The sequence below is a fragment of the Anomaloglossus baeobatrachus genome, chromosome 1, assembly GCF_048569485.1.
Source record: "Anomaloglossus baeobatrachus isolate aAnoBae1 chromosome 1, aAnoBae1.hap1, whole genome shotgun sequence".
NCBI lineage: Eukaryota > Metazoa > Chordata > Amphibia > Anura > Aromobatidae > Anomaloglossus > Anomaloglossus baeobatrachus.
The window spans coordinates 745,653,238-746,197,474 of NC_134353.1; the positions used below are offsets into that span (position 1 = coordinate 745,653,238).

A 544,237-nucleotide genomic window follows, 5' to 3' on the forward strand; every position below is an offset into this window, starting at 1 on the left:
TCACGGCATTTCACAAAAATTTACATCATGGTTACGAAGGGGTTCTTGCAAAATGACGCAAATTTATGCCATGGCGATCATGCAGGCATTGGGGCTTATAGCTTATACAGTCATATGAAAAAGTTTGGGCACCCCTATTAATGTTAACCTTTTTTCTTTATAACAATTTGGGTTTTTGCAACAGCTATTTCATTTTCATATATCTTATAACTGATGGACTCAGTAATATTTCTGGATTGAAATGAGGTTTATTGTACTAACAGAAAATGTGCAATCCACATTTAAACAAAATTTGACAGGTGCAAAAGTATGGGCACCCTTAGCAATTTCTTGATTTGAACACTCCTAACTGCTTTTTACTGACTTACTAAAGCACTAAATTGGTTTTGTAACCTCATTGAGCTTTGAACTTCATAGGCAGGTGTATCCAATCATGAGAAAAGGTATTTAAAGTGGCCACTTGCAAGTTGTTCTCCTATTTGAATCTCCTATAAAGAGTGTCATCATGTGCTCCTCAAATGATCTGAAAACAAACATTATTCAACATAGTTGTTCAGGGGAAGGATACAAAAAGTTGTATCAGAGATTTAAACTGTCAGTTTCCACTGTGAGGAACATAGTAAGGAAATGGAAGAACACAGGTACAGTTCTTGTTAAGCCCAGAAGTGGCAGGCCAAGAAAAATATCAGAAAGGCAGAGAAGAAGAATGGTGAGAACAGTCAAAGACAATCCACAGACCACCTCCAAAGACCTGCAGCATCATCTTGCTGCAGATGGTGTCAATGTGCATCGGTCAACAATACAGCACACTTTGCACAAGGAAAAGCTGTATGGGAGAGTGATGCGAAAAAAGCCGTTTCTGCAAGCACGCCACAAACAGAGTCGCCTGAGGTATGCAAAAGCACATTTGGACAAGCCAGTTACATTTTGGAAGCAGGTCCTGTGGACTGATGAAACAAAGATTGAGTTGTTTGGTCATACAAAAAGGCGTTATGCATGGAGGCAAAAAAACACGGCATTCCAAGAGAAGCACTTGCTACCCACAGTAAAATTTGGTAGAGGTTCCATCATGCTTTGGGGCTGTGTGGCCAATGCCGGCACCGGGAATCTTGTTAAAGTTGAGGGTCGCATGGATTCAACTCAGTATCAGCAGATTCTTGACAATAATGTGCAAGAATCAGTGACGAAGTTGAGTTACGCAGGAGATGGATATTTCAGCAAGACAATGATCCAAAACACCGCTCCAAATCTACTCAGGTATTCATGCAGAGGAACAATTACAATGTTCTAGAAGGGCCATCCCAGTCCCCAGACCTGAATATCATTGAACATCTGTGGGATGATTTGAAGGGTGCTGTCCATGCTCGGCGACCATCAAACTTAACTGAACTGGAATTTTTTTGTAATCAGGAATGGTCAAATATACCTTCATCCAGGATCCAGGAACTCATTAAAAGCTACAGGAAGCGACTAGAGGCTGTCATTTTTGCAAAAGGAGGATCTACAAAATATTAATGTCACTTTGATGTTGAGGTGCCCATACTTTTGCACCTGTCAAATTTTGTTTAAATGCGGATTGCACATTTTCTGTTAGTACAATAAACCTCATTTCAATCCAGAAATATTACTGAGCCCATCAGTTATTAGATATATGAAACTGAAATAGCTGTTGCAAAAACCGAAATTGTTATAAAGAAAAAAGGTTAACATTAAAGCCTGCTTTACATGTTACGATTCTGCATACGATATCGTATGCGATCGTAACCGCCCCCATCGTATGTGCGGCACGTTAAAATTTGTTGAATGTGCCGTACAAACGATTAAACCCCGTCACACGTACTTACCCGTCCATACGACCTCGATGTGGGCGGCGAACGTCCACTTCCTGGAGTGGGGGGGACGTTCGGCATCACAGCGACGTCACGCGGCAGCCGGCCAATAGCAGCGGAGGGGCGGAGATGAGCGGGACGTAAACATCCCGCCCACCTCTTTCCTTCCGCATTCCTGGCCGGGAGCCACAGGATGCAGCTAAGATCTGTTCATCGTTCCCGTGGTGTCACACACTGCGATGTGTGCTACCCCGGGTACGATTAACAACCTGACGTTCAATTCATGAGGAATGAACGACGTGCGTGTGATGAACGTTTTACCGTTCATTCACAATCGCATGTAGCTGTTACACAGTACAATGTACCTTACGATGCCGGCTGTGCGTCACTTACGACATGCCCCCTCCGACACATCGTAAGATATATTGTAGTGTGTAAAGCGGGCTTTATAGGGGTGCCCAAACTTTTTCATATGACTGTAGCTGAGCTCTGGCTATCACAGCCAGGGATGTTGCCCGCACCACCTCTGGCTGTTTAACTGCAGGGGCGCACCTACCATGAGGCGACCTGAGCCCTTGGCCTCAGGCGGCGCCACCTGCTAGGAGAAGGAGGCCGGCAGCCAGGATCTGTCCGGTATATAACATGCTAGTGAAATCACTCAGGGCCGCCATCAGGGCATTACTACTGTGACTGGTGTACCGGGCCCGGTGAAAAGAGGGGGCCCGGCCAGGCCCGGGGTAATTACTTAGCTTTGTTATGCCCCGGGCAGGCCTGGCACCCCTCTTCACTGGGCCCCATTGACAGCCGCAGCAGAGGGGTCCAGCTGTGTAGTTTCAGCCACTGCACACATGGCTAAATTGCAGGCGAAGTCCTTCTAGGGCATCACATGCAAATTAGCCATGCAAGGCGAGTGGAGCAGGTAGGCGGCGCGTCATCCCGTAGCCCAGTGTGATGAGGTCATCACTCTGTGCCTCATCACAGTGCTGCCGACAATGCAGAGGTGGCGGGGACGCGGCAGCCAGCGGGAACAGGTAAGCGCTGTAGGCTGAAGACGATCACCTGGGGGTGAGGTGGCCCGCCCACTGATCCCAGCCATGGGGGGGGGGCCCGCTGATCTCTACCCGGGGCCGCCCGCAGGCCCGATGACCGCAGGCCCGCCAAACTCAGCCCCTGTCTTGATTCAGCTAGATCAGGGGTGGGGAAGTTCCGGCCCGTGGTCTCATGCCTCTCTGCTGTAAGCCTCCCACCTCTCTGCTGTGAGCCTCTCTGCTGTGAGCCTCCCGCCTCTCTACTGTGAGCCTCCCGCCTCTCTACTGTGAGCCTCCCGCCTCCCGATGCTGTGAGCTTCCTGCCTCTCTGCTGTGAGCCTCCTGTCTCCTGCTGCTGTGAGCCTCCTACCTCCTGATGCTCTGAGCCTCCTACCTCCCGGTGCTGTGAGCCTCCTGCATCTCTGCTGTGAGCCTCCTGCCTCTCTGCTGTGAGCCTTCTGCCTCCCACTGCTGTGAGCCTCCTACCTCACGGTGCTGTGAAACTTCTGCCTCCCGGTGCTGTGAGCCTCCTGACTTCCAGTGCTGTGAGCTTCCTACCTCCCGATGCTGTCAGCTTACTGCCTCCCGGTGCTGTAAGCCTCCTGCCTTCAGGTGCTGTGAGCTTCCTGCCTCTCTGCTGTGAGCCTCCTACCTCACGGTGCTGTGAAACTTCTGCCTCCCGGTGCTGTGAGCCTCCTGACTTCCAGTGCTGTGAGCTTCCTACCTCCTGGTGCTGTGAGCCTCCTGCCTCCCGGTGCTGTGAGCCTCCTGCCTCCCGGTGCTGTGAGCCTCCTGCCTCCCGGTGCTGTGAGCCTCCTGCCTCCCGGTGCTGTGAACCTCCTGCCTCCCGGTGCTGTGAACCTCCTGCCTCCCGGTGCTGTGAACCTCCTGCCTCCCGGTGCTGTGAACCTCCTGCCTCCCGGTGCTGTGAACCTCCTGCCTCCCGGTGCTGTGAGCCTCCTGCCTCCCGGTGCTGTGAGCCTCCTGCCTCTCCGCTGTGAGCCTCCTGCCTCTCTGCTGTGAGCCTCCTGCCTCTCTGCTGTGAGCCTCCTGCCTGCTGATGCTGTGAGCCTCCTGTCTCCCGATGCTGTGAGCCTCCTGTCTCCCGATGCTGTGAGCCTCCTGTCTCCCACTGCTGTGAGCCTCCTACCTCCTGATGCTCTGAGCCTCCTGCCTCCCGATGCTCTGAGCCTCCTGCCTCCCGGTGCTGTGAGCCTCCTGCCTCCCGGTGCTGTGAGCCTCCTACCTCCCGATGCTGTGAGCCTCCTGCCTCCCGGTGCTGTGAGCTTCCTGCCTCTCCGCTGTGAGCCATCTGCCTCTCCGCTGTGAGCCTCCTGCCTCTCTGCTGTGAGCCTCCTGCCTCCTGATGCTGTGAACCTCCTGTCTCCCGCTGCTGTGAGCCTCCTACCTCCTGATGCTCTGAGCCTCCTGCGTCCCGTTGCTCTGAGCCTCCTGCCTCCAGGTGCTGTGAGCCTCCTGCCTCCCAGTGCTATGAGCCTCCTAACTCCCAGTGCTGTGAGCTTCCTGCCTTCTGGTACTGTGAGCCTCCTGTTTTCTGATGTTGTGAGCCTCCTGCCTCCCGTTGCTGTGAGCCTCCTGTCTTCTGGTGCTGTGAGCCTCCTGCCTCTCTGCTGTGAGCCTCCTGCCTCTCTGCTGTGAGCCTCCTGCCTCCCGGTGCTGTGAGCCTCCTGCCTCCCGGTGCTGTGAACCTCCTGCCTCCCGGTGCTGTGAACCTCCTGCCTCCCGGTGCTGTGAACCTCCTGCCTCCCGGTGCTGTGAACCTCCTGCCTCCCGGTGCTGTGAACCTCCTGCCTCCCGGTGCTGTGAGCCTCCTGCCTCCCGGTGCTGTGAGCCTCCTGCCTCTCCGCTGTGAGCCTCCTGCCTCTCTGCTGTGAGCCTCCTGCCTCTCTGCTGTGAGCCTCCTGCCTGCTGATGCTGTGAGCCTCCTGTCTCCCGATGCTGTGAGCCTCCTGTCTCCCGATGCTGTGAGCCTCCTGTCTCCCACTGCTGTGAGCCTCCTACCTCCTGATGCTCTGAGCCTCCTGCCTCCCGATGCTCTGAGCCTCCTGCCTCCCGGTGCTGTGAGCCTCCTGCCTCCCGGTGCTGTGAGCCTCCTACCTCCCGATGCTGTGAGCCTCCTGCCTCCCGGTGCTGTGAGCTTCCTGCCTCTCCGCTGTGAGCCATCTGCCTCTCCGCTGTGAGCCTCCTGCCTCTCTGCTGTGAGCCTCCTGCCTCCTGATGCTGTGAACCTCCTGTCTCCCGCTGCTGTGAGCCTCCTACCTCCTGATGCTCTGAGCCTCCTGCGTCCCGTTGCTCTGAGCCTCCTGCCTCCAGGTGCTGTGAGCCTCCTGCCTCCCAGTGCTATGAGCCTCCTAACTCCCAGTGCTGTGAGCTTCCTGCCTTCTGGTACTGTGAGCCTCCTGTTTTCTGATGTTGTGAGCCTCCTGCCTCCCGTTGCTGTGAGCCTCCTGTCTTCTGGTGCTGTGAGCCTCCTGCCTCTCTGCTGTGAGCCTCCTGCCTCTCTGCTGTGAGCCTCCTGCCTCTCTGCTGTGAGCCTCCTGCCTCTCTGCTGTGAGCCTCCTGACTCCCGCTGCTGTGAGCCTCCTACCTCCCGCTGCTGTGAGCCTCCTACCTCCCGCTGCTGTAACCCTCCTGCCTCCCAGTGCTGTGAGCCTCCTGCCTTCCGGTGCTGTGTTCCACCCTCCCAGTGCTGTGTGCCACCCTCCCTCCAGTGCTGTCTGTGCTCCCTCAGTCCTGTTCATGTCCTCCAGTCCTGTTTGTGCCCCTCTAGTGTTGTCCATGCCACCGCCAGTGCTGTCCATACCCAGCAGTGATGTCCAAACCCCAGCCCCTCCTGTGATGTGTATATGCCCCCAGTCCCTCCTTGTGTGATGTGTGTATATGCCCCAGCCCCTCCTATGATGTATATACATGTCCCCAGCCCCTTCTGCTGTAATGTGTGTATATGTCCCCAGCCCCTCCTGTGATGTGTGTATATGTCCCCAGCACCTCCTGTGATATATGTATGCCCCCAGCCCCTCCTGTGATGTATGTGTGTATGTGCCTTAATTGTCTCCTACATGATGTATATGATTTACCAATCTGTTGACTGTGCTCAAGACCGAGACAAACCTGGAAAAGCAGTTGTGAGAAGACACATGATCAATATCACCAAACATCACAGCTGCACCAAAGAGAAGCAGCTCCAGCCACCACATTAAGGGTTAATTAATTAACCAAATATATTAGGGTAATTTTCAAGCTGATAATTTCTTACGGCCCCAGAAGGTTGGTAGAAATTTTCAAATGGCCCCCGGAAGAAAAAGTGTTCCCCATCCCTGAGCTAGATGCACGGGAGGGTGCTGGAATCCATCACGGCTCACTGCTTAGAGAAGATGCCGTGCGACGTGGGAGCCTGGGAGGATGAGTAAAATGTTTTTTGTTTCTTTTTGCAGCAGACAAATATGCCAGGAGGTCCCCAGGATGGGACATATATACCGGGAGGAGGACATATTCACCAGGAAGGGTCAGAAACCAGGCTGGAAACATATATACCCACATGTGCCCAGGAGAGGGATAAATAACAATAATAATTGCAAAAAAAAAAATGACCTTCTCACCCCCTGTGGGTGGTTATTTGTCCTTCCTCATTCTCAGGTCCTCTACCAGAGGCCTGGGAGTTTGAGGGTTCTGCGCAGGATCTTACTTGTTCTAAGCACTGCGCTTATCTGGACAGAGAGTTCAGATGTTGCTCCTGGAATCTGTTGCAGCCAGGGCCGCCACTAAGAATTTCAGGGCCCCATACTGGCAAAATTTTCGGGCCCCCTTGGGACTCCGCCGAGGCTCCATCCCAGCTCCGCCTCCACCACTCAAACTTCCTACAGTCTTACTGCCACTCTTGCAAAAGTATGTATGTATGTATATACAGTATATATATATATATATATATATATATATATATATATATATATATATATATATACACACACACACACACACACAGTACAGACCAAAAGTTTGGACACATTCTCATTCAAAGAGTTTACTTTATTTTCAGGACTCTGAAAATTGTAGATTCACATTGAAGGCATCAAAACTATGAATTAACCCATATGGAATGAAATACTTAAAAAAGAGTGAAACAACTGAAAATATGTCTTATATTCTAGGTTCTTCAAAGTAGCCACCTTTTGCTTTGATTACCGCTTTGCACACTCTTGGCATTCTCTTGATGAGCTTCAAGAGGTAATCACCGGAAATGGTTTTCCAACAGTCTTGAAGGAGTTCCCAGAGATACTTAGCACTTGTTGGCCCTTTTGCCTTCACTCTGCGGTCCAGCTCACCCCAAACCATCTCGATTGGGTTCAGATCTGACGACTGTGGAGACCAGGTCATCTGGCGTAGCACCCAATCACTCTCCTTCTTAGTCAAATAGCCCTTACACAGCCTGGAGGTGTGTTTGGGGTCATTGTCCTGTTGAAAGATAAATGATGGTCCAACTAAACGCAAACAGGATGGAATAGCACGCCACTGCAAGATGCTGTGGTAGGCATGCTGGTTCTGTATGCCTTCAGGTTTTAATAAATCCCCAACAGTGTCCCCAGCAAAGCACCCCCACACCATCACACCTCCTCCTCCATGCTTCACGGTGGGAACCAGGCATGTAGAGTCCATCCGTTCACCTTTTCTACAAAGACACGGTGGTTGGATCTAAAGATCTCAAATTTGGACTCATCAGACCAAAACACAGATTTCCACTGGTCTAATGTCCATTCCTTGTGCTCTTTAGCCCAAAAAAGTCTCTTCTGCTTGTTGCCTGTCCTTAGCAGTGGTTTCCTAGCAGCTATTTTACCATGAAGGCCTGCTGCACAAAGTCTCCTCTTAACAGTTGTTCTAGAGATGAAAAGGTGTATCCAAACTTTTGGTCTTATATATATATTGTGATGTTGCAATTCGCAACCTGGGGGTACTCACTCAGCATGCGTGCTTCAGGTAGAGACGGGAGGCACTTCCTTAATCTCAGGCTGCTTTATTCAGACAGCATAAAGTATATTGCCAGTACTGCATACAAGATGGCATTACAAGCAGGAGACAGGCACGTTCCCAAACACCAGGTCCCCAGGTTCAGTCCAGCGATATAAGTCCCAACGTAGCCTTCTCAGACAGCTGGTTTCCTCACCTCCACCCACAGACAAACCCGGCTACTTCCTCCACCACAGGAAATTCAGAGCAGGGCCATGGGTGTGTCCGGAGGTCTGACTTTTAGCCCTGGGACCACACCCCGAGGTGGAGATATGGTGAACAGCCATCCCGCCCATCTCTTTAGCTGGCCATAACGAACCCGGCCCAGGTAACCCACATTAACCCTCTCAGCACAGTACAAGTGATCATATCACATATCCTCCCCCTCTGCCCAAAGCCGGGGGTTTTGGCACCTTGATAAAGCGGACAAGAGCACCCGCTCTGTCCGTCCCGGACTACAGCCCGTGACGTACCGTCCGTCACAGTCACCAGACCCTTCCCAGCGAACTCCCTCAGACGTCCCCTGGTCAAACCCATCTCTCCAAGGCCGCCGCCCATGGTCGGTGTAGGAGGGAGACTCTCCCTTAGTCGGTACTACCGTCCTGTCAGTCCCTGAGCTAACCTGACCACTAGAGGGGTCACTATCGAGGGGCCTTCGCGGGGAGCTGACAGAAGAGGCGCCATAACTAGGTCCTCCGCATGTTCTGTGCACAGATCTCTCGTGGGCTCTTCTTCCCGAGCATCTTCGTCTGTGTCTCAGATAGAGTACTCTCTTGTCAGCGTTTTTGGCTAACGATGCAGCACTACCTTCATTCAGTCCTTCGGGTTGTGTCTCACAGGACGGAGACCCTTCAGAGTCCGTGCTATAGCCTGACGAATACCCGGGTCCTCTATGACCCTGGCTCATTTTACCATCGGACTTGCTTTTGCCCTCTGAGGCAACATGTTCATCAAGCGGGCCACGTTTCTCTTCTGGGCCATAGCCCATATAGGGTCGCCATCCCACACCAACTTGGTGGAGTTGGTTCGCAATTCTCTGTCTTTCTAGATTCAATAGTTTTAAGTCTTCCAAGTATCCCAAGCGGTATTCTAGGAGGACCCGTATATCTTCAACACACTCCGTTGGTCCCGCAATGGCACAGGGAACCATACCGACTTCACAGGGTATCCTAGCTTCCTTATGGATATCAATTCTTACTCTCGTCACACCGGTCTTATCAACCATCTCCTGCATGGCTCTTCCATGTCGTCCCATAAGCCTCATGACCATCTCTCTGGGCACTTGAATGATCTCTTCCACAAACTCCAACAACCGTTGAGCTGTCTTCACCGCTTCTGCAGTTTTCCCATAGATACGAAATGTTCCACTGTCTTTTTCTAAGTGCACAGCTGTAACACCTGGAACCTTCCTGGCTTGCTTAATATTATTTCTTAGCGCTCTCAATGCCAGCCCAATCAATGTTGTCTTCACAACCACCACTTCTTGAATCCCTGCGGTCAGTTACGCGAAGCGTCTGGTGTCTTCATCCTTCTTCGCAGTGATGAGTCACTTTGTACGAAGACACCGTAGGTGCATGTCACTCAGGATGGCCACTCGCTTCTTTGTGACATCACTTAAAGAGCACACCACCAACTGATTAGTCTCTGTGGCAAAGTACACTTTACAGGCTCCTACTGACTTCTGAAATCTCTCATGCACCTTCTCACTGGCACAGGGTTCTCTTAAGTCTTCCGGCACATCAATCAGGCACTTGAAGACGGGTCTGCTTCCTTTACTTTCAAGGACACTAGACTGTTCCTGAGGTCTCTTGCCTCTCTCCCTATTCTTCACCAAAGGGTTCACTTTTTGAGTTACACACTCCTCGGGTTCAGCCCCGGCCTTAGAGCCTTTGGGTTTCAGGCTCGTAGCTGAGTCAATCTTCTTGTCTGCCATCTTGGTCTTACCCACTGAGTCAGTCAGGCTCTCAGCTCCTGATGAGACCTCGGGTCCAGACTTCACCTCTTCCTCAAAGGCTCTTTCCACTTTTACAGCACCAGCTGTGTCTTGGGACGTCACTGCATTACCTCCAGCTTCCTCTTGGATCTCTGCAGTGTCACCCTCAGCCTTCTCTTGGGAACTTGCAGCATCACCTTCTGCCAGGGTGTCACCCCCTTCAGCATGGCACTCTGTTCCTTTTAGAGATTTGGGGCTGAATTCGCTATTATCCACCCCAGCACAGGGTAGGTCACCAGTCTGCTCACTATGGCCGCTGTGGATTATCCCTCCACCAACACTGTCCAGACTTTCATTTCCTATACTGCTCTCATTTGACAGACTATCAGCTTCACATTCGGAAATCAGAGGGACCACCAGCATTACGTCCTTGGTTGGCTCCTTTTCTGCAATTCCAGCCCACTGATTTCTGTCGTTACAATGTGTCAGTTCAGTCTCTGATCCCTCTTTCTTTTGCAGGATATCACTGTCTGACTCTATCGTAGCAGTTGCTACTGGCAAGACGTTTTCATTAACTAGGTATTTCACCTTCTCTGCACCCTCAGACGGCATACCCTGTGCCACCTCTCGGCGCTTATTATGCCTTCGGTGTCGGGAGGAAGTTTTACCCTTCTGTACCTCACTGTACTCGTTTGGCACCTTTCTTGAGTCAGTGTCTTAACTGGAGTCATAGTCACTCCCCCTGGTGTCCTGGACTAACACGTCCCCACTTAATCAGGTGTCGAACCCCTTTTCTGGAGCTACTATAATTTTAGTGGTCACACTGTCATTTCCCTTTGGATACGACGCTTCACTAAGTTGGTGAGATCCTCTATTTCCCTCGGTCACCCCTAACTCTAGACAGTCCTTACGTGGAGGTACCTTCTCCTCATTGCACCTCAATATACCACCGGGAACCTGTATAACCTCATACGGAAAAGATGCTTCCTTAGGCGGGGGCCGACTCATTCCTGTGCCATCGGTCCCGGCCTCTGTCTTCCATAAGTCCTGAAAGAACTCAAAGTCCCGTCCTATGATAACCGGATATAGTAGATCTGGAGCTACACCCACATCAGGGCGCCCCAAATGTCTAGCCATCTGAATCATCACCCTGGCCAGAGAATATTCTTTAGTGGTCCCATGCACACAACTTCCTTCGATTGTCCTACCCACCATAAAATGAAGATCGGGCATGGGTCTTACTAAGGTCAACCGGCTCCCTGGGTCTAACAGACCAGACACACTTAGCCCATTCAAGTCCACGGAACACTTCTGTGGCCTCATACCGGTTGGATAGTCTATACCGCAGGTAGGACATATGTAAGGCGAACCCTATTGCCCCTTGCTATAGTCCCCCTGTTCGGATTTTGAATGCTCCATCCCCTTGTGGGTCACCACCGCTTTCTGGGGCCCCGCCCCGTTGGGTAACTACCCTTTTCCAGGCCTCCGCCCCCTTTTGGGCAACCACCCCTTTGTGGGACTCCGCCCCCTTTTGGGTAACGACCCCTTTGTGGGACTCCGCCCCTTTTGAGCAACCCCCTCTTTGTGGGACTCTGCCCCATTTTGGGCAATGACCCGTTTGCAGGACTCTGCCCCCTTTCGGGCAACCCCCTCTTTGTGTGACCCCGCCCCCTTTTGGGCAACAACCTCTTTGTGGGACTCCGCCCCCTTTTGGGGTTTCCATGCAATGTCTTTAGCCCCCAGTTCACACCGTTCCCCATTATCTCCCTGGGCACCCAGTGTCCATACTGGCCCCCGAAGGGAACGCTCAAACTGGTTCACTGCTGCCACATAGCTGCGTACTGACAGCTCCTGCTGTCCCCGCACCAGGACCTGGTACAGCTCCTCCACAACGTCCGCATAAACCATTCCCTCTTTTTGGCTTTCAGCCCCCACTGTTGTCACTGGACCTTCTGGCACATGCTGTTGGCACTGCTGGCTCTGCAGCAGGAGTTTTACGAGCCCCTCCATGCTGCAACGAGAAGAGGAACAGGAGGGGCGCTCCAATGGGTAATACCAGGTGGTCAAAGACAGGGGGGGATAGAGAACCACTAACCTTTCCGGGTTGTACCGCCCGTACAACCAGGATCTCCAGCCTGTGGTGTATCACTGCTCACCAAGCAGGGCCCCGCAACTCCGAGTTGGCCTGGAACCTCCAGTCACTGGTCACTCGTCCCTGCATCACGGAACCCCACAGACCTGCTGATTCACCGCCAGCTGCTTGAGTGCGCTGTCCCTGTTCATGGACCCGCCGATCCACCGCAAACCGCTGCAGCCGTATGCCGAAACAACTTCGTGGACCTGGCTGATCTACAGGTGCGGAAATCCAACACGTGCTCCTGGAAACGCTGCCCGCATTCTCCACCATATGTGATGTTGCAACTCGCAACCTGGGGGGTACTCACTCAGCATGCGTGCTTCAGGAAGACACGGGAGGCACTTCCTTAATCTCAGGCTACTTTATTCAGACAGCATAAAGTACATTGCCAGTACTGCATACAAGATGGCATTACAAGCAGGAGACAGGCACGTTCCCAAACACCAGGTCCCCAGGTTCAGCCCAGCGATATAAGTCCCAACATAGCCTTCTCAGACAGCTGGTTTCCTCACCTCCACCCACAGACAAACCCGGCTACTTCCTCCACCACAGGAAATTCAGAGCAGGGCCATGGGTGTGTCCAGAGGTCTGACTTTTACCCCTGGGACCACACCCCGAGGTGGAGATATGGTGAACAGCCATCCCGCCCATCTCTTTAGCTGGCCATAACGAACCCGGCCCAGGTAACCCACATTAACCCTCTCAGCACAGTACAAGTGATCATATCACAATATATAAGTGTTAGCACCCTTGAAGTTGTTTCCTTCAGAAAATTAATAATACACCCCTTACCTCTCCCACACTGCCTTTATGTATAATATTCCCCCACACACACTGGCCCTTTGTATAATACCCCCCTCCCCCTCACACACACTGCTACTTGCCACACTTTGTTAAGAAAGAAGTAGTGGGCACCACAATGTAATAAATATAAATAAAGAGAGGGGTGCTAAAAACTATGCAAAATATAAAAATGAATTATAACATGAGAAGAAAAAAGCTGCCAAGTAAAAATGTGCACAGCCAGCGATTTATATATAAACATGGCTTTTATTGATACAAAACATATAAGGCTGACAAAAACAAAGGTTAAAACACAATTATCAACAGAAAAAGGATGGACCTAATAATCCTGTACATATCCCCAATGAAGTATCGGGCACTGATAATAGAATGCACAACAAGTACGGTATATAAACAACACCTGACCGTATAGCCTCATTTTAAAGGTAATGTGGCAGTAAGTCAATAGAGGGTTGATTGTCAGCCTCATAACTTTTGTATCAATAAAAGCCAAATACTGTGTGTGTATATATATATATATATATATATATATATATATATATATATAAAATGTCCCCCTCTTGATATATATGTCCCTTTCTTCATATATGTCCCTATTTAGGTATATATGTCCCATCCTGGGCCCCACCTGCTATATACATCCCCCTCCTGGACAAATTCTGGTATATATGTCCCCTTCTTGGTATATATCTCCTCCTCCTAGTACATATGACCCCTTCCTGGGCCACTCCTGGTATATATGTGCCCATCTTTGTTTATTTGTCCCTTTCCTGGTATATATGTCCTTCCGGTATATATGTCCCCACTCTGGGCCACTCATGGTGTATATGTCTTCCTCCTGGTATATATGTCCCATCCTGGGATCCTCCTGGTGTGTGTAATTATATATATATTATATACATACTGTGTATACTGTATATATATATATATCAATTATTATTATATTATTTATCCCTCTCCTGGGCACATGCGGGTATATATGTTCCCGGTCTGATCTCTGCCCCTCCTGGTGAATATGTCCTCCTCCCGGTATATATGTCCCATCCTGGGGGCCTCCTGACATATTTGTCTGCTGCAAAAAAAACCCCACCCTTCCCGGCTGCCACACGTCGCACAACGTCTTCTCTAAGCAGAGAGCCGTGATCAGTGGCGTAACCACAGTTTGATGGGCCCCGATGCAGAGTTTGAGCGTGCCCCCCCTTCGTCAGATGTATGGGCCAATGTAGCATGCTAAACCCTATATACACATAAACGTTGCCTCCCCCTTCATTGTATAGTCCCCCATCCTGTACTAATGTCCCCTATCCTGGGCCACTTCCTGGTAAATATGTCCACATCATGGCCCCATCCTGGTGCATGACCCCATCCTGGTATATATGGTACCATCCTGGTATATATGTCCTCTATCATGGCCCCATCCTGGTAAATATCTCCCCCATCCTGGTATATAGCCCTCCATCCTGGTATATAGCCCCTCATCCTAGTATATAGCCCTCCATTGTGGTATATAGCCCCCATCCTGGTATATAGCCCCCCACCACGCCGCACACAGTAAAAAAAATAAACGATTGTACTATATACTATTGTACTTTCATAATGAGGCATATTCAATTTTGTATAGATAGATAGGATGGATGTATAGATAGATGTACAGATAGATAGATAGATAGATAGATAGATAGATAGATAGATAGATAGAATGTACAAACAGACAGTATACACAAATAGACAGACAAAATATAGAGTAGGACCCCTCATTGAGATTTGCCGTGACGTGGCAGGGGGGCTCAAAAAATTGATCAATTATTTGCTAGAAATCTCATTTTGCATTACAGTACAGTTGAAATATGTAAATTTTCACTTTTGTTTGCATGTCATTCTCAAGCAGTGCTGGCTCCCCCTCTTTTTACAGATAGACAGTATACACAGACAGTATACACAGACAGACAGAATACACAGATAGTATATACAGACAGATAGTATGCACAGACAGCATATACAGCCGGTATACACAGACAGACTGTATACACAGACAGACAGTATATACAGACACAGACTGTATACACAGATAAACAGTATACACAGATAGTATACAGACAGTATATACAGACAGATAGTATACACAGACAGTATATACACACCTATTGCCAATCCACATGATACGCATATATAGCCTAGGTCTCAGCTTCCCATACACGGTAAGTTTTTTTAACTGCATGAGAGGATGCACACTAGCTAGGGACCCCAACGTAGAGAAATACTTTGGCGTAGTGTTGGGGCTCTGTTGCATTGATCAATTCAATAGCTAAATTTCTCTTTATTCATATGTTCATGGCAGTAATGCAGATTCCATTTTTCACATTTTTATTCTTACATATAGCTATTGGATTTTTCATGTCAGTATTCACACAGCAGTTTCTGCTATTACATGTATTCCCCTTGCATAGTCACTGGTGCGCATACCTTATCTAAATATAGTATACACAAATAGACAGACAAAATATAGAGTAGGACCCCTCTATTGAGATTTGCCGTGACGTGGCTGGGGTGGGGGCTCAAAAAATTGATCAATTATTTGCTAGAAATCTCATTTTGCATTACAGTACAGTTGGAATATGTCAATTTTCACTTTTGTTTGCATGTCATTCTCAAGCAGTGCTGGCTCCCCGTCTTTTTACAGATAGACAGTATACACAGACAGTATACACAGATAGTATATACAGACAGATAGTATACACAGACAGCATATACGGCCGGTCTACACAGACAGAAAATACACAGACAGACAGTATATACAGACACAGACTGTATACACAGACAAACAGTATACACAGATAGTATACAGACAGTATATACAGACATAAGGGTAGTTGAAGGATTTCACCAGCACAAAACTCCAGGCATATTGTACTTTAAAATAAAAACTTCTTTATTTTCTTATCATTAAAAAGTCCATGCTATAATGGTAAGCCCATGTCAGAGAGGACGCGTTTCGAACATCCAGTTCTTATTCAGTCTCTAAACCATCTAGTCACAGAACTGTTTAAAAAGGGCTGATCCCAAACATGTGATCAAATGCAAGGAGAGAGCAGTGCAATACAAAACTATTAACCCATTAGGGTGAGTCAATCCATATAGTGCCATGAACACTTATACATACATAGTATCAAAGCAAGATTAATATGCAAACATCAATTCATTTCTTTTATTTAAACCCTTGGGAAATCTTGTGCCCATTAAAAACATCCATTTTATTTCCCTCTGAAAAAGGATATCTTTCAAATTTCCACCTCTCTTAGGTAGTTTAATTTTTTCAATAGCATTTACTTTCATGCCTTTCAAATCACCTGCATGTGCGTCACGGAAATGTTGAGACACTCCTGATAATTTTCTCGTGGTAGCATTATTCACATCATAGATGTGTTCAGATATCCTCTTTCTGAGGGGACGACAAGTGCTGCCTATATATTGTAACTGACAAATGGTACAAGATATCAAGTAAACCACATGGTCAGAACTGCAGTTTATAAGTGACATTATTTTATAAGTTTTTTTATCAGTGAATGAAGAAAATTCTTTTACATTTAACATATAACCACATAATCCACAAGATCTATGGCTGCATTTGAATGAACCTGTGCTTGGTAACCAATTACTGGCATTTTTTTCTTCATTGTTGGAACCGCACCTGTTCATATGATCACTAGGTGATAGCATGGATCCCAATGTAATGTTCCTTTTTGAAACAAATTTAACTCCATTTTTTAAAATCTGATATAATGTATCGTCCGTAGTCAAGATGGGCAAATATTTTTTCACAATTTTGATTACATCATAATAGTTTTTACTGTATGTTGTTGAAAAAACAACTGAAAGATTTTTTTGGGGATTTTCTTTGATTTTGTTCATCTCCAAATACTGTGACCTACTCGCTTTATTTGCCTTGATTTTGGCTTTTTGAAGGTTTTTCATTTTATAGCCTCTTGCTAAAAACCTATTTTCAATAATGTTACATTCCACCTCAAAACCACTTTGGGTGTTGCAACATCTCCTGGCACGGACATATTCACCTGTAGGAATGTTATCTATGACATGCCTTGGATGGCAACTTCCCGCATGTAACAGTGAATTGCCTGATATAGGTTTTCTATAGAGGCTGCAATTAATTTCTCCATTATCACCCTTCCCATGAAATTGTATATCCAAAAAATTAATTTTTGATACATCATGAAAAAAAGTGAAAAAAAGGTTATGGGCATTGTTATTGATGTAAAATATGAAATCCTCAATTTTTTTATTTGGGTTTTGCCATACAATAAGTACATCATCTATAAATCTCAGATATAATGCTATGTCCGAGAAAAAAGGATTACATTGATTGAAAATATATTGTTCTTCCCACCAAAACATGAATATGCCCGCTAATGAAGGGGAAAATCGTGCGCCCATTGAACATCCCTGTAGCTGGACATATCCCTTGTTGAGAAAGGTGAAATAATTGTTTTTAAGCAAAAATTCAGTCACATCCACCAAGTAATTTTGTAATTCTAGCGAGTAGTCAGAGTATTTTTTGAGTAAATCTCTCAAGGCAAAAATGGCAAGAGAATGTGGTATGGATGTATACAGTGATTGGACATCACAAGTTAACCAACTGTAATTATCCTGCCATTTCATCTGAGAGATAATATTCAACACATGTTTGCTATCCAATACATAGCCAGGAGACATTTTGGGAAGAAACTGGAGGTGGTTGTCCAACCACTCTGCCAAATGCTCAGTATAAGAATCGATACCTGAAACAATTGGTCTCATTTTTGGGGAAACTGATTTTTATATGACTTGGGTAAGGCATGTAATAATGGTATTAAACAATAAGAGGGATTCAAATAATCTCTCAATTTTTCATCCATTAAACCCAAATGTACACCTTCCTCCAAAATTTTTTCCAAAGATTTTTTTATATCTGCAGAGGGGTCACGATGGACTCTCCTGTAGGTATCACAATCCTGTAACATAGTCAATATTTCCCTTTCATAAAGTCCTGTGTCTAAAACTACGACTGCCCCCCCCTTATCAGAATTTTTTATTATGATGTTCAAGTTTTTTTGCAGGGAAATAACTGCATCCTTCTCAGTTTTAGACAAATTTTGAACCATGGGTTCTTGTGAATGAGAAAGAGCAGTTAACTCCTTCTCAACTATGTTCTGAAAGTCAGTCATCTGGTCACACCTCGAGGGGATGGGATAAAAACTTGGATTAGGAACATTGAATTGGGCAACCGCACAATGTGAACTAGATCTAATATCACTATCACTTGATAAATCATGCAAATTCTGTAAAGCCATTTGTTCTTTGAATGACATAGGAGAAAAATATGTGTCGGCTGATGCATTTGAAACAGTAGGAACATTAGAATCATTTTCATCTTGAAAAAAGTGTTTTTTTACTGTTAATTTTCGGATGAACTTATTAACATCTAATATTGTTTTAAAAAGGTCAAACCTCTTATTGGGAACAAAATTTAAACCCCTTTTCAAAACACTTATTTCACTGTTGTTTAAAATGTATGCCGACATATTTATAACAGAAAAATTATTATTATCACTATTTATTTCCTTTTCCCCCTCGTGTAATGATTGTGTTGATACACATGATTTTCTATGTTTCCGGCCGCTCCTCCTTGTTTTTTTCGATTTTTCTGGAAAAACGGCTGATTTTTCAAGTTTTTTGACACACTTGATGAAGTAGATGCAGTGTCAAAATTATTATCTGACGTGTCCGTATTGTAATCTGTAGAGTCCACATCAGTCGTTTCAAAGTCCGTAGAAGAAAAATTTACACGAGTGGAATTGTTGCGTCTTTTATTTTTCAATATGGATTTGGGACCATTTTGAAAGAATCTCCTAGAATTATGCCAATTGTAGATTTTATTATCCTCATAGTCCCGCAAATCTCGAACAAACTTTTTTTCTTTAAATGCAGTGATGGTATTCTCCAGGGCAACAATTTTGACATTCATTTGATCTCTCATGGTCTTGAAGGTGTCCAGACCTGAATATTGTGCAAGGGAAATTTCTATTTCTTTAATCTTATTCTCCAACACACCTATTTTACTTCGTTCTTGTTCTATGATTAATTGAATAAGTCTTTTGGAGCATTCAGATAAGATTGTGTCCCATTTTGCAACAAATTCTGGGTTGAATTCTACTGTGGGTCTTTTGTTCAAGCGGAGTCCTCTGGGAACCATGCTTTTGTCAAGATATGCTTGCAAAGTTTTGCTGTCCCACCAGGTACGGATTCTCGCCGACATTACTTTTTCTAATTCCCACATAATTTGATTCATATCTGTGTGCGTTTCCAAAGGGGTATCTTGCTTGTCAAGTGAAAACATTTTTGCAGCTCTCTCCATCCGTAATCTGTCTGAAGTAACAAAGCTTTCACAACTCTGGTTGCTATTAGCATTATTTATCTGGTCTTCCATTATGTAACACAATTTTATAAGGAACTATAAGTCATATAATTTCATCACATATATTGTACAATGTCTCTTCTTTTGAAAGATTCAAGGCAATAAAAGTTTGAAGAGTTCCTAATCATAAATCACAGGGAGCAAGGGTATGGTAGCTCAAGGTGAATAGTGAAACAGGTTTTTGCCCAGCTCACCTGTGCAATGGAAGCCAGTAGTCCTGGGTTGTGCACGGAGAAAGGTTTGGAGAGCCAGTCCATGTGCATAAGGGTAGTTGAAGGATTTCACCAGCACAAAACTCCAGGCATGTTGTACTTTAAAATAAAAACTTCTTTATTTTCTTATCATTAAAAAGTCCTTTTTCAGAGGGAAATAAAATGGATGTTTTTAATGGGTACAAGATTTCCCAAGGGTTTAAATAAAAGAAATGAATTGATGTTTGCATATTAATCTTGCTTTGATACTATGTATGTATAAGTGTTCATGGCACTATATGGATTGACTCACCCTAATGGGTTAATAGTTTTGTATTGCACTGCTCTCTCCTTGCATTTGATCACATGTTTGGGATCAGCCCTTTTTAAACAGTTCTGTGACTAGATGGTTTAGAGACTGAATAAGAACTGGATGTTCGAAACGCGTCCTCTCTGACATGGGCTTACCACTATAGCATGGACTTTTTAATGACAAGAAAATAAAGAAGTTTTTATTTTAAAGTACAACATGCCTGGAGTTTTGTGCTGGTGAAATCCTTCAACTACCCTTATGCACATGGACTGGCTCTCCAAACCTTTCTCCGTGCACAACCCAGGACTACTGGCTTCCATTGCACAGGTGAGCTGGGCAAAAACCTGTTTCAGTATATACAGACAGTATACACAGACAGACTGTATACACACACAGACAGTATATATAGACAGACTGTATACACAGACAGACAGTACTGTTATGATCCGGAACCATGGAAGATCACATAGATCATTGGCAAAAGGTGACAAGAGCATTGGCAACTAAGGCTGCTTTCACACTACGTTTTTTTAACATCCGTCATGAACGTTTTTTAACGCAAAAACGGATCCAGTGCAAATGCGTTTTCATTTTGCAATGGACTCGCGTCAACATGCGTTCACCTGCGTTTGCGTGCGTTATAGTAAGGATCCAGCGACTTGCAGTTTTTTAACTGTTTTCAAAAACGCTACTTGTAGCGTTTTTGAACTGCATCCAAATACTGCAAATTGCTGGATCCTGACTAAACAGCATGCAAACGCATGTGAACGCTGGCATGCTGATAGACAGGATCCTGCTTGCTCTACTGAGCATGCACAGAAACCAGCCTCGGGTGATCAGTCCCTTTCTCCCCCTCCCCCTCCCTCTCTCTCCACCTCCCTCCCTCTCTCTCCCCCGCCTGAGAGCGGAGGACGCTCGTAACCAAGGTAAACATCGGGTAACCACGGTCTTAGTTACCCGATGTTTATCTTGGTTACGTGTGCAGGGAGCAGGCAGCCGGCTCCTAGCAGCTGCAGACGCTCGTAACCAAGGTAAACATCGGGTAACCACGGTCTTAGTTACCCGATGTTTACGTTGGTTACGTGTGCAGGGAACCGGCTCCTAGCAGCTGCAGAGACTCGTAACCAATGTAAATATCGGGTATCCAAGCAAGTTACCCGATGTTTACCTTGGTTACGAGCCTGCACAGCTGTCAGAAGCCGGCTCCCAGTCTTTCACGTTCAGTTCCCCTCACTCCAGATCACATGACTCCAATGCCCGCCCATAAACTTAAAGTGACAGGATCCTGCAAAATAACACATGCGTTTGCATGCGTTTTTTTGATGTAAAAGCATGATCCGCTTTTGCAGCAAAAAAACGTTCATGACGCATGTTAAAAAAACGTAGTGTGCAAGCAGCCTAACTGAGTTCATGACAGCTCACAAAGACAGAGCCGCCGGATGACAATGCAGTTCATCCGAGTTCATTCTCATCGCCCGACTCTGTCTGTGTTTGCTGTCAGCGGACATGAAGCAGAGCCGGGGAAACGCACTGACAAAAATGCATCAAAAATGCATGCAAAATGCTTCCAAAATAAATGCGTTTTGGATGCATTCTTTTTGTCAACACGCAGCGTCACGTCTGCCAGAGGGTGCGTTCTTTTCCGCACTGGTCAGGACGCAAAGTGCGCACATAGCCTTATTGGTTTACCTGGTGAAAATAACAAGTGAGAGGGGAATATATTTGGCTTTTATTAAGTTGCCTAATAATTCTGCACAGTAATAGTTACCTGCACAAACAGATATCCTCCTAAGATAGCCAAATCTAAAAAAAACCCCACTCCAACTTCCAAAAATATTAAGCTTTGATATTTTTGAGTCTTTTGGGTTGATTGAGAACATAGTTGTTGATCAATAATAAAAAAATCCTCTAAAATACAGCTTGCCTAATAATTCTGCACACGGTGTATTCCTATTTTTTTTTTTTTAACTATATTTTTATTCAAATTTTTCAATAACATAACACTGGCATAAGCGAATTCAGCATTGTAAATTCAACATTACATTGTCATGTTTGATCATCCCAAATTCCATACCAATTTTTAAAATCAATAACCGTAACATGGCAAGATAAAGCAAAGGAAAGCAGCGACCCCTTAACCCATCATTCTTATCATTCCCCCCATTGAACCCTTGTGAACATGGTAATGACATACAATAAAGAAGTGTATTCCTATTTAAATGTGTGTGTATTATATAGTGCGTCAAGTTAGGCTAGTAAAGGGTAAATCAGATTTATTTCTACCGATTTTAAGAATTTACCAATGGGGGGGCACCGTTTTGATGTTCGCGTCAGGTAGCAGAGAGTCTAGGTTCACCCCTGTTTAACAGTCACAGCTGTCTATCTGCATTATGAAGCTGGTGACAGAATCAGGGACAGAGAGTCATTCCATGTAAGGCTGAAGCAGGCAGTACGACAGGTACAGGCAGGTATGGACACAGGTGCAGGATACAGGCAGGTAATAGACACACGTGAGGGAAACAGGTTGGTATGGACACAGGTGCAGGATACAGGCTTTTACTAGGAAACATACACAACAGGTCCAGGGAATCAGACAGGAAAGACAGCAGAGCAGAACTGGTTGCATGCAGGACTGGTGCTGAAGACCTACAGACCAGAGCAGACAGACAGGACCAACACACAGGCTAGGATCAAATCCTAAAGAATTCATCTGGCCCCTCCCATCAGGGGATGGAGCCTTAAAGACCTGGTGCCTCTTAGTGATAGGCTGGGGACACCTTAGCAAGGTGCACATGTTTCCTCTTAAAGGGACAGAAAGCGTGCGTGCGCCCCCTGGGCTGGAGACCAGAAAACCCTGCGCAGCATGTGCAGGGCATGTAGTCTAGGCAGAACCTGAAGACCGACACACACATGGCCATCTGCGGAGGGACGAGCCGGGGACCGCACTACACTTGGTCGGCACTGAAAGTACACAGAGGACCACACGATACGAGGATGGCCGTGCAGGGGTACAGAGGACCACGCAGAATGATGATGGCCATGCAGACAATAGGAGGGAGCAAGGGCATGGCGGTAGGATGCTAGAGAGCAGCGGCGAACAAGGGAAGCCAGTGGTACACCAGCATTGAGCTCAATAAGTTCACCTGAGGTCATAGCTGGTGGTTCCCACGATACCCCAGCTATGACCAAAGGTGAACTCAATGACGCATACTGGATAAGACTTTTTGAGTATTTGGTTGTAGAAATTTCTGCACCAAATCTGCATCTCCTCGCAGAAAAAAGCACCCAAAACGCGATGCCTGAGAATACCAGTCCCCAGCTTTTTGCTTTATCTTGGCTGTGTTAGGGGCGCCCCATGCCGTTTTTTTTAGATTATTTATTTAAATATTTTTAAACTTATCTGTCCTCCCGGGGTCAGTTAGGTCTCTGAAGAATGGACTATTAAGATTTTGTCTGGCGGTTATACCCAGGCATTGGAGGGCCTCACAGTCCCCAACCCTGGAGGAGTGGTACGGGGAGATGAGCAGCCTTTATAAGATGGAAGACCTGACCGCGGAATTTAATGGTACTACAGACAAATTCCTACAAATATGGAGCACCTGGATTCTGTTATTAGACTCTCCGGTATGTTCATCCTTGTTCCCCAATTCCTGAGGGCTCAGTGACTCCCTGCGCATTGGCCCTCTCCTCCTGGATCTTTCCCCTTGATTTTGTTCTCTTGAGGGGTGTTCTGAGATCAGTAGGGCGGGGCAGTATGAATAGGGGTGGGTTTTTTTTGTCTTGTCTTCTGCCCTCTTTCTATCCCACTTCCTTCTCTTCTCTTTTTTCTTTTCTTTCCCTTTTCCATATCTTTCCTGTTTATCTATAAAAGTATTGAAGGCATTGGTAAATGACTTCTTCCTCAAAAATGTGTAGAGGATTTGGTTTTACATAACTGTTGTTCTTTACCCTTTGGGGTACTCTTACTTTTAAAGAATAAATGTCTACACTGAGGATGTTTTGAAATGTTATTTTGTATGGAAACTTTTGCTGCTCTTTTAAAACTTTAATAAAAAGAAATTAACATAAATATTTTTAAACAGCAGCATAAGGTCCCTTGTATTTTGATACACAGCCAAGATTATACACACAGCTTGGGGCTGCAGCCTCCAGCTGTTTGCTTTATCTGCGCTGAGTATTAAAATATGGGGGACCCTACGTCTGTTATGCTCGCCAGATGAGCATGGGGTTAGTGGATCCACTAGACCAAAGGTAGTGATCACTCGCCTGGAGGAGTGAACCGGATCGGCCACAGAGTCTTCCCTAAAGCCACTGGAGGTGGTGATAGGCACACACGCTGGTAGGTAGCTAAAAGAGGACAGCACTAGGGGTCAATGGTACCTCTGTCACTGGAGCCACAGATACACAAATAGCAGCAGCAACCGATCCCGTGGAAAAAGCTGGCATGGATGGATGCAGTAGCAGCGGCCGACATGGAAACTTGCAGCAGTGGATACCATGGTAGGCGGCTAGCATAGATACCTGTATTAGCAGCAGCTGGTATGGTGGAGGAGGATGGCTTAGATAATTGCAGCAGCAGTGGATTTGTAATGCACTGAAACACAGCTAGGAATCAGGAACAGCATACAGCACAGTAGCAGCAGCAGTACAAAGGTACCTGAGGGCTAGCAATATATACGACTCATTGCCCAAGCACCTCCCTTAAAGGGAAGGTGCCTTAAATACCTGAATGCTGAGCTAGGAGGCACTTCTAGTTCAGTGCGTATTTGTCCTTTAGGAAAGGGACAATGTCCGTATGCACACCCTATGGGCATTCCCAGGAGGCTTGTGTGGCATGTGCAGGCCCTTTGAGACAGCTGCATGGACCGGGGACAGAGCAGCCACAGCTGGGAACCCGGGAAGGTGAGAGCCTGCGTTACTGCTAGGGGAGGGGTACAGGACAGTGCAAGAACGCTGTTATGGGCATTACAACGTCATTTTTTTTCCAATTGTTTATTTCTTTTACATTCCACTTCTAGGACCAGAAAGCTAGTGTGAGAGCTACCAATCACAGGCGCCAGCACAGAGGGTGGAGGCGCAGTTTGACTGTAACCAATCACAAACGCTGTCACAGAGAGTGGGAGGGCAAAGCAGTGACTATTCATAAGATTTAATGAGCGAACCTGTAAACAGTGTAATAGCAGCGTGGAAACTTGGTAAGTATAATTGTCCTGCTTTAATCCACGTTTTATTTCATTTTTCAGCACCCTTGGCCTTACCACCACCTTTATATAGCACTTATGTTCAGGTACCATTAACTTATATGGGGTTCGTTTTAAGTCTGAATATCTCTATTTAGCATCATTATTCATTTGAGGAAGCCATCCTCTTTTTACCTTCAGCTTTTTTAAAGATGGTGTCATGTTTGTTGCAAAAATTTGTTAATATTTCATTGGATCCATTCTTCCCTGTTCCCGTGAAATGTTCCTCATGCCATTAGCTGCTAAAAATCCCGAAAGCTAGCCATTTCAGGGCTCCATACAGACAAAATTTCCGAGCTCTCGAGACTCTGCCCAGGCTCCACCCCAGCTCAACCTCCATCCATCAAATCGTCCACATTTTCACGGCCACAAGTAGATTATGTATATATATATATATATATATATATATATATATATACATATATATATATATATATACAGTCAGGGCCAGAAATATTTGGACAGTGACACAAGTTTTGTTATTTTAGCTGTTTACAAAAACATGTTCAGAAATACAATTATATATATAATATGGGCTGAAAGTGCACACTCCCAGCTGCAATATGAGAGTTTTCACATCCAAATCGGAGAAAGGGTTTAGGAATCATAGCTCTGTAATGCATAGCCTCCTCTTTTTTAAGGGACCAAAAGTAATTGGACAAGGGACTCTAAGGGCTGCAATTAACTCCGAAGGCGTCTCCCTCGTTAACCTGTAATCAATGAAGTAGTTAAAAGGTCTGGGGTTGATTACAGGTGTGTGGTTTTGCATTTGCCTGTGACCAGACAACATGCGGTCTAAGGAACTCTCAATTGAGGTGAAGCAGAACATCCTGAGGCTGAAAAAAAAAGAAAAAATCCATCAGAGAGATAGCAGACATGCTTGGAGTAGCAAAATCAACAGTCGGGTACATTCTGAGAAAAAAGGAATTGACTGGCGAGCTTGGGAACTCAAAAAGGCCTGGGCGTCCACGGATGACAAAAGTGGTGGATGATCGCCGCATACTTTCTTTGGTGAAGAAGAACCCGTTCACAACATCAACTGAAGTCCAGAACACTCTCAGTGAAGTAGGTGTATCTGTCTCTAAGTCAACAGTAAAGAGAAGACTCCATGAAAGTAAATACAAAGGGTTAACATCTAGATGCAAACTATTCATCAATTCCAAAAATAGACAGGCCAGAGTTAAATTTGCTGAAAAACACCTCATGAAGCCAGCTCAGTTCTGGAAAAGTATTCTATGGACAGATGAGACAAAGATCAACCTGTACCAGAATGATGGGAAGAAAAAAGTTTGGAGAAGAAAGGGAACGGCACATGATCCAAGGCACACCACATCCTCTGTAAAACATGGTGGAGGCAACGTGATGGCATGGGCATGCATGACTTTCAATGGCACTGGGTCACTTGTTTATTGATGACATAACAGCAGACAAGAGTAGCCGGATGAATTCTGAAGTGTACCGGGATATACTTTCAGCCCAGATTCAGCCAAATGCCGCAAAGTTGATCAGACGGCGCTTCATAGTACAGATGGACAATGACCCCAAGCATACAGCCAAAGCTACCCAGGAGTTCATGAGTGCAAAAAAGTGGAACATTCTGCAATGGCCAAGTCAATCACCAGATCTTAACCCAATTGAGCATGCATTTCACTTGCTCAAATCCAGACTTAAGACGGAAAGACCCACAAACAAGCAAGACCTGAAGGCTGCGGCTGTAAAGGCCTGGCAAAGCATTAAGAAGGAGGAAACCCAGCGTTTGGTGATGTCCATGGGTTCCAGACTTAAGGCAGTGATTGCCTCCAAAGGATTCGCAACAAAATATTGAAAATAAAAATATTTTGTTTGGGTTTGGTTTATTTGTCCAATTACTTTTGACCTCTTAAAATGTGGAGTGTTTGTAAAGAAATGTGTACAATTCCTACAATTTCTATCAGATATTTTTGTTCAAACCTTCAAATTAAACGTTACAATCTGCACTTGAATTCTGTTGTAGAGGTTTCATTTCAAATCCAATGTGGTGGCATGCAGAGCCCAACTCGTGAAAATTGTGTCACTGTCCAAATATTTCTGGACCTAACTGTATATATATATACACTGTGTATATATATATATATATATATATATATATATATATACTGCTCAAAAAAATAAAGGGAACACTAAAATACCATTTTGTTGTTTAAGTGTTTCCTTTATTTTTTTGAGCAGTATATATACTAGATGGACCGGGGGCTTTTTTCAGCCTATGTGACTATATCATTTGAGCTGGAGCATTCTCACTTACTGAAGTTCTCTGCCGCTCTACTTGGTCTTTTTTGATAGATTGCAGCATTGACAAAATGACAATAGTTCATGTTCCCACTGCAGCCAATCACCTGTGTATGCCCTGCAAGTCCTATAGACTTTAATAATGAAGACCACGGGCACATAGGAGCACCACTAACACATAGAATAGGAGAATTAGCCATTCTGATTGGGGAACAAAGATCCTGAGACCCCCTTAGGCATGAGTCCCACAGATTGGATCTTTATCTGAACCTGCAGCTGTATATAAACTGCCTAACGTTATATGGAATTATGAAAACTGTGAGGACATTTACAAGAAGATAAAATGTTTTCCAAGTCAAAATAAACTCTAGACAAGTGTGAAAATACCCGAATGTTTGCGGGAAACTTTTTGTAATTGTTTTACGCCATCTAGTGGACAATCTATGAAATTCTAATTTTAGAGCACAGATTCACTTCAAAGGGTTGTCTGGTGCAGCTATCGGGAATAAGTGATACATACTGGCAGGGGCGTAACGACCAGAGTCGCAGAGGTCGCCACTGTAACCGGGCCCAGGGTGCAGGGGGCCCGCCGGCCCCAGCCCGATTCGGATACATGTGAGTTGGAGGCTGCGCTGACAGCTGACGCTGCTGTAAGTGGCCGCGCGTGACACTGACGTCATGCACTATGCCACTTATCAGAAAAAGGAGAAAAGTAGTGCCATAAATGAGGGATCACCAAACAAATAAATCAATAATTATAAATAAGTTTATTACATGTCAAAAACATTTTCTGTGTCACACAGCACCTATGGTGTGAAACAACCATAGCCAAACCATTAAAAACATTTAAAACATGCAAAAGCACACAAGAAAACCAGGTGATCCCCAATATAAACTGGACCAGAATTGAATAAGCTGGCTAGTATATAAAACCAACACACAGTAAATGTTTTAAGGAAATACAAAACACACAATGAATTAGCAAAAAATACATTACAATAAATGTATTTAGATTTTTCCAAGTAGTTACCGTGTGTTTAGGCTCTAGTCACAGTTGAATCAGAGATCCAGGGGATCACCGATCCCCTGGATCTCTGATTCAGCCATGTGCTTTGTACCATCATTTTCTAGCCCCAGTTACTATGGTGTGCACGTTTTGTGAGTACAGCCTGGGATATCGGCGTCTGGGGTGAGATTTCCCATGGTCCTCAAATATATCTAGGGCAAGCTATCAGTGTGCTCTAAATCCAGGATTCTTGTGCACACTTGCATCAACACAGCCTGGGGTGTTGTCTCCTGGAGACGTTGGGGTCTCTTTTTTACTAGGCTGTTTCATCTTATAACATCATGGTTTATCGTGACCTTATGTCTAGCTGTGACTAGAGCCTAAACACACGGTACCTACTTGGAAACATCTAAATGCATTTATTGTAATGTATTTTTTGCTAATTCATTGAGTGTTTTGTATTTCCTTAAAACATTTACTGTGTGTTGGTTTTATATACTAGCCAGCTTATTCAATTCTGGTCCATTTTATATTGGGGATCACCTGGTTTTCTTGTGTGCTTTTGCATGTTTTAAATGTTTTTAATGGTTTGGCTATGGTTGTTTCACACCATAGCTGCTGTGACACAAAAATGTTTTTGAAATGTAATAAACTTATTTATAATTATCGATTTATTTGTTTGGTGATCCCTCATTTATGGCACTACTTTTCTCCTTTTTCTGATCACATGCTTCTAGTGCCAGGGGTGATCCCAGGGGTTGGTGCCCTCCTCTCTTCTTAGTATATGCACTATGACACTTACACGCAGGTCAGTTGCCGCCGGTGTCGCAGGAGAACTCCGGGAGAGTGTGGGGTAGGTGAGTACCATGGCCACCAGTCGCACAGGGCCCCTTCCTGCGGTGCACACGGCCCCTTCCGGCAGACAGCAGATGGGGCGCAGCAAGGAGCAGCAGTTCACTGTCACTTGCTGCTCCTGAGGTGTACAGGCTCCAGCACAGGGCGCCCTTCCCTCCTCTGTGTCCTGTCTGCTCTCGTCTTCACCACACAGAGAGGGGCGCCTGCACTGCTGCGGCCGGAGGGATAGAGGGGGAAGGGGCGCATGCAGCTGTGGCTGGAGAAGATGCTTCTACTGTAAAGACCCTCTGACCACTGGGAGGCCAAGAAGGAGTTGAGTATAATGTGAATGATGTATTATTTGCTATCTGTATGTGTTATGAATAAGATATGTGTGTGTCCTGTATAGTGTGCAATATGTAGCTGTCTGTATATACTGTCTGTGTATATCTTGAGAGACACATTAAGAACAACACATTCGAAACGCATTCTCTCCTTGGGCTGATGCTAACCCTGTATGGACTTTTTAATATGACTTAAAAACAAAATTTACATTTTTTTTATCTAAACATTTTTTGGACTGGATTGCTGGAATCTTCCTGGGTTTCTTTCTGTCTGTATACTGTCTGGTGTGTATACTGTCTGTGTATACTGTCTGTGTATACTGTGTATGCTGTTTGTCTGTCTGTGAATACTGTCTGTCTGTGTATACTATGTGTCTGTGAATACTGTCTGTCTGTGTATACTATGTATCTGTGAATACTGTCTGTCTGTCTATACTGTGTATACTGTTTGTCTGTCTGTCTGTGTATAATGTCTGTCTGTGTATACTATGTGTCTGTGTATACTGTTTGTCTGTCTCTGTATACTGTCTGTCTGTGTATAATGTCTGTCTGTGTATACTATGTGTCTGTGTATACTGTCTGTCTGTCTGTATATACTATGTGTCTGTGAATACTGTCTGTCTGTCTGTCTATACTGTGTATCCTGTCTGTCTGTCTATACTGTCTGTGTGTATACTGAGATTATATGTTTTCTTCTGTATTTTAGTAGTATATCTTTAAACAAGCCCAATGTTTAATATTTCAATAATAGGACATGAGCCTGCCCTGTCCATGACATGGCTTGGGTATTCATTTTTCTAATCTGCTCCTTAGTGACTTGGGTGGATTATCCGCCCCTCTATAATAAGCATATTGCAGTCCCTTTATATTACATCTATATGATTCTCTGATTACATGTATTTTTCTTTTGTAGTTGTGCACAGCCCTGTATATCCTTTTGTGATATGTTTGGGCTATCTGCTCTTATATGACATATATTAGTTCCCCTCATGACATGGTTTTGTTTAATGACTGGCTATCCGCCCTTTCCATGTTACCTTGGCTTATTTGCCTTTTTATTACATATCTAGATTACTTACTTCATTGGTTCACTTGCCCCTTCTATGCAACTGTGTCACGTTGGTTTACCCGCCTCCCCTTTGATATGTTTATGTTATTCGTCTCTTCTATCCACCCCCCTATGACACGTTTGGACTTTCTGCCCCTCCTACGACACAGCCGGGGCTATTCGAGTCAATATTTATATTTATATGTGTACCCGTTTTCGCTGCAAAATATGAAGCAATATATGAAACTCATATGGCTGATTTGATCTGCTTCCCATGCCGCATTTCCACGCCCACTCCTCTCTTTTGTTCAGTGCACAGATTCTATGCTGATTGGCTGCTAGTATATATATGTGATTCGCCACTTGTATCCGCTCTCCCCTTGATACGTTTGGGCTACCCGCCCCTTCTATGACACAGTCTGAGTTATCCGCCCCCTCTATGACACGTAGTATTTGTCACATGACTCCTTCCGAAGTTAACACTTTTACATTTATACTTAAGGCCATGTGCCCACGGGCGCTCGTACCTGCGGATATATTCGCAGGTACTGCCGCATGTTTCCCGCAGCTGCCCACCGGCATCCGCAGCTATTTTTAGCTGCGAGTTTCCAGCGGAATAGCTGCGGGAAACATGCGGACTTTCACGCGATTTACCTGCGGACGTCCCGGCCTCTATCTCCATAGTGGAGGGCCGGGATCTCCGCAAGTAAATCCGCATGAATAATTGACATGCAGTTAGGTGCGGCTGAGGGATCTCCGCAGGAGATTCCGCAGCCGCACTTTCCGCTGCGTGGACACAGACACTCCCCATGTCCCATAGGGTAACATGGGGAGTGCCTGTACATGCTAGAACCTGCGGATTTATCTGGAAAATCCAGAAAAATCCGCAGGTTTTCCGCGGCAAACTCCGCAGCAAAAAGCTCCCGTGGGCACATGGCCATAATGCGTGCTTGATTCCCATATATGTTTAAACCCTATATATATGAATTCGCTGCAATATATGAAACCCATCTAGCTGGTTTAATCTGTCTTTCTATGCTGCATTTCCACGCCCACTCCGCTGCTTCTGTCCAGTGATTCAGCGGTTTGTTTATGACGCTTTCTGACACACTTTCCCCACGTGACCTATTACGTACATAACTAGCAACGCATGCGCACAGATTCTGTGCTGATTGGTTGCTAGTGTATACTTATCTCCAGGCAATCCCTAATGACTCCACCCCCTGAAGAAGACGCAACAAAACATGCGCGCGTCGGGGAAGGCGTCGCGTTACCCTGAGGAGGCCGTGCTCTCTTACCTATTAGGTGAATTTATCATACTACTATTTAGTGTTATTGTGTGCCGATTCTGACACCTTTTCAATTGTTTATTTTCTCCTTGACACTGTCTTGAGCCGTCTCCTCCTTGAATTCCACCTGCATTTGAGGCTTCAGGTTTAGTGTTCTGTGGATTTTTTTACTATGATGGTTACCCTGCTGGTTACTATCAGCTGAATAATCATCAGCTGATCCCACTGTAAGGCCATGTGCCCATGGGACGCTCGTACCTGCGGATATATTCGCAGGTACGGCCGCATGTTTCCCGCAGCTGCCCGCCGGCAGCCGCAGCTATTTGTAGCTGCGAGTTTCCAGCGGAATAGCTGCGGGAAACATGCGGAGATTCACTCGATTGACCTGCGGACGTCCCGGCCTCTATCTCCACAGCGGAGGGCCGGGATCTCCGCAAGTAAATCTGCATGAATAATTGACATGCAGGTAGGTGCGGCTGAAGGATCTCCGCAGGAGATTCCACAGCCGCACTTTCCGCAGCGTGGACAGACACTCCCCATGTCCCATAGGGTAACATGGGGAGTGCCTGTACATGCTAGAACCTGCGGATTTATCTGGAAAATCCAGAAAAATCCGCAGGTTTTCCGCGGCAAAATCCGCGGGTACAGAGTCCCGTGGGCACATAGCCTAATTCTAGTGGCATGACCTCTGGCCACAACTTCTTAGCACTTGACACTTTAGTTGTGTATTGTGTTTATTTTTTTATTCATCCTGCTGTGTTTTATTATGTGTGCATTTTAATCATGTATTAATAAAGATATAATATTCAGTGACTATTTTGTTCGGGTTTTCCTTTTTTGGTATAGTACTGTCTATACTGTGTATACTGTCTGTCTGTGTATACTATGTGTCTGTGAATACTGTCTGTCTGTCTATACTGTCTGTGTGTATACTGAGATTATATGTTTTCTTCTGTATTTTAGTAGTATATCTTTAAACAAGCCCAATGTTTAATATTTCAATAATAGGACATGAGCCTGTTCAAGTCCAAGTTTGTCCCTTAATTAACTAAACTTAGCTTTCTTAAAGTTCCAGGTTTTAGAAATTCCCCTTTGAAATGTTTTTTTTTTAATATTACATTGAAACACACCATATTATGGTCTGTGCATCGCAAGTGCTCCCGGACCTGTATATCTGATGTTGTATCTGGTCTATTTGACAGGACCAGATTCTGCAAATTATCTCTTTTCGCTGGTTCATCAACCCGGAGAGGTAATAGTCTTAAATTGTGGATAAGAACGTGCAGCTTTTAAAACAACCAGAAGACTATATCCCATGGAATGCCTGGATAGTTAAAGTCCCCCATAATAATAAAGACCCGATTATTTGCTCCTTTTTCCATCTCCTACCTGTTCAACTATGTTAAGTGGCTTATACCAAACTCCAATTAGCAGCTTTCCATTATTGCCACCCTCATGTATATTTACCCACATTAACGCTACATTGTCACAGTTATCTGTGTGGATAAAGTCTAGTGATGGGTAGACACTAGGGCTGACCGGATCCGAAGTGTAAAAGTCCAGATCCGCGCGGTTTCAAAGATTTTCTGGTGACGGATCCTGCACGGGGGAAAATAATTGAAAAATAAAGAAAAACAGAAATAAAACAGCATTTCATACTTACAGAGACTCGGTGTCATGGCGGCACACTGCTTCTGGGTCGCACATTTACTTCCTGTATACACACAGCTTTCCCTGTTTTCCCCTCCCACCGGCCGTCCTCTCATCTGTGATTGGTGGCAGGCAGACTGCGCCCCCAGCCTGTGAGAGTATCTGGCTGCCGTGAAGGCTGTCATTGTCTGCACAGCCAGCGGTCGTGCTCTATGGCTGCAGGCTATGTAGCAGAGCTGAAGCGGCGTAGGACCTCATGTGGATTACGCCAGAACTGCAGGGTGTTGGGGGTTAATAAAGAGGTGAAGGAGGGTGTGTTTTGTACTTTATTCCAAATAAAGGATGTTTCTCTGTGTCTGTGCTTATTTACATTCATTTACAGGTTAGTGTGATGCAGGTATCTCATAGACGCCTGTGCCATTACTAACCTAGGGTTTAGTAGCAGCTGTGTGCGGCTATTAACCCCTTATTATCCCAATTGCCATCGCACCAGGGCAATCGAGAAGAGCCGGTATTGCGCCGGGATTGTCACATCTAATATATGCGGCAATACCAGGCGGCTGCAGGCTAGAATACCAGCCCCCAGCCAGCATTATCATGGCTGGGGATGAAAATTAGGGGGACCGCTCGGCGTTTTTTTTTTTTTAAATTATTTATTTATATAATAATATAAAAAAAAGCTGCATCACCGATACAGCCGCACACACTTCTGATAGGAGCGTGTATGTGTTTCTGAAAGACATGCACATTCACTATACTGACCCACATACACTTGCACTGCTTTCCCCGACCACCGGCCGTCCTGCAGCCTGTGATTGGTTGCTGTCAGCTGACATGCTGCCACTCAGTGTGGGGGCACATCTAGCTGCAACCCATTACACGCCCCGGTGGGCGGGGAAAATAATGAATATTGAATTGTCAGCTCCGGAAGGGAAAAGCGTGACCCGGAAGGAGTGTGCCACCATGACACAGCCTCGGGTGAGTATACCCCGCGTGCTCCTGCCCCCCTATCCCCTCCACAAACGTTTTTAATCTCCGGATTCTGGTCCCCATAGACTTATTTGGGCAACAGCAGGTCCCAAATTTTGGCGGATTTGATCAACTCTGGTAGACACGGACTGTAAAAATCCAGATCCACGTGGTTTCAAAAGTACCCAAGTGCCAGGCCTGGAGTTCTACGGAACTCCATGTAGTTAAAAAGAAAAGAAAGTAGGCATGTTGACCTTATTGACACTGCCATGCGGCTCGAACGCTACTTCCGGGGCCATTCAATATTGCTCATCCATATGTACTGCTTCCCCTGCCCACCGGCAGTATCGGCGTCTCTATTTGGTTGCAGTCAGATGCGTCCCCCACCCTGCGTGACAGCAGGTCTGCCTGCTTTCAATCAAACGCTGTCGGTATACCTACAGGTGTAAATTGGCGTAGGGTCCCCCATATTATAATTCACAGCACAGTTAAAGCATACGGCTACAGGCTGCAGTCCCTAGCCGTGCGCTTATCTTGTGGTCTGTGTATTAATATTAGAGGGACCATATGATTTTGATGCCCAGCCATGATAAAGCCGAAAGCTGTTTTTTTGTTTTTAAATTATTTAAATAAAAAATAAACAGTGAGCTGTCCCCCTTGATTTTGTAACCCAGCCATGATAAAGCCGACAGCTTATGATTATGAGATCACAGGTGGAGGATCGTCGGAATCTCCAGCTGTTACTGCAAATAACCTGAGTGACATCAACGCTCATCACTGAGGCTCAGTCTCTGCCTAAAGCTGAGGGCGGATGGACAAGTTCTATGCCCACTTGCTGTCAATTCAGATGTAGCAGAGCTGGAATCATCATAGGACCTCGTATGGATTACATCAGACCTGGGTGTTTTGGGGGTGAATAAATTGGTGAAACAGAGTGTTTTATTTGTATGTTATTTCAAATAAAGGATTTTTTTGGTGTTTGTGTTTATTTCTTATATCACTTACAGATTAGTAATGGGGGGGTCTCAGACACCTCCCATTACTAATCTAGGGCTCAGTGGCGGCTGTGGGATGCCATTAACCCCTTATTACCCTGACTGCCACAGCACCAGGTCAATCGTGAAGAGTCGGGTAACGTTCTGGATGGTCTTATCCTATGGATGCGACAATTCTAGGTGGCTACAGGCTGCTATTTTTAGCCTGGTGGGGCCCAATAAGCATTGGCCTTCCCAGCCTGAGAACACCAGCCCCCAGATGTCAGGCTTCTTCATGGCTGGGTATCAAAATTGGGGAGGGGGAATATACAGGCTTTTAGAATTATTTAAATAAATAAAAAAAAACCTGCATGCAGTGACTCTTATTTTAATACATAGCCAAGATTAGCGCACAACAGGTGGCTACAGCCTTTAGCCATATGCTTTATCTGTGCTAGGTATCATAATATGGGGAAACCCTACGCCAATGTTTTAAATTTTATTTTTACACCACGATAGGGACATACACAGCCCCTGTGATTGTAAGCAGTCAGACACGCTGTCAGACTGGGGTCGCATCTGACTGCAACCAGAGATGCAGGGGTCTGCCAGTAGGCTGCGGGAAGCAGTACATATGGTTGAGAGAGAATGGAGCGGCCCAGAAGCAGTTACAGCCGTAGCACCAATTTCCCAATCCCTTCTACCACCATTTTTATAGACTTATATGGGCTTCGGCGTCCGGCCAGAGATCTGGGCTGGAACCGTGTTTTTTTTTAAAACTCGATTAGACCCACCAATCCTGGTTATCTGTAAGTCTGCCTATCACTAATAAGGTTTTTTTTTTGTTATTTAAACCAATTCTCATTGGAGCGATGATTCCAATCTATTTTTTTCAAATACGATTAGATTTGTTACTCTCACTCGCCTCCCTACTTTCCTTGCACATCCCTCTAAATCCTTTTTGATGCCTACTTTCTCGCTCACTTTTTCTGCGCTATCTAGCCGATTTTTTTTTTCCCCGCAAGTGCCCTCCTTCTTCTCAGATCATAGTTTAAAAGCTCCTACAGCCATCTGACCATTTGTTCACCCAGCACGGCTGGTCCCCACCACCTCCATTTACAGTAGGTGGAGCCTGCCCCTACTGTAGAGCCTGTAGCTGACAAGAGTAGTTGGCCTAGTTCTCCATGAACCCAAACCCTTCATTCCTGCACTAATTTCTGAGCCACTTATTTCACTCCCAAAAAAGCAACACTTTTCATTCATGGTCTCTGCAGTGGTTGAACCTGTGTCTGCTTATAGAGTCCAATATCAACATCTGTCTGGCCTTTGCTGCCCTCCTATTTCTCTCCTTTCTATAAGGCCTCTGACACACTCACGTGCCGCCAGTCCGTGTGTGCCATTTTTTACACAGACCAGAGACACGTGCACACGGGGACCTAGGTGATCCCTATGGTTAGGAGACCCGTAAGTATTTTGGAACGGAACGGGTGTCCGTTCTGTACTTGTGTGTCTCCGTGTGTTAAAAACGCTGACATGTCCGTGTTGCTCCGGAAGCACGGGTGTCACACGGTCCGCACCCGTATCACACGGATGTAGTGTGGATGCGGTCCCGTGTGACACGCGCCGGAGAAAACACACGTCAGTAAAAAAAAAAAAAATCTTTACTCACCTTCTCCAGCACTCCTATCTCTGCTGCTGCTGTCACTTTCTGCCGACCGCCGCTCATTATACTAATTTAATATTCACTTCACTGCGGCCGGCAGCAGCAGTAGCGGGGAGACGGCAGGGCTGGAGCCAAAGATCAGCACCACGGACAGCAGAAAGGACCACATGAGTATGCAAATTACCGGTTCTCCGTGTGTTATCGCGGATAGCACACGGAGAACACACGTGGCCTGCACGTTCCAGAGACACGTACTTACCTACACGCAACACACAGGGTAAATACGTGTCTCGTGGCACGTGCGTGATTTTCACGAGTGTGTCGGAGGCCTAACAGTCATTGTGGATGCTAGCAGAAATCTTCTGCTGTAGTGATCCTAGTCCTGAGTTTCCATGCCTGATATCAGTCATATTTACTAGGTTGTGCCAGATCAGAACTGGGCTAACACTTTTCCCGCTAGCCTTTTGATTCTTTCCCAGCTACCTGCTTCTGGGTTCTGATGTTTCCCACCTGTCAATTATGAAAATCTGATCCCAAATGCTGATGAAAATGGTTCCTTTTTTGTGTATGAGAAAAATTACTGAACACTGAATGAGGCCTAAAGCTAAAAGGGGAAATCCTGCCACATACATTTCCAACAGGAAAAAAGTAAAAAATCAGGTTCAACTACTGAATAAAAGGCAATGCAAACACAAATTCCAAAATACTGCTCTTCTTAGAAGGGAATGCTTATTGAATGTAAAGCAACTCAGCTTCACTTTGTATCTCCTTACTTTGGAAAAGACCCCAGTTCTAAAGTGAACATCGGTAAATTAGAATACTGGTATTCTTGTTCAATAGAGGTTTAAAATACAGTCTTCTGCTTGTTTCAAAAGAATAGATCCAAAAGGTTTCTGTAACCAATTTATTTGAAAAGAAATTGTTGTACATTGTACAAACCCATAACTACCAATGAAATAAATATAGAGGAATAAAAAGACAGTGTTACAATTAGAGGTTCAACCAGTTAAAAGGTTCAGAACATGATGCATTTGTGAGAAGTCTTCAGATGCCAGTGGACAGATAATGCTGTACTGTCGTTGTAAAAACAGATTAGGCTGGTTTCACACTACGTCTTTTTAACATCCGTTGAAAACGTTTTTTTAACGGAAGTACGGATCCTGCTTTTACAGCAAATAACGTATGTAAACGCATATGTTATTTTGCAGGATCCTGCACTGGATGTTTAGGGGCGGGCATTGGAGTCATGTGATCGGGAGTGAGGGTAACTAGACTGGGAGGAGGCTTCTGACAGCTGCAGACGCTGGTAACCAAGGTAAACATCGGCCTTGGATACCCGATATTTATCTTGGTTACGAGTCAGCTGCTCGGAGCTGGGCTGCCTGCACGCGGGGGGGGGGGGGGGGGGGGGAAGAGAGAGAGAGAGAGAGACACAGACAGACCCTGACTGGTTCTGGGCATGCTCAGTCCAAAAGCAGGATCCTGTCTATCAGCATGGAGCGTTCACCTGCGTTTGCGTGCGTTATAGTCAGGATCCAGCAATTTGCAGTATTTGGACGGAGCTCAAAAACGCTACATGTTGCGTTTTTGAAACATGTTAAAATAACGCAAAAGGACGGATCCTGCGTCTAACGGACGCAAACGCACGCAAACGCAGGTGGACGCGAGTCCATTGAAAATGCATTGACATGAAAACGGATTTGCACAGGATCCGTACTTCCGTTAAAAAAACGTTTTCAACGGATGTTAAAAAGACGTAGTGTGAAACCAGCCTTAGACCCAATTATTAGAAGAGATATTTAATGGTAGTAAAAATATAGAAAGATTGGCCATTCAAGTGAGGTTTTTTACAAAACGTGGTTCACCCCATCTTTATGAAGTTGATAGCTTTAAGAACCAAATGCTCCTTAAACTGCACATATACAACTGCTTGTTAAGAGTTTTCCAGCCAGACTTCTTATTCCCATGTCATCTAAAACTGGAGAATAAGAATAAGCGTGTTTTCTGCAGGCCTGCCTGCGGACGTATTATACACAACTTCTTGCACATGGTTATGAATGCCACAGTACTTAACATGATCACCCCATTGCATACAGAAAATTGTACTTCATTAGTTATTCCAATGTGATAATTTAACAGCAAACCTTTTTCCCCCTATACTTAATTTTAGGATTCATTTTGAAAAGAAGTATTACTTTTCTTGATTAGTTGACATGTTAAAAGGGTCGGTACCAATTATACAAGTCCAATCACAGAGACTCCAATCAATTCCAAAAATGGATCAGAGGTTGAGTGTACACATCACAGGCGCACGCTTATCATACTCCTATACAGTGGGTGCAGAAAGTATTTAGACCCCTTTAAATTTTGCACTTTATTTCATTGAAGCCATTTGGTAAATTCAAAAAAGTTCATTATTTTCTCATTAATGTACACTCTGCACCCCATCTTGACAGAAAAAACCTGAAAGACATTTTTGCAAATTTATTAAATAAGAAAAACTGAAATATCACGGTTATAATTATTCAGACCCTTTGCTCAGTATTGAGTAGAAGCCCCCTTTTGAGTTTATACAGCCATGAGTCTCTTGGGAATGATGCAACAAGTTTTTCCACACCTGGATTTGGGGATCCTCTGCCATTCTTCCTTGCAGATCCTCTCCAGTTCCATCAGGTTGGATGGTGAATGTTGGAGGACAGCCATTTTCAGGTCCCTCCAGAGATGCTCAATTGGGTTTAGGTCAGGGCTCTGGCTGGGGCAGTCAAGAATGGTCAGAAGCCACTCCTTTGTTATTTTAGCTGTGTGCTTAGGGTCACTGTCTTGTGGGAAGGTGAACCTTCGGCCAAGTCTGAGGTCCAGGGCACTCTGGAAGAGGTTTTCTTCCAGGATATCTCTGTACTTGGCCATATTAATCTTTCAGTTTGTTTCACTGTTGGAATTGTATTGGGCAGGTGATTAGCAGTGCTTGATTTTCTCCACACATATCACTTAGAATTATCACCAAAAAGTTCTATCTTCGTCTCTTCAGACCAGATAATCTTATTTCTCATAGTTTGGGAGTCCTTCATGTGTTTTTTTGCAAACTCTATGTGGGCTTTCATATGTCTTGCACGGAGGAGAGGCTTCCGTTGGGCCACTCTGCCATTAAGGCCCAACTGGTGGAGGGCTGCAGTGATAGTTGACTTTGTGGAACGTTCTCCCATCTCCCTACTGCATCTATGGAGCTCAGCCACAGTGATCTTGGTGTTCTTCTTTACCTTTCTCACCACGGCTCTATCTCACGATTGCGCACTTTGGCTGGATGGCCAGATCTACGAAGAGTTCTGGTGGTCCAAAAATTATTCCATTTAAGGGTTATGGAGGCCACTCTGCTCTTAGAAACCTTGAGTACTGCAGAAATTCTTTTGTAACCTTGGCCAGATCTGTGCCTTGCCACATTTCTGTCTCTGAGCTCCTTGGCCAGTTCCTTTGACTTCATGATTCTCATTTGGTATGACATGCACTGTGAGCTGTGAAGTCTTATATAGACAGGTATGTGCCTTACCAAATCTTGTTCTATCAGCTTAATTAAACACAGCTGGACTTCACTGAAGGAGTAGCATCATCTCAAGGAGGATCACAAGGAAATGGCAGCATGTGACTTAAATATGAGTGTATGAGCAAAGGGTCTGAATACTTATGACCATGTGATATTTCAGTTTTTCTTGTTTAAATTTACAAAAATGTCTACATTTCTGATCTTTGTTCTGTCAAGATGGAGTGCAGAGTGTACATTAATGAGAAAGAAAATGAACATTTTTGTATTTACCAAATGGCTGCAATGAAACAGAGTGAAAAATTTAAAGGGGTTTGAATTCTTTCCACAACCACTGTACAATGCATGTATAAAAAGTTATATTCCAGTTCATTTCTTTTGTTGTTTTTTTTTTTATCTCTTACAGTCTCATAGAAAACAAAGCTGGAAGATACACATGTTCAACCTTCACTCCATTCAGATAGTTCTCCAGGCCCATTCCCAAGTTCGGTGGAGGTCCCTTGGTTGGACACCAAGCAATCAATAAGTTATACCCTATCCTATCAGAAAGGAACAGCAAGCTCTTTAAAGAAGTTCTCCAATAATATATTAAAATGGCCCAGCCACGTATTTCAAACGGAAGCTTGCCCTAGTCATGTGCCACGACAAACTGTCATGTGCCCTAGTCATGTGCCACGACAAACACTTAACACACAGCTCACAAGACCGATGCCTCAAATGAAAGAAGATATTTCATAAGCACACGTACCAATGCTGCTGGATAAGGTCTGTGACATCATTAGAAGTAAATCTCAGCTTATTGAGCACTAAGCCAATTCATACACACTGGCATAGTGCCCAAATCTTGCTGAAAGAGAAGGTACCAAATTCATTAAAAGGTGCACGCCACTCAATGAAATCAGTGCCTCTAGTAAGTGGCTTAAGCCTTTGTGTTCTGGGCCAAAATTGCTACTAGTAGCATTTTTGGTGTACAAAGCACCAGTATTTTTGATGAACTTGACAAGAAAGAATGCCTACACAGTCCTTCCCTGGCCGCACCAATTCCTGCACAGCTGAGTCGGACTAGTAAAAAAATGCCTAAAGTTGCAATATTTTTCTGGGGTAAAAAGCTTTGATGACTCGACCACAACGGGATTTTTCTCCTGCTCTGGTTCTCCTTGCTCAGTCAGCCGAGGAGACCATTTATTACTTTTGTTCTCTCAGCCATCGACTTGTTTAACATAGCTATGTATGCTTACGAAAAACTTCCTCCGTCAGTTGACACACAGGTTTCAGGAGCTGTGTATCCTTAGCATGTAGCCCGTCTTGACAACTCGGACGAGAACCATTTTATCCTATTATTGGAAAACCCCTTTAAAAAGGTTTTCTGTTGAAATGAATTTCAACAATTATAATGTAGTTTAAATTAGCTGTGTACAAAGAAAAAAAGTGATTAGCTTAATATGGTTCCCCTCCATGTTTTATTTTACTTTCGACACAGTATACGAGATAGATACACATTTTATTAATTCACTTGTGCAGAATGCCTTTAAAATTCCTTAAAACCACAGTAATTTAAGTGGATTTCATGGTAACTGTGCTTCAAAGACTTTTTTTTTATTATATTCCACTTCACGGATTAATACACCATTGAAGACTGCCATGGACATATTATTAGCCATTGTGAGTATTTCAGTGCTCAATCAGTAAACATACCTATACTATAACCCACATTGTGGACCTACTATAGCAAATAAAAAGAGCAGTAACACTCAATTCACCTTTGTGCTGGCTGAAGTGTAAGGCTATGTTCACACTAGAAAAATGATTTTTCTTAAGAAATTTCTTAAGAGTGCACCTGTGTTAAAAAACGCACCAAAAACGCACCTGCGTTTTTGCCGCGTTTTCGGTGCGTTTTTGGTGCGTTTTCGGTCCGTTTTTGGTGCGTTTTTACCGCTGGTTGCTCCCTGCGTTATTGTGCCAATTATCTATGGCAAAAAACGCAGTTAGCTGCAGAAAAGAAGTGACATGCTCATTCTTTTTCTTAAGAAAATCTACTGAAAGAATTTTCTTAAGAAAAAAACGCAGTGTGTGCACAGCTAATTTTTTTTGCCATAGGTTTTGCTGGGGAATGTCTGCAGAAAGGTTACAAGAATTTCTCAAGAAATTTCTGCAGCAAAAACGGACCCAAAACGCAGGTAAAAAACGCAGTGTGTGAACATAGCCTAATAGTTATTGTCTGTGGGCATGCATAGTGAGTAATGTACATTCTGAAATGTGTATACGTTCACGAACAACTTCGCACTAGTGATGCAAAACCACTGCAGTGAGTCAACGCATGGTAATTAGAAAATGTCCATTTTATTGTAAAGTTTTGAGGTATATTACCAATGATAACCATAACTCAACAGCTCCACAGGTTTCCGCAACAAACAAGTTCTGGTCAATGAATTAGAAAAAGGCAAAGTGATAATAAACTAGGATGGACAGTGTATCCATGCTCCACATAGACCAAGGTTTCCAGAATGTTTCAGTTTATGCAGGATAGAACAAATCTCGGGCCGACCAGCAGTCAGGCAGTGTCATTTCCAACATCTAACAGTTACATTTTATGGAAGATAATACAGTGTCAGATAGCATTCAGTGGTCAATTAATGAATCAATAGGAACACACAATCGCCATATGCATGATTCTTGAATAGGGAATGTAGGAGTTATTAAAAATTTACAACCATGAACAAAAATGGTTATCCAATTGTAGAAGTCCAGGTGAGACAGAATAGGCGTATATCAAGCCTTCGCGGTGGTGATGGGAAGTGTCTGGTCTTAGAATTTAAGCCATTTTCACTTATGGAACAAAGAACACAGAGAAACATATCTGATCAATACATACATCAAATATCCCTCAGCAGCTAAGGAGTCACATTTAAAATAAATATGCCCCCATTTAATAACATGAGAACCAAAAATAAAATCTGAATTTTCAAGATCAAGAATGTTTTTCATTAAATGGTTTATTAGCTAAAAAGTGAAAGTGACCGGCGGCATAAAATGTTGATCCACATAATAAGTTAAGCTTTCACTGTCTGGCGGCAAACCTTAAATTTATACACATTATTCGAGAGCTCTACCAATCATCGAGGAGGACTGCACTTTATCCAAAGTGTGATTTAAAAAATAAAAAAAGACAAGAACATTCTCCAGCTCCACCAATGGAACGTCCGTAGAAAACACTTGCACTTTTATACCAATAAAGCGAAGTGCTACAGTTCATGGAATGGCATAAGGACATTCACTACATTAAGTAGCAGCTAGAGAAAATATTACATTATCCACCCAATCTAGTCAGCTCTAGGGCCTAGCATTCGCTTTTTCTATAACTATTATATGATGTGAAGAAACACCATACTTATATGACCAACAGATAATAAAACGAGTTGCAGATTACATAAAAATACAAATACTGCTTTGACTAAACACTTGATCTTGGAAGAGTATTAAAAAAATAATTAAAAACAAATAAAATGATAGTAAAAACTAATTAAATGTGCTCTACAGCAAAATTCAGAAAGTAGGTTTAGCTGCCTGAAAATACAGAAAGCAGATGTTATAAGATCATGACAATACGTGTGCTACAAGATCGATGACAATAGAAGAAGTCAGGAAATGAAGACGCTGGAATGAACGGTTTAAAAAGGCATTCTAACAGTGAAAACACAGTGGGACATGATCACTCCACATGTGAAAATGGCTTGGAAGTTGTTAGTCTTCGTCTAATAGATTTATCCACTTTCACACAGTTCAGTTAAACAGTAAACAAAATAGGTCCAAAAGAAAAAAGAAAAGAAAAAAAAAAAAAAAGGCACAAAAACAAAACCAGAAAGTAAAATTTACATGGTGGCGTAAAACTGAACAGGTACCATCTTTAAATATTTTATATGTTAAATAGCAAATGGAAAAATATATATATACAGCAGCAACACAAATGTAAAAATGACTACAGAAAACAGTGCGTAGACCCTCCTGAGTGTTCACATCAACCACTTCAAAAGACTGTCATTGGTATTCTGATTCCTCACAGAAGTATTTCACTTTTCTCAAGTCCTGGCCTCTTATCCAGGTATTGTCAGATTTTTGCTTTGTAGGTTGAAAAAAGTAGAGTCCTATTCTCATCAAGGAGATAAAGATGTGTTTTAAGTAAGGTTGTCCTATTGTTGCAATAACCAATGTACCTTACAGTAAACAGACCCCAAATAAAATAAAGAGAAACCGTGTCGATAGTCTACATAGCTTCAGTGTTCTGTTGCGAACTGTCACCTTTAGCCTTTTTGCAAGGAGGGGCACCATCATCAGAATCCTGTATGGGAAGACAAGACAAGAGTTAGGCTGGGTTCACATAGCATTTGCCATTGCATTCAGTGGTTACATCTAGCTAACGTCCACAACCCCACAAAACGGGATTGTGCCACCGGGGCGGTTGACTATAATGATGCAGAATTACTGTGTGCAATGTTGCGCATCATTTTTGGCTAGTTAGGCAGGCAGCAAGATGTATTCTACTATGTCTTGCTGCCCGCCTCCAATAGACAGGCATACGGCTGAAAATGATGGACAACAAAGCACAGGGACTCTGTCTACATCATTACAGTCATTTTGTGGGGGGTTCAGATGCAAGCCCCAAGGAAGCCACTGAATGTAGTGGCAAATGCTATGTGAACCTAGCCTTAAGGTGCTTTTACAATGAATAATAATTGTGCATGAGTGTTCCTAATGAAGCAATTCCATGAACTTTTATTTCCCTAAACCAGTGTATGTACTGTAGAGTTAGTGTGTTAATATATTCCCCGGTATCCAGCGCTGTTCTGGACATCTTCTGAAGCAACAGCAATTCAGACTCTTTGGATGATACTGCACTTTGTGAGCCGGAAGTGTCTGTTACAATATAAGCCCATAGAGCCTCGTTCTGTCTATAGGCTTACGTTGCGTTGCGTTTTTTGTGTTTATTTAATGAGATTTCTGAAAATTAAAAACTGCTTTTTACAGTACCAGAAAAATCTACGAGGTGAGGTTACTGACTTTACTGAGGTCACCAGAGGTGGAGGGCCGTTGGAATCTCCTTGCTGTGACTGCAAGTAACCTGAGTGACGTCACCGCTGATTACACGGCTCATTCATTCACTGCCTGAAGCTCACAGTGGGCAGTCATGTTCTATGTCGCTTGCGGTGAGCTTCAGATGTAGCAGAGCTGGAATTGTCGTGGAACCTTGAGTCGTGTGGAGAACGTCGGACCTGCAGGGGTGTTTTGGGGGTTAATAAAGTGTTGAAAGCGGGGGTTTTTGTATTTTATTTCAAATAAAGGATTATTTTCAGTGTTTGTGTTTATTTACTTTCACTTACAGATTAGTAAAGTGGGGGGTCTCATAGACCCTCCCCATCACTAATCCAGGGCTTAGTGGCACCTATGAGCTACGATTAACCCCTTATTACTCCAATTGCCATTGCACCAGGGCAATCTGGAACACCCGGGTAATGTTCCGGGACGGTCGCATCTAATGGATGCAGCAACCTTGGGGGGCTGCAGGCTGCTACTTTAAGGCTGGGGGGCCCCAATAAGCACAAGTCTTCCCAAGCTGAGAATACTAGCCCCCAGCGGTCAGGCTTTATCATGGCTGGGTATTAAAATTGGAGGGGGGGGTAGGGGTCACGCGTGTTTTTCTTTCTTTTTTTTTTTTAAATAAAATTAAAAAAAAAAAAAAAAAAACAAAACTGCATGCGGCTCCTCTTATTTTGCTTTACAGCCAAGATAAGCGCATGGCTAGGGGCTGCAGCCTCTATCTGTATGCTTTATCTGTGCTGGGTATCATAATATGGGGAGACCCTATGCCAATTTTTTTTATTTTTACTGTACGATAGATCTGCAGACTGGGTCTGTGATTGGAAGCATCAGACACGCTGTCACTCAGCGTAGGGGGCACGTCTGACTGCAACCAGATACCGGTGGGCGTGGAAAGCAGTGCATATGCAATGATGGGAATAAGCTCCCCCAGAAGTGAATGAGCGACTGCGGGAGCAGTTACAGCCATGCCGGAAACTCACACCTCAATTTTCAGGCGTAATAGAGGAAGAGAACAGAAAAAGGCTGAGTTCTTAAAAAGCTGCTCCCAAGTCAGTTATATATTCTGCTTGTAATAGGCTATATGCGCACGCTGCAGTTTTTTTCTGCAGACAAACTGCAACCAAAACTGCACCTTGTCACAGGCAGCCTGAAATTGTAAACAAAAACACCCAAAAATGTTAGTAATGTAGGTGCGTTTTTGTTAATGCATTTTTTTTTTTTAAAAGGAGAAACAAAATATGATAGGATAGGATAATGGATAGCTAGAATAGAGATAGAACGCACATAAGGATGGATAGAAAGAAAGAACATATAGAATAGATAGAAAGAAATAACTGAATAGCTCAATAGAGGGATAACTAGCTTGGCCAGCTTTTTGCTTTTTATTTTTTGGGGGTAAAAATAATGAAGTTTGGTCCTTCCCCATTTTTCATATGCAGCACATGAACAGCAGCAGTCCGATGTGCCTTGGCTTGTTATGAAGAATTGAGGTTATGTTTTTTTTTTTTAAATGACGTGGGGTCCTCCCCATTTTTCTAAAACCAGCCAAGGTACAGCAGACAACTGGGGGCTGATATTAGGGTGGGAAAGGCCATAGTTATTTGGCCCTTTTAAGCCTAACAATAGCAGCCCACAGCCGCCCCAGAAGTGGAACATCCATGAGATGCGCCAATTCTCGTGCTGGACCAAGCTATTCCCGTTGCCCTGGTGCGATGGCAATCGGGGTAATAAGGCATTAATAGCAGCCCATAGCTGCCACTAAATCCTAGATTAGTGAGGTCAGTCGTCTATGAGACTCCGTCCCCATCACTAATCTCTAAGTGAAAGTAAACACGAACCTCTTTCAACACTTTATTAACCCTCAAACACCCCTGGAGGTCCGACGTAATCCACACAAGGTCCCACGGTGATTCAGCTCTTCTACATCCCTTTCCTGTCACAGCAAGCGCCATAAAACATGACTGCTAGTTGTGAGTGCAGACAGAGCCTCCCAATCAGAATGAACTTTGTTGAACCCCCGACGTCACAGCTGCGGGTCTCGCAGTAAGAGCGTGTCGTGGCAATGACGTCACAGGTTCACCGCTGTGAGGTTCAGGTCGTGACTGAAGTGAGTCGCGCTATCAGCGGTGACGTCACTCAGGCGAGTCCTTCACCTGTGGCTTACTTCAGTCGTGGCCTGATTTGGAGGTGGAGGACTCCAGCTGTGACCTGAAATCCCGAGTGACTGCACCGCTGATTGATGTAAGCTACGCAGTCACTCGGGTGATTTGCTGTGACAGGTGGAGGACTCCAGTTGTGGCTAACCTGAGTGACGTCACCACTGATAGCGCGACACACTTCAGTTGCTGCATGGAGCTCACAGAGGGCAGTCTTGTTCTATGGCGCTCGCTGTGAGCATCAGATGTAGCAGTGCTGGAAGAGTCGTGAGACCTCGTGTGGATTACGTCGGACCTGGAGCGGTGTTTGACAGGTTAATGAAGTGTTGAAAGAGGGTGCGTTTTTGTCGTAATTTCAAATAAAGGATTTTTTGGGTGTTTGTGTTTATGTACTTTCACTTACAGATTAATGATGGGGGGAGGTTTTTTTGGGGATTTTTGGAGTGTATCAGACGACTGCCATGACTAATCTAGGACTTCGTGGCAATTACAGGCTGTTATTAACGCTTTATTACCCAGATTGCCACAGCACCAGAGCAATTGGGATAAGCCATCTAATAATTGCGGCAATTCCAAAAGGCTGCTGGCTGATATTTTTAGGCTGGGGGCTCCCAATAATGTGGGTCTCCCCAGCAAGAAAATATCAGCCCTCAGCTGTGAGGCTTTATCTTCGCTGGGTATCAAAATTGGGAGGGGACCGCATGTAGTTTTTTTTTTTAATTATTTATTAATTGTACTGTACGATATAAATCCGCCCACCGGCGGCTGTGATTGGTTGCAGTCAGACAGCTGTCAGTCAGCATGGGGCGCGTCTGACTGCAACCAATCAGACGGGGGAAGCATTGAATATGTTTGAGCCTAACGAGTGGGTTCTGTAGATGCGAAGAATACGGCACACAAATAAAGTTGATTCCAGAGATGATATTTCGTTTGAAAATATTTTTATTATTCTATTCTTGTGGGAATATAAAAAAAAGCATGCGAAAATAAGTCCAACGTATCGACCAAAACCATCGGTCTTTTTCAAGGACTCAAGGCGTTGTAGTATAGCGCGTATCGCGTAGAATGATCACTCGCATATATCTAATACACATCACTCTTATAGAGCCTTAATACCCTCACATAAATGGTAGGATGACAATCGTCCTCTTATCTAACTTGTTTGGATGCCAGAGGGTGAAACTATCGGAGTATGGTCCTGAGTATGGTCATGTGCCTGTTCCTCGTGGTCGCAGTGTCAAGAGGTGCCTGTAAGTTTTTTTGATATCCCCACAAGAATAGAATAATAAAAATATTTTCAAACGAAATATCATCTCTGGAATCAACTTTATTTGTGTGCCGGATTCTTTGCATCTACTGGACTTATATTTTCCGAGCACCTTAATTTTTTTCCTCCCCCTTCAGTTGAGCCAGGCCTTTTTGACTTTAACGAGTGGGTTCTGTGAATTATAACGGGGCCAATGAGCGATAGGGAAGAAGAATGATAGACCGCGAGAGCAGTGTGACAGCCACCTCGCGCCGGTGAGTATGCAGCGCTTGGAGACACAGACAGACAGACAGACAGACAGACAGACAGACAGACAGACAGACAGACAGACAGACAGACAGACAGACAGACAGACAGACAGACAGACACCACTCCAGCATTGAGTTTGTCATTCTGGAACGAAGTTGGTGAGCTGAGTTTTTGATGACAAAACCACAGGAAAAACGTACACAAACAATTTGTAACAATGTGTTTTTTCTTGCGTTTTCATGACAAATGTTGACAAAAAAGCGAGAATGAACATGCTGCTGCTTTGTCACAAAATTTTGTCAAAAAAACATGCTGACAAAGAAGGGAATTTTGTATACTTACCGTAAATTCCTTTTCTTCTAGCTCCAATTGGGAGACCCAGACAATTGGGTGTATAGCTACTGCCTCCGGAGGCCACACAAAGTATTACACTCAAAAGTGTAAGGCCCCTCCCCTTCTGGCTATACACCCCCAGTGGGATCACTGGCTCACCAGTTTAGTGCAAAAGCAAGAAGGAGGAAAGCCAATAACTGGTTTAAAGACCAATTCAATCCGAAGAAACATCGGAGAACTGCAACCATTCACATGAACAACATGTGTACCGAAAAAACCCCTAAGAAAACAGGGCGGGCGCTGGGTCTCCCAATTGGAGCTAGAAGAAAAGGAATTTACGGTAAGTATACAAAATTCCCTTCTTCTTTGTCGCTCCATTGGGAGACCCAGACAATTGGGATGTCCAAAAGCAATCCCTGGGTGGGTAAAATAATACCTCGTAATAGAGCCGTAAAACGGCCCCTTTCTACAGGTGGGCAACCGCCGCCTGAAGGACTTGTCTACCTAGGCTGGCGTCTGCCGAAGCGTAGGTATGCACCTGATAATGCTTGGTAAAAGTGTGCAGACTCGACCAGGTAGGTGCCTGGCACACCTGCTGAGCCGTAGCCTGGTGCCGTAATGCCCAGGACTCACCCACGGCTCTGGTAGAATGGGCATTCAGCCCTGAGGGAACCGGGAGCCTAGCAGAACGGTAGGTTTCAAGAATTGGTTCCTTGAGCCACCGAGTCAGGGTGGATCTGGAAGCTTGCGACCCCTTACGCTGACCAGCGACAAGGACAAAGAGTGCATTCGGGCGGCACAGGAGCGCCGTGCGGGAATGTAGATCCTGAGTGCTCTCACCAGATCCAACAGATGCAAATCCTTTTCAAATTGATGGACTGGATGAGGACACAAAGAAGGTAAGGTGATATCTTGATTGAGATGAAAGTGGGATACCACCTTAGGGAGAAAGTCCGTAATCGGACGCCGAACCCCCTTGTCCTGGTGAAGACCAGGAATGGAGATTTGCATGACAGCGCTGCTAGCTCGGACACTCTCTGAAGAGACGTGACCGCTACTAGAAAGGCCACTTTCTGTGAAATACGGAAAGGGAAACAACTTTCAAAAGCTCGAAAGGCGGCTTCAAGAGAGTCATTAGAACCTTGTTCAGACTCCAGAGCTCTAATGGCCGCTTGTATGGAGTGATGAGAAGACAAACTCCCTGCAGGAACGTGCATACCTGCGGAAGTCGGCTAGGCGTTTCTGAAAAAATACAGATAGCGCTGAGACTTGTCCTTTAAGGGAGCTGAGCGACCAACTATTTTCCAACCAAGATGATAGGAAGGAAGGAAAAAAAAAAAAAAAAGGCGATGCAAATGGCCAGGGAGAAACTCCTTGAGCAGAGCACCAAGATAAGAATATCTTCCACGATCTGTGGTAGATCTTGGCGGACGTTGGCTTCTTGGCCTGCGTCATGGTGACAACCACTCCTGAGATAATCCTGAAGACGCTAGGATCCAGGACTCAATGGCTACACCGTCATGTTCAGGGCCGCAGAGTTCAGATGGAAAAAAGGGCCCTTGAAACAGCAAGTCTGGTCGGTCTGGTAGTGGCCACGGTTGGCCTACCGTGAGGTACCACAGATCCGGGAACCCCGACCTCCTCGGCCAATCTGCGACCAATGTTGAACTGAGGCGTCCGCCGCCAGAGCTCGATGATCGTGAGACTGTGCTATGAAGCCGGAACAAAGTTGTTGTGCCGTGACGTCCGGCATCCCGCAGCGGCGACAGATCTCCTGAAACCCGTCCGGGTGAAGAAACCAGTCCCCTGCGTCCATACCCTGGCGACTGAGGAAGTCTGCTTCCTAGTTTACCACGCCTGGGATGTGAACTGCGGATATGGTGGATGCCGTGTCTTCTACCCACGTTAGAATCCGCCGGACTTCCTGGAAGGCTTGCCGGCTGCGTGTTCTTCCGTGGTGGTTGATGTATGCCACCGCTGTGGAGATATCCGACTGAATTCGGATGTGCTTGCTTTTCAGCCACTGCTGGAAGGCTTGTAGGACAAGATACACTGCTCTGATTTCCAGAACATTGAGCTGAAGGGTGGACTCTTGCTGAATCCACGTACCTTGAGCCCTGTGGCGGAGAAAAAACTGCTCCCCACTCTGATAGACTCGTGCCTGTCGTAACTACCGCCCAGGATGGGGGTAGGAAGGACCTTTTTTCTGACCATGAGGTGGGAAGAAGCCACCACCGTAGAGATTCTTTGGCCGCCTGAGAAGGGGAGACGTCTCTGTCGATGGGCGTCGACTTCCCGTCTCATCGGCGGGGAATGTCCCATTGTAGTGGACGCAGATGAAACTGCGCGAAAGGGACTGCCGCCATTGCTACCATCTTACGTGAGAAGTGCATGAGGCGTCTCAATGTGTGCGACTGATCCTAAGGAGAGATTGCAGCCTTGTCTGTAGTGAACGCTGTTTGTCTAGCGGAAGCTTCACTATCGCTGAGAGAGTATGAAACTCCATGCCTAGATATGTTAGTGATTGGCCCGGGGTCGGATCTGACTTTGAAAAGTTGATGATCCACCCGAAACTCTGGAGAGTCTCCAGCGCAACGTTCGGCTGTGTTGGCATGTTCCTTAAGAGGGTGCCTTGACAAGTAGATCTCCCAAACACGGGATCACAGAGTGACCTTGAGATTGCAGGACTGGTACTACTGCTGGCATGACCTTAGCGAAGACCCGTGGGGCTATCGCCAGCCAGAAGGCAGGGTTACGAACTGAAGGTGTTCGCGTCTTATAACAAAGCGTAGAAACGCTGGAGCTCTGGATCAATCGGCACGTGGGGATAAGCATCCTTGACGTCTATCGATGTTAGGAAATTTCCTTGAAACATTGAGGCGATGACGGAGCGGGGGATTACATCCGGAACCGCCTGGTGTTCACGAGCTGGTTGAGCCGTGTTAGGTCCAGAACGGGACGGAAATACTCGTCCTTTCTTGGCATCGCAAATAATTCGGAGTAAAAACCGTGACCTTGTTCCTGAAGAGGAACGGGGGTCACCACTCGTTGTGCCTTTAGAGTGCCCACCGCCTGCAGAAGAGCGTCGGCTCGGTCGGAAGGTGGAGAAGTTCTGAAGAATTGAGTTGGAGGAAGAGAACTGAACTCTATCCTGTACCCGTGAGACAGAATGTCTCTCACCCAACGGTCTTTGACCTGAGACAGCTAAATATCGCCAAGGCGGGAGAGCCTGCTACCGACCGAGGATGCGGAGAGAGGAGGCCGCAAGTCATGAGGAAGCCTCTTGGAAGTAGGTTTTCAGGCTGTCTTTTTTGGGCGTGACTGAGCCCGCCAAGAAACTGAGCTCCTCTGATCCTTTTGAGTCCTCTTTGGACGAGGAGAAATGGGACCTGCCCGAGCCTTGAAAAAACCGAAGACCCCGACTGTCCCTTGGTATGTTGGGGTTTGTTTTGTCTGGGCTGAGGTAAGGAAGAATCCTTACTCTTGAACTGTTTAATGATTACATCTCACGCACACTAAACAGTCGGTCAGCAGAACAAGGCAAACTGGTTAAGCCCTTTTTTGGAAGCAGAATCTGCCTTCCCTTCAGTTAACACCCAGGCCCTGCGTAAAACCACGGAGTGAGCGGACGCCACTGCCGTACGGGTCGTAGAGTCCAGGACAGCATTAATCGCCTAAGACGCAAATGCAGACATTTGAGCGGTTAAGGATGACACTTGCGGAACAGATGTACGTGTGACCGTGTCCATCTGTGTAAGACAAGCTGAAGTAGCTTGGGGGTGCCTCTACGGCTGCTGGAGCTAACAGCGCGCCGATAGCGTCATAGATGGATTTCGACCAGAGATCCCTCTGTCAGTCAGTGGCATCTTTAAGTGCAGCCCCATCTTCCACTGCAACTATGGATCTAGCTGCAAGCTGGAGATTGGAGGATGCCCCTTGGGACACTGGGTCCAGCCATTGCCCACGTCAGGGGGTAGGGATAACGTGTATCCTCAGCCGTTTGGGGAAGCGCTTAACTGGATAAGCGTGGTGTTCCTGGACTGCCTGTGTAAAGTCAGGGTGGTCAAGGAAAGTATTTAATTTACGCTTGGGATACGTGAATGGAATTTCTCCTGCTATGAAGCTGACTCCTCCACTGGAGGAGCTGGGGGAGAAATAACTAACATTCTATTGATGGACGCTATGAGATTATTGACTATGGCGTCACCATCAAGTGTATCCAGATTGAGAGCGGTCTCAGGATTAGATCTTGAGCAGCTATCTCCGCCACATCACACAGAGAGTCCGCTTGCTGGGACCCTGACTAGTGTGATGAAGTCGATGGCCGCTCATAGTGAGCCTCTCAGACTATCTGGGACTGTCGTCCGTGTCAGAGCCATCACTCTGGGAAGCACATGACCCCTCGGAGCTCAAAGTTGTTCCCACTGAGGGGGACCATGGATAATGTGAACAGTGGCCATGGATTTGAGAGACTTGTCTGGACTGCAAGGCTTCTAGTATCATAGCCATAGTCTCAGAAAATCTGTCAGTAAATACTGCAGGCACCGTCCCCATGTCCTGGACGGTTAGCAGAGACTCCGTAGTATACAATGGGGGTCTCTGTACACTGCCGGCCATATAGCCGTACATGCTGTACCGGCTGCATAGAAAACATGTGCTTCTGCACCTCTGTTTTACACAGACAATATGCTGTTATGTCCTCCGCACAATCAAGGAGGGTATATACAAAAATGCAGCTGAACAGTGCAATGCATAGTGAATAAACATATATGTATATGTGCACTTCGGCACTAGTGGAGTCAGCCCCACAGGTGCTGCTTAACGCCTGGTCACAGCGGTTGTGTGACTATCCGAATCCCTGCCAGGGATTCCTAAACTTGTCTCTTCTGTCGCTACAGAAAACACTGACAAGAATGGCTGCCGGCGTCCTGTGCAGAGGAAGAAGCCGTGGGCGTGCCTGAGAAAGTGCGGGAATCCGGCTTCACAGTGTACACAGTGAGAGGGGTGGAGTATGCAAAGCATACTCCAGCTCTCAGCGCTGCCGGATTCACCGTGCATCCAGTGAGAGGGTTGGAGTATGCAAAGCATACTCCAGCTCTCAGCGCTGCCGTGCTGTGCAGCGTTACGCCCCTACCCTGACTGGCAGGTCTGTGGGCGGAAACGAAGTGAGACTAGGCCGCGCAAGCCGGGGACTCGAGTGATAAGCGCGGCCGGCATATAAGCCTTGGTCGGCGCGGAAGTCCCCGGCGCACTACAAGTCCCAGCCGCGCCCGAAATAAAAATGGCAACGGCGGTTAGCGCGGTAGTCCCCTAATACACTAACACACCCAGCAAGCTGTAGTGTGCGATGGCACTAGTGCGGGCAGCGCCGCCGTCCCTGGCGCACTAACACACCCAGCAATGCTGCCGTGTGTCCGTGCGCGGTCCCCACAGGGACACAGAGTACCTTAACGTAGCAGGGCCATGTCCCTGAGGATACTCCGCTCCATGTCCAGCAGATTCCCAGGAGCTGTGGATGGAGCACGGCCTCAGTGCCTGGAGGCCGGTAAGATCCCACTTCACCCAGAGCCGAAAGGGGATGGGGAAGGAAAGCAGCATGTGGGCTCCAGCCTCTGTACCCGCAATGGGTACCTCAACCTTAACAAACACCCGACAAGAGTGGGGTGAGAAGGGAGCATGCTGGGGGCCCTTTAGTATGGGCCCTCTTTTCTTCCATCCGATATAGTCAGCAGCTACTGCTGACTAAACAGTGGAGCTATGCGTGGATGTCTGACCTCCTTCGCACAAAGCACAAAACTGGTGAGCCAGTGATCCCACTGGGGGTGTATAGCCAGAAGGGGAGGGGCCTTACACTTTTGAGTGTAATACTTTGTGTGGCCTCCGGAGGCAGTAGCTATACACCCAATTGTCTGGGTCTCCCAATGGAGCGACAAAGAAAACTGCAACGTGCAAACATCAAATCTGACTTCTCATAGACTTTGCTGGGAAGTCAAATGTCAGAAAGTTTTAACAACAAAACTGCATCAAAGAAGGGAATTTTGTTTACTTACCGTAAATTCCTTTTCTTCTAGCTCCAATTGGGAGACCCAGACAATTGGGTGTATATCTTATGCCTCCGGAGGCCACACAAAGTATTACACTTAAAAGTGTAAAGCCCCTCCCCTTATGCCTATACACCCCCCGTGCATCACGGGCTCCTCAGTTTTGGTGCAAAAGCAAGAAGGAGGAAAAATTATAAATTAGTTTAAAGTAAATTCAATCCGAAGGAATATCGGAGAACTGAAACCATTCAACATGAACAACATGTGTACACAAAGAACAACAGCCCGAAGGGAACAGGGGCGGGTGCTGGGTCTCCCAATTGGAGCTAGAAGAAAAGGAATTTACGGTAAGTAAACAAAATTCCCTTCTTCTTTGTCGCTCCATTAGGAGACCCAGACAATTGGGACGTCCAAAAGCAGTCCCTGGGTGGGTAAATAATACCTCATAATAGAGCCGTAAAACGGCTCCGTCCTACAGGTGGGCAACCGCCGCCTGAAGGACTCGCCTACCTAGGCTGGCATCTGCCGAAGCATAGGTATGCACCTGATAGTGCTTCGTGAAAGTGTGCAGGCTCGACCAGGTAGCCGCCTGACACACCTGCTGAGCCGTAGCCTGGTGCCGCAAAGCCCAGGACGCACCCACGGCCCTGGTAGAATGGGCCTTCAGCCCTGAGGGAACCGGAAGCCCCGAAGATCGATAAGCTTCGAGAATTGGTTCCTTGATCCACCGAGCCAGTGTTGATTTGGAAGCTTGTGACCCTTTACGCTGGCCAGCGACAAGGACAAAGAGTGCATCCGAGCGGCGCAGGGGCGCCGTACGAGAAATGTAGAATCTGAGTGCTCTCACCAGATCTAACAAGTGCAAATCCTTTTCACATTGGTGAACTGGATGAGGACAAAAAGAGGGTAAGGAGATATCCTGATTGAGATGAAAGGGGGATACCACCTTAGGGAGAAATTCCGGAACCGGACGCAGAACCACCTTGTCCTGGTGAAACACCAGGAAAGGGGCTTTGCATGACAGCGCTGCTAGCTCAGACACTCTCCGAAGTGAAGTGACTGCTACTAGGAAGACCACTTTCTGCGAAAGGCGTGAAAGAGAAATATCCCTCATTGGCTCGAACGGTGGTTTCTGAAGAGCCATCAGCACCCTGTTCAGATCCCAGGGTTCTAACGGACGCTTGTAAGGAGGGACGATGTGACAAACCCCCTGCAGGAACGTGCGTACCTGTGGAAGTCTGGCTAGGCGCTTCTGAAAAAAGACAGAGAGCGCAGAGACTTGTCCCTTAAGGGAGCCGAGCGACAAACCCTTTTCCAATCCAGATTGAAGGAAGGACAGAAAAGTGGGCAAGGCAAATGGCCAGGGAGAAAAACCCTGATCAGAGCACCAAGATGAAGGGAATTTTGTTACTTACCGTAAATTCCTTTTCTTCTAGCTCCTATTGGGAGACCCAGACGATTGGGTGTATAGCACTGCCTCCGGAGGCCACACAAAGCATTACACTAAAAAGTGTAAGGCCCCTCCCCTTCTGGCTATACACCCCCAGTGGGATCACTGGCTCACCAGTTTTAGTGCAAAAGCAAGAAGGAGGAAAGCCAATAACTGGTTTAAACAAATTCACTCCGAAGTAACGTCGGAGAACTGAAAACCGTTCAACATGAACAACATGTGTACCCGAAAAACAACCAAAAATCCCGAAGGACAACAGGGCGGGTGCTAGGTCTCCCAATAGGAGCTAGAAGAAAAGGAATTTACGGTAAGTAACAAAATTCCCTTCTTCTTCGGCGCTCCATTGGGAGACCCAGACGATTGGGACGTCCAAAAGCTGTCCCTGGGTGGGTAAAGAAATACCTCATGTTAGAGCTGCAAAGACAGCCCTCTCCTACGGGGAGGCAATTGCCGCCTGCAGGACTCTTCTACCTAGGCTGGCGTCCGCCGAAGCATAGGTATGCACCTGATAATGTTTGGTGAAAGTGTGCAGACTCGACCAGGTAGCTGCCTGGCACACCTGTTGAGCCGTAGCCTGGTGTCGTAACGCCCAGGACGCACCCACGGCTCTGGTAGAATGGGCCTTCAGCCCTGCTGGAACCGGAAGCCCAGCAGAACGGTAGGCTTCAAGAATTGGTTCTTTAATCCATCGAGCCAGGGTGGCCTTGGAAGCCTGCGACCCTTTGCGCTTACCAGCGACAAGGACAAAGAGTGCATCCGAGCGGCGCAGGGGCGCCGTGCGGGAAATGTAGATTCTGAGTGCTCTCACCAGATCCAACAAATGTAGATCCTTTTCATACCGATGCACTGCATGCGGATAAAAGGAAGGCAAGGAGATATCCTGATTAAGGTGAAAAGAGGACACCACCTTAGGGAGAAACTCCTGAATGGGGCGCAGCACTACCTTGTCCTGGTGGAACACAAGGAAAGGAGCTTTGCATGACAGCGCTGCTAGTTCAGACACTCTCCGAAGATACGTGACCGCTACCAGAAAGGCCACTTTCTGTGAGAGTCGAGAAAGTGACACATCCCTCAGGGGCTCGAAAGGCGGCTTCTGGAGAGCAACAAGGACCTTGTTTAGATCCCACGGATCTAACGGCCGCCTGTACGGAGGTACGATATGACACACCCCCTGCAGGAACGTGCGCACCTGAGAAAGTCGCGCTAGACGCTTCTGAAAAAACACGGATAGTGCCGAGACTTGCCCTTTAAGGGAGCCGAGCGACAAGCCCTTTTCCAACCCAGATTGCAGGAAGGAAAGAAAAACAGGTAACGCGAATGGCCAGGGGGATACTCCTTGTGCAGAGCACCAGGATAAGAAAATCTTCCACGTTCTGTGGTAGATCTTAGCAGAAGTGGACTTCCTAGCCTGTCTCATGGTGGCCACGACCCCTTGGGGTAATCCTGAAGACGCTAGGATCCAGGACTCAATGGCCACACAGTCAGGTTCAGGGCCGCAGAATTCCGATGGAAAAACGTCCCTTGGGACAGTAAGTCTGGACGGTCTGGTAGTGCCCACGGTTGGCCGACCGTGAGATGCCACAGATCCGGGTACCACGACCTCCTCGGCCAGTCTGGGGCGTCGAGTATGACGCGGCCGCAATCGGATCTGATCTTGCGTAACACTCTGGGCAAGAGTGCCAGAGGTGGAAACACATAAGGGAGTCGGAACTGCGACCAATCTTGCACTAAGGCGTCTGCCGCCAGAGCTCTTTGATCGCGAGACCGCGCTATGAAGGTCGGGACCTTGTTGTTGTGCCGAGACGCCATTAGGTCGACGTCCGGCACCCCCCAGCGGCGGCAGATTTCCTGAAACACGTCCGGGTGAAGGGACCATTCCCCTGCGTCCATGCCCTGGCGACTGAGGAAGTCTGCTTCCCAGTTTTCTACGCCCGGGATGTGAACTGCTGATATGGTGGATGCTCTTTCCTCCACCCACATCAGAATCCGCCTGACTTCCTGGAAGGCTTGCCGACTGCGTGTCCCTCCTTGGTGGTTGATGTATGCCACCGCTGTGGAGTTGTCCGACTGAATTCGGATCTGCTTTCCTTCCAGCCACTGCTGGAAGGCTAATAGGGCAAGATACACTGCCCTGATTTCCAGAACATTGATCTGAAGGGTGGACTCCTGCTGAGTCCACGTCCCTTGAGCCCTGTGGTGGAGAAAAACTGCTCCCCACCCTGACAGACTCGCGTCTGTCGTGACCACTGCCCAGGATGGGGGCAGGAATGATCTTCCCTGTGATAATGAGGTGGGAAGAAGCCACCATTGCAGAGAGTCCTTGGCCGTCTGAGAAAGGGAGACTTTCCTGTCTAGGGAAGTTGTCTTCCCGTCCCATTGGCGGAGAATGTCCCATTGAAGTGGGCGCAGATGAAACTGCGCGAACGGGACTGCCTCCATTGCTGCCACCATCTTCCCTAGGAAGTGCATGAGGCGCCTTAAGGGGTACGACTGACTCTGAAGGAGAGACTGCACCCCTGTCTGTAGTGACCGCTGCTTGTCCAGCGGAAGCTTCACTATCGCTGAGAGAGTATGAAACTCCATGCCAAGATACGTTAGTGATTGAGTCGGTGCTAGGTTGGACTTTGAAAAGTTGATGATCCACCCGAAAGTCTGGAGAGTCTCCAGCGCAACATTCAGGCTGTGTTGGCATGCCTCTTGAGAGGGTGCTTTGACAAGTAGATCGTCTAAGTAAGGGATCACCGAATGTCCCTGAGAATGCAAGACTGCTACCACTGCCGCCATGACCTTGGTAAAAACCCGTGGGGCTGTCGCCAGACCAAATGGCAGAGCTACGAACTGGAGATGGTCGTCTCCTATCACGAAACGTAGAAAACGTTGGTGCTCTGTAGCAATCGGCACGTGGAGATAAGCATCCTTGATGTCTATTGATGCAAGGAAATCTCCTTGAGACATTGAGGCAATGACGGAGCGGAGGGATTCCATCCGGAACCGCCTGGCGTTCACATGCTTGTTGAGCAGCTTTAGGTCCAGAACAGGACGAAACGAGCCGTCCTTTTTTGGAACCACAAAGAGATTGGAGTAAAAACCTTGCCCTTGTTCCTGCAGAGGAACAGGGATCACCACTCCTTCTGCTTTTAGTGAGCACACCGCTTGCAGAAGGGCATCTGCTCGGTCGGGATGTGGGGAGGTTCTGAAGAACCGAGGCGGAGGACGAGAACTGAATTCTATCCTGTACCCGTGAGACAAAATGTCTATTACCCACCGGTCTTTGACCTGTGGCAGCCAAATGTCGCAAAAGCGGGAGAGCCTGCCACCGACCGAGGATGCGGAGGGATGAGGCCGAAAGTCATGAGGCAGCCGCCTTGGAAGCGGTTCCTCCGGTTGCTTTCTTGGGGCGTGAATGAGCCCGCCAGGAATCTGAGCTCCTTTGCTCCTTCTGAGTCCCTTTGGACGAGGAGAATTGGGTCTTGCCGGAGCCTCGAAAGGACCGAAACCTCGACTGCCACTTCCTCTGTTGAGGTTTGCTTGATCTGGGCTGGGGTAAGGAGGAGTCCTTACCCTTGGATTGCTTAATGATTTCAGCCAATTGTTCACCAAACAGTCTATCTACAGATAGTGGCAAGCTGGTTAAACATTTTTTGGAAGCAGAATCCGCTTTCCATTCTTTTAACCACAAGGCTCTGCGCAAGACAACAGAGTTGGCAGACGCAATTGAGGTACGGCTTGTAGAGTCCAGGACAGCGTTGATAGCGTAAGTCGCAAACATTTGCGAGGTTAGGGACGCTACTCGCGGCACTGCTGGACATATGATAGAGTCCACCTGTGCCAAGCCAGCTGAAATAGCTTGGAGTGCCCACACGGCCGCGAATGCTGGAGCAAACGACGCGCCGATAGCTTCATAGACAGACTTTAACCAAAGGTCCATCTGTCTGTCATTGGCATCTTTAAGTGAAGCCCCATCTTCCACTGCAACTATGGATCTAGCCGCAAGCCTGGAGATTGGGGGGTCCACCTTTGGACACTGGGTCCAGCGTTTGACCACGTCAGGGGGAAAGGGATAACGTGTATCCTTAAGACGTTTGGAGAAACGCTTATCTGGGCAAGCATGGTGTTTCTGGACTGATTCTCTGAAGTCAGCGTGGTCCAGAAAAGTACTCAGTTTAGGCTTGGGATACCTGAAATGGAACTTCTCCTGCTGTGCAGCTGCCTCCTCTGCAGAAGGGGCAGGGGGAGAAATTTCCAATAGACTATTGATGGCCCCTATAAGGTCATTTACCATGGCGTCACCATCAGGAGTATCCAGATTGAGAGCGGTTTCAGGATTAGACTCCTGATCCCCCTCCTCTGTCTCATCATGTAGAGACTCTTCTCGCTGAGACCCTGATCCGCGTGAGGACGTGGAGGGTCTCTCCCAGCGAGCACGCTTAGGCTGTCTGGGAGTGTCATCTGAATCAGAGCCGTCAGGCTGAGATGCCTGGGACCCCCTTGAAGCACGGATTAACTCCAACTGAGGGGGACCGGGGAACAGTGCCGCAGCATTGTCCATGGACTGAGTAACTGGCCTGGCCTGCAAGGTCTCTAGGATCTTTGTCATAGTGACAGACATCCTGTCAGCAAAAACTGCAAACTCTGTCCCCGTCACCGGGACAGGGTTCACCGGCGACTCTGCCTGGGCCACTACCACCATAGACTCCGGCTGACGAAGTGGCACAGGGACCGAACATTGCACACAATGGGGGTCATTGTAACCTGCCGGTAGATTAGCCCCACAAGCGGCACAAGTAGCGCTCACAGCCTGTGTCTTGGCACCCTTGCGTTTTGCAGATGACATGTTGTCGTCTCCTCAGAGCAATTGGGGTATACAGCCAAGAAGCGACCTTACAGTGCAAAATATATATATATATATATATATATATATATATATATATATATATATATATATATATATATATATATATATATATATATATATATATATATATATATATATATATATATATATATATATATATATATATATATATATGGTACAGAGAAAAAAATACACAAATATAACACTGTGGCACTAGTGGGGCCAGCACATAAGTGCTGCTTACCGCCCGCTTAACGCGGGTGTGTGGTCGCCAGAAATCCCTTGTCTGGGTCTCCCAGAGCCTGTGTCCGTTCTCCAGCCAGACTGCATGTAGGAATGGCTGCCGGCGTCCTGTGGAGAGGGGCGGGCCCTGGGCGTGTGCAGACGAAGAGCGGGAAACCTGCGTCCCACTGTGCTCAGTGAGAGGGCTGGAGCATGTAAATAAGACTCCAGCCCTCGGCGCTGATGAATCGTACAGCGTCTCTCCCTTGCCCTGATTGACAGGGTGGGGGCGGGAACGAAGCGGAGCTAGGCCGCAGAAGCCGGGGACTAAATTTATAAGCGACGCCGTCGTAAAAGCACGGTCGGCGCTAAGTCCCCGGCGCACTACAAGTCGCAGCCGCGCCGCCGCTCTAGGGGCGGCCGGCGCGGCAGTCCCCAACATATAAAGTCACACAGAAAAACTGTAGTGACTATAACCCCAGCGCGCAGCGCTACTGTCCCCGGCGCACTAGCACACCCAGCAAGTCTGGAGTGTGCGCGGCCTGTACATACGGGGACACAGAGTACCTTAATGTCGCAGGGCCTTGTCCCTGAACGGTACCCAGCTCCGTATCCAGCAGGTTCCATGGGTCTGTGGATGGAGCCCGGCCTCAGGGCTTGTGGGCCGGTAAGATCCCACTTCCTCAGAGCCCCTCAGGGGGATGGGGAAGGAAAACAGCATGTGGGCTCCAGCCTCCGTACCCGCAATGGGTACCTCAACCTTAACAAACACCGCCGACATAAAGTGGGGTGAGAAGGGAGCATGCTGGGGGCCCTAGTATGGGCCCTCTTTTCTTCCATCCGACATAGTCAGCAGCTGCTGCTGACTAAACAGTGGAGCTATGCGTGGATGTCTGACCTCCTTCGCACAAAGCAGAAAAACTGGTGAGCCAGTGATCCCACTGGGGGTGTATAGCCAGAAGGGGAGGGGCCTTACACTTTTTAGTGTAATGCTTTGTGTAGCCTCCGGAGGCAGTGCTATACACCCAATCGTCTGGGTCTCCCAATGGAGCGCCGAAGAAAAGAATATCTTCCACGTCCTGTGGTAGATCTTGGCGGACGTTGGTTTCCTAGCCTGTCTCATAGTGGCAATGACCTCTTGAGATAACCCTGAAGACGCTAGGATCCAGGACTCAATGGCCACACAGTCAGGTTGAGGGCCGCAGAATTCAGATGGAAAAACGGCCCTTGAGACAGCAAGTCTGGTCGGTCTGGTAGTGCCCACGGTTGGCCGACCGTGAGATGCCACAGATCCGGGTACCACGACCTCCTCGGCCAGTCTGGAGCGACGAGGATGGCGCGGCGGAAGTCGGACCTGATCTTGCGTAACACTCTGGGCAACAGTGCCAGAGGAGGAAACACATAGGGGAGTTGAAAATGCGACCAATCCTGAACTAAAGCGTCTGCCGCCAGAGCTCTGATCTTGAGACCGTGCCATGAATGTCGGGACCTTGTTGTTGTGCCGGGATGCCATTAGGTCGACGTCCGGCATGCCCCAGCGGCAACAGATCTCCTGAAACACGTCCGGGTGAAGGGACCATTCCCCTGCGTCCATGCCCTGGCGACTGAGAAAGTCTGCTTCCCAGTTTTCTACGCCCGGGATGTGAACTGCGGATATGGTGGAGGCTGTGGCTTCCACCCACAGCAGAATCCGCCGGACTTCCTGGAAGGCTTGCCGACTGCGTGTTCCGCCTTGGTGGTTGATGTATGCCACCGCTGTGGAGTTGTCCGACTGAATTCGGATCTGTTTGCCTTCCAGCCACGGCTGGAACGCCTTTAGGGCAAGATACACTGCCCTTATCTCCAGAACGTTGATCTGAAGGGAGGACTCTGTCTGAGTCCAAGTACCCTGAGCCCTGTGGTGGAGAAAGACCGCTCCCCACCCTGACAGGCTCGCGTCCGTCGTGACCACCGCCCAGGATGGGGGCAGGAAGGATTTCCCCTTCGACAGAGAAGTGGGGAGAAGCCATCACTGAAGGGAAGCCTTGGCTGCCCGCGAAAGGGAGACGTTCCTGTCGAGGGACGTCGACTTCCTGTCCCATTTGCGGAGAATGTCCCATTGAAGTGGACGCAGATGAAACTGCGCAAAAGGAACTGCCTCCATTGCTGCTACCATCTTCCCTAGGAAGTGCATGAGGCGCCTCAGGGGGTGTGACTGGCCTTGAAGGAGAGATTGCACCCCTGTCTGTAGTGAACGCTGTTTGTCCAGCGGAAGCTTCACTATCGCTGAGAGAGTATGAAACTCCATGCCAAGATATGTCAGTGATTGGGCCGGTGTCAGATTTGACTTTGGAAAATTGATGATCCACCCGAAACTCTGGAGATTCTCCAGAGCAATGTTCAGGCTGTGTTGGCATGCCCCTTGAGAGGGTGCCTTGACAAGCAGATCGTCTAAGTAAGGGATCACCGAGTGTCCCTGAGAGTGTAGGATTGCCACCACTGTTGCCATGACCTTGGTGAAGACCCGTGGGGCTGTCGCCAGGCCAAAAGGCAGTGCCACGAACTGAAGGTGTTCGACCCCTATGGCGAAACGCAGGAAGCGCTGATGCTCTGGTGCAATCGGTACGTGGAGATAAGCATCTTTGTTGTCGATTGATGCCAGGAAATCTCCTTGGGACATTGAGGCGATGACGGAGCGGAGCGATTCCATCCGGAACCGCCTGGTTTTTACATGCTTGTTGAGCAGTTTTAGGTCCAGAACAGGACGGAAGGATCCGTCCTTTTTCGGCACCACGAACAAGTTGGAGTAAAAACCGTGACCACGTTGCTGAAGAGGAACAGGGATCACCACTCCTTCCGCCTTCAGAGTGCACACCGCCTGCAGAAGAGCATCGGCTCTCTCGGGGGGCGGAGATGTTCTGAAGAAACGAGTCGGAGGACGAGAGCTGAACTCTATCCTGTAACCTTGAGATAGAATGTCTCTCACCCATCGGTCTTTTACCTGTGGCAGCCAGGCGTCGCAAAAGCGGGAGAGCCTGCCACCGACCGAGGATGCGGTTTGAAGAGGCCGAAAGTCATGAGGAGGCCGCTTTGGGAGCGGTTCCTCCGGCGGTCTTTTTAGGACGTGACTTAGACCGCCATGAATCAGAGTTCCTCTGATCTTTCTGAGGCCTTTTGGACGAGGAGAATTGAGACCTGCCCGCGGTCCGAAAGGACCGAAACCTCGATTGTACCTTCCGTGGTTGAGGTCTGTTTGGTTTGGACTGGGGTATGGATGAGTCCTTTCCCTTAGATTGTTTAATGATTTCATCCAATCGCTCACCAAACAGGCGGTCGCCAGACAATGGCAAACCGGTTAAGAACTTTTTGGAAGCAGAGTCTGCCTTCCATTCACGTAGCCACATGGCCCTGCGGACTACCACCGAATTGGCGGATGCTACCGCCGTACGGCTCGCAGAGTCCAGGATAGCATTAATGGCGTAGGACGCAAACGCCGACGCCTGAGAGGTTAAGGACACCACTTGCGGAGCAGATGTACGTGTGACTGTATTAATCTGCGCCTGACAAGCTGAGATAGCTTGGAGTGCCCATACGGCTGCGAATGCTGGAGCAAAAGACGCGCCGATAGCTTCATAGATGGATTTCAACCATAGTTCCATCTGTCTGTCAGTGGCATCTTTGAGTGAAGCCCCATCTTCCACTGCAACTATGGATCTAGCCGCCAGTCTGGAGATTGGAGGATCCACCTTAGGACACTGAGTCCAGCCCTTGACAACATCAGGGGGGAAGGGATAACGTGTATCCTTAAGGCGCTTGGAAAAACGCTTATCTGGACAATCTCGGTTTTTCTGGACTGCCTCTCTGAAGTCAGAGTGATCCAGAAACGTACTCAATGTTCGCTTGGGAAACCTGAAACGGAATTTCTCCTGAGAAGCTGACTCCTCAATTGTAGGAGCTGGGGGAGAAATATCCAACACCTGATTGATGGTCGCTATAAGGTCATTCACTATGGCGTCACCTTCAGGTGTATCTAGGTTGAGAGCGGCTTCAGGATCAGAATCCTGATCTGCTACCTCCGCTTCATCTTCCAGAGTCCTCCTGCTGAGACCCTGAACAGTGTGATGAAGTCGAGTGAATTTCCCAGCGAGCCCGCTTAGGCGGCCTGGGACTGCGGTCCGTGTCAGAGACCTCACCCTGGGACCTATGGGTCACCCCAGGAGCACTTTGCTGTTCCAATTGAGGGGGGCCTGGGGTCAAAGATTGAACAGTGCCCGGGGCCTGAATCACCGGTCTGGACTGTAAGGCTTCTAGTATCTTAGCAGACCATTTATCCATACTCTCAGACAGTTTGTCAGCAAAAACTGCAAACTCCGTCCCTGTCACCTGGACAGTGGTAGCAGGTGGTTCCACCTGGGCCACCAGTAGCAGAGGCTCCGGCTGAGTAAGTGCCACAGGGGCCGAGCATTGCACACAATGAGGGTCAGTGGAACCTGCCGGTAGTATAGCCGCACATGAGGTACAGGTTGCAAAGTAAGCCTGTGCTTTGGCACCCTTGCTTTTTGCGGACGACATGCTGTTGTCTCCTCTGAGTACAATCCAGGAGGGTATATAGCCAAAAATCAACAGTGCGACCGTACAGTGCAAATTTATAGCCTATAAGCCTATATATATATATATACACACTTCGGTACTCAGTGGGGCCAGCACCAGAGGTGCTGCTTACCGACCGCTCAGAGCGGTTGTGTGATCACCAGATTCCCTGCCTGGGTCTCCCTGTGTTGTCTCTCCTCTCCAGCGTCCGAAGCGCTGACAGGAATGGCTGCCGGCGTTCTGTGGGGAGGAGGGGACCGTGGGCGTGCCCAAGAAAGTGCGGGAATCTAGTGCCCCACTGAACTGAGTGAGGGGGGAGGAGGATACTAAAGTATGCTCCAGCCCTCAGCGCTGACGTCCTGTGCAGCGTCCTGCCCTTCCCCTGACTGGCAGGCCTGTGGGCGGGAATATGCGATACTAGGCCGCAAAAGCCGAGGACTAAAGTTATAAGCGCGGCCGGCAAATAAGCGCGGTCGGCGCGGTAGTCCCGGCGCACTAACACACCCAGCAGTGCTGCAGTGTGTATGGCACAAGCGCTCCATGCGCGGTCCCCACGGGGACACAGAGTACCTCACAGTAGCAGGGCCTTGTCCCTGACGATACCCGGCTCCTGTCTAGCAGATTCCCCAGGGGCTGCGGAGGGAGCATGGTCCCCGTGCCTGGAGACCGATCAGGATCCCACTTCACCCAGAGCCCTTAAGGGATGGGGAAGGAAAACAGCATGTGGCTCCTGCCTATGTACTTGCAATGGGTACCTCAACCTTAACAACACCGCCGACCAGAGTGGGGTGAGAAGGGAGCATGCTGGGGGCCCTGATATGGGCCCTCTTTTCTTCCATCTGACCTAGTCAGCAGCTGCTGCTGACTAAGCTGTGGAGCTATGCGTGGATGTCAGCCTCCTTCGCACAAAGCATAAAAACTGAGGAGCCCGTGATGCACGGGGGGTGTATAGGCAGAGGGGAGGGGTTTACACTTTTAAGTGTAATACTTTGTGTGGCCTCCGGAGGCATAAGCTATACACCCAATTGTCTGGGTCTCCCAATGGAGCGACAAAGAAAAAAGTGCGACAAAATCTGCAGCGCATGCATACAGCCATAGTCAAATGCCAGTGTTTGCCACTTTGCAGATCGGGTGCATTATCCCAAATGACCCAAGTGTGTGCCCTTAAAATTAAAGTCTTAGCACAACTATAAGCCAAACGGCAGAAATTGTTTTCCAAATATACCCACGTTTTTAGCCAATGTGAAAAATCTATGCCGACATGTTTGAGCCAATGTAAAAAAACATGTCCACATAGCTGCAAGTTTAGATCAGTGCCTCTCAGTAACAGTACATTCATCTTGTCGGTTCATCAATGGACATTACCTGAGAGTTTTTGGAGGTCTCTGTAGCGATCTCTTTATCAGCAGAGCTCTGCGTTTCCGTCTTATCTGAATTATTTAGTGAGCTTTCAACTGATGACTGAGAATTTTGCCCTGAAGTAACTAAATTGGTGAGAGAAAAAACAAAAAAAAAAAACAAAAAACAAAAAAAAAAAAACACAAAAAGAAAAGTTAAAGAATCTTCATTTTCCAAATAAAATGTTTATTGTGAAAACTATTATTTTTCCAGGAATAGGATTTCCTAAAGGGGTTGGTCGGGATTAATTTTTATTGCTGCATGATCTTGAGGATGTTAAAAATGCCAAACTCCCCCTCCCTAGGCCCAGCAATGCATCGCCATTACTGCTCCGCTTGTTTGGGGTTTTTTTTTTTGACTGGCTGCAGCGGTGATGCAGTTCACAAGCAGATGCAGCAATAAAATCATTTCAAGGCATCCCAATTAACCCCTTCAGCCCCTAGCCTGTTTTCACCTTCAAGACCCGGCCATTTTTTGCAATTTTTACCAGTGTCACTTTGACAGGTTATAACTCTGGAACGCTAGAACGGATCCTGGCGATTCTAACATTGTTTTTTCGTGACATATTGTACTTCATGTCAGTGGTAAATTTAGGCCGATATATTTTGTGTTTATTTGCGAAAATTTCACAATTTTCAAAATTTGAAATGTTATGCCCATAAATCTGAGAGATATGTCACACAAAATAGTTACTAAATAACATTTCCCACTTGTCTGCTTTACACCAGCGGAATTTTTTAAACAAATTTTTTTTCCATTAGGAAGTTAGAAGGATTCAAAGTTAATCAGCAATTTCTCATTTTTCCAACAAAATTTGCCCCAAAAATTTTTTTTTTTTTTTTAGGTACCACATCACATTTGGAGTGATTTGAGAAACCTAAACAGAACAGAAAAACAGAAAATACCCAAAAGTGACCCCATTTTAGAATCTGCACCCCTCACTCTGCTCAAAACCACATCCAAGAAGTTTATTAACCCTTTAGGAGCTTCACAGCAACCAAAGCAATGTAGAAGGAAAAAGAAGGGAATTTTGTTTACTTACCGTAAATTCCTTTTCTTCTAGCTCCAATTGGGAGACCCAGACAGTGGGTGTATAGCTACTGCCTCTGGAGGCCGCACAAAGAACTACACTTAAAAGTGTAAGGCCCCTCCCCTTCTGGCTATACACCCTCCCGTAGGAGTACGGATTCCTCAGTTTTAGTACCAAAGCAAGAAGGAGGAAAGCCAATAACAGTTTCAAAAACAAATTCAATCCGATAACAAGATCGGAGAACTTAAGAAACAACATGAACAACATGTGCACCCGAAAAACGAAACCCTAAGAACAAATAGGGCGGGTGCTGGGTCTCCCAATTGGAGCTAGAAGAAAAGGAATTTACGGTAAGTAAACAAAATTCCCTTCTTCTTTTTCGCTCCTAATTGGGAGACCCAGACAGTGGGACGTCCAAAAGCAGTCCCTGGGTGGGTAAAAAGATACCACATGAACGGGCTGTCAGACAGCCTCTTCCTACAGGTGGGCCACCGCCGCCTGAAGGACCTGTCTACCTAGGCTGGCATCTGCCGAAGCGTAGGTATGCACTTGATAGTGTTTGGTAAACGTGTGCAGACTCGACCAGGTAGCCGCCTGGCACACTTGCTGAGCCGTAGCCTGATGCCGCAATGCCCAGGACGCACCCACGGCTCTGGTAGAATGGGCCTTCAGTCCAGATGGAATCGGAAGCCCAGCAGAACGGTATGTGTGAAGAATTGGTTCCTTGATCCACCGCGCCAGGGTGGATTTGGAAGCTTGCGATCCCTTATGCTGACCAGCGACTAGGACAAAGAGCGCATCAGAACGGCGTAGAGACGCCGTGCGAGAAATGTAAATCCTGAGTGCTCTCACCAGGTCCAACAGATGTAAACCCTTTTCAAATTGGTGAACTGGATGCGGACACAAAGATGGCAAAGTGATATCCTGATTGAGATGAAAGGAAGAAACCACCTTGGGAGAAAACTCTGGAATTGGACGCAGTACTACCTTGTCTTGGTGAAACACCAGGAAGGGAGATTTGCAAGATAACGCCGCTAGCTCGGACACTCTTCGAAGAGACGTGACCGCCACAAGAAAAACTACCTTTTGTGAAAGCCGAGAAAGGGAAACCTCTTTCAAAGGCTCGAAAGGCGGCTTCTGGAGAGCAATGAGAACCTTGTTCAAATCCCAGGGTTCCAATGGCCGTCTGTAAGGAGGAACGATATGAGAAACTCCTTGGAGAAACGTGCGTACTTTAGAAAGCCGTGCCAAGCGCTTCTGAAAGAATACGGATAGCGCGGAGACTTGACCCTTAAGAGAGCTAAGCGACAAACCTTTTTCCAACCCAGACTGCAGGAAGGAAAGAAAAATTGGCAATGCAAATGGCCAGGGAGAAAACCCTTGAGCCAAGCACCACGCTAAGAATATCTTCCACGTCCTGTGATAGATCTTAGCTGAGGATGGTTTTCTAGCCTGTCTCATTGTGGCAACAACTTCATGAGATAAACCTGAGGCCGCTAGGATCCAGGACTCAATGGCCACACAGTCAGGTTCAGGGCCGCAGAATTCAGATGGAAAAACGGCCCTTGAGACAGCAAATCTGGACGGTCTGGTAGTGTCCACGGTTGGCCTACCGTGAGATGCCACAGATCCGGGTACCACGACCTTCTTGGCCAATCTGGAGCGACGAGTATGGCTCGATGGCAGTCGGACCTGATTTTCCGGAGAACTCTGGGTAACAATGCTAGAGGTGGGAACACATAGGGGAGTCGGAATTGCGACCAATCCTGAACCAAGGCGTCTGCCGCCAGTGCTCGGTGATCGTGAGACCGTGCCATGAAAACTGGGACCTTGTTGTTGTGCCGTGACGCCATCAGATCGACGTCCGGCGTCCCCCAGCGGCAACAGATCTGCTGAAACACGTCCGGGTGAAGGGACCATTCTCCTGCGTCCATGCCCTGGCGACTGAGAAAGTCTGCTTCCCAGTTTTCCACGCCTGGGATGTGAACTGCGGATATGGTGGACGCTCTGCTTTCCACCCACGTCAAAATCCGCTGGACTTCTTGAAAAGCTTGGCGACTGCGTGTTCCCCCTTGGTGGTTGATGTACGCCACCGCCGTGGAATTGTCCGACTGGATCCGAATCTGCTTGCCTTCCAGCCATTGTTGGAAGGCTCGCAGGGCAAGATAGATTGCTCTGATTTCCAGAACATTGATCTGCAGGGTGGACTCTTCCTGAGTCCACGTCCCCTGAGCCCTGTGGTGGAGAAACACCGCTCCCCACCCTGATAGGCTCGCATCCGTCGTGACCACTGCCCAGGACGGGGGAAGGAACGACTTTCCCTGTGACAATGAGGTGGGGAGAAGCCACCAACGCAGAGAGTCCTTGGCAGTCTGAGAGAGGGAGACAGTCCTGTCGAGGGACGTCGATTTCCCATCCCATTGGCGTAGAATGTCCCATTGTAGAGGGCGCAGATGAAACTGCGCGAACGGGACTGCCTCCATTGCTGCTACCATCTTTCCTAGGAAATGCATGAGGCGCCTCAGTGAGTGCGACTGGCTCTGAAGGAGAGATTGCACTCCAGTCCGTAGCGAGCACTGCTTGTCCAGTGGAAGCTTCACTATCGCTGAGAGAGTATGAAACTCCATGCCAAGATAAGTCAGAGATTGGGTCGGGGTTAGATGAGACTTTGGAAAGTTGATAATCCACCCGAAACTCTGGAGAGTGTCTAGTGCCACCTTCAGACTGTGCTGGCATGCCTCTTGAGAGGGTGCCTTTATAAGCAGGTCGTCTAGATACGGGATGACCGAGTGACCCTGCGAGTGCAGAACAGCTACTACTGCTGCCATGACTTTGGTGAAGACCCGGGGGGCTGTTGCCAGACCGAAAGGTAACGCTACGAACTGCAGGTGTTCGTCGTGTATGACGAAGCGTAGGAAACGCTGATGCTCTGGTGCAATCGGCACGTGGAGATACGCATCTTTGATATCTATTGATGCTAGAAAATCTCCTTGAGACATTGAGGCTATGACGGAGCGTAGGGATTCCATCCGGAACCTCCTGACTTTTACGTGTCTGTTGAGCAACTTTAGATCCAGGACGGGTCGATACGATCCGTCCTTTTTTGGGACCACAAACAGATTGGAGTAAAAACCGTGACCTTGTTCCTGAAGAGGGACGGAGGTCACCACTCCTTCCGCCTTTAGAGCGGCCACCGCCTGCAACAGAGCATCGGCTCGGTCTGGTGGTGGAGAAGTTCTGAAGAAACGAGTTGGCGGACGAGAACTGAACTCTATCCTGTACCCGTGAGACAGAATATCCCTCACCCAACGGTCTTTGACGCGTGACAGCCAAATGTCGCCAAAGTGGGAAAGCCTCCCACCGACCGCGGGTGTGGGAATCGGAGACTGCAAGTCAGGAGGACGCCGTCTTGGCAACGGTTCCTCCGGCTGTCCTTTTTGGGCGTGACTGAGACCTCCAAGAATCTGAGCGTCTCTGGTCTTTTTGAGTCTTTTTTGACGAGGCGAATTGGGACCTGCCCGGTCCTCGAAAGGACCGATAACCAGACTGACCCTTCCTCTGTTGGGGTTTGTTTTGTCTGTGTTGCGGTAAGGATGAGTCCTTACCCTTGGAGTGTTTGATGATTTCATCCAAACGCTCTCCAAACAATCGGTCACGAGAAAAAGGCAAATTGGTTAAGCACTTCTTGGAATGAGAATCTGCCTTCCAATGTCTCAACCACAGGGCCCTACGCAAAACAACGGAGTTGGCTGACGCCACTGCCGTGCGGCTTGTAGCGTCAAGAACAGCATTAATCGCGTACGACGCGAATGCCGCCATTTGCGAGGTCAATGGTGCTACCTGCGGGGCAAATGCACGTGTGACTGAGTCGACTTGCGCAAGCCCGGCTGAGATAGCTTGGAGTGCCCATACGGCCGCAAAAGATGGCGCTAACGACGCTCCAATCGCTTCATAGATGGATTTCAGCCAGAGCTCCATCTGCCTGTCAGTGGCATCTTTAAGTGCCGCTCCATCTTCAACTGCAACCAAGGATCTAGCTGCAAGCCTGGAAATTGGAGGATCCACTTTTGGACACTGGGTCCAACCCTTGACCACCTCAGGGGGAAAAGGATAGCGTGTATCTTTAAGCCGTTTAGAAAAACGCCTTTCAGGATAAGCGTGGGGTTTCTGGATTGCGTCTCTAAAGTCAGCGTGGTCCAGAAAAGTGCTTAATGTACGCTTAGGGTATCTGAAATGGATTCTCTCGTGCTGCGAAGCTGACTCCTCTACAAGAGGAGCTGGTGGGGAAATATTTAACATCTTATTGATGTTAAATATAAGATCATTAACTATGGCGTCACCATCTGGTGTATCTAGATTGAGAGCGGTCCCAGGATCAGAATCCTGATCAGTTACGTCCGCCTCATCACCCATAGATTCATCTCGCTGGGATCCTGACCATTGAGATGAATGTGAAGGCCCGTCATAGCGAGCCCGCTTAGGCTGCCCGGGGCCATCGTCCGAGTCAGAGTCTTCACCCTGAGGTGTATGTGCCCGTCCCGGAGCTTGGAGGTAATTCAGCTGAGGTGGACCAGGGGGCAATGATTGCACAGTGTCCGTGGCCTGAAGTACAGGCCTAGCTCGCAATGTGTCAAGAATTTGTGACATAGTGAGAGACATTCTGTCAGCAAAAGCTGCAAACTCAGTTCCTGTCACCTGGACAGCATTCACAGGTGGTACACCCTGGGTCACGTCCAGCAGAGGTCCCGACTGTGCAAGCGCCGCAGGGGCCGAGCACTGCACACAATGGGGGTCCGTGGAGCCTGCCGGTAGAAAAGTCCCACATGCGGTGCAGGAAGCATATAATGTCTGTGCCTTGGCACCCTTGCGTTTTACGGACGACATGCTGCTGGCTCTCTGCAATGTGAGAGAGTCTATAGCCAAAGGGCGACCAGCGCTATGCAATACAAAGTATTTGTAGAAACAAAATACTAAGAATACTACTGGCACAAGAGGGGGTGAGCCCTGAGGGCTGCTTACCGCCCGCTGAATAGCGGGTAAGAGGCGCAGAATTCCTTGTCTGGGTCTCCCCGGCTCCCCTCTGCAGCTCAGCGTGTCAGCAGGAATGGCTGCCGGCGTCTGTGGAGAGGGGCGGTCCGTGGGAGTTCCTAAACAAAAGTGCGGGAAACAGTGTCCCCTCTGTGCCGATTGTGAGGGCTGGAGTATGTAAAAACGACTCCAGCCCTCGGCGCTGATGCACTGACCAGCGTCCCGCCCCTCTCCTGACTGGCAGGTCTGGGGGCGGGAACGAACGGAAGCAGGCCGCAAAAGCCGGGGACTCGAGTTATCAGCGCGGCCGCCGTAAAAGCGCGGCCCGCGCTGAAGTCCCCGGCGCACCACAAGTGCCAGCCGCGCCGCAGTCCCAGCGGCCGGCGCGACCGATTCCCAGAAGTGTGCCTGCTTCAGCGAAGCTGAATGAGGCCATGGCACAAGCGCCGCAGCGCTGATGTCCCCGGCGCACTACAACACCCAGCATGCTGCGGTGTGAGCGCCAAATGCACGGGGACACAGAGTACCTTGAGGAAGCAGGGCCATGTCCCTGATGTACTCCGCTCCATCCAGCATCTTCTCCAGGGGCTGTAGATGGAGCACGGTCTCAGTGCCTGGAGACCAGTAAATCCCACTTCACCCAGAGCCCTGTAAAAAGGGATGGGGAAGGAATCAGCATGTGGGCTCCTGCCGCCGTACCCGCAATGGGTACCTCAACCTTACAAACACCTCCGACATACAGTGGGGTGAGAAGGGAGCATGCTGGGAGCCCTGTATGGGCCCTCTTTTCTTCCATCCGACATAGTCAGCAGCTGCTGCTGACTAAAAACAATGGAGCTATGCGTGCGTGTCTGACCTCCTGCGCACAAAGCTAAAACTGAGGAATCCGTACTCCTACGGGAGGGTGTATAGCCAGAAGGGGAGGGGCCTTACACTTTTAAGTGTAGTTCTTTGTGCGGCCTCCAGAGGCAGTAGCTATACACCCACTGTCTGGGTCTCCCAATTAGGAGCGAAAAAGAAATGAAAATTTTACTTTTTTACACAAAAATGTTACTTTAGCCATAAAATGTAGCATTTTCACAAGGGTATCAGGAAAAATGCACCATAAAATGTATTGTGCATTTTCTCCTGAGTACGCAGATACCTCATATGTGGTGGAAATCAAATGTTTGGGCACATGGCATGGCTCGGAAGGCAAGGAGCGCCATTTGAATTTTTGAGTGCAAAATTAGCTGCACTCATTAGCGGACGCCATGTCGGGTTTGAAGACCCCCTGAGGTGCCTAAACAATGGAGCTCCCCCACAAGTGACCCCATTTTGGAAACTAGAGCCCTCAAATAATTTTTCTAGATGTTTGATGTGCACTTTGAACCCCTGGGGGCTTCACAGACGTTTATAACGTTGAGTCGTGAAAAGAAAAAAAAAAATTTTTTTTACCACAAAACTGTTGCTTAAACTAGGTAGCTTTTTTTCACAAGTGTATCAGGAAAAAATGCACCATAAAATGTATTGTCCATTTTCTCCTGAGTACGCAGATACCTCATATGTGGTGGAAATCAATTGTTTGGGTGCACGGCGGGGCTCAGAAGAGAATGAGCGCCATTTCACAGCAAAATTGGTTGGAATTATTAGTGGACGCCATGTTGCGTTTGGAGACCCCCCTGAGGTGCCTAAACAATGGAGCTCCCCCACAATTGACCCCATTTTGGAAACTAGACCCCTCATGGAATTTATCTAGCTGTTTAGTGAGCACTATGAACCCCTGGAGGCTTCACAAACGTTTGTAATGTTCAGCCGTGAAAATATATATTTTTTTTTTACCACAAAATTGTTTTTTCAAACAGGTAGCTTTTTTTTACAAGGGTATCAGGAAAAAATGCACCAAAAAACGTATTGTGCAATTTCTCCTGAGTGCGCAGATACCTCATATGTGGTGGAAATCAATTGTTTGGGTGCACGGCGGGGCTCAGAAGAGAAAGAGCACCATTTCACAGCAAAATTGGTTGGAATTATTAGCGGACGCCATGTTGCATTAGGAGACTCCCTGAGGGGCCTACACAATGGAGCTCCCCCACATGAGACCCCATTTTGGAAACTAGACACCCCCCCATACAAAAAAATTAGTTTGGCGAAATAAAAAGAAGGGAATTTTGTTTACTTACCGTAAATTCCTTTTCTTCTAGCTCCAATTGGGAGACCCAGACAATTGGGTGTATAGCTATTGCCTCCGGAGGCCACACAAAGTATTACACTTAAAAGTGTAAGGCCCCTCCCCTTCTGGCTATACACCCCCAGTGGGATCACTGGCTCACCAGTTTTAGTGCCAAAGCAAGAAGGAGGAAAGCCAATAACTGGTTTAAAGACCAATTCAATCCGAGGAAACATCGGAGAACTGAACCATACCACATGAACAACATGTGTACCCGAAAAAACAGAAAAACCCCGAGAAAACAGGGCGGGTGCTGGGTCTCCCAATTGGAGCTAGAAGAAAAGGAATTTACGGTAAGTAAACAAAATTCCCTTCTTCTTTTTCGCTCCTAATTGGGAGACCCAGACAATTGGGACGTCCAAAAGCAGTCCCTGGGTGGGTAAAAGAATACCTCGTGATAGGGCCGTCAAACAGCCCTTTCCTACAGGTGGGCAATCGCCGCCTGAAGGACTTATCTACCTAGGCTGGCGTCTGCCGAAGCGTAGGTATGCACCTGAAAATGCTTGGTAAAAGTATGCAGACTCATTCAGGTAGGTGCCTGACACACCTGCTGAGCCGTAGCCTGGTGCCGTAATGCCCAGGATGCACCCACGGCTCTGGTAGAATGGGCCTTCAGCCTTGAGAGAACCAGAAGCCCAGTAGAACTGTAGGTTTCAAGAATTGGTTCCTCGATCCCCCGAGCCAGGGTGGATTCAGAAGCTTGCGACTGGTTACGCCGACCAGCGACAAGGACAAAGAGTGCATCCGGGTGGCGCAGGAGCGCCATGCGGGAAGTAGAACCTGAGTGCTCTCACCAGAACCCAGATGCAAATCCTTCTGAAATTGATGGACTGGACGAGGACACAAAGAAGGTGAGGTGATATCCTGATTGATATGAAAGTGGGATACCACCTTAGGGAGAAATTCCGGAATCGGACGCAGAACTACCCTGTCCTGGTGAAGGACCAGGAAGGGAGATTTGTATGAGAGCGTTGCTAGCTCGGAAACTCTCCTAAGAGACGAGACCGTTACTAGAAGGCCACTTCCCGAGAAAAGCGGGAAGGGAGACCTCTTTCAAAGGCTCGAAAGGCGGCATCTGGAGAGCAATTAGAACCTTGTTCAGATCCCAGGGCTCTAACGGCCGCCTGTACGGAGTGCTGAGACGACAAACTCCCCGTAGGAACGTGCGTACCTGAGGAAGTCGTTTCTGAAAAAATACAGATAGCGCTGAGACTTGTCCCTAAAGGGAACTGAGCGACAACCCTTTTTCCAACCTAGATTGCAGGAAGGAAGGAAACATAGACGATGCAACCGGCCAGGGAGAAACACCCTGCGCCGAGCACCGAGATAAGAATATCTTCCACGTCCTGTGGTCAATCTTGGCGGACGTTGGTATGCTAGCCTGTCTCATGGTGGCAACCACGTCCTGAGGTAATCCTGACGACACTAGGTTCCAGGACTCAATGCCACACCATCAGGTTGAGGGCCGTAGAATTCAAATGGAAGAATGGCCCTTGAGACAGCCAGTCTGATTGGTCTGGTAGTGCCCCCGGTTAGCCTACCGTGAGGCACCACAGAACCGGGAACCACAACATCCTCGGCCAATCTGTAGCGACGAGGATGGCGCGGCCGCAGTCGGTCCTGATCTAGCGCAGCACTCTGGGCAACAATGCCAGAGGTGGCACATAAGGTAGCTGGAACTGCGACCAATGCTGAACTAAGGCGTCTGTCGCCAGAGCTCGATGATTGTGAAACCGTGCCATGAAGCTGGCACATTGTTGTTGTGCCGTGACGCCATTAGATCGACGTCCGGCCTCTGTCAGCGGCGCCAGATCTCCTGAAACCCGTCCGGGTGAAGAGACCATACCCTTTCGGCCACACCCCGGCGACTTAGGAAGTCAGCTTCCTAGTTTTCCACGCCTGGGATGTGAACTGTGGATATGGTGGATGCCGTGTCTTCCACCCACATCAGAACCTGCCGGACTTCCTGGAAGGCTTGCCGGTTGCGCGTTCTTCCTTGGTGGTTGATGTATGCCACCGCTGTGGAGTTGTCCGACTGAAGTCGGATTTGCTTGCTGTCCAGCTGCTGTTGGAAGGTTTGTAGGGCAAGATACACTGCTCTGTGTTCAAGAACATTGATCTGAAGGGTGGACTCTTGCTGAGTCCACGTACCCTGAGCGCTGTGGTGGAGAAAAACTGCTCCCCACCCTGATAGACTCGCGTCTGTCGTAACTATCGCCCAGGATGGGGATAGGAAGGACCTTCTTTTTGACCATGAGGTGGGAAGAAGCCACCACCGTAGAGATTCCTTGGCCGCCTGAGAAAGAAAGACGACTCTGTTGAGGGAGGTCGACTCCCCGTCCCATTGGCGGAGAATGTCACATTGTAGTGGACGCAGATGAAACTGCGCGAAAAGAACTGCCTCCATTGCTACCATCTTACGTAGGAAGTGCATGAGGCGTCTCAATGTGTGCGACTGGTTCTTAAAGAAGAGATTGCAGCCCGTAGTGAATGCTGTTTGTCTAGCGGAAGCTTCACTATCGCTGAGAGAGTATGAAACTCCATGCCTAGATATGTTAGCGATAGGGTCGGGGTCGGATCTGACTTCAAAAAGTTGATGATCCACCCAACACTCTAGAGAGTCTCCAGCGCAACGTTCGGGCAGTGTCGGCATGTTTCCTAAGAGAGTGCCTTGACAAGTAGATCGTCTAAATATGGGATCACAGAGTGACCCTGAGAGTGCAGGACTGTGACTACTGCTGCCCTGACCTTGGCGAAGACCAGTGGGACTGTCGCTAGCCGGAAGGTAGAGCTACGAACAGAAGGTGTTCGTCTGCTATAACGAAGCGTAGAAACGCTAGTGCTCTGGATCAATCGGCACGTGTGGATAAGCATCCTTGATGCCTAATGATGCTAGGAAATCTCCTTGGGACATTGAGGCGATGACATGGCGGAGGGATTCCATCCGGAACCGCCTGGTGTCCACGAGCTTGCTGAGCAGTTTTAGATCCAGAACGGGACGGAACGGCCCGTTCTTATAGGCACCGCAAATAATTTGGGGTAAAAACCGTGACCTTGTACCTGAAGAGGAACGGGGGTCATCACTCTTTCTGCCTATAGAGTGCACCCTGTTTGCAGAAGAGCAGCGGCTCGGCCGGGAGGTGGAGAAGTTCTGAAGAATCGAGTTGGAGGACGAGAAGTGAGCTCTATCCTGTACCCGTGAGACAGAATGTCTCACACCCAACGGTCATTGACCTATGGCAGCTAAATATCGCCAAGGCGGGTGAGCCTGCTACCGACCGAGGATGCGGAGAGAGGAGGCCGCAAGTCATGAGGAAGCCGCCTTGGAAGCGGGTTTTCAGACTGTCTCTTTTTTGGGCGTGACTGAGCCCGCCAAGAATCTGAGCTCCTCTGATCCTTTTGAGTCCACATTGGACGAGGAAAAATGGGACCTGCCCGAGCCTCGAAAAGACCGAAACCACGACTGCCTCCTGCTCTGTTGGGGTTTGTTGTGTCCGGGCTGAGGAAAGGATGAATCCTTACCCCTGGACTGTTTAATGGTTACATCCAAACGCTCACCAAACAGTCGGTCAGCAGAAAAAGGCAACTGGTTAAGCAACCTTTTTTGGAAGCAGAATCTGCCTTCCATTCACTTAACGAGCAGACCAGGCTCTGCTTAAAAACACGGAGCAGCGTAGGCTACTGCCGTACGGTTCGCAGAGTCTAGGGCAACCTGAATCGCGTAAGAAACAAATGCAGACATTTGAGAGGTTAAGGATGCCACCTGCGGCACAGATGTACGTGTAACCGTGTCAATCTGTGTAAGACAAGCTGAAATAGCTTGGAGTGCCCCAAGGGTGAGAATGCTGGGGCCAACGGTGCGCCGACAGTCTCATAGATGGATTTAGACCAGAGATCCATCTGTCTGTCAGTGGCATCTTTAAGTGCAGCTCCATCTCCCACTGCAACTATGGATCTAGCTACAAGCCTGGAGATTGGAGGATGCCGCTTGGGACACTGGGTCCAGTCCTTGACCACGTCAGGGGGCAGGGATAACGTGTATCCTAAGCCGTTTGGAGAAGCGCATATCTGGATAAGTGTGGTGTTCCTGGACTGCCTCTCTGAAGGCAGAGTGGTCCAGAAAAATACGTGAAGCTGACTCCTCCACTGGAGGAGCTGGGTGAGAAATAACCAACATTCTATTGATGGACGCTATAAGATTATCCACTATGGCGTCACCATTAGGTGTATCCAGATTGAGAGCGGTCTCAGGATCAGAATCCTGAGCCGCTACTTCCGCCTCATTACACAGAGAGTCCTTCTGCTAGGACCCTGATGAAACCGAGGGCCGCTCATAGTGAGCCCGCTTAGGCTGTCTGGGACTGACGTCTGTGCAGAGCCGTGACTCTGGGATGCGTGTGACACTCCCGGAGCTGTTAGTTGTTCACACTGAGGGGGGCCATGGATCAATGATTCAACAGTGCCCATGTTGTGAGAGACATGTCCGGACTGCTAGGCTTCTAGTATCATAGCCATAGTCTCAGAAAATCTGTCAGTAAATACTGCAGACACCGTCCTCATCCTCTGGCCATTAGCAGAGACTCCGGCTGAGTTAGACATAATGGGGGTCTATGTAACCTGCCGGCCGTATAGCCGTACATGCTGTACCGGCTGCATAGAAAAACATGTGGTTCTGCACCTTTGTTTTACACAGAGAATATGCTGATAACTCCTCCGCACAATCCAGGAGGGTATATACAACGTGCGACCAAACAGTGCAATGTATATAGTACAAGCATATCTATAAGTGCACTTCTGCACTAGTGGGGTTAGCACCACAGGTGCTGCTTAACGCCTGTTGCAGCGATTGTGTGACTATCAGAATGCCAGGGTCTTCCACACTTGTCTCTGTATTGTACAGAAACTGACACTAATGGCTGCCGGCGTCCTTGTAGAGAAGGAAGCCGTGGGCGTGCCTGAGAAAGTGCGGGAATCCGGTTTCACAGTGCACACAGTGAGAGGGGTGGAGTATGCAAAACATACTCCAGCTCTCAGCGCTGCTGTGCTATGCAGCGTCACGCCCCTACCCTGACTGTCAGGCCTGTGGGCGGTAACGAAGGGAGACTAGGCCCAGAAGCCGGGGACTCGAGTTAATAAGCGCGGCCGGCATATCAGTGCTGGCCGGCGCGGAAGTCCCCGGCGCACCACAAATCCCAGCGGCGCCTTAAATAAAAGTGGCAGCGGCGGTTAGCGCAGTAGTCACCCAATACACTAACACACCCAGCAACGCTGTGGTGTGCGATGGCACTAGTGCGGACAGCGCCGCTGTCCCTGGCGCACTAACACACCCAGCAGTGCTGCCGTGTGTCTGCGCGGTCCCCACAGGGACACAGAGTACCTCCATGTAGCAGGGCCATGTCCCTGAAGATACTCCGCTCCATGTCCAGCAGATACCAGGGGCTGTGGATGGAGCACGGTCTCAGTGCCTGGAGACCGATAGAATCCCACTTCACCCAGAGCCCTGTAAAAAGGGATGGGGAAGGAAGCAGCATGTGGGCTCCAGCCTCCGTACCCGCAATGGGTACCTCAACCTTAACAAACACCTCCGACATGAAGTGGGGTGAGAAGGGAGCATGCTGGGAGCCCTGTATGGGCCCTCTTTTCTTCCATCCGACATAGTCAGCAGCTGCTGCTGACTAAACAGTGGAGCTATGCGTGGATGTGTTGCCTCCTTCGCACAAAGCACAAAACTGGTGAGCCAGTGATCCCACTGGGGGTGTATAGCCAGAAGGGGAGGGGCCTTACACTTTTAAGTGTAATACTTTGTGTGGCCTCCGGAGGCAATAGCTATACACCCAATTGTCTGGGTCTCCCAATTAGGAGCGAAAAAGAAATACGGACGTCAGTAAAAAAATAAAATAATGAGCGCCTGCAACTGACACTATGGTAAGTGCCACACGTGAGAGCGATGCACGAATCTCGCATCGCATCATCCAACACAGCCGCCCACTGCTGTCTGGAAGAGAGCGACCGTGCCGGATGATGCAATGTGAGACTCGTGCATTGCTCTCACGTGTGGCAGTGAGCTGACCCTTACAATATTCAGTAAAAAATACTGTAGTTGCCGATTACTACAGTATAATTTTACTGGCCCTAAACTAAGTTTATTTGTATTTCTTTCTTAGTTTACAGGAAAAAATTCAGGACGCACGCACGGATGTGCTGCAAAAAGGGGGGGACTAGGTGGGATGAAAAAAAAGATTGGCGGAGGATGGGAGAGGGCGCGGCGGAGGATGTGAGAAGGTGCAGCGGATGGAAGAGCGGTGGAGGATGGCAGAGGGCGGGCAGCAGATCAGGGTGAGAGGTGGTGGAGGGGGCAGCAGATGAAAAGGATGGGAGAGAGCAGGCAGCAGATCAGGGAGGGCGAGAGAGGGGGCAGCAGAACAGGGAGGGGGGCAGCAGCTGATGAGGGAGAGCGGGCAGCAGATCGGGGAGGGTGAGATGGGGGAGGGGGTAGCAGATCGGGGAGGGTGAGATGGGAGAGGGGATAGCAAATTGGGGAGGATGAGATGGGGGAGGGGGCAGCAGATCGGGAAGGGTGAGAATGCGGAGGCGGGCGGCAGATCGGGCACGTGAGATGGCGGAGGCCGGAGGCAGATTGCACAGGGTGGGAGATGGTGAAGGGGGCAGCAGATGAGGATGGGAGAGAGCGGGCAGGAGATCACGGAGGGGGGCAGCGGCTGATGGGGGAGAGCGGTGGCAGATGGAGGCGGCTGCAGCAGATAGAGGAGATCGGCGGCGGTGGCAGCAAATCGGCGGCGGTGGCAGAAGATCGGGGTCAGGGGCTTACCAGGGCACTTGCAGGGATCGCTCCCCTCGGCTTCCACGGACGGAGTAAAGCGGAGGGGAGTAGTCACCGGCCCCAGGTCCACGGTGATTGGAGAGATCGGTCACAAGGCCGATCTCTCTAATCAGAGCTGGGGGCGGGTGAAGCACCGATCACCCAGCTCCAGCCAAGGGCCAGTGCTACAGCTGCACTGATCAGGGCTGGATTTTAATGTTCCAGCCATTTTCAATGGCTGATATATTACAGTGGCTGTGACTGGCTGACGAACACCGCTCAGCCAATCACAGCCTCCGTAGGTCCGGGGAGGAGGCACCACCCCTCCTGAGGTCAGGCAGAGGTCCCCTCCTCCCCGAAGGTTTTTGTAAACCGACTGCACTCACCGGGGCTCCGGGGCCGCGATTTCGCCATGACGTACTGGGTACGTCCTGGGTCATTTAGCACCATGTCACCATGACGTACCCAGTACGTCAAGGGTCGTTAAGGGGTTACAGCACCACTCCAGCATTTTTTTGTTATTACACCACTGGTGTGGTGCTTTAAATGAAAGTCCCCTGCACCCTGTCTTATACTCACCTTCCTAAGTCGATACACTCTGCACTTCTGGGGGGGCACAAGTAGGATCCAAAACCGTCTCAAGTAGATGTAGAAACTTGGCACTGACGATCAATGTGAATAGTGGTTTTTATTGTGAAGAAGTTGTAGGACCAGCACAGATGTTTCGGTCAAAAAACCTTCATCAGTGTGCAGAGAGTCCTCAAAGTATAGTAGCGTGGCAACTGGCATAGCTGGGTATGACGCGGTGTCCACCAATGTCTGTGTGGCAATGCCACATACTCCCTGACTAGCAAGTGTATCTAAAAGAAGCAAAGCTGTTTTTAAGGCAAAGGATGGTCACACTAAATGTTGATTTTATTTGGATTTCTTTTTTTGTTTATTCACTTTACATTTTTTTTTTGTTAATTGCTGATTTTTTTTTTTTTATTATTTAAAGCATCCTTAATATGAAGCATTTTATCCCCTCCTGCTTGGAATTTGTACACCATACTATACATGAGGAAGAAAAGCAAGGAAGACAATAGTCGTGGCTGGGCATGCCTGACATCAGACATATTAAGGCATCACTCAGAGAATGAGTTTTCCCACAAGCAAAGTTCATTTTAAATCAATAGATCTTGGAACAATTTTCACAACTGGATGTGTTAAAAAAAAAAAAAACAAAAAAAAAAAAAAAAAAACACAACAAAAAACTTCCTGTGTTGAGATAATCTTATATACAGTATGTGTCCCTGCTATGTACTATGTAATGTCCGTGTCTGAACGTACAGGGACATGGTCTGATCATACCACAGCTCCTGGGCCGGGAGTAAAGGAAGAATAAAGACAGCTATGTGCCCACGCTGTGTTTTTGCAGTTTTTCTTCTAGCAGATTTTAATCAATACTGCAAGAAAAAACACATCCCAGCAAAGTCTATGAGAATCCTGACTTGCTGTGCACATGCCGCAGATTTTTTCCTTGCAGATTTGTGTGCAGAAAAAAAAATCTGCAGCATTTCAATTCTTTCTGCATTTTTTTCCTGGGGATATAATCCACTGCAAAGCTTGATCACTGCAGTGGATTACAGTATATCTGTCAGTGCTGCACTCACAGCGCTGACACTTCGCCTCACACATCATGCATCCAGCATGGTGTGTGAGGCTCTCCATAGCTCAGTAGCCCGGTGTCGTCATGGTGAGGACCCAAGTTGCCATGGCAGCAATCGTGTCACTGTGATCGTGTTACAGCAGGGGTAGGGAACCTCCGGCTCGCTGCCCGTATGCGGCCCGCAATGACTTTTTGCGCCCCCCGGGCAGATTCCCAGGGACCGCAGTGCTGGGGCAGCAGCCGCATCTTGCTGGCCCTTTAAAAAACCACACAGCGCGTTCAATGCTGAACGCTACAATTCCTATACCGAAGGACTACGTCCCCACGCTGGCACTGGCTAGCGTGAGGACATACTTTGTAGGCGGGGTAGGCGCGAGGTACGCTCCAGTCCAGCAGAAGAAGAGCAATTGCCCCCATTATGTCACAGGTCCTACTGTGCCCGCAGCGGTCCCCGGCGGCAGCAGAAGCGCTCTCTGTGCCCACAGCCTTCCCCAGGCCAGTCTGTCTGCCTCCAGCCTCCTTCAGGTCCGTCTGTCTGCCTCCGGCCTCCTTCAGGTCTTTCGGTCTATCTGCCTCCAGCCTCCTCCAGGTCTGTCGGTCGGTCTGTCTGCCTCCAGCTTCCTCGATCTGCCTGTGCTCCCCCAGCTAAGTCTATGCCCCCAGCAATGTTTGTGCCCCCCAGCTATGTCTGTGCACCCGAGTGCTGTATATATCCCCAGTGATGCCTGTCTTGCCCAGTGATTTCTATGCCCCGCTGCTTCCCTAGTGATGTGTATGCCTCCCAGCCCTCCCCTGCAATGTTTATGCCTCCCAACAATGATGTATATATCACTAGTGATGCATGTACCCCTCCAGTGAGGTCTATGCAAACAGCCACGTCTATGCCCCGCAACTTTGCTAATGATGTATATTCCTCCCAGCCCTCCTCAGTTATGTATTTGCCTTTAGCATCTCAGTTGATGTCTATCACCCCATTCTCTCTAGTCATGTCTATGCCCCCCGCCTCCCCAGTGATCTATATTGCTTCCAAAACCTCCCCTAAGATGTATATGCCCCCATCCCCTCCTGTGATGTATATACAGCAGTCACAGCCAACTGAATTCTGGAAAAGCAGTTGTGAGAAGCAACAAGATCAATATCACTTAACATCACAGCTGCACCAAAGAGTAGAAGCTCCAGCCGCCACAGTGAATTGTTTGATCAAACATATTAGAGTAATTTTCAAGTTTATTTTTTGTGCGGCCCCTGAAGTGTGGTAGAAATTTCCAAATGGCCCCTGGCAGAAAAAAGGTTCCCCACCCCTGTGTTACAGGGACCCGATCGCCAGGGAGAGGCAAGCGATCCCTTTCCCTGCCTCCTGAATCCTGTGATTGCACTGATCACAGCATTCAGGGGGTTAAACTGATGGGAGTGGGGCAGGTACCGCTCCTGGCAGTGCAGTGAGCAGGGTCCCGTCTGTATCATCAGCTGGAGACCCGGTGGGGATACAGCGCAGGGACCCCGCGATCGCCATGGCTAAGAAAAAAAAATTAATGGAAAAACAAAAACAAACGCACTTTTTTTGCTGCGTTTTTATTGCCAAAACATAATATGTGGGCACATACCCCAAACATGAATAAGTAAATAAAAAGTACAGATTTTCAGTGAGTGTCAGTTTTTTTTACCCATCAGTGTTTCATTAGTGATTTACTTGTCACACGAAAATAAAAAGAAAAACCCCATTGAGGTTTTCCAAGTCTGCCCTATCATAGTTTAGACGAGTGGTCCCCAATCTTTCTTACCTGGAGAGCCACATTCAGCTTTGAGAGAGGAACGAGCACCACATCCCACCTCCCCACCCCTTAGTAGTGACATCCTGCTCCGCACCCCTTAAAGTAGTACCACCCAGAGCTTCCATTATTATAAATGACAGCCAAATCTTCCCTACAGAAATCATACTGAGGCAGCATACGTAATCAAGGGGTTCCCACCTTACCCCATTTGGGTATTCTTGCATCCACACTGTCACATTGAGCTATAAACACCCCCTCTATCTGGCAGTATCATCCCATGTCCAGATTACTAAACTTAATTTATTTCTAAACCCCCCCCCATGCCAGTATATGTGAATGCAGATCTGCTACTTTGTGAGGCTACTATCAAAAGTTACAATCTGGTGACCCGAACTTCATAGCAGTTTACTAAACTGGCTGGTCTTAATGCACCAATCTGGCAGACAACTGTGAGCAACACATTGGGGGCTCGCAAGCCACATCTTATGGGTCCGCGAGCCACATCTTATGGCAAAAGAGGTCTCCAAATTACTGCTGTTAATGGTAGGCATGCAGTTCTTCAAGGAGATACAGTAATAGGAGTGATACATAAAGTGTTTTGATGTAAATCCTACTTGTATATTTCACTCGAACCATACTCCGGCACACGTGTCCAGCTTTACCTTCAGAATCCTGGTGTTCGCTGTTATTGGAGTGGCCTTCCTCAGACTTCATCTCAGTACTGTCAACCTGTGTGTTGAGGTTGTCAGGGGCAGGGCTACAATTGCTGCTGTTCTCCTGTTTTATTGGTGATGCATCGGCTATTGAACTCTGGTTGCTGTTATCATCTGAAAAATAGGAATGCATCACTTATTATTACCTTTTACAAGGAAAACACAATTTACATAGAACAAATATGTTCACAAACCAATGGAAAAATGTAGTCATGTTAGGCTATATAACTGTAATCCAGCAGGAAAGAGTATCATCACACTATGACGAGCACAGAGTCGGGGCAAGTCCTTCTGCATCTTCACCTATTACCATGCCATACTTCCCGCATCTCTCCTGTCAACAGTCACAATCCTGGTATAAGCTGAAAAGTAACTTAAAGCAGAACCGTTGTTTTAATGGGGTTTTTTCACGTGTATTTAAGAAATAGAGAATCTTTGTAATATATCTCATCAGAGACGTTTAGCACTTTCTCCACCAGAACTGATCATTCATTCCCAAGATTCTGAATAGATATGAGCTAACCTGAGGTTTGGTTTTCAGCCTTCAGTTCCTACCTCCCTCCTACATAGAGGACAGCTGCTACTGATATGATCTGATCTTAGTAATGGAACAGGATGTCTTCACTGTATACAGATTTTACCTAGGTATTGACAATCTTGAGAATGAATAATCAGCTCTGGCATAGAAAAAACAAAACCAGGATCCATCTGATAAGATATACCGCATTACAAATTAGCTCTTTATTTATATGTACTATTGACGTAGGAATTTAAAATGACGGTTCCTCTAACCTCTTCATGACCAGCCAATTTTGTGCTTTAAGTTTTGTTTTTTTTCGCCACCCTTCTTCCAAGACCCATAACTTTTTTATTTTTCAGTCAGTCATTCTTGCCATATGAGCGCTCGTTTTTTGCGGAACGAGCTGTACTTTTAAATTAAATCATGAGTTTTACCATTTAGTGTACTGGAAACTGCAAAAAAATTCCAAATACAAAAAAAAATATAGCAAAAAAAGATCAATTGCACAATTGTTTTTGAGATATTTTACTCAATGTCTACTATATGGTAAAACTGATGTGTGGGTGTGATGTCTGAGGTCGGTGCGAGTTCGTAGACAACAAACATGTAGACGTTTACTTTTATCTAAGGGGTTAAAAAAACCCCCCAAAACCAGACATTTGTCCAAAAAAAGTAGAGCACGTTTTGCACCATATTTCACGACCCATAGTGTTCTCATTTTTCAGGATCTATGTCTCAGTGACGGCTTATTTTTTGCGTCTTGAGCTGACGTTTTTAATGGCACCATTTTTGCGCAGATGCTATGTTTTGATCGCATGTTGTTGCATTTTGCACAAACTTTGTGGTGACCAAATAATGTAATTCTGGTGTTTGGAATTCTTTTGCCGCTACGCCGTTTACTGATCAGATTAATTGATTTTATATTTTGATAGATCAGGTGCTTCTGAACACAGCTATGTGTTTATATTTTTTAACCCTTTAATTTTCAGTGGGGCGAAAGGGGGGGTGAGTTGAACTTATTATTATTATTATTATTATTATTAATAATAATAATAATCTTAGGGGTTTTTTTTAATTTAAAAAAAAAAAAAAATTTAACTAGTTCCCCTAGGAGGCTAACACGGTCAGTAGTCTAATCGCTCTTTCATATCTGCTGATCACAGCTACACACCTGTGAACACCAGATATGCTCAGCTCCTATCTCCCACAGCTCTCAGACATGTGAGACAGGAAGTGAGTCATGGGGGCTACAGGAGTCATCACATGACCCTGTGCTACCATGACAACCATCTGATCCACGTGATCACGTCACGTGACTTCTTGTGTCGAGCTGTGAGTAAACGGAACACAGCTACTGCTATTATAATGCCGCTGTGACAGTTTCACAGCTGCATTTAAGGGGGTTTACAGGTATGGGCGGATCGTGGATCTGCTCGTACCTGGTAGGCACACATTTCAGCTATATAACATGTGAGCGGATCCCCCCCGCCGGAGGGGGGGGGGATCCGCACACATGTCCTGGCAGGGGATTAACACTATGACCGCCAGGACGTAATTTTACGGCCCGCGGTCGTTAAGGGGGTTAAATTAGATTTGCCTGTTACGTATATCTTTCAAACTGGGTTGTCAGACAGCACATTCCCAGTAACCATCTACACCAGCAGAACGTCAGGCCCTCCTCACTTTAGCATCATGGCTTCTAATCTCAACGAAGCCATGTTGGAGTTGTTTTCTAATGGGACCTGTTCCTTTAGAAAACAACTCCAACATGGCTCTGTTGAGATTAGAAGCCATGATGCTAATGTGAGGAGGGCCTAAATGATATTCTTCACACCTCTATACCTACCATGCATGTCCATCATCCCTGGGGAAGAGCTATTTTCTGGGGTAGTCAGTTCAGAACCACATTTCTCATCTTTTGCTTTCTTTTTGTTCTTCGTTTTCTGAATGGAAAAAAAAAGGAAACCCAAGAAAGAAAAAAAAAAAACAAAAAAAAAACACCACAGTTTTTAAGAAAATAAACACACAAATGACAATCCTCAATGTATCTCAGAGGGTGAAATAAAATTCAAACGTTAGTTAGTTACGATGGTAAATGTTACAAGATTTAGTAGAAACTATCCAGAAATAGACCCCCTGTGCCCAAATCATTTATAGGTGTGGATTAGTATTGTAAGAATGCATTGTACTGGACACCTAGCCCTTCTATGGACAATAATGGATAAGATATTGGTAAGAATAACCATTCATCTGACTAAGGTGAGGTGCAGCTCTTGGGCAACAACCATTAACCATTGCATGGAGCTGCTCTAAACACCGCGCACATACAGTGCCCCCAGAGCGCATAACAGCTGAGGTCAGATCCCACCATCTATTAATCGTCTATCCTTAGAAGAGGTCATCAGTATGAAAGCAGGTGGACAACCCCTTTAAAATCTGCAAGGCGGATGAATTCCAGTGAGAAAGAAAACAAAAACCACACACAACAAAAACAGGGTCTGAGAATAAGATGTTACTACTAATGCAATCCTCTGTATTATATAGGAAATACAGTGCAGCGACTGTTCACTATACAATATGTATAGAGCCCAACGTGAAAAGAATTCAACACTAATAAAAAGATGTCCTAATAGGTGACCGGCAAGACTGCTGCCACTTTTCAATATGTCTCAAGATTTGGCCTCTGTTCAAGTTTTGCACGGCCTCTGACAACAAATGTTCCAAATGTCAGGCATATATTGAATAGAGATTTTTATTTTTTATGGGGGGGGGATGCGCTGGATGAGGAGGGGTGCATATTTATTTCTGCTCGTGTAACACCATCATACTCAGCAAAGCTTTACAGTTGATGGCTACATTTTCACCAGTCGTAGCAGCAATGGGGCTGAAGATCTCATAACAGACGCACTGAAGCCAATTTTATACAAAGCCAATTAACCCATCACCATATTCTTGGAGTGAAGAAGGAAACTAGAAAAACCTAGAAGTAACATATGCAGGGAGATTATACAATGCACAATCCCTGCAGTTGTTACCCTTAGTGGAATCCGTGACTATGTGCAGAAAGAAGGGAATTTTGTTTACTTACCGTAAATTCCTTTTCTTCTAGCTCCAATTGGGAGACCCAGACAGTGGGTGTATAGCTACTGCCTCTGGAGGCCGCACAAAGAACTACACTTAAAAGTGTAAGGCCCCTCCCCTTCTGGCTATACACCCTCCCGTAGGAGTACGGATTCCTCAGTTTTAGTACCAAAGCCAGGAGGAGGAAAGCCAATAACAGTTTCAAAAACAAATTCAATCCGATAACAAGATCGGAGAACTTAAGAAACAACATGAACAACATGTGCACCCGAAAAACGAAACCCTAAGAACAAATAGGGCGGGTGCTGGGTCTCCCAATTGGAGCTAGAAGAAAAGGAATTTACGGTAAGTAAACAAAATTCCCTTCTTCTTTTTCGCTCCTAATTGGGAGACCCAGACAGTGGGACGTCCAAAAGCAGTCCCTGGGTGGGTAAAAAGATACCACATGAACGGGCTGTCAGACAGCCCTTTCCTACAGGTGGGCCACCGCCGCCTGAAGGACCTGTCTACCTAGGCTGGCATCTGCCGAAGCGTAGGTATGCACTTGATAGTGTTTGGTAAACGTGTGCAGACTCGACCAGGTAGCCGCTTGGCACACCTGCTGAGCCGTAGCCTGATGCCGCAATGCCCAGGACGCACCAACGGCTCTGGTAGAATGGGCCTTCAGTCCAGATGGAATCGGAAGCCCAGCAGAACGGTATGTGTGAAGAATTGGTTCCTTGATCCACCGCGCCAGGGTGGATTTGGAAGCTTGCGATCCCTTATGCTGACCAGCGACTAGGACAAAGAGCGCATCAGAACGGCGTAGAGACGCCGTGCGAGAAATGTAAATCCTGAGTGCTCTCACCAGGTCCAACAGATGTAAACCTTTTTCAAATTGGTGAACTGGATGCGGACACAAAGATGGCAAAGTGATATCCTGATTGAGATGAAAGGAAGAAACCACCTTGGGAGAAAACTCTGGAATTGGACGCAGTACTACCTTGTCTTGGTGAAACACCAGGAAGGGAGATTTGCAAGATAACGCCGCTAGCTCGGACACTCTTCGAAGAGACGTGACCGCCACAAGAAAAACTACTTTTTGTGAAAGCCGAGAAAGGGAAACCTCTTTCAAAGGCTCGAAAGGCGGCTTCTGGAGAGCAATGAGAACCTTGTTCAGATCCCAGGGTTCCAATGGCCGTCTGTAAGGAGGAACGATATGACAAACTCCTTGGAGAAACGTGCGTACTTTAGAAAGTCGTGCCAAGCGCTTCTGAAAAAATACGGATAGCGCGGAGACTTGACCCTTAAGAGAGCTAAGCGACAAACCTTTTTCCAACCCAGACTGCAGGAAGGAAAGAAAAATTGGCAAAGCAAATGGCCAGGGAGAAAACCCTTGAGCCAAGCACCAAGCTAAGAATATCTTCCACGTCCTGTGATAGATCTTAGCTGAGGATGGTTTTCTAGCCTGTCTCATTGTGGCAACAACTTCATGAGATAAACCGGAGGCCGCTAGGATCCAGGACTCAATGGCCACACAGTCAGGTTCAGGGCCGCAGAATTCAGATGGAAAAACGGCCCTTGAGACAGCAAATCTGGACGGTCTGGTAGTGCCCACGGTTGGCCTACCGTGAGATGCCACAGATCCGGGTACCACGACCTTCTTGGCCAGTCTGGAGCGACGAGAATGGCTCGATGGCAGTCGGACCTGATTTTCCGGAGAACTCTGGGTAACAATGCTAGAGGTGGGAACACATAGGGGAGTCGGAATTGCGACCAATCCTGAACCAAGGCGTCTGCCGCCAGCGCTCGGTGATCGTGAGACCGTGCCATGAAAACTGGGACCTTGTTGTTGTGCCGTGACGCCATCAGATCGACGTCCGGCGTCCCCCAGCGGCAACAGATCTGCTGAAACACGTCCGGGTGAAGGGACCATTCTCCTGCGTCCATGCCCTGGCGACTGAGAAAGTCTGCTTCCCAGTTTTCCACGCCTGGGATGTGAACTGCGGATATGGTGGACGCTTTGCTTTCCACCCACGTCAAAATCCGCCGGACTTCCTGAAAGGCTTGGCGACTGCGTGTTCCCCCTTGGTGGTTGATGTACGCCACCGCCGTGGAATTGTCCGACTGAATCCGAATCTGCTTGCCTTCCAGCCATTGTTGGAAGGCTCGCAGAGCAAGGTAGATTGCTCTGATTTCCAGAACATTGATCTGCAGGGTGGACTCTTCCTGAGTCCACGTCCCCTGAGCCCTGTGGTGGAGAAACACCGCTCCCCACCCTGATAGGCTCGCATCCGTCGTGACCACTGCCCAGGACGGAGGAAGGAACGACTTTCCCTGTGACAATGAGGTGGGGAGAAGCCACCAACGCAGAGAGTCCTTGGCAGTCTGAGAGAGGGAGACAGTCCTGTCGAGGGACGTCGACTTCCCGTCCCATTGGCGGAGAATGTCCCATTGTAGAGGGCGCAGATGAAACTGCGCGAACGGGACCGCCTCCATTGCTGCTACCATCTTTCCTAGGAAATGCATGAGGCGCCTCAGTGAGTGCGACTGGCTCTGAAGGAGAGATTGCACTCCTGTCCTTAGCGAACACTGCTTGTCCAGTGGAAGCTTCACTATCGCTGAGAGAGTATGAAACTCCATGCCAAGATAAGTCAGAGATTGGGTCGGGATGAGATGCGACTTTGGAAAGTTGATAATCCACCCGAAACTCTGGAGAGTGTCTAGTGCCACTTTCAGACTGTGTTGGCATGCCTCTTGAGAGGGTGCCTTTATAAGCAGGTCGTCTAGATACGGGATGACCGAGTGACCCTGCGAGTGCAGAACAGCTACTACTGCTGCCATGACCTTGGTGAAGACCCGGGGGGCTGTTGCCAGACCGAAAGGTAACGCTACGAACTGCAGGTGTTCGTCGTGTATGACGAAGCGTAGGAAACGCTGATGCTCTGGCGCAATCGGCACGTGGAGATACGCATCTTTGATATCTATTGATGCTAGAAAATCTCCTTGAGACATTGAGGCTATGACGGAGCGTAGGGATTCCATCCGGAACCTCCTGACTTTTACGTGTCTGTTGAGCAACTTTAGATCCAGGACGGGTCGATACGATCCGTCCTTTTTTGGGACTACAAACAGATTGGAGTAAAAACCGTGACCTTGTTCCTGAAGAGGGACGGAGGTCACCACTCCTTCCGCCTTTAGAGCGGCCACCGCCTGCAACAGAGCATCGGCTCGGTCTGGTGGTGGAGAAGTTGTGAAGAAACGAGTTGGCGGACGAGAACTGAACTCTATCCTGTACCCGTGAGACAGAATATCCCTCACCCAACGGTCTTTGACGCGTGACAGCCAAATGTCGCCAAAGTGGGAAAGCCTCCCACCGACCGAGGGTGTGGGAATCGGAGACTGCAAGTCAGGAGGACGCCGTCTTGGCAACGGTTCCTCCGGCTGTCCTTTTTGGGCGTGACTGAGACCTCCAAGAATCTGAGCGTCTCTGGTCTTTTTGAGTCTTTTTTTGACGAGGCGAATTGGGACCTGCCCGGTCCTCGAAAGGACCGATAACCAGACTGACCCTTCCTCTGTTGGGGTTTGTTTTGTCTGTGTTGCGGTAAGGATGAGTCCTTACCCTTGGAGTGTTTGATGATTTCATCCAAACGCTCTCCAAACAATCGGTCACGAGAAAAAGGCAAATTGGTTAAGCACTTCTTGGAATGAGAATCTGCCTTCCAATGTCTCAACCACAGGGCCCTACGCAAAACAACGGAGTTGGCTGACGCCACTGCCGTGCGGCTTGTAGCGTCAAGAACAGCATTAATCGCGTACGACGCGAATGCCGACATTTGCGAGGTCAATGGTGCTACCTGCGGGGCAAATGCACGTGTGACTGAGTCGACTTGCACAAGCCCGGCTGAGATAGCTTGGAGTGCCCATACGGCAGCAAAAGATGGCGCTAACGACGCTCCAATCGCTTCATAGATGGATTTCAGCCAGAGCTCCATCTGCCTGTCAGTGGCATCTTTAAGTGCCGCTCCATCTTCAACTGCAACCAAGGATCTAGCTGCAAGCCTGGAAATTGGAGGATCCACTTTTGGACACTGGGTCCAACCCTTGACCACCTCAGGGGGAAAAGGATAGCGTGTATCTTTAAGCCGTTTAGAAAAACGCCTTTCCGGATAAGCGTGGGGTTTCTGGATTGCGTCTCTAAAGTCAGCGTGGTCCAGAAAAGTGCTTAATGTACGCTTAGGATATCTGAAATGGATTTTCTCGTGCTGCGAAGCTGACTCCTCTACAGGAGGAGCTGGTGGGGAAATATTTAACATCTTATTGATGGACGCTATAAGATCATTAACTATGGCGTCACCATCTGGTGTATCTAGATTGAGAGCGGTCCCAGGATCCGAATCCTGATCAGTGACGTCCGCTTCATCACCCATAGATTCATCTCGCTGGGATCCTGACCATTGAGATGAATGTGAAGGCCCCTCATAGCGAGCCCGCTTAGGTTGCCTGGGGCCATCGTCCGAGTCAGAGTCTTCACCCTGAGGTGTATGTGCCCGTCCCGGAGCTTGGAGGTAATTCAGCTGAGGGGGACCAGGGGGCAATGATTGCACAGTGTCCGTGGCCTGAAGTACAGGCCTAGCTCGCAATGCGTCAAGAATTTGTGACATAGTGAGAGACATTCTGTCAGCAAAAGCTGTAAACTCAGTTCCTGTCACCTGGACAGCATTCACAGGTGGTACACCCTGGGTCACGTCCAGCAGAGGTCCCGACTGTGCAAGCGCCGCAGGGGCCGAGCACTGCACACAATGGGGGTCAGTGGAGCCTGCCGGTAGAAAAGTCCCACATGCGGTACAGGAAGCATATAATGTCTGTGCCTTGGCACCCTTGCGTTTTGCGGACGACATGCTGTTGGCTCTCTGCAATGTGAGAGAGTCTATAGCCAAAGGGCGACTAGCGCTATGCAGTACAAAGTATTTGCAGGAACAAAATACTAAGATTACTACTGGCACAAGAGGGGGTGAGCCCAAAGGGCTGCTTACCGCCCGCTGAATAGCGGGTAAGAGGCGCAGAATTCCTTGTCTGGGTCTCCCCGGCTCCCCTCTGCAGCTCAGCGTGTCAGCAGGAATGGCTGCCGGCGTCTGTGGAGAGGGGCGGTCCGTGGGAGTTCCCAAACAAAAGTGCGGGAAACAGTGTCCCCTCTGTGCCTATTGTGAGGGCTGGAGTATGTAAAAACGACTCCAGCCCTCAGCGCTGATGCACTGACCAGCGTCCCGCCCCTCTCCTGACTGGCAGGTCCGGGGGCGGGAACGAACGGAAATAGGCCGCAAAAAGCCGGGGACTCGAGTTATCAGCGCGGCCGCCGTAAAAGCGCGGCCCGCGCTGAAGTCCCCGGCGCACCACAAGTGCCAGCCGCGCCGCAGTCCCAGCGGCCGGCGCGACCTTTTCCCAAAAGTGTGCCTGCTTCAGCGAAGCTGAATGAGGCTATGGCACAAGCGCCGCAGCGCTAATGTCCCCGGCGCACTACAACACCCAGCATGCTGCGGTGTGAGCGCCAAATGCACGGGGACACAGAGTACCTTGAGGAAGCAGGGCCATGTCCCTGATGTACTCCGCTCCATCCAGCATCTTCTCCAGGGGCTGTAGATGGAGCACGGTCTCAGTGCCTGGAGACCCGTAAATCCCACTTCACCCAGAGCCCTGTAAAAAGGGATGGGGAAGGAATCAGCATGTGGGCTCCAGCCGCCGTACCCGAAATAGGTACCTCAACCTTACAAACACCTCCGACATACAGTGGGGTGAGAAGGGAGCATGCTGGGAGCCCTGTATGGGCCCTCTTTTCTTCCATCCGACATAGTCAGCAGCTGCTGCTGACTAAAACAATGGAGCTATGCGTGCGTGTCTGACCTCCTGCGCACAAAGCTAAAACTGAGGAATCCGTACTCCTACGGGAGGGTGTATAGCCAGAAGGGGAGGGGCCTTACACTTTTAAGTGTAGTTCTTTGTGCGGCCTCCAGAGGCAGTAGCTATACACCCACTGTCTGGGTCTCCCAATTAGGAGCGAAAAAGAAAAGTGCTAAAAAGTGGCAACCATCCTGACAGCCACCTACAGGGCAGCTTTTTATTAAAGGGAAGTGGTCAGCAGAATTTTGCCATTTCATCTGAGAGCACCATAATTTATGGACAGAGCCAGATTCCAGAGATGTGTGACTTGCTGAGCAGCGTCCTGTAGTTTTAATACAATCAGTGTTTTATCAGCAGGTGATTATCACTACAGACTAGAGGTGGTGTCACATACAGAGACAACTACGTCGCTGCTAAGTCACCATTTTCTGTGACGTAGCAGCGACGTCCCGTCGCTGTCGCTGTGTGTGACATCCAGCAACGACCTGGCCCCTGCTGTGAGGTCGTCGGTCGTTGCTGAATGTCCTGCTTCATTTTTTGGACGTTGCTCTCCTGCTGTGAAGCACACATCGCTGTGTGTGACAGCGAAAGAGCAACGAACTGAAGCGAGCAGGGAGCAGGGAGCCGGCGTCTGGCAGCCTGCAGTAAGCTGTAACCAAGGTAAACATTGGGTAACCAAGCGAAGTGCTTCACTGGTTACCCAATATTTACCTTGGTTACCAGCATCCGCCGCTCTCACACTGCCAGTGCCGCCTCCCTGCTCCCTGCACGCGTAGCCAGAGTACACATCGGGTAAATAAGCAAAGGTTTGCTTATTAACCCGATGTGTACTCTGGCTAGGAGTGCAGGGAGCCAGCACTAAGCGGTGTGCGCTGGAAACCAAGGTAAATATCGGGTAACCAGCGAAGCATTTTGCTTGGTTACCTGATATTTACCTTAGTTACCAAACGCAGCATCGCTTCCACGCGTTGCTGCTGGCTGGAGGCTGGTCACTGGTGAGATCTGCCTGTTTGACAGCTCACCAACGACCATGTAACGACGCAGCAGCGATCCTGATAAGGTAGGTTGTCAGTCATGATCGCTCCTGCGTCGCTACGTGTTACCCTAGCTTAAGTGTCTCTCTTTAACCAGACCAGCGTATCTGTGATCAGTGTAACTCCGCCTCCACCACTGATTGGTAGTTTGCTGACAGTATATACAGGAAGCTGCCAATCAGTGTTGTGGGCGGGGTTATACATAGCCCAGCATTCAGAGCATGGTTACATCTACAGCAGAGAAACAGGGATTATAAAAACTGCTAAGTAGGTTAATAAATGACATATCACTGGAATCAGGCTCTCTGTGACTAAATCATGCAGCTCTCAGACTCCATAGCAAAAACCTGCTTTAAAGTCTAGAAATACCTCCATGTAAATTAGTGATGAAAGCTGGAATACTAGTGTCGACAAACGTCTGAATTCAATTGAACAGGTGACAATTTTGCCATTATGTAGATCATTCAATAAGCTTTCATTATTTCTGCTTTTAGACATATTGCAAATGTTTACACACCCTAAACGTAGCTCTACATCACCCAAATATACGTCATATTAATAAAAATGATAACGCTGCAATCTGAAGCCTAGATGTAAAACACCGGGGCCTATATTTCTAGGTCTTCTGCAGACGGAGCCGCGGCTGAGCTTAGTTGGCGGCTTTCTTTTTAACTAGCATTTGAGCTTTCATCATTAAAAAGCAGTGAACCCAAAGTTAGTGATAAAGTAGCGTAGAAATCAGCATGCTTGTGTGTTAGTGATGAACCCACGTCCTGCAACATTGGAATCAAACAATAGTAGAAAAGACAGAATCTGACTTTTCCACAAGGTTTTGGTCGCCTCAGAAGTCCCGAATTCTCATCTGTCACTTTCAAATCAATCTGAAGGGAAAGAAATGTACAGAAATAAAATGACTGGATGTAGATTTCCAGTGCCATTGACTGGTATTAAATCTGAGCCCCCAGAGGGGGACTAATAGACATATTGCAGAATCACAATCTATGTTTTACGTTAATACTTCTTGTTTTTTTACCTTTAGGTCACTTTATACATTTCTTTTTCATGTCTTCAGAGAGCAACCAAGACAATTTTTTCCAGTATGGCAGCATGCATTTATTTTTAGTGTGTGAATATCAGATTGGTCACTCATGATGAGGCAATGCTTTGGGTATGAATAAAGGGGTTGTCTCCTAACCCCAGGGGAACCCAGCAGCAAGTGTGACCAGAGGGCAGGTGAAGCATTATATTAACCAAAAGAAGGCAATTAAAGGGAACCTGTCAGGTCCCATATGCGTTCTGACCTAGAAGCAGGGTGATGTGTGGCCTAGAAATCCCTTCCTACCCATCCCTGTGTTGTAATATTGTGGAATATGAATGTATAAAAAAACGTTTTATAACTTATGTGTTCCCTATGGAAAGAAGCAGAGGGTCTAGTCCCCTGGGTGTCGCCCCGTGGGCGTTTGCATGCTTTCCGTGGTATCACGCCCCTGGATTTATACTTGAGCGACGTCACAGTCAGCTCCTGGGAATCCCGTGTGTGCGCGCTTGCCATTCCCGCAGCCTTCTTATCCGGGTGCTTGCTTCTCGGCTTCAGACGCACACTGCGCATGATCTGAAGACTCCTGCGGTTCCGACCATGCGCAGAGTGCGTCCAAAACCGGCAAGCAAGCACCCGGATAAAAAGGCTGCAGGAATGGTAAGTGCGCATGATCTCAAGGAGCTGATACCAAGGGGCATGATACCACGGAAACCATGCAAACGCCCACGAGGCAATGCGACGCCCAGGGGCTAGAGCCTCTGATCATTTACATAGGGAACATGTAAGTAATAAAAACTTTTTTTATACATTCATATTACAACACAGGGATGGGTAGAAAGGGGTTTCTAGGCCACACATCACCCTGCTTGTAGGTTAGGCTAGGTCCACATTTCTGTTGTTTTGCATCAGTCACATGCGTTGCTTGACGCTTGTGACTGATGTGTTGTACAATGGGTGACAAGAATTGGATTTCATTGTCATCATAAAGCGGATTGCGTTGTAAAGCGTGAGAGAGAACGATGAGCTGATCGTTCACAATAGCCGGCGGCCGGCTTTTGAGAGCGAACAGATGATCTCCCGGCGGCCGGCTAATGAGAGTGATCAGCTGATCGCTCACAGAAGCCGGCCGCCGGGTGATCAGCTGATCGCTCAGAGAAGGCGGCCGCCGGGTGATCAGCTGATCGCTCAGAGAAGGCGGCCGCCGGGTGATCAGCTGATCGCTCAGAGAAGGCGGCCGCCGGGTGATCAGCTGATCGCTCAGAGAAGGCGGCCGCCGGGTGATCAGCTGATCGTTCGTCCGCCGAGAGAGAGCATGTGCAGCGAAATAAAAAGGATTCCAGTGCTCAAAAAAAAGCTACATGCTGCATTCCTGCCGCCCGACGGTCAGTCGTTCCACGACTGATCAGTTGGGCGGTGGATGCAACGCAGCGACATCAGTCACAATCCGCCACTCATACAAGTCTTTGGGAACAAAGAAATCCGCCAAACGGATAGCGTTGTTTATCAGAGCGGCGGATTATGACTGATCATAAACAATGGAAATGTGGACCTAGCCTTAGCACGCATATGGGAGCTGACAGGTTCCCTTTAAAATCCTGCTCAATACATGGGTACATTATTAGGATTGGGTGGGGGATGGTCTAAGAGGTCGGTCACCCTCACACTTGTAGCAAACCACTATTGAGAATAATCAGATTTTCTGGATATTTGCAGCTGCCCTGACAAACTAATGAGTGTATGGAAGGAAGACATGGTTTGTTTTTGGAGGCAATCTGGAGAGAGGAAAGGTGCATCACTTCAGCCACAGCCTAAGGATGGGTGGATTTGATCAGGTTACACATATAAAAAGTTCCTAAAATGTGTGTGAAAGCCTTCCAACCCATTCCCACTTAAAAATAACAACTACGGTTTAGTTTCCGGTTATAATGTTGCTGAATCGTAAAAATATGACAACTTGGACGGCTTAAAAATTGGTGTAAAAGAAAGAAAAAAGTGTGACCCATTCATGTTGTGCTGTGTCTATATGCCCCTAATTAAGAATTTGGAAAAGTGAACAAACTAATAAAAGCTTACGTCATCCCCTTTCGGCTCAGCAACTGGCACCCATTTGTAAATCCTAAGAGAGGTATCTCCAACAGTTACCCATTTCTTCTCCCTGAAAAATAGAATAAAAATAATTAAAATGAGTGGCTTCTTAAAAGGTGATGTCCAATACTGGGAAACCCCAGCTTCATCATTTCAGGGCTCCAATTAAAATACAAACCGTAGATGCTCGCCTCCTGAGAGAAGCTGTTCCCAGAGAGTGACATGACTTGTTGTGTCATGTACCGGCGCTCGTTAGCTGCGGCCATTACCATTTCGTCAGAGCAGACGTCCACCCTGAATAGAATATTGATGAGTTCAGACATCGAGGAGCAGCACCCCTACAGGAGGGGAGTAGCCATTGTTTTTTTTTTCCTTTAATTGAGGCCCTGAAGTGTTTACAGTGGGGTTTCCTACCATTGTAGTGGCCATACCTTTGTCCAGTCTTGTGCTGAAAGCCTGTAGTCAGTGTGTGTGACTGCAGACTTCTGAACCTTAAAGTGTGTGCATTGCACATTGTTAGGATCTCTGGTGTTGAGACCGGAAGCAGTCACATGACCGCAAGCATGCAATCTGCATACTTCTGGACACATTCTAACTAAACGTGCTCAGCCTCTCTCAATTCAATGTACTCATGGAGGCTGAATACATCTAGTTGGCATGTGACCGCATGAATGCAATTGCATACATGCAGTCATGCTCTCAAGGGAAATACTGGAGAAAACTATGCATGCACTGTAAAGATTCAGAAGTCTGCTGTCACATTGAATGACTGCAGACTTCTCAAAAGACTGAACACCCCCTTTAAAGAGGCCCACCATTAGGATTTTCCTATATAAACTAAAGCTAGTGCTATACTGGCGCTATCATGCTGATTCTATACATACCTTTAGCTGTGAGATTAGATGTATAGTTTCTGAAATACAGGCAAGTAAAATTTGTGAATTACACTGTTACTTGATTGATAGGCGCTGCAGACTATCTAACAGGTGGGTCAGGTATTGCTAGTTATTTCCACCCCTGCCTGCCTGCCCTTCCTCCCCACCCCCTGTAATAACAGACAGGGGTGGAAAGACAGGCAAGCAGCAGGGGCAGAAATAACTAGCAAAACCCGACCCACCTATTAGATATTCTGCAGCACCTTTCAATCAAGTAACAGTATTTCAGAAACTATACATCCAAACTCACAATTAAAAGGTATGTATTATGTATAGGATCAGCATGATAGTGCCAGTATATCACTGGCTTTAGTTCATATAGGAAAATCCTGGTGGCTGGTCCTCTTTAAATATACAAGCATCTCTCACATACAATGTAATTAGATCAGTTCCATTGTTATTGGGAGTTTATTCATTATAACTAGAATCAGACACTCTAGGATTAGTCATTGCTATGATGGCATGAGCTGTTTATTTAGGCCACTTTCACAATAAGTTTGCATGTGTCATATGTACCAGAAATAGCCAATCATTGCGGTGTTCAGAAGCTTCATCCACTGAAATACTGTTATTATTGAGGTATCGTCACTTTCAAAAATTCTTGCACATTTCCGCTGCTGACTACAGACAGAAGTTTATATTGCAGGGATGGCCCATTAGATCCTGTTCAATTACGGTACATCCCACACTTTATATACTCCAGATCCTTCAGCAGAGTTCAGGACCTTCATTACACCCCACATCCACTTTACGAAAAAGGATTGTTAGGATTGAAGTACTAGATGTTTTCTATAGACTAGTGGCACAATAATGAGTGCAAAAGATGCAGTTGCACCCAGATCTAGGAAACCAGGAGGGTTCAAGCCCCACAAGTGAGGAGACCCACTCTAATTGAAGCACCATACCTTAGGGGCCCTTTTTTTTTTTTACAAAATCAAAGATGCTCCTGATCCTATATTTTTTTTCCTGGAGTTGTAGTTTAATTTGTGACAATTGCAATGTTGATTGTTTTTTTTACATGCACTTTGCAGTATTATGATGACAAGAAATCCCCTTTAGGGTACACGCTCACACGAGCGTGAAAAACCGACGAGTGCAATGCGAGAAAATCTCTCATTGCACTCTGACCAATGTTGGTCAATGAGGGACAGCAGTTGGTCAGCTTTTCTCATATACAGATTCTGGATGAGAGAAAAGTAGCAGCATGCTGCGATTTTCTGCTACAGCCGTATCACTCGCAGCCATTCAAGTGACTGGGTGCGAGAGAAACATCGGACTGCACTCGGATGTTATCCCAGCTCAGGCTGACAATGCAGGAGATGGGGGGGGGGGATTAACCCCTCCCTCTCCTCCGCAGCGCCCGTCCTCAGCTTCACAGTTGTGACCTGATTGCAGGATCGGGTCACAGTCGCATGACACTCGGCTCACGCTCACAGCAGAGCCTGATCCAGGGGTCATTAGCATGTCGCATCAGATACCATACGCTCGTGTGAGTCCAGCCTTAAGGAAAGCCACAAACCACAGGTCTTTATAAACTCACACACCACTTGCTCCACATGTATGCCTGAGTCTACTTTCACATGTCAGAATTTTTCACCAGTGTTAATAAACCAAAGTTACAAACAAAACCTACAGACAGAACACTCCTGGTTTTAGCTTAAAGGAGTTGTCCGACAAACTCCAAATTTATGTAATCTAATCTGTGATGTATTGTCATAAAAATCACCCTACATTATTTTTTTTTGTTTTTTAACTTTTTGTTCCTCTTAAATTATCCCTTTATTCCCTGCAGACACTTTATTTATCTGCAGCTCAACCAAACATGACATTTTCCTGTACCAAACATCCCAGTCAGAGCTGGCACCACCCGCCTCACAGTCCAGCCTCGCATTCTGCACACTCATTCCTTGTCGGTATTCTGCCCAGCACTGACCTCTCATCACTACAGCATTGGAAATAACAGCCCCCACCACATAGGACTCTGCAGGCCCCCACACAGCGCTCTGCACCTCCACACACACACACACACACACACACACACAGCTCTGCAGCCCATTATAGCCCCTGTGTAGGGAATACTCACCTTTCCTCGGTCCCCGCCGCTGCTCCTCGTTCGCCCGCGGTCTGTGGTCTGCCCATATCAGCACAGTAGTGAAGTCACCGCTGTACTAAACTGTCTAAGAGCACAGACAGCGGGACAGTGATGAGAAGCAGCGCAGCGCTCCCTCTCATCCGTGCTTTCAAATGTATTGGCATCTGTGATGCCAATACATTTGAACGTGCGATCCTCAGGAGGGGGCCCGATGCTGACTGACTGACACCGCGGCAGCCGCCGCCAGGCCCCTCCCTCAGCACACGGGCCGCACAGCAGTGGCTGGGAGGTTGCGGGGAGAGGGCAAAGGGGAAGGGAGGTTGGGGAGAGGGCAAAGAGGAAGGGAGGGTGGGGAGAGGGCAAAGGGGAAGGGAGGGTGGGGAGAGGGCAAAGGGGAAGGGAGGGTGGGGAGAGAGCAAAGGGGAAGGGAGGGTGGGGAGAGAGCAAAGGGGAAGGGAGGGTGGGGAGAGAGCAAAGGGGAAGGGAGGGTGGGGACTCTGGCGCACTGTACCCGCCCAGCAGGGCTGCTAAATGACGTCGGCTGTGATGCCCGTCTACAAGGCAAGCATAAGCTCCTGCCCCTGTCGAGATGACATCACAGGAAGCAGCAAAATCCCGAAGGCCACGTGCCGAACCAAGTTTTGGGTTTGGTGTCAGCACGGCAGTGGGACATGACTTCTGGTAAACCCTCTCCTTAACAAATGCACATTGCTCCCATATGTTTGCCTGCTCATTATGTCCTGGTAGCTCCCCATATCATATTAACATTCAGTGAGCTTCATTGACATCCACAATTAGGTGCTAGTGCCTTTTTGGTCGCACCTTTTGAATGCACCTTATTTTTGCACTTTAAGCTTAGCCTTGCACTTTAATTAGCTTTGTGCGACCATTTTCCTACCTATTATTTTACACTTTATATTATATATTTATTATACAATTTTCTGTGTACCTCTTTTTACACATTATTGGTATATTATATTGGAGCCTTTAATAATATTTTTGTAAATTTTGAGATACTATGTCATTTGTCCCTTGCTGTGCCGTCCTGTTGTGAGCATTGCACTATTTTTCATTATTTTTATCTTGCTTTTATCTGTATACACTAACATAGATAAAGAGATCTTTAGGAAAAGCATTTCTAAAGATCTTTTATCATATGCTAATGAGCGAGGGGACTAGTCCCCTGGGCGTCAGTTCCCTTGGCTAGTCGGCCCGCTTAGCATGTAAGTAAGCCCCCGTGGGTGTGCTAACATGCCAACGAATGCGCAGCGTCAGAGAATGATTGCGCTCACCTCTGTTGCCGTCGTGTCCGACTCCTGGATTTCAGCTCAGTGAGCATGATCCTGGACTTTGGGTCATGCGCACTACACGAGTTTGAAGCCCGGATGCGTACACCCGGCTTCATACTGCGCATGATCTAAACAAACAAAACACAAGTAGCAAAAACTATGTCTGCTGGAAAAAAGTGTAATAATACGTGATCAAAGAGACATATATAAATAAAAATTGTATTGCTGAATACGTCAAAGCCGTCAAACAGCTCCATCTTTGGAAAAAAAATAAAGAAAAACAAAAACCCTATAGCTCTCAGAATACAGCAATGCAAAAACTATTTATTTTCTATAAAACTGTGTTTATGATGTAAAAGAGGCAAAACATTTAAAAAAAAATCATAAATGTGGTATCGCTGTAATTGTACTGACCTGAAGAATACAGCAGTCATCACTTTTACAACATGTTGAATGGCATTTAAAAGAATAAAATAAAATTTACAATATACACATATATACAAACACACACACAGAAAATTATGAATTGCTGTTTCTTTTTGATTCTGCCTCACAAAAAGCGAAATAAAAAGTAAAAAATTATTATGTGGCTCAAAATGGTACCAATAAAAGCTCCAACTCATCCTGCAAAAAAACCAAGCCCTCACATGGCTGAAATAAAAGAAAAGAAAGAAAAGAAAAACGAAATTAAAACCAGGTTTTTTTAGTGCAATAATAGCCAATAATAAAATAAAATAAAAAACCTACAGTATATAAATCTGGTATTGCTGTAGTTGTACTGACGTGAGGAGTAACGTCGCCCAACCACTTATACCACAGGGTGAACGGCATAAAAACAAATAAAACCCAATTTTTTAACTGCTGTTAATTGGTTTATTCTGCTTCCCAAAATTGCAGTAAGGCTTGGTTCATATTTATCCTGCGCTCTACGCTGGGCACTTACACCGGGGATTACATGGAAATCTCTGAAAAATGTGATTCAGACAAAATTCACAACGGAAAATTCAAGTAATGAGGAAAAAGAGGGAGTTACTTTGAATTCCCATTTGGTCTGTGGTCCGCCGATGTCCATCTTATTATGTATCTTTTTAGGCATGCACAAAAGTGCGGTCATCAACAGTTTTGTGCACTTTTGGAAAAAAAAAGACAAAGCTGAACAGAGGCCAGATGGAGTCCGGAGTAACTCTGCTGTTTCATTGGTGAATGGATTTGTCTGGGGTTTCACCTGAATCAGATATTTCAGAGATGTACTTGGAAAGCCCGATTTAAGTGCTCAGCATAGGGCACGGAATAAACATGAACTTATCCAACATAGTCTGTACCCTAAAATTGGCACTAATAGCATTCAACTCAACCGCCAAAAAAAATATCCCCACTCAAGTCCGTCACCTGTTAATGGAAATATAGGGGATTTACTATTTACTGGCAGCACAAAGGCTCTGGAAAAGTGCTATGAGGCAGCAAAAACCTGGTGATAGATTCCCATTAAAGTGTCTAAGTAGGGTACAAGGCAACTTTGGCCACAATAGGTCTCACATGGACAAAGATCACACTATGCCTCTGGTACACTGCAAGATAAGGTTTGGGAGAGGGGGATGTAATTCAAAGCTGCGGTGACCACTAGGAGGAGCAAAATGATTTGCATCTCCCTGGTCCAGAGTCTACTTTGGTACTTCATTGCACCCAGACTAAGGGAGTGTAATGTTCCTCGGCACCTCTTGAAAACCGGCCCCAGTGACATCAGAATCTTTCGCTCACCTCTAGCAACCACAAGCAAGTTGCAAACATTTAAAATTAGTTGATTATTTTTGAGCCTTGTGTGTCGGAGTTGCAAGAATTTGAGTGCAACCACATTACATAGCAGTATACTGCAATGTAGCAGTAGCATAATGATGCCATAGTCTGCATATAGTTCCCTTAAAGGGAACCCGTCATTAAGTTTTTTTTCTTATGAACTGCAGCCATCACCAGTGAGCCCTTATATACAATATTCTAGACTACTATATACTCTCTCACACCTAAAGAAGGTACGCCGAAACGTACGTTGGGGAGGTTGACACACGTATAGAGCGGACATTTACAGGTAATTCATGCTATTATTGCATATTCTCTTTTTGGATTGACACATTGTGGATCCTCCAGGGACTCCTGATTGCACTGCACATGTCACCTTGCTTAATACAATTTTGCTGCTTTGGTTTAGTTAATCATTGGGACTGTATGGGATTGCTATTGTTATAGTCTTTCATCAACCAAGCACTTTATCAATAATAGGTATTATTTATTACCATCTGCTGCTTTACATGTAGATTGCCTTTTTGCACATGTCACTTTACTTAATACCATCTTGCTGCTCAGGCTCAGTTAATTATTAGGACTATATGTGACCGCAATTATCAAAGATTTTTTCACTCCAGCACTTTATCATTGACAGTTATTATTCATTACTATGTGTTGCTTTAATTGTAATCTGCTTTCCAGAAACCAGTCTTCTCTGGCTTTGTGGGGAGGGTGACGTGTGACCACATCAGACATCTTATAGGTGTTTTGTAATATTACGATACATCTACTCCCTGTGTTTTGGATTGGCCAACTGTGGGACCCACTAGGGATTGATTGATTGATTACACTTTCTACTGCATATGTCACCTTACTTTACTGGAAACCATCTTGTTGCTTGGGCTTTTTCTGGAATTACATATGGAATCATGGTCTGACAATTAATATTCCAGCACTTTATTGTTAATAGTGACTGTTTATTGATACATATAATTTTATTTCAGTAGAAGCCATATGTATTACCAGCTACTATCATATTTTGGTTTGTGTAAGTGTCTCGAGTCCTGTATCTATCAATTGTTCCCATTTCTGCTATAATTAAATTGGAATTACCGTTTCTATATTATTACCTGGTATATTTGAAATCGTGCGTTTTCCTATTGATGTGTCATTTGGTTCATTATGTTTTTACCTGCACCTGGTTCTTTTATAATTTATCAATAAAATATTGTGATTTATTTACATTAGACCTCGTGTCGGTTTTTTCTTTTCGGTGAATTTGGTTGTTGGTTCCGATTGGTCTACAAAAACATATACCGTATTTTTCGATTATAAGATGCACTTTTCCAGTCAAAACTTTGCGAGGAAAATGAGAGGAGAGTCTTAAAATCCGAATATAGCTTACCGGGGGGGGGGGGTTGTCTGGGCGGATCTGTGTGCAGGCGGCCAGGTGCGGGTAGCTACCTCTCTGTGCGGGTGGGCGTGCTGCGGGTGTACCAGTCTGTCCGCGGTCACGGCTTCAAATGATGGTGCAGGAAGTCAGCGCGTGCGCAGATGGAGCTCTCATCCAAGAGCTCCATCTGCGCACGCGCCGCTGCGGGCGCCATCATTTGATTCCGGGACCACGGACAGACTGAGACACTCGCCACACTGGCCTGCTCCACCACTGACCCGCTGTCGCAACTACCACCACTGATCGTCCGCTGCTGCCCCCTCCGGTAAGACAACACCGGAGTATAAGACTGACCCCATTTTTTACCTATTTTTATCTCTAAATTTGGGGTACGTCTTATAATCTCGTGCATCTTCTAAAACAAAAAATACAGTAATTGTCCTTGTTCTGGCACCATTTTGATTTCAATACATTTGTGATTATGTGCCCCTTTTCCTATTTGTCTAGAATACTGTATATAAGAGCCTAGGCCGCTCTCAAAGTAAAAACCTCCTTTATAATACCCACCTTTGGGGGGCGGTCTGGTCCGATGGGTGTCGCTGCTCTCGGTCCAGTGCCTCCTCTATTTCCTGCAGTCGCCGTCCTCCTGCCCAGTCCCATGTGCATGACGTGTCCTGCATCATTCACACAGAGGCCGCCATTGTGCTCCTGTGCACTTCGATCTGCCCGACCGAGGTCAGATCACAGTATTGCAGTGTGTATACATGGGCGGTCCTTAACCTTTCATCGCGCCTGCATATTACAGTACATTGCTCTATCCTCAGGCGGGCAGATCAAAGTGCACATGAGCAGGAGCAAATGGCGGCTTCTGTGTGAATGATGTAGGACGGCAATCACATAAAAAGGAGGAGGCGCAGGACTGAGAGCAGTGACACCCATCGGACCGGACCGCCTCCTAGGTGAGTATTATAAAGGTGATTTTTACGTTCTACAGCGCGGCCTGGGTTCATATATAGCATTCTAGAATGCTGTATATAAGGGATCACTGGTGGTGGCCGCATCTCAAAAGGGAAAAACCTGGTGACAGGTTCCCTTTAGCATCTATTTACACGGACCGGCCAGTGGCACTTCATGACTACTAAGTTTTGACAGATTGGTCGCTGTTTAACCCCTTCACGACCGTCAGATTTTGCACTTTCCGGTTTGTTTTTTCGCAATTCTTTTGAGAAACGTAACTTTTTTTATTTTTCAGTCAATATGGTCATGTGAGGGCTCGTTTTCTGCGGGACGAGTTGTACTTTTAAATAAAGCCATGAGTTTTACCATATAGTGTACTGGAAAAGGGCAAAAAAAATTCCAAATACGGAAAAACTGCAAAAAAAGTGCAATTCCACTATTGTTTTTGAGATTTTTTATTCACAGTGTTCAACTGGTAAAAATGGTAAAATTGAGGTGTCGCTGTGATGCCTGAGGTCGGTGTGAGTTCGTAAAAACCAAACATGAATAAGGTTACTTTTATCAAAGGGGTTAAAAAGAAAAAAAATCAGAAGTTTGTCCGAAAAAAGTGGCGCACGTTTTCCGCCATTTTCTGTGACCCGTAGCGTTCATTTTTCAGGATCTGTGGCTCAGTGATGGCTTATTGTTTGCGTCTCGAGCTGACATTTTTTTTAACAGTACCATTTTTGCGCAGATGCTACGATTTGATCACCGTTTATTGCATTTAGCTGCGTTCAATGCGACTGTAGCATTCAGGAGGCAGGGAGAGCAATCGCTTCCCTCTCTATAGCGATTGGGTTCCTGTAATGTGATCACAGGGATCCAATCGCTGCCATGGCATCCCTGGGTCATCACCATGACGACCCCGGGTTACTGAGCTAGAGAGCTTCACACACACACCATGCCGGATGTATGGTGTGTGAGGCAAAGTGTCAGTGCTGCAAGTGCAGCACTAACAGATATCATCTATTGTATTGATCGAGCACTGCAGTGGATTAAAATAGGCACAATAAAACGCTGAAAGACTTGACATGCTGCTTCTTTCTGCAAGAAAAAAAAAGCAACATGTGCACAGCAAGGCAGGATTGTCAGACTTTGCTGGGATGCGGTTTTCCTTGCAGTATTGATTAAAAAAAAAAAAAAAAAACACATGAAAAAACCCGTCAAAAACGCAACGTGTGCACATAGCCTTATAGATGAGCCAATAATTGGTGAGCGAGTGTTTGTAGTCACGCTCTTTCCAGATTATCTGCTGGTGTAAACATGCCGGCAATCAGTAGCAAAACGCTTGTGTATTGGCCGATATGAATGATATGGATGCATAAAACTCAATATTGGAAACACTGCCGATAGCGTCCTGTATACGAGGGCAGTGCAATCAGTGGCCGGTGTAGACAAACAATCTAGTTGATCAATGTTCGGTCCTGGCCCGAAATTGATCCATGAAAATTGGCATTAATAAGTTTGGCGGATTAGATGGCTAGCTCTTATACCGGGGGCCTCACGTACTGTTTGATCATGAGGGTCTCAGAGGGCCTGTATTCACTGTCCACCATCACTCAACACATCACCCTCTATATGGTGGAGGGGGGTGGGGTCGCACACTGCACCTCCTGTAGTCACTGTGCACCATCACTCCCCACATTATGGTGGGGGTCGCACACCGCACCATCACTCCCCACATTATGGTGGGGGTCGCACACCGCACCATCACTCCCCACATTATGGTGGGGGTCGCACACTGCACCATCACTCCCCACATTATGGTGGGGGTCGCACACTGCACCATCACTCCCCACATTATGGTGGGGGTCGCACACCGCACCATCACTCCCCACATTATGGTAGGGAGGGGGGGGGTTGCACACTGCACCATCACTCCCCACATTATGGTGGTGGGGGTGGGGGGGGGGGGTCGCACACTGCACCATCACCACATCACCCTCTATATGGTGGAGTGGGGTGGGGTCGCACACTGCACCTCCTGTAGTCACTGTGCACCATCACTCCCCACATTATGGTGGGGGTCGCACACCGCACCATCACTCCCCACATTATGGTGGGGGTCGCACACTGCACCTTCACTCCCCACATTATGGTGGGGGTCGCACACTGCACCATCACTCCCCACATTACGGTGGGGGTCGCACGCTGCAAATTCACACTCCACATTATGGTGGGGGTCACACACTGCACCTCCTGTAGTCACTGTGCACCATCACTCCCCACATTATGGTGGGGGTCGCACAGTGCACCATCACTCCCCACATTATGGTGGGGGGGTGTGGGGGGGGGTCGCACACTGCACCATCACTCCCCACATTATGGTGGTGGTGGGGGGGGGGGTCGCACACTGCACCATCACTCCCCACATTATGGTGGTGGGGGGGGGGGGGGTCGCACAGTGCACCATCACTCCCCACATTATGGTGGGGGGGGGGGGGGGTCGTACACGGCACCTCATGTAGTCACTGTGCACCATCACTCCCCACATTATGGTGGGGGTCGCACACCGCACCATCACTCCCCACATTATGGTGGGGGTCGCACACTGCACCTTCACTCCCCACATTATGGTGGGGGGGGGGGGGGGTCGTACACGGCACCTCATGTAGTCACTGTGCACCATCACTCCCCACATTATGGTGGGGGTCGCACACCGCACCATCACTCCCCACATTATGGTGGGGGTCGCACACTGCACCTTCACTCCCCACATTATGGTGGTGGTCGCACACTGCACCATCACTCCCCACATTATGGTAGGGGGGGGGTTGCACACTGCACCATCACTCCCCACATTATGTTATGGTAGGGGGGGGGTTGCACACTGCACCATCACTCCCCACATTATGGTGGGGGGGGGGGGGTGGCACACTGCACCTTCACTCCCCACATTATGGTGGGGGTCGCACACTGCACCATCACTCCCCACATTATGGTGGGGGTCGCACACTGCACCATCACTCTCCACATTATAGTGGGGGGGTCGCACACTGCACCTTCACTCCCCACATTATGGTGAGGGTCGCACGCTGCACCTTCACTCCCCACATTATGGTGGGGGTCGCACACCGCACCATCACTCCCCACATTATGGTAGGGGGGGGGGGGGTTGCACACTGCACCATCACTCCCCACATTATGGTAGGGGGGGGGGGTGTCGCACACTGCACCATCACCACATCACCCTCTATATGGTGGAGGGGGGTGGGGTCGCACACTGCACCTCCTGTAGTCACTGTGCACCATCACTCCCCACATTATGGTGGGGGTCGCACACCGCACCATCACTCCCCACATTATGGTGGGGGTCGCACACTGCACCTTCACTCCCCACATTATGGTGGTGGTCGCACACTGCACCATCACTCCCCACATTATGGTGGGGGTCGCACACTGCACCATCACTCCCCACATTACGGTGGGGGTCGCACGCTGCAAATTCACACTCCACATTATGGTGGGGGTCACACACTGCACCTCCTGTAGTCACTGTGCACCATCACTCCCCACATTATGGTGGGGGTCGCACAGTGCACCATCACTCCCCACATTATGGTGGGGGGGTGTGGGGGGGGGGGTCGCACACTGCACCATCACTCCCCACATTATGGTGGTGGTGGGGGGGGGGGGTCGCACACTGCACCATCACTCCCCACATTATGGTGGTGGTGGGGGGGGGGGGTCGCACAGTGCACCATCACTCTCCACATTATGGTGGGGGGGGGGGGGTCATACACTGCACCTCATGTAGTCACTGTGCACCATCACTCCCCACATTATGGTGGGGGTCGCACACTGCACCATCACTCCCCACATTATGGTGGGGGTCGCACGCTGTACCTTCACTCCCCACATTATAGTGGGGGTCGCACACTGCACCTTCACTCCCCACATTATGGTGGTGGGGGGGGGGGTGGCACACTGCACCTTCACTCCCCACATTATGGTGGGGGTCGCACACTGCACCATCTTTCCCCACATTATGGTGGGGGTCGCACACTGCACCATCACTCTCCACATTATGGTGGGGGTCGCACACTGCACCATCACTCTCCACATTATGGTGGGGGGGTCGCACGCTGCACCATCACTCTCCACATTATGGTGGGGGGGTCACACGCTGCACCATCACTCCCCACATTATGGTGGGGGCCGCACGCTGCACCATCACTCCCCACATTATGGTGGGGGTCGCACGCTGCACCTTCACTCCCCACATTATGGTGGGGGTCGCACACTGCACCTTCACTCCCCACATTATGGTGGGGGTCGCACACTGCACCTTCACTCCCCACATTATGGTGGGGGTGGCACACTGCACCTTCACTCCCCACATTATGGTGGGGGTCGCACACTGCACCTTCACTCCCCACATTATGGTGGGGGTCGCACACTGCACCATCACTCTCCACATTATGGTGGGGGTCGCACACTGCACCATCACTCTCCACATTATGGTGGGGGGTCGCACGCTGCACCATCACTCTCCACATTATGGTGGGGGGGGGGTCACACGCTGCACCTTCACTCCCCACATTATGGTGGGGGCCGCACGCTGCACCATCACTCCCCACATTATGGTGGGGGTCGCACGCTGCACCATCACTCCCCACATTATGGTGGGGGTCGCACGCTGCACCTTCACTCCCCACATTATGATGGGGGTCGCACACTGCACCTTCACTCCCCACATTATGGTGGGGGTCGCACGCTGCACCTTCACTCCCCACATTATGGTGGGGGTCGCACACTGCACCATCACTCTCCACATTATAGTGGGGGTCGCACACTGCACCTTCACTCCTCACATTATAGTGGGGGTCGCACGCTGCACCTTCACTCCCCACATTATAGTGGGGGTCGCACGCTGCACCTTCACTCCCCACATTATAGTGGGGGTCGCACGCTGCACCTTCACTCCTCACATTATAGTGGGGGTCGCACGCTGCACCTTCACTCCTCACATTATAGTGGGGGTCGCACGCTGCACCTTCACTCCTCACATTATAGTGGGGGTCGCACGCTGCACCTTCACTCCTCACATTATAGTGGGGGTCGCACGCTGCACCTTCACTCCTCACATTATAGTGGGGGTCGCACGCTGCACCTTCACTCCTCACATTATAGTGGGGGTCGCACGCTGCACCTTCACTCCCCACATTATAGTGGGGGTCGCACGCTGCACCTTCACACCGAGGCTCCTGATAATATAGAAACTTCTTGGCCATTTAAATGACTGTCCAATAAGGTCATCCCACAATAAGACGGCGGCTTCCTATTGGCTCCCGTGTGTCTGACCGAGGTGTCTATTTCACAATAAATAGCAGATGAAAACACCGCGGATGAAACTTTTGGTGATGCTGATGGAAGTGTCGCACAGATGTCTCATCCGACCCGTAAAAGCGGCACAGAATGTCGCCCATATCGGGCTCCGATCGCCGTGTGACGGCAGACAAAGGAGGCTTGTGTGATGCAATCGGTGAGAGCGGCGATCCCCGGGGCGACACGTGTGAGCGGGTGTGCACGGGGCCCGGCCGCCCCCGGGGTGAGCTGCCGGCCGGGAGTGCGGTGCCCGGGTGAGCCGGCCGCCCGGGGTGAGGGGCCGCCCGCCGGGGTGAGCTCGGCCGGCACTTCCTCTCCAGCCCCAGCTCTCCTCAGCACAAGACACGGGGAGGAGGGAGCTCCGAGCCTCGGGGCCAAAGCGCTAAATTTAAACGAAATCATCTCCGAGCCCTGCTCCATCCAGGAGGCCGCTGCGCAGTCGGCCCCCCCGGCCCAGCCTCCCCTCTGCCGGCTCTCCGCGCTGACATGGCTGCCGGCTTTGGCGGGAGCTCTGCGCTCCTGTGGGGACTGTGTGGGATCGGGGGCTTCCAGGAGGCGCAGAGCTCCCCACAGCCCCGCACTCCAGTCACGCTGCCGACACCTCCCTCCATTTCTCTCCTTTGTTGTCCTTTTTCTTACCATTTCCGTACTTTTTCGATGGCGGCCATAACCCGTTTGATATCATCTTTAGCCCTGCTTCGTGTCTCGGCTCGGACCGAACGTCCCGACATGACTGCGGCGGGTGCTCGGGGGGGGGAGGAGGAGGAGAGGAGCCGCCGCCGGTTACTTGTAGCTTTTTCTTTTCTCTCTCACACACTCACATACGGCCGAGCACAGGCACACCGCGCATGCGCAGTCTCTCCTGCCTGCCAGGACTCGCAGCGGGGGGATGGGAAAGGGAAGCGCTGCACACCCACAATTACAATGCATCAGTCCTGCACCCTGCTTTATGCCCGTGTAACAGGAGCAGAGGGATGGAGAGGGAATATCTGCCGCCTGTGTAGTGCCCATATACATACATATATACTATAGGTTACAGTATAATGTGGATTATGGCAGCAATCACAGATTAGGATCTGGTAGTGTATGGGCGAGGAAAGTTTGGAGATACACACATGATAGCGGTATATTCTATAGTGCCATCTATGTTACAGCCCATGGCCGCCTTCAGACCATACAATGGTGTCTTACTGCGCCGCTATCTTCTCATTCATACGAGAATCAACTCAATACGCCTCCTGTGCCAAGCGGACCACATAGTGGTGTAACTAGAGCTTGATGGACCCCAGTGCAAGATTTGGACCTGGGGCACCCCCATCCTCACATGTTAGTCAGATGCGTGTATATCCTGTAAAGACATGATTTGCCCCCATTATGTAGTAATGTCCCCCATCGTGTTCTACTGTAAATATGTAGTAAATATCTCCCCCATCCTGGTATATACTGTACCACATCCTGGTTCTGACTGTCCCCCTTCTGGTGTATATGGTCCTCTCCTAGACCCCTTCTGGTATATACTGCCCCCTTCCTGGTGTATATGTTCTTGTCCTGTCCCCCTCCTGGTGTATATGTTCCTCTCCTGGAATTCACTGTCCCCCCTCCTGGTATATACTGTAACTCACCGCCATCCCGGCTCCCACACCACATGGCATCCTCTATGGCTATGTGTGAGTCCTCACATGACACTCTGCTCACACTCACAGCATAAAAAAAACCTTCATTTTTATTTAATAACTACATAGCACACTTGAAAATAAGCAACTCTGTAATATTTCTTATCAGACAAATCTTCTTTCTCTGCCACAATTAATCTGTCATCAAAATTGCCAATTGTGAGGTAAAATCTGTATTCAGTGAAGACTTTCCCATTACTGTGATAGGAGGGAGGAGCTAGAGGCAGAGGGAGGAGCTAGAGGCAGAGGGAGGAGCTAGAGGCAGAGCTCTGCCTCTTGGATCTACATAGAATCTCCTCAGTAAGGCCGGGGCCACACGGTGACTACTGCGATCCTCGCATGACACTTGGCTCCCGCTGTGCTGCCAATGTGAGCCAAGTGTCATGTGAGTGTCACTGCGACTGAGGTCCGATCATGCGATCGGCCCACAGCTGCGGGAGGCTGGCGGCTTTGGGGAGGGAGGGATTTATCTCCCTCTCTCCTCCGTTGCCGGCTATTGCCATTGTCGCTCTGCACTCGCGGTACACCGGTGTACCGCAAGTGCATTGTGATTTTTCTCTCGCCCCATAGACTTGAATGGGTGCGAGAGAAACAAGGATCGTATTGGACCTGCAGCATGTTGCGACTATTTTTTCGGTCCGATTAGGGCTGAGAATATAATCGCTCATGGGTGCTGACACAGGGTAATATTGGTCTGAGTGGAATGCGATGTTTTATCTGATTTTCATGCCGTGTGGCTTAGGCCTAACAGCTGCCATCTCCGATCTTAGTAATGGGAGTCTTCACTGAATACAGATTTTACCTCAGAATTGAGAAGTTTTATGACTGATCAATTCTAGCAGAGAAAGAAGAAGATTTGTCTGATAAGATATATTCACTGCATAAGCTTTTTAAGCAATTTTTTCCTAGAGGGGCTTCTGTGTGAAAACATGGAAAAGTCTAACCAGTGTTTGGGGAACAGCCCCCACACGTAGCTATTTCCGTTCTAATCCTAGGCTCTACCTCCAGCTCAGGGGTACAGCTATGGAGAGCCCATGTGCCCCTACTTATGCTAATCTACTCCTGGGGTGTTGAGAGGACACAATTGTTTTTCAGGAAGATGACGTGTCTTGGTGGCGCCCCAGATACAGTATATTCCTTGGGCTGAGTTATAGACAATATATATTGATATGTACTTTCAAGTGATTTGTGTACTATCTAAACATCAAAAAGGTCTAAGGGGTGCTTCACACACAGCGAGCTCGCTGCCGAGATCGCTGCTGAGTCACGCTTTTTGTGACGCAGCAGTGACCTCATTAGCGATCTCGCTGTGTATGACAATGAGCAGCGATCTGGCCCCTGCTGCGAGATCGCTGCTCGTTACACACAGCCCTGGTTCGTTTTCTTCAAAGCCGCTCTCCTGCTGTGACACACAGATCGCTGTGTGTGACAGCAAGAGAGCGACAAATGAAGCGAGCAGGGAGCAGGAGCCGGCGTCTGACAGCTGAGGTAAGCTGTATCCAAGATAAACATCGGGTAACCAAGGTGGTTACCCGATATTTACCTTAGTTACCAGCCTCTGCAGCTCTCACGCTGCCAGTGCCGGCTCCGGCTCTCTGCACATGTAGCTGTTGTACACATCGGGTTAATTAACCCGATGTGTACAGCAGCTAGGAGAGCAAGTCATTACACACAGAGTGATCTATTTCTAGTGTTTATTTCTGTTAATGTTGATGATTATGGCTTACAGCCAATGAAAACCCAAAAGTCATCCCAGAAAATTACAATAATTACCACAAAACACCTGCAAAGGCTTCCGAAGTGTTTAAAATAGTCCCTTAGTCTGTAGCTACATAATCATGGGGAAGACTGCTGACTTAGCAGATGTCAAGAAGGCAGTCATTGATACATTCCACAAGGAGGGTAAGGCTACTTTCACACTTGCGTTTTTTTCCTTCAGTCGCAATCTGCCGTTTTGGAAAACAGCGGAATCCGTTAACAGATTCCGCTGCTTCCCATAGACTTGTATGGATGACGGATTGCGACTGATGGACCTGCGTTGCTTCCACTGGCCGACACTGTGTTGCTTCCGCCAAGCGGAAGAAACGCAGCATGTAACATTGTTTGTGCAGCGGAATCCTTAGGATTTCGCTGCGCATGCTCTCTCTGGCTCCCTGCACACGTAACCAGGGTACACATCGGGTTACTAAGGAAAGTGCTTTGCTTAGTTACCCGATATTTATCCTGGCTGCGTGTGCAAGGAGCCAGCGCTAAGCGGTGTACGCTGGTAACCAAGGTAAATATCGGGTAACAAAGCAAAGTGCTTTGCTTAGTTACCCGATATTTACCCTGGCTACGTGTGCAGGGAGCCCAACACTTCCCCGCTCGGCTCCGCCCCCTCCTGCACTCCACTCTGCATGTACACACACAGACACACGCACACACACTCACCTGTCCCCAGCGCCATGGCCCCGCTCGGCTCCACCCACTCCGCCCCCCACACACATTCTCGGTGGCCGAATGATCAGCTGATCACCCGGCGGCCGGCTGCTGTGAGCGATCAGCTGATCACCCGGCGTCCGGCTGCTCTGAGCGATCAGCTGATCACCCGGCGGCCGGATTTTGAGAGCGATCAGCTGATCACCCGGCGGCCGGGTGATCAGCTGATCGTTCACCATAGTCTGCCGCCGGTAAAACTGTAAAGGAAAAAAAAAAAAGCAGATTCCGTTGTTTTGTACGATCCGTTGCATCCGTTGTGCCACTATATGCAACGCATCAGTTGCATCTGTCACACAATGCAATGCAACGGATGCCGTTCAACGCAAGTGTGAAACTAGCCTAAGCCACAATAGGTCATTGCTAAAAAAGCTGGCTGTTCACAAAGTGCTGTATCCAAGCATATGGGTGGAAAGTTGAGTGGCAGGAAAAAGTGTGGTAGAAAAAGGTGCGCAAGCAACCTAGATAGGATTGTTAAGAAAAGGCCATTCAAAAATTTTGGGGAGATTCACAAGAAGTGGACTGCTGCTGGAGTAAGTGCTTCAAGAGCCAGCACACACAGACATATCCAGGACAGAGGTGTAATGATCCAGGACCAGTGTTCTCCACTCCAGAGTTTCCCAGACCCGGCCTGGTCATGTCACATGTTAATTCCCATCAGCCTCGTTCTGGTTTCAGGAGACACTATATCTGGTCTCTGCAATTGCATTCTGGTGCTGGTTATAGTTTTGCTCTGCAGCCTGTGACTGGTTCTGGTGAGATTTCCTGTTGATCTGACTCCTTGTTACTGTGCCCTGACCTGTACCCTCCCCCGTTCATCCGTCTGTCCCAGTCCCTTCCTTCCCGCTCCTGTCTGTTGTTTATATTTCCCTCTGCATACCTGAACTCCCGGCTTCCGACTCGGTTCTGTTTTCTCACTTGATTTTGATCCTCCCTTTGCAGTGACTACTTTTCTGGCTAAGACCCTGACTGACTACTCTATTGCCCCCTAGTGGTTCGCCTGTTAACTGCCTGCTGAAGTTACTCTACTGTACTTAGCTACGTTTCTGTTACAGTGTTACTTTGTCTCTCCGTCACTACTTTGCTGTCACCTAGTGGGGAATACGCTGTACTATGTCTTACCAGCTCTTTGTACAGCGTGACAATAGGCTACAACTATTGCATTCCTTGTGTCAAGCCACTCATGACCAATAGACAACACCAGAAGCGTCTTACCTGGGCTAAGGAGAAAAAGAACTGGACTGTTGCTCAGTGGTCCAAGGTGTTATTTTCAGATGGAAGTAAATTTTGTATTTCATTTGGAAATCAAGGTCCCAGAGTCTGGAGGAAGAGTGGAGAGGCCACAATCCAAGATGCTTAAGGTCTACTGGGACGTTTCCACAATCAGTGATGGTTTGGGGAGCCATGTCATCTGCTGGTGTAGGTCCACTGTGTTTTATCAAGACCAAAGTCAGCGCAGCCGTCTACCTGGAAATTTTAGAGCACTTCATGCTTTTCTCTGCAAACAAGCTTTCTGGAGATGGAAATTTCATTTTCCAGCAGGACTTTGCACCTGTCCACACTGCCAAAAGTACCAATACCTGGTTTAATAACCACAGCATCACTGTGCTTGATTGGCCAGCTTGTCAAGAGGAAGATGAGAGACACCAGACCCAACAATGCAGACGAGCTGAAGGCTGCTATCAAAGCAACCTGGGCTTCCATAACACCTCAGCAGTGCCACAGGCCGATCGCCTCCATGCCACGCTGCATTGATGCAGTAATTCATGCAAATGGAGCCCCGACCAAGTATTGAGTGCATTTACTGTACAGACTTTTCAGTAGGCCAAAATTTCTGAGTTTAACCCCTTAAGCCCCCGGCGTTTTGCATTTTTCTTTTTTTTTTTTCCTCTCTTCCGAGAGCCGGAACTTTTTTATTTTTCCGTCAATCTTGCCATATAAGGGCTTGTTTTTTGCAAGACAAGTTGTAGTTTTAAATGAAAGCATACATTTTACCATATAGTGTACTGGAAAATAGCAAAAAAAATTCCAAGTGTGGAAAAACTGCAAAAAAAGTGTGATCACAATAGTTTTTGGGATGTTTTATTCACCATGTTCATTATATGGTAAGACTGATGTGTCGCTGTGATGCCTGAGGTCAGTGCGAGTTTGTAGACACCAAACATGAATAGGTTTACTTGTATCTAAGGGGTTACATTTTTTCGTAAGCTTGTCTAAAAAGAGTGGCGCACGTTTTGCGCCATTTTCTGAAACCCGTAGCGTTCTCATTTTTCTGGATCTATGGCTCAGTGACAGCTTATTTTTTGCGTCTCGAGCTGGCGTTTTTAATGATACAATTTTTGCGCAGATGCTACGTTTTGATCGCCTGTTATTGCATTTAGCGGAAAATTTGCGGCAAACAACGTAATTTTGGCATTTGGATTTTTTTTTGTCGCTACACTGTTTACCGATCAGATTAATTGATTTTATATTTTGATCGGGCATTTCTGAACACAGCGATACCGAATATATGTATATTTTTAAATTTTTTAACCCTTTAAATTTCAATGGGGCGAAAGGGGGGTGATTTGAACTTTTAGGTTTTTTTTATTTTTTAAAACTTTTTTTTAAAACTTTTTTTATTTTACTAGGTCTCCTAGGGGACTATAATGATCAGCAATCTGATTGCTCTTCCATATCTTCAAATCACACCTACAGAGCTGAGATCTGCAGATACGCTGCTTTAGTCTCAATGCCGGCACTATTCCGGCACTGACAGAAAGTGACTCATGTTAGCTACATGCGTCATGACATGACCATGTGCTACCATGGCAACCACCGGAAGTCACGTGATCACGCACGTGACTTCCGATGGGGGCGGGGTAAGTCAAAGTTATGGCTGCGCGCATATACATCTCGCTGCCAGATTTTGGCAGCGAGATATAAGGGGTTAATAGTTACACTCGCAACTAGCATACACACGTCAGCTGTTGAAATCAGCTGATATGTGCGCGGATCGCCCACGGCAGCCCGTGGCGATCATAGTGACAAGATCCATGACGTACCCAGTACGTCATGAGTCGCTAAGGGGTTAAAATCATTTTTTTTCAGTTTGTCTTATATAATATTCTAATTTTTTGAGATAATTACTTTTGGGTTTTCATTGGCTGTAAGCCATAATCATCAATATTAACAGAAATAAACACTAGAAATAGATCACTCTGTGTGTAATGACTCTATATAATGTGTTTCCATTTTTGTATTGAATTATTGAAATAAATTAACTTTTTGATGATATTCTAATTGTCCACTACAGACCTGTAAAGGGCACTGGTTGACACAGACAAAAAAGTACAATATTTGGGCCCTTTTAAGTCAAATAGCTTATCATAATGCATAATTCCAACTGCTTTTGGAGGTGAAAATTGACCCTTTACCTCTTGAACCCCTGTGCACCTACACAGGTTGTACCAGTCAGGAGAGACTTAGAAATCATTGGGCCCCATAGCAGGATTTCTAATTGCCACCCCCTCCCACCCAAAAAAAAAATAAAAATATTTGGCTGGGTTACAGAAGAGCATATTTCGCAACTTTGCAGCCTTTATAAAGTAATTTTCCTCCACTTGAGGCCCCTAGATTCCCTTCATTGCAGCCATAAAGTATGCTGGCAACAAAAGTGCCCCCCAAACACTGCATGACACCCAACAGTAAATTCCTCCACATTACCCACCACACGCACAGTATGATGACCCTACTATACCCCCCTTCAACTACTCAGGCAATGAATGGTGACCCCCAATACAGTAAGATCACAAACTGTGACCCCCACATAGTCCTTCATATATTACAATGCTTCCCCCATAATCCTCCACATAGTATTATGCACCCTATAGCCCTTCATATCACATAATGCACCCCATAGTCCTTCCTATAGTTTAATAAACCCCATAGTCCTCCATGTATTGTAATGCCCCACCATAGTTCTCCATGTATTATATAACATCCCCCATATTCCTCCATATAGTATAATTCAGCCCCATATTCCTCCATGTGGTATAATGCACTCCATATTCCTCCATATATTATAATGCAGCCCCCATATTCCTCCATATAGTACTATGCAGCCCCTATTAATCCTCCATATAGCATAATGCAGCCCCCATATTCCTCCATATAGTATTATGCAATGTTATGCTTGCCGGGCAAGCAGAGATGTTAGTGTACCCACTGGGCCTCAACACACAAAACCCAGAGGGTCTTGACTACGGACCTGAGCCTGGTCTTTTCCAGGACCCATATTGGTGAGGGTGTTACGCTGCAGGTATGAGTCCGGGTGCCACTCGGGAAGACTCGTGTCGCATCGCCTGGCCCCAGGAATACGGGAGCAAAAGTCTCTGGCAATAGGTTGCGTCAGCAGCAAGTGTAGAGGTTCCGTCTGGGATGGATGGATGGACGGATAGATGCGGCAGCAGCAGCTGGTGAAGATACTTTAAGGCAGCAGGTGTAGAGGATCCGTCCGGGATTGATGGATGCAGCAGTGGGTATTGTGGCTGACGTGCCAGCCTGTAGCAGCAACGGCCCCATAAGTCTTTATCCACCATGTACTCACTAATTAAATACATAAATACCCACCTCTTCTCGGTTCCCCCGCTGCTCCGGTCTTCGTGCAAGTGTCCTGCGCTTCACATTTCAGCACAGCGGGCCGCAGGACACATGCACGGAGACCGGAGCAGCGGGGGAACCGAGAAGAGGTGGATATCTATGTGTTTAATTTGAGCCACCTCCACCACCATGTTTTTCGCTCCAGAACTGACCTTGTGATAAGCCGAATTATTGACTGATATTGTGCTTTAATGTCTTCGGCGGGCTTTACACGCTGCGACATCGCTAGCAATTGCTAGCGATGTCGCGCACGATAGCACCCGCCCCCGTCGTACATGCGATATGTGGTGATTGCTGCCGTAGCGAACACTATCGCTACGGCAGCTTCACACGCACATACCTGGTCGGCGACGTCGCTGTGACTGCCGAACAATATCTCCTTCAAGGGGAAGGTGTGTTCCGCATCACAGCGACGTCACTAAGCGGCCGACCAATAAAAGCGGAGGGGCGGAGATGAGCGGGACATAACATCCCGCCCACATCCTTCCTTCTGCATCGTCGGTGGAGGCAAGTAAGGAGATGTTTGTCGGTCCTGCGGTGTCACACACAGCGATGTGTGGTGCTGCAGGAACGACAAACAACATCGTACCGGCAGCAGCAGCGATATTATGAAAAGGAGCGACGTGTCACCGATCAACGATTTTTGACGTTTTTGCGATTGGTGATCGTCGCTCCTAGGGTTTACACGCTGCGATTTTGGTAACGGCGCCGGATGTGCGTCACTAACGACGTGACCCCGACGATATATTGTTACCGATGTCACAACGTGTAAAGCCCGCTTTCCTCTTGGCTTTTGAATGGATGGACGAACTTCATTTCATATTCTTCCAACTATCATGGCACCCACATGATGCATTTTGGCAATTTTCTTGGCAAAGAGACCACTATAGATGAGCTGTATGATGCTGTTTATCTTTTCTTAGGAAAATGTCTTAATGGCTGCTCTTTGAATTGAACCAATGACCTTTAACTTGGGAATCAATCTAATAACATACTGAGCTATAAGGGAATGTGAGAACAGTTTGTAATTTGTAGTATACAGGAAGAAAAAGATTTTCCACCACTAGAAGCGAAACAGTAATACTGCAATGACATGACGAGAATCTGGATAACTAATCATATGCTAAGTAGTTGCAAGTTAAATTTATGTATGAGATAGTCAAGATGATGTCTATAAAATGATGGTAGTCTCAAGTTTGAAGCTGTAGTGGATGGTGAGATACTGTATGGAGCCTGAATGTCAAAAGTTCAAAGCATTGTTTGCTCGTAAGTGAATGCAGGAAAAGACAGACCTCTGCAAATGGTTCCAGACGTCAATGCAAGCACTCTGCCACGCACGTTACACAAGTCTGAAATGGTGGCCCAATAAAAGGTGAAGAAGCCTACACTTCAATATCAGCATACGGAACGTCGGCTTGCATTTGCATAACAGTACAAAAAGTGGACAGTAGAAGATTAGAAATGGGTGATTTTGAGCATTGAGATGAAAGTCCATAAACTAGGCTCTGATGGGTGCAAATGGGTCTGGAAGAAATAAGGGAAAAAGATTCTAACGGATTGAGAAATTGAAGGAATTGTGAAATTCAGTGTAACGCTCACGTCTGGAGATGGTAAAGTGGCAGGCAGTAGTGAACCCACTGGACCACAAGGGGACCACAGGCTTACCCTTGAGTTGGAGGGGCTTCATGAAGCACCCACTGCAAGGCAGATGCCAGGTGCCACTCCCAGGGCAGAGACCGGACTGTGGCAGCTGACCCACAGGGCAGGGACAGACACTGGTGCAGATCGGCAGTCTCTCTAGTATAGACAGGGACCACTAGCCAAATGGCTCGGCTGGAGTGGATGGACACAGTCACTAGTAAATCTGGGCCCACTGAAGATGCTGAGGCAGAAGGCACGGTCGGGGTGGACAGCCACAGTCACTAGTAAAGCAAGGACCACCAGGGTAATTGAGGCAGATGGCATGGTCTGGAAGGACAGACACACTCACTAGTAAAGCTGGGACTACCGGGGTAGCTGAGGCAGAAGGCACGGACACTGGACTACAGACAGGACCGGGAGACTGGCAAAAACACTGTACACTGTAACGGGAAGCACAGCGGAAAAGGGGACCTGACAACTAGCTAGGTAGGGCACGAAACCATAAACTAACTAATATCAATGATCAGGCATCTCCCCTAGTGGGAGAGTGCCTTAAATACCCAGTGCCTCTGAGATATAGGCTGAGAGGCACTTTCAGGGAATCACATGCTGACCCTATAAGAAAAGGGCAGAGTGCACGCCCTAGAAGCACTCTCAAAGGACCTGAGCAGAGTGCACAGGCCCTGGGAGGGGGAAGCAGTGAACTGCCACGTGGAGGAAAGCTGGGTAGTGTGGTGCGGGCCGGCCACATGAGTGGGCATCCCTGCAGGGAGGGGAGCGAGGTGTGCAGGAATGCCAGCGCTACATTCGGTGGAGGAAGCCTGATGTTATGAGATTGTTTTACAGCCAAAGGCATTGGATAATTTACCAGGATTGATGGTGGTCTCAATGCTGAGATACATGTGAGTATCCTACCAGTTAAGTTACTTCGTACACTCGAATACTTTGGGTATGAAAAGGACGACACAGGGTTCCAGCAGGACAACGATCCAAAGCATAATTCCAGATTGGCAAACAAATGGTTCAATGACAGTGAAGTAAGGGTGCTGGATAAGCGCCCAAAGTCCCCAGACCTTATCGCAATCGATCGCTTCTGGGTAGAGAAATAAAAAGCTATATACGAGGGGCTGCTGATAAGACTTTGGCTTTACCCAGAAAGAAACGAGATAGGATGATGAAACTTTACATTTACTCCACATACTCTCCACTGATGTCAACAGACATCTTACATCGGTATTCTAAGTTCTGTAAGCCTAGCAAAAAGAAGGATTTCGGTTGTGCCTCAAACCAGGCATCCATAGCAACTATGGCATCTGAATTGGCATGAAATTTGATACCCTTGAGGTGTTTCTTCAGGTTTGGAAACAGATAATAGTCGGATGGAGGAAGATCTGGTGAATAAAGTGGGTGGTCAACCAGCTGGAAGGCTAGCTCTGACAGTTTTATCGTGGACGTTTGTGCATTGTAAGCGAAGGAGTTGCCTTGCAGGAACATGATTCCTTTGGACAGCTTGCTGCGCCTTTCGGCCTTCAGAGCTGCCTTCAGGTGGTCCAAAAGTTCAATATAATACCTTGCATTGATGGTGGAGCCCTTTTGAAGGTAGTCCACTAACAGCACATCCTCTTTATCCCAGAACCCAGACGCCATCACCTTAGTGGCTGATTTTTGCACCCTGAATGTCTTTGAACGTGGAGAACCCCTGTGCCTCCACTCTTTTGACTGCTTCTTGTTTTGAGGGTCATACAAATAAATCCATATCTCATCCATAGTGACCAGTCGATCCAAGAAGTTCTTATCAGTCCAGAAACGCTGATAAATGGACCGGGAAGTTTTCACTTGCATGCTTCTCTGATCTGTTGTCAAACAATTGGGGACCCACTTTGCAGATAGCTTCCTCATGTCAAAATGTTCATGGATAATGACACAAACATGTTCACGGGAAATCCCCATGATGTCTGCTATTGCTTTAGCTGAAATTCGTCGATTCTCCAGTATGAGGTTGTGCACAGCATCAACGATCTGCGGAACAACAACCACTTTCGGTCGTCCAGAACGTTCCTCATCATTGGTGCTGAAGCAGCCAATTTTAAATTTAGCAACCCAGTTCTTAACTGTGGAATATGAAAGCAATTGTTCCCCCAATGTCTGCGACTTATCATCATGAATATCCTTTGAGGACTTTTGTTGCAGAAAGAAGAATTTTATCACTCCTCTGCTCTCAGTTGCTGTGAATATTGCATTAGACTACACCATTCTGTTTTCCCGCGTGCGTAGAACACTGTTGTCATAAGCAACAAACACAAAATTTTTAAAACATACAGTATATTAGACACATAAGGTTTTCATGTGATGTAACATTACCATACAAGTGTATACATATTAACTGTTAGCATTAAGATCAGGGGAGTAACAATCACGGTCACAGGGATCGCGACTGCAACCAAGTGTACAGGGGGCCTGCCGACCCCAGCGCCTGTTTCAGCTGGATGTGCATCAGAGGACGCATCCAGCTGAAATGCATTGCAGCATGGAGACCCGTCGGGTCCCTGCACTGCAAAATATACGAATATTCACTGCTCCCCACGCCCATAATCTCGCCCACCTCCACTGAAGCCGGTGATGAGAGGTAGGCAGGATATGGCAGTGGGGAGCAGTGAATATTTATGTTCTTTAATAGCAGCACACGTAACCGCCCAGCATCCAGCTTTCTGCAGCGGCTGAGCGGTCACGTGGCAGCTATTAAAGAATATGAATATTCACTTCTCCCCCTGCCCATAATCTCAGGCGTCTGGAGTGGCGAATACACCAGCAGCTGATGTAAGTGGGCGCACATGACAGTGATGTAATGCGCTGCACCACTTCCTCGCTGAGGTCAGTGGCCGAAATGACAGCATCAGAGGAGGACAGCGGAGATGCGGAGAGAACATGAGTATATTTGTTTTGGGGTTTTTCTTTACTGTGTGCGGCATGATGAGGGTATCAATGCACCAGGATGGGGCCGGGATGGGGACATATGCCAGGATGGGGCAATGATGAGGACATATAACTGGAAGGAGACATACCAGGATGGGGCAATGATGGGGACATAAATACCAGGATAGGGCTATGGTGGGGAGATACAGTACAGACCAAAAGTTTGGATGCACCTTCTCATTCAAAGTTTTCTTTATTTTCAGAACTGAAAATTGTAGATTCACATTGAAGGCATCACAACTATGAATTAACACATGTAGAATGAAATACTTAACAAAAAAGTGTGAAACAACTGAAAATATGTATTACAGTGCCTACAAGTAGTATTCAACCCCCTGCAGATTTAGCAGGTTTACACATTCGGAATTAACTTGGCATTGTGACATTTGGACTGTAGATCAGCCTGGAAGTGTGAAATGCACTGCAGCAAAAAAGAATGTTATTTCTTTTTTTTTTTTTTTTTTTTAAATTGTGAAAAGTTTATTCAGAGGGTCATTTATTATTCAACCCCTCAAACCACCAGAATTCTGTTTGGTTCCCCTAAAGTATTAAGAAGTATTTCAGGCACAAAGAACAATGAGCTTCACATGTTTGGATTAATTATCTCCTTTTCCAGCCTTTTCTGACTAATTAAGACCCTCCCCAAACTTGTGAACAGCACTCATACTTGGTCAACATGGGAAAGACAAAGGAGCATTCCAAGGCCATCAGAGACAAGATCGTGGAGGGTCACAAGGCTGGCAAGGGGTACAAAACCCTTTCCAAGGAGTTGGGCCTACCTGTCTCCACTGTTGGGAGCATCATCTGGAAGTGGAAGGCTTATGGAACTACTGTTAGCCTTCCACGGCCTGGACAGCCTTTGAAAGTTTCCACCCGTGCCGAGGCCAGGCTTGTCCGAAGAGTCAAGGCTAACCCAAAGACAACAAGGAAGGAGCTCCGGGAAGATCTCATGGCAGTGGGGACATTGGTTTCAGTCAATACCATAAGTAACGTACTCCACCGCAATGGTCTCCGTTCCAGATGAGCCCGTAAGGTACCTTTACTTTCAAAGCGTCATGTCAAGGCTCGTCTACAGTTTGCTCATGATCACTTGGAGGACTCTGAGACAGACTGGTTCAAGGTTCTCTGGTCTGATGAGACCAAGATCGAGATCTTTGGTGCCAACCACACACGTGACGTTTGGAGACTGGATGGCACTGCATACGACCCCAAGAATACCATCCCTACAGTCAAGCATGGTGGTGGCAGCATCATGCTGTGGGGCTGTTTCTCAGCCAAGGAGCCTGGCCATCTGGTCCGCATCCATGGGAAGATGGATAGCACGGCCTACCTGGAGATTTTGGCCAAGAACCTCCGCTCCTCCATCAAGGATCTTAAGATGGGTCATCATTTCATCTTCCAACAAGACAACGACCCAAAGCACACAGCCAAGAAAACCAAGGCCTGGTTCTAGAGGGAAAAAAATCAAGGTGTTGCAGTGGCCTAGTCAGTCTCCTGACCTTAACCCAATTGAAAACTTGTGGAAGGAGCTCAGGATTAAAGTCTACATGAGACACCCAAAGAACCTAGATAACTTGGAGAAGATCTGCATGGAGGAGTGGGCCAAGATAACTCCAGAGACCTGTGCCGGCCTGATCAGGTCTTATAAAAAAGACGATTATTAGCTGTAATTGCAAACAAGGGTTATTCCACAAAATATTAAACCTAGGGGTTGAATAATAATTGACCCACACTTTTATGTTGAAAATTTATTAAAATTTAACTGAGCAACATAACTTGTTGGTTTGTAAGATTTATGCATCTGTTAATAAATCCTGCTCTTGTTTGAAGTTTGCAGGCTCTAACTTATTTGCATCTTATCAAACCTGCTAAATCTGCAGGGGGTTGAATACTACTTGTAGGCACTGTATATTCTAGGTTCTTCAAAGTAGCCACCTTTTGCTTTGATTATTGCTTTGCATACTTTTGGCATTCTCTTGATGAGCTTCAAGAGGTAGTCACTGAAAATGGTTTTCACTTCACAGGTGTGCCCTGTCAGGTTTAATAAGTGGCATTTCTTGCCTTATAAATGGGGTTGGGACTATCAGTTGTGTTGTGCTGAAGTCTGGTGGATACACAGCTGATAGTCCTACTGAATAGACTGTTAGCTGCTTTTTTTCTTGCCATAATACAAATTTTAAGTAAAGAAAAACGAGTGGCCAACATTACTTTAAGAAATGAAGGTCAGTCAGTCTGAAAAATTGGGAAAACTTTGAAAGTGTTCCCAAGTGCAGTGGCAAAAACCATCAAACGCTACAAAGAAACTGGCTCAAATGAGGACCACCCCAGGAAAGGAAGACCAAGAGTCACTTCTGCTGCGGAGGATGTTTATCCGAGTCACCAGCCTCAGAAATCGCATGTTAACAGCAGCTCAGATTAGAGACCAAGTCAATGCCACACAGAGTTCTAGCAGCAGACACATCTCTAAAACAACTGTTAAGAGGAAACTTTGTGTAGCAGGCCTTCATGGTAAAATAGCTGCTAGGAAATCACTGCTAAGGACAGGCAACAAGCAGAAGAGACTTGTTTGGGCTAAAGAACACAAGGAATGGACATTAGAAAAGTGGAAATCTGTGCTTTGGTCTGATGAGTCCAAATGAGAGATATTTGCATCCAACCACTGTGTCTTTGTGCGACGCAGAAAAGGTGAACGGATGGACTCTAGATGCCTGGTTCCCATCGTGAAGCATGGAGGTGTGATGGTGTGGATGTGCTTTGCTGGTGACACTATTGGGGATTTATTCAAAATTGAAAATTGTTTAAAAGAACTGAAGTCCTCAGTGGTTGATACCTTTTATTGGCTCACTGAAAAGATGGTAATAATAGCAAGCTTTCGAGACTACTCAGGTCTCTTCTTCAGGCTCAGTCTCGAAAGCTTGCTATTATTACCATCTTTTCAGTTAGCCATTAAAAGTTATCAACCACTGAGGACTTCAGTTCTTTCAAAATTGAAGGCATACTGAACCAGCATGCCTACCACAGCATCTTGCAGTGGCGTTCTATTCCATCCAGTTTGTGTTTAGTTGGACCATCATTTATTTTTCAACAGGACAATGACCCCAAACACACCTCCAAGCTGTGTAAGGGCTATTTGACTAAGAAGGAGAGTGATGGGGTGCTACGCCAAATGACCTGGCCTCCATAGTCACCAGACCTTAACCCAATCGAGATGGTTTGGGGTTAAACCACAGGTCCACGCCAGAATTCCCCAGCGCTGTGTGCCATGGAAACCCCAAACCACTTTGTGACAGAGGCAAAGGTTGTAGGAAAAGGTTCAGTAGTGTGAAAAAACGTGGCATTCAAATGGTAGAGAGAAGATGGCGTTTTAATGACGAAAATCGATTTAAAATAAACACAAACATTTTGGTCTTATTCAGACCTTCATCAGTGAGGAGTTTGCAATTTTAATGAAGCATCAGGAGAGCAGCACATGTACCATTTTAGTGCTAAGCTTCTTCACGCTACTAGTCACAGGATTGGACCCCACTTGGGGCATCTCATGCACGGAAGTGCCGTGGTCATCTGGTTCAGATGTAGACATAACAGACACATTTCAAAAATGATGGATGAAAGAAATTGCAAAATTAAAAAATCAGGTTTGATTTTTCTCATGAAAGAATTGCAACAAATTATACAACGCAATAAGAGTAATGGAAAAACAAGAGCTAAACTGGTTTTATGTATCTCTGATATAATTTACATGTAAATTATAATTATATGTTGTAGAAATACTTTGCAAATTTTGTATGCCATTGACATTTAAAGAGACATCATCCATGTAACAGTTAACAAGATGCAACCTCTGGGTTTTGTGTTTGTTCTTCAGAATCTTCAGAATTATTAACTGGAAAACCAAGAATATCTCTTGCAAACAAAACTGTTGTGATTTCCTCTGGCATTTCCTGTTCAAGCTGTTCTGCTGTACCTGTAATATATGTAACACCAGATACAAAATAAACTAAATATTAATTAATATTATTAAACAATATACAGTGATAAGATATAAAGGATCACTTCACTCCAAGCTGACAACTCCATTAGACTTTAACTACATACACTGTGTGCAGAATTATTAGGCAAATGAGTATTTTGATCACGTGATACTTTTTATACATGTTGTCCTACTCCAAGCTGTATAGACTTAAGAGCCAACTATCAATTAAGTAAATCAGGTGATGTGCATCTCTGTAATGAGGAGGGGTGTGGTGTAATGATATCAAAACCCTGTATAAGGTGTGCTTAATTATTAGGCAACTTCCTTTCCTTTCCTTTGGCAAAATGGGTCAGAAGAGAGATTTGATAGGCTCTGAAAAGTCCAAAATTGTGAGATGTCTTGTAGAGGGATGCAGCAGCCTGGAAATTGTCACACTTTTGAAGCGTGATCACCAAACAATCAAGTGTTTCATGGCAAATAGTCAACAAGGTCGCAAGAAGCGTGTTAGGGAAAAAAGGCGCAAAATAACTGCCCATGAGTTGAGGAAAATCAAGCGTGAATCTGCCAAGATGCCATTTGCCACCAGTTTTGCCATATTTCAGAGCTGCAACATTACTGGAGTATCAAAAAGCACAAGGTGTGCCATACTCAGGGACATGGCCAAGGTAAGGAAGGCTGAAAAATGACCACCTTTGAACAAGAAACGTAAGCTACAGACATAAGAAAGAGTTTGGGCACCCCTATTAATGTTAACCTTTTTTCTTTATAACAATTTGGGTTTTTGCAACAGTTATTTCAGTTTCATATGTCTAATAACTGATGGACTCAGTAATATTTCTGGATTGAAATGAGGTTTATTGTACTAACAGAAAATATGCAATCCGCATTTAAACAAAATTTGACCGGTGCAAAAGTATGGGCACCCTTATCAATTTCTTGATTTGAACACTCCTAACTACTTTTTACTGACTTACTAAAGCACTAAATTGGTTTTGTAACCTCATTGAGCTTTGAACTTCATAGGCAGGTGTATCCAATCATGAGAAAAGGTTTCTAAGGTGGCCACTTCCAAGTTGTTCTCCTATTTGAATCTCCTATGAAGAGTGGCATCATGGGCTCGTCAAAACAACTCTCAAATGATCTAAAAACAAAGATTATTCAACATAGTTGTTCAGGGGAAGGATACAAAAAGTTGTCTCAGAGATTTAAACTGTCAGTTTCCACTGTGAGGAACGTAGTAAGGAAATGGAAGAACACAGGTACAGTTCTTGTTAAGCCCAGAAGTGGCAGGCCAAGAAAAATATCAGAAAGGCAGAGAAGAAAAATGGGGAGAACAGTCAAGGACAATCCACAGACCACCTCCAAAGACCTGCAGCATCATCTTGCTGCAGATGGTGTCAATGTGCATCGGTCAACAATACAGCACACTTTGCACAAGGAGAAGCTGTATGGGAGAGTGATGCACAAGAAGCAGTTTCTGCAAGCACGCCACAAACAGAGTTGCCTGAGGTATGCAAAAGCACATTTGGACAAGCCAGTTACATTTTGGAAGAAGGTCCTGTGGACTGATGAAACAAAGATTGAGTTGTTTGGTCATACAAAAAGGCATTATGCATGGAGGCAAAAAAACATGGCATTCCAAGAAAAGCACTTGCTACCCACAGTAAAATTTGGTGGAGATTCCATCATTGCTTTGGGGCTGTGTGGCCAATGCCGGCACCGGGAATCTTGTTAAAGTTGAGGGTCGCATGGATTCAACTCAGTATCAGCAGATTCTTGACAATAATGTGCAAGAATCAGTGACGAAGTTGAAGTTACGCAGGGGATGGATATTTCAGCAAGATAATGATCCAAAACACTGCTCCAAATCTACTCAGGCATTCATGCAGAGGAACAATTACAATGTTCTGGAATGGCCATCCCAGTCCCCAGACCTGAATATCATTGAAGATCTGTGGGATGATTTGAAGCGTGCTGTCCATGTTTTGTAAACAGGAATGGTCAAATATACCTTCATTCAGGATCCAGGAACTCATTAAAAGCTACAGGAAGCGACTAGAGGCTGTTATTTTTGCAAAAGGAGGATCTACAAAATATTAATGTCATTTTTATGTTGAGGTGCCCATACTTTTGCACCGGTCAAATTTTGTTTAAATGCGGATTGCACATTTTCTGTTAGTACAATAAACCTCATTTCAATCCAGAAATATTACTGAGTCCATCAGTTATTAGATATATGAAACTGAAATAGCTGTTGCAAAAACAAAAAAAAGGTTAACATTAATAGGGGTGCCCAAACTTTTTCATATGACTGTAAAACCTCAAGATTGGGCCAAGAAATATCTTAAGACTGATTTTTCAAAGGTTTTATGGACTGATGAAATAAGAGTGACTTTTGATGGGCCAGATGGATGGGCCAGAGGCTGGATCAGTAAAGGGCAGAGAGCGCCACTCCGACTCAGACGCCAGCAAGGTGGAGGTGGGGTACTGATATGGGCTGGTATCATAAAAAATGAACTTGTGGGACCTTTTCGAGTTGAGGATGGAGTGAAGCTCAACTCCCAGACCTACTGCCCGTTTCTGGAAGACAACTTCTTCAAGCAGTGGTACAGGAAAAAGTCAGTATTGTTCAAGAAAAACATGATTTTCATGCAGGACAATGCTCCATCACATGCATCCAACTACTCCACAGCGTGGCTGACCAGTAAAGGTCTAAAAGATGAAAAAATAATGACACCCCCCTTGTTCACCTAATCTGAACCTGATCTGATCGGAGCCTGTGGTCCCTCATAAAATGTGAGATCTACAGGGAGGGAAAAAAGTACACCACTTGGAACAGTGGCTGGGAGGCTGTGGTGGCTGCTGCACGCAATGTTAATCATAAACAGATCAAGCAACTGACAGAATCTATGGATGATAGGCTCTTGAGTGTCATCATAAAGAAAGGTGGCTATATTGGTCACTAATTTTTTGGGGTTTTGTTTTTACATGTCAGAAATATTTATTACTAAATTTTGTGCAGCTATATTGGTTTACCTGGTGAAAATATAAATAAATAATATATATACACACGCACTGGAAAGACAGGGGAGGACAAACCCGGTCATAGTGACACATAATCAAACATTACATAGGCTGCTTACATCTGAGTCCTCCAAGGGTCTTATTTCGGAACTATATAAAAAATTACTACCTGCCCATCTGGAAACACATCCATTGCTTGTTAAAAGCAAATGGGAACGAGACGTCGGTCCCCTGACGGAAGGCCAGTGGTCTGATATATTGGAACAAGTTCCTAAACTGGCGGTATCGGAGTGCCAAAAGCTGTCTCAAATATATCTCATCCACAGGGTATATAAAACTCCCAGTCTACTATTTAAGATGGGACTCAGACCAAACACATAGTGTGTTAGGTGTGGACAGGATGATGCCCATTTGATGCATGTTATGTGGGAGTGTGGACACATTGGTGATTTCTGGAACCAAACCCTGGGACTTATAGGTCAAATATATCATATCACAATACCACCGTCGCCCCGCCTGTGCCTGTTGAGTCTATGGGAAGGAGAAGTGGATCCGGATTCTCCAACAGCCCTGGGAATAGCACGTATCTTGTACCAAGCAAGAAAGCTACTTGCATATCACTGGTTAGACCCTCTACCACCAACATTACCAGAGCTCAAAAACAAATTAAATAACGTCATAAGATTGGAAAGGGGAGTTTATTTAAAAAGAAAAACATTGAAAAAGTTTTACAACATTTGGCGGCCATGGATGGAGTTGCCGGGCCTACCCTCTAGTGCACTGGTTCGGGATGCAATGCTGGACCGGTTACTGTTGTGCCTGCAGTGATGGCATGTGTGAGGAAGGGAATTAAAACTAGTTTTTTCTGTGGCGAAATGGACTTTGAATGAAGAGGTGAGAGAGGACTGGAATGGTTTCATGGATGACTGCATGAAGAGGGAGGAGCAGGAGAGTATAGCAATGTGATGTGGAGCGACACGGCTGATGGAGGAGGTGTTCCTGTTAGTCTGAGGCATTATTGCATAATTTAAGTTTTGTTTATTTGTAGAGCCACGAGGTTTGTAGGCTCAAGTTATATAATATAATTATGATTTGAGAACTCAACTCATATAAATCATATGTGTTTATCTGTTTATTGTTATCAGTTATATGAAAAGTGAAATACCCTCTGTATTGATCCCTAATGATTTAATAAAAAAAAAGATCTGATTTAAAAAAATAATATATATACACACACACACACACACACACACACACACACGCACACTTATACACAGTCATGGCTGAATGGCACCCTTGAAATTGTTCAAGAAAATGAACAATTTCTTCCAGGCAATAATGACCATCGTTACGTTTGTAGAAAAAAAGGAGACGCTTTGAAGCCTAAGAACACCGTCCCAACGGAGAAAAATGCAGGAGTATCATGTTATGGGGTTGTTTTGTGGCAGGAGGGACTGGTACACTTCACAAAATAGATCGATCATTAGAAAAGAAGATTGTGTGGCAATACTGAAGCAACATCTCAAGACATCACCCAGACACTTAAAGCTTGGGCGGAAATAGGTCTTTAAAATGGACAACGACCCCAAGCATACTGCCAAACTGGTCACTAAGTGGCTTAAAGATTACAAAGTCAATGTTTGGGGGGGCCATCACATAGCCCTGATCTCAATCCAATTGAAAATGTATGGGCAAAGCTGAAAAAGCCTAAAAACATGGCTCAGTTACACCAGTTCTGTCAGGCGAAATGGGCCCAAATTCCTACCAATTATTGTGAAAAGCGTGTGGAAGGATATCCAAAACGTTTGACCGAAGTCATACAGTTTAAAGGCAATGGTACCAAATACTAATGAAATGTATGTAAACGTCTGACTTTGCAGAAAGTAATAAAAATGCCTTAAAACATTCTCTCTTGCTCTCATTCTGGCATTTGGCAAATATAAGTAATTTTGGTTCCTAATTCACCTTAAACAGGAAAGGTTTATTCTGATTTCATGTCAGATATACAGTACAAACCAAAAGTTCGGACACACCTTCTCATCTCTAGAACTGTTAAAAGGAGACTTTGTGCAGCAGGCCTTCATGGTAAAATAGCTGCTCAGAAACCACTGCTAAGGACAGGCAACAAGCAGAAGAGACTTGTTTGGGCTAAAAAACACAAGGAATGGACATTAGACCAGTAGAAATCTGTGCTTTGGTCTGAGGAGTCCAAATTTGAGATCTTTCGATCCAACCACTGTGTCTTTTCTACAAAGGTGAACGGATGGACTCTACATGCCTGGTTCCCACCGTGAAGCATGGAGGAGGAGGTGTGACGGTGTGGGGGTGCTTTTCTGGTGATACTGTTGGGGATTTATTCAAAACTGAAGGCGTACTAAACCAGCATGGCTACCACAGCATCTTGCAGCGGCATGCTATTCCATCCAGTTTGCGTTTAGTTGGACCATGATTTACTTTTCAACAGGACAATGACCCCAAACACACCTCCAGGCTGTGTAAGGGCTATTTGACTAAGAAGGAGAGTGATGGGCTGTTACACCAAATGACCTGGGCTCCACAGTCACCAGACCTGACCCCAATTGAGATGGTTTGAGGTGAGCTGGACCGCAAAGTGAAGGCAAAAGGGCCAACAAGTGCTAAGCATCTCTGGGAACTCCTTCAAGACTGTTGGAAAACCATTTCCAGTGACTACCTCTTGAAGCTCAAGAGAATGCCAAGAGCGTGCAAAGCAGTAATCAAAGCAAAAGGTGGCTACTTTGAGAACCTAGAATATAAGACATATTTTCAGTTGTTTCACACTTTGTTTTTTTTTTTTTAAAGCATTCCATTCCACACGTTTTCATTCACAGTTTTGATGTCTTCAATCAAATGTGATCAAATGTGAATCTACAATTTTTAGAGTCATGAAAATGAAGAAAACTCTTTGAATGAGAAGGTCTGTACTAATATATATATATATATATATATATATATATATATATATGTGTTATATATAATATATATATGACTTTAAACATATGCCAAGCATATATGAAAACAAATAATTTTAAATATTTGGTCAACACATCCAAGCAGCAGTATGTTTTCTATGCCTGGCTCCAAATTTCGATTAATCAATTATTAGGAATTAGGAATCACAAATGCAAATTCTTTCAGAGATTTACATATTTAGCATTGAGTATAAGTGTGCGGGGGAACTATTTGTAATGCCCTTATAAGTTTATTTATATCTACACTTTGCCATTTTTCCCTAACAAATACTTTACATATAGTAGAGAACTAAGCGTAGCAATAAGCCCACCTAGGCAATAATTCTGATAATAGGTGCACTGAAATTTGTCTTGTCTATACCCCTACAACCATCACAAGGCTTCATTCAGATGTGTGTTTTTCATGTACGTGCTCTGTGTTTTTCACAGATAGAACACATCTCCATTATAGTCTATAAAGCTGTTCCAATGTCTGTGCTTGTTTTAAGGACGAAGTTTTGGGATAAAAAATAATAGAGATGTCCATTTTGGACCAGTTCTTAGATCAAAATTACCCATACAAGGCTATGAGTCTGTGAAAATCATGGACAGCGATGTTACCCATGTGCAGTCTGTGCACTGTCCGTGCTTAACATTGTAAGAAATAGAAGTTTGGCATTTTTGTTTTTGACATATCAGAAAATCACAGATTCTAAAAAATGGAAACATTGACCAAATGATGAAAATCTGATCCAAAACACTGATATAAAAAGTATTTTTTTTTTTCAAATAAAAAAAAAATAAATAAAAAGGGGGACATCTGAATGATGTCTAATTAAAAAAAATTGTTTAAAAGAACAGCGTCCTCAGTGGTTGACCACTGAGGACTCTCTGTTCTTTTAAACAATTTTTTTTATCTCTACTGGCTAACACGGTACAAAGATATATTTTACTGATGTCTAATTGTAATTAAAAGTAAATAAATACACCCCTCACAACACTGAAAATATGACACTTTGATACTACGTACAGTAGTCAGTGTACAGCTTGTATAACAGTATAAGAGTACCATCTAAATAACTTAAGACAGCCATTAATGTCTAAACCGCTGGCAAAATAAAGGAGTGCACCCCTAAGTAAAAATGGTCAAATTGTCAATATTTTGTGTGTCCACCATAATTTTCAAGCACTGCCTTAACCCTTTTGGGCATGGAGTTCTCTAGAACTTCACACGATCCACTGGAATCCTCTTCCATCCTCCATGACAACATCACAGAGCTGGTGGATGTTACAGACCCTGTGCTCCTCCACCTTCCATTTGAGGATGCCCCATAGATGCTCAGTAGGGTTTAGGTCTGGAGACCTGCTTGGCCAGTCCAGCAACTTTACCCTCAGTTTCTTTAACCCCTTAACGACAGCGGGCAGTAATATTACGTCCTAGCGGTCATAGTGTTACTGCCCGCGGTCTGCTGCCGGCAGCTTGTCGCAATCGGCGCACATCTCAGCTGATTTTCACAGCTGAGATGTGTGCCTGCCAGTTACGAGCAGAATTGTTATTTGCTCGTAACCCCTTAAATGGCGCTGTCAATATGTGACAGTGCCATTATAACGGCATCGGCGGTAAACATTTACTCACCGAACGATACCGGAAGTCACGTGACGTGATTACGTGACTTCCGATGGTTGTCATGGTAGCACAGGGTCATGTGATGACTCCTGTAGCTCACATGAATTACTTTCGGTTTCACCCGGCCAGGAGCTGGGTGAGGCAGAAAATTAGCATATCTGCTGCTTACAGCTGTATAGCTGTGATCAGCAGATATGGCAGAGCGATCAGATTGTTGATCCATATAGCCCCCTATGGGGACTAGTAAAATAAAAAAATAAAAAAAAAAAAAGTTTTAAAAAATTAAAAAAAACAAACAAACAAAAAAACCCCCTAAAAGTTCAAATCACCCCCTGTTACGGGTCGAGCGGCAGATTAGGACCATGGGTATATATCCCAATCTCCAGTCGGGGCCCACCATGCTCCAGATGGCAATGGAGCTGCTGGCACCCTGTGGGCTGGCGGAGACTATAGAGATGATGACTTAGAGATAACTCAGGAGACCTGGGAACCGGTCACGTGTGTAGGGACACGTCAAACCAGACGACAACCCAGTTAGCGTTTCGGTGGAGCGGGCGCTACTCTGACCACGTGTGTAGGGAACACGTCAGGCCGGAAGGTAACCAGTTATCGTTGACCGAGAACACCGCTGCGACAGCGCCCTGTCGGCCACGTGTGTAAGACACGTCAGGCCGAGCGGTCCTCCGATTAGCGTTTCTGGTCACCACTCGACTGGCCACGTGTGTAAAGGACACGTCAGACCAGGTAGTCACACCAGTAGCATTTGACTGGGAAGTCGAGGAGTGAAATAGGGTTCACACACCCAATCCAGGAACACCCTGTTAACTCCACAGGGGTTCTGGAATACGCTGTCCGTGCGCGTAGAGGGCACAACCGGACCGGTGGCGCAGCAGGTATGCTGTCCGTGTGCGTAGGAAGCACAAACGGATAGGTGACGCAGCAGCCGCAGTCCAGTTAACGCCACTGGACTGCTATAGCACAACTGGAATGGCAGCAAGGAAGCACGGCGCCTGACCCTGATGTGCTGAGCCACGGGTGTCTTGGCGTGACAAGCACCGGACGCCTAACCCTACCTACTGCTTCCAAACAAAAGCTTATGCCGCAATGAAGCTCTAATATGGAGGTGTGCTCTGTCTGAGCAAATGTGAAGACTCCGCACCCTCCATGTTGTCTGAAGCCCCTTTTATAACCTGGGTCCGCCCCAAACCCAGGGTGGACCACAATGGCATCTCCTAGGGCCAATTGCGGAGTACCACATCATCAGTGACGTCACCAGCAGCCTATCCGGAACCGCCACGTCACTGATTACCTCATGGCAGCCATACCCCAAACACCTCACCAGTCATCGTCTGACGACAAATGGTGAGGTGCCAGGTCATAGGGGCGGGCCGCCGTGAGCCAGTCCGGAGTGGCCAAATCATCAGGACACCTGATACCCTCTGCTCTATCAGGGCCTGCCACCTCACGGACTTGCCTAGTGAGGTCCTAGCCTCTGATGCACTAAGTGCCTAAGCATGCTCAGTAGCCTGAACAACAGACTCAGAAATCAGACTGCCTGAGCATGCTCAGTAGGCACAACACAGGACTTAGACACGACACGATGTCCAAGTACCTGTGCAAAGAGGCTTTTCGCACTAAATGTAGGAGCATGCTCAGTAGCCTGAACCGAGGACTTGGCCTCAGAAATGACACTATCAGGCTGAGCATGCTCACTAGGCGAAACACTGGACTTAGGCTCTGGCTGGGGTAAATCGGCACACGCATGCGCACTAGCCGCCTCTCCACACTAAAGGCCGCTTTACACGTATCAATTTATCATGCGATCGCACCCACCCCCCTCGTTTGTGCGATATGGGCAATTTGTTGGCCGTGTCGCACAAACTCGGTAACCCCTGTCACACATACTTACCTCCCGAACGACCTCGCTGTGGGTGGCGAACATCCTCTTCCTGAAAGGGGAGGGACTTCGACGTCACAGCGACGTTACACAGCGGCCGGTCAATAGAAGCGGAGGGGCGAAGATGAGCGGGACGTAAACATCCCGCCCACCTCCTTCCTTCCGCATTGCCGGTGGCCGAAGGTAAGCTGCAGTTCATCATTCCCGAGGTGTCACACGGAGCGACGTGTGCTGCCTCAGGAACAACGAACAACCGGAGCACAGAAGGACGTTCGATTTTTTGAAAATGAGCGACGTGTCAACGAGCTATATTGTAGCGTGTAAAGCGGCCTTTAGACGTGGAGGAGCAAGCAGCCAGCTGGACGTCCCGAGGCACGGCCAAAAACGGCAGCCGGCGCCTGGGCGCAACTGGAACTGCAGTAGGCTGCTTTCGGCTATGGCGGTGCCGATTCGTAACACCCCCCTTTTGCCCCATTGAAAATTAAAGGGTTAAAAAAAAAACCACACAAATTTGGTATCACCGCGTTCAGAAACGCCCGATCAAAATATAAAATCATGTTTATTGAAAGTATTAATGCCAATAATTTTGGTCTAGAGTTTACCTCTACCATCAGTGACTCACAGGTGAATTTTTTAGACCTTACTATTTTCGTGGATGGGGTAAAGCGGTCTACCAAAAGCTACAGAAAGCCAGTAGACGCTAATAGCTTTATTCCTATCTCCAGTTGTCACCTACCCTCCTGGCTCCTAAATATTCCCAAAGTTCAGTTCCTCCGGTTGCGCTGTAACTGCACCCGTTCACAGGATTTCAAATTAGAAGCCACACACATGAAGAAACAATTTTTGGAAAAGGGGTACCCTGAGGAAACTATTCAGGATGCCCTTAAGGTATCAGGTGCAACCCAAAGAGCCTCTCTTATTTCCTCTAAACCTAAACAGTCATCACCACCTAACATTCCACAACAACTTTAACAATTACCCTTCATTATGCAGTATCATGATAACAACAAGGTCATCAAGAAAATTATACAAAAACACTGGCATATTCTAGGCCAAAACAAATGTATAGGAGGGTATCTGCCACCTAAACCCCAGTTCGTTTTTCGCAGAGCCCCCACACTAGCCAATTTAGTGGCCCCAACAGTTAATGGTGCTAATACCAATTTTAAACAAGCAACCAACACCACTTGGTTAGGTCACATCCCATCACCTAAAGGTTTCAGGACTTGCGGTGTTGAGGATGAGAATTGAGTATCCAAAAATACTTAATTCAGCCATTTCATAGACTCAGGTATATAGTTTAGTAAATGTAAACTAACACACATATTTGTGAATGCTTTTGTTCCTTACTAACATGTATATATGTATATTGCATATTCAGTGTATTTTACTTAGACACAGTATATACCAGCACATGTAATTTTAAAGATGGCTGCCATTTCCTGTCTACACCCGAGGTGATAAACAAAAGAAATTCCTGGAGCATGGACTGACCAATCCAAGGAGGATATGCAGATCTCTCTACGTCATGAAGCCCCGATCCACGATATTTGATTGGGCTGTATTTTGTCCACGCCCTTCACTTCTGAAGAGTTGTGGAAAGTTTTAAACAATAAAGACCACTTGGTCAGTGGCAGTCATGGAGATAGATGTAACTGACTCGTAGTCCGTTATTTAATCTCACGTGCACACATGACATTATGATTTGGAACAGCGGTCAGATCGAAAAGGGATCACTTGTTTCCCGTCCTTAACAGCTGCACTTGTATTAGTTGCTGAAAAACAAGATCTCGCAGATCCCTCATAACACACTTTATCAATACTTCCAACAATAACTCCTTTTCTATACGCCAACATATTACATGTTCATCAACAGGGGTTATCTATATCATCACATGCCCTTGCGGTAAACAATATGTCGGACACACCAAAAGACCCTTATCCATCAGAATCAATGAACATTATAATAACATCAAAAAAGGTTTCTTGGGGCATCCCCTATCCAGTCATTACTTTGAACTTCACAATAAATCCTGGACAGGTTCTACATTTCTGGGCATAGAATTGGTAGTCCCAAACTGGCGGGGGGGGGGGGGGGGGGTGACTTTATTAAGCAGATGTCACGGGCAGAATCCAAATGGATCGTCTCTTTAGACACATTGGCCCCTAGGGGGCTCAATGCAGAACTAGAATTGTATGCTTTTAACTAACCCTTCTTTCATATAATAATTTCTGTCCTTGTTTGTATTCAAGGCACATTTTATTGGAACTTTATTAAAGTGTAACTTGTGACACATAAAACGTTTTTCTTCAATATAGATTAATAAAAATAAAAATATTTAACATCCAAATTCTTCCATATTCTATCCAATTCTAACTAAATTACCAATGTGCACATCAATTGTCAACAAATATATGTACTCCCATGTGTACTACTGTGTGCACTCACTCCAGTTATAGGCATGTTACTTTAACTTCCATATCCTGGGATGTGTTTTCATGGTGGATGGCAATTTTTGACCCACATAGCATTGCCCCATCGATGGGCTCTACATTCTAACTGGTGCCTATACTGTTTTATTGGTCTAATTGTTTTTGGGCGGCCTCTGTTGCGCTAACAAGCATAAAGATGCAGTGTGATCATGGGCGGTCATCACCTGACGAAGGAGGCACGTTTTAAACCTCTGAAACGCGTTGGTACCATTTTGCCCTCTACAGGCTTCCGTAGTCTGTCCTGAGCCTAGTGACGTCACACGCTCCTTCACACGCACGCGTCCGAGTATCCAGGGAAGCCGCCGGCCGGGGCTCCTGGATACAGACACCAGCTCTGATTTGCATTCCTTCCACGGGGTCACTTCTCACCCCGTGAAGCCCGCCCTCAGAACACCGCCACAGTCTGCACCCACTCTGAGGAAACAGCCTTTTATTTGTAACAAAGTTACCTATGCTACACCCTATCTCTGCAGCCTACCACGCTTATCGGATGAGGATACGCAACCACTGTCATCATATCAGTTATACCAAGTAAGTTGCTCCCCATCTGCTTTGCACTTGCCATTAACACTTAACACATCAGTTTGTGAGCGCTGTAGTTTTTTGACACTATCTACACCTTTCTATTCAGTCTCACACGGAGTGCATATACTATTAGCAGCTCCAAATTGTGTCTAAGCTCACACATGCACTATGGCTCCTGACACTGTCAGCTCATAGATTTTTGCCGTTTTGCAGTAAACTATATGGTAAAACCTATGGTTTCATTTAAAAGTACAGCTAGTTCCACAAAAAATGAGCCCTAACATGACCATATTGACTGAAAAATAAAGAAGAGTTACGACTCTCGGAAGAAGAATGGCGAAAAAAAACGGAAAGTGAAAAATCAGCCGGTCGTGAAGGGGTTAACAACTAGGCAGTGGTCATCTTGTAGGTGTGTTTGGTGCAGTTATTAAGTTGGAATACTGCTTCAGCCCAGTTTCCGAAAGGGGGGGGATCATGCTCTGCTTCGGTATGTCACAGTACATGTTAGCATTCATGGTTCCCTCAATGAACTGTAGCTCCACACAGCTGGCAGCACTCATGCAGCCCAAACCATGACACCCCCATCACCATGTTTGACTGTAGGCAAGAAAAACTTGTCTCTGTACTGCTTACCTAGTTGCTGCCATACACACTTGACACCATCTGAATCAAATACATTTATTTTGGTCTCACCAGACCACAAGATATGACTCCAGTAATTGATGTCCTTAGTCTTCTTGTCTTCAGCAAAATTATTTGCAGGTGTTTTTTTGCATCATCTTTAGAAGAGTCTTACTTCTGGGACAACAGCCAAGCAGACCAATTTTTTTTTTTTATCAACTTTTTATTTTTGTAAAATTTTTAACATTTTACAACCATAAAACAATTACAGAAATAAAAGGGAACATTCCCCAGGTATACATAGAAATACCGTATTTTTCGGAATATAAGCCGCACTTTCCCCCCCCCCAAATATTGGGGGAAAGTGGGGGTGCGCCTTATAGTCTGAATGTGGCTGGGAATGAGGGTGCTGACATGGAGCGGGTCATCTGTGGCATGAGCAGGCAGTAGCAGCCTGCCGTGACCACATGGGCCCGCTCATTTCATATGCACGCCCATCCTCCCGCCCATCATCCCTTAGTGCTGAAGCCGGCGCTGACAGGTGGGCGGGATTATGGGTGGGGGGTGCGCGCATAGTAAAGAGCCGGCCCTAATGATCACCCCTGGCAACTACAGCCTGGAGTGATCATGTGCGGCTGTATTCACTGCTCCCCGCGCATCATCATCAGAGCGGGGGGCAGTGAATCAGTATACTCACCCGTCCACGTTCCCCTGCAGCATCGCAATCTCCTCCTGTCTGCTGGCCAGCTGATCTGTTTAGAAGCGGTGAGCACAGCGATGACGTCATCGCTGTGCGCACCGCTAGTCTCCACACAGGTCAGCTGACAGGCAGACAGGAGGAGATTGCGATGCTGCAGGGGAACGGGGATGGCTCCACACTCCAGCAGCACTGCTGCCGGCACTGACAGGAGGAGGAGCAATGCTGCATGGAGCGAGGAAAGGTGAGTATGAACGTTTATTTTTTTTTGTGTGCCACATGTAGCGGGTCATATAGCAGGATGGGGGTATATAGCAGGATGGATGGGGGTATATAGCAGGATGAGGGTATATAGCAGGATGGATGAGGGTATATAGCAGGATGGATGGGAGTATATAGCAGGATGGGGGTATATAGCAGAATGGGGGCATATTCCAGGATAGCAGTATATAGCAGGATGAGGGTATATACCAGGATGGGAGTATATAGCAGGATGGCGGTATATAGCAGGATGGCGGTATATAGCAGGATAAGGGCATATACCAGAATGGCGCTATGTAGCAGGATGGGGCTATACCATGATGGCGTTATATAGCAGGATGGGAATATATACAAGGATGGGGATCATTAGCAGGATGGGGTACCTTAGTAGAGATTTTGGGGACATTACCCCCATAACAGTGTCAGCAGCAGATCCTCACCCCATAAGTGTGTCATGACCACATTTTTTGCTTAAAATTTTATTTTCCTATTTTCCTCCTCTAAAACCAGGGTGTGTGTTATAGTCCAAAAAATATGGTACATTGAATTAGAATCATACTAAAAGACTCAAGTGAAGATCGTGCTGACATAAGTCATATATTTTTCCAGGAGAAGAAATAATAATAAATGCTGCAATAACATATTCTAGTAATATATTTTCACTACCCTGAACACAATCTCGACTCAGTGGATTTAAGGGAGACCCATCCAATCAGACCGTCAGATCTGGTAGGTGCCCATGAGAGTATCCCATAGGGACCATGTCGAAGGAAACCCATCCATTGTATTATAGAGCTGAGCTGTCAACCGCTCCATATTTCTGACATCCTTTACCCGGGCGTACAAATCTGAGACAGACGGAGGAGCTATTTTCTTCCAAAACAGTGATATTAGACATTTAGCAGCTGTAAGAATGTGCAGCACGAGCTTTGTTTCAAATTTGCCTTGTGACGACGGAAAGGCATTTAACAGATAAACCACTGGGTCTTTATTAATCCCTCCACTCTATCTATCAAGGACTCCACCTCCGCCCAAAGTCTATTGATTCCCGGACACGTCCAGAATATGTTATACAGTGCTGGCCAAAAGTATTGGCACCCCTGCAATTCTGTCAGATAATACTCCGTTTCTTCTTGAAAATGATTGCAATCACAAATTCTTTGTTATTATTATCTTCATTTAATTTGTCTTCAATGAAAAAAAATTGTCATAAAGCCAAATTGGATATAATTCCACAACAAACATAAAAAAGAGGGTGGACAAAAGTATTGGCACTGTTTGAAAAATCATGTGATGCTTCTCTAATTTGTGTAATTAACAGTACCTGTAACTTACCTGTGGCACCTAACAGGTGTTGGCAATAACTAAATCCCACTTTCAGGAAGTTGACATGGATTAAAGTTGACTCAACCTCTGTCCTGTGTCCTTGTGTGTACCACATTAAGCATGGAGAAAAGAAAGAAGACCAAAGAACTGTCTGAGGACTTGAGAATCCATATTGTGAGGAAGCATGAGCAATCTTAAGGCTACAAGTCCATCTCCAAAGACCTGAAAGTTCCTGTGTCTACGGTGTGCAGTGTCATCAAGAAGTTTAAAGCCCATGGCACTGTGGCTAACCTCCCTAGATGTGGAAGGAAAAGAAAAGTTGACGAGAGATTTCAACGCAAGATTGTGCGGATGGTGGATAAAGAACCTCGACTAACATCCAAACAAGTTTAAGCTGCCCTGCAGTCCGAGGGTACAACAGTGTCAACCCGTACTATCCGTCGGCGTCTGAATGAAAAGGGACTGTATAGTAGGATACCCAGGAAGACCCCACTTCTTACCCCGAGACATAAAAAAGCCAGGCTGGAGTTTGCCAAAACGTACCTGAGAAAGCCTAAAACGTTTTGGAAAAATGTTCTCTGGTCAGATGAGACAAAAGTAGAGCTTTTTGGGAAAAGCCATCAACATAGAGTTTACAGGAGAAAAAAAAAAAAGAGGCATTCAAAGAAAAGAACACTGTCACTACAGTCAAACATGGCGGAGGTTCCCTGATGTTTTGGCGTTGCTTTGCTGCCTCTGGCACTGGACAGCTTGACCGTGTGCATGGCATTATGAAGTCTGAAGACTAGTAACAAATTTTGCAGCATAATGTAAGGCCCAGTGTGAGAAAGCTGGGTCTCCCTCAGAGGTCATGGGTCTTCCAGCAGGACAATGACCCAAAACACACTTCAAAAAGCACTAGAAAATGGTTTGAGAGAAAGCACTGGAGACTACTAAAGTGGCCAGCAATGAGTCCAGACCTGAATCCCATAGAACACCTGTGGAGAGATATCAAAATGGCAGTTTGGAGAAGGCACCCTTCAAATCTCAGGGACCTGGAGCAGTTTGCCAAAGAAGAATGGTCTAAAGTTCTAGCAGAGCATTATAATAAACTCATTGATGGTTACCGGAAGCAGTTGTTCGCAGTTATTTTGGCTAAAGGTTGTCAACCAAGTATTAGGCTAAGGGTGCCAATACTTTTGTCTGGCCCATTTTTGGAGTTTTGTGTGAAATGATCAATGATTTGATTTTTGTTTCATTCTCTTGTGTTTTTTCATTGCAAGCAAAATAAATGAAGATAATAATACCAAAGAATTTGTGATTGCAATCGTTTTCAAGAAGAAACTGAGTATTATCTGACAGAATTGCAGGGGTGCCAATGCTTTTGGCCAGCACTATATAAGGACGCCCCCCACTCCCACATCTCAAACATACATCTGGGTAGGTGCGATTAAACCTGTGCAGGAGCTCTGGGGTGTGATACCATGTCATAAGAACCTTGACTTGGTTCTCCTTGTAAAGAGTGCTAAATGAGGACTGATTTGCCCTAGACCACACCACTGACCAGACCGCCTCTGACAAAGGTCGTCCAACCCATCCCTCCCATCTCTTCATATAAGTATGCCTAACTGGGTCCGAAAGGTTCATATTTGCCAACATGCTATAGATGGCAGCGATTAGGCCCCTAGCATGCAGACGAATATGATGCAGTGTGCGGCATATAGCCTGAGCACGGACAGGCTGACCCCCTCACCCCTTCAACCTCTACACCAATGCTGGCAGCACTCTTATGTCTATTTTCAAACCACAACCTCTGGATAGGATGCTGAGCCACTACACTCCACTTCTTTGGTCTACCATGGCGAGGTCTGTTCTGACTTGAACCTGCCTTGTTAAACCGCTGTATGGTCTTGGCCACCGTGCTGCAGCTCAGTTTCAGGGTGATGGCAAACTTTTATAGCCTAGGCCATCTTTATGTAGAGCATCAATTATTTTTTTCAGATCCTCTGAGAATTCTTTGCCATGAGATGCCATGTTGAGCTTCCAGTGGCCAGGATAAGATGCAACTTTTGTTGTGAGAGGTTTAGACATTAATGGCTTTGTGTTGAGTTATTTAGAGGGAACACCAAATTTACACTCAGATACAATCTGTATACTGACCACTTTACATTATAGCAAATTGTCATATCTTCAGTGCTGTCTCATGAATAATAATAAAGTTTTATTTCTATAGCGCCAACATATTCCACAGCGCTTTACAATTCAGAGAGGACATGTACAGACAATTTGAGACAACACAAAATAGCAAAATTAAGATACCAGGAGGAGTGAGGGTCCTGCTTGTAAGCTTACAGTCTATGAGGAAATAGGGGAGGCACAAAAGGTGAATAGGGGGAGAAAAGCTTGTTATATATGCTCAAACCATCAATTTAATAGGGTATTCAAAACCAGCTGCATGAACCAGTCATCGGCCAGAATTTATACAGGTACAGGGGACAAGAATTGGAAGTAAATGTTTTGTTATGAAGGGCAGAAAGGGACTAGATTAGATCAGGACAGTGAGGTGATAGGCTAGTCTAAAGAAATGCGTTTTTAGGGCCCGCTTAAAGGTGTGGATGTTGGGAATTAATCGGATTGCTCTTGGTAGTGTGTTCCAGAGCATTGGTGCAGCTCGTGAGAAATCTTGAAGACGGGAGTGGGAGGTTCGAATTGTTGAGGATGTCAGTCTTAAGTCATTAGCAGAACGGAGGGCACGGGTGGGGTGTCAGACAGAGATGAGGGAGGAGATGTAGGGTGGTGCGGAACCGTGAAGACCTTTGTGAGTGAGAGTGATTAGTTTATGTTGGATCCTGTAGCGGATAGGCAACCAGTGCAATGACTGGAAAAGAGCAGAGGCATCAGTGAAGCGGTTGCAGAGGAAAATGATCCTGGCAGCGGCATTCAGAATGGATTGGAGAGGGGAGAGTTTAGTAACAGGGAGACCAATTAGTAAAGAATTACAATAATCCAGGTGAGAATGAATGAGAGTGACAGTAGGAGTTTTTGCAGAGTCAACGGTAAGACAAGGTCGAATTCTAGAGATGTTTTTGAGGTGGAATTGACAAGAGCGAGCAAGTGAACGAATGTGGGGAGTGAAGGAGAGATCGGAGTCAAAAATAACCCCAAGACAGCGGGCGTGCTGCTGGGGCATAATGGTAGAGCCACACACAGAAATTGTAACATTGGGTTTTGGAAGGTTAGGAGAGGGAGGAAACAGAAGAAGTTCAGTTTTTGATAGGTTCAGTTTTAGATAGAGGGAGGACATGATGTTGTAGACAGCGGACAGACAATCGGTAGTATTTTGTAATAGTGCAGGGGTGATGTCAGGAGAAGATGTGTACAGTTGGGTGTCATCAGCATAGAGATGGTACTGGAAAGCAAATATGCTGATCGTTTGTCCAATACGTGCTGTGTATAGAGAGAAAAGGAGGGGGCCAAGGACTGAACCCTGAGGAAACCCGACCGTAAGGGAAAGAGGAGAGGAAGAGGATCCGGCAAAGGATACAGTGAATGAGCGGTCAGAGAGTTAAGAGGAGAACCAAGAAAGAACGGTGTCCTTGAGCACGATAGAGCGGAGCATAGTAAGGAGAAGCTGGTGATCCACAGTATCGAATGCAGCAGAGAGATCCAGGAGGATCTGCAGGGAGTAGTGACCATTAGATTTAGCTGTAAGTAGATTATTAGAGCCTTTAGTAAGAGCAGTTTCAGTAGAATGTAAGGAGCGGAAACCAGATTGTAGAGGGTCAAGGAGAGAGTTATCTGACAGATAGCGAATTAGACGGGAGTGGACCAGGCGTCCCATGAGTTTTGAGATGAATGGGAGATTAGAGACAGGTCTGTAGTTAGCGGCACAATTTTGGTCCAGGGATGGTTTTTTTAAGTAATGGGTGTATGGTGGCATGTTTGAAGGAGGAGGGAAAGACACCAGAGGAGAGAGAGAGATTGAATATTTTAGTTAGGTGAGTGGTGACAGCTGGGGTGAAAGATTTAAGGAGATGTGAGGGAATAGGGTCACTGGTGCAGGTAGTAGGGCGAGAAGATGCGAGGAGCCTGGTGACTTCTTCTGTGACTGGATCAAAGAGTGAAAGTGAGCTAGATGAAGTGTAGGAGGGCAGACAATGTGTGGTGTTATGAGGCTTGGAGGAAATTTCCTGGCGTATATTGTCAGTTTTTTCTTTAAAATAATTGGCCAGGTCATCTGCACTGAGGTTGGTGGTTGGAGCCAGAACTCTTGGTCCGAGGAGGGAATGGAAAGTTTCAAAGAGTCGTTTAGGATTGTTGGCTAGAGAAATGATGAGGTTGTTAAAATACGCTTGATATAATAAAATATTAACAAAAATATGAGTGGTGTACTCAATTTTGTGATGTACTGTATATACAGTTAGGTCCAAGAAATATTTGGACAGTGACACAATTTTCGCGAGTTGGGCTCTGCATGCCACCACATTGGATTTGAAATGAAACCTCTACAACAGAATTCAAGTGCAGATTGTAACGTTTAATTTGAAGATTTGAACAAAAATATCTGATAGAAATTGTAGGAATTGTACACATTTCTTTACAAACACTCCACATTTTAGGAGGTCAAAAGTAATTGGACAAATAAACCAAACCCAAACAAAATATTTTTATTTTCAATATTTTGTTGCAAATCCTTTGGAGGCAATCACTGCCTTAAGTCTGGAACCCATGGACATCACCAAACGCTGGGTTTCCTCCTTCTTAATGCTTTGCCAGGCCTTTACAGCCGCAGCCTTCAGGTCTTGCTTGTTTGTGGGTCTTTCTGTCTTAAGTCTGGTTTTGAGCAAGTGAAATACATGATCAATTGGGTTAAGATCTGGTGATTGACTTGGCCATTGCAGAATGTTCCACTTTTTAGCACTCATGAACTCCTGGGTAGCTTTGGCTGTATGCTTGGGGTCATTGTCCATCTGTACTATGAAGCGCCATCCGATCAACTTTGCGGCATTTGGCTGAATCTGGGCTGAAAGTATATCCCGGTACACTTCAGAATTCATCCGGCTACTCTTGTCTGCTGTTATGTCATCAATAAACACAAGTGACCCAGTGCCATTGAAAGCCATGCATGCCCATGCCATCACGTTGCCTCCACCATGTTTTACAGAGGATGTGGTGTGCCTTGGATCATGTGCCGTTCCCTTTCTTCTCCAAACTTTTTTCTTCCCATCATTCTGGTACAGGTTGATCTTTGTCTCATCTGTCCATAGAATACTTTTCCAGAACTGAGCTGGCTTCATGAGGTGTTTTTCAGCAAATTTAACTCTGGCCTGTCTATTTTTGGAATTGATGAATGGTTTGCATCTAGATGTGAACCCTTTGTATTTACTTTCATGGAGTCTTCTCTTTACTGTTGACTTAGAGACAGATACACCTACTTCACTGAGAGTGTTCTGGACTTCAGTTGATGTTGTGAACGGGTTCTTCTTCACCAAAGAAAGTATGCGGCGATCATCCACCACTGTTGTCATCCGTGGACGCCCAGGCCTTTTTGAGTTCCCAAGCTCACCAGTCAATTTCTTTTTTCTCAGAATGTACCCGACTGTTGATTTTGCTACTCCAAGCATGTCTGCTATCTCTCTGATGGATTTTTTCTTTTTTTTCAGCCTCAGGATGTTCTGCTTCACCTCAATTGAGAGTTCCTTAGACCGCATGTTGTCTGGTCACAGCAACAGCTTCCAAATGCAAAACCACACACCTGTAATCAACCCCAGACCTTTTAACTACTTCATTGATTACAGGTTAACGAGGAAGACGCCTTCAGAGTTAATTGCAGCCCTTAGAGTCCCTTGTCCAATTACTTTTGGTCCCTTGAAAAAGAGGAGGCTATGCATTACAGAGCTATGATTCCTAAACCCTTTCTCCGATTTGGATGTGAAAACTCTCATATTGCAGCTGGGAGTGTGCACTTTCAGCCCATATTATATATATAATTGTATTTCTGAACATGTTTTTGTAAACAGCTAAAATAACAAAACTTGTGTCACTGTCCAAATATTTCTGGCCCTGACTGTATCTATCATTTTATGGAATCACAATTCGGCATTATTCAGATGTTCGCTTACAAAAAAAAAAAACAACAACAAGAGAAAAACAGGGTATGCTCATTTTGGCATTTTTCTTGGGTTTGTCTGAGAAATGGCCACAGTGTGAATGTGCTCTTACATATTACACGTATATGAATTTATGGTCTGGCTTATTTCTTTGGTTATACATACACACATATATTATATATGTATACATATACACACCTACACACACATACATTTAAGGCTCCATCATTTTGGGATTTTTTTTTCAGTGCTGGAGTGTTGCTTTTAATCTCAGGTCCCTGGCGTTACTAATATAGTTACCATTTTTTGCCGTCATTCCGGAAGTCAGAAGTTACGTCAAACTCTCAACGCAAGTCTATGAGAACAAGAACGAGGCACTCTAAAGTGGGCTTTACACGCTGCGACATCGCTAGCCTTTGCTGGCGATATCGAGTGTGATAGCACCCGCCCCCGTCGTACGGCCGATATGTGGTGATCGCTGCTGTAGCGAACATTATCACTACGGCAGCGTCACATGCACATACCTGCTCTGCGACGTTGCTCTGGCCGGCGAACCGCCTCCTTTCTAAGGGGGCAATTCGTGCGGCGTTACAACGACGTCACATGGCAGGCGTCCAATAGAAGCGGAGGGGCGGAGATGAGTGGGACGTAACATCCCGCCCACCTTCCTTCCGCATTGCCGGTGGAGGCAGGTAAGAAGATGTTCGTCACTCCTGTGGTGTCACACACAGCGATGTGTGGTGCCACAGGAACGAGGAACAACATTGCTAATAAACAGAAAACGATTTTTGTTTCAGGACGACCTCTCCGCGGCAAACGATTTTGACCGCTTTTGCGATCGTTTAGGCTATGTGCACACTAGAAAAGTGATTTTTCTCAAGAACATTTCTTGAGAAACTTCTGGGAGTTGAAGATTACCGCACCTGCGGTAAAAAACCGCACCAAAACCGTGGGAAAAACGCATACGTTTTTTCCGCAGGTTGGTCCCTCCGGTTTTTTATGCTGTAACTGAAATAAATAATATAGATAATAGATAGATAATCGATAGATAGATAGATAGATAGATAGACAGATAATTGATAGAGGGAAATATGAATAGATAGATTATATATGTCTTTCTTATCTATTATGTCCCACCTCCCTGCATATTCTAAGCTGGCACCCTTTAGTGCCTTTCATGTGGCACTAAAGGGTGCTTAGCCTTGTATTTAGCCAAAAAATAAATAATTAAAAAAAAAATGACGTGGGATCCCCCCTATCTTTTGTAGCCAGCTAGGGTAAAGCAGACGGCTGCAGCCTGCAGACCACAGCTTTCTGCTTCACCTTGGCTGGTAATCCAAAACAGAGGGCACCCCACGGTTATTTTACATTACAATAAATAATTTAAAACAAAAAACGTGGGGTCCCCCCCAAATTGGATCACCATCCAAGGTAAAGCAGACAGCTGTGGACTGGTAATCTCAGACTAGGGAGGTCCACTGTTATTGGACACTCCTCAGCCTAAAAATAGCAGGCCGCAGCCGCCCCAGAAGTGGCGCATCCATTAGATGTGCCAATCCTGGTGCTTCGCCCCAACTGATCCCGTTGCCCTGGTGCGGTGGCAAAAGGGGTAATATATTGGGTTGATACCAGATGTGTAATGTCACCTAGCATCAAGCCCTGGGGTTAGTGATGTCACGGCGTCTATCAGATACCCGACATCACAAACCCAGTCAGTAAGAAATAAAAAATAGACAAGAAAAAAAAGTTTTATTTGAAAAAACACTCCCCAAAACATTCCCTCTTTCACCAATTTATTGAAAAGAACAATCAATTCCAGGTCCGGAGTAATCCATACCATAGTCACTGTCCCAGTCAATGAAGAACAGAATGTTCCCCATTGGCTGGGAGAGCAATGCAGTGACCTGAGCTAACATCAATAGGTCAGCCCAGGTCACTGCAGGGGATGACAAGCGCTGACTTCAGGAAGATGAGATCATTACCTGCAGTGACGATCCCCTGCACTGCTGATGTCAGCGCCGTCACTGCCTTCTATGCCCGCCGCGTTCTCAGCAGTATCGCGAGAGCCCGTGATGTCACCGCTAGTGACAGTCTCGGGCCGCCCGCGAGACTGGCATAGACGGCAGTGACAGCGGTGACGTCAGCACTGCAGGAGATCGTCACAGCAGGTAATGATCTCATCTAACCTCCTGACAGCACCGCTCGTCATCCCCGCGGCTGCCAGCACTGCAGCGTGAGAAGCTGCTGATACTGCGGGCAGACACTGACACTGCAGTGCGGGCATCCGCGGGGCTGGAGCGGGACACACTGCACGGGCACCTGGGAGGTCACACGGAAGTGCTTCCGTGCGGCGTCCAGTGAGTGTGATGTGTGTGTTTACTCTGCTCCACTTCCTCTTCCTGTCATAATGACATCACTTCCCTGCAAACCGCAGGCAGTGATGAACATTAACGCAAGTAAACCGCGGCTATACTGGGGGTATACCGCACATCATTTGCTACCTGCGGTATACCCGCGGTATTTTGCAATTACATTACAGTGAATGGAGTGAAATACCGCAGGTACCTGCGGAAAAGAAGTGACATGCACATTTTCTCAAGAAATTTTCTCAAGAAATTCTGCAGAAAGATTTTATTTGAGAAAAAAACGCAGTGTGCGCACATCTATTTTTCTTCCCCATAGGTTTTGCTGGGAAATGTCTGCAGAAAGAGTACAAACATTTCTATAGCAAAACCGCGGGTAAAACCGCGGGTAAAAGCGCAGTGTGCGCACAGGGCCTTAAGGTCACTCATAAGTGTCACACACTGCGATATCGTTAATGACGCCGGATGTGCGTCACAAACACCATAATTCACTGGAGCAGCTGGCAGGCCACAATCTGCTGGTGACCAATGGAGAGGCAGTGATAGGAGATGAAGACAGCGGCAGGTAAGTATGAAAGTAGGGTCAGGGAACTTAGATAAGAAGCACCACTCTAGCGGTAAAAGAAAGAAAAATGCTGGAATGGTGTTTTTAAACAATAATGATGGTCTGGGAAATTTCCAAAATGAAATTGGGCCCCAACCATTAACTATCCATGACAATACTATTTTTGATGCAGCTGATCACACAGCTCACTCAGTCTGCCTGAAGCTCACAGCAGGCGGTTATTGTTCTATAGCCGCTTGCTGTGCCTTAAGATGTAGCAGAGAGGGAATCCTTGTGGGATCTTGTGTGGATTACGTTGGACCTAGGTGTTTTGGGGATTAATAAAGGGGTGAAAGAGGGTTTTTTTTTTTAATTTAATTTAAAATAAAGCTTTTTTTCAGGGGTTCGTGTTTATTTCTTTTCACTTACAGATTAGTAATGGGGGGTTCTCATAGATGCCTCTCATTACTAATTTAGGACTTAGTGGCAGCTTTGATCTGTTATTAACCCCTTAGCACCCCAACTGCCACTGCACCAGGGCAATCGGGAAGAGCCGGGTAAAGTTCCAGGACAGTCACATCTAATGGATGTGGCAATCTTGGGCAGCTGCAGGCTGCTATTTTTAGGCTGGGGAGGCCCAATAAGCTTGGGGGTCCTAAGCCTAAGAATACCAGGCCCCAGATGTTGGGTTATCATGGCTGGGTATCGAAACTGGGGGGGACCACACATTATTGAAATAAATCATTTTAAAAACAATTTAAAAAAACAAAAAAAAAAACAAACAAAAAAAACAACCCACATGCGGTTCCTATTATTTTGATACACAGCCAAGATAAGTGCACGGTTGGGGGCTGCAGACTATAGCCATATGCTTTATCTGTGCTGGGTATGATAATATGGGAGATCTTACGTCATTTTATTTTTTTTTTTTAATTAATTTTTTTACAACACGATAGTGACACGCAGACAGAGTGTGATTGGTTGCAGTCAGATGCTGTCACACAGGCTGGGGCGCTGTCTGACTGCAACCAATCACAGATGCCAGGACTGCCGGTGGGCGGGGAAAGCAGTGCATATGGATTCGTGATAATGAACGGTTCCGGAAGTGAATTGAGAGGCCTGGAAGCAGTTACAGCCGCACCAGAGCCTCGGTAAGTTGGAAGCGCTTGCTTCATTCTTATTTTCTTTATTTTTCCTTTATTTATTTTTTTAGTTCCCAAGTGCTAGACCCGGATCATTAGCCAGAATTCCCTGAGAATGCCGAGCCGGGTCTGGACTCTGGTATGTTTGAAACCGTGTGGATCCACACTTTTACAGTCCGGGTCCGCCCATCACTACTGGTCACCACAGGTTTTGCTGATGAGATCTACAGTAATTGTTATTCTTATGGGAACCTGTGGAAAACCCATGAGTAAGGTAGATTTTCTAATAAATGGGTGATCATGTTGTATATGGTTGCTCCAAGTCTGCTAAACCTGGAGCCACTCTTTTCTGTCGCTTTCCACTATGGCTAATATATATGTAACAAGTGTGAAAAGCTCAATTAAACAGAATCTGTCACCTGGTTTTTGCTCCCCCATCTGAGAGCAGCATAATGTAGAGACAGAGACCCTGATTGCAGTGATGTGTCACTTACTGAGCTCTTTGCTGTCATTTTGATAAAATCAATATTTTCTCTGCTGCAGATCTAGCAGTTATACAGAGTTCATGCATCTGCTGGACTACGTGGCATCACGCCAAATAGTCCTCGAATGATAATCTACTGCTGATTAAACCGTGATTTTATCAAAACTATACTAAGCAGCCCAGTAAGGCCCATTTCACACATCCGGAATTTCGCCGGATTGCCGGATCCAGCACACTCCAGTACAGTGCAATACTGTACAATGGCATCGCAGCAAGCTCCCGTCACATGCTCCAGTCACATGACAGCATGTGACTGGAGCTTGCCGCGATGCTATTGTACTGTATTACACTGTACTGGAGTGTGCCGGATCTGGCAATCCGGCGAAATGCCGGATGTGTGAAACGGGCCTAAGTGAAACGCCACTGGAATCAGGATCTCTGCTCCTACGTTATGCTGCTCTCAGATTAGACCTGGTGACAGATTCCCTTTAATTTTTTGTACCACCCCTCGTTTATTTACTTAAAAAAAATGGGTATAAAAGGTATATGAAACCAATAAAATGATAAAATGATTTTGGCAGTAAATATATTATGCATCAGATATCTTTTTACCTACCTGTAACATTGGAGATACCTAATTCAGAACTTCCTCCTTCTGGGTTTAGACCTAACAAGGTACTGAGATAATCTGCAAGTTCTTCTTCTGTCATATGTTCTCCTGTATGAAAAATGTGAATATTAACATATCTAATCACTTTACACATAATACTGGCACACGTAAGTACTGATAAATATAGACAAGTGAACACTTGTGGTCAAAACAAGTATCCAGGATCGGCACGTAGGACTAATTGTCTTCTAAAACGCCTGGTCAATTGTTCCTCTGAGGCTGTAATGTTAGTGGCCAATCATAAACTTGACTTTTCTGCAATATACAAGGGGCTACTGCTAAGTCTTTGGCTTTACCCAGAAAGAAACAAGATAGGATGATGAAACATTTATTCCACGTACTCTCTACTGATGTCAACACACTTCTTACATCAGTATTCTAAGTTCTGTAAGCCTAGCAAAAAGAAGGGTTTCGGTGGTGCCTCAAACCAGGCATCTGTAGCAGCCATGGCATCACAAAATGGTGTGAAATTTGGTACCCTTAAGGTGTTTTTTCAGGTTTGGAAACAGATGACAGTCGGCGGGAGCTTGATCTGGTGAATGAGGTAGGTGGTCAACCAGCTGGAAGCCCTGCTCTGCCAGTTTTTCCGTCGTCACTTGTACAGTGTGAGTGGAGGCGTTGTATTGCAGGAAGAAGATTCCTTTAGACAGCTTGCCGTGCCTTTTGGCCTTCAGAGCTGCCTTCAATTGGTCCAAACGTTCAATGTAATACTTTGCATTGATGCTGGAACCCTTTTGAAGGTAGTCCACTAGACGCTTTCCCTCGTTATCCCAGAACACAGACACCATCACATTAGTGGCTGATTTTTGCACCCTGAACTTCTTTGGACGAGGAGAACCACTGTGCCTCCACTCTTTTGACTGCTCCTTGTTTTCAGGGTCATACAAATAAATCCATGTCTCATCCATAGTGACCAGTCGATCCAGGAAGTTCTTATCAGTCCGGAAACGATGACAAATGGACTGGGAAGTTTTCACTCGCATGCTTCTCTGAACTGTTGTCAAACATTTGGGGACCCACTTTGCAGATAGCTTCCTCATGTCCATATGTTCATGGATAATGACACAAACATGTTCACGGGAAATCCCCATGATGCCTACTACCGTATTGCTTTAGCTGAAATTCGTCGATTCTCCAGTATGAGGTTGTGCACAGCATTGATGATCTCCGGAACAACAACCACTCTCGGTCGTCCAGGACGTTCCTAATCATTGGTGCTGAAGTGGCCCATTTTAAATTTGGCAACCCAGTTCTTAACTGTGGAATATGAAGGGCATTGATCCCCCAAATGTCTGTGACATATCACCATGAATATCCTTTGCGGACTTTCCTTGAAGAAACAAAAAATTTTATCACTCCTATGCTCTCAGTTGCTGTGAATATCGCATTAGACTCTGACATTTTGTTTTCCCGTGTGCGTAGAACACTGCTGCCATAAGCAACAAACACAAAATTTTGAAAACATATTAGACACATACGGCTTTCATGTGATGTAACATTCATTACCATAGAAACAAAAAAAAAAAAATCACAAAGACTTATCAGCAGTCCCTCATATACCACATTGTTGCTGGAGTAAGCTGTGTATGGCCTCCATACTAGTTCTGTGTGTGATAGGTTTTGGAAAAAATTAAAGGAGTTTTTCACCTTCTAGACAAACTTGCCCACAGCCATCAACAGTGATAAAGCACCAAAAAGATTAAATATCACCTATGTAATCCACATCTTTTCAGTGCCTTGTCCTTCCCTCCAGGCTTCTGTTTATCTTTTCTGCAGTAATGATATACTGTATTCCCCACATGATTGCTGCAGCCAGTCACTGACCTGAGCAGTCACATGTCTTAGGACAGTGATTAGCTGCAGTGGTCATGTGAGGATGTCATTGCTGCAGCTACATAAACAGAAAACCTACAGGGAGTAGAGGTATATAGCTGACTCAGTAGGGATTATACATCTTTTTGCCATTTTATCACTTTTGTTGACTGTTGACAAGTTTTCATTGAACCCCTTTAATAGTGAAAAAGTTGGATTAAATATAAAAGGATTTTACAGGATTAACTTTATCTTCATTTGTTTCCTTAGTGTAAAAAATAATAAAATGAGTTTTACTTGGCCAAAGCTGCTATAGAACTGTTTTTACGCTGCAGCTGGTCTTAGTTGACTGCAGCAATGACGTCATGGCTTCAGCATGTGACCACTGCAACCCATCACTGGGCTCTGTGATCTACATCAATGTGATAGTGATGTGGGTCACAGAGCTCAGTGATGGGTTGCAGTGGTCACATGCTGAAGCCCTAAGCCCACTGATTGGCTGCAGTGATAACATGCCATAGTCATATTTGCACTGCCACAGTGTCAACAAAATCTGACAGCAGTGGTGGAGAGGCATTGGTGAGCGAGTAGAACTCATTTTGTAATCTCTACACTGGAAAGGTCTATGAAAGAAAAAGAGCTAGTCCTGGAAATCTCTATTAATGGAAACAGGGAAACAGTGTTCTTTTTAATCACCGATTTCCCATTTCATATATAGTGAAGTGCTCTGCTGTGCAGCCTACTCACTTAGTCCCTTTACCCACTTTATAGATAAAAGTGATTAAAGGAAAAGCATAACGGTAATTCTTTGTATAATGAAAATATCTAGAATTATTCAAAACAATTTATCAATTCCTGAAAAGAAAGTAAAAAAAATAAATCAATATCTCTATTTGCATTTATTGATTACTTGCAAGGTATGAAAATCTGTCTTATGAGGATGCCGTGGGGTGTTATATAGCAAAGATCTGAAAGCGGCATTAATTGTTTCCACCATCGGGATGGATGAGCCTGCAGGAAACTGTCCTGATTAGTTAAGACTTACCCATTTTTTTACAATTCTAGTAAAAGACAAAAAAATAGAACTCAACAGAAGCTAAAATGCCTGACAAATGCAGTGAGAGATTTGGGGTTCCCAAAGGAATGTGTGACAAAGTGATCTGCAAACCAGATGTTTTTGTCTTGCCCTTTAGGAGAATCTCCACTTGGTAATTGAGGGCTCATTTAGACATCAGTTTTTCATAGATAGACTACAATAGGTAGATGTTCTATGGGAATCTTCATATATTCATGTATTTTGGGGGTTTTCTGTGTACTAAAAAAAAAAAAAAAAAAAATCACTGACATTTGACTGGGATCTTACGCCAATAATTATAATATTGCTGCATACAAGGTTTTGTATACCCACAACTAGGCTAGATTAAAGGGAATCTGTCAGCAGGTTTTTTGCTATGTAATATGAAGACAGCATGCTGCAAGGGTTAAAACCGAGAATTCAGGGATGCTTGTCTAGTCAAGGTCCGATTTGTTGTTTATTTGCTATTTTGTATAACTAGTAGGACTACAATGTCACAAGCATGGCAGTCTGACAAATCCCCGCTGTTGTGATTACCACCTCACTGTCAATGTCAAATGTCTATAGGTTCCCTTTAAAATGTATCATAACTAGAGATGAGTGAACCTGTTGAAGCTTGGTTCTGCAGGTGCAGCTGAACTGAATGTCCACAGGTTCGGTCTTGAGCCGAACACCAATGGAAGTCACTGATTGGCAGTTCGGGTCTCTGCCCACATACAGGCAGCCATAAGCAGAACACTTCCGTGGGAGGGTAGGCGGTGTTTTTCCTATGACTTTGCACACTACATCCGTTCACGCTGTTGTTACCCCTAGTGCGAGCCATTCAAACACTGCAAGTGGCTCACACTGGACTGAGCACAGAGTGTACCTTAGCACAGAGATGCTGTGGTGTTCATACTTAAAGCACCCAAACTTTGTTTTTACAGGGGGGGGGGGGGGGTTGTAAAGTTATTTTGATTCTCCTCCTGAGAGCAAATAATCATTTTTTACCTGTACATGGCACAGGTTTGTTATCCACATGCAGTTTGATCAGGTGGCATACTGCCACACCATGGGTGTTATACAAGAACCTGGACTAACTGACCAGAATAATCAATATAGAAGATTGAAGATATACTTACATTATCTTTTGGGTTTTTTTTGTACCTGTATAGTTATCAACATTTCTGAGGGCATTTTAAGCCCTTCTCCCAATAACGCTACACCCTATCAGTAAGGCGGGCTTTGCACACTACGACATCGCAGGTGCGATGTCGGTGGGGTCAAATTGAAAATGACGCACTTCCGGCATCGCATGCGACATCGTAGTGTGTAAAGGCTCGATGATACGATTAACGAGCGCAAAAGCGTTGTAATCGTATCATCGGTGCAGCGTCGGCGTAATCCATGATTACGCTGACGCGACAGTCCGATGTCGTTCCTCGCTCCTGCGGCAGCACACATCGTTGTGTGTGAAGCCGCAGGAGCGAGGAAAATCTCCTACCGGCGTCACTGCGGCTTCCGTAGGATATGCGGAAGGAAGGAGATGGGCGGGATGTTTACATCCCACTCATCTCCGCCCCTCCGATTGGCCGCCTGGCGTGTGACGTCGCTATGACGCCGCACAACCCGCCCCCTTAACAAGGAGGCGGGTCGCCGGACAGAGCGACGGTCGCAGGACAGGTGAAGGTGCCGTAGCGATAATGTTCGCTATGCCAGCTATCACAAGGAAATCGCTGCTGCGACGGGGGCGGGTACTATCGCGCTCGGCATCGCAGCATCGGCCTGCGATGTCGCAGCGTGCAAAGTACCCCTAACACCCTGATCCTCAGTGGAACACCCTTTGGGTGGGTTTATATAAACCGTGCCCCATATCTCACCTAAGCAATTTTGTTCAGCTGTCCTGAGAAAGCCAGTAAAGATGTAAATTATGCACTAGTGTGTCAGTTACAAGACTAGAACTGGGTTTTACCCCCAAGAAGTAATAAAAATAAGGTTCCTTTAAATTAACTGCAAGCAGAGATCTTGAATTCTGTGAGGTATTCATGCAGAGAGAGTTACGTGAAATTATGTCTATAAGTGTAGATGTTCTCCATCTACACCTTCGGCCTGGGACAGCTCATATAGTCCCACGGCTTTCAGTATCATCTCTATGCCGATAACACACAGATCTACCTCTCTAGACCTGACATCGCCTCCCTACTAACCAAAATTCCACAATGTCTGTCTGCTATTTCATCCTTCTTCTCTGCGTGATTCCTAAAGCTTAACATGGACAAAACAGAATTCATTCATTGTCTTTCCTCCTCCTCACTCAACTCCTCCAACAATCCTATCCATCAAAGTAAATCGCTGCTCACTCTCCCCAGTCTCACAAGCTCATTGCCCTGGAGTAACCCTCGACTCTGCTGTATTCTTCAAGCCACATATCCAAGCCCACTTCACCTCATGCAGACTACAACTCAAAAATATCTCCTGGATCCGTGCTTTCCTTAACCAAGAATCAGCAAAAACATTAGTGCATGCCCTCATCATCTCCCGCCTCGACTACTGCAACCTCCTGCTCTGTGGCCTCCCTTCCAACACTCTTGCACCTCTCCAATCTATCCTAAACTCTGCGGCCCGCTTAATCCACCTCTCCCCTCGCTATTCCCCAGACTCGCGACTCTGCCAATCCCTTCACTGGCTTCCCATCGCCCAAAGACTCCAGTTCAAAACATTAACCATGACGTACAAAGCCACCCACAATCTGTCTCCCGGTACCTACCTGCCCGCAACCTCAGATCCTCACAAGATCTCCTTCTCTATTCCTCTTATCTCCTCTACCCACAATCGTGTACCAGATTTCTCCCGTGCCCCCCCCCCCCCATACTCTGAAATGCTCTACCTCAGCATATCAGACTCTCCCCTACCGTGGAAAGCTTCAAGATGAACCTGAAGACCCATTTATTAAAAAAAGCCTACAACCTACAATAACACTCAGTCTAGTACACCACTGCGCAACCAGCGCTGTCCTCACCTATTGTACCCTCACCCATTCCCTGTAGACTGTGAGCCCTCGCGGGCAAGGTCCTCTCTCCTCCTATACCAGTCTGTTTTGTATTGTTAATTATTGTTGTACGTATACCCTCTTTCACTTGTAAAGCGCCATGGAATAAATGGGCCTATAATAATAATAATAATAATAATAATAATAATAATAATATCCTTTATACAATAATTTTTATTTGCTGCAACTGTAACACTCCTTTTAAGTTCAGATTTTCTTTATCTCTAATATACAGTGTTTTATAGACATAACAGTCACAGTCTTTTAACAGTACATTGTAAATTGCTTACCTAACTGCACGGTCACCAAAGGAAAAAAAAATCTAAGTATAAAACAATTGCTTACAGGAGCAATTGCCTATTGCAACCAATCACATTTTCATTTTATCACTGGAAAATGAAAGATGGAATCTGTTATCAGCCGAGGCTCCATTTTTTATCTGCACTCACATTTATGTTTTGTCTTCCTTACATATTCTATTTGCATTACATTTACCATAGTTGTAAAAATAAAGAGAAGGTTGATTTCAGATGTTTGTGAAACACAGACCGTATTCAGATTACGACCCTGTGTAGAAAGCAGGATCTTCTGTCCCGAGGTATACACATGGGGCCGTTAGGTTAGGAAACTCCGCGATCAGACCAGGTATTGCCACCCGAGCATTATCCGTATTTCAAGGAATTGTGAAACCTGACAAACATATACATGTGGGTGGACCGTATGTAGTTACTCACCCTTTGTCTGCAGCAGCTGCAATAAATGTCCTCTGTTTATAGCCTGTTCCCCATTATCATTACTGAAACCAAGAACCTGAAAAGCCTGTTGTAGCTCTTCCAAACATACTCCAAAGGCAGGTCTGTGATTTATGTAAAGTTTTATGAAATCGCCCAGGTTGATATGAGTGACTTGCTGTCCGGTATTTACATATTCACTAAATTTCACTTCATTTAGCATATTTTCCACCTAAAAAAAAAAGAAGACGATTCAGTATCTCAGTCATTGGCTAACTGTTATTCTGTACTAACTTTTTTTAATTCCTTTAAGAGAACCTGTCCAATAACATGAAGTCTAACCTGCAGGCACTATGCTATAAAGCAGGAGGAGCGGAGTAGACAGTTTTCTAAGAAACGATTCAGTATAATCTGTGTTTTAATCTTTTAATGTTCTGCTCTTTCTGGGCTTTTCAGTCCTATTGGTGACTGACATCCATATCTGTATGCTTACTTAGACAGCCATCAATCACTGATAGGACCGCCCACTTGGCTGGGAATGACAGAAAGAAAAGATTTAAATGGTTAAAAAACAACTTTATACTGAATCTAATAAAATTATATAACAATCTACCTTGCTCCTCCATGGTGCCTGCAGATTGGACTGCAATTTCATGGCGACAGGTGCCCTTTAAATATTATTCCAGTAAGATACACACGCAATATAGGCTTACAATATTTATTGGTATATTCACTCTTTTTATTTATTTTTTTATCCAAAGCACTACACAGAAATAGATAACTTCTCCATCACTCTTGAGCTAATGGCAGCATACTTGTTTGTAGGTAGTGTAGCAGGGTTTTCTGCCTGCCTCTGTTTTTGCCTACTTCAACAGACTTCACAGAAGAGAATGATGAAAAAAGCTGTTAAAGGTATAACAACGCATTTCAGGTGGGATTTCAGGATGACCGACATTACGGCAGACAGAGATTGAGAACTTTGAGGGAGATTTTGCAACTTGCACCAGTTTTCTGGTAGAAAAAAAAAGTTAACATTGCAATGCAATTAATTTTCCTTTCAAACAATTTTTAATACTTTAAATAAAAAAACAAAGCTAAATTATTACCACAATTGAAAACTCTGGTGTATCGGCCAAAAAAAAAAAAAACAGATACAGCAGGCATAGGACTTCCAGATATCAAGTCTTACCAACTGGCCAGTTTTCTTTCCCGAGTGGTTGACTAGTGTAGAAATGGTCAAACTAAGATGTGGGTACAGAGAGAGAGCAAAGCTTCAGCCCTATCCCCCTGTGAACTCTCCCATGGGTCACATCCTCCATACCTCAATATCTGAAAGCACACCCGACTATTGGTTCCACCTTTAGTTAGTGTTGTAATGCAAGTATACGCTCACTTGCTATTACTCCCTATTCAGCCTTAAATCCCACATTAGGTCACCCAGAATTTGAACATTGCCATATTAATCCTATTTTTAAGTCTTGGATAGCTGAAGGCCTGGAAGCAGAGAGTTTTTCTAAGGGCTGCTCTTGGCCCTTCATTGAGTAACTCGCAGCTAAAATGGATCCAGCTTTGCTAGGTTAATTGTAGGATTTTACATCTAAAACATTTTCTCAAAACGCCCCACCTAAATCTTTATTTCCCCAGGTTAAAATGCAATTGGGAATGTTCTGTCTTGGATCAGACCAAATTAGGCACCTTGTCTCCAACAGTTATTCCATGTCCATCTCCCCTCTGGACTAACCTATACATTCTACTATGAGAAGCAGACTTAAATATCAATCTTTGTACTGAACACAGATTATTTTTCTCACACAATAAAGCTTTAATTAGTTCTAGATTCCAGGAGGTGGGCTATAAAGTACTCTTACATTTGTATAGATTGCCCACTTGTCTACATGCTCTATTTCCATCCATTGACCCTAGTTGTTGGATGTGTAAGTGATGCAGAAAGTTCTTGTGTACATACCTTTTGGACGTGTAAAGTGCTTTCCCCTTTTTGGTCATGAATAAAGTATACGTAGAATAACAGGCTTCTCTGAGGATATGGGCGCTGCTCTATTCTTGCTCAATCTGTGAGAATCCCATTGCTTCTTATAAACAATCCTTACTAAGATTTTTAGTAATGGCTGTACATGCATGTATTCCGCTAATCTAGAAAAATACACCTGTCCTGTCATTTCATTATGGCTGGCAAAGGTTAACGAAATTATGCACATGGAGGAACTTACCTCTTCCATCCATTATACCTACACAAAGTTTGGTTCCATTGGCTGTAAATTGAACAGATTACTAAATACTTATGCGGGCGTCACACAATACGATCTATCGTGCGATCGTACCCACCCCCGTCGTTTGTGCGTCACGGGCAATTAGTTGCCCGTGGCACACAAAGTCGTTAAAACGCCGTCACACGTACTTACCTGCTGAGCTACGTCGCTGTGGGCGTCGAACATCCACTTCCTGAAGGGGGTGGGACGTTCGGCGTTACAGCGACGTCACACAGCGGCCGGCCAATAGAAGCGGAGGGGCGGAGATGAGCGTGACGTAAACATCCCGCCCACCTCCTTCCTTCCGCATAGCTGGCAGGAGCCGCGGGACGCAGGTAAGCTGTGTTCATCGTTCCCGGGGTGTCACACGGAGCGATGTGTGCTACCCCGGGTACGATGAACAACCGGCGCAAAGAAAAATAAACGACTTTTTAAAAATGAGCGACGTGTCAACGATACACGATTTGCGAACGTTCTGCGTCACTCGTAGGTGACACACGAGACAACGTCGTAAACAATGCCGGATGTGCGTCACGAAAACCGTGACCCTGACGACATATCGCACGATAGATCATCTCATGTGACGCCCGCATTAGACCTGCTTTTATGTTCTTCTTGAGATTTATACTGGATACTAATTTCCAAACTCCCATGGTTCACCCTTGATTTGGATTTTCACTTCCTTAACAGGTGGTACCTCTTCTCTCTCCAACCAATGTCATTTTCCACCTTCTCAGCTCTACCTTTTCGGTTGTGTTATTCTTTTCTCTTCCCCACCCTCTTTCTTTTTTCTCCTTTTATTCTTTTACCATGTTATCTTTTGAAACATTTCTGTAAATGAAAACTTGTGCTTACTTGAAATCACAGGTTCTTATATGTTTTACCTAAATATAGTAGAAATATATATATATATATATATATATATATATATATATATATATATATATATATATATATATATATATATATATATATATATATATATATATATATATATATATATATATATATATATATATTGTGACGTTGCACCTTGCAACATAGGGGGTTACTCGCTCAGCATGAGGGCTTCAGGTAGACACAGGAGGCACAGTTTGTTAAGATCACAGCCTGCTTTATTCAACTCCATAAAGCACCGCGCTGGTACGGATATCACATGGCATGTACAGGCAGGAAAACAGGTACATTCCCAAACCTCAGCCCTTCAGATTATGTTCAGTCCATAAGTCCCTGCAGAGCCTTCTCAGATGCTGTTTCCTTACCTCCACCCACAAACACACCCGGCTACTTCATCCAGCACAGGAAACTCAGAGCAGGGCCATGGGTGTGTCCAGAGGCCTGACTTTCATTCCTGGGACCACACCCCGAGGTGGAGATATGGTGAACAGCCGTCCCACCTATCTCATTAGCTGTCCACAACAGAGCCGGCCCAGGTAACACACCTTAACCCTCTCAGCACAGTACCAGTGATTATATCACATATCCTCCCCCTCTGCCCAAAGCCGGGGGGTTTTGGCACCTTGACATAGCGGACAAGAGCACCCGCTCTGTCCGCCCCGGACTACAGCCCTTGATGTACCGTCCGCCACAGTCACCGGACCCTCCCCAGCGAACTCTCTCATACGCCCCCTGGTCAGTCCCAGCTCTCCAACGCTGCCACCCACGGTCAGTGTAGGAGGGAGTCTCTCTCCCAGTCGATACTACCGTTCCGTCCAACCCTGAGCTATCCCGACCACTAGAGGGGTCACTATCGAGGGGTCTCAGCGGTGAACTGCCAGAAGAGGCACCATATCCAAGCCCTCCGCAGGGTCTGTGTATAAATCTATCGTGGGCTCTTCTACCCGGGCATCGTCGTCTGTTTCTCGGATTGTGCACTCTCTTGTCAACGACATTGGCTAACGACACATCGCTACTTTCGTTCAGTCCTCTGGATTGTGTCTCACAGGCCTGAGACAGTTCAGAGTCTGTGCTATAGCCCGATGAATACCTGGGTCCTCTATGACCCTGGCTCCTTTTACCTTTGGACTTGCTTTTGCCCTCTGAAGCAACACGTTCATAGAGCGGGCCACCTTTTTTTTCGGGGCCATAGCCCCTATATGGTCGCCATCCCACACCAACGTGGCGAAGTTGGTTTGCAATCCTCTGTCTTTCTCGATTCAATTGTTTTAACTCTTCCAGGTATCCCAAACGGTATTCTAGGAGGGCTCGTATATCTTCAACACACCCAGTTGTGCCCACAATGGCACATGGAACCATACCGACTTCACAGGGCCTCCTGGCTTCGTTATGAATATCAATTCTTAATGTCGTCACACCGGTCTTATCAACCATCTCCTGCATGGCTCTTCCATGTCGTCCAATAAGTTTCAAGACCATCTCTCTGGGCACTTGCATAATCTCTTCCACAAACTCCAACAACCGTCGAGCTGTCTTCACCGCTTCTGCAGTTGTCCCATAGATACAAAATGTTCCACTGTCTTTATCTAAATGCACAGCTGTGACACCTGGAACCTTCCTGGCTTGCTTAATATTATTTCTTAGTGCTCTCAATGCCAGTCCAATTAATGCTTTCTTCACAACCACCACTTCTTGAAAGCCTGCGGTCAGCTGCGCCAAGCGTCTGGTGTCTTCATCCTTCTTTGCAGTGATGATCCACTTCGTACGAAGACACCGTAGGTGCATGTCACTCAGGATTGCCACTCGCTTCTTTGTGACATCACTGAAAGAGCACACCACCAACTGATTAGTCTCTGCGGCAAAGTACATTTTACAGGCTCCTACTGCCTTCTGGAATCTCTCATGCACCCTCTCACTGGCACAGGCTTCTCTTAAGTCTTCCGGCACGTCTATCCGGCACTTGAAGACTGGTCTGCTTCCTTCACTGTCAAGGATACCAGACTGTTCCTGAGGTCTCTTGCCTTCCTCCATATTCTCCACCAAAGGCTTCACCTGTTGAGTTACACACACCTCGGGTTCCGCCCCGGCCTCAGAGCCTTCGGGTTTCAGGCTCTTAGCTGAGCCAATCTTCTTGTCTGCGATCTTGGTCTTACCCACTGAGTCAGTCAGGCTCTCAGCTTCTGATGAGACCTCACGTCCAGACTTCACCTCTTCCTCAGAGGCTCTTTCCACTTTTACAGCACCAGCTGTGTCTTGGGACTTCACTGCATTCCCTCCACCTTCCACTTGGGTCTGTGCAGTGTCACCCTCTGCCTTCTCTTGGGAGTTTACAGCATCGCCTTCTACCAGGGTGTTACGCCCTTCAGCACGGTACTCTGTTCTTCTTAGAACCTTGGCACCATTTTCAACATTCATCACTTCAACACTGGGTGGCTTACCGGTCTGCTCACCAGGACCTTTGTGGATTTGTACTCCACCAATACTGTCCAGGATTCCGTCTCCTGTATTACTCTGTTGGATTTCATCTCCTACAGTGCTTTCATCCGACAGACCACCAGCTTCATGCTTAGAAATTATAGGAGACACCGCCATTACTTCTTTGGTCGGTTCCTTCCCTGCAATTTCACCCTGCTGATTTTTGTCGTGACAATGTGTCAGTTCAGTCTTTGATTCCTCTTTCTTTTGTAGGATATCACTGTCTGACTCTACCGTAGCAGTTGCTACTGGCAACGTGTTTTCATTACCCAGGTATTTCACTTTCTCTGCACCCTCAGGCGGCATACACTGTGCCACCTCTCGGCGCTTATTACGTCTTCGGCGTCGGGAGGAAGTTTTCCCCTTCTCACACTTCTGTACCTCACTGTACTTGCTTGTCACCTTTCTGGAGTCAGTGTCTTTACTGGAGTCATCGTCACTCCCCCTGGTGTCCTGGACTAACACGTCCCCACTTAACCAGATGTCGGCCCCCTTTTCTGGAGCTACTATAACTGTAGTGGTCACACTGTCACTTCCTTTTGGAGACGTCATGGTCACCCCTAACTCTTGACAGTCCTTATGTGGAGGTACCATCTCCTCATTGCACCCCAATATCCCACAGGGAATCTGTATAACCTCATACGGAAAAGAGGCTTTCTTAGGCGAGGGCCGACTCATTCCTGTGCAATCGGTCCCGGCCTCTGTCTTCCATAAATCCTGAAAGAGCTCAAAGTCCCGTCCTATGATAACTGGATATAACAGATCTGGCGCTACACCCACATCAGGGCGTCCCAAACGTTTGGCCGTTTGAATCATCACCCTGGCCAGAGGATATACTTTAGTGGTCCCATGCACACAACTTCCTTCTATCATCCTACCCACCATCACATGGAGATCAGGCATGGGTCTAACTAAGGTCAACCGGCTCCCCGGGTCTAACAGACCAGACACACGTAGCCCATTCAAGTCCACGGAGCACTTCTGTGGCCTCATACTGGATGGATAGCCTATACCGCAGGTAGGACATATGTAAGGCGAACCCCATTGCCCCTTGCTATAGTCTACCTGTTTGGCTTGTAAATTCTCCACCCCCTTGTGGGTCACCATCGCTTTCTGAGGCTCCGCCCCCTGTTGGGTAACTACCCCGTTCCGGGCCTCCGCCCCCTTTTGGGCAACCACCCCGTTCCGGGCCTCCGCCCCCTTTAGGGCAACCACCCCTTTTTGGGACTCCGCCCCCTTTTGGGCAACCACCCCTTTTTGGGACTCCGCCCCCTTTTGGGCAACCACCCCTTTTTGGGACTCCACCCCCTTTTGGGCAACCACCCCTTTTTGGGACTCCGCCCCCTTTTGGGCAACCACCCCTTTTTGGGACTCCGCCCCCTTTTGGGCAACCACCCCTTTTTGGGACTCCGCCCCCTTTTGGGGTTTCCATGCAATGTCCTTAGCCCCCAGTTCACACCGTTCGCCCTTATCTCCCTGGGCACCCAGTGTCCATACCGGCCCCCGAAGGGAACGCTCAAACTGGTCCATGGCTGCCACATCACTGCACACTGACAGCTCCTGCTGTCCCTGCACCAGGAACTGGTACAGCTCCTCCACAACGTCTGCATGACCCATTCCCTCTTTTCGGCTTTCAGCCCCCACTGCCGTCACTGGACCTCCTGGCACATGCTGTTGGTGTTGCTGGCTCCGCAGCAGCTGTTTCAGGAGCCCCTCCATGATGCAACGAGAAGAGGAACAGGAGGGGCGCTCCAATGGGTAATACCCGGTGGGCAAAGACAGGGAGGGTTAGAGAACCACTAACCTTTCCGGGTTGTACCGCCCGTACAACCAGGATCTCCAGCTTGTGGTGTATCACTGCTCACCAAGCAGGGCCCCGCAATTCCGGGCTGGCCTGGAACCTCCAGTCGCTGGACTCTCGCCACTGCAGCACGGAACCCCAACAACCTGCTGATTCACCACCAGGTGCTTGAGGGCGCTGTCACTGTTCGTGGACCCGCCGATCCACAGCTGTGTATATCCACCACGTGCTCCTGGGAACGCTGCCCGCATTCTCCACCATATGTGACGTTGCACCTTGCAACATAGGGGGTTACTCGCTCAGCATGAGGGCTTCAGGTAGACACAGGAGGCACAGTTTCTTAAGATCACAGCCTGCTTTATTCAACTCCATAAAGCACCGCGCTGGTACGGATATCACATGGCATGTACAGGCAGGAAAACAGGTACATTCCCAAACCTCAGCCCTTCAGATTATGTTCAGTCCATAAGTCCCTGCAGAGCCTTCTCAGATGCTGTTTCCTTACCTCCACCCACAAACACACCCGGCTACTTCATCCAGCACAGGAAACTCAGAGCAGGGCCCTGGGTGTGTCCAGAGGCCTGACTTTCATTCCTGGGACCACACCCCGAGGTGGAGATATGGTGAACAGCCGTCCCACCTATCTCATTAGCTGTCCACAACAGAGCCGGCCCAGGTAACACACCTTAACCCTCTCAGCACAGTACCAGTGATTATATCACAATATATACATACATACATATACACACTGTTTAATTGCTAAAATGATGGGATCATGTTTGGGTTATACAGTTTTCTTTTTTTGCAAATTTAAATATAGAATTATTAAAAAAAATAAGGACAAAAGTCTGAGCTGTACATAGTGGGTTGGGGCCTTAGACAGCTCAGCAGATTTACTATAATTTATGCCAGCAATTGATGTAAAATATACAAAAATATACAACCCATTGCATACCGAACCTATGTATTAATTAGAAAGCTGTCCGCCTGCAGCAGTTACGTTCAGTAAAAGGAGCAGCGACAACAAGGATGTCTAAGGGTGTGTTCACACAGGTTTTCTAAAGTGGATTTTGAAGTGGATATGCTTTAAAATCCACACAAAAGAACAGTGTGTAAATACACCCTTACAAAAATCTCTGACATTTACAGGATTCTGCACCGAAAGCGACTAGCTGTGCATATGTTCAGTGTTTTGAGCATCTTTAACAGCTTCATGTTTCCAGAAAGGCCAAATGGCTAAGTGAGTGGACCATTCTCAGACGTTTTCTGCCCTGAGGATGCTCTATAAAAAAAAAAAAAACAAAAACATTCCAGCTCTCAAAAAAGTACTCAGGAAACAACAAAAAGAGCTAAAAAAAAAAATCTTTAGGAAAAACATGCCAGCGTTTCTTGAACAGTCTTCATGAAAAACTCGGCAAGTTTGCCCATCTGAAATAAAGAGATCGTGTGCACATACCCTAAAGCAGGACCCATGACTGGATAGGCACGAATATGTTATTTAATGAACAACAGAGATGAGGGAACCTTTGGGAGTTCGGTTAGGAGAGCACAGTCGAACTTGAGATAAAGTTCGGTTTATGACTCAGACTTGATCCGAACCTCAATGGAAGTCAGTAATTGGGCATTTCGTGGCTCCGTCCACATGCTGCCAGCCATAAGCAGGACACCTCCGGGGGTGGGCGGGGTTTTTCAAAACTTTTTTGTGTATGCGCGCACACTAGATCTGATCACGCTGATTTTACCCCCAGTGCGAGCCAACTGCACGCAGCTCACACCAGGCTGAGCACCACTCATACCCAAGCACAGAGCTGCTTGCTTGAGTGGTTTGTACTCGTAACTCACTCGAACTCTGGTTTTTTTGTAGTCTGTGTTCGAACCCGAACTCCAAACATCAGGTTCACTCATCGCTAATGAACAATTTATTACATAAGGTTTCTATCACACATCAGTGATATGGTGATTATTTTACATAAGTATTCGGAAACCAAAATGGGTTCACAACACAAACAATTGTGAATCTTTCAACTATACTTTCCATGTGTAGGTTCCACTAATGCCGCGCTCACATGCCACTGCATGTTCAGGCTGTGGCTTTTCCCTGTGTCCACTGCCTCTGTACACTCACGTGGATTTAGAGGTATGTAGGTAGTCAATAAAGCAAGCTCTGTTTTGTATGGTGCAAGTAAACATATGCGGATTATACCCCGTAGTAATATTGGGGATAAAGTATTATGATGCCCATAGAGACCTTGACCTTAGGACTCTTGACTATCGGACAGACAAGGGGTTAATCTCCATTGCTTGACCTATATTGTGAATCTTAGAGGTCCCCCGTATCAGCTTCCTACAAGCACCTATAATTAATAACTGGTGATGTTATCTAAACCCTGAATGATTGGATCTTTGTAGGAGGGAAATATAATATCCTTACCTAGCCATAATTGCCATTAAGGAGTCAATGGCCCTGTTTAAAAAATAATAAAAAAAAATATAAATGTAGGGTATGTTCACACTGGGCAAATATGCAGAAGCTGCATTTTACATTATACCCTTGTTTCTTACCCCTTGTCTTGTGGTATGTACTTCCCTCTTCTCCCCCCTTTTCATCTCTTCCTTTTCCCTTTTATTAAACATTGAATTGTACATATTATTGAGAGCAAAACCGAAGAAATGGGCCAGCACTTTTGTCGGTATAAGTGCAATGTGAAGCTGCACATTCAAACGGTGGCCATTATGGGCTAGGACACACGACAAGTAAAAGACCCAAGTGGAATGCGAGAAAAGCAAATCGCTTTCCACTCAGACCAATGTTACTCTATGGGGCCGTTCCCATCTGCGATTATTTTCTCAGCTCTAATCGGACCGAGAAAAACAGTCACAGCGATCCATATTCACTCACACCCATACAAGTCTATGGTTGCGAGTGAAACATCGCACTGCCCTCGGATGACACCGGAGTGCAGTGCGATAATAGCATCAGCTAGCAATGGAGGACATAGGGAAATTAATCCCTCCCTCTCCTCTGCAGCTGTTATCTGATTGCAGGTTGCATGACACTTGGCTTAAGGTCCAGTCACACTAAGCAACTTACCAGCGATCCCAACAACGATAGGAATCGCTGGTAAGTTGCTAGGAGGTTGCTGGTGAGATGTCACACTGCGACGCTCCAGCGATCCCACCAGAAACCTGACCTGGCAGGGATCGCTGGAGCGTCGCTACACGAGTTGCTGGTGAGCTCACCAGCAACCAGTGACCAGCCCCCAGCGCCGCGTGGAAGATACTGCGCTTGGTAACTAAGGTAAATATCGGGTAACCAACCCGATATTTACCTTGGTTACCAGCGCACGGAGCTACACGTGCAGAGAGCAGGGAGCAGCGCACACTGAGCGCTGGCTCCCTGCTCTCCTAGTTACAGCACACATCGGGTTAATTACCCGATGTGTGCTGCAGCTACATGTGCACAGAGCAGGGAGCAGCGCACAATGCTTAGCGCTGGCTCCCTGCTCTCCTAGTTACAGCACACATCGGGTTAATTACCCGATGTGTGCTGCAGCTACATGTGCACAGAGCAGGGAGCAGCGCACACTGCTTAGCGCTGGCTCCCTGCTCTCTTAGCTACAGCACACATCGGGTTAATTAACCCGATGTGTCCTGCAGCTACATGTGCACAGAGCAGGAGCCGGCACTGACAGTGAGAGCGGCAGAGGCTGGTAACAAAGGTAAATATCGGGTAACCAAGGACAGGGCTTCTTGGTTACCCGATGTTTACTGTGGTTACCAGCCTCCGCAGAAGCCAGCTCCTGCTGCCTGCACATTTAGTTGTTGCTGTCTCGCTGTCACACACAGCGATCTGTGCTTCACAGCGGGACAGCAACAACTAAAAAATGGCCCAGGACATTCAGCAACAACCAACGACCTCACAGCAGGGGCCAGGTTGTTGCTGGATGTCACACACAGCAACATCGCTAGCAACGTCACAAAAGTTGTTCGTTAGCAGCGATGTTGCTAGCGATGTTGCTTAGTGTGACGGGGCCTTTACACTTGCAGCACAGCAGGAGCCGAGGGTCATTAGCATATCACATCTGATGCACTCACATCGGATGCCGTATGCTCGTGTTGCCCCAGCCTTAAAGACAAAATCTACGATAAAACAAACAAGTAAATACTTGTAGTACGTAAATAAATAGCACATGTAAATAACATTGGGTACTTTAGTTAACATTATATTGATGTAAGACCCATCAAAATTGGGTACACCTTGTCGCGGTGGGAAGGTTTTTACACTTTTTTTGCTCAAAATAGTGTCAACGAAGTACCATACGTTAGATAAAAAGGAAAAACGGGCCAACATAGAAGCGGCACCCATGTATATTAGCATTTCAGCACAATAGTAAACGTGGAGAGTCCAGAACCAATATACTTTGTCAATAAGTACCCTATGTTATTTCCATGTACTATTACTTTTACTATTTGCTTAGTGCAAGGTATGCTCATTTGTTTTTATTCTGAGATTTATCTTATTAAGCATTCAGAACACGGGACATTAACCTGAATTTTGTATTTGAGTTTGTATTATTCTTACAAAATTTCAATAAAAATTACAGTGAAATATATATATATTTTTTACACAATATGGAGAAAATCTGCAGGGTAAAATAAGCAGCAGGGTGGATTTTACATCTGTGGTTTGTCAGTTTCTGCTGCAGGTATTCACCATGGATTTCACCTATTGCAATACAAGGGGTGCAATATGCAACAAACTTAAAAAGGTTGTCTGGGACGTTTCTATTGACGGCCTATCCCTAGGATAGGTCACCAATATTTGATAGGTGGGGGTGCGTCATCCAGTGCCCCTGACGATCAGTTGTTACTGGTGCTGGACAGAGTTTCTGAGTTCTGGAGCTTCACAGCACAGCTGTCAACTGCATAGTGACCGCAGCCGCCGTGAATTGTACATCTGCCCCTATTGATTCGAATAGGAAGAGGATGCGCAGTACCTGTCCGCAACCATTATTCCATTGATGCAGCTCCGCCATACAGCACATCCAGCCACTGCTGGCACTGGAAACAGCTGATCGGCAGGGGTACAGGGTGTCGCATCCCTACAAATGAGATATTGATGACCTATCCTTAGGATAGGCCATCAATTATAAAAGTCCATGTTTGTAATGTAGAGCAATTTATAAATTAGGTAACTCTATTATGAACAGTTACCTAATATATTCCAATGACACACGGAGGTCCCGGTAATGGTCATTTTATTACACTCTGAGATTTACATAATATCGTTAGATAATAAAATCTGAATGACAGACATAACCTCCTTACGTTTTGCTATTACTAAAATTGCTTTTTGTCATTTTAAGAAATTACTAATACCAGCAATAAAATAATCTCTAAAACTTTATAGTTTTGATAATTGCAGTCACCTCTTGCTCTGTTGGGTAATATCCTAATACTCGCATGATGAAAGGGATTTCTTTCAAGGGAATATGTGTTGAAATTTGTCTAGTCTCCATTGTATCTATACTCTGGTTACGCAGTTGTGCATAGTAAAAGTAATCTTCCAGGTCCTAAAAGAGAAAGAAAACACTAGTATGTAGCTACAGTACACAGAAAATAATGCTGATTTATAGAAAAAAATATAATATATTGGACTAATGAAACATATTCTTTCTAATTTAACATATTATATCACATTTGAATATGAACGATGTTTTAAAGGGAACCAATCAGCTGGATCTTCATACATAAAGTAAAGCCAGTGCTATGCTGGTGCTAGTATGCTGAATGTAAGCATAGCTTTTGTTCTGAGATTGGATGTTTTATTTCAGAAATATGTGCAAGTTACAGCAATGCACTGCTATTTGATTGACAGGTGCAACAGGAAGGGAATGTGGGACGGGTCTTGCTAGTCAGCAAGTTACCATCTATCCTGTGGATAGGTAATAAATTAGAATCTTAATGAAAATCTTTTAAAGGGTTGCTCCACTACTTTTATATTGATGACCTATCCCATGGATAGGTCATCAATATCCGATCGGTGGGGTTCGACTCCCGGCACCCCCACCAATATGTTGTTTTCAGTACTTCTGTTGGCCAGATGTTTGCAGTTGTGGAGCTAAACAGCACAAGTCTGTCAACTGTGTAGTGTTCACAGCCAGGTACTGCAGATCCACACCTATTTATTCAGGTAGAGGTGGATGTGCAGTACCCAGCAGCGACCACTACACAATGGATGGAGCTGTACTGTTCTGCTCTGCTGATGTCTGAGCACCAGTGGGGGCATTGAGAACAGGTGACCGGTGTGAGTACGACACCTGGCATCCTCACCAATGTGATAAAGATCAGATTAGTGTAAAAGTGGTGGAGCAACCTTTTGGGTCATGCATTTTATTGATATTTTGATTTCATCATCACTGTACTGAGACATTTTGCATAACATTTAGCAATTTCTTCCACTCAGCAAAATGTATTTAATTAACTTAAAAAAAGCGATAATATTAGTGATATTATTGACAATATCTCCCCATGTTTTCATATAAATATGTATACAGGTAAATATACATATTACATAAATATTTGGCCTGACATCCTCTTTTTCACCTATGTGTGAATGGGTTTTGAAACACTATTCACCGACGTTGTACTATACTTTGTTGTAGGTGTTCATGAGGAATACTAATATGTTGTGAATGCTAGGATATTCTTATGATCAGCACAATAGAGATTAAACTAAAGGCTCTCTTCCCAGTACTGACAACAGAGGAATTGGCAATATTGTCACTTGCTGCCCAGTTCTTTCTTAATATTTCCTTGTTAGGGAGGTGATTTTCCCCTCAGCTGGTCAGCACAGATGCCACCCAGCCCAGCGTCCTGAAGTATCTTAGACCCGTTTAGCGAACCAACGTTAGTGCAGGGATTGGGGGACAATAGAAACCCAATATTTAAGCCATAAATGACCGTTATTACTTGTAGAGTGCAACATAGTGTATCAAACTTCTGTATTCTAAAGAATACACTCTTGAATCAACTACCCTCTACACAACAACTTTTTTGAATGCTTTATTGGATCTGACTTTGGACTATTTGACACCTCTTTTTCGTCCTATGTGAGCCTGACCCCTTGGATGAAACTCAAAAAGGTTCCTGGGACCTGCTAAGCATAATGACTTGCACCATGTTTTGCCATAGTAGTCCTTTAAAGGAGTTTTTCCCACAAAAAGAAGGGAATTTTGTTACTTACCGTAAATTCCTTTTCTTCTAGCTCTTATTGGGAGACCCAGACGATTGGGTGTATAGCACTGCCTCCGGAGGCCACACAAAGCAATTACACTAAAAAGTGTAAGGCCCCTCCCCTTCTGGCTATACACCCCCAGTGGGATCACTGGCTCACCAGTTTTAGTGCAAAAGCAAGAAGGAGGAAAGCCAATAACTGGTTTAAACAAATTCTCTCCGAGTAACATCGGAGAACTGAAAACCGTTCAACATGAACAACATGTGTACCCGCAAACAAACCAAAAATCCCGAAGGACAACAGGGCGGGTGCTGGGTCTCCCAATAAGAGCTAGAAGAAAAGGAATTTACGGTAAGTAACAAAATTCCCTTCTTCTTCAGCGCTCTATTGGGAGACCCAGACGATTGGGACGTCCAAAAGCTGTCCCTGGGTGGGTAAAGAAATACCTCATGTTAGAGCTGCAAGACAGCCCTCCCCTACGGGGAGGCAACTGCCGCCTGCAGGACTCTTCTACCTAGGCTGGCGTCCGCCGAAGCATAGGTATGCACCTGATAATGTTTGGTGAAAGTGTGCAGACTCGACCAGGTAGCTGCCTGGCACACCTGTTGAGCCGTAGCCTGGTGTCGTAATGCCCAGGATGCACCCACGGCTCTGGTAGAATGGGCCTTCAGCCCTGATGGAACCGGAAGCCCAGCAGAACGGTAGGCTTCAAGAATTGGTTCTTTGATCCATCGAGCCAGGGTGGCCTTAGAAGCCTGCGACCCTTTGCGCTGACCAGCGACAAGGACAAAGAGTGCATCCGAACGGCGCAAGGGCGCCGTGCGGGAAATGTAGATTCTGAGTGCTCTCACCAGATCTAACAAATGTAAATCTTTCTCATACCGATGAACTGCATGAGGACAAAACGAAGGCAAAGAGATATCCTGATTAAGATGAAAAGAGGATACCACCTTCGGGAGAAACTCCTGAATGGGGCGCAGCACAACCTTGTCCTGGTGGAAGACCAGGAAGGGAGCCTTGGATGATAGTGCTGCCAGCTCAGACACTCTCCGAAGAGATGTGATCGCTACCAGAAAAGCCACTTTCTGTGATAGTCTAGAAAGTGAAACCTCCCTCAGAGGCTCGAAGGGCGGCTTCTGGAGGGCAACTAGTACCCTGTTCAGATCCCAGGGATCTAACGGCCGCTTGTACGGGGGTACGATATGGCAAACCCCCTGTAGGAACGTGCGCACCTTAGGAAGGCGTGCCAAACGCCTCTGAAAAAAGACGGATAGCGCCGAGACCTGACCTTTAAGGGAGCTGAGCGACAAATCTTTTTCTAACCCAGATTGCAGGAAAGAAAGAAAGGTAGGCAATGCAAATGGCCAGGGAGACACTCCCTGAGCAGAGGACCAGGATAAGAATATCCTCCACGTTCTGTGGTAGATCTTAGCGGACGTGGGCTTCCTAGCCTGTCTCATGGTGGCAACGACCCCTTGGGACAATCCTGAAGACGCTAGGATCCAGGACTCAATGGCCACACAGTCAGGTTCAGGGTCGCAGAATTCCGATGGAAAAACGGCCCTTGGGACAGTAAGTCTGGTCGATCTGGGAGTGCCCACGGTTGGCAGACCGTGAGCTGCCACAGATCCGGATACCACGCCCTCCTCGGCCAGTCTGGGGCGACAAGTATGACGCGGCTGCAATCGGATCTGATCTTGCGTAGCACTCTGGGCAAGAGTGCCAGAGGTGGAAACACATAAGGGAGCCGGAACTGCGACCAATCTTGCACTAGGGCATCTGCCGCCAGCGCTCTTTGATCGCGAGACCGTGCCATGAAGGTTGGGACCTTGTTGTTGTGCCGTGACGCCATTAGGTCGACGTCCGGCACCCCCCAGCGGCGACAGATTTCCTGAAACACGTCTGGGTGAAGGGACCATTCCCCTGCGTCCATGCCCTGGCGACTGAGGAAGTCTGCTTCCCAGTTTTCTACGCCGGGGATGTGAACTGCGGATATGGTGGAGGCTGTGGCTTCCACCCACATCAGAATCCGCCGGACTTCCTGGAAGGCTTGCCGACTGCGTGTCCCCCCTTGGTGGTTGATGTATGCCACCGCTGTGGAGTTGTCCGACTGAATTCGGATCTGCCTTCCTTCCAGCCACTGCTGGAAGGCTAGTAGGGCAAGATACACTGCTCTGATTTCCAGAACATTGATCTGAAGGGTGGACTCCTGCCGAGTCCACGTACCCTGAGCCCTGTGGTGGAGAAAAACTGCTCCCCACCCTGACAGACTCGCGTCTGTCGTGACCACCGCCCAAGACGGTGGTAGGAAGGATCTTCCCTGTGATAATGAGGTGGGAAGAAGCCACCACTGCAGAGAGTCTTTGGCCGTCTGGGAAAGGGAGACTTTCCTGTCCAGGGATGTTGACTTCCCGTCCCATTGGCGGAGAATGTCCCATTGAAGTGGACGCAGATGAAACTGCGCAAACGGAACCGCCTCTATTGCCGCCACCATCTTCCCGAGGAAGTGCATGAGGCGTCTTAAGGAGTGCGACTGACTTTGAAGGAGAGCCTGCACCCCAGTCTGTAGAGACCGCTGCTTGTCCAGCGGAAGCTTCACTATCGCTGAGAGAGTATGAAACTCCATGCCAAGATACGTTAGTGATTGGGTCGGTGACAGATTTGACTTTGGGAAGTTGATGATCCACCCGAACGCCTGGAGAGTCTCCAGTGCAACATTCAGGCTGAGTTGGCATGCCTCTTGAGAGGGTGCCTTGACCAGTAGATCGTCCAAGTAAGGGATCACAGAGTGTCCGAGAGAGTGCAAGACTGCTACCACTGCCGCCATGATCTTGGTGAACACCCGAGGGGCTGTCGCCAGACCAAATGGCAGAGCTACGAACTGAAGATGGTCGTCTCCTATCACGAAGCGTAGAAAGCGTTGGTGCTCTGTAGCAATCGGCACGTGGAGATAAGCATCTTTGATGTCTATTGATGCTATGAAATCTCCTTGAGACATTGAGGCAATGACTGAGCGGAGGGATTCCATCCGGAACCGCCTGGCGTTCACATGCTTGTTGAGCAGTTTTAGGTCCAGAACAGGACGGAAGGAGCCGTCCTTTTTTGGAACCACAAAGAGATTGGAGTAAAATCCTCGCCCCCGTTCCTGAGGGGGGACAGGGATCACGACTCCTTCTGCTCTTAGAGAGTCCACCGCCTGCAGCAGGGCATCTGCTCGGTTGGGGTGTGGGGAGGTTCTGAAGAACCGAAGTGGAGGTCGAGAACTGAACTCGATTCTGTACCCGCGAGACAAAATGTCTGTTACCCACCGGTCCTTGACCTGTGACAGCCAAATGTCGCAAAAGCGGGAGAGCCTGCCACCGACCGAGGATGCGGAGGGAGGAGGCCGAAAGTCATGAGGTAGCCGCTTTGGAAGCGGTTCCTCCATTTGCTTTCCTGGGGCGTGAGTGAGCCCGCCAGGAATCTGAGCTCCCTTGCTCTTTCTGAGTCCTTTTGGACGAGGAGAATTGGGCCTTGCCCGAGCCTCGAAAGGACCGAAACCTCGACTGCCACTTTTTCTGTTGAGGTTTACTTGCTCTGGGCTGTGGTAAGGAAGAGTCCTTACCCTTGGACTGTTTTATGATTTCAGCCAATGGCTCACCAAACAGTCTGTCTCTAGATAATGGCAAGCTGGTTAAGCATTTTTTGGAACCAGCATCTGCTTTCCAGTCCTTTAACCACAAGGCTCTGCGCAAAACCACAGAATTGGCGGACGCCATAGCGGTACGGCTCGTAGATTCTAGGACAGCATTGATAGCATAGGTCGCAAACGCAGACATTTGCGAAGTTAGGGACGCCACCTGCGGCACTGCTGGATGTATGATAGCATCCACCTGTGCTAAACCAGCTGAAATAGCTTGGAGTGCCCACACGGCCGCGAATGCTGGAGCAAACGACGCGCCGATAGCTTCATAGACAGATTTCAACCAAAGGTCCATCTGTCTGTCGTTGGCATCTTTAAGTGAAGCGCCATCCTCTACTGCGACTATGGATCTAGCCGCAAGCTTGGAAATTGGGGGATCCACCTTTGGACACTGGGTCCAGCGTTTGGCCACCTCAGAGGGAAAAGGATAACGGGTAACCTTAGAACGTTTAGAGAAACGCTTGTCTGGATGAGCGTCGTGTTTCTGGATCGATTCTCTGAAGTCAGAGTGGTCCAAAAAAGCACTTAATTTACGCTTGGGATACAGGAAATGGAACTTCTCCTGCTGTGCCGCTGCCTCCTCTGCAGAAGGGGCTGGGGGAGAAATATCCAACAGTCTATTAATTGCCGATATAAGGTCATTAACCATGGCGTCACCATCAGGGGCATCCAGATTGAAAGGAGCCTCAGGATTAGAATCCTGATCACCGTCCTCAGTCTCATCACAGAGAGACTCTTCTCGCTGAGACCCTGAGCAGTGTGATGACGTGGAGGGTCTTTCCCAGCGAGCTCGCTTAGGCTGCCTGGGACTGTCATCTGAGTCAGAGACTTCAGCCTGTGATGCTTGAGACCCCCTTGAAGTACGGATTAGTTCCAACTGAGGGGGACCGGAGAGCATAGACACAGCAGTGTCCATGGTCTGAGTAACTGGCCTGGACTGCAAGGTCTCCAGGATTTTTGACATAGTCACAGACATTTTATCAGCAAAAACTGCAAAGTCTGTCCCCGTCACCGGGGCAGGGTTCACAGGCGTCTCTGCCTGGGCTACCACCACATTAGGCTCTGGCTGACGAAGTGCCACTGGGACTGAACATTGCACACAATGTGAGTCTTTGGAGCCTGCCGGTAGATCAGCCCCACATGCAGTACAAACAGTGTACACAGCCTGTGCCTTGGCACCCTTGCGTTTTGCGGATGACATGTTGCTGCCTCCTCAGAGCAGTACAGGGTGTCCAGCCAAGAAGCGACCTTACAGTGCAACTATATATATATATGGTACTAAGAAAAAAGTACACTAATATAACACTGAGGCACTAGTGGGGCCAGCACTAAAGTGCAGCTTACCGCCCGCTTAGGAGCGGGTGTGTGGTCGCCGAAATCCCTTTAGTCTGGGTCTCCCAGAGCCTGCTGCCTTTCCCCAGCCAGACCGCATGTGTAATGGCTGCCGGCGTCCTTGTGGAGAGGGGGGGCGGGCCCTGGGCGTATACAGACGAAGAGCGGGAAGCCTGCTTCCCACTGTGCCTAGTGAGAGGGCTGGAGCATGTAAATAAAGCTCCAGCCCTCGGCGCTGCCAATTGAGCAGCGTCTCTCCCCTACCCTGATTGACAGGGTGGGGGCGGGAACGAAGCGGCGCTAGGCCGCAGAAGCCGGGGGCTAAAGTTAGAAGCGCCGCCGCCGTAAAAGCGCGGTCGGCGCAAAGTCCCCGGCGCACCACAAGTCGCAGCTGCGCCGCCGCTTCAGTAGCGGTCGGTGCAGTAGTTCCCAACATGTAACGTCACTCAGCAAAGCTGCAGTGACCTAACCCCAGCGCACAGCGCTACTGTCCCCGGCGCACTATAACGCTCAGCAAGCCTTGAGAGTGTCCGTGCCTGCCGGGGACACAGAGTACCTGAAAGTTGCAGGGCCTTGTCCCTGAACGGCACTCCCGCTCCAAATCCAGCAGGTTCTCTGGGTCTGTGGATGGAGCCCGGCCTCAGGGCTTGGAGGCCGGTAAGATCCCACTTCCACAGAGCCCTCCAGGGGATGTGGAAGGAAAACAGCATGTGGGCTCCAGCCTCTGTACCAGCAATAGGTACCTCAACCTTACAAGCACCACCGCGGGTGAGAAGGGAGCATGCTGGGGGCCCCATATGGGCCCTCTTTTCTTCCATCCGATATAGCCAGCAGCTACTGCTGACTACAAACAGTGGAGCTATGCGTGGATGTCTGACCTCCTTCGCACAAAGCAGAAAACTGGTGAGCCAGTGATCCCACTGGGGGTGTATAGCCAGAAGGGGAGGGGCCTTACACTTTTTAGTGTAATTGCTTTGTGTGGCCTCCGGAGGCAGTGCTATACACCCAATCGTCTGGGTCTCCCAATAGAGCGCTGAAGAAAATTTAATTTTAATCAACAGATTTCGGAACAATAGGTTCTACCAATGGATGTGTTTAAAAGAAAAATGTTCCGATGTTGACATAATCTTATATATGTGTCCCAGTGCTATGTACTGTGTAATGGCTGTGTCTGACCATACAGGAACATGGCCTGATCGTACCACATCTCCTGGGCGGGGGAGGAAGTAAAAAAGTATAAAGACATTACAAAACAGAAACACAAATAATTCTTTCTTATAGGTAAACCCGGCAGGGAAATGCTTTAACTCACAGAAAGAATCAGATGTGATCCCATGTTGTAAAATCTGAATACTTTTTTGTGTCTTCCCCCGCCCAAGAGCGGTCGTATGATCAGAACATATTCCTGTACAGTCAGACACGGCTATTACACAGTACATAGCAGGGGAAATGTAAAAGATTATCTCAGCACAGGAAAACAACACATCCAATTGTGGAACTTATTATTCCAAGATCTATTAATTACAATTTACTTTGAAACATAACTTTCTGAGAAAACCCCTTTAAAGAGTGCTTGGACGCCGTAACACAATGCTAAGAGTTATTCATGGTCTAATCCAGGGGTGGGCAATTAATTTTCCCATGGGGCCGCATGAGAAATTGGGATTGGTTTAGAGGGCCGGACTAATATAATTACCTCAGTTCTACCCAATATATTACATCACTACACCCCCTCCATATACTACACCTGTAATAAACTACACCACTATACCCCTATATACTACACCTGTATTATACTACACCCCCCATATACACCTGTATTATACTACACTCCCTCCATATACCTGTAATATACTACACCCCCATATACACCTGTATTATACTACACCACTATATAATACACCTCCGATATACTACATCATTACACCCCTATATACTACACCTGTAATATACTACATCACTACACCCCATATACTACACCTGTAATATAGTACACCTCCATATAGCTCACCTGTAATATACTACAACTCCACATAGTACACCTGTAATATACTACCCCTCCATATAGCACACCTGTAATATACTACACCTCCATATAGCACACCTGTAATATACTACCCCTCCATATAGCACACCTGTAATATACTACACCTCCATATAGTACACCTGCAATATACTACCCCTCCATATAGCACACCTGTAATATACTACAACTCCATATAGTACACCTGTAATATACTACATCACTACACCCCTATATACACCTGTAATATACTACATCACTACACCCCATATACTACACCTGTAATATACTACACCTCCATATAGCACACCTGTAATATACTAAATCACTACACCCCCTATATAGCACACCTGTAATATACTACACCTCCATATAGTACACCTGTAATATACTACATCACTACACCCCCTATATAGCACACCTGTAATATACTACACCTCCATATAGCACACCTGTAATATACTACACCTCCATATAGTACACCTGTAATATACTACATCACTACACCCCCTATATAGCACACCTGTATTATACTACACCCCCATATGTCACACACCCTGCTCCCCATACAGCCTGCACCCCCATATCACACACACTACACCCCCATATGTCACACACCCTGCCCACATATTTCACCCTGCCTGTACCCCAACTTACCCCTCTCAAACACTCTGCACCCCTTCACATCCTTCTGTCAGTCTGCAGCTCTCATATGCCACTCACCCTGCAACTCCATCTTCCCACATATGCCACTCACCCTGCAACTCCATCTTCCCTCATATGCCACTTACCCTGCAACTCCATCTTCCCTCATATGCACTCACCCTACAACTCCATCTTCCCACATATGCCACTTACCCTGCAACTCCATCTTCCCTCATATGCACTCACCCTGCAACTCCATCTTCCCACATATGCCACTCACCCTGCAACTCCATCTTCCCACATATGCACTCACCCTGCAGCTCCATGTTCCCACATATGCACTCACCCTGCAGCTCCATGTTCCCACATATGCACTCACCCTGCAACTCCATCTTCCCTCATATGCCACTCACCCTTCAGCTCCATGTTCCCACATATGCCACTCACCCTGCAGCTCCATGTTCCCACATATGCACTCACCCTGCAGCTCCATGTTCCCACATATGCCACTCACCCTGCAGCTCCATGTTCCCACATATGCCCCTCACCCTGCAGCTCCATGTTCCCACATATGCACTCACCCTGCAGCTCCATGTTCCCACATATGCCACTCACCCTGCAGCTCCATGTTCCCACATATGCCACTCACCCTGCAGCTCCATGTTCCCACATATGCCACTCACCCTGCAGCTCCATCTTCCCACATATGCACTCACCCTGCAGCTCCATGTTCCCACATATGCCACTCACCCTGCAACTCCATCTTCCCACATATGCCACTCACCCTGCAGCTCCATGTTCCCACATATGCCACTCACCCTGCAACTCCATCTTCCCACATATGCACTCACCCTGCAGCTCCATCTTCCCACATATGCACTCACCCTGCAGCTCCATCTTCCCACATATGCCACTCACCCTGCAGCTCCATCTTCCCACATATGCACTCACCCTGCAGCTCCATGTTCCCACATATGCACTCACCCTGCAGCTCCATGTTCCCACATATGCACTCACCCTGCAGCTCCATGTTCCCACATATGCACTCACCCTGCAGCTCCATGTTCCCACATATGCCACTCACCCTGCAGCTCCATGTTCCCACATATGCCACTCATCCTGCAGCTCCATGTTCCCACATATGCACTCATCCTGCAGCTCCATGTTCCCACATATGCCACTCACCCTGCAGCTCCATGTTCCCACGTATGCACTCACCCTGCAGCTCCATCTTCCCACATATGCACTCACCCTGCAGCTCCATGTTCCCACATATGCACTCACCCTGCAGCCCCCCTCCCCCTCATGTCCCCTCTTTTCTTATTACCAGTCATCATGTGTCCACATCTCCTTCAGGATTCAGTATCTTGCTTTCTGCCCGGCATCCTGTGTCTCCTCCCACACAGTCACATGGGCGTGACATCATCGCAGGTCCTACAGTGCAGGATGAATTATTCCGTCTGCTGTGCTGCTTCTTCTCCTGCCCGGCGGGAACTTTTGAAATGACACACGCAGCGCAGTACTGACAACGTCAGAGCGCGCGCGTGTGTCACTGACAATTAGTGCCGGCAGGGAACAGAGGAAAGACTCCTGCGTTCCGCTGCCTGCACTGACTGTGCGGAGTGCGGACCTGCACAGGATCTCTCCTTGCTCGGCACGCTGCAGCCCGGCTCCACTGCACCGGCTGAAGACGGGCGGGCCGGTCACAGAGAGCAGGCGGGCCGGATGTGGCCCGCGGGCCGCCCCTTGCCCAGGTCTGGTCTAATCTCTGCTTCCATGACTTTCCATTAGCTGGTCACTAACCCTGAATAGTGGCCCATCTCTTCCTCCTGGCAACATTCCATAGAATGGAATCAGATCTGCTCCCCCAAGAGACGCAACAGCCTCCAAAGATCTGCAATACAAAAAGGAACATCAGATTTGTATATTAAATTGTATTCAACTGTAAATGGTCCTGTAACTGATTAATAAATGGTACTGTAAAAAAATTGATTGCACATAGAAGACAAGTGAGAAAAAAAATCGTCCCAGTTTTCTGTATAAAAATCGGACAACATTTTTTTATACTGCTGTGTGAACCTACACTTATAATTATCATTGAGCTCAGGGGCAGAGAATCCATAAGGGTAGACATATATTTATCATGTAGTGTTTGGGAAACTGGGAGTGCCAGTGTTTGCTTCTCTGGGATCTATACCCCACACACATTACAGTGCCATCCATTCCTGAAGATAATGGCAGCTTTAGCTGACTTTTATTTAATGTGTAAGAGGCCTTAGTTGATTTACACTACATTTTGACATACTAGTAATACGACTCAAGCAGATGATAATTTAGGTTGCACTCACTGTAAGTTTGTTTTCCACATCATTACTGTACAGTCCTTTCCTCCAGCAGTAAACACATATTGACCGTCACTTGAGCAGCCAAGATTGGCTACTCCATCCGGATGACAAATGAGAGCCGTTGTCTTGTGTGGGTTTCCATCAATTGGTAGAATCTGAAGTCCAACCTAAGTGGAGATATTGAATCAAACGGACTTAGCAATGACTTTTCTAAAATTCTCTGAAAATCAGACACCTAAAAAGGGGTACATTGATTAGGTACAATATTGATTGGATCTCCCATGATATTAAGAAGTAGATGTCAGTTTGCATTTCTCGAGGAAAAATAGCTAAACATGAGCATCCAAGCTTGCCCTTGAAATATATGGAAATTACAAAAACTAATATTAAAGCAAAAGGGAACTGGGGTCCAGTTATTCTTAACATTAATGGGTTCTCAGTTCACTGAATAAATTAAATGGAACCGGTCACCAGTTTTATGGCCTATAAGCTGCGGCCACCACCAGTGGGCTCTTATATACAGCATTCTAACATGCTGTATATAAGAGCCCAGGCCGCTGTGAGAACATAAAAAAAAACACTTTATAATGCTCACCTAAACTGGTCGGTTGGCCCGGTGGGCAGCGCTGTTCTCCGGGACCGGCGCCTCCCCTCTTGGCCATCTTGCTCCTCCGTCTTCTGAAGCCTGTGTGCATGACGCGTCCACGTCATACACACTCGCCGGCACTTAGATCCTGCGCAGGTGCACTTTGATCTGCACTGCTCAGGGCAGATCAAAGTATTGTAGTGCGCCTGTGCAGGACCTCAGTGCTGGCGAGTGTGTATGACGTGGAAGTGTCATGCACACAGGCTTCAGAAGACGGAGGAGCAAGATGGCCGAGAGAGGAGGCGCCGGTCCCGGAGAACAGCGCTGCCCACTTGGCCAACCAGCACCACAGCGACCGGTTTAGGTGAGCATTATAAAGTTTTTTTTATGTTCTCACAGCGGCCTGGGCTCTTATACACAGCATGTTAGAATGCTGTATATAAAAGAGCCCCCTGGTGGTGGCCACAGCTTATAGGCCATAAAACTGGTGACAGGTTCCCTTTAAGTAATTATCATTCAGTGTTCAGGTCCAGCCTTATTAGGTGTCACGGGGGTGTCAGGATCTGTTCACACTGCAGAGCCTGACAGGCAACCTAATGTCTCCTTGCGTCGGCTGTTTAATGTGAACTGTTCATCAGTCCTGGAGGAGTTAATTCCTGATGACCTGGGGAACTCTGCTAGCAGCTCAGGTTGCCAATTATTGTCATCTACTTCCTATATAAGATCCTGAATCTTACTACTCTGTGCCGATTTTAGCTTCAACTTTAACTTATTGGTGAACCTGTTGATGGTGATCTTTATTGCAGTATTGAGTGGTGTGAACAGTCCCCCTGTTGTGCGTTACTTTATTCCCGTTTTCTTTGCTCTTCTGTACACATATTGTCTCTCCTGTGCTTTTTGAGTGCAGTGTGTATGAGTTTCCATTCTCTCCTTTGTCCGCGTCATTTTGTGGGGTTTCGTTATTGTGTTTTCCGGCCCGCCCCGAGGGTGGGGGAGAGGGGGGAGTAAGATCAATGCTCAGACAGGAGTCAGGGTTAGGCTGGGGGCTTGGACCTGGCCACCATCAAGCCTAACTCTGAGATAAGGGACAATGCAGGGTCTGGAGTCTGAGGGCCAGGCTAGGGGCCCCTGATCTGTCAGTACATACTTCGTGATAGTAAGTGTCTCAAGATGTGGGTGTTCCTTTATGAGCTGTATTGTTGATGCTTACATTGGCTAGGGCTGCGTGTGAGTGGCACAGACTAGCCATTGCCCTATTTAGAGACTGCCTATATTTTAATATCGCTATATACATGCTAGTTGAAAGAGATTATTGGGCACACATTGTTTATTTCACTTCATCACAGAAAACAAAAAAATAATGAATGAACGGTTTTAATAAAAGGGTCACTCTGGTGGAGTCATAATATTTTACATTGTGAACTTGCAGAGGAGTCTAGAAGTTCCTGTGTCCAATTCAGGTATATAAAGATTATAAAGAGATGAGCGGACCCGTTGAAGTTCGGTTCGGCGGATTCATTCAGACTTTAGATAAAGTTTGGTTTAGGACCCGGACTTGACCTGAGCCCACAATGGAAGTCACTAATTGGGAGGCTTGAGTATCTGCCCACAGGCAGCCAGCCATAAACAGAACACTTCAGGGGGAGGGTGGGCAGGATTTTTAACATTTTTTTTTGCTGCAGAGTACATTTGATTATGCTGTTGTTATCCCCACTGCAAGCCGAGCGTACCCGATCACAGCGATGCTCACATGAGTGGTGTTCATACGTAAAGCACCCGAACTCCAAATCCGAACTTTGGGTTTAAATATGTAAAGTCTGTGTTTGGTAAGAACATTGAATCTCGGGTTTGTTCATCTCTAGTTAGAAATGATACACCAGAAAGGTAAGGTTTCAGCTGCAATACATGCTACAACAGCTGTGCCTCAATTTTCAGGTTTTCCCAGCTTCATCACGCAAAATCGGATGTACCAACTTCCACATGAAAATGTGACCGCACCTACCTTGTCATCTATAATATACACAAAGTAGCCTTTTCCTGAATCCTGACTATAAGATGGAAACACTTCCATTTTCCGTATAGGAGAGCCAAATGTTGGCCCCAAGAGAGTCTTTCTGAAAATAAGAAACAGAAAAAAAACATTACAGTAAATTATATAGCATGCAGTGAATGAGCAATTAAAAGAGCTTAAAAGAGTGTATTTTCAGTTCTTATGATGTCTGTGTAATGCTCGCGGCCGATGTAACAGCAGCGAGTGGGATTAGTGGACCTACTGGACCCAGAAATGCTGCGGAATTTGAGTCAAACATACCTGGCGGAGGTCATACAGCCAGTGCAAGTATACTGCCTATGGATCAGGCAGCATGTATCAGCTGTTAGGTTCATTTTAACTTAGCCGAAGACTCAGCTAAAAAAATAAATTTAAATATACTGTATATTCATGAAATGTGATTCTACATGCCAGATAGTTAATCATTACACTAATCTATTTCTTAGCTACATTAATTTTTGGAAATAAAGCTTAATGTCCTTAAAAAAAAATTGCCATTAGTTTTCCACCTAAGATTTCTATTAAAGGGAACCTGTCAGCAGAAATTTTGCACTAAAAATAAAAGATTCCCCCTCTGCAGCTCCTGGGCTGCATTCTAGCAATGTTCCTGTTGTTATTGTGCCCCCTTTCTGACCAAAAGAAATACTTTAGTGGTACCTATTTGTATACAGATACTGTAAATGGTACACGGGGGCGGGCTGCCTGGTGTCCGTTATTCTGCCTCCTGCCGCTTTAGGCCGTCCCCCATCGGTCATTTCCATAGCTGTGGACGCCGCCCAGTGCTCCAGAGGTCCCCGCGCATGCCCAGTGCCTATCTCTCGTGGATGAGCACTGTGCCCAGTGTCACCGCTGGTGACGTGTGCGCAGGCTTTAGATTATGGGCGGCACTTTGATTTTCATTACCAAGTAACCGCCCATAATCGCGTGACCGCGCTTTCCCCATCTGCCTCCTTCATTCTGCACAAGCGCGGGCCTGCTGACCCCACGTTACCTCTTTCCCATCTTGCCCTGAGGCAGGAAATAGATGGAAGGAGCGCGGAGCAGGACAATCCTGCGTCTAATCCTGATCGGTGGTGTCTTGCTCCGCGCTCCTGCCATCTATTTCCTGCCTCAGGGCAAGATGGGAAAGAGGTAACGTAGGGTCAGCAGGCCTGCGCTTGCGCAGAACGAAGGAGGCAGAGGGGGAAAGCGCGGTCACGCGATTATGGGTGGTTACTTGGTAATGAAAATCAAAGCGCCGCCCATTATCTAAAGCCTGCACACACGTCACCAGCGGTGACACTGGGCACAGTGCTCATCCACGAGACATAGGCACTGGGCATGCGCTGGGACCTCTGGAGCACTGGGCAGCATCCACAGCTATGGAAATGAGCGATGGGGGACAGCCTAAAGCGGCAGGAGGCAGAATAACGGACACCAGGCAGCCCTCCCCCGTGTACCATTTACAGTATCTGCATACAAAAAGGTACCACTTTATAAAGTATTTCTTTTGGTCTAAAAGGGGGCACAATAATAAAATTAACCTTGCTGGAATGCAGCCCAGGAGCTGCAGAGGCGGAATCATTTATGTTTAGTGCAAAATTTCTGCTGACAGGTTCCCTTTAAAGTATTGCTGAATCTGCCCAGAGCAGAGTGGTCGGGATTTGTAAACTATATTGTTAATTTTTCTCTATTCCTTATTACAATCTGATGAGAAATGAAGTTATTGCTGTGCTCTTTCCCTATAACTGATAATTACAGGAGTATAAGTAATAACGGATTCAGGTGTCATATCACTTAGGATGTTTCTTGCAGAGATATCAATATGACAATACAATATTTGTAGGAAATAATCTGTTAAGTAAATATCAGCATATTCGGCTATTGCATTATTTTAAGCGGCTGTAGAAATTGCCAAGGTTTCCTAAATGTCCTTCCCGCATTTGTAAGTACATGCGGTAGCTGGGTGAATTCATTAGTATTCTGCTCCATTAGCATCCGTGACAATACTTCCTTCTAAACATTTATCTGTAACGAGGGAAGCTGTTTTCTATAATAAGGAGCCCATCTATAATAAACATTCCACAAGCTCAATATAAATATGAAAAGATATGGGCAGAATGTTTTGCATGCGCTGGATTACTCATCCTCCTACTCACTAACAAGTGTAACATTAAAGAGCAGCCAAAACCAAGCACTAGATATGTCTGCAGTTATTTAATGTGATGGACTAATGAAGTGTAATGAATCATTGCTCCCTTGAGTGGCAAAGGAAATCAATGCCTAGTCATAGTAATTTAACGGTTTGTGTGCTAGAGGTGTCCAAAAACATTTGCAAGACCATGGTATATCAGCCATGTTGGTTGTCTGTGGCTGCCAGACTAGAGTTCTGCTTACCTCCTCTTACCTAAAGGCATCCTCGGCATCTCCTGTGATGAATATGCCCAGTATGACATGAGTGCATCACATCACAACAATGATGTCACGCAGAGTCTACCAATCAGAAAATATGCCAGTGAAGACAGGTAGGAAGAGGTTCATAGGGCTCTGGTTCGGATTAAGGCTCCTGTAGATTAGTTTTCTCAACTCTAGTACCAGCATTGTGGTCATTGTCTATATCAGTGGTCCCCAACCTTTCTGACCTTGAGAGCCACAATTAGCTCTGAGAGGGGGTCACAAGCCACATTCAGTTCTGAGAGAGGGTCACAAGCCACATTCTTCTCTGAGAGAGGGTCACCAGTCACATTCAGTTCTGAGAGAGGGTCACCAGTCACATTCAGTTCTGAGAGAGGGTCACAAGCCACATTCAGCTCTGAGAGAGGGTCACAAGCCACATTCAGTTCTGAGAGAGGGTCACAAGCCACATTCAGCTCTGAGAGCGGGTCACAAGCCACATTCAGTTCTGAGAGAGGGTCACAAGCCACATTCAGCTCTGAGAGCGTCACAAGACACATTCAGTTCTGAGAGAATCGAGAGCCACATTTAGCCCCCGCCTTTCACAGTAGTGACTCAAAGAACCCCCATTACCGGTATAATGACAGCCAAAGTCTTTCCACATAAATCACACTAAGACTGTATACTAAGTTCCAGAGGCTCAATTCAGATCTCCTCTTCTGTGTGGGGCTACTCACAAAGGGTGACCATCTGGATACCTGCTCTTCATAGCTATTTGATAGACCTGGAGCAAATACACCTAGTTGGCCGATGGCCATGCACCACACATCTTGGGCCCATGAGCCACATGTGGCTCCCGAGCTGCAGGTTGAGGACCCCTGGTCTAGATAGATGCTGCAGAGAAAATCCGCAATATGAATTGACCAGGCATCTGGATCTTACATAGGCAGTTTACAACCCAAACGAGTTAAATCTGAGGCATAGCCACAGCAAATCTGCACCAAAAGATGCTGTGGAAAATTTGCAGTGGATATACGGTAACCCATGTGGGCGTATTATAATGTATCACATCAAGCAAAAGCATAAGGAGCAGCTATGAAACATACTACATGGAAACTCATGGATAGTGAACCTTGACTCACTCATAGCTACCTGCTTACACCAGGTTTACACGTCGGCCTTATATTTGGGATTTCTGAGATTTATTTCTTGGCAAAATTAAAAGGCGAATCACATCAAAGTAGAGCAGGAAAGGCTTTCTCCTTTCTCTTATGACAAACATGATTACTCTACGGAATATGAGGTGACAATAGGCAGGGAGAGAAGTTTCCCTACTTACCTGCACATTTTAGTAGTTGAATTGTAAAGTTTCAATTTGTACTCATCATTGGCTACAAGAATGAAGCTTTCCTTAGTGAAAGAAGGATACCAAACTAAACACTGCGGGATGCCCCTCTGGTCTATACGGTCATTGCTCTGAATAATAATATGGTCTTTACTGCTGTTTGTAAGATCGTACTCCACCTATAGGAATAATGTAACAGAAGCTTTAGATAGATCATTAGGTAGATGGATAATGTCTAAATATCGACACACCACATATACTTACCAACATTCGATCCATGCCAAGTGATAGGAGCCTTGGCTCATTGCTATCCAGATGTATGCCGAAAATTAAGTCCTTAATAGGCTTATAGTGGCTTCGATATCTTGCAAAGTATTCCCAGGATGCACGTCCTCCACTTAATTGTTCAATTTGCTGAAACAGTGTTACTGTGAATTCATGATCCTAGAAGATTATTAATTGTAGTTTGTTATGTTTACATATATTTCATATTTGCCTATCCCTATAATCTGCAAATGAGGCACATGAGGGACACATGTGACCTACAGGCCACTGTGGCAGGACACTGTCATATTGCCATGTCTGACTTTGGCTATGTGCGCACGCTGAGTATTTGGTGCAGAAATTTTGTGCACCAAAATTTTCTTCTTGTGGCAGAAAAAAGCACCAGAAAACATGTTTTTGGTGCAGTTTTTGTGCAATGCATTTTTTTTTTATTGAAGTCAATGGCAGGAAGGGCTACAAAACACAGGGAAAAAAAAAAAAAAAACACCACACCAAAAATGACATGCCGCTTCTTCTTTCTATACCAAAATCTGCAAGGAAAAAATAAGCACCGTGAGCACAGCACTTCAGAACGCTCATTGACTTTGCTGGCATAAGACATGCATTTTTGTCGTCACAATACTGCACAAAAAAAACAAACGCATCAAAAGACGCCCAGTGCGCACACAGCCTTAGGGTATGTGCACATGTTGCAGATTTATGTGCAGATTTTCTGCACACAAAACTGCATGTTGTGGCTGGAAAAACACAGCAGAAAAAAAACGTTCATTTTTTTATTGCATTTTCAACATTTTTATGCGTTTTTCATGGTGATCGCGAGGGTTCAGGCGCTGTACCAGATTGTCGCTAGATCTCTGGCTCATGTTACAGCCGGGACCCAGCTCTCACTGTCAGGAGCAGTGCCCGCGCCGCTCCCAGTAGCTTAACCCCTTGAATGTTGCGCAATTGCAGAATTCAGGAGGCAGAGAGAGGGATCGCTTACCTTTCCCTGGTGATCGAGTTCCTGTAATGCGATCACAGGGTCCCGATCGCTGCCATGGCAACCCTGGGTCATTACCATGACAACTCCAGGTTAGTGAACTACGGCATGGAGTGTGAGGCAAAGTGTCAGTGCTGTGAGTGCAACACTGACAGATATAATCCACTGCAGTGATTGAGCATTGCAGTGGATTATATCCGCAGGAAAAAACGCAGAAAAAATTGACATGCTGCAGATTTTTTTCTGCACCAAAATCTTCAAGGAAAAAAATCTGCAACATGTGCACACCAAGTCAGGATTCTCATAGACTTTGCTGGGATGCATTTTACCTTGCAATATTAATTAAAATCTGCAAGAAAAAAATCCAATAAAAACACTGCGTGTGCAAACAGCCTTACTCTTCACAATGCAGGAGGAACCAGCAAAGAAGTCTGCAAAATTATGCCTAGATACAGAAGTGAATACTAACATACAATTGTAATGAAACACTTTCAAGACTCATGTAATTTAATAGATAATTGGTTATTTATTAATAATGTACAGTACAGACCAAACGTTTGGACACACCACCTCATTCAAAGAGTTTTCTTTATTTTCAGGACTCTGAAAATTGTAGATTCACATTGAAGGCATCAAAACTATGAATTAACACATGTGGAATGAAATACTTAAAAAAGTGTGAAACAACTGAAAATATGTCTTATATTCTAGGTTCTTCAAAGTAGCCACCTTTTCCTTTGATTACTACTTTGCACACTCTTGATGGGCTTCAAGAGGTAGTCGCCGGAAATGGTTTTCCAACAGTCTTGAAGGAGTTCCCAGAGATGCTTAGCACTTGTTGGCCCTTTTGCCTTCACTCTGCGGTCCAGCTCACCTCAAACCATCTCGATTGGGTTCAGGTCTTGGTGACTGTGGAGGCCAGGTCATCTGGCGTAGCACCCCATCACTCTCCTTCTTAGTCAGATAGCCTTTACACAGCCTGGAGGTGTGTTTGGGGTCATTGTCCTGTTGAAAAATAAATAATGGTCCAACTAAACGCAAACCGGATGGAATAGCATGCCGCTGCAAGATGCTGTGGTAGCCATGCTGGTTCTATATGCCTTCAATTTTGAATAAATCCCCAACAGTGTCACCAGCAAAGCACCCCCACACCATCACACCTCCTCCTCCATGATTCACGGTGGGAACCAGCCACGTAGAGTCCATCCGTTCACCTTTTCTACAAAGACACAGTGGTTGAATCCAAAGATCTCAAATTTGCACTCATCAGACCAAAAGCACATATTTCCATTGGTCTAAAGTCCAGTGGCTTCCTAGCAGCTATTTTACCATGAAGGCCTGCTGCACAAAGTCTCCTCTTAACAGTTGTTCTAGAGATGAGAAGGTGTGTCCAAACTTTTGGTCTGTACTGTATATAAACTTTCTGCTGTTTGCACTAAACCAAATAAACATGAGCAATATAAATAATCCAACATTCTAATATAACAAGTGGTTTCTCTGATTTCAACACAAAATTATACTTTTATTGAATAGTGCAGTCTCCATATTATTCTATCCCTACATGACAAGAGTTTTTAATAGTAGAGCCCTTCTGGCTGTTATGACCTGCTGAAAAGTGATCTGAGCAATGTTAGCGCATTTCTCATGGGCAATGCCCTCCAGGTCACTAATATTCTTGAGTTTGTTGCCTGAATCCACTTTCTTAAACTCTCATCAAAGATGTTCTATGAGGCTCAGACGCTAACCCTTGATGAACTTTGAAATATGCTTGGGATCACAAAATGTCCAATCATGCTCAAGCTTACTCACAGAAGTTTTCTCCTAGGTTTCCTGATTGAATGTATCTTGCCTTCCACATGTTACAGGTTTCCAGTGAGAGAGGACGTTAGCAGCCCAGAGCATCACTGAGCCACTACCATGCTTGACTGTAGGCATGGTATCCTTTTCATCAACAGAAAAAATCCAAGGGCAGAGTAGCACTCATTACACCCTTCAACTTTTTTTCCTTTACCATTAAAAATACTGCAGTTGTACAAATAAAAAAATCCCATATAAGACATTAGGAGTGTGTTCCCATTAGCAAACACATTTCGAAAGGTATTGGTTCGCTCATGTCAATTTGTGCTACTGTTCCACTACCTTTTGAGCCAAGAGGTATCATAAACCATGAGGATTTCAAAAGGAGATATCGGTTTAAGGTAAGATGTTCAACAATTTGAGTTGTTCTTATCAGCACATGCTTAATTCTTCCTCTTATACACATAGTATTGATCCATGGGCCGAAAATATATATTTTTTGTTTCATTGCTTCACAGAACAGAATCTCAGAACTTCTGGGCAGGAAATATATCTCTGTACCATATTAGACAGTAGAAAGAAAAATATAAAAATTTGAGAGTCCTCAGAGGTTGATATCTTTTAATGGTTAAGGTCAGGGTCACTCTAGTGTATAGTATCCAATGCTATATGCTAATGACGCTCAGCTCAAACTGCAGCGAGCGTGATCTGAGTGTCATTCTACTGTACTCGAATTCTCTTGCATGTGATAATCGTAGAACAGGTGAAGAGAAGGAGAAAATCTTTCCCTCTTCTCCATTGCCTGTCTCTGCATATATCGGACTGCACTCAGATGACAGTCCGATGAATCACATGCACCTGTGGACGTGTATAGGTGCATGTTATCTCAGACAGCTGCATATCACAGCATGCTGCGATTTTTTTCTTTTAAGAGCTGAGGAAAAACTTGCAGAAATGACCTGCAATATTGACTAACATTGGCCTGAGCGTATTGTGTGATTTTCTCACGCATTAAAATAGTCCGATTTATACACTGTGAGCGAGCCCTTACAAGACGACGCAAGCCTGTTCATCAGGTATAGTATAAGACTATCTAAAGAGTCACATACTATTGGAGTAGTTCATTGATAAGGCGGGTGAAAGTTTTATTGTCCTCTGATTGAGGTTTGGTCCAGGGTTGTGATGCCCACTAAGGCTATGTGCACACAGTGCGTTTTTTTGACGCTGCGTTTTTGTGCGTTTTTGGCCGCTAAAAACGCACAAAAATGCACCTGCGTCGAAAAAACGCAGCAAAAAATGCACGCGTTTTGCCGCGATTTGGTGCATTTTGCTGCGTTTTTGCTCACTGCGTCCTTATGCGTTTTTTATCAGTGAACAAAAAAAAAAAAAGGTCTGATGTCATTTCCTTCTTCAATGTGTTCTTCATTCTCCACTAGTGTATGCAGAAGAGCAGACAGCTGCAGAACTACAAGGCTCAGCATGCTCCATCCAATAGTGTATGCAGGAGAGCAGACAGCAGCTGCAGAACTACAAGGCTCAGCATGCTCCATCCAGGACTGTTTGCTTGAGGGAGAGTCAGGGGGAGCAGACCTACAAGGCTCAGCATCCTCCATCCAATAGTGTATGCAGGAGAGCAGACAGCAGCTGTCGAACTACAAGGCTCAGCATCCTCCTTCCAGGACTGTATGCAGGATTTCTTTGCCCCCCCAAACAAAAAAAAATGACGTGGGCTTCGCCATATTTTTGTATGCTAGCCGGGTACAGCAGGCAGGTACGGGCTGCCCCCAACCCCCAGCTGCCTATTTGTACCCGGCTGGGAACCAAAAATATAGGGAAGCCCTTTTTTTTTAAATTATTTCATGAATTTCATGAAATTTAAAAAAAAAAAAATGACGTGAGCTTCGCCCAATTTTTAAGTCCAGCCGGGTACAACTAGGCAGCTGGGGATTGGAATCCACAGTGCAGGGTGCCCATGCTTTCTGGGCACCCCCGCTGTGAATTGCAGTCCCGCAGCCACCCCGGAAAATGGCGCTTTCATAGAAGCACCATCTTCTGGCGCTGTATCCAACTCTTCCAGCTGCCCTGAAGCCGGGTGGCTCGCCGGGTAATAATGGGGTTAGGGCTAGCTGTATAGCTGGCCCTAAGCCCGAAATTCATGGTGTCACGCCAATATTAGACATGGCCACCATGAATTTCTAGTAAAGATAAAAAAAAAAACACAACACACAGAAAAATATTTTTATTAGAAATAAAACACAACACAATTAGTGACTCCATCTTTATTGAAATAAAGAACCCCCCCTCCGCAGTAATCCTGGGTCAGGGTCCCGCGTCGTCCAATCCGGATTCAATATCATCTGATCGGTTTGCTGGAAGGCAAAGCGATCAGATGATGTGTCAGGATCAAGTGCCTGAATCCCATCACATATTAGCTGATTGTATAAAAGCCGATTATACAATCAGATGATGCATCGGTGCAAAAAAAAATAATACTCACTTATGTGCTGATTACCGGCAGCTCCTGCAGCGATGGGGCGGGAGTCTGATCTGTCCGATCGCTGCAGCAGCTGCCGGTAATCAGGGATGAAGTCTCCTGACGCATCCGCTGATACCGGCCGGGCGCCCGCGTCACCGCGATACTTACGATCACCTGATGAGTCAGGTGACTGCATCAGGTGATCCATCGCCAGGTCATGCATCCATCGGAGCTTTCCCGGCCGTCTGCACACAGCCGGAGCGGGGGTGGCGATACCGTGAGAGGAGATGGGAGCGGGCATGGCACCGGGAGGCTGCAGACAAGTGAGTATAACTTTTTTTTTTTTTCTACTGTTAACTTTTATTTTCGCAGCCGCTTCCACCTCCCGCCCAGACGGCAGCATACATGCACAGGACGGGAGATGGAAGTGGCGGGTGACGGTACCGGGAGGATTCACGCTTCTGTATATACTGACAGAAGGAATCCTCTTCCTGTACACGTCACTTTACTACCCACCTCCTGCGTTTATAGCTGCGTTTTTGGTCTTAGAAACGCACCAAAACGCAGCTATTTGCGTTTTTCATTGTGTCTTTCAACATCCCATTGCACTCAATGGATTAAAAACGCGGTGAAAAACGCTGGAATAATTGACATGCTGCGCTTTTGTGGTCACCACAAAAACGCAGCTGAAAAAAACGCTGTGTGGGGACAGCAAAAATGAAAACTCATAGACTTTGCTGGGGAAGCAAAGTCATGCAGTTTTGAGGCCAAAAACGCACCCGAAAAACGCGCAAAAACGCCGAGAAAAACGCACTGTGTGCACATAGCCTAATGGTCTGAGGGGCACACTTCTTAATTGATATATAAAGATCTAAATCCATGCGACACAGTCAGGGTTCCCCAACTCCAGTCCTCAGGGCCCACCAACAGTGCACGTTTTCAGGATTTCCTTAGCATTGCACTGCTGTTGGAACCAGCACCTGGGCAGGTAATTACATTAACACCTGTGCAATACTAAGGAAATCCCAAAAACCTGCACTGTTGGTGGGCCTTGAGGACTGGAGTTGGGGACCTCTGCTCTAAGGTACCTAAACAGCAGAAACCCCCCACAAGTGACCCTATTTTGGAAACTAGGTCCCTCAAGGAATTTATCTAGATGTTTAGTGACTACCCTGAACCCCCAGGTGCTTCACAGAATTTTGTAACGTTGAGCCATGAAAATAAAAAAATAACATTTTACCACAAAATCGTGACTTAAACCAGGTAGCTTTTTTTTTTTTTTTTACAAGAGTAAAAGGAAAAAATTCAGCATAAAATTTATTGTGCAATTTCTCCTGAGTGTGGCGATACCTTATATGTGGTGGAAATCAACTGTTTGAGCGCATGGCAGGGCTCGAAAGGGAAGGAGTGCCATTTGACTGCAAAATTAGCTGGAATCAATAGCGGATGCCATGTTGCATTTGGAGAGCCCCTGAGGTGCCTATATAGTGAAGCTCCCCAACATGTGGCCCCATTTTGGAAAATAGACCCCTCAAGGAATTAGCTAGATGTTTGGTGAGTACCCTGAACCCCCAGGTGCTTCACAGAAATTTATAATGTTAAGCCGTAAAAATAAAAAAAAAAAATGTTACCACAAAGTTGTTATTTTAACCAGGTAGCTTTTTTTCACAAAGGTAACAGGAAAAAAATGCACCATAAAATGTATTGTGCAATTTCTACTGCGTTCGCTGATACATCATATGTGGTGGAAATCAACTGTTTGGGTGCACGGCAAGCCTCGGAAGGAAAGGAGCACCATTTGACTGCAAAATTGGCAGGAATTATTAGCGAACGCCATGTTGCCTTTGGTGACCCCCTGAGGTGCCTAAACAGTGGAGCTCCCCCACAAGTGACCCCATTCTGGAAACTAGACCCCTCAAGGATTTTATCTAGGGGTATAGTGCATTTGAACCCACAGATACTTCATAGAATTTCATAACCTTAGGTAGTCATATTGAAAATTTGGGGGTTTTTTTTCAGAAAAATGTTGCTTTAGCACAAAATTTCTCACTTTTTCAAGAAGAAATACCAAAAAATGGAGCACACAGTTTGTTATCCAATTTCTTATGAGCGCAGTGATACCCCATATGTGGTGAAAAAAGCTCTGTTTGGACAAACAGTAGGGTTCGGAACGGAAGGAGCGTGATTTTAATTTTGTAAAAGTTGAAACAAATTGTGGGCACCATGTCGCATTTGCAGGGCCCCTAGGTCACCTATACAGCAGAAACCCCCACAAGTGACCCCATTTTGGAAACTAGACCCTTCAAGCACTTTATTCAGGGGTATAGTGAAAATTTTAAATCTACAGGTACTTCACAAAAATGTTCCTGTTGCGCCAAATTACTCAATTTTAGGCTATGTGCCCACAATCTGGTGACACTGTCTAGGATGCACTGCGAGTCCTCCTGCAGAGATGTGAGTGTTGTCTACGGGAGAACGCAGCTACCTGTGTATACACTCCAGGTTCAAACCGCTGCAGACTTTATTCTTCCTCCGAAGAACACTTTAGTCTCTGCAGCATAAATTGACATCCTGCTGCCCAGGAAGCCGCACCGCAGGTCAGTTTATGCTGCAGAGAAAAGAAGTGACGTGGGCAGGAGATTTCTAAAAATCCTTCCACTGTGCTTGTACTGTACAACGCAGCGTTATGGACGCAGTGAAAACAATCTGCATCCAAAATGCTGCAAATCTTGATTGTAGGCACATAGCCTAAAGAGCTAAGTGCCCGTTGGTGACTTTCATTGTGTTGTGCTGTGTATTTAGCCCAAATATAAATAAATAATAAAAAAAAAAAAAATGACGTGGGGTCCCCCCTATTTTTGATAGCCAGCTGGGGTAAAGCAGATGGTTGCAGCCTATAGACCACAGCTGGCAGCTTCACCTTGGCTGGTGATCCAATTTGGAAGTCACCCCAAGCTGTTTTTTTATAATTATTTATAAATGATTAAAAAAAAAAAAAAAAAAAAAAAAGAAGAAGAAGAAGTGGGATCCCCCTCAAATTGGATTACCAACCAAGATAAAGCAGACAGCTGTGGCCTGGTATTATCAGGGTGGGAAGGGCCATAGTTATTTGGCCTTTCCCAACCTAATAATAGCAGGCCGCAGCCGCCCCAGAAGTGGCGCATCCATTAGATGCGCCAATTCTGGTGCTTCGCCCCAGCTCATCCCGTTGCCCTGGAGCGGTGGCAAACGGGGTAATAAATGGGGTTGATGCTAGATGTGTAATGTCACCTGGCAGCAAGCCCAGAGGTTAGAGAGGTCACAGCATCTAAACAGATACCCGACATCACCAACCCAGTCAGTAATAGAAAAAAAATAAAGACGACAAAAAAATTTATTTGAAAAAACACTCCCCAAAACATTTTTTCACCAATTTATTGACAATAAAAAAAAATTCCGGTCCGCCGTAATCCATTTTGGAGGGTCTGGACCTTCTAGAATATGGGGAGCACGCTCAGGGAACGTATCCCCCATTTTCTGGAAGAGCAAGCTCTTCCTGTGAGCAGTGCGGGTGCAGTAATCTGAGAATACTGCACTAACACTGCCCCGGTCCAACCTAGGGCAGAGTGACCTGCAGTAACCTCATTCCAGAATATGAGGGGCACGCTGAGAGAACGTATCCCCCATTTTCTGGAACATCAGACCCTCCATTTGAGGAGTGTGGCTGCAGATTACTGCACTCACGCTCCCCCGGTCCACAGTACAGCAGTTTCAGCGGTAGTGAGCTCAGCGTCCCTGCTTGCAAGGAGCCAGCTGACAGTCGCTGTCTGCGCATGCGCCTCTAGCTTTTCAGAGGGAGGCGGAGTGATCGCGGGGACCGAACTAGCAGCCAGGTAGCGGGGAAGACCGGGGGCTGGGGCTGACTGGGGGTGACCTGGCAGGACCTAGGGACGACTTTTCTGTCGCATGTGACATGTCAAATGCGACAGAAATGAGGGAAGGAGGATGAATGCGGCCACTCGCTACTGTGCGCGTCGCCACGTTGCATGCTCCGGAGGGGAGGGGGGATTGCTCTGGAGAATCGGAGGGGGCTCCGGGGGACCAGAGAGCTCCGGTGTCCCGGAGAAGGGCTTAGTGGGAGGTCATTTCCCTCCGATCTGAAATGTTTCATCATTTCAAAGGGAAATGAATGCAGAGCCAGCGGCGGCGGTTTTCGGCGCGCGTCGGCGCCATGTTGGATGTTCCGGTGGGGGTGGGGGTTGATTTCTCCGGTACCGGGGGCTTTGGGGGCAATAGGGGCTTATATTTCTTTATCATCTGACATGTTTGATTATGTCAGATGAGAAAGAAATCAGTATTTGTCATTTTTTTTTTTATGTGATTGACGGTATATGGTGTATACCGGCAATCACATTATCGGGGTCCAAAAAAAACACCCCGATTCATAATCTTGGGTCACTGGGGGGTGCTGCAAGCTTTTTCCGGCCTGACGTCTCAAAGCGTCGGAACAGAATAAGTACCCTGTTTTTCCGACGTCTTGAGACGTTAGGCCGTCGCTATGGGGTTAAACACCTGATTATAAAGAATAGTTTGTCAATAGGTCAGATATTTGTAATATCATTGGGACAATAATTGGTATTTGTATCCGAGCCATATTTGAGTCTGTGGTTCGGATAGGTTAAAGTTCACATGGTGGTATTGGTTGTGCATATTTTATCTATATATATATATAATTGTCTTATTCTGTCTGTCTGTCTGTCTTGCTCCAAAATTGTGTCCTTATGGTGACAAACAGCGGATTGGCTGCTCGCCTCGGCTCCGCCCCCCGCACGGATTGGCCGTTCGCCTCACCTCGGCTTCGCCCCCCCCGCACAGATTGGCCGCTCGCCCAGGCTCCGCCCTCCACGGATTGGCAACTCGGCCATGCCCCGCCCCCTTCACGCATTGCACGCTCGCTCTGGCCCCGCCCCCCGCACGCATTCCCCGAACCGATACAGACAGAGACCCGACTCCCAGGTGAGGACACACACACATCAGATCACACTCACTCTCACACACACACCAGATCGCATCCACATACTCACAACATCCCGTGATATCGCTTGCTTCTCGGCGGCGATACTGTGCAGTGACCTTCCAGGACCTGCCGAAGGATCACATGGCCGGAAGCATGTGGTATCTCCGGATTTCGTGATTGTGTTAGCGCGTATGTGCGATATCTTCAGTGTGTGTGTGAGTGTATGCGATCGGATGTGTGTGAGTGTGTTCTGATGTGAGTGTGTGTGTGTGTGTGTGTGTGTGTATATGTGTGTGTGTGTGTGTGTGTGTGTATGCGATCGGATCTGTGAGTGTCGGCAGAGGAGCACGGCGTGGGACCGCCCACCGGTGGGCACAGGGAGAAGTGGGGTGTGTGTGTGAGTGTATGCGATCAGATGTGTGTGATGAGGAGTGTGCATGCGATCAGATGTGTGCGATGGGGAGTGCGCAGCATGGGAAATGGAGCACGATGGGGAGTGCGCAGCATGGGTGACGGAGCACGATGGGGAGTGCGCAGCATGGGGGGACGGAGCACGATGGGGAGTGCGCAGCATGGGGGACGGAGCACGATGGGGAGTGCGCAGCATGGGGGACGGAGCACGATGGGGAGTGCGCAGCATGGGGGACGGAGCACGATGGGGAGTGCGCAGCATGGGGGACGGAGCACGATGGGGAGTGCGCAGCATGGGGGACGGAGCACGATGGGGAGTGCGCAGCATGGGGGACGGAGCACGATGGGGAGTGCGCAGCATGGGGGACAGAGCACGATGGGGAGTGCGCAGCATGGGGGACGGAGCACGATGGGGAGTGCGCAGCATGGGGGACGGAGCACGATGGGGAGTGCGCAGCATGGGGGACGGAGCACGATGGGGAGTGCGCAGCATGGGGGACGGAGCACGATGGGGAGTGCGCAGCATGGGGGACGGAGCACGATGGGGAGTGCGCAGCATGGGGGACGGAGCACGATGGGGAGTGCGCAGCATGGGGGACTGAGCACAATGGGGAGTGCGCAGCATTGGGGACTGAGCACGATGGGGAGTGCGCAGCATTGGGGACGGAGCACGATGGGGAGTGCGCAGCATGGGGGACGGAGCACGATGGGGAGTGCGCAGCATGGGGGACGGAGCACGATGGGGAGTGCGCAGCATGGGGGACGGAGCACGATGGGGAGTGCGCAGCATGGGGGACGGAGCACGATGGGGAGTGCGCAGCATGGGGGACGGAGCACGATGGGGAGTGCGCAGCATGTGGGACGGAGCACGATGGGGAGTGCGCAGCATGGGGGACGGAGCACGATGGGGAGTGCGCAGCATGGGGGACGGAGCACGATGGGGAGTGCGCAGCATGGGGGACGGAGCACGATGGGGAGGGCGCAGCATGGGGGACGGAGCACGATGGGGAGCGCGCAGCATGAGGGATGGAGCACGATGGGGAGTGCGCAGCATGGGGGGTGGAGCACGATGGGGAGTGGGGATGGAGCACGATGGGGGGTGCGCATCATGGGGGATAGAGCACGATCGGGGGTGCACACCTCCCCCCAAAACACACACACACACACACACACTGCCACACACGCACTGCACAACACACCTCACACACTGGGAACCACAAACACTGCCCTACACCCCCTGAAGCGCCTCACAATGTCTGTCATTCACTAATCTCTGTCAGTCGGTCACTATCTCTGTCCCTCACTCTCTGTTCATGTCAGTCAGTCTATCCTCCTCTCTCATATACTCACCGATCCCCGGCGCTGCACGGCATTCACACTGCTCCGGCGGCTTTTACGGTTTTGAAAAAGCCGGCCGCCCATTAAACAATCTCGTATTCCCTGCTTTCACCGCCCACCGGCGCCTATGATTGGTTACAGTGAGACACCCCCCCACGCTGAGTGACAGATGTCACACTGCACCCAATCACAGCAGCCGGTGGGCGGGTCTATACTGTGTAGTGAAATAAATAATTAAAAAAAAACGGCGTGCGGTCCGCCCCAATTTTAAAACCAGCCAGATAAAGCCATACGGCTGAAGGCTGGTATTCTCAGGATGGGAAGCTCCACGTTATGGGGAGCCCCCCAGCCTAACAATATCAGCCAACAGCCGCCCAGAATTGCCGCATACATTAGATGCGACAGTTCTGGGACTGTACCCGGCTCTTCCCGATTTGCCCTGGTGCGTTGGCAAATCGGGGTAATAAGGAGTTATTGGCAGCCCATAGCTGCCAATAAGTCCTAGATTAATCATGTCAGGCGTCTCCCCGAGATTCCTTCCATGATTAATCTGTAAGTGACAGTAAATAAACACACACACCCGAAAAAATCCTTTATTAGAAATAAAAAACACAAACACATTCCCTGGTTACACAGCCGCTCCTGTCACCTACACACAGCAACTGAAGACAGCCTGGCGATCAGCTGAGCTGTCACTGAGGTTACCCGCGGCCACCGCTGTATCCAGTGACAGCGGGTAACCTCAGTGACAGCTCAGCTGATCGCTAGGCTGTCTTCAGTTGCTGTGTGTAGGTGACAGGCTGTGTCTGCTGCAGCTCCGGTCACCTCCATGCAGCAGCGCTGGAAGCGACGCTGGACCATCCTGGATTACGCCGGACATGGAGGGCTTATTGGGGCTGATTAAAGTGGTTAACCAGGGAATGTGTTTGTGTTTTTTATTTCTAATAAAGGATTTTTTCGGGTGTGTGTGTTTATTTACTGTCACTTACAGATTAATCATGGAAGGAATCTCGGGGAGACGCCTGACATGATTAATCTAGGACTTATTGGCAGCTATGGGCTGCCAATAACTCCTTATTACCCCGATTTGCCAACGCACCAGGGCAAATCGGGAAGAGCCGGGTACAGTCCCAGAACTGTCGCATCTAATGTATGCGGCAATTCTGGGCGGCTGTTGGCTGATATTGTTAGGCTGGGGGGCTCCCCATAACGTGGAGCTCCCCATCCTGAGAATACCAGCCTTCAGCCGTATGGCTTTATCTGGCTGGTTTTAAAATTGGGGGGGACCGCACGCCGTTTTTTTAAATTATTTAATTATTTATTTCACTACACAGTATAGACCCGCCCACCGGCTGCTGTGATTGGGTGCAGTGTGACACCTGTCACTCAGCGTGGGGGCGTGTCTCACTGTAACCAATCATAGGCACCGGTGGGCGGGGAAAGCAGGGAATACGAGATTGTTTAATGGGCGGCCGGCTTTTTCAAAACAGTAAAAGCTGCCGGAGCAGTGTGAATGCCGTGCAGCGCCGGAGATCGGTGAGTATGAGAGAGGGCTGCTCAATTCAGTTACTCAGGAGTTTAGCGGTCACCGGTGAGCCCTTCACAGGTGACCGCTAATCAGGACGAGACACAGACAGCCGCAGCATGACAATGAAGTCGGGTGAAGTTCACCCGAGTTCATTCTGACAGTGCGGCTCTGTCTGTGTCTGCTGTCATCTTCCATTCAGCTCTGCTACATGGCTGTCTGTGTCTGCTGTTAGCGGCCATGTAGCAGAGCTGAATGGCAGATGACATAGTAAAAATGCATCCCGAAACACATTACACACGCTTGGCAAGTCAATAAAAAAAAAAAAAAAAAAAAAGGTGCCCAATGCATACGTCACAGAACACATGATCTAAAGGATCGCACACAAAATTGATCAAATTAACAGACTACTAACGCACGTGTGACAGCAAATGAACGACCTACGTGCAATCTCATAAGATCCTGTATGCAACCTGGGCGTGTCACATCGCAAATGCGATTGTACAACTAATTGCAATGTGTAAAGCAGGCTTTAGGCGGGCTTTGCACACTACGACATCGCAGGTGCGATGTCGGTGGGGTCAAATTGAAAGTGACGCACATCCGGCATCGCATGCGACATCGTAGTGTGGAAAGCCTAGATGATACGATTAACGAGCGCAAAATTGTCGTAATCGTATCATCGGTGCAGCGTCGGCGTAATCCATAATTACGCTGACGCGACGGTCCGATGTTATTCCTCGCTCCTGCGGCAGCACACATCGCTGTGTGTGAAGTCGCAGGAGCGAGGAACATCTCCTACCGGCGTCACTGCGGCTTCCGTAGGATAAGCGAAAGGAAGGAGGTGGGCGGGATGTTTACATCCTGCTCATCTCCGCCGCTATTGGCCGCCTGCCGTGTGACATCGCTATGACGCCGCACGACCCGCCCCCTTAGGAAGGAGGCGGGTCGCCGGCCAGAGAGACGGTCGCAGGGCAGGTGAGTGCATGTGAAGCTGGCGTAGCGATCATGTTCGCTACGCCAGCTATCACACGATATCGTATCTGCGACGGGGGCGGGGACTATCGCGTGCGACATCGCAGCATCGGCTTGCGATGTCGCAACATGCAAAGCCGCCCTTATAGGTCTTTTCCAGTGACTTGTGTAAACTTTAGCAAATACTCTGCACCAGAACCAAAAGGCCTGTGTGATTACCATAACTGCTGTCTTGAAGGAGTGAAATCTCCACAGTAAACATAAGAAAGTCTGTACATTTTGCTAATAAATCTAACTTGCAATAAGGGTTGAAAATCTTTGACTGTACCTGTAAGGCTGCACATAGATAGCCTGTCTGCGATGGCTAAATATGACCACCAACTGGCTGACTAGCTGACTGTCTAATGCGATTGTTCTGTGCACAAGGAACATCATGTTCTTAGCATATCATGTCCTATTTACAAAGGTTACTTAATCTTTGATTACATAAAATAATTTTATAGGTATTGCTTTTTTTCCTGGTGTTTTTCCCATTAGTTTAAAACAAAAATTTAAAAACGCCTGTCAAAATTATATCTAAAAACGCAACAAACATACATGTAGAAATACTATAAGAAAAATGATCTATAAAAAATTGGCATTTTTTTTTATGAATTCATGCTGCTTAAAGCACCAGAAATAAAGAATAAACACAATGTGAAAGAGCCCTTAAGCATCTTCTTCCTATCGTTATGTCAGTCGTATGAAACCATAGTAATGTCTTAAATGGGCTGGTTGCTGTATATTATGATATAAAGTAGCATTCTAAAAAATGTGAATACATATCTTGGGGGAGACCTTCCATCATCTTTTTCCATTTTCCCAAAAAAATGCTAAATAGTGTTGTGCATTCAGGAAATAAATGTTTGCTAACAATGTGCTGTGGATTGACACCGTGAGAAAAGTGCATAAAACCTCTAAAAAGTTGTATATATCCATGTTTTCCCACACACATTAAATTATGCATGATATACCGTATTTTTCTGACTATAAGATGCACTTTTTTCCCCCAAATGTTGGGGGAAAGTGGGGGGTGTGTCTTATAGTCTGAATGTAGGGCTACGGGGAATGAGGGTGCTGCAGTGGAGCGGGTCATAGGGGGCACGAGCAGGCTGCAGCAGCACCTGCTGTGACCACGTGGGCCCGCTCATTACATATGAACGCCCATCCTCCCGCCCATCTCTCAGCGCTGAAGCCGGCGCTGACAGGTGGGCGGGATGATGGGTGGGGGGTGCGCGCATACTAAACAGCCTGCCCACATGATCACCCCTGGCAACTACAGGATGGAGTGATCATGTGCGGCTGTATTCACTGCTCCCCGCACATCATCATCAGTGCGGGGTGCAGTGAATCAGTACACTCACCGTTCCCCTGCAGCACCGCGATCTCCTCCTGTCTGCCGGCCGCGCTGTGTGGAGACTAGTGGTGCTCACAGCGATGACGTCATCGCTGTGTGCACGTGTCCACACAGCCGCGCCGGCACAGACAGGAGGACATCGCGATGCTGCAGGGATTGTGGCCGGCTCCACACAGCGCTGTCGGCACAGACAGGAGGAGGAGGAACGACGGTGCGTGGAGCGAGGAAAGGTGAATATAAAAGTTGAATTTTTTTTTTCTGTGTGTGCCACAGGATGCAGGATGATGGCATAAATGAGCAAGATGATGGCATATATGAGCAGGATGATGGCGTATATAAGCAGGATGATGGCGTATATAAGCAGGATGATGGCGTATATAAGCAGGATGATGGCGTATATAAGCAGGATAATGGCGTATATAAGCAGGATGATGGCGTATATAAGCAGGATGATGGCGTATATAAGCAGGATGATGGCGTATATAAGCAGGATGATGGCGTATATAAGCAGGATGATGGCGTATATAAGCAGGATGATGGCGTATATAAGCAGGATGATGGCGTATATAAGCAGGATGATGGCGTATATAAGCAGGATGATGGCGTATATAAGCAGGATGATGGCGTATATAGCAGGATGATGGCGTATATAGCAGGATGATGGCGTATATAGCAGGATGATGGCGTATATAGCAGGATGATGGCGTATATAGCAGGATGATGGCGTATATAGCAGGATGATGGCGTATATAGCAGGATGATGGCGTATATAGCAGGATGATGGCGTATATAGCAGGATGATGGCGTATATAGCAGGATGATGGCATATATAGCAGGATGGGGGTATATAGCAGGATGGGAGCACATACCCGGGTGGGGGTATATAGCAGGATGCCGTCATATGCCAGGATGGGGTATATAGCAGGACAGGATGCGGCCATATGCCAGGATGGGGTATATAGCATGATGCAGCCATATACCAGGATGAGGTATATAGCAGGATGGCAGTATATAGCTAGATGGGCTATAACAGGATGAGGGACACACACACATATATTATATATATATATATATATATATATATATATATATATATACATACATATATATATACATACACACAGAAGGATTTTTGTGTACTCACCGTAAAATCTCTTTCTCTGAGTCTTCATTGGGGGACACAGGACCATGGGTTATGCTGCTGTCACTAGGAGGCTGACACTAAGTAAACAGAAAAAGTTAGCTCCTCCCCAGCAGTATAACCCCTGAGCCGGAGGCGGGCTCAATCAGTTTAGTGCACAAGCAGTAGGAGGAGAATCAAACAATCCTGGATAAAACAAGATAAAAACTATGAACAGTAATCGTGTGACCAGTGGCCTGGGGAAATGGCCACTGATGCAACCGACAGGTAATATATATAACCAATAACACAAGCAGGGTGGGTGCTGTGTCCCCCAATGAAGACTCAGAGAAAAAGATTTTACGGTGAGTACACAAAAATCCTTCTTTCTCTATCGTTTCATTGGGGGACACAGGACCATGGGACGTCCAAAAGCAGTCCCTGGGTGGGAAGAAAAACCATCACCGGAGATAGGAAGGCAACCGCTTCCCCCTGTCGGGCTCGCGCCAGACCTACAAGCACCTACGTTGTTACAGGTGTGCCACTGCCACCCGCAAACCTTACTCCAAGACTGGCCGCTGCCGAAGCTTGGGTGTGAACCTGGTAGAAACTAGTAAAGGTATGCCGACTAGATCGGGTGGCGGCCCAGGGAACCTGGACGGTCGACATCTGGAGTCCAATCGTCCAAAGGGTACCCCTTGCTCGGTAGACCGCGGCGGAAGTCCGCCCTTCATGCGATAGTCTTCACGTATGGAGTAATGGATCCATGTGAAAATTCTGGCCTGTGGCGCCGGCATGCGCCCCTTGGGAACGGGTGACGGGGTGGACTGGTTGTCGGTGTAACCGAAAAGGGTGCCCTGCAGACATGTAAGACTGAGGGCTCGTACCAGTTCTGGAACGAACTAGGCCCCTTTCCGGCTGAGAGAGGAGACTAGAACCGAAAACCGAAAACTAAACACCTCTTCTGGAAGGAAACAGCGAGCTGCCTTGGACAGAAACGAAGAGTTCTGGCCGGAGCCTCCCCTTGTCCTGCTGGAGGAGCTGGAAAACAAAAAGGGGGGAAAAAACGACAAGAGGGCTGTCCGCCCCGATGCTGTCTGTAACAACGAGATGTCCACGAGGAGCCCACCTAACAAAATCAGGTGGAGCCGGGAAAAAAGGGGTACCTTGAACGAACCCCTCACTGGAATAAGGACCCACGTTTTTAGCGAACGATGAAACAGCCGAGCCAGATGGACGCTTCTCTGAGCGAAGGCTCTGATTGGAGGACGGGAAGTGAAAAAACTCCGAAAACACCGAAGCGAAACGGGCCGACACCTGGCCGATACAGGGACGCGCGAGACGGCCGCATTCGGATCTGACTGGAAGAATGCCAGCAAGAAGGAGGGAAGATGTGGTCCTCACCCACCGGGGAGCTCTTTCCTAGTGGAAATAAATCCTGGAGGAAACTGGATTCCCGGCCCTCAACGTTGTCTGTAATCCTCTTGTCAACCGACCTGACCGAGGCAGCGCCCGGGATCCACTGGTGAGGCCGTCGAACTTGGGACTTTTGAGTCCTGGTAGAGGAGAGGGGCCCCGACACGGAGAACTTGGCGGTCGGGAAGGAGCCCCGGGGCCTCTGTGAGGAGTTGAGTAGGCTATGCGAACTATGCTCGCCTGGGTCACTCCAGAGGCATCGTTGCCTTGGTCCGTCCTGAGAACCCTCGAGACCATGGGAAGCTGCGGGAAGATGCAGGAGAACCTGAAAAGGCTACACGACCGGTCGAGGGCGTCGTCACCTAATCCAGAGCAGGTGGCACACTCGAAACACCATTGACTTGAAAGCTGGAACGGGAGAACAATAGGTCCACGACTGGAGGTCTTCCCTCGCCAGGGAACTGACTGGTGTCTTCCCTGTTGAGGAGCCCTTTTCCTAAGGGAGGTCTTTCCTACCGAAAAAATCGGCCGTCCAAAATGTCCATGCTAGGGATGTACTGCCGAGGTTAGCGAGTTAAGGGACCCGTCCCAGGGCAAGATCTTCTTGGCCTCTTCCCTTGCCATGACACTCTCTGCGTCTACCTGGTGGATGATGCTCGTCACCGCTGTGGCATGGTCCGACTGGAACCTGACTGGGCAAACCCCGACCCAGAGAAGAAATTGTAGCCGTGCTAACCGGATGGCTCTGGCTTCCGGAATGTTGAAGGGGAGACAACGCTCTAGGGCTGTCTCTCGGGACCGTGCCGAGGAATGGTGGGGGTAGCATACCCTAGCACGGGAGACTGGTGACGGTTGATAATATCCTCCAGAGGAGGGAAGGGAAGCTTCCCAAGGGACGGCTTCGAAGACTGGTCCGCTATGAGGAGATTGGCGGATCACCCGCGAAGACGCAACCCTCTTTGTCTCCGATCTTCAGTGTGGTCCACTGGAGAGTAAGGGATGAAATCTGGTACGTGCACCGTCGCTATCACCGCCACAGACTGCCGAGGGCTCGCATAGCCAAAACGGGAGCGGGTGGCAAGGGTACGCGGGACTCTGTGCCAGGAAGGAAAAACTATTCCTGCGTGAGGAGTAGCTACCCCTGAACGGGCTCGAAAAAACCGTGCCTAAGGGATGATGGACCGAGCCGGGGTCTGGGAGGACTCCTTCCGGTATCTCAGCTACCCTAGTAGCGAAAAGTGAATATGACGGTCTAAACCTCAAGCAAGGATCCTTGAAGGGAGAACTCTGGGCCTCCCGGCCGTACTTGGGCGTAGAGAACCTAGCAGCCCTGTAGAGTAGGGTGCGCAGGGACAGTGATCCCTGCAAGCGCTCTTATAAAAAACTGGAACGGTCCACTGCCACGCAAGACGGAGGGGCTGTTGGAGGGATAGAGGCTTCCTGACGGGTGCGGCGTGAACGGGCTGGGACCTAGTGTGAGGGGACGATCCTGATGCGTCTGGGTCGATGCAGGGAAAGGGATGAATCCTTCCCTTACGTAGTCTAGGGGAGAGAAGTACTCTACCCTGACGTAGCCAAGGGGGGCCACTGGACTCGCCTATCTTCAGAGGGGCGTTCCCTAAAGTCGGAAGGAAGTCAGTGACCTCCTAGATGTCGAATCTGCGTTCCTGATCCCAAGTCAGAGGTCTCGACGGGTGGACACACTGATGGTAGAGGCTCAGGCCGAGCAGCAGGCAGGCCCCAGGTATGTGAAGAGAGGGTACTCACTGAAGATGATAACCAGTCCTGGGACGGCATAGGTGGAACTTGGTCCGCTGCGTATGGAGTTCGCTGATTCTCTGAGGGACGCCACGTTCGGGACGAGAAACCCGGAGGAACACAGGCGGGTCGACTACAGGGTGGGGTGCCCCTTCCTTTCGGAGCCCCTTTCTAGAAGGGGTAATGACAATAAAAGGACTTACCACTGGTAAAAATGGAGGCCTGGGATTATCCGTGATAACACAGTCACACGGCGAACTGTATTCCACTGAAACCGCAGGGGCCTGCCCTCTTCGTCTCTGCAAGGTGACTGCCCCCTCTCTCCAGAGCCCTTCGGGGGCATGATAATGACAAAAAGACACGACTTACCGCTGGTAAACGCCGTGTCTGGTAGATGTCTGTGATCAATCAAAGACTCCAGTGTAGCATGGCCATACTCTCCGAAAACCCCTTTGGAGAAGGAAAAAATGACAATGACATGGCTTACCGCAGGTAAACGTCGTGTCTGGTAGTTGTCTGTGAACACGCGGTAACTCGGCGAACTCTGGATGTCCCCCGAGCACATCAAGGGTCTGCTCCAAACGCCCTAAAGGAGACCTGGGTGCACGGAGAGAAGAGGGGCTGTCCGTAGCCTTACGGCTTGACTCACCGATTATAGCATGCTAATTCGTCCTGCGCCAAAACATCCAGGTCCTGCTCGGAGTCCAGCGGAGATGGAAAGCCTGGGCCAACACCCGAGAGGTCGTAAGACTACCGTAGGAAGGGCAGTCTGGACCTGGGGAATAAGGTGGAAAACTGGGGGGCCACGAAAGACGAGACCTGGCGGGTCCGCTTCTAGCCTAGGAAAACGGTCCCTGGTACGGGACTCGTCTCCCCGAGGGAATGGCGCCGTTCTGTGGATGGTATGACCAAGCGTCGGCGGGGGACGCAGCGCATGCGCACGAACCCGAGGGACGTCAGCGAGGGAATATATGGCCTGAGACAGGGCGTTAACCAGCCGGCAGGGGCGAGATACAGGGGCGTGCGGTGCCAGGGGCTGCGGTAGCTGTCAACACTAATCTGCCATTATGTGCGGGAAATTACCATTAAGGGAACCGCAAACTTGAGCTACCGGTCCCAAATAACTAAAAAAACTCAGCTCTGAGAGCTCTATAGACTAACCCTATTGGGATGTGTCCTGATGCAAAGCCCGAAAAAAGTACCTGAAGGTTAAAATATAATGTACAAAACGCAAGCCCTGATAAAAAACCCCACTGTATTTAATAATCATGGAAGACTCGGGTCTATTTTCCCCTGATATACGGGCTGCTGCAGCGTCAGCAAACCGCATACCGGGAGTTTGCCATAATCACCTTTTTTTTTTTTTTTTAAAATGAACGCTGAGGAGGCTGGAGGCGGGCCCAGGAGAGCGGGAAAAAGCATCCACCGCCCCCACTGTGATGCCTGGGGCTGAGCGGAGGGCGGAGACGGAGCGGCCGGTGGCCAATAGCGATGCGGCGGGGGGCGGGCCTGTGACGCCGGAGACAGGGCCGAAGCCGGGGCCTAAATTTTGAGGCAGCCGGCGCAGGGGAATATAGAGACCTGCGGTTCTACCTGCAGGAGCGGCGGCACGGCAGCGACGAGCACTGCAGGTGTGGAGAAGGACTCCAGCGCCGGATGGGGACGTGGCCGGGCGCCCGGTGAGTAGGCCCGGAACGGGGCCTAAATTTGAAACAGCCGGCGCAGGGTAAGGTAGAGACCGGCGGTCCTACCTGCGGGAGCGGCGGCGTGGCAGCGATGTCCGGGCACCGGCCGAGCCCTGCATGTGCGGACTCCAGCGCCGGATGGGGGCGAGGCCGGGGTGCTCGGTGAGTAGGCCCAGACCGGGGCCTATATCTTGTAGCCGCCCGGGAGAAGGTAGGGGGAGTGTCCTACCTGGTCGGCGGCGCCGCATCTGGCAGTGTGCAGGCGTGGAGCTCTGCACCTGTGTCCGTGTGCTCCGCACACTGGAGGGCTGGCTGCGGGCCGCAGAAGAATAATGAGGCAGGCAGGCAGGCAGGGAGATGGACGCTGGTGCGGGCAGGGAGCCCCTCTGTAGTGAAGCAGCGCTGCGGGCCCGATCATCATCCAGACGCGCTGCGAGGTCCAGTCCCTGCTGTATGCCCCTTGCACCCTTTGGGGTGATACCGCAGGGTGAATAGGGGGTGCCCAGGAAAAATTAGCCCCGCGTGCCAACCCGGGAGTGGTACCGTGGAATTGGACGGGGGAGAGGGCCCGACGAATCAAGCTTCTGCGACCCAGGGGAGTGGTACCCACACGGGCTGCGAGAGCTGAGGTAGAGAAAACGATACCTGCAGAAAAAAAAGAATTCCAACAGATGAGAGCGTCGCCGAGAGAAAAATGAAAAAATATACGCAAAAAATCAAGTGGCTGAAGGGGGCCCAGTCGGCCCACATCAGCCTCCTACGACACTAAGCAAAAAACTGATTGAGCCCGCCTCCGGCTCAGGGGTTATACTGCTGAGGAGGAGCTAACTTTTTCTGTTTACTTAGTGTCAACCTCCTAGTGACAGCAGCATAACCCATGGTCCTGTGTCCCCCAATGAAACGATAGAGAAATATATATTATATAATATATATATATATATATATATATATATATATATATATATATATATATATATATATATATATATATATATATATATATATATATATATATACATATACACACACACAAGGCGCACACACACACACACAAGGCGCACACACACACAAGGCGCACACACACACAAGGCGCACACACACACACACGGCAGGAGGATCATTACCAGGATGGGGTACCTTAGTAGAGAATTTGGGGACATTACACCCATAATAGTGTCAGCAGCAGATCCTCGCCCCATAACTGTGTGTCATGAGCACATTTTTTGCTTAAAGTTTTATTTTCCTATTTTCCTTCTCTAAAACCAGGGTGCGTCTTATGGTCCGGTGCGTCTTCTAGTTTGAAAATACGTTAGGTCAGTCTCTTAACTACTCTTATGATAGGTAGATAATAAACAATATAATGGTACCTTGATAAAAACAGGAACAATTATTTCCAAAGCAAAGAAATCTACTGATTCCAAACACTTGTTTGTACAACCTAAATATGTATGTATGTATATATATATATATATATATATATATATATATATATATATATATATATATATATATATATATATATATATATATATATATATATATATATATATATATATATATATATATATATATAAATCCGCAGATACTTACTGCTGTAGCAAGGTATTTTGAATTATGTGAGAAAATGACATGGGTTATTGATCCTTTTGCATACTTTAAAGGTTCTTTGGTTTCATCTTCTAGTGTCATGGCATCCAAAATATGTACACTTCCATCTGTAAAACCAGCTGCTAAAAAGAAACCTGAAATTCAAGAATAAGAGCCGTAAATGTCCACCAGAAGCAATGGGAATGACTGTGAACAAACAATTGTAGAAGGCAACAAAATATGCTCATATGATACACAAAAATACAGTGTCATAAACTCAACAACCAGAAAAAAATGATCCAATTATGGTTTTCACAGACACAAAGCAACATTGGTGAACTAAAGTCACATCACCAGATCATGCACAACATTTACTATATATCCTATAGTCATCAATCATGGAGTTCTAGGTAGAGAAAATTGTCTGAACTCACTCCATACTGGAATTAGTGCAAAACCAGAGATAAAACCTCTGGATTTTTGGGTTAGATAAATTGCTTGCAACAGCCATTGGTTGATGATACAGAAAGTTGATCGGTGATTTTTTACTTGCACGTCATGTTTCAATAAAGATACTATTTTTTTTTCTCTTAAAGGGAATCTGTCACCAGGATTTTGCAATGTAAGCTGAGGACAGCATGCTGCAAGGGTTAAAAATAAAATACAACTGTGCTTCTCTTATCTGTGTGACAGCTATTGTTTATCTTATCTAAAGGGTTTATTGCTCTGGGATTAACATTGGTGTAACTCCTTGGTGTGCAGCAGTAAGATACACCTTCTGCTGTGATTGACATCTCAGTATCAATGTACAATCTCTATTGAGAGCTTGCTGTGGAAGGGACAGCTCCCAGCTTTGCTAAACTCAATTCTTAGATAAAGTTAGGACGGCTGCACACAGTGATCTAAGTAAAGGCCGCTTTACACGCTGCGACATCGTTAAAGCGATGTCGTTGGGGTCACGGAATTCGTGACGCACATCCGGCCCCTTTAGCAATGTCGCTGCGTGTGACACATACGTGCGATCGAAAATCGCCGCAAGCACGTGCAAAATCGCTAATCGTTGACATGCTCCCCTATTCCCAATCATCATTGCTGCTGCAGATACGATGTTGTTCGTCGTTCCTGCGGCAGCACACATCGCTATGTGTGACACTGCAGTAACGAGGAACTTCACTTTACCTGTGGCCGCCGGCAATGAGGAAGGAAGGAGGTGGGCAGGATGTTCATCCCGCTTATCTCCGCCCCTCCGCTTCGATTGGGTGGCCGCTTAGTGATGTTGTTGTGACGCCGAACGAACCGCCCCTTTAGAAAGGAGGCGGTTCGCCAGTCACAACAACGTCGCTAGGCAGGTAAGTAGTGTAATGGGTCCGCGTGATTTTGTGCGCCACAGGCAGCGATTTTCCCGTGACGCACAAACGATGGGGGCGGGTACGCACGCTAGCGAGATCACAGAGTGTAAAGCGGCCTTTAGACAAGGTTAGTTTCAAAATCTCTTTGCCTACAACATGCTGCAAACCTACTGACAGATTCCCTTTAAACACCTCCCCCCCCCTCCCCTTTTCCCAATTAAATCCCTATTCAGTTCCAATCACAAGCAATGTTTCTTAGACAAGATGTGTTGGCAACAAACAATAATCTTTATATCCTTAGAAATGACGCAATCAATATCAAATGTGAAAAATTATCACTTGCTGTTCAAACGCTGGAAAAGGTTACTGTGAGCAATGATTGTGAACAATTTTTAGACCATAATCACCTGTTATTAAACACCCTTGACAAATCTGACTGAGAAAGCACCCTGGTGATGATAACTAAAAAAATTATGTACACTGCAAAACAGTAGGATGAGTGCGTCCATGAAGCCTCTCTTTACACTCACCATAAATATAACAGCATGATGATGGCATAAATTATACTTTTATAGGTGCATAATATTTAGGACAATTAGATTATGGGTACACGGCAATTTTGGCCACATGACATTAAAACTAACGTGGTTTGGAGAAACACAAGTACTAAATATCTGCCTTTGTATCATTTATTTATAAATCTAACTAATAAATGATCAATAATAAAAAAAATATACGTTTATACACAATAGATACAATATAGTGAGTGTGTGTGTGTGTGTGTGTGTGTGTGTGTGTGTATGTATGTATGTATGTATGTAAGTATGTGTGTGTGTGTGTGTGTGTGTGTGTGTGTGTGTGTGTGTGTGTGTGTGTGTGTGTGTGTGTGTGTGTGTGTGTGTATGTGTATAGAGAGAGACAATATACAGCGGGTGGTGACATTCTTGACAACAATCTGCTGCCATCTACCAGGTTGTCAAAGATTAAACGAGGGTGGACATTTCAGCAAAACAATGATCCCAAGCACACAGCCAAGCAAGCTCTCAATTGGTTTCAGACAAAGAAAATAGAGCTGCTAGAATATCCAAGCCAATCACCTGACCTCAATCCAATAGAACATTTCTGGAAATAACTAAAGCTCAGCGTTCATAAAAGGAACACATAGAACTTTCAGAAATTGAAGAGTGGTTTGTGTGCAAGAATGGACCAAAATCACCCCTGAGCAATGCATGTCACTAGTTTCTTCATACAGGAGGCTTCTTGAAGCTGGCATCACCAACAAAGGTTTTTGTATGAAGTTATAAATAATTTCAGTAAGCATGTTCAATGCGTTTTTCTCCTGTGTCATTTCCCATTATTACACATTACTTAATTTATGGACAACTATGATTTCATTGGATGTTGCTGTTAACAACATCTGTTGAGAAATTCATGTCAATGGCACCTTAAGGCCAGTTTCACACGTCAGTGAAAAACACAGACGTTTTTCACTGGCGTGTAAAACACGCACATGTCCCTGCATGTGCCGTGAATCTCGGCACACGTGGGTTGTCTAAGTTCAATCCGGGCTCCGTTCTCCGTGGCCCGTGATTGCACTTAGAAATCAACTCACCTGTGCCCGCTCCCGCTCTCCATGGTGCTGATCGCTCCCGCGGTGCAGCAACCGGTCGGCGCTGACCCCTGCAGCAGCTGCTTCCGGGTCGGCTGTGTCGTACATCATTAATATGCGCGACAGTAATCAGCCGGCTTAGAAGCAGCAGGCTGCACAGAGCGCGGCTGAAGCCGGGTGAGTAAAAATGTTTATTATTTTAAATGCACGTTTTTTTCTGGCACGTGTTTCACGGACCACACCACTGCGTGGTCCGTGGGACATCAGTGATGCCAGAAAAAAATGGACATGTCTCCGTGCGGCAATCACGCACACGCGGGTACGCCACACGGAGACACGTGCAGTGAAAAATCACTGACTTGTGAGCAGACCCATTCATTATAATGGGTCTGCGTATGTCAGTGATTCTGGTACGTTTAAAAAAAAAAAGCACAAACGTCCCAGAATCACTGACGTGTGAAAGGTGCCTTAGAAATATATTTACTCAGCAAATTGGTGACATGTTAAATACTTTTTCCACCTGCTGTTCATATGTAACTCCTCAACAATTAAATTGCAACACCAAGAAGAAAAAATTGTACAACTATGGGAATCACAGAATGAATAGATCTATTATTAATATGCAAATGATGGAAAAAAAATTGATTTTTTTTCCAAACGTATCTCAATTTATTCATTATCAAGTATGTACCACCTTGGTGTGTGATCAATGGTGTTTTTAATGATTGTCTGCCAAGCTGAATGAACTTGGGCACATATATCAACATTCGCTGCTGGCAGCTCCCTTTGCAATTGTCATCCTAAAAGTCCTCGATGGGAGACAAGTGTGGAGATGCTGCACGCCATGATAGCATGTTTAAGCCACACAGGCTGCTCGCATGTATATATGATAAATATCTAAATGCTGTATATACAGTGTACATATATGCACAATATATACACATATTATTTATTTATATATGAAAAAACAAAAATCACCTGCACAATCATACGCAAGGCAATGTAAGGATTTATCCTTTCCAAAGATCCTGCTAATGAAGCTTTTTCTATCTTTGTAATCCCAAACCTTTAGAATTCCATTATAACTCCCAACAGCAATCTGGGTCTTGTTTGGGTGACAGGCGAGTGCGTGAACAGCGTCCGTGGGCTCTTGTAACACTTTCTTCAGCATAGTGCCATCAGTAAACACATGCAGAACCATACCATTTGATGTGGATACAATGAAATTACTGAGACAAAAAGAAAAGATTACAGTATTTTATTATACAGTTCACTCAGGAAAGGTGATATTACTTCCCAATTACTGTGATAACGATCTAATCAATAATTAATACAACCATTGGTTCATAGCTGCAGAGATAAATACTTCATTGATGTCTCTCTTTAGGACAACTGTGGAGTTTTACCATTGGTGTTCAGAACCGCAATATTTGTCATCAGATACGCAATAAATGTATATACACAATGTGACAAGGCAGCCCAACATGTGACAACTATTCAAGAGTAAATTAGACAAAATGAAATACAGGAATTCATCATAAACATAACATAAGCTGACCGAAATCACCATATCATAGATTAGCAAAAAAGATTGACTCAGTCTAGAAGTCTATAAATTATCGCAATAATAGCATAAATGCACACAATTGTTGAAAAAATACAAAAGTATTTATTATTTTAAGTGTGATACATGCAAGACAACACAGAAAAAAAAGTGAGTTAAAATCATCACAACACAACAAAAGGGGGCGGTGTGACAATAAGTGGGGCCTTTATTAGATATGTGTAACCCACACATAGTGGGTTTCATTCAAGGGAAGAGCTCAAATAAATGAAATTATAACAGTGAAAAATTCAATCAAATACAGCAGGGATCACAAATAAGCACGACATACATAATGGTCTTGAATAGGATTATATATCCAAAAGGTAACAATGATTCATGGTAAAATGCACAAGATTGACTTTTAATTATGGATAGATGGCTGGTTTATATATCAAAAACACTGAAAGGAATATATGAGACCAAATTGGTTTATATTGGCAAAAAGTGTACATAGTCAAACACAGCCAAGTATAGATGGACACAAATAATCACATGTTCACCAATGAATCACCGCGACCGGTTACCGCAGCTGCTAGATGGCATGAGTACTAGGACTACATAGTCCAGCCGGCCACAGCAACAATGCTGCACAAGCAGGTAAAAAAACACAAAGAAAGGCTAAATAGCCATAGGATAGAACAGGACCGCTGATCCCTGCAGAAAGGAGGAGAGCTCAGTTAGGGATAATACCCACCAAAGTCGAGGCCCCACCAGAGTACACCGCCCACACCTGACGCGCGTTTCGCAACGGCTTCGTCGGAGGTGTGGGGGGTTGTGAATCTGGTGCCCTTAAATTCCCCTCCAATGCCGCCTGTTGACCTATAGCGGTGCACGTCGGCCCAGCGACGCCCATCCTCCTCTGCATCGCAGCGTCCAGGCATCCGTGGTGCGCAACCGCAAACCACGGGCACCTATTGGACGCCGGGCGCAGGGAGGAGGGGAGTCCCGGGGCCGGCACGCGCACAGGTAAAGGACTGTCACTTGCCAGCCTATAGCGGCGCGTGTCAATCCAGCGACACCCATCTCCATCTGCACGTCGGCGTCAAAGAGCCCATGGTGCGCAAGCGCAGCTCACGGGTGCTTATTAGACATCAGGTGCAGAGAAGAGAGGAGTCACGGGACCAGCGCGCGCACAGGCTTGAAGAGCACGCACACAGGCATGAAGCTACGGGCGACATTTTAATGAAGGGCAGGAGAGAGAAGGCTAATAGTGGGTAAAGTATGCATAGAGACTGGCAGACAAGTATACATAAACCAGACAATCCGTATGTATAAGCACCCGTGAGCTGCGCTTGCGCACCATGGGCTCTTTGACGCAGACTCCCCTCCTCCCTGCGCCCGGCGTCCAATAAGTGCCCGTGGTTTGCAGTTGCGCACCACGGATGCCTGGACGCTGCGATGCAGAGGAGGATGGGCGTCGCTGGGCCGACGTGCGCCGCTATAGGTCAACAGGCGGCATTGGAGGGGAATTTAAGGGCACCAGATTCACAACCCCCCACACCTCCGACGAAGCCGTTGCGAAACGCGCGTCAGGTGTGGGCGGTGTACTCTGGTGGGGCCTCGACTTTAGTGGGTATTATCCCTTACTGAGCTCTCCTCCTTTCTGCAAGGATCAGCGGTCCTGTTCTATCCTATGGCTATTTAGCCTTTCTTTGTGGTTTGTTTTACCTGCTTGTGCAGCATTGTTGCTGTGGCCGGCTGGACTATGTAGTCCTAGTACTCATGCCATCTAGCAGCTGCGGTAACCGGTCGCGGTGATTCATTGGTGAACATGTGATTGTGTCCATCTATACTTGGCTGTGTTTGACTATGTACACTTTTTGCCAATATTAACCAATTTGGTCTCATATTCCTTTCAGTGTATTTGATATATAAACCAGCCATCTATCCATAATTAAAAGTCAATCTTGTGCATTTTATCATGAATCATTGTTACCTTTGGATATATAATCCTATTCAAGATCATTATGTATGTCGTGCTTATTTGTGATCCCTGCTGTATTTGATTGAATTTTTCACTGTTATATTTTCATCTATTTGAGCTCTTCCCTTGAATGAAACCCACTATGTGTGGGTTACACATATCTAATAAAAGGCCCCACTTATTGTCACACCGCCCCCTTTTGTTGTGTTGTGATGATTTTGACTCACTTTTTTTTTCTGTGTTGTCTTGCATGTATCACACTTAAAATAATAAATACTTTGTATTTTTTCAACAATTGTGTGCATTTATGCTATTATTGCGATAATTTATAGACTTCTGGACTGAGTCAATCTTTTTTGCTAATCTAAGATATGGTGATTTCGGTCAGCTTATGATATGTATATGATGAATTCCTGTATTTGATTTTGTCTAATATATCTTATCTTTTGGATGAATACAGGTCCTATTATGGACTTTCGTGGCCGTGATGCAGACTGGGCAGCACAGATTAAGGATGTTTTTGGCACAGACACCGGCACCACTGCCACTTCTGAACAATCTACACCCCCAACCCAGTGTCGTGAATTGCAGGTTCAACTTAAGGGCCTCATGCATAAAAGACTGAAAACTTGGTGGAATAAGGCCTCACTTGAACAATACTTAAGTAGAGACATAGTACCAAGGGGACTTAGGGTCCAGATCTTCCCCTCATATCCAGTTGAGGATGTGACATTTAAAACAAAATGGGAGGAAACCTGTAGGATTTGCTCTCGCACCATGATCAAACTACTGATAGGTGTAGATAAACGTAAAATTGAAGAGCTTGAAACGGAAATTGAGAAAGTTAATGGGGAAATCAGGCAGAATATGTCTAGGGACAGTCTGGCAACCCTCGATGATGATTTAAAACAAGATCTAGATAAATGGGAAACTGAGATCAAGCAACTTAAGGGCCAAAAATTTCTGCGTGATGTCAATGATTATAAGAATGGTATGGTCTTTAAGTGGCCGCACAATCGGACATCCCGACTTGGCTCCATTAGTAGATCCGTCTCCCAAAACACCATTGATTCCATCTCTTCAGGTGAGGGCTCTTCTAGATCTACGGGCCAGAAAAAAGGCCCAGGCAGATATGGCTACAATTATAATCGTATAGAGACCAGATATTCTTCTAAAAAGAAACAACGTTCGGAGAAAGGAAACACTCGAGACCAACTGGATTCCCTAAAGGAAATTAACCTTACTGATCGAACTCTTACAAAAGGACCAGATTGAAGTCTTAAAATTAGGTCTCTCCTTTTCCCCGGTAGCCAATTTTGACTACTTTACTGCCATTAAAGACCTGCAGCTCTTTAGCCGTAAGGTTCTCTTGAAAAAATATCACTCTACTACACATCACGGTTCTGACATGGATTTATCCAGAGATGAACGTGAAGTATTAAGAATCTTGGAATCTCTCTTAGCGGAACAGAACAGTGGATGTTCATCCACATTTCCCACAGACATTAAAAGACGCTCAACTCCCTTTCCACCCTTGTCAGCCTGCCCCCCTATTGATATGTTTACAAAGTTAGTTTCCCAAGAATTTAGAGGTTTATCAGAAAGAAGAACGCATGATAACCTAAATAGCCAACAGCGAAAAGCCCTTAAAGAACTCCAGATAATGGATGATTTAGTTATCAAACAGGCTGACAAGGGTGGAAACGTGGTTCTGTGGTACAAAGAGAAGTACGAGATAGAGGCCTTTAGGCAATTAAATGACAGGTCATGCTATTCCAAATTAGAAAGTAACCCCTCCAGACTGTTTCAGGGTGAGCTTCTTGATATCCTTCAAGTTGCTTACGATAAGGGTATTATCCCAAAGTCTGTATTTGAAGGATTATTGGTTGAATTTCCCATCACTCCAACCATATAATTTCTCCCTAAGGTGCACAAAAGCCTTACAAGCCCACCGGGGAGACCTATTGTTTCCGGTAACGGTGGTCTCTGCGAACCGGCATGTAGGTTTTTGGATTTTTACCTCCAACCCCTGGTGATTACTTTACCATCTTACATTCGAGACTCCACCGAATTATTAAACAGACTGGATGGTTTGATGTTAGAGACTGATGTAATAATGGTGACAGCTGACGTTGAGTCGCTGTATACATCCATCAATCATGATGATGGGATCGAGGCAGTGGAATTTTTTCTCCGCACCACTGGTCTTGATGATGAATTGGTGGACCTCCTCCTATTATTACTTAAGTTTATCTTTACTCATAATTTTTTCTTATTTAAGGACCGTTTCTATCTCCAAGAGAGAGGAGTCGCGATGGGGGCGTCTTGTGCGCCCTCATTTGTGAACCTCTTTCTTGGACATTGGGAACAGTCCATCATTTTTCCGGATTCTCAGTTTGGCGCAGTCCATATGTGGCTGCGTTTTATTGCCGATATTTTTTTGATTTGGCATGGGGGAGGTCCACCAGTTGGATTTATTTATGCAGCGACTCAACGCCAACACTAAAAATATCAAACTTACTTTCGTCTCTAGCACTGAGAAAATTGAGTTCTTGGATGTCCTAATCACCAGGGGAGAGGATGGCTCGCTTTGCACTGATATTTACCGCAAGACTACTGCAACTAATTCATTACTAAGCGCCAGATCATCACATCCCTTTCAGGTAATTAACTCCATCCCTACGGGGCAGTTTCTAAGGGCGCGTAGGATTTGTTCAAGTGACGCCTTGTTTGAAAAACAATTAAATAATTTAGTCAAGCGGTTTGAGGCAAGACATTATTCCCGCCAGAGTATTCAAAAGGGCTATGAAAGGGCCAATGGTTCGGTTCGTGATGATCTTCTTAAGATCAAACCTAAGACCACTGATGACACGATTCGACTGATCACGCCATACCATGCACAATGGCGTGAAATGTCCACAATAATTTCGAAATACTGGCCCATTCTATTGGCGGATCACGATCTTGCCTCTATTTTAACTCTCAGACCTGCCATTACTCCCAGGAGATCGAGGACCCTGAGAGACTTGATCGTCAGGAGCCACTATATGTCCAGGCCTAATGTTACCTTTTTAACACACAGTGGTTCCAGATGGGGATCGGTTTCGTGTGGTAGCTGTGGCGCATGTCCACAAATGGACCGGGCGTGTGACTTTTGGAATTCCTCACGATCGAAGACATACCGTATTATGCATTTTATTAACTGCTGGTCTTCCAACATTGTATACTGGGCCACATGCGCCTTGTGGTCTAGTATACATAGGTCTTACAACACGGGAATTTAGGGTGCGGATTCTGGAGCATGTCCGCGATATCAAAAATGCGGCCAAGGGGGGCGTGGCTATGTAGCCAAGCAGAACGGTCGCAGGCTAGAGGGGCTCCCGTGATCTGGACTTAAAATCCTGCAATATACCTGGCAATCAGTCCAAAATGGACAGCCAGCTCTTCCGCCTGCAATGAGAAACTCACCTACAGCCCATCAACTCCACTGGAACTTTCCCCAGGCTTCTGGCAGTGGTGGTGAAGATCTGTGAGTCTGGAGAGGGAGACACGGTGGCCATTTTGCCTGCATGCTGCCAGCTCTGCAGAGTGTGTGCAGCGTCCTGCAGATCTGACAATTGGAGACCTACTCCCCGCAGAGATAAAAAGGATCTGACTGGAGCAATCAGCTGTGCTCAGGAGAGCAGTGGGTGGCCTTGAAACCGGAGACACAGTGAGTGCTGGAGGATATTTGCATTACAGGCCACAGGCTGGCAGTCAGCATGAGGCAGCTTTACACAGGCTATCAGCGGTGAAGGGACTTTAACCCCATATGTGCTGGAGGATCTGTGGTGTGTGCCCTGAAAAAAGGGACCCAAGGTTCTTCCCCAGACACAGAGTACACCTCTAAGAATTCCTCTCCCCCTCCCATCCCCCAGAGTATAACCCAGCTACAAACTGCTAGCCACATATAATACAGGGGCTTGGATTGGGGACCGTCATCGCTGATACCTAACTCCATAGTTGTCATCCAGCTACTGGGAGGTGGGCAGGAGGCCACAAACACCCTCTCCCTGATTACATATATACCTGGAGAGGCATCATGAGCCCCCCCAAGAACTCAGGAGCCGCTGACAAGCTCAAGGAATTTGCTAGAGGGAACCCCTCAGACACCCCCAGAGCTATGAGAGCTACTTCTCACAAGGGTTCAGAGAACCATGGGGATCAGAAACCAACAGCAGAGGATAAAGGAGGCCAAGATGATCTGACCCTGAGACATGTATATGAACAATTGTTACAGGCGATATCCACGTGTAAAACCTCTCTTTTGGGGAAGATTGAGGAGGTACGCACGGAGATGGGCTTCTTACGTCAGGATCTGCAGACCCTGAAAACACGTAGTACTGAAGTCGAGACAAGGGTATCTGAGCTAGAGGATAAAATTACACCACTGGCCACTAAACTGACAAAGGTGGCTGGGTCCATGAATTTGTGGCGCCAGAAAGCGGATGATTTGGAAAATCGTATGCGCCGCAATAACATCAGAATAATTGGGCTGCCTGAGAAATCTGAGGGTCAACAACTGGAACACTTCCTGGAGGAGTGGCTCAAATCTACTCTTGGGGACGAGTTTTCATCCACCTTCGCGGTTGAGAGAGCACATAGGGTCCCGACCAGGCCCTTACCTCCGGGTGCGCCACCGCGGCCATTCTTAGCATGACTTCTCAATTGTAAGGACAGGGATACAACTCTCCGTTTGGCTAGACTGAAGGGCCCACTCAAATACAACAACACCACTCTTTCAATCTTCCCGGACGTCTCTGTGGACCTCCAGAAACAAAGTGCTCATTTCCTGGAGGTGAAAAAAGCTCAGGGACAGACACATTGCATATTCCATGCTATACCCTGCACGGCTCCGCATAGTACATGAAGGATCCTCATTATTTTTCTCCACTCCCTCGGAAGCAGAGGACTGGCTCCGGCTCCACCCGGGGTCAGGGAACAAAGGGCGTTGAGATTGTGCTCAAATGGCGGAGGTTTTTTTCCTTTGGGACTCCCTCCTTACTGTGACTCCCTCTCTCTGCTGTCGTTTCTCTTAAGCTATTCTGGACTTTTTTGTGTCTCGGGGCTGGAGAAATGCGTTGGGGTCTGGATGCTGGCAGAATGGGAGTCCTGAATCTTGCGCTCCCACACCACCCATACTAGGACACTGTGTTCAGTGACGGTATCCCCATTGGTAATTGGGATTCTTAATAGGACTCCGAGAAGAGGTTCCGGAGCTTGTTGCTGTTTTTTTTTGGTTAACAGTTATATGGTTATTAACCTCGCTTTTTTACAGGAATATCCATAATGCTGCTGGTGTGCTAAATATATTTTATTGTAGGATAAGATATGGTCGAGAGAAATCTGAAAAAGAGGCTGAATGCTGGGGGAGGAGTCCTTTCTGCGGCATACAAGATCTACATACTTGTATCTGTGATCCTGGTCATATAGAGGCAAGACGTATAACATGGGGTCAGAATTAGTTTTTACAACATGGAACGTCCGTGGCCTTGGGTCACCCAAAAAGCGGGTTAAGATCTTTTCCCAAATCAGGCGTTGTGGGGCTCAGCTGGTGACGTTGGTCGAAACCGACCTCACAAGGGACACGGCTAAGGTGGTGAAGAAACCATGGGTACAATGGGTGGCACATACATTTCACACCAGCTATTCTAGGGGAGTTTCCCTTTTGGTACATAGATCTGTCCGGTGGGAAGCCAAGGTGGTTAGAAGAGACCCGGAAGGGAGGTTTGTATTTGTATCTATAGATTCCAGGGACTATGTTCTATTATGTATTTATAATCCCCCACCTGCCCGTACTTCAGTTCTCAAACAAGCGCTAAGCTTCGCCCTTAATTATCCGGATGCGTATATCCTATGTATGGGGGACTTTAACTTAGTGGTCGACGAGGACTTGGATAGGTTTAGGCTAGATGGGGTAGCGCGGCCCGCGACCTCAACTTTGACTGACCTAAGACAGTGCATAGAGGGAGGAGGGTGGGTGGATCTCTGGAGGCTGCGACATCCTAATACACGGGAGTTCACCTGCCATTCTTCCACGAGACGCACGTTGTCCCGTCTGGACTATATTTTTGGGTCGAGCAACGTAGCAACCTGGGTGGATAATGTGGTCCATGGGGTAAGGGGTATTTCAGACCATTGTCCGGTGACCCTGACTCTTAAATTTGACCAGACTATTAATAGACCTTCCTGGCGGCTAAATCCCTTTTGGCTCAAATTAAATGATCAAAGTGACAGAACCCCGCTTCAACTAGAGGAATTCTTGGCAGCCCACCCTAAACCCCGAAATAACTTGGTGTGGGATACCCTCAAAGGTTATCTTCGTGGGTGTCTGTCCTCGACTATTACATATATAAAACGGCTGACTAAACAAGAAGACGAAGAAATTGAGGGGCGACTTAGGACCCTAGAGGCAAGGTATATATCAAACCCGACAGAGGGGAATAGGACGGAATGAATACATTCATATAGATCGTATGTGCAACACTCAGAGACCAAGTCTAAGCGTAAACTGTTTTTTACTCGGCAGTCATATTTTGAGTTGGGGAACTAGTCAAGTAAATTGTTGGCATATATTGTTAGACAGCAAAACGCTTCTAATACAGTACTGGGTATACGAGAAGCTGATGGTACGATTGTCACATCCCCAGCAGACATTTTACAACGTTTCTGCACCTTTTATAAAACACTTTATAGCTCCAGAAGCGTTCATGGAACCCAAGACTGCTTAGACTATCTTGCAGATTTAGAGTTCCCCACTTTGAGTCAGGCACAGTGCGAGCTCCTAGATGCAGATATTACAATAGAAGAGATAACTACGGCCATATCTGAGATGGCAAGGGGGAAGGCCCCAGGCCCGGATGGCTTTCCTATAGAATTCTATGTCAAGTATTCTGAGACCCTGGCCCCGGCTCTTCTGGAAGTTTTCTCGCATTTCTCTGATGGTGGCTTGTTGCCTGCTTCCTTCTATGAGGCACATATTATTGTTTTGAAGAAAGAGGGAAAGGACCCTTTGGAGTGTGGATCCTATCGACCTATATCATTAGTTAATGTTGATTATAAGATCTTCACCAAAATATTGGCATCCCGGCTCAACTCTGTCATACTGGACATAGTACATCCGGATCAGACCGGCTTTATGCCAGGGAAAAATACCTCTATAAATATTAGACGGGTCCAGTCTATAGTGCAGTACAGTACATTGGTTCCAGATAACGAGTGGGCTTTGGCTTCGCTGGATGCGGCCAAGGCATTTGACTCGGTGGAATGGCCTTTTTATCAGCTTGTCTCCAGAGGTTTGCTTTTGGCCCAAAGTTCAGTAACTGGATTCACATGTTATATAGATCCTCTACAGCTAGACTCATAGTCAATAATGTATCATCTGCACCTTTTTCTTTGGGACGAGGTACACGTCAGGGGTGCCCATTGTCTCCTGCCCTATTTGCCTTAGTTATCGAGGCCTTGGCAATTCGGATCCGTACTCATCCATCACGGGAATTACCATAGCAGATCGCACAGACACTATTGGCCTATACGCAGATGATATGGTTGTCTTCATGGATAGGGCACGTGCCACTTTGCCAGTCGTCATTGAAGCTATAAATAGATTTGGAGAATTCTCCAGCCTTTATATTAACTGGGAAAAGTCAGCCCTATTGCCATTAACACATGGGTCAGAGGTCCCGATGGATGATATGTCACCCTTGCCTGTTGTATCTAGCTTCAAATATTTAGGTATACATATTCAGAAAGATCACACAATGGATCTTAAAATGAATATATTACCACTTTTAGATCATGTCAAACTTAAGTATAATTTATGGGGAAAATTGCCACTCTCAGTGGTCGGAAGGATAAATTTAATTAAAATGATTTTGCTTCCTAAGCTTAGCTATGCTCTGCAACATAGTGCGGTCCTGGTGCCCAGGTCCTTCTTCTCCACACTTAACTCACTCACCTCATCCTTTATTTGGGGGAAGGCTCGGCCTAAACTCCGGATGTCCATCCTACAGAGATCAAAGTCATTGGGAGGGATGGCCTTACCAGAATTTTTCCTATACTATTTAGCAGGACAACTCAAGATGCTGGGTACATGGATGCTGGACTGTCAGCTGCCTAACTCAGAGGATCATTTGGCACGTGCGGTAGGGGCAGACTGACTGTTGGGCTTTCTGGAGTCGGACAGGGCGAATGTCCCGAGGCTGTTGCCTATTTTAAGGTTGGCACGATCAGTGTGGCGACAAGCCAAAAAACTAACGCGTTTTGAGGGGGCAATGGCAGAGCTTCCGTTATGGGGCAATGGTTACTTTCCCACCCTAAAGGACCACCCGTCAGCACAGTTTTGGATAGCTCATACAGTCCTCGAGTTGGGAAATCTTTATGTGTCAGGAACTGCTGTCTTTAAATCTTTTGGGCAGATACAAACCGATTATAATGTTCCACGCTCACAATTCTTTAGGTATCTGCAGCTCCGTACAGAGATTCAATCTCACCTGCGGAGGACAGGGTCAGGGGCATTGATATCGTCGTTCCCAATGATAGGCATACTGAAGTCACAGGGGCCCCGGGGTATGATTTCAGCTATCTATACACACCTGTTATCGGTTGGAGTGGAATCGGTGCCGTTGCCGGTAGAGGATAAATGGAGGCTCCTAATTCCCTGTCTACAGGGAGAGGAGTTGGATGAGGTACTGGAGTCTCCAACTATGGTATCTCCGTCCATCAACAATAGATTGATACAATGCTATTTTATACATCAGGCATACCTAACTCCCACTCGCTTATTTACTATGGGCCAGCGCCGATCGTCGGAATGCCCACGATGCCATGGACCAGACGCAAACTTTCTGTACATGGTGTGGAATTGCCCGATCATATACACGTATTGGCAGGAAGTGACTTCCCAGTTGTCCTCAATGGTGTTGATGCCTGTTCCATGCAACCCTCTGTTGTGCCTATTTGGAGTAATGGAGGACGGGATGGGAGATCACTACATAAGAATACTTCTTAGAGAGACATTGTTCCTGGCCAGGAAATTAATTGCCTTGAGGTGGACGGGGGGGTTCAAATCCAACTGTGCGAGCCTGGATTAAACTGGTTAACTCGATAATTCCATATGAGCGAGTGGTATACTTTAATAGAGGACATCCGGAAAAATTCAGGAAAATTTGGGATATGTGGAACTCCTCCCCCGGCACACTCGAAGAAGCCTCAGGTTGATTACTGTTACAATAATAGATTCATACTCAGTATTGGATAATGAAGCGCATTCCAGTGGCATAGCTAGGCGGTATAGAATAGGAATAGTTATTGTTACTAATTTTCGTTTTCTTTAGGTTTAGAGACTACAGATTACATTGATTAAAATGGACTACATGCTATATATATCAGTATGTACTGGCAGGATCAGTGTTGTAGCATGCAGTTGACAAGGTCAACAGAGGTGCACATAGTGCTATGAAAATCTTATTACCTTATCCGTTAATGTTACTATTTGTTCATGCTATTGACAGATATTCCTGGAAAGTACTTGAGTAATGCTATGTGTGAGTTATTCCGTACCACATGTTTTTGGAATTAATAAAACGAAGTTAAAAAAAAAAAATGCGGCCAAGCTCCAGAAGCCGTAGGAGATATCCCTGCTTAAAATCATTCCCAAGCATTTTAGAGAAAAACATGGATGTAACTGGAGATGTCTCAAATTCCGTGGTATTGATAGGGTGAGTTTAGGGATAAGAGGTGGAGACACTAAAAACCATCTGCACAAAAAGGAGGCTAGATGGATTACCATATTAGACACCATAAAGCCACAAGGCCTAAATGAGGTCGTCAGCTTTAAGCCTTTTCTTTTGTGATAATAACCTCTTCGCCTTCTCAAAATATCTCTGCCCTTGTTGTCCTGCGATTCACTCCACTGGTTTTTTAACATTATTTATATCCACATTTCATCTTGTTCAAAATTGTGGCGAAGTCTTTTGTCGGTGCTCTTGTCAAAAAAACCCCCAAAAAACCCTAATCTCTATTTTAATTTATCGTTGTTCTTATAGATCCGGTGCTCTTCTCCTCCTTTCTCCTCTTCCCCCTGTTTGGCGCAACTAGGACTGAGGAGGCTATGTCTGGCGATAAATCCTCAGTGTTGGATTTTTATTATATTGTAAACATATTTATTGTTATTGCTACAACTGGATTTAATGCATATGTTGATTGCCATACATACAGATTGTCTGTTTTATGTATACTTGTCTGCCAGTCTTGCATACTTTACCCACTATTAGCCTTCTCTCTCCTGCCCTTCATTAAAATGTCACCCATAGCTTCATGCCTGTGCGCGTGCTCTTCAAGCCTGTGCGCACGCTGGTCCCGTGACTCCTCTCTTCTCTGCACCTGATGTCTAATAAGCACCCGTGAGCTGCGCTTGCGCACCATGGGCTCTTTGACGCCGACATGCAGATGGAGATGGGTGTCGCTGGATTGACGCGCGCCGCTATAGGCTGACAAGTGACAGTCCTTTACCTGTGCACGCGCCGGCCCCGGGACTCCCCTCCTCCCTGCGCCTGGCGTCCAATAGGTGCCCGTGGTTTGCGGTTGCGCACCACGGATGCCTGGACGCTGCAATGCAGAGGAGGATGGGCGTCGCTGGGCCGACGTGCGCCGCTATAGGTCAACAGGCGGCATTGGAGGGGAATTTAAGGGCACCAGATTCACAACCCCCCACACCTCCGACGAAGCCGTTGCGAAATGCGCATCAGGTGTGGGCGGTGTACTCTGGTGGGGCCTCGACTTTGGTGGGTATTATCCCTAACTGAGCTCTCCTCCTTTCTGCAGGGATCAGCGGTCCTGTTCTATCCTATGGCTATTTAGCCTTTCTTTGTGGTTTTTTACCTGCTTGTGCAGCATTGTTGCTGTGGCCGGCTGGACTATGTAGTCCTAGTACTCATGCCATCTAGCAGCTGCGGTAAGCGGTCGCGGTGATTCATTGGTGAACATGTGATTATTTGTGTCCATCTATACTTGGCTGTGTTTGACTATGTACACTTTTTGCCAATATAAACCAATTTGGTCTCATATATTCCTTTCAGTGTATTTGATATATAAACCAGCCATCTATCCATAATTAAAAGTCAATCTTGTGCATTTTACCATGAATCATTGTTACCTTTGGATATATAATCCTATTCAAGACCATTATGTATGTCGTGCTTATTTGTGATCCCTGCTGTATTTGATTGAATTTTTCACTGTTATAATTTCATTTATTTGAGCTCTTCCCTTGAATGAAACCCACTATGTGTGGGTTACACATATCTAATAAAGGCCCCACTTATTGTCACACCGCCCCCTTTTGTTGTGTTGTGATGATTTTAACTCACTTTTTTTTCTGTGTTGTCTTGCATGTATCACACTTAAAATAATAAATACTTTGTATTTTTTCAACAATTGTGTGCATTTATGCCATTATTGCGATAATTTATAGATTTCTGGACTGAGTCAATCTTTTTTGCTATTCAAGAGTAAACCCTTGTAACATTTATAACATTTTACCTCAATTTTTAATTTTAAGCATATCAGTGATCTCAAAACCCCGCCAATTGCTAAAACTACGCCCCTCCACCGCAAGGTAAACTTGTGCACATTATAGTTATGCACCTGCGGCATAGGACAGATTTCCATCATCTGAAAGAAAAATCTATGTATATACTATTGACATGTGATAAAGAAAGGCATCATTCACCTGATCGCAAACTGGTCCCCCTTGATGGAACAGTCCTCAGGGTATCTGGTATTCTCACTTGCCGCCACAGGGGGACATTTTGAGAACGAGATGGAATGGATAGGAGTCAGATTAAGGTGGCTGTACCAATTAACAAGCTGCAGTTGTTGGTCGTAGAATTTCACGTGTCCACGAGTATCACCAGTGACATAATATCTGAAGAAAGTTGTGGAGAAATGTAGAAATACAACTTAAGCTACTACACAAAACCCCGAAAATTCTATCTAATATATAAAGCTGAATGTGTGTATGTATGTATGTATGTATGTATGTATGTATGTATGTATGTATGTATATCTGTATGTATGTATGTATGTATGTATGTCCGGGATTGGCATCTGCACTGTCGCAGCTACAGCCACAAAATTTTGCACACTCACACTTCTCGACCCCGAGAGCGTCATAGGCTATGTTTTGAGGGGAAATTTTAACCCAGCGCTTTACAGTTATTCACCAAAAAACCTGCCTCCATTAAAGCGAATGGAGCTGGGAGCCACAGTGCAGCCAGAACGTCAGAAGAATGCGCAGCCACGCCCTTAAATGTAATGTTGGCGTGTCACAATGCAGCCAGGGAAAGAGACAGACAGGGTAAGAAACAGACAGACAGGGTAAGAGACAGACACAAAGAGACAGAGACAGACAAAGAGACAGACTGACAGGAAAAGAGAGGGAAAGAGAGAGACAGGTTAAGAGACAGACACAGACATGTAAAGAGACAGACACAGGGAAACAGACAGACAGGGAAAGAGAGGGAAAGAGAGGAAAAAAGAGACAGACAGGGTAAGAAACAGACAAAGACAGGTAAAGAGACAGACAAAGAGAGACACAGGGAAAGAGACAGAGGGAAAGAGACAGACAGGGAAAGAAAGAGACAGGGAAAGTGACAGATAGATAGACAGACAGGGAAAGAGATTGAGACAGACGGAGAAAGAGACAGAGAGTCAGAGACAGACAGGGAAAGAGACAGACAGACAGACAGACAGACAAAGAGATAAAGAGAGAGACAGAGAGATATATACAGAGGGGGAGACAGACATTATAATTACGTTTATATCTATTTGTTTTGTGGTTTTTGTGTGCAGAATACATTTTTGTTAATACATTCTATTTTGTTAACAGCAATTATTAACCCGGGCGAAGCTGGGTAGTACAGCTAGTATGTATATAATATTATATATAGAAAAATAATGGGATTGATAAATATACAGTACAATTAAGTTTTTCCGACAACTTCCTGTTTGTGAAATATACAAATGAATATTCTGATTGTTGAAAGAATAGGGGATTTTGTTTTTCATACCTGCGTGTATGAGGAATTTATTTGTTGATATACCAAACTAAAATGGTAATAAAAATTATCTGATTTAAAAAAAGTTTGTCCGACAACAATAGGTGCAGATTTATTAAAGATTTTGGATAATGGGATCATCATAAAATAGTATATAACACACTAAACAGAACAGAAAAAGAAAAAAAAATGAATTCTAAAGGGTGCTTTACACGCTGCGACATCGCTAACGATATATCGTCGGGGTCACGGTGTTTGTGACGCACATCCGGCGTCGTTAGCAACATTGCAGCGTGTGACACCTAGGAGCGACGATCAACGATCGCAAAAATGTCAAAATTCGTTGATCGTTGACACGTCGCTCCTTTTCATAATATTGCTGGTGGTGCATGCCGCTAGTTGTTCGTCGTTCCCGCGGCATCACACATTGGTATGTGTGATACCGCAGGAACGACGAACATCTCCTTACCTGCGTCCACCGGCAACGAGGAAAGAAGAAGGTGGGCGGGATATTCCGCTCGCTCATCTCCGCCCCTCCGCTTCTATTGGACGGCTGCCGTGTGACGTCGCTGTGACGCCGCACGAACCGCCCCCCATAGAAAGGAGGCGGGTCGACGGCCACAGCGACATCGCAGGGAAGGTAAGTCCGTGTGACGGGTGTAAGTGATGTTGTGCGCCACGGGCAGCGATTTGCCCGTGACGCACAACGACTGGGGCAAGTACGCTCGCTAGCGATATCGATAGCGAAATCGCAGCGAGTAAAGTGCCCTTAAAAGATATGTTTCTATAGGCCACCAATGTGTGATCAGTGGGCTTCCACCCTGGGACTCCCCCCGATCAGAGGAAAGCTGCAGTGACGAGCCTCTGTTTATCCAGTCACAGTGACTTCTATACATATGTGGTAGTGTCTGGTAATGAAACTTGAGCACTCATATGAATGGATTGAGTTAGGCTGAGCTGCAATACCAGAAATAATCCCATATTAACCAGATCCATGACTGTGCCATTTATTTATATTTGCTGGGCATATGTTTTCGATGTGGGCTTAGTTAGAAACAGCGATGAAGCCTATGTGCGCACGCTGAGTATTTGGATGTAGAAATTTCTGTATCAAATCTGTATCTCTTGGCAGAAAAAAAGAGTGTTTTTGATGATTATTTTCCCATACATTTTCTATGCATTCTGAGGTGGAAAAATGCTGCAAAAAAAGCAAAAAGAATTAACATGCTGCAGATTTATTTCTGCACCAATTCTGCAAGGAAAAAATAAGCAACTTGTGCACAAAACTTTAGGATTCTCATTGACCTTGCTGGCATAAAGATTTGCATGCAGTTTTGTGATAAAAAAGCAATGGGTGCACACAGTCTTAGGCTGTGTGCACACGTTGCGTTTTTTACCGCGGAAACGCTGCGTTTAGAACCGCAGCGTTTGAGTGGCAAATTGCATGCATTCAGCTTTCCCAGCAAAGTGTATGAGAAAGCCGAAAAATCAGTGCACACGCTGCGTTTCTAAACGCAGCGTTTTGGATGCCAAAAATCGGTGCGGAAAGAAAAGCAGCATGTCACTTCTTTTGTGCGGTGTAGCTGCGTTCTCTCCCCCATTGAATCAATGATGCGAGTCAAAACTCAGCTACACCGCAGTGAGCTGCTTTTTTGTTGTGGTCCGCGGGCTTTGTCGGCATGCCAGAACGCAGGCATTTACCTGGAAGTGAGGTCAAGAGGTTTCCTGTTGACCTCACTTCCTGGCAAAGTCCTGGAAAGCCCCTGGTGTCGCCAAAGTGCCCGCCCCGACCCCCGACCCCCCTCCCAAAAATCCAACATGGCCGCGCGCACAGTAGCGCACCGGCCGCAACCTACTCCTATGATTTCTGTTGCATGTGCCTTGAGACATGCGACAGTAAAATGCCCCCCAGGCCCTGCGAGGTCACCCCCTATTCCCCCCGGTATTCCCCCTTACCTGTCCGGTCGCAGCGCTGATCCCCCGCGGCCCCCTCCTCCTTCACAGCAGACGCCGGTCAGTGCAGTCACATGAGCAGAGCAGCTGACAGCCAGCACTGTGTTCAGAGAGCTGTGCTGGCTGCTCGCACTGTGCAGCTGTGACCCGGGGAGACTGGGTGCAGATTTTTGGCACCCACTCTCCTCAAATGGAGGGTCTGCCCTCCTAGAAAATGGGGGATACGTTCCCTGAACATGCCCCCATATTCTAGAAGGTCCAGAGCCGACGTGGGATGTCCAAATGGATTTCTGCGGACCCATTTTTTTTCAAATTTTTTGATTAAATTGGTGAACGAGGGAATGATTTGGGGAGTGTTTTTTCTAATAAAAAACTTTGTCATTTTTTTTTGCTTTTGTTTACTGTCAATTAGTTATGTCTGGTATCTGATAGACGCCGTGACATCACTAATTGCTGGGCTTGATGCCAGGTGACATTACACATCTGGTATCAACCCCATTTATTACCCCGTTTGCCAACGCACCAGGGCGCGGGATGAGTTGGGGCGAAGCGCCAGGATTGGCGCATCTAATGGATGCGCCACTTCTGGGGCGGTTGCGGCCTGCTATTTTTAGGCTGGGAAGAGTCCAATAACCATGGCTCTTCCCACCCTGAGAATACCAGACCCCAGCTGTCAGCTTCACCTTGGCTGGTGATCTAATTTGGGGGGACCCCACGTTATTTTTTTTTTTAATTCTTTATTTATAAATAAAAAAAAAAAGCCTGGGGAGCCCTCCAAATTGATCACCAGACAAGATGAAGCTGCCAACTGTGGTTTGCAGGCTACAGCTGTCTGCTTTACCCTGACTGGCTATCAAAAATAGGGGGGACCCCACGCCATTTTTTTAATTGTTTTTTTTTTTTTTTTTAAAAATACTAAGCTAGGCACCCTTTAGTGCCACATGAAAAGGTACTAAAGGTGCCAGCTTAGAATATGCAGGCGGGGGAGGGACGTTATATATATTTGACATCCATTCATCCATTGACGCTTTTTTGGCTGTGTGCCCACAATCAGGTTTTGCAGTGGTTTGGGCGCTGAGTGTTTTCCCTGCATCCATAACGCTGCGTTGTGCAGTAGAAGCACAGTGGAAGGATTTTTGGAGATCCCGTGCCCACTGTGCTTCTTTTCTCCGCAGCATAAACTGACCGGTGGCGTGGCTTCCCGAGCCTCAGCATGTCAATTTATGCTGTGGAGACGAGAGTGCTCTCTGCAGGTAAAATAGAGCTAAAGTCCACAGCAGCCTGAACCCAAATGGTGGGCATGGCCAGCTGCGTTCTCCCGTGGACAACACTCACATCTCTGCAGGAAGGCTGACACTGTTTACTAGACGCCATATCGCTGGATCACGGCCACATAGCCTAACAGTGAGAATATTGTTGCTACAGCAACATTTTGGGTGAAGTAGCTGTGGATTCAAAATGCTTAATATACTCCTGGATAAAATCCTTGAGGGGTGTAGATTCCAAAATGGGGTCACTTGTGGGGGTTTTCTGACGTATAGGTGCCCAAGGGGCCCTTCTAATGTGACATGGTGCGCGAAGTTTATTTCAACTTTTCCAAAATTCAAATGGTGCTCCTTCCATTCCAAGCCCTCCCATTTATTCAAACAGAATGTGGAGAAGGAAATGACATCACAGGTTTTTTTTTCCAAAGTTCTGTGTTCAACCAACTTTATTAACACTGACAAGTCTTAAAAAACGCACCTAAAAAAACGCATGAAAAACGCATGCAAAACGCATGAAAAACGCATGCGTTTTCGATGCGTTTTTCTCAAAAAGCATTGTTTACAATTCTCCCCTCTGCCAGAGGGTGCGTTTTTTTCCGTGCTGAAAAAAAAGCAACGTGTGCACATAGCCTTACACTAACAGAGGGTGCGTTTTTTTTAGTTTATATTTTAATGCGTTTTATGTTTGCTATTTTTATTTATTTTTAATTAATTTATTTTATCCACTGTGCCCCCAAACATTTCTTAAAAGACCTTTGGAATGTATGTATGTATGTATGTATGTATGTATGTACAGTTAGGTCCAGAAATATTTGGACAGTGACACAATTTTCGCGAGTTGGGCTCTGCATGCCACCACATTAGATTTGAAATGAAACCTCTACAACAGAATTCAAGTGCAGATTGTAACGTTTAATTTGAAGGTTTGAACAAAAATATCTGATAGAAATTGTAGGAATTGTACACATTTCTTTACAAACACTCCACATTTTAGGAGGTCAAAAGTAATTGGACAAATAAACCAAACCCAAACAAAATATTTTTATTTTCAATATTTTGTTGCGAATCCTTTGGAGGCAATCACTGCCTTAAGTCTGGAACCCATGGACATCACCAAACGCTGGGTTTCCTCCTTCTTAATGGTTTGCCAGGCCTTTACAGCCGCAGCCTTCAGGTCTTGCTTGTTTGTGGGTCTTTCCGTCTTAAGTCTGGATTTGAGCAAGTGAAATGCATGCTCAATTGGGTTAAGATCTGGTGATTGACTTGGCCATTGCATAATGTTCCACTTTTTTGCATTCATGAACTCCTGGGTAGCTTTGGCTGTATGCTTGGGGTCATTGTCCATCTGTACTATGAAGCGCCGTCCGATCAACTTTGCGGCATTTGGCTGAATCTGGGCTGAAAGTATATCCCGGTACACTCCAGAATTCATCCGGCTACTCTTGTCTGCTGTTATGTCATCAATAAACACAAGTGACCCAGTGCCATTGAAAGCCATGCATGCCCATGCCATGCCGTTGTCTCCACCATGTTTTACAGAGGATGTGGTGTGCCTTGGATCATGTGCCGTTCCCTTTCTTCTCCAAACTTTTTTCTTCCCATCATTCTGGTACAGGTTGATCTTTCTCTCATCTGTCCATAGAATACTTTTCCAGAACTGAGCTGGCTTCATGAGGTGTTTTTCAGCAAATTTAACTCTGGCCTGTCTATTTTTGGATTTGATGAATGGTTTGCATCTAGATGTGAACCCTTTGTATTTACTTTCATGGAGTCTTCTCTTTACAGTTGACTTAGAGACAGATACACCTACTTCACTGAGAGTGTTCTGGACTTCAGTTGATGTTGTGAACGGGTTCTTCTTCACCAAAGAAAGTATGCGGCGATCATCCACCACTGTTGTCATCCGTGGACGCCCAGGCCTTTTTGAGTTCCCAAGCTCACCAGTCAATTCCTTTTTTCTCAGAATGTACCCGACTGTTGATTTTGCTACTCCAAGCATGTCTGCTATCTCTCTGATGGATTTTTTCTTTTTTTTCAGCCTCAGGATGTTCTGCTTCACCTCAATTGAGAGTTCCTTAGGCCGCATGTTGTCTGGTCACAGCAACAGCTTCCAAATGCAAAACCACACACCTGTAATCAACCCCAGACCTTTTAACTACTTCATTAATTACAGGTTAACGAGGGAGACGCCTTCAGAGTTAATTGCAGCCCTTAAAGTCCCTTGTCCAATTACTTTTGATCCCTTGAAAAAGAGGAGGCTATGCATTACAGAGCTATGATTCCTAAACCCTTTCTCCGATTTGGATGTGAAAACTCTCATATTGCAGCTGGGAGTGTGCACTTTCAGCAACTATTATATATATAATTGTATTTCTGAACATGTTTTTGTAAACAGCTAAAATAACAAAACTTGTGTCACTGTCCAAATATTTCTGGACCTAACTGTATGTATGTATGTATGTATGTATCTGTGTGATATTAAAATATAAATACATTTTTATTTTTAGCGTATTTCTCTTGTAACTAGGGCTGGTACAATAGCCACAGCTACAAGGGAAATTCAACCCACATGTTGCATAGCAGAGCTGTCTGTGCTTCCTAGCACCCAGCAGCTCCTGCTTCCTCTCACATCCAGTGATCATATGTTCACTGGGTCCAGAGGTGGAAGCAGGGTAAGTGGTTCCTAATCTATATCCACAAGCACTGGCTCAGCGCTGTGTATACAGAGATGGAGAAGGTAAATATGGAAATAAACTATTTTTATCTTCTCTCTGGGAAATATGACTGTGTGTAAGAGCCAGCTCCCCTACCACACAGCTTCACAATCTTATCAAAGCTACTTAGGCCGCATTGGCATTTTAGAACATCTGTGCATGAAAAATAGTGAACTGCCTTTACATTTAAAGGGAACCTGTCAGGTGCAATATGCACCCAAAACCTCGAGCAGTTCTGGGTGGGTATTTCTAATCCATGCCTAACTGTCCCTGTATACACTAGCATAGATAAAGGGATCTTTAGAAAAAGTATTTCTAAATATCTTTTATGATATGCTAATGAGCGCTGGGACTAGTTGCAAGGGCGTTAGTTCCCGTGCTCATTCCGCCCTCTTTAGTATGTTAGTACACCCACAGGGACATACTAACATTCTATTCAATGCAGCATCACCAGAGGTGACGCGCGTACCTGTGCCCACTGCCACCACTGATCAGAAGTCCTGGCACTTCCAATCATGCACACTAAACCTCTCTGAAGCCGGGATGTGTTCACCCGGCTTCATACTGCACATGACCGGAAGTACCAGGCATTCAGATCAGCAGACACAGGTTCGCGCGTCACTGCTAGTGATGCTGCATTGAATAACATGTTAATACGCCCCTGTGAACGTGCTGCCATGCTAAGAGGGTAGAATGAGCACAGGAAATAACGCCCTTGTGACTAGTCCCCACGCTCATTAGCATATCATAAAAGATCTTTAGAAATACATTTTCTAAAGATCCCTTTATCTATTCTAGTGTATACAGGAACGGTTAGGCAGGGATTAGCAATATATACCCAGAACTGCTCGTGGTTCTGGGTGCATAATGCACCTGACAGGTTCCCTTTAAAGGCCATGTGCAGTCCTGAAGTAATTAATGTCACTTTCCCTGAATAAACATGGGACCCTCACACTTTAATGTTCTACAAAGGACACAGCTCTATAGTTCTGTTTTCTGGTGATGGTCCGGTGGACTGGACATCACAATAGTACACTGATGGATCAATGATCAATAGAAAATTCCAGAAATATCCTTTAATACAAACTGTCATTTACACTGCTTTCACACATCAGTTTTTTGCCATCAGGCACAATCCGGCAAAAACATGAAAAAACGGATACGACGTCTGTTGCCGCTGGATCCGTTTTTTCCCCCCATAGACTTCTAATAGCGCCGGATTGGGCCGGACGGCCTTGTGTTCCATCCGGCTTTCGTGGGATCTGGCAAAATTTGCTTGTCCGGCGGCCAGATGGAACGTTGAAATGAATGTTTTTTGTCTCCGGCGAAAAAACGGATCACGCCGGATCCGGCGCGTTTTATAATGGAAGCCTATGGCAGAGGGATCCGTCGTCATCCGTCATATGCCGTAATCCGGAGCTGGTTTCTATTTTTTTTAAACTGAACATGCTCAATATCAAAACAGATCCGTCAAAAAAACCCGGAAGAAACGGATGGAAAAAACTGATGCAACGGATTTGTTTTTTCGACGGATCCGTCGCATCAGTTTTTTCACTGGATTGTGCCTGATGGCAAAAAACTAATGTGTCTTCCACATTTAATCTAGTTAGGATTCCATATCATATTGCAGTTGTGTCTTGGATACTAGTGCCAGATTATCAGACAGTCTGGATTATTAGAAATTCTCTCTAGCTGTAGTTTACAGACAGAATGCAAAATACTTTTTTTTTTTTTTTAATTAAAATTACTCTGCAAATGCAGAATGGAAAAAGCTTAACAGCAGGGAATCGGTTCTGGTGACTGAATGTCGGCAGTTACTCGAGTGTGTTAGTAAATTAATTCATTACCTGTCATGGGTAGTGAGCACAGTAATGGCATCTTTCTGCAGATGCATCAACTTTAAAGCTTTCTTATTATGTGGCTTTATGGGAGACTTTGTTCTGATCAATGGGGGATTGGTGGTCTCCCAGACAACCAGTTTCCCCGCAGATGTAGCTGTCAAGGATCTAACATTGCGGAAATCAAAAACCGATTGGCTGAAAGCTCCCACGGCTTTGTTAAAAGTCTGAAAAAAACAAAAAAAAAATGTATTTTAGTGTTAAAATAAAGTTGACATTGTGAAAGAACATAGCAGGTTAACTGCATGGGGAGAATGCAGCGAATTGTGAGGAGACGCGGAAGCGGCTTATAACAATGCAGAATAAGTGACAATAACCCAGAACAAACAATATAAAGGAGTTACAGGGAAAGGCAGGCACAAAGCGTTAGCGATTCACTGTAATGCCACTCAAGCTTCAAGCATCTTCACTGCAAGCCCCATGTAAATATACAGATGGGTTACGGGCACCGCTAATCGCAGAGCTGCTTATTTATCAGAAATAAGGAAAGCCACACTATTATGTCGACTTCTTACTGGGCTGGAGGGAACGACATGGCTGTGGACAACGTTTTCTTCAGCTATACGGAAGGAAATTATTTCAAATCTGTTTTATTGATGGAACTGTTGTCAACATACAAACATATCATTTGTGCAATTACAATACATAAACATCATTTTCTCAATGCCGGGATAACATCCAGAAATTGTTACATTACTAAATTTCTTGGAATTCTTCAAATTATCTTTGTGCTATTACCATATAACTATTGATAAATTATAGGTCAGAATTCCCACTTCTTTTGACTTCCCGTATCCTAATATACTCATTCTCATTGTATGTCTATTGTCTTATGAATTATTGATAAATCTTTTCATATAAAGAATGAAACTAGAAAAATGCAGATTAATGTTCATAAAAGAAAGAAAGAAGAGGAAAGATACAAGCATAAAGAAGAGGAAATTAGAGAAGGGGGGAGAGGGGGGAAAGCAAGAAAAGAAAAGAAAAAAGGGGGGGAAGGAATGAGACTCCGCACCGTTTCTCAGTTCAAAAAGCTCGCCAAACTCTCCACAAACTCTGGGGACTCCATGAACATAATCCATAGTCTCCAAACTGTAGTACATTTTTCTGTGTTCCCATTTAGTTCTGCTGTCAGCTCCTCCATTCTCTGGAGGTTTGTCATCTCCTCCAACCAATCCAGCACCGTAGGGCATCTAGTCTATTTCCAAAATCGTGGGATAATCATACGGGCAGCCGGCAGGCAAAATCGCAACATGTCCCTTTTTTGTGTTTTAATAGCTCCTGGGAGCATAGAAAGAAGAGCAACCTGGGGGGATTTTTCTATTTCACCTCCGCTCATCTTTTTGTACAGGTAGAACACTGAGTCCCAAAAGGGTTGCAGCTTAGTACAGCTCCACCATATGTGTAGCATTGTACCCGTGTCTGTGCCACACCTCCAGCACACATCAGACACAGAGGGAAATATAGCATGTAATTTAGTCGGGTAATGGTACCACCTTGTGAGAATTTTATAACTTTTCTCTTGAGCGGCGCACGCCAAGGAAAGCTTGTGGGTCCACAGGTACGCTCTGCTCCAATCGTCCTCTGGAATATCCTCTCCCAGTTCCTCTCCCCACCTACAGACAAAGTGAGGTTTATCCACCCTATTTCTCTGGTTCAGCATTTTATAAATGAGTGAGATGCCATGTCCAGGTGATGACCCCTGTAAAAATATTTTCTCAAAAGGAGTAGGGGGTGTCCTCATCCTTCTCTCCCTGTCCTGGTACGAGAGGAAAGATTTCAACTGCATATATTCCATCCAGGAAATCTCTCTCCCTGTGGCCTGCATGGAAGTATAAGTTGGTAGGGTGTGTCCCTGGAGCACGTGACAAAAACGAGTATCATCCGCCCGAGTAAATCCCCCGAATCTATGGGAGTGGAGTCCTGGGGGGAACTTCTTATTACCGAATACAGGGGTAAGTGGGCCCTGCTCCTGAGAGAGAGATCCCTTTTTTATCTCTCCATCCCACATCCCCATTGCTGTCCGCGTGAACTCCATTCCTTTCGCTATCTGGATCCTACATTTACTTCCATGGTTAGAGAAAGAAAGTAAGGGAGTTCCCAGCACATCCTGTTCAATCACCACCCATTGTTTCGAATTACCATGAAAATGCCATTCCAGTAATCTCGTTAGGATAGCTGCCTTGTAATATAACTGAAAATTTGGGAGCCCCGCCCCCCCGTCACTTATGTGTCTGGTCAGAGTTTTAATTCCTGTTCGGGGTCTCCTGTTCTCCCAGACAAACCCAGACAAGGCTGTCCGGATCTTGGAGAAGTAACTTAGCGGTAGCTATATGGGTATTGTCTGAAACAGGAACAGGAACCTCGGTAACACATCCATTTTTATCGCGGTTATACGCCCAAACCACATCAATCTCTTTTTGTCATATTTCTTTAAGTCCCTGATTGTCCTTTCTAATAAGGGGAAAAAATTGTGATGTACAATTTTTGCTGGATCCCTAGTTACCATAACTCCCAGATATTTTAAAACTGACGGTTGCCACTTAAAAGGGAAGTTTTGTGATACTCTCGCAAGGTCTTCTGCCGATACAGTCACGTTCATGGCCTCTGATTTGGAAAAATTTACTTTGAAGTTGCTTAAGTTGCCAAACTCTTCGAACTCCTTAAGCAAGGACGGGAAGGATATGTGTGGTTGGGAAATGAACATGAGAAGGTCATCCGCGAATAGAGCCAGCTTACGGCTCTCCCCCCCGCCTCTATCCCGTGGATGCTTGTGTTGTTTCTCAGGGCGACCGCAAGGTGCTCCATGACTATGACGTATAAGAGGGGCGACAGTGGACATCCCTGTCTCGTTCCATTGTGGACCAGAAAGGATGATGATAGAAACCCATTTGTCCTGACTTTTGCTGAGGGTCTCGTATACAGGGACGCAATTCTACCCAAAAATTTCTGACCCAAACCCACCTGTCTCAAGGCTGCCATCATAAAGCTCCAACTGACCCGGTCGAAGGCCTTCTCCGCGTCCTCTGAAAGTAAACACATGGGGAGAGACTGAGCCCTCGACCGAGCCATCAGGAGGAACAATTTGTTGGTGTTGTCCCGTGCCTCCCGGCCTTTTACAAATCCCACCTGGTCCGTATGTATTATCCCAGGCAGGGACAGGGCAAGTCTGTTGGCAAGTGCTGTAGAGAAAAATTTCAAATCTAAATTAATCAGTGAGATGGGTCTGTAATTTGTAACCAGCAAGTGGTCCTTTCCCGGTTTGGGGATAACACATATGTGTGCTTCAAGAGACTGTGCTACCCACTGGGAGTTTTCAGATATGGAGTTAAATAAATACTTTGGTCATGAACGGGGATAACTGAGTCTGAAAAATGTTATAGAACTTGGGGGTAAACCCGTCCGGACCTGGGCTTTTGCCTGAGGGAGAATCCCTGATAATAGATGCCACTTCTGTCTCTGTAAAGTCTGCTTCTAGGTTTTCAACCTCAGTATTGGGTATAGTCGGCAGGGCTGTTTTAAGTATGTAATCATTTATTTTAGTCTCCAAAGCTTCTTGTGGCATATCCCCAAATTTGCCCCTTATGTCGTAAAGGTCACTATAATATTTTTGAAACTGCTCCGCTATGTAGATTGGGTTCTGAGTCAAAAGGCCGTCCGATTTTTTGATCGTAGGGATGTGACTGGGGTCCCCCCTCGGATGTAATAACCTAGCTAGTGGTCTGCCACATTTGTCCGCATATTCATACATAAATCTTTTTAGTCTATTCCTGTGGCACTCGTATTGTCGGTCCAGAATGGATTTAAGCTCCTCTCTGTTTTTAACTAGCTCTGTCAGTGTCACCGGGGATAATGTCTGCTTATGGATCTTCTCTAGGTCTGAAATATTCTGAAGTAGAGACAGAATGGTTTGGGCTCTCTACCTCTTAATCCTAGCCCCATGTTTGATCAGAATCCCTCTCAACACACACTTTAGTGTCTCCCATTGAACAGGTAGGGTAGTAGTGTCTCCTGAGTGTATCTCCAAGAATTCATCTATTGTGTTCTGCAGGTCTTTCAAGCATCCCTGGTCCCTCAGCAGACTATCCTTCAACCGCCAAGACCACGGCCTCCCAGGCCCATCCGGCATAGTGAGGCTCAAAAATATGGGGGCATGATCTGACCAAGAGATACTGCCTATATAGAGGCCTGTATCTGCCATGTCAGGGCTTTCTGACTTACAAGGAATAGGTCTATGCGCCTGTATGAAGAGTGAGCCGGGGAAAAATATGTGTAGTCACGGTCTACTGGGTGTAGTGTTCTCCATGCATCCACTAATCTGAGTTCCTGTATACAACGTTTAACCTTCGTTAGTTTCCTTATTGAGAGAATGTTATGTCCCGACGTTGTATCTACCTTAGGGTCCAAAGTGAAGTTTAAAGGGAACCTGTCAGCAGAAATTTCCCCTAAAACCTAACAGATTCCCCCTCTGCAGCTCCTGGGCTGCATTCTATAAAGGTCCCTGTTAGTATTGTGCCCCCTTTCTGACCCAAAAAAAGACTTTATATAGAGGTACCTTTTTGGCTTTGGATTCTCTAAATCTGACACGGGGGAGGGCTGCCTGATGGCCGTTATTCTGCCCCCTGGTCCTGTATGCCGCCCCCATCGCTGATTTCCATACTTCTGGACGCCGCCCACTGCTTCAGCCATCCCTGCGCATGCCCAGTGCTCATCTCTCGTGGATGAGCACTGTGCCCAGTGTCACCGCTGGTGACGTGCGCGCAGGGTTTAGATTATGGGCGGTGCTGTTATGTTTATTAACAAGCAACCGCCCATAATCGCGGGACCGCGCTTTCCCCCTCAGCCTGCTTCTTTCTACGCAAGCGCGCTGCTGGTGACCCCATGTCACCTCCTTCCCATCTTGCCCTGAGGCAGGAAATAGATGGGAAGAGCGCGGAGCAGTAACACCGATCAGGAGGAGACGCTCCGCGCTCTTCCCATCTATTTCCTGCCTCAGGGCAAGATGGGAAGGAGGTGACGTGGGGTCACCAGCAGCGCGCTTGCGCAGAAAGAAGCAGGCTGAGGGGGAAAGCGCGGTCCCGCGATTATGGGCGGTTGCTTGTTAATAAACATAACAGCACCGCCCATAATCTAAACCCTGCGCGCACGTCACCAGCGGTGACACTGGGCACAGTGCTCATCCACGAGAGATGAGCACTGGGCATGCGCAGGGATGGCTGGAGCAGTGGGCGGCGTCCAGAAGTATGGAAATCAGCGATGGGGGCGGCATACAGGACCAGGGGGCAGAATAACGGCCATCAGGCAGCCCGCCCCCATGTCAGATTTAGAGAATCCAAAGCCAAAAAGGTACCTCTATATAAAGTCTTTTTTTGGGTCAGAAAGGGGGCACAATACTAACAGGGACCTTTATAGAATGCAGCCCAGGAGCTGCAGAGGGGGAATCTGTTAGGTTTTAGGGGAAATTTCTGCTGACAGGTTCCCTTTAAATCACCGCCCACGATCACGGTCCCTTCTGCTAATTCATCCAGTGATGACAGGAGAGAGGAGCAGGTCGTCGCCGGATCTCTATTCGGTAGATACCAATTGACAATGGTAAAGATGGATGAGTTAACATTAATTTTCAGGAATATAAATCTTCCCTCCGTGTCCACCCGTGTATCTAGAACTGTGTGCACTAGGGACTTATGGATGCCTATGGACACTCCCTTGGATTTTGACTCTGGGTTGGAACTGTGGACCCAGTTAGTGTAATATCTGTCTCTAAAGATGGGGAGGTGGCCCGTTCTAAAATGGGTTTCTTGGATCAATAGTGTATGGACTCTTTTTTTTCTGCATGTCAAAAAATATCTGGGAGCGTTTTTGCGGGACAATAAGTCCCCTCACATTTAGTGAACCCCAATTAATCTGCATCATTCCAATGCAGAGGAACGGTGGGGACTCTAGGAATAGGTTCGGGGATTAGGGAGAGAGAGAGAGAGATGTGCAGGCAAGTAGGATAGGAAGAGCAGGGAAAGAGAAGAGGAAATAAAAGAGAAGAGGTAAGAAGGTCGAGAATACAAAAGAAACTACCAACAAAGCAGTAGAAACCAAAAGGCAAGGAGGTCAGAGTGCCTCCCGCCTGCAAGGTCACAACAAGACCCTAACGTCGGGTCTAAAAAGACTAAAAGTAACTGTATAGGTATAAGAGAATACCAAACTGTCTAACCTAGGGATGGTGAGACTACGCCACTCCTTTATGGCGTGTTATCCCAATCAGGGAGGGAACTTTCTACAAAGGAGCCCCCTGCCCCGGACTAACAATAAGCAATTATTCAACTTAGTTTATCAGCCACAGCCCTATATAATGTGAGGACACAAGGTCTAGAGAGAATATTGTGCTATACACCGTCAGGGGGTGCCCCCCGCCCCCTCTTCCAGGAAGGTGGGAGGGAACCCCCCCCCTCATAATCAGAAAGACTTAATCCCCCGGGCAAAAAAATTATAGCAAAACTGGGAGGTACATTCTATTGAGAAACAACCCAATGAATTTTTGTTTATAAACCAATAACTCCTTAAACATCAGACTGGTCTTCCTCTTCGAGGGCCACGCATCCGATCACCATCTGGGGCAGCACCCCATACCTCCATTGGAAACACCGGCCATTCCTCTATAGGCACCAACGGAATGTCCAGGGCTGCAGCAAATGATGGCATATCAGTCGGGTTCCTAAGAACATGCATTCTTCCCGCGAGTCGGACCTGCAGGCGGAAAGGAAATCCCCAGCTGTATTGAAACTCATACGAACGGAGCATGTCCAGGAGAGGTTTCAGTGCTCTCCTTTGTAAAGTGAAACGGGATAAGTACTGCAGAATCTGGACTTGGCTCCCCTCGTATGCTGGTGAAACTCCACTGCGCAGCTTAAACAGGATGGCCTCTTTAAAGGACATAACGGTGGACCCTGCAAATCACATCTCGAGGTCTGTCATTCTGTGTATGTTACGGGGGGCTGTCTGATAAGAACCTAAAGGAGTATCAGACAGTCAGGGTCCACCGTGCAAAGACTCTGCTGCAGACTATGGCAGGGTGCAATACCTCTGTTAACTCACAGAAGGATATAATAAGTAAGTAAAGCAATTCCTCCCTTACTTGGAGGGTGTGTGGAATGATCTCTGTTAATAATCACAGAGACAAAGGCAATGTGTGCGAAATGGCACCTACCTAGGTCCGCTCTTCTAGTGGTGCAAAAGAGACGAACAGCAGCGTAAGCCGCACAAAGCTCCTACCTGCGTTCGCTCCACTAGTGTGCGAGGACACGAACCACTAGATATGGCACCTGCCTAGGTCCGCTCTTCTAGTGATGCAAAAGAGACAACAGCAGCGTAAGCCGCACAAAGCTCCTACCTCTGTTCGCTCCCCTAGTGTGCGAGGATACAAACAACTGCCAGACGCAGTATAAGGAACGTTACCCTAGTGGCAACGTCCACCTACGAGTCGAACCACAAGGCCCAGCCAGACCATGTGCCTCAGGCACCTGCCTATGTCCGCTCCCCTAAGAGGTAAGGATACGGACAGCAGCCGAAGCTGTAAGGTATAAGAACCCTACCCTGCCGGTAGCGCTCACCTAGCATAGACAGAGGAATGCCTAGAGGAACGCGCACAGAGCGTCTACTCTTATGCATGAACCAAGAGGACTGAGCACCATGCGGCATGTGTCAGGGTGTTATATACACTCTGTGCCTCATCCAAGATGGAGGACACCAGAGCCAATCCGCTGCCAGAACGACAGGAGTGACGTCATGCTGGCCTATCACTGAGCAAGGCATCACAAGCACATGACCAGCGACCAATCGGCATAGACGGTGTCAGAGACATGTGACCTTGTGTCAGCGATGATGTCACCCGCACATGTGCAATGGCTCCAAGATAGGACTTAGTCTCTGGCGCTCGCACATGTGCAGTAGCAAGAAATCTGGACATAGTCTCCAGTGCTCGCAGCAACCGTAACAGTGTAGGTCTAGGGCCAAGCGCTCTATGCACTCTGTCTAGCTCCAGGGGTTGGCTTGATGGTTCACCCAGGATCTCATTAAACATCACTTGGAGGGCTCTCTGGAGATCCTTAGGTTCAACAGACTCTGGTAAACCCCGGACCCTTAAATTGTTTCTCCGGCCCCTGTTTTCAGCATCGTCCATTGCTTCCACCATATATTGTATTTGGCAAGAGTGTTGATCCAAAATGGCCCCTTGTGCCTGAGTGGTGTCTTCTATATTCTGTATTTTAGCTGCCTGTATTTGGTTCTGAGTGTCCACTCTTTCCACCTCCCCCCTCAGGGCCGACAGCTCTGTGCGGTATGCCTGTTCCAGCCTTGCTATATATGTCTCCATATCTTCTCTGGTGGGCATAGAAGAGATGTGTGCCCGGATTTCATTAAGTTCTGTCAGCACTCCTGGTTCATGTGATCTTATTGTACTTGTGGCAGGCTCTAACTCTGCTTGCTTTTCCATATCATACACACTTTGACTCAGGCTGTGTCTCACTGAAGATAGGAGATTTCCACTAGCAGGGCCCTGTTCCCCATTTGCATCATTAATAGCCTCTGCTTGAGATTTATTATTGTCCTCCTCCTGTGACAGGGGTAAGGGCACCTCTCCCCCCTCCTGAGGCCTCCCCACTGCAGGTCTGCAATCAGCAATGGTGGGGGTTGTACCCATGCTCCCTGCTCCAGGGATCCCCTGTACCAGAGACCTTGCACGCTGGCTGTCTGGGGTTATCAGCTGCCTCTCCTCCGCTGCCCGGGTGGTTTCCTCCCTCTGTCTCTGCTGCTGCTGGGGCGTCCCCTGCCTCTCCATCTTGGGAGAGGTCTGCAGTGCTGTCCTCTGCTTCGGCCGGTAAGGAAGCCTCTAATTCCCTTCTCCTCTGTCCGTGATGCTCCTCTGCTGGGCCCCTGGGTGCTCTCCCTTCTCCTCCGCTGCATATCCTTTTCTTCCAGGCTCTTGGGCTGGTTTAATTGTCAGTAATGTAGTCCGGTGGCAGGAGCTGAGACAAACATGCCCTCACTCCTCCCTAGCCAGGACACGCCCCCCACGGAGGGAAATTATCACCATTAAAGGGAATCTGTCATCAGGTTTCTGCCCCCTAATCTGAGAGCAGCATAATGTAGGGGCAGAGATCCTGATTCCAGCGGTGTGTCACTTATTGGGCTGCTTAGTGTAGTTTTGATAAAATCACTGTTTAATCAGCAGTACATTATCATTAGAGAACTACTTGACATACTTTCAGGTAGTCCAGTATATACATGAGCTCTGTATAACTGCTAGATCTGCAGCAGAGAAAACATTGATTTTATCAAAATGACAGCAAAGAGCTCAGTAAAGGCCGCTTTACACGCTGCGATATCGTGACCGATATCGCTAGCGTGGGTATCCGCCCCCATCGGTTGTGTGACATGGGCAAATCGCTCCCCGTGGCGCACAACATTGCCCAGACCCGTCACACTACTTACCTGCCCTGTGACGTCGCTGTGAGCGGTGAACCGCCTCCTTTCTAAGGGGGCGGTTCGTTCAGCGTCACAGCGACGTCACAGCTGCGTCACTGAACCGCCGACCAATAGAAGCGGAGGGATGGAGATGAGCGGGACGAACATCCTGCCCACCTCCTTCCTTCCGCATTGCGGGCGGGAAGCAGGTAAGGAGAGGTTCCTCGTTCCTGCGGTGTCACACGTACCGATGTGTGCTGCCGCAGGAACGAGGAACAACATCGCCCACGCGACAGCAGCAATGATATTTGAGAATGGACCCCCATGTCACCGATGGGCGATTTTGCACGTTTTTGCAACGATGCAAAATCGTTCAAAGGTGTCACACGCAACGGCATCGCTAATGATGTGCGTCACAAATTCCGTGACCCCAACGAGATCACTTGAGCGATGTCGCAGCGTGTAAAGCGGCCTTAAGTGACACATCGCTGGAATCAGGGTTTCTGTCTCTACATTATGCTGCTCGGAGATGGGGGGAGAACAAAAACCTGGTGACAGATTCTCTTTAAGCATACCTATAAGTTATAGTAGTAATCTGAGTGGGTTTCATAGTTTTTAAGGTTGAAGGGAGACTCTAAGGGGTACTTTGCACACAGAGATAAATCTGCGGCAGATCTGTGGTTGCAGTGAAATTGTGGACAATCAGTGCCAGGTTTGTGGCTGTGTACAAATGGAACAATATGTCCATGATTTCACTGCAACCACAGATCTGCCAAAGATTTATCTCTGTGTGCAAAGTACCCCTAAGTCCATCTAGTTCAACCAGTAGCCTAACATGTTGATCCAGAGGAAGGCAAAAATAAACACAAGCACTCCCAAATTATTAGACACATATACATAAAAAGTGTATGCTTTGGGAAGGAAAGGAGAGGGGAGGAAGTCAGTTAAAAAAAATAGTTCAATATTTATTAGGCAGGAGCTGTATGAATATAAGTGCATGAGATTTTCGGTACAAGTTTCTGTTTGTATACATGTGTCCCTATTCCTCTGGAATGAAAAGAACAGGTTAATATAGTCATCACTAGGAACTGCTCACTATGCCCATTCATATTTATTGTTAGGCAACAGTTATTTCTCTTGATCCTTGCATACAGATGCATGCTCAGTTCAGCCAAGCATCCATGTGTCCTGATGGGGAGAGAGGAGAAAGCTGCTGCATTATACCATTGGCAATTGCTTATCTTCCCTGATGCAAAAAAAAAAAAAAACAATCAGGGGTTAAACCTTCCTGACCCCAGCATCATCTGTAAAGGAGTCCCATATACCTATTATAGTCAGCAGTCCTGCCATCATCATCAGGTTTTGCTGACTTTGCTCTAATGTGTATGGGCATGTTTAAAGGGAATCTGTCAGCAGAGTTTTGCTACCTCAGATGAGAGCAGCAAAATGTAGGAGCAGACACCTTTATTCCAGCGATGTGTCACTTATTGGGCTGCTTGCTCAGATAGATTTTTATAAAATCACTGTTATAACTGCGGCAGATCTACCAGTTATTTTAATGCTCTATATAATCCTGGCCACGCCACTGTGTCATGGCTCGACTCTGTGGCTTGATAGTTGTGGACCTCCGGTTGTGTGGCCAGTTTCCCTCTCTGTTGGGCCACAGCCTGTTGTGTCTCAGTCCAGCTGTTTGTTAGCTGTTAATTCTATTGTCTTTCAGTTTCTTTGCCTTGTCTTTCTGTTTTATTTCTATTCATGTGTGTTCACATCCTAGTTCTGTTTGCCCTATGACATCTTGGGAGAGGCCATTTCTATTTGCCATGTACATGTCTTCAGTGCTGGCTATATTCCGAGGTTGATGGATGTTTGGGGTCCCAGCTCCTCAGGTGAAGATACTTTTATATTCCGAGGTTGATGGATGTTTGGGGTCCCAGTTCCTCAGGTGAAGATCCTTTTGCAGAGCTATCACTTTGCTTTTCCCTGCAGTTTGTTTTTGTGTTTCCCTTTTCAGCATTCTTTCATTCTCTTTCATATAGGATTTGGAGGGGTTCCACTTATTCCAAAAGTCTTTGGGTTTCATCAGTTTCCTACATCTTCCCTGTACGTCTGTGTGACGATGTCTTTAGTAGAGTTGAGTGAACCCGAGGTTTGGTGTTCTTACCAAGTTATTAAACTTGGGGTTATTTAGTTTGGAAAAACAAAGGCTTAGGGGGGATCTAATCACAATGTATAAACATATGAGGGTACAGTACAGAGACCTTTCCAAAGATCTCTTTACACCTAGGCCTGCGACTGTAACACGGGGGCATCCGCTACGTCTTGAGGAAAGAAGGTTTAATCATAATCACAGACGAGGATTCTTTACTGTACGAGCAGTGAGACTATGGAACTCTCTGCCGCATGATGTTGTAATGAGTGATTCACTACTAACATTTAAAGCAGAGCCTGGATGCCTTTCTTGAAAAATGTAATATTACCAGTTATGTATATTAGATTTTATGGCAGGGTGTTGATCCAGGGAACTAGTTTGATTGCCGTATGTGGAGTCAGGAAGGAATTTTTTTCCCCATTGGAGCTTGTTTGACACATTGGGTTTTTTTTGCCTTCCTCTGGATCAACATGTTAGGCTACGGGTTGAACTAGATGGACTTAGAGTCTCCCTTCAACCTTAAAAACTATGAAACAGACCTTACAAAAAAAAACCTGGTTGGATTCGGAGTTTGGGTGCTTTACACATGAACACTAGTCGCGCAAGCGTCACTGTGCTCTTTTACGCTCGGTGCTCTGCCCAGTGCGAGCTGCTTGCAGTGTTTCAATGACTCGCCCTGGGGGTAACGACAGCATCGTCGAATATAGCTAATCTAAATAAATAAAAAACCTCACCCCCAGAAGTGATCTGTTTATGGCTGATTGCATGTGGGCAGAGACCCGAAATTAGTGACTTCATTTGGGGTTCAGGTCAAGTTCGGGTTCTGAACCAAACTATCTAAAGTATGGATGAACCAGCCGATGCGAACTTCAATGGGTCCGCTCATCTCTAGTCCTATGTCTCACTCTGTCTGTGATAAAAAAAAAGTTTGTTTAAAAGAACTGAGAGTCCTCAGTGGTTGATTCCATTTAGTGGCTAACTGAAAAGATGGTAATAATAGCAGGCTTTCGAGACTACTCAGGTCTCTTCATCAGGCTCAGTATAATACAAAATCGGAAGAGTCACAAATTTATACACAACAGGACATAGAATCTCTGTCTGTGTACACTTCTTTTATGCTTATTGCTGTTTTGTGTTAAGCTTGGTTTATAATTAAGGACACTCAGGGTCAGCAACGTTAATTGAGGACGCCATTGAGTAACTTTAAGGTTCTGCAGTCCCCAACCCGTGGGTTTATTATGTTGCGGCACAGATGCAGCACTTCAGGGGGTGGGGAAAGGATGAGGCATATGACGCTGGGGGCAAATTGGTGAGGGGCCTTGCAGAATGGGGATACCCAGTGGCTTTTTTGGACGCAGGATACTCACCCAGAGGAGGAACATTATATCCAACATTATCATTGATGTACAAGGTGTGGGATAGAGGGAAGCAGTTGCTGGGAATATCAGGAATGACTGAGTACTGGCCCTTATGGCATAATCGTGGACTGGCGGAGCTGCAGAGACTCCCGGGTTGGAGAATGTGGGTGAGCAGGGGGGTGCATCAGGTGTCTCAGATTCTTCAGAATAATATACTTAAAAGATTTGACCAGCTCCAAGCTGAGGTTGGGATACCGCACAGTTCCTTTTACCAATACCTGCAGGTCCGTCATGCCTATGAGACACAGACACGTCGTATGGACATTAGGATAGAGCGGAATCACACTCTTACTGATTTGTTGACATCTGATCGCTCCTATGGTATTATTTCTAGGTTGTATACAGTGATGTTATCTAGACACCTCGACAAATTCCCTTTGCAGGCTAGAGAGAAGTGGGAGAGGGACCTAGGCCCTATGACAGAGGAACAGTGGGGTGAGGTCCTGTCTCAGACTCCAAGCCTTACTGTATCTGAAGGCCAACGACTGTCACAGCTATTCCTGTTACATAGAGTATATAGGACACCTAGTCTATTGCATAAGATGGGAGTTAGGATGGATGATCTGTGTCCTAGGTGCGGGCAGGAGGGTGCTAATCTGATGCATATGATGTGGTCCTGTGGGAACATTGAAGATTACTGGAGGGCAGTACTAGAATTGGTTAGACAAGTTTTCAATATCCGTCTACAGCCAAGACCTATTATATGTATCCTGGGTCTACTGGAAGGGGGGGTGGACTTGAGTTCGCCGGTAATGGTCGGTATTACACGTCTCTTGTACCAGGCTAGGAAACTGTTGGCCTACCACTGGTTGGACCCAGCGCCTCCAGTCATCGGGGATTTTAGGGAAAGAGTAAACGCTATACTTCGACTGGAGAGAGGAGTATACCTTAAAAGAAATGCATTGAAAAAGTTCTATAAGATCTGGGGGGCATGGTTGGATACCCCAGGCCTTCCCTCCTCGGCGTTACTGCAGGACAGTGCGAGCGACCAGGTCCTTCTCCTTCTGACCGGTTAACAAATTTCCTCAAATAGGGTGATATGCGTACTGCTGGAATGTGTGTGTATGTATATGTGTGTGCATGTATATGTGTGTGCATGTATATGTGTGTGCATGTATATGTGCGTGCGTGCGTGTATGTATATGTGTATATATATATAATGTCATAATGATGCTGGGTAAGCTATACTATGGAGAATATATTGGGAAATAATATGCACTTTGAGACCCATATTGAAATGAGACGTGGACTGCGGGTGCATTGTTTATTATGTTATTTGTGTGGTTTTTCTTATTGACTAAAGGTTTTTTCCCTTTCTGTGATATTTCTATGGAGGGAATTATTTTATGTGTTGTATAATTTTGCTGTTAAATAAAAATGAACCTGATTTAAAAAAAACAAACTTTAATGTTCTAACCTTTGCAATCTGTCAGGGACAAAACGGTCAGGATTAGGGTATTCCAAGTCTGCATAGGGACCGCCAGTTAAAATTTTCCCTGGTTTGTTTGTCCCAATGTGAGTAGACAGGCTCACTCATGATCAGCTGAAGTTGAATCGGGACGCCATTGTATAACTTTAGGGTGATACCAAATGGGCTGGCTATAATGTTACGACTGAGCCTTTCCATTGACACGGAGACAAACCTGGGGAGATTTTACCCGTAGATCCCTATACAAAATAGGTACCATAAACCTGACTGTTTTCTCCCTGCCTGATTGTGGACTTTGGCACCCTAATGTTATGCAATGGCGCCCCCATTCAATGTCAGCTGACCATGAGTGTCCTTAACTGCGTCCTAAACGATACACCAAGTGTAACTCAAAACACCAATCATCATAAAAGATGTGTACACAAGCAGAGGGTGAGACACATGGCTAAAGAAATGTTCATACAGTCGTACAGGGAAGATGGAGGAAACTGAAAGAAACTCAAAAAGATGGAATACATGGAGCTCCTCCAAATCCTAAATGAGACAGAATGAGAGAATACTGGAGAGAAAAACCACACAAACTGCAGGGAAAAGTAAAAGTGATAACTCCACAAGTTTATCCTAAAACTGAGGAGCTGGAACTCCAAACATCCATCAACCTTGGCATATACCCAGTACTGAAGGCATTTACTTGGTGAGTATAAAATAGCCCCTCCCAAGATGTGATAGGACAAACAATGCGAGGACATGAACACACCTGAATAGAAATCAAACAGCAAGGCAAAGGAAAGAGAAATAACAGCATTTGGACAAAGACAAAGAAGGGAATTTTGTTTACTTACCGTAAATTCCTTTTCTTCTAGCTCCTATTTGGAGACCCAGACAATTGGGTGTATAGCTTCTGCCTCCGGAGGCCACACAAAGTATTACACTTTAAAAAGTGTAACCCCTCCCCTCTGCCTATACACCCTCCCGTGCATCACGGGCTCCTCAGTTTGGTGCAAAAGCAGGAAGGAGGAAACTTATAAATTGGTCTAAGGTAAATTCAATCCGAAGGATGTTCGGAGAACTGAACCATGAACCAAAAGAACAATTCAACATGAACAACATGTGTACACAAAAGAACAAACAGCCCGAAGGGAACAGGGGCGGGTGCTGGGTCTCCCAATAGGAGCTAGAAGAAAAGGAATTTACGGTAAGTAAACAAAATTCCCTTCTTCTTTGTCGCTCCATTGGGAGACCCAGACAATTGGGACGTCCAAAAGCAGTCCCTGGGTGAGTAAAAGAAAACCTCGATAAAAAAGAGCCGAAAAACGGCCCCCTCTTACAGGTGGGCAACCGCCGCCTGAAGGACTCGCCTACCTAGGCTGGCATCTGCTGAAGCATAGGTATGCACCTGATAGTGTTTCGTGAAAGTGTGCAGACTAGACCAGGTAGCCGCCTGACACACCTGCTGAGCCGTAGCCTGGTGCCGCAATGCCCAGGACGCACCCACGGCTCTGGTAGAATGGGCTTTCAGCCCTGAAGGAACCGGAAGCCCAGAAGAACGGTAGGCTTCAAGAATCGGTTCCTTGATCCACCGAGCCAAGGTTGACTTGGACGCCTGCGACCCTTTACGCTGGCCAGCGACAAGGACAAAGAGCGCATCTGAACGGCGCAGGGGCGCCGTGCGAGACACGTAGAGCCGGAGTGCTCTCACTAGATCTAACAAGTGCAAATCCTTTTCACATTGGTGAACTGGATGAGGGCAAAATGAAGGTAAGGAAATATCCTGATTGAGATGAAACGGGGATACCACCTTAGGGAGGAATTCCGGGACCGGACGCAGAACCACCTTATCCTGGTGAAAAAACAGGAAGGGGGCTTTGCATGACAACGCTGCTAGCTCCGACACTCTACGGAGCGACGTAACCGCCACTAAAAAAGCCACCTTCTGCGAAAGACGTGATAGAGAGACATCCCGCAGCGGCTCGAAGGGTGGTTTCTGAAGAGCCCTTAGCACTCTGTTAAGATCCCAAGGTTCCAGCGGCCGCTTGTAAGGTGGGACTATGTGGCAAACTCCCTGCAGGAACGTGCGGACCTGCGGAAGTCTGGCTAGACGCTTTTGAAAAAACACGGAAAGCGCCGAAACTTGTCCCTTGAGAGAGCCGAGAGACAAACCCTTGTCCATTCCGGATTGAAGGAAGGAAAGAAAGGTGGGTAAGGCAAACGGCCAGGGGGTAAAACCCTTATCAGAGCACCAGGATAAGAAGATCCTCCAAGCCCTGTGATAGATCTTGGCGGACGTTGGTTTCCTGGCCTGTCTCATAGTGGCAATGACATCTTGAGATAACCCTGAGGACGCTAGGATCCAGGACTCAATGGCCACACAGTCAGGTTGAGGGCCGCAGAATTCAGATGGAAAAATGGCCCTTGAGACAGCAAGTCTGGTCGGTCTGGGAGTGCCCACGGTTGACCCACCGTGAGGTGCCACAGATCCGGGTACCACGACCTCCTCGGCCAGTCTGGAGCGACGAGGATGGCGCGGCGGCAGTTGGACCTGATCTTGCGTAACACTCTGGGCAGCATTGCCAGAGGAGGAAACACATAAGGTAGTCGAAACTGCGACCAATCCTGAACTAATGCGTCCGCCGCCAGAGCTCTGTGATCTTGAGACCGTGCCATGAATGCCGGGACTTTGTTGTTGTGCCGAGACGCCATGAGATCGACGTCCGGCGTTCCCCAGCGGCAACAGATCTCTTGAAACACGTCCGGGTGAAGAGACCATTCCCACGCGTCCATGCCCTGGCGACTAAGAAAGTCTGCTTCCCAGTTTTCTACGCCCGGGATGTGAACTGCGGAGATGGTGGATGCTGTGGCCTCCGCCCACAGCAGAATCCGCCGAACTTCCTGGAAGGCTTGACGGCTGCGCGTGCCGCCCTGATGGTTGATGTACGCGACCGCCGTGGCGTTGTCCGACTGTATGCGGATCTGCCTGTCCTCCAGCCAGCGATGAAACGCCTTCAGGGCCAGATACACTGCCCTTATTTCCAGAACATTGATCTGAAGGGAGGACTCTGTCGGAGTCCAGGTTCCCTGAGCCCTGTGGTGGAGAAAAACCGCTCCCCACCCTGACAGACTCGCATCCGTCGTGACCACAGCCCAGGATGGGGGCAGGAAGGATTTTCCCTTCGACCGAGAAGTGGGAAGGAGCCACCACTGAAGAGAGGTTTTGGCTGCCAGGGAAAGAGAGACGTTCCTGTCCAGGGACGTCGACCTCCTGTCCCATTTGCGGAGAATGTCCCATTGGAGTGGACGCAGATGAAACTGCGCAAAGGGGACTGCCTCCATTGCTGCCACCATCTTCCCCAGGAAGTGCATGAGGCGCCTCAAGGGGTGTGACTGGGCCCGAAGAAGAGAGTGTACGCCTGTCTGCAGCGAACGCTGTTTGTCCAGCGGTAGCTTGACTATCGCTGAGAGAGTATGAAACTCCATCCCGAGGTAAGTCAGTGACTGGGTCGGTGTCAGCTTTGACTTTGGGAAATTGATGATCCACCCGAATCTCTGGAGAGTCTACAGAGCCACGGTCAGGCTGTGTTGACATGCCACCCGGGAGGGTGCTTTGACTAGATCGTCCAAGTAAGGGATCACCGAGTGGCCTTGAGAGTGTAGGACCGCCACAACGGATGCCATGACCTTGGTGAAGACCCGTGGGGCTGTCGCCAGGCCGAACGGCAGTGCCACAAACTGAAGGTGTTCGTCCCCGATGGCGAAACGCAGGAAGCGTTGATGCTCTGGTGCGATCGGCACATGGAGATACGCATCCCTGATGTCGATTGATGCTAGGAAGTCTCCTTGGGACATCGAAGCGATGACCGAGCTGAGAGATTCCATGCGAAACCGTCTGGTGCTCACATGTCTGTTGAGCAGTTTGAGGTCCAGAACGGGACGGAATGATCCGTCCTTTTTTGGCACCACGAACAAGTTGGAGTAAAACCCGCGACCACGTTCCTGAAGGGGAACGGGGATCACAACTCCTTCTGTCTTCAGAGTGTTCACCGCCTGAAAAAGTGCCTCGGCTCGCTCGGGGGGCGGAGATGTTCTGAAGAAACGAGTCGGGGGACGAGAGCTGAACTCTATCCTGTAACCGTGAGACAGAATGTCTCTCACCCATCGGTCTTGGACATTTGGCCACCAGGCGTCGCAAAAGCGGGAGAGCCTGCCACCGACCGAGGATGCGGTTTGGGGAGGCCGAAAGTCATGAGGAGGCCGCCTTGGAGACTGTGCCTCCGGCGGCCTTTGGCGGACGTGACTTAGACCGCCATGAATAAGAGTTCCTCTGGCCCTTCTGTGGCCTGTTGGACGAAGAAGGTTGGGACCTGGCTGAGGGCCGAAAGGACCGAAACCTCGATTGAATTTTCCGTTGCTGAGGTTTATTTGGCTTGGACTGGGGTAAGGACGAGTCCTTTCCCTTGGATTGCTTAATAATTTCATCCAATCGCTCGCCAAACAATCGGTCGCCGGAAAATGGCAAACCGGTTAAGAACCTCTTGGAAGCAGAGTCTGCCTTCCATTCGCGTAGCCACATGGCCCTGCGGGCTGCCACCGAATTGGCGGACGCTACCGCTGTACGGCTAGCAGAGTCCAGGACGGCATTCATGGCGTAGGATGAAAATACCGACGCCTGAGAAGTCAAGGACGCAACTTGCGGAGCAGAGGTACGTGTGACCGCATTAATCTCAGACAGACAAGCTGAGATAGCTTGGAGTGCCCACACGGCTGCGAAGGCCGGGGCAAAAGACGCACCTGTGGCTTCATAGATGGATTTCATCAGGAGCTCTATCTGCCTGTCAGTGGCATCCTTGAGCGATGAACCATCTGCCTCTGAAACTACGGATCTAGCCGCCAATCTAGAGACTGGCGGATCCACTTTGGGACATTGAGCCCAACCCTTAACTACGTCAGAGGGGAAGGGGTAACGTGTGTCATTAAGGCGCTTATTAAAGCGCTTGTCCGGAAATGCTCTGTGCTTCTTGACAGCCTCTCTGAAGTTAGAGTGATCGAAAAACGCACTCCGTGTACGTTTGGGAAACCTAAACTGGTGCTTTTCCTGCTGCGAATCCGACTCCTCTATAAGTGGAGTTGGGGGAGAGAGATCTAGCACCTGGTTGATGGACGCTATAAGGTCATTTACTATGGCGTCCCCTTCAGGTGTATCAAGATTGAGAGCAACATCAGGTTCAGAGCCCTGAGCTGCGACGTCCACTTCATCCTCCAGAGAGTCATCAAGCTGAGACCCCGAACAGCGTGATGAAGTCGGGGAAGATTCCCAGCGAGCCCGCTTAGCCGGTCTGGGACTGCGGTCCGTGCCGGAGTCCTCCCCGTGAGACATAGGGGCCACCCCAGGAGCACGCTGCGGCGCAGCCCGAGAGGGCCCTGGGGGCGATGATCCTACAGTGCCCGGGGCCTGTGTAAGGACCGGTCTGGACTGCAAGGCTTCTAGTATCTTAGCAGACCATCTGTCCATAGACTGAGCCATGGATTGTGAAAGCGACTCAGAGTTTCTCAGCCAAAACTGCAAACTCTGTCCCTGTCACCTGGATAGGGGCAGACGGCGGTTCTACCTGAGCCGAGGGTCCCACCAGTGCCCGAGGCTCCGGCTGAGCGAGTGCAACAGGGGCCGAGCATTGCTCACAGTGAGGGTAGGTGGAACCTGCAGGTAACATAGCCGCACAAGAGGTACAGGTTGCAAAATAACCCTGTGTCTTGGCACCCTTGCTCCTTGTGAACGACATGCTGTTGTGTCCTAGGAGAGTGATCACTGAGGGTACATAGCCAGCAAAAAACAATGCGGCCGAACAGAGAAAATGTATACAGATATATCTATAAATATATACACTTCGGCACCCCAGGGGGACCAGCACCGGTGACCGGTGTGGCTTACCGACCGCCCAAGCGGTTGTGTGACCACCAGATTCCCTGCCTTGGGCCTCCCAGAGCTGCAGAGCTCGTTTCTGAAATCCTCCGCCGGCAGAATGATGTAAAAATGGCTGCCGGAGCTCTCAGGGGAGGAGGGGGCCGTGGGCGGCGACTAATAAAGTGCGGGAATCTGGTGCCCAACAGTGATCAGTGAGGGGTGAGGAGGACACCTAAAGTATGCTCCAGCCCTCACTGTCGACGTCAAGTCGACCGTCCCGCCCTTACCCCTGACTGGCAGGCCCGGGGGCGGGAGTTATGGTACTAGGCCGCAGAAGCCGGGGACTAAATTTAATACCGCGGCCGACAAACAGGCCCGGTCGGCGCGGTAGTCCCGGCCGTCATAAAAATACAGCAGCCGCTGCGGTGTCAGTGACACGAGCGCTCCATACACCGACCCCAAGGGGACACAGAGTACCTTCTGGATGCAGGGCCTGTCCCTGATGATATTAAGTCTCCTGTCCGGCAGATTCCCACAGGGGCTGCGGAGGGAGCCCGGTCCCAGTGCCTGGATGACCGGATAGGATCCCACTTCTCCCAGAGCCTCTAAGGGATGGGGAAGGAAAACGGCATGTGGCTCCAGCCTCTGTACCCGCAATGGGTATCTCAACCTTAACAGCACCGCCGACTTAGTGGGGTGAGAAGGGAGCATGCCGGGGGCCCTGGGGCCCTCTTTTCTTCCATCCGATATAATCAGCAGCTGCTGCTGACTAAAATGTGGAGCTTGCGTTAATGTGTGCCTCCTTCAACACAAAGCACAAAACTGAGGAGCCCGTGATGCACGGGAGGGTGTATAGGCAGAGGGGAGGGGTTACACTTTTTAAAGTGTAATACTTTGTGTGGCCTCCGGAGGCAGAAGCTATACACCCAATTGTCTGGGTCTCCCAATGGAGCGACAAAGAAACAGGTTATGGTCCAACAGCGAGGGAAACTGACCGAACAATCAGAGTTCCCCAGATCAAGCACTGGAGTCCAACCATGACTCACTGAATGGCAGATTCCTGTCTATACTGTGCATAGGTAGAAAGCTGCTAATTAGTGGTGGGACATGGTTAAATAGAGCTCATGATGTGTCTAGTGTTAAGAAAGACCTATTGCCATTCTGTGTGACTGCAGGACGTCAGCTTATCCCTAGGTTCTGGAAAACCACTTACATCCTACAGAGGATAGATTGGGTAGAAGCAATTAATGCGCCCCAGTGCCAGGAGGAGGGCAGGGCATTCGATGAGAAGTCTGCCTCCTAATGGATGCAGTCTGGTATCCCTGGATATTCTTTAAGGAGTCGGCGGGGTTTCAACAGTGGTTGACGTGGGGGATCTAGGAGACGTGATTAGGTCTGGAAGTACGATCTGGGATCGGAGGGAGACCACTGTCTCCAATATAGGGACACTTACTTTGATCCCCCTTTTTTTTGCTTTTTTTTCTTTTCTCTCATCTTTTTTCGTCCCTCCCTGTTTCTTTTTTCTTTTGCTCTTGCTTCTTTTCTGTTCACTTGTTGTTGTATAACCAAAGATGTATGGAAACATTTATACAGGGGAGTCATTAATTTTTGTTGAATGCTATATAGGCACATTCCTAGTCAGGAGGAAGGGATGACCTCCGACCTGACTCAACTATGTTTGTCACCATGTTGCTCCCTATTTGAATGCCTGGAAATATTTGTTTTGCTTTCCTTGTTTAATAAAGATATATTGAACCTAAATAGAGCTCATGAATATGGAGGACTACATAGCAGCAAGTTAACTAGTCATCTAGTGGTAATCTCCTGCTTATAACAGTAATTTTATAAAAACTAGAGATAGCCACCAAGTAAGTGACATATCTCTGGAGTCAGGGTACTTGGCTTTCCATCGCAGGTACCTGACCATATAGTATCCCCTTTAGAGGAACAGAACCCTATATGACTCGTACAGGGACTGGGCTTCAGTTCCAGACATTAACCATTAAATATTTCAAGAAAGTCAACTGACCTTATCGTTCAACGGAGGCGCAACATACTCCAAATTACAATTATCCTGTTAAAAAAAAAAGAGAAAAAGCTGAACGGATTGTATTCATTTGTTACTTTTGCATAAAATACATTAATCACAGTTATCAGTAACTAAACATAACTTGAACAAAGGAAAAAAGATAGAGCTGCATGCAACCAAAATTTTCCCCTGTTCTGTGTATTTAAGGTGTTTTTAAGGTGTTGCACAATTTCTGCACCTATTAGGTAAATTAGGTTAACTACATCTTTTATTGTGTGTATTTTTTACATGTGTTTTTGTCATTTGTAAAGCTGCATTATTCTTGATACTTTTTTTGTATTTTGCTTTGACCAAGCTTTACAGATACAGTCATGTGTGGATGAGTTTTTGGTGCATTTCCGTAACGGAAATGAAGTAAGAATGTGCGAGTGATTTTCCCCTGTGGATTTTCCACACCTAATGCAATTCCATGGGAAAAATCTGCACATAAAAATCGGCGTGCCTAAAAGAGAAATTGACATGTTGCGGATTTGAAAGACGCACCGCGGGTCAGTTTACACTGAGTAAAACTATACGTTCCATCCATTTGGGTAGAACTGTAAAGGGTGCTTTACACGAGACGATCTATCGTGAGATAGATTGTCGGAGTCACGTTTTTTGTGACGCACATCCGGCGTCGCTTGCGATGTCGGCCTGTGTGACACCTCCTAGCGACGCAGTATCGCTCACAAATCGTGAGTTGTGTACTCGTCGCTCGGTTTCATAAAATCGTTTTTGAAACGATGGCGCCGGTTGTTCATCGTTCCCGTGGCAGCACACGCCGCTCCGTGTGACACCACGGGAACGATGAACACAGCTTACCTGCGTCCCGCGGCTCCCGCCGGTTATGTGGAAGGAAGGAGCTGGGCGGGATGTTTACATCCCGCTCATCTCCGCCCCTCCGCTTCTATTGGCCGGCGGCCATGTAACGTCGCTGTGACGCCGAACATCCCTCCCACTTCAGGAAGTGGATGTTCACTGCCCTCACCGACGTCGCCTGGGAGATAAGTACGTGTGACGGGGGGGTTAACGAGTTTGTGCGCCACGAGCAATCAATTGCCCGTGACACACAAACGCCAGGGGCGGGTACGATCGATCAGGAAATCGCACGATCGGTCGTCCCGTGTAAAGCAGGCTTAAGACGCTGGCTTTTTGAGGCAGTGAAAAGACGAAGCGTCAATAACTCATTGTGGGCACTTACATTGTGAGCTTTACAATTTTTGAATGCCCATTGAAAACAGCAATCTGATTGTTTGTTATAGACATCTCCACTTTGTTGTGTCTGTCAGTCCACATATGGCGGCTACAGTGTGCGTAGACACTAAATTATAACATTGTTGACTTCTTTTTACAGTAACTCATGTAAGAACGCCTTAACTTTATATGAAGGAAAAAGTTGCCAAAAATTTTCCCCATACTAAAGTGCAGTATCCGATTAATTTACTAGTACTCAGGGGTGACTAAATGTTACCATAAAGCCTAAGTGATCATAGAGAAATACTGGACACATAAAACATTACTTACCCAGGAATAAAATATGACTTGTGTGTCACTGTTGGTTATCAGCTGCGTCTCATCTTTAGGATTAAATATAATGTATTTCTGAAGAGAGAGAAAATGGTTTAAGATTCTAAAGATCCATATTTTAAATAGTTTTAATGTTTAAAAAAAAAACAAACATTTTTTTTTCATCCATTACAAAGTGTTGACAACGAAGGGAATTTTGTTTACTTACCGTAAATTCCTTTTCTTCTAGCTCTAATTGGGAGACCCAGACAATTGGGTTGTATAGGCTGTGCCTCCGGAGGCCGCACAAAGTATTACACTTAAAAGTGTTAAGCCCCTCCCCTTCTGCCTATACACCCCCCGTGCTCCCACGGGCTCCTCAGTTTTGGTGCAAAAGCAAGAAGGAGGAAAAAGAATTATAAACTGGTTTAAAGTAACTTCAATCCGAAGGAATATCGGAGAACTGAAACCATTCAACATGAACAACATGTGTACACAAAAAAACAGGGGCGGGTGCTGGGTCTCCCAATTAGAGCTAGAAGAAAAGGAATTTACGGTAAGTAAACAAAATTCCCTTCTTCTTTGTCGCTCTATTGGGAGACCCAGACAATTGGGACGTCCAAAAGCAGTCCCTGGGTGGGTAAAATAATACCTCGTAAGAGAGCCGTAAAACGGCCTCTTCCTACAGGTGGGCAACCGCCGCCTGAAGGACTCGTCTACCTAGGCTGGCATCCGCCGAAGCATAGGTATGCACCTGATAGTGCTTCGTGAAAGTGTGCAGGCTCGACCAGGTAGCCGCCTGACACACCTGCTGAGCCGTAGCCTGGTGCCTCAAAGCCCAGGACGCGCCCACGGCTCTGGTAGAATGGGCCTTCAGCCCTGAGGGAACCGGAAGCCCAGCCGAACGGTAAGCTTCGATAATTGGCTCCTTGATCCACCGAGCCAGGGTTGATTTGGAAGCCTGTGACCCTTTACGCTGGCCAGCGACAAGGACAAAGACTGCATCCGAGCGGCGCAGGGGCGCCGTACGAGAAATGTAGAGTCTGAGTGCTCTCAACAGATCTAACAAGTGCAAATCCTTTTCACATTGGTGAACTGGATGAGGACAAAAAGAAGGTAAGGAGATATCCTGATTGAGATGAAAGGAGGATACCACCTTAGGGAGAAATTCCGGAACCGGACGTAGAACCACCTTGTCCTGGTGAAACACCAGGAAAGGGGTTTTGCATGACAGCGCTGCTAGCTCAGACACTCTCCGAAGTGAAGTGACTGCTACTAGAAAAGCCACTTTCTGCGAAAGGCGTGAGAGAGAAATATCCCTCATTGGCTCGAATGGTTGTTTCTGAAGAACCATCAGCACCCTGTTCAGATCCCAGGGTTCTAACGGCCGCTTGTAAGGAGGGACGATGTGACAAACCCCCTGCAGGAACGTGCGTACCTGTGGAAGTCTGGCTAGGCGCTTCTGGAAAAACACAGAGAGCGCTGAGACTTGTCCCTTAAGGGAGCCGAGCGACAAACCCTTTTCCAGTCCAGATTGAAGGAAGGACAGAAAAGTGGGCAAGGCAAAAGGCCAGGGAGAAATACCCTGAGCAGAGCACCACGACAGGAAAATTTTCCACGTCCTGTGGTAGATCTTGGCGGACGTCGGTTTCCTAGCCTGTCTCATAGTGGCAATGACGTCTTGAGATAACCCTGAAGACGCTAGGATCCAGGACTCAATGGCCACACAGTCAGGTTGAGAGCCGCAGAATTCAGATGGAAAAACGGCCCTTGAGATAGCAAGTCTGGTCGGTCTGGTAGTGCCCACGGTTGGCCGACCGTGAGATGCCACAGATCCGGGTACCACGACCGCCTCAGCCAGTCTGGAGCGACGAGGATGACGCGGCGGCATTCGGCCCTGATCTTGCGTAACACTCTGGGCAACAGTGCCAGCGGAGGAAACACATAAGGGAGCTGAAACTGCGACCAATCCTGAACTAAGGCGTCTGCCGCCAGAGCTCTGGGATCTTGAGACCGTGCCATGAACGCCGGTACCTTGTTGTTGTGCCGGGACGCCATGAGGTCGACGTCCGGCACCCCCCAGCGGCAACAGATCTCCTGAAACACGTCCGGGTGAAGGGACCATTCCCCTGCGTCCATGCCCTGGCGACTGAGATAATCTGCTTCCCAGTTTTCCACGCCTGGAATGTGAACTGCAGAGATGGTGGAGGCCATGGCTTCCACCCACAGCAGAATCCGCCGGACTTCCTGGAAGGCTTGCCGACTGCGTGTGCCGCCTTGGTGGTTGATGTATGCCACCGCTGTGGAATTGTCTGACTGAATTCTGATCTGCTTGCCTTCCAGCCACTGCTGGAACGCTTTCAGGGCAAGATACACTGCCCGTATTTCCAGAACATTGATCTGAAGCGAGGATTCTTGCTGGGTCCACGTACCCTGAGCCCTGTGGTGGAGAAAAACCGCTCCCCACCCTGACAGACTCGCGTCCGTCGTGACCACCTCCCAGGATGGGGGTAGGAAGGATTTCCCTTTCGATAATGAAGTGGGAAGAAGCCACCACCGAAGGGAAGCTTTGGTCGCCTGCGAGAGGGAGACGTTCCTGTCGAGGGACGTCGGCTTCCTGTCCCATTTGCGTAGGATGTCCCATTGAAGAGGACGCAGGTGAAACTGCGCGAAAGGAACTGCCTCCATTGCTGCCACCATCTTCCCCAGGAAGTGCATGAGGCGCCTCAAGGTGTGTGACCGACCTTGAAGGAGAGATTGTACCCCTGTCTGTAGTGACCGCTGCTTGATCAGCGGAAGCTTCACTATCGCTGAGAGGGTATGAAACTCCATGCCAAGGTATGTCAGCGATTGGGCCGGTGTCAGATTTGACTTTGGAAAATTGATGATCCACCCGAAACTCTGGAGAGTCTCCAGAGTAGCGTCGAGGCTGTGTTAGCATGCCTCTAGAGAGGGTGCCTTGATCAACAGATCGTCCAAGTACGGGATCACCGAGTGACCCTGAGAGTGGAGGACCGCTACTACAGTAGCCATAACCTTGGTGAAAACCCGTGGGGCTGTTGCCAGGCCGAACGGCAGTGCCACGAACTGCAGGTGTTCGTTTCCTATGGCGAAGCGCAAGAAGCGCTGGTGCTCTGGAGCAATCGGTACGTGGAGATAAGCATCTTTGATATCGATCGATGCAAGGAAATCTCCCTGGGACATTGAGGCGATGACGGAGCGGAGGGATTCCATCCGGAACCGCCTGGTCTTTACGTGTTTGTTGAGAAGTTTCAGGTCCAGGACAGGTCGGAAAGACCCGTCCTTCTTTGGGACCACAAACAAGTTGGAGTAAAAACCGTGGCCCTGTTGCTGAAGAGGAACAGGGACCACCACTCCTTCTGCCTTCAGAATGCCCAGCGCCTGCAGAAGAGCCTCGGCTCGCTCGGGAGGCGGGGATGACCTGAAGAATCGAGTCGGGGGACGAGAGGTGAACTCTATCTTGTAACCGTGAGACAGAAGGTCTCTCACCCAACGGTCTTTTACCCGTGGCAGCCAGGTGTCGCAAAAGCGTGAGAGCCTGCCACCGACCGAGGATGCGGAGTGAGGATGCCGAAAGTCATGAGGAAGCCGCTTTGGTAGCGGCACCTCCGGTGGTCTGTTTAGGACGTGACTTAGACCGCCATGCATCAGAGTTCCTTTGATCTTTCTGAGGCCTTTTGGACGAGGAGAATTGGGACCTGCCCGCGCCCCGAAAGGACCGAAACCTCGACTGCCCCTTCCTCTGTTGGGGTATGTTCGGTTTGGGCTGGGGTAAGGATGTATCCTTTCCCTTGGATTGTTTGATGATTTCATCCAAACGCTCGCCAAACAATCGTTCGCCAGAAATTGGCAAACCGGTTAAGCGCTTTTTGGAAACAGAATCTGCCTTCCATTCCCGTAGCCACAAGGCCCTGCGGAGTACCACCGAATTGGCGGCTGCAACCGCCGTACGGCTCGCAGAGTCCAGGACAGTATTAATAGCGTAAGACGCAAATGCCGACGTCTGAGTGGTTATGGACGCCACCTGTGGCGCGGACGTGCGTGTGGCTGCGTCAATTTGCGCTTGACCTGCTGAGATAGCTTGTAGCGCCCATACGGCTGCGAATGCTGGGGCAAAAGAAGCGCCGATAGCTTCATAGATGGATTTCAACCAGAGCTCCATCTGCCTGTCAGTGGCATCTTTGAGTGAAGCCCCATCTTCCACTGCAAGTATGGATCTAGCTGCCAGTCTGGAGATTGGAGGATCCACTTTGGGACACTGAGTCCAACCCTTGACCACGTCAGGGGGAAAGGGATAACGTGTATCCTTAAGGCGCTTAGAAAAACGCTTATCTGGACAAGCATGGTGATTCTGGACTGCCTCTCTGAAATCAGAGTGGTCCAGAAACATACTCGGTGTACGCTTGGGAAACCTGAAACGGAATTTCTCCTGCTGGGAAGCCGACTCCTCCGCCGGAGGAGCTGAGGGAGAAATATCCAACATACGATTGATGGACGCAATAAGGTCGTTCACTATGGCGTCCCCGTCCGGAGTATCAAGATTGAGAGCGGCCTCAGGATCAGAATCCTGATCAGCTACCTCCGCGTCATCAACCAGAGATTCCCCTCGCTGAGACCCTGAACAATACGATGATGTCGAGGGAAAATCTAAGCGAGCTCGCTTAGTCGGTCTGGGGCTGGGGTCTGTGTCAGAACCCTCAGCTTGGGATCCATGAGATACCCCGGGAGGACATTGTTGGTCCAGCTGAGGTGGGCCAGGGAACAAGGATTCAACAGAGTCCCTGTGCTGAGATACCGGTCTGGACTGCAAGGCTTCCAGTATCTTAGCCATAGTCTCAGAGAGTTTTGCAAATTCCGTCCCTGTCACCTGAACAGTGTTAGCAGGTGGCTCCCCCTGGGCCCCCCCTAGCAGAGGCTCTGGCTGAGTAAGTGCCACAGGGGCCGAACAGAGCACACAATGAGGGTCAGTGGAACCTGCCGGTAGCGGGGTCGTACATGCGGCGCAGGCAACATAATAAGCCTGTGTTTTGGCACCCCTGCCTTTCGTGGGCGCCATGCTATTATCTTCCCTGAGCAACACAATAGGGTATATAGCCAGAAATCAACTGTGCACTATACAGTGTAAAATAAACATAAAATGTTACACTACTGCACAATGGGGCTAGCACCACCGGTGCTGCTTACCACCCGCTTAAAGCGGTTGTGAGGCCACCAGAGTCCCTGCCTGGGTCTCCCAGATTTTTTCCCCCTCTGCAGCGTCCGAGGAGCTGACAGGAATGCGTCCTGAGGAGAGGAGGGAGCCGTGGGCGTGACCCAGAAAGAGCGGGAACTGGTGCCTGCACTGTGCACAGTGAGGGGAGTGGAGTATGCAAAGCATGCTCCAGCCCTCAGTGCTGCTCGTTCTGTGCAGCGTCCCGCCCTTCCCCTGCCTGTCAGGGCTGTGGGCGGGAGGAAAGGAAACTAGGCCGCAAAAAGCCGGGGACTCTAGTAATAAACGCGGCCGCCGTAAAAGCGCGGCCGGCGTGGAAGTCCCCGGCGCACTACAAGTCCCAGCCGCGCCGCAGTGTTTCCATGGCAGCGGCGGTCAGTGCGGCAGTCCCTATACATAAACACACTCAGCAACGCTGAGTGTGTAATGGCACATATTAACCCGGTCAGCGCCGCGGTCCCCGGTGCACTAGCACACCCAGCAAAGCTGGAGTGTTGCTGTGCGCGGTCCCCACGGGGACACAGAGTACCTCCAAGTAGCAGGGCCATGTCCCTGAACGATACCCGGCTCCTATCTAGCAGGCTCCACAGGAGTTGTGGATGAAGCACGGTCTCAGTGCCTGGAGACCGATAGGATCCCACTTCCACCAGAGCCCTGAGGGGGATGGGGAAGGAAAACAGCATGTGGGCTCCAGCCTCCGTACCCGCAATGGATACCTCAACCTTACAACACCGCCGACAAGAGTGGGGTGAGAAGGGAGCATGCTGGGGGCCCTATATGGGCCCACTTTTCTTCCATACGACATGGTCAGCAGCTGCTGCTGACCAATCTGTGGAGCTGTGCGTGCGTGTCTGACCTCCTTCGCACAAAGCAAAAAACTGAGGAGCCCGTGGGAGCACGGGGGGGTGTATAGGCAGAAGGGGAGGGGCTTAACACTTTTGAGTGTAATACTTTGTGCGGCCTCCGGAGGCATAGCCTATACACCCAATTGTCTGGGTCTCCCAATAGAGCGACAAAGAAAGTAATATAAGCCAACTGCCAAGATTGGAGTGTACTGTGATACAAATCACAGTCAGGGGGCTGCTTTATTAAAGAGGTTTTCCATTACTAATTTAACCCCTTTTCATGTGACCTAACTCTTCCTAATAAACGGATTTTTGTGTACTCACCATAAAATGGTTTTCTCTTAGCCATCATTGAGGGGACACAGGACCATGGGTGTTATGCTGCCTATCCATAGGAGGACACTAAGTAGATGCAAAATCATAGCTCCTCCTCTGCAGTATACACCCCCTGGCCGGGCCAGGCAGCCTTAGTTTTAGTACACAAGCAGTATTGCATTGGGGGACACAGGACTATGGGTGTTATGCTGCCTATCCATAGGAGGACACTAAGTAGATGCAAAATCATAGCTCCTCCTCTGCAGTATACACCCCCTGGCCGGGCCAGGCAGCCTTAGTTTTAGTACACAAGCAGTATTGCATTGGGGGACACAGGACCATGGGACGTCCTAAAGCAGTCCATGGGTGGGAAAAGTAAAAACAAGACAACGCAACCCAAGGACTAGGAACCAGTCCCAGACAGCCTGGAGGACCTACTGAGACTGAGAGAGGTGCTCTACTGCCGTTTGCAGAATTTTCCTACCCAGATTTGCCTCAGCTGAAACCTGGGTATGGACTCTGTAATGCTTTGAAAACGTATGTAGGCTGGACCAGGTCGCAGCCTTACACACCTGTTCCATTGAAGCCTGATGCCGAATGGCCCACGAAGCGCCAACTGCTCGCATGGAATGAGCCTGTAGCCCACTAGGAATGGGCTTGAGTTGCAGGCGGTAGACTTCCTGGATCGCAGAGCGAATCCAGCGAGCCAGAGTCGCCTTTGAAGCTGCCTGTCCCTTCTTAGGTCCCTCAGGAATGACGAACAAAGAGTCCGTTTTCCTAAAGGGGGCTGTCCTGGATATGTAATATCTGAGAGCTCTGACGAGGTCTAACGAATGCAGAGACCTTTCCACCCTATGAACTGGGTGTGGACAAAAGGAAAACAGAACAATGTCCTCGTTCAAATGAAACGGGGTAAGAACCTAAGGAAGGAAATCCGGAAGGGGGCGCAGAACCACCTTGTCCTGGTGAAGGGTCAGAAAAGGCTCGCGGCAAGAGAGTGCTGCTAGCTCCGAAACCCGTCTGATGGACGTAATTGCCACCAGGAATGTTACCTTCAAGGACAGAAGAGCAAGGGAGGATTCCTTGAGGGGTTCAAAGGGAGACCTCTGGAGACCGTCCAGAACAAGGTTGAGGTCCCATGGGTCCAGCGGCCGTTTGTACGGGGGAACTAGATGGGAAACGCCCTGGAGGAAGGTCTTGACGTGCGGTTTTTGAGCCAGGCGGCATTGGTAGAAGATTGAGAGCGCTGAGACCTGCCCTTTAAGGGAACTGAGAGCCAACGCCGCTTGCAAGCCAGACTGTAGAAAGTCGAGAATTCTGGGGATGGCCACAGGCATAGGCTGGACGTTAGTTTCTCTGCACCATGAAAGGAAGATTTTCCACGTACGGTGGTAAATGTGGGATAAAGCAGGCTTTCGGGCGCTGATCATGGTGGAAATAACCGCGGGGGAAAATCCCACTCTTGTTAATACCCAGGTCTCAATGGCCATGCCGTCAGCTTCAGGGCTCTGGAGTTCTGATGGGAAATGGGCCATTGGGTCAGCAAGTCCAGGATGTCTGGAAGGCGCCACGGTGCGTCTGTGAGCATTTGTACTAATTCGGCGTACCAGGCGCGCCTGGGCCAGTCCGGTGCTATCAGTATCACTGGGACTCCCTCTGCCTTGATCTTCCTGATTACCCGCGGCAGCAGGGGTAGAGGTGGAAATATGTAAGGCAGGCGGAAGTGGTGCCAGGAGCAGACTAGAGCATCCGCACCGATGGACTGCGGGTCGCGTGACCTGGCTATGAACCTTTGCATTCAACCTTGAGGCCATTAGGTCCACGTCTGGTGTGCCCCAGCAAGTGCAGATGTGTAGAAACACATCTGGGTGGAAAGACCATTCTCCGGCGGCCAGGCCTTGGCGACTTAGAAAGTCTGCTGCCCAGTTCTCTACCCCCGGTATGTGTACCGCTGATATCACTGATCCCGTCGATTCGGCCCAGCTGAGGATCTTGTGGGCCTCGAGATAAGCCGCTTTGCTGCGGGTGCCCCCCTGCCGATTGATATAGGCTACAGCTGTCGCATTGTCCGATTAGACTCGAATCTAATGACCCGCTAGCATATGGCAGAACGCTCTGAGCGCGAGGCAGATCGCGCGGAGTTCCAGGATGTTTATGGGTAGGGAAGACTCCTGGGGCGTCCAACGTCCTTGAGCAGTGTGGTGCCAGTACACTGCTCCCCAGCCTAGGAGGCTGGCGTCCATGGTCAGGACCAGCCAGATTACTGGGAGAAAAGATCTCCCCTTTGATAGGGATGAGGACCGAAGCCACCAGCGGAGTGCGTACCTGACTGAAGGCGTCAGGTGAAGATGTCTGTCCAGGGAGAAGGGGCTCTTGTCCCAGGCCGCTAGAAGGGCTAGCTGCAGTGGGTGGAGGTGCAGTTGAGCAAAGGGTACTGCTTCCATAGTCGCCACCATCCTGCCGAGCACTTTCATGCTGATTCGAATGGAATGAGACGGAGGACGTAGAAGTGAGTGTACCGCTCGTTGAAGAGCGATCGCCTTGTCCTGAGGGAGAAAGATCAAGCCCCGACGGGTATCCAGGGACATGCCCAGGAAGGTGATGGATCGTGATGGGATCGGGGATGATTTGTCTAGATTCACTGGCTACCCTAAGCGGGATAGGGTATCCACAGTGATCTGTACGCTGGTTGAGCAGTCGCGTAAGGAGGGGGCCTTGATGAGGAGGTCGTCCAAGTAAGTGAGAACGACTACTCCCCTGGCGTGAAGGACGCTCATGGCGGCCGCCATGACTTTGGTGAAGACCCTTGGTCCGGTGGCAAGGTCGAAGGGTAGAGCTACGAATTGAAAGTGGGAGTCCTGAACTGCGAAGCGGAGGAACTTTTGGTGATCCGGGGCGATGGGTATGTGCAGGTACGTGTCCTTGATGTCTATGGAGGCGAGGAATTCCCCTTCGACCATGGATGCAATAATGGACCTTAGGGACTCCATTCTGAATCTCCGTACGTGCACATGTTTGTTCAGGTGTTTGAGGTCCAGGATGGGTCAAGCTGACCCATCCTTTTTGGGGACCACAAAGAGGTTGGAATAAAAACCCCCGAACTGCTCGTCGTCTGGGACAGGTATTATCACGCCTGCTGTTTGGAGCGAGTGGATTGCTGAGAAAAAACCGTTGCGTCGTTTGAGTCTTTGGGGGGTTTGAGAGAAAGAACCGACTCGGGGGTCAGGTCCGAAATTCTATGTGGTAACCGGCAGACACAAGGTCTCGCACCCATTTGTCGTCTGAGGGGGCAGCCCAGATGTGTTGAAAGAGCCGCAGTCGACCTCCTACAATGAGTGTGTCTTCCGGGGCGCCGAAGGAGTCATGAGGGGGGAAAACGTCGTGGCCGAGTCTCCCTAGTCCTGGACTGTTTCGGTCTCGGCTGCCAGGACGAAGTGGGTTTCGGGGAGAGCTAAGAAGGTCGGTCCCTGCGTAGTCCGCGGCTGGTGGCGGGGACAGCACGGGATGTCGACCAACCAAATGAGTTCCGAAAGGAGCGGAACTAGGACTGTGGACATCTGGTGTAGGACGTCCTGGACTTCAGCTGGGGGAGGGAGGTACTCTTTCCTCCCGTGGCGTCAGAAATGAGCTTGTCCAGACGTTCGCCAAACAATAAGTCTGGAAAAAAAGGTAAGGCCCGTGAGAGACTTCTTGGAGGCAGAGTCCGCTCACCATTGTCAGAGCCAGAGAGCTCTACGGATGGCTATGGTATTTGAGGCGGCAAACGCTGCGCAGGTAGCAGCGTCCATGGAGGCCTGCATGAGGTACTCCGCCGCAGCGGCAATTTGAGCTGTTACCTCTGTGAAGGTATGAGTGAACTGGGATTCCTGAAGCGAAGTGTTAAAGGATTCTGCCCAGACCGAGATCGCCTTTGCGACCCACACAGAGGCAAAGGAGGGCGAGAAGGAGGAACCCGCAGCCTCAAAAGCAGAGCGGGTGAGGTGCTCCAACTGTCTGTCTGTTGTGTGCTTGATGGAGGAACCATCGGGTAAAGACAGGAGCGTCTTTGTGGTAAGGGGGAGACCGGCGGGGGGGGGGGGGGGTTTGGTTGGTCGACCGAGGGCGGATCGGCCCAGCCCTTAGGGGCAGGTGAGGCAAAGGGGTACCGGGACTCCATGAGTTTTCGGTTACCGAAGAGCCTGTCAGGCTTCTCCCTTTGCTTTGTGAGGATATCCTGAAACTCTGGGTGATCAGCCAAAACCTTTTGGGGTTTCCTTGCCCTCTTAAAGGAGACCGCATGGTTAGTGGTAGTGGATGGGGGATCCTCCACATGCAGAGTTTGGTTGATTGCTGCTATAGGGGAGTCTATTCCAGTTTGATCATCTGGGGAGGATGAGACCAAGGAATCCTCCTGGTACAAACAGCATTCTCCCTCCTCCAGCTCTTCAGAAGCCGTGGAGCGTGTGGGAGAGCCTGCCCTGTGTGCTCCCGAGGGAGAGTCATGGGGGCCATGAGAGAGTGCTGGAGACACCTGGCCGTGTGCTCTTTTCCTGATCCCTGCAACCGGTGAAGCATGTGCCCGGATTACCTCAGAAGGATCCTCCATAGGGGTATCCTCAGGCTGCGTTCCGTCCAGGGGCCCAGAAGGGTGTGGAGGATGACATTGCATAGCCAGAACCAGGTTCTGTGACAGTTTTTCCATGGATTGAGACAGAAACTGTGCCCATTCCGGTGGGCTGGGAGCCCTAGGCTCTGGGCTGACGGTTGCGGCGGTGGTGGCAGGGGGGTCCTGGGGGGCTATAGGGGCACAGGACTCACAGCGAGAAGAGGTGTGTTTTCGTGGTAGCTCAGCGTGGCAGGCAGTGCAGGCTGAATAATAGACTATGTGGGCCTTAGCACTCTTAGTGCCCTTAGAATTCTGCATCTTCCTAATGGGAGTATGCCAGGAGGGGGATCAATGGTCAGCAGAGCTACCAGTGAAGCAAGCACCTCAGCAGAATCAGCCGATGGCCCTGCGTCCTCAGGAAGGAGAAAGCTCTGTAGACATCTTCGCACGCTTTCCTGGGGGGCGGGGCATATCGTGGCCGCGGGGGCGGGGCTTAGCGCTAAAAGAGCGCGAAGAAGAAGTCAGTGTGCCCCCCCCCTGCTGTGGGTAGTAAAAAAACGGCGGGAAGGGAGCTTCTGACAGTTTTCTTCCCTCTCCCTCCAGTCAGCACACAGCTTGTCACTGGTGGTTATCTCTGCCGGCTTTTCTGCTAGAGCAAATAAACAGAGCAAATAAACAGCATGAGTTCCTGAGCTCTGGGCACCCCCCCTGCCACCGGTAAATTATCTGTGCAGGACTTTCTGCAAACAGCGAGGGACTTCCCCCTCCTCCAGCCAGCAAGCTAGAGAAAAGTTAACACTCTGTGTTCAGGATCCCTGGGGCTCTCCTCCTTGCAATCAGCAAGGGACTTTCTCATAATAAATACTGTAAATTCAGCAGTCCTGGGAGCCTTCCCTGCACCGTCTTTTCTCCCTTTGTCTGGGAAACCAGTCAGGGGGATCTCACCTTAAACACTGCTTCAGTCCAGGCAATGGAAATAGAGTCAGCTTGCTGTGTCCGGTCACACAGGTGCCATGTTCAACTCAGAGCCTGCAATGAGGGGCTGAGGAATTGTGCCTCTGCTCTGGGTTCTGGAAAATCGGTGTCTGTGGAACCCGTCATCCAGCCCAGGATCCAGCATCGCAGGAGGGGGTACGTGGAGGCGACACTCCACGTTCCCGCCCGTTGATGGTAGTGGGAGATCGGTCACAAAAGGAAACCGTCGCCCTCAAAAAATAACAAACCTTGAATGGAAGTGCCTCCTACAGACACTAAGCTAAAACTGGGGTTGCCTGGCCCGGCCAGGGGGTGTATACTACAGAGGAGGAGCTATGCTTTTGCATCTACTTAGTGTCCTCCTATGGATAGGCTGAATAACACCCATGGTCCTGTGTCCCCTAATGAGGCGTCAGAGAAAATAAGTTTCCTAATATACTTCTATTACCTGCCCTGCTCCTGTAAGCTCATGGCTGTATGGCTGCTTTATTATTCTACTTCTGATCTGGGGACCGGAATTGGATGAAGTGAGCAGTGCAGGTCACCAGCAGGGATGGGGCTACTCTCAGTGAGTGACAGCAGTCTGGGCATGCTCAGATCAGATCTCCCTCTCCTCCTTTGCCAGGATCTTGCTGATACTTTGGTTGGAGCGCCAACCCTTCAGCTGACAAGTGCTTCAATGTGCTGCTGATCCTTAGAAAGCATATCAAAGGGCTTGTCAGATAAAGGGACAGCACTTCAATGCTTCAGTAGAGTCATTTTGCCCCATACATGACCAGGCTCACATCAGGCTTCATTCTCCTCTGTCTGGATCTTGCTGAAGCTTTGAAGTGCCGTGCTTTCAGCTGACAAGCCTTGTGACATGCTTTCTAATAATTAGCAGCACTTGTCAGCTATAGGGACAGCACACCAAAGCATTGGCAGGATGGAGGCAGAGGAGAGTGAGGTCTGAACTGAGCATGCATGCTCAGATTGATATCACTCACTGAAAGCCAACCCCACCATTACATACACTGTTCAGTTCTTCCGAAACCAGATCAGCAGTAGCTGTGGATGCATCACAACAGAGGAATATAGTGACGTCACTCAGGTTAGCTGCAGCCACAACTGGAATCCTCCCCCTGTGACAGCAAATCACCCGAGTGACTGAAGAGAGCAGCACAATCAGCGGTGACGTCACTCAGGTGATTTCCGGTCACAGCTGGAGTCCTCCACCTGTGACAGCAAATCACCAGAGTGACTGAAGAGAGTCGCGTAATTGTGGCAGTGTCGTCACAGGTTCATCCAAATTCATTCTGACACCTTGTGGCTGCGACTAACCTGAGTGATGTCGTACTGATCGCATAGCTCACTTCAGTCACTCTGGTGATTTGCTGTCACAGCTGGAGTCCTCCATTTGTGACCTCAAATCAGATTGCGACTGAAGTGATCCACAGGTGGAGGACAAACCTGAGAGTCACCTCACAGTGGGCAGTCATGCTCTATGGCCAGTCGCTGTGATTGTCAGATACAGTAGTACTGAAAGCGTCATGGGACCCAGTTTGGATTACGTCGGACCTGCAGGGGTGTGTTTGGTGTTAATAAAAAGTGGTGCAGGAGGGTACTTTTTTGTCATTTATTTCAAATAAAGGATTTTTGGGGTGTTTGTGTTTATTTACTTTCGCTTACAGATTAGTGAAGGGGTGTCTGATAGATGCCTGCAATCAGTAATCTAGGACTTAGTGGCAGCCATGGGCTGCTATTAACTCCTTATTACCCCAATTGCCACCGCACCAGGGCAATCGGAAAGAGCCTGGTAAAGTGCCGGGACTGTCGCATCTAATAGATGCAGCAATTCCAGGCGGATGCAGGCTGATATTTTTAGGCTGGGGGCAACCTAAAAAACATAAACTTCCCCAGTCTAAGAATACCAGCCTCCAGCTGTGGGGGTTTATCTTGGCTGGATATCAAAATTGAGGAGACCGCATGCCGTTTTTTAAAAATGTATTTATTTATTTTACTGTATGATATAGACCCGCCCACCGGCATCTGTGATTGGTTGCAGTCAAACAGCTATCATTCAGCATGGGGGTGCAACTGACTGCAACCAATCACAGCCACCGGTGAGTGTGGGAAGCAGTGAAGTATGATCCTAATGAGTGGCCGGGAAGAAGAATGAGAGGCCGCGGGAGCAGTGTGACAGCCGCCTTGGTGATCGGTGAATATGAAGTACTTGCTCCTACCACATTGCGCCGGATTTCGGGTCCACATGGACTTCATATGGGCACCAGCATCTGGCCAGATAGCAGGGATCAATCCCCCGCCGACCCAGAGTCAGCGGGAAATTGATCTGCCAGTCCTCCGAAACACAGAGACAAAACGCAAAATGAATTGACTTGCTGCTTCTTTTTTCTTTTCTCAAAACTGCAAGCAAAAAAGAAGCAATGTGCGCACAGCTTTTCTGAATTCTCATAGACTTTGCTATGGAAGGCAATGCATGCAGTTTTGGGCAACAAACTGCACCCAAAAACGCGGCAAAAAACGGAGAGCGCGCACAGGGCCTAACAGGAGCTTAGTGCAGGTCTGCTCTGTAAAGCTCTCACTGCCCTCAACTATAACAGACATCATTGTAGACTTCAGATACGGCCAAGTCAAAAGTCAATGTGCGGTCATTAAACAAAAACAATACAATATAAAGCGTAGATCTTACTTGAAGGCCAAACTGTGCATTCAGCTCAGCTTTACAAATGGGTGTTTCAGAACCAGTTGTCCAATCCCATATACAGACTTTCTAGCAATGAAAAAGCAGGAATGAGCAGAAGAAGGTAACAATAGAGCAATATTTCAAAACACTACAACAAACTAATGAATTACTACCTGAACAGTGCCCCCTCCGATAGTTGCCAAGTACTTGGCGTTTTGTGACATAGCTATGGAGATTACTCCCTCATGAGGATGACTCTGAAATATGGTGTGAACTGGAATTCTGGAAAAGAATGAAGTTAACCTTTTTAATGAGCATACTGGAATAGTATACAACCATGAACTGGTCATCTTAATATCACTAAATATAAATACTATTAGTATCACTAAATGTATAACATTGTCTACTGATACTGTAAATATTATGGCTACACAGTTTCTTTATGTCTGAAATACTTCTTTATGTCAGTGGAATTTTAATGGCCTCCTATTAAGGTGTCTGCTAGGAATGTGCTTCATACACCAACACTTGATGTTTTTCTTGTAGCTATCACTTGCATACACATTCTTAAGGGTGCTTTACATGCTGCAACATCGCCAACGATATATCGTCGGGGGTCACGTCGTCAGTGACGCACACTTAACGTCGTTAGCGACATCGCAGCGGGTGACACTTAGGAGCGAAGATCAACGATCGCAAAAACGTCAAAAATCGTTGATACGTCGCTCCTTTTTAGAATATCGTTGGTGGTGCATACCGCTGGTTGTTCGTCGTTCCTGCGGCATCACACATCGCTATGTGTGACACCGCTGGAACGACAAACATCTCCTTACCTGTGTCCTCTGGCAATGAGGAAGGAAGGAGGTGGGTGGGATATTCCGCCTGCTCATCTCCGCCCCTCCACTTCTATTGGACGGCTGCCGTGTGACGTCGCTGTGATGCCGCACGAATCGCCCCCTTAGAAAGGAGGCGGTTCGCCGGCCAGAGCGACGTCGCAGGGAAAGTAAGTCTGTGTGACGAGTGTAAGCGATGTTGTGCGCCACGGGCAGCGATTTGCCTGTGACACACAACCGACGGGGGCAGGTACGCTTGCTAGCGATATCGATCGCGATATCGCAGCGTGTAAAGTACCCTTTAATTTTATTTCAACTCTGTTAGGTTGGAGTCACACTTGCGAGTGACACCTGCGTAACTTGTACAAGTCTCACATTGCATCACCCGGCACGGCCGCACACTCTCCGGATAGGATCAGGTAGGTTGCATACATTTATATGCAGCAGACCCCCTCCTGTCCGTAGTGCAGAAGGCCATGCCGGGTGATGCAATGTGAGATTCACACGAGTCACTCGCAAGTGTGACTGCGGCCTTAGATATGTAAAAGGATTGTTTCAGCAATTGAAATATAACCATCATAATAGAAAGTGTTTTAGCATTTCTAATATAAACTTTCTGCAGAAAATGAAAAATGGATATCTGTTCTGGTCACATGGGTGCACCGCTCATTACAGTCCCAGTCCTCTTGTAACGAGCTATGTACCCATGTGACCAGGCAGTAAAAGGAAATGTTCCAACAAAGATTCCCATCGAATGACAGCAAACAACTGGCTTGAAAACAGAGGAATTCATTACCAAATCTTAATAATATTGATTGTCTTCCAAAATGTAAACAAAAGAAGGGAATTTTGTTACTTACCGTAAATTCCTTTTCTTCTAGCTCCTATTGGGAGACCCAGACGATTGGGTGTATAGCACTGCCTCCGGAGGCCACACAAAGCATTACACTAAAAAGTGTAAGGCCCCTCCCCTTCTGGCTATACACCCCCAGTGGGATCACTGGCTCACCAGTTTTAGTGCAAAAGCAAGAAGGAGGAAAGCCAATAACTGGTTTAAACAAATTCACTCCGAAGTAACATCGGAGAACTGAAAACCATTCAACATGAACAACATGTGTACCCGAAAAACAACCAAAAATCCCGAAGGACAACAGGGCGGGTGCTGGGTCTCCCAATAGGAGCTAGAAGAAAAGGAATTTACGGTAAGTAACAAAATTCCCTTCTTCTTCGGCGCTCCATTGGGAGACCCAGACGATTGGGACGTCCAAAAGCTGTCCCTGGGTGGGTAAAGAAATACCTCATGTTAGAGCTGCAAAGACAGCCCTCCCCTACGGGGAGGCAACTGCCGCCTGCAGGACACTTCTACCTAGGCTGGCGTCCGCCGAAGCATAGGTATGCACCTGATAATGTTTGGTGAAAGTGTGCAGACTCGACCAGGTAGCTGCCTGGCACACCTGTTGAGCCGTAGCCTGGTGTCGTAATGCCCAGGACGCACCCACGGCTCTGGTAGAATGGGCCTTCAGCCCTGATGGAACCGGAAGCCCAGCAGAACGGTAGGCTTCAAGAATTGGTTCTTTGATCCATCGAGCCAGGGTGGCTTTGGAAGCCTGCGACCCTTTGCGCTTACCAGCGACAAGGACAAAGAGTGCATCCGAGCGGCGCAGGGGCGCCGTGCGGGAAATGTAGATTCTGAGTGCTCTCACCAGATCCAACAAATGTAAATCCTTTTCATACCGATGAACTGCATGCGGATAAAAGGAAGGCAAGGAGATATCCTGATTAAGATGAAAAGAGGATACCACCTTAGGGAGAAACTCCTGAATGGGGCGCAGCACTACCTTGTCCTGGTGGAACACCAGGAAAGGAGCTTTGGATGACAGCGCTGCTAGTTCAGACACTCTCCGAAGAGACGTGACCGCTACCAGAAAGGCCACTTTCTGTGAGAGTCGAGAAAGTGACACATCCCTCAGAGGCTCGAAGGGCGGCTTCTGGAGAGCAACAAGGACCTTGTTTAGATCCCACGGATCTAACGGCCGCCTGTACGGAGGTACGATATGACAAACCCCCTGCAGGAACGTGCGCACCTGAGAAAGTCGTGCTAGACGCTTCTGAAAAAACACGGATAGTGCCGAGACTTGCCCTTTAAGGGAGCCGAGCGACAAGCCCTTTTCCAACCCAGATTGCAGGAAGGAAAGAACGACAGGTAACGCGAATGGCCAGGGGGATACTCCTTGTGCAGAGCACCAGGATAAGAAAATCTTCCACGTTCTGTGGTAGATCTTAGCAGAAGTGGACTTCCTAGCCTGTCTCATGGTGGCCACGACGCCTTGGGGTAATCCTGAAGACGCTAGGATCCAGGACTCAATGGCCACACAGTCAGGTTCAGGGCCGCAGAATTCCGATGGAAAAACGGCCCTTGGGACAGTAAGTCTGGACGGTCTGGTAGTGCCCACGGTTGGCCGACCGTGAGATGCCACAGATCCGGGTACCACGACCTCCTCGGCCAGTCTGGGGCGACGAGTATGACGCGGCCGCAATCGGATCTGATCTTGCGTAACACTCTGGGCAAGAGTGCCAGAGGTGGAAACACATAAGGGAGCCGGAACTGCGACCAATCTTGCACTAAGGCGTCTGCCGCCAGAGCTCTTTGATCGCGAGACCGCGCTATGAAGGTCGGGACCTTGTTGTTGTGCCGAGACGCCATTAGGTCGACGTCCGGCACCCCCCAGCGGCGGCAGATTTCCTGAAACACGTCCGGGTGAAGGGACCATTCCCCTGCGTCCATGCCCTGGCGACTGAGGAAGTCTGCTTCCCAGTTTTCTACGCCCGGGATGTGAACTGCTGATATGGTGGATGCTCTTTCCTCCACCCACATCAGAATCCGCCTGACTTCCTGGAAGGCTTGCCGACTGCGTGTCCCTCCTTGGTGGTTGATGTATGCCACCGCTGTGGAGTTGTCCGACTGAATTCGGATCTGCTTTCCTTCCAGGCACTGCTGGAAGGCTAATAGGGCAAGATACACTGCCCTGATTTCCAGAACATTGATCTGAAGGGTGGACTCCTGCTGAGTCCACGTCCCTTGAGCCCTGTGGTGGAGAAAAACTGCTCCCCACCCTGACAGACTCGCGTCTGTCGTGACCACTGCCCAGGATGGGGGCAGGAATGATCTTCCCTGTGATAATGAGGTGGGAAGAAGCCACCATTGCAGAGAGTCCTTGGCCGTCTGAGAAAGGGAGACTTTCCTGTCTAGGGAAGTTGTCTTCCCGTCCCATTGGCGGAGAATGTCCCATTGAAGTGGGCGCAGATGAAACTGCGCAAACGGGACTGCCTCCATTGCTGCCACCATCTTCCCTAGGAAGTGCATGAGGTGCCTTAAGGGGTGCGACTGACCCTGAAGGAGAGACTGCACCCCTGTCTGTAGTGACCGCTGCTTGTTCAGCGGAAGCTTCACTATCGCTGAGAGAGTATGAAACTCCATGCCAAGATATGTTAGTGATCGAGTCGGTGCCAGGTTTGACTTTGAAAAGTTGATGATCCACCCGAAAGTCTGGAGAGTCTCCAGCGCAACATTCAGGCTGTGTTGGCATGCCTCTTGAGAGGGTGCTTTGACAAGTAGATCGTCTAAATAAGGGATCACGGAATGTCCCTGAGAATGCAAGACTGCTACCACTGCCGCCATGACCTTGGTGAAAACCCGTGGGGCTGTCGCCAGACCAAATGGCAGAGCTACGAACTGGAGATGGTCGTCTCCTATCACGAAACGTAGAAAACGTTGGTGCTCTGTAGCAATCGGCACGTGGAGATAAGCATCTTTGATGTCTATTGATGCAAGGAAATCTCCTTGAGACATTGAGGCAATGACGGAGCGGAGGGATTCCATCCGGAACCGCCTGGCGTTCACATGCTTGTTGAGCAGCTTTAGGTCCAGAACAGGACGAAACGAGCCGTCCTTTTTTGGAACCACAAAGAGATTGGAGTAAAAACCTTGCCCTTGTTCCTGCTGAGGAACAGGGATCACCACTCCTTCTGCTTTTAGTGAGCACACCGCCTGCAGAAGGGCATCTGCTCGGTCGGGATGTGGGGAGGTTCTGAAGAACCGCGGCGGAGGACGAGAACTGAACTCTATCCTGTACCCGTGAGACAAAATGTCTGTTACCCACCGGTCTTTGACCTGTGGCAGCCAAATGTCGCAAAAGCGGGAGAGCCTGCCACCGACCGAGGATGCGGAGGGATGAGGCCGAAAGTCATGAGGCAGCCGCCTTGGAAGCGGTTCCTCCGGTTGCTTTCTTGGGGCGTGAGTGAGCCCGCCAGGAATCTGAGCTCCTTTGCTCCTTCTGAGTCCCTTTGGACGAGGAGAATTGGGTCTTGCCGGAGCCTCGAAAGGACCGAAACCTCGACTGCCACTTCCTCTGTTGAGGTTTGCTTGATCTGGGCTGGGGTAAGGAGGAGTCTTTACCCTTGGATTGTTTAATGATTTCAGCCAATTGTTCACCAAACAGTCTATCTACAGATAGTGGCAAGCTGGTTAAACATTTTTTGGAAGCAGAATCCGCTTTCCATTCCTTTAACCACAAGGCTCTGCGCAAAACCACAGAGTTGGCAGACGCCATTGAGGTACGGCTTGTAGAGTCCAGGATAGCGTTGATAGCGTAAGTCGCAAACGCAGACATTTGCGAGGTTAGGGACGCTACTCGCGGCACTGCTGGACGTACGATAGAGTCCACCTGTGCCAGACCAGCTGAAATAGCTTGGAGTGCCCACACGGCCGCGAATGCTGGAGCAAACGACGCGCCGATAGCTTCATAGACAGACTTTAACCAAAGGTCCATCTGTCTGTCATTGGCATCTTTAAGTGAAGCCCCATCCTCCACTGCAACTATGGATCTAGCCGCAAGCCTGGAGATTGGGGGATCCACCTTTGGACACTGGGTCCAGCGTTTGACCACGTCAGGGGGAAAGGGATAACGTGTATCCTTAAGACGTTTGGAGAAACGCTTGTCAGGGTAGGCATGGTGTTTCTGGACTGATTCTCTGAAGTCAGCGTGGTCCAGAAAAGTACTCAGTTTACGCTTGGGATACCTGAAATGGAACTTCTCCTGCTGTGCAGCTGCCTCCTCTGCAGAAGGGGCAGGGGGAGAAATTTCCAATAGACTATTGATGGCCGCTATAAGGTCATTTACCATGGCGTCACCATCAGGAGTATCCAGATTGAGAGCGGTTTCAGGATTAGACTCCTGATCACCCTCCTCTGTCTCATCATGTAGAGACTCTTCTCGCTGAGACCCTGATCCGCGTGATGACGTGGAGAGTCTCTCCCAGCGAGCACGCTTAGGCTGCCTGGGACTGTCATCTGAATCAGAGCCGTCAGGCTGAGATGCCTGGGACCCCCTTGAATCACGGATTAACTCCAACTGAGGGGGACCGGGGAACGTTGCCGCAGCAGTGTCCATGGTCTGAGTAACTGGCCTGGCCTGCAAGGTCTCTAGTATCTTTGTCATAGTGACAGACATCTTGTCAGCAAAAACTGCAAACTCTGTCCCCGTCACCGGGACAGGGTTCACCGGCGACTCTGCCTGGGCCACTACCACCATAGACTCCGGCTGACGAAGTGGCACAGGGACCGAACATTGCACACAATGGGGGTCATTGTAACCTGCCGGTAGATCAGCCCCACAAGCGGCACAAGCAGCGCTTACAGCCTGTGTCTTGGCACCCTTGCGTTTTGCGGATGACATGTTGTCGTCTCCTCAGAGCAAGATAGGGTATACAGCCAAGAAGCGACCTTACAGTGAAATATATATATACATATATATATGGTATAGAGAAAAAAAGGTACACCAATATAACACTGTGGCACTAGTGGGGCCAGCACTAATGTGCTGCTTACCGCCCGCTTAACGCGGGTGTGTGGTCGCCAGAAATCCCTTGTCTGGGTCTCCCAGAGCCTGTGTCCGTTCTCCAGCCAGACTGCATGTAGGAATGGCTGCCGGCGTCCTATGGAGAGGGGCGGGCCCTGGGCGTGTGCAGACAAAGAGCGGGAAACCAGCGTCCCCCTGTGCTCAGTGAGAGGGCTGGAGCATGTAAATAAGACTCCAGCCCTCGGCGCTGATTAATCGTACAGCGTCTCTCCCTTGCCCTGATTGACAGGGTGGGGGCGGGAACGAAGCGGAGCTAGGCCGCAGAAGCCGGGGACTAAATTTATAAGCGACGCCGTCGTAAAAGCACGGTCGGCGCTAAGTCCCCGGCGCACTACAAGTCGCAGCCGCGCCGCCGCTCCAGGGGCGGTCGGCGCGGCAGTCCCCAACACAAAGTCACTCAGAAAAACTGTAGTGACTGTAACCCCAGCGCGCAGCGCTACTGTCCCCGGCGCACTAGCACACCCAGCAAGTCTGGAATGTGCGCGGCCTGTTTGGGACACAGAGTACCTGAATGTCGCAGGGCCTTGTCCCTGAACGGTACCCAGCTCCGTATCCAGCAGGTTCTATGGGTCTGTGGATGGAGCCCGGCCTCAGGGCTTGGGGGCCGGTAAGATCCCACTTCCTCAGAGCCCCTCAGGGGGATGGGGAAGGAAAACAGCATGTGGGCTCCAGCCTCCGTACCCACAGTGGGTACCTCAACCTTAACAAACACCGCCGACATAAAGTGGGGTGAGAAGGGAGCATGCTGGGGGCCCTAGTATGGGCCCTCTTTTCTTCCATCCGACATAGTCAGCAGCTGCTGCTGACTAAACAGTGGAGCTATGCGTGGATGTCTGACCTCCTTCGCACAAAGCAGAAAACTGGTGAGCCAGTGATCCCACTGGGGGTGTATAGCCAGAAGGGGAGGGGCCTTACACTTTTTAGTGTAATGCTTTGTGTGGCCTCCGGAGGCAGTGCTATACACCCAATCGTCTGGGTCTCCCAATGGAGCGCCGAAGAAAAATACTATTTAAAAGCATTTTCGCAAATGTTCTGTATGAGTTCAGTGTTATGCAGTTTCATGCATTGAAAACAGCCTCTTACCCTGAGAATGAATCCCATACAATGATGAGACTTTCTGGCCCTTGATCGCCTGTCGCAATCCATCGCCGATCCTCACTAACACACAAACAGGAGATGCAGCTGCAGTGACCCTAGACATAGAACAGATACAAATCATCATTGTACCAAAGTGCAAATGCTACAATATCTGCTCCGTGTTCAATAATGCTGCAGGATATCTAGAGACAAAAACAGGATTATTCTATTACTCAATATTAGGAAAGTGTAACCTTAAAGCCACAGTCAGTTGAGTATTTGGTGAGTTTTCTTACTCAGTATTACCAAAACCAGTAGTGGGTAAATAATACAGAAGTGGTGCCCATGTTTCTACTATACTTTTCCTCTGACTGTCCCACTCCTGGTTTAGGTTTCCAAATACTGAGGTTAAAATAAACCACCAAATATTCAACATGTTTTTCTTATAAAATAGGACTATCAGCACAGAATATCTGTACAAACCAAGTACAAGCGCTTGGAGCATCATGGCGGGGCCAAACATTTTAGTGCCCCTTCACCCCTGCTTCAGGGAGGTGGGAAGATAGAAGGAAAATGGCTCGGCCATGATGCACTGGGCGCATATACTTGTTTGAATAGTCATCCTGTGCTGACGGAGCCCGTTTAAGGTGCATACATATGGGAACGAGCCTTCAGGATTTATTGAGGGGGATGATGAATATGGAGCTGTTGGCTGTTTCCAGCCAAAAAATCCCACTTGCCTGGAAAATTAGTACAATTGTACTTGACCAACCAGGGTAATACAGATTCTGTGTATGTTGAGGGTTTTTTTGTATACGCTTCTCTTCAGGGCTTGAATCTAATGGTGCATGTCCACAATCAGTGTTCAATGTATTTTGGACACAGCATATTTTAGCTGTGTCCAAAACGCTGCGATGTACAGTACAAGTACAGTGGATGGGATTTTTAGAAATCCCATACCCAATGAGCATGTACTGCCAGCAGCGTAACTTGACCTGCAGTGCGGCTTTCTGACCCACAAGCATGTCAATTGTTTGCTGCGGAATCGCAAGTGTTCTCTGCAGGGAGAACAAAAAAGAGAGAGAGAAGAGACCGCAATTGCCAGAGCCCGGATTGTGGGGATGAGTAGCTGCGGTCTCCTGCAGAGGAGCCTCGCAAGTCAGGACCCGCTGCGTCCGGGACGCAGTGAGTCCTGATGGTGATCACGTACCCTAAAGCATTTTTCTATGTTTAATTTTATGATACATCGTGTGTTGCACTTACACTGACCCACAGAATTGAATTGATCCATACACACATCAGTTTTAAAATCGGTTCTGTGTCTCCGGTCCATGAGACTTGGATCACGTCATCTGTTTTACTGATCAGACTCAAACATTAAAGTCTATGGGGAGCCTTATAAAACGGATGAAACATGGAAGACAGACTTTGTGCTGTAATGGTTTATCTGGTATTAACTGATAAATTGTTAAGAGTCGATAGATGATTAAAAGTTCAGACACTTTTTAATAACACGAATGCAAAAAATATGGATGTCCCACAAATGAAAAACTGTTTGTCATGGGCTTAAAAATGGTATCCGATTTGTAGGGTACGATCCTATGATGACCGTTGGTGAGTTTTTGATGCTGAGTATTTTCGCTGTGTCAGAAATGCAGCATCTTACAGCTCCAGAGGATGGGATTTATATAATCTCCAGCCCAATGCGCTTCTTTTTTTACTGAGACTTCTGTGCAGATGTTCCCCTTAAGGTGGCTTTACACACTGCAACATTGCAAACGACATCGCTGTAACGTCACCGGTTTTGTGACGTTACAGCGACCTCCCCAGCGACATTGCAGTGTGTGAAACCTATCAGCGACCTGGCCCCTGCTGTGAAGTTGTGATCGCTACAAATCGTTCAGGACCATTCCTAGGTCCTTTGTTTCCCGCTGTGCAGCATGATCGCTAGAAAGTTTCAGTGTGTAAAGGGGACTTTACAGCGACTTCCCTTTCAAATAGCAGCTTTGACACGTCCCCAACAACCAGCTAGGTCGCTCTGCAGGTCCGGATCGCTGTTGCGTCGTTGGCCAGATCTGCCTGTTTGACAGCTCACCAGCGACTCAACAGAGACTTGGGGAGGTCGCTATAACGTCACAAAACCGGTGACGTTACAGCGATGTCCTTTGCGATGTTGCAGTGTGTAAACCCAGCTTTAGGCTTGCATTATTGTATGTGGAAAATTCACAGATAAAAAATGCCTGTGCTTTTTTAGGGCTTGTTCGCATGTAACTGCTGAATATTCTGCAACGATTTGACAGCACATGTGCGCTTCAAATCGATGCAGAAACACTGCATAATGGATGCAGTGTTTTAGGGGAAAAAAAGCCAATTTCCTGCGCACCATAGACAGAGTGGGAGCTGCATCCAAAGCGCACGGAATAATAGACATGCTGCTTTTATGAATGCACGGATTTGAGTCAAAATTTTAGCTCCCAAATCGCTGCGTTCAAAAAAAGCAATGTGGGCACGTATCATGCACAATCTACATAGATTGTACAGTGGACGCAGGACGCATGCATTTACGCTGCAGTGCAACACGCAGCGTAAATGCATGCAATTACGCAATGTGCACATGAGCCCTTAGTGTGTTTCCGCAGCAGAAATCCATCAAAAATGTGTGTAATTCGAACCCAAGTATATCAATAAAGTTTTTTCAAAACCAAATACCAAGAAGTATCAAAAAACAAAAGAAAGCAGCTTTATTTAAAGCATGATTTAAAGCATAACTAAACAAAAACCAGAGCGTCAACAATACAATAAAACGCATGTTAAAAAAACGCAGACAAAAATGCAATGGATAAAAAAGCAAGCAACATCATTTAAAATAATGGGGCACAAATTCTGCAGCCTAAAAGCTCACCAAAAGCTCACTGGGGGAGCGTACGTAGCCTTAGGGTACGTTCACATGTTGCAGTTTTTTCGCGTCATCTTGCCCCCACCATTTTTGCAGCAAAACAATACAGTGGGCTAAAATACCAGCAAAGAGAATGATATTCCTGAGATCTCACACACATTGCTTAGTTTTTCCATGCAGATTTGAAGCAGTTCCAAATCTGCAGAATGTCAATTCAGAGTTTTTCCCCCCATTGATGAATGTGAAAAAAAGAGAATTTTGTTTACTTACCGTAAATTATTTTTCTTATAGTTCCGTAATGGGAGACCCAGACCATGGGTGTATAGCTTCTGCCTCCGGAGGACACACAAAGTACTACACTAAAAAGTGTAGCTCCTCCCTCCGAGCATATACCTTGCCTCTCCCCCCATCTCATTGTAGATTGTAAGCTCTCACGAGCAGGGTTGTATTTTTTCCCCTCTAAATATTGTATTTCTATAACTGTTACTTGTATGTATATGATCCTCCTGAATTGTAAAGCGCTACGGAATATGTTGGCGCTATAGAAATAAAGATTATTATTATTATTATTATATACACCCCCTGGATAACCAAATCTAGCCAATTTAGTGCAAAAGCTGAAGGAGGACATCCACCCACAAGTAGAGATAGAGCAAGAACCGGAACAACCGGAGCCTCTGTCTACAACAACAGCCGGTGATAACACGCGGAGCAAGAAACTGCCAAAAGGCAACAGGGGGGGTGCTGGGTCTCCCATTACGGAACTATAAGAAAAAGAATTTACGGTAAGTAAACAAAATTCTCTTTTTCTTCATCGTTCCTATGGGAGACCCAGACCATGGGACGTCTCAAAGCAGTCCATGGGTGGGAATAAACAGAAAACTGAGAAGTAGGCGAAACCTAGCTTCACAAATGGGCGACAGCCGCCTGAAGGATGCGTCTGCCCAAGCTCGCATCTGCCGAAGCATGAGCATGCACTTGGTAGTGCTTCGAAAAGGTATGCAGACTAGCCCAAGTGGCAGCCTGACCGACCTGCTGAGCTGTAGCCTGATGCCTGAGAAACCAAGAGGCACCGACAGCTCTGGTCGAGTGTGCCTTGATCCCCGGCGGGGGAGGCACTTGAGTACACTGGTAGGCATCGGAAATGGCCGACCTAATCCAACGAGCTAGGGTCGGCTTAGAAACCGAGAGGCCCTCACGCCGACCTGTGGTCAGCACAAAAAGAGAGGTGCACCGCCTAACAACAGCGGTGCGAAACACATAGATCCGGAGCGCCCGCACCAGATCCAGAGTATGCAACGCTTTTTCAAAGCGATGAACAGGAGCCGGACAAAAGGAAGGCAGGGAAATGTCCTGGGAAATGTCCTGGGAAATGTCCTGGTTAAGGTGGAAAGGAGAAACCACCTTAGGGAGAAAGTCCGGAGTCGGATGGAGAACCACCTTGTCTTGATGAAAAACCAAAAAAAAGGTGACTCCGAAGAGAGCGCAGTCAAATCAGAGACTCTCCTGAGGGAAGTTATGGCCACTAGAAAGACCACTTTCTGTGAAAGACGAGACAAAGAAACCTCCCTAAGAGGCTCAAAGGGGGTTTCTGGAAAGCCGTGAGGACCAGATTAAGGTCCCAGGGATCCAAGGGCCGCCGGTAAGGCGGAATGCTGTGAGATGCGCCCTGCATGAAGGAGCGCACCTGAGCCAGCCGAGCGATACGCCGCTGGCACAACACTGACAGAGCCGAGACCTGTCCCTTGAGGGAATTGAGGGATAGTCCTAGCTGCAGACGGACTGCAGAAAGGACAGAAGGGTCGCCAAGGAAAAAGGCCAAGAAGCATGGCCGGAAGAGCGACACCAGGACAGGAAAATTCTCCAGGTCCTGTGATAGATTTTGGCCAAGGAATACTTCCGAGCCCGAGTCATAGTGGAGATGACTTCAGGAGAGATACCAGAAGTCGTCAAGATCCAGGACTCAAGAGCCACACCGTCAATCTGAGAGCCGCAGAATTCAGGCGGAAAAACGGACCTTGTGAAAGAAGGTCTGAACGGCCCAGGAGATGCCACGGCACCTCTACGGACAGATGGAGCAGGTCTGGGTACCAAGCTCGCCTGGGCCAGTCTGGAGCAATGAGAATGACCCGACGCCCTCCATTCTGAGCTTGGGCAGGACTCTGAGCAAGAGCTAGAGAGGGAAACACGTAAGACAGACGAAACTGGGACAAATCTTGAATCAGCGCGTCCGCTGCAAAGGCCTGAGGATCGTGGGAGTGAAGATCCACTTCCGGAGTGCCCCCCTTGCGGCAGAGTGACCGAAACACTGCCGAATGCAGAGCCCACTCGCCGCTGTCCACGGTTTGACGGCTGAGATAATCTGCCTCCCAGTTTTCCACGCCTGGGATGTGGACTGCGGATATGGTAGACTTGGAGTCCTCCGTCCACTGAAGGATGCGTTGAACCTCCAACATTGCCAGGCCGAGTGTCCCGCCCTGGCAGTTGATGTAGGCAACCGCTGTCGCGTTGTCTGACCGGACTCGAATGTGCTTGCCTGCCAACAGGTGGTGAAAGGCTAAGAGAGCTAGAAGCACAGCTCTGATTTCCAGCACATCGTCCGAATCAGCCCTCTCGATCAGAGTCCAAGTGCCCTGGGCTCTGTGGTGGAGATATACTGCTCCCCAGCCGGATAGACTGGCATCCGTGGTGAGGATCACCCGGGACGGGGCCAGGAAGGAGCGTCCCTGAAGAGAGAGGGGCCGAAGCCACCACTGAAGGGAGCCCCTGGTCTGTGGCGACAGAGCCACTAACCTGTGCAAGGAGAAAGGTCGCTTGTCCCAACAGCGGAGAATGTCCAGCTGCAGAGGACGCAGATGGAACTGGGCAAAGGAACCGCTTCCATTGACGCCACCATCTGACCCAGCACCTGCATTAGGTGCCTGATGGAATGACGGCGGGGCTTCAGCAAAGGGCGCACCGCCAGTGGAGGGACTGCTGTTTGACTAAGGGCAGCTTCACCAGTGCCGGCAGAGTCTCGAATTGCATCCCTAGGTACATGAGCTTCTGGGTCGGAGTCAGAGTGGACTTGGGAAAAGGACAAGCCACCCGAATTGGACTAGAGTGGCGAGAGTGAGCGAGGCACTCCGCTGACAGTCTGCACTGGATGAAGCCTTGACTAGAAGGCCGTCCAGGAAAAGGGATTACTGCCAACCCCCGGAGGTGCAGAACCGCAACCACTGCTGCCATGACCCTGATGAATACTCGAGGGGCCGTGGCTAACCCGAAGGGAAGAGCCACGAATTGGAAATGTTCCTCTCCGATTGCAAAACGTAGCCAACGCTGGTGTGAAACTGCAATTGGCACATGCAGGTAGGCATCTCTGATGTCGAGGATGCTAGGAAATCTCCTTGGGTCATTGAGGCAATGACTGATCGCAGAGATTCCATGCGAAAATGCCGCACCTGAACATGCTTTTTGAGAAGCTTGAGATCCAGAATGGGCCGGAAGGAACCGTCCCCGAAGGGGACTAGGAAGAGATTTGAGTAGAAACCTCTGAACCGTTCCCAGGCGGGAACCGGTACAATTACTCCGTTGGCCTGCAAGGGTGCCATGGCCTGTGAGAAGGCGGCGGCCTTGGAGCAGGGGGGAGTTGACAGAAAAAATCTGTTTGGCGGGCTGGATAGAATTCTATCCTGTAGCCGTGGGAGGTGATATCCCGCACCCACTGATCGGAGACGTGTTGAAACCACACGTCGCCAAAGCGGGAGAGCCTGCCACCGACCAAGGACGTTGCTGGCGTGGACAGATAGTCAAGAGGAGGCTGCCTTAGTGGCAGCAGCTCCTGCTCTGAGGACGCGGCTTCGTGCGTCAGATGGGTTTTTGGTCCTTGGCTGAGTTAGTGGACGAGGCCGAGGGCTTAGAGAACGACCAGTTGGAGGAACGAAAGGAACGAAACCTCGACTGGTTCCTGCCCTGGACAGGTTTCCTGGTTTTGTTTGTGGCATGGAAGTACTCTTCCCGCCAGTAGCTTCCTGAATAATTTCATCCAGTTGTTCACCGAACAGCCTGGGCCCAGCAAATGGGAGCCCAGCAAGGTACTTCATTGAAGAAGCGTCTGCCTTCCACTCTCGAAGCCACAAGATCCTGCGCATAGCGAGAGAATTAGCCGAAGCCACCGCAGTGCGGTGAGAAGCCTCCAGCATGGCAGACATGGCATAGGATGAAAAGGCTGAAGCCTGGAAGTTAAGGCAACCATTTCGGGCATAGAGTCCCTGGTGAGGGAATGCATCTCCTCTAGAGAAGCAGAGATGGCTATGAGAGCCCACACTGCTGCAAAAGATGGGGAGAACGAGACCCCTGCCGCCTCAGATACAGATTTGGCCAGAAGGTCAACAGGGAATCCTTAAGAGAGGTGTCATCAGCCACTGATACAACTGTCCGGGCTGAGAGTCTAGACACCGGAGGGTCTACCTTTGGTGAATGAGCCCACTCCTTGACCACCTCTGGTGGAAACGGAAAACGGTCATCAAAACCACGCTTTGGGCAGCGTCTGTCAGGACAGGCCCTAGGCTTGGTCACAGTGGCCTGAAAACTGGAGTGGTTAAGGAACACACTCCTTGTTCTCTTGGGCAAGGTAAACTGGTGCTTTCTTGCCAGAGAGGGTTGCTCCTCTGATACAGGCGGATTGAGGTCCAGTACAAAATTAATGGATGCAATCAAATCACTAGCATCTGCGTCACTTTCGGACAGATCAATGGGGTACATGGAGGTAGCGTCCGAGCCCCCAGTAAAGGCATCCTCCTCGTCCTGCGAGTCAGCTCGTGAATCAGAGCCGCGGGACGAGGAAGGAGAGGGGACCCTGCGTCTCCTTTTAGGAGGACGGGGTCTGAGACCAGATGGAGAATCCTCTGTGAGCTTTGCTGAGCGAGCCGTAGCAGCAGAAGCGCCCTGAGAAGGGGGCTGATGCATGCTCAGCAGAGTCCGGGACAGCTGTCCCATGGAGAGAAGGATTCTGCCCAAGCCGGGGGTTCAGCCACCGGAGCTGGAGCAGCCGGAGGAACCACTGGGGATGAGACTCCAGGCTGAGGCACCACCATGTTAGAGCAGGCATCACAATGTGGTTATGTGCTCGGTACAGGCAGTAGGAGCCTACATGCAGTGCATATTGAGTACAGCCTTGCAGCCTTGCTGCTCGTGTGAGACATGCTGCTGAAGTGGGGGCTCTGAGTCAGAATGACCCCAAGCAGAGTATATAAGCAGAGTATATAATATAAGAAGGTCCACAACCGGAGGTTGTGGCTTGCCATACCGTCTGACATTCTGCCAACCCCTCTCTGTGCCCTCCAGATCCCACAGCCCGGACCCCCAGAGAGATACTGCAGCCAGCGCCGATCGCTGTGCTGACATAAGAACGCTGATAAAATGGCGCTTCTGCCCAAGCCGGAGCGAGGAGAGGGGGCGGGGCCTATCTAAGAGCGGGATCCCGAGGGCCAAGGAGATATACAGGGGAGGGAATGTCAGGGGAGAGGAATGTCCCTCTCCTGAGCCGAACGGCCGCTGGGCGGAGCCGCACTGTCCCTCTGCATGATTGGCATGCAGGGGCAGTGAAAACGAAACTAGGCCTCAGGCGAAGCCGGGGCCTAAATTTAACGATGTGATTTAACGAAATTTAAACTATGCAATTCACAGCGACATTTGCAGTGATGTATTGAAGAAATAAATACAGTAGAAAATCTGTTGTGATTTCACTACTTGCCCTTAAAATACATTAAAAAATGCGTGCAAAGGCGCCCTAAAACTAAGAATATAAAAAATAAAAAAAAAAATACAAAATATGATATACAAAAGTATAGGAAAACATCCGGAACTTTCATCCCATATCCTAACTGATTTAGTAAATTATCATGAATTTCTGACTCATTGTAGAGGGTCAGAGCGTTTGGTTGCAGCCGGTGTTACAGAACAGCGTCTCTCCAGCAGTAAAATATTTATACGCCGATGATGGAGCGTCCATATTTGGATGACATGAAAATATCAGATGTTCTGGCTTCACAGCAATTCTCATTTCCATAAGAGTTTACAAACTGCAATATTTTATTACAAATCCTCAGTCCGCACAGTAGGCATGGAGCATATGGCAGAATTGTCAGAGCATATGGTAAAAGCAAGGAGCAGACAGGAGGTGGTTGTTAGAGATAAATGCCCTATTAGTTTGGGAAGCAGAAGACAAAAAAAAAAAGCTGAAAATATAGTTGGAGGAGGAACCACAGTCTCAGCTATAAAAAGATACAAATGGATCATTATGATGACAAGACCACAGGATCTTCACTTCAGTCATTCATAAACTATTGCAGAAAATGTCCTCCTCTTACCTGAAGGTGGCGCTGAAGGTTCAACGTGAAGTCATGGATTACAGCAGTATGAGCACACACATACACCGCCACCTGATGCTCTTCATCATGAAGATTGTAAATTGGGATATTGCTATTCATGCCAAAACACCATGCTAAATTCTGCACAAAACAATGCAGCAGCCGTTAGTACATGTATATATCCTATAATAAAAGCAAATCGAAAATATACTGTACAGCTTATGGTGCAGAAGACAGGATCCCCCAAAGCTGTCCATCAAAAGTCTAGCACCAGTCTAGACCAGGGTTACGCCTTCTGATTGAGTACTCCTGCACTTCAGCCTAAAGGCCGCTTTACACGCTACGACATCGCTAAAGCGATGTCGTTGGGGTCACGGAGTTTGTGACGCACATCTGGCCGCGTTAGCGATGTCGTTGCGTGTGACATCTATGAGCGATTTTGAATCGTCGCAAAAACGTTCAAAATCGCTAATCGGCAACACGCTCCCCTATTACAAATTATCGTTGCTGCTGCAGGTACGATGTTGTTCGTCGTTCCTGCGGCAGCACACATCACTATGTGTGACACCACAGGAACGAGGAACCTCACCTTACCTGCAGCCGTCGGCAATGAGGAAGGAAGGAAGGAGGTGGGCGGGATGTTACGTCCCGCTCATCTCCGCCCCTCCGCTTCTATTGGGCGGCCGCTTAGTGACGTCACTGTGATGCCGAACAAACCGCCCCCTTATAAAGGAGGCGGTTTGCCGGTCACAGCGACGTCGCAGAGCAGGTATGTGCGTGTGACGCTGCCATAGCAATAATATTCGCTACGGCAGCGATTACCACATATCGGCCATACGACAGGGGCAGGTGCTATCGCGCTCGACATCGCCAGCAAATGCTAGCGATGTTGCAGCGTGCAAAGCACCCCTTAGGCAATTTTAAAGAGGTGGACCACTATGTGTATGTGTATGCATTAGTGGCCACACATCAATGTAAACCTCATAAAGAAGGCTTTTCTCAAATACCTTGTGTAGTCAACTGTGCCTCTGGGAGGCGCTAACTCAGTCCGCTTGTGACCCCCAGGCTCAGAGACCTCTGAGATCCGGTGATGTCACGTCAACTTCCAGTTGACCCGACATCACCGAGGCCGGCCCCAGTCTCCCTGAGTGACTGGGCTGTGGACGGAGTTTAACCGCTCATCACAGCCCAGCTTCGCTCCTGCTTGCGGCGCTCTGCAGGGGAGAGAATGCACAAAATGCTGGCAGCTCAGAGGCAAAATTGACTACACAAGGTATTTGAGACAAGCCTTCTTTATGAGCTTTACATTGATTTGTGGCCACTATGCTGTGTAGTGGACCACCTATTTAATTTTTTATAAGCAGGTTCCTATCTAGCCATATATTGTAGGTTTTTTAACCCAAAAAGAGGCATTATACGAGGGGATGCTGATAAGTCTTTGGCTTTGTGATCTTTTCTTGTTTCTATGGTAATGAATAATACATCCCATTAAAGCCTTGTGTCTGATATATGTTTTCAAAATTTAGTGTTTGTTGCTAATGGCAACAGTTCTACGCATGCAGGAAAACAAAGAAGGGAATTTTGTTTACTTACCGTAAATTCCTTTTCTTCTAGCTCCTATTGGGAGACCCAGACAATCGGGTGTATAGCTTCTGCCTCCGGAGGCCACACAAAGTATTACACTTTAAAAAGTGTAACCCCTCCCCTCTGCCTATACACCCTCCCGTGCATCACGGGCCCATCAGTTTTGGTGACAAAGCAGGAAGGAGGAAACTTATAAATTGGTCTAAGGTAAACTCAATCCGAAGGATGTTCGGAGAACTAAACCATGAACCAAAGAACAATTCAACATGAACAACATGTGTACACAAAAGAACAACAGCCCGAAGGGAACAGGGGCGGGTGCTAAGTCTCCCAATAGGAGCTAGAAGAAAAGGAATTTACGGTAAGTAAACAAAATTCCCTTCTTCTTTGTCGCTCCATTGGGAGACCCAGACAATTGGGACGTCCAAAAGCAGTCCCTGGGTGGGTAAAAGAATACCTCGATAAAAAGAGCCGTAAAACGGCCCCCTCCTACAGGTGGGCAACTGACGCCTGAAGGACTCGCCTACCTAGGCTGGCATCTGCCGAAGCATAGGCATGCACCTGATAGTGTTTCGTGAAAGTGTGCAGACTCGACCAGGTAGCCGCCTGACACACCTGCTGAGCCGTAGCCTGGTGCCGCAATGCCCAGGACGCACCCACGGCTCTGGTAGAATGGGCTTTCAGCCCTGAAGGAACCGGAAGCCCAGAAGAACGGTAGGCCTCAAGAATCGGTTCCTTGATCCACCGAGCCAAGGTGGACTTGGAAGCCTGCGACCCCTTACGCTGGCCAGCGACAAGGACAAAGAGCGCATCAGAACGGCGCAGGGGCGCCGTACGAGAAATGTAGAGTTGGAATGCTCTCACGAGATCTAACAAGTGCAAATCCTTTTCACATTGGTGAACTGGATTGGGACAAAAAGAAGGTAAGGAGATATCCTGATTGAGATGAAAAGGGGATACCACCTTCGGGAGAAACTCCGGGACCGGACGCAGAACCACCTTATCCTGGTGAAACACCAGGAAGGGGGCTTTGCATGACAGCGCTGCTAGCTCAGACACTCTCCGAAGTGATGTGACTGCCACTAGGAAGACCACCTTCTGCGAAAGGCGTGAAAGAGAAACATCCCTCATCGGCTCGAAAGGTGGTTTCTGAAGAGCCGTTAGCACCCTGTTAAGATCCCAGGGTTCTAGCGGACGCTTGTAAGGTGGTACTATGTGGCAAACCCCCTGCAGGAACGTGCGTACCTGCGGAAGCCTGGCTAGACGCTTTTGAAAAAAACACGGAAAGCGCCGATACCTGTCCCTTGAGAGAGCCGAGAGACAAACCCTTGTCTAATCCGGATTGAAGGAAAGACAGAAAGGAGGATTTTTGTGTACTCACCGTAAAATCTCTTTCTCCGAGTCTTCATTGGGGGACACAGGACCATGGGTTATGCTGCTGTCACTAGGAGGCTGACACTAAGTAAACAGAAAAAGTTAGCTCCTCCCCAGCAGTATAACCCCTGAGCCGGAGGCGGGCTCAATCAGTTTAGTGCACAAGCAGTAGGAGGAAAACCAAACAATCCTGGATAAAACAAGGTAAAAACTATGACCATTAGTCGTGTGACCAGTGGCATGGGAATATGGCCACTGGGGTAACCGGCAGTTAATATATAACAAAAAACACAAGCAGGGTGGGTGCTGTGTCCCCCAATGAAGACTCAGAGAAAGAGATTTTACGGTGAGTACACAAAAATCCTCCTTTCTCTATCGTTTCATTGGGGGACACAGGACCATGGGACGTCCAAAAGCAGTCCCTGGGTGGGAAGAGAACCATCACCAGAGATAGGAAGGAGCCGCTTCCCCCTGTCGGGCTTGACCCAGACCTACAAGCACCTACCTTGATACAGGTGTGCGACTGCCGCCCGCAAACCTTACGCCAAGACTGGGCTCTGCCGAAGCTTGGGTGTGACCCTGGTAAAAACTAGTAAAGGTATGTCGACTAGATCAAGTGGCGACCCAGGGGACCTGGTCAGTCGACGTCTGAAGTTCATCGGTCCAAGGGGTACCCCTTGCTCGGTAGACCGCGGCGGAAGTCCGTCCTTCGTGCGATAGCCTAACCATATGGAGGAATGGATCCATGTGAAAATCTGGCCCTTGGCGCCGGCATGCGCCTCTTGGGAACGGGTGGAAGGATGGATTGACTGTCTGTGTAACCGAAAAGTGGTGTCCTGCAGACCTGAAAGACTGAGGGCTCGTACCAGCTCTGGAACGAACTAGGCCCCCATCTTGGCTGAGAGAGGAGACTAGAACCGACCACCGAAACCTATACTCCTCTTCTGGAAGGAACAGCAAGCTGCCTTGGACAGAACGATGGGTTCTGGCCGGAGCCCCCCCTTGTCCTGCTAGAGGAGCTGGAAAAGGGGTGAAAAAACGACAAGAGGGCTGTCCGCCCTGATGCCGTCTGTAACCAAAGACGGCCACGAGGAGCCCACCTATCAAAACAGGTGGGAGCAGGGAAAAAGAGTACCCTGAAGCGAAACCATCACTGGATTAAGGTCCCACGTTTCTAGTGACCGAAGATACCGCCGAGCCAGATGGACGCTTCTCTGAGTGAAGGCCGTGATCGAAGGACGGGAAGTGAGAGGACTCCGAAAACCCGAACAAATCGAGCAGCGACCTGGTCGATACAGGGACACGCGAGAGGGCCGCATCCAGATCTGACTGGAAGAATGCCAGCAAGAAGGAGGGGAGGGAGAGAGAGGAGAAGGGAAGATGTGCTCCTCATACCACTGGGGGAGCTATGTACGAGTGGAAATAAATCCTCGAGGGAACTGTACTCCCGGCCCTCATCATTGTCTGCAATCTTCTTGACATCAGACCTGACCGAGCCAGAACCCGGGATCCACTGGTGAGCCCGCTGGACCTGGGACTTCTGAGTCCTGGTAGAAGAGAGAGAGGGGGCCCCGACCCGGATGAACTGGGCGGTCTGGAAGGAGTCACGGGGCATCTGCGAGGAGTTGAGTAAGTTATGTGAACTATGCTCGCCTGGGCTACTCCAGAGCCTTCTTCTGCCTTGGTCCATTTTGAGAACCCTCGAGATCATGGGAAAACGCGGGAAGATGCACGAGAGCCTGAACAGGCTTCACGACCGGACGCGGGCATCGTCACCTAGTCCAGAGCAGGTGGCACCCACAATGCACTATTGACCTGAAAGTTGGATCGCAAGACCAATAGGACCACGACTGGAGATCTTCCTTCGCCGGAGAACTGGCTGGTGACTTCCCTGTTGAGGAGCCATTTGCCTAAGCGAGGCCCTTCTTGCCGAGAAAAACGGCCGCCCAAACGTCACGCTAGGTATGTGGAGCCGAGATTAGTGAGTGAAGAGACCTGTCCCAGAGCAAGATCTTCTAGGCTTCTTCCCTTGCCATGACACTCCCTGCGTCTCCCTGGAGGATGATGCACGTCACCGCTGTGGCATGGTCCGACTGGAACCTGAATGGGCCACCCCGACCCAGAGAAGTAATTGTAAACCGGAGGGGAGTAGGATACCCTAGCACGGGAGACTGGTGACGGTTGATAACATGCTCCAGAGGAGGAAAGGGGAGCTTCAAGGGACGTTGTGAAAACTGGTCCGCAAGGATGGGATTGGCGGGTCCCCCACGAAGACGGAACCTTCCTGACTCCGTTCTTCAGTGTGGTCCGCTGGAGAGTCAAGGATGAATCTGGTAAGTGCACCGCCGCTATTCCCGCCACAGACTGCCGAGGGCTCGCATAGCAAAAACTGATGGGAAAAAAACGGGCGCGGATGGCAAAGGGTACGCGGGACTCTGCGCCAGGTAGAAAACTACTCCTGCGTGCGGAGTAGCTACCCGTGGACGGGCTCGAATACCGTGCCTAAGAGATGATCTACCGGGTCGGGATCTGAGAGGACTCCCTCCGGTAGCTCAGCTACCCTAGTAGCGAAAAGTGATGATGACGGTCTAAACCTCAAGCGCGGGCCCTTGAAGGGAGAACTCTGGTCCTCTAGGTCGTTTCTGGGCGGAGTGAACCTAGCCGCCCTGTAGAGTAGTATGCGCAGGGACAGTGATCCCTGCAAGCGCTCTTAAAAAACTGGAACGGTCCACTGTCACGCGAGGCGGAGGGACTGTTGGAGGGATAGAGGCGCCCAGACGGGTGCGGCGTGAACGGACTGGGACCTAGCGGTGGGGGGACGATCCTGATGCGTCTGACCGATGCCGGGAAGAGATGTACTCTTCCCTTACGTAGCCTAGGGGAGAGATGTACTCTACCCTGACGTAGCCTAGGGGAGCAACTGGCCCCGTCCATCTCCGAAGGGGCGTTCACGTACAGTCGGAAGGGAAGTCAGCGACTCCTTAGCTGTCGATTTCAGTTCCTAATCCTGAGTCAGAGGTCCCGACGGGTGTACACACTGATGCTAGAGGCTCAGGCCGAGCCGCGATCAGACACCAGGTCTGTGAAGAGAGGGTACTCACGGAAGATGATAACCAGTCCAGGGTCGACATAGGTGGAACGTGGTCCGCCGCGTAGGGTGTCCGTGGAGTCCCTGCGGAGCCTCACGTTAGGGACGAGAAGCCGGAAGGAACCCAGGCGGTTCGATTACAGGGTAGCGTGCCCCTTCCTTTAGGAGCCCCCTTCGAGAAGGGGTAATGACCAATAAAAGGGACTTACCACTGGTAAACGACGTGTCCGGGAAATAACCATGTTCACGCAGTCAGCACGGCGAACTCTGGATGTCCCCTGTAAACCGCAGGGGCCCGCCACATTCGTCTCTTCAAGATGGCATGCCCCCTCTCTCCGGAGCCCTTTGGGGGAATGATAATGGCAATAGCACAACTTACCGCTGGTAAACGCAGTGTCTGGGTGTTGTTCGTGATCAAACAGCGACTCCAGTTTAGCATGCCCATTCTGACCGAAACCTCCTTGGAGAAAGGAATAATGATACTGACAAGACTTACCGCTAGTAAACGTCGTGTCCGGTTGTTGTCAGTGATCACGCAGTAAACTCGGCGAACTCTGGATGTCCACTGGTTACATCAAGGGTCCGCTCCTCCAAATGTCTTAAAGGAGACCTGCGTGCACAGAGAGAAGAGGGCTGTCCGTAGCCTTACGGCTTGACTCACCATTTCTAGCCGGCTATTTGTCATGCGCCAAAAACATCCAGGTCCTGCTCGGAGTTCACCAGAGGTGGCAAGCCTGGGCCATCACCCGAGAGGTCGAAAGGCTACCGAAGGAAAGGCAGTCTGGACCTGGGGATTAAGGTGAAACCTGGGGGGCCGCAGAAGATGAGACCTGGCGGGTCCGCTTCCGGCAGAGAAATGGCCCCTGGTATGGGACTCACCTCCCCGAGGGGATTGCGCCAGTCCTGTGGATGATCCGATCGAGCGTCGGCCAGGGACGCAGCGCATGCGCACCAACCCGAGGAACGTCAGCGAGGGGATTTATGGCCAGAGCCAGGCGCTAACTATTCGGCAGGGGCGGGGGGCCGGGGTGTGCAGTGCCAGTGGCTGCGGTGGTTGTAAAAACCAATTGAGGGAAGCGTAGACCTGAGCTTACCGGTCGAAAAAACAAATATCTCAAGCTGAGACCTGTAAGAGTTAATAAACTTAATCCACATATATAGTAATAACTCAACCCATGAGAAATAAAAAACCCACTATCGTTAAAAGATTGTGGCTATTTTGGGCCCATTTTCCCTGATAAGGGTTGCTGCAGCCTCAGCAATCCGCAGATCAGGAGTCTGCCCTGATCCCATTTTTTTTTTTTTTTTATTTAAAATGGACGCTGGGGGGCTGGAGGCGGACCCAAGAGAGCTGGAAAAAACTGTCCACCACCCCCCTAGTGATGCCTGGAGCAGAGCGGAGGGCGGAGTCAGAGAGGCCAGCGGCCAATAGCGCTGCGCGGGAGGCGGGCCTGGGACGCCGAAGACAGGGCCGAAGCCGGGGACTAAATTTTGAAGCTGCCGCCGCGGGCAGAGGCAGCGCCGGCGGACCCACCCACGAAGCGGCGGCGGCGTAGTAGCGATGCGGATCCCCCCGACCTCGGATGTCGGCAGGGAGCTCCGCGGACGTGGCCGGGGTGCCAGGCGGCTAGGCCAAGACCGGGGACTAAATTTGGAAGCTGCCGCCGCGGGCAGAGGCAGCGCCGGCGGACCCTCTCACGAAGCGGCGGCGCAGCTGCGATGCGGATCCACCCGACCTCGGATGTCGGCAGGGAGCTCCGCGGACGTGGCCGGGGTGCCAGGCGACTAGGCCCAGACCGGGACCTAAATTTTAGCAGCGCCCGAGGTGGCATGTGTCCGGATGGGGACGTGGGGTCGAGGCCCGGACCGGGGCCTAAAGATTGCATCCGCCCGGGAGAAGGTAGGAGAGGGTGTCCTACCTGATCGGCGGCGTCGCATCTGGTAGTGTGCAGGCGTGGAGCTCTGCACCTGTGTCCGCTTGCTCCGCACACCGGAGGACTGGCTGCGGGCAGCAGAAGAAGAATGAGGCAGGCAGGCAGGGAGGTGGACGCTGGTGGGGGGAGGGAGCCCCTCTGTAGTGTAGCAGCGCTGCGGGCCCCATCAAACAGTCCAGACGCGCTGCGAGGTCCAGTCCCTGCTGTATGCCCCTTGCACCCTTTGGGGTGATACCGCAGGGTGAATAGGGGGTGCTCCGGAAAGTTCAGCCCCGCGTGCCAACCCGGGAGCGGTACCGTGGAATTGGACGGGGGAGAGGGCCCGACGACTCAAGCCTCTGCGACCCAGGGGAGTGGTACCCACACGGGCTGCGAGAGCTGAGGTAGAGAAACGATACCTGCAGAAAAAGAGAATTCCAACAGATGAGAGCGACGAGCATCGCCGAGAGAAAAATGAAAAAATATACGCAAAAAATCAAGTGGCTGAAGGGGGCCCAGTCGGCCCACATCAGCCTTCTACGACACTAAGCAAAAAACTGATTGAGCCCGCCTCCGGCTCAGGGGTTATACTGCAGGGGAGGAGCTAACTTTTTCTGTTTACTTAGTGTCAGCCTCCTAGTGACAGCAGCATAACCCATGGTCCTGTGTCCCCCAATGAAACGATAGAGAAAAGTGGGCAAGGCAAACGGCCAGGGAGTAAAACCCTGATCAGAGCACCAGGATAAGAAGATCCTCCACGTCCTGTGGTAGATCTTGGCGGACGTTGGTTTCCTGGCCTGTCTCATAGTGGCAATGACCTCTTGAGATAACCCTGAAGACGCTAGGATCCACGACTCAATGGCCACACAGTCAGGTTGAGGGCCGCAGAATTCAGATGGAAAAAAGGCCCTTGAGACAGCAAGTCTGGTCGGTCTGGTAGTGCCCATGGTTGACCCACCGTGAGATGCCACAGATCCGGGTACCACGACCTCCTCGGCCAGTCTGGGGCGATGAGGATGGCGCGGCGGCAGTCGGACCTGATCTTGCGTAACACTCTGGGCAGCAGTGCCAGAGGGGGAAATACATAGGGCAGACGAAACTGCGACCAATCCTGCACTAATGCGTCTGCCGCCAGAGCTCTGTGATCTTGAGACCGTGCCATGAATGCCGGGACCTTGTTGTTGTGCCGGGACGCCATTAGGTCGACGTCTGGCGTTCCCCAGCGGCAACAGATCTCTTGAAACACGTCCGGGTGAAGAGACCATTCCCCTGCGTCCATGCCCTGGCGACTGAGAAAGTCTGCTTCCCAGTTTTCTACGCCCGGGATGTGAACTGCGGAGATGGTGGAGGCTGTGGCTTCCACCCACAGCAGAATCCGCCGGACTTCTTGGAAGGCTTGACGACTGCGTGTGCCGCCTTGGTGGTTGATGTACGCCACCGCCGTGGCGTTGTCCGACTGAATTCGGATCTGCCTGCCTTCCAACCACAGCTGGAACGCCTTTAAGGCTAGATACACTGCCCTTATCTCCAGAACATTGATCTGAAGGGAGGACTCTGTCCGAGTCCAGATTCCCTGAGCCCTGTGGTGGAGGAAGACCGCTCCCCACCCTGACAGACTCGCGTCCGTCGTGACCACAGCCCAGGATGGGGGCAGGAAGGATTTCCCTTTCGACAGGGAAGTGGGAAGAAGCCACCACTGAAGAGAGGCTTTGGTTGCCCGAGAAAGAGAGACGTTCCTGTCGAGGGACGTCGACCTCCTGTCCCATTTGCGGAGAATGTCCCATTGGAGTGGACGCAGATGAAACTGCGCAAATGGAACTGCCTCCATTGCTGCCACCATCTTTCCTAGGAAGTGCATGAGCCGCCTCAAGGGGTGAGACTGGGCTCGAAGGAGAGATTGCACCCCTGTCTGTAGTGAACGCTGTTTGTCCAGCGGAAGCTTCACTATCGATGAGAGAGTATGAAACTCCATCCCGAGGTAAGTGAGCGATTGGGTCGGTGTCAAATTTGACTTTGGGAAATTGATGATCCACCCGAACCTCTGGAGAGTCTCCAGAGCAGTGTTCAGGCTGTGTTGGCATGCCACCCGGGAGGGTGCTTTGACTAGAAGATCGTCTAAGTAAGGGATCACCGAGTGTCCCTGAGAGTGTAGGACTGCCACCACTGCTGCCATGACCTTGGTGAAGACCCGTGGGGCTGTCGCCAGGCCGAAAGGCAGTGCCACGAACTGAAGGTGTTCGTCTCCGATGGCGAAACGCAGGAAGCGTTGATGCTCTGGTGCAATCGGCACGTGGAGATAAGCATCCCTGATGTCGATTGATGCTAGGAAGTCTCCTTGGGACATCGAGGCGATGACAGAGCGGAGAGATTCCATCCGGAACCGTCTGGTTTTCACGTGTCTGTTGAGCAGTTTGAGGTCCAGAACGGGACGGAATGATCCGTCCTTTTTTGGCACCACAAACAAGTTGGAGTAAAAACCGCGACCACATTCTTGAAGGGGAACAGGGATCACCACTCCTTCTGCCTTCAGAGTGTTCACCGTCTGAAAAAGAGCATCGGCTCGCTCTGGGGGCGGAGATGTTCTGAAGAAACGAGTCGGAGGACGAGAGCTGAGCTCTATCCTGTAACCGTGAGACAGAATGTCTCTCACCCATCGGTCTTGGACATGTGGCAACCAGGCGTCGCAAAAGCGGGAGAGCCTGCCACCGACCGAGGATGCGGTCTGGGGAGGCCGAAAGTCATGAGGAGGCCGCCTTGGGGGCGGTTCCTCCGGCGGTCTTTTTAGGACGTGACTTAGACCTCCATGAAGCAGAGTTCCTCTGGCCCTTCTGTGGCCTGTTGGACGTGGAGAATTGAGACGTGGCTGAGGGCCGAAAGGACCGAAACCTCGGTTGTATCCTCCGTTGCTGAGGTCTGTTTGGTTTGGACTGGGGTAATGACGAGTCCTTTCCCTTGGATTGTTTAATAATTTCATCCAATTGCTCGCCAAACAGACGGTCGCCAGAAAATGGCAAACCGGTTAAGAACTTCTTGGAAGCAGAGTCTGCCTTCCATTCGCGTAGCCACATGGCCCTGCGAACTGCCACTGAATTGGCGGATGCTACCGCTGTACGGCCCGCAGAGTCCAGGACGGCGTTCATGGCGTAGGACAAAAAAGCCGACGCCTGAGAGGTTAAAGACACAACCTGCGGAGTAGAGGCACGTGTGACTGCATTAATCTCAGACAGACAAGCTGAGATAGCTTGGAGTGCCCATACGGCTGCGAATGCCGGAGCAAAAGACGCGCCTATGGCTTCATAGATGGATTTCATCAGGAGCTCTATTTGCCTGTCAGTGGCATCCTTGAGCGATGAACCATCTGCCACTGCTACTATGGATCTAGCCGCCAGTCTAGAGACCGGAGGATCCACTTTGGGACACTGAGCCCAACCCTTAACTACGTCAGTGGGGAAGGGGTAACGTGTGTCATTAAGGCGCTTAGTAAAGCGCTTGTCCGGAAATGCTCGGTGTTTCTGGACTGTATCTCTGAAGTTGGAGTGATCGAAGAACGCACTCCGTGTACGTTTGGGAAACCTAAATTGGAATTTCTCCTGCTGAGAAGCTGACTCCTCAATCGGTGGAGCTGGAGGAGAAAGTTCTAGCACCTGGTTGATGGACGCTATAAGGTCATTTACTATGGCGTCCCCTTCAGGTGTATCAAGATTGAGAGCAGCGTCAGGATCAGAGCCCTGATCTGCCACCTCCGCTTCATCCTCCAGAGAGTCCTCATGCTGAGACCCTGAGCAGTGTGAAGAAGTCGAGGGAATCTCCCAGCGAGCCCGCTTAGCCGGTCTGGGACTGCGGTCCGTGTCGGAGTCCTCACCGTGGGACCTAGGAGTCACCCCAGGAGCACTTTGCTGCTCCGACCTGCATGTGTGCCTCCTTCAACACAAAGCAAAAAACTGATGGGCCCGTGATGCACGGGAGGGTGTATAGGCAGAGGGGAGGGGTTAAACTTTTTAAAGTGTAATACTTTGTGTGACCCAATTGTCTGGGTCTCCCAATGGAGCGACAAAGAAATGGAGAAGTCTAATGCGATATTCACAGCAACTGAGAGCAGAGGAGTGATAAAATTCTTGTTTCTGCATAGAAAGTCCACGAAGGATATTCATTTTGATATGTCGCAGATATGGGGGGGGGAATTACCTTCATATTCCACAGTTAAGAACTGGGTTGCCAAATTTAAAACGTGTCACATCAGCACTAATGCTGAGGAACATCCTGGATGACTGAGAGTGGTTGTTCTGGAGATCTTTGAATCTGTGCACAACCACATACTGGAGAATCGACAAATTTCAGCTAAAGCAAAGGCATACATGATGGAGATTTCCTGTGAACGTGTTTGTGTTATTATCCATAAACATTTGGACATGAGGGAGCTATCTGCATATTGGATCCCCAAATGTTTGACAACAGATCAGAGGAGGATGCGAGTGAAAACTTCCCGATCCATTTGTCAGCGTTTCTGGACTGATAAGAACTTCCTGGATCGACTGGTCACTATGGATGAGACTTGGATTTATTTGTATGACCCTGAAAAGGAACAGTCAAAAGAGTGGAGGTTCTCCTCGTCTAAAGAAATTCAGGGTGCAAAAATCAGCCACTAAGGTGATGGCGTCTGTTCTGGGATAAGGAGGGTGTGCTGCTAGTGGACTACCTTCAAAAGGGTTCCACAATCAATGCAAAGTATTACATTGAACTTTTGGATTAATTGAAGGCAGCTCTGAAGGACAAAAGGAGCGTCAAGCTATCCAAAAGAATCTTGTTCCTGCAAAACAACATCTCAGCTCACACTGCACAAGCGACCACAACAAAACTGGCAGTGCTAGGCTTCCAGCTGGTTGACCACTCACCTTATTCACCAGATCTAGCTCCCTCCGACAATCATCTGTTTCCAAACCTGAAGAAACATCTCAAGGGTACCAAATTTCACACCATTTCTGATGCCATGGCTGCTATGGATGCCTGGTTTAAGGCACAACTGAAATCATTTTTGCTAGGCTTACAGAACTTGGAATACCGATGTAAGAAGTGTGTTGACATCAGTGGAGAGTATGTGGAAAAAATGTAAAGTTTCATCATCCTATATTGTTTCTTTCTGGGTAAAGCCAAAGGCTTATCAGCAGCCCCTCGTACTAAGATAGGGACCAAACATTAAGAGATCGCCTTGGTGTTGGCTGTTGGACTCACATAAAACTGGCCATTTTTATGTGCTAAATATCTCAATTGTTATAGATTTTTCATAGAAGTATTACATGTCTATATTCCTATATTCACTGTTACACATATCTTAGCACTACAGAGTGCAACCTATATCTTTTTTATGACTGTTTCATGTACCTGTTCACATTAGAAAGCTAGGAAGTGCCATCAGTCTTTTTCTAGAGACCTGGCAATGGCCATAAAGGGTTTTTGACAAGAAAGCCTGTAGCGCTTAACACTCACAAGTGGTTTATCTGTAGAGACTGAGTTTTCTTCTTCAAAGGCGGTTCTTGGCGTGGCGGTGTAGACTAGCGAGTCTTCAATGCATGGGACCTCTACTACAGCTTCTTCTCCTGAGTCATCTTTCTCATTCACATCATCAAGTACTGAGACACAATTATTTGCTTCGCCTGAGCTTCGGCTCTCTGTGATGTTATGGTTTGAGATATCAACCAATTCCTGTGCGGTATTTTTATCATCTAATGCATGTTTTTCTATTTGCAGAGTCTCTTCATCTGTAACATCCGGCTATCGGTATTTAAAAAAAAAAAAAACAAAAAAAAAACAAAACACAACAAATGAACAAAATCGCAACATGTTTTATCATGAAGGCTACATTCCCACGATGAGTATTTGGGGAGTTTTTGCTGGTGAGCCTTTCTGCACCTATTAGCTAAATTAGGTCACTTGCATATTTTTCCCTGTGTTTTCATAGTGTTTTATCTCTTTTTGAAATGTCATGCTTATATAAAGCCGTTATGTTTTTGATACTACCTGGTATGTGGCTTTCACAAAAGTTTATTGATCGTCATGTGCGAATTCCATGCTTTTTTAGTGCATGTCCGCAGCGAAAACTTTAACATACGCATTTTTACATGCATATTTCTTGCTTTCAAAGCAATTCTGCGGCGCACAAAGCTCAGCGTATTCGCAAAAGAACTTGTCATGTTGCAAATCTGAAACACGCACTGCCGGTCAGTTTATGCTGTGCAAAAAAAGCAGTGGGTATGAGATTTCTATAAATCCCACTCACTATGCTGAACCTGTAAGGTGAATTTTTACAGCTCATCAACAACTCACCAAAAACTCATTGCAGGAACTTAACCTAAAAGGAGTTATACACTAAAGCCGGAGTCACAGTGGCAAATAGCATTTAATGTGAGAGCATTTGATGTGTAAGAGAATACAATCCATTTTGCTCTTGTAGCTCTTTTGGTCTTAACTCAATGATGTCATAGGGCTCAGCTAACATTGATGGGCGGGGAAGTTTCAGATTTCTATACACAACCCTGTGGCTATTAATGGTGCATAGTTCTGAGAAGTTATTTCTTTGTTTAGGATACTATCTAAACTGGTCACATGATGTAATAAAGCAGAAACTTTCAGTATACCCCAAAGTGTGTGTGCCGTATTGATTTCCCAAGCGCTTGTAAATCAAATCTTATTAATTTGGAGTTTGAATGGCATAGGAGTGTATTTCACTCACAGATGCGATATTCTAATGGATCTGCTGTGAGTGTCATGTGATTCGAGTGTCATGTTAATCAGATCACAGGTGCGGAAAAGAGAAATTAATCTCTCCATCTCCTCCATTGTCTGTCTCTGTGTAAATCGCACTGTACTCTGATATCATCCTTGGCCAGGTACTGTACATCCCATTCTAATCAATAGGAGGCAGATGTGCACTATAAGAAGATGGGCAGGCAGGAGAAAAAAAAAGGAGTAGATCCAGCACCAAAAATGTATATATAAAATAAACAAACTTTTATTCCATTATTGTTAAAAGGAAATAAAAAAGGCACTACATATTAAAAAACTGCAGGCATAGAAACACCATTGTTTGTCCGAAACGCATCAGGTGTTTCTATGCCTGCAGTTTTTTTAATATGTAGTGTCTTGTTTGATTTTCTTTTAACAATAATTGAATAAAAGAAGGATTTTTGTGTACTCCCCACGAAATCTCTTTCTCTGAGTCTTCATTGGGGGACACAGGACCATGGGTGTATGCTGCTGTGACTAGGAGGCTGACACTAAGGAGACATAAAAAGTTAGCTCCTCCCTAGCAGTGTACACCCCGAGCCGGAGGCGGATCTATGCCAGTTTAGTGTACAAGCAGTAGTAGGAGAAACCTGAACAACCATAACTAATCAAGGTAATCATAAGAAAATACATGTGTACGAAACAGTATCATATATATATATATTATAAAATATATATATATAAAATACTGCAGGCTGGCTGGAGAGGGCTGGAGGCTGCAGGAAGCAACCACAGTGACTTGTGTTCGCTGGCTGGAGCCAGAGTGTGGAGAATCCACTATGGACACTTAATTGGACTGGAAGCCCACGGTATGTGGATGTTATATTTTCCTTTAAGCCAGGAGAGGCTTCATTGTGTTTTGGAAGGGCAGTTTATGTTGGTTACTAATAAACTGCTGCATTTTTGAGAGAGACTGTGTTGCCTGTGTATGCCTAAGCTACCCTGCACCGCTGCAAGCGAGTAAAACCCCCGGGTTGCGGTAAGCAACGTTCACAATATATATATGTATGTATATATATATATAATATGTATATGTGTATGTATGTGTGTGTGTGTGTATGTGTATGTATGTATGTATTTTATACATATATATATATAAAATATGTATGTGTGTATATATGTATGTATGTGTGTATATGTATATGTGTGTATATATATGTATATGTATGTGTGTGTATATATATGTATATGTATGTGTGTATATATATATGTATATGTATGTGTGTGTATGTGTGTGTATATGTATATATATATATATATATATATATATATATATATATATATATATATATATATATATATATATATATATATATATATATATATATATATATATATATATATATATATACACATATACAGCCAGCGAACACAGCCAGCGAACACAAGTCACTGTGGTTGCTTCCTGCAGCCTCCAGCCCTCTCCAGCCAGCCTGCAGTATTTTTCCCCAGTCATCACCGGGACTGATTTCCAGGAGTCTCTCTTCAGTCTTCACACAGACTGAGATCTCCAGCACACATCCTCCATGTGCAGCACTCTCAGGCTTCCCCCTGTTTCTAAAACTAACAGTCTCTTAAAACCCAACCGGATACACCCACAGGTGGAGGTATGTGATTCTCCAGCTCTGTCCATCACACTGGTCACAGTTTAAAGGGAACCTAACCCTTAACCCCTTCACGACCGCGGGCAGTAAAATTACGTCCTATTTTAACGTGACTTAACGACCAGGGACGTAATTTTACTGCCTAAACTTCATTTGATTGCCGTGGCCATAGCAACGGCTTTCAAATGATGTCCCCTGCTGTTTCTTACAGTAGGGGACCTTTGCTTGACCCCAGGGGGGGTGGCATCGCCACCCCCCATAGGCGATCGATGTGATTGGCTGTTCAAATCGGAACCGCCAATCACATTGATCACGCTGTTTTCGGCAAAAAAAAATGCCAAAAATAGTGTGATCTTGTAAAATCCAGCTAGGACCGGGGCTGCAGCAGCTCCGATCATTGGCTGGAAGCAAGCAGACACCGTGGCCCCCCCCTGCAGCACTGATTGGAGCGATCGTGCTATGACGCGCAATCGCTCAAATCAGTGTGCAGTGGGGCGGTTTGATCTGCCGGTGGCCGCCTCCCCAGGCCTGTGCTGGTCTGGGGACCCTCCCCCAACATGTCTGCAGCGTGCAGCACTGGCTGGTACTAGTGGTACCACACCACCGCTGCTGCTGCCGCTGCTGTCACGTCACGTCGCAGGAGCGGTGAGTATTGTGCTCACCTTGCAGCCCCTGCGCGCTTCCGTAATGGCCCCTGCTCGTGCCCCCTGCGATCTGCCCCCCCCCCCCCCGACATCCCGATCTGCCCCCCCGACATCCCGATCTGCCCCCCGCCATCTCTATTCTGCAGCTCCTCCGGTATCCCTCCTCCCCTGCTCTCTTGCAGCCCCTGCGCGCTCTTGTGATTTGCTCCTGCGCGCTCCCGTAATGGCCCCTGCCCGTGCCCCCTGCGATCTGCCCCCCGCCATCCCGATCTGCCCCCCCACGTCCCGATCTGTCCTCCGACATCCCGATCTGCCCCCCCCCCCCGACATCCCGGTCTGCCCCCCGACATCCCAGTCTGCCCCCCGACATCCCAGTCTGCCCCCCGACATCCCAGTCTGCCCCCCGACATCCCAGTCTGCCCCCCGACATCCCAGTCTGCCCCCCGACATCCCAGTCTGCCCCCCGACATCCCAGTCTGCCCCCCGACATCCCAGTCTGCCGGCCTCCCCCGTGATCTCTATTCTGCAGCTCCTCCGGCATCTCCCTCCTCTGCTCTCCCCCTCTGCTCTCCGCTGTCCCCCTCTGCTGTCCCCGTCCCCCTCTGCTGTCCCCCCGACGTCCTCTTACCTGTCTTCACCGGCCGATCACATCTGCCTCCATCGCTGGGTCCTTCTTCCTGGGTATTCCGCTGAGCTGTCCAACCTCCTGCCTGCTGCTCCTGTAAAGCTGTTCCTCCTGCTAAACCTCTGGGTACTGTGAGTATAACTTTTTTTTTTTTCTTTTTTTCCTCTATCCCCTTTCTATTTTTACACCTCATGCGTCCGTGCGTCCCGCCGAGCGCTGATCAGGGATGCAGATAACGTATCTGCATCCGTGGTCAGTTTTCGGCGGGACTTTTTTTCCCGTATTCCCGACGCTTTTTGTATTGCATCAGTCCGTGCGTCCCGCCGAGCGCTGATCAGGGATGCACATAACGGATCGGCATCCCTGCTCAATTTTTGGCGTGACAAAAAGCATCGGGGATACGGAAAAAAAAGTCACGCCAAAAATTGAGCAGGGATGCCGATCAGTTATGTGCATCCCTGATCAGCGATTGGCGGGACGCACGGACTGATGCAATACAAAAAGCGTCGGGGATACGGAAAAAAAAGTATCGCATCTGTCCGTGCGTCCCGCTGAGCGCGGATCAACATCCCTGCTCAATTTTTGGTGTGACTTTTTTTTTTTTTCCGTATCCCCAGCGCTTTTTGTATCTCATCCGACCGTGCCTCCTGCAGCGGCCGATCAGTGCACCGCGTCTGTGCGTTTGAAAAGTCAAATGGCGTTCCTTGTCTTCTGAGCCCCGCCATGCGACCAAACAATTGATTTCCACCACATGTGAGGTATCTGCGTACTCGGGAAAAATTGCACAATACGTTTTATGGTGCATTTTTTCCTGATACCGTTGTAAAAAGAGAAAAAAAAAAACTACCTTGTTTCTGCAAAAATTTAAAAAAAATAAATATTCACGGTTCAACGTTATCAACTTTCAGTGGAGCCCCTGGGGGTGCAAGGGGCTCACTAAACATCTAGATAAATTCCTTGAGGGGTCTAGTTCCAAAATGGGGTAATTTGTGGGGGAGCTCCACTGTTTAGGCACCATGGGGGGGAGTCTAAAAACGTAACATGGCGCCCGCTAATGATTCCAATCAATTTTGCTGTCAAATGGTGCCCTTCTCTTCTGAGCCCCGCCATGCGCCCAACAATTACTTTCCACCACATGTGAGGTATCTGCGTACTCAGGAGAAAATGGACAATACGTTTTATGGTGCATTTTTTCCTGATACCCTTGTGAAAAAAAAAGCTACCTAGTTGAAGCAACAGTTTTGTGGTAAAAAAAAAAAAATTTCTGTTCACGGCTCAACGTTATAAACTTCTGTGAAGTCCCCAGGTGTTCAAAGTGCTCACCAAACATCTAGAAAAATTATTTGAGGGCTCTAGTTTCCAAAATGGGGTCACTTGTGGGGGAGCTCCATTGTTTAGGCACCTCAGGGGGTCTTCAAACCTGACATGGCGTCCGCTAATGAGTGCACCTAATTTTGCATTCAAATGGCGCTCCTTGCCTTCCGAGCACTGCCGTGTGTCCAAACATTTCATTTCCACCACATATGAGGTATCTGCGTACTCAGGAGAAAATGGACAATACATTTTATGTTGCATTTTTTCCCGATACCCTTGTGAAAAAAAAAGCTACCTAGTTGAAGCAACAGTTTTGTGGTAAAAAAATTTTTTTTTCTTTTCACGGCTCAACGTTATAAACTTCTGTGAAGCCCCCAGGTGTTCAAAGTGCTCATCAAACATCTAAAAAAAATATTTGAGGGCTCTAGTTTCCAAAATGGGGTCACTTGTGGGGGAGCTCCATTGTTTAGGCACCTCAGGGGGTCTTCAAACCCGACATGGCGTCCGCTAATGAGTGCAGCTAATTTTGTGTTCAAAAATTGAAATGGCGCTCCTTGCCTTTCGACCTCTGCCGTGCACCCAAACAATTGATTTTTACCCCATATGGGGTATCAGCATACTCAGGAGAAAATGCACAATAAATTGTAGGGTGCACTTTCTCTTTTCTCCCTTGTAAAAATGAAAATTTTATGGCTAAAGTAACATTTTTGTGTTAAAAAGTAAAATTTTCATTTTTTCCTTCCACATTGCTTTGGTTCCTGTGACGCACCTAAAGGGTTAATAAACTTCTTGGATGTGGTTTTGAGCAGTGTGAGGGGTGCAGTTTTTAGAATGGGGTCACTTTTGGGTATTTTCTGTCACCTCGGCCTCTCAAAGTCACTTCAAATGTGATGTGGTCCCTAAAAAAAATATTTTGTAAATTTTGTTGGAAAAATTAGAAATTGCTGATGAACTTTGACCCCTTCTAACTTCCTAACGAAAAAAAAATTTCTTTCGAAAATTGCGCTGATGTAAAAGTTGACAAGTGGGAAATGTTATTTAGTAACTATTTTGTGTGACATATCTCTCAGATTTATGGGCATAAATTTTCAAAGTTTGAAAATTGCGAAATTTTCCAAATTTTCGCACAATTTCCTAAATTTTCACAAATAAACACAAAAAGTATCGGCCTAAATTTACCACTGACATGAAGTACAATATGTCACGAAAAAACAATGTCAGAATCGCCAGGATCCGTTGAAGCGTTCCAGAGTTATAACCTGTCAAAGTGACACTGGTCAGAATTGCAAAAAATGGCCCGGTCATTAGGGTGTTTTAGTGGCCGGGGGTGAAGGGGTTAATTACAACCCAAGTTCTGTGGAACTACAAGTCCCACCGTCACACCTTCAGTTCAATATCACAGGGGGATCCTTCTCCACTGCGACCATCCACAACATTGGTGGTCACTACCTCACAATAATATATATATATATATATATATATATATATATATATATATATATATATATATATATATATATATACACACACATATACATATACACACACACACATATATATACATATACACATACGCCGGGTACAAAAAAAACGTGGTCCCATAAAGAACCAGTAACATCCGGCAAACTAAGAGCGACCCAAAATCCAAAACAGGGTGGGTGCTGTGTCCCCCAATGAAGACTCAGAGACAGAGATTTTACGGTGAGTACACAAAAATCCGTCTTTCTCTATCGTTTCATTGGGGGACACAGGACCATGGGACGTCCAAAAGCAGTCCCTGGGTGGGTACAGGAGCAATCACACAGATTCATAACATATCAAAAACTCTGTGAGAATGCTCGGTCCAAAAGCGTACCGCCTTTTTTTTTTTTTTTTTTTTCTTATAAGTGTGCGACAGCCGCCTGCAACACCTTTCTCCCATGGTAGGCATCTGATGACGCCTGGGTGTGTACCTTGTAAAACCTGGAAAAAGTATAAAGGCTGGACCACGTGGCGGCTTTGCAGACTTGCTCGGCTGACGCCTGGTGTCTGATTGCCCAAGACGCCGCAATTGCACGGGTGGAATGGGCTTTTACTCCCCTCGAAGGAGCCTCGTCTCTAATCCTGTAGGCCTCTGATATGGCCGCCCTGATCCATCTTGCAATGGTAACCTTGGACGTCGGCATGCCCCTCTTGGGCCCAGTAGACAGGACAAATAGGCTATCTGATTTGCAGAAGGGCGCAGTTCTCGAAATGTAACTCCTGAGAGCTCGCACTAGATCCAGTGTATGCAGTGGCCTTTCCAAGGATCGAGTGGGGGCTGGACAGACGGATGGAAACACGATCTCCTCATTCAAATGAAAAGGAGATACTACTTTCGGCAGGAAAGCAGGAGATGGGCGCAGGACAACCTTGTCCTGGTGGAAAACAAGAAAGGTGACCGGCATGAGAGGGCTGCCAGTTCAGACCTTCTCCTGATTGAAGTGACTGTCACCAAAAAATCCACCTTCCCGGATAGGTGTGACATTGAGGATTCCTTTAGAGGTTCGAACGGGGCCAATTGTTCTAGCGGGGAACGATATGGCGGTGCAAGATGGGCGACTTCCTGGATGAACGTCCTGACTTGTGGTCGAGAAGCAAAATTTCTCTGGAAAAAGACAGACAGAGCCGATACCTGCCCTTTGAGAGGTTGCTAGCGAGAGAACCGCCTGTAAGCCTGACTGTAGGAAGGCCAGTAACACAGGGAGTGACAGATCCAGCGGAGATGAGTTGCCGTTGACCTCGCATCATTGAAAGAAGGCCTTCTAAGTGCGGTAGTAGATATTTGAAGATGAAGGCTTTCAAGCCCTGACCATAGTCTGTATCACCCGTGGGGTAAAGCCTGCCTGGGCTAGTAGCCAGGATTCAACAGCCATGCGGTCAAATTGAGAACCCCTGAATTTTTGAAGGAAGAGAGGACCTTGCGACAGCAGGTCCAGACGATCTGGTAGCCGCCATGGGGTGTCTGCGATGAGCTGCGTGAGCTCTGCGAACCACGCTTGCCTGGGCATTCCGTGGCAATGCGAGTCACTGGGATGCCCTCTGCTTTGATTTTCTTGAGGACTCTTGGGATCAGTGGAAGCGGTGGGACGATGAAGGGTAGCCTGAACTGATTCCACGGAAGGATGAGATCGTCGACTCCTAGCGCTCGCTGGTCGTGGTAACGGGAGATGAACTGTGGGACTTGATTGTTGAACCGAGAGGCCATCAGGTCCACATCCGGAGTCCCCCATCTGAGGCAGATCTGTTCGAAAACCTCCCTGTTGAGGGACCATTCGCCTAATGCCAGACCTTGCCTGCTGAGGAAGTCGGCTGCCCAATTCTCCACGCCGGGGATATTTACTTCGGAAAACCTGGAGTGGTGAGGCTCTGCCCACTGTATGATCTTCTTCACCTCGGTTATCGCCATGACGCTCCTTGTTCCACCCTGGTGATTGATGTATGCCACTGCTGTGGCATTGTCCGACTGGATCCTGATTGGCGATCCCTGTATGAAGGGCTGAAAATTCTGTAGGGCTCGGAGAAAAGCTCTGATCTCCAAAACATTGATAGGGAAGCAGTCTCTCCTGGGAGGACCACCGACCGTGAGCCGTGTGTTGACGGAACACCGCTCCCCAGCCAGAAGACTGGCATCGGTGGTGACTGTCTGCTAGTGTACCGGTTATGAAAGACATTCCTCTGGAAAGATTTGGGCCGCTGGTCCACGATAGAAGCGAGCGGCGGGTTTCCGGAGACAATTGGATCCTGCGATTCAAGGTGAATAAAGATTTGTCCCATCTGTTCAGCAGGGTTAGCTGAAGGAGACGAAGGTGGAAGCGGGCAAACGGAACCGCCTCTATTGCCGCCACCATCCGACCAAGGACTCTCATGCCACAACGTGTGGACACCGCCTGGGAGTGACGGAGGATCTGGAGGTCTCTTTGGAGGGAGACAATCTTTTTTTGCGGGAGGGACACGCGTCCTTGGATGGTATCGAACTCCATGCCTAGGAAGGTAATCCTGCGGGCCGGGGTCAGAGAGGACTTCTTCCGATTGATGAGCCAGTCGAGGCGGGACAGAATATCGATGGTGACCTGAACACTTAGGAGACAGTCGTCAAAAGAAGACCCCTTATCAACAAGATGTCCAGGTACGGAATCACCAAAACCCCTCTGGAGTGCAGGATAGACATGGCAGCCGCCATGACCTTTGTAAATACTTTAGGTGCAGGAGCGAGGACGAAGGGTAGAACAGTAAACTGAGAACGATCTTCTGCTATTGCGAAGCACAGGAATTTCTGTGCTGTTGGGAAATCGGGATGTGCAGATATGCGTCCTGTATGTCCAACGATGGAATTGATGAGACCTCTATTTTGTGCCGAGTCCAGCATCTCTCCGACTCAGGCGTCTGTGATCAAAGGCCGCCAAACATGTTGGAAATGAGACAGGCGCCCCCCCCACCGATCTGCGCTGGCGCTCGAAGACCACGAGTCATTTAGCGGGGTAGCGCTGTGATCTAGATGTCGGCTTGGATGGCTGGCATGGCTTAGAACGCCAGGAAGGGCATGTTTTGAAGGACGGATTCTTCCTGTTCCTTTGCGGGGACCTGTTTCTCTTAGGATGTGCTGGGGAACTGAAGCTGCGAAAACACTGGAACCTTGGGGTTAGCTGGTGACGTGGGATACGTCTTTGTCTCAGCTGTGGAAGAGAGGTGCTCTTACCTCCTGTGGCCTCGGCGATAATCTGATCCAGCCTGTCCCCAACCAGGCGACCTCCTGCAAAGGGGAGGGCTGTAAGTGAAGTTTTAGAGGCCGCGTCCGCATTCCAGGCTCTGAGCCAGATCGCCCGACGGATGGCCACCGTGTTGCTTGCCGCTTGCGCTGCGCAGTTGGCTGCTGACAAAGATGCGTTAATTATGTACTCACCCGCTAGAGCAATCTGTGCAGCAATGTTGTGAACTTCTGATTGCTCGATTCCGAGCGAAGATCGCCGCGGAGGGTATCGACCCAGACGGCGGCAAAAGCAGGAGAAAGGACCGCGCCCGCCGCCTCAAAGGCCGAACGGGCGAATCTCTCGGTGCTTCGATCCGTGGTGTCTCGGAGCGATGCCCCGTGCGGGAGAGATAGTACTGTATGATGACAGGCGGGGAACATGAGGGTCGACCACAGGCGAGCCTGCCCACTCCATCCTGAGTTTCTCAATTAAAGGGAAATGTAAATCAATCGACTTACCATTGTTGAATATCTTGTCCGGTTGTTGCCTGTGCTTGCGTAGAATTTCAGCAAATTCTGGATGGTCACAGAATTACCTGTGTGCCCGCTTAACCCGTTTGAAGGAGACATGCGAGCACTGGGTAGCCACGGAGTCCGTCTGGAGCTACCGCGTATGACTTCGACCAGACTATCCTCCATACGTCTGACATCGGCCGTATTTTCTGAATCCAGCAGCGAGGCTGAATACGACTCTTCTCCTGAAAGGTCGGACGGTCCCGGGGACGAGTGGTACTCGGGCCCTGGAGGTGAGAGAGACCTCTGGGAGGAACTTGAGAGGAGACCCTGCGGGTCCGCTTCTGCTCTCCAGTAGTAGGGTCTGGATCAGACCGACTGTCATCCAGAGTCAGTTGGACCGGGGGGGGGGCATGGCCGGGGGGAGGGAGCGACTGCAACGCCTGCGCGATGGTCAGAGACGCCCTTGGAAGAGAGTCCACCGACTGTGACAGAGAGGTCAAGCACACTGGGGAAGGGAGCGCAGTGGAGCTCGGATGCCCTTTGAAAGCTGGTGTCCTGTACTGCTGCAGTAGCGACGGCGACGGGGTTGCTGGCGGCGACTGGGGCAATCTGCATGGGCTGTTGGTCTGAGACGCAAAGCGAGCAGAGGGGCGTAGCCTGGCCTTGGGAGAATTTTCCTTGCAGGCTGTGCACGCAGAATATGTTATAAGGGGGCCTGTTTGGATCGGACTGTCGTCCAGAGCCACTAGAGTTAGGCATGTTGCTCAGGAAACTCACTAGTGACGCTAGGGAGGGGACAGGAGATAGGAGAAAAGGAAAAAGAGGTAAGATATAGTTTGGTCCTAAGCAGGAGCAGCACTCACCCAGGTCCTGTGTCCTTCCCAGGTCAGAAGAGGTCTCAGAGCGGTGGGGGACAGCACCAGAGGGTAACCAGGAAGCTGCTGCCGACAGGTCTGTTTGTTGTTGAGGAGGTGAGCTGTTACTGAAAAAGCGCAGCCTTTTTTTTTTTTTTGGAGGGCGTGCAGGGGGGCTGGCCGGCTTGTATCCGGGCAGAATCTGCAGGGGGCGTGCCTGGAAAAGCGCGCACGTGCAAACGGGGGGGGGGGGGGGTGGTTGGAGAGCTCAGGCCCGAGGTAGGCCCAAGCCGGGGACTAAATTAGCGGGCGGCTGCCGGAGCGCAGCGCTGAGCGCGGGGAGAGTCTTACCTGCATCCTGCCGGCGTCACTGCGATCCTCGGCCCCATCCTCAGATGCTGTGGCTACCGGTGAGTTGCTGTGCGCCACTGGGAGACACCGGGGGGTACGCTGGGGGAGCTGGTGAACACTGCTGAGCGCTCCTGCGCTGCAGTGACAACGATCCTCTCCCTGGGTCCCGGATTTTAGGGGACGCTGGGGAGGTATGGAGCTGCTGAGCGCTCCTGCGGTGGTAACGGTCCTCTCCCTCGGTCCTGGATTGTAGGGGACGCTGGGGGAGCTGGGGAACACTGCTGAGTGCTCCAGCGCGGCAGTGGCCACGATCCTCTCCCTGGGCCCAGGGTAGAGGGGAACGCTGGGGAGGCCTGGTGCTGCTGAGCGCTCCTGCGCTGCAGAGCCTGCGATCCTCTCACCGAGTCCTGGATGGGGAAGGCCACGGGTTGCAGAAAGCCCTTGCTGCCTCCACCAGAAACACCCCTGGGACGGTACCGTAGGGGAGGACGGGGAGTGTGCCCTTAAAAATGCTCGACCCCAAGCAGCCCTGGGACGGTACCGTAGGGAAGGAGGGGGAGAGGGCCTGGCGTCTTGAGCCTCAACAACCCTGGGGACGGTACCCGGAGGGAAAGAGCAGGTGAGGGGTGCTCTCTGTTGCAGAGACTTTAACCCTGCATAGGAGACAAAAAATAGAAAATGAAAGGGTTGAGCGACGCCGTGGCCCAAATAAAAGGAAAAAACTGAAAACTATAGGATTGGCTGAGGTTGGCCCACAGAGATATGGGCCCACTTCAGCCTCCTACGACACTAAGCAAAAAACTGGCATAGATCCGCCTCCGGCTCAGGGTGTACACTGCTAGGGAGGAGCTAACTCTTTTTATGTCTACTTAGTGTCAGCCTCCTAGTCACAGCAGCATACACCTATGGTCCTGTGTCCCCCAATGAAACGATAGAGAAAGTTTGTTTATTTTATACATACATTTTTGGTGCCGGATCTACTCCTTTTCTTCTCTCCTGCCTGTTTGCCATACCGGACCTGGCCTGTCTGGACGAATCCGTGCACCACTCCGAAGCCCTGAGGCACCCGCTATAGGTAAGCTGAAATTTTTAGTTTTTTGCACATATAAGAAGACGGAGCAGCTCTGGAACTGAGCATTTCCAACTGCCACTGACGGGACCGAGAACAGCTGATCGGTGGGGGTGTCGGACCCCGGCTGATCAGACATTGATGACCTATCCTAAGGATATGAGTGACAGTGGCTTACTTACGTAATTATGCCATTCAGAAGACGTTAGAGCCCAACTAACGCACGTGTATGCGGGAACCAGGAATAAGTGGTGGCCGATAGCTATGTGGTGTGTTTGGCCAGCTATACCCTTATATCTTGTAGATTATTATATTAGGATAAGCAATAAGGCTAGTGACTTGTAATATGATAACTATTAAGATTACTTGGATATTATCCATTGCATTTATTCATAAAGGATGCACAACACATTAAGTGAAATTGCCTCTGGTATTGAACCATTATTTTACTTTACAGCACCACTTCCAATACATCTGATCTATATCACCAAGTACTGCGTATAAGTATGGAGAGTACAGTGAGTATGGAATTGTTTTTTATAATTCTACCTCAATAGCTTCCTTTTCTCCTAAATCTTGAAACATTTCTTCATCAGGTACATAAGAAGGACCCTCTTCTTCAGTTACTGGTTCATTTACTTGCTCCTCGAAATCTCCATTATTGGTGTCAGGGGGCTGCTCATGAGGAGACTCAGGGGTTGAAGATATTTTCTGATCTTCATTACAATCTTCGGTTTCCTTTTCACAGACATCTTGGTCAACTGCATTACAGGTTGTTTCTTCTTGTAGATGAGAATTACCTTCAGACATCTTCCTCTGCATATAAACGTATTATGTTAGTGGAAATGTAGCGTTACAGTTTGTGTACAGCAATATAAAACACGTACTATAATATTTTAGTATACAGTATATCCAATGAAGCACGAACAGGTCTCATTTTAGGGAGCTTTCCCTTACAATTAGGAAGTCTTTGACTACAAGATTCCGGTACAGATCTGTTGTTACATAGTCTTAAGGCTGCTTTACACACAGCAATATCGCTAGCGATGTCGCTTGTGAAAGCACCCGCCCCCGTCGTTTGTGCGTCACGGGCAAATCACTGTCTTGTGTGCCAAATTAAGCATGGAGAACAGAAAGAGAAATAGATAGTCTGGGATTCGAGAACCAAAATTGTTGAAAAATATAAAAAGTCTCAAGGTTACAATTCTATCTCCAGAAATCTTGATGTTCCTTTGTCCAATTGCGCAACATAATCAAGAAGTTTACAACCCATGGCACTAATATCTCTGGACATGAAAAACAAAGAAAAATTGATGAAAGGTTGCAACACAGGATAGTCCAGATGGTGAATAAGCAGCCCCAAACTGTCCATCAACATTTGAATAAAATAAAATGCTATGGCAGGAGGCCCAGGATGACCCAATTGCTCACACAGACATAAAAAAAAAACTAGATTGTAGTTTGCCAAACTGTAATTGAGTGAGTAAAAAACTCCTGCTGAGAAAGCATCTTGTGGACAGGTGAAACCAAGATAGAGCTTTTAGGAAGAGCACATCAGTCTACTGTTTACCAAAAAGACAGAAAGCTGGGTTCGAGTCCGAGTCCGAGTCTTCCAGCATGACAATGGCGCCAAACATACTTCAAGAAGCACCCGGAAATGGATGGAAACAAAGCGCTGGAGAGTTCTGAAGTGGCAGCAATGAGTCCGGATCTAAATCCCCTTCAACCCCCGTGGTGAGATCTTAAAATTGCTGTTTGGAGAAGGCACCCTTGAAATATGAGAGACCTGGAGCAGTTTGCAAAACAAGAATGGTCCAGAATTCCAGTTGAGATAACGGATCAGAGTGCGTCAAAGACAAAAAAGGAGCAATCCAACAGGGTAGTCAAAATGCAATTCCAAAGTCAGGTCAGCAAAGCAGCAGACAAGAGGTACAACACAACACAGAGTTAGCCAATACTGACAAGGGTCTGACCATTGTCAGCCAGCTATAGCGGGATAATTATCCTAAACAAGTGACACCCAGAAAAAGCCCAACAGACCTGGCCAGATTGGGCTGCTGGGCTATCATTCACAACACTGGCAGAACAACAAGTCCCTGCCACTGATTGGGCGGCTGAGCTGTCACACGCAGCACTGACAGTGAAACACACCCCTACCACTGATTGGTCGGCTGAGCTGTCACTCACAACACTGGCAGTTAAACACGTCCCTGCCACTGATTGGGCGGCTGAGCTGTCAGAAAACAGGCAGTCTAGCTACGTCCTTGATTCAATACGATGGCTGAGCGGTCACTCATTGAGTTCCTAGGACACTGTGACTGGTGAACTCTTGATAGTTAAGTTATTTTCTTGTGCAAATGCAGCAAAATGTAATGGTAATGAGCCATGCTTTAAAATAATATCAATATTTATCCCATATAGTATTATGTGAAAAAATAAGAAATAAAAAAACAATACCAGAATTGCTGAACTTAAAAAAATGACACCAGTGAAACTTGTCATGCCTCAGACTCGGGGCTCGCTTTAGTGACCATGCTGCGTGGTCGCTTTCCTTCCCTGTTGAGCCACAGCCTGGTCAGTGTGTGTACAAATGCAGACGGATGATTTTAGCTTTGCTTTCCGCTCCTTGCTTTGCTTTTAGGTGTTCTCACTTTCTTATTTTATTTTGTCTCTGTCCTATCACATCCCAGGTAGGGCTATTTATACTCTCCTTGCACCAGCCTTCTCTGCTGGCTATATTTCTATGTGGATTACTGCTAAGGTGGTCCAGACCTAGCTAGGGATTTTGCCTTCCCAACACCTTACTCTTTCCTCTATTAGGGTGGTGGGGTTTCCCTTGCTTACAATTATCTTTCTCCTTTTTTCCCTTGTGTACATCTTTTATGTTTCCTCACCTTGTGTTTCCATCTACCTCTGCTCGCTCTACCTATCTTGGTTTGTTAGTGTTAGTAATCACCCCTCTGAATCTTCGGGTGGTAAGAGAAACAACTCAACGGTCTTTCAGGCAGACAGGTCCGTGGTTTGTGTTTCTAGTTGTGCGGCTAGGGATATTCCAGTCTGTGCAGAGACCATTAGGGTGTTCTGCAGCCAGGGATATTAGTCTGTACAAGAACCAGTACATTTCCAAACTAAGATGGATGATTTTGGAAGAAGTAAACAGTAATGAGAATTATCATTCTCATTATCGGGGAGAACGTTAATCCTCCTGGCAGCATTCTGGTTTCAGTCACAGCGGCGGTGGTTGGGGTTCACTCACCGCTCTGTGTATCAAGAGACAGCTGTAAATGCACCCCCTGCACTGACTGACAGCTCCTTGTAATGCAGAGCGGCTGTCAGTTAATGCAGGGGGTGTGGTTACAGCTGCCGCTCTCCGTAAAGAGTGGTGACTGAACCTGTACCGACGCCATCCCCCGTAACTGAAACTGGAATACTGCCGGCAAGAATAAGGTTAATTTCCTCCCAGCAGCAGGGTTTAAAGTGCAGGTGCCAGGCAGGTTCAGAATGTTATTAACCATTGCTCTATAAAGTCGTCTCTAAACTACAGAAAATATTCAAAATGATTCTACTTAATGCAAAATTATTGAAGTCACAAATACATTATTAATATACAACATATCAATAACAAAGGAATATAGGACTTAGCACCAGCTATGGCCCAAACACCCATCGCCCAGAATAGACGCGTTTCACTGATATAAAATCGTAAAGTATAAGATCAGCCGCTCAGCACTGATCAGTGAGGCTTGTAGAATGACAACATAATGATAGGAAAACTGCAGCTGCCATGTAAACCCCAACACACAAAACAGGGCACATATGGGACTCATACGGGGCGCGCACAGGGCGCGCACAGGGCACGCACAGGGCTCGCACAGGGCTCGCACAGGGCACGCACAGGGCACGCACAGGGCACGCACAGGGCTCGCACAGGGCTCGCACAGGGCTCGCACAGGGCTCGCACAGGGCACACACACAGGGCACACACACAGGGCACACACACAGGGCACACACACAGGGCTCGTACAGGGCACACACAGGGCGTACACAGGGCTCGTACATGGCACACACAGGGCTCGCACAGGGCACACACACAGGGCGTACACAGGGCTCGCACAGGGCACACACAGGGCTCGCACAGGGCACGCACAGGGCACACACAGGGCTCGCACAGGGCACACACAGGGCTCGCACAGGGCACGCACAGGGCACACACAGGGCACACACAGGGCACACACAGGGCTCGCACAGGGCTCGTACAGGGCACACACACAGGGCGTACACAGGGCTCGTACAGGGCACACACAGGGCGTACACAGGGCTCGTACATGGCACACACAGGGCGTACACAGGGCTCGTACATGGCACACACAGGGCTCGCACAGGGCACACACACAGGGCGTACACAGGGCTCGCACAGGGCACACACAGGGCACGCACAGGGCTCGCACAGGGCTCGCACAGGGCTCGCACAGGGCACGCACAGGGCACGCACAGGGCACGCACAGGGCACGCACAGGGCTCGCACAGGGCACGCACAGGGCTCGCACAGGGCACGCACAGGGCTCGCACAGGGCACGCACAGGGCTCGCACAGGGCACGCACAGGGCACGCACAGGGCACACACAGGGCACACACAGGGCACACACAGGGCTCGCACAGGGCTCGTACAGGGCACACACACAGGGCTCGTACAGGGCACACACAGGGCGTACACAGGGCTCGTACATGGCACACACAGGGCTCACACAGGGCGTACACAGGGCTCGCACAGGGCACGCACAGGGCTCGCACAGGGCACGCACAGGGCTCGCACAGGGCTCGCACAGGGCTCGCACAGGGCACGCACAGGGCACGCACAGGGCTCGCACAGGGCACGCACAGGGCTCGCACAGGGCACGCACAGGGCTCGCACAGGGCACGCACAGGGCTCGCACAGGGCACGCACAGGGCTCGCACAGGGCACGCACAGGGCTCGCACAGGGCACGCACAGGGCTCGCACAGGGCACGCACAGGGCACGCACAGGGCACGCACAGGGCTCGCACAGGGCACGCACAGGGCACGCACAGGGCACGCACAGGGCTCGCACAGGGCTCGCACAGGGCACGCACAGGGCACGCACAGGGCTCGCACAGGGCACGCACAGGGCACGCACAGGGCTCGCACAGGGCACGCACAGGGCACGCACAGGGCTCGCACAGGGCACGCACAGGGCTCGCACAGGGCTCGCACAGGGCTCGCACAGGGCACGCACAGGGCTCGCACAGGGCACGCACAGGGCACGCACAGGGCACGCACAGGGCTCGCACAGGGCTCGCACAGGGCACGCACAGGGCTCGCACAGGGCACGCACAGGGCTCGCACAGGGCTCGCACAGGGCTCGCACAGGGCACGCACAGGGCACACACAGGGCACACACAGGGCACACACAGGGCGTACACAGGGCGTACACACAGGGCGTACACAGGGCTCGTACAGGGCACACACAGGGCGTACACAGGGCTCGTACATGGCACACACAGGGCGTACACAGGGCTCGTACATGGCACACACAGGGCTCGCACAGGGCACACACACAGGGAGTACACAGGGCTCGCACAGGGCACACACAGGGCTCGCACAGGGCACACACAGGGCTCGCACAGGGCACACACAGGGCTCGCACAGGGCACACACAGGGCTCGCACAGGGCACACACAGGGCTCGCACAGGGCACACACAGGGCTCGCACAGGGCACACACAGGGCTCACACAGGGCTCGCACAGGGCACACACAGGGCACACACAGGGCACACACAGGGCACACACAGGGCACACACAGGGCTCGCACAGGGCTCGTACAGGGCACACACACAGGGCGTACACAGGGCTCGTACAGGGCACACACAGGGCATACACAGGGCTCGTACATGGCACACACAGGGCTCGCACAGGGCACACACACAGGGCGTACACAGGGCTCGCACAGGGCACACACAGGGCACACACAGGGCTCGCACAGGGCACGCACAGGGCTCGCACAGGGCACGCACAGGGCTCGCACAGGGCACGCACAGGGCTCGCACAGGGCACACACAGGGCTCGCACAGGGCACACACAGGGCTCGCACAGGGCTCGCACAGGGCACACACAGGGCTCGCACAGGGCTCACACAGGGCACACACAGGGCACACACAGGGCACACACAGGGCACACACAGGGCACACACAGGGCACACACACAGGGCGTACACAGGGCTCACACAGGGCACACACAGGGCACACACAGGGCACACACACAGGGCGTACACAGGGCTCGTACAGGGCACACACAGGGCGTACACAGGGCTCGTACATGGCACACACAGGGCGTACACAGGGCTCGTACATGGCACACACAGGGCTCGCACAGGGCACACGCACAGGGCGTACACAGGGCTCGCACAGGGCACACACAGGGCTCGCACAGGGCACACACAGGGCTCGCACAGGGCACACACAGGGCACACACAGGGCTCGCACAGGGCTCGCACAGGGCACACACAGGGCACACACAGGGCTCGCACAGGGCACACACAGGGCTCGCACAGGGCACACACAGGGCTCGCACAGGGCACACACAGGGCTCGCACAGGGCACACACAGGGCTCGCACAGGGCACACACAGGGCTCGCACAGGGCACACACAGGGCTCGCACAGGGCGTACACAGGGCTCGCACAGGGCACACACAGGGCTCGCACAGGGCACACACACAGGGCGTACACAGGGCTCGCACAGGGCACACACAGGGCTCGCACAGGGCACACACAGGGCTCGCACAGGGCACACACAGGGCTCGCACAGGGCACACACAGGGCTCGCACAGGGCTCGCACAGGGCACACACAGGGCTCGCACAGGGCACACACAGGGCTCACACAGGGCTCGCACAGGGCACACACAGGGCTCGCACAGGGCACACACAGGGCACACACAGGGCACACACAGGGCACGCACAGGGCACACACAGGGCTCGCACAGGGCACACACAGGGCTCGCACAGGGCACACACAGGGCTCGCACAGGGCACACACAGGGCTCGCACAGGGCACACACAGGGCTCGCACAGGGCACACACAGGGCTCGCACAGGGCACGCACAGGGCTCGCACAGGGCACGCACAGGGCACACACAGGGCACACACAGGGCTCGCACAGGGCTCGCACAGGGCTCGCACAGGGCACGCACAGAGCTCGCACAGGGCTCGCACAGGGCACACACAGGGCTCGCACAGGGCACACACAGGGCTCGCACAGGGCACACACAGGGCTCGCACAGGGCTCGCACAGGGCTCGCACAGGGCTCGCACAGGGCACACACAGGGCTCGCACAGGGCTCGCACAGGGCTCGCACAGGGCTCGCACAGGGCACACACAGGGCTCGCACACAGGGCGTACACAGGGCGTACACAGGGCTCGTACAGGGCGTACACAGGGCTCGTACATGGCACACACAGGGCTCGCACAGGGCACACACACAGGGCGTACACAGGGCTCGCACAGGGCACACACAGGGCTCGCACAGGGCACACACAGGGCTCGCACAGGGCACACACAGGGCTCGCACAGGGCACACACAGGGCTCGCACAGGGCACACACAGGGCTCGCACAGGGCACACACAGGGCTCGCACAGGGCACACACAGGGCTCGCACAGGGCACACACAGGGCTCGCACAGGGCACACACAGGGCTCGCACAGGGCACACACAGGGCTCGCACAGGGCACACACAGGGCTCGCACAGGGCACACACAGGGCTCGCACAGGGCACACACAGGGCTCGCACAGGGCACACACAGGGCTCGCACAGGGCACACACAGGGCTCGCACAGGGCACACACAGGGCTCGCACAGGGCACACACAGGGCTCGCACAGGGCACACACAGGGCTCGCACAGGGCACACACAGGGCACGCACAGGGCACACACAGGGCACGCACAGGGCACGCACAGGGCTCGCACAGGGCACGCACAGGGCTCGCACAGGGCACGCACAGGGCTCGCACAGGGCACGCACAGGGCTCGCACAGGGCACGCACAGGGCACGCACAGGGCTCGCACAGGGCACGCACAGGGCTCGCACAGGGCACGCACAGGGCTCGCACAGGGCACGCACAGGGCTCGCACAGGGCACGCACAGGGCTCGCACAGGGCTCACACAGGGCTCGCACAGGGCACACACAGGGCTCGCACAGGGCACACACAGGGCTCGCACAGGGCACACACAGGGCTCGCACAGGGCACACACAGGGCACACACAGGGCTCGCACAGGGCACACACAGGGCTCGCACAGGGCACACACAGGGCTCGCACAGGGCACACACAGGGCTCGCACAGGGCACACACAGGGCTCGCACAGGGCACACACAGGGCTCGCACAGGGCACACACAGGGCTCGCACAGGGCACGCACAGGGCTCGCACAGGGCACGCACAGGGCTCGCACAGGGCTCGCAGAGGGCTCGCACAGGGCACACACAGGGCTCGCACAGGGCACACACAGGGCTCGCACAGGGCACACACAGGGCTCGCACAGGGCACACACAGGGCACACACAGGGCTCGCACAGGGCACACACAGGGCTCGCACAGGGCACACACAGGGCACACACAGGGCTCGCACAGGGCACACACAGGGCTCGCACAGGGCACACACAGGGCACACACAGGGCTCGCACAGGGCACACACAGGGCTCGCACAGGGCACACACAGGGCTCGCACAGGGCACACACAGGGCTCGCACAGGGCACACACAGGGCTCGCACAGGGCACACACAGGGCTCGCACAGGGCACACACAGGGCTCGCACAGGGCACGCACAGGGCTCGCACAGGGCACGCACAGGGCTCGCACAGGGCTCGCAGAGGGCTCGCACAGGGCACACACAGGGCTCGCACAGGGCACACACAGGGCTCGCACAGGGCACACACAGGGCTCGCACAGGGCACACACAGGGCACACACAGGGCTCGCACAGGGCACACACAGGGCTCGCACAGGGCACACACAGGGCTCGCACAGGGCACACACAGGGCTCGCACAGGGCACACACAGGGCTCGCACAGGGCACACACAGGGCTCGCACAGGGCACACACAGGGCTCGCACAGGGCACACACAGGGCTCGCACAGGGCACACACAGGGCTCGCACAGGGCACACACAGGGCTCGCACAGGGCACACACAGGGCTCGCACAGGGCACACACAGGGCTCGCACAGGGCACACACAGGGCTCGCACAGGGCACACACAGGGCTCGCACAGGGCACACACAGGGCTCGCACAGGGCACACACAGGGCTCGCACAGGGCACACACAGGGCTCGCACAGGGCACACACAGGGCTCGCACAGGGCACACACAGGGCTCGCACAGGGCACACACAGGGCTCGCACAGGGCACACACAGGGCTCGCACAGGGCACACACAGGGCTCGCACAGGGCACACACAGGGCTCGCACAGGGCACACACAGGGCTCGCACAGGGCACACACAGGGCTCGCACAGGGCACACACAGGGCACACACAGGGCTCGCACAGGGCACACACAGGGCGTACACAGGGCTCGTACATGGCACACACAGGGCGTACACAGGGCTCGTACATGGCACACACAGGGCTCGCACAGGGCACACACACAGGGCGTACACAGGGCTCACACAGGGCTCGCACAGGGCACACACAGGGCTCGCACAGGGCACACACAGGGCTCGCACAGGGCACACACAGGGCTCACACAGGGCACACACAGGGCTCGCACAGGGCACACACAGGGCTCGCACAGGGCACACACAGGGCTCGCACAGGGCACACACAGGGCACACACAGGGCACACACAGGGCACACACAGGGCACACACAGGGCACACACAGGGCACACACAGGGCTCGCACAGGGCTCGTACAGGGCACACACACATGGCGTACACAGGGCTCGTACAGGGCACACACAGGGCGTACACAGGGCTCGTACATGGCACACACAGGGCTCGCACAGGGCACACACACAGGGCGTACACAGGGCTCGCACAGGGCACACACAGGGCTCGCACAGGGCACGCACAGGGCTCGCACAGGGCACGCACAGGGCACGCACAGGGCTCGCACAGGGCTCGCACAGGGCTCGCACAGGGCTCGCACAGGGCTCGCACAGGGCTCGCACAGGGCTCGCACAGGGCTCGCACAGGGCTCACACAGGGCTCACACAGGGCTCACACAGGGCACACACACAGGGCACACACACAGGGCGTACACAGGGCTCGTACAGGGCGTACACAGGGCTCGTACATGGCACACACAGGGCGTACACAGGGCTCGTACATGGCACACACAGGGCTCGCACAGGGCACACACACAGGGCGTACACAGGGCTCGCACAGGGCACACACAGGGCTCGCACAGGGCACACACAGGGCACACACAGGGCTCGCACAGGGCACACACAGGGCTCGCACAGGGCACACACAGGGCTCGCACAGGGCACACACAGGGCTCGCACAGGGCACACACAGGGCTCGCACAGGGCACACACGGCTCGCACAGGGCACACACAGGGCTCGCACAGGGCACACACAGGGCTCGCACAGGGCACACACAGGGCTCGCACAGGGCACACACGGCTCGCACAGGGCACACACAGGGCTCGCACAGGGCACACACAGGGCTCGCACAGGGCGTACACAGGGCTCGTACAGGGCACACACAGGGCTCGCACAGGGCACACACAGGGCTCGCACAGGGCACACACAGGGCTCGCACAGGGCACACACAGGGCTCGCACAGGGCACACACAGGGCTCGCACAGGGCTCGCACAGGGCTCGCACAGGGCACACACAGGGCTCGCACAGGGCACACACAGGGCTCGCACAGGGCACACACAGGGCTCGCACAGGGCACACACAGGGCTCGCACAGGGCTCGCACAGGGCACACACAGGGCACACACAGGGCTCGCACAGGGCACACACAGGGCTCGCACAGGGCACACACAGGGCTCGCACAGGGCTCGCACAGGGCTCGCACAGGGCTCGCACAGGGCTCACACAGGGCACACACAGGGCACACACAGGGCTCGCACAGGGCACACACAGGGCTCGCACAGGGCACACACAGGGCTCGCACAGGGCACACACAGGGCTCGCACAGGGCACACACAGGGCTCGCACAGGGCACACACAGGGCTCGCACAGGGCACACACAGGGCTCGCACAGGGCACACACAGGGCTCGCACAGGGCACACACAGGGCTCGCACAGGGCACACACAGGGCTCGCACAGGGCACACACAGGGCTCGCACAGGGCACACACAGGGCTCGCACAGGGCACACACAGGGCTCGCACAGGGCACACACAGGGCTCGCACAGGGCACACACAGGGCTCGCACAGGGCACACACAGGGCTCGCACAGGGCACACACAGGGCTCGCACAGGGCACACACAGGGCTCGCACAGGGCACACACAGGGCTCGCACAGGGCACACACAGGGCTCGCACAGGGCACACACAGGGCTCGCACAGGGCACACACAGGGCTCGCACAGGGCTCGCACAGGGCACACACAGGGCTCGCACAGGGCACACACAGGGCTCGCACAGGGCACACACAGGGCTCGCACAGGGCACACACAGGGCTCGCACAGGGCTCGCACAGGGCACACACAGGGCACACACAGGGCACACACAGGGCTCGCACAGGGCACACACAGGGCACACACAGGGCACACACAGGGCACACACAGGGCACACACAGGGCTCGCACAGGGCACACACAGGGCTCGCACAGGGCGCACACAGGGCTCGCACAGGGCGTACACAGGGCTCGTACAGGGCACACACAGGGCTCGTACAGGGCACACACAGGGCTCGCACACAGGGCGTACACAGGGCTCGCACAGGGCACACACAGGGCACACACAGGGCTCGCACAGGGCACACACAGGGCTCGCACAGGGCACACACAGGGCTCGCACAGGGCACACACAGGGCTCGCACAGGGCACACACAGGGCTCGCACAGGGCACACACAGGGCTCGCACAGGGCACACACAGGGCTCGCACAGGGCACACACAGGGCTCGCACAGGGCACACACAGGGCTCGCACAGGGCACACACAGGGCACACACAGGGCACACACAGGGCACACACAGGGCTCGCACAGGGCACACACAGGGCTCGCACAGGGCACACACAGGGCTCGCACAGGGCACACACAGGGCTCGCACAGGGCGTACACAGGGCTCGTACAGGGCACACACAGGGCTCGTACAGGGCACACACAGGGCTCGCACACAGGGCGTACACAGGGCTCGTACAGGGCACACACAGGGCGTACACAGGGCTCGTACATGGCACACACAGGGCTCGTACAGGGCACACACAGGGCGTACACAGGGCTCGTACATGGCACACACAGGGCTCGCACAGGGCACACACACACAGGGCGTACACAGGGCTCGCACAGGGCACACACAGGGCTCGCACAGGGCACGCACAGGGCACACACAGGGCTCGCACAGGGCACACACAGGGCTCGCACAGGGCACACACAGGGCTCGCACAGGGCACACACAGGGCTCGCACAGGGCACACACAGGGCTCGCACAGGGCACACAGGGCTCGCACAGGGCACACACAGGGCTCGCACAGGGCACACACAGGGCTCGCACAGGGCACACACAGGGCTCGCACAGGGCACACACAGGGCTCGCACAGGGCACACACAGGGCTCGCACAGGGCACACACAGGGCTCGCACAGGGCACACACAGGGCTCGCACAGGGCACACACAGGGCTCGCACAGGGCACACACAGGGCTCGCACAGGGCACACACAGGGCTCGCACAGGGCACACACAGGGCTCGCACAGGGCACGCACAGGGCTCGCACAGGGCACGCACAGGGCACACACAGGGCACACACAGGGCACGCACAGGGCTCGCACAAGGCACGCACAGGGCTCGCACAGGGCACGCACAGGGCTCGCACAGGGCACACACAGGGCTCGCACAGGGCACACACAGGGCTCGCACAGGGCACACACAGGGCACTCACACAGGGCTCGCACAGGGCACACACAGGGCTCGCACAGGGCACGCACAGGGCTCGCACAGGGCTCGCACAGGGCACACACAGGGCTCGCACAGGGCTCGCACAGGGCTCGCACAGGGCACACACAGGGCTCGCACAGGGCACGCACAGGGCTCGCACAGGGCACGCACAGGGCACACACAGGGCTCGCACACAGGGCACTCACAGGGCTCGCACAGGGCACACACAGGGCTCGCACAGGGCTCGCACAGGGCTCGCACAGGGCACACACAGGGCTCACACAGGGCTCGCACAGGGCACACACAGGGCACACACAGGGCTCGCACAGGGCACACACAGGGCTCGCACAGGGCACACACAGGGCTCGCACAGGGCACACACAGGGCTCGCACAGGGCACACACAGGGCTCGCACAGGGCACACACAGGGCTCGCACAGGGCACACACAGGGCTCGCACAGGGCACACACAGGGCTCGCACAGGGCACACACAGGGCTCGCACAGGGCACACACAGGGCTCGCACAGGGCACACACAGGGCACGCACAGGGCACGCACAGGGCACGCACAGGGCACGCACAGGGCTCGCACAGGGCACGCACAGGGCTCGCACAGGGCACGCACAGGGCTCGCACAGGGCTCGCACAGGGCACGCACAGGGCTCGCACAGGGCACGCACAGGGCTCGCACAGGGCACGCACAGGGCTCGCACAGGGCACGCACAGGGCTCGCACAGGGCACGCACAGGGCACGCACAGGGCTCGCACAGGGCTCGCACAGGGCTCGCACAGGGCTCGCACAGGGCTCGCACAGGGCACACACAGGGCTCGCACAGGGCACACACAGGGCACACACAGGGCACACACAGGGCTCGCACAGGGCACACACAGGGCTCGCACAGGGCACACACAGGGCTCGCACAGGGCACACACAGGGCTCGCACAGGGCACACACAGGGCTCGCACAGGGCACACACAGGGCTCGCACAGGGCACACACAGGGCTCGCACAGGGCACACACAGGGCTCGCACAGGGCACACACAGGGCTCGCACAGGGCACACACAGGGCTCGCACAGGGCACACACAGGGCTCGCACAGGGCACACACAGGGCTCGCACAGGGCACACACAGGGCTCGCACAGGGCACACACAGGGCTCGCACAGGGCACACACAGGGCTCGCACAGGGCACACACAGGGCTCGCACAGGGCACACACAGGGCTCGCACAGGGCACACACAGGGCTCGCACAGGGCACACACAGGGCTCGCACAGGGCACACACAGGGCTCGCACAGGGCACACACAGGGCTCGCACAGGGCACACACAGGGCTCGCACAGGGCACACACAGGGCTCGCACAGGGCACACACAGGGCTCGCACAGGGCACACACAGGGCTCGCACAGGGCACACACAGGGCTCGCACAGGGCACACACAGGGCTCGCACAGGGCACACACAGGGCTCGCACAGGGCACACACAGGGCTCGCACAGGGCACACACAGGGCTCGCACAGGGCACACACAGGGCTCGCACAGGGCACACACAGGGCTCGCACAGGGCACACACAGGGCGTACACAGGGCTCGTACATGGCACACACAGGGCGTACACAGGGCTCGTACATGGCACACACAGGGCTCGCACAGGGCACACACACAGGGCGTACACAGGGCTCACACAGGGCTCGCACAGGGCACACACAGGGCTCGCACAGGGCACACACAGGGCTCGCACAGGGCACACACAGGGCTCGCACAGGGCACACACAGGGCTCGCACAGGGCACACACAGGGCTCGCACAGGGCACACACAGGGCTCGCACAGGGCACACACAGGGCACACACAGGGCACACACAGGGCACACACAGGGCACACACAGGGCACACACAGGGCTCGCACAGGGCTCGTACAGGGCACACACACATGGCGTACACAGGGCTCGTACAGGGCACACACAGGGCGTACACAGGGCTCGTACATGGCACACACAGGGCTCGCACAGGGCACACACACAGGGCGTACACAGGGCTCGCACAGGGCACACACAGGGCTCGCACAGGGCACAGACAGGGCACACACAGGGCTCGCACAGGGCACGCACAGGGCTCGCACAGGGCACGCACAGGGCTCGCACAGGGCTCGCACAGGGCTCGCACAGGGCTCGCACAGGGCTCGCACAGGGCTCACACAGGGCTCACACAGGGCACACACACAGGGCGTACACAGGGCTCGTACAGGGCGTACACAGGGCTCGTACATGGCACACACAGGGCGTACACAGGGCTCGTACATGGCACACACAGGGCTCGCACAGGGCACACACACAGGGCGTACACAGGGCTCGCACAGGGCACACACAGGGCTCGCACAGGGCACACACAGGGCTCGCACAGGGCTCGCACAGGGCTCGCACAGGGCACACACAGGGCTCGCACAGGGCACACACAGGGCTCGCACAGGGCACACACAGGGCTCGCACAGGGCACACACAGGGCTCGCACAGGGCACACACAGGGCTCGCACAGGGCACACACAGGGCTCGCACAGGGCACACACGGCTCGCACAGGGCACACACAGGGCTCGCACAGGGCACACACAGGGCTCGCACAGGGCACACACGGCTCGCACAGGGCACACACAGGGCTCGCACAGGGCACACACGGCTCGCACAGGGCTCGCACAGGGCACACACAGGGCTCGCACAGGGCGTACACAGGGCTCGTACAGGGCACACACAGGGCTCGCACAGGGCACACACACAGGGCGTACACAGGGCTCGCACAGGGCACACACAGGGCTCGCACAGGGCACACACAGGGCTCGCACAGGGCACACACAGGGCACACACAGGGCTCGCACAGGGCACGCACAGGGCTCGCACAGGGCTCGCACAGGGCTCGCACAGGGCACACACAGGGCTCGCACAGGGCACACACAGGGCTCGCACAGGGCACACACAGGGCTCGCACAGGGCACACACAGGGCTCGCACAGGGCACACACAGGGCTCGCACAGGGCACGCACAGGGCTCGCACAGGGCACACACAGGGCTCGCACAGGGCACACACAGGGCTCGCACAGGGCACACACAGGGCTCGCACAGGGCACACACAGGGCTCGCACAGGGCTCGCACAGGGCTCACACAGGGCACACACAGGGCACACACAGGGCTCGCACAGGGCACACACAGGGCTCGCACAGGGCACACACAGGGCTCGCACAGGGCACACACAGGGCTCGCACAGGGCACACACAGGGCTCGCACAGGGCACACACAGGGCTCGCACAGGGCACACACAGGGCTCGCACAGGGCACACACAGGGCTCGCACAGGGCACACACAGGGCTCGCACAGGGCACACACAGGGCTCGCACAGGGCACACACAGGGCTCGCACAGGGCACACACAGGGCTCGCACAGGGCACACACAGGGCTCGCACAGGGCACACACAGGGCTCGCACAGGGCACACACAGGGCTCGCACAGGGCACACACAGGGCTCGCACAGGGCACACACAGGGCTCGCACAGGGCACACACAGGGCTCGCACAGGGCACACACAGGGCTCGCACAGGGCACACACAGGGCTCGCACAGGGCTCGCACAGGGCACACACAGGGCTCGCACAGGGCACACACAGGGCTCGCACAGGGCACACACAGGGCTCGCACAGGGCACACACAGGGCTCGCACAGGGCTCGCACAGGGCACACACAGGGCACACACAGGGCACACACAGGGCTCGCACAGGGCACACACAGGGCTCGCACAGGGCACACACAGGGCTCGCACAGGGCACACACAGGGCTCGCACAGGGCGCACACAGGGCTCGCACAGGGCGTACACAGGGCTCGTACAGGGCACACACAGGGCTCGTACAGGGCACACACAGGGCTCGCACACAGGGCGTACACAGGGCTCGCACAGGGCACACACAGGGCACACACAGGGCTCGCACAGGGCACACACAGGGCTCGCACAGGGCTCGCACAGGGCACACACAGGGCTCGTACAGGGCACACACAGGGCTCGCACACAGGGCGTACACAGGGCTCGCACAGGGCACACACAGGGCACACACAGGGCTCGCACAGGGCACACACAGGGCTCGCACAGGGCTCGCACAGGGCACACACAGGGCTCGCACAGGGCACACACAGGGCTCGCACAGGGCACACACAGGGCTCGCACAGGGCACACACAGGGCTCGCACAGGGCACACACAGGGCTCGCACAGGGCACACACAGGGCTCGCACAGGGCACACACAGGGCTCGCACAGGGCACACACAGGGCACACACAGGGCACACACAGGGCACACACAGGGCACACACAGGGCACACACAGGGCTCGCACAGGGCACACACAGGGCTCGCACAGGGCACACACAGGGCTCGCACAGGGCACACACAGGGCTCGCACAGGGCACACACAGGGCTCGCACAGGGCGTACACAGGGCTCGTACAGGGCACACACAGGGCTCGTACAGGGCACACACAGGGCTCGCACACAGGGCGTACACAGGGCTCGTACAGGGCACACACAGGGCGTACACAGGGCTCGTACATGGCACACACAGGGCTCGCACAGGGCACACACACACAGGGCGTACACAGGGCTCGCACAGGGCACGCACAGGGCTCGCACAGGGCACGCACAGGGCACGCACAGGGCACACACAGGGCTCGCACAGGGCACACACAGGGCTCGCACAGGGCACACACAGGGCTCGCACAGGGCACACACAGGGCTCGCACAGGGCACACACAGGGCTCGCACAGGGCACACACAGGGCTCGCACAGGGCACACACAGGGCTCGCACAGGGCACACAGGGCTCGCACAGGGCACACACAGGGCTCGCACAGGGCACACACAGGGCTCGCACAGGGCACACACAGGGCTCGCACAGGGCACACACAGGGCTCGCACAGGGCACACACAGGGCTCGCACAGGGCACACACAGGGCTCGCACAGGGCACGCACAGGGCACACACAGGGCTCGCACAGGGCACGCACAGGGCACACACAGGGCTCGCACAGGGCACGCACAGGGCACACACAGGGCACACACAGGGCACACACAGGGCACACACCGGGCACGCACAGGGCTCGCACAGGGCACGCACAGGGCACGCACAGGGCTCGCACAGGGCACACACAGGGCTCGCACAGGGCACACACAGGGCACTCACAGGGCTCACACAGGGCACACACAGGGCTCGCACAGGGCACGCACAGGGCTCGCACAGGGCACGCACAGGGCTCGCACAGGGCTCGCACAGGGCACACACAGGGCTCGCACAGGGCTCGCACAGGGCTCGCACAGGGCACGCACAGGGCTCGCACAGGGCACGCACAGGGCTCGCACAGGGCACGCACAGGGCACACACAGGGCTCGCACACAGGGCACTCACAGGGCTCGCACAGGGCACACACAGGGCTCGCACAGGGCACACACAGGGCTCGCACAGGGCACACACAGGGCTCGCACAGGGCACACACAGGGCTCGCACAGGGCACACACAGGGCTCGCACAGGGCACACACAGGGCTCGCACAGGGCACACACAGGGCTCGCACAGGGCACACACAGGGCTCGCACAGGGCACACACAGGGCTCGCACAGGGCACGCACAGGGCTCGCACAGGGCACGCACAGGGCTCGCACAGGGCACGCACAGGGCTCGCACAGGGCACGCACAGGGCTCGCACAGGGCACGCACAGGGCTCGCACAGGGCTCGCACAGGGCACACACAGGGCTCGCACAGGGCACACACAGGGCTCGCACAGGGCACACACAGGGCTCGCACAGGGCACACACAGGGCTCGCACAGGGCACACACAGGGCTCGCACAGGGCACACACAGGGCTCGCACAGGGCACACACAGGGCTCGCACAGGGCACACACAGGGCTCGCACAGGGCACACACAGGGCTCGCACAGGGCACACACAGGGCTCGCACAGGGCACACACAGGGCTCGCACAGGGCACACACAGGGCTCGCACAGGGCACACACAGGGCTCGCACAGGGCACACACAGGGCACACACAGGGCTCGCACAGGGCACACACAGGGCACTCACAGGGCTCGCACAGGGCACACACAGGGCTCGCACAGGGCACACACAGGGCTCGCACAGGGCACACACAGGGCTCGCACAGGGCACACACAGGGCTCGCACAGGGCACACACAGGGCTCGCACAGGGCACACACAGGGCTCGCACAGGGCACACACAGGGCTCGCACAGGGCACACACAGGGCTCGCACAGGGCACACACAGGGCTCGCACAGGGCACACACAGGGCTCGCACAGGGCACACACAGGGCTCGCACAGGGCACACACAGGGCTCGCACAGGGCACACACAGGGCTCGCACAGGGCACACACAGGGCTCGCACAGGGCACACACAGGGCTCGCACAGGGCACACACAGGGCTCGCACAGGGCACACACAGGGCTCGCACAGGGCACACACAGGGCTCGCACAGGGCACACACAGGGCTCGCACAGGGCACACACAGGGCTCGCACAGGGCACACACAGGGCTCGCACAGGGCACACACAGGGCTCGCACAGGGCACACACAGGGCTCGCACAGGGCACACACAGGGCTCGCACAGGGCACACACAGGGCTCGCACAGGGCACACACAGGGCTCGCACAGGGCACACACAGGGCTCGCACAGGGCACACACAGGGCTCGCACAGGGCACACACAGGGCTCGCACAGGGCACACACAGGGCACACACAGGGCTCGCACAGGGCACACACAGGGCTCGCACAGGGCACACACAGGGCTCGCACAGGGCACACACAGGGCTCGCACAGGGCACACACAGGGCTCGCACAGGGCACACACAGGGCTCGCACAGGGCACACACAGGGCTCGCACAGGGCACACACAGGGCTCGCACAGGGCACACACAGGGCTCGCACAGGGCACACACAGGGCTCGCACAGGGCACACACAGGGCTCGCACAGGGCACTCACAGGGCTCGCACAGGGCACTCACAGGGCTCGCACAGGGCACACACAGGGCACACACAGGGCTCGCACAGGGCACACACAGGGCGTACACAGGGCTCGTACAGGGCACACACAGGGCGTACACAGGGCTCGTACATGGCACACACAGGGCGTACACAGGGCTCGTACATGGCACACACAGGGCTCGCACAGGGCACACACACAGGGCGTACACAGGGCTCGCACAGGGCACACACAGGGCTCGCACAGGGCACACACAGGGCTCGCACAGGGCACACACAGGGCTCGCACAGGGCACACACAGGGCGTACACAGGGCACACACAGGGCGTACACAGGGCTCGTACATGGCACACACAGGGCGTACACAGGGCTCGTACATGGCACACACAGGGCTCGCACAGGGCACACACAGGGCTCGCACAGGGCACACACAGGGCTCGCACAGGGCACACACAGGGCTCGCACAGGGCACACACAGGGCTCGCACAGGGCACACACAGGGCTCGCACAGGGCACACACAGGGCTCGCACAGGGCACACACAGGGCTCGCACAGGGCTCGCACAGGGCACACACAGGGCACACACAGGGCTCGCACAGGGCTCGCACAGGGCTCGCACAGGGCTCGCACAGGGCTCGCACAGGGCACACACAGGGCTCGCACAGGGCACACACAGGGCACACACAGGGCTCGCACAGGGCTCGCACAGGGCACACACAGGGCACACACAGGGCTCGCACAGGGCTCGCACAGGGCACACACAGGGCTCGCACAGGGCACACACAGGGCTCGCACAGGGCACACACAGGGCTCGCACAGGGCACACACAGGGCTCGCACAGGGCACACACAGGGCTCGCACAGGGCACACACAGGGCTCGCACAGGGCACACACAGGGCTCGCACAGGGCACACACAGGGCTCGCACAGGGCACACACAGGGCTCGCACAGGGCACACACAGGGCTCGCACAGGGCACACACAGGGCTCGCACAGGGCACACACAGGGCTCGCACAGGGCACACACAGGGCTCGCACAGGGCACACACAGGGCTCGCACAGGGCACACACAGGGCTCGCACAGGGCACACACAGGGCTCGCACAGGGCACACACAGGGCTCGCACAGGGCACACACAGGGCTCGCACAGGGCACACACAGGGCTCGCACAGGGCACACACAGGGCTCGCACAGGGCACACACAGGGCTCGCACAGGGCACACACAGGGCTCGCACAGGGCACACACAGGGCTCGCACAGGGCACACACAGGGCTCGCACAGGGCACACACAGGGCTCGCACAGGGCACACACAGGGCTCGCACAGGGCACACACAGGGCTCGCACAGGGCACACACAGGGCTCGCACAGGGCACACACAGGGCTCGCACAGGGCACACACAGGGCTCGCACAGGGCACACACAGGGCTCGCACAGGGCACACACAGGGCTCGCACAGGGCACACACAGGGCTCGCACAGGGCACACACAGGGCTCGCACAGGGCACACACAGGGCTCGCACAGGGCACACACAGGGCTCGCACAGGGCACACACAGGGCTCGCACAGGGCACACACAGGGCTCGCACAGGGCACACACAGGGCTCGCACAGGGCACACACAGGGCTCGCACAGGGCACACACAGGGCTCGCACAGGGCACACACAGGGCTCGCACAGGGCACACACAGGGCTCGCACAGGGCACACACAGGGCTCGCACAGGGCACACACAGGGCTCGCACAGGGCTCGCACAGGGCACACACAGGGCTCGCACAGGGCACACACAGGGCTCGCACAGGGCACACACAGGGCTCGCACAGGGCACACACAGGGCTCGCACAGGGCACACACAGGGCTCGCACAGGGCACACACAGGGCTCGCACAGGGCACGCACAGGGCTCGCACAGGGCACGCACAGGGCTCGCACAGGGCTCGCACAGGGCTCGCACAGGGCACACACAGGGCACACACAGGGCACACACAGGGCACACACAGGGCTCGCACAGGGCACACACAGGGCTCGCACAGGGCACACACAGGGCTCGCACAGGGCACACACAGGGCTCGCACAGGGCACACACAGGGCTCGCACAGGGCACACACAGGGCTCGCACAGGGCACACACAGGGCTCGCACAGGGCTCGCACAGGGCTCGCACAGGGCTCGCACAGGGCACACACAGGGCACACACAGGGCACACACAGGGCTCGCACAGGGCACACACAGGGCTCGCACAGGGCACACACAGGGCTCGCACAGGGCACACACAGGGCTCGCACAGGGCACACACAGGGCTCGCACAGGGCACACACAGGGCTCGCACAGGGCACACACAGGGCTCGCACAGGGCACACACAGGGCTCGCACAGGGCACACACAGGGCTCGCACAGGGCACACACAGGGCTCGCACAGGGCACACACAGGGCTCGCACAGGGCACACACAGGGCTCGCACAGGGCACACACAGGGCTCGCACAGGGCACACACAGGGCTCGCACAGGGCACACACAGGGCTCGCACAGGGCACACACAGGGCTCGCACAGGGCACACACAGGGCTCGCACAGGGCACACACAGGGCTCGCACAGGGCACGCACAGGGCTCGCACAGGGCACGCACAGGGCTCGCACAGGGCACGCACAGGGCTCGCACAGGGCACACACAGGGCTCGCACAGGGCACACACAGGGCTCGCACAGGGCACACACAGGGCTCGCACAGGGCACACACAGGGCTCGCACAGGGCACACACAGGGCTCGCACAGGGCTCGCACAGGGCACACACAGGGCTCGCACAGGGCTCGCACAGGGCTCGCACAGGGCACACACAGGGCTCGCACAGGGCTCGCACAGGGCTCGCACAGGGCTCGCACAGGGCTCGCACAGGGCTCGCACAGGGCTCGCACAGGGCACACACAGGGCTCGCACAGGGCTCGCACAGGGCTCGCACAGGGCACACACAGGGCTCGCACAGGGCACACACAGGGCTCGCACAGGGCACACACAGGGCTCGCACAGGGCACACACAGGGCTCGCACAGGGCACACACAGGGCTCGCACAGGGCACACACAGGGCTCGCACAGGGCACACACAGGGCTCGCACAGGGCACACACAGGGCTCGCACAGGGCACACACAGGGCTCGCACAGGGCACACACAGGGCACACACAGGGCTCGCACAGGGCTCGCACAGGGCTCGCACAGGGCTCGCACAGGGCTCGCACAGGGCACACACAGGGCTCGCACAGGGCACACACAGGGCTCGCACAGGGCACACACAGGGCTCGCACAGGGCACACACAGGGCACACACAGGGCTCGCACAGGGCACACACAGGGCACACACAGGGCACACACAGGGCACACACAGGGCACACACAGGGCACACACAGGGCACGCACAGGGCTCGCACAGGGCTCGCACAGGGCTCGCACAGGGCACACACAGGGCTCACACAGGGCTCACACAGGGCTCGCACAGGGCTCGCACAGGGCTCGCACAGGGCACACACAGGGCACACACAGGGCACACACAGGGCACACACAGGGCACACACAGGGCACACACAGGGCTCGCACAGGGCACACACAGGGCTCGCACAGGGCACACACAGGGCTCGCACAGGGCACACACAGGGCACACACAGGGCACACACAGGGCTCACACAGGGCTCGCACAGGGCACACACAGGGCACACACAGGGCTCACACAGGGCACACACAGGGCACACACAGGGCACACACAGGGCACACACAGGGCACACACAGGGCACACACAGGGCACACACAGGGCACACACAGGGCACACACAGGGCTCGCACAGGGCTCGCACAGGGCACACACAGGGCTCGCACAGGGCACACACAGGGCTCGCACAGGGCACACACAGGGCTCGCACAGGGCACACACAGGGCTCGCACAGGGCTCGCACAGGGCACACACAGGGCTCGCACAGGGCACACACAGGGCTCGCACAGGGCACACACAGGGCTCGCACAGGGCACACACAGGGCTCGCACAGGGCACACACAGGGCTCGCACAGGGCACACACAGGGCTCGCACAGGGCACACACAGGGCTCGCACAGGGCACACACAGGGCTCGCACAGGGCACACACAGGGCACACACAGGGCTCACACAGGGCACACACAGGGCACACACAGGGCTCACACAGGGCTCACACAGGGCACACACAGGGCACACACAGGGCACACACAGGGCACGCACAGGGCACACACAGGGCTCACACAGGGCTCGCACAGGGCACACACAGGGCTCGCACAGGGCTCGCACAGGGCACACACAGGGCTCGCACAGGGCACACACAGGGCTCGCACAGGGCTCGCACAGGGCTCGCACAGGGCACGCACAGGGCTCGCACAGGGCTCGCACAGGGCACGCACAGGGCTCGCACAGGGCACACACAGGGCTCGCACAGGGCTCGCACAGGGCACACACAGGGCTCGCACAGGGCACACACAGGGCTCGCACAGGGCACACACAGGGCTCGCACAGGGCACACACAGGGCTCGCACAGGGCACACACAGGGCTCGCACAGGGCACACACAGGGCTCGCACAGGGCACACACAGGGCTCGCACAGGGCACACACAGGGCTCGCACAGGGCACACACAGGGCTCGCACAGGGCACACACAGGGCTCGCACAGGGCACACACAGGGCTCGCACAGGGCACACACAGGGCTCGCACAGGGCACACACAGGGCTCGCACAGGGCACACACAGGGCACACACAGGGCTCGCACAGGGCACACACAGGGCTCGCACAGGGCACACACAGGGCTCGCACAGGGCACACACAGGGCTCGCACAGGGCACACACAGGGCACACACAGGGCACACACAGGGCACACACAGGGCACACACAGGGCACACACAGGGCACGCACAGGGCTCGCACAGGGCTCGCACAGGGCTCGCACAGGGCACACACAGGGCTCACACAGGGCTCACACAGGGCTCGCACAGGGCACACACAGGGCTCGCACAGGGCTCGCACAGGGCACACACAGGGCTCGCACAGGGCACACACAGGGCTCGCACAGGGCTCGCACAGGGCTCGCACAGGGCACGCACAGGGCTCGCACAGGGCTCGCACAGGGCACGCACAGGGCTCGCACAGGGCACACACAGGGCTCGCACAGGGCTCGCACAGGGCACACACAGGGCTCGCACAGGGCACACACAGGGCTCGCACAGGGCACACACAGGGCTCGCACAGGGCACACACAGGGCTCGCACAGGGCACACACAGGGCTCGCACAGGGCACACACAGGGCTCGCACAGGGCACACACAGGGCTCGCACAGGGCACACACAGGGCTCGCACAGGGCACACACAGGGCTCGCACAGGGCACACACAGGGCTCGCACAGGGCACACACAGGGCTCGCACAGGGCACACACAGGGCTCGCACAGGGCACACACAGGGCACACACAGGGCTCGCACAGGGCACACACAGGGCTCGCACAGGGCACACACAGGGCTCGCACAGGGCACACACAGGGCACACACACATGGCTCGTACAGGGCGTACACAGGGCACACACAGGGCACACACAGGGCACACACAGGGCACACACAGGGCTCGTACAGGGCTCGTACAGGGCACATACAGGGCGTACACAGGGCTCGTACATGGCACACACATGGCTCGTACAGGGCGTACACAGGGCACACACATGGCTCGTACAGGGCGCACACACACACGGCTCATACAGAGCGGCACATGAAGGGCACATGCACGGCACATATAGTGCACACCGAGGGCTCGGGTTCTACATCATTACAGACCTCCATATCACGTCCTACTCACAGCACGAGCTTAGCCCGCACGCCAGACTCCACTACCTAGCAACCAAGAAGTAAACCATGCTGGGTTCCCATGGTGACACGGAAGTCACCATCTGACTGTGTTGTATTTCCTGCTCTGCTAAATTCGCACAGGATTGTGGGAGGGCGGTTGGCGCCGGTGGTTTCATTTATTGCGTGTCAGTGACTTCTGAGTTCTGCGTGTATTTGTATAGAAAATGAACGGGTTCTATAGGTTCCGCCTCTCACAGCATAGGTTGTATTGTAGATATATATATATATATATATATATATATATATATATATATATATATATATGTAATAGATAATATATACATGTGTGTATATACATATTACATATGTGTAACATATAGGGTATATATATATATACCCACTGCATATCCAGTTAGAGCATGTGCTTATACTAAAGAATTGCTGGGAGTTGTAGTTTGTTCACCCAGCTGGGCAGTCACAGGTTAGAGACCACAGCTATCTCAACCTACGTATGTATACACTTGTGTCTTAGGTTAGGTTCACATTTCCGTCAATTTGTATCAGTCACAATTCGCGGCTCTGGTAAACAACGGAATCCGTTTGGCGGATTCCGTTGTTCCCATAGACTTGTATGAGCGGCGGATTGTAACTGATGATGCTGCGTTGCATCCTCCGCCCGACTGATCAGTTGTGGAACGACTGACCGCCGGGCGGCAGGAACGCAGCTTATAAGGTTTTTTGAGCAGCGCAATCCGTAAGATTTTGCTGCGCATGCTCTCTGGCTCCCTGCACACGTAACCAAGGTAAATATTGGGTAACCAAGCAAAGTGCTTTGCTTAGTTACCCGATATTTTCCCTGGCTATGTGTGTAGGGAGCCCCACACTTCCCCACTCGGCTCCGCTCCCTCCTGCACTCGGCATGTACACACACACTCACCTGTCCCCAGCCATGCAGTCCCTGGCACTGACGTCCTCAGCGCCATGGCCCCGCTCGGCTCCACCCACCCCGCACTCCACCACCCCCCCGCACACAATCTTGGCGGCCGAACAATCAGCTGATCACCCGGCGGCCAGCTGCTGTGAGCAATCGGCTGATCACCCGACGTCCGGCTGCTGTGAGCTATTGACTGATCACCCCGCGGCCGGCTGCTGTGAGCGATCGGCTGATCACCCGGCAGCCGGCTGCTGTGAGCGATCGGCTGATCACCCGGCGGCTGTGAGCGATCAGCTGATCGCCTGGCGGCCGGCTTTTGAGAGCAATCAGTTGATCGGCCGGTTTTTGTGATCAGCTGATCGTTCACAATAGCCTGCCGCCGGTAAAACAGTAAAAAAAAAAAAAAAACAGATCGATGTTTTGCAGCATTTTTGCAGTCAGTTGGTTTCTCTCTCGGTCTCTATCTCTCTCCGTCTCACCCCCTCTCTCATACTCACCAATCAAAGGCGTGGCGCTGCACAGCTGTCACACTGCTCCGGCGGCTTCTCCTCTTTTGAAAATTCCGGCCGCTCATTATTCCATATCGTATTCCCTGCTTTCCCCGCCCACTGGCGCCTATGATTGGTTGCAGTTATCCGAGCCCCCACGCTGAGTGACAGCTGTCTCACTGCAACCAATCACAGCCGCCGGTGGGCGGGTCTATATTGTGCAGTACAATAAATAAAGAAATAATTAAAAAAAAAAAACGGTGGGCAGTCCCCCCAAATTTTGATACCAGCCAAGATAAAGCTACACGGCTAGAGGCTGGTAGTCTCAGGATGGAGAGCTCCCCAGCCTAAAAATATATCAGCCAGCAGCCGCCCGGAATTGCCGCATCCATTAGATGCGACAGTCCCGGGACTCTACCCGGCTCATCCCGAATTGCCCTGGTGCCTTGGCAATCGAGTTACTAAGGAGTTGTTGGCAGCCCATAGCCGCCACTAAGTCATAGGTTAATCATGGCAGGCGTCTATGAGACACCCCCAATGATTAACCTGTAAATGAAAGGAAATAAACACACCCGAAAAAATCATTCATTTGGAATAAAAGACAAAAAAACACCCTCTTTCACCACTTTATTAACTCCCAAATACCCCTCCAGGTCCGACGTAATCCACACAAGGTCCCACGATGCTTTCAGCTCTGCTACATCTGACAGGTGCGTCCGTAGAACACCGACACTCCTGTGAGCTCCACAGAGCAACTGAAGTGAATCGTGCTGTCAGCGGAGATGTCACTGAGGTAGTGTGGGTGTGGGCGGTGATGATGGGGGCGGTAGTGCCTGCGTGTGTGCGGTGATGATGGGTGCGGTAGTGCCTGCGTGTGTGCAGTGATGATGAGGGCGGTAGTGCCGGTGTTTGCGGTGATGATGGGGGTGGTAGTGCCGCTCTTCGGTGATGATGGGGGCGGTAGTGCCGGTGTGCGCAGTGATGAAGGGGGCGGTAGTGCCTGTGTCTGTGCGGTGATGATGGGGCGATAGTGCCGGTGTGTGTGCAGTGATGATGGGGGCGGTAGTGCCAAGGTGTGCGCAGTGATGATGGGGGCGAAGGGCCGGTGTGTGCGGTGATGATGGGGACGGTAGTGCCGATTTGTGCGGTGATGATGGGTGCGGTAGTGCCGGTGTGTGCGGTGATGATGGGGACTTTCTCTCGGCTAAAGAAAACTAAAAGAACGCAACACGTTATTTCACAGGAATCCGTTGCCTCAAAGACCCCCAGACACTCCAAGTCATGGGGACCCACCAACTAGAGACAGGTGCAGGGGAAAGAAGCCACCAGGTTACCACACCGGCACTGGGACTATGGGGACCAGTGGTGAGGACCAGCCTTCTTGAAAGCCATAACAACTCTGTGAGTAAAGAAACCAGTTACACTACAATCCCTTGTGTGGCCTACCTTCTTTCCGCGCCTAACTCCATCACCTACCCCCTGGGGCCAGGCCCTACTTGTGGAGAAAGAATGTATGTTTGGAACACCAATGGTGTGAACAGGGTGCAAGACTCAAAAATATACAACTAAACAATCGGATAAAGAGTTGCACACCAGTCACAATGTATAGGGGAATAATGAAAAGCATAACTGCTATAGGAATACTAGAATGAAAAATACAATGGACTATGTGAAATAAGTGAAAAATATGAAAATGGTATCTGCATAACTGCTATGAAAAATAAGAATGAGAGATATTTAGCCATTGTATTGATCAATGCAAAGGAGCCCCAAAACCAAACGCCAAGGTAATCTCTATTTTTGGGGTCCCTAACCTATTGGTGTTCCAGACATACATTCTTTAGTCAGTATGCCCTTTTTGTCTGAGAACCCTGCCCCACCCATAGCCATGTGTCTTATTTCACACATATATAGCTTGGTCCCTTGCTTCCCATACAGAGCAAGTTTTTAACTGCAGGTGAGGTTACACATAGGTTAGGGACCCCAAAAATAGAGATTACCTTGGCGTTTGGTTTTGGGGCTCCTTTGCATTGATCAATACAATGGCTAAATATCTCTCATTCCTATTTTTCATAGCAGTTATGCAGATACCATTTTCATATTTTTCACTTATTTCACATAGTCCATTGTATTTTTCATTCTAGTATTCCTATAGCAGTTATGCTTTTCATTATTCCCCTATACATTGTGACTGGTGTGCAACTCTTTATCCTATTGTCTACTTGTGGAGAAAAACCTACCAGAGGTGCCAGACCAGATGATATATGCACAAACAGAATGTTTTCTGGTGTCATCTATAGGTCACAGTTCAGACACTGTGCATCACACCTATCTATATGATGGGCTCTCATTGCAAAGCCTTATTAGTGTGCAAGTTTTTTGCTAAGCAGCTGCCCCGTTCCCCTCTAGGTTGAATGGGTTGAGTGGCTGTGACATCAGCATCTTGCACCTGGGCTGTGACCGCCTCCAAGAAGAAGGTTTAACACATTCTGTTTGTGCATATATCATCTGTTTTGGCACCTCTGGTAGGTTTTTCTTTTTTGATATAGTTCTATGTGGCCCTACTTGCGGAGGGCCCAACACCCAGGCTGCCATTAACATCAGCCCCAGCGGTGAGAGACTATGCAGTAGTGGCTCTATCTACTTAGCCGCAACCCGCAAGTGGCGTCACGACAAACCCTTTATTATTATTCCTCTGTACATAACCCCTTTCAAGCGACTCCCAGGGTCACGGAACCGGGCAACGGCCACCCAGTGAACTGTCCCCATAAATATATGGCCCGGGACCGAGGGGGTGAGACAAATACAGACATAGTATGGGGAGCAATTGGGGGAATGCACACTAGCATAGTATGTGGTGCAAACCAGAAATGTTGAGGACACAGACTAAACAGTGAGGGCGCAAATTTGAGGTCATGGTATGAGGAGCAAGTGGGCAGTGGGTGTGGACACAGTATGGGGAGCGAGGGGTAAATATATATGAACTCAGTATGGGGATGGAAGGGAGTTGAGTATGGAGGTAGTGAGGAGACAGTATGTGTTGATAAAAATATGTGGAGGCACAAAACAGAGAATGGGTAGTGGCCGGTGGGGCTGTATGGAGTGGGAGTAGATTGTGGAGGAGAGGAGGGGAGTGTGATGAGTGAGCACAGTATTATAAGGGGACACAATGTGAGAGGACAGTGTGAAGAGTGGACCCAGTATGAATGAAAAGGAGAGGGCAATATGGAGGGCATGTACCATAAGAGGGACAGTGTGTGGGTTATACTTTGTGCAAAGAACACAGTGAAGTACAATTATTTGTTCAGGGTCAGGGCTGTATTTGCCACTAGGCACTGGAGGGCCGGTGCCTGCGGCAGCGCCTTCCAGAGGGCGGTGCCAAGACCAAAACTAAAAAAATTAATTATTTTTTTTTTTTTTTTAAATCTTCCTCCCTCATCCAAACTCTTTATTAAATCTGGCGTCTTTTTGGAGGAGGGAGGGGGCACCGAAGTGATTTATATTCGTGTCTATAAGACACCTGAATATAAATGAAGCTATGAGTTCGCCAGCACTTCCGGGGTCAGTGGAGCTCCAATCACCTCCCTGCCCCGACGTGCGGCTGTGCGCTCACTCAGCAGAGGTCATAGCAGCGTGAGGCAGCGTTGCACAGAAGAGGATGGGAGATGCCACCGAGGACAGGAGATGCTGCGGACGGGAGATGCCGCCGCCGAGGACAGGAGATGCCGCCAAGGACAGGAGATGCAGCTGCCGCCGAGGATGGAAGATGCAGCCAAGGACGGGAGATGCAGCCGCTGCCGAGGACGGGAGATGCAGCCGCTGCCGAGGACGGGAGATGTAGCCGAGGACGAGGACGGGAGATGCAGCCACCACCGAGGATGGGAGATGCAGCCATCGCAGAGGAGGATGGGAGATCCCGCCGCCACCTCAGAGGAAAACTGGAGATGCACCGTGGAGTAGGCAAGCGCTTCACAGCCGAAGGCCACACCAAACAAGCAGCTCGGGGGGGAAAGGGGGCACAGCATGGGGGTTGGAGCATGATGGGGGGTCGTAGCATGGGGGATGGAGCATGATGGGGGGTGCGCAGCATGGGGGATGGAGCATGATGGAGGGTGCACAACATGGGGGATGGCGCATAATAAGGGTGCGCATCATGGGCGGACGTATCATTGGTGCAGCATGTGCAGCCGCACAGAGGCCCGAGAGGTTGGAGGGCCTATTTCTACCTCCAAAGCAGGTGGAATTGTAGATTTCTTTGTCGCTCCATTGGGAGACCCAGACAATTGGGTGTATAGCTTCTGCCTCTGGAGGCCACACAAAGTATTACACTTTAAAAAGTGTAACCCCTCCCCTCTGCCTATACACCCTCCCGTGGACCACGGGCTCCTCAGTTTTATGCTTTGTGTGGAAGGAGGCACACATCCACTCATGCATTCTCATAACTTAGTTGTCGGTTGGAAGAAAAGAGGACCCCCACGGGGTCCCCGGCATGCTCCCTTCTCACCCCACTATGTCGGCGGTGTTGTTAAGGTTGAGGTACCCATTGCGGGTACAAAGGCTGGAGCCACATGCAGTCTCCTTCACCATCCCTTATGCGGCTCTGGGAGAAGTGGGATCCTGAACGGTCATCCATTTACTGGGACCGTGCTCCATCCGCAGCCCCTGGTGGAACCTGCCGGACCGGAGCCTTTTCAACCCCAGGGACCGGGCCCTGCTACTTAAAGGTACTCTGTGTCCCCATTGGGGACTGTACAGGGAGCGCACCTTCTTTCCGGAAGCCGCGGTAGTCGTATAACTGAGGAGGCAGATGGACTTCCGCGCCGACCGGGCCTGCTTGTCGGGCGCGGCCTCAACTTTAGCCCCCGGCTTCACCGCGGCCTAGTCGCGAAAATCCCGCCCCCGGGCCTGCCTGTCAGGGGTAAGGGCGGGATTACCGACATGATGTCGGATGTGACGGCTGGAGCATCCTGCATGTCTTCCTCCCCCCTCACTGGCCACTGTGGGGAACCCAGACTCCCGCTCTTTGCTGGCGCCGCCCTCGGCCCCGCTCCTCCCCTGAGAGCTCCGGCGGCCATTTTCTGGCATTCTGCCGGTGGGTGCTTCTCAGGGGAGCTCAGGGTGAACACAGCACCCAGTGCTGGTCCCCCTAGGGTGCCGGATACATATGTATATATTATATATATTTCGGTTCGGACAGACTGTATACCCTTTGTTCACATTTAACCTTCAGTGGTCACTCTCCTAGGAGACAACAGGCACAGGTTTTTCTCGCGGTCTGTACCTCTTGTGGGGCTATGTTACCGGCGGGATACACCTACCCTCACTGTGAGCAATGCTCGACTCCTGCCTCGCTTGCTCAGCCGGAGCCTCGGGCACTGGTGGGCCCCTCGGCTCATGTAGACCCCCCTGCTCCCCCTGAGCAGGCTGCAGGGACAGAGTCACTGGTGTTGGCCCTCAGTCATTTTCATATGATCAAATGGTCTTCTAGGCTCCTTGAGGCATTGCAGTCCAGACCGGACCTTTCACAGGCCCTGGCCCTGTTAGCTTGTCTCATCCAGGCCCCGCTTGGTTATCGCCGCAGCGCGCTCCCAGGTTGAGCCCTAGGTCTCAGGCGGAGGACTCCTGCCCGGACCGCAGTCCAAGACCGGCTAAGCGGTCTCGCTGGGACTCTTCCCCGACTTCCTCACGCTGCTAGGGATCCCAGCTTGAGGACTCTCAGGAAGACGAGGCGGACGGGGGAGCTCAGGGCTCTGGCCCTGACTTCACCCTTAACCTTGATACTCCTGAGGGGGACACCTTAGTAAATGATCTCCATCATCCAGGTGCTGGTTCGCTCTCCTCCGCCCCCTCCTGTAGAGGAGTCGGCTTCTCAGCAGGAGAAACACCAGTTTCGGTTCCCCAAATGTACACGCAATACGTTTTTTGATCACTCTAACTTCAGGGATGCTGTCCAGAAACCCGGAGCGGTCCCGGACAAGCGCTGGGTTAAACGTCACACTGACACGCGTTACCCCTTGCCATCTGAAGTCGTTAAGAGTTGGGCTCGTTCTCCCAAGTCCTCCAGTCTCCAAATTGGCTGCTAGGTCCGTGGTGTCTGTTGCAAATGGCTCATCCCTGAAGGATGCCACTGACAGACAGATAGAGCTCTTGGTGAAGTCCATCTATGAGGCCACGGGCACGTCTTTCGCCCCAGCCTTTGCAGCCGTGTGGGCTCTCCAAGCAATCTAGGCTTGTCTGAAGGAGTTTAATTCTGTCACATGGAATTTTGCTCCGCATGTTCCGTCTTTGACTCTCGGGCATCATCCTTTTTCGTCCTGCGCCATGAACGCCGTCCTGTACTCCACTAGCCGCACGGCTGTAGAATATGCTAACTCCGTGGCAGTTCGCAGGGCCATGTGGCTGCGCGAATGGGAACCAGACTCGGCTTCAAAAAGGTTCTTAACTGGTTTGCCTTTTTCTGGCGACCGTTTATTTGGCGAACGATTGGATAATATTATTAAGGAATCCAAGGGAAAGGACTGCTCCTTACCCCAGTCCAAACCTAAGAGACCTCAGCAAAGAAAAATCCAATCGAGGTTTCGGTCCTTTCGTCCCTCCGCCAAGCCACATTCTTCTTCGTCCAACAGGCCGGAGAAAGGCCAGAGGAACTCATATGCGAGGCGGCCCACGTCACGACCCCAAAAGGCCGCGGGGGCACTGCCTCCAAAACGGCCTCCTCATGGCTCTCGGCCTACCCTAGCCGCATCCCCGGTCGGTGGCAGGCTCTCCCGCTTTGGCGGCGCCTGGTGGCCACAAGTTCAAGACCGATGGGTGAGAGACAGTCTGTCTCATGGTTACAGGATAGAGTTCAGTTCTCGTCCTGCGGCTCGTTTCTTCACCTCTGGGCCCCTTCTCAGGTGGCGTGTCAACAAAGCCTTGCCGTCGCTCTGGCGACTCTCCAGGGACAAACAGCTTTCTCTGCAAGCGGGGGTGCAATCACTTCTTCGGAGTCAGTCACACCCCTTAAGGCGCCTCATGCACTTCCTGGGGAAGATGGTTCCAGCTATGGAGGCAGTGCCGTTCGCAAACCAAGGCGGCACTTGCAATCGTCAAGCCTTCCAGGAAGTCCGGCGGATTCTGCAGTGGGTGGAAACCACAGGCTCCACCATCTCCGCAGTTCACATCCCGGGCGTAGAAAACTGGGAAGCAGATTTTCTCAGTCATCAGGGCATGGACGCGGGGGAATGGTCTCTGCACCCAGAAGTGCTTCGAGAGATCCATCGCCCCTGAGGAACGCAGGACGTCGATCTCTCAAGGTCCCGGCCTTCATGGCACGGTCTCAGGATCACAGACCTCTGGCAGCGGACGCTTTAGTCCAGGATTGGTCGCACTTTCGACTGCCTTATGTGTTTCCCCCTCTGGCGATGCTGCCCAGGGTACTACGCAGGATCAGGTCCGACTGCCGTCGCACCATTCTCGTCGCTCCAGACTGGCCGAGACGGTCGTGGTATCCGGATCTGTGGCATCTCACGGTGGGTCAACCGTGGGCACTTCCAGACCGCCCAGACTTGCTGTCACAAGGCCCGTTTTTTCTATCTGAATTCTGTGGCCCTCAACTTGACTAGGTGGCCATTGGTCCCTGACTCCTAGAGTCTTCAGGGTTATCTCAGGATGTCATTGCCACCACGAGACAAGCCAGGAAGCCAACGTCCGCCAAGATCTATTACAGGTCTTGGCAAGTCTTTCTATCCTGGTGCGCTGATAACGTCTTTCGTCCATGGCCGTTTGCCTTACCCACATTCCTTTTATTCCTACAATTTGGAATGGACAAGGGTTTGTCCTTCGACTCTCTCTCTAGGGCCAAGTATCCACGCTCTCCGTGTTTTTTCTTTCAAAAGCGTCTAGCCAGGCTTCAGCAGGTCCGCACGTTCCTGCAGGGGGTCTGCCGCATGGTCACACCTTGCAAACGTCCGTTGGAACCCTGGGATCTTAGCAGAGTCCTGACGGCTCTTCAAAAGCCGCCTTTTGAGCTGCTGCGGGATGTCTTTCTCTCCCGTCTTTCGCAGAAGGTGGCCTTCCTGGTGACAGTCACATCTCTTCAGAGAGTGTCTGAGCTTGCAGCGCTGTCATGCAAGGCTCCCTTCCTGGTTTTCCACCAGGATAAGGTGGTTCTTCGTCCTGTCCCAGAATTTCTCTCTAAGGTGGTATCTCCTTTTCATCTAAATCAGGATATCTCCTGGCCTTCCTGTTGCCCTAATCCAATTCACCAGTGTGAAAAGGTTTTGCACTCTTTGGATCTAGTGAGAGCACTCCGGTTCTACGTGTCTCGCACGGCGCCCCTGCGCCGTTCAGATGCGCTTTTTGTCCTTGTCGCTGGCCAGGGTATGGACTCTCAGGCCTCCAAGTCGACCTTGGCTCGGTGGATCAAGGAACCGATTCTCGAGGCCTACCGTTCTTCGGCCCTTCCGCTCCCTTCAGGGCTGAAAGGCCATTCTACCAGAACTGTAGGTGCGTCCTGGACTTGGCGGCACCGGGCAACGGTTCAGCAGGTGTGTCAGGCAGCTACGTGGTCTAGTCTGCACACTTTCACGAAGCACTATCAAGTGCATACCTATGCTTCGGCAGACGCCAGTCTAGGTAGGCGAGTCCTTCAGACGGCGGTTGTCCACCTGTAAGAGGGGGCCGTTTTCGGCTCTTCTTATTGAGGTATTCTTTTACCCACCCAGGGACTGCTCTTGGACGTCCCAATTGTCTGGGTCTCCCAATGGAGCGACAAAGAAGAAGGGAATTTTGTTTACTTACCGTAAATTCCTTTTCTTCTAGCTCCTATTGGGAGACCCAGCACCCACCCCTGTGCCCTTTGGGCTGGTTGTTCTTTTGGGTTATGGTCTTCAGTTCTCCGAACATCCTTCGGATTGAATTTACCCTAGACCAATTTATAAGTTTCCTCCTTCCTGCTTTTGCACCAAAACTGAGGAGCCCGTGGTCCACGGGAGGGTGTATAGGCAGAGGGGAGGGGTTAGACTTTTTAAAGTGTAATACTTTGTGTGGCCTCCGGAGGCAGAAGCTATACACCCAATTGTCTGGGTCTCCCAATAGGAGCTAGAAGAAAAGGAATTTACGGTAAGTAAACAAAATTCCCTTCTTTGATGAGCACTTGGGCTGAAAAGGGCCGTTTTATTGTTCTTGCACAGGGACCCTTATCTATCTATGTCCGCCAATAGTGCGCAGAATGGGGGATGGAGCATGATGGGTGTGTGCAGCCTGGGGGATGGAGCATGATGGAGGTGTGCAGTCTGGGGGATGGGGTGATAGAACCTTAGGGGGTGCACATCATGGAGAAGGGGTAGCATGGGTGGGCTCGGTATGGAGGAGGCTTGATATGGAGAAGGGGCAGCACGGGGGGCTCGGTATGGAGGGGGCTTGATATGGAGAAGGGGCAGCATGGGGGCTCGGTATGGAGAAGGGGCAGCATGGGGGGCCTCGGTGTGGAGGGGGCTTGATATGGAGAAGGGGCAGCTCGGTATGGACAGGGCATGATATGGAGAAGGGGCAGCTTGGTATGGAGGGGGTTTGATATGGGGGGGCTCGGTATGGAGGGGGCTTGATATGGAGAAGGGGAAGCATGGGGGGGCTCAGTATGGAGGGGGCTTGATATGGAGAAGGGGCAGCATGGGGGGCTCGATATGGAGGGGGCTTGATATGGAGAAGGGGCAGCATGGGGGGCTCGATATGGAGGGGGCTTGATATGGAGAAGGGGCAGCATGGCGGGGCTCGGTATGGAGGGGGCTTTATATGGAGAAGGGGCAGCATGGGGGGCTCGATATGGAGGGGGCTTGATATGGAGAAGGGGCAGCATGGGGGGGCTCGGTATGGAGGGGGCTTGATATGGAGAAGGGGCAGCATGGGGGGGCTCGGTATGGAGGGGGCTTTATATGGAGAAGGGGCAGCATGGGGGGGCTCGGTATGGAGGGGGCTTGATATGGAGAAGGGGCAGCATGGGGGGCTTGATATGGAGATTTGATACGGAGTAAATTCTGTAAAAATAACAAAATAAATTGCATACCTCCCAACTGTCCCGGATACAGCGGGACAGCCCCGATTTTACACTTCAGTTCCGTTCTCACGCCCGGGAGCTCTGTAATCCCGCAGTGTAGTGAGACGCAGTTGCCACGCTCCCTCACTCTGCCAACCACGCCCCCTCAGGATGCCTGCCACACTCTCTGGATGCCTTCCATGGCATCTTTGCTGCTGGCCACACCCCTTGGCTGTCGTGCACACCCCCTCTCAGTGTTGGACAGTCACACACACTCCTCGGATGCCTTCCTTGTCCCCTCTCTCTGCTCTCCCGATGCAGACCACGCCCCCTTTGCCTGCCCCTTCTACCCAGGAACCTCACGTGTGACCGACTCATATGCACAGCAGGTGCTTCAAGATTGTTTGTTCTGCAACTGAGGTAAGTGCACCAGCAGCAGGGAGAGAGCAGTGTGAGTGCAGGAGGGGAGAGCAGCGTGAGGGGAGGAGGGGAGAGCAGAGTGAGTGCAGGAGGGGAGAGCAGAGTGAGGGGAGGAGGAGGGAGTCCAGCACTTGTGTCTTCTCATGTCCCCCTGTGCCTGCAATAGAAAAAGCAGACACACAGGGGACCCAGAGAAAGCAGCCAGGGGAGCTCTCAGTGCCCCCCAGTGCTGCCGTCCTGTGCCTTCAGTGCCCCCCAGTGCTGCCGTCCTGTGCCCTCAGTGCCCCCCAGTGTTGCCGTCCTGTGCCCCCCCGTGCCCCCCAGTGTTGCCGTCCTGTGCCCTTATTGCCCCCCAGTGCTGCTGTCCTGTGCCCTCAGTGCCCCCCAGTGCTGCCGTCCTGTGCCCTCAGTGCCCCCCAGTGCTGCCGTCCTGTGCCCTCAGTGCCACCCAGTGCTGCCGTCCTGTGCCCTCAGTGCCCCCCAGTGCTGCCGTCCTGTGCCCTCAGTGCCAACCAATGCTGCCGTCCTGTGACCTCAGTGCCCCCCAGTGCTGCCGTCCTGTGCCCTCAGTGCCCACCCAGTGCTGCCGTCCTGTGCCCTCAGTGCCCCCCAGTGCTGCCGTCCTGTGCCCTCAGTGTCCCCCAGTGCTACCGTCCTGTGCCCTCAGTGCCCCCCAGTGCTACCGTCCTGTGCCCTCAGTGCCGCCCAGTGCTACCATCCTGTGCCCCCCAGTGCTGCCAGCCTGTGCCCTCAGTGCCTCGCCAGCCTGTGCCCTGAGCACCCTCAGTACCACGCCAGCCTGTGCCCTCAGTGCCCCTCTGCAGTGCTGCTAGCCGCAGTGCTGCCAGCTTATGCCCTCAGCACCCTTGAATGCTACCAGCTTGGGCCTTCAGTGTCTTCCAGCGCTGCCAACCTGTGCGCTAAGCATCCCTAGGGCCAGTATGTATGCCCCACAGGCCACCACTGTCAGTATGTAGGTTCCACAGGCCCTAGTAATGTGTGTGCCACTTACTGACCCCAGTAATGTCTATGCCACTTACTGACCCCAGTAATGTCTATGCCACTTACTGATCTCAGTAATGTGTGTGCCCCCACTGACCCCCGTAATGTGTATGCCCCCCCCACTGACCCCAGTAATGTGTATGCCACCCAAGTAACATAGATGCCCCCAATGATGTCTATGCACCCCCAGTAATGTGTATACCCCCTGGTGACCCCAGTAACATATATGCCCCACCCAGTGCTGTCTATGCCCCCTGTGCTGTATTTGCCCCCAGCCATCACGCAGTGTGGTCTGCACAGCCACATACCCTGGAGGAGCTGGACGAAGACAAGCGGGGGAGGTGAGTAAGACTGCTGCCGACTTCCCCATATTAATACCTCTAATGTGACTGTATGTATGATGTGTGTATGACTGTGTATAGAATTACTTCTGTTTATGTGAATTTTGTGAAATTTTCTTCTTTCTTCAAAGATATATATATACTAGAAGGTGGCCCGTTTCTACGCATCGGGTATTCTAGAATTTACGTATTGTGTAGTTAATGTATGATTTTTGTTATATATATGTATATATATATATATATATATATATATATATATATGTTGTTGTGTGTAGTTACCAAGTGTTTGTGTAGGGGCTGTACATGTTCTGGGTGTTGTCTGGGTGTAGCGGGGGGTGAGGGCGGTGTTGTTTGTGTGTTGCGTTGTGTGTCGTTATTTGTGGAGCGCTGTGTGTCTGTATCGTTGTGTATGTGTGTTGCGCGGTTTGTGTGGGTGTGTGTGTGTGTTTTGGGGGGAGGTATGTTTTGTGCAATGTGTGTGTTGTGCGGTATGTGCGTATATTTGTGTGTGCCGCGGTGTTTGTGTGTTGGGTGTTGTGTGTCTGCTGCGTTGAGTGTGCGTGTGAGTCTGAGTGTGCGAGTGAGTCTGAGAATGAGTCTGAGTCTGAGTGTGTGTGAGTCTGAGTGTGAGTGTTTGTGTGAGTGTGAGTGTGCGTCTGAGTGTGAGTGTGCGTCTGAGTGTGAGTGTGCGTCTGAGTGTTTGTGTGAGTCTGAGTGTGAGTCTGAGTGTGAGTCTGAGTGTGAGTCTGAGTGTGAGTCTGAGTGTGAGTCTGAGTGTGAGTCTGAGTGTGAGTCTGAGTCTGAGTGGCGGCCAATCCGTGCGGGGGGGTCGGATTCGAGGCGAGGCGAGCGGCCAATCCATGCGGGGGAGGAGCCGAGGCAAGGCGAGCGGCCAATCCGTGCGGGGGGGCGGGGCCATGGCGATCCCAGCGGCCAATCAGCTTTGTGTCACCGTAAGGACACTTAGTGTCACCGTAAGGACACAATTTTGGAGCATGACAGACAGACAGACAGACAGAATAAGGCAATTATATATATATATATATATATATATATCTACCCCTGTATGTGTACAAATTTGTGTATGTGCGTGTCTGTGTATGGCTGGGGCCCACGGAGACTCTTTCGCCCGGGGCCCACAAAAACCTGGGGCTGGCCCTGCTGCTGGGTGTTAGTGACATAGAGGGGTAGAAGAAATGGCCTGATGCTTCTAAGGTCCCGTGCACACCCTCAGGGTCAACAGCGTTTTGGATGTGTCGCGGGCGGAGGGGACGCGCTCGCCACGCTCGGGTCTGGGGCTTCTGCTGCTGCTGCTCGGTGGCTCGAGCGGTGGACCGGACCCGGGGACTCGAGCCGCACTCCTCACCCGTGAGTGAAATATGGATGGTATGTTTAGGGAGACTGTTCGTGACGCCAACCACGGGTCATGGTGATAGTGGCACCACCGCTGCTGGTAACGGGGATCCCGGGAGAGATGGTAGGGTGCAGCTGAGATGTTGTCCCCTCCGTGGGTAGGGGGTTGGTGATCCCGGGGCCCGGTGGTGTAACGGGGAGGCTGGATGGCTGGGGTGCAGGGACTGCGCGGTGCGGTGCCGGACGACACTGGTGTACTCACTCAGACAATCACTGACAAAGTCTCTGGTAAACCAAAACGGCCGGATGGACAGGTCCCACAGCCGGCTGCAGTGTTGTTGTTGTGCTCTTCCCGGACGGCTGATGGTGGCTGTCTTTCCCTGCACCTTTGAGAAAGTTCTTGACTCCTGTGGTTGCCCACCGGTAGTCCGCTCCCCGGCATATAAGTGCCGTAGGAGCCCGTTTTGCCGGCAGGCGCTGGCCCTTGGATCTCTAGCCTGTGGCTGTAGCTGTATATCCTCTCTGGGTGGACGGTTGCCTTCAATCGGGGCTTGGTAGTTAGGGAACCCCGGGGGTTCCTGTCACATTCGGATTTGACTATTGACGGCGGCTCAAGCCTGGTCGGGGTCCGATGGCCCTGCCTGTGTGCTTAGCTTCACTCCGTTCCCCAGTCCGGTACCGGCGGGCCGACGCCCGACCCCGGTCCTTACGGCTCTGCGGAGTTCCACCAACTCCTGCAGACGGCCACCACCGTCTGCCAACCTTGCTGTCAGTGTCTGGGCTCCAACCCAGACACCTCAAGTGTTCACTCCTCTCTCCTTCACCTCCAAGACTGAACTCTCACTTTTCCCGCCTCCAGACCTGTGAACTCCTCGGTGGGTGGGGCCAACCGCCTGGCTCCGCCCCACCTGGTGTGGACATCAGACCCTGGAGGGAGGCAACAAGGGTTTTGTGTTTGGCTGGTGTAACTGCCTAGGGTGGGAGTGTGTGTGTTGGTATGTTTGTGACTACGTGGCTAGTCCAGGGCGTCACAGATGCAGCATGTGTTCACTGCATCGTACAGTACGATCACAGTGGATGGATTTATAGAAATCTATGCAGACTGTGCATCTTTTCTCCGCAGCATAATTTGACAAATGTGGCACTGCTTTCTGAGCTGCAGGATGTTAATTTATGCTGCAGAGATGCGAGTGTCCTCTGCGAAGAGAACAGAGCAAAAGTCCCACAACAGCCCAAACCCGGATCATAGGCACGGACCGCTGCGGTCTCCTGTAGAGAACACTCTCTGCCCTGCAGGAGAGGACATGCTGCATCCAGGACCCTGATCATAGGCACGGGCAGCTGTGGTCTCCTGTAGAGAACACTCTCTGCCCTGCAGGAGAGGACATGCTGCATCCAGGACCCTGATCATAGGCACGGGCAGCTGCGGTCTCCTGTAGAGAACACTCTCTGCTCTGCAGGATGGGACATGTTGCATCCAGGACCTTGAACATGGGCACGGGCAGCTGCGGTCTACTGTGGAGAGCACTCGTAGCCCTGCAGGAGAGGACATGCTGCATCCAGGACTCTCATCATGGGCATGGGTAGCTGCAGTCTCCTGTAGAGGACACTCACTGCCCTGCAGGAGGGGACATGCTGCATCCAGGACCCTCATCATGGGCACGGGCAGCTGCGGTCTACTATGGTGAATACTTGTAGCCCTGCAGGAGGGGACATGCTGCATCCAGGACCCTCATCATGGGCATGGGCAGCTGCAGTCTCCTGTAGAGGACACTCACTGCCCTGCAGGAGGGGACATGCTGCATCCAGGACCCTCATCATTGGCACGGGCAGCTGCAGTCTCCTGTAGAGGACACTCACTGCCCTGCAGGAGGGGACATGCTGCATTCAGGACCCTCATCATGGGCACGGGCAGCTGTGTTCTACTATGGAGAACACTCGTAGCCATGCAGGAGGGGACATGCTGTATCCAGGACCCTCATCATGGGCACGGGCAGCTGCGGTCTCCTGTGGAGAGCACTCGTAGCCCTGCAGGAGAGGACATGCTGTATCCAGGACCCTCATCATGGGCACGGGCAGCTGCGGTCTACTGTGGAGAGCACTCGTAGCCCTGCAGGAGAGGACATGCTGCATCCAGGACCCCCATCATGGGCATGGGCAGCTGCAGTCTCCTGTAGAGGACACTCTCTGCCCTGCAGGAGGGGACATGCTGCTTCCAGGACTCTCATCATGGGCATGGGTAGCTGCAGTCTCCTGTAGAGGACACTCACTGCCCTGCAGGAGGGGACATGCTGCATCCAGGACCCTCATCATGGGCACGGGCAGCTGCGGTCTACTATGGAGAACACTTGTAGCCCTGCAGGAGGGGACATGCTGCATCCAGGACCCTCATCATGGGCATGGGCAGCTGCAGTCTCCTGTAGAGGACACTCACTGCCCTGCAGGAGGGGGCATGCTGCATCCAGGACCCTCATCATGGGCACGGGCAGCTGCAGTCTCCTGTAGAGGACACTCACTGCCCTGCAGGAGGGGACATGCTGCATTCAGGACCCTCATCATGGGCACGGGGAGCTGTGGTCTACTATGGAGAACACTCGTAGCCATGCAGGAGGGGACATGCTGTATCCAGGACCCTCATCATGGGCACGGGCAGCTGCGGTCTCCTGTGGAGAGCACTCGTAGCCCTGTAGGAGAGGACATGCTGCATCCAGCCTTGCAGAGCTGCTGGGTCATGGCTGCACTCCCAGTTCAGCTCTGGGAACAATAAATAATCCCTCACTGAGCCCCAGATCCCAAAAATGAAACAGTTACGGGTCACAGAAAATGGCAACAAAAGCAACTTTTTCTCTACAAATTTCCTTTTTTCCTGTAGGTTTGGTAGCTGCGTACTCATACTGAAGTGAGGAATAATACTGCCAGCTCAGTTTTACCATATAGTGCACATTAAAAAAAAAATCCGGGGGGGGGCGTGGCCGGAGCTTTATGGAGCAGGACGTTTGAGGACTGAGCTCCTTCACCCGGGAGTAAAATAAGCCCACTTACACTAGCTTGGAGTGCCCAGGATGGGGAAGAGAAAGCCCCTTAAGGTTGCCAGAGACCCGGGAACCCCAGCGCCGCTCACCCTGGACTCCTATCTACTTAAGGAGCTGCCAGGGGAGCAAGAACAGGAGGACGCCCGGACGGCGGGAGCGCCGCATCCCCTGCTTCCACAGACTGCTGCGGCTCCGAGAGGTATGGGAGACAGCGGACGGAGAGAGCTGGTGCATGCCGCAGATGGAGGAAGAGATGAGGAGACTAGAGAGGTCGGCGGCGCAGACGGAGGAAGAGATGAGGATCCCGCGGACGCCGGCAGGAGGGGAGCTGACCTCGTGGTCAAGATGGCGGCGGCGGCGGAGGAGACGCGCGGTGACTCACCTGCACGCGTATGGGATCAGGACTGCGGTGAGCAGGCTGAGATCGTGCGCCCATGGACTGCAGGACCGGGTAGGAGGTATACGTTCTCCCTAGAGGCGAGCTCCGGCGGTCACACGGAGATGGGGGAAATGCCGCTCCTCCCCCCACTAGAGATCCTGGAAAGTGGTGGCGGCTGGAGTCCGTCGGCTCTAACAGCAAATTCACAGGGGGAGTCCGGTGACTTAGCTTGGGGCGATGGAGCTGAGGACTGGGGGAGCTCCGGTAGTGGGATAGTAGATGGCTGAGTGGGGGACGGGGGAGAGGCACAGGAGGAGGCTCGTGAGGCCAGGAATGAGACCCGGCAGCCTGCAATAATTCCCCAGCCTGTGTGGGATGACCCAGAACCTCATAAAGATGCCCCCCTGTCCTCCCCACTGGGACCACCAATATTACAGAGTGAGACTCTCACCCCAATGCCCCAAAGGCACCAGAAATCATCTGGGGAGGCAGGGCCAAGGAGCCCAGTCCCTGTAACACAATATAAAGAGACCTTTAAGATCCCACTGAGCCCGCCTGGCAGAGTAGCTTCCAAAAGGGGGCCACCGGGAAACCTGATTGCTGGACCCGTGCCTTCGCAGCCTGCATGCCCTCCAGCAGATTGGTGGGAATTTGTACGTCAGCTCCCTACAAAAACGGATTTCCAAGCACTTATTTCTGAAGTAAAAGATACCTGCAGGTCTGAAATAGCAGCGGTCCGACAGGATGTAGTATCTATCTCTAAAAGAATAAACCAGCTGGAGACTGATCATAATGATGCTAGAACAACCATTCGCCACCTCCAGTCCCATAACTCCTCCCAAGCCGACGCCATAAGAGAATTACAGCGTCATATCGAAGATCTTGACAACAGAGGCAGACGCCACAATATAAGGGTCAGAGGTGTTCCTGAGGCCCAAATAAAGGAGGAAGTTACAAAAATTCTCCAGACCATATTTAATTCCCTCCTTCAGCGCCCTCCTGATAGCCCAATTCCTATGGACAGAGCACACAGGGCTTTGCGCCCCAAAAATTTGACAGGGAACCCGAGAGACATTATTTGTCATATTGTGGACTTCCAACTTAAAGAGGAAATAATGTTCAGAGCACGACCGCCAAAACAAGCGATGTACCAAGATGCTAAGATTCAACTGTTTCAGGATCTCTCATGGTTGACACTACAGCAGCGGAGGGCCCTCCGCCCATTACTGTCATCCCTAAAGGCCAATAATATCCTCTATAGATGGGGGTTCCCGTTCAGTCTATCTGCACGGTGAGGGGAAACGTCGGCCAGCCTTCGGACCCCTGCAGACCTGGAGTCATTTTGCCGGGCATTCGACCTTCCTGTCCCGGATCTGCCAGATTGGACTCTGCCCCAACAGATACAGCAGCTTCCTCAGACCTGGCAGCCGGCCACAGCAGCACGTAAACGGCGATCTAGAGGCCCAAGAGCAGAAGGACCTACCTGATTGCTTTTTCCCGTGACTTTATAGTCATTTTTTGATCTCGTATGGGAATTCCAGGGGGTCAACTGGCTTGCTTATATTGCTTCCCATTTTCCTGGGACATCCTCCTTTTTACAAAACCCCGGGGGGGGAGGTTTGGATCCCTAGTCCGGTTTGTGAGGTTCCGCCACTAACCCTTCTGCAGAGTCGTACCAATTGATTCGCACTTTCGTTTATAGTGCAGGTTATATTTAGTGAGGTATCCTTAACTTTGTATAAAAGTAAGTCGACTCTGCTGGTGGGGTAGTGGACGGTCGGGGTTGATTCCATACCCTTATTGCATAATTGAAGAGTTTCTATTTTTTGGTAGAATGTAGGTATGTTTTGGTTTATTCTTTCTTGTTCTGGTTGTACTCACAGGTATGCAACTCACTATAGTAGAGGCGCTCTGTTTCAGAAGGGCCCAGGGAGTATATCTACCATACACATCAAGCGACAGTCTCAAACACTAGTCCTGACATTAGCTTACATTAAAGGCTGCTTTACACGAGTCAATCCATCGTGCGATTTATTTGGCAAAGTCTTTTTTTTTTTTTTGTTTGTATCGCTGATAGGTAGTTGTCCATGTGTCACACGTTGAGTGTTGTCAAACGACAACAAAGCGCTCATCGATATATTGATTGGCCATGGCGGACGTCCAAAAGGCTTCACACATGTTTTCCTTTGGTCAATCTGTCTTTTGTATGGGCGTAATTAGGCAAACTATACAGCCCTCAGTGACGTTGTCTGGATTGTTGCACGCCCTGAATTCTTCTGACCTGCTCAATCCAGTTCTGCTAATGTGGTTGATTGGTTAGATCCCATATATAGTGTTTCTCTTCTGCGTCTGTCTTTGTTGCCTCGTGTGTCCTTAGCATCATTCTTGTTTGTTGTTTGTGGTCTGGTTAATGTCGATTTTGATCCAAAAAGGAAAGATTGGCATATAACAACTTACCACAAAAAAGGGATAACAAGGAGTGAGTGCGGAAAATCCAGCGAACAAACAAACGTAAGAAAAATTAGGAATAATGCACTATAAAACACTGTGCATGACGCCAAGGCTGAATATTCACACATCATGACTACAGCTCCGTATTTTATAACAGTAATAACCAATCAAAACGCATCTGCTACAACCAATCCGATTAGATTAGGCGTGATTATTTAAAACCACAAATACGCCCTGAACGTTTACTGACGTCACAAACAACTACGAGGATGGCCAATTACACGGTGTCACACTTTGCAATGTGTCGTTCATTAAGACTAAACTGAACGATTTTATGGAATTAAACGATGAGTACACGATGGCCGAATTTCAAACGATTAGGCATCGGTTGGACTCGCAAGGAGCTGTCACATGAGGAGATGTCGTTACGAATGACGGAAGTGCGTCACAAAATCCGTGACCCCAACGATGCATCGCACAATATATCGACTCGTGTAAAGCAGCCTTAAGACACCGGGATGGCTACGTTGATGAGCCTTAACGTGAAGGGGTTGAATTCCGATGTTAAAAGGAGGCTGGTTCTTCAGGAGATGCGAAAATCACTGGCGGATGTGGTGTTTCTGCAAGAGACACACTTCACGGAAAAAAGCTCTTTTAACTTTGCCCGCCATTGGTTTCCTCAATCCTTTTCGGCTACAAATACAAAAAAGAAAGCTGGGGTGGCTATACTAATTTCTCGCACTTGCCCACTCCAAGTGAGTAAGTGGGAAGCAGATCCCTCAGGTCGCTACCTGATCATCCAGGGCACGCTGAATGGGATGAAATTAGTCCTATGTAACCTCTATGCTCCAAACTCTAATCAGAATAGATTTGTTTCTTCGGTCTTCTCACGCCTCCCGTCAGATCGGGGGGTCATTCACATTATAGGAGGGGACTTCAATATGGTGTTCTCACACAGAGCCGATAAAATGCTAGCACCCTTGCAATCCACAAACCTAAGTAAGTCATCTAATTTGTCTACGGGATTTCGCAAATTGATCCATAAATACCAACTATTTGATCTGTGGAGAATTGATAACCCGACAGCAAGACAATACACTTTCTTCTCACATCCTCATAATTCCCATAGCCGAATCGATTATTTCTTTGGTAATGTTCTCACTCTTAGAACACTCCGACAAGCACAAATAGGCAGTATCACGTGGTCAGATCATGCCCCTTTACTACTACACCTTAATTTAACAAATGTTCCCTCAAAAAGAACCCACTGGAGACTAAATGAATCCCTACTCACTAACCCTACTTCTCGAGAATCTATCTGTAAGGCTATACAGAATTACTTTGCGGAGAATTCTCAGACCCCTCCATCTTTCCCAGTGATATGGGAAGCCCACAAGGCGGTTATTAGAGGGGAGTGCATAGCTATTTCTTCCAAGCTCAAAAAGGACTCACGGCACCTTTATCATCAATGTGAAACAGACCTCTGAGCAGCAGAGGAACGCCTTCGCACCCACCCCTCTAAGACTCGCCTGAAAGCGGTAATAGATCTCAGAACTAAATTAAAAGAGATATCACATGGGAAAATAGAAAAGCTATTACGTTACTCACGCCAGAAGTATTATGAGTATGGCAATAAACCACATACGATGCTGGCCAGAAGGCTCCGGGACCAAACGATAACTTCCGCTCCTTGCGCCATAAAGGATACTTTGGGTACCCCTCATTATGATCCCACAAAAATCGCACAACTCTTTCACGCATACTACACATCCCTGTACTCTATCCCTCCGTCACTACCAATGTCCCACCCAGATAGAACAACAATATTGAATGATTATTTGGCTGACTGTCACCTTCCAAAACTGTCCCAGGAGGCTCTAGAGGATCTTAATCGAGAAATAGCCCCGGATGAGATCCATCAGACCGTTAAAGACCTCCCAAACCACAAGGCTCCGGGCCCAGATGGGTTTACTTACCTATATTATAAAACCTTCCTGAGAGAATTGTCGCCTCATTTGACTCATCTTTTCAATCTTTTTATGAAGGGTGAGGACATCCCAAATACGTTTTTACACTCTTACATAACTGTCATACCTAAAGCGGGTAGGGACCCCATGGAATGTGCGAGCTATCGCCCTATCAGCCTCTTAAACTCTGATCTCAAAATAGTCACCAAACTGTTGGCGGACCGTCTAAATAATTGGATTCCACAGCTGGTTCATAAAGACCAAGTAGGTTTCGTTCGCTATCGACAGGCGGGGGACAACACCCGAAGGATCTTAGATCTGGTGGAAGTGGTGAATAGGGAAGGAGTGGAAGCACTTCTTCTGGCACTAGACGCGGAGAAGGCTTTCGATAGGCTGGATTGGTCCTTCATGTTTTCTGTGTTGGACTACTTCGGCCTGTCAGGACCATTTGTTTCAGCCCTGCGGGGCTTGTATTCTCTCCCTGCGGCGACAATTCGCCTCCCTCATGCACACTCCAATCCCCTGCCCATTCGAAATGGAACTAGGCAGGGCTGTCCTCTGTCCCCTTTGCTATATGTCCTAAGCATTGAACCACTGGCAGCACATATTCGACTTAATCCGGACATTATGGGGGTCAAGGTTCGGGATAAATCCTTTAAAGTGGCCCTATTTGCAGACGACGTCCTGTTGTCCCTGACTAATCCCATTATTTCCCTACCAAACTTACACGCAGTACTAACTCAATACGCTAGACTCTCGGGTTATAAACTTAACTCCGACAAAACAGAGGCCTTGCCGCTTAACATCCCAGAAACTAAATTACAGATCCTCAAACAAAATTTTAAGTACTCTTGGCGTTCAGATTCCCTACGATATTTAGGAGTCAAAATAACCCCCAGTTATAAAACATTATACCAAGCCAATTTCCCGCCCCTGATACGCGAAGTGGAAAATAGTCAGAAAAAATGGTCATCACTTCAGACCTCTTTTTTGGGTAAAATCGCTACACTTAAAATGTCAGTTATCCCTAAATTTCTGTATCTGTTTGAAACACTCCCGGTGCGGGTTCCCCTGGGGGTATTGAAAAAAGTCCAATCAAAACTCTTGCAATTTATATGGCACTCTGGAAGGCACCGCATCCCAGATTCAGTACTATGCGCACCACGTACAAAAGGGGGCTTGTCGTGTCCGAATCTTAAGCTTTATTACTATGCCGCACACCTGCGCAGCCTGGCGTCATGGACGACCTTACCGGCTTTTAACAGGTGGACGGAGATAGAGAAGCTTTGGATGGCACCTTTCCACCCCAGCTCTCTAATACGGGGACGCCCTAGTGAAACCCCATCCAGAGTACTCCTGGGTCCGATGGCATTTACAAGAGAGGTGTGGCGACAGTGTAGAATGAAGTTCCAGCTGACCTCACAGTCTTCCCTGCTGACCCCTTTCTTGTTCACACCACATCTGACAAAGGGCATGAACCCGGGGGTGACGGGGCAGTGGGCGAAGGCGGGCCTCTACTGTTTTCGGGACCTGGTCAACCCGGTTACGCTGAAATTGAAGCCATTTTCGGATTTACGATATCAATACAACCTACCCCATCTATATTCCTCATATCAACAGGTATCACATTTTTTCACAGACATTATGGGACGGGCGGGGGCGCGGCGTCCCACAGCATTCGAAATCCTTTGTTCAGGCAGGACTTCAACCAGGGGACTGATCTCGGCCATTTATAACATTCTGATAATCGGGGACCTGCCGGAAGCACTGAAGCATTCATACATGAAGAGATGGGAGGGATGGGTTGGACGCCCCCTTTCAGATGCACTCTGGTCAGTTATATGGGCTAGGACATTTAGGTCCTCGATTATCACTCTTTATAAGGAAAACCAAGTAAAGATCCTCATGACATGGTACCACACACCAGACCTCCTACACAAATTTAACCGTACCTATCCAGATGTGTGTTGGAGATGTGGCCTTGGGGGAGCATCCCAATACCATATATTCTGGACATGCCCGATCATCGATGGCTTCTGGGAGGAGGTGGAATCCTTGATTGGCAGATTGGTGGGGGGTAGTGTGACCAGAGATCCGGTAGTATATCTGCTGAATGCCCTCCCATCGTCTCTTAGCAAACCTGAACTAAAGCTTTTACTCCATGTCCTTACTGCGGCCAAGTGTCTAATTTCACTGTTCTGGAGAAGGGTAGCCCCGCCCTCTGTCTCAGATCTATATGCCAGAATAAAAGATGTCAGGAATATGGAAAAGCTCACAGCACAGCTCCATAATACAATGGATAAGTTCACAGTGACATGGTCTCTTTGGGATGCCCTAGTGGACACATACCAGATGTAGGGTCGGATATAGGAATGAAGTGACGGATACTCGGGGTTTAGACCGGTATCAGGGGACACCTTCCACCTTCTATTTGACACTTAGAGTGTTAGTGATATAGTCCATCAATGAGCATACTTGTGAAATGGTACATCTATTCGTGTAACTGCATATCTGTGTGTTATTCTTTTCTTTTCTGTTGTACAATATGTTTTAAAAACCTTTTTCAAAATAAAAAGTTGAATAAAAAAAAAAATCCAGCATTGTGGAATTGCGGTTTTTTTGCAATTTTAACTCACTTTGAATTTTTCCCCATTTTCCAGTACAATATGGGGCACAATGAATGTTATTCTAAAGTACAACTTGTCCCGCACAGCCCTCATATGCCTATATTGATGGAAAAATAAAAAAGTTATGGTACTTGGCAGAAAGGGAGGAAAAAAAAACGGAAAATAGCCCGGCTCTAGAGAGGTTAAGGGGGTTGTCCAGGCTTGAGGATCACTATCTGCTCACTATCTGCCTGCAGACTGTAGAGTCCTGATTGTGTCGCACCATTGTGGTCACAAGTCCAGCAGGCATAGCGCATAGTGCAGGCACTGGGAGGATTCAAAAGTCTGACTTTAAGGCTATGTGCGCACGTTGTGTTTTTTCCTGCGTTAACGCTGCGTTTTGAACTGCAGCGTGTCAGTGCCAAATTGCATGCGTTCAGCTTCCCCAGCAAAGTCTATGAGAAATCCGAAAATTCAATGCGCACACTGCGTTTATAAACGCAGCGTTTTCGATGCCAAAAATCACTGCGGAAAAAAAGCAGCATGTCACTTCTTTTGTGCGTTGTAGCTGCGTGACACACAGACAGAGCCGCAGGATGACAATGAAGTCGGGTGAAGTTCATCTGAGTTCATTCTCATCTCGCAAATCTGTCTGTGTCTGCTGTCAGCAGGCATGTAGCAGAGCTAAATTGACGGGGGAACGCACTGTCAAAAATGCATGCAAAACGCATGGAAAATGCATCCAAAATGCATGCGTTTTGGATGCAATTTATTTTAACAAACACAGTATTTACATTTGTCCAGTCTGCCAGAGGGTGCGTTCTTTTCCGCACTGCACAGAAGGCAACGTGCGCACATACCAAGCTGAGGTCACACTGGCATATCACATGTGATGCGATATGCTAATGACCCTCGGCTCCTGCTGTGCTATGAGCGTGAGCCATTACACTGTGATCTGATCCTGCCGTCGGATCACAGCTGAGGAGGAGAGGGAGGGATTAAGGATGTCAGGCGTTCAGTTGGGATGAGCCCTGGGCCACGCTGTCTTTTTAAAGGCGGCCGGATCAGCGGACGAGAGCACCCACTGACCCCCGTGTCTCCACAATTGGAAAAGTAAGTCGCCCGTATTCACTAATTCCTCCCATTAACCAAAAGCACAGTATTATTACAGATATTTTATCTAAAAGAGCGGTTCTGTCATGCAGTCTGCAGTTTTGTACATGGGGCAGATTTAGGGGAAAGATCTGCTTTAAAACAGAATTTTGTGGTTTCAAATACTCTAGTTTAAAAGTAACACAGCCAAGTTTCCATTTATATTTTAATTTACTACTTAGAAATAAATCTATGTATATTTTTTTAATTATTGTTTCTAAAACAATGATGGTCATTGCTGACTGGGCGTGGTTAGAGGCGTGGCCATGGGCGGGGCCTAAAAATTGTCGCGGCGCACTTCGCGCGCCGCAAACTTTATCCCCCTTTCCCTTCTTTCAAAGTTGGGAGGTATGAAATTGTATTCACCTGCTGTCCCCCTCCTGGATACAGTGGCGGCCATCCTGTGCTCTGTGCAGCATTAATTATGTCACTGTTCTATGGGACACAAAGATCTCTGTAGCTTGTGATTCCTTCAGTTCAAGTCACCTGAGCGCTGTAGCCAATCACAAGTTGTAGTGGTCATGTGTCTGGTAGAACAGTGACATAATTAATGCTGCACAGACCACAGGACGGCCTGCGCTGAATCCAGGAGGGTGACAGAAGGGATGAATAATTTATTTTGTTAATTTTACAAACTATAACTCCCAATAGATCCTTTTGCCAGACAATTTATTTGCAGTACATGTATTATTTCAGACAACTCCTTTAAAAGAAACCTGACAGCTGATACCCATGAGCTGTGGGCAGCCTGTAACCAGGCAGTGGCTATATGATCATAGCCAGGCATGTGTGATCCCGACAGCTGATACCCATGAGCCGTGGGTAGCTTGTGACAGGCAGTGGCTATATGATCATAGTCAGGCATGTGTGACCCTAAAACGCTGCGGAGATTCAGAGAAAAACATTAATAGATGTCGGGGACTGAGCCGCATCAAATACTAAGAGGACAGATGTGATGTCTGATACAGGCTGCTCCATCCACGGGTGACATGCATCTGCGGTCAAGATCCTTGTAAGCAACGCTCTATACCACAGGAGGGTACAGGAGAGAAACAGAGGAAATACAACAAAAAACAGCTGCACCATAGACATCATTAAGGAAGGTCTCACTAATTTGTTTACTGATGGAATATGTGTATATGCATGTAGTGTCATAATATACTCACCTACCGCCGCTCTGCCTGGTGTCCAGCGCTGTTCTGCTCCTCTTCTCAGTGATGTCACCGCTCTCCAGTATCTTCGGTTTCCACTGCTCTGCAGGACCTGAAAGTGACTTGCAATGTAAGTCTATGGAGTGTCAGAAAGATGCTCTATAGGCTTTAATTGTAAAATACTTCTGGCTCAGCGTGTAGTGTGATCCGAGATACTAGAGAGCGGTGACTGCACTCAGGAAAGTAGAAGAGCGGTGGTAGGGAGTATATAAATATAATGGATAGATACACTGGCGGACATACCGCATGTGCAGTATGTGCAGTCGCACAGGGTCCCCAAGCGGGAGGAGGCCCCCAGGGCCTGAAAACATAAGGGGATTTCCTTTGCCTGCGGCAGCTTGAACACTAACAGGGAAGGGGCCCGATCAGCTGAATGCATGTGGTTATGCCGAGCTGGCACGGGCCCCTTTCTCACCTATTAGGGGCCTGCAGGAGGGAGGGGATTCATGTCTGCAGAAGCTGCCGGCCGGGGCGCAGAGGATGACGTCATTTCTCAGAGACAGGGGAGGCTCTGCCCACAGCTCAGTCTCCAGCAGTGCAGGCCTGTGCTGTATAGACAACATGGCTCCCTGCCCCCCTCATCCCTGAGCTGCTTCCCCTCCTGCACTGGAATAATTTCAAGAAAATACAGCAGTCAGGCCCCTGGAGGAGGAGAGGAGGCTGCACCACAGACAAGATGGAAGAGCCGGCTCCAGAGGGAGAAACCAGCTGTCCTGAGCCCCATGTGCATCATCTACAGAGAGGGTGAGTCCATGTGTAATGTTTGTCTATCTATCTGTATATATATTATCTGTGTATCTAATCTATCAATTATCTTTGTATGTAATTTATCCAGCTATCCCTCTATCTATCGATCCCTATATCTATCCAGGGGCGAACACTGACAGCTTGGGGCCCCTGTGCAAGAAATTGTGCCTGCCCCCCCTCCTTCTTCTATTGCAAAAAAGCTGCAGATATATATATATATATATATATATATATATATATATACATACAGTACAGACCAAAAGTTTGGACACACCTTCTCATTCAAAGAATTTTCTTTATTTTCATGACTGAAAATTGTAGATTCGCATTAAAGACATCAAAACTATGAATGAAAACATGTGGAATGAAATACTTAAAATAGTGTGAAACAACTGAAAATATGTCTTATAGTCTAGGTTCTTCAAAGTAGCCACCTTTTGCTTTGATTACGGCTTTGCACACTCTTGGCATTCTCTTGATGCGCTTCAAGAGGTAGTCACCGGAAATGGTTTTCCAACAGTTTTGAAGGGGTTCCCAGAGATGCTTAGCACTTGTTGGCCCTTTTGCCTTCACTCTGCGGTCCAGCTCACCCCAAACCATCTCGATTGGGTTCAGGTGTGGTGACTGTGGAGGCCAGGTCATCTGGCGTAGCACCCCATCACTCTCCTTCTTAGTCAAATAGCCCTTACACAGCCTGGAGGTGTGTTTGGGGTCATTGTCCTGTTGAAAAATAAATGATGGTCAAACTAAACGCAAACTGGATGGAATAGCATGCCACTGCAAGATGCTGTGGTAGCCATGCTGGTTTAGTATGCCTTCAATTTTGAATAAATCCCCAACAGTATCACCAGCAAAGCACCCCCACACCGGTCACTTTTACGCCAAACATATCGTTTGGCATTGTGCCCAAAAGTTTGATTTTGGTTTCATCTGACCAGAGCACCTTCTTCCACATGATTGGTGTGTCTCTCAGGTGGCTTGTGGCAAACTTTAAACAACACTTTTTATGGATATCTTTGAGAAATGGCTTTCTCCTTGCCACTCTTCCATAAAGGCCAGATTTGTGCAGTGTACGACTGATTGTTGTCCTATGGACAGACTCTCCCACCTCAGCTGTAGATCTTAGCAGTTCATCCAGAGTGATTAGGGGCCTCTTGGCTGCATCTCTGTTCAGTCTTCACCTTGTTTGAGATGACATTTTTGAAGGACGGCCAGGTCTTGGTAGATTTGCAGTAGTATGATGCTCCTTCCATTTCAATATGATCGCTTGATAACAGAGAACAATAGAGAAGGGGTTTATGCCGCGCTGTTCATCAGGAAGGAGGACAGAGAGATGATCAATGTTCCTTTATTGTAGCTTGTGTCTACGCATTTCAGGAGCTCTGCTCCCTTCATCAGGACATACAGCACAAAAACAACATATCTGCAGTTGATCTAAAGATCCCAGCATAAATACAACACAGAGAAAAGAAAAAAATGTCAAGCCACGCCCCCAAATAAAAAAATTGTCGTGTTGGAATGACGCATATAGTTGAGGGTGAATCTTTGAGTGATTTTTAACTGAAGATTTACTGAAAAAAAGTCTTTTAAATCTCTTCCCTATTTTCTAATGATTTACTATGGAGGTGTTTTCGCAAACACTGCCCTGTAATTCCCCAGTGGCACGTATAATTACAGTCCCTACCTTCACACGTTAACCCCATAAAGTTGCAGGTTCCTGAATAAAGTAAAACACATACAATGTTTTAATCTATCATAAAGTCTTTATTTTTAGATTTATTCCTTTTTTAATTGTGTAAAATATTTTTGCTCAAACATTTTATAACATGTTTTTATACCGTTACCAATTGTTCGTTCCTGATTCTTCTGCTTTTTATACATGAAAAATGTTTTTGCTGCTATATGCGTCATTCCAACCCGCCAATTTTTTTATTTGGGGGCGTGGCTTGACTTTTTTTTTTCTCTGTGTAGTATTTATACTGGAATCTTTGGATCAACTGCAGATATATTGTTTTTGTGCTGTATGTCCTGATGAAGGGAGCAGAGCTGCTGAAACACGTAGACACAAGCTACAATAAAGGAACATTGATCATCTCTCTGTCCTCCTTCCTGATGAACAGCGCGGCATAAACCCCTTCTCTATTGTTCTCGGTTATCAACCACGGGGGCTGCAGCAGATTTCATCACAACAACATAAGCTTTCATAGGAGTTGTGACTGTCACAATTCCTTGAGGTGAGTGCATTACTTTTATTTTCCCCGGATATATACCGGATAAGACCCTATTGCGCTTTTTCTCTCCACAGTTGTACCTCGTAATATGATCGCTTGCACAATGCTTCTTGGGGTGTTTAAAGTTGTGGAAATCTTTTTGTAACCTTAAACTTCTCCACAACAGTATCACGGACCTGCCTGTTGTGTTCCTTGGTCTTCATGATGCTCTGTGCTTTAAACAGAACACTGAGACTATCACAGAGCAGGTGCTTTTATACAGAGACTAGATTACACACAAGTGGATTATTCGTCGTCATCAGTCATTTAGGATAACATTGGATCATTCAGAGATCCTCAATGAACTTCTGGAGAGAGTTTGCTGCACTGGAAGTAAAGGGGCTGAATAATATTGCACACCTCAATTTTCAGTTTATTATTTTTTACAAAAGTTTAAAATAAGCAATAAATTTCGTTCAACTTCACAATTGCGTCCCACTTGTTGTTGATTCTTCACCATAACATTAATTTTTTTTATCTTTATGTCTGAAGCCTGAAATGTGGGAAAAGCTTGAAAAATTCAAGGGGGCCGAATACTTTCGCAAGGCACTGTGTATGTACATATATATATATATATATATATATATATATATATATATATATATATATATATATATGTATGTATGTATGTGTGTATATATATATATATATATATATATATATATATATATACACAGTATATCCTAGCTGTAGTACCTGGGTGTTGCCCGGGATAGTAACTGTCTCTCTGTCTGTATCCCATCTTTGTCTATTTGTGTCTGTTTGTCTCTCTCTGTCTGTTTGTCTGTTACTGTCTGTTTGTCTCTCTGTCCGTCTGTCTCTGTTTCTGTCTTTCTGTCTGTGTGTCTGTCTCTCTGTCTCTTTACCTGTCTGTCTCTGTGTGTCTGTCTGTCCCTTTCTGTCTGTCTCTATCCACGTGCGTCTCTCTCTATCCATGTTTCTGTCTGTGTCTATCTCTCTGTCTGTCTCTGTATCAGTCTCTCTGTCTGTCTCTTTATCTCTGTGTCTGTCTGTCAGTCTCTTTCCCCGTCTGTTTCTTTCCTCATCTGTTTCGTTCCCCGTGTGTCTCATTCCCCGTGTGTCTTGTTCCCCGTGTGTCTTGTTCCCCGTGTGTCTTGTTTCCCATGTGTCTCGTTTCCCGTGTGTCTCGTTTCCCGTGTGTCTCGTTTCCCGTGTGTCTCGTTTCCCCGTGTGTCTCTTTCCCCGTCTGTCTCTGTCTCTTTCCTTGTCTCTGTCTCTTTCCCTGTTTTTGTCTCTTTCCCTGTGTCTTTCCCTGTCTGTCTTTCCCCATCTGTCTCTTTCCCCGTCTGTCTCTGTCTCTTTCCCTGTCTGTCTCTGTCTTTTTCCCTGTCTCTTTCCTTGTCTGTCTCTTTCCCTGTTTTTGTCTCCTTCCTTGTCTCTTTCCTTGTTTCTTTCCTTGTCTCTTTCCTTGTCTCTGTTTCCCTGTCTGTCTCTCTCTCTGTCTCTTTCCCTGTCTGTCCTCGTTCCCCGACTCCTTCTCTCTCTCTGTCTGTCTATCTATCTCTATCCGTCTACCCACTGACATCTTATTACCTCACACATAAGTTTCTTATACTAACAGTTTATTTTGTTCCTATAGCAACCACTGACAGTTGCTATTAATAGCCTGTAGCTCCCACCACCATTCAGTTTAATTGAGGCAGGGTTTTTTGAGAGTAACTGTAAAGCGCGGGGTTACATTTTCCCATCAAAACACAGTCTATGACGTTCCCTGTGCAAAATTTCGTGATTGTAAATGTGACGGTGCGGATTCCTTTAGCGGACATACACACATACATACACACACACATACGCTCAGCTTTATATATATATATATATATACACACATATATATACGAAATCCCCATACACTACACCTGTAATATACTACATCACTACAACTACCTAAGGAAATGTGGAACCGCCTCACCCAGTACGGAGAACACCATCTATTCCAGGAAGGTGCACGGATTCACGGACAGCTTCAGCCAGACTGTGTATGTAGAGATCCATGAGAAAAAGTTCATCCAGCAACCAATTTCCTTTACAATAGTTTCTTCTTCTTTATTAGAAAATAGGAAATGGAGGTTTTTTTAATTTTTCCTTCCTATTGTGATACAGCTAAACGTTCCGTGCTCCCCTACCATTGCTATTAATAATACAAGAAAAAATTGCCCCATAACATCAAAACAATTGAATTGTTCTATAAGCTTTAAAGGTTTTATTGAATAAACTGGGGGTCAATATTTATCCTTACCATGGAGACACCCAATATTACTACTATCAGTACTGATGATTTTTTTTAATGTGAACAAGACTCGACAAAGCTACAAATTTGTTTAATAGCAAATCCAATATGATACCACCAAAGGAACATGATGAATTAAAAAATCATATGTGGAATTTGGAGAAACTTATGGCCTCAAAGCTTAGGGTGTGGTTGGATAATAGAACCCTCTAGCCTACCTGGACAATCATATGATCCCCAGAAGACTCCGAATAAAATAACATCCTACAACTGAATATGATTCTGAATTCAACAAGGAATGGGACAATATTTTATTTGAGTGCTCAAGCAGATTGATTAAATTAATCGTGGATAATGAAGCTGAAAAACTAAAAAGTTTGGAGGATGATATTAAAAAATTGGAAATTAATTTAAATAAATTTGGGGACACTAATACCTTTAAGGAAATGAAGGAAAACATTAATGCCAATATTAATAAATTGGAAGATTCGATTATGACAACAAAGGAAAAGAAATACAAAAGGGACATAATGGACTATGAAAAAAATCACCTTTATAATTGGCACCAGTTCCGGAGAAGGAGATCTCCCACTACATATTCCATCTTAAAAAAAAAAGGGAGAATCGTGTAAGCTTCTCATCTACTGATCCGGAAACTTCAGATTTTAATACTGATAATTCTGAAAGTATACCCACACGTAGGAATAGCTCATCTTGTGATAATAACGGAGACCACCAAACCAGTGTTCACACACGGTCAAAAAACGGGCAAAGAAACGCCAGAGAAGAGCTGGTCGTAAACACTCCAGAAGTAAGAGAATTCAGACGTTCAACAAGGAGGAAGAACTATTGGTAACTGAAAATGAATTTACAGTAATCAATCTTTCAGCTAATATAATAAGTGAAGATCAAATACACATCTTACAAAAAAGCCTTAATTTTGTACCTACCAGTTGTTTAAATGTCTTTGACACACTGCTGGATGTCAATCAATTTATAAGGAGACTTGTTATACGTAAACATTTTTTTCAGGAAGACCATGAAAATTTAAACAGGAACATACCATCCACCAAGCCTGTTGTGGAGGAATTACAACCGACTACTTTTAGTGAACAGGTCTCTCTAAAAAGTCTGAGGGATTTAACAGAAGATGGCACAAAACTTTTTGATTTGAGAGATGAAAACGTTTCCAGCAGAGTTCCTAACCCCAAATACAATCCGGAGTAGTCCAGGAGTTTAGCTATGGATGATTTTCAGTTTTTGGTAGAAGAAGAACTGGTCAAATTGTATGATTATAAAAAGAATACTGGTTCTAATATTTCCAAATTGGAAAAAATAGCTTTAAAACAACTTTCTGAAAATGAGAATGTAGGAAAAAAAACTGTGATAAAGGGGGTTCAGTCACGGTAATGGATGTAGGATTATATGAAAGGGAATTGAGGAGAATGTTGGAGGATAATAAAAGATATAAAAAGATGCATAAAGATCCTACTAACAATGTCAGAGAATCCTTGATAGATTTACTTAATGTGGGCTTGAATAATAGTATCCTGAATCAGAGACAAGTTGATTACTTTAACCCTAGCCATCCCAAAACACCTTTACTACATACATTGCCTACAACACATAAAAATCTGTTTCCCTCAAGTTTCAGACCTATAGTGTCGGGAATTGGTTCCCTTACGGAACATATTGCAGAATGGCTTGATGCTAGATTAAAGCTGGTGTCACACACAGCGACAACGACAACGACGTCGCTGCTTCGTCACTATTTTCTGTGACGTTGCAGCGACGTCCCGTCGCTGTCGCTGTGTGTGACATCCAGCAACGAGCTGGCCCCTGCTGTGAGGTCGCTGCTCGTTGCTGAATGTCCAGCTTCATTTTTTGGTCGTCGCTCTCCCGCTGTGACGCACAGATCGCTGTGTGTGACAGCGAGAGAGCGACGAAATGAAGCGAGCAGGAGCCGGGATCTGGCAGCTGCGGTAAGCTGTAACCAGGGTAAACATCGGGTAACCAAGGTGGTTACCCGATATTTACCTTCGTTACCAGCCTCCGCCGCTCTTGCTGCCAGCGCCGGCTCCTGCTCTCTGCACATGTAGCTGCAGTACACATCGTGTAATTAACCCGATGTGTACTGTAGCTAGGAGAGCAAGGAGCCAGCGCTAAGCAGTGTGCGCGGCTCCTTGCTCTCTGCACATGTAGCTGCAGTACACATCGTGTAATTAACCCGATGTGTACTGTAGCTAGGAGAGCAGAGAGCCAGCGCTCAGTGTGCGCGGCTCCCTGCTCTCTGCACATGTTGCAGCACAGCGACGACCGTTGTTATGATCGCTGCTTCGGCTGCTGTGTTTGACAGCTAAGCAGCGATCATAACAGCGACTTACAAGGTCGCTGCTACGTCACAGAAAATGGTGATGTAACAGCGACGTCGTTGTCGCTGTCGTTTAGTGTGACCCCAGCTTAAGTCCTTTAGTTCGTGTGACACCTAGTTTCCTAAAAGGACACTAAACATATGTTGCAAATTTTGTCACAAGTACAATGGAAAAGAAATTCTGAATGGGTAGTGGGAGACATTCAAAGCTTGTATACCTCAATCCCACACCCCCTTGCGATTTTAGCCCTGAAAGTGCAAATGAAAAAAATACACCAATTATTCTGAAGAACTCCAGGAACTTTAGATATCACTGATGATATGCTAATTATTTGCAACAGCCAAGGTAAAGAATTAAAAAGGTTTTTTTCAATATCTCAACAATAATCCATTTAACCTGGTATTCACTTTTCAACATGACCCTCAAAGTATTGCGTTTTTGGATGTCAACTTGTATGCAGATATTCAAACACAGTGGATTGAGTGCGATATTTTTAGAAAACCAACTGCTGGGAATACCATGCTATTTGCTACAAGTTGCCATACAAAACATGTTGTAAATAATATTCCAGTAGGTGAGTTTGTAAGGGCAAGGAGATGCTGTACCTCACAGGATTTATAGGAAAAACAGTTCAAATCATTGAAGAAAGATTCCTCAAGTGAGGTTATGCAAAATCAGTCATAAAAAAAGCAAAATCAAAAACGGAAAAAGAAAACTAGAGACCAATATCTTGAAAATAAAAATAAAACACAATCATTATCTACTGATATGATCTCTGGCAAAACACCTGTTATTTTTTCCACCAAATATAGTAAAAACTTTTATGATGTAGTGAAAATTGTTAAAAAATTCTTACCGATTTTGTCAACAGATGAAACACTCAAACATATTTTATCTGAAGGGGTAAAATTTGTATCTAGAACAAATTTTACAATTGCTAATCAGGTGTCACCTAGTGATCATACAAATAAAACAAAAGATACACATGGAAACAAGTCTAATTGGCTCCATACCATGGGATCTTTCAAATGCGGTAAAAAAACCTGTGGTCTTTGTAGATACATGAAACATACCACTAAAACTATTTCTTGTGTGACTAAACAAGAATACCAGATCAAATCATTGATAAACTGTGTAACTAGTGGCGTTGTCTACCTCATTACATGTACCACCTGCCAAGTTCAGTATGTCGGGAGCACGACTCGTGCTCTCAGACGCAGGATACAAGAACATGTATATGATGTGGGCAACGCTACTACACGCAGTCTCTCAGCTGCGTCCAAGCATTTTCTTAATGAACACCAGGGTGATTTGAGGACGCTGCAGGTCAATGCAGTCGAAAAAGCCATAATTCCTAGTACAGGAGGAGATCCAGTGGAAATTCTACATCGCTGCGAAGCGAGGTGAATTTTCACTTTGGAAACTAGAGCACTAAAAGGATTAAACATTAAAAATGAATTAATAAGTATTTTCTAAAGTATTAACTTAAAAAATATATTTTTTAATTAACATAAGATTAATCATAAAAACAACAATGACTTATAGGTTAATATATTCATCTAACATTTAATTGACCCTTTTTTCAGAACATCGGTGTAGCGAATATTTAGCGATTATTTGATTTATATGTATATCCATTTAAAGATCATGCGACTGTCTCAGAGCCCCCCCTTTTTTTAATGTTAAACATAGTAATGGTAATCGGAGAACATTGTAAGTTGATATAATTAAATAGGATTTTTTTTTTACAAGCGAACATGTTGAAAAATCATAGGTTTTGCGATTTAATATACATTTTTTTGATAATAAGTACTAAAGGGGATAAAATGTTTGAAGATACAAGATATAAAATGTAAAAAATAAGTTGAATGTTTTCTGAACCATTGATATATAAAGGATTTGTTTATCACACCCATCCAGTAATTAATTGACTGTCGGTAGTAGGTTGTCTCTCCCCATTTCCTGTCCATGGCTTTATAACACTCTTGTTAAATGTGTGCAGTATGTTTCAGACTCAGGATGTGTAACATCCGAAACGCGTAACCTGTACCCTTGCTGACAATGCATTGGTTTTTACCACTGGAAATTGAGTTTTTTTAAATTTTTCTAATAAAGAAGAAGAAGTTATTTTAAAGGAAATTGGTTGCTGGATGATTTTTTTTTTCTCTTGGATCACTACACCCCCCTATATACTACACCTGCAATATGCATCACTACACCCCCTATATACACCTGCAATATACATCACTACACCCCTATATACTACACCTGCAATATACATCACTACACCCCTATGTACTACACCTGCAATATACATCACTACACCCCTATGTACTACACCTGCAATATACATCACTACACCCCCTATATACTACACCTGCAATATACATCACTACACCCCCTATATACTACACCTGCAATATGCATCAATATACCGTGTTTTTCCAAAAATAAGACACTGTCTTTTATTTTTTTTGCCCCAAAAAAAGCACTAGGGCTTATTTTTGGAGGAGGTCTTATTCTTGGAGAAACACGGTTGGGGGTAAGTTTACTCCCCCAAAAAAGCAGACCCCCCCACTTCCCAGGAGACTCATACTCACCAGACCAGGACGTCTGCGTGGTTCCCAGGTCCTCCTGTGATCTCCGGTCGGTGCTGCACGCCGTCCTACCCTGCTGCTAGCTGACACGCTGACACACACAGCAGATCCCAGACACACACAGCAGAACACACACACACACACAGCAGATCACAGATATACACAGCAGATCGCAGGCACACACAGCCGATCACAGATACACACAGCCGATCACAGATACACACAGCCGATCACAGGCACACACATCCGATCGCAGATACAAACAGCCGATCCGATCACAGATAAACACAGCCGATCACAGGCACACACATCCGATCGCAGGCACACACAGCCGATCAGATACACACATCCTATCACAGGCACACACAGCCGATCACAGATACACACATCCGATCACAGATACAGACATCCGATCGCAGGCACACAGCCGATCACAGATACGCACATCCTATCACAGGCACACACAGCCGATCAGATACACACATCCTATCACAGGCACACACATCCGATCGCAGGCACACACAGCCGATCACAGATACACACATCCGATCACAGATACACACATCCGATCGTAGGCACACAGCCGATCACAGATACACACATCCTATCACAGGCACACACAGCCGATCACAGATACACACATCCGATCGCAGGCACACAGCCGATCACAGATACACACATCCTATCACAGGCACACACAGCCGATCAGATACACACATCCTATCACAGGCACACACATCCTATCGCAGGCACACACAGCCGATCACAGATACACACATCCGATCGCAGGCACACACAGCCGATCACAGATACACACATCCGATCGCAGGCACACACAGCCGATCACAGATACACACAGCCGATCACAGGCACACACAGCCGATCACAGATACATACATCCTATCACAGGCACACACAGCCGATCACAGATACACACATCCGAACGCAGACACACACAGCCGATCACAGATACACACATCCGAACGCAGACACACACAGCCGATCACAGATACACACATCCGAACGCAGACACACACAGCCGATCGCAGAAAAACACAGCCGATCGCAGACACACACACAGCCGATTGCAGACACACACAGCAGATCACACACACACACATCACATCACATCCAGCACTTACGGCAGCAGGGAATGAGAGCAAGTCACGTGTCCGGCCACAGGTCCTGTTCGTCGCGCTGCACCGCACTGCCTCTCAGGATTCTCTCGGCGAGAAGAGATCGGTGTCACTGGATGAGGTGAGTGTGTATGCGATCCGATGTGTGTGCGATCCGATGTTTGTGTGTGTGTGATTTCATGTTTGCGTGTGATCCGATGTTTGTGTGTGCAATCTCATTATGTGTGCGATCTGACTGTGTGTGCGATCCGATGTTTGTGTGTGAGATCTGGTGTGTGTGTGTGTGTGATCTGATTGTGTGTGTGTGTGTGTGTGTGTGTGTGTGAGAGCTGATGTGTGCGGGTGTGTGATCACTGCAGGTCCTGCCGCTCAGTGTCGGGTGAGTGTAATTGCCGGGTGCCGCTGTGTATAATGAAGTGTCCTACAGTATCTGTAACTTTTTTAGCTGCATGGACACTTCATTATTGATCCGTGACTAAGGCTTATTTTCGGGGGAGGGCTTATATTTAAGCCTTTCTCCGAAAATGCTCAAAATCCCTGCTAGGGCTTATTTTTGGGGGAGGTCTTATTTTTGGAAAAACACGGTACTACACCTGCAATATGCATTACTACACCCCCTATATACTACACCTGCAATATGCATCACTACACCCCCTATATACACCTGCAATATACATCACTACACCCCCTATATACTACACCTGCAATATGCATCACGACACCCGCCATATACACCTGCAATATACATCACTACACCCCCCTATACACTACACCTGCAATATGCATCACTACACCCCCTATATACACCTGCAATATACATTACTACACCACTATATACTACACCTGCAATATACATCACTACACCCCCCTATATACTACACTTGCAATATACATCACTACACCCCCCTATATACCACACCTGCAATATGCATCACTACACCCCCTATATACTACACCTGCAGTATACATAACTACACCCCCCTATATACTACACCTGCAATATGCAACACTATACCCCTATATACAACACCTGCAATATACATCACTACACCCCTATATACTACACCTGCAATATACACTACACCCCCTATATACTACACCTGCAATATACATCACTACACCCCCCTATATACCACACCTGCAATATGCATCACTATACCACATATATACTCAGTGGCGTAACTAGAGTTTGATGGGCCCCGGTGCAAAGTTCAGACCTGCCCCCCCCCCCCCCCTCCACGTACACCGACACTTGGGGTACGGGATAATTACACTGACACTCGGGCTATGGGATAACGACACTGACACTTGGCTCTTACCCACAGCACCCAGGTTTCCCATTATCTGAAATCCCTCTATCAGCACCCAGCTATCCTATGTTCTGATATCCATCTTTTCCTCGGCACCCAGCTTTCCCATGCTCTGCTATACATCTTTCCCTCAGCACTCAGCTTACCCATATCAGAGCATGGGAAATCTGGGTGCTGAGAGAAGATATATAGCAGAGCATGGGAAAGATGGGTGCTGAGGGAAAGATGTATAGCAGAGCATGGGAAAGCTGGGTGCTGAGAGATGTATAGCAGAGCATGGGAAAGCTGGGTGCTGAGAGATGTATAGCAGAGCATGGAAAAGCTGGGTGCTGAGAGATGTATAGCAGAGCATGGGAAAGATGGGTGCTGAGGGAAAGAACCTTTTTCCCTCAGCACAAAGCGCTCCCATCCCCTGCTTGTATCTTTCTCCCCCCTTGTATATAGTTCTCCAAATACTATAATGGCCCCCACATAATCCTTCATATATTAGAATGCACCTCCATAGTCCTCCATGTATTATAATGCATTTCCCATAGTTCTCCATGTATTATAATTCACTCCATAGTCCTCCATATATTATACTGCACCCTCATAGCCCTCCAGTTATTATAATGCACCCCCATAGTTCTCCATGTATTATAATTCACCCTATAGTACTCCATATATTATACTGCACAACTGTCCTCTATGTTTTATAATGCACCTCCATAGTCCATGTATAAGGTAGGCTCTATAGTCCTCCATATATTATAATGTAGCCCCCATAGTCCTATAGGTATTATAACACAACCCCATAAAACTTCATATTGTATTATGCAGCCTCAAACTCCTCCATGTATAATGCACTTCTATATTCCATGTATAAAGTGTCCTTCATTTTGTATTATGCAGCCCCAAACTCCTCCATGTATAATGCACTTCTATATTCCATGTATAAAGTGTCCTTCATTTTGTATTATGCAGCCCCATACTCCTCCATGTATAATAATGCAGTCAGCCTCCCCAGGCCTCCATGTATAATAATGCAGCTACCTTCCCCAGGCCTTCATGTATAATAATGCAGCCAGCCTCCCCAGTCCTCCATGTATAATAATGCAGCCAGCCTCTCCAGGCCTCCATGTATAATAATGCAGCTACCTTCTCCAGGCCTTCATGTATAATAATACAGCCAGCCTCCCCACCCCAGGCCTCCATGTATAATAATGCAGCCAGCCTCCCCAGGTCTCCATGGCGTCCTCTGCGACCGCGGTAGTTACGCCCCTGCCCGCAGCAGCAAGGAGAGTGGGCGGGGGGTAGCGGCCGCGGCACAGGGGGGGGGCTCAGGGGTTGTGTTTGGTGACGGTAGCAGCAGTGGCGGGGGGAAGGGCGCTAGTACTCACACAGGCCGAACGGGTGACAGGGGGAAAGTGCAGCACACAGCATAAGCTGTGAGCTGCACAAATATGGCGCCGATCTCCTCCCTCTTCTGGGATCTGGATAGCCCAGGGGGCGCGTCCAGGTCATAGCAGGGAGCTTTCCAGTATTAAGAACAGGTCGCAGTCCGGGTGCAGTGAGCTGCTATAAAGGAGGTGAGTAATTGTTGTTACAAACACCAAATCCAAGATCGCAGCCCCCAGTGCTTCAGTAACACTATAATTAAATAAAAACTAAATAAACAGTGATTTTAATTTTGTATTAAAAATACTTGATTTCATAATCACTATTATTAATGTTGAGGAGAGCCATAAGATTAAATACTTAATTAACCTCTTGACAAGGGATTGTGGGAAATATGTCGATTTGCCTTACATAATTCAGGTTTCAGATCATATACATGACACAGATATAAAGATGGCCGCCATTTCCTGTTATCCACACCTTGCTTGGAATGCAAGGAATGTCCAGATGAAAGAAGACCACAATATAAGGGAAGACCCCTGGTCAAGCTAGAAGACATCACAGACCAAACCATCAGCATGGATGCACCAGATGACGTCCCTCCCATCATCATGGTTTCATCCACTGAAGTCAGACGCACCCATCAACAGCAACACGGATCTCCCCATTGGCTAGCTCATGAACTGTCCCACTAAATGGGCATATCTGAACTTGTGTACGCCCCTAGCCTATAGCAAGAGGATGCATGTTCCTTCTCTGTCTGTTTGGTGCCATTTCTACTGTGACCAAGAAGAGATTTCATATCCGACTGTGTCTGGTGTGAATTCTTTTATGCATGCACTTGGCCCATATCAATTCGGCCAGGCAGTAGGCAACTAGTGATCTCTGGTTAAGAGTTCACCCTAACATTATTGGCGCCCAACGTGGGGCCAATAGATGGAGACACCTGAAATCCTGATGAACCGGCAACTGGAATGGCATGACGTGCTGGACACCCCAGGAAATTGATCACTTCCTAACGAGAGTACGGTAGGTCTGCTGATTTTTCATAATCTGTAGTCTTCCCGTGGTCTCGGTGGGGTGTGTGGCACTGATTGCCTGACTGTGTCCGGTTTGTTGGGGTATCTGTTGACGGGCAGACGGGTCTCACGGCTATTGGCCATATTAATCTCGGAAGAACCGTCACATATTCAGTTGCCTGCTGTCTGTTGTGTGTATTTGTGAAGAGGGGAAATTAAGAGAGCATGTGGGTTTGTGAGTTCTGTTAATTGTTGCCTGTGATATGGTTTTTGTTTTTGTGGTTCTAGTGGAGACTTAAGTAGTTAATACGGTTTGGTACAAGACCTAGAGATATAGTGCAGGTTTTAATTGGTCAGGTTAGGCACGTGTTTTTCACGGGCTCTCAAATTTGTTGCTATGGTAAAGGATTTTGTCTGTGGTATAGTATACGGTTGTCGCCTGTGGTACAGTTTATGGCTCTGTAAGGAAATACGTGGCACTGCTGGTACGTGGTAATCTTGGGGCCTAGCGCAGTGTAGCGTGGAATGGCTGGTACGGATACCATTGGGGCATAGCGTTTAAGTTGCGCATTGTGGCTGGTACGTGGTAGTCTTCGGGCCTAACGTTGGACGTGAAATGGCTGGTACGGATACCATTGGGGCTTAGCGCAAGCTTGGGTGATATAATTGGTATGAGGTGTCTTGGGGTCTAGAAAAAGTGCTGGACGTGAATCTGCTGGTACGGGCACCTTGTAGCCAGGGGTGACACCATTGGTGTCTTTATGAATTACGGACCATGTAGAAACTGGGCAGGGACACCGTGACGAGGCGCCTGCTGCAGACTTAACAAAAACTTTACTCAGTGTTCAAGTTGTGTGTCAGTTGTGAGTCATCTACTCCTGTGTTTGTTTGTTGGTTTTGTTGGTGTTGTTTATCTTGAGAGAAAGATGGAGAAATTGATGAAGTTGTGTGTAGTTGTGGTCGGAAAAAATCCGGATGAGTGGACTGTGTTGAGATGTGGGGACTCTAGGCCGCAATCCTGTGATAAACCATGTGCTATTTTTGGTGGCAGCCATTTTAGGTAAGATTTTAAAATGGTGGATGAAGCACATGGCTGAGGCAAGCATGGTTTAAACAAAGAAAAGGAAGTGAGTCGGGATGTGTGAAGATCATGTGCTCTGTAAATGTTTGAACAATGGATTGGATGGAGTACTATATACTTAGACAGAAAAATAAGTGTTTTTATCTATAATTAGACTTAGATCTGGGACATATGTCTGTACGTGTATAAATATATATGTATAAGTACAGACTATAGAAAATGGGGAGAAAGAGTTTGAGCAGATGTGAGGTCAATTTTCCCTTTTCTCTGCCACATGTTCCTACAGATTTTAAAATGGTGGATGAAGCACATGGCTGAGGCATGATTGAGACAAAGACAGAGAGTATGGGGATGTTCAATGGATTGGATGGAGTACTATATACTTAGACAGAAACATGAGTGTTTTTAACTGTAGTTGGACCAGGACTGTGGATATCTGAATGTGTGTATATGATATATATAAATGTATGTGTGTGTATGTATAAAATCCAGACTATGGAACATAGGGCAAAATAGTTGAGAGAAAAAAAAAAGTTTACCTTCCCCTCCCCCCACATGATGCTGCAATCCCAACAAAGAGAAGGAAATCACGTGCTGTGGGGCCATTTTCTATAGGCCTCAGTGGAGCTGACAAAACTGCAGCCACTGAATAACATGAAGTGTTAGTAAATGTTTATAGCACTAAAAGATGGAATATTGAATGATTGGGTAGTTGTGGAAAACACTAAATATAAATCCAGTGTGCAGGTCGGATTGAGTCAGGACAGTCACAAGGAGCAATATCTTATTAATTAGTAAGCAATAAAAGAAAAGAGAAAAACCTTAAAATAAACGTACCTTAAAACAGATCTGATGAAAATAAATAAATATTCCAGTTATGGATCTGATAGACTGATCATGAGAGTTGCATGTTTTTTTTAAAAAAAAAAAAAAAATAAAAATAAATAAATAAAAAATAAATAAATAGAGATGGACCCCAACTTGCATCTTGCAGAGAGAGGAAAAAAAATGCTTGTCTGTGGCTTCAGAGAGAGGGGGGAAATACAGGCTTTTCCACTAGAGTATCCGGTTACAGGGGGGGGGGTTAGTTCTATCTATTTAAGTTTACACCTTAAAGAGAAGCCCAGGAAAAAAAAAAAAAGAGCTTTCTGCATTTAATTCATTGCAAATTATACTGGAAAAAGGTATAATTTATTTTACTAATTTTATCCCAAAGAAATAAAAGTTAACTGTGGACATGTTTAGATTCATTGATAGCTTTTCAGGCATAGAAGTCTGTTAGATATTTTTTTCTATGGCAAATCAACATTTTGTTTTCCCACATGGCCAGTTTATTTGTTCTAGATTGTTTTATCCCTTCAAGTTATAGGACAGTATCAATGAGATGCTGATAATCTCCTCAATGTTTCAAATATGAACACCTCTACATCCAATATCCAGAGGTTGTGCTACGTTATTATTATAGTTATTATTATTAATAATAATAATAATAATAATAATAATAATAATCATAATAATGTATTAATAATTACAATAATTTGATTTAAGGAATGTGGATGATTTATGGAATTCTGTGTTTTATATTTAATGTATTGAATAATCTGCTTTCTTTTTATAGAAAGAATGATTGCAATGCAGTTTTCTGTGGTCCAAGCAAAAATTATAAAAGCCATTGAAAGGGTTTTGCATTATTAAGTTACAGATAAAAACAATATTTCTGGTGTTACCGATTAGGTGCAATCTATACAATGTGACTTTTATGCCTAAATGTAGAGCTCCGGGGCCACACACTTTTTGAATCTAATTATGTTTTGGATAATAGATTCAAAAAGGGGGGGAAAGATGATGTGGAAAGTCACACATTATTTAAGGTTTTAATTTGTTCATCGATTGAGTTTTTCTATTAAGTTGTCTTTTTATATTTTTATCTGTAAGGAGGATACAGCAGACATACATATATCTCATGATTGCTCTGATGTAACAAGAATTGTCAGGTTTTGAACATGTCTCAGATGAGCCCATTGCTAATGCAGATTTTGAGTTTTCTTTATCGCTTCATTGGGGGACACAGAGACCATGGGTTGTATGCTGCTGCCACTAGGAGGCGACACTTAGCAAAACAAGGAAAACTCCTCCTATGCAGTATACATCCACCAACTGGCAATTGTTCCTCAGTTTAAGCTTAGTGTCCAAAGGAGGTGGACACACTTGGGGCTGCTCCCAGCCCCTCAGGTTTGTATTTTTAATTTTTTCCCCTTTTTCGTTTCAGACACAGCTCGTCGGGCGACAGGGTCTAATAGCTCACCCTGCTCTCCCCCCTAGAGACCGGTCGCACAGAAGTGCGGTCCGTCCGCCACTTCCGTTGTCCTCCGTGTCTGTCTGGCAGGACCCTACCCCCCTAACACTCTCAAGACTTTTTAGGGCATCCGCACAGAGGGACAGACGGATGGTCCTTGCCCCCCTCCCCCTGCACGCTCGCCCTCCACAGCCGGCCTGATCAGGGAGGGGAGCCGAAAAATCACCGGAACATACTCGTCTCCCTATGTATTTCCCAGGAGTCCAGGATCAGGAGGACTATCAGCCTTCGGGACAGGTACCCATCCCTTGTCCCGGGTCATGGGGGGCTCCGTTTTTAAAACAAAAAAAGGAGGGAAAAGAAGGGGTTAGGACCCATAGCATTAGCTTACCCCTGGTCAGATCCCCCTTCATACAGGCTCTGCCCCCGCTCTCGACCTCGGCGCCGTTCTCCGGCTCCCCCTGCGGTCTCATCCCTAAAATTTAGCCCCCGGCTTCTCTTCAGGCCTAGCTCCCGTCCGGCCACGCCCCCTCCCGGCCAGCCTATCGCACGGCTCCTTCCTTTCCAGCAGGCCCACCCGCTCTAGCAGCCATTCCCTGCAGGCCTCTGCGCGCTCTTTCTGCCCACTCCCGGCTCTCCTTACACTCATCCAATCCCGGCTCCCTGCAGCGCGCCGTTTCTTCGCGCTTCTTTACCGCTCCTCCCCCAGCCCGGACTCCTCAGCAGCGCCATTACAGCCTGAGACCCTTCTGGGCAGTGGCAGCGTTCCGGTGCAGCTCCCACAGACTAATCTGCAGCCCTCCGGAGCCCCCACCTCTGCTCCCTCAGCCTGCAGCTTCAGGACACAGCGCCAGCTTCAGACAGCAGCATCAGCATACACAGCACGCCAGAGTCTGGGTAAGCTCTGCCACTGGGAGGCAGCTCCTTCCCCAGTCCCCATCCTCCTGGCATCCTCTGCTCTGTCCCTTCTCTCTCTCCTTTCCCTCTCCCTGCTGTCCCATGTCCAGCACAAGAGCGACCCGCTCCCAGCCACAGGCCATAGTGCTTCACTTCGCCTGCACCTCTTGTCTAAAAAAGATTCCCTCAGGGCAGTCCTCCCCCACCTGCCTAGCCTGTAGCACCCCTACCATGACTACTACGGAGCCCCCCACCGCCCGTAACGAGGACTCGGCCCCCATGCCTGGGTGGGCCTCAGCTCTCTCTCAGTCCGTAGACAACCTGACTAAGATGTCTCAAACCTTAGCCTCGGCCATAGAGCGTCTGCCCGCCTTCTCCTCTGGAGCCCCCCCGGTGATCCAGAGCGAGTCTGAGCCCGCAGCGCCTCCAGCCCGGCAGGGCAGAACTCACAAAAGGTCTAGGAAGCGGTCCCTCTCGGGGTCATCCTCCAGCTCCCCTAACCCCGCTATGGCCTCCACAGCATCACGCTCTCTGTCTCCTACCTCTTCTGCGGCAGCCCCAGATTCGGACCAGGACTCTGTTTCTGACTCTGATCTGGACTCTGAACATATCTCCAAGCTGACCGGTATGATGGACAGTCTGGTCATTGCTGTCAATCAGATCCTAGAGGTGAAGGATGTAGATCCGGCTCCTACCAGTCAATCAGTCCCTTTCAAAAGGGCCAAGAAGCTGCCAAGAAGCTTTGGCAACCACAGGGAGTTTGAGGATGTTTTCTCCAGACAGTGGGAACATCCCGACAAGCGTTTCCAGAAGCGCAAGCGGGCACAGGTCCTTTATCCCTTTCCACCGGAACTTCTTCAGAAGTGGTCAGTAGCCCCTTCAGTGGATCCTCCGATCTCCTGACTCTCGTCCAGCACCACCTTGCCGCTGTCTGATGGCGCCTCCCTGAAGGATCCCTCGGACAGGACCATAGAATCCTTAGCCAGGTCGGCCTTTGAAGCCTCCGGCTCTGCCATCACTCCAGCCTTTGCATCCACCTGGGTTTCCAAGGCTGTCTCCGCCGGGCAAAGCTCCTTCGGCGTGGTATCCTGTCTGACGCTCCCAGCCCCGAGCTGGCAGATCTGGCAGATCAGATCACACATGCCGGAAAGTATCTAGTCGCTGCGTCCCTCGACTCTGCTGCTTCCGCTGCCCTGGCAGCCGGCAACATTACTGCTATCCGCAGAGCCCTGTGGCTTAAAGCGTGTAACGCGGACTCAGCATCCAAAAAGTCTCTCACCAGCCTTCTCTTTTTTGGTGCCAGACTCTTCGGAGAAAAGCTGGATAAGATCATCTCTGAGGCTACGGGGGGCAAGAGTACCTTCCTCTCCCAACAGAGGATCCCCCGTGCCCCTCCAAAGCGGCGGGCTTTTTCCTTTCGCCCCTTTTGTCAATTCTCTACCAACACCAACACACGTCGGGAGCGGTCCCCAGCACGTCAGGAGAGACGGAAGCCCTCCTTTAAGGCAACACCCACTGGCGTTCCCGTGGCCAGCAGTCCAAGCCCTCCAGCTCCAGATCCAACAGATTCTCCTCCGCATGACTGGGCTCCCGTCCCCGGATCCTCATCCAGGGTCGGCGGTCGTCTCCGCATGTTCAGAAGCACGTGGCTTTCCGTGATAGATGACGCCTGGGTTCAAGACGCCTGGATACTTTGGTCCCTAAAGGTCTCAATGAGGCCGTTAGTTATTCCCCCTTTCTGTAAAACCGGGACAGAGGCTTAGATATGTGGGAAATAGATACAGCCCTATGGATAACCTCCACAGGGACTGAGAATTAGTGGATGTCTCCTTTGTCTCACTTGATTGTTGTGGTACCACTGCTGTCTCTTAACCACCTACGTTTGTATCACTTTTTTATTCTTTTAACTTTTTATCCATTCTGCCCGTCTTTTCCGGAGTTCTTATTCCACATCTTTTGTGATTGCAGGACAATACCCAAAAATCACCATTGGTGGAAGTGTAACAGAATGCCTATATGGACTACTAAAGATATGAAATGACCTTTCCTGCGAAAAATGATATAAATAGTGCCATTATGTCTGTCATGTCTTCACACCTGTGAATCTGGTACACCTGCATCATGATATTATGTATGTTCCATCACGCTCTCAGTGAGATCCGGGAGTTCCCGTGCGCGTGCGCCGGCTCACATGCTCGTCCCTGCTTGATCGCCGCCGTCTGGCCGTCTCGCGCCTGCGCGGGAGCCATGGAGATGCGTCCGTGCTCCCGCGCATGCGCGATTGTGACGTGACGGCGGCGGTCTCGCGGGACTTGCCTGCGGGCTGGCGCATGCGCCGTATGCGAACTTCCGGCTGGCGCTTTAACGCGCACATTTAAAAACCGGAGCTCCGGGATGGACGGTCAGAATACCTCCACCCTGATGAAGATTTTAAAATATCGTCTCTTCGAAACGTACGTCGTTCTGTGAGGTCCTTATTGTGACCAGGCCTGGATATACCATCCCACCACTGACCGGTAGATATACCAATGTTAGTATGGCAGTTGCCTTTATGTGATGGGACTCTGAGGGATTTTCAATTCTGACATGTTGACACTGGAGTTAAGTGTATCTCACTCATGCACTGGAATGGGTGCATTATTACATTGTATCACGCTATTCTTGTCTGTAATTGAGCCCTGATATGGTGTATATTCCAGCCTCTGGTCCCATGAATTATGGATTTTATGTGATTTTATGATTGTTCACCTTCTGTATGTAATAAAATTGTCTAATTTTGCACAAAAAAACTCGTGGTTCTCTTGCATACATAATATGTTACTGAGTTTGTGCCATTTGTGGGGGCTCTTACTATATTGTCCCCACACATTTATACGTTGTGCTCTTAGGAGTATTTGCCTAATTAACATTTGTTTTCTGTTTACCGCAGATATATCTCCAGCCAACATGAATTTTAGGGCCAGGGACATTGCTTGGCAATCACAAATTGATGATGTGTTGAAGACAGGGGGTGCATCAGGTGGCGGAAGTGGTGGTCCCCAATCGAGTGAGACATTGCGTTTAAGATATAAAGATATTCTGGAAAAAAGAACGAAATTGTGGTGGAATAAGGCCTTCTTAGGGAAATACCTTGAGAAGGACTTAGTGCCCCGTGGCCTCCGTGTACAGGTCTTCCCCTCCTTTGCTCTGGATGATGAAGGGTTTAAAACAAAATGGGAGGAACTTGCCCAGACGTGTTCCCGTGGCTTTTTGGGCCTTTTATGGGATCACAATTCAGCTACCCTGACCTCGCTTGAGGCTGAACTAGAATCTATAGAGAAAGATCTGAATGGCACCTGTACACCTGAAACTATGACACAATTCAACTCCGAAATAAATCAGGAGTTGGAGAGATGGGAACGGGAAATCAAGGCGTTCAAGTTCAAAAAATTGAATAGAGACATTGCCGACTATTCGACGAAAAGGGCGTACAAATGGAGAATGGACACAATAAGAGGACGGGCAGGGGGTTACCCCTTTAAAAATCAGAAACCCAGATCCTCATCCTTAGTGTCGGATACCTCATGTGGCGACTCCTCCTCCGAGGCATCAGTGAGTTCCCCAACTGCAGCGGAAACAGTTGGGGCGCGCGTTAAGCAACGTGCCCGCCCACCTGCTGCTCAAGGAAAGAACAAGCGACAGGGTAATAGGCTGCAAGTAATTAACCTTTCAACACGGGTTCTCACTGGTGCTGAGGTGGAGGTGCTGTCACGGGGTCTCACGTTTTCTCCTGCTAACCCTTTTCATCTATTCACAGCCTTGAAAGACCTCAACCTTTTCTCTCGTAAATTAATTTTAAAAAAACTTTTTCACAAGCGGAACACAGTGTCTGACAGCCAGGTGGAAAGGGATGCCATTCAGAACTTGGAGGATCTGTTACAAGAACAGGAGGCACCAACCACAGGTATATTTCCACATGCTTTGTTACCTAGATCTACAAGGTTCCCCCCATTGTCCCTGAGTCCCGCTGTAGACATCTTCACCAAGATGGTGTGTGATGAATTCAGACAAATACCAACCAGGTGCAGACGTGACAATTTGACACGGGCACAAAGATCGGCACTGGTTGAACTACAAGGGTACAGGGACATAATAATAAAGGCAGCTGACAAGGGGGGGAATGTTGTGGTGTTACCAATAGAGAAGTATGAAAGGGAGGTATTGAGACAGTTACGCAATAGGGAGACATACAGGAAACTCCCCTCAAGCCCGTTGGTTTCATTTTCCAATGAGCTCACTGCCATCCTGAATGAGGCTCTTGAGAAAGGTTTGATTACTAAGAAAATGTTTGATGGACTTTGTAATAAACATCCGAGGATACCTACATTCTATATCCTACCTAAAATCCACAAAGACGCCGTCAACCCACCGGGACGCCCGATAGTGTCCGGCATAGAGGGCTTGTGCGACCCCATCTGCAAATTCATAGATTACCATCTGAAACCTTTGGTGGAAGCATTGCCCTCTTATGTGCGTGACACTACGGACGTCCTGAGTCGCATTGACGGTGTCTTTGTGGAGGACGACATGATTCTGGTAACTGCCGACATCGAGAGTCTCTATACCTGCATTTCCCACGAGGATGGTCTCAGAGCGGTCCGTTTTTTCCTCAGCATGTCGGGTCGCGATGATGATATGGGCGAACTGATTATTGAGCTCCTCCGCTTCGCCCTGTCACACAATTTCTTTGTTTTCAAGGATGTCTTTTACCTACAGCAGCGGGGCACTGCCATGGGCGCGGCTTGTGCGCCTTCGTACGCCGGCCTCTTCCTGGGGTATTGGGAGAGGCTAGTTTTCGGTGACGGAGGCCCTGAGCTTTGCGCCCATGTGCAGTGTTGGCTGCGATACATAGATGACATCCTTTTTGTGTGGCAGGGCGACGCGGACCAGCTCAATCGGTTCATGGGACAATTGAATATCAACAAATTCAACATTAAGTTGACCTACAAAAGCAGCAGATGCAGGATCGATTTCCTGGATATACTAATTACTGTTGATGACAGGAGATCGATCCAAACGGACGTCTTCCGCAAGGAGACGTCCGTAAATGCACTGCTGCATGCGTCCTCAGCTCATAATCCATCTGTAATTCGTGCCATCCCGACCGGGCAATACCTGAGGATGCGACGGATCTGCTCATCTGATGTCATGTTTGAGGCACAATCTGTGGACCTCAGGGACCGCTTCCGTGATAGGGGGTACAGCATGAGGAGTATAAAATCTGGTTATAATCGTGCGAAAAACACCCCTAGAGCACAGTTGCTGACTAATACCCCAAAAAAACTAAAAGAACAGGATGGTACAGTGAGGTTTATTGGGACTTACAACCAAGAGTGGGAGACCATGCGTAAGATCATGAGGAAACACTGGCCGGTACTCCTCACTGATCCCGCACTTGCAGAGGTACTGACTAAAAATCCAATGATGACCTCTAGGAGGGCCAGAAATCTGAAGGATATTCTGGTACGGAGCCACTATATTCCACCTAGGACGAATCCGTTTGGCTCGAGTGTGCCCACATGGGGATGTTTTCCCTGTGGGCATTGTGTAGCCTGCAGCAATATTCTCCGCAGTTCTTCCTTCCATTCATCAGATGGATCTAGGAATTTCCAAATTAAACAATATATCACGTGTGGCACTACTCACGTGGTATATTATGCTACTTGCACGTGCCCCCTGACCTATGTGGGGCTCACGTCCCGTGAGCTCCGCATTAGGGTTAGGGAGCACGTCAGAGATATTGCTGCGGCAAAATCAGAGGTAGATCCAAGTGTCTTAAAAACATTACCACGACACTTTAGATCTCACCACGCCTGTGATCCTTCCAAACTTAAAGTCAGAGGCATTGATGCCATAATGGGAGGAATCAGGGGTGGTGACATCAGGAAACGTCTCGCACAGTGCGAGATAAAGTGGATCGTGACCCTGGATACTTTGGTCCCTAAAGGTCTCAATGAGGCCGTTAGTTATTCCCCCTTTCTGTAAAACCGGGACAGAGGCTTAGATATGTGGGAAATAGATACAGCCCTATGGATAACCTCCACAGGGACTGAGAATTAGTGGATGTCTCCTTTGTCTCACTTGATTGTTGTGGTACCACTGCTGTCTCTTAACCACCTACGTTTGTATCACTTTTTTATTCTTTTAACTTTTTATCCATTCTGCCCGTCTTTTCCGGAGTTCTTATTCCACATCTTTTGTGATTGCAGGACAATACCCAAAAATCACCATTGGTGGAAGTGTAACAGAATGCCTATATGGACTACTAAAGATATGAAATGACCTTTCCTGCGAAAAATGATATAAATAGTGCCATTATGTCTGTCATGTCTTCACACCTGTGAATCTGGTACACCTGCATCATGATATTATGTATGTTCCATCACGCTCTCAGTGAGATCCGGGAGTTCCCGTGCGCGTGCGCCGGCTCACATGCTCGTCCCTGCTTGATCGCCGCCGTCTGGCCGTCTCGCGCCTGCGCGGGAGCCATGGAGATGCGTCCGTGCTCCCGCGCATGCGCGATTGTGACGTGACGGCGGCGGTCTCGCGGGACTTGCCTGCGGGCCGGCGCATGCGCCGTATGCGAACTTCTGGCTGGCGCTTTAACGCGCACATTTAAAAACCGGAGCTCCGGGATGGACGGTCAGAATACCTCCACCCTGATGAAGATTTTAAAATATCGTCTCTTCGAAACGTACGTCGTTCTGTGAGGTCCTTATTGTGACCAGGCCTGGATATACCATCCCACCACTGACCGGTAGATATACCAATGTTAGTATGGCAGTTGCCTTTATGTGATGGGACTCTGAGGGATTTTCAATTCTGACATGTTGACACTGGAGTTAAGTGTATCTCACTCATGCACTGGAATGGGTGCATTATTACATTGTATCACGCTATTCTTGTCTGTAATTGAGCCCTGATATGGTGTATATTCCAGCCTATGGTCCCATGAATTATGGATTTTATGTGATTTTATGATTGTTCACCTTCTGTATGTAATAAAATTGTCTAATTTTGCACAAAAAAACTCGTGGTTCTCTTGCATACATAATATGTTACTGAGTTTGTGCCATTTGTGGGGGCTCTTACTATATTGTCCCCACACATTTATACGTTGTGCTCTTAGGAGTATTTGCCTAATGTTCAGAAGCACGTGGCTTTCCGTGATAGATGACGCCTGGGTTCGAGACGTCGTCTCTCACGGCTACAAGATAGAGTTTTCTTCTCTTCCATGCTCACGCTTCGTCAAGTCCAAACCACCCAAGGATCCCTCCCTCACCAAGGGCTTCTTCGCAGCCATCCAGTCCATGCGAGACTCTGGGGTTATCACCCCCGTCCCCCCCTCAAGACAGATTCCGGGGTTTTTATTCAAACCTCTTCGTGGTACCAAAGAAGAATGGCACAGTCCGCCCCATTCTGGATCTCAAGCGCCTCAACAGGCGGGTCCGTCTCCGGCGATTCTGCATGGAGTCTCTGCGCTCAGTGATAGCATCCATGGAACCCGGGGAGTTCCTTTGCTCGGTGGACATCCAGGACGCCTATCTCCACATCCCGATCTTTCCAGCTCATCAGAGATTCTTACGCTTCGTGGTTCAGGAGCAACACTTTCAGTTCACTGCTCTCCCATTCGGGCTCTCGACAGCTCCCAGAGTCTTCACCAAGGTGATGGCTACTGTCATGGCTATTCTTCGGACCCAGGGAATTCTAGCCATCCCGTACCTGGACGACATTTTGATCAAGGCTCCCTCGGCGTCGGAGTGCCGCGACAGTCTCAACATCACTCTGGATACTCTAACCCGTCTCGGCTGGTTGATCAACAGACCAAAGTCATCTCTGATCCCGGCTCAACGCATCTCATTCCTCGGCATGATCTTCGACACCACGCAGGCGAGGGTTCTTCTGCCCAAGGACAAGCTCTCAGCTATCCTCAGGGGGATTTGGAAGCTCCAACGCGCACCCCGTTGCTCCCTTCGGTACTGCATGAGCATTCTCGGGAAGATGGTGGCGTCAATGGAAGCTGTGCCCTACAGTCAATTCCATACCTGCCCTCTTCAGGGTTTCCTTCTAGCAGCATGGGACAAGTCTCTTCACTCCCTGGATCGGCCAATTGCGATCCCTCCTCGAGTCAGAGAGTCATTGGAATGGTGGAAACGCTCTCCCCTCACCCTCCAAGGGAGATCATTTCTTCCCCTTCGATGGAAGGTCATCACGACAGACGCCAGCCTGCTAGGATGGGGAGCCACATTCCAGGACCTCACAGTTCAGGGTCGCTGGACCGAGCCGGAAACCAAGCTTCCCATCAACATCTTGGAACTCAGGTCAGTTCGCCTAGCTCTCTTTCATTGGAAGGCTCTGCTTCGCGGACACCCAGTTCGGGTGCAGTCCGACAATGCAACCACTGTGGCCTACATAAACCATCAGGGCGGAACACACAGCCAAGCGGCGATGAGAGAGGTATCCCAAATCCTCGACTGGGCCGAACAGAACATCCCAGCGATTTCGGCGGTCCACATCCCGGGTGTGGACAATTGGGCTGCCGACTTCCTCAGCTGAGAAGGCCTCGACGCGGGAGAGTGGTCCCTCAATCCCAGAATCTTCCAGCAGATCTGTTCCAGGTGGGGGACCCCCGACGTGGATCTCCTGGCCTCCAGGTGGAATCACAAGGTGCCCCAGTTCGTCTCCAGAGCAAGAGACTCACTGGCGCTCGCAACGGACGCCCTAGCGATCCCGTGGTCGCAGTTCTCTCTGCCGTACCTCTTTCCTCCGCTTCCGCTTATCCCCAAGCTAGTCAAGAAGATCAAAGCGGAAGGAGTTTCGGTGATTCTCGTGGCCCCAGATTGGCCCCGTCGCCCGTGGTACGCAGAGCTCGTGCACCTTCTCGCCGACATTCCGTAGAGACTTCCAGACGACCAGGACCTTCTCACTCAGGGACCTTTTCTTCACCAGAATTTACAGTCGCTCAATTTAACGGCATGGCTGTTGAAGCCGCAGTACTAACTTCCTCAGGATTCTCAGAAAGGGTCGTCCAGACATTGATCAAAGCACGGAAGCCTTCCTCTTCCCGCATCTACCACCGTACGTGGACAGCCTATTTCCGCTGGTGCGAAGCTAACCAGGTCACAGCCATGACCTTCTCCATTGCCAGTTCTGATGTCCTTCCTGCAGTCTGGTCTGGATGCTGGGTTAGCACTCAGCTCCCTCAAGGGCCAAGTGTCTGCTCTTTCCATTCTCTTTCAAAAGAGGATTGCCTCTCGCTCACAGGTTCGCACATTCATTCAGGGGGCTGCTCATGCGGTGCCCCCCGTTCAGCCTCCGGTGGAGCCCTGGGACCTCAACCTGGTTCTGTCTGTTCTACAGCATTCCCCCTTCGAACCTATGCAGGAGGTGTCTCTAACGTTCCTCTCTTGGAAGGTCGCCTTCTTAGTTGCCATCACGTCAATCAGGCGGGTATCTGAACTAGCGGCGCTCTCCTGCCGCTCTCCATATCTTTTCTTCCACCAGGATAAGGTAGTCCTCCGTCCGGTACCGTCCTTTCTGCCCAAGGTGGTATCCTCTTTCCATCTTAACGAGGACATTGTTCTTCCCTCCTTTTGCCCGAACCCTTCGCACCCTCGTGAGGTTCTTCTCCACAGGCTGGACTTGGTCAGAGCTCTCCGCTTGTACATTTCAAGGACGTCTCATTTCAGACGGTCGGATTCCCTCTTTGTGCTTCCGTCCGGCCCGCGCAGAGGCCTACCTGCCTCCAAGTCCTCCATCGCGCGATGGATTCGCTCTGCCGTACTGGAAGCCTACCGGGTAAGAGGGAGAACGCGCCCACTCAGGATTACGGCCCATTCCACCAGGGCGGTGGGAGCCTCGTGGGCGGTACGTCACCACGCTCCAGCATCGCAGCTTTGCAAACTGGCCACCTGGTCTTCGCTCAACACTTTCACGAAGTTCTACAGGGTCCACACTTTCGCATCCTCCGATGCGAGCCTCGGTAGACGAGTTCTGCAAGCTGCAGTGGACCGAGGCCAGCCCTGAGAGTAACATTAGACCCACCCGTGGGACTGCTTTAGGACGTCCCATGGTCTCTGTGTCCCCCAATGAAGCGATAAAGAAAAGTAGATTTTGGGTACTCACCGTAAAATCTTTTTCTTGGAGCCTTCATTGGGGGACACAGCACCCGCCCTTGTGTTGGACATATGTTACTGTTCAATGTTACTGTTGAATGTTGAGATTAATGTTCACTTCTGTAAGATTGTTCGTTCTTCACTGTTGTCTCCTATTGCTTTCTCACTAACTGAGGAACAATTGCCAGTTGATGGATGTATACTGCATAGGAGGAGTTTTCCTTGTTTTGCTTAGTGTCGCCTCCTAGTGGCAGCAGCATACAACCCATGGTCTCTGTGTCCGCCAATGAAGGCTCCAAGAAAAAGATTTTACGGTGAGTACCCAAAATCTACTTTTTCCGTAGATGGATCCAGGTACCAAGATGCCGGTTGATTCTACACTGGATATGCTAAGGTTACGCAACATGAGGTAATAAAAATCAAACCACTCCTCTCCCATCGTAATAGGAGAACGAGATGAAGATTTGCGATCACTGTGGTTTGTAGAGCGGAGGGGGGTAAGATAGGAAAATGTGGAGTGTGACGTGATAAATCTATAAAGACCGTAGAGAGTGTATATGAGCCCAGGTGGAGGCGCTCTCCTGTTATCAAAAGAGCCGGTGACTGATGGAGCAGGCAACAAAGAAGCAGTGCATGGGCCTAGAGTTGAGAGTCCTTTACCAATGCAGACCAGTACCAGTACCTCGGTGGCTTCTGTCACGTCGTCCGTGACATTGGTCACTCCTTGTGTTTTTAAATCCCTACAGGAACAAGCGATTCAGCAAGGAATGGCGTGTGAGATGCAGGGCGCCAGCTGACTGAGGAAGGTCTGTGGATAAAGGGCGGTAAGCTTTCTCTGCCATGAGCGCTCTACTCAATAATGGCCCAGGTAACCCATGTGACAAAGGTGTTGGGATGGACAAGCTATGGGCGGCACTACTGCTCAGTACCCAGGTGGCCAGACACCTCCAGTTTTGTAAGACGTGTGCTTATTAAGGTAGAAAAACTGTAAAGACCTCGTAGCAACACCCCCCTCATCCGCTCTACTGCTCCGGTGATTGCAGATTAGTCATATACATCTACCATGAGTAGGTTTATATGAGTTTTGTGCGTGTTGTGTGAATTTCTTTTCAGGTCTGCTCTGAAACATATCCAGTATGGAAAACATTACTGCTGAAAAACTCATGATGCTGGTGCTATGTAAAGATGGAGTTCCTAAAAAACGGTAAAAGTACATATTCTATAGCAGAGGTCACTATAGAGATCAGTACTTGGGGATGCCCCTGATGAACCCCGTCTGCCATTGTGAAGAGGGGAGAAACGTGTTGGGATTCTTTCATGCTGAGTGTGTGACAAATATGTGTTTATTTTATTAGCCTGAGTGTGAATTGGACAGTGGAGGGTCTGTGATTGGACGAGATCTCCTCATGACTTTACCTGGCCTTATTATTATTATTATATTTATACAATGGGTACATGTTATACATGTGAGATATTTAATTTCTTTTAGGGTTTGGTCCTTGAATTTGCTGTATCATATTGATTTAAGCTACCAAACAGCTATGTAAAATACAGAGTGTGAATATTTAATCTTTGGGAATGAATTGGATATATATAATTGCATATTGATGCCTCTTTATCCCCTGTATCTCATGGTTTCTATATTTCCCTCACTGACATTAGCAGCACCTATTAGCTTAGCAGTGTAGGGATAGGGAGGGTGAGCCGTCGGTGAGCGGGGGCGCCAATTCGCCTTATAGGGTGCCGTCCTCCGCTGCGAGGTAGGGAGAGTTTAGGGCTATTGCCCCAATCCCTGCCCCTCCTTTATTGGAATATTTAATTGTGTCTATAGTCACATGGGTGTATGTTGTGTGGAATTTTAATGATCATAACATAAACATGTAACGATCCACAAGATAATGGTGGACGCTGGCAAATCATGTAACAAATGTTCGTTTTCCTTAATAATTAGATCTTTATATAAGGTATTTTTGGTTTAGTACCTAGAACGTGATTATATTTCTCACAGATACTTCAGATACAGTGTGATATCCTGACCAGTGATGTACGAGCCGTATACAACTGCCTGTATAGTGTGTTAAATATGTGTATCCTCCAATTCCAGATCCTAAATCAGTGTTAGGAGCACGTGGTCTCAAGCCAGGAGACTGGGTGATCCTAAAAAGACAAGTCAGAATCAGCCATGAGTCAGAATCAGGTGGACCGATCCAGCTTATCCCAACCACAGCAACTTCCATGAAGCTTGAGGGAAAACCCATCTGGAGACAACAACCGCTGTAAAGAGTCCATCGTACTAGCAGAATGAGGGTCACAACACACATAGTGCTGGATTATCTCACATAGAACCTTATGGAGAATTTCTAGATTGGGGATGAAACATGGGAAATAACCATAACCAAGGGAACAATGGGTACTGGAACATCACACAAATAAGGGCTCATGGTGGGAAAAAACATTATCTGACGTGAACCAACCAATTATTTTAAGGGTTTAAGTGACTTTTTAAGGATAACATACACTTGTAGGTAACTGGTATTGTCTTATTTGTTGGTATTTGAAGCCGTAAAAGTGCTACTCTGTGTTACTGAAGGTAATCGGATCCATGCATAAGGGAAATCTTGTTAAAGGCCTCTTGGTGGTAGATTGTGGACCCGAGACAAGAAGAGATCCATTAGTGTTGTGATACAATCATGTGTACTCAGGTAGAAAAGTCTCGAAGACGCGGACAGCACTCAGATTTTGACTGAGATTCAGTCTTTCAGAAACAGTAACGCTAATAGCTGCAGCATAACAGTAAGAAGCTTATTCTTACAATTGCCTTACTCTTTCTTATCGATTAATCTCAAAATCTTCGGTATTAAATAGTCTGTTCTAAGGACTGGTTCGTTACCTGTGCCTCTGTGAACTGTGTGTGCGGGATGTGATCAACTCTCTGATTAGCAGTCTGTACCAGTGGGGCAAAGGCTTAGCATTGCTTGTATAGCGGATAGAAAAATGAAAAAGTTGCAGTTAAAGCATTAGAGCTGATGTGTTAGGCTGCTTTCACACCTCCGGTTTCTGCAATGCGGCACACTCCGGCACTTTGCAGGAAAATCGCAACCGTTTTTTTTGCTGCCGGTTGCGTTTTTTCTGCATAGACTTTAATTACTGCCGCATTGTGCCGCAAAGCCTTGCGTTCCATCCGGTTTTTGCCGCATGCGGCAGATTTAGCCGATGCGGCGGCCGGATGGAACGTTGCCTGGCACGTTTTTTCGTGCGGCAAAAAAAAAACGCATCGCGCCGCATTCGGCCGATGCGGCGCATTTTTCAATGCATGCCTATGGCGACCGGATGCGGCGCGATGCGGCAAAAACCTCATCCGGCCGCCGCATGCGGTTTTTGCCACTGCGCATGCTCAGTAGCATGCCGCAAGCGGCAAAAACCGGACGGGCCGCATGTAAAAAACTTATGCAAAGGATGCGGTGTTTTCACCGCATCCGTTGCATAGCTTGCACAGCCGGATTGAGCCGCAGAGCTCAAGCCGGATGTGTGAAAGCAGCCTTAGAAGACCACGGTAGGGTCAGAAGGTTAATAAAGTATTTAGGGGGGACTGTTGAGGAGAGCCATAAGATTAAATACTTAATTAACCTCTTGACAAGGGATTGTGGGAAATATGTTGATTTGCCTTACATAATTCAGGTTTCAGATCATATACATGACACAGATATAAAGATGGCCGCCATTTCCTGTTATCCACACCTTGCTTGGAATGCAAGGAATGTCCAGATGAAAGAAGACCACCATATAAGGGAAGACCCCTGGTCAAGCTAGAAGACATCACAGACACAACAATCAGCATGAATGCACCAGATGACGTCCCTCCCATCATCATGGTTTCATCCACTGAAGTCAGACGCACCCATCAACAGCAACACGGATCTCCCCATTGGCTAGCTCATGAACTGTCCCACTAAATGGGCATATCTGAACTTGTGTACGCCCCTAGCCTATAGCAAGAGGACGCATGTTCCTTCTCTGTCTGTTTGGTGCCATTTCTACTGTGACCAAGAAGAGATTTCATATCTGACTGTGTCTGGTGTGAATTCTTTTATGCATGCACTTGGCCCATATCAATTCGGCCAGGCAGTAGGCAACTAGTGATCTCTGGTTAAGAGTTCACCCTAACATTATTGGCGCCCAACGTGGGGCCAATAGATGGAGACACCTGAAATCCTGATGAACCGGCAACTGGAATGGCATGACGTGCTGGACACCCCAGGAAATTGATCACTTCCTAACGAGAGTACGGTAGGTCTGATGATTTTTCATAATCTGTAGTCTTCCCGTGGTCTCGGTGGGGTGTGTGGCACTGATTGCCTGACTGTGTCCGGTTTGTTGGGGTATCTGTTGACGGGCAGACGGGTCTCACGGCTATTGGCCATATTAATCTCGGAAGAACCGTCACATATTCAGTTGCCTGCTGTCTGTTGTGTGTATTTGTGAAGAGGGGAAATTAAGAGAGCAAGTGGGTTTGTGAGTTCTGTTAGTTGTCGCCTGTGATATGGTTTGTGGTTTTGTGGTTCTAGTGGAGACTTAAGTAGTTAATACGGTTTGGTACAAGACCTAGAGATATAGTGCAGGTTTTAATTGGTCAGGTTAGGCACGTGTTTTTCACGGGCTCTCAAATTTGTTGATATGGTAAAGGATTTTGTCTGTGGTATAGTATACGGTTGTCGCCTATGGTACAGTTTATGGCTCTGTAAGGAAATACGTGGGACTGCTGGTACATGGTAATCTTGGGGCCTAGCGCAGTGTAGCGTGGAATGGCTGGTACGGATACCATTGGGGCATAGCGTTTAAGTTGCGCATTGTGGCTGGTACGTGGTAGTCTTGGGGCCTAACGCTGGACGTGAAATGGCTGGTACGGATACCATTGGGGCTTAGCGCAAGCTTGGGTGATATAATTGGTATGAGGTGTCTTGGGGTCTAGAAAAAGCGCTGGACGTGAATCGGCTGGTACGGGCACCTTGTAGCCAGGGGTGACACCATTGGTGTCTTATGAATTACGGACCATGTAGAAACTGGGCAGGGACACCGTGACGAGGCGCCTGCTGCAGACTTAACAAAAACTTTACTCAGTGTTCAAGTTGTGTGTCAGTTGTGAGTCATCTACTCCTGTGTTTGTTTGTTGGTTTTGTTGGTGTTGTTTATCTTGAGAGAAAGATGGAGAAATTGATGAAGTTGTGTGTAGTTGTGGTCGAAAAAAATCCGGATGAGTGGACTGTGTTGAGATGTGGGGACTCTAGGCCGCAATCCTGTGATAAACCATGTGCTATTTTTGGTGGCAGCCATTTTAGGTAAGATTTTAAAATGGTGGATGAAGCACATGGCTGAGGCAAGCATGGTTTAAACAAAGAAAAGGAAGTGAGTCGCGATGTGTGAAGATCATGTGCTCTGTAAATGTTTGAACAATGGATTGGATGGAGTACTATATACTTAGACAGAAAAATAAGTGTTTTTATCTATAATTAGACTTAGATCTGGGACATATGTCTGTGTGTGTATAAATATATATGTATAAGTACAGACTATAGAAAATGGGGAGAAAGAGTTTGAGCAGATGTGAGGTCAATTTTCCCTTTTCTCTGCCACATGTTCCTACAGATTTTAAAATGGTGGATGAAGCACATGGCTGAGGCATGATTGAGACAAAGACAGAGAGTATGGGGATGTGCAATGGATTGGATGGAGTACTATATACTTAGACAGAAACATGAGTGTTTTTAACTGTAGTTGGACCAGGACTGTGGCTATCTGTTTGTTTTAATGTTTTGTTTATTGTATCAATATTAACAGAGTATATGCACATAACAAAAAACATGTATTTTTAGCATCACAGTTAAACTAAATTGCATTAAATTGCATTAAATCGCCTTCCAGATACAAAATCATCTGTGGGATAGGATTTCAAATCAATTAAAAGTCATTATATCAATCGAGAAGTGGAGGGCGAGCCAGACCATGCCTTGCTCTCATAACATTATAAAGAGAAAAAACCAGTTTTAACCTTTTTCTTATTTAAAGAAAAAATAAAGAAAGAAAGAACACATAAAGGCAACAAGGAAATAGAGATGGGGGGGGAGGGAATCACTGAGGATTCTGAAAAAGCCTTCCAGCACCTATAGCTCAGTTTTAGGGAAGGAGATAGGGGGCCTAAGAGATTTGAGAAAGGGAGATAAGATAGAGGGGGAATGAAGTAGGGAGAGGGTGTTGGTCTTGGGTCCATTCATCATATGTGTATAGTAATCAGGACTAGGTTATCAACTCACTCAATCCCCTAATGGGGAGGAGGAGACGACCTAGGTTTCTTTATGACATCTCCTGCGCAATCGCCGTCAAGAAGGAAGGTTTGGATTTGTAGTCTTTCCAGGCTTTCCAGACTTGCCCAAAGAAGAACAGTTGTTGTCGTGAGAGGGCAGAGAGCTCCTCCGCGTGGTATAATTGGTCAATTTTCTGTAACAGCTGCGAAATGGTGGGTATCATAGTCGTACGCCACAATTGAGCAATCAGCAGTTTGCAGGCTGAGCTCACAAAAGACACCAGTTTCGAGTTACCCTTATCATTAGGCCACAATGGGAAATTTAGTAATAGATGCATGGGTTCTGGGTCCTCCTGCTTGTTTGTAAGGTCAAAAATCAGCTGGATTGCCATCCTCCAGAATATCTGGAGGCGGGGGCACGTCCACCAAATATGCATATACGTTCCTCTATCCCCCTCACATCTCCAGCAGAGATCCGAAGAGGCAGACTGCCAAGCCTCGGCCGTGTCCGGGACTATGTACCATCTCGTCACTACTTTGAAGGAGCTCTCTTGAACCCTCACACAACATGATGGTCCATGTGAGGCACCGTAAATTTGACTCGTTTGAGCGTCAGTAAATGTGGTGTTCAAATCTTTTTCCCACTTCAATATGTAAGCTCTTTTTACTACCAATTCTTTTGTAAGTAGAGTGTTATACAAGCGAGATAAGATTTTTTTAGGAGACCTTGTTTGCGAGCAAAATGATTCAAATGTGGTTAAGGGTCTAGTGAGGCTGGACTGTGACAGTAATGGTTGAATTGTGCGTTTTATTGTCATATAGTGAACAAATGTGAGTTTAGAAAGTAGGGGGATCTCACCCACCTCCTGCCTCGAGACCAAAGAACCATCTTTTAGAAGATCTACAGCTGGGATCTTTGCATTACTTGAATGTGGAGGCTTCACGGTGTTGGCGAGATTCAGGCTGGAGTCTAATATATCGGAGATTAGGGTAAGTGGTGATAGAGGAGGGGCCAGGAGCTCTATGTTACGATTCCAATTGTCCAGAAGTGTTCTAGTCAGTTCGTTGGTACAAGATCTTTTGTTTCCCTGACAAGGGGGGGTAAATAAAAGAGCACGCAAGGGGGAGGGGGCCAGGTATTCCTCTATTGTCGTCCATAGCTTATTCGGAGGGCGCCTGACCCAGTCTACTGCTCTAGAGAGGACAGCAGCTTTATAATATGTGGATATGTTGGGGAGTCCCATTCCCCCTTTTTCCTTTGGGAGGCTTAGAGTGTGAAAATTAATTCTTGGTTTGTGTTTGTTCCAGATGTAATTGAAAATTAAAGAATTACATTGAGAGAGGAAAAAATTAGGGACTGGTATAGGTAACATTTGAAAGAGGTATATGAATTTTGGAAGTACGATGCTTTTGATTAAATTTTTCCGGCCTATCCAGGAAATGAAAGGCGCTTTCCAAGAGGCTATTTGCGTAGTGAGTTTGGGGAGGAGAGGCTTATAATTCAGGTCGAAGAGTGATTTGGGGGCTTTCCCTATTTTGATGCCGAGGTAGGTAATGTGGCTTTTTGGCCATTTGAATGGGAACGACTTCTGGAGGCTGTTAATGACATTACTCGGGATGTTTAGACTCAGTGCTTCAGATTTGGAGAGATTTATTTTAAAGTTAGACCATTGGCTATATTCTTCTAGTGTGTTCATGAAGGCAGGGAAGCCTCTTTCGGGTCTGGACATTACTACCAACAAGTCATCAGCAAAGGCGGCGGACTTGTGGTGAATCCCCTGTAGGTTAATCCCCTCAATTTCCCGGTTTTGTTGGATGGAGCGTATCAATGGTTCCATTACCATGACAAAAAGTAGGGGGGACAAGGGACATCCCTGCCTGGTTCCATTCTTAATGTCGAAGGGGTCAGTCAGCGTGTTATTTATTTTGATTCTGGCTGTGGGGGATGTATACATCTGTAGTATTGCATGTATGACAATCTGAGGAAACTGAAATGCCTCCAACGTGCCCCTCAAGAAGGTCCAGTCTACCCTATCAAACGCCTTTTCGGCATCCGTTCCCAAAAGCACTAGGGGCAAGCTCCGGGTCCTAGCATATTGCATTAAATGAAGTAAGCGTAGCGCATTGTCCTTCCCTTCTCTTCCCCGTATAAATCCGAAGGTCAGGAAGGATTTCCGCAACCTGGTTAGCGATTAAGCTAGCGTAGATTTTCAGGTCCACATTGTCATGATGTATTTTACCTTCTCACTGTATTTGCTGTAATACTATGTCAGGATGTGATGTCACTTTCCTTTGGTTGTAAATTGTCATGATGTATTTTACCTTCTCACTGTATTTGCTGTAATACTATGTCAGGATGTGATGTCACTTTCCTTTGGTTGTACTTATTGAACACTTTGAAATGTCTTGGGATGTAAGTAACCATACCTTCCCCCCATCTCCTGTGTCTCTGGGCCCATAATGCAATTATCTCTTGTCCACACAGCCAGGGGAACTTCTCATTGTTTCGTAAGCAGTGGATAACGCCAACTACACAAACCTGTAGACATCTCGGAGCCAACCTTCTAGAATCTTCTAGTGGGCCCAACCATTGCATAGACCCCTACCCTTGAGGGGCGGGCCCACGAGCTCAAACAATTCACTCCTGTTTCTAAATGCAGTTGGGAGTTGAGTTTTTGAAGAGGAAGGGAGCGAGATCTGAATCTGCGGACAGACCTCGCCGTCCAGTGGATTGTGTGGGATTTCTGGGACTCTGAAAAGGACTATTACGTTGTGATCTGGCACTTTGGATTATCGGGAGGTGCCCCCGAATCTGTTTTATTTGGACTTGTCGTGTGCTGTTCCTGTATTCCTGTTAGTAAACCTGTTGGATCATCCTCGGCCTGTTGTCTCTCTTTGCTCTGATGTACACCCCGTCACAAACTGGTGGCAGCAGCGGGATCAGAGCAGAAGAAATGGAGGACAACAGCCAATCGACGTCTGAAACCAGAACCTCAGGATACAGGAACTGGACTGTGGCGAGTCTACAAACAAAGGCCCGTGAATTAGGTGTCGGCTACAAAGGACTCTCTAAGGAGCAACTAATTGAGGCATTGGAACACGCTTGCCTGCAAGATGGCACCGAGGAACAATTTCCACAGCAAGGGGAGCAAAGACGGGAGCCGGAGGTGAATACCCAAAAAAGTCAATGGGTTGTGTGGTACAAGGAAAAGATGGCACTGCTTGGAGATGAGGCCACCATAGAAGATAAGAGGGAGGCCATGCGTGGAGCTGAAGAGAAGGAGCGCAGGATGGAGGAGATGGCATTGCTGGATAAGCAGCTCGCTGTGGAAGCCGCGAGAGGTTCCAGACAGACTGTAACCCCAGCACCCATCATGAGGGAACTTCCCAGAGTGTCCCGCAAAGACTTCAAGCAGTTTAATGAGGCTGCTGGTGACATTGAGGGCTTCTTCCAGGACTTTGAGCATCAGTGTCGATTAATGGAAGTCCCAGAAAGGGAGCGCGTCCGGCATCTGGTTGGGCTCTTAGAGGGTGGAGCTGCTGCAGCCTATAGAGCTATGGACCCTTGGTGGAACTGTGAGTATGCGGATATTAAACAGACTATTCTAGAACATTATGCTGTAACGCCAGACACTTACAGGACTCAGTTCCGTACTCTAGCATGTGATGAGGAAGTGTCCTTCAAGATGTATGCCCACAAACTCAAACATCTGTGGCATCGTTGGTTGGAGGCAGAGGAGGCCTTAACCTTGGAGACCGTCCTCCAGGTCCTCCTAAAAGAGCAGTTTTACTTCAAGTGCCCCGCTGAGATCCGGGAATGGGTGCGTGAAAGGAGACCAGCCACTGTGGAGGAAGCTGCAGCTCTAGCTGATGAGGCTCTCACCATCAAGCCTCAGTGGAAAAAACTACTACCCAGTGAGAAAAAAAACACCAACCCCCCAACGCTGGTGGCCCCTGGTCCTTCTGGCCCCAATGTTCACCATCACCCTAGACCGTCAACTCATGGGGACCTTCGTGTGACTGTGCCTCGCATTACTCCTGCTCCACCTTTGGGAATACGACGCGGAGGAAGAATCCCAGAGCGCAGATGTTATGGATGTGGGCAGCCTGGGCACATGCAATTCCAATGTCCAGGTGTTCGTAGACAGAACAGCTACAGACCGCCTTTGCCTGTTCATTACCTACAGACACCTTCACCAGGAGAAGAGCTGGATTCTGTGCCTGATGACTTGCCAAGTGACTCAGATATCCTGGCTCCCCTACCCGGAGTCTATGGGGTGCGAGCTCCAGCCACCTGTTCTTCTGATCTTCAGGACAAACATCTACAGGAGGTCGTGCTGGATGGCCAAAAAGTTGTTGGCTTCCGTGACACTGGGGCTTTCCTCACCATAGCCGATCCCCGAGTAATTCAACCACAAGCAATTCAAAAGGGACCAGGAATTGCCATTGAACTGGCAGGAGGTACCCAGAGATATATTCCAAGAGCGAGTGTGACCCTGGATTATGGCTTTGGGGCAAAACAATGTGTGGTCGGTGTGATGAGCGGCCTCCCTGCAGACGTTCTTCTAGGAAATGATGTGGGGAATCTTCATTGCCACTTTGTCGGTGCGGTAACCAGAAGTCAAGCCAAGAGAGCAGCCCATGTGGACGTGTACAACCCATCCATGGAACTGAGGCCACCAGAACTGCCATTACAGCCGGTGAGTGATTCTTCTTGTGGGGATAATATGAATGTTACTTGGGATAAAGTTCAGTTTAGACAAGAAGTAGAGACTGACCCCACCCTTGCTAGTTTTAGAACTCGGGCTGAAATAGGGCAGCTAGGGGAAAACGGAGAAAGAATTATCAGAGAAAATGGACTTCTGTATCGGGTTGCCAATGCCGACTCCCTAGATAAGCCCTGGACTTATAGCAAACAGCTGATTGTTCCTCAGAAGTACAGAATTCCCCTATTACACCTGGCTCATGACATTCCTACGGCTGGCCATCAAGGCAAAACCCGCACCGAGAGACGATTGACTCAAACTTTTTATTGGCCGGGGATTTCCCAAGCAGTGGCGCATTTCTGCCGAACTTGTGACATATGTCAGCGTAGAGGGCGACCCGGAGATCACCCAAAGGCACCCCTGCAACCGCTCCCTATAATAGAAGAACCCTTTCAAAGAGTAGCTGTTGATATCATTGGACCTCTGGCTAAACCAAGTAAATCTGGAAAGCAGTACATTCTCACTGTTGTGGACTACGCCACCCGATATCCAGAAGCCGTGGCCTTGTCAAGTATCTCTGCAGCCAAGGTGGCCGAGGCCTTGGTTATTATTTTTACCAGAGTAGGATTCCCCAGTGAGATCTTGTCGGACCAAGGCTCCCAGTTTATGTCAGAGTTGGTCCAGTGTCTGTGGCGCACCTGTGGAGTACGAGCGATCCGAACGACTCCGTATCATCCCCAAACAAATGGACTTTGTGAACGATTCAACGGCACTCTGAAGAATATGCTGAGGGCCTTCACGGACCGAGATTCAGACTGGGAGAAGTACCTACCCCATCTCTTGTTTGCCTATCGGGAAGTTCCCCAGGAGTCCACTGGGTTCTCCCCCTTTGAACTACTCTATGGAAGAAAGGTCCGAGGACCCTTAACCCTGCTCAAGGAATACTGGGAGGGGCAAGTTGAAGATACGGGAACCCCTGTTGTCCCTTATGTCCTAAAGCTGCGAGAAACCTTGGCCCAACTTGCTAGTTTTGCACAGAGTCATTTGCGTATGGCTCAAACCAGACAGAAGACATGGTATGACCGTAACGCACGCTATCGGGAGTTTGTAGAAGGACAACAAGTCTTAATGATTGTTCCCCATCGGCAGAATAAACTGCAGACCACATGGGAGGGTCCCTTCCGGGTTCTCAGAAAACTGAATGATACCAATTACCTTCTTGCTTTAGATGATCAGGGGCTAAGGCAAAAGACTGTCCATGTGAATATGATTAAGGAGTACCATGACCGGAACATTCCAATGATAGCAAGCTGTCGGTTGGCTTCAGAAGATGGTCAAGAGGATGAGGACTCTCTACCTGATCTCGTGGAAGCAGCGAGAGCCCCATCCACTGTGGAACAGGTTCCCCTGGGAGATTACCTGGACTCCTTACAGAAAATCCAGATGCTGGAAGTGCTTCAACAGAGACGGGCTGCTTTCTCATCCCAACCAGGTCGAACCACCGTCACCCAACATCATGTGGACACTCAGGGCATCCGTCCCATACAACTGGCTCCTTACCGGGTACCTGAATCAGTTCGAAACACCATGCAGCACGAACTGGAGGAGATGTTACAGCTTGGGGTAATCCAGGCCTCCCATAGCCCTTGGGCCTCCCCTGTGGTGTTAGTACCCAAGAAGGATGGGAGTACTCGATTTTGTGTGGACTATCGGCGACTAAACGACCATACCGTCAGCGATCCTTACCCAATGCCTCGTATTGACGAACTTCTAGACCGACTGGCTGGGTCCCGATATGTCACTACCTTGGATCTCAGTAAGGGATACTGGCAGATCCCTCTAACGGATGAAGGGAGAGAACGGTCCGCTTTTATAACCCCCTTTGGTCTGTATGAATTTCTAAGCATGCCTTTTGGAATGAAAAATGCCCCGGCCACCTTCCAGAGAATGGTGGATCAGATCCTCCGGGGATGTGATGACTTTGCTTGTGCCTACTTGGATGATATCGCCGTCTTCAGCCACACATGGGAGGAACATCTGAATCAAGTAGCCATTATTTTGGACCTGATTCTTGCAGCCGGCCTAACTATTCGACCCGATAAATGCCAATTGGGGATGGGGGAAGTCCAGTACCTAGGACATAGAGTGGGAGGAGGGAAGCTCCGACCTGAGCCTGCCAAAATCCAGGCTATTAGAGACTGGCCTGTACCCCAAACTAAGAAACAAGTTATGGCTTTTCTGGGCACTGCCAGTTATTACCGAAAATTTGTTTCTCATTTCAGTACTGTGGCCAAGCCTCTTACCGACCTGACCAAGAAAACAATGCCCCGGCTGGTGATCTGGACTCCAGCCTGTGATGAGGCTTTTAACCGGCTGAAGGATGCTTTGATCTGCGATCCTGTCCTGGCTGCTCCAGACTATAAGAGGAGATTCATTGTGCAGACGGACGCCTCTGCTTATGGACTGGGAGCTGTCCCCAGCCAGGTGAATGCAGCCGGGGACGAGCACCCCATCGCCTATCTCAGCAGGAAGCTGCTGGACCGAGAAGTGGCCTATGCAACTGTTGAGAAGGAATGTCTGGCTGTAGTGTGGGCCCTTAGGAAACTAAGGCCCTATCTGTATGGGCGAGAATTCACTGTGGTTACTGATCACAATCCGCTCACCTGGCTGAACAGAGTCTCTGGGGACAATGGACGCTTACTGCGATGGAGCCTGGCTCTGCAGCCCTATAACTTTACCATACAATATAGAAGGGGCAGCCAACACCAAAATGCAGATGGACTGTCCAGGCAAGAGGAGCCTTGAGTCCTGTCAGCCATGCCTGCGTGTACTTAACCAGCGACCTGTAGAGGTCCCTAGTACGTACACAAGTTGGGAGGGGAAGGAATTGTCATGATGTATTTTACCTTCTCACTGTATTTGCTGTAATACTATGTCAGGATGTGATGTCACTTTCCTTTGGTTGTAAATTGTCATGATGTATTTTACCTTCTCACTGTATTTGCTGTAATACTATGTCAGGATGTGATGTCACTTTCCTTTGGTTGTACTTACTGAACACTTTGAAATGTCTTGGGATGTAAGTAACCATACCTTCCCCCCATCTCCTGTGTCTCTGGGCCCATAATGCAATTATCTCTTGTCCACACAGCCAGGGGAACTTCTCATTGTTTCGTAAGCAGTGGATAACGCCAACTACACAAACCTGTAGACATCTCGGAGCCAACCTTCTAGAATCTTCTAGTGGGCCCAACCATTGCATAGACCCCTACCCTTGAGGGGCGGGCCCACGAGCTCAAACAATTCACTCCTGTTTCTAAATGCAGTTGGGAGTTGAGTTTTTGAAGAGGAAGGGAGCGAGATCTGAATCTGCGGACAGACCTCGCTGTCCAGTGGATTGTGTGGGATTTCTGGGACTCTGAAAAGGACTATTACGTTGTGATCTGGCACTTTGGATTATCGGGAGGTGCCCCCGAATCTGTTTTATTTGGACTTGTCGTGTGCTGTTCCTGTATTCCTGTTAGTAAACCTGTTGGATCATCCTCGGCCTGTTGTCTCTCTTTGCTCTGATGTACACCCCGTCACACACATTCAAAAGCGAAATGGGTCTATAACTTCCACAGCTTTCCGGGTCCTTCCCTTCCTTATGTATCAATGATATGTGGGCTTCCAGAGTTTGTTTGGGAATAGGATCACCCAAAAGTAGAGCATTGCATGCTGCCAGGAGGTGGTCCCCCAAGATATCAAAGAACTTTTTATAATATATGGTTGGTAGGCCATCCGGGCCCGGTGCTCTTCCCATGGGGCATCTGGACAAGGTGGACTGAACCTCAGCACGAGAAAATGGTTTTGTCAGGGATTCTTGTTGTGATTTGGAGAGTGTTGGGAGGTTTAAATTGGCTAGGTAGTTATGTATGCCACATTTTCTCTTGTCCATTTCTGCTGTTGACTCTTCTGGCCGGTGTCCCTGTGGTGTTTTAAGTGTATGTATAAACGTGCGGGCCTGTCTTGTTTTAATTAATGACATCATAAGTTTGGAGGCTTTGTCCCCATGTACAAATATACGGTTTTTCCAGCTCAAGTGTAACTTGGCCGATTGTTTGTTGAGTATGTCTCTCAGTGCAACCCGTTTGGCAGTCAATAATTCTAGAGTCTGTTGGGACAGAGATTTTTTGTGTTGGGTTTCCAATATAGTTATCTCTTCATATAGGTTTTGTAGGATTAGTTTTCTTTGTTTATTAAGGTATGAGGAAATGGAGATCAGTTCTCCCCTTATGACCGCTTTGTGTGCCTCCCACAGAAGTGGTGTTTTGATGTCTTGCGTCTTATTCTCCGCAAAATAATTTTAAATAATAAATAATTAAAGAGGATCGGAGATACGTTTCCTGTTGTCTTCTGAGGAGAGAACTGACTCATTTAACCTCCATGTGCGGTGAATCAGATATGCCCTCTGTAGTGTGAAATTTGCCGTGACATAGCTATGATCAGAGTGTGGCGTGGCTTGTATTGTCGTGTCAATGACATTAGGTAGCAGAAACCTGGGTAAAAAAATGTAATCTATCCTGTGATATGATTTATGGGGATGAGAAAAGAAAGTATAATCTTTGGTTGTTGGATGTTGTAGTCGCCAGATATCGGTCAAGGATAAAGAGAGAAGAGCAGTTTTGACTCGAGAAAGGTCTCTAAGTGATATGTGGCTCTTTTTTGATGTTGAGTCTAATGTTGGTTCCAAAGCTACATTAAAGTCTCCACAAAGTATTGGAATGCCTTCCGAAAATGTCTTGAATTTTTTGAGTGTGGAAAGCAGCCATCTCACCTGTCTGATATTTGGAGCATAAATATTTCCCATAGTTACCATTGACCCTGCTAATAGGCCTTTAACAAAAATGTACCGGCCCTCCGGATCAATTACTTCATGTTGGGGTAAAAAGGGTATGTCTTTGGCGAATGCTATCGACACCCCTTTAGTCCGTTTATTTGGAGAGGGAGCATGGAACCACGTATTATAGTATGCTTTTTCAAAGCTTGGAATTTTGCCTTTACAAAAGTGTGTTTCTTGTAGAAAAATTATGTCAGTACGTTTCTTGTGAAAATTAGATAAGGTTTGTGCCCTTGGTATGGGAGAATTCAACCCATGAGCGTTAAAACTTGCCACATTAAATACCTTATGTTGTGTCTGCATAGTGACGATTGCGGGTGGATGACTCTTTTTCCGGTGGGATGAATGGACCAGACCCACGACCGTGCTGGGAAAGAGGGGAGCAGAAGAGATGGGGGATAGAGAAAAGATCAGATAAAGAACAAAATGTTAAAGTCAACAATAACAACATTTTCAACACCTAGATAAGAGTAGATACGTATCTAGAGGGAGCAGAAAGTGTGGAACCCCTAAAGAGACTTCATGCTTTTAACATGCATAAACAATGATTGGCAATAACAGGCTTGAGCCTAGACCTTCTCGTGGGGCTTGTTTCCTGAGTTCGCCTGTTGCTTCTGTGCCGCATTGCGTCTAGGCCTTTGGGCCTTCGGGTTGACGCTGTGCCAGGGTGACGGCTCTGGAAGTTGCTGTAACGCAGTTGCTGAACTATGGATCTCTAATTCAGGATACTTTTCCAGGGTAATCCCCAGATCTTCGCAGATTTGCTTAATTTCGCCTGATGTTTTGCCTTGATAGTGTTTCCCTTTCGCTGTTACTGCAATGCCAAATGGATATAGCCAGCGGTATGGGAATTGGCGTTGGCGTAGCTCCTCTGTGAAGGGTTTCAGTATTCGCCTCTTGGTCAGAGTGGTGGCAGCTAGGTCTTGGAAAATCTTGACTTCGGAATCTTCATATTTTATGATGCCAGCTTCTCTTGCTTTTTGGAGGATGAGCTCCTTAATACGGTAGTCCATGAAACGGCAGATGACATCTCGTGATGGTTCCCCCTGCCTGGGACGGGGTCTCAGGGATCTATGGGCTCTGACCAGCTCTATCAGTGGTGCAGGGTCAGTGTCTATCAAATCGGTGAAGATGCTTAAAAGAGCTGGGGTCAGGGCTTCATTTGCTACCATTTCTGGTAGTCCTTTTATTCTGAGATTGTTCCGCCTCTCCCTATTTTCATGATCCTCCAAAATAGTATGTATTTGGTTGATATTATCTGCTTGTTGGTGAAGACAAGAGATGATGGCGTTGGATGTTGTGGTAATCGTGGCCTGGGAAGCTTCCAGTGTTTCCACTCTGTGGCCTATCTGGCCAATATCCTGTTTGATATGAGAGAGTTCCTTCACTACCGGTTCCAAGGCTTTGTTGAGAATCCGTTTGATAAAGGACCTGGAGATTGGGAGGCTCTTGCTAGAATCCATGTCCTCTGCGTCACTGGCATCCTCCTCCATTTCTTGTGTGGTATTAGCAGATGAGTTTTGAGGGCATTCGGCCCCCGCCTCTGCTGGCAAGAGATGTTTTTTGAGGAACTTGTCAACATCTGCTTGGGTCGTGGTCACCGCTGTTTTAGGCAGAGCACTGGCCATTTTATTACCAAATTTGACCATGTCGAAGTCAGCTCTTATTGTATTATCTTATATCCAGTATAGTGGGGGTCCGGTCACTTCGCTCCCTCTGTGCAGTGTGGTGTGCACCGCTTTACATGCCCCTGTGGGGGGGGGAGGGTGTCAGATGGTTTGTGCTTTTTTATATATTGTAGGACTATTTGGATGCCCTCTGTGTTCCTTCTTCTGCGTTTTCCCGTCAGCTGCCCCTGGGACAAGGAAGATATATAACTCCAGGTCTGGGAAGGTTACTTAAGAGCCCCTCTTGAGACCCTAAATGTAAAAGTCTCACTCCTGGCAGACCCTCAGGTAACAAGTAAAGGAGTGGGGTATCTCTGGATATGCTGTAAATGCAGCCCTTATGCTGTGGGGGGGGAGGTGAGGGGGGGGGGGCTCACGTTTTAGAACTCCCCCAGGTTCCCCTAACCGGTGCTTGAGTGCGGCTTCACCCCTAACTTGGGCCTGGCAGCCCTCTGACTTCCAGGCAGCCGCCCAACGGGCGCGGCAGAGGAAGGACGCCGACCCACTGTATGAGGGTCGTGGTGGGGTATGTCCCGGACTCTCCTGAGTCTCCCTGGGTGTCCGGGGGTGTGGAGATAGTCACTTACCACCCGAGCTCCTCTCCGGTCCCAGCCAGGTTTTCGACTGTGGCTATCTGAATGTGTGTATATGATATATATAAATGTATGTGTGTGTGTATGTATAAAATCCAGACTATGCAACATAGGGGGAAATAGTTGAGAGAAAAAAAAAGTTTACCTTCCCCTCCCCCCACATGATGCTGCAATCCCAACAAAGAGAAGGAAATCACGTGCTGTGGGGCCATTTTCTATAGGCCTCAGTGGAGCTGACAAAACTGCAGCCACTGAATAACATGAAGTGTTAGTAAATGTTTATAGCACTAAAAGATGGAATATTGAATGATTGGGTAGTTGTGGAAAACACTAAATATAAATCCAGTGTGCAGGTTGGATTGAGTCAGGACAGTCACAAGGAGCAATATCATATTAATTAGTAAGCAAGTAAAGAAAAGAGAAAAACCTTAAAATAAACGTACCTTAAAACAGATCTGATGAAAATAAATAAATATTCCAGTTATGGATTTGATAGACTGATCCTGAGAGTTGCATGTGTTTTTTTAAAAAAAATAAATAAATGAATAAAAATAAATAAAAAATAAATAAATAGAGATGGACCCCAACTTGCATCTTGCAGAGAGAGGAAAAAAAAATGCTTGTCTGTGGCTTCAGAGAGAGGAGGGAAATACAGGCTTTTCCACTAGAGTATCCGGTTACAGGGGGGGGGGGTTAGTTCTATCTATTTAAGTTTACACCTTAAAGAGCAGCCCAAGAAAAAAAAAAAAAAGAGCTTTCTGCATTTAATTCATTGCAAATTATACTGGAAAAAGGTATAATTTATTTTACTAATTTTATCCCAAAGAAATAAAAGTTAACTGTGGACATGTTTAGATTCATTGATAGCTTTTCAGGAATAGAAGTCTGTTAGATATTTTTTTCTATGGCAAATCAACATTTTGTTTTCCCACATGGCCAGTTTATTTGTTCTAGATTGTTTTATCCCTTCAAGTTATAGGACAGTATCACAGAGATGCTGATAATCTCCTCAATGTTTCAAATATGAACACCTCTACATCCAATATCCAGAGGTTGTGCTACGTTATTATTATAGTTATTATTATTATTAATAATAATAATAATAATAATAATAATCATCATCATAATAATAATAATAATAATAATAATGTATTAATAATTACAATAATTTGATTTAAGGAATGTGGATGATTTATGGAATTCTGTGTTTTATATTTAATGTATTGAATAATCTGCTTTCTTTTTATAGAAAGAATGATTGCAATGCAGTTTTCTGTGGTCCAAGCAAAGGTTATAAAAGCCATTGAAAGGGTTTTGCATTATTAAGTTACAGATAAAAACAATATTTCTGGTGTTACCGATTAGGTGCAATCTATACAATGTGACTTTTATGCCTAAATGTAGAGCTTCGGGGCCACACACTTTTTGAATCTAATTATGTTTTGGATAATAGATTCAAAAAGGGGGGGAAAGATGATGTGGAAAGTCACACATTATTTAAGGTTTTAATTTGTTCATCGATTGAGTTTTTCTATTAAGTTGTCTTTTTATATTTTTATCTGTAAGGAGGATACAGCAGACATACATATATCTCATGATTGCTCTGATGTAACAAGAATTGTCAGGTTTTGAACATGTCTCAGATGAGCCCATTGCTAATGCAGATTTTGAGTTTTTCCGTAGATGGATCCAGGTACCAAGATGCTGGTTGATTCTACACTGGATATGCTAAGGTTACGCAACATGAGGTAATAAAAATCAAACCACTCCTCTCCCATCGTAATAGGAGAACGAGATGAAGATTTGCGATCACTGTGGTTTGTAGAGCGGAGGGGGGTAAGATAGGAAAATGTGGAGTGTGACGTGATAAATCTATAAAGACCGTAGAGAGTGTATATGAGCCCAGGTGGAGGAGCTCTCCTGTTATCAAAAGAGCCGGTGACTGATGGAGCAGGCAACAAAGAAGCAGTGCATGGGCCTAGAGTTGAGAGTCCTTTACCAATGCAGACCAGTACCAGTACCTCGGTGGCTCCTGTCACGTCGTCCGTGACATTGGTCACTCCTTGTGTTTTTAAATCCCTACAGGAACAAGCGATTCAGAAAGGAATGGCGTGTGAGACGCAGGGCGCCAGCTGACTGAGGAAGGTCTGTGGATAAAGGGCGGTAAGCTTTCTCTGCCATGAGCGCTCTACTCAATAATGGCCCAGGTAACCCATGTGACAAAGGTGTTGGGATGGACAAGCTATGGGCGGCACTACTGCTCAGTACCCAGGTGGCCAGACACCTCCAGTTTTGTAAGACGTGTGCTTATTAAGGTAGAAAAACTGTAAAGACCTCGTAGCAACACCCCCCTCATCCGCTCTACTGCTCCGGTGATTGCAGATTAGTCATATACATCTACCATGAGTAGGTTTATATGAGTTTTGTGCGTGTTGTGTGAATTTCTTTTCAGGTCTGCTCTGAAACATATCCAGTATGGAAAACATTACTGCTGAAAAACTCATGATGCTGGTGCTATGTAAAGATGGAGTTCCTAAAAAGCGGTAAAAGTACATATTCTATAGCAGAGGTCACTATAGAGATCAGTACTTGGGGATGCCCCTGATGAACCCCGTCTGCCATTGTGAAGAGGGGAGAAACGTGTTGGGATTCTTTCATGCTGAGTGTGTGACAAATATGTGTTTATTTTATTAGCCTGAGTGTGAATTGGACAGTGGAGGGTCTGTGATTGGACGAGATCTCCTCATGACTTTACCTGGCCTTATTATTATTATATTTATACAATGGGTACATGTTATACATGTGAGATATTTAATTTCTTTTAGGGTTTGGTCCTTGAATTTGCTGTATCATATTGATTTAAGCTACCAAACAGCTATGTAAAATACAGAGTGTGAATATTTAATCTTTGGGAATGAATTGGATATATATAATTGCATATTGACGCATCTTTATCCCCTGTATCTCATGGTTTTTATATTTCCCTCACTGACATTAGCAGCACGTATTAGCTTAGCAGTGTAGGGATAGGGAGGGTGAGCCGTCGGTGAGGGGGGGCGCCAATTCGCCTTATAGGGTGCCGACCTCCGCTGCGAGGTAGGGAGAGTTTAGGGCTATTGCCCCAATCCCTGCCCCTCCTTTATTGGAATATTTAATTGTGTCTATAGTCACATGGGTGTATGTTGTGTGGAATTTTAATGATCATAACATAAACATGTAATGATCCACAAGATAATGGTGGACGCTGGCAAATCATGTAACAAATGTTCGTTTTCCTTAATAATTAGATCTTTATATAAGGTATTTTTGGTTTCGTACCTAGAACGTGATTATATTTTTCACAGATACTTCAGATACAGTGTGATATCCTGACCAGTGATGTACGAGCCGTATACAACTGCCTGTATAGTGTGTTAAATATGTGTATCCTCCAATTCCAGATCCTAAATCAGTGTTAGGAGCACGTGGTCTCAAGCCAGGAGACTGGGTGATCCTAAAAAGACAAGTCAGAATGAGCCATGAGTCGGAATCAGGTGGACCGATCCAGCTTATCCCAACCACAGCAACTTCCATGAAGCTTGAGGGAAAACCCATCTGGAGACAACAACCGCTGTAAAGAGTCCATCGTACTAGCAGAATGAGGGGTCACAACACACATAGTGCTGGATTATCTCACATAGAACCTTATGGAGAATTTCTAGATTGGGGATGAAACATGGGAAATAACCATAACCAAGGGAACAATGGGTACTGGAACATCACACAAATAAGGGCTCATGGTGGGAAAAAACATTATCTGACGTGAACCAACCAATTATTTTAAGGGTTTAAGTGACTTTTTAAGGATAACATACACTTGTAGGTAACTGGTATTGTCTTATTTGTTGGTATTTGAAGCCGTAAAAGTGCTACTCTGTGTTACTGAAGGTAATCGGATCCATGCGTAAGGGAAATCTTGTTAAAGGCCTCTTGGTGGTAGATTGTGGACCCGAGACAAGAAGAGATCCATTAGTGTTGTGATACAATCATGTGTACTCAGGTAGAAAAGTCTCGAAGACGCGGACAGCACTCAGATTTTGACTGAGATTCAGTCTTTCAGAAACAGTAACGCTAATAGCTGCAGCATAACAGTAAGAAGCTTATTCTTACAATTGCCTTACTCTTTCTTATCGATTAATCTCAAAATCTTCGGTATTAAATAGTCTGTTCTAAGGACTGGTTCGTTACCTGTGCCTCTGTGAACTGTGTGCGGGATGTGATCAACTCTCTGATTAGCAGTCTGTACCAGTGGGGCAAAGGCTTAGCATTGCTTGTATAGCGGATAGAAAAATGAAAAAGTTGCAGTTAAAGCATTAGAGCTGATGTGTTAGGCTGCTTTCACACCTCCGGTTTCTGCAATGCGGCACACTCCGGCACTTTGCAGGAAAATCGCAACCGTTTTTTTTTTGCTGCCGGTTGCGTTTTTTCTGCATAGACTTTAATTAGTGCCGCATTGTGCCGCAAAGCCTTGCGTTCCATCCGGTTTTTGCCGCATGCGGCAGATTTAGCCGATGCGGCGGCCGGATGGAACGTTGCCTGGCACGTTTTTTCGTGCGGCAAAGAAAACCCGCATCGCGCCGCATTCGGCCGATGCGGCGCATTTTTCAATGCATGCCTATGGCGACCGGATGCGCGATGCCGCATGCGGTTTTTGCCACTGCGCATGCTCAGTAGCATGCCGCAAGCGGCAAAAACCGGACGGGCCGCATGTAAAAAACTTATGCAAAGGATGCAGTGTTTTCACCGCAGCCGTTGCATAGCTTGCACAGCCGGATTGAGCCGCAGAACTCAAGCCGGATGTGTGAAAGCAGCCTTAGAGGACCACGGTAGGGTCAGAAGGTTAATAAAGTATGTAGGGGGGACTGTTGAGGAGAGCCATAAGATTAAATACTTAATTAACCTCTTGACAAGGGATTGTGGGAAATATGTCGATTTGCCTTACATAATTCAGGTTTCAGATCATATACATGACACAGATATAAAGATGGCCGCCATTTCCTGTTATCCACACCTTGCTTGGAATACAAGGAATGTCCAGATGAAAGAAGACCACCATATAAGGGAAGACCCCTAGTCAAGCTAGAAGACATCACAGACCAAACCATCAGCATGGATGCACCAGATGACGTCCCTCCCATCATCATGGTTTCATCCACTGAAGTCAGACATCAACAGCAACACGGATCTCCCCATTGGCTAGCTCATGAACTGTCCCACTAAATGGGCATCTCTGAACTTGTGTACGCCCCTAGCCTATAGCAAGAGGACGCATGTTCCTTCTCTGTCTGTTTGGTGCCATTTCTACTGTGACCAAGAAGAGATTTCATATCCGACTGTGTCTGGTGTGAATTCTTTTATGTATGCACTTGGCCCATATCAATTCGGCCAGGCAGTAGGCAACTAGTGATCTCTGGTTAAGAGTTCACCCTAACATTAATACAAAAATAAAAAATGCGACACCTTCCCTTTAATCCTAATGCTCACCAGGGGGGAGCGGCTCAGGAAGGTAATAGGAGGAAGGGTGATGCTGCGAGCTCGGAGGAGGGGGTTCTGCTGCTCAGGAGGGTCAGCAATGCTGTGGCTCAGGGGTGTAGCCACGGGCGCATTTGAATCTGTATGGCTTACCAGGGCGGTAGTGGTGGAGCAGAGTCACAGGATGCTCTCGGGGGTGTTGCAGAGGCCGCCATTGATCTGCGGGCAGGGGGTCTGCGGAGATGTCACAACACAGGGTGTCTCTGCAGCAAGTGCATTGAGCTGACTGCCAGCTCCATTGAATCACCCAGGTTTGACAAGATGGACGTCAAGAAAATGATCGCAGAGGTGGCGCGTGCGCAGATAGGACTCCACGGCTATTTTCTTGAAGCTCATCGCATCAACCATGGGTGATTCAATTGAGTCGGCAGTCAGCTCAATACACCCACCGAAGAGATACCCTCACAGCCGCCTGCCCACAGATCAATGCTGCCCACCACGACACCCCCGAGCGCGTCCTGTGAGCCTGCTCGACCACCACCGCCTTCATAAGCCATATCTGTTTTGTTAGATGCACCCCCATTTTACCGCCAGTTTTGAGGGAAAAAAGTGCGTCTTAGAAAACGAAAAATATGGTAAATGAGAATCTTGAAGTATTGTGAACATGTTCAGGATCTTTTCCTTGCACTTTGTATTGTAGAAAAAAAACTGCAGCATATCAATTCTTTCTGTGTTTTTGCTGCCTTTTCTCCATTAAAAGTAATGAAAAAAAATGCAAGCAAAAATACATATAATGCATCAAAATGTGGTGAAAAGCCTTGTTTATGCTGCAGCATTTCTCCTGGCAGTAGATGCAGACTTGGTGCAGAAATTTCTGCAATCAAATCTCCATCTTGTGCACAGATTCCAGATTTGGAATCCAGATTGCACACTGTTCCTGGCAGCTTGGCGAATCTTTACATGTTATAAAGATATAATGCAAAAAGGGCCAGATGCAGTTTTCTGTATAGCTTAGGCTAGTTTCACACTTGCGTTGGACGGGATCCGTAGCATTGCGTTGTGTGACGCATGCAACGGATGCGTTGCATATAGTGGCACAACGGATGCTACGGATCATACAAAACAAAGGAAAGCTTTTTTTTTTTTTATTCTTTACAGTTTTACCGGCAGCAGACTATTGTGAACGATCAGCTGATCGCTCTCAATAGCCGGCTGCCAGTCGCTCAGCTGAGCGCTGTCACTTGCCGGCGGCCGGGCATGCCGGCGCTCAATAGAGCGCTTTCACTTGCCGGCGGCCGGGCATGCAGGCGGCCGGTCGCTCAGCTGAGCACTGTCACTTGCCGGCAGCCGGCCATGCAGGCGGGCGGGCGCTCAGCTGAATGTTCGGCCACCGCGACACAAAATAAAGTTTGATTTAAAAAAAAAAAAAAAAGAGAATTTTGTTTACTTACCGTAAATTCTTTTTCTTATAGTTCCGTATTGGGAGACCCAGACATTGGGTGTATAGCTTCTGCCTCCGGAGGACACACAAAGTACTACACTAAAAAAAGTGTAGCTCCTCCCTCTGAGCATATACACCCCCTGGATAACCAAATATAGCCAGTTTAGTGCAAAAGCTGAAGGAGAATAGCCACCCACAAGTAGAGAAAGAGCAAGAACTGGAACAACCGGAGCCTCTGTCTACAACAACAGCCGGTGATAACACGCGGAACGAGAAACTGCCAACAGGCAACAGGGAGGGTGCTGGGTCTCCCAATACGGAACTATAAGAAAAAGAATTTACGGTAAGTAAACAAAATTCTCTTTTTCTTTATCGTTCCTATGGGAGACCCAGACATTGGGACGTCTCAAAGCAGTCCATGGGTGGGAATAAACAGAAAACTGAGAAGTAGGCGAAACCTAACTTCACAAATGGGCGACAGCCGCCTGAAGGATGCGTCCGCCCAAGCTCGCATCTGCCGAAGCATGAGCATGCACTTGGTAGTGCTTCTAAAAGGTATGCAGACTAGTCCAAGTGGCAGCCTGACAGACCTGCTGAGCCGTAGCCTGGTGCCTGAAAGCCCAAGAGGCACCGACAGCTCTGGTCGAGTGTGCCTTGATCCTCGGCGGGGGAGGCACTTGAGTACACTGGTAGGCATCGGAAATGGCCGACCTAATTCAACGAGCTAAGGTCGGCTTAGAAGCCGAGAGGCCCTTACGCCGACCTGTGGTCAGCACAAAAAGAGAGGTGCACCGCCTAAGAACAGCGGTGCAAGACACATAGATCCGGAGCGCCCGCACCAGATCCAGAGTATGCAACGCTTTTTCAAAGTGATGAACAGGAGCCGGACAAAGGGAAGGCAGGGAAATGTCCTGGTTAAGGTGGAAGGAGAAACCACCTTAGGGAGAAAGTCCGTAGTCGGACGGAGAACCACCTTGTCTTGATGAAAAACCAAAAAAGGTGACTCCGAAGAGAGCGCAGCCAAATCAGAGACTCTCCTGAGGGAAGTTATGGCCACTAGAAAGACCACTTTCTGTGAAAGACGAGACAAAGAAACCTCCCTAAGAGGCTCAAAGGGGGGTTTCTGCGAAGCCGTGAGGACCAGATTAAGGTCCCAGGCATCCAAAGGCCGCCGGTAAGGCGGAATGTGCAGACCGGATTGTAGAAAGGACAGGAGGGTCGGCAAGGAAAAAGGCCAAGGAGCATGGCCGGAAGAGCGACACCAGGACAGGAAAATTCTCCAGGTCATGTGATAGATTTTGGCCAAGGAATACTTCCGAGCCCGAGTCATAGTGGAGATGACTTCAGAAGGGATACTAGAAGTCGTCAAGATCCAGGACTCAAGAGCCACGCCGTCAATCTGAGAGTCGCAGAATTCTGGCGGAAAAACGGACCTTGTGAGAGAAGGTCTGGACGGTCCGGGAGATGCCACTGCACCTCTACGGACAGATGGAGCAGGTCTGGGTACCAAGCTCGCCTGGGCCAGTCTGGAGCAATGAGGATGACCCGACGGCCCTCCATTCTGATCTTGCGCAGGACTCTGGGCAAGAGAGCTAGAGGGGGAAACACGTAAGACAGACGAAACTGGGACCAATCTTAAACCAGCGTGTCTGCTGCAAAGGCCTGAGGATCGTGGGAGCGAAGATCCACTTCCGGAGTGCCCCACTTGCGGCAGATTGACCGAAACACTGCCGGATGCCGAGCCCACTCGCCGCTGTCCACGGTTTGACGGCTGAGATAATCTGCCTCCCAGTTTTCCACGCCTGGGATGTGGACTGCGGATATGGTCGACTTGGAGTCCTCCGTCCACTGAAGGATGCGTTGAACCTCCAACATTGCCAGGCGGCTGCGTGTCCCGCCCTGGTGGTTGATGTAGGCAACCGCTGTCGCGTTGTCTGACTGGACTCGAATGTGCTTGCCCGCCAACAGGTGGTGAAAGGCTAAGAGAGCTAGAAGCACAGCTCCGATTTCCAGCACATTGATCGAGAGGGCTGATTCAGACGGAGTCCAAGTGCCCTGCGCTCTGTGGTGGAGATATACTGCTCCCCAGCCGGATAGACCGGCATCCGTGGTGAGGATCACCCAGGACGGGGCCAGGAAGGAGCGTCCCTGAGACAGAGAGAGGGGCCGAAGCCACCACTGAAGGGAGCCCCTGGTCTGTGGCGACAGAGCCACTAACCTGTGCAAGGAGGAAGTCCGCTTGTCCCAACAGCGGAGAATGTCCAGCTGCAGAGGACGCAGATGGAACTGGGCAAAGGGAACCGCTTCCATTGACGCCACCATCTGACCCAGCACCTGCATTAAGTGCCTAATGGAATGACGGCGGGGCCTCAGCAAAGAGCGCACTGCCAGTGGAGGGACTGCTGTTTGACTAAGGGCAGCTTCACAAGTGCCGGCAGAGTCTCGAATTGCATCCCTAGGTACGTGAGCTTCTGGGTCGGAGTCAGAGTGGACTTGGGCAGAATGACAAGCCACCCGAATTGGACTAGAGTGGCGAGAGTGAGCGAGACACTCCGCTGACAGTCTGCACTGGATGAAGCCTTGACTAGAAGGTCGTCCAGGAAAAGGGATCTGCCAACCCCTGGAGGTGCAGAACCGCAACCATGACCTTGGTGAATACTCGAGGGGCCGTGGCTAACCCGAAGGGGAGAGCCACGAATTGGAAATGTTCCTCTCCGATTGCAAAACGTAGCCAACGCTGGTGTGAAACTGCAATTGGCACATGCAGATAGGCATCTCTGATGTCGATGGATGCTAGAAAATCTCCTTGGGTCATTGAGGCAATGACTGATCGCAGAGACTCCATGCGAAAATGCCGTACCTGAACATGCTTGTTGAGAAGCTTGAGATCCAGGATGGGCCGGAAGGAACCGTCCTTCTTGGGGACTAGGAAGAGATTTGAGTAGAAACCTCTGAACCGTTCCCGGGCGGGAACCGGTACAATTACTCCGTTGGCCTGCAAGGATGCCACGGCCTGTGAGAAGGCGGCGGCCTTGGAGCAGGGGGGAGTTGACAGAAAAAATCTGTTTGGCGGGCTGGAACAGAATTCTATCCTGTAGCCGTGGGAGATGATATCCCGCACCATCTGATCGGAGACGTGTTGAAAACCACACGTCGCCAAAGTGGGAGAGCCTGCCACCGACCAAGGACGTTGCTGGCGCGGCCAGATAGTCAAGAGGAGGCTGCCTTAGTGGCAGCAGCTCCTGCGGTCTTCTGAGGACGCGGCTTCGTGCGCCAGTTGGGTTTTTGGTCCTTGGCTGAGTTAGTGGACGAGGCCGAGGGCTTAGAGGACGACCAGATGGAGGAACGAAAGGAACGAAACCTCGACTGGTTCCTGCCCTGGACAGGTTTCCTGGTTTTAGTTTGTGGCATGGAAGAACTCTTCCCGCCAGTAGCTTCCTTAATAATTTCATCCAGTTGTTCACCGAACAGCCTGGACCCAGCAAATGGGAGCCCAGCAAGTTACTTCTTTGAAGAAGCGTCTGCCTTCCACTCTCGAAGCCACAAGATCCTGCGGATAGGGAGAGAATAAGCCGAAGCCACCGCAGTGCGGTGAGAAGCTTACAGCATGGCAGACATGGCAAAGGATGAAAAGGCTGAAGCCTGGAAGTTAAGGCAACCATTTCGGGCATAGAGTCCCTGGTGAGGGAATGCATCTCCTCTAGAGAAGCAGAGATGGCTTTGAGAGCCCACACTGCTGCAAAAGATGGGGAGAACGAGGCCCCTGCCGCCTCATATACAGATTTGGCCAGAAGGTCAACCTGGCGGTCAGTGGAATCCTTAAGTGAGGTGCCATCAGCCACTGATACAACTGTCCGGGCTGAGAGTCTAGACACCGGAGGGTCTACCCTTGGTGAATGAGCCCATTCCTTGACCACCTCTGGTGGAAACGGAAATCGGTCATCAGAACCACGCTTTGGAAAGCGTTTGTCAGGACAGGCCCTAGGCTTGGTCACAGTGGCCTGAAAACTGGAGTGGTTAAAGAACACACTCCTTGTTCTCTTATGCAAGGTAAACTAGTGCTTTTCTGCCTGAGAGGGTTGCTCCTCTGATACAGGCGGATTGAGGTCCAGTACAGAATTAATGGACGCAATCAAAGCACTAACATCTGCGTCACTTTCGGACAGATCAATGGGGCACATGGAGGTAGCGTCCGAGCCCCCAGTAAAGGCATCCTCCTCGTCCTGCGAGTCAGCTCGTGAATCAGAGCCGCGGGACGAGGAAGGAGAGGGGACCCTGTGTCTCCTTTTAGGAGGACGGGGTCTGAGACCAGAGGAGAATCCTCTGTGAGCTCTGCTGAGCGAGCCGTAGCAGCAGAGGCGCCCTGAGAAGGGGGCTGATGCATGCTCAGCAGAGTCCGGGACAGCTGTCCCATGGAGTCGGCAAAAGACTGGGAGATAGACTTAGAGAAGGATTCTACCCAAGCCGGGGGTTCAGCCACCGGAGCCGGAGCAGCCGGAGGGACCACTGGGGATGAGACTCCAGGCTGAGGCACCCTAACCTAACCGCCGGGCCCGGTCGCAATGGCGACCGCGGTAGTTACGCCCCTGTATATACTACACCTGCAATATACATCACTACACCCCCCTATATACCACACCTGCAATATGCATCACCATACCTCCCAACCGTCCCGGATACAGCGGGACTGTACCGGATTTCAGCGGGTGTCCCGGTGTCACGATCGTGAGGCTTTTTGTCCCGCCCGTGGCTCCGCCCACCCGCTCTCTCCCCGTCTGACTTTCTCCCCCTCCTAATGCACATGAGCAGAGCAGAGCCGAGCGCTGCTTCACTGCTCTGGCTCTGTGCTGCCGCTGTTATGGGTGGGCGGCAGCGGCACTCTGGCTGCCGGCACTTTAAATCTGCAGCTCAGCGTGCACTCACTGCTCACTGCTGGGCTGTTTGTGTACAGAAGTGCATCTGTGGGCTGAGCTACCGAGCAACATGCTGAGCTCTGCCACAGATAAAGAGACTGCAGGAAGAGGAGCTGAACACCAAGGAATGCTGTATGTGAACCCCCCACCTACCCAGAGCTGTATGCCCCAACCCCCTCCTCACCAGAGCTATATGCCTCCAGTCACCCCCCTCACCACATCTATATGGTCGCCTCACCAAATTTGTATGCCCCCCCACCAGATCTATATGCCCCCCAGCACACCCCAGCTCTGTATGCCTCCAGCCCCCTCCCACCAGATATGTATGCCCCAGCAGCCATCTCCTCACCAGAGCTATATGCCTCCAGCCACCCCCCCTCACCAGATTTGTATATCCCCCAGCCCCCACACCAGATTTGTATACCCCCCAGCCACCCCACCAGATCTATATGCCCCCCAGCACCCTCCAGCTCTGTATGCCTCCAGCCCCCTCCCACCAGATATGTATCCCAGCCCCCCCCTCACCAGATATGCATGCCCCAGCAGCCCTCTCCTCACCAGGGCTATATGCCTCCAGCCACCCCCCCCTCACCAGATCTGTGTGCCCCCCAGCCCCAACACCAGATTTGTATGCCCCCAGCCCCCCCATTGGAGCTGTATGTGCCCCCAGAGCTGTATAAGCCCCAACACCAGAGCTATATGCCCCTTAGTAATATCTATGCTACCAGTAATTTGTATGTCCCACAGTAAAGTGTATTTCCCCCAGTAATGTGTATACCCCTTAGTAACGTGTATGCCCCTCAGTGAAAAACACAGACGTTCTTCACTGATGTGTTAAACACGCATATGTTCCTTCATACTCCGTGATTCACGGCACACAGTGGTTGTCCATATGCAATCCATGATACGTGATCCGTACTCCGTGATTGCACATGGACATATACTTACCTGCCCCCGTTCCTGCTCTCCGTGGTGCTGAAGAGTCCCGCGATTCAGCATCCAGCCACCGCTCTCTCACCTCTGCAGCTGCTTCCGGGTCAGCTCTGGCTGCATAAATGAATATGCATGCCATAATGAACCAGCCAGGAAGAAGCAAAGAGCAGCTGCCGAACTCAGCATCACTGGAGAAGGTGAGTTGAAAAAGATTTTTATTTTAAATGTCCGTGTTTTTCTGGTACGTGTTTCATGGATCACACCATAGTGTGGTCTGTGGGACATCAGTGATGCCAGAAAAAAACCAGACATGTTTCTGTGCGGTAATCACGGATACGCATGTACGCCGCACGGAGACACGGTCAGTGAAAAATCACTGATTGTGTGTGCAGACCCATTGATTATAATGCGTCTGCATAAGTCAGTGATTCTGGTACGTATAAAAAGTAGCACATACATACCAGAATCACTGACATCTGAAACAGGCCTAATATGTATGCCCCTCAAGTACTGTCTATGCCCCAAGACCCTCCTGTGCTGTATATACTGTAGCCCCCAGCCCCTCCTGTGCTGTATATACTGTAGCCGCCAGCCCCTCCTGTGATGTATATACTGTAGCCCCCAGCCCCTCCTGTGCTGTATATCCTGTAGCCCCCAGCCCCTCCTGTGCTGTATATACTGTAGCCCCCAGCCCGTCCTGTGCTGTATATACTGTAGCCCCCAGCCCCTCCTGTGCTGTATTTACTGTAGCCCCCAGCCCCTCCTGTGCTGTATATACTGTATATATACAGTGTGTGTGTATATATATATATATATATATATATATATATATATATATATATATATTATAGTATATAAAACCCCCATCCTCCCTTGTGATACATACACAGCGGTGTCAGTGTGCACTGTGCGTGGCTAGGTCTGTTAAAGTGTTTCCAAGTGATCACATGCCGAGGAGGAGCTGGATAGAGACAAGCGGGGTAGGTGAGTGCGGCTGCTGCCGGCTTCCCCATATTATTACCTCCAATGTGTGTATATGTATGATGTATATATCTATGTATCAGTGCAGATGACTGTGTATAGATTTGTCTGTTTATATGTATTTTAGGGAATTTTTCTTCAAATATGTACCGTATATGTGCGTATGCCTGTGCCCACGATCAGGACTCGCTGTGTCCTGGAGGCAGCGCGTCCTGATCTGCGGGGCTGCACGTCTCCTCCGCAGGAGACCACAGCTGCCTGTGCCCACGATCAGGACTCGCTGTGTCCTGGAGGCAGCGCGTCCTGATCTGCGGGGCTGCACGTCTCCTCCGCAAGAGACCACAGCTGCCTGTGCCCACGATCAGGACTCGCTGTGTCCTGGAGGCAGCGGGTCCTGACCTGCGGGGCTGCACGTCTCCTCCGCAGGAGAATGCAGCTGCCTGTGCCCACGATCAGGGTTCAGTGCGCTACGGTCTCCTGCTGTGTTCTCCCTACGGAGGACGCATGCAACTGCAGCAAACAATAAATATGCTGCAGTCTGGAAAGACGCTCCGCAGGTGAGTGTTTGCTGCAGAAAAAAACAAGCACAGTGGGCACGGGGTTTCTAGAAATCCCTCCACTGTGCTTGTACTGTACAATGCGGCGTTTTAGACACAGCAAAAACACGCTACATCCAAAATGCTGCAAATACTGATCGTGGGCACGCAGCCTTAAACAATGTGATCAGTAGTGCTGAAAAGGATTGGATGTGGGCGTGACAGATTGCAAAATGGGTGTGGCTAGGCGGCGTGGCTTAAAATTGCGTGCGCCGCATACTTTGTCCCTCTTTCTCATGTTTAAATGTTGGGAGGTATGCAACACTACACCCCCTATATACAACACCTGCAATATGTATCACTACACCCCCTTATATACTACACCTGCAATATACATCACTACACCACCTATATACTACACCTGCAATATACCTCCCAACTTTTGAAGAAAGGAAAGAGGGGCAAATTTTGACCACGCCCCTAGCCACACCCATTCGTCAGTAAGGGTCATTCAGCAGATGCCCTAGACTGTTCGTTAATAGTCATAGCAACCAGAATTTTCTTATTTCTATGTGTCACTATATGACATTGCTTATTTGTGCCTATAAGGTCGTGTTCACATGTTGTATAAATTCTGTTTCTTATTGTTTATGCCGCTATCTGCACCAAACTACACAATAACTATCTTCTCTGATTGTTCCATTTTCTGTCTTTTTTCCATTCTTTAATGTGTTTTTGGTTCAGATGTGAATCTGCGTTTTTAAGTGTTTTATTGTACTGACAAGCTTTTTCCTGCATTTTTTGAAGCTCCACGTAGAAAACCTCCAGAGGGAAAAAAAAAACAAAACTGCAGAGTTCAGTGACGTCGTCTTGTGGAATCACATCCACTTTACTTGGATAATTAAACACAGCGGAAAAAAATGTGCAAAAAAACAGCAGAAAAAAAATGCAGCATTTACACTACATGTGAACACGGACTAATTGTCCAAGCAAAGTGGATCAGACGTCATGAAATCTCCGCCCCTTTGATGTCTGAAGATGCCGCTGATCTGTGCAGTTTTGGTGTTTTTTTCTTTATAATCTTCAGGATTCACATCTGCACCAAACATGTATCAAATAAGGGACAATGCATAAAAAATACCGCAAACATGCAATAATCAGAGGAGATTGTTATTGCACTCGTGGTGCGGACATCTGCAGAAAAAATGCAGCATTTCTGATACGTGTGAACATGGCCTCAGTGATACATTTTTATTACATTTTTTATGGGTTTTAATAAAGAAAAATAATAAATTGCGCCATTTTTTCCCGCCATTTACCGATCCCCATCAATAATCTGATCGCTGCGTTGTTTCGGGTCGTTACGATTACAGGGACACCAAATATGTCCATGTTATTTGCTGATTTGTGATGTTTATTATTTTAGAAAAAAGTGCAATAAAATTACATTATTCTATTTTTTTGTTATTTTTAGCAATTTTATTAAAAGAAAAAATAAATCTCTTTTCCTCTCCCTCTAGAATACAGAACATAGAGATGCTGCTCTGTACAATGGAGCTGTGTCCTGTGTAATCTACTGTGTAAGAGGCTGCATTGTAGGTTTATTCATATAAAATCCTCTGTCTGATGTCATCAATTCCTAATGGCTCAACAGCTTGAGCAGCTAGGAAAGCTAGGAGGCTGCTGGGCACATGTTTGAAAGTTGCTGCTTCAAATCCAAGTTGGTGAAAATAAAAATTTTATTTTGTATTTTTTCCACATTTCTTTATAGTAGTTTTATGGGTACAAATGAATTTGACTCCACCTACAAAGAGATGCAGTATCTATCTATCCATGTATCTATCTATCCATGTATCTTTCTATCTATCCATGTATCTATCTATCTATCCATGTATCTATCTATTATATATCTATCATGTACCTATCTATCTATCTATTATATATCTATCATGTATCTATCTATTATATATTATCATGCATCTATTATATATCTATCATGTATCTATCCATATGTCTACCTATTTATCTATTATGTATGTATCTATTATCTGTCATTCATGTATGTATGTATATATATATATATATATATATATATATATATATATATATATTGTGAGGTAACGTGGTCGGCTGCACGGCAGAAGACACGGGATCCAGGCATCAATGGTCACAGCACACGGTTTATTACACAAACCAAAAGTCCAACAACAAGATACATGTGCTCCCCGGGCAGACACTCAGGGAGTTGTGTTCACTCCCTCACACTAAGGCCCCACGCCCATGTTCCTGTTTCCTTTTAACCCTCCCTTCAGCCTGCAGGGAAACAGCATAACCCCTGGAGTGGAGTTGCTTTCTATGCATGGAGTGAGCACAACCGGGGCGAGACGTACCGGCCGTCATAGATAACCCCGGTCACAGTCTCACATACCCCCCCCTCAGTTCAAGCGAGCGGGGTTGAACTCCCGCCATCAAACACGGGCCGCGGGACAAGGCATCGGCGTTGCCCTGCAACCTACCGGCCCGGTGTTCAACCGTAAACCAGAAGTTCTGCAGAGAAAGGAACCACCGGGTAACCCGGGCATTCCGTTCCTTGGCGGACCTCATCCAGACCAGCGGAGAGTGATCAGTCACCAAGCGAAACTGTCGTCCCAGCAGGTAATAGCGTAGGGACTCCAAGGCCCACTTGATCGCCAGGCACTCCTTCTCCACTACGCTATAATTCCGCTCGGGAGGGGTGAGCTTCCTACTTAAAAAGGTGACGGGGTGTTCCTTCCCCTGAACCACCTGAGACAGCACTGCCCCCAGGCCGACCTCAGAGGCGTCAGTCTGTACTATGAACTCCTTCCGGAAATCAGGGTTGACAAGAACGGGCTGTCCGCACAGGACCCCCTTCAGGGCCCGGAAGGAGTCCTCGGCCTGCGGAGTCCAGCGCACCATGACGGACTTCTTGCCTTTGAGAAGATCCGTCAAGGGGGCTAATAGTCCCGCAAAATTTTTTACAAACCTCCTGTAATACCCCACGATACCCAGGAAGGCCCTAACCTGCTTCGTGGTCAGGGGTCTAGGCCACTTCTGGATCGCCTCAACTTTGTTAATTTGGGGCTTAGTCACTCCTTGGCCTATTACGTAGCCCAAGTAGCGGGCGTCCGTGAGCCCCAACGCACATTTCTTGGGATTGGCTGTCAATCCGGCTGTTCGGAGCGCGTTCACCACTGCTTGTACCTGTTCCAAGTGGGTCTGCCACTCAGAGCTGTAAATAATGATGTCATCAAGGTACGCTGATGCATACGCCTGGTGGGGTTCCAGCACCAGGTCCATCAACCTCTGGAACGTGGCCGGAGCGCCATGTAACCCAAAAGGCAAGACAACATAGTGGAAGAGACCCTCCGGCGTAACAAAAGCGGTTTTCTCCTTGGCAGACTCCGTCAGTGGCACCTGCCAGTACCCCTTGGTCAGGTCGAGCGTGGTGAAATATCGCGCCTGTCCCAGCCTATCAATCAGCTCATCCACCCGGGGCATGGGGTAGAGATCGAACTTGGATACTTCGTTCAATCTCCTAAAGTCGTTGCAGAACCTTAAGGAGCCATCGGGTTTTGGTATTAGGACAATGGGACTAGCCCATTCACTCCGGGATTTTTCGATGACCCCGAGGCGTAGCATTGTCTTCACTTCCTCTGATATGGCTTGTCTTCGAGCATCCGGCACCCGGTATGACTTCAGGCGTACCTTCAGGTGAGGCTCGGTGACAATGTCATGTCGTATCAGACTGGTCCTACCAGGCAGTTCGGAGAAGACATCGGGGTTCTGCTGAACCAGCCGTCTGGCCTCTCGCCTCTGTTGCTTGGTGAGGGCTTCTCCAATCCTTACTTCCGGTTCGTTCTCTCCGGAAGTCGCTGGAGCCGGGTTTGAACGACCCGAAGAGGAGGGAGATGGGGAAAAAGCAACCATCAGGCTTTCCCGTTCCTGCCAAGGTTTTAATAGGTTGACATGGTATATTTGTTCAGGTTTCCGCCTACTGGGCTGCAATACCTTATAGTTGACCACCCCGACTCTTTCCTTTATCTCGTAGGGGCCTTGCCACTGAGCCAGGAATTTACTCTCCGCTGTGGGGATCAATACCAACACCCGATCCCCGGGGTTAAAGGTCCGCACGGTGGCTTGTCTATTGTAGCGGCCGCTTTGCGCGGCCTGAGCCTCCTGTAAATGCTCCTTCACAATTGGCATGACCGCGCTTATGCGGTTCTGCATTCCTAAAATGTGTTCAATCACACTTTTATGGGGGGTGGGCTCTTGCTCCCATGTTTCCTTTGCCAGGTCCAACAATCCCCGGGGATGTCGCCCGTATAACAACTCAAAAGGCGAAAACCCCGTGGATGCCTGTGGCACCTCTCGTATGGCAAACATTAAATAGGGAAGCATCATGTCCCAGTCTTTCCCGTCTTTGGAAATCACCCTTTTGAGCATGGTTTTCAGGGTTTTATTGAATCGTTCCACTAAACCGTCCGTCTGAGGATGATACACAGACGTACGCAACTGCTTGATCTGGAGTAGCCGGCATAGCTCTTTGGTCACTTTAGACATGAATGGGGTCCCCTGATCCGTAAGGATCTCCTTGGGCAACCCCACCCGGCAGAACACAGCAAACAACTCCCGAGCTATAAGCTTCGCTGCAGTATGTCTGAAAGGTATCGCCTCTGGATACCGGGTGGCATAGTCAACGATCACTAGGATGTGTTGGTGCCCTCGAGCGGACTTTACGAGGGGCCCCACCAGATCCATCCCTATCCGTTCAAAAGGGACTTCTATAATGGGTAAGGGTACCAACGGACTGCGAAAGTGGGCCAGGGGTGCGGTAAGCTGACACTCCGGGCAGGTTTCGCAGAACCGTTTTACCTCCCCAAAGACCCCGGGCCAATAGAACCTTTGCAATATTCGCTCCTGCGTTTTCTTGACCCCTAGGTGGCCACTCATCAGGTGTTTATGAGCCAAGTCGAGGACCCGCCGGCGATATGGCCAGGGCACCACCAACTGCTCTACCCCCACGCCCCGTATTTCATCTACCCGGTAGAGTAAATCCTGTTTAAGAGCGAAATGAAGGTACCTTTCCTGGGCCCCGGGCAGCTGTGCCACCCCGTCAACCACTGTCACCCGACTCCGGGCATGTATTAATGTAGGATCCTGGAGTTGGGCTGTCCCAAACGTATCCGGGGACGCCTCCAACTCCGGGATGGGCTCGACCATCTCAGCCTCTCCTGCCAAAACCTCTAGGGGCGACCTATCGGGTTCACATTCTGTCCCTATCATGGGGACCCCTACGGCAGGCGTCCCGGATTCGGGATTGTCGGGCTCAGGTCCCGGACTGTCCAATATCTGAGGGGACTTAGGAGGTCCCTTCCATAAAGTCCAAAAATAGGGCAGATCCCTTCCTAGGATCACGTCATAGGGAAGAGTGTTAATAAGTCCCACCTCATGTTGCACCTGACCGCAGGGTGCTGTGATGGTGACAATCCCCATGGGATAGTCTCGGCGGTCCCCATGTATGCAAACCACCCCCACGGTACGTCCTGTGGCTTTTACTTCAGCCCTTAGGGTTGATCGCACCAGGGTCACTAAGCTTCCGGAATCCAACAAGCCTGTAACCGGACATCCATTCACCTGTATTTGGCACAAGTGGGGCTCAGTCTCCGGGGAGACAAGGTCAGCGGTACACACCACCTGAGCATACATTGAACCCCGCCGGGTAACCCCACAATCCATGGGCTCCGTGGTGAGTGGACACTGGGCTTCCATATGTTCCACCCGCTGGCACCGCCAACATCGAATAGGGAAGGAAACCCCCTTGACGAGTTGTCGTTTAGGGTACATAGCCTTCCGGACCTCAGGGACGGCGGGCGCGGCCTCGGACGGGACGGTAGCGGTCTCCCGCACCGGTGTCAGTGGTGGGTCCTTGACTCTAGGCTTGGAGGGGCCGGACCGACGGGCGGTACGCAAAGTCTCAGTGTCCCGTATCAAGTCCTGCGTAGCCACATGCCGCTCCACCAGGCATACTAATTGGTCCAGGGTACTTGGGTCGCCCTGTCCTACCCACCGTTGAATGGTGACGGGTAAAGTGCGCACAAAGCGATCAACTACTACCCTTTCCACCATTTGCGCAGGGCTCAGAGTGTCAGGCTGCAACCACTTCTTTACCAGATGCAACAAGTCATAGGCCTGGGAGCGTACGGGTTTGGCTTCCTCATAGAACCACTGATTTACCCGCTGAGCCCGTACATAGGTATTCACCCCCAACCGAGCAAGTATTTCGGCTTTCAGGGTCGCATATTCTATGGCGTCCTCGGTACAGAGGTCCAGGTACACTTTTTGGGGCTCCCGTCAGATAGGGCGACAATACCTCAGCCCACTGGGGGGTCGGCAGCTTTTCCCGCTCGGCCACCCGCTCAAACACCGCCAGGAACACTTCCACATCATCCCCCGGGGTCATCTTTTGCAACGCTTGTCTCACCACTTTCCGGACGCTGCCGTCGTCACCCGGTCCCGGGGTTGTTGCTGCCGGTCCGGCACAGATCGACTTGGCCAGGAGAACCATCTGTTCTTGGTGCCTTTTTTCCTGCAATTGCAAGAATTGCTGCTGACGTTCCAACGACCGGAGCAGGTGTGCATTGGTCTGTTGCTGCTGTTCATTAGCCTGTTGTTGCTGTGCATTAGCCTGAGCCAGCTGCTTTAGTATGTCCTCCATGGCGTCACCGGGTTTGGGCTGTAGTATAGCCGCTCGAATCCAGGACATGTGCTACCGGGTCACCAGGGATGGATGCTACACCTCACCGGGCTGGCATGCCCGCATTCTCCCCCATCTGTGAGGTAACGTGGTCGGCTGCACGGCAGAAGACACGGGATCCAGGCACCAATGGTCACAGCACACGGTTTATTACACAAACCAAAAGTCCAACAACAAGATACATGTGCTCCCCGGGCAGACACTCAGGGAGTTGTGTTCACTCCCTCACACTAAGGCCCCATGCCCATGTTCCTGTTTCCTTTTAACCCTCCCTTCAGCCTGCAGGGAAACAGCATAAACCCTGGAGTGGAGTTGCTTTCTATGCATGGAGTGAGCACAACCGGGGCGAGACGTACCGGCCGTCATAGATAACCCCGGTCACAGTCTCACAATATATATATATATCCCTCTATCATCCATCCATCAATCTTTGCAGCTAAATAATCTGCTTCTGCTTTGTCTACTGCACTATAGAGGTTAAGATTACCAAATCTTCCCAAGGTTTTCAATATGGGCTCAGAGGTAGAGCTGCTGCCTATGGAGCAATGAGCTTCACAGTTTCACGGGTTTGAGTCCCGGTCAGAGCGGATAATAATTTAATTTAATTTATTCACTCCACTGAGGGGAGGAGTCGGGACATCAGCTGTGAGCCGCGGGAGTGCGGGACAGACCTGAAAAATCGTGGCAGTCCCGCAGAATCCGGGACGGTTGGGAGGTATGCGCCTGCAATATGCATCACTACACCCCCTATATACAACACCTGCAATATGTATCACTACACCTGCAATATGCATCACTACACCCCCCTATATACTATACCTGCAATATGCATCACTACACCCGCTATATACAACACCTGCAATATACATCACTACACCACCTATATACTACACCTGCAATATACATCGATACACCGCCTATATACAGCTGCAATATACATCACTACACCCCCTATATACTACACTTGCAATATACATCACTACACCTGCAATATGCATCACTACACCCCCCTAGATACTACACCTGCAGTATGCATCACTACACCCCCCTATATATTACACCTGCAATATACATCACTACACCGCTGCTTCTCATGTAGGGGTCCTGGCCGCCGCTGCTCTTGTAGCGGCCCCACCGCTGCTTCTCCTGTACCGGCCCCCGCCAGGGCTCTTGTAGGGGCCCCCACCGCTGCTTCTCCTGTAGGCCCCTGCTGCTGCTTTTACGGGTTCCAGCTGCGCTGCCAGGAACATTTCAAATGACAACAGTTCAGATTGCCCTCATTACTGACCGGGGAGCAAGGGCCCACTGAACCTACGGGCCCCTGTTCACCGAACCAGCTGAACCATCGATATGTCTGCCACTGGTCTGAAATATGATATAATGTGACTACAGACATGAGATAATATATAACAATATATTTTGTAATCTGTGATGCCTGTATCACAGTATATCATATACCAGTCACACACAAATCTGTATATATACAGTGTATACTTACTGATCACACCTGGCCCTGGCTGCAGGACATCGCATATATAATGTAAGGCCCTGTATATGATGTATAATGTCCTGGAGCACAGGAGTAGGGATGGCCGAACCCGAACTGTAAAGTTCGGGGTCCATACCGAACACATGGTGTTCGTGCACACGACCCCGAACACGAGCTTTCTGGGACATTCGTCTTACACTTCGGGTCTAGGGGCTGTTAAAAAAAAGCACGTTATTAAAAAAACCCCATTATGATCATACTTACTGGTCCCGCGACGCGTCCTGCAGACTCTGTCTCCCAGAGATTCTTCTTTCGCGTCCGTCTGATCATTCCTGTTCCCCCCGGTAAGCACCTCTGGCTAAAAAGACCTGCCGTGACCGTGACGTCATACCCATGTGACCAGTCACGTGTGAATGTTGTATTACCTCATTGGCTACAGACTGGTCACGTGAGTATGACGTCATCAAAGGTCCTGGTGCGCCGTGATGCGAGTGTAATCACATCACGGCGCACAGTCTCCCGATGGCAGTGGGTTAGCTGCATGTACTTTATGTCCATGCACCTGAGGCGCTCCTGTCCTGAGAGTGGGGTGATGCAATGCGACACGTAAGTGCAATCATCCTGTCACTGTCAGCCTTTGCTTCATTGCTCTGTCCAGAGCAATGTAGCAGACCTGACATGGCTCTCTGTGCTTCTCAATGTGTATAGACTGTCTGTGTTTAGTGATGAAGCAGAGTTGACATTGCACGTTGCTTCTCACTGTGTATAGACTGTCTGTGCACAGTGATGAAGCAGAGTTGACATTACGCTTTGCTTCTCACTATGTATAGACACTGTCTGTGCACAATGATGAAGCAGAGTTGACATTGTGCTTTGTTTCTTACTATGTACAGACACAGTCTGTGCACAGTGATGAAGCCATTGCGCTTTGTTTCTCACTGTGTATAGACACTGTCTGTGTAGAGTGATGAAGCAGAGTTGACATTGCTTTTTGCTTCTCACAGTGTATAGACTGTGCACAGTGATGAAGCAGAGTTGACATGGCTCTCTGTGCTTCTCAGTATGTATAGACACTGTCTGTTCCCAGTGCTGTAGCAGAGGTGACTTTGCTCTTTGCTTCTCACTTTGTATAGACACTGTCTGTGCACAGTGATGAAGCAGAGTTGGCGTTGCTGTCCCAGTGGATTACGTCGGACTAAGGACTTTTTTTATAATAAAGATTTTTTTTGTTTTATTTCTAAAAAAAAAAAATTCTCTGTGTTTTTTTTTTCTGTTTCCTAGAAATTCATGGTGGCCATGTCTAATTTGGCGTGACACAATGATTTTCGGGCTTAGTACCATCTGAGAATACAAAGCTGATATTAACCCCTTTATTACCCAGCATGCCACCGCCATCACGGCCGCTGGACAAGCCGGGCAAAGTGCCTGGAAATGGCGCTAAGAAACAATGCGCCATTTCCAGGGGCGGCTGCGGGTTGCCAAGAATCCCAGCCCCCAGCTGCCTGGCTTTACTTGAGTGGCAATCAAAATACGACGGGAGCCCACGCATTTTTTTTTTAATGTTTTTTTTTTTAATTAATGGGCTTCCCTGCATTTTGATTGCCAGCCAAGGAACATCAGGCAGATGGGGGTGGCAGCCTCTAGCCGTCTGCTTTATCTGCTCCAAAGAAGCAAAAAATGTTTTTAAAAAATGACGTGGGCTTCACCATATTTTTGTATGCAGGTACGGGCTGCCCCCAACCCCCAGCTGCCTATTTGAACCCAGCCTGGGGACCAAAAATATAGGGAAGCCCTTTTTTTTAAAATTATTTTATGAAATAATAAAAATAAAAACCGACATGGGCTTCGCCCAATTTTTGTATCCAGCCAGGTACAACTAGGCAGCGGGGGATTGGAATCCGCAGTGCAGGTTGACTTTGTGCCCCCCCCGCTGCGAATGCAGTTCGCAGCCGTCCCAGAAAATGGTGCTTTCATAGAAGTGCCATCTTTTGGCGCTTTATCCAACTCTTCCAGCTGCCACCGTTGCCATAGTATAGCAATAGAGTCTGGCTCACTTATATTAGTAGGTGCCTCCGAGGAAAATCACAGTGTAGAGAAAATAGTAACTCGGGTACACTAAAGATAAGATGAACAGCAAAGAAAAATGGAGTTTCCAAGTCAATTAAAATTGTAAATTTTATTTTATCACATAATAAATTGAATAAATTGATTACAAAAGATCATATACAAAAATACATTATAGAAAAAAAGTGAGGCAAAAGAAGGGGAGGAAAATACCCCCAGGCAAGGTGATATAGCTACAATTACATGTGGGGGTTAAATATTAACCTTTTCCAAGAAGGGTACAATCCAATTACAACTGCATTCCTATCAGCAGTGGATTAGTCACAATGGACCTTAGTAAACTGCAGTTATTTGCTTACCCATTTAAATTCACAGTTGTCCCCACAGGAGGTTAATGTGCCCACCAGAATATAATAGAACCCTCCAAACGCGTTTTCCTGTCAGTGTACTTCACAGCTTCATCAGGGAAGGCATAAACCCCCCATCTGTGAAGGACCTTTTAAACGCTGGTCATGTGACAACATTGGTCATCGCTCCAGGGCTTGTCTACACTGATCAACCAATAGTGGCTGCCATATCAGCACATGCACACCGCACGGCCACCGCCCCATGCGCCACCCCCAGCCAGTGAGGGCAGTGAGTCATCCACCCCCGTGGGTAAACACGGCAAACAGACGCTCAGCAAACCCCATTTAGATGCTGAATGAGATGCACAGGGGGCCGGGCAAAGCACAGGCGCACAGCAGGACACCAGGCTGATCAGAGAGCCTGCATATCACAATGATATTCAGTTCATAGGATGCATCCATAAATAGAGAACAAATCAGAATAGAGGGATGTTTTACACATCATATAGGGGAAAAGCTAGTGTGCTCAGTATAACACATTAATGTCAAATAATATATAATAACCACATAACACGTTTATTCCCCTATATGTATGTTCAAAGAGATAAGTATATACCAACAGCACCCCCAGGTGATGGAAAAGATTATTGCATCCCATAGGTATATTAACTTGATAAAATTATATTCAATCCTGGGGAGATGTCCATGTTCTTGAACAGCGATATAAGTGTCCATTGGGTCATTTGAGCTGGGATCTCCGTAATAACTGCCAATCATGTAATGCAGAATCTAGGAGTATTAAATAATGAAGAATAAAAATAAAATTAATAAAAAAGAAGAAACCAAAAAATTAAAACCACCAAAGATCCTCCACATAAGGAGGGAAAGAGAAGGAGGAAGAACAAACTAAAATAAAATCAGGAAAAATACCATAAGATGTCAATGAAAATATGCAGGATTTTTAAAGAAACGGAACAGAACTTAGGGATTCATTAAAGTGAACCTGTCATCAGAAATTTAGCTATAAACCTAAAAAGCGTCACCAGCGGTCACACGTGCACGCAGTGCACGGCACCGCTACAGTAGCACAGCGCATGCGCGGGACCACGGGCGCCCAGGGGCGGCGTCCTGAGGTTTGAAATTCAGCGTTCGGGGGCGGCGTAAATCGGCAGGAGGACAGCAACGTACATCAGGCAGCCCGCCCCCATGGAAGATTTAAGAAATTTGCATACGAAAAGGTACAAGTTTGTAAAGTATTTATTTTGGAATAAAAGGGGCCACAAAAACTATAGGAAGCTTCCTAGAATGCAGCCCAGGAGCTGCAGAGGGGGAAACTTTTAGCTTTATAGCTAAATTTCTGATGACAGGTTCCCTTTAAGTCCCTTTGGAGCCATGGTATCAAGGGTGCTTATCCATTTGACCTCGCGTTGGGCCAACAGCTTTTTCATGTCCCCACCACGTATACCACAATGTATCAAATCAATGCCCCGAATCATGAAGCATTTGGGGTCACATCCATGGTGTAATTTGTAGTGGCGTGGGATAGTTTTTAATTCTGTAGTGTCGGTCACTGTCTTTGCCGCACCAATGTCCCTCACATGCTCTCTCACTCGAACTTCTCTCGATGTAAGTCCTATATAAATTTTTGGGCAACTACATATTGCCCAATAAATAACATTCGAGGTACTACAGGATATATACTCATTAATTTGATAGGTACGTGACCCATCAAAGTTAGAGAAGTCCGAGCAGCGGGAGACATTGGTGCAAGAAAGACAGTGACCGCAAGGAAAACAACCCTTAAGCCGAGCCCCAGAGCCCAGAAAGTTGGTAACCCTTGGTGGTACATAATGACTAGTAACCAAAATGTCCTTCAAATTCTTGCACCGTCTAGCTGTCATCAAAGGTGCATCAGACAGATAACCCTTGAGAACAGGATCAGAGCAGAGGACAGGCCAATGTTTATTAAATATTTCTCTAACAAAGTGCCATTTTTCATTGTAGGTACCAATAAATCGAATACCCTGTTCTTTTTCCGGTGTTGATGTTGTACCATGTAATAAATGATCACGTGGTGTAGATAGGGCCCTCTTATATGCTTTTTTCAGACATCTTTGGCCATATCCCCTCTCCCTGAACCTGCTCCTCAGGTCACCTGCTGTTTGAAGTTGGCCTAAGAAGAGCAGATCCGCTTCGTCCTGAGGTACGGCCAACTGGAATGGCACGGACAGTGGATTGGGTATGTGCAGAGGTAGCATGTAAGAATGAGTTTACAGAGGTCTTTTTCCGAAATATATCCGTCTGCAACATACGTCCCTGATCAAGATTGATTTTAATGTCTAAAAAGTCCACTCCACTGTCAGTTGATTCAAAGGTTAGCTTGATGTTATAGCAATTTTGATTGAGCCGGTCCATGAAACTCCTCAATTGTACAGACAACCCGTGCCAAATAAACAACAGGTCGTCTATGTACCTGACCCACACCTGCACCTGGGCCACAGCCTGTACGCCTCCGTCACTGAACAAACCCCTCTCCCAGTAACCTAGGAAGAGGTTTGCGTATGAAGGCGCACAGGCCGCGCCCATCGCGGTGCCCCGTTTCTGCAAATAAAAGATGTCCTTAAATACGAAAAAGTTGTGGGTCAGGACATACTCAAGGAGCTCAAGGACCAGCTCACAAGTTCGTCCATCCCAGTTGCTTCCCCTCAGGAAAAATCGACCGCTCTTAGGCCATCTTCATGACGAATGCAAGTATAGAGGGACTCAATGTCTGCTACCACCAAGAGTGTACCTGTATCCATATGGATCCCATCAATCCTGTTCAAAACCTCGGTGGTGTCTTTTACATAAGACGGTAGTGTTTCCACCAAGGGTTTGAGATAATGATCAATAAAACTGCATGTGGGATTGCAGAGGCCATCGAGTCCTGATACTATAGGTCGGCCTGGGGGGTTGATGGGATCCCTATGAACTTTGGGTAAAAAATATAGGGTCTGTATTTTTGGATATTTTACATGGAGTCCATCAAAGACTTTTTTGGTGATCACACCCTGATCTTTTGACATCCTTTTGTAGCAACTATGGAAATGTTTGCATTAATACTTGTCCTTTCTGTGTTATCCACAGCTCATTTCCGAAGTAGCATGGATTTTAAAGCACATGATGAAATATGGCTAAGCAGAATTAATGAGGTTTTAAGGGGTGACCCCAATGATATTTAAAATGTTGGAGGTGTTGATATGCAGGAATCTATTAACAAAATGAAAAATTTGATTAAAAAAACAGACAAATCTGTGGTGGAATAAGACCTTTTAGGAACGCTATTTAGAGATGGGCCTGATTCCAAGGGGACTAAGGGTCCAGGTGTTTCCATCATATCAGGTTAATGATGAAACATTTAAAAACAGATGGGAGGACCTGGCAAATACTTGTTCTAGAGGCTTTTTAGATCTCCTGATTGGTTTAAATAAAAGTTCCCTTACTGATTTAGAGAAAGAGATCCAGGATCTAAAAGCCAATCTGGGAAAAAAAATCTATCGATTCCCACACTTCAAAAACTAAATGAGGATATTGATGTTGAATTAGAGTCTGTGGCCAAGGATACCCAGGATAGGAAACTTAAAAAATTACAGAGAGATATGAGGGATAAACAAGATAATAAAGTATACAGATGGAGAACTACCCCAGTGCGGACACACCCTTATTCACGTGCACCCCCCGACTCAAGATCTAGATCTGGATCAACGACATCTAATACATCAGGGGAGGAAAGCACATCTGGTGGCTATAGGCAGAATCGCAAACAAGGGAATTTCCCCTATTCCCAATGGAGTAACAGACTTCGTCCATCCAAAAAGCGGGATATACCATCCAACAAGGAGGCCCATAACCAAAATGACCTTAAGGTGATTAATCTGTCTGAGCACGCCTTGACGGGGGCGCAGGTGGAGGTCCTTAGTAAAGGTTGGACATTTTCTCCAACTAATAATTTTAATTATTTTTCAGCCTTAAAGGACGTCCACCTGTTCTCTCGCAAGTTGATTCTCAAGAAACTACATCACCCAAAATCGACAGGCATCTCTGGGGATGGAGCTGAGCAGAGGGCGATCCAGGCTTTAGAAGGACTCCTAGAAGAGCAAAACTCTCGACCTCAAGGTGAGTTTCCCAAAAATACTATGCCTAAATCCACAACATTCCCCTCTTTGCCTTTGTGCCCGGCAGTGGAGATTTTCACTAAGCTCGTTACAGAGGACTTGAAGAGAATCTCCACTCGCAGGAAATATGACAATCTCTCTCCAATGCAGAGGGCAGCATTACAAGAACTAAAAGATATTAAGGACATTGTCTTTAAGGCTGCTGACAAGGGGGGTAATGTTGTGGTTTGGCCAATCGATAAGTATGAAAGGGAGGCCTACCGTCAACTGAGGGAGAGAGATACTTATGAAAAATTATCATGTAGCCCCTTGATATCTTTCTCTGCTCGGCTCTATCTCATACTAAATGATGCCCTGGATCAGGGTGTGATGACCAAAAAAATCTTTGATGGACTCCATGTAAAATATCCAAAAATACCGACCCTATATTTTTTACCCAAAGTTCATAGGGATCCCATCAACCCCCCAGGCCGACCTATAGTATCAGGACTCGATGGCCTCTGCAATCCCATATGCAGTTTTATTGATCATTATCTCAAACCCTTGGTGGAAACACTACCGTATAATAGGGCCCTATCTACACCACGTGATCATTTATTACATGGTACAAGGAGAGGGGATATGGCCAAAGATGTCTGAAAAAGAAGGATTTTTGTGTACTCACCGTAAAATCTCTTTCTCTGAGTCTTCATTGGGGGACACAGGACCATGGGTGTATGCTGCTGTGACTAGGAGGCTGACACTAAGTGAACATAAAAAGAGTTAGCTCCTCCCTGGCAGTGTACACCCTGAGCCGGAGGCGGTACTATGCCAGTTTTGTGTAAAAGCAGTAGTAGGAGAGCCTTGAACAACCATAACTAACAATGTAATAGAAGAGAAAAATGTGTGTTGAAAAAAACACAGTGCCTTATGGGCACGTAAATATACAGTAGCCGGATGGAAACAAAGGTGACCCGCAAACAACATCGGGAAACATCCGGTAAATGAAGACCTCACAATCCAAACAGGGTGGGTGCTGTGTCCCCCAATGAAGACTCAGAGAAAGAGATTTTACGGTGAGTACACAAAAATTCTTCTTTATCGCCTTCATTGGGGGACACAGGACCATGGGACATCCAAAAGCAGTCCCTGGGTGGGTACATAAGCCGTCCTACAGAACCAAAGCAAACAACAAATTCTGTGGGAAAGCTCTGTACAATTGTTTACTACCTTTTTAGAGGTGTGCGACGGCCGTCTGCAACACCTTTCTCCCAAGGCAGGCATCTGCTGATGCCTGGGTGTGGACCCTGTAAAACCTGGTGAAGGTATGAAGACCACGTTGCGGCTTTGCAGACTTGCTCGGCTGAAGCCTAGTGTCTGATTGCCCAAGACGCCCCGACTGCACGGGTGAAATGGGCTCTTACTCCCCTCGGAGGGGACTTGTCCCTGATTCGGTAGGACTCCGCAATGGCTGATCTGATCCATCTGGCAATGGTAGCCTTGGACGCCGGCATACCCTTCTTGGAACCAGCAGGCAGGACGAACAGGTTGTCTGATTTGCGGAAAGGCGCAGTTCTCGAGACGTATGTCCTGAGCGCTCGTACTAAGTCCAGAGTGTGTAGTGACCTTTCCAAGGAGTGAGTGGGTGCCGGACAAAAATATGGAAGCACGATCTCCTCATTCAGGTGAAAAGGAGACACCATCTTCAGCAGGAACTCCGGAGACGGGCGCAGGACAACCTTGTCCTGGTGAAAAACAATAAAAGGTGAGCGGCACGAAAGAGCTGCCAGTTCGTACGTTCTCCTGATTGAAGTGACCGCCACCAAAAAGACCACTTTCCAGGATAAGTGTGAGAATGAAGATTCTCTGAGTGGTTCAAATGGAGCCAGTTGGAGGGATCCTAAAACCAGATTAAGGTCCCATGGTTCTAGCGGAGCCCGATAGGGCGGATTCAGATGAGCGACTCCTTGGATGAACGTCTTAACCTGCGGACGTGATGCTAGGTTTCTTTGGAAAAGAACAGACAAAGCCGAAACCTGCCCCTTGATGGTTGCCAGCGAGAGACCCGCTTGCAACCCTGCCTGAAGGAACGCTAGAAGCGTCGGTAGTGAAAGAACTAGCGGGGAGAGATTGCCGTTGACCTCGCACCACTGAAAAGAAGCCTTCCAGGTGCGGTAGTAGATCTTTGACAATGAGGGCTTTCGAGCCCTAATCATAGTCTGAATCACTTCTGGAGCAAATCCTGACTGGGCTAACAGCCAGGATTCAAGAGCCATGCCGTCAAATTGAGAACCCCTGAATTTTGATGGAAGAGCGGACCCTGAGACAGCAGGTCCGGCCGACCTGGAAGCCGCCATGGGGTGTCTGCGACGAGCTGTGCGAGTTCTGCGAACCATGCTCGCCTGGGCCATTCTGGAGCGATGAGAATCACCGGAATGCCCTCTGCCTTGATTTTCTTGAGGACTCTTGGGATCAGTGGCAGCAGCGGAAAGATGAACGGTAGTCTGAACTGTTTCCACGGAAGAATGAGGGCGTCGACTCCTAGCGCCTGCTGGTCGTGGTAGCGGGATATGAACTGTGGAACTTGATTGTTGAACCGCGAGGCCATCAGGTCCACATCCGGAGTCCCCCACCTGTGGCAAATCTGCTCGAAAACCTCTCTGTTTAGAGACCATTCGCCCGACGCCAGACCCTGTCTGCTGAGGTAGTCGGCCGCTCAGTTCTCCGCGCCTGGGATATGTACCGCGGAGATCCTGGCGTTGTGAGACTCTGTCCACTGTATGATCTTCTTCACCTCTCTCATCGCCATGACGCTCCTCGTGCCGCCCTGATGATTGATGTATGCTACCGCCGTGGTGTTGTCTGATTGTATCCTGATTGGATACCCTTGGAGAAGGTGTTCAAAAGCTTGCAAGGCTCGTAGGACTGCTCTGATCTCCAAAACATTGATCGGGAGCCGGCTTTCCTGGTAGGACCACTGACCGTGAGCCGTGTGGTGCTGGAAGACTGCTCCCCAGCCCAGAAGGCTGGCATCGGTGGTGACCGTCTTCCAGTGCACTGGTAAGAACGACGTTCCTTTGACGAGATTCTGGCTGTTGGTCCACCAGCGCAGAGAGTGGCGGACTTTCGGGGACAAACGTGTCTTGCGATCCAAGGTGAATAGAGACTTGTCCCAATTGTGCAGCAGGAATAGCTGAAGAGGGCGAAGGTGGAAGCGGGCAAACGGAACCGCCTCTATTGCCGCCACCATCCGACCTAGGGCCCTCATACCAAATCGTATGGACACCGCTCTGGAGTGGAGGAGGGTCTGGACGTCTTTCCGGAGGGAGACAATCTTTTCCTGTGGAAGGAACACACGTCCTTGGATGGTATTGAACTCCATGCCTAGGAAGGTAATCCGGCGAGCCGGGGTCAACGAGTATTTCTTCCGATTGATGAGCCAACCGAGACGGGATAGAGTGTCGATGGTGACCTGGACACTTAGACGACAGTCGTTGAAAGAGGACCCTTTGATCAGTAAGTCGTCCAGGTATGGAATTACCAAAACACCTCTGGAGTGCAGGATCGACATGGCAGCAGCCATGACTTTCGTGAACACTCGAGGCGCGGAAGCAAGACCAGACGGTAGTTCAGTGAACTGATAATGATCTTGTGCTACGGCAAAGCGTAGGAATCTTTGGTGCTGGTGTGCAATTGGGATCTGCAGATATGCGTCCTGTATGTCCAGAGAGGCGAGGAATTCGCCGATCTCCATGGAGGCAATCACCGATCGGAGGGACTCCATGCGAAATCTTCGGGTTCTGACGTACCTGTTGAGGATCTTGAGGTCGAGAACAGGGCGCACAGTGCCATCCTTCTTGGGGACAACGAAGAGGTTGGAGTAAACTCCTCTGAACCGCTCCGAATCTGGAACCGGAATGACGACCCCTGAACGGTGCAGAGATTTGATGGCGCGAAAAAAGGGGCGAGCTCGCGCGTCCAACTCGGGAGGATGGGAAAGAAAGAAGCGGCTTGGAGGAATTGACGTAAATTCTATCTTGTAACCCGAGACTAGGATTTCTCTGACCCAAGCGTCTGTGATCAAAGGGAGCCAGATGTGTTGGAACTGAGAAAGGCGCCGCCCCACCTGGTCTGCGCTGACGCGCGAAGACCAGGAGTCATTTGGAGGAGTATCGCTGAGATCTAGATGCTGGTTTGGCAGGCTGGCGTGGTCTGGAACGCCAGGAGGGATTTGTTTTGAAAGACGGGTTCTTCCTGCTTCTCTGTGGGGATCTGTTCCTCCTAGGCTGTGCCGGGGAACTGAAGCTGCGAAAGGGGCGAAAACCTGAGGTCGGCTGGTGGCGTGGGAAACGCCTTGGTCTCAGCTGTGGAAGGGAGGTGCTCTTTCCTCCCGTAGCCTCGGCGATAATCTGATCGAGCCTGTCCCCAAACAGTCGACCTCCTGCAAACGGGAGGGCGGTAAGTGATTTCTTTGAAGCCGCGTCTGCATTCCAGGCTCTGAGCCAGACTGCCCGGCAGATTGCCACCGTGTTGCTGGCCGCTTGTGCTGCGCAATTGGCTGTAGACAGAGATGCGTTAATGATGTACTCACCCGCCAGGGCAATCTGTGCAGCCATGTTGACAAGCTCGGGCTCGCCTGACTGCAAGCGAAGCCCTCTGCGGAGGGTGTCGGCCCAGGTCACCATGGCCTTAGCTACCCAGACGGCGGCGAAGGCCGGAGACAGGGCCGCGCCTGCCGCCTCAAAGGCCGAACGGGCGAATCTCTCGATGTTACGGTCCGTGGCATCACGGAGCGATGTTCCCTGCGGCAGAGATAGAACTGTATGCGAGGCCAGACGGGAGACCGGAGGGTCGACCACCGGTGAGCCCGCCCATTCCTTCCTGAGATCTTGAACGTCTTGTCCGGTTGCTGTCTGTGCTTGCGTAAGATCTCAGCGAACTCCGGATGATCGCAGAAATACCTGTGAACACGCTTAAGTCGTTTGAAAGATACCTGTGAGCTAAGGGTGGTTGCAGAGTCAGGCTGTAGCTTCAGCGTCGTATTCACCGCGTCGACCAGGCTGTCCACCATACATAACCTAAAAAGGCCAAACATTATAGGCAACAACTCAAAAATACATTAGAACACAGAGCGCTAGAGTCTTTTTCCACCATACGCCTGACATCGGCTGCCTGATCCGAGTCCATAAGGGAGGCTGCATCCGACTCTTCCCCTGAATCATCACACGGTCTCGGAGACGAGTGGCTCTCGGGCCTTGGAGGGGAGAGAGACCTCTGGGAGGAATCGGAAGACGAGACCGTACGGGTCCGCTTCCGCGCTCCAGTAGTCGGTTCTGGGTCAGACCGACTGTCATCCTGCGACGGCTGGACCTGCGGGGCATGGCTGAGCGTAGGGAGTGACTGCAAAGCCTGTGCGATGGTCTGAGACGCCCTCGACAGGGAATCCACCGACTGGGAGAGAGAAGTCAGCCACTCCGGGGGAGGGAGCGCATTGGAGCTCGGTGCATCCTGTACTGCTGCAGTACCGAGTGGGATGGGGGTGTCGGCGGCGTCTGGGGCAATCTGCGTGGGCTGTGGATCAGGGACGCAAGCTGCGCAGAGAGGGGTAGCCTGGCCTTGGGAGAATTTTTCGTTGCAGGACGAGCACGCAAAATGCATTATGAACGGGACCTGTTTGGATCGGGAAGACTTAGAGTTAGGCATGGCTGCTCAGGGGGCTCCTACTAGAGACACTAGGGAGGAGACAGGAGATAGGAGGAAAAAAGTGAGGAGAAAAAAATGTAAGAAAAGTTGCTGGTCCTAATCAGAACCAGCACTCACCCAGACCTGTGTCCTCCCCGGGTCAGCAGGAGGCTCAGAGTAGCTGGGGGCAGCCACCGGAAAAAAGAGAATTTTGTTTACTTACCGTAAATTCTTTTTCTTATAGTTCCATATTGGGAGACCCAGACATTGGGTGTATAGCTTCTGCCTCCGGAGGACACACAAAGTACTACACTAAAAAAAGTGTAGCTCCTCCCTCTGAGCTTATACACCCCCTGGAGAACCAGATCTAACCAGTTTAGTGCAAAAGCTGAAGAATAGCCACCCACAAGTAAAAACAGAGCCAGAACCGGAACAACCGGAGTCTCTGTCTACGACAACAGCCGGTGATAACACGCGGAACAAGAAACTGCCAACAGGCAAAAGGGAGGGAGCTGGGTCTCCCAATACGGAACTATAAGAAAAAGAATTTACGGTAAGTAAACAAAATTGTCTTTTTCTTTATCATTCCTATGGGAGACCCAGACATTGGGACGTCTCAAAGCAGTCCATGGGTGGGAATAAACAGAAAAACTGAGAAGTAGGCGGAGCCTAACTTCACAAGTGGGCGACAGCCGCCTGAAGGATGCGTCTGCCCAAGCTCGCATCTCCCGAAGCATGAGCATGCACTTGGTAGTGCTTTGAAAAGGTATGCAGGCTAGTCCAAGTGGCAGCCTGACAGACTTGCTGAGCCGTAGCCTGGTGCCTGAAAGCCCAAGAGGCACCGACAGCTCTGGTCGAGTGTGCCTTGATCCCCGGCGGGGGAGGCACCTGAGAACACAGGTAGACCTCCGAAATGGTGGACCTGATCCAACGGGCTAAGGTCGGCTTAGAAGCAGAGAGGTCCTTACGCCGACCTGTGATTAGCACAAAAAGAGAAGTGCACCGCCTAAGAGCAGCGGTGCGAGACACATAGATCCGGAGCGCCCGCACCAGATCCAGAGTATGCAACGCTTTTTCAAAGCGATGAACAGGAGCCGGACAAAAGGAAGGAAGGGTAATGTCCTGGTTAAGGTGGAAAGGAGAAACCACCTTAGGGAGAAAGTCCGGAGTCGGACGGAGAACCACCTTGTCTTGATGAAAAACCAAAAAAGGTGATTCCGAAGAGAGCGCAGCTAAATCAGAGACTCTCCTGAGGGAAGTTATGGCTACTAGAAAGACCACTTTCTGTGAAAGACGAAACAAAGAAACCTCCCTGAGAGGTTCAAAGGGGGGTTTCTGCAAAGCCGTGAGAACCAAATTGAGGTCCCAGGGATCCAAGGGCCGCCGGTAAGGCGGAATGATGTGAGACGCACCTTGCATGAAGGTGCGGACCTGAGCCAGCCGGGCGATACGCCACTGGAACAGCACTGACAGAGCCGAGACTTGTCCCTTGAGAGAGTTGAGGGACAATCCCAGCTGCAGACCGGACTGTAGAAAAGACAGAAGGGTCGGCAAGGAAAAAGGCCAAGGAGAATGGCCGGAAGAGCGACACCAGGACAGGAAAATCTTCCAAGTCCTGTGATAGATCTTGGCAGAGGAAGACTTACGGGCCCGAGTCGTAGTGGAGATGACTTCAGGAGGGATACCAGAAGCCGTCAAGATCCAGGACTCAAGAGCCACGCCGTCAATCTGAGAGCCGCAGAATTCTGGCGGAAAAACGGACCTTGTGAGAGAAGGTCTGGACGGTCCGGAAGATGCCACGGCACCTCTACGGACAGATGGAGCAGGTCTGGGTACCAAGCTCGCCTGGGCCAGTCCGGAGCAATGAGAATGACTCGACGGCCCTCCATTCTAATCTTGCGCAGAACTCTGGGCAAGAGAGCTAGAGGGGGAAACACGTAGGACAGACGAAACTGGGACCAGTCTTGAACCAGAGCGTAAGCGGCGAAGGCCTGAGGATCGTGGGAGCGAGCCACGTAAACCGGAACCTTGTTGTTGTGACGGGATGCCATTAGGTCCATGTCCGGAGTGCCCTATTTGCGGCAGATTGACTGAAACACTGCCGGATGCAGGGACCACTCGCCACTGTCCACGGTTTGACGGCTGAGATAATCTGCTTCCCAGTTTTCCACGCCTGGGATGTGGACTGCGGATATGGTGGACTTGGAGTCCTCCGTCCATTGAAGGATGCGTTGTACCTCCAACATTGCCAGGCGGCTGCGTGTCCCGCCTTGGTGATTGATGTAGGCAACTGCTGTCGCGTTGTCTGACTGGACTCGGATGTGCTTGCCCGCCAACAGGTGGTGAAAGGCTAGGAGAGCTAGAAGCACAGCTCTGGTTTCCAGCACATTGATCGAGAGGGCTGACTCGGATGGAGTCCAAGTGCCCTGCGTTCGGTGGTGGAGACATACCGCTCACCAGCCGGACAGACTGGCATCCGTGGTGAGAATCACCCAGGACGGGGTCAGGAAGGAGCGCCCCTGAGACAGAGAGAGGGGCCGAAGCCACCACTGAAGAGAGCTCCTGGTCTGTGGCGACAGAGCCACTAACTTGTGCAAGGAGGAAGGCCGCTTGTCCCAACAGCGGAGAATGTCCAGCTGAAGTGACCGCAGATGAAACTGGGCAAAGGGAACAGCCTCTATTGACGCCACCATCTGACCCAGCACCTGCATCAGGTGCCTGATGCAATAACGGCGGGGCCTCAGCAGAGCGCGGAACACCAGTTGGAGGGACTGCTGTTTGACTAAGGGTAACTTCACAAGTGCCAGCAGAGTCTCGAACTGCATCCCTAGGTACGTGAGACTCTGGGTCGGAGTCAGAGAGGATTTGGGAAGATTGACAATCCACCCGAATTGGGCTAGAGTGGCAAGAGTGAGCGAGACACTCCGCTGACAGTCTGCGCTGGATGAAGCCTTGATTAGAAGGTCGTCCAGGTAAGGAATTACTACCAACCCCTGTATGTGCAGAACCGCAACCACTGCTGCCATGACCTTGGTGAATACTCGAGGGGCCGTGGCTAACCCGAAGGGGAGAGCCACGAATTGGAAATGTTCCTCTCCGATTGCAAAACGTAGCCAACGCTGGTGTGAAACTGCAATTGGCACATGCAGATAGGCATCTCTGATGTCGATGGATGCCAGGAAATCCCCTTGGGTCATTGAGGCAATGACTGACCGCAGAGACTCCATGCGAAAATGCCGCACCTGAACATGCTTGTTGAGAAGCTTGAGATCCAGGATGGGCCGGAAGGAACCGTCCTTTTTGGGGACTAGGAAGAAATTTGAGTAGAAACCTCTGAACCGTTCCCGGGCGGGAACCGGTACAATTACTCCGTTGGCCTGCAAGGATGCCACGGCCTGAAAGAAGGCGGCGGCCTTGGAGCAGGGGGGAGTGGACAGAAAAAATCTGTTTGGCGGGCTGGAAGAGAATTCTATCCTGTAGCCGTGGGAGATGATATCCCTTACCCACTGATCGGAGACGTGTTGAAACCACACGTCGCCAAAGTGGGAGAGCCTACCACCGACTAAGGACGTTGCTGGCGCGGACAGACAGTCAAGAGGAGGCTGCCTTAGTGGCAGCAGCACCTGCGGTCTTCTGTGGACGCGCTTTTGTGCGCCAGCTGGATTTTTGGTCCTTGGCAGTGTTAGTGGACGAGGCCGAGGGCTTAGAGGACGACCAGTTGGAGGAACGAAAGGAACGAAACCTCGACTGATTCCTACCCTGGACAGGTTTCTTGGTTTTGGTTTGTGGCATGGAAGTACTCTTCCCGCTAGTAGCTTCCTTAATAATTTCATCCAGCTGTTCTCCGAACAGCCGGGACCCAGCAAAAGGGAGCCCCGCAAGGTACTTCTTAGAAGAAGCATCTGCCTTCCACTCTCGGAGCCACAAGATCCTGCGGATAGCGAGGGAATTAGCCGAAGCCACTGCAGTGCGGTGAGAAGCCTCCAGCATAGCAGACATGGCATAGGATGAAAAAAGCCGAAGCTTGGGAAGTTAAGGCAACCATCTCAGGCATAGATTCCTTAGTGAGGGAATGCATCTCCTCTAGGGAAGCAGAGATGGCTTTGAGAGCCCACACTGCTGCAAAAGTCGGGGCGAACGAGGCCCCTGCCGCCTCATATACGGATTTGGCCAGAAGGTCAACTTGGCGGTCAGTGGAATCCTTAAGCGAGGTGCCATCAGCCACTGATACAACGGTCCGGGCTGAGAGTCTAGACACCAGGGGGTCTACCTTTGGCGAATGAGCCCACTCCTTGACCACCTCAGGTGGAAAGGGAAAACGGTCATCAGAACCACGCTTAGGGAAGCGTTTGTCAGGGCAGGCCCTGGGCTTGGTCACAGCGGCCTGAAAACTGGAGTGGTTAAAGAACACACTCTTTGTCCTCTTAGGCGAGGTAAACTGGTGCTTTTCTGCCAGAGAGGGTTGCTCCTCTGATACTGGCGGATTGAGATCCAGTACAGAATTAATGGACGCAATCAAATCACTAACATCTGAGTCACTTTCGGACAGACCAATGGGGCACATGGAGGCAGTCTCTGAGCCCCCAGTAAAGGCATCCTCCTCATCCTGCGAGTCAGCTTCTGAAACCGAGCCGCGGGACGAAGGAGAGGGAGCCCTGCGTCTCTTTTTAGAAGGACGGGGCCTGGGACCAGATGATGAATCCTCTGTGAGCTCCGGTCCTGAGAGAGACCTAGCAGCAGAGGCACCCTGTGAAGGGGGCTGATGCATGCTCAGCAAAGTCCTGGACAGATGTCCCATGGTGTCAGCAAAAGACTAGGAGATAGATCTGGTTAAGGATTCTACCCAAGCCGGGGGTTCAGCCACAGGAGCCGGAGCAGCCTAAGAGACCCCTGGGGGGTGCGATTTCAGGCTGAGGCAACGTCAGGTTAGAGCAGGCATCACAATGTGGATAGGTGCTCGGTTCCGGCAGTAGGAGCCTACATGCAGTGCATACTGAAAACAGCTTTGGAGCCTTGCTCCTCGTGTGTGACATGCTGCTGGAGTGAGGGCTCTGCTAGAATGACCCCCAGAGAGTATATACAGAAGGTCCACAGGTCCACAACCAGAGGTTGTGGCTTACCAGACCGCTGGAGCGGTTTGTGTGCCCTCCAGATCCCGAAGCCCAGACTCCCAAGCACCTCAGCAGGGATGCTGCAGACAAGTGGTGATTGCAGGGAAAAACGCTGAGAAAATGGCCACCGGAGTGAAGAGAGGGGGCGGGACTCACTCTGAGAGCGGGATCTGGAGGGCCAAAGAGATTCACAGGGAAGGAGACATGTACTCAGTGAGGAGTGTCTCTCCCCTTTGTAGAACGGCCGCTGGGCGGAGCCGCGCTGTCCCTCTGCATGAATGACATGTGAGGGCAGTAAACCGAAAGTAGGCCTCCGGCGAAGCCGGGGCCTAAATTTGAGCGGCGCGGCCGACGCGCAGGCACCATCGGCACGGTTCTCAGGCGACAGCCAGAGAACCCGTCGGAAATGTCAGAAAAATCACTCAGCACACTCTCCCACAACAATAAAGTACAAGGGACCCCCATATATAACCGTCTCAGGTACTTAGCTTGCTGAGACGCAGGGTTCCAAGTCCCTGAGGCATGAGTGCTCCGGTCCAGCAGGGTCCTGAAGGGCTGCGGATGGAGACCGGTCTCATGCCAAGCATGGAGAACCGTGCTGGCTCCCACTTCAAGCCAGAGCCCCGGAGGGATGGTGAAGGAGCACGGCATGTAAGGCTCCAGCCTGGTAATCAACCTTAACAACACCGCCGACACAGTGGGGTGAGAAGGGACATGCCGGGGGTCCAGGCTTGGACCTGCTTTTCTTCAAACTCTTTCCAAAAATGAAAAATCAGATGAGAATGCATGTGTGGATGTATGACCTCCTGAACACAAAGCGATAAACTGGTTAGATCTGGTTCTCCCGGGGGTGTATAAGCTCAGAGGGAGGAGCTACACTTTTGAGTGTAGTACTTTGTGTGTCCTCCGGAGGCAGAAGCTATACACCCAATGTCTGGGTCTCCCATAGGAACGATAAATAAAGAGATGCTGCTGCTCAGTGGTCTGCCTGTGCTGAGGTGGGCCGTTTGCAAGAAAACGCGGGCTTTTGGCTCTTTTTTTTTTTTTTTTTACTGAGGGGGCATGCTAGGGATGATGTCTGCTGTTGCTGGGCAGAAAAAGCGGGGGGCGGGCCCGGAAGACGCGCGCGCGCAAACGGGGGGACGGAGAGCTCCGGCCTAATGTAGGTCCGAAGCCGGGGACTAAATTTGAGAGCGGCGGCCGCCGGGAGCGCAGCGCTGCGCGCGGAGCAGGGCTTACCTACGTCCCTGCGCGGTGTCCAGGTCCTTGGGTCCCATCCTGGCTGCTGAAGGCCCCCGGTGAGTGCAGGCTTGTGCTGGCAAGTGCCAGGGGAGGCTGCTGTGGGGCTATGAGGAAGACTGCAGAGCGCTCCTGCGCTGCAGTGTGTGCTCCTTTGCCTGGGCCCAGTGAAACAGGGGAGAACGCTGGGGGAGGCCTGGTGCTGTGAGCGCTCCTGCGCTTGCGATGTTTCCTCGCCGTCTCCATCCGAAACACCCCTTGGGACGGTACCATAGGGGTCGACGGGGAGTGAGCCCATAAAAAACGTAGATGCGTGGGACCCCAATCAGCCCCTGGGGTGGTACCATGGGGCCGGAGGGGGATAAGGGCTGTGTCTCGAGTGGGGACGATACCCTGTATGGAGGGACTAGGCGAGGATACTCTCTGATGCGGGATCTTTAATCCTGCAGAAGAGATAAAAAGCGTAAAAGGGGATGAGAACGCTGAGCGGCGCCGTATAGTTGAAAAAAAAAAAAAAAATCGGAAAAAAATAAATAGCCTAGGCTGAGGTTGGCCCACAGAGATATGGGCCCACATCAGCCTCCTACGACACTAAGCAAAAAACTGGCATAGTACCGCCTCCGGCTCAGGGTGTACACTGCCAGGGAGGAGCTAACTCTTTTTATGTTCACTTAGTGTCAGCCTCCTAGTCACAGCAGCATACACCCATGGTCCTGTGTCCCCCAATGAAGGCGATAGAGAAAGGCATATAATAGGGCCCTATCTACACCACGTGATCATTTATTACATGGTACAACATCAACACTGGAAAAAGAACAGGGTATTCGATTTATTGGTACCTACAATGAAAAATGGCACTTGATGAGAGAAATATTTAATAAACATTGGCCTGTCCTCTGCTCTGATCCTGTTCTCAAGGGTTATCTGTCTGATGCACCTTTGATGACAGCTAGACGGTGCAAGAATTTGAAGGACATTTTGGTTACCAGTCATTATGTACCACCAAGGGTTACCAACTTTCTTTGCTCTGGGGCTCGGCTTAAGGGTTGTTTTCCTTGCGGTCACTGTCTTTCCTGCACCAATGTCTCCCGCTGCTCGGACTTCTCTAACTTTGATGGGTCACGTACCTATCAAATTAATGAGTATATATCCTGTAGTAGCTCGAATGTTATTTATTGGGCAATATGTAGTTGCCCAAAAATGTATATAGGACTTACATCGAGAGAACTTAGAGTTCGAATGAGAGAGCATGTGAGGGACATAGGTGCGGCAAAGACAGTGACCGACACTACAGAATTAAAAACTATCCCATGCCACTACAAATTACACTATGGATGTGACCCCAAATGCTTCATGGTTCGGGGCATTGATTTGATACATTGTGGTATACGTGGTGGGGACATAAAAAAGCTGTTGGCCCAACGCGAGGTCAAATGGATAAGCACCCTTGATACCATGGCTCCAAAGGGACTTAATGAATCCCTAAGTTCTGTTCCGTTTCTTTAAAAATCCTGCATATTTTCATTGACATCTTATGGTATTTTTCCTGATTTTATTTTAGTTTGTTCTTCCTCCTTCTCTTTCCCTCCTTATGTGGAGGATTTTTGGTGGTTTTAATTTTTTGGTTTCTTCTTTTTTATTAATTTTATTTTCATTCTTCGTTATTTAATACTCCTAGATTCTGCATTACATGATTGGCAGTTATTACGGAGATCCCAGCTCAAATCACCCAATGGACACTTATAACGCTGTTCAAGAACATGGACATCTCCCCAGGATTGAATATAATTGTATCAAGTTAATATACCTATGGGATGCAATAATCTTTTCCATCACCTGTGGGTGCTGTTGGTATATACTTATCTCTTTGAACATACATATAGGGGAATAAACGTGTTATGTGGTTATTGTATATTATTTGACATTAATGTGTTATACTGAGCACACTAGCTTTTCCCCTATATGCTGTGTAAAACATCCCTCTATTCTGACTTGTTCTCTATTTATGGATGCATCCTATGAACTGAATATCATTGTGATATGCAGGCTCTCTGATCAGCCTGGTGTCCTGCTGTGCGCCTGTGCTTTGCCTGACCCCCTCCCTGTGCATCTCATTCAGCATTTAAATGGTGTTTGCTGAGCGTCTGGTTTCCGTGTTTACCCACGGGGTTGGATGACTCACTGCCCTTTGATGGCTGGGGGTGGCGCATGGGGTGGTGGCCGTGCGGTGTGCAGGTGCTGATATGGCAGCCACTATTGGTTGATCAGTGTAGACAAGCCCTGGAGCGATGACCAATGTTGTCACATGACCAGTGTTTAAAAGGTCCTTCACAGATGGGGGGTTTATGCCTTCCCTGATGAAGCTGTGAAGTACACTGACGCGAAAACGCGCGTTTGGAGGGTTCTATTATATTCTGGTGGGCACATTAACCTCCTGTGGGGACAACTGTGAATTTAAATGGGTAAGCAAATAACTGCAGTTTACTAAGGTCCATTGTGACTAATCCACTGCTGATAGGAATGCAGTTGTAATTGGATTGTACCCTTCTTAGAAAAGGTTAATATTTAACCCCCACATGTAATTGTAGCTATATCACCTAGCCTGGGGGTATTTTCCTCCCCTTCTTTTGCCTCACTTTTTTTCTGTAATGTATTTTTGTATACGATCTTTTGTAATCAATTTATTCAATTTATTATGTGATAAAATAAAATTTACAATTTTAATTGACTTGGAAACTCCATTTTTCTTTGCTGTTCGTGTAGTCCTTTTGGAGTAGTCTATAATGTCTTTTGACATCCTTTTGTAGGAACTATGGAAATGTTTGTATTAATACACTAAAGACAAGAGTCTGAGGCAAGGTGATGCTTGAAAAACAGTTTGCTTGTTTTTATTGATACAAAAATTCCAGAAATTCCAACGTTTCGGCCTCAACACATAGGCCTTCGTCAGTGAATTTCTATGATATAAGTAAAAAAAATTGTTTAAAAGAACAGAGAGTCCTCAGTGGTTGATACCTTTTAATGGCTAACTGAAAAGATATGATGGTAAGATGGTAATAATTGCAAGCTTTCGAGACTACTCAGGACTTTTCATCAGGCATGGTATAACACAAAAAAGAGAATCTTGTTTACTTACCGTAAATTCTTTTTCTTATAGTTCCGTATTGGGAGACCCAGACCATGGGTGTTTAGCTTCTGCCTCGCCACGCCACGCCATCAATTTGAGAGCCGCAGAATTCAGGTGGAAAAACGGACCTTGCAAGAGAAGGTCTGGGCGGTCCGGGAGATGCCACGGCACCTCTACGGACAGATGGAGCAGGTCTGGGTACCAAGCTCGCCTGGGCCAGTCCGGTGCAATGAGGATGACTCGACGACCCTCCATTCTGATCTTGCGCAGGACTCTGGGCAAGAGAGCTAGAGGGGGAAACACGTAGGACAGACGAAACTGGGACCAGTCTTGAACCAGAGCGTCCGCGGTGAAGGCCTGAGGATCGTGGGAGCGAGCCACGTAAACCGGAACCTTGTTGTTGTGACGGGATGCCATTAGATCTACGTCCGGAGTGCCCCACTTGCGGCAGATTGACTGAAACACTGCAGGGACCACTCGCCACCGTCCACGGTTTGACGGCTGAGATAATCTGCCTCCCAGTTTTCTACGCCTGGGATGTGGACTGCGGATATGGTGGACTTGGAGTCCTCTGTCCATTGAAGGATACGTTGTACCTCCAACATTGTCAGGCGGCTGCGTGTCCCACCTTGGTGATTGATGTAGGCAACCGCTGTCGCGTTGTCTGACTGGACTCGAATGTGCCTGCCCGCCAACAGGTGGTGAAAGGCTAGGAGAGCTAGAAGCACAGCTCTGGTTTCCAGCACATTGATTGAAAAGGCTGACTCGGACGGAGTCCAAGTGCCCTGTGCTCTGTGGTGGAGATATACCGCTCCCCAGCCGGATAGGCTGGCATCCGTGGTGAGAATCACCCAGGACGGGGCCCTCCATGCGAAAGTGCCGCACCTGAACATGCTTGTTGAGAAGCTTGAGATCCAGGATGGGCCTGAAGGAACCGTCCTTTTTGGGAACTAGGAAGAGATTTGAGTAGAAACCTCTGAACCGTTCCCGTGCGGGAACCGGTACAATTACTCCGTTGGCCTGCAAGGATGCCACGGCCTGAGAGAAGGCGGCGGCCTTGGAGCAGGAGGGAGTTGACAGAAAAAATCTGTTTGGCGGGCAGGAAGAGAATTCTATCCTGTAGCCGTGGGAGATGATATCCCTTACCCACTGATCGGAGACGTGTTGAAACCACGCGTCGCCAAAGTGGGAGAGCCTGCCACCGACTAAGGACGTTGCTGGCGCGGACAGATAGTCACGAGGAGGCTGCCTTAGCGGCAGCACCTCCTGCGGTCTTCTGTGGACGCGCTTTTGGGCGCCAGTTGGATTTCTGGTCCTTGGCTGAGTTAGTGGACGAGGCCGAGGGCTTAGAGGAGGAACGAAAGGAACGAAACCTCGACTGATTCCTACCCTGGACAGGTTTCCTGGTTTTGGTTTGTGGTATGGAAGTACTCTTCCCGCCAGTAGCTTCCTTAATAATTTCATCCAGCTGTTCACCGAACAGCCGGGACCCAGCAAAACGGAGCCCCGCAAGGTACTTCTTTGAAGAAGAATCTGCCTTCCGCTCTCGAAGCCACAAGATCCTGCGGATAGCGAGGGAATTAGCCGAAGCCACCGCAGTGCGGTGAGAAGCCTCCAGCATGGCAGACATGGCATAGGATGAAAAAGCTGAAGCTTGGGAAGTTAAGGCAACCAATTCGGGCATAGATTCACTGGAGAGGGAATGCATCTCCTCTAGAGAAGCAGAGATGGCTTTGAGAGCCCACACTGCTGCAAAAGTCGGGGAAAACGAGGCCCCCGCCGCTTCATATACGGATTTGGCCAGAAGGTCAATCTGGCGGTCAGTGGAATCCTTAAGGGAGGTGCCACCAGCCACCGACACAACGGTCCGGGCTGAGAGCCTAGACACCGGAGGGTCTACCTTTGGGGAATGAGCCCACTCTTTGACCACCTCAGGTGGAAAGGAGAAGCGGTCATCAGAACCACGCTTTGGGAAGCGTTTGTCAGGACAGGCCCTGGGCTTGGTCACAGCGGCCTGAAAACTGGAGTGGTTAAAGAACACACTCTTTGCTCTCTTAGGCGAGGTAAACTGGTGCTTTTCTGCCAGAGAGGGTTGCTCCTCTGATACTGGCGGATTGAGATCCAGTACAGAATTAATGGAGGCAATCAAGTCACTAACATCTAAGTCACTTTCGGACAGATCAATGGGGTACATGGAGGTAGCCTCCGAGCCCCCTGTAAAGGCATCCTCCTCGTCCTGCGAGTCAGCTCCTGAATCAGAGCCGCGGGACGACGAAGGAGAGGGAACCCTGCGTCTCTTCTTAGGAGGACGGGGTCTGGGACCAGATGATGAATCCTCTGTGAGCTCCGGTCCTGAGAGACCCCTAGCAGCAGAGGCACCCTGTGAAGGGGGCTGATGCATGTTCAGCAAAGTCCTGGACAGAAGTCCCATGGAGTCAGCAAAAGACTGGGAGATAGACCTAGAAAAGGATTCTACCCAAGCCGGGGGTTCAGCCACAGGAGCAGGAGCAGCCTGAGAGACCACTGGGGGTGAGACTCCAGGCTGAGGCACTGCCAGGTTAGAGCAGGCATCAGAATGTGGGAATATGCTCGGTTCAGGCAGCAGGAGCTTACATGCAGTGCATACTGAATACAGCTTTGGAGCCTTGCTCCTCGTGTGAGACATGCTGCTGGAGTGGGGGCTCTGCAAGAGAATGAACCCCAGAGAGTATAAACAGAGGTCCACAACCGGAGACCGGTTGTGGCTTACCGGACCGCTGGAGCGATGTTGTGTGCCCTCCAGATCCCGAAGCCCGGACCCCCAAGCACAGCACCTCAGCAGAGATGCTGCAGACCAGCGCTGCAATGCAGAGAGAACGCTGATAAAATGGCCGCCGGAGCGAAGAGAGGGGACGGGACTTGCTTGAGGAGCGGGATCTGGAGGGCAATAGAGACCTACAGGGGAGGGGACATACACTGCAGTGGGGAGTGTCCCTCCCCTGTGCAGAACGGCCGCCGGGCGGGGCCGAGCCTGTCCCTCTGCATGAGTGACATGCGAGGGCAGTGAAAACCGAAACTAGGCCTCCGGCGAAGCCGGGGCCTAAATTTGAGCGGCGCGGCCGGCGCGCAGGCACCATCGGCGCGGTTTTCAGGCGACAGCTAGAGAACCCGCCGGAAATGTCAGAAAACACAATAAGCACACTCTCCCACAACAATAAAGTACAGGGACCCCGAAAAGTAAACGTCTCAGGTACTTAGCTTGCTGAGACGCAGGGCCAAGTCCCTGGGGATGAGTGCTCCAGTCCAGCAGGGTCCTGAAGGGCTGCGGATGGAGACCGGTCTCCTGCCAAGCATGGAGACCGTGCTGGCTCCCACTTCAAGCCAGAGCTCAGGAGGGATGGTGAAGGAGCACGGCATGTAAGGCTCCAGCCTAGGAATCAACCTTACAACACCGCCGACACAGTGGGGTGAGAAGGGACATGCCGGGAGTCCAGACATGGACCCGCTTTTCTTCAAACTCTTTCCAAAAATCAAAGAAATCAGATGAGAATGCATGTGTGGATGTATGCCTCCTGACACAAAGCGATAAACTGGCTAGATCTGGTTCTCCAGGGGGTGTATAAGCTCAGAGGGAGGAGCTACACTTTTAAGTGTAGTACTTTGTGTGTCCTCCGGAGGCAGAAGCTAAACACCCATGGTCTGGGTCTCCCATAGGAATGATAAAGAAATCTGAGGAGTCACATATTTATACATAACAGGACTTAGAATAGTGCAGTAAAAAAAAAAAAAAAAAAAATACAAGTTATACAAAACAGAACTATCTCTATGGCAGGGGGGCAAACTGTTGTGGCCATAAATTTTGCTGCAGTTCAGTGTGAAAGTTTTATTGTCCTTTGATAAGGGTCTGGTCCAGGGCTGTGACACGCTTGAATGGTCAGAGGAGCACATCTTTTAACTGATGTAAAAAGACATGAATCCATGAGACACATTCATTCCTACTCTGAATGTGTCAAAGGTCATCATAAGTTTGTACTCCCATAGTCTCCTATCTCTCTGGGACATGAAATTTCCTTTCAATACCAGCAATTTCATGTCCAGGATGCTGTGGTCTGAGTTACAAAAATGTTTGGCCACAGGTAGATCCATCGTTTTTTCTCTAATAGTGTGGCGGTGAGAATTCATCCTTGTCCTGAGCTGTCAGTTAGCCATTAAAAGGTATCAACCACTGAGGACTCTCTGTTCTTTTAAACAATTTTTTTTATCTCTACTGGCTAACACGGTACAAAGATATATTTTACTTGTATCAAAATGTAGGATACCAGAATGTACCGCATCTTTATGGAACTAAAGACACTTCTGAAGAAATGCGCACAACTGGACAGCGACATATTTTTCTTATCCAAATGCAAAAAGGAGAATCTGATCCCCAAAGGACTCTGGATTACAAACCCAATTCTACATACCTACAATACCCATTATGCACAAAACCTTTGTCACAGGACTTCTAAAAGACTAAGGAACCACCTTTTGCATGTCTTCTATAGCATCAAGAGTAAAATCCAGAGGGAATTTGAAACACAAAGGAAGACACTACCAGAAAGCACAGAACAAAAAGTACAACAATACTTTCTTTATCGCTTCATTGGGGGACACAGAGACCATGGGTTGTATGCTGCTGCCACTAGGAGGCGACACTAAGCAAAAAAACAAGGAAACTCCTCCTATGCAGTATACACCCACCAACTGGCAATTGTACCTCAGTTTAAGCTTAGTGTCCATAGGTGGACACACTTGGGGCTGCTCCAGCCCCTCAGGTTTGTATTTTTAATCTTTCCCCTTTTTCTTTTCAGACACAGCTTGTCGGGCGACAAGGTGTAATTGCTCACCCTGCTCTCCCCCCTAGAGGCCGGTCGCCTGGGTTCGAGACGTCGTCTCTCACGGATACAAGATAGAGTTTTCTTAGCTCCCACGCTCACGCTTCGTCCAGTCCAAGCCCCCCAAGGATCCCTCCCTCACAAAGGGTTTCTTCGCAGCCATTCAAGCCATGCGAGACTCTGGGGTCATCATCTCCGTACCCCCTCAAGACAGATTCCGGGGTTTTTATTCAAACCTCTTTGTGGTACCGAAGAAGAATGGCGCAGTCCGCCCCATCCTGGATCTCAAGCGTCTCAACAGGCGGGTCCGCCTCCAGCGATTCCGCATGGAGTCTCTGCGCTCAGTGATAGCGTCCATGGAACCAGGGGAGTTCCTCTGCTCGGTGGACATCCAGGACGCCTATCTCCACATCCCGATCTTTCCAGCTCATCAGAGATTCCTACGCTTCATGGTTCAGGGGCAACACTTCCAGTTCACTGCCCTCCCATTCGGGCTCTCGACAGCTCCCAGAGTCTTCACCAAGGTGATGGCTACTGTCATGGCTATTCTTCGAACCCGGGGAATTCTAGCCATCCCGTATCTGGACGACATTTTGATCAAGGCTCCTTCGGCGGTGGAGTGCCGCGACAGTCTCAACATCACTCTGGATACTCAATCCCGTCTCGGCTGGTTGATCAACAGACCAAAGTCATCTCTGATCCCGTCTCAACGCATCTCATTCCTCGGCATGATCTTCGATACCTCGCAAGCGAAGGTTCTTCTGCCCAAGGACAAACTCACAGCTATTCTAAGGGGGATTTGGAAGCTCCAACGCGCACCTCGCTGCTCCCTTCGATACTGCATGAGCATTCTCGGGAAGATGGTGGCGTCAATGGAAGCGGTGCCCTACAGTCAATTCCACACTTGCCCCCTTCAAGGTCTCCTCCTCGCAGCATGGGACAAGTCCCCTCACTCCCTGGATCGACCAATTGCGATCCCTCCTCGAGTCAGACAATCTTTGGAATGGTGGAGATGCTCTCCCCTCACCCTTCAAGGGAGATCATTTCTTCCCCTTCGATGGAGGGTCGTCACGACAGACGCCAGCCTGCTAGGATGGGGGGCCACTTTCCAGGACCTCACAAATCAGGGTCGCTGGACCGAGCCGGAAACCAAACTTCCCATCAACATCTTGGAACTCAGATCAGTTTGCCTAGCTCTATTTCATTGGAAGGCTCTGCTTCGCGGACACCCAGTTCGGGTGCAGTCCGACAATGCAACCACTGTGGCCTACATAAACCATCAAGGCGGAACACGCAGCCGTGCGGCAATGAGAGAGGTATCTCAAATCCTCGACTGGGCCGAACAGAACGTCCCAGCGATTTCGGCGGTCCACATCCCGGGCGTGGACAATTGGGCCGCCGACTTCCTCAGCCGAGAGGGCCTCGACGCCGGAGAATGGTCCCTCAATCCCAGAATCTTCCAACAGATCTGTTCCAGGTGGGGGACCCCCGATGTGGATCTCCTGGCCTCCAGGTGGAATCACAAGGTTCCCCAGTTCGTCTCCAGGGCAAGAGACCCACTAGCGCTCGCAACGGACGCCCTAGCGATCCCCTGGTCGCAGTTCTCTCTGCCGTTCCTCTTCCCTCCACTTCCGCTTATACCCAAGCTAGTCAAGAAGATCAAGGCGGAGGGAGTTCCGGTGATTCTCGTGGCCCCAGATTGGCCTCGACGCCCGTGGTACGCAGAGCTCGTGCACCTTCTCGCCGACGTTCCGTGGAGACTTCCAGACGTCCAGGATCTTCTCACTCAAGGGCCTTTTCTTCACCAGAATTCACAGTCGCTCAATTTAACGGCATGGCTGTTGAAGCCGCAGTACTAACTTCCGCGGGATTCTCAGAACAGGTCGTCCAGACAATGATCAAAGCTCGGAAGCCTTCTTCTTCCCGCATTTACCACCGGACGTGGAAGGCCTATTTCCGCTGGTGTGAAGCTAACCAGGTCACAGCCATGACCTTCTCCTTACCAGTTCTGTTGTCATTCCTACAATCGGGTCTGGAGGCTGGATTAGCACTCAGCTCCCTCAAGGGTCAGGTGTCTGCTCTTTCCATTCTCTTTCAAAGGAGGATTGCCTCTCGGTCACAGGTTCGCACATTCATTCAGGGAGCCGCGCATGCGGCGCCCCCCGTTCAACCTCCGGTGGAGCCCTGGGACCTTAACCTGGTTCTGTCTGTTCTCCAGCATTCTCCCTTCGAACCTATGCAGGAGACGTCCCTCATGTTCCTCTCTTGGAAGGTCGTCTTCTTAGTTGCCATCACGTCAATCAGGCGGGTATCTGAGCTAGCGGCGCTTTCCTGCCGCTCTCCATATCCTGTCTTCCACCAGGATAAGGTAGTCCTCCGTCCGGTTCCTTCCTTTCTTCCCAAGGTGGTTTCCTCCTTCCATCTTAACGAGGACATTGTTCTCCCCTCCTTTTGTCCGAATCCTTCACACCCTCGTGAGATTCTTCTCCACAAACTGGACTTGGTCAGAGCTCTCCGTTTGTACATTTCCAGGACCTCTCAATTCAGACGGTCGGATTCCCTTTTTGTACTTCCGTCTGGCCCGCGCAGAGGCCTACCTGCCTCCAAGTCCTCCATTTCACGATGGATTCGCTCTGCCATACTGGAAGCCTACCGGGTAAGAGGGAGAACACGTCCACTCAGGATTACGGCCCATTCCACCAGGGCGGTGGGAGCCTCGTGGGCGGTCCGTCACCACGCTCCAGCGTCGCAGCTTTGCAAAGCGGCCACCTGGTCTTCACTCCACACTTTCACAAAGTTCTACAGGGTCCACACTTTCGCATCCTCCGATGCGAGCCTCGGTAGACGAGTTCTGCAGGCTGCAGTGGACCGAGGTCAGCCCTGAGAGTAACATTAGACCCACCCGTGGGACTGCTTTAGGACGTCCCATGGTCTCTGTGTCCCCCAATGAAGCGATAAAGAAAAGTAGATTTTGGGTACTCACCGTAAAATCTCTTTCTTGGAGCCTTCATTGGGGGACACAGCACCCGCCCTTGTGTTGGACATATGTTACTGTTCAATGTTTCTGTTGACTGTTGAGTTCAATGTCCACTTCTGTATGATTGAGCGTTTTGTTCTACCGTTGTCTCCTATTGCTTTCTCACTAACTGAGGTACAATTGCCAGTTGGTGGGTGTATACTGCATAGGAGGAGTTTCCTTGTTTTTTTGCTTAATGTCGCCTCCTAGTGGCAGCAGCATACAACCCATGGTCTCTGTGTCCCCCAATGAAGGTGTCACAAACCACCGGGGGGGTCACTCAGAAATCCCCCGCGCTGGCTACCAGTACGTCACAATCGGGGGGTAACAAGTGGGGGGTCACCCCTCCTTTATACCTCCCGACCGACAGAGCACGTGATGCGCTCTCTAGCGCCCCTCTTATAGTCAGGCCAATTATGGAATTGCCCGACAATAAGCAAGGAGGCCGCTATACTACTTATGCCGATTATTGAAGGGTCCCCGGTGAGAGTAGGGTATATATTCCCCCGACCTCTGCGGGCGGAATATATAAAATCTCCCCGAATCTCACTGGCCTCCCCACAATAATCCTTGGCACAAACTCGCTGCCACCAACCGCTTCACGGTAACTATTAGCCGAACACACAGACGTGGGATTCAAGATCGAGATAACAGAACAGCCCAAGATTAATTATATAATTTAATCAGCCTAAAGCACACTAGAACTACAATATATACAATAGGGAATCTACAGAATATACATATGTCAGAGTACAGTTACAATCAAAGCATGGGTTACAAACAGGCATACACAGTTCCAGCAGTTACCTTGTTGCGTCTGGCCACAGGGGGGCGCTGTACCCAGGTTTCTAGGATCCTTCCCACAGATGTTTCCTACACGTGCCCCCAGCGAAAAGAACACTGGAAAATGGCCGAAGTAGGGTTATCAACCTGGACAAATCCAGGTCCCCTCCTACCTTAGTGACCTCAGAGGGAGCACTGCTCCACCCCTGGCTTGAGTTATGGACAATCCACAACATGGAATATGGGCCATAACTTTGCCTGGGAGCGTCGTAGGCGGACGCCAATGCTCTCATTGTGACAGTTATGAATTTAGCTACAGAACGAGGGGACTCATGACCTGTCTGCCAGTTCCCCATTGGCTGATATCACGCCTGGGGCATTTCCCAATGTTCTGCTCCCATAAAAAGGGTGTGCCGGCATCGTCCGCATGCGGAGACACCATTTTTATGGTTGCCATATTTATCGGAAATATGGCTTGCGAGATATGAACCATTTTTTACTGGAGTCGTTCTGTCTGGCTAGTTCCAGAGCCTTATAATGAGATACAACTCTTGTTACAGGGTGACGGCAGGGAGTCATCCTGTGTCCTTTGTTCCCACATCACCTAATTTCCATATCACAGGAGATGGCCATGGGATGGGTTGCTAAACAAGTTGTGTGAAGGAAAGGGGGGGTGACACCAGGAGAGGGCTTCCTGACATAACTTGAATATCATGATTTATCGTCATCTCTCCGGATTTACCTCACACCTCCCCCCTTTTGAGGGCGCTAGGGGGCAGCACACTCCGGTGTTCCCCCGTGCGCCCGTCCGCGACCTCTCCTTGTCGGGACAGCCCGTCTGCGTTACCGTGGTCACGGCCCCTTTTGTGGCGAATGGTGAAGTTGTATTGCTGGAGCGCAAGGCTCCATCGCAACAGTCGCCCATTCGTCCCAGAGACGGTGTGCAACCAGCTGAGGGGGTTGTGGTCCGTCTCCACGATGAAGTGGCGCCCGTATAGATAGGGTTGCAGACGCTGCAGGGCCCACACTATGGCCAGGCACTCCTTCTCCATTGTGGAATAGGCCACTTCCCTCGGTAACAGCTTCCTGCTCAGGTACAAGACTGGGTGCTCTTGGCTCGCAGAGTCCACCTGGCTGAGCACCGCACCGAGGCCGAAGTCACTGGCGTCGGTCTGTACTACAAACGGCCGCGTGAGGTCGGCTGCCTGTAGCACGGGCGGGCTGGACAGGGCGTCCTTTAGGGCCCGGAAGGCTGTCTCGCAGTCCATTGTCCAATCGACTGCAGAGGGCAGCTTCTTCTTGGTGAGGTCCGTCAAGGGCTTTGCCAGGCTACTATAGCATGGAACAAACCTCCTATAGTACCCAGCGGTCCCCAAGAAGGACATCACCTGCTTCTTGGTCCTGGGGGTGGGCCAGGATGCGATGGCTTCCACTTTCTCAGGCTCGGGCTTCAGTGTTCTCCCACCTACCCGGTGACCGAGGTACTGGACCTCGCTCATGGCCAGCTGACACTTTCCCGGCTTGATGGTCAAACCTGCCCGGTGGATCCGCCTGAGCACCTGTGCTAGATGCTCTAGGTGGTCCTCCCAGGTGGGACTGAAGACGGCAATGTCATCCAGGTACGCGGCCGCGTACCCTTCAAGTCCCTTGAGCAGGGTGTTGACCATCCGCTGGAAAGTGGCAGGGGCATTCCTCATCCCGAATGGCATCACCGTGGACTCGTACAGTCCAAATGGGGTAATAAAGGCAGAGCGTTCCCTGGCCTTGCGAGTCAGGGGGATCTGCCAATATCCCCGGCTCAGATCCATGATGGTCAGGTACTGAGCCCCGGCCAACTGATCGAGCAGGTCATCGATGCGTGGCATTGGGTACGCATCGGCGACCGTGACCGCATTGAGCCCCCTGTAGTCCACGCAGAACCGAGTGGTTCGGTCCTTCTTAGGGACGAGGACTACAGGCGAGGCCCAAGCGCTGTTGGATGCCTGGATCACCCCCAGCTTCAGCATCTCGTCAATCTCCCGGCGCATGTGTTGCTGCACCTCCAGGGAGACCCGATATGCTGAACGCCGGATCGGGGGATGATCCCCAGTGTCCACGTGATGGACAGCCAAGTCAGTCCTTCCGGGCTGGTTGGTAAACAACCCCCGGAAGGGGAGGAGGGTGGCCCACAGCTGGGACCGTTGGTCTTCCAAGAGCTGGTGGCCAACCTCCACATCCTCAATGGATCCGCCTGCCCTAACCTGGGCTAGCATATCCAAGAGGGTTTCCGCTTCTCCCTATTCGGGCAGGTTGCACACGGGGAGCGCACATGCCTCCCGCTCATGATGTGCCTTCATCATGTTCACATGGAAGGGCTTCCGCCTTCCACGGGCAGGGTCCAGGGTGACCAGGTACGTTACAGGGTTGAGCTGCTGGTACACGAGGTATGGGCCTTCCCAGGCTGCCTGAAGCTTGTCCTGTGGTACGGGGACCAGTACCCACACCTTTTGACCCACTTGGTAGGTCCTCTCACAAGCGTTCTGGTCGTACCAACGCTTCTGATCGGCCTGGGCTTGAGCCATATTGTCGTGTACCAGTTGCGTCAAGGCTTGCATTTTGTCCCGGAAGCGCATGACATACTCGATAACCGACACTCCAGGGGTGGCCAAATCCCCTTCCCAAGCCTCTTTCACCAGAGCCAGGGGGCCCCGCACACGTCGCCCGTACAGGAGCTCAAACGGTGAGAATCCTGTTGAGGCCTGTGGAACCTCCCGGTAAGCAAATAACAGGTGTGGGAGATACCGCTCCCAGTCACGCCCATGGGAGTCGACCAACATCTTAAGCATCTGCTTTAAGGTGCCATTGAACCGCTCGCACAGGCCATTAGTCTGTGGATGGTACGGGCTGGCCACCAGATGTCGCACCTGGACTTGCTTACAGAGGGCCTCCATCAGCTGGGACATGAATTGGGTCCCCCGGTCAGTGAGCATTTCCTGGGGAAAACCCACTCGGGAGAAAATCTCCAGCAATGCGGTGGCCACCTTGTCAGCCCGAATGGACGACAAGGCCACTGCTTCTGGGTACCGGGTGGCATAGTCCACTACCGTCAGTAGGAAGCGTTTCCCGGAGCTGCTGGGGATGGCCAGCGGGCCGACCAGATCCACAGCCACCCTCCTGAAAGGCTCATCGATGATTGGCAGAGATACTAGTGGGGCTTTGGGGCGTGGCCCCGCCTTCCCCACTCTCTGACAGGTTTCACACGAACGGCAGTAGGCAGCCACATCGGCCCCCATTTTTGGCCAGTAGAAATGCTGGTTTAACCTGGCCTTGGTCTTAGCGATCCCTAGGTGTCCGGCCATCGGAATCTCCTGTGCGATCCGCAACAACTCCATCCGGAACGGATAGGGTACCACCAACTGTCGGTCCCTGGGCCACGCCTCCGGTGAACCCTGCTGGACCGTGGCCCGGTACAGCCGTCCTTGGTCCCAGACCACTCGCTCCGGGTCCGAGTCCGAGGGAGGCTGTGCCGCCTGCTCCTTAAGAGCTTTCAGGCTGTCGTCAGCTTCTAACGCTGCCTGAAACCCCTGACTAGATGTGGCCAGAATCGACGAGACTGTCACATCTTCGGTCAGTACCCCGGGACCTGTGTCCTGGCCTCCACCTGACTCAGCTGCCACTTGGTCAGAAGGGGAAGAGCTATCGGACCTCCGGGAGGCCCCTTGGCTTGCAGCACTCCCACTGCGGGTGACAGCGGCCACAGCCGCTGCGACCGTGGGTCGTGCCTGCTCCTCCTCCGTTCCTGACCAAGTCGCCGGTTCAGGCAGACCTACCTGGCTTCCTGACACCCCGGTTGTGGGGGAACCATGCACCGAGATCTTACCTGGGAGCACTTCCGCTCCTGGACCGGCCCCAATCTCACCTGCCTGTTCCCCTCCTGCAGCAACAGAACCCCGCTGTGAAATCTCTGGGGACCCCACATTTGCTGTGGTAGCCCCCACCCCACACACTGGTCCTCCCCCTGCAGCACCCTGCTCTCTGCTTATCCCTGCAGAGGGCAACAGATCCCAGCTCACAGGTTGGTTACTTGTAGAGGCATTGTCACACCTTTCTCTGACCCCCTCCCCTGTCACAGCTGCAGCTGAGTGTGTGTCTATGGTGTCTATGCAAGCAGAAATATCAGAGTTCACTCCCTCCTCCCTTACATCATTCATAGATAACACATTAACATTGTTAGGAGTCATGTCAGTACGGGCTGAAGGTTCAGCCCTTGGGGGGGGCCCAAACTGGGAGGTTATCTGCCCCAAATCTGTCCCAAGTAGCACGTTTGCAGGGATCCGATCAGTTACCCCCACCTCCCTCACCCCCCGCCCTGCGCCCCAGTCCACATAAATGTCAGCAACAGGCAGCGCCGGGTCAGTGCCTCCAATCCCGGAGACAGCGAGGGTTTTTCCAGGGATCAAGTCTTGGGGGGACACCATCTCAGGCCGCACCAGAGTCACCTCCGAGGCGCTGTCTCGCAGTCCTATGGTCACAGACCGGCCGACGGTGACAGGTTGGAAGCTGTCCAGGGACCTACCACCACCCCCACCCACACAATACACCTTGAGCGGCCCTTGGGACGGGGACGGAGCCGGGGCCTTGGGACGCTGAGGGCACATGGCCTTGAAGTGTCCAGGTAGGTTGCACTGGTGGCACCGTCTTGGTTCCGCCACGGGCCTGGAGAGGGGAGTTGAGGGGGACACCCCCTGCAGTCTAGGGGCAGGTGGGGCAGTCGCAGAATTCATCTTACCCCCTCTCCAGGTGCTGCTGGTGGCCGCTCTCCTGGCCTCAGGGGCCCGGTTGTTGGTGTAGTCATCGGCAAGGGCAGCTGTAGCCGTGGACCCCTTTGGCTTCTGGTCTCGGATGAACTGGCGGAGATCCTCAGGGCAGTTCCACAAGAGTTGCTCCGTGATGAACAAGTCCAGGATCTCCGGTCCGGTGGAAAGCTGCAGGCCTTGGGTCCAGTGGTCGGCAGCTCGGGCAAGTGCCCGCCGGTGGTCAGCCCAGGAGTCCTTTGGTCCCTTCTGTAGGCTCCGGAACTTCTTGCGGTAGGACTCTGGAGTGAGGTTGTACTGTTGGATCAGGGCCCGCTTGATGGTGTCGTAGCCCTGATCTGCCTCAGCAGGCAAGTCCCCAAGGATATCCAGGGCCTTACCCCTTAAACGGGGGGTCAGGTATTTGGCCCACTGGTCCTTGTCCAGATGGTGCTGCAAGCAAGTCCGTTCAAAAGCAGTCAAGAAAGAGTCCAAGTCTCCATCCTTCTCCAGCACTGGGAAGTCCTCAACACGGACCTTTGGAAGTTTGGTGTCTCGAAGGTCACATGTGGCTGATGAGGGCCGGAGCTGAGCTAGCTGCAGCTGGTAGTCACGGTCTGCCTGTCGCTCTCGCTCTTCACGCGCTGCCTGCCGCTCTCGCTCCGCAGCCTCACGCTCTGCGTGCCGCTCCGCAGCCTCAGCGTCACGCGCTGCCTGCCGCTCTGCCCTGCGCTCTGCCAGGAGTTCCTTGTAGCCCTTCTGGTCTCCAGCCTGGAGAAGGGCCATAGCCATTTGAAGAAGGCTATCCGAGCCTCCCAGGCTCGGTGGAATGGCACGTGGTGATCTGCGGCACGCTGCAGAGCTAGGCGATTCACTGTCCCTTTCAGAGCGGAGGGCTGGCATCTGGCTCGTTGAGGAACCTTGGGTGAGCTCCTCCTCATCTTGTCCAGCAGTGCCAGGTTGCGCAATGTCCTCGGCAGAACGGTTTTCTGGCGTCGAGCTCCTGGAGGACTCGTGGGCAACCTCCTCATTGCTGTCCACAGCACCGTCCTCCCTCTCTTCGGCTCCTGCCTTAGCATTGGCCAGTTGCATAGCTCTGCTCCTGGTGCCATCAGCCATTCTTGCAGACTTTTGGTCACTGACACAGAACTGACACCTGATGCCTCCACACACCTTACAGTATCTGCACTCTGACACTCTAGTGTTGAGCTAGTCTGAAGACCCCAGCAGCCACAGCTGCTGCAGGCAGTCTTTAGTGTCTGGGAGTATGGGTCTCACACTCACACACACTATTATCTCGATCCCACCGCTATGCCACCAATATGTCACAAACCACCGGGGGGGTCACTCAGAAATCCCCCGCGCTGGCTACCAGTACGTCACAATCGGGGGGTAACAAGTGGGGGGTCACCCCTCCTTTATACCTCCCGACCGACAGAGCACGTGATGCGCTCTCTAGCGCCCCTCTTATAGTCAGGCCAATTATGGAATTGCCCGACAATAAGCAAGGAGGCCGCTATACTACTTATGCCGATTATTGAAGGGTCCCCGGTGAGAGTAGGGTATATATTCCCCCGACCTCCGCGGGCGGAATATATAAAATCTCCCCGAATCTCACTGGCCTCCCCACAATAATCCTTGGCACAAACTCGCTGCCACCAACCGCTTCACGGTAACTATTAGCCGAACACACAGACGTGGGATTCAAGATCGAGATAACAGAACAGCCCAAGATTAATTATATAATTTAATCAGCCTAAAGCACACTAGAACTACAATATATACAATAGGGAATCTACAGAATATACATATGTCAGAGTACAGTTACAATCAAAGCATGGGTTACAAACAGGCATACACAGTTCCAGCAGTTACCTTGTTGCGTCTGGCCACAGGGGGGCGCTGTACCCAGGTTTCTAGGATCCTTCCCACAGATGTTTCCTACACGTGCCCCCAGCGAAAAGAACACTGGAAAATGGCCGAAGTAGGGTTATCAACCTGGACAAATCCAGGTCCCCTCCTACCTTAGTGACCTCAGAGGGAGCACTGCTCCACCCCTGGCTTGAGTTATGGACAATCCACAACATGGAATATGGGCCATAACTTTGCCTGGGAGCGTCGTAGGCGGACGCCAATGCTCTCATTGTGACAGTTATGAATTTAGCTACAGAACGAGGGGACTCATGACCTGTCTGCCAGTTCCCCATTGGCTGATATCACGCCTGGGGCATTTCCCAATGTCCTGCTCCCATAAAAAGGGTGTGCCGGCATCGTCCGCATGCGGAGACACCATTTTTATGGTTGCCATATTTATCGGAAATATGGCTTGCGAGATATGAACCATTTTTTACTGGAGTCGTTCTGTCTGGCTAGTTCCAGAGCCTTATAATGAGATACAACTCTTGTTACAGGGTGACGGCAGGGAGTCATCCTGTGTCCTTTGTTCCCACATCACCTAATTTCCATATCACAGGAGATGGCCATGGGATGGGTTGCTAAACAAGTTGTGTGAAGGAAAGGGGGGGTGACACCAGGAGAGGGCTTCCTGACATAACTTGAATATCATGATTTATCGTCATCTCTCCGGATTTACCTCACAGAAGGCTCCAAGAAAGAGATTTTACGGTGAGTACCCAAAATCTACTTATTACAGACTACGAACCCTTCTGATTCACAACAAGGAAAAGAAGCTACATAGACTGCGCCTCAATTCAGGACTTAATACAAACAGGTGGAGAACAAAGCCAAAACCTGACAACTTGGACAACCACTCCATTCAAGGCACAAAAGCATCTATCTGTGTTATCAATCTCTCGGATAACAAACCAAACAAGGTGGAACTTGCTGTGCTTTCTAAAGGACTCTCATTTTGTCCTACTAAAGCTCTAGACAAAATTGAACTCTGCAGCGACATGGAAGATTACTTCAGGAGACTACGTCTGAGGGAATATTTTAGCGATGCAGATGTTTCAGAATCCACCCAGACTGAAGAAGGATGGATCTTGACAACCAAGAAAAGAGCAGATTGGACACCTCCACCTGGACACAACCCTCATCTGGATAACTATATAGACACTTTCAGACATTTGGTAAAATCCACTTTCCTAGACACACTCCGGAGGCAACCATCCAACATCAGTGCCCAGGAGAGAAGGGCCATAAAATCTTTGAAAACCAACAAAGAAATCATCATTAAACTTGCAGACAAGGGGGGTGCAATAGTCATGATGAACAAATCAGACTACATGAAGGAAGCACACAGACAACTGATGGACACACGCTACTCTAAGAAATTGGAGTCTGACCCTACACAGGACTATTACAAGGATCTTAACAAGTTGGCCTCTTGTCTGCCTGACATATCCATAAGAACTGATGAACTGATACCGGTGAGTCCAAGAATAGGCACATTCTACATGCTTCCCAAAATTCACAAATCTGGAAACCCAGGAAGACCCATCATTTCATGTGTGGGCACCATCACTGAACAAGTCTCTGGATGGGTAGAGGGTATCCTTAAACCCTTGGTAAGGGATACAACCAGCTACATCCAGGACACTACTGACCTATTGAAAAAACTATCAGCAATAGGTCCTCTTCCAGAGAGAACCATCCTTGCTACCATGCATGTGGAATCCTTGTACTCGAATATTCCACACCAGGATGGATTAAATGCTTGCAAATTTTCCTAGAAAATGCAGGAACGGATGCCAATTCTGTGGTGAAGCTTACAAAATTCATCCTCACCCATAATTACTTTGCATTTGACAATGACATATATCTACAGGAGACTGGGACTGCAATGGGAAGCAAAATGGCACCACAATATGCAAATCTTTTCATGGCCAAGCTTGAGAGTGACTTTTTATCCTCTTGTCCTATCAGACCTCTAGCCTACTACCGCTACATTGACGATATTTTAATCATCTGGACAGAGTCTGAGCAGCAGCTGAAGACTTTCCATGAACAATTTAATCAGTTTCATCCCACCATAAACCTAACACTCAACTACTCCTGCACGGAAATCAACTTCTTGGACACCATCATTAAACTACGGAACAATGAAATAGAGACATCTCTGTACAAGAAGCCAATTGACCGTCCAACATACCTGAAATGGGACAGTTTTCATCCAAAACACATAAAAAACTCTATTGTATACAGCCAGGCTATCAGGTACAATCGGATATGTTCCAACAGTACAGCTAGAGACAATCACCTTGAAGGCCTCAGAAAGACCTTTCTGAATCAAGGCTACCACCCAAGAACAATTGAAAACCAGATTACAAGAGCCACCAGAATATCAAGAAACCATCTCCTACATTATAAAACTAAAGAAGAAAACAACCGGGTCCCTCTTGTAGTCACCTACAATCCACATGTGGAGGTGTTTAGAGGAGCTGCACGGAAACTACAACCATTACTGCAAAAAGATGCCCGGTTAAAATCTATTTTTCCAGACCCCCCACTTCTGTGTTTTAGACAGCCCCCAAATCTAAGAAGCATCATTGTCAGAAGCTCCCTATCCTCTCCAACAACAACAGGAACATTTCCCTGCAACCAGAAAAAATGTAAGACCTGTCCATTAATATTGACAACGGACAAGATAAAGATTCCCAGATCACATCAGGACTACAAGATCCCAGGTACCTTCAGCTGCACCACAACCAATGTGGTGTACTTAATTATATGTACCAAATGTCCAACTGGGGGTCTGTATGTAGGGGAGACAGGACAACAGCTCAGGACAAGGATGAATTCTCACCGCCACACTATTAGAGAAAAAAGGATGGATCTACCTGTGGCCAAACATTTTTGTAACTCAGACCACAGCATCATGGACATGAAATTGCTGGTATTGAAAGGAAATTTCATGTCCCAGAGAGATAGGAGACTATGGGAGTACAAACTTATGATGACCTTTGACACATTCAGAGTAGGAATGAATGTGTCTCATGGATTCATGTCTTTTTACATCAGTTAAAAGATGTGCTCCTCTGACCATCCAAGCGTGTCACAGCCCTGGACCAGACCCTTATCAAAGGACAATAAAACTTTCACACTGAACTGCAGCAAAATTTATGGCCACAACAGTTTACCCCCCTGCCATAGAGATAGTTCTGTTTTGTATAACTTGTATTTTTTTTTTTTACTGCACTATTCTAAGTCCTGTTGTGTATAAATATGTGACTCTTCAAATTTTGTGTTATACCATGCCTGATGAAGAGACCTGAGTAGTCTCGAAAGCTTGCAATTATTACCATCTTTTCAGTTAGCCATTAAAAGGTATCAACCACTGAGGACTCTCTGTTCTTTTAAACAATTTTTTTTATCTCTACTGGCTAACACGGTACAAAGATATATTTTACTTGTATGATATAAGTATACAGAAAGAGAATAAGATTAGTTATTGCATAAGGAAAATAATGTATTCTGTCATACATGTACAATACACGAGTATACCAAATGAAAAAAGAGAATTTTGTTTACTTACCGTAAATTCTTTTTCTTATAGTTCCGTAATGGGAGACCCAGACCATGGGTGTATAGCTTCTGCCACCGGAGGACACACAAAGTACTACACTAAAAAGTGTAGCTCCTCCCTCTGAGCATATACACCCCCTGGATAACCAAATATAGCCAGTTTAGTGCAAAAGCTGAAGGAGAATAGCCACCCACAAGTAGAGATAGAGCAAAAACCGGAACAACCGGAGCCTCTGTCTACAACAACAGCCGGTGATAACACGCGGAACAAGAAACTGCCAACAGGCAACAGGGAGGGTGCTGGGTCTCTCATTACGGAACTATAAGAAAAAGAATTTACGGTAAGTAAACAAAATTCTCTTTTTCTTCATCGTTCCTATGGGAAACCCAGACCATGGGACGTCTCAAAGCAGTCCATGGGTGGGAATAAACAGAAAAACTGAGAAGTAGGCGGAGCCTAACTTCACAAGTGGGTGACAGCTGCCTGAAGGATGCGTCTGCCCAAGCTCGCATCTGCCGAAGCATGAGCATGCACTTGGTAGTGCTTCGAAAAGGTATGCAGGCTAGACCAAGTGGCAGCCTGACAGACTTGCTGAGCCGTAGCCTGATGCCTGAAAGCCCAAGAGGCACCGACAGCTCTGGTCGAGTTTGCCTTGATCCCCGGCGGGGGAGGCACTTGAGTACACTGGTAGGCATCAGAAATGACCGACCTAATCCAACGAGCCAGGGTCGGCTTAGAAGCCGAGAGGCCCTTACGCCGACCTGTGGTCAGCACAAAAAGAGAGGTGCACCGCCTAAGAACAGCGGTGCGAGACACATAGATCCGGAGCGCCCGCACCAGATCCAGAGTATGCAACGCCTTTTCAAAGCGATGAACAGGAGCCGGACAAAAGGAAGGCAGGGAAATGTCCTGGTTAAAATGGAAAGGAGAAACCACCTTAGGGAGAAAGTCCGGAAACGGACGGAGAACCACCTTGTCTTGATGAAAAACCAAAAAAGGTGACTCCGAAGAGAGCGCAGCCAAATCAGAGACTCTCCTGAGGGAAGTTATGGCCACTAGAAAGACCACTTTCTGTGAAAGACGAGACAAAGAAACCTCCCTAAGAGGCTCGAAGGGGGGTTTCTGCAAAGCCGTGAGGACCAGATTAAGTTCCCAGGGATCCAAAGGCCGCCGGTAAGGCGGAATGATGTGAGATGCACCTTGCATGAAGGTGCGCACCTGAGCCAGCCGGGCGATACGCCGCTGGAACAATACTGACAGAGCCGAAACCTGTCCCTTGAGGGAATTGAGGGATAGTCCTAGCTGCAGACCGGACTGTAGAAAGGACAGGAGGGTCGGCAAGGAAAAAGGCCAAGGAGCATGGCCGGAAGAACGACACCAGGACAGGAAAATTCTCCAGGTCCTGTGATAAATTTTGGCCGAGGAAGACTTCCGAGCCCGAGTCATAGTGGAGATGACTTCAGGAGGAATGCCAGAAGTCATCAAGATCCAGGACTCAAGAGCCACGCCGTCAATCTGAGAGCTGCAGAATTCTGGCGGAAAAACGGACCTTGTGAGAGAAGGTCTGGGCGGTCCGGGAGGTGCCACGGCACCTCTACGGACAGATGGAGCAGGTCTGGGTACCAAGCTCGCCTGGGCCAGTCTGGAGCAATTAGGATGACCCGACGGCCACGTAGACCGGCACCTTGTTGTTCTGCCGGGATGCCATTAGATCCACTTCCGGAGTGCCCCACTTGCGGCAGATTGACCGAAACACTGCCGGATGCAGAGCCCACTCGCCGCTGTCCACGGTTTGACGGCTGAGATAATCTGCCTCCCAGTTTTCCACGCCTGGGATGTGGACTGCGGATATGGTGGACTTGGAGTCCTCCGTCCACTGAAGGATACGTTGAACCTCCAACATTGCCAGGCGGCTGCGTGTCCCGCCCTGGTGATTGATGTAGGCAACCTCTGTCGCGTTGTCTGACTGGACTCGAATGTGCTTGCCCGCCAACAGGTGGTGAAAGGCTAAGAGAGCTAGAAGCACAGCTCTGATTTCCAGCACATTGATCGAGAGGGCTGATTCGGACGGAGTCCAAGTGCCCTGCGCTCTGTGGTGGAGATATACTGCTCCCCAGCCGGAGAGACTGGCATCCGTGGTGAGGATCACCCAGGACGGGGCCAGGAAGGAGCGTCCCTGAGACAGAGAGAGGGGCCGAAGCCACCAGTGAAGAGAGCTCCTGGTCTGTGGCGACAGAGCCACTAACTTGTGCAAGGAGGAAGTCCGCTTGTCCCAACAGCGGAGAATGTCCAGCTGCAGAGGACGCAGGTGGAACTGGGCAAAGGGAACCGCTTCCATTGACGCCACCATGTGACCCAGCACCTGCATTAGGTGCCTGATGGAATGACGGCGGGGCCTCAGCAAAGAGCGCACCGCCAGATGGAGGGACTGCTGTTTGACTAAGGGCAGCTTCACAAGTGCCGGCAGTGTGTCGAATTGCATCCCTAGGTATGTGAGTTTCTGGGTCGGAGTCAGAGTGGACTTGGGCAGACTGACAAGCCACCCGAATTGAACTAGAGTGGCGAGAGTGAGCGAGACACTCCGCTGACAGTCTGCACTGGATGAAGCCTTGACTAGAAGGTCATCCAGGTAAGGAATCACCGCCAACCCCTGTAGGTGCAGTACCGCAACCACTGCTGCCATGACCTTGGTGAATACTCGAGGGGCCGGGGCTAACCCGAAGGGGAGAGCCACGAATTGGAAATGTTCCTCTCCGATTGCAAAACGTAGCCAACACTGGTGTGAAACTGCAATTGGCACATGCAGATAGGCATCTCTGATGTCGATGGATGCTAGGAAATCTCCTTGGGTCATTGAGGCAATGACTGATCGCAGAGACTCCATGCGGAAATGCCGCACCTGAACATGCTTGTTGAGAAGCTTGAGATCTAGGATGGGCCGGAAGGAACCGTCCTTTTTGGGGACTAGGAAGAGATTTGAGTAGAAACCTCTGAACCGTTCCCGGGCGGGAACCGGTACAATTGCTCCGTTGGCCTGCAAGGATGCCACGGCCTGAGAGAAGGCGGCGGCCTTGGAGCAGGGGGGAGTTGACAGAAAAAAATCTGTTTGGCGGGCTGGAAGAAAATTCTATCCTGTAGCCGTGGGAGATGATATCCCGCACCCACTGATCGGAGACGTGTTGAAACCACACGTCGCCAAAGTGGGAGAGCCTGCCACCGACCAAGGACGTTGCTGGCACGGCCAGATAGTCAAGAGGAGGCTGCCTTGGTGGCAGCAGCTCCTGCGGTCTTCTGGGGACAAGGCTTCCTGCACCAGTTGGACTTTTGGTCCTTGGCTGAGTTAGTGGACGAGGCCGAGGGCTTAGAGGACGACCAGTTGGAGGAACGAAAGGAACGAAACCTCGACTGGTTCCTGCCCTGGACAGGTTTCCTGGTTTTAGTTTGTGGCAAGGAAGTACTCTTCCCGCCAGTAGCTTCCTTAATAATCTCATCCAGTTGTTCACCGAACAGCCTGGACCCAGCAAATGGGAGCCCAGCAAGGTACTTCTTTGAAGAAGCGTCTGCCTTCCACTCGCGAAGCCACAAGATTCTGCGGATAGCGAGGGAATTAGCCGAAGCCACCGCAGTGCGGTGAGAAGCCTCCAGCATGGCAGACATGGCGTAGGATGAAAAGGCTGAAGCCTGGGAAGTTAAGGCAACCATTTCAGGCATAGAGTCCCTGGTGAGGGAATGCATCTCCTCTAGAGAAGCAGAGATGGCCTTGAGAGCCCACACTGCTGCAAAAGATGGGGAGAACGAGGCCCCTGGCGCCTCATATACAGATTTGGCCAGAAGGTCAACCTGGCGGTCAGTGGAATCCTTAAGTGAGGTGCCATCAGCCACTGATACGACTGTTCGGGCTGAGAGTCTAGACACCGGAGGGTCTACCTTTGGTGAATGAGCCCACTCCTTGACCACCTCTGGTGGAAAGGGAAAACGGTCATCAGAACCACGCTTTGGGAAGCGTTTGTCAGGACAGGCCCTGGGCTTGGTCACAGTGTCCTGAAAACTGGAGTGGTTAAAGAACACACTCCTTGTTCTCTTAGGCGAGGTAAACTGGTGCTTTTCTGCCAGAGAGGGTTGCTCCTCTGATACTGGCGGATTGAGGTCCAGAACAGAATTAATGGACGCAATCAAATCACTAACATCTGCGTCACCCTCGGACAGATCAATGGGGCACATGGAAGTAGCGTCCGAGCCCCCAGTAAAGGCATCCTCCTCGTCCTGCGAGTCAGCACGTGAATCAGAGCCGCGGGACGAGGAAGGAGAGGGGACCCTGCGTCTCCTTTTAGGAGGACGGGGTCTGTGACCAGATGAAGAATCCTCTGTGAGCTCTGCAGAGCGAGCCCTAGCAGCAGAGGCGCCCTGAGAAGGGGGCTGATGCATGCTCAGCAGAGTCCGGGACAACTCTCCCATGGAGTCGACAAAAGACTGGGAGATAGACTTAGAGAAGGATTCTACCCATGCCGGGGGTTCAGCCACCGGAGCCGGAGCAGCCGGAGGGACCACTGGGGAGAGTCCAGGCTGAGGCACCACCATGTTGGAGCAGGCATCACAATGTGGACATGTGCAGTGCATATTGAGTACAGCCTTGCAGCCTTGCTCCTAGTGTGAGACATGCTGCTGAAGTGGGGGCTCTGAGCCAGAATGACCCCCAGAGAGTGTATAAGCAGGTCCACAACCGGAGGTTGTGGCTTACCAGACCGTTTGTGTGCCCTCCAGATCCCACAGCCCGGAGCCCCAGGGAGATGCTGCAGCCAGCGCCGATCGGTGTGAGAACGCTGATAAAATGGCGCCGGAGCGAGGAGAGGGGGCAGGGCCTACTCTAAGAGCGGGATCCGGAGGGCCAAGGAGATATACAGGGGAGGGGATATTGCCTCAGAGAGGAGTGTCCCTTCCCTGTACCGAACGGCCGCTGGGCGGAGCCGCACTGTCCCTCTGCATGACTGACATGCAGGGGCAGAGAAATCGAAACTAGGCCTCAGGCAAAGCCGGGGCCTAAATTTAACGATGCGGCCGGCACGCAGGCACCATAGGCGCGGTTCTCAGGTGAAAACCAGGGAACCGGCCGGAAATGTCACCAAAGTTACACAGCACACTCTCCCCAACAATAAAGTACAAGGGACCCCCCGAAATAATGTCTCAGATACTTAGCTTATGAGACGCAGGGCCAGGTCCCTGAGGGATGAATGCTCCGTCCGGCAGGATCCTAAAGGGCTGCGGATGGAGACCGGTCTCCTGCAAGGCAGTGAGAACCGTGCTGGCTCCCACTTCAAGCCAGAGCCCGAGAGATGGTGAAGGAGCGCGGCATGTAAGGCTCCAGCCCTGAAATCAACCTTAACAACACCGCCGACACAGTGGGGTGAGAAGGGACATGCCGGGAGTCCAGGCTAGGACCCGCTTTTCTTCAAACTTTTTCCAAAAATCAAATGAGAATGCATGTGTGGATGTATGCCTCCTGAACACAAAGCATTGAACTGGCTATATTTGGTTATCCAGGGGGTGTATATGCTCAGAGGGAGGAGCTACACTTTTTAGTGTAGTACTTTGTGTGTCCTCCGGAGGCAGAAGCTATACACCCATGGTCTGGGTCTCCCATAGGAACGATGAAGAAAAAAGGGGCAATCTAAACAAGGAACAGAACATAATGTACCAATATTCAATATCTTGAAACAGTGTTCACTAGAGGAGGTGACTGTCAACATGACCGCCAATAGGGAGAACCAGTACAAGAGATACTCAAAAATTTTTTTTTACATACCTAAAGGGTCATAGGGAAGAAATTATAAGAATCCACATGTGTGAGGTTTCCATGAGAGGGAGTAAATGCCTACAAATAGACAGGTATTTTACTAATCCATCGGGCATAAATGAAGAAGAGGTTATGTAGAGCCAGGTTAGGGGCCATAGAGGTTGCAAGATGGACCTAGGAGGACCGTGAGGATACAAGGAGATGACAAAAGGATACAGGGGGAAAAAATATAGAAAGGATAATAAAAGAAAAATTAGAGAAAGAAGGGAATTTTGTTTACTTACCGTAAATTCCTTTTCTTCTAGCTCCAATTGGGAGACCCAGACAATTGGGTGTATAGCTTCTGCCTCCGGAGGCCACACAAAGTATTACACTTAAAAGTGTAAAGCCCCTCCCCTTCTGCCTATACACCCTCCCGTGCATCACGGGCTCCTCAGTTTTAGTGCAAAAGCAAGAAGGAGGAAAGCTAATAAACTGGTTAAAGTAAATTCAATCCGAAGAATTATCGGAGAACTGAAACCATTCAACATGAACAACATGTGTACACGAAAAAACAACAGCCCGAAGGGAACAGGGCGGGTGCTGGGTCTCCCAATTGGAGCTAGAAGAAAAGGAATTTACGGTAAGTAAACAAAATTCCCTTCTTCTTTGTCGCTCCATTGGGAGACCCAGACAATTGGGACGTCCAAAAGCAGTCCCTGGGTGGGTAAAATAATACCTCGTAATAGAGCCATAAAACGGCCCTTTCCTACAGGTGGGCAACCGCCGCCTGAAGGACTCGTCTACCTAGGCTGGCATTTGCCGAGGCATAAGTATGCACCTGATAGTGTTTGGTGAAAGTGTGCAGGCTCGACCAGGTAGCCGCCTGGCACACCTGCTGAGCCGTATCCTGGTGCCGCAAAGCCCAGGACGCACCCACGGCTCTGGTAGAATGGCCTTCAGCCCTGAGGGAACCGGAAGACCAGAAGAACGGTAGGCTTCGAGAATTGTTTCTTTGATCCACCGAGCCAGGGTGGATTTGGAAGCCTGTGATCCCTTACGCTGCCCAGCGAGAAGGACAAAGAGTGCATCCGAGCGGCGCAGGGGCGCCGTACGGGAAATGTAGATTCTGAGAGCTCTCACCAGATCTAACAAATGCAAATCCCTTTCACATTGATGAACTGGATGAGGACAAAAAGAAGGTAAGGAGGTATCCTGATTGAGATAAAAGGTGGATACCACCTTCGGAAAAAAATTCCGGAACCGGGCGCAGTACCACCTTGTCCTGGTGAAACACCAGGAAAGGTGCCTTGCATGATAGCGCTGCCAGCTCAGACACTCTCCGAAGTGATGTGACCGCAACTAGGAAGACCACTTTCTGCGAAAGGCGAGAAAGAGAGATATCCTTCAAAGGTTCGAAAGGTGGCTTCTGAAGGGCCATCAGAACCCTGTTTAGATCCCGCGGTTCTAACGGCCGCCTGTAAGGAGGGACTATGTGGCAAACCCCCTGCAGGAACGTGCGTACCTGAGGAAGCCTGGCTAGGCGCTTCTGAAAGAACACAGAGAGCGCTGAGACTTGTCCCTTAAGGGAGCCGAGCGACAAACCTTTTTCCAATCCGGATTGAAGGAAGGAAAGAAAAGAGGGCAAGGCAAATGGCCAGGGAGAATAACTTCCACGCCCTGTGGTAGATCTTGGCAGACGTTGGTTTCCTGGCCTGTCTCATAGTGGCATCTTGAGATAACCCTGAGGACGCTAGGATCCAGGACTCAATGTCCACACAGTCAGGTTGAGGGCCGCAGAATTCAGATGGAAAAAACGGCCCTTGGGACAGTAAGTCTGGTCGGTCTGGTACCCACGGTTGTCCCACCGTGAGATGCCACAGATCCGGGTACCACGACTTCCTCGGCCATTCTGGAGAGACGAGAATGGCGCGGCGGCATCTGACCTCGGATATGGTGGAGGCCGTGGCTTCCACCCACATCAAAATCCGCCGGACTTCCTGGAAGGCTTGCCGATTGCGTGTTCCGCCTTGGTGGTTGATGTAAGCCACCGCTGCGGAGTTGTCCGGATGAATTCGGATCTTGCTTGCCTTCCAGCCACTACTGGAAAGCTTTTAGGGCAAGATACACTGCCCTGATCTCCAGAACATTGATCTGAAGGGAGGACTCTTGCTGAGTCCACGTACCCTGAGCCCTGTGGTGGAGACAAACTGCTCCCCACTCTGACCGACTCGCGTCCGTCGTGACCCCCGCCCAGGATGGGGGTAGGAAGGATTTCCCCTTCGACAATGAAGTGGGAAGAAGCCACCACCGAAGGGAATCTTTGGCTGCCTGAGAGAGGGAGACGTTCCTGTCGAGGGACGTCGACTTCCTGTCCCATTTGCGTAGGATGTCCCATTGAAGAGGACGCAGGTGAAACTGCGCGAAAGGGACTGCCTCCATTGCTGCCACCATCTTCCCCAGGAAGTGCATGCGGCGCTTCAGGGTGTGTGACTGACCTTGAAGGAGAGATTGCAACCCTGTCTGCAGTGACCGCTGTTTGTTCAGCGGAAGCATCACCATCGCTGAGAGGGTATGAAACTCCATGCCAAGATATGTCAGCGATTGGGCCGGTGTCAGATTTGACTTTGGAAAATTGATGATCCACCCGAAACACTGGAGAGTCTCCAGAGTAGCGTTGAGGCTGTGTTGGCATGCCTCCTGAGAGGGTGCCTTGACAAACAGATCGTCTAAGTAAGGGATCACCGAGTGTCCCTGAGAGTGGAGGACCGCTACTACCGTTGCCATGACCTTGGTGAAAACCCGTGGGGCTGTCGCCAGGCCGAAAGGCAGTGCCACGAACTGAAGGTGTTCGTCCCCTATGGCGAAACGCAGGAAGCGCTGCTGCTCTGGTGCAATCTGCACGTGGAGATAAGCATCTTTGATATCGATCAATGCCAGGAAATCCCCTTGGGACATTGAGGTGATGACGGAGCGGAGGGATTCCATCCGGAACCGCCTGTTTTTTACGTGTTTGTTGAGCAGCTTTAGGTCCAGGACCGGACGGAAAGACTCGTCCTTCTTTGGAACCACAAACAAGTTGGAGTAAAAACCGTGACCCGGTTGCTGAAAAGGAACCGGAACCACCACTCCTTCTGCCTTTAGAGTGCCCGCCGCCTGCATGAGAGCATCGGCTCTCTCGGGAGGCGGGGATGTTCTGAAGAATCTAATCGGAGGACGAGAGCTGAACTCTATCCTGTAACCGTGAGACAGAATGTTTCTCACCCAACGGTCGTTTACCTGTGGCAGCCAGGAGTCGCAAAAGCGGGAGAGCCTGCCACCGACCGAGGATGCGGCGTGAGGAGGCCGAAAGTCATGAGGAAGCCGCTTTGGTAGCGGTACCTCCGGCGGTCTTTTTAGGACGTGACTTAGACCGCCATGAATCGGAGTTCCTCTGATCCTTCTGAGGTCTTTTGGACGAGGAGAATTGGGACCTGCCCGCGCCCCGAAAGGACCGAAACCTCGACTGTCCCCTCCCCTGTTGGGGTATGTTCGGTTTAGCCTGGGGTAAGGATGTGTCCTTTCCCTTGGATTGTTTGATGATGTCATCCGATCGCTCACCAAACCAAGCGGTCGCCAGAAAATGGCAAACTGGTCAAGCACTTTTTTGGAAGCAGAATCTGCCTTCCATTCCCGCAGCCACAAGGCCCTGCGTATTGCCACCGAAGTGGCGGACGCAACCACCGTCCGGCTCGCAGAGTCCAGGACAGCATTAATGGCGTAGGACGCAAATGCCGACGTCTGAGAGGTTAAAGACGCCACTTGCGGCGCAGACGTACGTGTGACTGCGTCAATTTGTGCTTGACCCTCTGAGATCGCTTGGAGTGCCCATACGGCTGCGAATGCTGAAGCAAAAGACGCGCCGATAGATTCATAGATGGATTTCAACCGGAGCTCCATCTGTCTGTCAGTGGCATCATTGAGTGAAGCCCCATCTTCCACTGCAACTATGGATCTAGCCGCCAGTCTGGAGATTGGGGGATCCACCTTGGGACACTGAGCCCAGCCCTTGACAACGTCAGAGGGGAAGGGTAACGTGTATCCTTAAGGCGCTTGGAAAAACGCTTATGGACAAGCTCGGTGTTTCTGGACTGCCTCCCTGAAGTCAGAGTGGTCCAGAAACGTACTCAATGTACGCTTGGGGTACCTGAAACGGAATCTCTCCTGCTGAAAAGCTGACTCCTCAGCCGTTGGGGCTGAGGGAAAAATATCCAATATTTGATTAATGGACGCTATAAGATCATTCACTATGGCGTCACCATCAGGTGTATCCAGGTTGAGAGCGGCCTCAGGATCAGAATCCTGATCAGCTACCTCCGCTTCATCATACAGAGAGTTGCTGAGACCCTGAACAATGTGATGATGTCCAGGGAAGCTCCCAGCGAGCTCGCTTAGGAGGTCTGGGACTGCGGTCCGTGTCAGAGCCTTCACCCTGGGACCTATGAGACACCCCGGGAGCACATTGTCGGTCCAACGGGGGGGACCAGGGTGCAAGATTCAACGGTGCCCATGGTCTGAGATACCGGTCTGGACTGCAAGGTTTCGAGCATCCCAGCCATAGTCTCAGAAAGTCTATCAGCAAAAACTGCCAACTCCGTCCCCGTCACCTGGACAGTGTTAACAGGTGGGTCTCCCTGGGCCACCATTAGCAGAGGCTCCGGCTTAGTAAGTGCTACAGGGGCCGTGCATTGCACACAATGAGGGTCTGTGGAACCTGCCGGTAGTATAGCCGTACATGCGGTACAGGCAGCATAGTAAACCTGTGCTTTGGCACCCTTGCTTTTCGGGGACAACATGCTGTTATCTCCTCTGAGCAATCCAGGAGGGTATATAGCCAAAAATCAATAGTGCGACCGTACAGTGCAATGTATAGCATACAAGCATATAAATATATATGTACACTTCGGCACTAGTGGGGTCAGCACCTCAGGTGCTGCTTATGTGATCACCAGAATCCCTGTCTGGGACCCCCAGAGCTTGTCTCCCCTCTCCAGCCACAGAAAAGCTGACAGGAATGGCTGCCGGCGTCCTGTGGAGAGGAGGGGGCCGTGGGCGTGCTCCAGAAAGTGCGGGAATCCAGCGTCCCCACTGTGCTCAGTGAGAGGGGTGGAGTATGCAAAGCATGCTCCAGCTCTCAGCGCTGACGTCTTGTGCAGCGTCACGCCCTTCCCCTGACTGGCAGGCCTGTGGGCGGGAAACAGTGAGACTAGGCCGCAAAAGCCGGGGACTAAAGTGATAAGCGCGGCCGGCGTATAAGCGCGGTCGGCGCGGAAGTCCCCGGCGCACTAACAGTCCCAGCCGCGCCGCAGTGTAAAAATGGCAGCGGCGGTCAGCGCGGCAGTCCCCAATAAACTAACACACCCAGCTACGCTGGAGTGTGTAATGGCACAAGCGCGGTCAGTGCCGCCGTCCCCGGTGCACTAACACACCCAGCAGTGCTGCAGTGTGTCTGTGCGCGGTCCCCACGGGGACACAGAGTACCTCAAAGTAGCAGGGCCTTGTCCCTGTGATACTCGGCTCCTTGTCCAGCAGAATCCCCAGGGGCTGTGGATGGAGCACGGTCTCAGTGCCTGGAGACCGATTAGGATCCCACTTCACCCAGAGCCCTAAGGGGGATGGGGAAGGAAAACAGCATGTGGGCTCCAGCCTCCGTACCCGCAATGGGTACCTCAACCTTAACAACACCGCCGACAAGAGTGGGGTGAGAAGGGAGCATGCTGGGGGCCCTTTAGTATGGGCCCTCTTTTCTTCCATCCGACATAGTCAGCAGCTGCTGCTGACTAAACAGTGGAGCTATGCGTGCATGTGTGCCTCCTTCGCACAAAGCATTAGAACTGAGGAGCCCGTGATGCACGGGAGGGTGTATAGGCAGAAGGGGAGGGGCTTTACACTTTTAAGTGTAATACTTTGTGTGGCCTCCGGAGGCAGAAGCTATACACCCAATTGTCTGGGTCTCCCAATGGAGCGACAAAGAAAAATAGAGAAGAAAACGGAAAAGAGAACGGAGCACACAGTGGGTAATAGAAAAAACAAAAGGGGACTAAGGAGGGTAGAGAAATGAGGGTAGAAAAATGAGAAGTAGTGAGTAGCTGTGAAAACGGTAAAATTTACCTTTATTTTCCCACCCAGGCAATCAGGCACCATTTAAATAGTCTGGCTTTTCACCTCCACATATACCACAGGAGCTCACAGGGGGACCGTTCACCACACAGGAGTTTCTCCACTACCAGGTATAGTTCACTTACTCAGGTTCCTACCAGGCTATAGTCGTTTCCATGATTCACACGTTTCTTTGACTTTGATCCTCATAACTCTCTTCCCTTCAGGAATTTGATTGATATCCCTATTATCATTACCTCTGTTTGAGCACTTTGTCTCCTCTCAAAAGGTTTGTGCCCTTACACACTACGTTTTTTGTCCTTGATTTTGATTCTAATATGACATTTACCTATGTGTCCACAGACCATATCACTTGGGACCTCATACTTGTATCGTGCCTATTCAGAACATCAACTATCATATAGTATTTCCACTTAAGGGTATGTGTTCCTTTTTTCATATTCATTTACATATCTCTTCTCTTTGAGAAAATGATACTAGCATATCTGCTAATTTCCGTATTTATAGACTACACTTGGCACCAGACCATACAAACGTTGCCCTTTTTCTACAGAGGTATTCTCTGTGTTTATACATTAACAGGGTATGTACCCATTGTTTTTTCATAATTTTTTAAATTTAAATGTATTTACTTCTAGCCCTGAATTTACTATGTAAATATAACGGGAGACATGTCCTATTTCATATTACTCAATTCTTTTGTATTTTCTCAACATATACTTCCAGTAAAATACCTCTGAGCGGATTTCACCGTTACCTTTTGCACTACCCTGACCAACATAGCATTTAACAGTGTTGTCTATAAAGGTAAATCTTACCGTTTTCACAGCTACTCACTACTTCTCATTTTTCTACCCTCATTTCTCTACCCTCCTTAGTCCCCTTTTGGTTTTTCTATTACTCACTGTGTGCTCCGTTCTCTTTTCCGTTTTCTTCTCTATTTTTTCTCTAATTTTTCTTTTATTATCCTTTCTATATTTTTTCCCCCTGTATCCTTTTGTCATCTCCTTGTATCCTCACGGTCCTCCTAGTTCCATCTTGCAACCTCTATGGCCCCTAACCTGGCTCTACATAACCTCTTCTTCATTTATGCCTGATGGATTAGTAAAATACCTGTCTATTTGTAGGCATTTACTCCCTCTCATGGAAACCTCACACATGTGGATTCTTATAATTTCTTTCCTATGACCCTTAAGGTATGTAAAAAAAATTTTTTTGAGTATGTCTTGTAGTGGTTCTCCCTATTGGCGGTCATGTTGACAGTCACCTCCTCTAGTGAACACTGTTTCAAGATATTGAATATTGGTACATTATGTTCTGTTCCTTAGCATAGAACAACTATCAGTACCTAGAAGCTTGTTTAGATTGCCCCTTTTTTTCATTTGGTATGCTCGTGTATTGTACATGTATGACAGAATACATTATTTTCCTTATGCAATAACTAATCTTATTTTCTTTCTGTATACTTATATCATAGAAATTCACTGACGAAGACCTATGTGTTGAGGCCGAAACGTTGGAATTTCTGGAATTTTTGTATCAATAAAATCAAGCAAACTTTTTTTCAAGCATCACCTTGCCTCAGACTCTTATCTTTAGTGTGCCCGAGTTACTATTTTCTCTACCGTTGCCATAGTAACCTGACGGGCGGGTTACTTATAGCAATGGTGATCTCCGATCACCTGATTCCCGGCGCCGCTATTCATCATGGGCTGTGGCAGCCAATCCCTGCATGTGGGCTGACTCTGTAAAGAGAGCCGATATACAGGGACGGGGAGCTGAGCATGTGCCCGAGCATCTCGCCAGTACATGGCATTCGCCGAGTATACCGAGTACTGAGATGCTTGGGCGAGCACCGCGTACCTGCAACATGCACTGACAGGACCTAGCATAACGTCATAGCCATGTGACCCAGTCTGTAGCCAATGACATAATACAATATTCACACGTGACCGGTCACATGCTATGACGTCACAGAAGGTCCTTTGGTTATCGGGCGGCACAGCGATGATCGGACTCGGAAGGAGAAGCGACGGGAGACAAGAGTCGGCAGGACGTGTCACGGGACCTGTAAGTATAATGACAATGTTTATTATTAACTGTATTCTTTATATTACAGCCCCCCGCCCCATCCCATAACTGTAAAGTCCAAGTTTGGTGTTCAGACGCAAGTTTGCGTTATATCAGAACCCGAACTTTACAAAACGTTCTGGCGAGTCTCCCAAACATCGGGGGGTTCGCCCATCACTACACAGGAGCAGTCAGTGTGTAATGCTGTACACTGGTGTCTGCTGTCTCTCACTGTGAATTATGGAGGTGGTTTGGCCGTGCGACCTGATCTGTGCGGAAGCTGAAGCCGTTACTCCCCACATCTCAGCGCCTCTCCACAGACAGCCAGGAGCCGGCCGTGACTCTGACCTTCTGCACGGACCCTGCAAGCTCTTCTCTTCTCTCAGATGAGGAAGCAGCCCGGCCGGCGCGCTGTGGGGACGATAGCATCTAAATCCCAGTGGCCAGAGGTCACACTCATGTGACCAGAAAAGGGCGGGGCCTCCACCAACATTGCTCATACCAAGAAAATACATTATTCTTCTAAGTCCATGTCGGCATAGAGTTGATTATAATAGAAGCGGGGGTCTGGGGGTAAAACCCCCAAGTGGGGGGCGTGCAGGGGGGGCGAAGCATGAGTATAGTGGATGGAAGGAAACATTGCCATGCCCACCAAACAAGCCGTCACGCCCACTAAGGAAGCCGGTCACGCCCACTAAGGAAGCCGGTCACGCCCACAGATCCTGTACCCACTGGGATTTAGCCACAACCCTGAGGAGACAGGCCTCAGACGCCCACACAGCACTAAGTGTGGCTGTGTCTGAGGTACTAGGCCGGCCGGCACTTGTACATATACATGTGTACAGTGTCAGCAGCAGACAGCCGGGCAGCCTGAAACTGCTGCTGGGGACCAGCCCCGGGACTTTTGCTTTTCTCTCCCCAGCCAGCCTGCCCCTGCAGAGAATACCTGCTCCCACCACGGAGGGCGGCAAACGCCAGGGAGCCTCTCAGAGCACATGCCCCGCCCCCGCACGCCTCTGCTGAAAAGCTGTAATCCAGGTTCCCGTCCTCTGCAGTCTCCATCTCCTCTTCTGTCACGTCTCGCAGGGGACGCTGTGCGGCGCGATGATGTCATCACGCTGTGTCACGTCCTCTGCGCGGCCACGGTCCCAACGGTCTTGCTGAAGTAACCGGCGGAGCAGAAAGCTGATACCGCTCCTCTGCTCCTGTCCCCGGCGGCGCTCCCGGAGCAGGAGGGAAGGACGCCAGCCGGGAGAAGGCAGAGAGCGGTGACTGCGGCGGAGGAAGGGGCCGCATCTGTCATACAGTACATGGAGTGGAAGGCCTTGTGCAGGCAGCTCCCGTGCTCCCTCTGCTGGCGGCTGCAGGTGTCATCATCTACAGAGGATTCCTGCAGCAGATAGAAGAGCTCTGAATAAAGGTATCTGATAGAAATGAACTCGCGCCAATTTACACCGGTATGCTGCAGATCTGGGCAACAATGGAGGGTTCATGGTTTTATATTGAAGTATTTCTAGAGATTTATCATACAGTAGTAGAGGATCTGGGGGTCACACTGTGCTGTGTGTGCTGGGGGGCTGTTATCACAGACAGAAACCTCTACAGAAATATTTATTCCAGATTACAAAAACATAACATTGTTATTGTGGATGTGTGAATATGCAGCTATGTAAGTATACTGTCTATAAAGGGCATTTCCTTGTAGTGTATATATGGTAGGTTTGTGTACATATAGTATGTGTAGGTATACAGTGTGTATATATGGAGTATACACAGTACATGTAAGGCCTCTTTCACACGTCAGTGATTCTGGTACGTATGTGCTAGTTTTTATATGTACCAGCATCACTGACATATGCAGACCCATTATAATCAATGGGTCTGCGCACACATCAGTGATTTCTCATTGACCGTGTCTCCGTGCAGCGTACACGTATGTTCGTGATTGCCGCATGGAGACATGTCCGTTTTTTCTGGCAGCACTAATGTCTCACGGACCACACTATGGTGTGATCCCTGAAACACGTACCAGAAAAACACGGATATTGAAAATAGAAAGCTTTTTATTCTCACCTTCTCCAGCGCTTCTTGTCTCTGGACTCAGCTACCTCTGCTTCAGAGCTGGCTGCTTATTCTCATGCATATTCATGTATGCAGGCACAGCCGACCCGGAAGTAGCTGCAGCGGGTCAGAAACACAGCAGAGCCGAAGAGTTCAGCACCAAGGACAGCAGGAGCGGGGACAGGTGAATATACGTCCATGTGCAATCACGGACACGGATCACGGATTGCACATGGATAACCCACGTGCGCCGCGAATCACGGAACATGGAGCGACATATGCGTTTTTAACACGTCAGTAAAAACGTCTGTGTTTTTCACTGACGTGTGAAACAGGCCTAATATATGGCTTTATTCCAACCAATATTTCACAGAAAAATCACTTTCTAAAATATCAATTCTTTATTGTACAGATTTTTTTTAAAAAAAATACATACAATTCCTATAGGATATACATAGACAAAATAGTCAACAAGCAGCCAAATACAATAGACAATACAATAAACCTAGACCGATCATATAGCAGAAAGACCAGTGATATCCCTCAGCCGGGTTCAATATATCACTGTGCCAATCAACCTATTAGTATATATGATTGGAAAATTTAGTCTAGGCGTGTCTACACCCTGAGATTCCCATAGGTCCAAAATAAGGAAATTGGGAGTACCCAGAGTCTATTTGCCCCAGACAGAATTGTCCTCAAGGTCACAACGTGTTTATATGACATTATTTGCAAAACTCCTGATTACATTTCATTAAATATTTTTCACCCGACGCGTTTCTCCTCCTACACCGGAGGTTCATCAGGGGTGTATATAGTATGTCATAACACATTTAGTTCATATAGACAAATGAAATAGTGAGGAGAGGCATATACAGATATCACAATGTTACAGAGAAAACCTTATCACTGAAGATTTTTCCAGCCGTTCTCTAGATTTTAATCCTAATTTCTCTAGGACAAAATTGAGTTTCTTCAGTTTTTATTAAAGGTTTTGACCTAGAAAATATACATATAAATACCACCCATTAATAGAATCTATTCAAAACAGTGAATATTACATACAACATTGCCATACTCACCGATATCTAAGGGTGGGGCAGAAAATGGCCCAGTCGAGGTGCACACTCCACATCAATTAACATAGACCTAGAAAGTGTCAAAGCAGATTTTACTAAGAATTCAATTATATATATGGACTCAAAGAGAGGGACCAATCACCCAGAAAAAAGAGAATGTGACTAGAGTAGCTTCCTCCACACAATGCGATTGTAAATAAAGGGGGAAGCTTACAATGGCTTTCATTCCAAGAGAGGATTTCATTAGTCCATATGCTGATATGCAGATAATCTCAGCAGGTGCTTAAACTGCAAAAAAATGCATATATATATATATATATATATATATATATTATATATATAATTCAAACAAATAGATTACATACCAAGGTCTTGTTTTTAATGTGGAATGCTGCAGCTCCAGAACTCCTCACATGGCTGATGTTCCCTCACTATGCCATGTTACTTCCTTTATATACACAATCCATCTAATCTGCTCCTCCCACCAGAGACATAGAGATCATCAGTAAGAACTCAAAATGGCACCAGAATGGCGCCGATAGTGGGTCACCATATATAGATTAATCCTCTCACCTAGAGATATTAAAACAACCACAGGAAAGTCGGCGTGCGTTCCACTGTGGAACGCACGCAGGCGGGGATATGGTGAAAGATGTCCCCCATGACGTCCGCTCGCTCCTCCCATCTACATTATCTCGCTCCCCTCCGCTTGTGTTCCACCGTGAGAGACACAGAAGCAGAGTAAATGAAGTCCGGCCTGTCTTTCCTGTGTGCGCGCTCTACAACAGGACGTGAATAGTAAAACAACACAAACATCAGCGTGTGTTCCACTGTAAAAAGCACGGAGGCGGGGATATCAATGTTGAAAGACGTCCCCTGTGACATCCGTTCACCCCTCCTATCTATATTGCCATGTTCACCTCTGCTTGCATTCCACTGTGGAATGATGACGAAATGGACCTCCCCTGTGACGTCCGTTCGCTCCTCCCATCTATATTGCCATGTTTACTTCCGCTTGCATTCCACTGTGGAACGCACGGAAGCGGAGTCAGACAGTATTAGGCCTGTCCTATGTACGCGCTCCACAAAGGAGTTTTGCAAATAATGTCATATAAACACGTTGTGACCTTGAGGACAATTCTGTCTGGGGCAAATAGACTCTGGGTACTCCTAATTTCCTTATTTTGGACCTATGGGAATCTCAGGGTGTAGACACGCCTAGACTAAATTTTCCAATCATATATACTAATAGGTTGATTGGCACAGTGATATATTGAACCCGGCTGGGGGATATCACTGGTCTTTCTGCTATATGATCGATCTAGGTTTATTGTATTGTCTATTGTATTTGGCTGCTTGCTGACTATTTTGTCTATGTATATCCTATAGGAATTGTATGTATTTTTTAAAAAAATTTCTGTACAATAAAGAATTGATATTTCTTCATCGTTCCTTATGGGAGACCCAGACCATGGGTGTATAGCTTCTGCCTCCGGAGGACACACAAAGTACTACACTAAAAAGTGTAGCTCCTCCCTCCGAGCATATACACCCCCTGGATAACTAAATATAGCCAGTTCAATGCTTTGTGTTCAGGAGGCACACATCCACACATGCATTCTCATCTGATTTTGATTTTTGGAAAGAGTTTGAAGAAAAGCGGGTCCAAGCCTGGACTCCCGGCATGTCCCTTCTCACCCCACTGTGTCGGCGGTGTTGTTAAGGTTGATTTCAGGGCTGGAGCCCTTCATGCCGCGCTCCTTCACCATCCCCTCGGGCTCTGGCTTGAAGTGGGAGCCAGCACGGTTCTTCCTGCCTTGCAGGAGACCGGTCTCCATCCGCAGCCCCTGTTGGATCCTGCCGGACGGAGCACTCATCCCTCAGGGACCTGGCCCTGCGTCTCACAAGCTAAGTATATGAGACGTGGTTATCGGGAGGTCCCTTGTACTTTATTGTTGGGGAGAGTGTGCTATGTAACTATACTGACATTTCCGGCCGGTTCTCTGGTTTTCACCGGAGAACCGCGCCGATGGTGCCTGCGCGCCGGCCACATTGTTAAATTTAGGCCCCGGCTTCGCCTGAGGCCTACTTTCGTTTTCACTGCCCCTGCATGCCAATCATGCAGAGGGACAGTGCGGCTCCGCCCAGCGGCTGTTCGGCACAGGGAAGGGACACTCCTCTCTGAGGAAAGATTCCCTCCCCTGTATACCTCATTTGCCCTCCAGTTCCCGCTCTTAGAGCTGGCCCCGCCCCCTCTCCTCGCTCCGGCGCCATTTTATCAGCGTTCTCACACTGATCGGAGCTGCCTGCAGCATCTCTCTGGGGGTCCGGCCTGTGGGATCTGGAGGGCACACAAACGGTCTGGTAAGCCACAACCTCTGGTTGTGGACCTGCTTATATACTCTCTGGGGGCCCTTCTAGCTCAGAACCCCCACTTCAGCAGCATGTCTCACACAAGGAGCAAGGCTGCAAGGCTGTACTCAATATGCACTGCATGTAAGCTCGTACTGCCTGAACCGAGCACATATCCACATTGTGATGCCTGCTCTAACATGGTGGTCCCTCAGCCTGTAGTCTCACTCCCAGTGGCCCCTCCGGCTGCTCCGGCTCAGGTGGCTGAACCCCCGGCTTGGGTAGAATCCTTCTCTAAGTCTATCTCCCAGTCCTTTGCCGACTCCATGGGACAGTTGTCCCGGACTCTGCTGAGCATGCATCAGCCCCCTTCTCAGGGCGCCTCTGCTGCTACGGCTCGCTCAGCAGAGCTCACAGAGCTTAGACCCCGTCCTCCTAAACGGAGACGCAGGGACTCCTCTCCTTCCTCGTCCCACGGCTCTGATTCACGAGCTGAATCGCAGGGCGAGGAGGATGCCTTTACTGTGGGCTCGGACGCTACCTCCATGTGCCCCATTGATCTAACCGAAGGTGATGCAGATGTTAGTGATTTGATTGCGTCCATTAATTCCGTACTGGACCTCAATCCACCAGTATCAGAGGAACAACCCTCTCTGGTAGAAAAACACCAGTTTACCTCACCTAAGAGAGCAAGGAGTGTGTTCTTTAACCACTCCAGTTTTCAGGCCACTGTGACCAAGCCCAGGGCCTGTCCTGACAAACGCTTCCCAAAGCGTAGTTCTGATGACCGTTTTCCCTTTCCACCTGAGGTGGTTAAGGAGTGGGCTCATTCACCAAAGGTAGATCCTCCGGTGTCTAGAATCTCAGCCCGGACAGTTGTATCTGTGGCTGATGGCACCTCACTTAAGGATTCCACTGACCGCCAGGTTGACCTTCTGGCCAAATCTGTATATGAAGCGGCAGGGGCTTCATATACAGGCCGTCTCTGCTTCTCTGGAGGAGATGCATTCCCTCACCAGGGACTCTATGCCCGAAATGGTTGCCTTAACTTCCCAGGCTTCGGCCTTTTCATCCTATGCCATGTCTGCCATTCTGGAGGCTTCTCACCGCACGGCGGTGGCTTCCGCTAATTCCTTCGCTATCCGCAGGACCTTGTGGCTTCGAGAGTGGAAAGCAGACGCTTCTTCCAAGAAGTACCTTGCTGGGCTCCCTTTTGCTGGGTCCCGGCTGTTCGGCGAACAACTGGATGAAATTATTAAGGAAGCTACTGGCGGGAAGAGTACTTCCTTGCCACAAACTAAAACCAGGAAACCTGTCCAGGGCAGGAACCAGTCGAGGTTTCGTTCCTTTCGTTCCTCTAACTGGTCGTCCTCTAAGCCCTCGGCCTCGTCCACTAACACTGCCAAGGACCAAAAATCCAGCTGGCGCACAAAAGCGCGTCCACAGAAGACCGCAGGTACTGCTGCCACTAAGGCAGCCTCTTCTTGACTATCTGTCCGCGCCAGCAACGTCCTTAGTCAGTGGCAGGCTCTCCCACTTTGGCGACGTGTGGTTTCAACACGTCTCCGATCAGTGGGTGCGGGATATCATCTCCCACGGCTACAGGATAGAATTATCTTCCAGCCCGCCAAACAGATTTTTTCTGTCCACTCCCCCCTGCTCCAAAGCCGCCGCCTCCTCTCAGGCCGTGGCATCCTTGCAGGCCAACGGAGTAATTGTACCGGTTCCCGCCCGGGAACGGTTCAGAGGTTTCTACTCAAATCTCTTCCTAGTCCCCAAGAAGGACGGTTCCTTCCGGCCCATCTTGGATCTCAAGCGTCTCAACAAGCATGTTCAGGTGCGGCACTTTCGCATGGAATCTCTGTGATCAGTCATTGCCTCAATGACCCAAGGAGATTTTCTAGCATCCATCGACATCAGAGATGCCTATTTGCATGTGCCAATTGCAGTTTCACACCAGCGTTGGCTACGTTTTGCAATCGGAGAGGAACATTTCCAATTCGTGGCTCTCCCCTTCGGGTTAGCCACGGCCCCTCGAGTATTCACCAAGGTCATGGCAGCAGTGGTTGCGGTTCTGCACCTCCAGGGGTTGGCAGTGATTCCTTACCTGGACGACCTTCTGGTCAAGGCTTCATCCAGTGCAGACTGTCAGCGGAGTGTCTCGCTCACTCTCGCCACTCTAGTCCAGTTCGGGTGGCTTGTCAATCTACCCAAGTCCACTCTGACTCCGACACAGAGTCTCACGTACCTAGGGATGCAGTTCGAGACTTTGCCGGCACTTGTGAAGCTGCCCTTAGTCAAACAACAGTCCCTTCGTCTGGCGGTGCGCTCTTTGCTGAGGTCTCGCCGTCACTCCATCAGGCACCTAATGCAGGTGCTGGGTCAGATGGTGGCGTCAATGGAAGCGGTTCCCTTTGCCCAGTTCCACCTGCGTCCTCTGCAGCTGGACATTCTCCGCTGTTGGGACTTACTCCTTGCACAGGTTGGTGGCTCTCTCGCCACAAACCAGGGGCTCCCTTCAGTGGTGGCTTCGGTCCCTCTCTCTGTCTCAGGGACGCTCCTTCCTGGCCCCGTCCTGGGTGATCCTCACCACGGATGCCAGTCTAATCGGCTGGGGAGCAGTATATCTCCACCACAGAGCGCAGGGCACTTGGGCTCAGTCCGAATCAGCCCTCTCGATCAATGTGCTGGAAATCAGAGCTGTGCTTCTAGCTCTCTTAGCCTTTCACCATCTGTTGGCGGGCAAGCACATTCGAGTCCAGTCAGACAACGCGACTGCGGTTGCCTACATCAATCACCAGGGCGGGACACGCAGCCGCCTGGCAATGTTGGAGGTTCAACGCATCCTTCAGTGGACGGAGGACTCCAAGTCCACCATATCCGCAGTCCACATCCCAGGCGTGGAAAACTGGGAGGCAGATTATCTCAGCCGTCAAACCGTGGACAGCGGCAAGTGGGCTCTGCATCCGGCAGTGTTTCGGACAATCTGCCGCAAGTGGGGCACTCCGGAAGTGGATCTAATGGCATCCCGGCACAACAACAAGGTTCCGGTTTACGTGGCTCGCTCCCACGATCCTCAGGCCTTTGCAGCGGACGCGCTGGTTCAAGATTGGTCCCAGTTTCGTCTGTCTTACGTGTTTCCCCCTCTAGCTCTCTTGCCCAGAGTCCTGCGCAAGATCAGAATGGAGGGCCGTCTGGTCATCCTCATTGCTCCAGACTGGCCCAGGAGAGCTTGGTACCCAGACCTGCTCTATCTGTCCGTAGAGGTGCCGTGGCATCTTCCGTACCGTCCAGACCTTTTCTCACAAGGTCCGTTTTTCCGCCAGAATTCTGCGGCTCTCAGATTGACGGCGTGGCTCTTGAGTCCTGGATCTTGACGACTTCTGGTATCCCTCCTGAAGTCATCTCCACTATGACTCGGGCCCGTAAGTCTTCCTCGGCCAAGATCTATCACAGGACTTGGAAGATTTTCCTGTCCTGGTGTCGCTCTTCCGGCCATGCTCCTTGGCCTTTTTCCCTGCCGACCCTCCTGTCCTTTCTTCAGTCCGGTCTGCAGCTAGGACTATCCCTCAATTCCCTCAAGGGACAGGTCTCGGCTCTGTCAGTATTGTTCCAGCGGCGTATCGCCCGGCTGGCTCAGGTGCGCACCTTCATGCAGGGCGTATCTCACATCATTCCGCCATATCGGCGGCCTTTGGATCCCTGGGACCTTAATCTGGTCCTCACGGCCTTGCAGAAACCCCCTTTTGAGCCACTTAGGGAGGTTTCTTTGTCCCGTCTTTCACAGAAAGTGGTCTTTCTAGTGGCCATAACTTCCCTCAGGAGAGTCTCTGATTTGGCTGCTCTCTCTTCGGAGTCACCTTTTTTGGTTTTTCATCAAGACAAGGTGGTTCTCCGTCCGATTCCGGACTTTCTTCCTAAGGTGGTATCTCCTTTCCACCTTAACCAGGATATTTCCCTGCCTTCCTTTTGTCCGGCTCCTGTTCATCGCTTTGAAAAAGCGTTGCATACTCTGGATCTGGTGCGGGCGCTCCGGATCTATGTGTCTCGCACCGCTGCTCTTAGGCGGTGCACCTCTCTTTTTGTGCTGACTTCAGGTCGGCGTAAGGGCCTCTCAGCTTCTAAGCCGACCCTAGCTTGTTGGATTAGGTCGGCCATTTCCGATGCCTACCAGACTAATCAGGTGCCTCCCCCGCCGGGGATCAAGGCACACTCGACCAGAGCTGTCGGTGCCTCTTGGGCTTTCAGGCACCAGGCTACGGCTCAGCAGGTCTGTCAGGCTGCCACTTGGACTAGTCTGCATACCTTTTCGAAGCACTACCAAGTGCATGCTCATGCTTCGGCAGATGCGAGCTTGGGCAGATGCATCCTTCAGGCGGCTGTCGCCCACTTGTGAAGTTAGGTTTCGCCTACTTCTCAGTTTTCTGTTTATTCCCACCCATGGACTGCTTTGAGACGTCCCATGGTCTGGGTCTCCCATAAGGAACGATGAAGAAAAAGAGAATTTTGTTTACTTACCGTAAATTCTTTTTCTTATAGTTCCGTAATGGGAGACCCAGCACCTTCCCTGTTGCCTGTTGGCAGTTTTTCTTGTTCCGTGTGTTTTCACCGGCTGTTGTTGTAGACAGAGTCTCCGGTTGTTCCGGTTCTTGCTCTATTTCTACTTGTGGGTGGCTGTCCTCCTTCAGCTTTTGCACTAAACTGGCTATATTTGGTTATACAGGGGGTGTATATGCTCGGAGGGAGGAGCTACACTTTTTAGTGTAGTACTTTGTGTGTCCTCCGGAGGCAGAAGCTATACACCCATGGTCTGGGTCTCCCATTACGGAACTATAAGAAAAAGAATTTACGGTAAGTAAACAAAATTCTCTTTTTTAGAAAGTGATTTTTCTTTGAAATATTGGTTAGTTAGTTCACTTTAAACCATTCTTCTCTGTGAATACTTTATTCTATCCAGTAGCTCTTATGTTCCCTCTAGTGGTGGCAGCAGGTATTCATCATTAATCTTAAAAGAAACCTGTCAGGACCCATATGCACTCCAAACCAGCAACATTCACAATGTATGCCAAATTTCCTCTCTAACCCGCCTTGTATAATGCTATTTATGAAAATCAATGTTTTAAAAAAAGCATAATTCAAGTGCTCTGTTTTTTGCTAATTAGGGCCTTGACTAGTTGAAGGGGTGTTGTTTCCCCAGACTAGTCGGCCCTCTTTCCATGTTATCACGCCTCAGAGGCCGGGTGTTTGAATCTCGCCTTCAGAGAGGTGCACTGCGCATGATTGTGAGTGCAGAAGCTGTCCTTTCAATCATGCGCAGTGCGCCTCTCTGAAGCCGGGAAGCGTACACCCCGCTTCTAAGGCATACTGACGCTGCTAAAATGAGCTGCGCGTATGCACAAGATTACCAGGAGCTGCGATGACGCCGGCTCGTGGAAATCATGTTATTACACTGACGGGGGCGTAATAACATAGAAAGAGAGTCGACTAGTCTGGGGAAGCAATGCTCCTTCAACTAGTCAAGGCCTTAATTAGCATAGAAACAGGGCACTTTAGGAATGCTTTTTTAAAACATTGATTTTAGTAAAAAGCATTATACAGGGCTAGTTAGGCAGCAAATTTCTCATACACAGTGCTGCTGGGTTGGAGGGCATAGGGGATCTGACAGGTTGCCATTAACCCCTTCACGACCCATGACAGATCTATGCGTCATGGATCGTATGAGGTTAATCCCCGCCCCCTGTCGTGGGCAGGTCTCGGCGATCCGCGCATATATCAGTTGTTTTCAACAGCTGGCGTGTGCCTGCATGTTACGAGTGGAATCGCATTCTACCCACAACATTTAACCCCTTACATCTCGCTGCCAAAGTCTGGCAGTGAGATGTATATGCGTGCGGCCATTATTTTCACTTACCGCCGCCCCCACCGGAAGTCACGTGCGTGAACACATTACTTTTGGTGGTTGCCATGGTAGCACAGGGTCATGTGATGACGCCTGTAGCTATCATGAGTCACTTTCGGTTTCACTCGGCCCGGAGCCGAATAAATCAGAAAGTGAGCATATCTGCTGTTTACAGCTGTGTAGCTGTGATGAGCAGATAGGGCAGAGCGATGACATTTTTGATCCATATAGCCCCCTAGGGGGACTAGTAAAATAAAATAAAAAAGTTTTAAAAAATAAAAAAAAAACCCGCTCTAGTTACACTCGACGCAGAAAAAGCGTTTGACAATGTAAATTGGAGCTGGTTGGACAAAGTACTAGATGCCACAGGGATTGTAGGCAAAATGAGGCTTTACATTAGGAATCTTTATGCTAACTCGGGAGCTAGGATACACACTCTAGGTTTTCTATCAGACGTGTTCCCTTTGATGAAGGGAACAAGAGAAGGCTGCCCATTATCTCCCCTTCTATTCAACTTGGCCATTGAACCATTGTCAAGAATACTGCAGGGCCCGAATAGTTTTAAAGGGATTAAGGTAAGGGGAACTGAAATAAAGACAGCACTTTTTGCCGATGATGTCATACTATATATGGGGGACCCTAACGCGGATTTGCCACAGACTCTAGCCCTAATTGAAAAATTTGGATTAGTCTCAGGATTCAAATTGAATAAAAAAAAGTGTGAGATCCTGTTCCTAAAAGGGGGGAATGCAAGAGATGGTTGTCTATGTGGCATTCCTATAGCACAGACATCACTTAAATACCTGGGAATTCATATAGGAAGAACGGTGGAATCAATTTACGAGATGAATTATGGCCCGCTAATTAGGAAAATTATAGCACAACTAAAGGGATGGAAGGGTCTGCCTCTACCACTACTGGCAAGGTGCCACCTGATAAAAATGATGAGCTTTCCTAGGCTGTTGTACCCATTCCAAACGATCCCGATATTGCTAAAACTGAGGGACGTAAATAGGCTCAACTCAGCGTATGCGGATTTTATATGGAGGGGAAGGAAACCTAGAATAAAGTTACGATCACTGATGAAGTCAACGGAGGAGGGAGGTCTCAGTTTCCCAGATGTTTGGGGTTATAACCTGGTGTGTATAATGAGACATGTGTTTGATTGGATGAGAGGAACGAGCAGGCACTCAGACTATGGCATGGAAGCCAAGTATGCATCACCGTGGGATTTGGCGTCCATTTTACACTCCGCATTGTCCAGGGCGGATGGGCACATAAGGAACTCAATCTTATTCCGAGATACTTTGCTAACATGGAAACTGGTAAGAAAGAAATTGGGACTGTCGTGGAAAGTATCTAAGTACTTAAATCCCTGGGCATCTCCGAACTTTCCCATGGGACGGGAAAATAAGCTTTCTTTGTCGCTCCATTGGGAGACCCAGACAATTGGGTGTATAGCTATGCCTCCGGAGGCCACACAAAGTATTACACTAAAAGTGTAAAGCCCCTCCCCTTCTGCCTATACACCCCCCGTGCTCACGGGCTCCTCAGTTTTTATGCTTTGTGCGAAGGATGCAGACATCCACGCATAGCTCCACAGCTTAGTCAGCAGCAGCTGCTGACTAGGTCAGATGGAAGAAAAGAGGGCCCATAACAGGGCCCCCAGCATGCTCCCTTCTCACCCCACTTTGTCGGCGGTGTTGTTAAGGTTGAGGTACCCATTGCGGGTACACAGGCAGGAGCCACATGCTGTTTTCCTTCCCCATCCCTTAATGGGCTCTGGGTGAAGGGATCGGTCTCCAGGCACTGGGACCGTGCTCCCTCCGCAACCCCTGGGAATCTGCTGGATAGGAGCCGGGTATCGTCAGGGACAAGGCCCTGCTACTGTGAGGTACTCTGTGTCCCCGTGGGGACAGCGCATGGAGCGCTGGTGCCACACACATTGCAGCACTGCTGGGTGTGTTAGTGCGCCGGGGACTATCGCGCATGGAGCGCTTGTGCCATACACTTTCCAGCACTGCTGGGTGTGTTAGTGCGCCGGGCATGGAGCGCTTGTACCAGACACTTTCCAGCACTGCTGGGTGTGTTAGTGCGCCGGACATGGAGCGCTTGTGCCAGACACTTTCCAGCACTGCTGGAGGTGTTAGTGCGCCGGGGGACTACCGCGCGGCCGCGCTTATTGCCGGCCGCGCTTATAACTTTAGTCCCCGGCTTCTGCGGCCTAGTGTCGTTTATTCCCGCCCACAGGCCTGCCAGTCAGGGGAAGGGCGGGACGCTGCACAGATCGTCAGCGCCGAGGGCTGGAGCATACATTTGTATCCTCCTCCCTCCTCACTCAGTACACTGGGGCACTAGATTCCCGCACTTTTCTTGGGCACGCCCACGGTCCCCTCCTCTCCACAGAACGCCGGCAGCCATTCCTGTCAGCGATTCAGACGCTGGAGAGGAGAGACAACACAGGGAGACCCAGGCAGGGAATCTGGTGATCACACAACCGCTCTCAGCGGTCGGTAAGCAGCACCTCTGGTGCTGGCCCCACTGAGTACCGAAGTGTATATATATATAGGCTTATAGGCTATACATTTGCACTGTACGGTCGCTCTGTTGATTTTTGGCTATATACCCTCCTGGTTGTTCTCAGAGGAGACAACATGTCATCCGCAAAAAGCAAGGGTGCCAAAGCACAGGCGTACTTTGCAACCTGTACCTCTTGTACAGCTGTATTACCGGCAGGTTCCACTGACCCTCATTGTGTGCAATGCTCGGCCCCTGTGGCACTTACTCAGCCGGAGCCTCTGCTACAGGTGGCCCAGGTGGAACCACCTGCTACCACTGTCCAGGTGACAGGGACGGAGTTTGCAGCCTTTGCTGACAAACTGTCTGAGAGTATGGATAAATGCTCTGCTAAAATACTGGAAGCATTGCAGTCCAGACTGGTGATTCAGGCCCCGGGCACTGTCCAATCCTTGACCCCTGGTCCCCCTCATTTGGAACAGCAAAATGCCCCTGGGGTAACCCATAGGTCACAGGGTGAGGTCTCTGACACGGACCGCAGTCCCAGGCCGCCCAAGCGGGGTCGCTGGGAAATTCCCTCCACTTCATCACACTGTTCAGGGTCCCAGCAGGGGGACTCTCTGGAGGATGAAGCGGAGGTATCAGATCAGGATTCTGATCCTGAAGCCGCTCTCAACCTAGATACACCTGAAGGTGACGCAGTAGTGAATGACCTTATAGCGACCATCAATCAGGTGTTGGATATTTCTCCCCCAGCTCCCCCAATTGAGGAGTCTGCTTCTCAGGAGAAATTCCGTTTCAGGTTTCCAAAGCGTACATTAAATATGTTTCTGGATCACTCTGACTTCAGAGAGGCAATCCAGAAAAACCGAGACTGTCCAGACAAGCGTTTTTCCAAGCGCCTTAAGGACACACGTTATCCCTTCCCCCCCGAGGTTGTTAAGGGCTGGACTCAGTGTCCTAAGGTGGATCCTCCAATCTCCAGACTGGCGGCTAGATCCATAGTTGCAGTGGAAGATGGGGCTTCACTCAAAGATGCCACTGACAGACAGATGGAACTATGGTTGAAATCCATCTATGAAGCTATAGGCGCGTCTTTTGCTCCAGCATTCGCAGCCGTATGGGCGCTCCAAGCTATCTCAGCTTGTCAGGCGCAGATTAATGCAGTAACACGTACATCTGCCCCGCAAGTGGTGTCCTTAACCAATCAGGCGTCGGCGTTTGCGTCCTACGCCATTAATGCTATCCTGGACTCGGCGAGCTGTACGGCGGTGGCATCCGCCAATTCGGTGGTACTCCGCAGGGCCATGTGGCTACGTGAATGGAAGGCAGACTCTGCTTCCAAAAAGTTCTTAACCGGTTTGCCATTGTCTGGCGACCGCTTGTTTGGTGAGCGATTGGATGAAATCATTAAACAATCCAAGGGAAAGGATTCATCCTTACCCCAGTCCAAACCAAACAGACCTCAACCACGGAAGGTACAATCAAGGTTTCGGTCCTTTCGGACCGCGGGCAGGTCTCAATTTTCCTCGTCCAAAAGGCCTCAGAAAGGTCAGAGGAACTCCGATGCATGGCGGTCTAAGTCACGTCCTAAAAAAAACGCCGGAGGAACCGCTCCCAAAGCGGCCTCCTCATGACTTTCGGCCTCCTCAAACCGCATCCTCGGTCGGTGGCAGGCTCTCCCGCTTTTGCGACACCTGGCTGCCACGGGTAAAAGACCGATGGGTGAGAGACATTCTATCTCACGGTTACAGGATAGAGTTCAGCTCTTGTCCTCCGATACGTTTCTTCAGAACATCTCCGCCCCCCGACAGAGCCGAGGCTCTTATGCAGGCGGTGGGCACCCTGAAGGCGGAAGGAGTGGTGATCCCTGTTCCTCTTCAGCAACGGGGTCATGGTTTTTACTCCAACTTGTTCGTGGTGCCAAAAAAGGACGGATCCTTCCGTCCCGTTCTGGACCTAAAATTGCTCAACAAGCATGTGAAAACCAGGCGGTTCCGGATGGAATCGCTCCGCTCCGTCATCGCCTCAATGTCCCAAGGAGATTTCCTGGCATCAATAGACATCAAAGATGCTTATCTCCACGTACCGATTGCACCAGAGCATCAGCGCTTCCTGCGCTTCGCCATAGGGGACGAACACCTTCAGTTCGTGGCACTGCCTTTCGGCCTGGCGACAGCCCCACGGGTCTTCACCAAGGTCATGGCAACAGTGGTGGCAATCCTACACTCTCAGGGACACTCGGTGATCCCTTACTTAGACGATCTCCTTGTCAAGGCACCCTCTCAAGGGGCATGCCAACACAGCCTGAACATTGCTCTGGAAACTCTCCAGAGTTTCGGGTGGATCATCAATTTTCCAAAGTCAAATCTGACACCGGCCCAATCACTGACATATCTTGGCATGGAGTTTCATACTCTCTCAGCGATAGTGAAGCTTCCGCTGAACAAACAGCGTTCACTACAGACAGGGGTGCAATCTCTCCTTCATGGTCAGTCACACCCCCTGAGGCGCCTCATGCACTTCCTAGGGAAGATGGTGGCAGCAATGGAGGCAGTTCCTTTTGCGCAGTTTCATCTGCGCCCACTTCAATGGGACATTCTCCGCAAATGGGACAGGAAGTCGACGTCCCTCGACAGGAACGTCTCCCTTTCTCGGGCAGCCAAAGCTTCCCTTCAGTGGTGGCTCATCCCCACTTCTCTGTCGAAGGGGAAATCCTTCCTGCCCCCATCCTGGGCGGTGGTCACGACGGACGCGAGCCTGTCAGGGTGGGAAGCGGTCTTTCTCCACCACAGGGCTCAGGGGACTTGGACTCAGACAGAGTCCTCCCTTCAGATCAATGTTCTAGAGATAAGGGCAGTGTATCTTGCCCTAAAGGCGTTCCAGCCGTGGCTGCAAGGCAAGCAGATCCGAATTCAGTCGGACAACTCCACAGCGGTGGCATACATCAACCACCAAGGCGGGACACGCAGTCGGCAAGCCTTCCAGGAAGTTCGGCGGATTCTGCTGTGGGTGGAAGCCACAGCCTCCACCATATCCGCAGTTCACATCCCGGGCGTAGAAAACTGGGAAGCAGACTTTCTCAGTCGCCAGGGCATGGACGCAGGGGAATGGTCCCTTCACCCGGACGTGTTTCAGGAGATCTGTTGCCGCTGGGGAATGCCGGACGTCGACCTAATGGCGTCCCGGCACAACAACAAGGTCCCGACATTCATGGCACGGTCTCAAGATCACAGAGCTCTGGCGGCAGACGCCTTAGTTCAGGATTGCTCGCAGTTTCAACTCCCTTATGTGTTCCCTCCTCTGGCACTGTTGCCCAGAGTGTTACGCAAGATCAGGGCCGACTGTCGCCGCGCCATCCTCGTCGCTCCAGACTGGCCGAGGAGGTCGTGGTACCCGGATCTGTGGCATCTCACGGTCGGCCAACCGTGGGCACTACCAGACCGACCAGACTTGCTGTCTCAAGGGCCGTTTTTCCATCTGAATTCTGCGGCCCTCAACCTGACTGTGTGGCCATTGAGTCCTGATGCCTAGCGTCTTCAGGATTATCTCAAGAGGTCATTGCCACTATGAGACAGGCTAGGAAACCAACGTCAGCCAAGATCTACCACAGGACGTGGAGGATATTCTTATCTTGGTGCTCTGATCAGGGTTTTTCTCCCTGGCCATTTGCCTTGCCCACTTTTCTGTCCTTCCTTCAATCCGGATTGGAAAAGGGTTTGTCGCTCGGCTCCCTTAAGGGACAAGTCTCTGCGCTCTCTGTCTTTTTTCAGAAGCGCCTAGCCAGACTTCCACAGGTACGCACGTTCCTGCAGGGGGTTTGTCACATCGTCCCTCCTTACAAGCGTCCGTTAGAACCCTGGGATCTGAAAAGGGTGCTGATGGTTCTTCAGAAACCACCGTTCGAGCCAATGAGGGATATCTCTCTCTCACGCCTTTCGCAGAAGGTGGTTTTCCTAGTAGCAGTCACTTCACTTCGGAGAGTGTCTGAGCTAGCAGCGCTGTCATGCAAAGCCCCCTTCCTGGTGTTTCACCAGGACAAGGTGGTTCTGCGTCCGGTTCCGGACTTTCTCCCTAAGGTGGTATCCCCCTTTCATCTCAATCAGGATATCTCCTTACCCTCTTTTTGTCCTCATCCAGTTCACCAATGTGAAAGGGATTTGCACTTGTTAGATCTGGTGAGAGCACTCAGATTCTACATTTCTCGTACGGCGCCTCTGCGCCGCTCGGATGCACTCTTTGTCCTTGTCGCTGGCCAGCGTAAAGGGACACAAGCTTCCAAATCAACCCTGGCTTGGTGGATCAAGGAACCAATTCTCGAGGCTTATCGTTCCTCGGGGCTTCCGGTTCCCTCAGGGCTGAAGGCCCATTCTACCAGGGCCGTGGGAGCGTCCTGGGCTTTGCGGCACCAGGCTACGGCTCAGCAGGTGTGTCAGGCGGCTACCTGGTCGAGCCTGCACACTTTCACGAAACACTATCAGGTGCATACCTATGCTTCGGCAGATGCCAGGCTAGGTAGGCGAGTCCTTCAGGCGGCGGTTGCCCACCTGTAGGACGGAGCCGGTTGCGGCTCTATTATGAGGTATTATTTACCCACCCAGGGACTGCTTTTGGACGTCCCAATTGTCTGGGTCTCCCAATGGAGCGACAAAGAAGAAGGGAATTTTGTTTACTTACCGTAAATTCCTTTTCTTCTAGCTCCAATTGGGAGACCCAGCACCCGCCCCTGTTTTTTGTGTACACATGTTGTTCATGTTGAATGGTTTCAGTTCTCCGATATTCCTTCGGATTGAATTTACTTTAAACCAATTTATAATTTTTTCCTCCTTCTTGCTTTTGCACCAAAACTGAGGAGCCCGTGAGCACGGGGGGTGTATAGGCAGAAGGGGAGGGGCTTTACACTTTTAGTGTAATACTTTGTGTGGCCTCCGGAGGCATAGCTATACACCCAATTGTCTGGGTCTCCCAATTGGAGCTAGAAGAAAAGGAATTTACGGTAAGTAAACAAAATTCCCTTCATTTACTAGATGGAAAGAGAAGGGCGTCGAGAGAATGAAGGATGTCATGAATGTGGAGGAGAGAAGGTGGCTGACAGGACGGAAAGTGCTTGACAAGTATGACCTTAATAGCTCACATATCATCCAATATGAACAACTGAAGCATGGAGTATTTGTAGATTTGGGGGAGCTTGGAAAGGAATTGAATAAGAGTTTGATTGATGAGCTTATGGAAAGTGATGTAGCAAGTGTAAATGTTTCCCAAATTTACCGAACATTTCGGGGAATGCTTATATCTGGGGAGGATAGCCGTACTCTAACAGCGTGGGGGAAACAATTGAAAGGGCAGGAAGTTGCAGGGGATATATTGAAGGGATGGGTACAGATGCGGAAACATGTTACCAATGAGAGATGGAGAGACACCCAATTTAGAATTTTACACAGGGCTATTATGGGCTTCAACATTCCGGGAAGAGATATGCGGTGTCCTAAATGTCAAAGAAAAAAACAGATCTGCTACATGGAGATAAGGTAAGGATAAAGTAAGGAAATTCACAGGTTCTGGAATCAAGTTAGATTATTTGTCCAGGCAACATGGGGAATTTCTGGAAATCTAGAGCTAATGGTGTGGATTTTTCATTCCTTTGAGGGAGGAGTAAGAGGGGGATCGGACATGCCGGGAAAGAAGAAATATACAATAATACATGACATAGCCATGATAGCCAAACAGTCCATCTTAAAGCATTGGATACAAAGGGAGGGACCATCCATAAAAGAGGGCATCGGTTAATTACATAATTTATTGAGGCTGGAGAAAGTGGAAGCGGAAAGGGACAAAGACAGGTTGACACCCAAGTTCTTTGGGAAATGGAGAAACTTCATTGAAAGTCAATTTACTCAGGGAGAAATAGATAATCTGATGACACCTTTTGTACAATCGGAATGGTAACTTCTGAATGATATCCAGAACAACCTGGGTAAACTGAAAATCACGTAGGTGTGGGTTCCGGAAGGAAGGGGAGACGAGACGCTAAGGTAGCAACAAGACGTGCCAGAAAATTTGGAAGCATTCGGGGTTGGCACAGGGGCTTAATGATTCTAATTGACTTGTATCGCGTCTGTTATTTCTTAGTACTTTTGCCTTGGTTTAATAGAGACCATATCAATCAGATAAACAGTTTAAAATATCAAGTTGGGGCATCGCACCCTATTATGTCACATATTGTCATACAAATGTTTTTCCTTGTGTAACTATGAATATCTTGTTATGTTTATAAAAAATTGGAAAATCAATAAAACGTTTTTGAAAAAAAAAAACCCAAAACCTAAAAGTTCAAATCACCCCCCCCTTTCACCCCATTGAAAATTAAAGGGTTCAAAAAATATACACATATTTGGTATCGCCGTGTTCAGAAATGCCCGATCTATCAAAATATAAAAGCAATTAATCTGATTGGTAAATGGCATAGTGGCAAAAAAATTCCAAACGCTAAAATTACGTTTTTTGGTCGCCGCAAGTTTTACGCAAAATGCAATAACAGGCGATCAAAACGTAGCATCTGCGCAAAAATTGTACCATTAAAAATGTCAGCTCGAGACACAACAAATAAGCCATCAATTAGCCATAGATCCCGAAAAATGAGAACGCTACGGGTTTCGTAAAATGGCGCAAAACGTGCACCACTTTAATTGGACAAGCTTGTGAATTTTTTTTATCCCTTAGATACAAGTAAACCTATACATGTTTGTTGTCTACAAACTCGCACCGACCTCAGGCATCACAATGACACATCAGTTTTACCATATAGTGAACACGGTGAATAAAACATCCCAAAAACTCTTGTGCAATCACACTTTTTTTTTTGTTTTTTCCACACTTGGAATTTTTTTTTGCTGTTTTCCAGTACACTATATGGTAACACTTATGGTTTCATTTAAAAGTACAACTCGTCCCGCAAAAAACATGCCCTCATATGGCAAGATTGACAGAAAAATAAAAAAGTTACGGCTCTCGGAAGAAAGAGAAGGGAAAAAACAAAACCGCAAAAATGGAAACCGCTCTGGGGCTGAAGGGGTTAAATTAATTTCATTAAAGAGGAGTCCGATCTGTACATGAGATAAAGCAAGCTCTGATTAGTATTAGTACCATGATGAGTCCTTTGTATATTTATATATTGTATCATGTTCATAATAATAGTGGTTATTGGGTAAATTTCTATAGTGGTATTCTGTGGGGAAGGAGTTTAACAGAGAGTTTGCAGATTATAAAACCTATTACCATATTTTCAATCTACTGAAAATACTGAATTGTTGTAGGAGATACTGCTATGTTATTTCTGGGCTTGTATCTTATGACATCATCGTCTTCTCTGTTGTAGGAGATACTGCTATGTCATTTCTGGGCTTCTCCCTTATGACATCATCGTCTTGTCTGTTGTAGGAGATACTGCTATGTTATTTCTGGGCTTCTCCCTTATGACATCATCCTCTTCTCTGTTGTAGGAGATACTGCTATGTCATTTCTGGGCTTGTCCCCTATGACATCATCGTCTTCTCTGTTGTAGGAGATACTGCTATGTCATTTCTGGGCTTGTCCCTTATGACATCATCGTCTTCTCTGTTGTAGGAGATACTGCTATGTTATTTCTGGGCTTCTCCCTTATGACATCATCGTCTTCTCTGTTGTAGGAGATACTGCTATGTTATTTCTGGGCTTCTCCCTTATGACATCATCCTCTTCTCTGTTGTAGGAGATACTGCTATGTCATTTTTTTTTTTAAATCAGATCTTTTTTTTAATAAATCATTAGGGATCAATACAGAGAGTATTTCACTTTTCATATAACTGATAACAATAAACAGATAAACACATATGATTTATAAATCAGGTTCTTTCTCTGCATATATGTAAATATAATAATAGAGTTCTCAAATCATAATTATATTATATAACTTGAGCCTACAAACCTCGTGGCTCTACAAATAAACAAAACTTAAATTATGCAATAATGCCTCAGACTAACAAACACCTCCTCATCAGCCGTGTCGCTCCACATCATATTGCTATACTCTCCTGCTCCTCCCTCTCCGTGCAGTCATCCATGAAACCGTTCCAGTCCTCTCTCACCTCTTCATTCAAAGTCCATTTCGCCACAGAAAAAACTAGTTCTAATTCCCTTCCTCACACATGCCATCACTGCAGGCACAACAGTAACCGGTCCAGCATTGCATCCCGAACCAGTGCACTAGAGGGTAGGCCCGGCAACTCCATCCATGGCCGCCAAATGTTGTAAAACTTTTTCAATGTTTTTCTTTTTAAATAAACTCCCCTTTCCAATCTTATGACGTTATTTAATTTGTTTTTGAGCTCTGCTAATGTTGGTGGTAGAGGGTCTAACCAGTGATATGCAAGTAGCTTTCTTGCTTGGTACAAGATACGTGCTATTCCCAGGGCTGTTGGAGAATCCGGATCCACTTCTCCTTCCCATAGGCTCAACAGGCACAGGCGGGGCGACGGTTGTATTGTGATATGATATATTTGACCTATAAGTCCCAGGGTTTGGTTCCAGAAATCACCAATGTGTCCACACTCCCACATAACATGCATCAAATGGGCATCATCCAGTCCACACCTAACACACTGTGTGTTTGGTCTGAGTCCCATCTTAAATAGTAGACTGGGAGTTTTATATACCCTGTGGATGAGATATATTTGAGACAGCTTTTGGCACTCCGATACCGCCAGTTTAGGAACTTGTTCCAATATATCAGACCACTGGCCTTCCGTCAGGGGACCGACGTCTCGTTCCCATTTGCTTTTAACAAGCAATGGATGTGTTTCCAGATGGGCAGGTAGTAATTTTTTATATAGTTCCGAAATAAGACCCTTAGAGGACTCAGATGTAAGCAGCCTATGTAATGTTTGATTATGTGTCACTGTGACCGGGTTTGTCCTCCCCTGTCTTTCCAGTGCGTGTCTCAGCTGCAAATACTGATAAAAGAAGACATGCGGAAGGTGAAACTCCGTTCTCAGTTGTTCAAAGCTTTTAAGAGTATTATTTTGTAGTACTTGTGACACTAAATGGATCCCTTTATCCTCCCATCCTCTGAACCCTACTAATTTTTTAATTTCTGGCAAGTCGGGGTTCTGCCACAGTGGCCAGAGCTCTGTAGGTCCGCTTATCCCCAAAAGAGACTTACCCCTGTCCCACACCCGGAATATCATAGCCAGTGTGGGATATCGTGCCCCATTTATCTGTCTTTGTCCCACATCCAACCGGCAACCTGGGTACTTCCATACTGATCCCTCTCTCACTATATCACCACTGGTATCATACCCTCCTTCTTTGCCCCAACCCCTCAGATGTTGCATCTGGGAGGCTATATAGTATATATATGGGTTTGGTACCGCCAGTCCTCCCTCCTCCTTTCCCCACTGTAGCACTTCCAGTCGAATCCTAGCTTGCTTTTTCTTCCAAATAAGTTCCCGGAATATTGTATTAATTTTTACAAAAAATTCCCTACATATCCACACTGGAGAATTATGTATAAGGTATAGTAATTGTGGCATCATTACCATTTTAATTAAATTGGATCTGCCGACATTTGATAGCGGCAAACGGCACCAGGTATGCACTTTTGCTCTGAATCGCTGTAACAGGGGTTCCAGATTTAGGGCCTGGAAATCCTTCGGGATTGGGCTGACAATTACTCCCAGATATTTAAACTCCCGGACCACAGGAACTGGAATCTGTAAGTCCGAAAAGTCCCCCGGAAGGGGGTCCAACGGCATTAAAGCCGACTTGGACCAGTTGATTAGTAGACCAGACCTCTGTCCAAATTCCCGAATGATATTCATTGCCGGCAAAATCGAGGAACGTACCCTGTCTAAATATAAGAGTAGATCGTCTGCGTATAATGATATCTTTTGTTCCACGGCTCCACACCGAAATCCCTCTACCTCCCTGGATTTCCGTATTGCCACTGCCAACGGCTCCACTGCAGTTGCGAATAGCAAGGGTGAAAGCGGGCACCCCTGTCTAGTACCTCTTCCAAGAGGAAAAGACTCGGAGACCCTGCCATTAACCCTAACCTTTGCCACCGGTGAGTCATATAGCAGTTTTACCCAATTTATGAATCTATGTCCAAAGCCCATTTTCCGAAGTACAGCCCACATATATTCCCATTCAAGGCTATCGAACGCCTTAGCGGCGTCTAATGACAAAATTGCCCTTTCCCCCGGTACCTCAGAACTATGTTGAATTCCCAAATATAATTTCCTGAGATTCATAGATGTGGCTCTGCATGGAATGAAGCCTGTCTGATCACTCTGCACTATAGAGGAGATGACTCGGGACATCCTATTGGCGAGCACCTTGGCCAGCAATTTAATGTCTGTTTGTAGGAGAGAGATTGGGCGATACGAATCCGGGATCTCTGGATCTTTTCCAGGTTTTAATATTAAGACTATTAAGGCTTCCCTCATAGAGGGCGGGAGGACCCTCTGCCTTTCAGCCTCTTCAAATACCTTAAGTAGTTTGGGTAGCAGTAAGGGTGCATATGCTTTATAAAACTCTCCAGGCAGGCCATCCGTTCCCGGAGCTTTTTCATTTTGTGTCTGGCCAAGCGCTTCCTCCAGTTCTTCCAATGAGATGTCCCGGTCCAGCAATTCCCTGTTTACATCACTCAGTGTAGGAAGAGAGAGAGCATCCAAATACTGCTCAATCTCAGTCTCCGTGAGGTCACAGTCTGATGTGTATAGCCGCATATAATAGCTCTTTATTTCTCTTATTATATCCTCGCTTTCTGTTACAAAGTCACCTGATTCCGTCTTTAACCTATTTATATAAGAAGATCCTTCCTGTGCTCTAATGACTGTGGCCAGTAGGTGCCCCACGCCCTCCCCTGCCATAAAATAATTTTGTTTAAGGAAATAGCGTTTATTTTCTGCCACCGACATGAGATTTTCTTTGAGTGACATCTGTGCCTTCTCTAGAGTGTTTTTAGTTTCTACTGTTGGGTTGAGCACCACCGCAGCCTCCGCATCAGATACCTTCTGAATCAGACTCTGGGTGTAACATTTGGTTTGATTTTTGCGTATGCATATTTCTCTAATATATATGCCCCTTACCACAGCTTTCATAGAGTCCCAAACTATGTGTGGCGGTGCAGAGCACTCATTAACATGGAAGTATTCTAGAATGTTATCATGTAAAGATGCCCCAATAAGCTGGATCCAGAAGGGATTAAGTTTCCAGATAGGCCTGGGCAGAGTGACGGGGTTTCCCCATGCAAGCGTAACATGTAATGGTGAGTGATCAGATACGCTTCTAGGTAGGTAGGCCACCTTTTGTGTATATGAGGCCATAAGTGCGTTTCCAATAGCCAGGTCTATCCGTGACATGGTGTGGTGGGAGCTAGAGTAACAGGAGAATTGTTTGGTTGTGGGGTGTTGGGCACGCCAAAGATCTACAAAACCCAGCTCCGTTAGCATTCTAGCAAATGAAGTCGGGGCGGCGTTCTCCGATATGTTTCCCGAGTGTAATTTATCTAGATAGGGGTGTAAGTAATTATTAAAATCCCCTATCAAAAGCGTCGGCACAGATGGAAGGGAATCTAAAATAGACAATATCCTTTTTACCGGTTCGACTGAATATGGTGGAGGGATATATATCGCAACCAGAATAAATTGTATACCATACAGCGTGCAAAGCAAACATACAAATCTGCCCCCCGGGTCAATCACTGATTTGGTACATGAGAACGGGATGGATTTGTGCACCAACACACTCACACCCCGTGCATGGGTCGAGTATGTGGAATGATATTCATGCGCGATCCATCCCTTCCTCAGCCAATGAACATTATCCCTGACCATGTGGGTCTCGGAGAGACATAAAATAGCCGGTAAAAGTTTCTGTAGGTGAGTAAATATAGCACATCTTTTGTTCGCATCTCCGAGCCCTCTAACATTCCACGCTACAATATTTAAAGATGTCGCCATAAGCGTAGACTAAGATATGATCCGGACGGATACTTCATACCTGGAGGAGAGAGGCGTTCTCCACCGATTCTCAAAAACATTAGGTTGAGCGACACGACTGAGGCACACCACACTTCCCAAACAGATTGCATCATACAACAATAAACAAGAAAAACAAGGAGAGAGATAGGGCTCCGCACACCAGTGCGCAGTGCCCCTGCCCTCAAAATCAAGTGTATCTTACACATTTCTCCCAAATAGAGAGAATCAGGGCTAAAAACACGCCCCAAGTCCATGCAGGGAGGGGGTCCACAACTCGCTAGTGCAGCGGGTGTCCACAATGAACCGGCCGTCTCCCAACCTGGATCCTAGATGAATTTAACTGTAATGAGCTCACCAGCATAGCGTCCCAAACAAAAACAACGCCTGGCGGCAGAAAGGGAAATCTCAGGTATTCTTCCTCCTCAGGGATCTCTCATTGATATCCAGCCAAGACAATGCCGCCCCAGCCGTATCAAAAAAATGAGTCTCTCCGTTCGCAGCAATCCGCAGCTTAGCAGGGTACATCATGGAGTATGGCACTTGCAGGTTGCGCAGTCGTTTTTTGATCTCAATAAATTGCGCTCTTTTACGTTGCACTTCCATGGAAAAATCAGGAAATATTGATATCTTCCTCCCATCAATTGCAAGTTCTTTGATATCTCTGGCTCTGCGCAGGATAGTGTCCCTATCTTTATAGTGCAGTAGTTTAATCAGAATAGGACGTGGGGGTGCTCCCGGCTGTGGGGCACGCGCAGGGACCCTGTGCGCCCTTTCAATGGTGAAGAAAGGGGACAGTATGTCTTTTCCCATGGTGTCTTTAAGCCATTTTTCAAAGAAATTCAGTGGGTCATTGCCCTCCATCCTCTCTGGGACCCCCACCAGTCGCAAATTACTTCTGCGGGAGCGATTTTCTAAATCATCCACCTTGTTTAGCAGTGTGGAGATATTTTGCGTGGCCTTTCCCAGCTCTCGTGACATTGGGGGCAATTTATCCTCTGTTGTACTCACTCTTTCCTCCAACTCCCCCATTCGGACAGTCACCCCTTGCAGCTCACGTTTAATACAGGCCATATCTGAGGTGACAGTTCCCATCTGGCTGCTTAGAGTGGCCAATGTGGTATTGCAAGAGTTAATTGCTGCCAGAATGTCTCTCAGTATGGCCTCAGTGAAAACAGGTGTTGTTTGCTCCACATCTCCCCCTCCTCCCTCTGCCAGCACAGGCCTGTGTGTCTGCATACCTTGTGCTGCTGAACATGCAGGGCCCAGGGTACTCACAGTCTCACTGTCGGGTATGTTTTCTCCCTGCTCCAGGGCCCGTTCAGCGCTGCCATCGGGTGCCTCGTTGCAGGTAGGCTCTGTGCCAGGGGCCACTCTGGAAAACCGCTCCAACCTGCTTGCTACTCCCACTGCTCCAGCTCGGGATGGTGTGGATGCCGGCGGCGCCATATTGGATTCTTCAGAGGCACGCTCCTGCGCTTCTCTGTCCCTTTTATTGCTACTGCGGGTCGGCATATCCTGGCTGTGCTCGCTTCCCTGGGTGTTATAAGTTGTGTTGCAGCCCTCCAGGGTCGGTAGTGCCTGTCAGCAAGGCCGGTGTGCAGGATAATTCAGGATCCAGGCAGGAGATCACCCACGCTGCTTCCTCTCTACATGAGGTCCAGGCCACACCCCCCCACTGCTATGTCATTTCTGGGCTTGTCCCTTATGACATCATCGTCTTCTCTGTTGTAGGAGATACTGCTATGTTATTTCTGGGCTTCTCCCTTATGACATCATCGTCTTCTCTGTTGTAGGAGATACTGCTATGTTATTTCTGGGCTTCTCCCTTATGACATCATCGTCTTCTCTGTTGTAGGAGATACTGCTATGTCATTTCTGGGCTTCTCCCTTATGACATCATCCTCTTCTCTGTTGTAGGAGATACTGCTATGTCATTTCTGGGCTTCTCCCTTATGACATCATCCTCTTCTCTGTTGTAGGAGATACTGCTATGTCATTTCTGGGCTTGTATCTTATGACATCATCGTCTTGTCTGTTGTAGGCGATACTGCTATGTTATTTCTGGGCTTCTCCCTTATGACATCATCGTCTTGTCTGTTGTAGGAGATACTGCTATGTCATTTCTGGGCTTCTCCCTTATGACATCATTATCTTCTCTGTTGTAGGAGATACTGCTATGTCATTTCTGGGCTTGTCCCTTATGACATCATCGTCTTCTCTGTTGTAGGAGATACTGCTATGTTATTTCTGGACTTCTCCCTTATGACATCATCGTCTTCTCTGTTGTAGGAGATACTGCTATGTTATTTCTGGACTTCTCCCTTATGACATTATCGTCTTCTTCCTTATGACACAGCTTGATCCTCCACACGCACCAGTTGTACACCACTTGAGGAGCGTAGTCTTCTTCCCAGCAGATGTGTCACTTTACATGCCGAACATGACCAGCATTTTCTCCATGCCATGGAAGATTGTGAACTAATCATCTCAGACTCTTCAGGAAAAGCTCATCACAAAGTTTCAGATAAGTAGCAATAATATAATTCTATATATTTTTTAAAAGGCAGGGGGTGACATTCGGACCTTCTTGATCCTGCTGTGTTTCTCCCCTCCGCTGTGTTCCCAGTAGTATACCTCTCTAGGATCCCAGTACAATGGCAGCAGTACTACAGGTTTGAAGGATTGCAGCAGTTGTCACACCTCGCCATGGTATCATATGTGATTATTGAGCGGCTGAAGCTGCAGGAAATGATGGAGAAATCATATGAAAAACGATCCCATATTACTGCCGTCATTCTGTTGGTACAAGTATAAATCCTTTCCTTAGGAATTAGCATTCTGCACTGCCTTCAGGACCATACGGCTCCTGCAGCTTCAGCCAGTAGCAGTACACATCTGTGATGCCAGGGGGTGGGGAATGGTATGACAACTGCTGCTGTAACCCATGTACTTTACAGAAGAGTCGTCGTTCTTCAGGCCTTGGATAGTAGTGATGGGCAGTCTGGCTCTTTTTCGGTGATCCAGCACACATGGCTCCATTCACCAAAAAGAGCCGGCTCTTCCAGATCCTAAATGGAACCCTATTAAATAAGTGTTCACCCAAGGTGAACACATATTTAAGATTATAATAAAGCCACAGAAACCCTGCCCACCCATTGCTTAACCCCACCCACTCACAAGAGACCAATTACATATTTGAGTGGGCGGGCTTTTGTGCAAGTAGGCGGGGTTTTGTCCACTGAACGCCGGACTTTTACGCCCAGTGACAGCCATTAATAGAATTTAGTGGCTCTTAGGCCGGGGCCACACGGGGATCTACTGCAATCCCCTCACATGACACTTGGCTCACACTGGCAGTACAGCAGATCAGAGTGTCATGCGACTGAGGTCCGACTGTGTCAACAGACCTCACCTGCGGGGGGTGGGCCGGCTCTGCGGAGGGGCGGGCCAGCACAGAGGAGGGGAGGGAAGGATTTATCTCCCTCTCTCCTCCGTAGCCGGCTATTGCAATTCTTGCTCTGCTTGCGCGGTACACCGGTGTACTGCGAGTGCAGTGCGATTTTTCTCTCTCCCCATACACTTGAATGGGTGCGAGAGAAAGTCTCGCATTACAATCGCAGCATGGTGCGATTGTTTCCTCGGTCCGATTAGGGCTGAGAAAATAATCGCTCATGTGCGCTGACACACAAGCTATTATTGGTCCGAGTGGAATTCGATGTTTTATCGCACTCCACTTGCACCGTTTTTCTCGCCGTGTGTCTTAGGCCTTACTGGGGTGCCGGCTCCTGTCAGTCACAGCAGGGAGCTGGCTCTTTGTGTTGGATTGTTCGTGACTGACACATCACTATTGGATATTAACACCAAGGACACATTCAGACAGACTTAGGCTGCTTTCACACATCCGGTTTGAGCCGTGTGGCTCAATCCGGCTGTGAAACCTATGCAACGGATGCGGTGAAAACACCGCATCCTTTGCATATGTTTTTTACATGCGGCTCGTCTAGTTTTTGCCGCTTGCGGCATGCTACTGAGCATGCGCAGTGGCAAAAACCGCATGCGGCGGCCGGATGCGGTGTTTGCTGTATCGCGCCGCATACGGCATCCATAGGGATGCATTGGGAAAAGCGCCGCATCGGCTGGATGCGGCGCGATGCGTTTTTTTTTTGCCGCACAAAAAAACGTGCCAGGCAACGTTCCATCCGGCTGCCACATCTGCTAAATCTGCTGCATGCGGCAAAAAACGGGCGGAACGCAAGGCCATGCGGCACAATGCGGCACTAATTAAAGTCTATGCAGGAAAAACGCAACCGGCAGCACAAATAAACGGTTGCGTTTTTCCTGCAAAGTGCCGGATTGTGCCGCATAGCAAAAACCGGAGGTGTGAAAGCAGCCTTATCTTGCCCTGGATTTGAGTTTGAAGTTTTTAAGTCAAAACCAGGATTGGGTGCAAAACACAAAAGAGGTGCAGATCTTTCCATAATAGATTTTATCTGTTTATGTTCCTTTCCCAGTATTCACTTACAAATACTGATGTAAGCAATAGTGTACATGTGGTGGATATACAGTACAGACCAAATGTTTGGACACACCTTCTCATTCAAAGAGTTTTCTTTATTTTCATGACTCTGAAAATTATAGATTCACATTGAAGGCATCAAAACTATGAATTAACATATGTGGAATGAAATACTTAAAAAAGTGTGAAACAAGTTAAAATATGTCTTATATTCTAGGTTCTTCAAAGTAGCCACCTTTTGCTTTGATTACTGCTTTGCACACTCTTGGTATTCTCTTGAGGAGCTTCAAGAGGTAGTCACCGGAAATGGTCTTCCAACAGTCTTGAAGGAGTTCCCAGAGGTGCTTAGCAATTGTTGGCCCTTTTGCCTTCACTCTGCGGTCCAGCTCACCCCAAACCATCTCAATTGGGTTTAGGTCTGGTGACTGTGGATGCCAGGTCATCTGGCGTAGCACCCCATCACTCTACTTAATCAAATAGCCCTTACACAGCCTGGAGGTGTGTTTGGGGGTCACTGTCCTGTTGAAAAATAAATGATAGTCCAACTAAACGCAAACCGGATGGAATAGAATGCCGCTACAAGATGCTGTGGTAGTCATGCTGGTTCAGTATGCCTTCAATTCTTAATAAATCCCCAACAGTGTCACCAGCAAAGCAGCCCCACACCATCACACCTCCTCCATACTTCACGGTGGGAACCATGCATGTAGAGTATCCATTCACCTTTTCTGCATTGCATAAAGACACGGTGGTTGGATCCAAAGATCTCAAATTTGGACTCATCAGACCAAAGCACAGATTTCCACTGGTCTAATGTGCATTTCTATGCTGTGCATGTAGTAGAGCTGTGTATGTTTGTGGTCTTGCAGCCAAGGTGTACATGCCTGTGAGCATGTAGCAGAGTTGTGTATGTCTAGGAGCATGTAGGAGAGCTGTGTATGTCTATCGGAATATATCAGAGCCGTGTAAGTCTGTAGGCATGTAGGAGAGCCATGTGTGTCTATCGGAATGTAGCAAAGCTGTCTACGTCTATGGGAATGTAGCAGAGCTGTGTATATAAATGGGTATGTAACAGTTGTGTATGTCTATGGGCATGAAGCTGAGCCGTGTATGTCTATGGGCATGTAGCTGAACCGTGTAGGTCTATGGTCATGTAGCAGAGCCACACATGTTTATGGGCATGCCTATGGGCTGTAGCAGAGCCATCTATATCTAAGCACATGTAGCACAGCCGTCGTGTCTATGGGCATATAGCAGAGCTATGTATGTCTATGGGCATGTAGCAGAGCCGTGCATTTCTATGGGCATGTAGTAGGGCTGTATATGTCTATGTAATATATTAGAATTGCACAGCGCATGCGTACATTGCGTGTCAGGCACCTGCGTTCCATAGCCAGGAAGGCAGTGTGTCTGTATCGCAATGCGCATGCGCGTACACACGTCACTTTTACCCAGCTTTCCTCAACCCGGATGTTGCTAAGACGCCATAGTATACGCTATCAGTATATAAACCTCCTCCCTCCGCTCTGTCCTTTGGGCTCCTTCACTCTGGTTACATGCTGCAATAGGTAAGGTCACCAGCTCTATTGCTGGTTCCTCCCTGCTTCTCTCTTTTGTAACGCTAATTTGTCTACCCCTTTCCTTACCTGTAGGCATTCCAGATTACTTTTGGTCTGTATACCATTTCTTGATTAGTTATGTCCTCTGGTCCTATGGATTGTACCGTACATATATGTTTCCTGTTGTCAGTTCTCATCATTCACTGTCTATCTTTTCAGCCTTGTTATCACATGGGGTGATTCCCCTATTACATGGTCACCAAGTACTTTTTGGTCTGTATACCGCCTCTTGATTAGGTATGTCCTCTGGTCCTCTGGTCCTATGGATTGTACCATACATATATATGTCTCTCGTTATCATGATGTTATTGTAATTGTGCCTTTTTTGTATTTCTGTACAATACTGTTTTAGCATCTTATGTCCCTGGTGAAGGCTCACATATGAGCCGAAACGTTGGACCTCACCCTGCTTTTTTTGCCACACATTGACTGTAATGAATTTCTTCACGAATAAAACACCAGCATATTAAAAGCAACTTTGATTGGATATTCTCCTTTTCTTCAATTGTGTGCCGGGTTTTCTAATATATTTGAACTGCTTTTTCTCCCGAGCACCGATCCTCTTTGTAGTAGAGCGCAGCTTATCTCTCCTCAACATGTATATGTCTATGGACATACAGCAGAGGTGTACATGTCTATGAGAATGTAGCAGAAGCATGTATGTCTATGAGCATGTTGCAGAGCTGACGATTCCATCCGGGACTCATCATTTTGACAGCCCAAAAACGCTGCCTGTTGGTATAAAGTATAATCTGTATAGTGTATAAATCAAGTATACACTGTACACTTTAGTGGTGGCAGCAGGTAGTCATCATGTCATCTTGTTAATCAATGTATATAGTATATACTGTAGAGGAGGATATAGGAGTACGAGTAGGATCTCGATATCAGATAGAATGAGCTTTGATTAATATTAGCACCATGATGAACCCTTTATATATTTATGGATTTTATCATGTTCAAAATATTAGTGATTATGGCATAAATATGCACAACCACTCTATGCATTACCACATTTTGAAATTCCTTCCAGGAATGTGACTGATCACATGAGCTGAAGGTTCCTTCAGCTACACAGGACGTGCAGCATCCATGCAGGTCCTGGTATCTTTCTCCTGCACCGCACCGATCACACAGATCAGTGTGGGGCAGGAAGAGTCAATAGGTCTTTCAGCGATCAGCAAGGATGCTGTCAGCGTAATCCTCCATCAGAATAAGCCGCCCTTGGAAGTGTAAGACACACACACACTTTTTAGCAAGATTTAATGTTATCTAAATGATATTGGAGCCAAAACGTACATTTGTTTGCAATGCATTTTTGCTGTGTATGTTGTCACTGGTCAAAACCAAGAGTTTTACCATGCTGTGGTCTTTTGTGGTGCCTTTAGCACTGATAAGTAGTTGTCACACTGTTCCTTAATGTTTTAATATTGTTCCAGTTAACTTTATGCGCCTGACTGCCTTTCTAGAAGGAATATTGAGATGTCCTAAAGTACCTGGGGCCTAATAAACACTACTGATGGTGCCCAGTCCAAGAGATGGATGGATACTATTGGTGTAGATCACCTCATTATGTACTTGTTACTACTAAAACAAAGAAGTAATGTAGTTCATGCAAATCAAAAACTGGAAGTTTTGCAAATACATATTACACCTGTTATAAAATAGGCAGACCTCACATGTACAAGTTGGTTGCTAAACTTCCCAGCTACTTTGTCTAAATTAGGAGCAAATTGATTGACCTGGACTCTGATGGTAAGTGGCGATAACCCATGGGGGACCTTGAGTGTCAGAACTTGGAAGTGGGGGTGGCCCTTGTACGCACGGGGCCCCTACGTGGGTGGCGCGGGGAGTGGGGGTGGCCCTTGACGAACGGGGCTCCTCTGTGGGTGGCGCGGGGGATGCCTTGACGGGGGCTCCCATGGGTTGTTCTCTGCAGCACAGAGTATTTGAGGAGAGCCATCAGATTCAGTAAATCTGACCCCTGTTCCTTCCTCTCTCGCAGTGTAATGGTTGGGATCTCAACAAGGTGTTCAACTTCAATGAGGACAACTACGGGGTGAAGACGACGTGCGACAGCAGCCTGTCCTCATACACGTGAGTGATGATCCTTGTGCCGGTGTCTTTCGTTACCCTCGGTGAAGCTGCTTTGTTCCTTCATCATTTTTTTTTTTTTTAACCCCTTCACGACCCTTGACAGATCTATCCGTCATGGAGCGTGTGAGGTTAGTTCCCGCCCCCTGCCGTGGGCAGGTCGCGGCGATCCGCGCACATATCAGCTGTTTGCAACAGATGACTTGTGTGCCTGCATGTTCCGAGTGGAATCGCATTCCACCCGGAACATTTAACCCCTTACGTCTCGCTGCCAAAGTCTGGCAGAGAAATGTATATGTGCGCGGCCATTGCTTTTACTAACCGCCGACCCCACCGGAAGTGACGTGCGTGCCATGATAGCACAGGGTCATGTGATGACGCCTGTAGCTAACATGAGTCACTTCCTCTCAGTGACGGCATAATGTCAGCACGGAGAGTAAAGCAGCGTATCTGCAGTTCTCAGCTCTGTAGCTGAGATCTACAGATAGGGCAGAGCGATCGGATTGCTGATCGCTATAGCCCCCTAGCGGGACTAGTAAAATAAAAAAAAAAATGTAAAAAAAGTTTTCAAAAAGAAAAAAAAAACCTAAAAGTTCAAATCACCCCCCTTTCGCCCCATTAGGGTTAAAAGGTTTACAAAAATAAAAAATATACACATATTTCGTATTGCCGCGTTCAGAAATGCCCGATCTATCAAAATATAAAATCAATTAATCTGATCAGTAAACGGCGTAGCGTCAAAAAAATCCAAACGCCAAAATTACGTTTTTTGGTTGCCGCAAGTTTTGCGCAGAATGCAATAACAGGCGATCAAAACGTAGCATCTGCGCAAAGATTGTACCATTAGAAACGTCAGCTCGAGACGCAAAAAATAAGCCGTCACTGAGCCATAGATCCAGAAAAATGAGAACGCTACAGGTTTCAGAAAATGGCGCAAAACGTGCGCCACTTTTATTGGACAAACTTGTGATTTTTTTTTTTAACCCCTTCATGACCCTTGACGGATCTATCCGTCATGGAGCGTGTGAGGATAGTCCCCGCCCCCCTGCCGTGGGCAGGTCGCGGCGATCCGCGCACATATCAGCTGTTTTCAACAGCTGACATGTGTGCCTGCATGTTCCGAGTGGAATCGCATTCCACCCGGAACATTTAACCCCTTACGTCTCGCTGCCAAAGTCTGGCAGCGAGATTTATATGCGTGCGGCCATTGCTTTAACTTACTGCCGACCCCACCGGAAGTCACGTGCGTGATCACGTGACTTTCGGTGGTTGCCATGGTAGCACAGGGTCATGTGATGACACCTGTAGCTAACATGAGTCACTTCCTCTCAGTGCCGGCATAATGCCAGCACGGAGAGTAAAGCAGCGTATCTGCAGTTCTCAGCTCTGTAGCTGAGATCTACAGATAGGGCAGAGCGATCGGATTGCTGATCGCTATAGCCCCCTAGGGGGACTAGTAAAATAATACAAAAAAAGTTTTCAAAAAGAAATAAAAAACAAAAAAACCTAAAAGTTCAAATCACCCCCCTTTCGCCCCATTAGGGTTAAAAGGCTTAAAAAAATAAAAAATATACACATATTTGGTATTGCCGCGTTCAGAAATGCCCGATCTATCAAAATATAAAATCAATTAATCTGATCAGTAAACGGCGTAGCGGCAAAAAATCCAAACGGCAAAATTACGTTTTTTGTTTGCCGCAAGTTTTGCGCAGAATGCAATAACAGGCGATCAAAACGTAGCATCTGCGCAAAGATTGTACCATTAGAAACGTCAGCTCGAGACGCAAAAAATAAGCCGTCACTGTGCCATAGATCCAGAAAAATGAGAACGCTACAGGTTTCGGAGAATGGCGCAAAACGTGCGCCACTTTTATTGGACAAACTTGTGATTTTTTTTAACCCCTTAGATACAAGTAAACCTATACATGTTTGGTGTCTACAAACTCGCACCGACCTCAGGCATCACAATAACACATCAGTTTTAGCATATAGTGAACACGGTGAATAAAACCTCCCAAAAACTATTGTGCGATCACACTTTTTTTGTGGTTTTTCCACACTTGGGATTTTTTTACTATTTTTCCAGTACACTGTATGGTAAAACTTATGGTTTCATTTAAAAGTA

The 544,237-nt window shown here is 48.9% G+C and overlaps 2 protein-coding genes across 6 annotated transcripts; both read right to left on the minus strand.

Annotated features, from left to right (window-relative positions):
• Nucleotides 1–42,866: 42,866 nt before the first annotated feature.
• Nucleotides 42,867–115,707, minus strand: BCL7A (BAF chromatin remodeling complex subunit BCL7A). Of its 3 annotated transcripts, none has more exons than XM_075323296.1 (7): nt 115,488–115,707; nt 101,025–101,106; nt 98,731–98,793; nt 89,767–89,863; nt 87,350–87,514; nt 68,148–68,266; nt 42,867–44,882 (listed from the first exon to the last, which is right to left on the minus strand). In XM_075323296.1, the coding sequence occupies exons 1-7, from the start codon at nt 115,577–115,579 to the stop codon at nt 44,808–44,810; spliced, it is 693 nt and encodes a 230-aa protein (XP_075179411.1). In that variant the 5' UTR covers nt 115,580–115,707; the 3' UTR covers nt 42,867–44,807. The 3 variants fall into 3 exon arrangements, with proteins under 3 accessions (XP_075179411.1, XP_075179420.1, XP_075179430.1); XM_075323305.1 differs by lacking the exon at nt 115,488–115,707 and adding an exon at nt 114,335–114,387; XM_075323315.1 differs by lacking the exon at nt 98,731–98,793 and having other exon boundaries at nt 115,488–115,706.
• A 15,971-nt stretch (nt 115,708–131,678) lies between these two features.
• On the minus strand, nt 131,679–367,311 carry CFAP251 (cilia and flagella associated protein 251). Of its 3 annotated transcripts, none has more exons than XM_075323342.1 (22): nt 367,235–367,311; nt 330,422–330,688; nt 316,892–317,176; nt 303,449–303,589; nt 294,206–294,315; nt 286,545–286,653; nt 286,378–286,458; nt 271,757–271,834; nt 270,194–270,238; nt 247,769–247,986; nt 238,663–238,857; nt 224,341–224,591; nt 220,408–220,559; nt 196,925–197,104; nt 196,655–196,839; nt 192,895–193,006; nt 190,310–190,473; nt 189,765–189,855; nt 178,472–178,615; nt 165,606–165,834; nt 158,903–159,004; nt 131,679–132,215 (listed from the first exon to the last, which is right to left on the minus strand). In XM_075323342.1, exons 2-22 carry the CDS (start codon nt 330,680–330,682, stop codon nt 132,076–132,078), a joined length of 3,273 nt encoding a protein of 1,090 aa, XP_075179457.1. In that variant the 5' UTR covers nt 330,683–330,688; nt 367,235–367,311; the 3' UTR covers nt 131,679–132,075. The 3 variants fall into 3 exon arrangements, with proteins under 3 accessions (XP_075179457.1, XP_075179468.1, XP_075179446.1); XM_075323353.1 differs by lacking the exon at nt 367,235–367,311 and adding an exon at nt 355,778–355,850; XM_075323331.1 differs by lacking the exon at nt 367,235–367,311 and adding an exon at nt 355,756–355,769.
• Between the last annotated feature and the right edge of the window lie 176,926 nt (nt 367,312–544,237).

What these genes read in the sequence shown, in the direction of transcription:
- BCL7A (XM_075323296.1), bottom strand. Translation starts at nt 115,579, where the DNA reads ATGTCGGGACGTTCGGTCCGAGCCGAGACACGAAGCAGGGCTAAAGAT. An exon ending in GACCAAAACCTTGTGGAAAA is followed by an intron (nt 89,864 to 98,730) that starts GTCAGATTCTGT and finishes TTTTCCATTCAG; the next exon opens with AAAACGAAGAACAAAAAGAA. An exon ending in AGACCTCCAAAAACTCTCAG is followed by an intron (nt 44,883 to 68,147) that starts GTAATGTCCATT and finishes CTTCCCATACAG; the next exon opens with GATTCTGATGATGGTGCCCC.
- CFAP251 (XM_075323331.1), bottom strand. An exon ending in GAGAAAAGGAAGCTATTGAG is followed by an intron (nt 317,177 to 330,421) that starts GTAGAATTATAA and finishes AAATACCGATAG; the next exon opens with CCGGATGTTACAGATGAAGA. An exon ending in TCGGAGGGGGCACTGTTCAG is followed by an intron (nt 286,459 to 286,544) that starts GTAGTAATTCAT and finishes TTTCATTGCTAG; the next exon opens with AAAGTCTGTATATGGGATTG.